At 45.0% G+C, this 423,969-nt stretch overlaps 4 protein-coding genes across 17 annotated transcripts; 2 read left to right on the top strand and 2 right to left on the bottom strand.

The window, feature by feature from the left end:
* Positions 1–18,476: 18,476 nt before the first annotated feature.
* On the top strand, positions 18,477–30,521 carry TENT5C (terminal nucleotidyltransferase 5C). The gene is made up of 2 exons (XM_075904938.2): positions 18,477–18,588; positions 23,870–30,521. Exon 2 carries the CDS (start codon positions 23,897–23,899, stop codon positions 25,067–25,069), a length of 1,173 nt encoding a protein of 390 aa, XP_075761053.1. The 5' UTR covers positions 18,477–18,588; positions 23,870–23,896; the 3' UTR covers positions 25,070–30,521.
* Positions 30,522–75,905: 45,384 nt separating this feature from the next.
* Positions 75,906–116,419, bottom strand: GDAP2 (ganglioside induced differentiation associated protein 2). 5 transcript variants are annotated; one of them, XM_075904912.2, is made up of 15 exons: positions 116,290–116,376; positions 114,142–114,210; positions 112,643–112,889; positions 109,643–109,782; positions 103,515–103,668; positions 97,256–97,344; positions 93,994–94,070; positions 90,274–90,433; positions 87,913–88,063; positions 85,765–85,841; positions 83,062–83,138; positions 81,986–82,125; positions 81,167–81,221; positions 78,083–78,226; positions 75,906–76,771 (listed from the first exon to the last, which is right to left on the bottom strand). In XM_075904912.2, exons 3-15 carry the CDS (start codon positions 112,816–112,818, stop codon positions 76,724–76,726), a joined length of 1,488 nt encoding a protein of 495 aa, XP_075761027.1. In that variant the 5' UTR covers positions 112,819–112,889; positions 114,142–114,210; positions 116,290–116,376; the 3' UTR covers positions 75,906–76,723. The 5 variants fall into 5 exon arrangements, with proteins under 5 accessions (XP_075761027.1, XP_075761038.1, XP_075761017.1 ...); XM_075904923.2 differs by having other exon boundaries at positions 112,643–112,883; positions 116,290–116,363; XM_075904902.2 differs by lacking the exon at positions 114,142–114,210 and having other exon boundaries at positions 116,290–116,419.
* A 15-nt stretch (positions 116,420–116,434) lies between these two features.
* Positions 116,435–145,582, top strand: WDR3 (WD repeat domain 3). 3 transcript variants are annotated; one of them, XM_075904882.2, is made up of 27 exons: positions 116,435–116,571; positions 118,506–118,708; positions 119,731–119,940; positions 120,582–120,700; positions 121,425–121,503; positions 122,550–122,645; positions 123,339–123,449; positions 126,520–126,621; positions 126,738–126,835; positions 128,966–129,067; positions 129,498–129,728; positions 131,145–131,238; positions 132,010–132,111; positions 132,907–132,992; positions 134,235–134,370; positions 135,249–135,305; positions 135,773–135,873; positions 136,407–136,518; positions 136,621–136,755; positions 138,177–138,227; positions 138,925–138,990; positions 139,935–140,027; positions 140,460–140,507; positions 141,950–141,993; positions 142,721–142,849; positions 143,897–143,990; positions 144,513–145,582. In XM_075904882.2, exons 2-27 carry the CDS (start codon positions 118,538–118,540, stop codon positions 144,666–144,668), a joined length of 2,823 nt encoding a protein of 940 aa, XP_075760997.2. In that variant the 5' UTR covers positions 116,435–116,571; positions 118,506–118,537; the 3' UTR covers positions 144,669–145,582. The 3 variants fall into 3 exon arrangements, with proteins under 3 accessions (XP_075760997.2, XP_075761004.2, XP_075760994.2); XM_075904889.2 differs by having other exon boundaries at positions 116,547–116,662; XM_075904879.2 differs by lacking the exon at positions 116,435–116,571 and adding an exon at positions 116,852–117,302.
* Positions 145,583–149,503: 3,921 nt separating this feature from the next.
* Positions 149,504–364,461, bottom strand: SPAG17 (sperm associated antigen 17). 8 transcript variants are annotated; one of them, XM_075904827.2, is made up of 50 exons: positions 364,258–364,461; positions 347,682–347,822; positions 347,270–347,329; positions 313,428–313,559; positions 309,589–309,793; positions 304,770–304,964; positions 296,150–296,331; positions 289,831–289,965; positions 286,042–286,123; positions 274,496–274,614; positions 269,554–269,691; positions 269,357–269,470; positions 266,644–266,794; positions 265,486–265,716; positions 259,692–259,769; positions 258,397–258,495; positions 251,913–251,974; positions 250,615–250,731; positions 245,438–245,592; positions 243,706–243,875; positions 243,249–243,334; positions 232,789–233,031; positions 229,487–229,598; positions 228,694–228,831; positions 218,418–218,531; positions 213,217–213,431; positions 207,040–207,160; positions 204,647–204,885; positions 196,097–196,256; positions 195,108–195,331; positions 194,194–194,338; positions 191,088–191,242; positions 190,543–190,728; positions 184,594–184,721; positions 183,529–183,659; positions 178,578–178,705; positions 177,469–177,651; positions 174,090–174,203; positions 169,534–169,579; positions 168,415–168,517; positions 167,939–167,992; positions 163,971–164,073; positions 162,689–162,806; positions 161,155–161,253; positions 157,779–157,930; positions 156,892–157,061; positions 154,823–154,883; positions 152,035–152,179; positions 150,651–150,779; positions 149,504–149,648 (listed from the first exon to the last, which is right to left on the bottom strand). In XM_075904827.2, the coding sequence occupies exons 1-50, from the start codon at positions 364,363–364,365 to the stop codon at positions 149,593–149,595; spliced, it is 6,732 nt and encodes a 2,243-aa protein (XP_075760942.2). In that variant the 5' UTR covers positions 364,366–364,461; the 3' UTR covers positions 149,504–149,592. The 8 variants fall into 8 exon arrangements, with proteins under 8 accessions (XP_075760942.2, XP_075760948.2, XP_075760964.2 ...); XM_075904833.2 differs by having other exon boundaries at positions 157,836–157,930; XM_075904849.2 differs by having other exon boundaries at positions 190,543–190,629.
* Positions 364,462–423,969: the final 59,508 nt, after the last annotated feature.

The following is a 423,969-nucleotide window of genomic DNA, read 5'->3' as shown; positions in this document are numbered from 1 at the left end:
CCACAGAGGAGCCACTCCAGAGCACCCAGCAGGCCCGAGGGGGCACCAAGCAGCGGGCTCCATGCTGGAGCACCGCTGAGGTGACTGCCCTCCTGGACCTCTGGGGAAAGGAGGCCCTCTTGGACCCCAAGTTCCAGAGGAGGAATGCGCACATCTTCGCCCAGTTGGCCCAGGCACTGGCCGTGCAGGGACACCCAGCCCGGTTCCTGGAACAGGTCCGGGCCAAGGTGAAGGACCTGCGTCTCACCTACGTGCGGGCCAGCGAGCGTGGGGGCGGCAGAGCCACTGCCTGCACCAGATCTTGGGGGACAAAGGGGCCAGTCCCCTGCTGGCCCAGGTGGACATGGCAGTGGCCACCCCAGTGGTCCGACCCAGGCCACTGCAGGAGGAAGAGGAGGGATACTGGTCCTCGGATGAGGAGGAGGAGGAGGTGGCAGAGGACAGCAGCCAGATCTCACCATCCCGGCCCAGCACCAGTCAGAAGCTGGTAAGGGACTGTCTGGTGAGTACAGTGGCTACCATTCACAAGTGTGCTGGAGAAGAGGCGGGCGGGAGGGCCACAGGGTGGGGGAGAGGCACAGCCTGGCCACATGCTGCGCAGAGGCATGCAACATGTGCAACCTCATGCAGCTAGGCTTGCCAGGTGTCTAGTTTTGAACCGGACAGTCCAGTCTTTGAGCTTTCTGTTCGGGAATCAAATTGAGAGGATATAAATGAGAAAACATACATGTCTGGGATTTTTCAACTAAGATGTAATGTAGACTGTCATGTAATGTCAAGTGTGTCCGGTATTTTTGTTGAAACCATCCGGCAACCCCTACATGCAGCCAGACCAAGTGGCACAGAGAAGCGGCAGCTAGCCCCAGCACATGCCTGGGACCCCAGGGATTCTGCTCGACCAGACCGGGAGGGTTGGGGGGAAGGTTTGGCCAGGAGTAGGCCAGCCCCAAGGTTGCAGGCCTAACCACACACAGCCTAAAGGGTGCTGCACACAGCACATATCCATGGCACCTCTGGGACACTGTAACTTCCCCAGGGGAAGACACAACAGGCCCCCACAAGCACATGCTCCTGGGCTACCTTTGGACCCCCCCCTCCTGCTGCCCCAGGGGAATTCCCCCTCACCAGCCACACCTGTCCCCGGGCATCGTGATGTGCTGGGAGGAGGGCACGGGGCTCTGGAACACCATTTGGGGCAGGGCTCACTGACCATGTTGCTCTCCTCTGCTTCTCCTGCAGTGGGACCCCCTGGCAGTGAGGGACCTTCCAGCCCCATCCCGCCGGCGCCAAGGATCCAGAGCCCGTCGCGGCGCTCCCGGGACCGCCGCCACCTGCTACGCCGCCATGTCTGCGTGATTGAGCGCATGGAGTATGCTCTTACCCAGAAGATCTGTGCAGATGTGGAGTGGCGGGAGCGGGTGTGGGGCCAGTACCTGGAGCGCTGAGACCGTGTCTGCACTCTCCTGGGCGCCATAGCCAACCGGATGGGCCCTGTGCAGCAGCCCAATGCTGCCAGGCCCACCTCTGTTACCCCCAGCTCTCCGCCCGCTTCTCCCCCTGCCTTGCCCATGCCCCCTCCCGAGGTCCCCCACCCTCGGCACCTCCTGGTGCAGCCTGCCCCAACCCGGCACGAGGGGCAGAGGCGCCTCTGCACCCATGGGGGTGGGAGAGGCCTCCATTCAGAACCATGAGGCCCTCCCAGTTCAGGGCCCCCTCCTCCCCCTCCCCACAGTGCACTCCCTTCCCTATGTAAATAAAAAAGTGCCTTATCTACAGCAAGTGCATTTTATTTATTGGGAGGTGAGGGAAGGGTGGCGGGAAGGGGTGGTGATGAGAGCGGGAAGTAGAGGCACGGGGGCATCCCTGCGGTCAGAGGTGTAGGGGCGGCCTATTGTGGGGCCTAGTCCAGCATCAACCAGAGGGCTTCCCAGTCCCAAACCCCATGGCGGTTGGTCTGCTGGGTGGCGGCCATTTGGGGCTGCTGGTAGGCCTGGCCCTCACCTGCTATCCACCCTGGGAGAAAGGCCTCTCCCCTCCCCTCAATAATATTATGGAGCATGCAGCATGCCGAGATGACCTCCGGAATGTGCTGCACCCCCATCTCCGCAGGTCAGGAGACACCTAAACCGTGCCTTCAGACGCCCAAAGGCACACTCGATGGGATTATGGGCCCGGTCCTGGTGGCTGTTGAAGGTGGCCTGGCTGTGGTCCAGGTGGCCGGTGTATGGCTGCATCAGCCAGGCCATCAGGGGGTAGGCTGCATCCCCCAAGATGCAGACTGGCATCCTGACATCCCCAATGGTGAATTCCTGCTGGGGGAAGTAGGTGCCCGTCTCCAGCCTGTGGTACAGGCCTGAGTGCGTGAAGATGCGAGCATCGTGGGCCCAGCTGGACCACCCCACATAAATGTCCCGGAACCGGCCCTGGTGGTCCACTAGCACCTGGAGCACCACTGAGCAATAGCCCTTCCGGTTTATGAACCAGGCCGCTCGGTGCTCTGGCACCCAAATGGGGATGTGGGTCCCGTCCACAGCTCCCCCACAGTTTGGGAACCCAAGGCTGGCGAAGCTGGCAATGGTGGTGTCCACGTCACGGGGGCGGATCACCCTCTGGAGCAGCACGTCATTGATGGTGTTGACGACCTGCAGAGGGGCACATGGGAGCACAGGGAATGCATGGAATGAGACACAGTGAGTACATGGGCCCTGGGTGTACTCACCCTCCCTTTGATGGTCCCTTCCCCTACGCAGGCCAGGGCCCTCTGCCCCCCTGGATTTCCCCCTTCCCCCCCACCAGAGGGGCTGTGTGCAGGAGGAACAGCATGACCCCCTGGGTGCGGGGCTTCCCCCTGCCTCTACAGCCTCCCCCCACCTGGTCTGACCCCTTCCCTCCCCCAGGATGAGCCCGTGGTCCACGGAGGGCCTTACCTGCCGGATGACCGCGCCGACAGTGGACCTGCCCACCCAGAACTGGTTCGCCACGGAGCAATAGCTGTCTGGGGTGGCCAGTTTCCAGAGGGCAATCGCAACCCTCTTCTCCACGGGGATGGCGGGGTGCAGGCAGGTGTCCTGCTTCTGGAGTGCAGGGATGAGCCAGGTGCAGAGCTCATGGAATGTCCCCCTGTGCATCCGGAAGTTCTGCACCCATTACTGGTCACCCCATTGTCCCAGCACCAGGCGCTCCCACCAGTCCCCACTGGTGTCGTAGCTCCAGAGGCGCCTGTCAGTGGTGGGGTGCAGGTGCGCGAGCCCAGCTGCAGCCATGGCAAGGACCTGCACCTGCTGCCCAGTCTCCAGCTGAAGCAATGTGGCTCCCTGGTGAAGGAGCTCCACCGCCTCTATCATGGCCTTGAGGAGGGGACGTTGCTGGCTGGGGTCCTCCTCCAGCTCCATGGCTGTGACAGTGGCGGTGAGGGTGCCTAGGGTCACTTGCCAGGAACAGAGGTGACAGGTGCTGTTGTGGCTCTCGCTCCCTCAAAAGGGTGCATGAGCATGCAGCCACAGGGAAATGGCCGTTCAGGAGTCCCTTTAAGTACATTTCCCAGTGGGGGCCAGGCGCATGCCCACAGACGCTGCTGGTGACCTCTTGACATGGCTGAATTTCTCCCGGAGACACGTTCTTGCGCAAGGGCTTCCCGCCAGCGTGGATGCTTTCTTGCGCAAGAGCTCAGTGTTCTTACGATGTGGTTCTGGCCAGTGTGGACATTTTCTTGTGCAAGAGATCTTGCGCAAGTATACTTGCACAAGATATTCCTGCGCAATAAGCTGCCAGTGTAGACATAGCGGCTATGTCTACACTGGCATGAATTTCCGGAACTGCTTAAAACGGAATACTATTCCGTTTTCAGTTTTTCCGGAAAACGAGCATCTACATTGGCAGGCTGCTTTTCTGGAAAAGCCCTTTTCCGGAAAAGCGTCTGTGGCCAATGTAGACGCGCTTTTCTGGAAAAGAGCCCCGATCGCCATTTTCGCGATCGGGGCTTTTTTCCGGAAAAGACTACTGGGCTGTCTACACTGGCCCTTTTCCAGAACAGTGTTCCGGAATAAGGACTTATGCCCGAGCGGGAGCAGAATAGTTTTTCCGGAATAGCAGCTGATTTTGTACAGTAGAGCATCGTTGCTTTTCCGGAAATTCAAGGGCCAGTGTAGACAGCTCGCAGCTTATTCCGGAAAAGTGGCTGATTTTCCGGAATAAGTGGCCCAGTGTAGACACAGCCAGCCTGTATGTCTTTAAAAGGCTTAATTCAGAAGACTCAATCAAAAAAGCAAGGAACAACATGGCCTTGCCTAGAAATTGTGTTGTGTGCAGGACTGTGGCTCTGAAAAAAACATGTATTTGTGAAAGGAGGCATATGACAGTCACTTTTCCATCAATTTTAGAAAATATTTTCCCCTTGCCACTGCCTTTGATAGCACTTGTGTAACAATACTGGTTAGATTGTGAATGCATTTCAAATTATCTTTTTTCATTATACTAAAACCTATTTCCATTTTAAATGAGAAATCTCTTCACTACTTCTTCACTTTCCCTTAGCTCTTATTTTTAGTGCTTTGTTGTTTTACCATGTCTTCCTTGTCAAGGTTAATTCCTCCCCCCACTGCACTTATAGAACTCATTGTGCTCTTATAGGATGCAGGGTGCTGTATTATTTAGCAGAGTGTAACAGCCCTTCTCTCAAGCTGCCTTCCTTGTTATTCCTATTCATCAGGATATAGTAACAGGAGTCTGGTGTTTTGGTTTATCAAATGACCTTGGCATTTCTTTCTTTCTCTCTTCAGTCCATATCTGGGGTGGAGGACATGTGTAGAGTCTAACAGGGATTTTCCACAGATAGTATTTTTCTCTTCTGCCCAAGGATACTTTTGCTTAGGATACAACCAGAAAACAGTAAAGTTTCTATACCTCTACCTAGAACAAAAAATCAATGGGGGCAGAAGGTGAAGTACTCTAGCTTCACTTTGCCAGCGTCAACAATTTTATCACGAATGTCACAAAATGTGGTGTTTTTCTTAAAGCACCAGTTCTTTAAATCAAGTGATTATGTGAGAAATCTTTGCTTTCTTTAATGTTAACAATAAAGTATTTTTGTAGCTCTTTGGGTGGTGGAGAAAATCTTGAAAGCAAGACCTTAGCTCAAGCTAAAGGCTCAAAAACCAAAAGACAAGCAAAAAGAACTCAGTATTTATTACTTTTTAAAATATTCACATTTCTAAACCAGTTGCATAATTTTTCAGGATTTTTGATTTTTAAGTGCTGTATGCTGGCATCATTACTACTCAACATCAGGAAAATGAGTCATCTATAGAAAGCTAGGAACCTCTCTAGATAAGATAAAAGGTCATGTTTTCTAGTCAATGCTGAGCTTGTCAATTAATCTCTCCTGATACAGTGTGTGAGATTTGGAGCAGTGCAAGTTCCATTGTATATTATTGTGCACGACTGAATGGGAAGAGGAGCATCGGTGCCACAGATGGGCCTAGCCCAATGGCTCATAATTAAGGTTAAGATTTTGTTATGCATATTTTTAGTAAAATTCATGGACAGGTCACAGTCAATAAAGAAAAAATTCATGGAAGCCTAAGACCTACCATGCTAAAAATATGCATGACAAAATGGGAAGCTCAGCTACGGGATCTCCTCACCATCCACAGTGGCTGGGCAGCTGCAGGGGCCCACTCAGAGTCCCCACCATCTGTGGGGGGTTCAGAGCTCCAGGGTTCCCCACTATACAGGGGCTATGTCTATACTACAGAGTTTTTCTGGGATACTGGAGGTATCCCGGAAAAACTCTGTCACGTCCAGGGAACATGTCTGCTCTTCCAACATTTTTTTTGAAAGATCAGACTTGCTTTTTTGGCATTCCTGTAAACCTCGTTTTACAAGGAAGAAGGGATGTTCTGAAAAAGGGAGTTTTTACGACATTTGGCCCAGTGTAGATGGGCCAAATGTCAGAAAAGCCTCTTCCCAAAAAAGAAGCAGAAAAAGCTATGCAAATTGTGGTTTGCAGTTTGCGTAGCTTTTTCCGGAAGAACAGTGTAGTGTAGACACAGCCATGGCTTGGAGCTGCAGGGTCCCATTGTGATTCGTGGGAACTCCCAGTATCCCCACTGCCCATGGCAGCCAGGAGTTGTGGGAGTCACTCTGCTGGCAGCAGTGGCTAGAAGCAATTGTGGCCCTCATGACTCCTGCTGCCTGACATGATTCAGAGCTCACAGGGCGGGTCTGAGAGCCAGGAGCTGCAAGGAGTTCCCACCGCTTGCTGGAGCTCTGAGCTGCCAGGATCCCTGCTGCCTGCAGTGACCAGGAGCTGCAGCGTTCCCCCACTGCTTGTGGTGGCTCAGAACTCCATGGCCTCCACCACCTGTAGAAGCTCTGGCAGCAGGTGTACCCTGCAGCTCCTGGCCACCGCAGACTGAAATGACAGAAGTCTCTGGAACCTCTGTGATAAAATCGTAGCCTTACCTATAACTAAGGGTTAGATTTTGCTATCCTTTACTTCTAGGAGTCGTTTTATGACTGTAGTGGGAACACTCATATAAGTAAATACAGCTCAGTGTGCAGATTTCATAAACTAACTTTTTAGTAAAGACTGGGAGCCTAGAGAAATAGTCTGGAAAACTTGAAGGTTCAGTACTCATACCCAGACTTGGTTTGAGAGCCACTGGCTTTAGGAGCCCAAAGGAGCCTTTTTTCACTTTTCTCACTGTGTGATATCCATCTTTCTTGCAGAAAATTGGATTTTACACTTGAGACAGAATAACCCAGCTAGAGATCCTGCTGGGAAATAGAATTGATTCTCCCCTAGGATCTATTTTACGATAGTAATACATAAGTGAGAGTAAAGTTAATAAAGGCTGGGGAAAAATAAAAGTCTAAAAAATCTCTCTTTTTAGACTGATTTTTTCCATATTTGAGTACAATCTAAGAGTGATTTTTTTTTATGTTACAGACCAAAATTAGTTTAGCTGCTTTGGCATTCAACTGGACTTTTTTCTCAGTCACACTAAAGCCTTGTTATACAGATTGGACCTCCCTCATCCAGCACCCTCAGAACCTGACTGGTCCCAGACGAGAGATTTTTCTGGGCCAAGGGAGGTAATTTCTGGTCCTCCAGCAGCTACCCCCTCTGTCCTGCCCCCCCCCCCCATGGACTTCCTGACTCCCCCTGCAGTTCAGCTGAGCTGCACCCAGCTCCCAAGTCCCCTCATTCCCTGTAGCCGAGCTGAGCAACATGCAGGCTCTCCCACCCCCGCAGCCCAGCTGGGCCTCACGTTGCCCCCCCTCTCCCCCTCTCCAGCATAGCACCTTCTGGATCATGGATATTGCCAGATCAGAAGGTTCAGATTTATAGAGGTGCAACCTGTACTTGCCAGTGTAATGGGGCCTTAGCATAAATGAGAATCTAGCCCAAAAAATTCCTAAGAGGTCTGAGGCTACGTCTACACTGCAGGCTTCTTGCACAAGAAGCTTTTTGCAGAAGAGATCTTACACAAAACCTTCTTGCACAAGAGTGTGTCCATACTGCAAAAACGCATCGAAAAAGCGATGCGCTTTTGCGAAAGACAGCATGGACGCTCTCTCGAAAGTAAGTACTGATTGATATGCACAGAATGGCCACCACGGCACCTGTGCTTTTTCCTCTTTCCTCTTTTTGCGCAAAAACTCCTCTGTTCTTTTGATTTGCTGTCAATTTACTGTTGAAAGAAAGTGCTTGCAGTGTGGATGCTCCGCAAGGTTTTTTTTTTTTTTCTGCAAAAACTCTGTAGTGTAGACATAGCCTGATTTGAAACCCCCAAATTGAGTCCCATCCCTGACAGTTGTTCTTCGGCTTAATTAAATAGCTGTTGCCCTCTGTCTTATGTTACTTTCTGCATGATGGCTAAAAGTGAATAGAAATGTCAATTATACCTATATTTCTGTGCTGAACGGTCTCTGTTAACAAGAGTATTGGTCTCATTCAGCAATGACATAAGATATAATCTGGAGACTGGATTTCTTTGGGGATAACTTCTTTGGGTCAGAGGTTTGCAACCTATGATTCTATTTAGAGTTGAGGGGGAAAGTGGAAGTCTTTGTACAAGGACATGCCAACCATTGCTACTGCACATTTTTCTGTGGCAAAAAAACTTGGAACTTAAATCGTGTTGCTCAGAAAGTTCCGGACCTTCCCATCTTACCTAAGGATACTCTTGTTTAGAACTTAGAACTTTTTTACATGAGGGGAATTCTATATTAGACCTCATTTAGACACAGAAAGAAACTAATCACATAACTAAAAATTAAAGCTAGTGTAGGTATAGTGATCATGATCTGATCACACTGATAACATGACAACAGAATAAAGTCCCAATCAGTAATATACATACTTGGTCTTTTAAAAGGGCTGCTTTCACAAAGCTGAAATCAATCATGAGCCAAATGAACTGGGAGGAAGAATTTTAACATAAAAATGTGAATGAAAACTGGGAATTGTTTAAGAACACTCAACTAGAACTCCAAAAAATCCACCACACCACAAGTGAGGAAGAAAATATATTGGTTAAAAAATCAAAAATGGGAACTGAAGGTACCTCTTAAAATATATGTATATAACAAATTGAAGAGAGAGGATATTAGTAGTGATAAATATCAAGAAAAAGCTTGAAAATGAAAAGGGAAGTAAGGTAGGGTTGCCAGGTGTCCGATTTTGAACCGGACAGTCCAGCTTTCTGTTCGGGAAACAAACTGAGAAAATATAAATAAGATGTAATGTAGATTGTGATGTAATGTCAGTTATGTCTGGTATTTTTGTTGAAACCATCTGGCAACCCTAATGGGGACAATCTATGGCCATCAGAGTTAAGAACAATAAGAATGTGTTTTTAAGTACATTCAGAACAAAAAGTGTCCTAGCAGTTCATTATTAGATGAAAATGGTAGAATTATCAGTAATAATACAAAAAAAGGCAAAAGTGTTCAGTTAATACTTTTGTTTTCTATTTGGGGAAAGAGCAGATGATGTAATCATATCACATGATAATAACATTCTTTCCATTCCACTAGCATAGTGAGTGGGTGTTAAACAGAAGTTCCTACCATTGAACATTTTTAAACCAGCAAGTCCCAAATAATTTACAATGAAGAGGTTAAAAAAATACCTGAGGTGCATACTGTACCATTCTTGCACTGTCCCCTTCCTGAAAGGAAGTCAGGTTTTGGTCTCAGTTTCTGGAGCATCCCCATAGAGTCAGTTTAGAGGGAAACTAGGCCCAGATCATTAATGTTAATTTTCAGTAAGTCTTAGGGCTCTGGGGGTTACAGAAGATAGGAAGGAAGTCAATGTTGTGCCAATATTTTACAAAGGTAAATGGAATGGCTATTCCAGGTAATTATAGGCCTGGCAGTCTGACCTCAATCCTGAGCAAGATAATGCAGTGGCTAATACTGAACTTAATAAAGAATTAAAGGGGAGTAATATAATTATTGTACACCAACATGTGTTTATGAAAAATAGATCCCATCAAACTTACCTGATACCTTTTTTCATGCAGTTACAAGTTTGGTTGAGAAAAATAATATTGTTGATAATTTTATTTATGTAAGTCATTTAGGGTATGTCTAGACTACATGGCTTCATCAACGGAGCCATGTAGATGAGTTTACTAGACATAGGAAAATGAAGCGGCAATTTAAATAATTGCCACTTCATTTACATCAAAATGGCCACCGCGCTATGCTGATCAGCTGTTTGGCGGCACAGCGGGACAGTCTGGACTTGCTGCTGTCGACAAGGGAAGCCTTTGTCGACCGCTTCGGTAAACCTCATTTCACGAGGTATAATGGAGCGGTTGACAAAGGCTTCCCTTGTTGACTGTGGCGTGTCCAGACTGCCCCGCTGTGCCGTCAAACAGCTGATTGGCACAGCACAGCGGCCATTTTGATGTAAATGAAACAGCAATTATTTAAATCTCCGCTTCATTTTCCTATGTCTAGTAAACTCATCTCAATAGACATACCCTTAGTGTTGAAAATTGGAAAGGGTGTAAAAAAGAGCCATAAAAATTATTCAAGGGTTACAGAAAATGTTCCATAGTGAGAGACTATTTTTCATTAAAAACCAACATAAAACAGCCCTGAGAAGTGACTAAATTATGGTATACAAGTATGTTCATAGGGCATACAGCAGTGGTTCTCAAAGTGGACTGTGGGCCCACTCAGGTAAGCCACTCATGGGCCTGTGCTGCTTTGTTTAAAGTGTCTGTAGCCTCGGAGCCTCATAGCATCCATTGGCTGTGGTTTGCTGTTTTCAGCCAAGGGGAGCTACTTCCCGTAGCTTCCCTTGGCTGGAAATGGTGAACTGCAGCCAATGGGAGCTGCGAAGCTCTGTGGCTAGACACTTTAGATAAACAAGGCATCACAGGCTCATGAGCAGCTTACCCAGGCAGGCCTGCAGCAATGGGCGGCCTTGGTATCCTAGGTGGGGGGAAGGCATTGCCTTCCCAAACCACCAGCCTGGCCCGACCACACTCCACACCCAGAATGCCTGATGTAGCCATACTGAGGGTCAGGTGTTGCTGCCCCCAGCTTCTGTCCTCCCCATGCTCCGGGGCTGGGGAGGCTGGGCCCCCCTATGCTGGGATAAGTGGTAAGAAGGCTTGGCTGCCCTGAGGGGCAGGGCCTTGGAAGAAGGGGTGGGGTTGGGGAGTGGGGCTGGGGGCTTACCTCCCCCAACCCTATTTTCACTGACTGCCCATGCCTGCAGCCCACTTGGAGAACCACTGGCTTACAGGAAGTATGCCAGAAACAAATCAAATCAGAAATAAAAGGCACATATTTCTAACAGCAAGTGTGATTAACCGTTGGAACAAACTACCACATCAAGACCAAATGCCTTTCTGGAAGATATGATTTAGTCAGCTCAAGATTATTTTGACTCAATGCAGGGTTAAGTAGGTGAAATTCTATGGCCTAAATTATGCAGGTGGTCAAAGTAGATGATTCCATGGTCCCTTCTGGTCTTAAAATCTACTAATTTTAGAGGGGGAATCATTGGAGGGAGAACAGCACCAAAATTAACCAAACCGAAAAAAGGAGTATGCAGGATTTAAGGATTCAGATTATTGGGAAGGATTGATATGACGGTCTTGTAAGTTTTACAGAGCACTTGACTAACATCTCCCATGGGCATGGAAGATGATGCATTATGAAGATCTACCTTGAGGGGAGAGCACTGACTTGAACTTCCCATTGGAAGAAGAGGAGGGCAGCCCTTCTGGAAGAGCTTTGCATGGGTGTGTATTCAATTGTCTCTCCTTTGTCTCTGAACTACCGAGGCTGCCATCTGCTGCTTTCGCTTAGGGCTTTGTTTCTTGAATTTGCTCACAGCCTCCAAAATAGATTAAATGTTTCTCAGTTTCACCCACAATCCCCCCATTACCTCTCTCACACTACAAGAATCTTTAACTGTTTGTTCTACCCCCAGTTACAGAAAACCTTGTGACTAATTAAGTAGTTCTGGCTAACACGGGTGCAGGGAAAAACAATTGCTGCCCACTGTCTCCAGTAAATTCTTTCCATCTCAGCATGTTTCTCACTGAAGGACCCAAACTAAAGAAATCACGATGGTTTCCTTTTCCTGACTGAAAGGGAAACATTGGCAAGAACAGCAGGGGTAGAAGTGAGGTCCTCCTGCTGTAAAGGCACAGGTCCCAAAGATTTGAACTAAGGCATATGCAACCATTCAGTATTGGCAGTATAGAGCAGTATTGATTCATTCAGATGGATGGCTGTGGCACATATACACACAAACCAGTTCATTACATTATAAAGATGTGTAACAGGTTTCATATTTTTCTACATCTATCACGCAGGAGAAAGAGTGCCTGTGTATCCCACAGGAAACTTGAAAGCTTAGCTGTTTTTGGTATTGGAGAGAAGCAAAGGTGTGGGAAATTGGAGTGCAAGATGTGCTGCAGCACCCCACAGATTTAGCACCCAGCACCATAGTCCCAACTAACAGTCCATGCCTGGGGAGCCTGCTGTCACTCAGAGTTCCAGCTGCCAGCTCTAGAGGGTCCCGGCAGCCAGTCCTGCTGTGTCTGGCCACCAGCACTGTAGGCTCCGTTGTTGACCCCAGGATCTTGGCCATCTGAGGCACCACTGCTGCCTGGGGTCCCAATTACCAGGATTTGACCATCAACCCCATGGTCAAGGCTCTGCAGCCACCTCCTGGTTTGGCCGCAGGGTGGAGTGGTGAGGGGCACAGATGGGGTAAAGCAGGCAGGGCGCAACTGAGCACCCTCACCCTAAAAATTATTCCAGCGCCACTGGAAGGAGTCTCCATCTGAGACTCCAAAGAGGATTTTGGTACGATGGTAGTAGTGGACAATATTGTTTTCTCTGTTCTTTGAATCTTCAGTATTGTCTTTGTTATACTCTGTGTTTCCACATAATTATTCCCCAAGTTCCCCAAGAACTAATTGTCTGTTGCAGAATAGAGTATCTTCTATCTATTACACACTCACTTCTAGGCTTCTACAATTTGTAAATGCCTTCCCTAGATTTATAGTGATATACTGCATTCAGCTTGCATTAGGTAAAGCAACTTATCTGGTAGTGCCAGATCGCTGACATTTACAAAAGTTACCTGCTTTTCTTCTGCCAAAAATAAATTTGTGGTCCTATTATTTGGCAAATTAATGTTTTTATAAAATAAATTACTGTTCTTTAAGCATTTTAATTTGCCCATCACACAGTTTCCAGGCACAATGTACCATAAAGGGCAGTGAGGGTCCATCATTCAATGTGACAGTATTATTTTGTGTTTTCACCATTTCATTGCTCCTTCTTTTTTCCCAACAAGTTGTATCACCAGAGCATTTTCATGCCATCATCCTTGAAGGAAGGGTAGCGTGAAATGATTTATCTTGCATTGTCCCTTTCCTGAAAGGAAGTTAGGATTTGGCCTCATTTTCTGGAGCATTCCCATAGAGTCAGTCTTGAGGAAAACTAGGTCTCACAATATTAAAAATTAAGACTCTAATCTTGAATTAGAGCTGGAACCAAATGGGAACCAATGGCACATATGATGTAGTGCATGCTCTTCAGTTTTTCTTGTCTCAATGGTAATTTGCTAACCATGTCTCCATGTGGCCCTTCCAACTTGATCCACATAGAATGTGCTGCAATAATCTATAATTTGAAGGTGCAAAGACATGGACCACAGAGGCTAGATCCTCATCAGCAAGGAATTGGCACAGTTTCTTATCAGTCAAAAATAGAAGAAGGCCTTCTTCTCCACTATTGCAATCCATATAATCAAGAATCCAGTAGCGCCTCATGACTGTACTATTCTACCTTAGTGGTCTGAGCACATATGCCTTCAGTAGAGGTGACGTCACTGTTCCTTCAATTATCTCCTTCATCTTATCAGCATTTGGAATAAAAGGAGGATCTCGTAAGCATTCATTGTAAAATGTGGGCCTGTAATTTTTATATCTGTAGTTTCAGTAAACGCTGTACTGTAGCTTTTTGCTTCTATCAATATTGTAAGTAGAAAGTTTTTTGCAGGTTGTAAGAAAACTGCTATTAATAACAAAAAGCCAGAAAATTTGCTGCCAAAAATCAGAATTTCTTGCTGCAGAATCCAAAAAAATTTGAGACAAGAGTAGGGTTAAAGATGTAATATGATTGTGGGTATGACTGAAAGTAAGCTGCAGAACTAAAGGGACTTGCCTTGTTTCTCATGGGAGACCTTTCTCTACTTACTATAAGCCTCAATGATGGGAATTTTTTCTTTACCCCATTACTTCCATGTATGCCCCTCAGATCAGATTTACATTTTTCAGATACTTGTTCATAGTGATTATTGTTTTGTGAAACGATACATGTTTAGTTCCTTTTATCTGACCTCACCAATAAGTTATTCATCCTTGTATTAATTTCCATTACTGTTCTCTAAAATCCACTTCTCTTGATCTAATATAGAAGTATCTAACACAATTTTTAGGATCACAGGTGCAATGATACCAGAAATCCTCTCCACTAAGCAGAGATAAGAAACTGACTCTACATGGTGTGGAAACTGATCCTACACAGTGTGTGGAAAGAATCTGATTAAATGACTGGTTTTGGCTTTCCCCACCATATTTGCTAAATACCTTAGTCTTTCCCCCATCTCTGAAGGATGAATTCAATGCAGTAATGACTGGCTTCCACCCTACCCCCCAGGGTTTATGGAAACTCACAGTTGTGATGAAGACATTCTCAGAAGAGTTTTCCATTGCATAGAAGCACTAGTTTCTGTCCCCCACAGCTACCAAATTCAGTAAATGTTCACACTCCCCCAACACATAAAACACAGTCTGATAAACATCTAAAGGTTCAGTGTAAAACTGCTGAAAGCACTATTAATAGATGTGGGGATTTTGATGGGTGTTCCCTGTATGATTTTAAACTAATTGCATTTTGAGTGAACATTGCAGGACTTAGTAGGTTTGAAAAATTGAAATTGTTCCTTCTCTGAGGCTCAGTATAGATTCCAGAATGTTGTCATCCAGAATGTTGTCATCCTGAGTTCTATTATGAAATCTATAGTGGCTCTCAACTTTAACATAGCAATGTGACCCACAGTGAATACAGGTCACATCGTAGAGTACAACCCACAATTTGATTATCCAAGTGAACAAGTAAATTCTGTGCCTCTAGGAAGTGTTTAATTTTTAAGCATGGTGCTAAATCAGCAATGGTGAGTCCCACTCCCAGTTACTTGTGAGTAACACACCCATGGACCTGCTTATTTTAGGGCTTAATTTGGCCCCCTCTCTTGATGTATTGATTCACACTAATAGTGATTTGGCATTAGTGCATATGTCATGGCAAACTCTTCTTTCCTGCCACAACAGCTCATTATTCCACACTTCCTCTGATGTTCCTGAAGCGTTTTTCCTCTATTTAATGTTTCTCTTTCAGTTGAGAAAAATCAAGTAGAATGTTGCTGCAGCACACATAGCCAGCTCAGAACGGATATGGACAGATAAAAAGACAACACAGAAAAGACATATAAATCAAGCTTATTCCAGAAGGAGAAATCAAAGAATTTATATGTGACGAGAATCATGTTAGGTTTAGCTTATCAGGACTAAAAATTAACTATGCATCAGCAGGGAGATTTAACCAGCACTGGTCCAAAATTCAGGAAACTGAAATATGTTTCACACATCAGCTTGTTTTTTTTAGTAAAATCTTTCAGGTTTACAGATTGAGGTTTCCAGGATACTAACCAATGTAAGGTGCGTCAGTCAGTGAGGTAGCTGGAAAATTCAATTGCATCTATCTGCTGTGACCCTGAGTTATTGTTATGATCTCAGCAACACATATATACACACAATTAGATAATTAATTTTCCCTGCAATCTTTTCCCATTGTTTAAAAAAAATGAATGCCTAAAGAGGCTTTTAAATCTTTGTTATTAGGTGCCTAAACTAAGTGGCCTAATTTTTTTAATGTACTGGCCACCCTGCAGCTCATCATTGAAGTCAGTGCAAACTGCTGGTTATTAAATTTTTGAAAACCAGGCTTCTTACTGTAGATTGAGTTTAAAATCTTGGCCTTTCTGTTCCTCCACCAATTCAAAAAAGGAGCATGTCTTTAAAAATAAAAGTCAAAGCATTTTATCCCCTAAACATGGAATAAAAAATAAAATCTTGTTACTACCAACAAATATTAATTTGCATTAAATGTTCATGAGTTCAGCTAAAAAGGAAGCTCTGTCCTCTAAAGTGGAAAAAAGGCTATTTACCTATTAAATGTAGTTACTGGAGATCATCCCCCAAATTTAGGGTGACCATATTTCCCTATCCTCAATACAGGGCTACTGGTAAAATTACTGGTAGTCAAATGATTTAAATGCCAATCAGAACTATGTAGTCCAAACATTCAAATTAACATCATGTTGATGGAGCCCCTGTTAAGAAGTACTGTGTACCTGGAATCTTTTTATCTCATCTCTAAGGTTTACATGGAGGGAGAGGTGATACCCACACACTCCCACACACCTCTCTTACACAGGATGGGAGTGGCTGACTGATCTGACCCAACCCTCCCTGCCCAGTGCTCTCTATCCTCGATGTCTTGCTGGGCCCCCAGTACAGACCCACCTCTCCTGGTGCTTGGTGCCGCATCTTCTCAAGGTAATATGTGGGGGGCACCCAGGGTCACAGGTCCACCTTCCCCAATCTCTGTGAGGGTTAGCACCAGAACATGGCCAGCAGCAGCCTTTCAGCACTGTGCAGCAGGGAAGCGCTTACAGTCACAGCGGGGTGGAGATGGGGGGTAGGTAGGTATGACTTGGCCCATGTCCTTGCAGAGGTCATCTCTTCCCCCTTTCTTTCCCCTCGCTTCCCCTATGGCTAGAAGCAAATCCTCCCTGTAGAAAGGCATCCAACAGCTCAAAGCTACTGCTGGCCATGGACATGACCCATCCACCTCTTGTCCCCTGGCTAAGGTGTGGGCAGGAAGCGGTTAAGCCCTAAGGATGCATGGTGCAGCAGGGGCCAGACAACTAACTGTAGGGTCTGTAGTGAAAGGCCAGAGAAGTGGCTCACCATGGGAGGGTGCCTAGAGGAAAGAGCAGCCCCATACTTCTAGGGGGCAGGACCTTGGGTGGGGGCAATGTGTGAAGAGGGTGCTAATCACCTCTGCCCAGGGAGCTGCTGCAGAGCCTGTGGGGAGAGGGGTGTGTGAATAGGCTGGAAATAGCTTCCTTCCCACCATTCCAGAACTTAGTTGAGGGGCAGAAATGTGTTCTTGTGCCGGCGGCGTTGTGCGGGGTTTTAGCACATACGGGCTTGGCTCCTCCTGACCAACATCCCAGGGCAGGGGGTCTTGAGATTTCCATGGCTGCCAGCCCAGCCAGAAACAGTGGGGGAAGGAAAGAGCCTGCTGGTGAGGCTGTTGCTTAGCTAAATGATCAAGGCAGGGGCTAGTTCTTTGCACCATTCTGGAAGTGGGATGTGCTCCGCTGGGGAGTGAGGGATATGGAGAAGTAGCAGGGTTGAGGGGGCACAGCAGGGAGAGGTCAGTGAGAGGGCCAATGAATAGGAAGCAGAGGTGACACGTAACCGGCCACCACCTGCCAGCACTCACCAGCCAGTGCTGGCTGGAAATGGGATGGGAGATGAAGGGGGCCTGCTGGTCAAGAGCCAGTACACTGCAGGGATTTCACTAACAGAACAGAAGGGGACCAACTTTACCCAGCCATCAGCCTTGCACACACACCCTCTATCATCAGCCACTGGACCTCCCACTACTCACTGCTGGTGGATGGGAGGCTGGTGAGCAAAGACCCAGCAAGCAGTAGGAACCACCAACACGGAAGAGAGGGAAGAGACAGAAAATATGGGACAATTTGCTCCTTTTTAAGAAAAAGTAGAAAGACCTGCAGGAGGGCTTAAATGTGGAAGTGTCCATTTAAAAACATGACCTCTGTTCACCCTAGCCAATCCTCATGTTCTTGCTTCCACTAAATCAGGACTCTACTGTGAAGAGTTTGAAGTGGTGAAGAAATATCGGGAGTGTAGAGCCACCCAGCCAATTGTCTTGAAAGAACCACATTAGGAAGTAGCCTACAGAGGCAAGTCTGAATAATAGTTGCTGAATAATAAGTGCCAGCCCTGCCCACTGTTCACCAGAGCATCTTTTCTGAGCCTCCTCCTGTCACTGGAAACTATGAGCTGTGTCTAAGCAAATTCTGAGCTCCTTGTGACCTAGGTCATTGCTGGGGTGGAGATGGGGGTGCCACCATTTTAGTGTTTGTGCCCAGCAGTCCACAATCCAAGGGGCTAGCAAGAGCAGCAGGGAAGAGGGGCTCCTCAGGGTGCTCCATATCCCCAAGGTGTTCCCAAGCGGCCAGTGCACGCAGGGCCAAGCACCATATGGAGCAGTGTGTTAGAGGCTGTAGGTAGGCTGGTGCCTGGGGTGAAAGGCAACCCCCAGCCAGCATCCCTCCTCATTCGGGGATGATCATGGCTGCCTGCTGCACGTGGGGCAAGCGCAGCTTCCCACTAGAGCAGCTTGTGACCAGACGAGGCGCCCTGCCCCACCTTGCCTGCGCCCCATCCCTCGCACGTGCCCCCCTTCCTCCTTGAGCACCCACCTGTACCCCCGTTCCCCCGGCATCCCAGCCCCCTCCTGCTCCGTCCCCCGGAGCACCCGTGAACCCGCCCCCTTTGCACGCCCCAGCCCCCTTCCTTCCCCGCTGCTCCGTCCCGCTCCCGCGCGCCCCCTCCTCCCTCCGCGGCCCCATGCAGGGCGGGGCGGGGGGGAGGCTACAGGCGCGCGCGCGGCGGCTGAGGGCTCCTGCCCCTCCCCTAAGTCAACCCTCAGCCCCGGTTGCCAGGGCGCTATGACGCGTGCCCGCCTTGCGTCACGCCCGACCCCTGGAGCAACGGAGCGCGGGCGGCCGCGTGCAGAATGCAAATGAAGTGGGCGCGGCCGGAGGGGGCGCGGTCAGGGCGGGGTATAAAGGGGGCCGCTGGGGCCGGCAGGGCGAAGTGACAGGCTTGAGTGCGGCAGTGGTGGTGGAGAAGGCGCGTGTCGCCGGGCTGGCAGGTGAGCGCGAGACACCCCCGCGCGGCTGCGGCGCGTGGCGGGCTGGGCGCGGCTGCCCCCTTCCAGCGCGTGGTGCCCGGGCCGCGCGGCAGCCCATTGACTGTGCGCGGCTCTGGGGCGGGGCGCCCTGCCCGGGGTTAGCCTAGCGGGCCACGCGCTCTCGGCACCTGCGGCCCCTCCCCGAGGGCAGCGCCCGTGGCAGGTGCGGGGAGCTCCGTGAGCACAATACGCGCTGCTGGGCGCAAGCGTTGCGCGCGCCGCATTGGCTGCCGCGTCCCAGCGGCCCGTTGCAGCGATCAGCCTTGCACGCAGGTACCCCCTGTCTTTGCTAGACTTCAAACCTGCTGGCCACGGGGGAAACGCGCCCGCTCCCTTCCAGCGGCGCCCTTTGAACAAGAACGCTGCGAGGGAGCTAATGGGAGCCTGTAACCTAAGGGGTGACTTGAGTAATCTAGAAATAACCCCTCTCCCCCTTTGAGAACGGGTACAGAGAGCTGGTGCCTGTGAGGGTTTCACATCGTTAGAGCTTTGTCTGCCAGGGGTTTGGAGAAATCCACATGCCCTGAGGCTCAGCTGTAGTGTAGACCGGGGTGGGGAAACTCTTTTGATTGGGGGCTGTGGGAGAGCCCACGTTGGCACACCAATGTTGGGGAAGAAGCCCTGAGCCTCGGGGGCCAGATCCAGGCAACTAGGAGCTGCATCTGGCTCTTCAGGCCTTAGGTTCCTCACCACTGGCATAGACCTTGCGAAGTCAGAGGAAGTCTCCTATTCACCTAGCTCCTGGGTGTCTACACTGAAGTGCTGCAGCTAGTGTGCTACCTGCAGATGCTCTCCCAGATGAGACTTTTCAGTCTAGCAGAGAGGTACAATATGATCCAGTGGTCAGAAGTTGAACCTATACTAATTGAGATTGGAAATAAGATATCAATTTAATGGTGAGTAAATGATCTCTGGAGCAATTTACCAGGGGTTGTAGATTCTCCATCACTGACTAATTTTATATCCAGTATGGGTATCTTTCTAAAAAATTCCAGGAAGTTCTATGGCTCTTGTTACACAAGAGCTTAGACTAGCTGAGCAGTGGTTGCTTCTGACCTCTATGAAACAAATACACAGGGCATATTTTGCTATGACTGTGTGCCTTTACAATGAAGGAAACAAAGTATAATTTTGGCTGCGGTAACAGCCCTAGCAATAACGGTTGGGGCTGTATATAACATACTTGCAGAAGTCCAACATAGACTGGAATTTTAAAGTATGTAATGGTAACTCTATAATAGTTAAATGAAGTTAACCATAGTGTGCAGAAGTATAATTATACTTCAAATTACCAAGCATATAGCTACAGCTGAGTCAACATTCCAACCTGTCATTGTCTAGTCACTGAAGCCAAATGTAGACTGCCAAATGCTTTCCTTTTATTAAATACAAACTTGTTTCTGCAGTTGATATATATTACTATACCCCACATGTAATGCCATAGCATAGCCAAAGCTATTTTGAGTATACCTGCAGTTAACATTTAAATGGTTAAGAATCTCTAACACTATTTGATGACCAAGAAGTACTCACTGCTGTAATTATCATAAAATATTTTATTCTAATTAGTGTCACAAAGTGATACAAGCAGTTTGCCTATTGTACCACTCCAGGTATCTTAGACTAGTTCCTCTTGCCCTAGGCCTGTAACTAAGAAGTGACATGTGAATGTTATAGCTTGCCTTGAGACACTAAAGGAGAGAACTGTTTAAAAAAAGTACCCCTCTAAATAGCAGATGGAGGGACACTAAGAATCTGAAAGTATTTAGGTGTGTTTAATATACACAAGTAAAAGGTTAATGGTATTCTTTATAGGAGGAAAGTGAACAGGCATGCTGTTGGCTAGAATTACACCCTCAAGCTTCATTTAGTACAATATTCTTTCCAGCATGCTCAGTAAAAGAGGCATCATTTATCTGGGGTTTGAAACAATGGCTTCATAATAGGATGTAGGTTGCTTCTAATATAGCACTTATTTATATGAAGCATTTTGGGTTGGGAAGTTAGTGTAAACTTATGGCTTACTTGGCTCTGATTTCCCAAGCCTTTTAGAAACTTGTCACTATACCACTACCATTTAACAGTTCATGTAATCTCACATGACTAGAACCAGTAGCTTAGAGAGGCTTTTGATTTTTAGGGTTAAGTTTCTCAACTGCAAAAATCCTTCTGCAGACCAGGGAGACGGGGAGCAAAGCAGAGCAAAGCCGCGGAGCCCGAGGGCAGCAGGACAGCCACGGCGCGTCTGGGCTGTCCCGCTGCCCCATGCTCTGCGGCTTTGCTCTGGACGCCTGTGGTACAGCAGCTGGGGCACTGCCGGTTGGTCCCGTAGCGCCACTCTGGGCGCTACTGGACCAACCCGGCAGCACCCCAGCTGCTCTGCCCTAGGCGTCCCCAAGTCAGCTGCTGCTGAAACTGACCAGCGGCTGACTCCAGGAAGCCCCTGATCAGTTTCAGCAGCGGCTGAATCTGGACGCCAGTTCGGACTTACATACAGATTCAACTTAAGAACAAACCTACAGTCCCTATCTTGTATGTAACCTGGGGACTGCCTGTACTGGATATTCCCACTGTCAGGGAGCAAGGGGAAAGTGCACGACTTACTGCATTCCTTGTTCTGAGTGGGGAGTGCTGGGGGGGCCTAGACAAATCTGGACATGTACTCTTCCCCTGCCTGTGCCTGCTGGGGTAGTCCTCTTTTCCTGGGGCAGCCTGCATACCAATCCCCTCGGCCTCATCCCAGAGCAAAGATTCAAATGAGGTGTGCACTTTCATTTTATTTAAAAAAAAAAATTAAGGACCTGAGCAACACCAGGTAAATCTTCAAGAATGAAAATAAAATGAGGCCTAGGATCTCATGTTTTGGCTTAGTGATCTAGAGCCTTAAGGGAATGTTGAGCACTGAAGTGATTGTGTAGGTCTAACACAATGGTTCCTGAAGGTGTCTTTCCTCCTGTTTGAGGTGGCCACCCCTCTCTTTTGATATGTAACTTAACATCAGTTGGAATTGAATAGCTCTAGACAAGATCTGTAAATAACACTTTTTTAAATAAAGCTACTTAGGCAAGTTAACAAATTCTTGCAGTGTAACTTCAACACAACCACAACAGTCTTCAAAAGGTCTGAACTCAGACTAGACATCGTCAGACTTTGCTTCTTCATATCAAGCTGCTGAGAATAATGTAGTTGCTTTAGCTTTTATCTGACTTGGGTGCAGTTGCAGCTTTCATTCAGGGCCCTGAAGTATCTTAGGCCATGTCTCCAATTGCCATGCTGGAGATCGATCGTCTGGCACTTGATTTTAGTGGGTCTAGTTAAGACCCACTGAACTGAATGCTGAGGGCAATTCTAGTCAGTGCTGATGATGCCTTGCCATCACAAAGAGTAAGGGATGCAGACATGAGCGTTTGCTCCCATCAGCCCCCCACTGAAGATCCACTCCAAGCTCAGCTTAAGGCAAGCAGGCTCCAGTTATGTATTTTATGTACCTGCAGTTGGGTTCCTTAAGGTGATCTTCCAGATCTAGTGTAAATCTCACCTAAACTTTCAGTTGTAAAAGTTGAGTTTGAACAAAGGATGTTGAAGACTAGTTGACTATCCGATATTAAAAAAGGGATAGAAAATAAGACTAATATCTTACTGCCCTATATAAAACTATAGTATGCCTACATCTTGAATACTGCAGATGTGGTCTCCTCACCTCAAAGATATTTTGGCATTAGAAAAGAGCAACTAAAATGATCAGGGGTTTGGAATGGGTCCCATATGAGGAGCGGCTAAAGAGACTGGGACTCCTCAGTTTAGAAAAGAGGGAACACAGGGGAATATGATAGAAGTATATAAAATCATGAATGGTGTGGAGAAGGTGAATAAACAGAAGTTATTTACTTGTTCCCATAATATAAGAATTGAGGGACACCAAATGAAATTAATAGTTAGCAGGTTTAAAACCAATAAGAGTTCTTCCCACAACACAGTCAACCTGTGGAACTCCTTGCCAGAGGAGGCTGTGAAGGCTAGGACTATAATAGTGTAAAAAGAGCTAGATAAATTAATGGAGATTAGGTCCATAAAAGGCTATTAGCCAGGGGGTAAAGAATGGTGCCCCTGGCCTCTGTCTGTCAAAGACTGGAGAAGGATGTCAGACAAATTGCTTGATCATGGTCTTCGGTACATTGCCTCTGGGGCACCTGGCATTGGCCACTGACAGCAGACAGGATACTGGGCTAGATGGACTTTTGGTCTGACCCAGTTTGGCCATTCTTATGTTCTTAAGCAAATGCGTATTGGATAGGTGGCTAGTCAAAGGGGCAGGGGGAGAAGGGGTAGTACATCAAAGGGCAGTGCCTCACAGCTGAGCCTGGGGTCAGCTGTGGCACTGCCATGCGTGGAGCCCAAGGTTAGCAGGGGACTCCCCGGCTGATCCTGGGCTCCAGCACAGCATTTCTGCAGAACATGGGATAAGCTGGGTTGTCCCCAGCTGACTCTGGCTCTGTGTGGCATTTCAAATCGGCAGCTCAGCGTGGAACCTGGGGTCACCCTGCTAACCCTGGCTCCATGCTGCACTGTGACTTTGAAATGCACAAGAGGCCCCCAGTGGGGTCTCTTGTACATTTTGAAGCTGGCACCCATGTGCAGCGTGGAGTCAGCGGGACTTCCCGCTGGCCTGGGGCTGCATGTGATATTCTGCATTCCTCCTTTGAAATGTACATCGAGTAGTCAATGGAATGACTTGATTAGTCAGTTAACTGCAATTTAACATCTTTAGTTGGGACTCAGAGAAATCCAGCTCCACTAACTGGGGTGTGTTAAGGCATGCACTTTTTATGCTACCAAACTCCAGGATGCTGGAAGACCATCTAATTTCAGCTGTTAATAGAAATATATTGTATCTGATCTCCAGTATTGTCTCTGATTTACAGTATCTGTGAAACTCAGGCCCTTAATCCATTCATTTTAAACCACAATTATGTGAAGCAGCAGCATGTGGGCTTGTACTATAGGTCAGTTTCTAGCTAAGAATGTCTTTCACAGCAAAACTAAGCATGAAATTACTTCTGTCTGCCACAAGACAGACTGAACATCTGCTCTCAAGTTCTTGATCACTATTGGAGTGCAGATGAATGGCTCTTCAAGCACCATGTATAATGAAAATATGGATAGACTAACTTCCTGGATGTATAGTCTGTGCTCTATTGTAACCCAGCAAAATGTATTTTAAAATGTGTTTTTTCTCTTCCAGTTTCTCTAGAGAAGATCAAACCCTAAGATGGCAGGCAAAGGAAGTAATACTGATTGCATGTCATGCAGTGTACTGAGTTGGGAGCAGGTCAGCCGTCTGCATGAAGTTCTGACAGATGTGGTTCCAATCCATGGACGGGGCAACTTCCCAACACTGAAGATAACCCTGAAGGACATTGTTCAAACTGTGCGCAGCCGACTGGATGAGGCAGGCATCCAAGTACACGATGTGCGGCTGAATGGCTCTGCAGCTGGTCATGTCTTGGTCAAGGATAATGGGCTGGGTTGCAAAGATCTGGACCTAATTTTTCAAGTGTCCCTTCCAAGAGAGACAGAGTTTCAGCTGGTCCGAGATGTAGTGTTGCGGTCCCTTTTAAACTTCTTGCCAGAGGGGGTGAGCAAACTAAAAATCAGCCCAATGACTCTGAAGGAAGCCTACATCCAAAAGCTAGTGAAAGTTTGCACAGAGATGGACCGATGGAGCTTAATATCACTCTCCAACAAACATGGCAGGAATGTAGAGCTAAAATTTGTAGATCGCATACGACGACAGTTTGAGTTCAGTGTGGACTCTTTCCAAATAATACTAGACTCCTTGCTGTTTTACTATGATTGCTCTGAAAATCCTATGTCAGAGCACTTCCATCCAACTGTGATTGGAGAGAGCATGTATGGAGACTTTGAGGCAGCCTTTGATCACCTCCGAAATAGACTGATAGCTACTAAGAACCCTGAGGAGATCCGAGGTGGTGGGCTGCTGAAATATAGTAACCTCTTAGTGCGGGATTTCAGGCCCACGGACAAAGAGGAGATCAAAACTCTAGAGCGCTACATGTGCTCCCGGTTCTTCATAGACTTTCCTGACATTCTGGATCAGCAGCGCAAACTCGAGACTTACCTCCAGAACCACTTCTCCAAAGAGGAGAGGAGCAAATATGACTATCTCATGATCTTGCGCAAGGTAGTAAATGAGAGCACAGTGTGCCTCATGGGACACGAGCGGAGACAGACTCTCAACCTGATCTCACTGCTAGCATTTAGAGTACTGGCAGAACAAAACATCATACCTGATGCCACTAATGTTACCTGTTACTATCAGCCAGCACCCTATGTCAGTGATGGCAACTTCAGCAACTACTACATTTCAAATGCTCCCATCCCCTATAGCCAGTCTTATCCCACCTGGCTGCCGTGTAACTAATCTCTAACTGGAGTGTTTGATAAATGGATTCTTGTGTGGTGGGAACCATTAATTAGCCCGAGATTATCTAAAGCGAATCTCTGGCTCTGCTGTTTAGTGACCACACCACTAGACTCCTGGTTTAAAAGGGGCAAGGTGAAGCCTTTCAGGACCCTGTGTATAGAAGCCACAAGAAGCCTTATTGCCCTTATTTTTGTTAGGGGAAGGGAGCCCATGGCCTCATGTTTGCAACTAGTTATAAATTTGAGGCCATAGCTATTGCACATTTGATATAGGTACTTTAATATAGCTGCTTATTCACTGAGAGGTAACTACAAGAATAACTTGTATGGAACCAAAGACATTCTGTCCTAGAGCAGTAACAGGATCAGCCTGTGTACTTCCTTATTGCCTCCCCTGCTCACTTGACACTCCCTCCATCTGAGGTAATAGTCAGGTTTGTTCCCCACCTACCCCCCCATTGGAATATTGTTGTATAAGCTGTTCTCCCCTCCCTGCAACAGCTTTACAGAATGGATAGTGCCCTTTTTGTTTTTTTCTCCAATGGAGGGGCTCCAGAAATGATTGATAGCTGAAATAGCTGTATATCTTTCCTAGAAGAGTTGAAAATTACTTTTTTGGGAGTTTGACAGTAGGACTGGCTAGAAGTCCTCTCTTTTTTTTTTTTTTTGGGTGCCAAGTTTCTGAAGAGAATTTCTCAGATGACAGCTATTCCCCAGAATGTGAACTTGTATGTACTAAAGTCCTTGACACAATTAAAACCTCAAAACAATTACAAGTATTGAAACACTGTTTAAGTATAAAATTGTCTGAAGCCTGACAAAGGAACAGGAAGCCTTTTTTGACTGGGCAAACCTTCCCAGGAATGTCTTCAACTAAGACTAGCATACCTATGCTAAAGTTTATTTTAATATCCCCTTTCTTCCACTTCTTCTCTACCAAGTACAGAACTAAAAAGGCATGCTTGTTTCTCATCAGATGGGCACACTCCAAACACTTACCTAAATATATCTGAGACTTATTTAAATGTGCCTTCTACAAATGCATATTCCTATACACCTTCAGGCAGGACCAAACTCTTACCGAAAGTAACCTAATCACTTCCTGTCTCACTGGAGATGCACCTTTCAGAGTTCAACAATATTACTTTCACTAGTTCAAACAGCTCAGCTGGTGCCATGGAGAGCTACTGAAATTCTTCTCTACCACTTGAGAAGAGATGTAAGCTTAATGAGATTGCTAATTGGTGTAACACAGACAGAACATCCCATGAGGGACTAAAGGCAGAAATCAGGCCATATTGCATGATTAATTCCTGAAGTGCAGGCTAGGCAACCCCTTTCCTACGAAGGGGAGAATTGTTCTTCAAAGTGGTATGTGTCTCGAATCTAGTTAAGCGAGCTAAGCAGCCACCATTTGTCTTGACTCTTCTATATTTCTTGAGGAAGGGTCGGTATGTCTACAGTTAAACTCTACACCATAGAAGGGTAGCTGTTTGGGTTCAGGAAGGAGCCTGAGCTCCAGGACACTTTTCCCACCTGCCAGGACTCCAGAGCCCTGGCTCCTGCTTGAATCCAAATGTCATTATTGCAACTTTACAGTCCTGCAAACTGAGTCAGCTGATACAGGCCAGCTGTGTGTGTCTGTGTAGAGACAAGCGGTGCTAAACCTCAGTTCTTCCAGTTTTCCATAGCAGGGTCAGGAAGCTAGTTAAAGTACAGTTCAGCAGAGCACTTGGAGGTGTTAAGCTTTCTTTCCCTGAAGCAGAAGGTAAAATCATAACCTACACATGGTAACCTTTAAGTACTTTGCCAATACTTTAACATGGCTTTACCTTTCTTATGGTCTTTAGCAATTTGAAATTACACCTTTCTTTTCCTGTTCAAGCCTATTGTGGTAGTGCAGTTCCAGATATGGAATTATCTTAACTGTTAAGCATAGGATTCCAACTTCTCTGCAGAGTAAAGTAGAAAGAAAGATGAGGATCCATATTTTCAGTAATAAAGCTGAATGGCAAAAGCTTGGGCAACACTAATCCTGCACAAAAATAGAAGGCTGACTCATGCTAGAATAAAATTCTTCTAATACCCCTTAAAAGGATTAAATTCCCCTTCCCACCAAAAAAACTATTAGCATGTCCAACTCCTTGATGGCAGACTCCTAAGGACAGTTCCAGCAGGCCATATGTAAAAATGCGAGACTATTAGTTTTAGTTACTCATAGCATAAAAAGAGCTTAGCTAGGTATGAGTCCAAAGCAGAGAAGAATAAACTTGAGCCTAACCGGAGGCCACCTTTTTAAAAGAAAAAAAAAAAAAATCAAACAGCCTTATAAGCAGCTGACTTTCAAAAGTGAGCATCTAGCAGCTTCCATTGACTTAACTGGGGCCTTCTGGGTGTACAGTATTTTGCTATCAAGTGTAAATTGAGCCATGTATTCCTGAAAAGTTTTGACAGGTGAGGTGTTGCATTCTGTGTTCTGAATGAAATATTGAATCAGTTTGGAAACTTTGATTCCTCTTGCTAATGTTCCTGGGGCTATCAAAACTAATGAAGATCTAGGTGTATGAAGCCGAAAACGTCATACCTGGGCAAGTAACCATCCCAAAACTTGTGTACAGGAACAAATCAAATGCAGATAGTATTGGATTTTATAATGCCACTAACCAGTACAACTGATAAGGAGAACACTCTCATGAGTAATAATATTCCTGAATATAGTGGCTGGCCTTTTCTAATGGCTGGTTAGCCTCAGTTATCAATACCTGAACTGTAGGACTAACTCTGCCTCAAGAAGCATGTTTATTTCCTTCTCAAATATATATGCGTCTGTCAACACTGCTTTGTTACAGGCTCTAATGGCTCTATCATACACCTCCCCCTCCTTCTGGCATCAAAATGGGAGCAGCCAGATTCTTGTGTGTTCAGTTCCCCTTTTTCCTCAGAGTTGCTGGGCACTGAGCTCTCTTAAATGTCTCCTGAACCCATAAGACTTGCTGCTGTTAATATCTGCTTAGGTGGTATTGAGACATCTACCCTAAACTCAGAGATTAAAAAAAAAAAAACGATGTTGAGGGATCTGGCTATCTGGAAGCTACCCAGCAAGGCTAGCCGTCTTTCTGCCAGAAGAAAAGGCTGCTATGGATTCCTGTTGTGCCAGGGGTAGTTAAGCTCTAGCTTAATGAAACTTTTTTCAAAGTGCTGATATAGTAACCAGGTTCCCAAACTGCAGAGAAGCCACATGCTTGATAGCAACCCTTCTTCAATATCTTCATAATGGTTAGGTTCTTGGACTCAATTTTTTATCTTTGAAATACTCCTCCCTTCCCGCATACCCAATTGTAAAGCCCAATCTAGCTCTATACCAGGCTCTCAACTGGCATTGATGAAAGTGTGTTGCTAGAATATACTTTATTTCCTCTGTGGTGCCTTCACATCACATTAGGACTCCAGCCCCAGCAATCCTGGCCTAAACAGCCTGGCATAAATTGCTACTGCCAGTGAGCTTGTGTCAGTTTCAAACTCTTCTTGGCCTTCTACTCAGTGGCTTATCTAACACTGTAAATCTTTTTTTTTTTTTTTAAAGCTTGGGGTAATGAGACTGAGCTCTGGGAAGAGCTTAAGTAGCAGCCCTAGTCTTAAATTTAGGCAGCTCATTTAATTCAGTCTCTCCCAGTGGTATCATAGATGCTTTTGCTTCCATTCCATGCTTCTGGTTCAAGCACAGGTTGAATGTGGGTAAGAGGCTGAGCTGCATTATTGGAAGAAACTTCATTTCCGTAGAACTCAAATCGTGTACTATCACATCTCTTATCTTCACAGAAACATTCAAAACCACCAGCAGTGCAACTTGTAGTCTAGTTGAACAACAGAGGAATTTGTCTCAGTTTTGCTGAGCTAGCCTGCTTTGAGACTGAGGGTGATTCTACACTGCAAGCAAAGGTGTGACTGCAGCATGTGTGGACTCTGCTGCATTTGCTTTCAGCTAGCTCACTCATATCTAGTTATGCTGCAGTCACCCAGATAGCAACATAGATATAACTATAGGCAGTACTATGGGCCCTCTTGACATCTGATCTGTCCTCCTGAAGCTTGGTCTATATTGCCACTGTGTGGCAATGTTGCTTGGGTCATGCCCCTGAGCAGCATACTTGTACAGATCCAACATCTGTGTAGACAGTGGTGCATCTATGGGAGGGCTTCTCCCATCTACAGAACTGCTGCTTCTTGAAGGTGGAGTACCTATGCCACCTCTGAGTCACCACTATTCTGAAAGGGCAGCAGCATTTTAACTATCACCCAATCTCAAATGAAGCAACCACATCTAGCCTCTGCTTATTGAGTTATCAGTTAGCTTTGAAGCTAATGAATACTTTTTAGGGTGGCAATCTACCTCTAAAAGCCCTATCCACTTGTGACTTTTTGATACTTAAGTTCAAATACTAGCTGTTTTAATGTTAGCCTTAATTTTTACCTCTTCCGAATAAAGTTTGGTAAAAATTTGAAATTTCCATTTATAGAGTGACTTGCTGTTGGAGACAAGCATGGGGATTTCTATTGCTAACTAATCTTGTGGTAACACTTGACTTACTTTTTCAAACCTCTTAAGAGTATTTAAATTAGGACTTTCTCTTCTCTTGGAGCTTCCTTTTAATTTAACCCCTTAGCCTGTCCACCAGCTTAGAATAGCCCTTCTCCTTTACTGAGGGACATGCCAAATTACACTAGATCAGGGGTGTAGCATTTTTGCCTGGCAGGAAATGAGAGTAACAGGAAACCAGTTCCTGTCACATCTGGCTCAGAGTTCAGGTTAACTTTGTTCCTCTCAGCCTTGGTGTCCTATCTGATGGGAAGATTGTTTCCAAGTGCAGAAGTCTTGCTTCTCTAGTACTCTTAGCATGTACCTGGTTCTGATTGGGCTGTATTCATGGACACTGGGAAAATTGTCAGACTGTTTCATTCTTTTTTTGGTTGTCCCTGAATGTAAATGGAAGGTGACTGTTACTGGAGGAATTTAGAATTATTGTTTTTTTTTCTTTAATAGACTAAAGTGACATGATAACCTTGCTTTAGGTTTGGGAAAAACTTGTGTACTTGTCCTTAACAAGTGGCTTTTTTGTTTTAATAGAAAACTATTTAAAAGCCAGTTCTGGAAGTCTGCCCAGGGGTACTTTGGGAGAAACTGATTTTATTCTACTTTTAATTTCAGATGGGGTGGGGGAGTTGACACAACTGTGCCTAGACTCTGGAGGATTTTCAAACTTACTGTGAGCCAGACCCTGCCTAAGCACTTTGGCTCAGAATGGTTGGTCCTTCTTAACTTGTTCACTCCCATGTACTGTGATCTCAAATAGACTGTTTGTCATGTTTAAAAAAAAATATGGGATGCTGGACATTATAGTTTTGAGTTTCTAGGACAAATAAAGAAGGACTTGGCTGTCATATAATACTGATGATTGTGTGCTAAAGTCTACTTATTGGAGTTTGCAGTAATAATGGGTGGGTATAAAGCTACACAGGTATTTCAAATAAGTCATGTGGAACAGTGTTTATAGCTTGTATACCTAGCAAAAAGCAACTTTATGTCGCCAGTCTGTTTGTAGCTCAGTACCTGCTATACTCAAGAGCAGTCTCAAATCCCTAGGCCTATGGGAACAAGGCTATCCCACTCTTAGCTTTTCCAAGTGACTGGATAGAGAGGTAAGCTCTTGAAAAATGTCTTGCATTACAGTGGAGGTGAGAGTTCTCAGCTGTGCTCAGATACAAAAGCACAAGTCAGTTTACATGGCTTTCTAAAAAGTATATATCTCATGGAGGACACTAGCTCATCCTACTAGCCTCAATTGGGTTTCTTAACTCTACTGTTAAGATAGACACTTGCCCAGGCCGACTAGGACAGAACTCCTATAACTGACCTCACTTAGGATCTAATTTTCTCTCCTCTCAGTCAGTTAGGCTCCTTGTAAGCTTTCTCAGGTTACATCTGCATTGCATGTATATTTTGGAATAAGCTATTCCAGAAGAAATACTCCTTGCCAGAGGATGTGGTGAAGGCTAGAACTTGAACAGGGTTAAAGAGCTAGATTCATGGATGCTAGGTCCCTTGATGGCTATTAGCCAGGATGGGTAGGAATGGTGTCCCTAGCCTGTTTGTCTGCAGATGGGTGACAGGGGAGAGATCATGTGAGGATTACCTGTTGTGATCCTGTGGGGGCATCTGGCATTGGCCACTGTCAGACAGGATACTGGGTAGATGGACCTTTAGTCTGACCCACTATGGCTGTTATGTTATGAAATAGCACGTCTACACTGCTGGGAAGCCTCAAAATTAGATTGAGGCAGGCTCCCCTAATGTGGACGCACTACCACAATTTAGAGCCCCAGGAAGTACTAGGGGGGTAATTACTCTGAATGGCCCTGGGAGGAGCGATTTTGAAATAGCAGCAGTGGTGCAGCTGTCACATGACAGCTATTTTGAAATAGCAATTTTGGAAGAGGTGTTATTCCTCATGGAGTGAGGTTTATAGAAGTTGGAATAAGCTGTCCATTCTGAATGATTTCAAAATAACAGAGTTGCTGTGTAGACACACCCTCATTGAGCCAGAGGTAGTAATACTGCTCAGTCTCCAATCCCTATAATAATCTCATGTGGGTAGAAGGGGAAGGGGGCAAAGACAAATGGTTTCCTGACCTTGCGGTCTCAGGAATGGCGGGGAAGGCTTACCTTCAAGTGTAACCCCCTGCATAGCAGTGAGCTGTTGATAGCATTTTACTGGGTCTGTCCACCCCAGGGAAATAAGCCAACTCTGTGAAGGCAACTAGAGGCAACTTTCCCATCTCTCTCGTTAGGGCTGGGGGAGGACCAAAAGACTCATGTTTCTTCCATCCTCTGAATGGGGGGAGGGGGGAATCACTTATTTCCCAAAGTAGTGTTTCACTTGGTACTCCAGTGCTGATAAGCGAGGACTCTTGATCAAGCTTCAGATTGTCACGTGGTGGTGGTGAACTACTGTAGCAGTTCAACCAACACAGGACTTCAGCAGTGTGTTCATTATCTTTGCTTTGAAATAAGCTGATAATTTCCCTAAGGACTTTAGAAAAATCTACACATCTTTCCTAGGGCCTATAATGCCCTATCCAGGCTCTTGTAACAGTAAGGCAGCAGACACTAGATTGATGGCTCATTCCCATGTTCATTGTAGGAGTCAAGGGGTGGGGAGTAGACTCTACCTTGCAGAAATAATCTAAACTGGCACTGGAGAATCTCAACGAAGTTCTTCACGCATTTCCTGCTTCTTCAGGGTCACCTGTAGATATAAGACATCCTTGACCTAGCATGGGAGAATTTCTCTCAGGAATGCTAGCAAATAGAAACATGGTTCTAGTCTAAAAATAGCACCATGGCACACTTCCAGTATGGATTCAGTTATAGCTGCTGATTGTATTGACCTAACAATTTATGACTTCTATGTAAGAAACATTATCAAAACTGAAGCCAATTAGTGAGTGATCCAGGGTGAATAAAGCTGCAGGAACTAGATTTCTACTCTGGCACATGGGAAAACAAGACTTGTTTTAGTTAAGCTGGGTTCTTTCTAGCTCACAGAAGTTGACTTTCAGATTCCAAGGCGTGGGTTTGTGGGTGTGGTATGGGTTTCTTTTCTTTTTTTGAGGGGGTGGGGGGGGAGAGAATAGTACTGCCAGTTGATGTGACAAAGGAAGAAGCCTGGTGCATGTTAAGGCTAGGGCTTTTCTTACCTCCGCTTCCTTCTGCTAATCCTTCCTTCTGCTAATCCTATCAACTTTTCCTTTTGTTCATCTATGGCAGGGGTGGGGAACCTAAGACTTGGGACCTGGATGTGGCCCCACTTGCCTGGATCCAGGCCCCCGAGGCTCAAAGCTTCCCTGCTAGCATTGGGGAGTCCACACAGTTGCTCCAGTCCCACTGCAGGGCTGAAGCACACAATCGACTAGGCTGCCTTCCCCCCACCCCAAGCTCTGGTGGGTGAGCAGGGCTGGATTAAGGCATGGGCTAGCCAGGCAGCTGCATGCCCCTTATAGCTGCCATTAGGCCCAGCTCCCAGATCGCGGGCGGCTGCAGCAGCAGCAGCCACCCTGCAGCGGCCGTCCGGGTCGGGGGCTGCGTTAACCCCTGCAACGACGGCCAGCAGCGACCTTCCCCCTGCGGCTGCAGGGCCCTGCATGGCCAGGCTTAGCCCGCCCTGGGCTGCACGCCAGCAGTGGTAGCTGGGCTGGGCTGGTCCAGACACATGTGTCCTGCTGCCACCAGCTCCGCATGCCCTCCCCCATGTGCTGGGCAGGGGTGGGGCTGCGCATGCACCCTCCTCCAACCCAGGGTGCAATTAAACTGTCTGCCTGGGGCGCCGGAATGGCTCAGTCCGGCCCTGTTTGTGAGGGGAATGTGGGGAGTGTCTTTCTCTTAGTTGGGAGCCACATCAGTGAGAGGTGGGTGGGTTTTTTGGCTTTTCACTTGTGCTGCCCTTGGCTGGTTTTTCTGTGAAGTGAGTGGCCCTGACTCAAAGGGTTCCCCACCCCTGGTCTAGAGTGACCAGGTGTCCCAATTGTATACAAAAGGGGCTATGGAAAAGGAGCATTTCTTAGCCTCCCCTGGGCACTGTCATGAATACATTATGCTTTATTTGATGGGGCTCTTGGCAAACAGCTTTCCAAAGCCCATCTGATTTTTACATTTGCACACACGTAATCATAGGAACCTGGGATGATAGTGAGAACAAAGTGACAGATACTAGTGTATTTACAGCACACACGTGTTGTCTTGCCAAATCATTGTTACTTTGCTCCTACAGCTAAGAGGCTTTTGCAGCTGGATGTTCTGGAAACTTTTATAGGACTTGATGGTTTCTAAGAGTCCTGGCATCGTTTGTTTGCCTTTGATATGAAAGGGTAAAAGCCCTAATCTCAGAGGAGGAGATGGGTAGGTAAGAGATTGTTTGAATACCTAATGGTCACACCAACTACTGATCTTCATGGGTGGTGTCGATAGCTCTATTTAATTATTTGGGAGTTAATATTCACAATTTGTGTGCTCAATGTTTCATCTGAAGTCAGATCTGAAAAGTGTGGTGGATCTTGCTCTTTCTTGTCTAGATTTATCCCGGCTCTAGCTAGAAAAGCTTCACCTACTGCTTGAGCGAAGAACAAATTATGGTGGTGCTACATTTAGATTAGTTGACTAATTGAATAGTCGATGTAACTTGCATCCACTATTTGATTTGTCGATAAGGGCATCTCTGCCTTTGAAATGCAGCAAGAGTCCTGCCAGCTCCTAATACATTTCCAAGGTAGAAGTGCAGTGGGGAGCATGGCCAGCGGGGAACTCAAGCAGTCTCCCGCTGGCCCTGCACTCCCTGCTTTTGGAATGTACAAGAGCTCTAACAGCCCTAACCCTCTCTTCCAGTTTGAAATTCCTACCTGCATTGTTATTGGCTGACCACCCCATACCTGGCTAGGTACAGACCATTAATTAACCCCTTAGTCACTGGTTATGAGGGCATTCCAGGCCAATGCCTTATCCCCTAAGTCACTCCAGAACCCATCCCTAGCTCCCTACCCTCCGAGCGTTCCTTATCCTGTGTTGGTTGTCTGGCCACTTCCCCCTGCACTGGATCCTGTTCTGGGCCCCCCCCCCCCCCCCCACACACACACCCTTGCTGTCTCTCTCTGATAGATAGTGAAGGGCAGGGAGATAAGTGACTAGTCAAGTCATTAGTTGACTGACCGATAAGCATTTGCTTGTCGGTCAACTAGTCACTTACATCCCTAGTGTGAATATAAGCAGATTCAGTGCTATACTGAATGCAGAACTCATTGCCTACTCACCTTCTTACCATCCCTGCTGTTTATATTGTATGAACCTGGAAATGGCTCTGCAAAGTGAAGTGCTCCAAATGGGGGATGGTGTCAGACAGTTTTGTATTTTAATTGCACCTCTGCTGCTGACTTGCTTGGTGACCTTCCATAAAGTTTGTGTGTGTGCTGGGCCTCCACTTCCCTGCCCATAAAATGGCATAACGCTATTCTCCTGGGGAAATAGTCTTTGTAGTGCCATAAGACACAAAAAGCTACCACCTGTCTGAGAATTGCTCTTACTGTGACCATGGTGTACAAGATTATTTTGGGCAGTGTTGAAAGCTGCAGGTGTCTTGAAATACATTTTAGTAGATACAGGTTTATAGCTGTTCCTCAGGCACAGATGTGAGATCGTTCGGAGCAGACCTTTATTTTTATGGCAGCCTCCTGCTGCGTACAGAAGAAATAGGTCTTCCTTCATTTAATAGCAAAAGTTCCCAATCTTAGACTGGGCCTTGAATTTTCTACCTGGTTGGCTTGAGAGTAGTCCTATACCTGCTTTTACCAGCGCATATGCTAGTCTTAATACTTGACCTGACTATTTTATCATTCATTCAAGGATCTCAAAACACTAGTAAATTCCTTCCAAGACTGAGCTCTGAAAAAGCTACATGGGTGCACTCCCCCCATCTCTCTGCTCAGCCAGGTGATTTTTTTTTTTTTAAAGCCAGGAGCAGAGTTCCCCCTCCATCTGCTTTTAGGTCCTGACCCTGCCATCTAGCTACACTCAAAACTCTAGCTCCACTAGCACTTCTGCCAAGGCTAGGGTAAATCAACCCTTAACAGACTATGGTGCATAACTGCAATTTCTGGGTTATTGATTATAATGCTCTAAATGTGACCTTCAAAACATTCCCATTTAATTTGGTGCTGGTTGTGCATGTGAACCCTTAAACAGGACTTAGTCAATTGGACCAAAGCCATGGAATGAATCCAGGGATCAGTTTAACCCTGGGCTATAACAGCATTTCTATTTGTATGAGTTGGAGCAGAACTGAGAGCCTGGGGCTGGATGTTTAAAACTGCTAATTGTCATCCTTCCTCAATGGTGCTGTGATTGGAAAAAACTATTTCACATTCAGGCTATGTCTACACTGCAGACTTCTTTCAGAAGAAGCTTTTTCCAGGAGAGATCTTCCAAAAAACCTTCTTCCGAAAGAGCGTCCACACAGCTAAAGTGCAACAAAAAGGTGAACTACTTTTTTTGAAAGATAGCATCTATATTGACTGGATGCTATCTTGCATTTAAGTTGTGATTAGTATGGATGGAGTGGCCACCAGGGCACCTGTTTCCTGGAGGCCTCTTCTTTCGAAAGAATGCCTTCTTGTGTCCTCACTCCTTTTTTTCCAAAAATCTTTTTTTTTGGGGGGGGGGGGGGGGGGGGGGGAAGGATTCTTCCTTGTGGAATGAAGTTTACTGCTGTTGAAAAAAATCCCTCTGTTCTTTCGACTTTCTGTCAAAAGAACACAATAGCAGTGTGGACATAAGTCTAGTTTTTCTGGAAAAACACTGCAGTGTAGACATACCTTCAGACACTGAGGCTGTTTCTACATTGGCATGATTTTGCGCAAAAGCAGCTGCTTTAGCACAAAAACAGGCTGCCTGTCTACACTGGAGGGGAGTTCTTGTGCAAGAACACTGACTTTCTAATGTGTGAAATCAGTGCTTCTTGCGCAAGAACTATGATGTTCCTGCTCAGGAAAAAGCCCTCTTGCGCAAGAACAGTTGCGCAAGAGGCCAGTGTAGACAGGCAACATGAATTTCTTGCGCAAGAAAGCCAGATGGCTAAAATGGCCATTGGAGCTTTCTTGCGCAAGGGAGCATCTACGCTGGCACGGATGCTTTTGCGCAAAAGCACATGCCAGTGTAGATGCTTTCTTGTGCAAATACTTTAACGCAAAAACTCTTGCGTTAAAAGTATTTGTGCAAAATCTTGCCAATGTAGATGTAGCCTGAATCATAAAGAGGAGAAACAACTGTGCCAAGCACCATGCTGTAGAACAAGCAATTGAACTCCCACGGCCTGCTGCTCTAACCAGCATCTATACTAACTAGCTCTAATAATGCATCATGTTTTAAAACTGCATAGTCCACCAAAACTGTCTCACTGAGGAAAAGAAAATAACAGGACAATTCCTTATCTATCATTTATTTGGTATCCCAGCATAGCTTGCTCCTATGTGAGATGAAATGAAAGACTAGACTTCACCATCTGCTGTAGCAGAGGTGAAGAAAAGTGCCCTCTGGGGTTAGTTTCCATAGGACCTTAAGATGCTTCTAAAATGGATAGAGCCATAAGTCCTGACCTTATTTACTAAGCAGCCCAGCTTTACTATACTCTCAGCCACGTCCTTGCAGTGAAGGGCTGAGCCCCAGGCCAAGTGACAGTACACCTCTGCCGTCAAATCTAGCTCATCTGGAATGACTGTCTTCAGGCTAGCAGTGGAGTTGCTGTCCTTCATTGCTTGGTATGTTGTAGACTATCTGGTTTGTTGGCCTGTAGGCTGGATGTCACTCTGGGTAGACCAGATTGTCTCTTTCTCCCATACTACTGAAAGCCCTTTTCTAGTGACCAGGAAGACTTAATTACTTCACCTCCAGCCCCACACTCACACTAGAAGCATTCTGCAAAGCATTTTAGTTAGCTTCGTGCATCACACTAATGTGCTGAGGCAGTGAGCCCATGTAGCCTTGTCCTGATCTCGACAAGCTGGACGTGATGGTGGAAGGGAGGTTGATGCCTTAATCGGTTAGTATGATGAGGATACTGAGCCATTAGCCTCAGAAATACCTGGGTGGTTTTTTTTGCCCAGCACACTAAATGCATTGCCCCAATGAGCTCGCAGACTGGTAACTGGGCAGCACCCTTGTATGCTACCACTCCTACGCAGCAGCAACAGGTGTAAGGGCAGTGGATGAAAGCGTAGAGGGGGAGGAAGGACTTCCCCTTCTTGACCTTGTGGCCCTCCATTTCTCCTCACCGATCCAGAGGGGAAGGAAGAAACAAAAGATTCAGAGGTAAGTGGGGAACCTTCTTTGGGTCAGAGGCTGCACAAAAATGAGAAGCAAACAAATAAAATAAATCACCTCATTGATGTGGCCCCTGACTGAGAAGCAGAAAGGCTCTCCCTGCATTCCCCTCAGGCACCTGAGCCTAGGGAGGCCTGGGTTAGTAGATTTTGTGGGCTCCCTGAAGCTCTGGGACAGGGCCAAAAGGAGGGGTTCAGTGTGTGGGAGGGGGGTGCTGGGAAGCTAGCGTGGAGTGTTGGGGGCTGAGGGAGAGGAAGGGTGCAGGGGTGAGTTGGGGGTTGATGGGTCGGGGAGGGAGGGTGGGTGCAGGAGGGAGAGCGCATATCTGGCACAGCTCTGCAGGGACACACATAGTTCCGTGCCCCTAGGCACAGCCCCCTGCTGCTTTTGGCCATGATTATGGCCACTAGGAGCAGTGCGGGAAACATCTCCTGGCAGCGCTCTGCTGTGTTGCTGTTTCTCAAGCTGGGGGAGTGGGAGCATCAGCTCATGTAGCCATTTTGTCCCCCCATTAGGCAGAGCCTGTGGGTCAGAGCTGGCCCTGGCTTGCCTGACTCCAGCCCGTGAGACTTGGGGTCATCCCTCCTCTCCCCTCCCCCCCACAGTGGGGAGCTGGCACTAGCACTCCAGCCCTATGTGGAGGGGTTGCTTAGGGGTGGGGGTGCAGAAGTGGAGCACTAGTGCTAGCTTCCTGATGGGGGTGGGGGGTGGGGAAAGCCCTGAGCCTCGGGGGCCAGTTCCAGGCAAGTAGGGGCCTGGATCTGGATCACAGGCCGTAGGTTCCCCGCCCCATACTTATCAGATGGGAGACTCTGAAGTGGGAGCAACTAGTGTGGGGCCTAAGGGTTTTCTGTGCACAGGTGGTGCAGCTTCGAAGCCAGCACCCTTCTGGGGGGAATTGTTCAGACTGGAAGCCTCATCTGCCTCATTCCTTTACAAGATAATTCCCTCATTTTGGCCCCATCCCAGATCCTGGGGGGATGGGGCACAAGCTGGGCCTCCCTAAGCTCTGGTGTGCCAGGGGAATGTAGGGAGTGTCTTTCTCCCCCTCGGTCGGGGGCCACGTCAGTGAGGGGGTTTATTTTTATTTTTAGCTCCTCTCTTCTTTATTTGCCATTTCCAGTTCTCTCTCCAGTCCCTACCTTCCTTTGCATAGAACCAGGGTAAATAGAATAGGTCTGACAATTGCCTCTCCCTGCCTTCTTCTCCAGTGTGGGAAGGGTGGGTGGGAGCATGAACTTTTCAGTTGGCTGTGTGGAAATGGTCTTTATTTCCTCTCTGAGCTGCGGTGTGGTGTCACTGTGATGGGATGCAGCTGCTGCACTCTCCCCAAGTCAGCTGCATTTCAGTGGCCAGGGAAATAAGTTTTGTGTGACTTGTTAAATGTGAGCTTTTGAATAAAAGATGCTATTAAAAAACTGTCTCAGACCCATGTAAATTCAGCAGCCACAGAATGAGCTGCAGTCCTTGCCGTTTGCATCCAACTTGACCAGAAAGCCACCTCCTGGGGGTAGTGCTCTTTTTCTGTTGTGGCTATTTGTCACAAAATTAGCAATCATGTGCCACCTGCTTCTTCCTCCCCCCAAGAGGGTGCAGGGGGTTGTCTCTGTTTCAGGTACTTTGCTGTAAGGAGACGGGGGTATTTTGGTTGGCTAGCTCCCAGTACCAAAAGAAAGGGGAAAGGTGGATGGGAAATTTAAGGCCCTGAGATTGACAGTAGGCGCCTGCCCACCCTGTCTGTCAGGCTGACCTGGGGGCCAGTGGTCCATGTGCCTGACTGATAGGGCACAGAGGCTATGGAAGGAGTCAGGAGACCAGAGGGTCTGGTTTTCTACGTGAACTGGAATTGCCAGAGAAGCAGCCTAGGGATCAGAGCCACAGGGACAGCCCAGAGAGCAGACCTAGGAGGAGAACTGCAGCAGCAACCAGGGTGAGACAAGCAGCCTGGGGGCTGGCAGCAGAGCAGCAGTGCTGAGGCAGAGAAGAGGTTGGAGCTATGGAGAGCGAGGGGGGAGCCTAGGCAGAGGGAAGACCTGGGAAAATAAGCTTGCAGGCTGCTGACAGAGTGCTCGGGTGGCAGTCTGAAGGCAAGATGGCGTTGCCTAGAGAATCATTTGGATGCCAGTGAGGAAAAGACCCTATGGGTGCTTGTGTCCTGCTGTACCCTCCCCACACTCCCAGCTTGGTAGCCAGTGTGGATCACACATGGTTGGGGTGGCCTAGCTCCTTCATCCTATGGATGTATCAAGGCTTTTACCCTCAACTAGCTCCCGGCTCGCACGAAATGCAGGCCTGCTTGCACAAAATGTCTTCCCTAATGCTAATTTCGTTGTCCTAGCCAGGAACGTGTGCATGAGGGAAATGCTAGAGCCTCCATTTTGCCAATAGCAAAGCGAGGCATGGAAACAAAGTGAGAAGTCATCTTCCACACTCTCACCCCCAGCAGCATCCTCTACGCTTACCGCTAAACACTTACCTGTACAAACACGGTGGGGCTGGCTGCCCAGCAACGGCTGTACTGTTTTTTCACTCCTGTCTCAGACGCAATGAACAGCCCCCAGGCGAAACCTGCATGACGCATGTGTTCAGAAGGGGGAACTGATCCTTGGTGCTTTCTCAGAATGTGCGGGTGAGGCTGTCACAGAAGAAAGCAGAGGTGGAGCAGCCCCAGCCCACACCTGACATTCAGCTCCTGTTTTCAAAAACCACTGAGGCGTTGGGCAGCAGCATTCCCCATGCTCTTTGGCTGGTGTGCTGCCTGCTTCCCATCCTGCTTCAGTCTACTCCACCTGCTGGCATCGGTGGCCTTGTGTCCGTAAGGCGTGGCAGGATGGGCAGCGCTTTAGTGACATACAGAATCGTGCAGGGGCAAGGCCACAATGACACACACATGGTAGCAAAAGGAGGGACTCTAAATTCCTTTGTGTCAGTCACACCATGGTGGGCGCTGGAGTAGCTCTCAGGCAGGGCTCCTTTTCATAAAACACAAACTCATCTGGGAAACCCCTGAGCTGCTCTTCTGTATGTAGGTCATACAAAGACGGGGTTAAAGTCAGTTCAGCCACAAAGCGCTGAGTGGGTCAAGGTGCTGAATCTGCAGCTGACATCAGTTCTGTCATTCCTGAAAGTCCCCTGTGTATGACCAAGCCCGTGGGTTCTCATTAGGGTTGCCAGATGGTTTCAACAAAAATACCGGACATGCTTGACATTACATCACAATTGACATTACATCTTATTTAGCAAATACTGGACATTTCTATTTTCTCAATTTGTTTCCCGAATAGAAAGCTCAAATACTGGACTGTCTGGTTCAAAACCAGACACCTGGCTGCCCTCATTCTCATTTGTCTGTATAGGCTTCTGTGTCCCTCATCTTCCCCAGCTCAATCACCTCCTATGCTCTGGGGGCCCCAGCCTCTCCCCTGGTGCTGCATCCTCATGCCCTCTGGTGGTCAGTCCTCCCTCTCTGCAAACCCCGAATGCCTCTAGTGCCAGAAAAACACTCCAGCTCATTCTCTGGCACCCAGAAACCTCAGTTCAGCTCTAGCTCCTGACTCCAGTCACTGGATTAAGCATGTAATAGCTCTTAGCCTGCGAAGCAGGAGGCATAGGTGCAGGGTAGTACCCACTTCCACATCACACACTGCACAATTTAGACACATTTCCAAGTTACTAACCTCTGCTGCTTGCATGTCAGGACCACTCCCTGCAGATTGTGTGATGACAATAAATAACTTTGCAGGTTGTATAAGGACCAATCTTCTTAGTTCAGGGGGTGCTAGCCTACTTTGTATACTATAACCATATCCGCAAGAGTCAGTTGAGTTAACATGTGCCTCCCTTAGTTCCTATAAACACATTCAAAGTAGTTGTTTCAATAGATGCTTTTTCAGCGGTGATTTGTTCAAGCTTGTCTTGTCTTAACTGAGGCCTGCTCATGGCAGCCCTAAATAGGATTCTGTGTCCCTTGGCATCCCCCATGAGTTTCATATTCCTTGCTGTCCTTTAGTGTGTGTGCCTCCCCTCCCCCAGTTTGGGTCCAGTTTCAGTAAGAGGGGTGCCTGTCTCCCTCCCTCCTGTCCTCTTGCATAGGTTCTTTCTCTCTCTCAAGGGAGCCTGGCTTTTGGAGAGGGGACTCTTCCTCTTTGTGCCTGTGATCAGAGCTGACAGGTAGAATGAGCTCCTGAACTTTGCGGCTGGGACACTCTCTAGTTCAACTGCTAGTGAGACAGTATGGTTATATCTACACTGGCAGGTTCTTGCACAAGAGTTCTTGTGCAAGAAGTCTTGTGCAAGAAAACATCCACACTGCCATGTGCGAGCTGAGCTTTTGTGCAAGCGCATCCATGGCAGTATGGACGCTTTCTTGCGCAAGAAAGCTCTGATGGCCATTTTAGCCATAGGGCTTTCTTGCAGTGGGGATATTCGTTCCACTCGTACAGCAGCCCAGCCCCGGCCATATATGGTAATCCAGCCCCTCCCCCATACTCTTCTTCTCTCCTTTAGTGCCCTGCTCTGCCTCCTGCACCTCCCACACACCCTAGCCCCCTGCCCTGAGCCCCTCATGCACTCCAGCCCTGACTCCTGCACCCCCCAGCAGCAGCAGAAGTCCTATTAAATGAAGTCTGTGAGTGCAGTGTTTCATTTATGCTATTCTTAATCATGTCAGTTATCAATAATATTAAGTTGTATATGTTCAGTCATGCAAATGGGCATTCTTATACTGGCTCTTTGTTGACCACTTATTCTGAATTTTGATGAAGTTTGGCTCTTTGATCTGAAAAGGTTGCTGACCCCTGGAATAGAGTATTTCTGAGGGAAACTGATAATCATGATGGGATCAGGGTTAATGGTCTGTATAAATATGCAGACACTTGCTCTGTAGCTACTCTCTCTTTGGCAGAGCTGGGGCAGGCTTAATGACTTGCTGGCAATATTTTCACAAGAGGATGCCACAACATTTCCACCGCTTAAGCCTTGATGAACAGCAGGGGGCCGTGTATTGCACTATGTGGGTGCCTTGGAATATGAGAGTTCTTAGAACATAACATAAGAACATAAGAACGGCCGTACTGGGTCAGACCAAAGGTCCATCTAGCCAGTATCCTGTCTGCCGACAGTGGCCAGCACCAGGTGCCCCAGAGAGGGTGGACTGAAGACAACGATCAAGCTATTTGTCTCCTGCCATCCCTCTCCAGCCTTTGACAGACAGAGGCCAAGGACACCATTTTATCCCCTGGCTAATAGCCTTTTATGGACCTAACCTCCATGAAATTATCTAGCTTCTCTTTAAACTCTATTATAGTCCTAGCCTTCACAGCCTCCTGTGGCAAGGAGTTCCACAGGTTGACTACATGCTGTGTGAAGAAGAACTTTCTTTTATTAATTTTAAACCTGCTCCCCATTAATTTCATTTGGTGTCCTCTAGTTCTTCTATTTAGGGAACTAATAAATAACTTTTCTTTATCAGCCCTCTCCACACCGCTCATGATTTTATAGACCTCTATCATATCCCCCCTCAGTCTCCTCTTTTCTAAACTGAAAAGTCCCAGTCTCTTTAGCCTCTCCTCATATGGGACCTGTTCCAAACCCCTAATCATTTTTGTTGCCCTTTTCTGAACCCTTTCCAAGGCCAAAATATCTTTTTTGAGGTGAGGAGACCACATCTGTACACAGTATTCAAGATGTGGGCGTACCATAGTGCAAGTGCATTGGCAGAGCTGTGTTGGTGAAATCTGCACGTTAATCTGGGCCCTCAGCTGCCCCTTTTCATGAGCATTACATGCACTGACGCTTTTTGAAATGATTATTAAATACCAGCTATGGTCAGTGGGTTTGGTCTCACCTGCCTTTTCCAAGAGGCCCAGTGCATGTCCACTGAGAGTAAAGCCCATGCCCTGAGAACGGTGCCTGGCCAGGTGTGAGAATTTCTCAGCAGCGTCAAGGTGGCATTTTCTGTAAATAGGGGTGTGTGAACTCAGTCAAGCTTCACAAACAAGGATAAGACGGAAACAAACAAGTCCTAATCACTGCTCAAATATAGAAGTTCAAGGTCCCCAGAGAAACAGAGACACAAGAACAGGTGTCTTGGCCCTTGCGGCTTTCGCTTCCTCTCCCCTCGGCTTCTATTTTTTGTCAAAGCCTTTTCAGTAATGAACTCAGCCCCGACCCCTGTGCCCAGGACTCCCAGCTCAGACTGCGCTCCCTGCAGCTCGAAGCCGAGGGCAGGCCTGGTGCATTGTGGCATGAGACTGATTCCTCTAGGAGTTCTGAGACAGGAGTCCTGTATTGTTCCCCAGATCCTGAACAGGCTGGGCAGTATGACATTTATACCACCACTTTGCACCACTCTGGAAACAGCCAGAATTCAGGGGGGTCCCCCAGAGGGGTGGAACTTGAAGCAGTGTGTGTAACACTCTCACAGGCCACCCCCGTGTCTCTGTCCGACTGCTGGACTGGGGCGTGGTTGGAGTTCCCCTTCACTCCTGCTCTTTTCAGCTATTGTGAGATGTTACCAGTAGGGGTGTAAGAGTTTAACCATTTAACCAGTAAGCATGAACTTGTCGGTTCTGGTTGCAGTTAAACTCTTCTGCCCTGCCAGTGCATGCTGGCTCCTGGTGTCAGCTGCCAGCCCTGCTCCCAGGAACCAGCCGCTGCCTTAAGCCAGCTCCTGATGTTCACTGGCTCTGGCTGCTGGCTCTGCTCTCAGAGTACCAGCTGCTGCACTGCAGGCTCTGATATTACAGCATGGGGTGGCAGCCAGCTCCCTCAGAGCGGGGCCGGCAACCCATGTGTGCTGGTAGCTGGCTTATAAGTATAAGCTGGCTCCCAGTGTGCACTGGCTCCCAGCTGCCAGCCCCGCTCCCTGGGAGCCGGCTGCACTGCGAGCTCTGCAGTATAAGCCTAATATGTAACCATGTAACTGCTAGGATTTTTAATGGTTGCATGATTACTTTTTAAAAACCCTTTTTGCATCCCTGGTTACCAGCCTGCAGTTTGAGCAGCCCTGAGCTTGGTGTTGATAGACAAGGAACTGTTATGCGCTCTAGTAACCCTGCCCCTGCTCAGTGGTGCCCAGCAGAACATAAGAATGGCCATACTGGGCCAGACCAAACATCCATCTAGCCCAGTGACCTGTCTGCCAACAGTGGCCAATGCCAGGTGCCCCAGACGGAATACACAGAACAGGTGATCGTTGAGTGACCTGTCCCCTGTTGCCCATGACCAGCCTGGATGGGAGGCTCACTGCTATGGGCTATGTAGACATACATAAGCTAGGCGGTAGAAGTTTAGGAGCTTGAGGGAGCTACGCGGTAGAAGTTTAGGAGCTTGATAAGCAAGGGAAAACTACAGAGTCTGTCTTTGTCCACCAGCCTCAATACGCATCTTTTTTAGACATTACAGTCAAGTCCAGTTTCTTCTTCACTGTGGACTCTACACACATCTGGACCAAGAAGTCAAACTGCAGATCCAATCCATCTAAGGTTCTGTATTGCTCTCCAGCCCCATAATACCTGAATGCTTGCCACTGGGATGCAGTAGTGATAGCAAGTTCCTGGTGAATGTCCTAAAGTCTCTGTCTTGTCTTCTCTGCTTCGAGTGGGGTTCAGAGTCTTTGTTTAATGCATTGGCTTAGTTGAATAGGCTTTTAAATGTTGGTTTCTATCAGGGTTTTGTTGTTGTTGTTGTGTGTGTGTGACGAGTTGGAGGCATTTCTAGATTGCAAGTTTCATTCTGGCTATTGGGGGGTGAAGTCTTTTCAAAGATGGCTTTGCAGCTTTTCCTGGATTTGCCTGATCTGCTCTTGGAGATTGTTCCATAGACAGATCCCCAGGACAGAAAATGCTCTGTCCCCAGATCTCATGTGCATTGCCCTGGCCGCTGAGAGCTGCATTGCCCCGGAGTAGCTCAGCTGCTGTGTGTGTGTGTGTGGGGCGGGGGGGGGGTCCACAGTCTGAAATTCCCTCTCTGCTGTATCCAGGGTTTGATTCATTAACTGCTTTGAAGATCAGGATCAGGACCCGATGTTGGTATTGGGAACTGACTGGGAGCCTGGGGAAGGGCTTGAGCCCAGGCCTGATATTCTCAAGGCAGCCAGAACGATAGAGAGGGCTGGATTTTGAACCAGCTGGTGCCTGCATCATCTTCACGTGCAGGTTCAGGGAATGACAGAAATGCAGCCTGGGTGTGACACACACATGGCTCACTATGGCCAGTTCTGCAGCAAGAAAGAAGGATTCAAAGTTTCCTAGAAAGGTGGAGGAAAAGGCAGAGGTTTTGGAAACTCAGGCTGTCTTATCACCCCACCTCAGTGAGGTGTCAGACTGGAGCTTCTCGCAGCTAATGGAACTGGAGTCAATGTCTTGGTCAGCCTGTTGATGGGTTTCTCGTTGCCAGCCAGCATCACTTCAGTCTGGCCTGGGTTCAGCTGGAGTCAGCTGTTCTTCACCCTGAAAAATACAGCACGCTTACAACGCTGCACACCATCTCGCCAGGTGTTTCTTACTGCTTTAAAACAGGGACTGAGAAAAAGTGCAGCTAAATAGGGGCTCAGCCAGGGTGCAGTGTGTGCAGAAGCTTCATTAGTACCCCAGGTGTCAGCAATACATTGCGTGGGGAAGGCAGACAAAATCAAACCTCAATCTACTGCCCAAACAGAAAGACAGATCCAGCTGTATCCTGGGCTGCACTTAGCAAAGTGACCAAGCACACAGGGAGACTGGAGAATGTAGTCTCCCAGTCAGTGCAAAACTGTGGCACCACAAACTTTCCCAGTGCCTTGGGGGAAGAAGAACTTCCTTTTGTTTGTTCTAAACCTGCTGCCTATCAATTTCATTGGCTGACCCCTAGTTCTTGTGTTATGTGAAGGAGTAAATAAAATCTTATTCACTTTTCAACAGCAAAGTGGTGGGCAACAGATCTGAAGCCGTCTGGAGTAGCGTTTCCAAATGGCGATAGCAATGTGCTTCTGGGCCAGCATGGTCACTCTGGATATGTCTACACTGCATTCCTCTTTCGAGAGAGGAATGCAAATTCAGGAGAGAGAAATTGCAGATGAAGTGCAGATTTTAATTTCCCGCTCTTAATTTGCATAATGGCGTCTGGGCGCTTTTTCAAAATACCCTATTTTGAAAGAATAAATGCAGACTAGACAGTGTTATTAAAAAAAAACCTCCTTCTTTCGAAATAACCCTTAAGCCTCATTTTTTAAGGAGTAAGGGTTATTTTGAAAGAAGGGTTTTTTCCCGAAATAACCCCATCTGGACTGCATTTGTTCTTTTGAAATAAGGTATTTCGAAAAAGCGCCCGGATGCCATTATGCAAATGAAGCGTGGGAAATTCAAATCTGCGCTTCATTTGCAATTTCGCTCACCTGCATTTGCATTCCTCTCTCAAAAGAGGAATGTAGTGTAGACATACCCTCTGACACATATGTCTTTACTTTGAAGTATCAGAGCAAGGTCCTCACAGAAGTCCAGAAATATAGCTATCTAGGTGAAAGTTCTGGACCCATTGCTGGTCACCTGAGGCCTGCAAGACAATGTGATCCCACCAGTCTGTGTTTGTGGCCCTGCTGCAGAAGCGTCCATCTATGTAGAGAGCATTGGTGGCTGTATTGCGCATCATGAGCAGCATCAGCCAGTTCACGTGGGCCATGTCTGGGTCCTCCTCCTACTGCTCCATCATTAGCTCTGCTGGGTAACTTCAGGAGGTCAGAAAACACCACTGACACGTCCACTGGTGTATCACTCTGCCCATTTCCGAAAGCAAAAACCAAAGGCCCAAATGAGAAAAGTTATTCAAATAGCACCTCTTCCATGGTGCTGGCTCCGGTAGCCAAGAGCGCACAGACAAGGTTGTTTTGGCAGCTGTGCACACTTCCTGTACCATGAGGTGGACAGTCATGTTGTCCCTCTCTGCACCAAGAAGAAAGGACTAGCGGGCACTAGGACGTCTTTGATATGTTGGGTTGAACTCAGCTCTGCGGACTCCAGTGTGGACACCGGAACCCTGGGTGTGGGCCTGGGTTGGAAGATTCTTAACCTAGAGTGGACAATCCGTGTAGATGCTCAAGCCCTGGGTTCTCTAACCCAGGGTCTGCGACTCACGTTCCACTAACCCTGGGCTCACATTGCAGTGCAGACATATCCGCAGAGACTGAGGAGCCTGCCTCCACAAGCCTCTCAGGCTCCATCAGTCAGCGGAAAGGGCTGGGGGCAGGGCCACAGGCCGCAGGGCACATTAGGCAGCGGCCCATCTCCCTGTTTAAATATTGTATTATAAAGGAATTAGGATTGTATGGCCTTTTTCAACCCCCACTCCACTTCTCCTGTGAGACAGTGTGTCGGAGCAAACATCTAACCCAGGCTGCAGAGTGCATCAATCACCAGCAATTGACTGTTAGAGAACCCAGGGCTTGACGAGCTATATTACTAATATCAGAGCTATTACCATATGAAGCACCACAGCCTTGCAATGGTGTGGTATTTAGTGCGACTGACTGTACACACCACACCATACGGATCAGACAGCGTCTCATGGTAGGCTCTGCGCCAGAAGTTACATTTTTCACAGTGATTGTACAAAGTCTATAGTAACAGGACACTGTGTTCTCTAACAGAGTTCTGTGTGCACCATAGTCATTATGCTCAGTGCTCCACAGAGCTGCCCACCGTATACTACAGCCGATTGCCTCTACCATAACAGACGGTACGTAACATAGCTGTATGTAACATAGCGTAACACTTTGTCCTCACAGGCGCCTCCCAAATTTAGTATCACCTGTAACTTTTACTAATTTACAACCTTCTCCAGATATTACACACCCGTCCATCACGCCATGCTGAGGAAGTACAAGTGACAAAGCGGTTATCCTCCTCATGCCCTTTGGTAGTTGCTGAGGGAGAGATAGGTGATTAGACCAGAGATCATGTTTATCCATTACAGAGGAGGGCTCCATAGCTGTGATCAAGGGCCTGAAAACCTGAGTGTTTCACTCACCGCTTAGATCAGGGTGGGGAACCTCAAGCCCACGGGCTTCATGCTCTTCATCAGGGTTAGCGGCTGGCGGACTGCTAGATGGTTTGTTTACAGAGTGTCTGCAGGCACAGCACCCCACAGCTCCCAATTGATGTGGTTCACCATTCCCAGCTAATGGGTGTAGTGGGAAGTGGTGGCCTGGCCTGCAGGTTCCCCACCCTTGGCTTAGATACTATGACAAAAGTGGCTGTAGGAAAACCCAAGCTAGCTAGAGTCCCAGGTGTCCCTGTAGAATGCAGCTGCCACAGAAGGTCAGTCACAGAGACAGGAAGTTTCTGAGATATTCATAGTCCAATCCCATTAACAGCTGTGAAGATCAAAGTCTAGACTAGTGGTTTTAGTCCCACAAGGCATATGCTGTCATGTCAATGCAGAGCAATTATATATACAGGCAGTCCCCGACTTACGCGGATCCGACTTACGTCGGATCCACAGTTACGAACGGGGCTGCCCCAGGGTACACGGACTGCGGGACCTCGCGGTCCTGCCACCCGTGTACTCTGGGGCTTTCTCTGCGTCTCCCTGGTCTGCAGACCAGGAAGACACAGAGCAAAACCCCGGAGGGGCTCGGGCAGCGGGCTGGCCCGCTGCCCGAGCCCCCTCCCCCTCCCCCGCGGCTTTGCAAAGCCACGGGGAAGCCGGCAGCGGGGCAGTCCAGGAGCGCCTGGGCTGCCTCTGCCCGAGCCCCCCCGCGGCTTTGCAAAGCCGCGAAGGGGGGGGCTTGGGCAGCAAGGCAGCCCAGGCGCCCCTGGACTGCCCCACTGCCGGCTTCCCCAAGGCTTTGCAAAGCCGCAGGGGGGGGGGGGGCTCGGGCAGTGGGACAGCCCAGATGCCCCGCGGCTGTCCCGCTGCCGGCGTCCTCTCCAGCAGACCAGGGAGACTGGGAGCAAAGCCGCGGAGGACCCAGGCAGCGGGACCGCGGTGCGTCTTGGTCCGCCGCCCGTGTCTTCCTGGTCTGCTGGGGTGGGGGGGGGCGCAGCTAGTACGCCCCCCCCCACAGCAGACTAGGCTTTTCTCCGGACGCCTGTGGCAGAGCAGCTGGGGTGCTGCCGGTTGGTCCCGCAGCGCCGCTCTGGGCGCTACTGGTCCAACCCAGCAGCACCCCAGCTGCTCTGGTCCTGATTCAGCCGCTGCTGGTCAGTTTCAGCAGCGGCTGAATCAGGACTCCTGGGGCAGAGCAGATGGGGTGCTGCTGGGTTGGTCCAGTAGTGCCGAGGAGCGGTGCTACTGGAGCAACCCAGCAGCACCCCAGCTGCTCTGCCCCAGGCGTCCTGATTTAGCTGCTGCTGAAACTGACCAGCACTGACTACAGGAAGCCCGAGGCAGAGTTGCTCTGCCCCGGGCTTCCTGGTATCAGCTGCTGATCAGTTTCAGCAGCAGCTGACTTGGGGAACGCTTGGGGTTCTTAAGTTGATTCTGTATGTAAGTCAGAACTGGCGGTCAGTTTGAGCAGCGGCTGAATCTGGTTCTACTTAAGAACAAACCTATAGTCCCTATCTTGTACGTAACCCGGGGACTGCCTGTAATTCCTTTTCCGAAAGATCCCTTATTCCTCTTAAAATAAGGAATAAGGGATCTTTCGGAAAAGGCTTTATTTTCCAAAAGATCCCCGTCTAGACTGGTGCTTTTTTCCGGCAAAGCTCCGGAAGGGTATGTCTACACTAACTCGTTAGTTTGAGCTAGGTAGGCAAATGAGGGCAACTGGAGTTGCAAATTAAGCCCAGGATTTAAATATCCCAGGCTTCATTTGCATGTTCCTGGGCGCTGCCATTTTTAAATCCCCCTTAGTCCGAACTCCGTGCCCGTGGCTACATGTGGCACGGAGTAGGTAGCTCGAATTAGAGATCCTAATTCGAACTACCGTTACTTCTCATGGAGTAGTAGGAGTAACGGTAGTTCGAATTAGGATCTCTAATTTGAACTACCTACTCCGTGCTGTGTGTAGCCGCGGGCACAGAGTTCGGACTAAGGGGTATTTAAAAATGGCAGCGCCCGGGAACATGCAAATGAAGCCCAGGATATTTAAATCCCGGGCTTCATTTGCAACTCCGGTTGCCCTCATTTGCCTACCGAGCTCGAACTAACGAGCTAGTGTAGACATACCTTAAGTTGCTGCAGTACCATTCATTATTTTTTAAGTTTTTCCAGTTACAGACTAACTCGGCTATCTCTCTGAAGCAAGTAATACTAATTGTTTTTTTGCTGATCTATATTTCCAAGGGAAGAAGATCCTTGATATAATGAGGTAGAATTTTTAACACTGCTTGGCTGCTGTGAAGAGTAACCATGGTGTATCCTGTAACCACATGGCCTTTTATAATCTCTGCGCTGTGTCATGCAGCAGGACAGCTCTCCAATGAGTGACATGGGGTGTGTGCGCAAGAATCCAGAAGCTGCCTTTCTGGGGCCAGGCAATCAGCTTTCTCTGGCGGGTGTTAATGACATGCTGCAATGCTTTAGCTTAGTCACCATCAAAAAGCATCATAATACAGTATGCCTGAGACTCAGTGACCAAGGCAACACACCACTGAATCGGAGACATAACTGTGAGACTAGACTAAACGCTAGCTGTTCTCAAGGTTGTTGATATTAAGCCTTGGAGGAAGGATCCCTTGGTGACCCTGAGGGGCTGGCATGCTGTGCTCTCATCCAGGATGGCTCCTTTCCCTTCACATCCACAATACTAGGCGAGACCATCTAGGCCAGTATCATTTCTCTGGCAACAGTCATAAGGTCAAGCCTCCACCTGTATAAGACTTGCTGTTTTCGTAGCCTGCTCTTTTACTTCTGAAAGATGGGGGAACACAAGCAGGGAGAATTCCCATGTTCTCCTGTGTGATTCCATACCCAGTAACAAAGGCAGGAGGAAGAAAAAAAACACAATGAACCCCTAGGCTTGGTGCTGGTATTTGAAATACATTTACATTTACAAATAAATTCAGCTCATTTTTGGGTCTCTTGCCTAGGTGATGTGGCAGAACCCAGCTGTTCAAACTAGGGTTGCCAGATGGTTTAACCAAAAATACTGAACACTCCCCCTAAAAAAAAACCACCAGAGAAAAAAAGGGGGAGACCAAAGTTGTAGAGCAAAAAAAAAAAAAAGGACCCCGAGAGTTGTTAAGCAAGAAAAATTAAGAAATGCTTTTGAGGCTTTTTGGCCCTAACAGCCATCCACCATCTTGTCTCCCTGCTCTAGGCCGGACAGCTCCCCTGCAGAACCGGACATTTTAGGTGTCTGGTATTTTTTGAATTTTTTTACTGGACAGGAGGACTGTCTGGGTCAATACCGGACATCTGGCAACCCTAGTTCAAACACACTCTGCTTCCAGGACACCGTGCCTAACTTCAAAACAAATGCCTAGGCACTTGAAAGGGTCTGCTCCTTTGACACTGTCCCACATTGCCTTGCAAGTCTTGCTTAGAGCCAAAAAACGTCACTCTCCGAGTCTAAACTTGGAGAAACATTGTTCGAGGAGTGCAGGAATCACTAATATTTTTTGCGCTAATGGCCATCTTATGCAGCATTGTTAGTCACTGCTAAGAGTATAAACAAAGTTGACAAGACAGGTGAGGGAAACATTAAGACCAATTTGGGGCAAGAAGTTGAGATGAAACTAAGAAACGTCATTAGACTCGTCTGGGATTTAAGTCTTCAGTGATGGCAGAGCTCAACAGCAGAAGCAAACAGCAGAGGGGAATGAGCAAGCAATTCTGAGGTGCTGGGTAGAAACTGGGTACTATGAAATAAGGATGGGTTTTACTAAAAAGTCAGTAGTTGGCTCTGGACATATTTTATCTTTCCTTGCAGGAATATAAAAACATTTCCTTTACCTTGATCGATTGGTCCTTCAGCCCTTGTACAGATTGTGCCAATCACAACACATCTTCCATTCTCAGACTCCGGTCTTTCTTTTCCAAGTGTGGCCATGTCTTTTCACGATTAAATCTTCCCACCTCTTTGAAAGTTGGATGTTTCAGTTCCCATGGGTACCACTTGGCGACAGCTATAGTGCATTGATTGTCAGTGAGCCTCTCTATGTTCCCAGCCCATCACATTTTACTACAACCTGCTTTCAGCAATGACAGGCATTCCACTCTGCTATTTGATCACTTCTCTGGGGACTCAGATTGAAATTTCCAGAATTTTTCTTTCCATCATCCTGTCTGTGACAGACAGTAGCTGTTCCTCTGTCTTCATCCACACCCACATTTCACTGTGGTACAATATTGCTGGCAGGCTCATGTGTGCTGTGCTGCTTTGTTGATTTTTTCCTTGGAGGACATCCTTAATAGAACTGAATGCACACCAATCTGCTTTCCTTCTTTGGGAGAGTTCACCTTGCTGATCATAGCCCAAGTGTATTGCTCAACTTCTATTCTCCCTTCCTTATCTGACAAGGCACCAGACCACATATATTTTGTTTTGGAGCAGTTAATTTTCAGCCTGACTGAGCTGCTTTTTGTGTTGCATTCTCGCAGCTTTTCTGTACTTGAATAGTATTTTCAGCGATTAACACTCCATTGTGTTTGAATCCGAGATGGTTTAATTGATGCTGATTCCGCTCTTCCGATTCATCCACCTCATTAACATTTTGAGGGAGGCTGTGAAGAGTTTCAGAGAAACCATGTACTTGTTCCACTTCTTTCTTAATCAGGAGGCGAAGGAGAGCATCAAAAAAAGTTATTTTTGTAGTGCACTCAGAATTTGCTTTAATAGTAAAGACACTAACTGGTTAGTTCACTACAAAGCCAATTTCCCCTGCTTTTGACATCTGAATTTTCAGATCAAAAGCTATGAATAGGATACATCCAGCCCACTTTATTAGCTTCATTAACACAGGTTCTATAATTGACAGGTACTTCTTTTGTTGTAATATATATCTTGGATTCTGTTATTTTCACTCCAACTCATCTGTTGAAATGGGTCTTACTCATGAAAGCTCACGATACTGTATAGTTTTATTCGTCTCCAAGGTGCCACAAGACTACTCACTGTCTTTAATAGTTTGATATAGTTTGTGTTGATTCCTGACTTTGCAAGTGTTTTCAAAACTGCATTGATCTCTGTGCTTTTGAATGCTTTTTCATAGTCAACAAAGGCAATACATAAAAGGAATTTGCATTCCTTTGAGTGTTCTAATAGCTGGTTTATAGTGAAAATATGGTCCATTGTGCTGAAATTCCCTTGAAAGTCTGCTTGCTCTCTTGACCACTGCTTGTCCAAACTCTGTGAGAGTTGTTTTGTTATTATTTTGCTGAACAGCTTGTGTCATATGAGTGCAGGCATATTGGACACCAGTTCTTTGCATCTGCATGATCGCTTTTCTTGTATAGCAGAATGATGTTGGACTCCTTTCAGCTACACGGTATCTGCTGCATTTCCAAGTAATGGCTAAACCTCTGAGCACAGGTTTCCCAGAGGTATTGGCCTCCAGCTCCTCTAACTTTGATTGTCCATCTTTACCTGGGGCTTTTTCTTCCTTCATTTGGTGAACTGGGAATACATACTCGTTGGGCTGTTCAAGTGTTGGTACTCGGACATTTATTTGATTTGGTGTAGAAATCTTTGCAGACTGCTTTCAACCCTGTTCTGTCAATTATTGGTTTCCCATCCTTATTCTTCAGTGCAGGGACAGAAAACCAATCAGGATAAATCAGAAATTAGAGAACTAGGAGATTATAATAGCCCTAGGAATACCTACATTCAGGGTCGTTGGCGAGGTAGAGGAGGGGAGGGAGAAAGGGGGCAGTTGCCCTGGTAACCGGTGAGTCAAAGCGGGGAATTTTCTGCGGCAGCTGTGGTGGCCAGAGTCCCAGGTCTTTTAAATCACTGCTGGAGTGACCCAGGGAATTATAGACCAGTCACCCTAACTGGAAAGATATGGGATATATTATTCATTATTCTAATGAAGCGGGGGATATTTAAATCCCTGCTTCATGGACTATGTCGGTATGTCTAATTTACATGTGTCTGTCAGCAGAGGCATGTTGTCTAGACATACCCTATATTCTTTAACGATGTGGACAATAGAATGGAAAGTATGCTTATAAAATGTGCAGGTGACACCAAGTTAGGAGGGGTTGCAAGCACTTCAGAACTCAAAAAGATGAAATTCAATACAAATGTGGACTGACTGGGTAGGTGATAGGACTGCTGAAAAGCATTTGAGAGTTATAGTGTATCAGAAATTGAATATGAGCCAGCAATGTGATGCTGCTGTGAAAAAAGGCTAATATAATTCAGGTCAGTATTACCAGAAGTGCCATATGTCAGACATAGAAGGTAGGTATCAGAATCTATTCAACACTGGTGAGGCCTCAGCTGGAGTCAGGTGATTTGGGCACCATGCTTTAGGAACGATGTGGACAAACTGGAGAGAGCAATGGAAGATAAACAGAGGACCACAACAAATCTGCCTTAGGAGGAAAATTAAAAAAGTCGGACAGTGGTAAGAAACGACTGCAAATGCTGACATCACCAGCAGCGACATCACGGGAAGAGGAGGGTGGAACCTTTGGGGAGGTTAGTCAAGGTGGCAGTCAGAGAGTGATCTTGTGAGAGGGTGGTTTGGGAATGGTGGCAGGGCCATTCCTGGGAATCAGGGCGGGGGGTGGGGAGGGGGTGAATGGAAGGCCTGGCTAGACTGGCCTGGAGACCTGGGCTAACTGAAGGGTTTATAGATCCCCGAGGAGGGTACTGGAAGAGGTTGATGGGAGCTCTCCTTGGAGGGTAGAAATTCGCTCAGAAAAGGTGAGGGGCTCCCAAAGCCATCCCAGTAACCTAGCCACAAGAGGCAGCATTGAGAAGTGACACCTGATGACAGCTCACAGCACTGGTAAGATGAGTAGTTTCTGTGTATAAAGCTATTTATTTAATAATTCCAGTTCCATGTTCGATTATATTTGTTCTTAGAGTAATAAAATAAGACACTTTATTTTCACTAACTTTAAGGCTAAGCCTGATATGTACTCCAGACTCCTAGACTGCTGCCTCTCACATGCTACATAATAATTACCCCACGTGAGACAGAGAGTTTCTCTGGGTTTCTAGTTCCTGGAGAAGATTAAAAACTTTTAACTCAATGCCTGAAAGAGATAACAAGTTAATTCTGGAGTGTGGCAGCAAAGGTACGAGATAAGTATCACCATGTATATTGGTGTATGTGTGACAGCTGTTTACCAGGGGTAAGCATGTCATCACAGGCATATTAAGTCAGAAGAAAAGATAGCTAATAACAGTCTTGAATTGTGGTCAGACTGTTAGAAAGAGGACAGTGATCAATTGTTCTTCAGGTCCTCTGAAGGTAGGAACAAGAAGCAAAGGGCTTAATATACAGCTAGAAAGATTTAGGTTAAACACTAGGAAAAACATTCTAATTATAAAGGGAATTCAGTTCTGAAATAGATTTGCAAAAGAGATTGTTAAACACCTGTCAGGGACAGTCTAGCTTTATTTGGCCCTGCCTCAGTGCAGGAAACTGGACTTGATGACCTCATCAAGGTCTCTTTCAGCCCCATATTTCTATGAAGACCCATTTAACACAAATGCTCCACAAACAATTGGAAGAAAAGCTTTCTGTGGAAAATGTCAGCTGTGAGTCCCCTTCACTCAGGAAATGAGAATGCTTCCATTTGACTCCTCTGCTCTTTCAAGGAATGCTCTGGCAATGACAGGGAAAATACTAGATATATTAGGTATATCAAGGAAGATTAAAAAACCACAAGGCTATTAAAAAAGGAATAAATCCTATCAATCCATTTCCCTCCCTCTTATTGTTTTGCATTGAGAGGTGACCCCCAAACAGACAAGTTGGAGCATATGATAAACTGGTAAGATGAGCGGTTTCTGTGTATAAAGCTATGTATTTACATGGAATTCCAGTTCCATGTTCGATTATATTTGTTCTTAGTGTAATAAATAAGACACCATTATCTACTTCTGTTTGTTGTTGCCTTTGTAATTTCCCACAGCCTTAAGTGACTGTAACCACAACTTCCCTGCCCTACCTCAGCAGCTGTCACTCCATAGCAGTGTATATTTCTCTGCCTTTGGGGGAGGGGACATTTCTTTTTAAATGTGGTGTTTTATAGCTTGGGGACAGTTGCAAATCTCCTGAAGAGGTTCCTGCCTGTACAGCCTTTGAATACACATAGATCAGCAACACCCTCTCAGGATGTCATGCTATGAGAACTCACTCAGCAATACCCTATCACTCCCAAAGAAGAGCTGGGGTCTTACAGAACAAACTGAGTGAGCTTTGAGAAACCCCATCAAAAGCTTGGCTGCAGCAGGAATAAAATGCGCCTGCTGCTCCCCAATATTCATCCCCAAGCAAAAGCACAACCCCCAAAAGAAAGACTGACAACTCCCTGTGCTAGGTTATGGAAGCCATGCAGGGTCATTTCTATCAGAACCACCTCTTTAAAAGTTTGGCCTGGAGCAATTGTTGGGCTTCCTGTCAGTCCCGGGGCTGGGATTCTTTTGTGTAGAATAGATGGGTGTGTTTGGCTTGGTACGCAGATCGTCTGGTGTCACGCAGCAGCAGATGTAGTCGGGACGTCTCTTTTCACTCTTCAGACCGCATGGCAGCTTCTTTTTAGAGACTGTCTCGCAATGTTGTCAAGCCTCTGTGTGTGTGCGAGCTGAAAGGGAGGCAAAGCCGAAAACAAGTGAAGCAAGGCACAAATTGAGGGCTCAGAGTGTGTTTGGCCACTAAGGGTCTGGCTACTAGGAATGTTAGAAAGTGATTAATTAGGTAACTGTGTAATTGCTGAAAATCTTACACACTGTGGGCTCTGCAGTATAAAGCTTAAAGCCAGTACGTGCCAGGAGCTCCGGTTGCCAGCCCCATTTCTGGGGAGTCAGCTGGGTGGCGGGGTCTGCAGTATAAGCTTTATATTGAAGAGCCTGCAGCATGGGGTGGCAGCTGGCTCTCTGGGAGCTGGTGCAAGCCGGAAGCCAACTTTTAAGCCAGCTCCCAGCCCCACTCCCAGGGAACCAGCTGCCACCTTGCGCTGACACAGAGCTAGCAGCATGGGGTGGCAGCCAGCTCTCCAGGAATGGGGCCAGGAGCTGGCGTGTGTGTACTCCTGGCCCCTGGTGTGCATGAGCTCCCGGGGAGCAGGCTGCTATCCTGTGCTGATACAGGACAAAACAGGAAGGGTCATATGGACACCCTACTTAAGTCTAGGTGACTGACTTGCATGTGCCAGTTTACTCTTTTCCATGCATTTTGGGGATGCTGGAGGCTGATCAAAGTTTTTGAGTCTCCTGATGAACCTATCATTCAGAAGCTTGTGTGGCCTGGTTCTTATTAGAGCTAGTTACTCTGCCAAAGAAAACATTTCTCTCCGTGCTAGTATGGCTGCATCACAGAGGTCGGGGGTTGCTGAAAAGTTGAATGACCATCCTCTCTTCACTCCAGATATGCCACCATCAGCAATCCAGTCCTGTATGGAGCAATCCGGCACCCATGCTGTATGGAGAACACATAGCTGGAAATGGAAGTCTCAGGGCAGCATAGCCTCTCAAGGCTGTAGTGCACCAATGGGTAAGTATGCAGGGAACGAGCAGTGAAGTGGCGTAGTTTGCAGATAATACATTATTCAAGATAGGTAAATCCAAAGCAGGATGCAAAGAGTTACAGAGCGACCTCAGGAATCTAAAAGGGTGTCACAAGGAGGAGGGAGAAAAATTGTTTGCCTTGACCTCAAGAAGCAATGGGCTTAAACTGCAGCAGGGAGGTTTAGGTTGGACATTAGGAAAAAGTTCTTAACTGTCAGGGTGGTTAAACACTGGAATAAGTTGCCTAGGAAGGTTGCGGAATCTCCATCTCTGGAGGTATTTAAGAGCAGGCTAAACAGATACCTGTCAGGGACAGGAGTGGCTCGAGGAGAGCTGCTGGCAACTAGCGCCCTAGGCGGAAAGTGCGATTGGCGCCCCCGCCTCCATAGCCCTCAATGGTGTGACATCATCATTGGCGGCGCCCTAGGCAACTGCCGAGGTTGCCTACATCCACGGGCCGCCCCTGATCAGGGATGGTCTAGACAGTACTGGGTCCTGCCATGAGGGCAGGGGACTGGACTTGATGACCTCTCAAGGTCCCTTCCAGTTCTAGTGTTCTATGTTTCTATGAAAGTGGGTGGCTGCCTGGACAGCAAACTGGCACATGATGTTCAACACAGAAAAATGCAAAGTGATGTATATTGGGAAAACTCATTTCAACTGCACATACATCATGGTGGTTTCTAAGTTAACTGTTACCACTCAAGAAAGATCCTGAAGTCATCATACATAGTTCTGTGAACATTTCAGCTCAATGAACACTTGTGGTCAAAAAGCCTAACAGAACATTAGGCTCTACCATGAAAAGGAAAGAAAACAAGACAGAAAATATAATAATGGCACGAAATAATTCCATGGTCCAGCCACTCCTTGAGCACAGTGTCCAGCTTGGGTTGCCCCATATCAAAAAGGGTATTGTGAAACTGGAAAAGGTTCAGAGAAGGGCAACGGAGATGATCAAGGGTGTGGAACAGTTTCCATTCAAGGAGAGTCTAGAAGTTTAGGGCTGTTCAGTTTAGGAAAGAGATGATTGGGGGGATATCATAGAGAATTATCAAATCATGAATGGCAGGAAAGAGTGAATAAATGTTATTTACCTTTTCCCACAATACAAAAACCAGGGTTCACCTGATTAAATTGACAGTCAGCCGCTTTAATACACACAAGAGGCAGTACTTGTGTACAATGTACAATTCACATAATGTACAATTATACTGTGAAACTCAGTAGATGATCAGTAGATGTTATGATGACCAAAAGTAAAACTAGGTTCAGCAACAAATGTATACATTCATGGAGGGTAAGTCTATCAATCACTATTAGCCAAGATGGGCAGGGATTCAACCTTACAGTTAGAGCAACATTCAACCTCAGACTGCCAAAGACTTGGAGAAGAAGGGTGGAGCTCTCCAAAGTTGCCCTGTTCTACATGCTCCCCTTGAAGCTCGGGCCACTGTTGGAAGACAGAATCCTGGGCTAGATGGACCGTTGGTCCGACCTGTATGGCAATTCTTATGTAAATCCATTTTACATGTGGCCAGCACTTAGAAAGTCACTAGAGTCATTTTCCAGGCACTGTGGAACTTCACACAATCCACAGCCAAAAGCAAATCCCAGCATTTCCTTTCCAATATGAGCACAGATTTGTAGTGTTCTAGTCAATGTTTTGAAAGCATATGCTACTGGGTGATCATCTTGCAGAGGAATGCCCCCAGATCAATATGATTTTGTATTGACTCAGAACTAAGGTTCTTTGTTAGCCTTAAAATATTCAGTACCACTGCTTCTGTGACAACTGTTTAATTCCAAAAAACTTTTAGCTTGCTAATCATCCCACTAGTGTTTTTGGTGAACAGCATGCTGACTGGAATAATTTAATTGTGACACATCAGGGATTAATTTCTGCAGGCCAACTTATATTACTAATAGCTCTCTGAATTTCTTGCGGGTAGGGGCATTCCATTTGTACTATTCTCTCCATCTTTCTTAGGGCTCATCAAACTCCTTTATAACTGAGCCTGTTTTCTATGTAACTACAGTTTTTCCACCTTGTCTAGCATTGCTTCCGGCTGAATTTAAGGTTCTTTTTCTTTACCAATTTGCAAATGTTACTGAGGGCTTGTCTACAAAGGGATATGCAGGAGAGTTAAAATGAACCTGCCAAAGGTGTGAAGTTTATATGCATACATTAGCATACATTAAACCACTGTGTGGACATTCTAGTCAGAAGTCAAGTAGCCTTGATTTGCTGTGCTCCTCCAATTACAGCTGACACAGGCTACTTTACCGACGAATGAGAACACACACACAGTGCTCTACTGCTTTAAGTTTTTACCTTTAGGCAACATCTACACTACAGCCGTTATAGTAGCAAAGCTGTATCTCTGCAAGGCCTCCTGTGTAGCTGCTCTAACTATTTCAATGGGAAATCCAACTATTTATTTTGAAACCACTCCCAATGAGTGGTGGTAGCTATATTGGTGGGCGGAGCAGAGGCAATTCTGACAGAAGGTCATTTAAAGATAACTATGAAATGGGGAGTAAACAATTAAGTATTTTGCACTTTTTTATTGAGTTGAACCTGCCAAAACACTTGACTTTCATTGAAAACTGAAAATAGTCTTGCATTTCCAAGACTAGACATATCCTCCTTAGGCCATTCTCCTCGGGAAAAGCAGCACTTTTGTTTAATGGTCTTCTTCAAATTTTGTGAATCCATAACAATCCATAACGTTCTTGATTTTATTCCAGTGACAACACTGTTAACTCAGTCTGCATGGCTGTTTGTTCAATAACATTTAATTCTATCATCTAATCAGTTTCAATTTTCACTTTATTCTTCAGTGCTAATGGTTTGCGCATGCGGTTGTGGCAGTCCATTAGGGTTTGGCTAATCAAACTTGATTATTACAGCCTTCGTGCAAGCCTGGCCATTAAACACCTTATCAAATTCTTTAGAAATGTATTTTCCATCCTGGTCTGCATACAAACTACGCACCCTATTGATCATTAGCAAGCACACATAGTTCTGCTCTTCCTGTTCCACTTTCAAACTGAGTGATACTTGACTGTCACTCATACAGGTATGGCCATGTGGCTTGGTCATGAAGACTCATTTTGTACCCATAACATACGTGGTATTCAGTCTCAAATCTTGGTAGACACCAATATGTTTGTTTGCAGTTGTAATTACATCGCGCTTAGGCCAACTCGTTATTTTGGCATTCGTTTTTTGTTCATTTGTCAGACACTAACCTTCTTGGTGCTAGATCCAGAAAGAATTTTATGCACCTAACTGCTACTGCATGTTCTCAATCCAAAATTTGGGATTCCAAAAACTTCACTTCAGTCAACTCTGTGGGCCCCTACATTCTGATGGCATTTAAAAATCTGCCAGGGAGCATTTAAAAAGACAATTCAGGGCTTGTCTTCACTACTTGGATAGTTATGCTACTCCAGTTAGGTCAACTTATCACAGTGTCTACAATGCACTGTGTTGACGGGAGACTCTCACCTGCTGACTTCCTTTACTCCTCTCATTCCAGGAGAGTACCAGAGTCCACTGGACAGCGCTCTGACATTGATTTAGCTGGTCTTCACTAGACCCACTAAATTGACCCATGCTGCATCGATTGCAGCAGTATGGATCTCCCTCGTAGTGAAGACAAGCCCTCAGTGTACACACATCTATAGGTGTGCATCTATCTCACACGTAAGCCCCAGCAGGATCTTCAAAGTAGGCCTTTCCCACACTATCTTGGCTGCAGGGCTGTACTGAAGTTGTCTACCAGATCACATCCACACAAAACAATGCCAGAGGAAGAGGAATCACACTCTTAAAATTTTTAGATCAGTATTTAAAGGGGGAGGAAGACCCAGGTTCAATTTCGCCCTCTGCCTGGTATGGAGAAAGCATTTGAACCTAAATCTCTTCCCTTCAAGGAGAGTGCTATAATAAGAGGGCTAAGGAATTTTCTGTGGGTAGGTCTCTCTCAGTCTCGCCTGCTGAAGTTGTTCCATATTGTAGGCATAATTAAATAGGCATTGGAGCAGGACTGAAACCTGTATTACCATGTCCCAGCCTTATCCTCTAACCGATGGGATAGAATGTCTCTCTGTCTCTCACTGGCCCAATGTAGATTTACGTAGGTAGGTATTTTATACAAAGTGGAACAGTTTTTTTAATGTACAATCAATTGTCGCTCCTAGTCACTGATATCTTGTAAAAAAGGTGCTTTTCCTGAGTGACACTCAAAAGTAGATCACACTATTCTTGACGTTTCAGAATGACCAGGTCTTGCAGTTTGCAGTTCCCTTAATGCGCTGCCTGAAATACATCTTCAGTGCTTTTGCCTCTTCCATGCTATTAATTTACAGAAACTTTTGGAAGGGCTACAGGCAGCGACCTCTACAGTTCTCTGCCAGATTTCTTTATAGGCTCAAGGAATCAAGAGGGTTCATTTGGTGCATTTTTGGCAAGATTTTGTTTACTTCTGATACAATTGTAATAAGGGTCTGCTACAGGTAAGAGGTGACCATTACTTGCTTACATAGTCACCTGACATTGGTCACTGTTGCAAAGCTTAGCACTCCTGTCCCCTGGCATGGGTCAGAAAGCAGAGGCGCTAGGGGTCAGGAATCACATTAGAAACCCCGGTATTGTCAGTATTAAAACACTGTTGTTGGTAAATCTGTATAAGCTGCTGTGGTGTTAAAGCAGCAGTTCCCAACCTTTTCCAGATGGGGACCCATTTTGACAAGTCAGGAGGACTTGGTGACCCAAGGCAATTCAAAAATGGGGGGAGGAGAAGGGGCAGAGCCACCTGGGGAGACACTTGGCGACACTTTTGAAACGTAATGGCGACCCATATTTGGGTCCCAACCCATAGGTTGGGAAACCCTGCGTTAAAGGGACAGAGTTTTTAACCAGATTCAAAGTGTCACAGGAAGTATTCAGAATAAAAGTTGCTCTTCATAAATTATATTGTATTAAAATTGGACACTGATTGGATGTGGAAGATGAAAGATGGTGCAAGATGGTGTCATTTGCACATCAATGAGTTACGCAACTTGACAAGGACTAAAGCCCACTCCATCTGCTGTCAAAACCCGGGCCCCCGAGCGTTCCTTATTTTCTCAAATGCAATGAAATCAGGTGGAGATTCTTAGTAACAGTCTGCACCTCAACAGATTCACAGCTCCTGATGCCAGAAGGGGCCATTGGGGCCATCTAGTTTGACCTCCTGCATAACACAGGCCCTAGAACTGCCCCCAAAATAATGTATTTGAGGTTTGCATCTACAGCCCCTTCATCCTGTCAGGTCCAGTCACATTCTACAACCTGTACAGAGAGTGAATGAAACAGCAACCACTGCCAAAACAGACACCTGAGATTTAAGCCCCCAGGTCAGATCATGGCCCCATTTTTATCACCACACGGGGCAAAAAAGGAGTAAGATTCCCCTCCCTCTTCCTCCCATCACACTACTTCCCAGCCTTCCTGAAAGTGGGATCCAGGTATAGAAATGTGTGCTGCCCACCTGCTACTCCCCCCCCCCCCCAAGCAGGTGAGCAAGGAAAAGGCAGAGCTCTGGTTTCATGCATCTGAGGGCACAGCTGAGCCACTTGGTTACTGTTAAAAGACTGTAGCTGCTTTCTACCTCCCTGGAGCAAGGGGACTGGTGGAGGGTTGGGGTAAGGTGAGGAATTTGTGCCCTTCTGAGCTGTTATTCCATCCCTGTGCTACTCCTGGGGTAGCCAGCCATGCGGCTCTCCTCACCGACCACAACAGATTGGCAAACTGAAATTTAGCTGCTAATGACTCTGGAGGGATAAATTTCCTTCCAGATGGTACAAATGTTGCAATATAAGCAAAAGGATAACTCTCCACAATACTAACCCTTCCTTTTATTCCTATAAAGAAAGGGAGAATTAAAACTGAGCCAATTCCTTGGGCAGTTTGCTATTTGCACTCAGGCTGCTGCCTCCCAGTGGGTAATGAACACAGGCCACAGGTACATTGAGTCCATGTGACCACCAACCCTGATTCTATGTAGAAGTTGCCTGGAGGCTCAGACCCCTCTGTCCTGGCAGGGTGTGAGAGGAGAGAGGATATCCATATGAGATGGCTGTAGAAAGTTACAGAACCCTTTTATAAGCAGAAGTGGCAGCAGCTACTACAGGGAGGCTGTACAAGTGATAAGGACTATAGTACACAGGAATAGGGTAGCAATTGCTTAAATCAGTGCTTCTCAATTGTGGTCTGTGATGATTTTGCAGATGAGCCATGGCTTGGGGCTCCCCACCCACCGCAGCAGGGAGCGTATTCTGGTGCTCCAGAACTGCGTTCATCCCCACACTGCTGAGGTTGGCGTGCTAACACCAGCTTCCCTCTGTTGGGGTGGGTGGGAAAAGCCTCACAACTCCTCGTGCTCCTGCTCCCGCTCCCCTCCCCCTGGCTGGGGGAATGGCAACGGAGGAAATTGTTCATTTGGAGGCTTTCCCCGCTGTTCCCATTGGGTAGAGGCATGGAGCTGGGTAAGCACCGCTCATCCTCCTCATGCCCAGACCTCACGCCCCCATCCCCCTCACCCCACATGCAGAGACCCGGTACTCACATCCTGCTTCTGCACCCTCAGCCCGCTCCTGCACCCTAACTCCCAGCCAGACCTGCATCCTCACCTCCTCCTGCACCCATTTTGTTCTCGGGAGTGGTTGGCTTCTGGTCTGCGGAAAGGTCTGTGTTGAGTGGGGTGGGCTGCGGGCCAACAATTTTGAGAACCACTGGTTTAAATAGTTTGTGAGCCCTCTACTGGCACTCAGGGTGTTCCATTTTAGGAGCCACCACAATCCAGCCATCGCTGTGGCATACAGCAGCCAGGCCTTCAATGTTGTATATCTATAGTAAACATGATTATCTGGATCCCATTGTGCCCAGCGACGTCTTTATTGCTGTTTACACAACAAATATAAAAGACGAGAGACTGGATAGCTAACCATCACGAATTCCTACTCAAAAACAGACGCCAACTAAAGGCAACTGTGGAGATTTAATTGGATGAGCGAGCTAATTCTTCTATCCAATGGCAGAACACACAGGCCAGCTCACAGGATTTGCGCTGGAGAAATGTTACGAGATTATTTAAGATTATTGGAAGTATTGGGATCTCTGCCTTACTCCAGTTTTCATTTGTCCAGAACTGAAGTTTATTGTTGTGCGGAGTTATTGTAGAACCAGCTGCAATTGTTTTTTTTCACAACTTTTTGTGCTTATGAGACCATTACATTGCTGGTGCCACAGCTGCAATTCTTATCTGTTTCAAAGACACAGCAACAACCCCATTATGTTTAACATACAGCCACTGCTCATCTGTATTTTTGCACCAGAACACACTGTAGGGGAGATGCACGTCAGTATGAAGGTCTACAACTGCAAGGGCTCTTATTTCCCCAAGCACATCTCAAGCTAGCAGAGAGAGGTGTAAGTATAACTTAGATTTTCTGCCCTTACCCAATTCTGATGACAAATAAAAAATAGGAATCAACAGCCCAACATCAGAAGCTGAATCCACGTTAATTTACAGTAGGTCTTTCTGGGTAACAAAGTATAATCTAACTCCAAAGGATTTATGCCTTTTCTGCAGCTGTGGGCAATGAGTTTAAAACTCAAAGCCTGATATCTCTGCCACAAGATATTGTGATTTTAATGGTGGAGGGGGAAGAAGAGGGAGGAGGTGCCAAAATTTCCCTCAAAACCAAACTCTGTTTCTAAGGGCAGATTCCTACTTCTACTTCAAGTAGCAGCACGGACTTGCGGTGTGAGGCCCAATCCTTCTCTCATGTTTTCTTTAATCACGTGCCAGGTAGGCCCTCTCTTTTAGAAGGGCATCGAATCTTAAAAAGGCTGCACGTGGCAGAGAATCCACCATCTCCCGTGGCAAATTGTCCCAGTGATTAATAGCCCTCGCTGTGAAAAGCTTACGGTTTATTTTTAGTCTGGACGGTGTTGACTTCAACTTGCAGCTACTGGAACTTGTTTGACTACTAGATTAAAAAGGCCTCTGCATCTGCCATCCAATAAGACCTCGTGTAGATCATCCTAGACCACAATCACATCTCCTCTTAGATAAACTTCTTTGGTCTTTCACTAGACAGTAGGTTTTCCAGATCTCACATAATGCTTTAGCTCTAAGTTCTCGCCAGTATTTCCAATGTCTTTTTAAAAGTATTCATACCTGACCTGGACAGAGTATTTCAGTATGGTCTCATCAATATCACCTGTAGAGGCAGCAAAGCCTTCTTCCTCCTGCTCAATGTTCCTCTCTTAATGGAGCCAAAGATCACATTAGCTCTCTTTGGCACATCACCGTAATGACAGGAAATGTTCAGTTGCGTATCAACAATCACCTCAAGTCCTTATCAGTGTCATTTCTTGCCCGCATGTATATTTTTAGTTCCTAGATATGTGACCTTGCCTTTGATCGTATTAAAACATGTTTGATTGTTCCCCATTTTACCAAACAATGGAGAGTACTCTGTACCAGGGACCTGTCCTTGACATTATTTAGCACCCAGCAGTCGGTGTCATCTGCAAATTTCATTAGCATTGATTTTACAATTTTCTACTTCGCTCATTGATTAAACAGAGTGGGGCCAAGAATCACACCCTAGGGCCCCACTAGAAACACCCTCCCCGTTAAAGACTCATTCTTGACACAAATATAATTTGAGATCTATCAGTTACTTAGTTTTAATCAAGTCAACATGTACTGTGTTGATTTTATATCCTGCTGGTGTTTTAATGACAATGCTACTGGCATTGCCATTACTATTAAATGAGAATGGCACTAAATCAAACAATTTACATTTTGCAACGCAGCAAACTTTCTCAGCCCTCTAATCCGTCAGAGAACCCTCTGAAATTAAATGAGGCCTGTTTTCCATATTAACTGACATGAATTATATTCCCATCCTTTAATTCTTTATTGAAGAAGTTCAGTATCAGCTGTTCCATGGCTTTTCTCAGGATGGATGTCAAGCTAACCAGCTTAGTTACCCAAGAGATCCTGTTTATTCTTTTTATAATATTGACACATTTGTTCCCTCCCCCCACCAATCCTCTGGAACGTTACCTATATTCCAGCATTTAATACAAATAAAATCAACACGTTGGTTCACTTCTTAAAAAGTCTTGGTGCAGATTATGCTGACCTGCAAAGTGAAAAATGTTCATCTTTAGTAAATGCTGTTGGACATCTTCCTTAGTTACTTTTGGAAAAGGAGGTAACCATATTATGCTATAAAGACCCCTCTCCAGGTTGGTTGCAACTATGGAACAGGATTGTTTACTGAACAATTCTACCTTGTTTGTATTATAGTGACAATTTTCTCATCTTCACCTATTAATGAATCTATGCTGTTGTTAAAGTGCCTCCCCCCCCCTCATTTATTCAAAAATTTTAATTGTGTTGATTTTACCTCTATTGGTCAGAGCTATTCATGGATTCTTCTCACTTCTGATTTACTTCCCATAGGTTTTAGTTGTATTTTTTGTGTTGCTTTCATGTCCTTCCTTCAGCAATTTTTTTAACGGAACCATTTTGCGACTAATAAGTGTAGGGATTAGGCAAAACAATTTAAATGCTCCCATTTTTTTCCATCTTCTGTATTTAATTTCTCCTTCCACTCACTTGCCTCATAGTTATTTATAGCTTTGGAAAGTGGCCCTCTTAGAAGCTCAGGCCCATACATTATTGGTTAGAACTGTGTTCTGTAGCTTCTTGCATTCCTCTGCCCAAAGAACTTGCATTACACCACGAAATGGGAACCAGAATTGGATGTTGACGCGGGCAAAAGGCACTTAAGATCAGGACTGCTGAAGTGTTTACAATGTTGCCTTTCTTTGAAAATGCAAGGAGATCCTGTGTCAATGAAAATGGAGAACACACACAGAAGGACGGGAGAGTTCTGTTCTTGTAATACAGGCTGATTGCTAAATTTGAGACCGGCTTCTTCTCTGCTTTACCACTGGAAGCAGCAGAAGCACTGGAAGCAGCAGAAGCACTGGAAGCAGCAGACAGAGCAGACACCGTGTGTGTGCGTGCGAACTCATTCTTGAGTGAGCTAAAAGGAGAAACAGTCACCCTTGCTGACCTCCAAAGCAGCACAGCTCTCTTTCAAAGGTGAAGAGACGTGTCAACATCTGGAAGAATAACTCCTCCTCTCTGTATCCCCGCTCCCAACAGCCCCTTGTCCTAAGGAAAGCACACACAGGTTTCAGGGCTGGATCACCATTTCCAATGAAGAGTATTGACAGAACTCTGCATTTCAACATCCTTCAGTGAGCACTGTCATTCTCATCCCACAGCTGTAGGGGACATGTACTTAACCAACTGCCAAGATAGGATAACTGGGAATCAGAGAAGAAATCACATGCGAAAGGCCATAGAAGAAGCGGGTAACAGTGCCGAATGGCAGATCTCAGGGACCACACCTACCCTAAGGAAGCTAGGCATCTTACTGTGCTTTGATTCCCCACCTGTCTTGACACACCACGTCTACACTTAAGAATGGGCCCTGCTGTCAACCAACCGCCAAATGCCTGCAATGAAATCTAGCAGAGATAGCAGTTAATTGTAGCCAAGTTCAGGAGTTCTGGCTACAACGCTTGTACAGAGTCATGAGTGCAGCCTGGCCATCCCCTTCAGGGACAATGTATATTTCCTTGACCCCACCTTGAAGTGCTCTTGGATCTCTGAGCCTGAGATCATCGAAGCAGCTTGGACTTGCCCTGACCAGTTTCTGATGGTAACCCAGACCCCAAAGCAATGCTTCATCTAGCAAACAACCTGAAGGACTCCCTCCTGCTATCCTCTCCTTCCCCCCATGCCCCAGGCAGAGCAGTGCCTCACCTCCTTAGCAACTGCAGCAGTAAACCCGCTGACTGCTGGCCTCCCTAGATCTCTGACTCTGCTAGGTTACGGCTGCAACAGTTTTTATTGCCTCCCCACAGCTTTCCTTTCTGGCTAAGCAAACTGCAAGAGTGACGTGATCAGTCAGACCTCTACTTTGAGGAAGGGCTTAAGAGAGAATGTCAGTACCCGGGAATCACACAAATGGTCCACTCTATGGCACAGATCCAGGCTTCCACGGCAGAGCTGCATCGCGCCCGCTAGTGCACAGTGACCCTTTTGCACGTGTTGCAGATCTCAGAAGGTAGCCGCACTGTGAGATCAGGCCAACACTTACCCTTCTGCTGGCTGGCTGGCCCCAGCACCACTTATTTTTCAGACAGTTACATCTGCAGCAGCCTTTTCAGCAGCCGAGATAGCTCTGCAACCAGGAGCCTGCATGTGCGGTTCTCTGTGATCTTCATTGTCAGTGCCGGGGTGGGCATTTAAGCTTTTGCCAGCTAGCAGGTGAGTGCACAACACATTCCCCTCAGCGGACTGTGCGGCCGGGGGGGGGGGGGTGCTAGCAACATACCAGGAGAGAACAAGCCCATGCACACCGCATGATAAGGGGAGAGAGCATCCATGCCAACTGGATGGTGAGTTCTTGCAGCAAACAGAGGAGAACCTACTCCCGGAGGCCACCATTAGCCTCTCTATGGAAAGAAGACACTTTACCACCCCCAGTTTTTGGTGAAGTATCTGAAGTTTGACATTGCAGCAAAATTAATAAACCTCCTGTTCTAACTGCAGCCTAATTGCAACCAGTCCTGTCCTCTTGGAATGAGGAATCTGGTTTTCAGAGGAAGCCTGATCTTACAGTTGGGCTACATTCAGAGAAAGGCTTCAAATGGGATCTGATTAGCACATTAAAAACACATGCTCATATGGCAGTCAGTTGTGTATCGTCTGACACAATCCCCTTTCTCTCCTTTTTGTACACTGTGTTCTTCCATCTGAGGCCCCCTCCCATAACAACGTCTTCACTGGCTTAGGAATCTTGGCATTTTCAGCAGTTACACATGTTGTGAACGTCATTTAAGGGCTGTCATACGATTTTTAAAATTGAGTAGTTGAGTTTCTTTTATCAGGAATCCACCCGGTGCTCTTAATAATCGGACTCTGGGTAGTGGAGAGCCTAGAGACTGGCTAGTGGAGAGCTTGGGGTCTCAGGGTGTTTTCCATGAGTTGTAGAGCGTTGGATGTACCCTTCCCACCTCTAACAGAATCTTCAGTGCAGATACCACCAAGCTGGGAGGGGTTGAAATGCTTTGGAGGATAGGGTCATAATTCAAAATGATCTGGACAAACCAGAGAAATGGTCTTCAGTAAATGGGATGAAGTTTAATAAGGACAAATGCAAAGTACTGCACTTAGAAAGGAACAGTTTCACACACAGAGAATGGGAAGTGACTGTCAAGGAAGGAGTCCTGCAGAAAGGGACCTAGGGGTCATAGTGGACTAATGAGTCAACAGTGTGACTGCTGCAAAAAAAGGCAAACATGATTCTGGGATGCATTAACAGGAGTGTTGTGAGCAAGAGATGAGACGTCACTCTTCTGCTCTACTCTGTGTTGATTAGGCCTCAGAGTATTGTGTCCTGTTCTGGGCACCATATTTCAAGAAAGATGTGGAGAAATTGGAGAAGGTCTAGAGAAGAGCTATGAAAACATGAGCTATGAGGGAAGACTGAAAGAATTAGGCTTGTTTAGTTTGGAAAGGAGAAGACTGAGAGGGGACATGAATAGCGGTTTTCAGGTATCTAAAAGGGTGTCACAAGGAGGAGGGAGAAAAAATGTTCTCCTTGGCCTCTGATGATAGGACAAGAAGCAATGGGCTTAAACTGCAGCAACGGAAGTTTAGGTTGGACATTAGAAAAAAACGTCCTTACTGTCAGGGTGCTTAAACACTGGAATAAATTGCCTAGTGAGGTTGTGGAGTCTCCATCACTGGAGATATTTAAGAGAAGGTTGGATAGACATCTATCAGGGATGGTCTAGATGGTGCTTGGTTCTGCCATGAGGGCAGGAGACTGGACCTGATCTCATGAGGTCCTTTCCAGTTCTAGTATTCTATGCTTCTATGATACAATTAAGCTATGTTTTCAGAACAAGAGAGAGAGGGAGAGAGAGAGAGACTGGGTGAGTGGAAAATTTAAGATGTGAGGGAAGTGTAAAAGAAAATTTAGTATCAAAATAACACCCTGAGTACTTTACCGATTTGGATTATTCTCTGGCATGTTTAAGTCAATAAACTAAATCTCCATTTTAAAAATAGTATCTGAAATTCCACAATATTTAACCTGCTGTATCAGAGTGCAGCTTGTGCTGTGCAATTTATATCATACTTGACACAGAGTAGACAAGTTTGTTGGACTCAATTTTTTTAAGTATTACAAGGAACCAATGCATAAAGAGATGTGTTTTACTAAGATATCCTTTCGGGTTAGGCAAATGCTATAGGAGCAGATGAGTTTGGGGGAACCAGGTCATTTTTAGCTCACTGAAATAGAATCATAGAGAAACATGCAAATACAGCTTTCAGAACAGTACTCAGGACTGCATGACTCCAAGCAGAAGTTAGTCCAATAAAATATATTTATCTGGCCCAACCCTTGCCTCTCCAAGCCATCTGTGAGCCAAGACAACAGGAATAGTTTTTAAGCTGCTCAAGGAAAAAAGGAAAAAAAACCACCCCAATTCTGTTTCTGTTTCCACAATACTTTATGCAAACGAATTACCTTAAATCTGCCTAATAAGCAGAGATGAGTTAGAGCGTGGCAAAAAAGATATGGGTGTGAAAAACAGCAGATGGGTAAGTGGGGTGGAAAAATACACATCTTTAGAGATGCTGAAAATGCACAGTTGGTTACAAACAGCAACTACGTGAGAGCAGCAGTACATAACTGGGGCTGAGAGAGGCGTGAATACAGGCAATAGTGACTGAGGAGTATCAGAGTACTGCTTTCATAATCATCGAAAAGTGAATAAAAAAAGGCATAGCTCAGGGGAACAATAGCGCAGGCAGCAAGACATTTCTCAGCTCCTAGCTTCATTGCACTAGAGTTTCTGGATTTTAGTAGAGCAATTTTGCCACTGGAAAGACAGAGGCCTGGTCAATGTTTCCACTAATTTTTTATGTCAGTGTGAGGAATGACTTTGACTTATGTGATACATCACCTCCCTGTGGTGCACATACTTGCACACATGAACAGCGGGTGGCAGGGGTGGTGCCAAAGAGCTGGGGTGCAGGAGAGGGCTCAGTTTGGGATGCAGGCTATGGGGTGTGGCCAGAGATGAGGGGCTCAGGGTGCAGGCTACCTCAGAGAGATAGGATTACTGTGCTCTCACCACCACAGCTTGGGGCCAGGTGAGAGGCGCCTTTCCACAGCTGGGGGAGGCTCACCTGTCTGCCAGCCGGGACAGGTTCAGGCAAGGCTGGATGGGGCACCTGTCTCGCAGCAGTTCTAGAGCAGCTCCAGGTTGGGCTTTGTGGCCGGGGGAGAGGTATGGTCCTCTGGCCTCAACATGGAGCTGCTGCGACGAGGGGAGAACTTCTCCCCACTCCCCCGCTGGCCCAAGCATGGAGCTGACAGCCGTGCCTCTCCCCAACTAAATCCCACCCTTAGTAAGGGTGTTAAATTGTGGTTACCTGGCTAATTGTGTATTTAATACCATTTGTATCATCTACTGATTAGTTGAGGGCTGCTCTGCAGAGCTGCAGCAGGGGGAGCTTCCGGAGCCACCCGCACTGTGGCTCTGCATTTTAAATGTAGGAAGAGCCACTGGGAGCCAATGTAAAGGCGCAGCATCCCGGACCAGCACGAGCCAGGCCTGCTCGGTCCTGGCTCACACCTAGTCCAGCAGCCCGTTTGTGGCGGGCAGGAAGGAGCTGCTGCTGGAGCAGCCCTTGTGCACAGCCAGCCTGGGCCACTGAAGCAGCCTCCCCACTCCCGCCCTTCCACTGCATCTGAGAGAGGTAGTGTCTCCTGCCCCCCCTTTGCTGCCTCTCATACAGATTGAGCTTATCAGGTAATCGAGTAGTCAACTACTCTCTAACATCCCTAACACTCAGGCATTTAAACTGTCAGTTTAGGTACCCACAATCCCAGGTTTGGCTCCACCGGGATCTACCAAACTCTCGCCAAACCTCACTCAGTATGTTCCACTAATATCGAAGGCCACGTCTATGTTAAATGGACTAGAGTGGCCTAGGTGCAGCACCATAACTGTACTAGCACAATCCCATAGTGCAAACAATAATGAGGGAAGGGTTTTTTTTTCTGCTGCCCTAAGAAGCACTCTTCTCTCAGCCGGGGTTAGGTTAGCTGTGGTGCTTGGGGCAATGTCATGTTGACCTAAAGTTAAAGTACCAATCAGGCCTAAGTTTCTGCCTTTGGGCGTGTGCAATGGCCAGAAGGGACCATCATGATCATCTACTCTGACCACCTGCCCATTGCAGGCCATAGAACCTCATGGAGCCTCTCCTGCAACACACCCCTAACCTCAGGCAGAGTTACTGAAGGCCTCAAATTGTGATTGAAGCATTTCAAGTTTCAGAGAATGCACCATTTACTATAGGTTAAGCCTTCAAGTGATCTGTCCCCTAGACACCTAAGCCCCAGACCATTCTCACCCCAAGGAAAGACAGGCATTCAGTCCTCTGAGTCACACATGGGACCTAAGCTGACAAGTGAACCCAAAGGCTGCCCACTGAATCTGGTCCCATTTAAGTGTGGTGGTGGTATTAGCCTACCTTGTAGCTTTCAGCTCAGTGATTAGAGGCTTCACTGGGGATATGAGGGATGTAAATTAATTCCACCTTCTATTCTAGGAGAAGGGAGACCCCTGTTCAAAGCCTCCATCTCAGGTCAGCGTTCTAACCCCTGAGCTATGGGATATTCCAGTGTGGGGCTCCCTCAATCTTTGCCTCTGTTCCCTTGTAGATAATTAATTCAATAACCACCAATGGATTAGAAGTTAAAGGAAGGCACCAGCATCATTTCCACCTCACCCTCTCCTGGTAGATTTGCATGCATGTAGATCACATGGTAAGCTGCCTATTTCTTCCCATTCACTGTATTGGAGCATCGGCGTCTAACTTAGGCTTTATGGAATGTGATGTTGTTCCCTTAATTTTTCTAGGAATCTAAATTCCAGATGCCACAGTATTCAGCATTGCAATGCTCAAGTCCCTTTGCAGAACCAGGCCTTAATGTATGTAAAACACCGTATAAGCGCTCTATATAATTACAGAGATCAATCTGATCCCAAGCAAGGTATTGATATTCCCAAGGAGGTACCTCTGCAAAGAGTATATTTTGCAATAGATTGCTACACTAAGGATGTAAGCGACCAGTCGACTGTCCAATAAGCAAAAGCTTATCGGATAGTCGACTAGTGATGCGACTAGTCACTCCCCCCCTTGCTGCATCTCCATAGTGGGCAGGGGAGGTAGAGGCACAGCAGGAAGTGGCGCGAGTGGGGACCGAAGCAATCTCTGCTCATGCCGCTTCTGCAGAGCTCTTGCTACAGTTCAAAGGTGGAGGCACCCTTATTGGCTAATCAAATAGTTGATGGAAATCCCATTGGCTATTCGTTTAGTTAATTAATCTAAATTTAACAACCCTATGCTACAAATGCAAAATATCTCTCACTAAAAATTTGTGGACTGTGACTGATGGCGATTTCTTTTAGAAGGAGGGTATTAGGGAAGAGAAGCCAAAGATTCCCCCTCCCCCCGGAAGTCCATTTATAATGATGCATGTGACTATCTCTTGCATTAGTTCAACAGAGCCAGTTTCATATCTACTCAATGTGCAGAAGAATTTTAGAGTGCAGTATAAATAGCTCACCTTTTCACACAGTTCACCAGATGATCAAAGCCCACCACAATTCCTATGTTTTCTTGAAAGGACAGAGGGTCCAAAAAGACAGGAAAACAAATCTGTTTTTAATACACTCCCTCCCTCCTCCTGCAGGAACAGTTACAATTAGACTCCTTTCCGCTATCCACTAGTGCAAGAAAGGTATTCAAAAGGAAATAGAAAAACCACACCATTGTCTTCCAAAACACATTTTCATGCACAAACTATGTCCAGCAGGGACTCTGTCGTGGTGTGCACAGTGATTTGGATGGTGTTATCTCAGATGCATTTAATGAGATAGGATCTACCCCATTTTTGTAAACGTTTCATAAATTTTGAAGCAATGCTAGACCTCCACATCTACACCCAGAAGAAGTCAATATGTAAAAGTTTCACTTGACAGAGTTCTCAGAGCTGGCTGCCATGTCCCTGTCACACAGAAAGGGAGTGTTGGGAGTCTACTCTCAGAGACTGATTATTTTCAAGAAAAGAAGCTGCATCACTGAATCTTTTAATATATACAGTACAAGAGTAAGCAGGGTGCTGGCTGCAATGTCAAGCAGATGGCATTCATTTACAACATTTATGCATGACTGTTTGAAAGATGAGAGACCACAAATACCTAGAGTTACAGGAGAGATGCAGACATATTTTTCAGTTTTATTTTCAATGGGAGACCACTGGCATCCCAACTTATCACATCTTCCAGGGAAAACAGAGAGGGACTATAGCAGCTGTGGTACTAAAAGCTGCACCAGAGTTCACTTGGCGTAATGCTTCGCCCACTCCATGGTTGTGATATTCCGGATTCCAGCTACTTTTGCAGGTTAGCGATAGAGCAATCAGCACTAACAGAAGGGAAAAATAATTGGAACTGAAGCACAGACCATGGGATCAGGCTGGTACTGTACATCATTTGTAAACCAGGGTATTATACATGGAGCTTGAAACTTGTAATATTAAGTAAAAACGTGATTGAAGTGTGTCTGATGGTTTTCTGGGACAGCAAAAAAGTCAATTCAGGCATAAAACTCAATACCTTCCAAAAGAAGAAGAAAATAAAATCCACCAAATGATCCTGAAATCAACTTTTCCTTTGGATAAATATAGATCTGAAATAGCAGTACAGTTCACAGTGGCATAAAGTTCTCTGATTGCTTGTGTGCTTGAAAATATCTCATCAGTAAAAAAATACCAGAGAGCTGGGAGGAAAACCCTTTCTCTGAATTCTGTACATGGACAAATGCACATGGTATTGGCAGGCATCTGGTCATCGGATCCATGGGAAACCAGCAGTTTTGCAGGGCTGCAGATCACAGGTCAGGGGATGAAGGGTAAGAAGAATAGTAAGGCCCATTTTCCTGTGACAATAAAGGAATGAGCAGTTAGCAACTCTCAAATGCATGCAACTGAGGGCTGAAAAGGCGGCACAACTGAACATTCTGACCACCTTCTCGCAATCTAGTACAGTAATATCCAAACCTCACCCAGCTGAAAACTGCACTGGCAACTTGCTGGGAGTCTAAAAGTTGCTGTCTCCTGATTTGAATGTAGCAGATCACAGTTGCGCTACCTGAAATCCAAAGCCATGACCTGTTGAGACTGCAAATGCCAGCATGTAGCGTGGCCAGTAAGTCAGCTCGAGATGGCACACTGCCTGCAGACACATGCAATCTGTTCCTCTCAAGTGAGAGCAAATGTGGGTCAGAATGAAATTGAATCACATTTGTCCTGCACTATGGCAGAAATCCATGAGGAAAAAAAGACTAAGAGAGCCTAGAGCAGTTCTTCTCTACTCCCTTTCCCTGGTTTGTTAATTTAAGGCTGGGAAGATGAAAAAGTTTGAACCAAGACAAGACAACACAAGCAGCTCCAACAGCAGTGGGATGGCAGACAGCAACAATCCTGTGTGTCAGGTTTTAGGACAATGAACTTCTCAGAACATTACAGAAAACTGCTAAGAGCATCCCCTAGTTATTCAATAAGCCATGGAAAACTGAAAACTTAATGAGGCTGTCAGGAGACAAGCAAGGTGAGGGAGAGAAAGAAGCAGAGAGAATGAGAGAGGTGAATACTTTTAAGATCTGCACTTGTAGGGCACCTAGGACTCAGGAGGAGATAGAGCAGCAATACATGTCTTTATCTAAGTTAACAGACACAATCTGCTATATCAAAGAGTGCTCTTCCCCAAGAAAAGCAAATCATAATGGCTCTAATCTTCACTGTAGAGATATGGGCCCATGAGGACTACAAGTCTGCAGTACAGGCTGCCCAGATCAATGTGGAATGTTGGATCTCCATCTGGGTTATTGATTATGTTGGCTACAATTGTCTTCATTTAATACAAAGTTGGTGTGGTCCTTGTGCTCCCTGCTTGCTGATGCAGTTGTTGGCTAGGCAAAGAGGGTGTGTCCCTAATTTATACACAAAAAATAGGAGAAGCCTCCATTGGGTTAATGGGCTGCGTCTGGGCCAAACCCTCTATTCAGAGACTGATATAGATGAGACTAATATGTAACAACCAACTGTTTCTATAAAGTCCAAAGAGAGCTGTTAGTCTCCCCAGCAATCCATCCAGATTTCCTTTTACCAGGGAGTTCAGTCTGCTTGACAAAGCTGCTCCACAATTGTATTTGGGAGCATAAACATGCTTATCGCCTAAAACCACTTACCCTGGCATCGTATTCAAGGACAAAAGGAGGGAAGTCAATCTGTTCGGGGGGTATGGCTGTGAACAACTGCTGAAGGTTTTCTACATAGTGGATTTTGTCCTTTAGCCCTGAGACTGTAAAGGTTGTGAAAAACCATGTTGAGACCTGAACAAAGAAAAGAAAAGAATTAAACCGATGCCATTTCTGAGTCTTCAAGTTCAACATGTTATTCCATACTCATATAAACCAATCACGCTTCAGCATTACAAAAACAACCCCACTTCAACTGTCCAAAGCTGTTACTTGCACTACAGAGTAGTGCTTTCAAACTCCTGACTCACATTCTGCATCCCTGTATCGCTGCACAGGAGTTGGTGTCTATTTACTACTTCCCATGCTACATCCAAAACTTTGCAGGTTACAATTTGTTTCTTCATTCTACATTCGTCAGATCAATCTCTTTCCTTGCCTTGATTTTAATGCCTGTTAGCACCAGTTTTCACAGGGCAATTCAGAAAAAAAGTGATCTTCAGAGAGGATGCATCATTGGGATCCTGGAATGACTGTTGTGGGTATGCATTTCACTCTTTCCTATACTCTACATCTGCTCAATGGCATCAGACCAGACTCACATCTGCTGTCCAAACCCCATACATTTTAATTTTAGATCTTAACCTTGAGTCTCCTTCAGATCTTTTTATAACAGCAGATTTTCACAGGCACATCCCTGACACAAAGGCCAACAGAACTTTTAAAAGAAAAGTTTTAAATAGAGGCAAAATAATGGATTTTTCAAGCCTCAAACAACTGAACTATTTTGTTTGAAAAGTTTAAGCAAACAAAAAACAAATCATGAGGCAAACACTGGACATGGGCAATTTCCTCCCAAATTATTTAAGTTCAGCAAAGTTATAAGCAAATGAAAAAGGGTTGTTTTTTTTTTTTTTTTAAAAGGAAAGTACTGGGCAATTTTAATAGAAGGTAGCACAATCAACCCTACCTATCATAAAATAAGCAGATTAGTCAACCAGTTTTATTCTTCATACAGATGTTAGGGACTAGGGGCTAAAATGCAATGCTGTAACTTAATCTGACTGGAAAGGTGATGAGATCAAAATGGGACAATGCATACTGGGACACTGTCTACTCTGAACACATCCTTATATTAAGATAAGACAATCAAAGGCCATAAACAGACCATGCCTGTTGTAAACCCTAAATCTAAATTTTCATACTGTTCTTATGTGCAGGATATCCAAGTGCTGTCTTGATTGTTGTAGGAACTGGCAACCTATTCAGTGTTCACAAACTAAGCCATTCATCAGCACAAGCTGGAATTAACCATCTACTACAACTTTCTGATCAGCAAGCATCATCGCTGGCCCAATACGCTTTGTGTTCATACCCAAAAAAGGAAAAACACCAAAACAAAACCTGAGAATTCCAAATGTTAACTAAGTGATGATCAGAAGGCTGATTATACATTACATGCAGTCTGTGGTACAGGAGCTGCTCCTGTGGATGGACAACTCCCCAAACAGCTGAGAGAAGAGAAGGGCCGTGGTATTAATAAATAAAATTAAGGAACCACCACAATTGTTTGTCCTACTCAATTCCAGAAGAATCGCCTACATTCCTATACCATGTTTCAACTTACTAAAATTGCAGGGATGCACCCAAAGCAGAATAACAACATCTGCAATGGAAATGGCCCTGGTCACCAGAGATCAGTTCTATTCTTACTCCCATCTTACCTAAAGTGACAAAGGATCTCTATTGAGGATGACAGGTAAAGTCCTTAGTCTCGCACATCTAACCAAAAGCACAAGCATGCAAAATGTTAATTAGGGCCACTGCTGCCACTTCATTTTCCAAGCATAACACCCTCATCAGAATGTTTGATCCTAGTTGAGACAAAGCAAAAAAAGCAACTCTGCCTTCTGGTCACCTCTAGAGACCGCAGAACAAAGCAGTACAAATCCTTTTGAAGAGATTAGAAAAATCTGAAGGAAATAAAAAGCTGAAGCCTCGCATAAGCCTCCCCCAAAAGAATTCTTCTTCCACTTTCAACATTATCATTTTATATTACAATCTAGGATCCTGACTGAGCCCACTGCTAGCTCATCACCACTACTCAGTTTCTTGGAAAGGATCAGGACACAGACAGTAGGAGACTAAATCTACATGGGTTTAAGTCTGATCCAGGCAAGATGTTACCACAGCAAATCTGAAGGCTATTTTGGTGGCCTATGTAAATTAATTGGTAGGCTTCTATAAGCTGAACTGTGTGCTTCTGGACTGACCTAATGCCAACAAGAGAAGTGGCAGCCAGTGTCAATGAAGGCTAAATAATGGCCACAAAAATCAAGTTTCCCCCCTGTGATTGTAGTGTACCACATAGGTCAGGTTCAAGACACACTAGCAATGAGATGCAGGTGTATGAAGCTTGCAGTGACACTTGTCTTTATACCATAACTATCCTTGAGAGTAAAAAACACCCATGTGGTGAATCAGTGAGAAAACAATTCAAATGTCTGGGTTCACACAGCCAAATGTTACATTTTAAGCCAGAGAGCAGGAAAAAGGATTAGAGCACCTTTTCTTGGAATTCAACATGGTCTCTCAGCTTTAATTTTGTTAGAGGATACCCCACGGACATACCCCCCCAACCACACCAGACTGATCTGCTTTATTCTCAGCCTTTCAACCTTTCCAGTTAATCAGCTGCTGTAACGGCTGATGTTTGCCTCCATTCAGTACCTGAAGAATAAGGCTCTGTGACATTGCTCATTCGTGTGCAGTAACCAGCAATGCAACGTGGGTTAAAAGCAACAGAGAGATGAAGCTTAATTGCAGGTCAGAGCACAAATAGTAAAATGGGAAGTGAGCTGCAGTGGCACACAGGGGAAAAGCTAACATACCAGTCACACAAGCTGGAAATAAGGAACCACCAGAGGTGTGTTAGCTCACGGAAAACACTTATATATCAGACATGGCTTAGTGTTTTGAAGTCTCTCGTGTGACCTTCTCCCCTTGTATTACAATTTTATGCCTTTCTCTGTTTCAGAAATCTGCATTCTTGGTCTTTTGTACAGTATACTTCACCTTTGAGCGAAATGTTGGGTGGACGAAGTACACTGCTTTCAAATTTCGCTTGTACCTGGTTTAAAGAAGAAAGTGAACCTTGTTAAAAAAAAAAGTAATGAGCTTATGCTATTAAATTAATCCAAAAACACTGTTTAAAGTGTTCGGAGACACTTTCATGCAGAGGTGCTTGTGGTGTTAACCCTCATCCACAGCATTTAAATCCAGGTCAAGGGGCAGCTGCCCTACGACTAAGCAAGACAAAAGAAGCAAACATTTTCTCTGTTGCTAGATAAATCCTAAGATCCTCCTGCCCTCTGTACAGACAAAGAGGATTTACACATTAGTGACAACTATTAGTGCTGTCCGTAAAACTCCTGCAAAATGATGGAGCATCCCAGTGGACAATACTGTCTTTTGCAAACCCACCCGTTAGAGACAGATGGAATGAGTTCATATAAAATTATATGAGCACAAATATGCCTGCTACTGATTGATATGCAACTGGCAGGGATTGCAGAGACCAGTATATGACACAAGTATGCATGAACTAGAATTACTCTCCTGTTGAGCTAAGGTGCTCAGAGGCTACAATAAGCATTGCAGAAATGCTTAGGAATTGGTTTAAATCATTTGATTCAGAGCAGGAAAGGAAACATGCCATCCTTCCTAATCTTTACTGGTGTTGTTAGACACCTGGGTTTATCTGCCCTTGTGAAATTCTTCCCAGCAACTCTCTTTTAGCAATGGAAGCAAGCTGGACAAAGGGTCTGGCTTATAGGTTTGTATAGGGAGAGGAGTATTGTTAGAAGAGTTTCTCTTCCTACTCATGACACCCACTTGATGTCAACGACGTCATACAGTTTCTTCAGGAAATCGGAGTCCAGATGATTGTAATCGCTAGTGAGCGTGTGGAAGTATACTATGACGTACTCCTTCACTGCAATATGGTCCATGACATGGATGAAGTACAAGAGAGCCTGAGGTGGGAAAATATTTATATTTTCAGAAGAAAAATCTGTCACGGTCCAAATCTGTGTTAACAGAATTCCTCTAACACTAATATTTATTCAGACCAAAAGCCTTAAAACAGGCTATTATAAGATGTCTATTACAAAAACATCATGGAACAGTGAAGTCTTAAACATGAACTCAGAAAGATTACCTGGAGATTCCTACAACCAACCTTTACTTGCTCTATGCCCCTAACCTCCACAACCTTTGGATGAATGTCGGGATCCCTGGCATCTTGCATGTACTAGAAACAAGTCTGCTCACTGCACCTTACTTCTTTGGAGACTCCAGCTATAGAAGCATCTTCGCATTTTTTAGGAAGGAAAGAGAGCCCTATACTGCACTGCTTGAGAACATCCATGCAGGGTCAATGGTCCATCTAGCTCAGTTTCCTATCTTCCGACTGGGGATGTAAAATCCAGGTCAATCAGTTAACCGGTTAAATGTTAGGCAAATGTAACATTTAACTGGTTAACCAACTAAGCAGGATCTCACTGCTCCAGTTCCCCCACTGCCAGCTGGGCTCCTAGCTGCATACTGGGTAACCGGTTACCCGTTCACATCCCTATTTCTGACAGTGGCCAGTGCCAGGTGCCAATGCTTTCTAGAAGAGAATCTTGTCACCTCCCTAGAAAGGTTTTGACACATCTTCACATAACAGTTTATAGAAGATATATTCGAATGCTGAAGTATGCAAGGCATTTGTACATAATTAGCTGTATAGAAAGATTTCTGCATAATTTGCTGTATAGAAAGATTTTACCTCCCTTTGGAGACATATTGCTAAAGTTAGTGAAGCCCGATGGTATAGGATGAGGTAGTTGTACTTAAGGGAGACTGTCTTTCAACCGTTGCTAAAAAAATCACTGGCATAGTTCTATAGTTTTATATGAAGATTTTACCTTTTCCATATCTATCAGCGTTACAGGAATATTCCTTCCAACTACCACCATCACTGTGCGACCACAGTTATCCACACCTACAAAATAAGATGAGCATCACAAGGCTTTTATCTTTGAATCACATGTATAAAGGAGTCTTGAGCTTTTGAAACTCTCCCTTTAAAAAAAGGGGAGACTAACCACAAGCATTCAAGAATGCAAGTTACCAACATTGTAAACAGGAGATGAGTGCAGAGACTATTGCTCCCTTTATGTAGTACTCATTTTGATCTAAACGGAAGGATGCCTTGCCTCATTTCTACTGCTCTGATCCTCAAGGTCATCCAGTTCTTCCTGTAGAATACTTCAACTCTAGTCTGCACTGATGACGCCTTCCAACACGGTCATCAGCAAATTTCATTAGCACATTCCTACCTTTTGTGCCAAGGTCACTAATGAAAATGTTAACAAAGATTGGTCCCAAAACAAACCTTGAGGATTTTCACTGGTAACTTTCCCTGCTCCCCCTTCCTCCAAGTAGTTCTCATTTCAGCATAACCTATTGCCTTCTTTTCTTCACTTTAACTAATTCCCTGCCCATCTTGTATTTTTTATATTTGTGACACTGTATGGAATTTGGGGAACACGTTAGGACATTAATGAATATCAGTATGATAGAATGGCAATGAGTCAATGTAAGATATCTGCAAAATTGTTATAATCTGCCATGTCAGATATCTGCAAAATTGTTATAATCTGCCAAATATGATAATCGCATTTATATGTTTGTATACCCTTTGTATTTGGGTTACGGTATATGTATGTCCTACAAAAATTGTGCTAAGCTTCTGAGTAAATCCCAGTTTTGGGATGCACTGCCTAGTCTGCTTGATCAAGACATCAAGCTTTTCAGCTGACCCACTGGGACAAGATTGGGCAATAATTTTTGATGGGGGAGGATACCCCAAGAATCTGGTAGGTGGTCAAGGGCCGTACTCTTCCATATATTAATGGAGGAAGTGCAAGGTCTGAGATGAAGGATGGGTGCAGAAGGGAGCTTGGGGTAAGAGACTGGGTGCAGGATCAGGTATGGGATCTGGGAGGGATTTTGGGTGAAGGAGGGGGTTGTGACCTGGGACAGACTGGGGTGCACGGTCCAGGAGGGGATATGCGCACAGGAGGAGGTTAGAGATCTGGGGTTTGACCAGGGGTAGGGATTGGGGTGCAAGTTCTGGTAGGGGGTTGTGACCTGGAGGAAGGGTGTAGGAGGGGGTAGGAGTGCTGGGGGGAGGCAGAGGCTGGGGTGCCAGATGCAGGCTCTGACTGGGAGGTGCTTACCTGGGCCAAGAATATGCCTTATGACTCAGCAAGGCATGTATGGGCTTGCTTCTGGACAGAACTCTAAGGTTGCCAGGCCATGTGCTGGGCAGCTTGTGTTTGGGACACAGGAAGTAGAAGCCACATGGCAAAAGGAATATAAAAGGCAGCTGCATCTTCTCCAACTTGTCTTCATTCCTGCTTTCTACCTCTGGGGTAATCTTTCTACAAACAAAGCTCTGAACAAAGGACTGAACGACACTTCCAAGCTGTGTTTCAGAGAGACTTTCAAGCCAGCAAACTCACCAGTACAGCTAGAAACCTGAAGGACTTTGAAGTCTTTCTAGGTATGTGACTGCTTTGCCATTTAACATCTCTCTTCTTGTTCTCTTTTTTCTTTTACTAGCGGGCTGTGCCCCATGCTCACTATGCTTGCCAATCTCCCCTGACTCTCCCTTGGGCAGTTTTTGTGGCCAGAGAGTGTAATGACATCATTCTGTGACCCATCAGGAAAAACATTTTTTATATAGAGACTATAACCTTTAGTTTTAGACACTACAGGATTGACTGGCAGCCATGGTATTCTGGGTAAGATCTAAACCTATCCTGACCTGGAAATGTGGCTGATCCTTTGGGGTCAGAAGGACATTTTGTACACGTAAGCAGAGTTTTTTAAAATAACTTCTCATTATACTGTACCTAGGTGCTGACTGGGAGCTAGAGAATTGGCATGCAATAAACATGGTTGTGTGATTTAGTTTTTGGCTTCTTGATAACTAGTGGGGTGGGGGGGTGGTAGTGGTGGTGGAAATGAGAAGTATAGTTTGTGACTAATTGGGGAATTTAACTTCAGGTGTTACCCACCAATTTTAGGAGTGCCTCCTCTGCCTTTTGCAGCCTGCCCTCATCATGACATTTCCAGCGAGGGCTGCTAAAGTGCCCCCAGGTCACAATATTAACCCCTCATATTTTCTCTCTCTACTAATAAATACTCCAATGACATACCAGATGTCAGCCCTTGAGCTTGGCTTTAGAGATCTTTGTATTTAGGATCCCACTTGAAATTGTAGAATGAGATTTTCTACAATGGATGTCAAATTACTTATGGTTAAAGCCCAGTGAGGATACAAAATTTGTATCAGCACCTGATCCACAGAAAGTCACAGATTTGAAGGGCTCTACTTATGGTCCCAATTCATCACATCTCATTCTAGCTTCCACATGCCAGAAGTCTTGTTTGGCTGTGGCCTTCCTGGCACTCAGGTAGGACAGGCTTTTAAATCTGTCAGAGTAAAACACTTGCCCAGGTTTCATCCTAGGAGCCTTCCTTCAAACAAAGGTGGAAATGGCCTTTCCATTTCCTACTGGTGAGTCCATGAGAAACAGCCTTCAGAATCTTGCACTAACCTGTCTGGTACAAGGCTTTGAGAGAAGCAATGTCAGATAGGTCTTCAGCTCTTGCCTGGCACAGCCAGCGATTGTAACTAGAAAAGTCAAAACATATGCATGGAGTCAAAGCTTTGTCTCTCGTGTGTGTTAGAAAGCATGAAAATGAACCTGGAAAATAGGAGGAGCTGGAACTGTTACACACAGTGCTATAGAGCAATCAATGTTCCACTCTTTTGAGTAAGGAAGCTGCCTCTGAAATGCTACAATGGAAAGTGTTTGAAAAAAGTCATTGACTTTATCTAGTTATACTGTTGGTTACTTTGTTTGGACAATAAATATTCACTTAACTGGCTCTCATTTCTAGCCCTCATACATACTACAATGGCACTGCATTTCGGTTGCAAGCATTTAAGGGGAATATGCACATCCAAACAACACTATTTGGGTTAAATATGTAACACAGTGAAAATCCAGAAGTTGGGCCTAGTATGCATTTAAGGTCAAATGTATATAAACAAGTCAGTGCTTCCGCAAACAATGAAAGCCATGCCCTATGCCCAACATATGAGAATCATAACAGAGGACTGGTTCCCTAGAAGGAAGTTAAGCTTATGTCTGACGTGTAAAGAGCAGGTAAAAACACCCCCACAACTGAGCTGAGAAAATAATCAGCATCTCAAAAAATCTCTCTTCTCCCCACCTTCAAGTACATAGGACTTATGACTCAGCAAGGCATGTATGGGCTTGCTTCTGAACAGAACTCTAAGGTTGCCAGGCCATGTGCTGGGCAGCTTGTGTTTGGGTCACAGGAAGTAGAAGCCACATGGCAAAAGGAATACAAAAGGCAGCTGCATCTTCTCCAACTTGTCTTCATTCCTGCTTTCTACCTCTGGGGTAATCTTTCTACAAACAAAGCTCTGAACAAAGGACTGAATGACACTTCCAAGCTGTGTTTCAGAGGGACTTTCAAGCCAGCAAACTCACCAGTACAGCTAGAAACCTGAAGGACTTTGAAGTCTTTCTAGGTATGTGACTGCTTTGCCATTTAACATCTCTCTTCTTGTTCTCTTTTTTCTTTTACTAGCGGGCTGTGCCCCGTGCTCAGTATGCTTGCCAATCTCCCCCGACCCTCCCTTGGGCAGCTTTTGTGGCCAGAGAGTGTAATGACATCATTCTGTGGCTCATCAGGAAAAACATTTTTTATATAGAGAGACTATAACCTTTAATTTTAGACACTACAGGATTGACTGGCAGCCATGGTATTTTGGGTAAGATTTACACTCAAATTTGAATAAAGGCGGTAATTATCTTACCCATTACAAAGACAGCTTCCCCAATTATCACCTCTAATATCATTAGCTCACAGACATTTACCTCCCCTCCTTTCCCCTCCTCCATCCCCCTTCTGTTCTGAAATTTGATTTGTCCTTTTCATATGTAGTCAACCTGTGGAACTCCTTGCCAGAGGAGGCTGTGACGGCTAGGACTATAATAGAGTTTAAAGGGAAGCTAGATAATTTCATGGAGGTTAGGTTCATAAAAGGCTATTAGCCAGGGGATATAATGGTGTCCTTGGCCTCTGTTTGTCAGAGGCTGGAGAGGGATGGCAGGAGACAAATCGCTTGATCATTGTCTTCGGTCCACCCTCTCTGGGGCACCTGGTGCTGGCCACTGTCGGCAGACAGGATACTGGGCTAGATGGACCTTTGGTCTGACCCAGTACGGCCGTTCTTATGTGTTCATTTTTTTAAATTGTATCCTTTGGTATATATGGTTGTGCCAATTTTCTTCCACTATTTGATCTGAGGAAGTGGGTCTGGCCCACGAAAGCTCATCACCTAATAAACCATCTGGTTAGTCTTTAAAGTGCTACACAGTCCTGTTTTTTGTTACAGAAAGCTACGATGGGACTGTGCCACCTAGTGGTCAACAGGCAGTACACTTTCGCCAATGTGTCTAGGTCAGAGGTCCCAAAAGCATGGGGTGTCCCCTCTGTAACCTGACAGAGGCTCCTCATGCACCGCCTATGTGTCCTCCCACAAGCTGCAGCCCCAGCTCTGTGGGGGGAAGAGGAGGATGGAAGAAGCATGGGGAGTAACCCTAAAAAATTTGGGACCCTGGTCTAGGTTCTGCAAGTATGAAACTAATAGGACAACATGGTCTCACTTTCTCTGATGCTGTTTCTGCAGTGCCGCCTCTGACAACTGCCCCTGAAGGATGAGGCGCCTCTGCTTGTCCACATCTCCTTCCATGCGGGCAAACGCGTGGGAACCAATGAACGAAAGGTCTGCTTCTAGCCCCTCCTCGTCTGAGTAATCTGCAATTGAAACATGGGTGAAGAAGCAGTAAGGAAACTAGAGCTCAAAATACAGACCAGAGAATCAAAATGAAGAACATGGGACTGTTGCACCATAACAATGCATCAATAAGACACGACCAAGTCATAAGGGGAATGCAGCCATGACACAAAAGACACACTATGATGCATGAATTTCCTGTGGTTCCATCTGATAAGGTGCTGATCTCTACTGAACTTTGGAGTTAAGAACAAGGAACCTAATCTTCGCTCTGTTAGTGACGTAGTAAATCAATCCAACTTGTCCCCCAGCAGAGCAGAGAGGGACAAACTAGGGCCTGAAGCCCACATCTGGTCCATCAGCTGTTTTATTCCAGCCTTTTCATCTTGCCCTGCTCCACATACAACTGGAAGCAGCAGCATGTCTCCCCTCTAGCTTCTGCGTGTAGAGGCTGCTAGGAAGTTCCGAACTGCCCCTGCAGTGCCAACTGTATGGGAACTGCCCTCAATGCGAGCTGCAGGAGCAGCACCTATGGGTGGGGGCAGCCACAGAGCCACCTGGCTGTGCTCCACGTGGGAGCTGGCTGGAAGGGGGACATGCCGTTGCTTCTGGGAGCTGCTTGAGATAAACATAGCTCAGAGATTGCACCCCTGAACACCCCTCGCCCTTTCCCAGGCCTGATCCTCCTCCTATCCTTCCAACCCCTCACTCCCAGCACCTCAAACCCCTCCCCTGCTCAACCGTAGAACCTACACCACCAGCCAAAGCCCTCATCCCCTGCTGCACACCAACCCCTTTTGAGTATTCATGACCCTCCATACAATTTCCATATCCTGATGTGGCCCTCAGGCCAAAAAGTTTGCTCACCCCTACATTAGAGTGTGATAACAATGAATTATTTATAGGTGCTCCAATAAGTTTAATACTTATAAAGTGCCTTGAAAATATGTTTGCTTTGTAAATGCTGAAAGTATATTCTCCAGCTCTTAATCTAGAGGTGAGACTAGATAATGGTCCCTTCTGGATTTAGCATCTATAAATCAATGAACTCAGTTCCATAACTGCAGACAGGCATTTTGTCTAATGCATCCATGGAATAGATGGATTGGTTTTGACTATTCTAGGGGACAAAAAAGAAAACAGATTTGGAATTCACCATGAGGTGCAGCTCCACCAAGAAGAAGCCTGGAAGTTATATTGCAGACAGAGGTTGGATGTTGCCACCATCACATCAACTAACTCTGACCAGAGCACACTTTCATGAGATGGTGGAAAAAATGCTTGAACTTATGTGATTTCAAAAGAGACACGATTGAAGTTTCCAGCTCTTCTTCAACCCCCACCCTAACCATTTTGATTACTAAGGGTGATTGGGTATTAGGATTTTGGGGGGAAGTTTTTGTAACCAGTGCCTGTAGAGGTAAGTTTTTGAAGCTTTCTTGAGGGCTCATTTTGGCGTGCCAGAGTGGGGATTAGCCTTGACAGCTATCATGACCCTGGAGTGATTGGACTGACTAAAAACCATCATCTGCAGCAGGAATGGAAGCCGACTATCTCATTACTCACCGTTCACATTCCATTAGCTTGTCTTGTAGCTAACTCAGGTTCTATTTGCAACCCTGACTTTTCTTTACCACTGTCCAATGTTACAAGCCTTCCACCCATTATCATGTCCTCCACCCTTCCTCTTCTTCCACCTCTGACATCCAGGCATTTCTCCTTTTCAATCCTTATAGAGAACTTCCTTCACTGAGCCTCTGTCAATTTTGTTTGACAATGTTGATTTCCTCACTATCTCATTGTCTTCTACCTGCACTGGTTTTCTGTGTGCAGTAACAAAGAATTATACAGCAAACACCTTGGGGCAGGGTCCATGTCTTGTGTACATTTCAGCTAGACAGGAGCTTCAAGGACTGCATTTCTTTTCACGTGAGGTTCCTCAGGAGCCTTCTTGCTACAAAAAACAGTGGGAAACTGTCCTTCCACCACATCCTCCAATTACCTCCCACAATCAAACAGAGAAAGTAGAAGTTACTGCTGTATAAACCAACTTGCTCTCTAATCAGAACACAAATAAAATCCTCATTCTGAGGATTCTCTCTGCAGGGGGATTCTTTCTGTTGGATACAATCCACATAAAATATGGAATTCATAGTTCTCTGTGCATGCTCTTTGGTTTTCCTTGGCTTTCATGCCAAGACACTTATTTCAGGGTTGAACTGAAACTCACCATCTGGAGCACCAGGTTTTTCACTGATCCTGATTTGCCGCTCTGGTACTACTGGCTCCCCTTCTGAATTGCCAATATCTGCAGGAAGGCAAGGTAAGCAATGGCATTCTTCTTCCAATGACCTTGGAAAATACAGAGGCAGCAGCTTCTGGTAAGTGGCCTACAAATGACAGAAAGTTTGAGAAGGCCTTGCAAGGCGTCCCCATTCTTCAGAGACAGCTAGAAACTATGTTTCCATACAGCCACGGAAGAATCTCTAAGTCTGTAAAGGGGACCGAACGGGTCAGGGGAAATGATAATGATCATTCTTCTGGGCATTTTTCAGTCAGTCTTCCTTCCTTCTATAGACCTTTTGTCAAACACAAGAGGATAAAATGAGCCAGCATCAGTTTTAAAGAGTTTTTTAAGTCACAGAAATGTTAAGTTACATCAATTCTATTCTCTTTCCCCACTAAGCCAAAACTTCATATTTAGCTATTGATTTTTTCCCTTGATTATTGTCTTGCTTTATAGACATAGCTAACAAGAGAAACAGAAATATTATGGAGCCTAAGGAGATAAAATGAAATTATACCTCAGGCAAATCCAATCAAATTAATGTCAACTGGCTTAGAAGGTAGGAACTCTGAAATCCTAAGCACTGAGACTTACTTGCAGGGGCAATTAAATATTGCCCAATCCTGTGTGATATTGGCTACTGACCATGAGAGGGATACCTTTAATTTACATCAACTATGCTAAACTGCAGCCATGCCGTTTCTTAAAATAAAAAAGCAGTCTGCATGGATGGCTAATCCTAACAAAGGTAGTTTGGATCAAGTTGGAGCACTGAACATCATGTCATTTCTGTAGACTGAACATCTTTTAAAAAAGAGGGTGCTTGCAGCCTATATTTTGGCCACACTATTGCCAAGCAAGGGCAGAGAATGACCTCTGATAAAGAAATATGAGGAAAGGGACACAGTTTTTTCCCTACTGATTAGCAGATGAACTTGGAGAAAGCCTTCCCATTTAAAAGCTCAGATTGTTCTTAAGATAGTATAAGATATAGTCCAGGTGCCAGTTCCAAAAACACTGACTGAATTCACTGGGTTATACATGTATTTGTAGGAGGTGCTCTAGACAGATACAGGAAAAAGACAAGGAAGAATGTCAACACTTAAATTGCCAAAGGCTTTTTGTATGGGAAACAGAACAATGGTTAGCTAATTCCCCCAAGCAATCTCTGAAACAGCTTGTTGTTAGGTATTTGAGGGAGGATCCACAGGGATGCTAATCTGGTGAGCAGGGAGGATTTTGAGCAGGAGGGAAGAAAGGTGGCAATTTTGAACTGCTCTGCTTTCTTATAGCCAAAACACATCCTGCACAAGCATCTTACTCAAATCCCTCATGCTGGTGCTCAAGTAGTGGGTCAGGAACTTGTGAGTGACAAGTGGGATGGCTTGGAAAGCATCTGCAATAACCACTGAGAATGTGAGCAGCAAGGAATTGGGAGAGATACTTTTGGTGACATCTCGGAGGAAGCCAAAAGGGATGCAGAGGAACTAACAATCATAATAGAGGTAAATACAACTTGATAGTTGGGAAATTGGTCTTCAAGTTCACAGTACAATGTAAAGAACACAAGTCATCACTACCCCAATGCCCTAGAACAAGGAGGGGAGGGCTTTTTTTAGGTCAGGGGCCACTGACCCACAGAAAAATCAGTTGGGAGCGGCACACAAATGAGAAGCAAAGTGAAAACTCCCTGACTGAGAAGGGAAAAGACACTCTTCACATTCCTCTCATGCACCAGAACCTAGGGGGCCCGTGCTAGTAGATTTTGTGTGCTCCACAGGTTTTGGAACAAATAGAAAAACTTAATATTAACAAATCTCCTGGACCGGATGGCATTCATCCAAGGGTTCTAAAAGAACTCAAATGGGAAATTGCTGAGCTATTATCTGTGGTTTGTAACCTACCCTTTAAATCGGCTTCCGTACCTAATGACTGGAAGGTAGCCAACGTGACACCAATATTTAAAAAGGGCTCTAGAGGCGATCCTGGCAATTACAGACCGGTAAGTCTAACTTCAGTACCGGGCAAATTAGTTGAAACAATAGTAAAGAATAAAATTGTGAAGCATGTAGAAGAACATAATTTGTTGGACAAAAGTCAACATGGTTTCTGTAAAGGGAAATCCTGTCTTACTAATCTATTAGAGTTCTTTGAAGGGGTTAACAAACATGTGGATAAAGGGGATCCAGTAGATATAGTATACTTGGATTTTCAGAAAGCCTTTGACAAGGTCCCTCACCAAAGGCTCTTGTGTAAATTACATGGCCATGGGATAAGAGGGAAGGTCCTTTCTTGCATTGAGAACTGTTTAAAAGACAGGAAACAAAGGGTAGGAATAAATGGTAAATTTTCAGATTGGAGAGGGGTAACTAGTGGTGTACCCTAAGGGTCAATCCTGGGACCAATCCTTTTCAACTTATTCATAAATGATCTGGAGAAAGGGGTAAGCAGTGAGGTAGTAAAGTTTGCAGATGATACCAAACTGTTTAGGATAGTCAAGACAGAAGCAGACTGTGAGGGACTCCAAGAAGATCTCACCAAACTGAGTGATTGGGCAACAAAATAGCAAATGAAATTTAATGTGGATAAGTGTAAAGTAATGCACATTGGGAAAAAATAACCCCAACTATACGTACAGTATGATGGGGGCTAATTTGGCTACGACAAATCAGGAAAGAGATCTTGGAGTTATCGTGGACAGTTCTCTGATAACTTCCACGCAGTGTGCAGCGGCGGTCAAAAAGGCAAATAGGATGCTAGGAATTATTAGGAAAGGGATAGAAAATAAGACCCAGAATATCTTACTGCCCCTGTATAAAACTATGGTACGCCCACATCTTGAATACTGTGTACAGATGTGATCTTCTCACCTCAAAAAAGATATTTTGGCCTTGGAAAAGGTTCAGAAAAGGGAAACTAAAATGATTAGGGGTTTGGAACGGGTCCCATATGAGGAGAGGTTAAAGCGACTGGGACTTGTCAGTTTAGAAAAGAGGAGACTGAGGGGGAATATGATAGAGGTCTATAAAATCATGAGTGGTGTGGAGAGGGCCAATAAAGAAAAGTTATTTATTAGTTCCCTAAATAGAAGAACTAGAGGACACCAAATGAAATTAATGGGTAGCAGGTTTTAAACTAATAAAAGAAAGTTCTTCTTCACACAGCGTGTAGTCAACCTGTGGAACTCCTTGCCAGAGGAGGCTGTGAAGGCTAGGACTATAACAGAGTTTAAAGAGAAGCTAGATAATTTCATGGAGGTTAGGTCCATAAAAGGCTATTAGCCAGGGGATAAAATGGTGTCCTTGGCCTCTGACAAACAGAGGCTGGAGAGAGATGGCAGGAGACAAATTGCTTGATCATTGTCTTCAGTCCACCCTCTCTGGGGCACCTGGTGTTGGCCACTGTCGGCAGACAGGATACTGGGCTAGAAGGACCTTTGGTCTGACCCAGTACGGCCGTTCTTATGTTCTCCAGCTCTGTAGGTGGGTGGCAGGGAGGCTAGAGCGCCAGAGCGGGCTCCCCAATACAGGGGGATACCTGAGTCTTAGGGGCCAGATCCAAGCAAGCTGGGGGCTGCATCTAGTCCCTGGGCCTGAGGTTCCCCCACCCCTGCCTTAGAATATGCTTAAGAACTTTGGCAGGACGACTACTAATCAGAAATACCTGTTCAAGCTCAGAGACTGCGAATACCACCTTCTCCAGGGTTTCTCCATGAATTTCCAGGAACCTTCTGACTGTGCCTGCCAGCAAGAGAATTAAATACATTGAGCAAACAGGGTGACAGAGCTACAACCTCAGCTACAGTCAGGGACACTTGCTAGCTATAGGCAAATACAAAAGATGCTGCCCCTGCTCCTGCAAGAGGGGAAAGGTCCCCATCCCACAGGCAGCACCCTAATGAGTAGCGAAGAGCCCCACACACTGTGGAGTGGGAACACAAAGAAAGACAGTTTGCTAGACATCAAGAATACCCATAATTACAGAATCACAGAAATGTAGAGCAGGGAGAAACCTTGAGAAGTCATCAAGCCCAGCTCTCCATACTAAGCAGGATCAAGCAAACCTCGACCAAACCTGACTTTTATCCAAACTGGTTCTTAAACATCTGAAGAGATGGGCATTCCCACCACCTCCCTTGGAAGCCTATTCTAGAACTGAACTACTCTTATACTTAGATTTTCCCAATATCTCACCTAAACCTCCCATGCTGCAGACTGAGGATTCCTTTTTGTCCTATCTGCAGTGGATCACAGTCTTTTTATAACAGCCTGAACATGTCTGAAGCCTCCTATCAGGTTCCCCCTTGTCTTTTCTTCTCAAAATTAAATACGCCCAGTTTTTAAACCTTTCCTCATAGGTCAGGGTTCCTAGTCTTTTTATCAATTGTGTTGTTCTCTCCTGGACTGTCTCTAATTTGTCCACATATTCCCTGAAGCACGGTGTCCAGAGCTGCATTTAGTACTCCAGCTGAGGCTCACCAAAGTTGAATAGCAGGGGCCAGTAACCTTCTGCATCTTATATACAAAACTGCTGTTACTACACACCAAAATGGTATTAGCCTACACCTGTGACAGTCATTTTATTCCTCATGGGATTTCTCAAAGGCTATCTTTCTCTCAGCCCACTTATTCTTGCAGTGAGTACAATAGCTCAGACAAGAATGTCCTGCTTCTCACCTCCATTTTCCAAACATCCAGTGAAAGCTTTCTACTTCAACCCTCTGACTGTGTCCCACTCATATTTAAATCCCTTTAAATACAGTGTTAGTTTACTAATTTCATGCCTCTGGAATTCACTTGTAAGGTTCTGCAACATTTTGCTCCTGCTGAAAATTCTGCTCCCAGTTCTCTCTATTTCTTCTCCCATATTCTTTGTTCTGGTCAAGCATTGCTCCTTGTTCCATTCATCTTTAGACCTTCCCTGCTGCCACTCTTGTAGAGAACAGTCCTCTCTCTAAATGCTGACTAGCCATACTCTCCATCCAAATCCTTCTCTACCCGTCAATATTAATCAAGGTGCAAAAAAGCCAACATCGTATCATTTTGAAAACAGACCCTCACCTGATGAGTGAATGGTTTTCTCTCAGTTATTTACAAAGCAAGTCTCTTGAGGCCTGGAGCTGGTTACTACCTATCTATTGAATATTGCACAATCGGGCACTCAACACAGCACAAAAGATCTTCTCTCCATGCAAGTTTTCTTTTATAATGAACTGAAAATGGGCATTAGAAACAAAAACATTGACTCAAAGTAGAACAACAATCCCAAGGTGTCAGAAAATGAATGTGTGGCCCTGTGAACTGTAGAGGAGCATGGCAAATTTCCTGAGAGGAGTGGCAGAAATATGAAATGTGTTCTCAAAACTCTACAAAACCATCTCAATCCATTCCCTTAAAAGCCAAGCTCAATTCTCTGAACTAGTCCTAGAAAAGTTTTACTAACCTATGTTGAGTGAAAGGCCCACAACAAGCCACCAGGCATTGCAAGTTTCCAGGAAAGCCAAGTGGCTCAAGCAACCCCAAGCTGCGCACAAGCTAACCTTCAATAGTAAAGGCTGCTCCAAAGCCAGTTCATTAGCATAAAGCCTCAAAAAAACCAAGACACCATCACAAAAGACAATGAATTTGGAAATAAGGAACCCCAATAATTTTCTGATGCACTGGAGAAGAGAGGCGTACGGTGACATTTGTCACTCACTCTGCGGGGCCTTTTATTGTAGCATCCAACTTTGCACCCCTGCTGGCTTGTTGCAGATGTAAAGTGCTGCCGGTCCCTTGGAGAAAACTTCAAAAAGCATTTTAAATTAAAAGCAATTCTTTTGTTATTTGCAGATTTTATACTATTTCCTCTCTCCTGCTTTCTCAGACTATCCAAAGCCTTAGCATAATGTGAGGATGTGGTCAAGTTCCCATCAACATTAACAGTCAGAGGAAGACTGCTTTCTAACCAGGTCCTCGGACTGGGATGTCCTTGTGGTATAGCTAGGACTGTGGTTTTGTCAGCTCTAACAACACACTCATTTGGAGAGGAAAGTACTTGAAAATAGGAGTCCAAACAAAAGGTCAACACTTCACAGAACATTATTGGATCGTACGGATGTGTGGAGACTGCAGCTAAGGCTTTGTCTAAACTGGAAAATGTAAAGCGCAGTTGCGATAGCATGGCCAAGGCAAGAGCACTCTCCTGGCGCTCTAGGTAAACCACCTCCGCAAGGGCAGTAGCTAACTACACTTGGAACACAGCTCCCAGTGCAGTGGTCTGGTTCACACCGGCGCTTTACAGTACGGTGACTTGCTGCGCTTGATGGGCAGGGTGTTCTCACTCCTGAGCTAGCAAGTTACAGCGCAGTAAGTGCCAGTGTAGACTCAGTCTAAGAGAAGCAAGGAAGTTTAGAGAACAAAATCCAAATAAATTAAATGTATGAAGGACTTTTCAAGCAAGAGCAGCAATTTGGAGAAAAAGAGGATGCATTCCCAAACATTTTGGTGCAGTGAAATTCTCATGTAAGTGGATGAAACTACAGCAAAACCTCACAGGGGTCAGTGCTGCTGTGGTTGAACAGAACTGTCAGTCATAATGCCACTTTCCTTGCAGACGTCTCTCCCAGGTCCTCCTTTCACCCCAAAGCTCTTCTACATTCACTTGCCATCATATAACTAAAAACCAGATGATTTTCCAACACTGGGCCAGTTTCACCTCTAATAGAAAAATGCAACCTCCTGGCATACCGTGCTGACAGAAAGGCCTAGGCATTTGCTGGCTTTGACTCAAAGGAAGGCCCAACCACTGCCCCAACATCCTGCTGCCTAACATCCCCATTCCAAAATGCTCCAACACCCTGCTGTGATTTCAACCTTATGTATACCCCCACTGGTCTCCAGCTGGTGTGGTGCTGGGACACAATGATCTTTCAGGACCTACTTACGCAGTGCTATGTGGGTTGCATCTTCCAAAGGATAGCCTCTTTTCACAGAATTTATGACACAGAATCCCACTGAGGACATTGCCTGTTCCCTGAAATCAAGAGGAGAAAAGAAACAAGGAATGAAAACAAGAACATCAGCTGGGAGGGAGCAAATGGCAGGAGGTGTGGGGGAGGCAAGAAGCAGCTCAGTGGGCAGGATAAGGCACTAGCACATCCCTCTGCTCTACTTGCCAAATCTCTTCTGGTTAGCAGCAAAGTGATTTCCAGCTTACAAGGCACAGGAGGCTCATTAGGCTGAAACACTACTTGCCCTCACTTTCTTCCCTGATTTGCTCCTGAAGGTTCCTTCCCACTTGGATCACTTCCTCACATCTCAAACCAAACTCCCCATATCCCCCTCCCCGCCCTGGCAAACTGCTATCTGTAGGTGGGCTCTGCCAGAAACAGAAGGGGAGAAGCTGAGAATGGGTTCTTAGGAGTGCAGGCAACAGGGAGAAGCACTAGCTTTCCTCTGCCTTATCCACTTGGCTAGCCTCCTGTTTGCCAAAATAGATTTCTGCCACTGCAAAGCAGGGGACCAACAGAGAGCTGGTGAAATAGATGGAAGGAAACTATGATAGTATTCCGTCTTTCCTGCGGGGATGGTTAGGTCTGTATGGCTATGTCTAGACTACAGAGTTTTCTGGTATCCCGGAAAAACTCTGCTGTGTCCAGGGAACACATCCGCTTTTTCAGATAAAGTGGGTGTGTTCTTTCGGCATCCCTGTATTACTCTCAGTGAAAGGAATAAGGGATGTTCCGAAAGAGGAGTTTTTTCCAAAATTTGGCCCAGTGGAGATGGGCCAAATTTTGGAAAAGCCTTCCCCCCCCCCCGCCCACCCAAAAAAAGTGGGAAAACATAAGCAAATTGCAGTTTACAATTTGCGTTATCTTTTTCCAATAAAACTTGGCAGTCTAGACGTAACCGAAGAGGCTTAGAATCCATGACAAATCTTAGGAAGCTTCTTGGGTCCTCCACACTGCCCTCTGGGTGAAATAATAATAATTATTATTTGTGCAAAGATAAGTGCTCCTAGTGATCAGTTCCATTACTGGCCCTTTTCCTGCAGCAACAGCAAGCTTGGAGACCTTTTTAAGTTAAAAGTACAGGTCTACAGCAAATATTTAATATGCTACACCAAGATCAAAGGTGGTAACAGCCAACTTTACAAATTCCAAAGTTACTCACCTTTCAAAGGTTACTGTCACCTAATGAAATTTAGTAAACTAAGTTATATTTTTCCTCCTGCTTTGCTGTTTTGTACCAAAATTCACCCCTTCCTCAATAATAGAAAAATTAAGTCTTTACTGGGCTCTATTTTCAGGGTGTTATAATTCAGAAACCTCTTGTCCCAATCACTTCAAAGTTTACAGGAAAATTCTCCTCAGGCTCAGCCTACTTACCAGTTTTAAGCACACAAGACTATAGATTTGAGGAGACTGAAGAATTCTGGAAAAACTGGGCTTATTATGGAGACTTGGGTGTAAAAACTTAACTATAAAACAGCTATCCTTGCACCATAACAAACATGCCTTCAAATATCCCCAAAAGTTGTTTTCTCCTCTCCCTGAGAAGCCACAAAGCTCCATTCCCAGATGTTACTCTTGTTCATTGTTTATCACAAAGGCGTTGCTAAAATGACAGTTGTCATCATAAGAGAACTTTCAGAGAAGCCAAAAACTATATAACACACTTAAACATATTAAGATCAGAAATAACTGAAGATACAAAAGGTAAAAGCCACAAACCAATAATGTATGGAGTTAGAAACATCCTGATTCACAGAGTGACGATTTCTTAGGATTTTCTGCAAACATATAAGTAATGCCATACAAAGGAAGTGCTTCTTCAATACTGTAGCCACTCAACACTACAGGAGGCTTAGAGGCACAGAGTATCACACATGGGTAATGCCATCATATGCAGCTAACACAGACATACTTGCATCTCAGATTCAGGGGATCCCCACAGGGCCAGAATCAATGTCCCCTTTTAGGGGGTACACACAAAGAATTTGAATCCCGTCCACCTCCTCAGTAGAGCTGTGCAGCACCACTCACCTTCCTTGACCACGGAAGGTTAAGTGGTGGTGGTTGGCTTCGTGGAGAGAGGTGGGGGGCTAGGACCCTGTGTTGGCTACTCCCAGGGTACAGCCACGCGGTGGGTGACTGACCCATATACCAGGCCGGAAGCTGAGTGCTGGCACACGGGGCAGCTGCCTGCCATGTTGCCCCGCCCTGGGAGCTACTGGGCAGCCACCTCATGACCCTGGTCCCATGTTCAGCCCTTCCCCAGGGTTGGAGCTGCAGCCAGGGCTGCGTGGTAGCTGTGCAGTTGCTCCCAGAGCGGGTCGCATGGATTCACGCTGCTGGGAAAGTTCCAGCTGGGAAGGGAAGCGTGTTCTGGGCAGAAGCTCATAGCGGGAAGCAAACTGTGTTGGTGCATTGTTAAGAACCGCTGGGCAGCAAGGATGGCTAGAGGGGCAGGGGAGCAAGGTTCATGTGGGGAAGTCGGGACTCGGAGGGGGGTGGTGTTGAAGGATGGCGGCGTGGATGCCTTTGCAGGACTTCAAGTTCCATGGGTTCCAGCCTTTATTGTAAAGGCCGTGCCCAGACTGTGATTTCCGTTCTCCGTACTATTGGGATTCCCCTCCACACACACTCTAGCTGCCCCACTTTTGTGCGTATATCACTGCTGCACAATACTGTAGTATTTTTTAAAGACAAGGGACTAAACTGTGTGTCTTATGTTTTGCTGGTTTCCTAGTGTCCCTGAAGTGAGGTCAGCCATGCTCCCCTTCATAGATAATTCAAACACACTTGCACCCCTTTCTGTCTGGCAGCGTTAGCTGTTTTTGTGACCCAAATAGACCTTCCCGTGTGAAGAATGGAGATTTAATAGCACAGTAATAACTATGGAACAAAAATTAATGAAGGGGTTTTAATTAATTCAAGCATCTTTGTAACTAGTGTTTATTTGAAACATGAATGCAATAAGCACAATTAACACAAAATACAGACTTGTTCACTGAGAGGCTTTGCAACTCAGAACATGGATTTAGTGATCAGACAGCAGCTGTCTGCAGCTCAGAACCCCCAAGGTAAATGGTTGCATAACGTATAGGAATGTTACTTGATCTATTTTAAATAAGAGGACCATGAAAGTTCTTGCCTTACAGGGACCGTTATCTGTTCTTGTTTTTATATATACACAAAAAGATAGAGAAAATATTTTCTCTGAATTCTTTGAATAGCTTTATTGGAGGACATAAAATGAAGTAAATACCATAACGCATCACTCTTTTTAGTTAAATAATTTATGTCAGAACAATTTTTTTTAAATAAAATTTTTAAGAACCAGATCCAAAGTATGAAGAAGTTAATGGAAAAGTCTCATTAACTTCAAGGAGTTTCAGAACAGGCCTTAAATGTCCTCTGTGTTCTTATCTGTATAATTTTTTTAATTTAAAACTGCAAGAGATTGATTAAAACTCCTCTCCAGTATGTACTTAGTTTTACACAAATTCCTTTGATAACCTTTCCATGCAAATACACAATTCTTTACTTTGAGGAAAAATAAGAACTTTTGTAGTTGAGTTGATCACTTGAAATAAAACAGTCAAGTGCCTGCACACTCTGGCATAAAGCAAAGAACGTTATTTGTCTTCTTACTCATTTTTTATTAATAAGCATTCTTCAATGCTTGAATGTCTGAGAGTTGATCAAACTGGACAATCAAGGGGAATTTGCATGCGATTCATCAGAGTGCTTTAGCTCTGATTTATATGTCTTGTGTGCAGAACAAGCATTCCAGGTAACTACATTTTCTAAGTTAGTAATATGCATTATGGTAATAAAAAGAACTGTCTAGAATTATAGTGGATTGACTTCACCTCTAATCCAAAATAAAGTATAATCCTGAGACACAAAGCGAATGGGGAGAAATATTCAATAAGCTACTGTCGAGGTGTGCAACAGAGAGTACACCTACAAAAGCTCAGAAACATTAGTCTGAAAGGCCAGTTAGCATAGTTCCCAGAAAGGAGAGCCCGATTTAATTGCAGGAGGAATTGCAGCTGGGGGAGGTTTGGGAGAGGACTCTAAACAGAGGAAGCTGGCTACTGAAAATTTTGCAGGATTAATTTTTTTATTTAACTTCATATTAAAAAAAAACAGGCTATGTCTACACTGCCCCCTTTTGTGCAAAAAATATGCAAATGAGGCAAAGCACACCTCATTTGCATAATTAATGAGGCTCTGTTTTGTTGCAAACCCCCGCTCTTACACAAGAGCCGTTTTTCTGCTTTTTTTCCAGGAAGAATGGCTCTTGTGCAAGGGGGAGGGGGCGTTTGCACAAAAAGGAGCCGTCTACACAGCTCCTTTTTGCACAAAAGCCTCTTGTGCAAAAACGGAGCCTCATTAACTATGCAAATGAGGTGTGGCTTTGCATCATTTGCATATTTTTTGTGCAAGAGAGGGAAGTGTAGACATAGCCATAAAGTATTGTACTTCATTAACTGTCCTTTGTTTTAGTATTCTTTCTTCCACTACATTTTTAAAAAAAGAAATATTTGTTAACTTGGGTGCCACGATGGCACACCACCGAACAAGCGTACATGATCTCAATACTGATGTACAAGACAAAACTCACTCTGCTCATGGATGGAAAATCTTAAGAGCAGTGGTTCTCAAACTGCGGTCTGGCCGCTTTCCAGGTGGTCTGCAGCTTAAGCTCAATCCCTCCCTTCCATCCTCCCCACAGCAGGGAGCCCATGCTAGTGCTCCAACCTCGTGCCTCCTCCCCTCTACCCACCTGTGAGGTTGGAGCACCAGAACAGGCTTCCCTAGGGAGGGGGCTGAGCCTTCCCACTGGATCCGGCTCACGGGGAAGAAGCAGAGCCAGAAGCTCCTCTTCCCTTGGCTGGGGAAACAACAGTGCACAAACATGCTGCCTGGAGGCTTTTCCCCCCTGCTACCACTGGCCAGAGTTGCAGCCAATGGGAGCAGCAGGAAGCTGAGCCTGGGAGCAGCGTGGGGCGTGAAAGCAAATAAGTGGCCTCCTACCCACTCATGCCCAGACACCCCACCTCCACCCTGTTCTTGCACCCTCTCCCTGGCCAGACACCGTACCCCCCCATCCTGCTCCTAAACCCCACCTCCCACCCAGATGTCACACCATCACCCCTTCGTGCACCCCACTTCCCACCCAGATCCTGCATCCCCATCCCTATCCCACGCATTGGCAGCCCTGTCCTGCACACTGAGCCCCTCATTCTGGTTCCCATCCCAGAGCTTGGGGCGGTGGGAGGGGGTCCACAAAATCTACTAACCCCACAAGAGTAAATCTGGCCCATGAGAAGCCCTGAACGTCAGTCCTCCCTGTCTCTTTCCCTTGCCCTGTGGGGCTGGAGTACCAGAGGAGTGAGGTGTCTCAGTTGGGGGTTTTTGGAGCGGTGGTTCTGCTTCTCACTTGTGTGGTCCCCAACTGATTTTTCTGTGGGTCAGTGGCTCCTGATCCAAAAAAGGTTTCCCACCCCTGCCATAAAGAAAGAAAACATTGAAACCTTTGGTGCTGGACATAAATTAATATTTCACTTTATTTAAAAGGAAGTAAGTTAGATAAACTAATATGAAAAAGCTGAAGTACTTAATCTATTTAATAATGTAATATTTCCGTTCTTATTGGTTAAATTAAACCACTCTTTAGCTGCACTAGCAAAATGGCTCAGCCATAATTATGTAATTAATGGTGAGTTTCTATTAGCAACTGGTGGTCCACAGAAAGGTTTGCCTTGAGCCAGGTGGACCACAGGCCAAAAAGTTTGAGAACCACTGTCTTAGAGGGAACACTGGTCAGAATGAATTCTCCCCTCTCCAAATATGCAGCATTACATTCCTAGCCTTCTGCACTATTTGGAAAGTGGAGTGGGAGGAGAAGACTGGTTTCCCAGAGGTAATCTGTAGAATCTTTTGGCCAGGCTGGGGTGTGTATCTTGATGATCTGAAACAACAAAGTCAACCGTACTTGCATATTCTCTCTTCTAAATGGCAACTCTCATGCCCAAGATACATGAGGGAGCAAAGGGGTCCAAGACTCCGCCTTGGTCTGGGTATACACTGATGGGTGTTCGTACCCACCTCGATTCTGCCCACGTTTGGCAGCCCAGGAACAGTGTGTATTATGGTAACAGACCCTGGCCCAAAATTGTCATGTACTTACTTTGCAAGCTGTAGAACATTGCGGTAGCAGCTATACAGGGAGCTCTCAGCTGCTGTGCGATATTTGCTCTTGTATTTGGGTCCTACAGTGTGAATAATGAATCGTGCAGCCAAGTTAAACCCTTTTGTCAGTTTTGCCTCCCCTGTCCGGCATCCTAAAGAAATATACAAAGAATAAGACACTGTAGGAGTAAAGCACCTCACACCAAATCCCACCTCACAGCAACTCACTGCACCTCATTAGTTCCTTTGTTTCCTCCTAGGATACTACATCAGCAACACTGTAAGAATAGTCCCTGCTCCACACAGCAGCACTCAGCCAGCCTTGGGGGACATAGTGAGCTGCATAAGCTTCTAAGAAACAGGCGGAAGCAAAGTGCTCAAAGAGCAGAACAGAAGTACCAAGTCACTGGAAAGGCTATTTACTCCCATTGCAGTGCTCGTATGAAGGGCTTCATAAAACCCCAAATCAGTATTTTGGAGAAAGAACTGTAGTAGAAAAGTGATACTTAAACTCAGATCTTCTGAAAGGGTTTGGGATTGGGAGACTCTGCTCTCTGATTGAATTTCTTGGTCTATGAGACTGACACAGTCCTTTCAATTAGCCATCTTGTGGTTGGCAAAGCTATTAGAGATGGACCATACGTAGCGCCACATTTCCTTCACATCACATAGGAGCACAGTTCCTTGCGGTTGTTTGACAAGGTTTTCAACAGCCCAGTTCTGAAGGTCTCCAGGGATGCCTAACACATCACTGACCAGAAAAATTCTGGGTATTCTGTCAATATTTTCGTTCTATTTCATTCCATTCCTCTTGGAAGACTTGTCTCCCACAGACAGCAGTGTATTTACTTGTATACACATAGTCTTCTGGAACCAGTTTCCCCTCATATACTTGCAGCCTTTTAGGGACCATTAAGAATCTACTTCATAACCAGTAGTACACTGTATCCTTTGCAGTGAGAAATCTGGGCTCAAATCTAGTCCATCGGCTGGAAGCAGGGTGTCTGGCTGGAGGTAAGAGGGGCAGGAGTGGCCTGGGGGTAGGGTGTCTGGCCAGAGAGATGCTGGGTGGGAGGGAGGGAGCCAGGATGGGCTTGGGTCTCACTGGGGTGGCTCGGCGCTGGGCTCAGGACATAGTCACTCGGGATGCAACAGAGGATGGGGCGTCAATGGTCTTGCCCTGTGCTTCTCCTAAGTCCCAGGTCTTGGACCAGCCACAGCAGCCCCTGGGTCAGAGGACGGGCTGCCTGAAAGGCTGCAGGTAGGGCTGAGCAGGCAGGATCTTGGGAAGTGGAATCTGCCCATGCTGGGCTGCCAGGCAGCTTTGCCAGTCCCTGAACAGTGTCCAGGACAGAGAGCCAGGAACGCAGAATGACATGACCATGTCACTCTTGTCCAACAGGAAAAGTTTTGATTGATAGATTAGATAGATACTATTCCAATTCCACTTAAGGAGAGGAATTGACTCACATTGGTGAGTGAAAATTATATTATTTCTTCCAATTTTAAGAAAAGCATTCCCAGTGTTCTGCACCACAGAACTGAGAAGGAGCATTCACTCCCACTCAACTATAGTCTCAGGTGCTGCTTCCCTTACATCTTGTTGAGCCCTGAGAACACTGATTGGGTGACTGCTCCTCCCACACACCTTCTTCAGCTGGTTTCTAGATAGAAACCAGTAGTAGAGTAGGGAGGTTACAGATTAGAGACTGGCACAAAATTAACAGGAGAGAGTTGCTGAGGAAGGCACACATCAGAATATCCATACCTTGGCTCAGGGGTTGGCAACCTTTCAGAAGTGGCGTGCCAAGATTTAACTTACTCTCTTCTATTTATGGATCTGCATGCCGGGTGGAGGTGAGTACAGTGACCATATTTTCTGAACCAGCTGCAGCTAGGCAGAATAGTTTAATTTAAATTATTAAACAGACTAAGTGTGTTAACTTTCTCATGCTACTGCAACCATGTGGTCCCAGGCTGGCCCCGGAGGCTGAAAGTGTCTTAGCCACAGCACTGCCTCCTCCCACTGCAGCCTAACCTGCTGCTGGGGAAGGAGGAGTGCTCCAGCTGCTGCACGGGGGAGGAAAGGCAGGGCTGAGCTCCCACCATGCATGCCACTTATGGCACGCATGCTGAGAGGTGGCAGATCCCTACTCATAAGCCAGAGGAGAATTGAACCACAGTACTGAGGGAGAATTGCACTTGCCCCCCACTCTAGTAGTCTGCGCAAGGATTGCTCTCTCATGTCTCAGGACTTAAGGTGATCTTCCAGGCCTCTTACCAGAGATCCACAACTCTCCCACTCTTGACTAGGGGATTCGGCTTTTAGCCCCCTTGGCCTTTTCTCTGTTTATCTTAGCAGGCCTGACTGAACTGAAGCTCCTTCGCTTTGCTCTCTCCCCAAAGGCCATGATCAAGAGCATTCTGGGGTGGGGTGGGAGGCTGACAGGCTGGGGTGTCACGGCCACTGGCCCTCCCCTTCCCAGTGGCTGGGGAGAGAGCCTGAGGGGTGGGGCAAGCATGGTGGCTGGTAGGAGGGACCTGAGAGGTCTGGGCTGTCTTGGTCCTAGCCCTCACCTCCCTGGCAGCTGGGAGGCTCCTGAGACGCTGGGGCTGGTGCAGCCCCAGCCCTCTCTGGCAGCTGGAGGGAGAGCCGGGCCTGCCAACCCCCACAGATGGGGGGGTTGGTGAGCAGGGACACCACCCCCTAATGTTAAATGCAATATTCATAAGACATGCTTGTGTTTGTCATATTGGTCATATGTATTACCCCTATTTTACAAATCAGGCTCAAAGCACAGTGGTGAAGTGAATTGCCCAAGGTAACACAACAACAAGGTGATAAAATCAGGAACAGAGCCAAACTTTCACTTTACCCAGTCACTGATCTAGACAACAGACCATCCTCTCACAAACTTCAGATAGAAGAATCAGATTTTTCCATCTAACAAGTGTTTTGGAGAGAAACAGAGCCATCTAGTAGGGCCGTACAGCATTTGGAAGACCATTACTCTATTGTTGACAGAGTATTCTTTAATCGGCTGGAAATACCAGAACATATCGAAGGGGAGTCGACAAAGATGATAAATTAACAGCAATTCATCTAGAAATCTGAGCCCCATCTTGAAGTATTTCTGGTTGGAGAAACCTGAATGGACTGTTCTCAGGGATGGAGGAGTCAGCTGAGCCATCACTTGGCGCCTCCAGGCTTGAGCAGAAGCAGTGAGTCACATGCTTTAAACATGACTGTTTCTCAGGGCTTAGAGAAAGTGGATACAAATGAATGGGAAGAGGATGTGACAGATAGGGTAACTTTCTGCAATATCTTTAGGAAGATCATACTGTATGTAAGTGAATGAACAGTATCATTGTGGGTCAGCGACTGCATGCACGCTATGGGAAAATCATTACCACAGCTCCCCTAGGAAGTGAAACTGGTAGGGGATGATGGAGGTGAATCATTCAGGTTATAAACAGCGTCAGAAAGGCACCACCTTCTGAAGATGCTCATATATTCTGGTTCAAATCAGATGCTCCAGACACCACTGGAAAAGGAAGGACTTCTGTATAAATAGGTAGAGCTTAAACTGACTTGAAGCCTTTGTTCTGCTCCTGATCTAAACGTTGACATAAACTTGCAACCACTGGGAAAAATGATTTCAAGGATACAGGTAACAAAGGGATTAAACTTAGAACTCAGTCAGTATCTTCTTCTACTTCTCTTGTGTTTGAGTCATTCAAGTGGAGCGCTACTATTTGTGGCACAGTCTTCCTTTGCTCTCAATAGCCCAGCAGGGTTTTCTATAACGTCTCACAGAGGTATCAGTTTCTTTTTATTGACCCTGCAGTATTCTCGTGGAAACCATCAGCAAACTAACACCACTGGTTGGAAGAATATGTTGCAGATGTATTGAGAGATTATGGATTCAAATTCAGTATTGCTACTTCAAGGGTTGAGGATGGCAGACAGTGCATCAGTCCATATGGGGAGAAGGGCAGACAGCACACCAACTTGTATGGGGAGAGGACATTTTAGAGAGGACAGAAGGCTAACCCCCAATGACAGAGTGCCAAGCAGAGCAGAGAAGGTCTCAGATTTTTAGGTCCCCCTCTGAAGATACTGTCTCCCCAGCTTACTCCAGAATAAGAAGCAATGATTTTACATTTACCGTCTAAGGATGAAGAGCTGCATCAAATCTGCTGGGATTCCAACTTGAGATTTCAGGGATCTAAGTCATCCTCTAAATTCCACCATATGGCAGACTATGGCTGACTGCAAAGGACACGTATTGTGCACAGAAGCCCTGCCTCCATCGTCTGCAAATGTATTTTCCCTTCCCTTTGATTCTGAGTTACTCAAATGAAAGAAGCTGAATTATGAAAATGATGTGACTATCTAAACAGAAGACATTAATTCCACCTACATTTCAATGGCTGTCAGACTGGATTAGAAATATTAAGTTTTCTTCTGTCTCGGCAAACTGACACAACCACCTTTTCTACTACTGGGCAAAGTCGTGGATTCACTGCCTACTAAAGGACCAAGAAGATCTTGTGTTTAAAGCACTATACTGGTTCAGAAGAGTCTCAGCTTTGCCATAACTTCCTATAGGACCATGGGCAAGTTGTTTAAACCCTCACACAGTTACTAATCTGCAAAATGGAAGGGCTATAAGAGAATAGCTTGGTTAGCATTTACAAGGTGTTCAGATACTAGACAGAGAATACAGAAGTACGGTAAAACTCCAATGGTCCGGCATTCCTGATGGTCCGACACCATCAGGAACCCGGAAGTGCTCCGGGCAGCCGGACCATTGGAGCTGCTCTGCCCCCACGTTCCCCGATTCAGCCGCTGCTAAAACTGACCAGAGGCTGAATCATGAAGCCTAGGGCAGAGCAGCTGGGGCACTGCCGGGTTGGTCTCATAGCGCTGCCCCTCGGGGCTGCGGGACCCAACCCGGCAGTGCCCCAGCTGTCCCCCATTCATCTGCTGCTGAAACTGACCAGGGGCTGACTCCAGGAAGCCCGAGGCAGAGCTGCTCTTCCCCGGGCTTCCTGGATCAGCCCCTGATCAGTTTCAGCAGCGGCTGACTTGGAGACACCTGGGACAGAGCAGCTGGGGTGCTGCTGGGTTGGTTTCACAGCGCCAAGGGTTGGTGCTACCAGACCAACCCCGCAGCGCTCCAGCTGCTCTGCTGCAGGCGTCCCCAATTCAGCCGCTGCTGAAACTGACCAGCAGTGGCTGAATCAGGGACACCTGGGGCAGAGCCGGACTATTGGAAGGGGGGGCTATGAGGGGTCTGGGGCGGCATCCCCCCCACCCCACCGCAGACCCCTCATAGCCCCCCCCTTCTGATAGTCCGGCAAATCTGATAATCCGGCACCCCCTGGGTCCCAAAGGTGCCGGATTATCGGAAGTTTACTGTATCTGGATAAAGACAACTTCATACTTCAAAGATGATTTCTCTCTAGAAAAGCAAAATTTCCAGGGCTCTTTCAACACTAAAACTGGTTTATGGAATGATTTTTGTTTTAGTACAGGGAAAAATGAACTAAGACACAAAGAGGTCACTCTAAGGCGCTATTTACCATGTAGGACAGCAGCAATTTATCTGTTACTATGCATTCATTCGTAAAAGATTAGGTTTCATGATTGCAGGCTAGCAGTGTGTATAGAACCTACTCAACATGAATTCTTGTTGGGTTTGGATTTCTGTTGGGGTGAAGGTCAAGATGCCTTGAGCAGCTCCCAACAAAGGGATAGTACAGCAAAATCAGTATTCATACATGTTCAGTCTTTACAGTAAGAACTGTTTTATAACTGCTCTTTGGAGAACAAAATGTCAAGCAGTGTCAGATAACAAGGGGATGATTGTGTCCATCTGATAGTAAACGTTCAACAATTTGAACGGATGCCAGGAGCTTTTGGGAGTCTTTACTCTGAATTACAAATGGGAAAATTGTCTGCCATATAGTCTGGCCAAAATTTCCTCCCTATATTTCACATTCAAAACTGGAAAAGGAAACAAAGTCACATGTCTTTTCTGCATTTTGCTTGCACTTCAAAAATAAAAACTTCTGCTACATGTTGGCAGCTGCATTGTTATAGAACAGGATTGTCCTTACCTTTGAGTTTCTGGAGTTCATCCTTCAGGTCAGGGCCAGCATGCATGAAGATGCTGTCAGATACTGGATTCTTATCTGAGAGAGACTCATTGCTGGTGTTTACTATGGCTGTACAGTTCAGTAATGCTACATTTCCTTTCCTGAGGAAACAAAGCCATTGAGTGCAAGTTAGATACATGAGCTTAACAACAAAGATGTGCTTCATGTAATTTACTGATTATATGATTTCACTGCATCCCTGAAACGTATAATAAGAGTGATTTTGAGATACCACATCAGCAGCAGTTAGGCATGGGCACAGCTTTTATATCTGGGGTTAAGAATGTTCACAAGAAAAGGAGGCGGAGTTAGTGTTAGGTGGACTTAATGACCATATACAGTATATGAGAAGGAACTCCTACTAAGCAGTTTTCCTTATGATGTCTCATTCTTGCAAACAGGGCCAGCATCATCTTCTTGCACTGCTTACACTTGGTACATTTTCCTTTTTTACCCAGGGAATGAATTTCTTCAAAATATTCCCAGATAGTCTCTCTCTCACACCCAGAAACCATGACAGCTTTTCTGTGGCAAAAGTATGAGGGAATATATAAAGCTGTGTGTCCGTTAAATAATGTCTTCCTTTTTCTTTCCAGTCCATGTCAATGTTCATCTCAATGCTGCTGCTGTCCTTTCTTATATATGGTCTCTTGGTCTTTAAGAAAATGTCTTAACTCTTCTGCCGTGCTTGGCCAAAGTCCACCAGCACATAAGCACAGAACAAAAACACAGAGCAAAAACAATCCTATCCAGCTTGTTTGTTTCTTTGCACATGCTACTTTTTAGTCTGCTGAGAAACAGAAATTCAAAGCCCAGAACTTTCAAGGAGCAGGAGCTGATTGTTAGCCTGGACAGACCACAGCCATTAATTCATTTTATGAAACTATTAGTGTATGTGCAGCATGTTTGTGATGAGATTGAATTGTAATTTTTTTAAATGACTAATTAAGTATTAAAAATTAAAAAATATTACAAATTAAAAAAAATCTGAATTTTTAAAAAAAATCAATTTTTATCCACCCTGTTTCTCAAATGCTGCATCTGATCCAGTGGGCCAATCTTGGTTCCTCTGAGTAGAGGAGCCTCTGATGAAACTGTAGAGCTCTGATTTTAAAGCCTTCTAATGATGAATAAGCTATTACTAATACACTGCTGTCTCTTAGTCTTCATAGTCAACTTAAGTGCATCTTCTTGTAGCTTTTCAGTGTTCTGAGCAGCTACAGTAGAATGAAAAATGACCAGAGTTAGCTGAATTTTCATTGCCACTGTTCAAAAATCTGTGAGCAATTGTGAAACTGACAAGAATCTGCTCATTTGCACACTGATGCTGCAAGAAAAAGCTGTAAGTATGATGACAGACAGGCACTGAAGGAAGAAACTGAGTCTCAGAGGGGGAAGGGTAGAGCACATTACCCCATCCACCCATGCTTGCAACAGCTACCAGGATAAGCAGTGAACATGCAGGGATGAAGCCAGAGAGAATGATTCTTCTTCAGTGCAGCACCCAGAATGGGTTGGAGTAAGGACTGATCATCAATGTTACCAGACACCTGTGATCTGGAGGCTCGCGTGAAAGAGCCAAGTAAGGCCAAGAGATCCAATCTCAATCTCACTTAATAGCTGAGGAAAGGGAGATGGCTCTTCACTTTACTCTTCAGGGTTCCATCACTTTTCATACCTGTCTTCTGCTGATAGGTGTAGTTCTCTGGAAATTAGGTGTTGATAAGTGAGAGTGGGTGGACAAGGGAGAGAGGACATAGATGGGATAAGTTAGCACATAGAAACACTGTGAAGACAGACATTTTGGAAGAAGAATATGAACGTAAATGTAAAGAAAGTACAGGTTGAATCTGTCTAGTTTGGCGCACTTTGGTCCAGCAACATTTGTGGCCCGGCGTAATTTTAGTTAGCCAGAGGACCACTTATCATGGATGTGGCCAAGTTTTCCCCAGTCCCATAAAGTTTGAAGCCACCAGTCCTGGCTCTCAGTGTTCTGTGCTGTTATTTATTTCTAATTTACCCCTAAATGTCTTCTACCAGCACAGTAAGCAGTGGAAGTGTTGGTAATGCTGCTAGACAATATTGACCTCTCATGGTCCAGCAAATTCTCTGGTTGAACACTGGTCAGGTCTTACGGGTGTCAGACTAGTGAGGTTCAACCTGTATATGAAGGCAGAGAGAGACAGGCAGAAGAAAAAAAACCCAACCAAAAACAGACACTGAGGACAATGCAGAAAAAGATACCCAGTATTTTTCGACAGGAATGTAGATAAGTCAAAGCGAGGTGAAACCAAGAAGCACAGAAGATAAAACAACTGCCAGAAAATAAAGAGTAAGTTATGTTTTTACATTATATTAAATACAAAGGTGATTGATGATATATCTACATACACATTGTGTAACAAATAGTAAACAGATACTTTGTTCTAGATGATTCCGGGGGCCTCACTGGGTACATCTACACGGTAGTGCTATTTCAGAATAATGACAGTGTGCATCTACACTGCCAGCCTTTATTTCAAAATAATGTCAAACTGGAGGACTTCTTACTCAGTCTCCTGTAACCCTCATTTTAAGAGGAGTAAGGGAAGTTGAAGGAAGAGTGGTTTTCCTTCAGCTTCCTGCTGTGTAAACAGCACCAAAAGTCGAGTTAAGCTACTTTGACTTCAGCTATGCAATTGACAAAGCTCAAGTTGCATAGCTTAATTCAACTTTAGCCCTGCTGTGTAGACATAACCCCTGGGTCTCCCACCTAGCCTTCATCTAGGCTTTCCCTCCCCACCACCATTTTTTCTCCTCCCAGCTTTGACTTAAGGCTGCACCTCAAGGCTAGAAAAGAGAAAAACCCCATATAATGTCAAGAGCTTTATTTTGTGGTGATGACCATTTTGTTAGGCACTCTGTCATCACTGCTTTCATTACTGTGATATCTAAGAGGCAAGAGTTGTTTTAAAAACTTACCATAATATTATTTTTGCATTTATGTCTTTCCTGTACGGGAAAGGTGATCTAACATCAAGTTGGGGTTTTTCAACAGGAGTTTTGTGGGAGTCCGGTTGGTCTGCTTCACAGTAGCCATTCCAGCCTGGCAGAGAATCAATATCCACAAACTGGGAAGGAGCACCCAAAGGATCCATGGAATGGAAACAGCAACTTCTTTTTTCACTACCTCTTCAGCTCTCCAATTCTCACTGGAATCTTTCTGGTGCTTCAGAGGAGAAAAAATAGGGTCACATGCCTGGATTTTCATTGAGAATAATTCTGGAAAATTTTCATAAAGGAAAGACAAATAACAAAGCATTTGCAGGTAACGTTATTAAGACAGACAGGCTATTTTGTTCCCAACCTATCCTTTGCCTGGTTTAATTTTTTTTTTTAATCTCAAAATGTATATACTTGATTTCAGTGAATTGTTTTGAGAAGTCTGAGCCAGTGTTCCCTGTAAGCTGAACACCTGCACAGCCAACCAGGAGAAGTCAAATGCTGGCCAGCTGATAACCTTTCACATCTCTAGACTGAGTTGTTAACTGGTTTCAGTTAACCAGTGTGTGTGGGGAGGAGGGGGGGCAAAGGGAGGGGAGTGAGCACTCCAGCTTTGCCACAGAGTTAAAGGTGCTTAGCTTCTCTTAGGAACAGGCCCTTAGTGCTTTAGTAACACTTCAACATTCATTAAAAACAAGAGATTTCAGTACAAAGTTTGCTAGTTTTCTATTTTGCAAAAATCAATAAGAGTCAAGTTGACTGTTAGCCATTAATACAAATTGAGGTCTGTTCCCCCCCCCAAACACACACTCCTTCCAATGGCTTGAAAAGTTTAGCACTTAAGCTACTATTCAGTTAATTTTTACCTTTGAATTAGTTTAACCAGCAACAACTTTGAAAATCTCTTATTTCCCATGTATTTTCCTAGTAAAAAGTCAGCCTGGATATTCTGTAGAGCCACAAAAACTGATAGAGTGACTTGCAGTTTAGCAGTGCCCCTACATACATCACTGACACTAATTTTTTTACACAGCAGCATTTTCAAATGATGCTTTTTACAGTCTCCAAGTAGGAGAGAGCCTGCCTCACCCTGGCAAACAATGACGTGGCCTCCATTATGCATATATTTGCCAACTCCTGTCTGGACTACAATAATGCAATATACCTGGACAAAAGCCCTCAGGATGCTCCAAACAGTACAGGAAACTACAGCAAATGTCAATAAACTGCACTACTGCAACCAAGTAGAATATGAAGTCAAGGTCTTGTTCCTTATCAAGTAATTTAAAGGCTTAAGCCCAGAACACCTAAAGCTATGGGGATGAAGACCAGGTTTCATAACTCTGCTCCTCAGGCACAATAGACCTCTACATAAAGGTAAAGCTGGCCATGTAGATTGTAGGAGAGCTTCTTCACGGCTAACCCCAAGACTGTGAAATTAATTAATACAGGGACTAAGGCACATCACATAACCCCACCTTCTCTGGTTCCAAGTACAAGATGCACTTCTTTGACCTTGTCTTCTCTTACAAACAGCAGCATGTGCACTAAAATAAAAATCCCAAAGCAAACACAAACCAAAACATCAGAGCAACATACCAGCACAGTAGCCACTGGCATAGTGAAATTGAGAGACTGAAATATGGATCAGTGAAGAAAATTATGTAGAATCTTATGAGAAAATAAACAGTTCTATGCAACCTATAGTCTTGTATGCATACAAAGCAACACTTGGGATTAACCTCAAATGCACTGAAGCCCTTAAATGAAGGCTGGGGAACCTTTTGTGTGTCAGGGGCCACTGACCCGCAGAAAAATCAGTCAGGAGCCCCACACACGTGAGGAGAAAAAACCCCTCACTGATGAGTATGGATGTAAGTGACTAGTCGACTATCTGAGAAGCATAAGCTTATCATATAGTTGAATAATGACTTGACTAGTCACTTCTCATCCTTGCTACCTCTATCAGAGGCAGCAAGGTGTGTGTGTGGGGGAGGGGGGGAGAAGCAGGAGCTTGTGTTGGAAGGAGCCAGCTTAAAAGCCAGTTCCCCCCCAGCACCGTCTCGGGGGGAGAGGCGAGGCGGGAGAGCAGGGAAGGCAGAGGTGTAGCGGGAGGGGGACTTAATTTAAATGCATTTTAAAAGCAGAAGCATGGGGTGGAGGGTGAGGTGGGGGGGAAATCAGTTGTCCCAGCTTGTGCCCAGTCCCGCTGCTGCGCTTCAGCCTAAAGGCAGAAGTGCAGCGGAGTTAGCTCCCAACCTTGGGAGCTAACCCCACCGTGGCTCTACAGTTTCCCCTTGCTTATTGACTACTTGATGGAAATTCCATCAACTAATCGATCAGATGATTAAACACAATTTAACATCCCTACTGATGCTGCCGACTGAGGAGAGACACTCCTCACATTCCTCTCCCACATCAGCCGGAGGAAGGGGCGGAGGGGGGAGTCTAGTAGATTTTGTGTGCTCCAGCCCTGCTGTGGGCTTTCCAAATCTGGGGAGGGTAACCTGGGCTTCAAGGGCTAGATCCAAGCAAGCTGGGGGCTGCATCCAGCCCCCCAGGCCTGAGGTTCCCCAACCCTGTATTAGACGAAAAATGTGTTCTTTTTGCACAACTATGCTTATTGCATCATGGAAGCATATGGTACATTCCACATGAGCAGAGAGATTATTAAAATCCAAAAAGAATGCAGAAGAAAAGGCAACAAAGAGTGGGAAGAGGGACTGATCTGAAAGGAAAAATTTAGAGTAGAAAAAATATAGTTTGGCAAAAACAAATCCTAGGGCAATGGGTATGATAACAGTGTAACACATACAACAGTGAGGAGAAAAACAAACTATTAGGTGACTTATATAAAGAGGAATACTTTATTCAATCTAGCTTTTTTTCTTTTGTTTTAACTAAAGAGAAACTTTAGCCATAGTCATTATTCTCTTGAACAGTCTTTCTACAGAAGCAAGCGAAGTCAGGGATTTATAAGAGCTTCTGTCGCCTTGTTAGTTCTGCCTGTGCATCACTGGGGGATGGGGGAGCGCTGCTACAGCGCAACAAGCTTCTTTACCATTTCCTACATATCTAGCACCACGAAACATGGGAAAAGCTACCCATGAGACAACACAGGCCGTGCCCCAGACAAGGGCCCCCGGGACGTACTGCCCCCCCCCCCCGAAGGGATTCCGCGCGCAGGGTTTCAAACAAGCACCGCTCGCGGGCAATGAAGAAGGTGCCGGACAAAGGCGAAGCTGTTCGCAGCGCACCAGACGGGGACTCCCGCAGACCGGCCCGATGGGTCTCCCCTCAGCCTGAGGCCCGACCGTACAGGTCTGAGCCCGCGCCCCTGGGGCAGATTCCTGCGCGGTGAGCAGGGGGATGCACGGCCCCGGGAGCTGCCTTCAGCCCGCTCCAGCCGGGCGGCGCGGATCCCGCGGCCAGGACAGCGGCTCTCGGGCCGGGCTGCGCGCTCGCGGGGACGTAGCCCCGCTCCAGCCGCCGGCACGGACACGGGCGCCCCAGCCCAACGGACTGGAGGGGAGGCGGTTACTGGCCGCCCCGCCCCCCAGCACAGGCCCCCCCCAGCAACGCCCGTCCGGGGAGCTCCACTTAGCAGCCGCCGGGCCCTCACTCACGAGCCAGTCCCGCTGCCCCCATCTGGCGACAGGCTCCCAACGGCAGGAATCCACTCAGCGTCATCACCCCGGAAGCGAGCCCTGAGCTTGACCCCCCCCCCTCCTTCCGCTTCCGAGTCAAAACAGACCCATTCCGCACCGACCAGTCGGGATGAGGCGGTATCCTGCGTCACTTCCGCTCGCCCGTCCTCGCCACCTGCCCTCCCAGCCACTTCCTCTCCTGGGCGTGGGGAAGGAGCGAGCTGGTGTCTGCGCGCGAGTGACCTGCCGGGCCACGTGGGGGTGAGCGCGAGGCTGCGGCGAGCCCCTGTGGCGCGGGGAACCGCACGCGACGGGCGGTTGGCTCTGGGGAGGCTCGATCCCAGAGGCGCTGGTGCGGCCCCCCCCGTAGCGCTCGCTGGAAGGGGGCGGGGGAGTAGCTGCGGAGCAATAAGCTGGGGGGGGGCAGGGGGCATCAGGGAGGGGCGAGCGTGTGTGAAACTTCCTCTAGAACAGGGTAGGGATGCGAAGGACTAGCCCCCCCCCCTCTATCAAACAGAGGCAGCGGGGGGGGGTGGGGGAGAAGAGGCAGCGCTGCCGCTTTGAAACGCCGCGGGGAGCACGGAGCCATGGCGGGGCTGCCGCACTGGCCCGGCCCCCGCATCGCTTTCACCCTTGCAGCGTAGCAACAGCCCCCGGAGGCGCCCTTATGGACGAAGCAGTCGATGAAGTAGTCAATGCAAATTGCACCCACTCTTCGATTATTCAATCAATCACAATTTAACTTCCCTAGTCCCACCTCCGCTTCCCCAGCTGGTCAGCTGAGCTCTCTGCAGGGGAGCGCTGAACCTCTGGGGCTCAGAAAACAGTTGTGTGGGTGTGCACCTTACAGGGAACCTTTTCCCCTCACTGCTCCCCTTCCCTGGGATCCTCTGTCCACTATCCAACCCTCCTGTTCCTGACCACTGCTGCACCAGCTGCGCCGGCAGTGCTGCACCTGCCAGAGATGCAGCCACATCACCTGGAGCATCAAGGCGGGTGGTGTGGCAATTGTGCGGCCCAAGCTCTGGGGAGAGCTGGGGCTGCATGCGGGGGGAGCGGGGGTGGGGGGGAAGGTAGTACAGAAGAGCAGGGGCCAGGGGCTAGCTACCCTGGCTCATCATGCTGTCCAGGAATTGGACTGGCTCCTCCCAGCAAGGGTGCTCCAATCCCGCTCCCTGGAAGAGAGCTTGGGGGCCTTATTGAAGGATCTGAAAGACTTGGATGTGGCCGTGGGCTGTAGTTTGCTCCCTTCTGAACTAGAACAGTGTTTCTCACTTTTTTTTTAAAGGGGTACTTTATAAAAAAGGTTATTATTACCCCCAGTACTACAGTTTTCAGACACACAGTTTTTTTTTCCTACCATTGCAACACATTTGTTTAAACAACGGGGTGGGTGATGACATTTTTGGGTGCAAAAAGTACAAAAATAATAAAACACTAACACTTAAAACAAAAATTCAGTTTTCTCCAAATTTCAGTTGTGTTGACGTACCCCCCCAGGCTTCTCTTGAGTATCCCTAAGATTACAAAGGAGGAGCATGGTAATTACCTGTAGATGCTTCTAGGGTGCCAGGTATAACTTAGGGTGGCCCAAAGTGGGAATAACTAAGATTAATGGGATCAGATTGTGCAAAAAAAAAAAAAAATAGTGGTCTGAATTAAGGTTGTGAATGGTTAATTGATGGGGACTACAGCAGCTCTTGGCCTCCCCCATGGGGGCAGGAGGCTGCTGCAGCACCACAGGTAGGGGCTGCTCTGCCAGGCTGGAGCAGCCTCTGTCCATGGCAGGCCCAGCCAGGCCTCTCCACCACAGGGAGTGGCTGCGCTGGCTAGAGCAGCCTTTGCCTGTAGCGGGGGAAAGGGGGGGGGCGGAAGAGGAGGGTGCTCCAGCTCTGTTCCCTCTGCTTATGCCTCTTTAATCTATTAACCGGTTAACCAATTAAACAGGATTTTATAACTGTAGTCTGAATAATGGAAAAACTTAGTGCAGTCTGATGTAGTGTTGGGTAATTCTCAAGAGAAATGTTGAGAACCCCCTTTTTTTAATCGTTTGACCACTCCAGTTTTAATAATATTAGAAGTTCTGTAGCAGCAAAGTGGGCTCTATGTCATACAGCAGGCCTTTTCCGGCCCTAATTTCTCTTTTTAAATGAAATTCTTCTCAGTGGTTCCTGTGTTCTTGTCTTTATGTGCAGGTCAGCCCCCACCTGAAACTGGAAATTGCACCATGGGTCTCACCAAGCAATATCTGCGCTACACCGCCAGTGCACTGTTTGGGGTGATTGCTAGCCAGAAAGGCAACATCGTCTATGTGACCCTGCGGGGCGAGAAGGGACGATATGTGGCAGTGCCAGCATGTGAGCATGTCTTCATCTGGGACACCCGGAAAGGCGAGAAGGTGATGAGCTTTTCTCTCTCCGTGAGCCAGAATGGGGTGATACTGCTTTGTTGTAAGGCAGTGAGACTAGTAGGTGCGTGAGTTATATTCAGTGGAAATTACCCAATGCAAAGAGGTGAAATAAACTTTGAAATAATGGCTTCTAATATGCCCTAAATTCCCAAAGTGCAACCAGTGCCCATCACTCCCTTTAGAGTTCAGCAGTATTGGCATGGGCGTATGCTCACTGGCATTGAGATACTATGATGGCGGGGTCATAAGAAGTGCCAGAGAGCACAGTGAGAGGGGATTTTGGGTTTCCAGTGTGCAGCTTACTTTTATGTAAGCTGATTTAACCTTTAGGTTAAGTTTTTGGTTGCTTCTGACACAAGTATATGATACATGTATTAGTGTAGGGACCTTTCCTAAATAAAACTTAACCGATCCTGATTCTTTTCTTTTATATTAATTAATTTATTTAAGTGGAAAGGAATAGGCATGTCAGTCTCACTGAGTGGTTCTTCCTTGTTAACCCTATAACTGAGTATGAGGTATGGAATTCCAATGTTGACAGAGCAGAGCAGTACAAGGTGATGCCAGGAAGTACAAGGGGACATCTTAGACACAGCCATGCTAACACAGTGTTCTGATGGTCTTTTGGAATTCGGAACTCATATACACTCTGTTGCATGTCTAAAAAGAGGAGCTGGAATGGAAAGGAATTATGCTGGGAAAAAGTTTGGGGTGCCTCTTTTACTAGCAAGCAAAAGGCATCACTTTCTAGTTCTTTTGGGTTCTAATTGCACCCTGATTTGCTGTTTGGCCTGGCAAAATCACGTGCTCCTTCCGTGTCTCAGTTTCTCCCTTTTTAAAACTGGGATGAAGGTATTCCTTCATTTCAGTAGCTTGTGAGGAACAAGCCTCTGTAATACTGGGGTTCCTCAGATGGAAGGCGTGATACACAAAGCATTCTCTTCCTTCTGTTCCATGTGACATATTAAACTCTGACATGTCACAACCATCTTGTCTTGTGAAAATTGCAGGTTCTCATCCTTCAGGGTCTCAAGCATGAGGTGACTTCTCTCTGCCCATCCCCAGATGGGTTGCACTTAGCTGTTGGATATGAAGATGGCTCGATCCGTGTCTTCAGCCTCCTAAGTGGTGAAGGAAAAGTCACTTTCAATGGACATAAGGCTGCAGTTATGACTCTGCAGTATGATCAGCTGGGAGGCAGACTGGTGTCTGGCTCAAAGGTGAGAGTGATGGGAGAAGCCAAGACTGGAGGTTAATTCTTTCATAGGGTGGACAAGCTGTTCTGTGGAGATGACTTGTAGGGGTGTCCACAGTTAAGTGGGCTGTGTGGAAAGGATAGATGATGTACTAGAACAGCTGGGGAGGTGGGAGAGAGGATCTGGGTCAGATTCACAGCTGAGTTATCACAGAGTTTTATGGAAGGGCTGAGGACAGGAATAGCAAGGGGTGCTGTAGATCAGGATGAAGGTTCGCACGGGAGAGTGTAGAACTGGAATAGCAGGGGTGCTACGAGTTGGGAGTGAGTTATATCAGCAGAACTGTGTGTGAGGAGCCAGGGACTGGAGTAGCAAGAGGGATGTAGATAGGAATTGATGTGCATGGGCAGAACTGTTGAGGACAGAGGGGATTTGTTGGGGCTGAAGCAGCAGTGGATGGTTTCAGGCCAGTGCTGAAGTGCATTTGTAGAGCTGCAGATGTATGTGCAGGGAAAACAACTCCTGGCTTGGAGCCCATTGATCAGTACGCACCAAAACTCAAATTCAAGAGAAAACCCATGCTGCCTTTCTAAAGTAGCATATAGGGTTTCATGGCAGAAGGGTCTGCTGATGTCCAGCCTTGGTTAATGTCCATTTTCTTTCAGGACACAGATGTTATCATATGGGATGTTATCAACGAGAGTGGGTTGTATCGGCTGAAGGGCCACAAGGATGCTGTCACACAGGCGCTTTTCTTGAGAGAAAAGAACCTCCTGGTTACCAGGTAAATTGCACTGCTGAGCTTGCTGAATTGGGGTGTCAAGAAAGCAGCCGGAGCATTACTCATCTATCACATCATGTAGAAGCCTATGGACATAATACAAAGAAATAAAGAATTAAATTTCGTAAATCCTGCTTTTTTCAGAGTGAACACATTCTTATGGTTTTTTTTAAAAGCCTTATAATACTGACCTTAAGTATGAGTCAGAGAAGGGGTAGTACCAAGTTGTATTTGATTCTCCTAGCAGCTTTTCAATTGAAGAAGCCTCAGAGCTCCCATAAGCTAAAATGCAGCTTTGTCTGTTGCAGTTAAGTTGGCACAGATCATTGCACCATTCATTAGGGTAGTATCAACTGAAATATTGGGGGGATTTAGGGATACCGAGAGTTGGAAATTGGTCAGCATGATAAGCTGGACATCTGTGCTCTTAAAGAAAGCAGAATGGTTTCTGCATTACATTTAACTGGAGATCCATTGCTGACTCTAGGAGGTTCCTTCTAATGAATCACCAGCCCATATTTCTGTGTTGCCTGTGTTTTGGTTGATCTCTTATGCTGACTCTGCTTAGCTTGTGAGACCTGCCTGCTAAGCTCCTAAGTAAGTCTGACTTCTTGACACCTTGTAGCATGTTTTACATTTTGTGTTTCATACTTTCTTCAAAGCATACATTACTGGCGGAACATTTGTGACTTTGCCTCGTTTGGGTGATGTCATTTTTTTTTTCCAGTGGTAAAGACACGTTGGTGAAGTGGTGGGACTTGGATACCCAGCACTGCTTCAAGACATTAGTTGGACACCGTACTGAGGTACGTGAAGTGTGGAGATGCCCGCAGAGAGGGAGTTCACTACTAGTATCTCAGCAGACTGGTCCCAGGGCTGCTTTCCACAGTTCCATCGCAGTGCTCAGGATTGGATTCTTAGGTTGTGTAAACAGTCCCTGTGAAATAGTTGTGGTTGGTTGTGGGGTGTGAATGCGTAATGTACACGGTTAACCAATGGGCCCTGGACTCATTGTTTAACTGTCACTGTTACATGCGAAGCCCCTCCCTCCACACTACTGCCTCTATATCAGAGGCAGCAGTGCGGAGCGGGGAGGTAGGTAGGAGCTGGTTCCCCGCGAGCACCAGCTCCCAGGGAGTCTTCACATGTAAACGTGTAGCCACTGAAAATTTCAGTGGCTACACGTTTACTTAAGTGGATTTTAACATCCCTAGTTGGTTGTTGTAGAAAGGGAACAGGTGAGAAGCCTTGTCCTTTGAAGTGGCTTGCACTCTTGCTGGGAGTGATGTTTCTAAACCAAATTTCCTTTTACAGGATCTTATGTAGCAGAGGCTTGAGTTCTCTGTCCCATTTTTCCTCTTAAATTAAAAAAAAAAATCAAGGAAATTGAGTGCAAGAAACATATTACATGCCCATTAATGAGATTGAAATCAGTCAATGTGATGAATTCCTTGGCCAAAGTTTTCTCATCAGTATTAGCTTTGCCCTTTGTATGGCTGTATCTTAGGGCAGGAACTTTGCAGACTGTTGTTTGTTCTACTGTTTTCAGGAGCTACTGTCTTTCAATTAAAAGGTTAACTGGAAAAAGAAAAAAAAAATCTGTGTTTTATTTTTTGTTCTTTTTAATGAGGTATGTGGCGACTATATTCTCCTTGCTGACCTTCCTCTCAACCAACCAACCGAAAACCCCCCAAACCTCCAGGCCCCTTCAAAGGGATAACACTACATCTCTATGCTAAGGGGGTGTTGTATGGCTAAATTCACTAGTGTTTGTGAGGCGTGCAGGCACTGAGCTGATAGGAGGCCACATAATGAGATATAAAGAGGCTTCTCGGTGTCTTGTCCTTGGCAGGTGTGGGGACTGGCTTTTGTGTCCGAAGAGAAGCGTCTCATCACTGGGACTGCAGACAGTGAGCTCAGGGTGTGGAACATCACTTACACCCAAGAGGTAAGAACTGAAAGCATCAGTTGCTTCACTCTGGAGTGAGTATTATTTGATGGCTCTAATTGTGTGTTTCTCCTGGCACCCAGCTTTGTTGTAGTTCTGTGCTGACTGCCTTTGTGCATGTACGGGAGCTGCCTCAAGGGCAGGACCCTTCTTGCTGCAGGCTCAGGCAGAGTGAGAAGCTGGGGGAAATTCTTACCTGGGGACAAGTATGGTGACTGCAGGCCACTTCTCACTTATTTGGCTAACCTCAATTTAAATAACATGGGCAAGGCCACCAGTCATTCCTTCACTGTGTGGGCGTGGCTCGTGAAGAAGGCAGGCTTTGACATTGGGTGCTGCGCTTTGGTCTCTGAAGAAGGCCATTTGGATGGGTGATGCAGTGTGTGCTGAAACTGATGGTCTGCAGTTGGCTTTATTTGTGCCCGGTACATGTACATGCAGCCATTGTGGTCCCAGCCAATGGCTGGTGGGGACCTTGGCTAGGCAGTGTTTTAGGCTGCATTGTGGAAGCTGAGCTGATTCCATTTGATAACTATCTACACTGTCAGGGCTTCATTTCATAGTGCATCTTTCAGTTCCCCTGAGCATTTTACAATGAAAGCTGTGACCGTGTCAAATGGTTGGAGGGCACTGAGGTGGAGCACTAATGCTCTTGTGCTAAGGGTATTTCTTTCCTTTCTCTGCCATGAGCAGGCAACAGACCCTAATGAGCCAGAATCCAAGAAAAGCAAAGGGACTCCAGCTAGAGCAGAAGAGACCTCTGAAGTGGATGAGACCTCAGACCTGGAAGAGACACCAGAGGAGGTAACCCTTTTCCGCACTCTGGTTAAGTGGTGCAGGTTCGCACTGTGATGTGTTGTGCTGTCAGGGCAGATGCATGGCTCAAATAACTAACTAGGAATTTGAGGACAGACCTGGTTATCTCGCTGACATTTGTTTTGTCATGTTGGCTTTGTGCCCTAGAGGTGACCTCTTGTGCTTCTAGAGAAGACAGGCAATGGGGGGAGCAGCTCTCTGTACAGGTGATCCCTCCTCCTTCAGGTGAAGAGTGATGTGCACAGAAAGTGTCTTTGTGTAGGGAAGGAGATTTACAGAGTTTCCTTTCTATCCAAGGGAGAAACCTGGGGATGGGTCTGATATGAGCTCAGATACTAGAACAGGGTAGGAACCACCAGTTGGGTCTTCCCCAGTCCTATACCCCACAGTGATTTACCTCTCTGTACCCAAAACATACTGTTAGGGGTGGTGGTGGTGTCACATGACCACTCTTTTGGCTTCTCTTTGCCACCCCACCAGAGAATCATTTTTCTGTAGGGAAGCAAAGGCATCCGCTGTGTGTGTGTGTGTGTGTGTGTGAGAAAGAATTAATTAATTAATTAATTAATTGTGTGCAGTGGTGCAGAATTCCCCCAAGAGTCGTTTCTTATGTCCTCCTTTTAGGAAGTTTTTCTGTCTCTATTTTTAAGCAGGAAATTAAATGATCTCTCTCCCCCACCTTCCTCCTATCTCCCTGTGCTAGGAACTAAAAGTTGGTGCCTTAATTTTATAAAGAACAGATACATTTCCTTCCAGTTAGCGTGTCAGTCCATGAAAGAAAGTTAGTTCTCAGCTAAAATGCAAGAAACAGAAGTTAAAGTAGAAGATTTACCTGGCGTTGCTTGGATTTTTCATTCAAATATGTTTTGTTTACCTTCATATAAATCATTGGTCTGGGGTGGGCCTGAGGATGAGGGGTTCAATATGCAGTCTGCCCTGGGAAGAGAGGACACACCCCCAGCCCTCTCCGCAGCAGCTTGCGGCCAGGTGAAGAAGACTTTTCCATGGCCGCCGCAGTGGGTACAGCTGGGATAGGGGTTAGGGTTGAAGAAACAAAACTCTATATATACTAAATAGCTGTCCCTGTCTCCACACCTGCCCCCTGCTGGCCTAATGGAGATAGAGGTGTCCTGGTCGCCATCTCTGGCCTCTTGCTGCTCCCTGTGGTCATTCTAAAATATAACTGTCACTCCTATCAGACCCCTCCCTTTCCATTTTATGTGAAACAATTGAATTCCAGGTACATCCCCATGTCCTGGCATAGCCAAACCCTGACCTTTCTTTAAGTTAGGATAAGAGGAAGCTGCCTAACAAATTTGGTGGTCCTAGCTTTTACCGTTTAGAAGGAGTTCTTGAGCAAAAGTCTTGCTGTTATCCTTGCTTTGATAGGATAACAAGTTTTGTGGATAAGGGAGAAGCAGTGGACGTGATATACCTAGACTTTAGTAAAGCATTTGATACGGTCTCACATGACTTTATCAATAAACTAGGGAAATACAAGCTAGATGGGGCTACTATAGGGTGGGTGCATAACTGGCTGGATAACTTCTCAGAGAGTAATTAATAATTGTTCACAGTCATGCTGGAAGGGCATAACAAGAGGGGTTCCACTGGGGTCAAGTGATTGTCTAGGAAGGAGTACTGCAGAAAGGGATCCAAGGGTTATAGTGGACCACAAGCTAAATATGAGTCAACAATGTGATGCTGTTGCAAAAAAAAGCAAACCTAATTCTGGGATGAATTAACAGGAGTATTGTGAGCAAGACACAAGAAGTCATTCTCCCACTCTACTCTGCATTGATTAGGCCTCAGTTGTAGTATTGTTTCCAGTTCTGGGCACCACATTTCAAAAACAATGTGGAAAAATTGGAGAAGGTCCAGAGAAGAGCAACAAGAATGATTAAAGGTCTTAACAACATGACCTATGAAGGAAGACTGAAAGAATTGGGCTTGTTTAGTTTAGAAAAGAGAAGACTGAGAGGGGACATGATAGTAGTTTTCAGGTATCTAAAAGGGTTTCACAAGGAGGAGGGAGAAAAATTGTTCTTCCTGGCCTCTGAGGATAGGACAAGAAGCAATGGGCTGAAACTGCAGCAAAGGAGGTTTAGGATGGACATTAGGAAAAACTTCCTAACAGTCAGGGTGGTTAAACACTGGAATAAATTGCCTAGGGAGATTGTGGAATCTCCATCTCTGGAAATATTTAAGAGCAGGTTGGATAGACATCAGGGATGAGCTAGACTAGGGCTATTCAACATGTGGGCTGCATCATGGCCTGTTTATTTGCAACCCATGGTGCCGTTTGCATTTACATGGGGCTCAACACATGGCCTGCAGGTGGGATCCTTTGTACATGGCCTCCACTGGGAATGGCCTCCACAATGGCAGGGCACTTCCCGGGCGGGGTGAGCACTGAAAGACACGGGCAGATGTGCCGGCTGGAATAGACGGATACAAGGTGTCGGCATTTCTAGCCCCCAGGGAGGAGGTGTCGGGAGCACCGGGGCATTGTGGGAAGTTCTGGCTGTTTAGCCTTGAAGGCAGAGCCTGAGAGGTGCTGACTGGCTCACACTGGCCACCTTTGGGTCCAGCACACTGGTTTAAGGCTTAATCGTTGTATTCATGCACCTCAGTGTGAAAGAATCTATTTGCATATATTTACATATATATTTGCATGTCTGTGCAACCACACTTAAGTTGCGGCCCTTGGCATGGGCTGTGAGTATCATTGTGGCCCCTGGGGCTTCCAAAGTTGAGTAGCCCTGCTGTAGATGGTGCTTGGTCCTCCCATGAGGGTAGGGGCCTGGATTCAACCTCTCAAAGTCCCTTCCAGTTCTAGTGTTCTATGACTCAGGCACAGATTCATATTTCATATATATAAAGATTTGTGCCTGATACAAATGTTTGTTTCCTGTTAGTTCTCACCATCTTTGCTTGTGTAGATCCTTTGTCTCTTTTGGACACTAGTCAGATGTTGTACATGCTACCCCTTTCATTGTTGCATCTGAAGATTTGCTTGACTTTTCAGACTCTAACTGTTTTCCCTTTATTCTTGTAGCGACTCCTGAGGTGCAACAAAGTTGGCTCCATCATGCGGGAAGGAAGGGACCGAGTAGTAACTCTTGCCACTGACCGGACAGGCAGGATCCTAGCCTGCCATGTAAGCAATGTGCTTTGGGGCCTTTTGCTAGTGGAGTACAGAGGGGAGACTGCTGTGTCTCTCAGTGACTCTCCACTGCAGTAGAGTACACAACTTGCTCTGAATTTGTCTCCCAGGGAACTGACTCTGTTCTGGAAGTGTTTTGTGTCCTTTCTGAGGATGAAATTCGCAAGAAAATGGAAAAGAAGATGAAAAAAGCCAGGAAAAAAGCCAAGTAAGCTCTGTTTTTCTGAGTAGACAATGTCCATGTGTGAGACTTGGCAAAATGCCCATCCAGTGATAAGGTGCTATCCGTGAATCATGAACTATTTGCAGTTATTCTGCATGTCGGTCTGCTGTTAATATGTTTAAGAACATAGAATGGCCATACGGGTCAGACCAAAGGTCCATCTAGCCCCGTATCCTGTCTGCCAACAATAGCCAATGTCGGGTGCCCCAGAGGGAATGAACAGAACAGATAGTCCTCAAGTGATCAATTCCTCTGTTGTCACCCATTCCCAGTTTCTGGCAAACAGGCTGCATATGTCATTCCTACCCATCCTGGCTAATAGCCATTGATGGACCTATCCTCCATTAATTTATCTAGTTCTTTTTTGAAACCTGTTAAAGTCCTGGTCTTCACAACTTCCTCTGGCAAGGAGTTCCACAGCTTGACTCCGTGCTGTGTAAATAAATGTTTCCTTTGTTTTAAATCTACTACCTATTAATTTCATTTGGTGACCCGCTAGTTCTTATGGGGACAAGTAAATTACTTTTCCTTATTTACTTTCTCCATACCTGTCATGATTTTTATAGACCTGTATTGTGTCCCCCTTAGTCTCCTCTTTTCTCAGCTGAAAAGTCCCAGTTTGCATGTTCCTGGCTTGTTGGTACTGGACTGAGCAAGTAGTAATTGTAATAAAATCACCTACCATCTGTTTCCTTTGCAAGAAGTGAATGGGATGAGGAAATGGACACAATTCTCCTTGTAGAGCCCTACATGTACATCACTATCTATAACTCAGGAGAGTTGCACAAAGTAAATTCACTTATCAATGTGAGTGTGGATGGTTCTAGGCCAACATTAGGAAGCAGAGTGATACTGACATCTACAGATCACGAGCTTTGGGTTGGTATGTTCCAGGAGGCAAATAGTCTTTTAGCAGACAGCCTTTTAGCATAAGTCTATTTTGTGCTTCTATAGTGTCCATCATTCATACATCTCCTTAGCTATGTCTACGCTGCGGCTTTTGCTGCAAGAGCCTATGCAAATGAAGCACAGATGAGCATATCACCATGCTTCGTTTGCATAATTTATTGAAGCTGTTTTTGCACAAAAACAAGCAGTGTGGATTTTTTTTGCACAAAAACCCATCCACACTGCTTGTTTTTGTGCAAAAAACGGCTTGAATAAATTATGCAAATGAAGCACGGCAATATGCTAACCCACACATAATTTGCATAGGCTTTTGCGGCAAAAGCGGCAGTGTAAACAAAGCCCTAGCATCTAACAGGTGCCTCGCAATAGCCCCGAGGAACCAGGTGATGTTAGCTCACTTCATGGGAACTCTGAGGCACACCAGGGAAACATTTCGTAGTGCCTAAGAGCCGGAATTAGGGATCGGTACCTTTTTTTCCTGAAGTGATCACTGCCACTGTCTGACTCAGTATGGCCTTTCTTATGTTCTTTTTTCTGGTGATCCCTGCCTCTAAGAACTTGCTTGCAGCCTCTGGCCTGTCCATACTTGAATGTTAATCTGGATTAAGGGAAGGTGTGAATTTAAAGCACGGAAGCCATTCTGGAATAACTCCATGGGTGGAAAAGCCCTAAGTAAGTGAGAGAGGAGAGAAGCAATTAGGTTCGTGTCTTGTCTAGATTTCAACAGCGATAGCTACTTTCTGCCTCCCTAAATTGCCCCCATGGTTTCTGTTTGGTAGAGTATTCTTTTGCACTTCCTGCTTATTGCCCTGCTCCATTAAGCGGCTGTTGGATTTCCCCACGGGGGCGATTGCATTTCAGGGGTAGGTAGATTCTCCTCATTGAATAATTTGCATAGCAGGGCGTGGTTTGAGAGCCAGCCTCTCTAGTATCATTGGTCTCTAACTTTGCAGCAGGAGACATGGGATCTCTTTAGCACTTCAGGATTGTCAGCTGCATTGTTGACTAGCAAGGTCTGCACTGAAGAGCCTTGCACCTCCACTAGAATGGCACGTTTGGCCTGGATAGTTTGGTGTCTGGCTAGTTTTATTTGTAGGGGAGTTGATTCTTTTGGGTGGGAAGGGAGAGGAATGTGTTTGTACATTTCTGTCTCTGGGTTGTCGGTCTCAGGTAACCTGATTCCCGGTGGTTGTCTGACTTTTCTAGACAGAAATCAGAGGAGGAAGAGGCGCCTGAAGGAAGTGTTGAGATGAGTCTGCAAGAAGAGATTCAGCGAGTCACTAGCATCAAAGCTTCTGCTAAAATCAAGTGAGTGCAAAGCCCTAGCCTGGGGTCATTGCTGCATCTCAGGTACCCAGTCAGGGGCCATGACTTGGAGAAAGTATTTTTACAAAGGTGGGTCATCTGCAAAGATGAGATACGGAGATTCCATAGAACTTAAGCTGGGGAAAGGTCTACAGGGTTCGAGCTAGTCCTCCATCCTCCTTCCCCTTATATCCCTGTAGTGTATTCATACGACTTCCAGCAGGACTGTTCCCTTCAAGAGAGTCCCTAGGGGGCGTGTCGTGTCTAATGTTAAATTACTGGTCTGATGGGGCTTTTACTGCTGCCCTTGTTAGACTGTTCCACTGCTGAATGCTTCTCCTATCAAGAAGTTGTTCTTGATGTTTTCCTTTTGGGGTAGTTCATCTTTTTGCTGCCCGTTATGACCCTGACGTGTCTGTGTCCATTTGAACAGGTCGTTTGACTTGATTCTCTCTCCAAAAGGAGAGCTGAAGGCCACCTTGCTGCTCCAAAACAACACCATTGAGTCATACATCCTGAACCCATCTGCACAAGTCACCCAAGTTGTCAGAGCATCCAAGATCACCATTGGAGGTCACCACAGTGATGTCAGGACGCTGGCTTTTAGCTCTGATAACATTGCCATCCTTTCAGCTGCTGCTGACTCTGTTAAGATCTGGAACAGGTGTGGATTCTGCTTGTAAACTCCTCTCTGTCTGCCCAGTGTCCTTCTCCCAGACTTTGGAGCTGTTCAGGCTAGAGAGGGTTCTCTTTCCTCCTTGGGTGCTACTGTAGTCAGGTCTGGCTGGCTAGCATCCTCCATCCTGGCTGTCACTAAGATCTATCCCTCTATGCCACCTCCTGCAGCTCTTACCAGTGTGCTGAAGATACTTCTCACGCTGGCTGTCTCTGGTGGGGATATACAGGTTGTATTCCCAGCAAGTTAAGGCCAGTCTGTGTGGAATTCTCCAGGCACAGGATGCCTGTCTTGTGGGGCATCCAGTGAGGTGCAGGCAGGGGAAGACCTAATGGGAGTGTTGCTGACATGCTGGTTTGCTCCTGTTGTGGGTTGTTTCTTTTAGAGTGCCTGCCGATTGAGCGGAGGGATCATACATGCTGGTTTTTTTTTTAATGTGGAATTCTGACTAGGGATGTAAGAGTGTAGTCAATTAACGGATACGCAAAAGCTTATAGGTTAATGCTATTGACTACATGCATGTTGTTTCCTCCCCACCCTGGTTTCCAGTAAATTTTTTAGCAGGCTGGCCAGCAGCCCCGCTCAGTCCTGGCTCATGCCAGCTCTGGGACCTACCTCTGCGGTGTCTCTGCATTTAAAGTGTATTAGGAACTGGGCGGGCAGGCAACCCAGCTCAGTTCCAGCTCATGCAGACCCCATGAGGGGAGCTAATTTTTAAACTAGCCTGGCACCCTGCGCTGCTGCCTCTGATACAGAGGCAGCAGTGTGGAGTGGCAGGGGGCTCCTTGGGAGTGGGGCTGGAACGCACTGGCTGCTGGCCCCACCCCTGGGGACTATAGAATAGTTGACTAATTGATAAGAATTCGTGAGTTTACTTGACTATTAAATTAACCAATATTTAACATCCCTTGTTCTAACCCGCTATGGATTCGCAATGCTCCCGTGCTGACTCCCTCAAACTCTGTTCCCTTGTGACATTGCTGCACTCTGAAACCTCATCCTGGCCTGCTCACTGAGTCTGCTGTTTTCAGTTGTTTTGTGAGGGGGAAGTAGCAGCCGCCCTGTTCTCTGATATGGGAAGCAGGTTTGGGGATCCTGTAGATTCTCTGTTTGCATCTAGCATCTTAGAGGTTCTGGGGTGGGAAGCTAACCTTTCTGTGGGCCAAATTGTGCCCTGAGGCTTGGAACGTGGGTGGCACTTCTCTTACCCCGGCCAATCCCTCATGTGCCTGCTGGGCTCAGCATGTGCCCTACCTGACTCATTGTACTCTAGCGCATGTTGGTCTTTGCTGTCTGAAGTACCTCAATGCTGCCCTGGACTGCTCTCCTGTCCGTTTTGACAAGAGTGAGACAGGGACTGAACATGTACCCAGATGGACTCTTGCGTGCTGCTTGTACCCACAGGTCGACCCTGCAGTGTATCCGGACCATGGCATGCGAATATGCGCTTTGCTCACTCTTTGTCCCTGGAGATCGGCAGGTCATCATAGGAACTAAGGTAAGTGGTGCGCCTCCTGAAGTTCCCCCGGAGACCTAGTCCCTAGCTCGGCTAGGGAAGCTTCCGAAAAGCTTCCACCAGTGCTAGTACTGGTTCAGCTCTGCTTGTGCTAGCAACACTGGCAGCCCTGGTGATCTTACCACAGCCATGCAGCCTCTTCAGAGTATCTCTGATTGCCTTGGTGCTGCAAGTTCCTGTGGCAGCTGGTACCGTCTCTGTCCTACAGCTCTCCAGTGTAGCTTGTGTGGGTTGAAATGTTCCTGATGGGAACAGGGCCGCTGGTGATTAGCTGTCTAGTGGCCATCTAATACTCGGAGGGCTAGAGTTGGGGTGCACAGGCCAGGACTGAGGTGTAGCAGTGGAACTGTTCCAGGCCAGGGACACTGCAGACCAGAAATGTGTCCTGTGTGCTGAGTCCATGGATGGAGCTGGTGTGTCCTTCTTCATTGCCAATAGGATTCTGCCTTGACCCCAAGCTGCTCCTCTTACACTTTACTTGTCTGAAATCTATGTTTCTCCTACCTGTTACGTCTCTCGTCTTAGCTGCTCTACTCTACTGCTGGCTGCTTTGTCCCCCACTGGGATCTCTGCTCCTTTAATTCCAAACCTCTCTGCCTCTGGGATTCTGTGCTTCAAGTTCTAACACCCTGTGTGCTGCTTTAGGCCTGCAGGCTGGGTTTTGGACCTGTTCACTGCATCCCACGCCGTCTCAGCAAGTGCAGGAGACACCATAAAGTTGTTGCCTTGCTCTCTGTTCACTTGTCTCTCTAGACAGGGAAGCTGCAGCTGTATGATTTGGCCTCCGGGAGTGTGCTGGAGACCGTTGCTGCACATGATGGGGCCCTGTGGTCTATCTCTCTTTCACCAGACCAGGTAATTCAACCAGCTTTCTACACTTGGCCTATGGCTTTTCTGTTAGTGGTAGGTCAGCGCTGCTCTCAGGACCCCCTTGTCTCAGGGATGGCTGTGAGGTTGCAGATGAGGGCTCGGTAGGATTTCTAGGGGGTGGGTGGGTGGGTGAGGGAGCTAGCTGACCCCTCTTGCTCCAGAAGGTTGTCAGTATAACAGACAAGCTACTGCTACTGTCTCCATCAGGGCTACTCAACTTTGGAAGCCCCCGGGTGCCACAATGATACTCACAGCACATGCCGGGGGCCACAACTTAAGTGGGGTTGCATTTGCATCTTTCAGTGCTCACCCCGCTTGGGAGATGCCTTGCTGTTGTGGAGCGTATTCTAAGCGGAAGCCATGGTCAAAGGATCCCACCCGCGGGTTGCATGTTCAGCCCCGTGTAAACCCAAACCGCACTGCAGGCCACAAACAAACGGGCTGCATGTTGAGTAGCCCTGGTCTACATCTTAATTTTATCCTGCCAGCTCCATCATCTTAAGTTCATTCCTCCTTAAAAAATCCTCCTTCCACCAAAGCCATTGAAATGTCTGTTTTCTGCACAGTAAATCAGATTTCTGTGTTCTATCTTGAACCAATGGTCAGTGTGACCTGCTCTACTCATCATATTGTAGGAACTTAAGATCTTATGAACTTGAGTTCTTGCCTGGATCTCAAGAGCAGCTCCTCAAGTGCATGGACCTTGCTTTGGCTGTAGTATTTTTCCTGAGTGCAGAGAACGTGTCCTCGCTTGCTTTAATTTTAAACTTCTTTTTCCAGCGTGGCTTCGTAACAGGAGGTGCTGATAAATGTGTCAAGTATTGGGATTTTGAGTTGGTGAAGGATGAGAACAGCACACAAAAGAGGTAGGAGGAAAAAACCTCTCTGGAGGCAGCGCTCCCTCTATGCATTCCTTCTCCCTGCTTGATGCTTTGGCCTTGGTTTTGTTCTTGGATACCTTGTGTAATACGTGCCACGTGTGCGGCAGACTGCGCCTAACTGCTGGCAGTTAATGGAGCTGACTGCAGGATTCCCTCGAGCTCTAGTGCCTTCCGCCTAGAGCTGGGCAGTGCTTGTTGACAAAACGGACATATTTTGTGGAAACAAACGTCTGTTCTGACAGACTTCTCCCTCGGGAATATTTCTCAGGGGCTATGTCTAGACTACAAGCCTCTTTCGAAAGAGAGCATTTGGACTGCAACCACTTCTTTTGAAAAAGCCCTGTTTGCATTCAAGAACGCCTTTTAAAGCCGTTCTTCCTCGTAAAATGAGGTTTACCACAGTTGAAAAAACTGCCGCGTTCTTTTGATTTAATTTCAAAAGAATGTGGCGGTAGTGTAGACTCGGGAAGTTTTTTTGAAAAAAGGCTACTTTTTTTTTTTTTTTTTTTTTTTTTTGAAAAACCCCCGTAGTCTAGACGCAACCTGGGTGATATTGAGAGAAACAGATCATGTCTGAATGATTCACTCTGCAGCCAAGTGGTTAGTGCACTGTCACCTGGGAGACCCAGGTTGTATTACCCAACTGTGGGGTTACAGAGTGAGTCACTCCGGTTCCTGCTCCAAATCATGCAGAGCAGAGACCTGCTCTTGGGTTTCCCACATCCTCATTTTTGTTCTGTGTCTGAGTGAAAGGCATTGTTTTAAAGCCCCAAACTTTAGGTGAAGCGGAATTGTTGTTTTCCAGCCAGTTCTGCTTCCGTGTTCTTTGCAGTCTTGTGGTGCTGGGGGTTTGTGGTTTTATTGAGCCCTACTCATGTTGTCTTGTGGGATTCCCAACCCTTCTCCACTTTTGAATTGCTTTGTTTCATTGCCCCTTACTCTCCATTTCCCAAACTGAGCCTCGTGCTGTTTCCTGCATTGTGTAAATCTGTTCTCTGCCATGCTGAGTTCAGTCATTCTTGGGGCAGGGGTTTCAAGCTTCCCTTTCACTCTCGAGGTGAGTGGTAGATTGGGCAGTGAAATCCATCTGCGCACAGCCCCTGGCTCACTTCAGTCCTGCATCATTCCACGTGCCCAGTCAGGTGGCCATGCATTGGATTTGTGTTTATACCATTGAGGCTCTTCGTGCAAGGACAATGGTGCTGTTTTCCTCTTGGCCATTGCTAGGCTCTCCATGAAGCAGACGAGCATCTTGCAGCTGGATGAGGACGTTCTCTGTGTGCGTTACAGCCCCAACCAGAAGCTGCTGGCTGTCTCCTTGTTGGACTGCACCGTGAAAATCTTCTACACCGATTCGCTCAAGGTGGCCTCTTGCCAGGGCTGGCTGGAGGGGTTGGCTGGGGCGTTAAGAGTACAGGGCATCTGGGCCAGGGGGCTGGCTGGAAAGGTGTGACTTGGTTGCTGGCACAGAGCTGCTGGTTCATCTGGGGCTGTCCCTGTCATTAATGGGAAGGTGCCTGAAGCAGAATGTAAGACTGGGGAGAGTTGGAGGGAGCAAGTATTAAATAGCTGGCCAGTAATAACAGATGGGGAAGCCTGCTGACATCTGGGTCCAGTTCCTGTTTACTGCCCAGAATCCTGCTCAGCACTGGCCAGAATTCAATGGGCTATCTGTGTTTAAACTGGAAAGAAAAATCCAGCCTTCTCCTGGCTACGAGCACCCTGCTACGCCATGAGAGGGGGGCCAGGCCAGTGGTGGTGGGTGGGTGCCCTTCCCTCTGTGTGAAGAGATGTAGGGGTGGGGCTAGAGCACTCTGACAGCTCTCCTTCACTCCGCACACATGGGATCCCACGGCTCTGGCAGAAGCCAATGCCAGAGGGAATTCCACCTGCATATGAGAGCACACGCCCGCCCTGTGAGCAGTGCGTGGCAGTCACATGGGCTGTGGGTGAGGCAGGGAAACAGACCAGCATAAGATGGCTTGGGGCTACACGTAAGGTGGTGATACAGGCACAAAGGAAGCCAAGTGACAGGCTTTCTCCTTTCTCATCTATCAGTGATCTTGGATATTGTTCCTGATGGTTTCAGTGGCCTGCTGTTTTTCCTGAAATCTTAGGCCAGCTGCTAACCTTCACCGAGAAGGAGTTTGGAAGCACGGATACCCGAATATAGGGGATTTGGGGCTTTCAAAGTGCTGGGTCCAGCATTTCTAACTACATCCATTTCATCCTCTTTTCCAGTTTTTCCTGTCCCTGTATGGACACAAGCTGCCAGTGCTCTGTATGGACATCTCCTATGTGAGTGATGTGGGGGCTGTTCACAGAAGATTTTGAATGTTGTTGATGTTGGTGGCCTTAGAAGCAGACTGCAGCCTTACTTGGGAATATAGCTAGGCAGGGCCCTCTAGAATGGGGATTCTCAGAGAAAGCGCTCAAATTACCAGACCAAAATTAACCCTCACCAGTTCCACAGCCCTTTGCTTCCTGCAAAGGATTGTGGGTTTAAGTCATGAGAAGAAGCCAGGAGTGAATTTTGGATGGGGAAGGTTTTTCTGTAGTGTTTGTTCCAACGTTTCCCAGCCCCACACTGCCTGCTTTGGGGTGCAATACAGCTGCCCGTCCTGTGCATGCAGACTTGTTTCTTGGGGCCCTGCTCATTAGTCCATGTACTGTTCAGTCCTTGCAGCCAGCTGGGAGGTCACTAATCCTGTCCAGGTCAGCCAGCCTGTCAGTCATGCCCTTTCTCTCTGTCTTGCTTGGTGTAGGACGGGGCTCTAATTGCAACTGGCTCTGCTGACAGGAATGTGAAGATCTGGGGCTTGGACTTTGGTGACTGTCACCGGTCCCTCTTTGCCCACGATGACAGGTAGGTCCTGGTGTGGGGGGCTGCAGACTCCTCCCCCGTGGAAGGAGTGGGATTCACTGATCTTTGCCCTGCCAGTGCAATTTCTCCAGTGCTCCTGAGGGGTGGATGTGGAGCCCTGGTCTCCTGTTTGGGGCGTTGCATGAGCACCAGTGTGGATAGGTGCGCCTTCCTGGGCAGTGGTTCTGAAGCACTGGTATGTGGCAGAAATAGAGGTGTCCCTGCCTCCCCCTGCTTCCTTAGTGCCAAGCACTGGTGCTGCTCCGCTCATTGGTGCTCATGCCCTGCTGTGGAGCTTGGCAGTTCTGCTAGAGCAGGCTGAGCTCTGCTGGGGTAGAGCATGCCGCAGAGTGGAAGGCTGCAGCAGCTGGTACAGTTGATGTGGTCTGATAAATCTCTTCTCCCAACCTTCTGGAGGCCCTGCAAGGCCTTGGGGCAGGCGGAGATGAGGTGCTGTAGAAAGCGTGTTGGCTTCAGATTTTTCACTGTCTCCTTTCCTGCCTCTTGGATGGGGCTCCCTTTCTCTCACTCTCCAGCGTGATGACCCTTCAGTTTGTGCCCAAGTCCCATCTCTTCTTCACGGCGGGGAAGGACCACAAGATTAAGCAGTGGGATGCGGATAAGTTTGAGCACATCCAGACCCTGGAGGTAAAGGGTTTCAAACAGTGATGCGAGCCTGGGCAGCTCTTTCCCCTCGTGGTGGGGACCATTGGTGTTTGTCATGTCTCACCTCTTTTCTCTGACCTGTAGGGACACCACCAGGAGGTGTGGTGCTTGGCGCTTAGTCCGAATGGAGACTACGTCGTGTCATCATCTCATGATAAATCTTTACGCCTCTGGGAAAGGACGAGGGAGCCACTCATCTTGGAAGAGGAGAGGGAGATGGTAAGCGCATTAGCCATTGGTTGTGGTTGTCTGCAAGGAACAGCTCCATCCTGAGTTTCTCCTCAATCACTGCATGCCCCTTCTTAATCTGCAGAAGATCTTACCAGCTCCTAAGAGATCTCAGCTGTTTACCTGTGTCTGGTACTAAGATGCCCAGAGGTGATGGGAACATTATGAAGAAAGGGACAGTTGTCTCCTGCATTATCTTCAGGTGGCTCAGGATTGCATTGGCCATCTTTTCTTTTCTCTTTTCCTGCTGTGTTGCATTGTAAGCTCCCGGCTAACTTGCTCTCTTCTGTGCTGCTCCCCAGCATTCAGAGGGAAAGGATGTTTTGTTTCCCCCAGGAGTGCTGGCTCTATCGTCTCCTTTTGTTTTTCCCTTCAGGACTAAGCTCTGCAGGCCTCTCAAACTTTGTTCTGCGCGGTGTTTGGGGCACTTGCCCTCGGTGGCAGCAATGGGGAGTTGGTTAATTAGATGTAGTGTGCGCTGCTTGCTCTGTCCCTTAGCGTAAGAGGCCCATGTGACCGCCTCTCTACCTGAGCCTGCCATGGTCATCACCACAACAGAGTCTGAGAGGGACAAGGGCAGCACCTTCTCAATGGCAGGCCCATGTCTTGGAGAGCTGAGCGAGCCCAGCCCTGCCTCCTGTGCTGCAGGGCTCTCATCTGCATCAAAGCATCCCCCGAGGAGCTGATGCAGGAGAGGATGCCTTCTGGCATGTGCACAGGAGGAAACCTTAGAGTCAGTGAGGTCTGGCCTGGCTCTGTGTGGATCTGGCTGTGCCCCATGGACAGCATCTTGATACCACAGAAATTAGAAATGCTGGTGGCTGTGGGATGATAGCTATACCTGCAGAGGGAGGTAGATGCCCTTTTCTTAGGGCAGCTTACAATGCATCTGCGCCATGCACTCAGAGCAAGGAGTTGGACCTTCTGTGAGGAAGCCACAGCTCCGGCCACCAAAGAATGAATTAAACTGTGCTAGCGCTGTGCTAGTGTGGGAGGTGCCTGTCAGTGCTCTGCTGGGGCTGTGCCTTCCTGCAGGATGGGCTGGTGTCAGCACGCTCCCAGCTTGTTCGTGCTGTGCTGTCTCAGGAGAGAGCAGCTGTATCTGGATTGTCAGCGTGGTTTGACTGACACTAGCGGTCTCTTTGGGCAGCCCCAGTGTGCACAGCCTAGCAGAGGGGGGTGCTGCTAGTCAGCCCTGCAGTGAGAGCACTGCTGGAACAGTGCAAGTCAAACCCACCCTCCTGAGCTCAGGCTGGGCCTGGGGAGGAAAGGAGCCTGGGAACCTGCCAGGAGTTCCAGTTTCGAAATGGGACCGCGTGGTTTGCGTGAGGTGGCAGCTTTCCAGGAAGGAAGCTCTTTGTTCTTGCTGTATGACCCACCCACGTTAACGTATCCCGTTTGTTTTCCCGCAGCAACGGGATGTGGAGTACGAGGAGAGTGTGGCTAAGGAAGAGCAGCCTGTGGTGAGTAGAGCTGCCTGAGCAGCAGCATGACATGCTCCGAAGCTGGTCTGCTCTGTGCTTCCGTGAGACTCGTAAGGAGCGCTGGGGGGTGGGGGGAGAGGGTCCGGTTCACTGGTGCAGGCCCAGCGTGGTGCTCTGGGGAGCTGGGCACTGGCAGTGCTGGCTCGCAGGAGGTGGAAAGCAGAGGCATTCGGAGTCCTGGCCATTTGTGCGAGAGCGAGGATGCTGGCTTTCTCCCAAGATGGTAACTGCAGTCTGCGACTCCCAAGCACTGCCTTTTCCCCAGCCCCGGCTCCCATCTGTAGCCGAGGGCTGGCTCTCCCGTGCCCTTTGTTCCATGAGATGGACGGCAGGCAGCGTGTCTAGTACTTCAGGCAGGAGGCTTGAGCTCTTTTGTGGACTTTGTCACAGCCTTGTGTGACTTTGGTTAACTCTTTGCCTGTTTCCCTGCCCTGAAAGTCACCTGCTTCATGGGGGTGTTAAGACTAGAACAGGGCCGTGGGCTTCTGGGCTGAAGGCAGTTTATTTGTGTCGCAGTCCATTACCTGTGTATAGCACTGATATAGGGGACGCGATGGGAAGCCAAGAACACGAGACACAGAGGAAAGCTTTAATATGCAGCACGGCTCAGGTTTGAGCTGACTGTTAGCTGCCTAGCAGGAAGGGCTGTAGCTTCAGGATTGCTTGTGTCTTGTAGGTGGCTGGCGAGACCCAAGGAGAGACCGGATTAGCAGGCAAGAAAACCATCGAAACTGTCAAAGCGGTAAGTTAGTACGAGCGTGGCTGGTTTGAGGCGTCACTGGGAGGGCGGCAGATTCCCTGGAAGGGCCTGTGCTCTGATGAGTAGAAATCTGAGCTGCAGAGGCACAGCAGTAGGTTTTCCCAAGTCAGGCAGAGCAGTGTCACTGCCTCAACCAAGAGGGGTTTGTCCTGAAAAATGCCAGGTTGGTGTCTTCCAGGGAAGTCCTGAGACAATCTCCCCTCTCGGGTATGCTCCACTCAGCATGCAGGCCCCAGGTTTGAATAGATCCGTTTCCTTTTTGGGATCACCGCATTCAAAGCTTTGCATACTGTTTTGTTCAGAGCAGTTGGCCCTGCAGGCAGGCCTCTGGGCCAGTGGGGTCCTCCAGAAAGTGATCATGGGAAGTGCCAAAAAGGGTAGATTTTGCTGTGCATGTTGGTCCATTTAGTCAGGGCTCCTGCTCCTGGCAGTCCCTGATATGTCAGAAGAAGATGGCTTATAATGCTCCTTGGCAACTGTACAGTGTTGTGAGAGGGGTTGGGTTTTGTGGATCCCCTGCCCACTGCAGCAGACAGGCTGGCTACCCTCAGCAAGTAAAACCACGTGGTGAGAATGGACCAGCCTGTTTTCCTTGATGAGTGTGTGGTTTGAGGAGAGCGGTTCCCTTCTGGCATGCTGGAATTGCCTGTACGTGGCAGAGAAGCACCTTGAGCAAAACACAGCATCTCAGTGAGCTGGGAAATCCTGACTCTTCATTGACTGGCTAGTGCGGGTGCTGTGGTTTGTGCGTACTAACTAGTCCGTGTTTGGAATCTCATGACATGGTCTTAAAGCTGGCAAATGAAAGCTGGATTCATCCCCATAACACCGGCTGCCCTCCATCAGGACATGAGCTCTGCTTTGTCTGCGGCTTTCAGACTGTTTCCTTCAGTGCCTGATGCGACTGCTGCTTTTGTGCTCTGCAGGCTGAGCGGATCATGGAAGCTGTCGAGCTGTACAGAGAAGAAACTGCAAAATTAAAGGAGCACCAGGCCATATGTAAAGCTGCTGGGAAAGAGGTGAGGAGACCTGGCCTGGACGTGGTGAAGCGTGAAAAGCGCTGCCTCATTCCCTGGCGCATAGTGAGCAGTGTGTTTTCTGTTTGGGTTTTTCAGCACACTGGGCCTTCTGCCTCTATCTGGGGGAGAGCGCTTCCCTTCCTTACGGAAATCTCTGCCAGGAGGTTTCTCTTATCATCGAGCCGAGCTGTCCATTCTTACTTTCATCCAGTTATTGCTAGTTACATGGGAGGCAGCTGGCTGCCTGGGTGGGAGAGAACGGAGATGTGTAGATCTAAGTGTGCTGACAATTACGCTGCTCTGGCTACTGAAACTGCCTCTCTGTGTGGGGGAAGCCAGGAGTGTTCCATGTGAAGGTCTGGGGTGCATGGCTCTTATTGGAGGCTGGGTGCAGATGTACCTGCCTTATTCTGACCTCTTCTCCTTCTCCAGGTTCCCCTTCCAGTCAATCCCATCCTACGGGCCTATGGAAACATTTCAGTAAGTGAGCTGGCCAGTTCATGGGCTGTGAATGGTCTGCTCTTGGAGGTCTGGGTCGTGGGGTGTCCATTCACTCATTAGTTCAAGCAGCAAAAACATGTTGCACTCAGAAGGCTTGAGTCTGGGCCCAGACATTTGGCTCTGAGCACTTGCCAGGGCAGATCAAGCCCAGAAACGCTCTATGGGTTTGGCAGGGGCTGTATCTGCTCTCTGCTGAAGACCTGTCTGCTGCGTTGCTGTGGTCCTGACAGCAGTAGCTGGAAGCCAGTTTTCCTTTGGGAGCCCGTGGAAGTTCCAATTCCTACAGCAGCATTTCTGCTCTTGGAGGGTGGGGTGGCCCTGAGTGGAAGGCAGAGCTCTGCCTTGGACAGTCTCATTTTGGAAGGATCGTTACTCAAATTCTGGCTTTTGTTTAGGCTTCAGGATTTTTTGATTGAAATTCTACAGATGTAAAATGTTCTGGGATTTGATGTGCTGATGTAACCCAGTGGGTTATAGCAGCTTAGAACAATTTTCACTTCTAGATGCTAGAAAGTAAGTGTGTGTGTAATATTACACAGAAATGAAACATTCTGAGTTTACGTACGTTTGTAGGCCAGTAAATGCCCCTAGTTTGTTCTTTCTGTAGCAAACAAGTCTATCATGTCTATACATACACACTAATTAGGCGCCCTTTAGAAATCCTTGTCATCCTCCATTCTCTCCGTACAGTGAATGGTGTTTGACTCTCTCAGATTGAGCTGCCTTTTTATTCCTGCCACTTCCCAGTAGGAAGCTTATTCTGCAGCACAATTTGTGACCTAGGAAGTGCTGTTCAGCAGGTGAATGAGAGGAGCTGGGACTGGTAACACTTCAGGTCACTAGTTTTTTTAGAGTATTTTATATAATTTATCAGCGTACGGGTAAATAACATTTATCCATATGGCACCAAGCTCATTCCACTCAATTACAGAATTTGTATAAAATAAACACTTTATGTTCAACCTGCTAAATTATCTCTCACATCTCACAGTACCAGAGTTTTCTGAAAGCACTTTCTTTCACTCACCTCCTGTTCCAAACTGCGAGTGGATGGGAGAAGCAGTGGCTTTCTGTTTCTCTGTTCATTTTGATTGTATTTAGCAACTCTTGCAATGACATTCCCATGTTTTTGTAACTGTGCTTTGAGATCTATTTTCTCTAGTATCGTTGGTTTTCAAAGCTGCAACGGTACATAAGCTCTCATCAGTGGTATGCAAGGAAAGTCCTATAATAGCGGACATGTAGTGTGATTAGCTTGCCAACTCTTAGGTATTGTATGACTGTCTCAGAAGGGGGTACGTGGTAGACTACATAATTTGGAAAGGGGCACACAGCCTAAAATGCTTGAAAGCCACTGTTCTAGTGCTCTCTTTGGGACACTTCCTGATGTGCCAAACTGATACGGTTTCCTTTTGTTTCAGCCCTCAGCGTATGTGCTAGAAGTTTTCAAGAAAGTCAAGTCAAGGTGAGTCCCAAGAGGCTTCTTGCTAAGCAATGAAGCTGGCTGCTGAGGCTATGGCTGGTTAGAATCTCGGGTGGGCCACTACTATTGGGGATGGGAAATAGAAGAATGACTGGTGAGACTGTCACTGGTAGCCCTGAAGTCATTGAATGCATGTTATGGGTAATTCTGATACCAGAACCATCTCTTTAGGGCTGCAGAGCGTTTGCAAGCGGGGAATAAAAACCATTCTCTCCATGGTGAGAAGTGGCCAATCCTTGTCCCTGCCGTAGGCCAGGGGTTCTCTTACTCCGTGGAATGGAAGGGAGCTAATGGAATGTTCCAAATCGGCTGAGCTGTCTAGCATCTTTCTTATGGTGAAGGATTGTCAGTCTCCCGCCCAAATGGTGTCTGCCTGCTCCCTGCCCTGGGAGACTGCTCCATCCAAATGGTCCTGGCTCTCTTCACTTTTCCCAGTCTCCTTCCTCAGCAAGGGGAGCTGCCAGGTTGTGCGGCGCCGGGGGCGGAACAGCTGTGCATGGCATGTCATGTCCTGGCTGGGGACCCTGCCGGGGGCTGATTAACAACCTTCTAAACATAACAGCGGCCTCTGCTCATCATAGGTTTGGGGCCAGACCCTTTCCTTGTGGAGGGATTTCCCTCCGTTCTGTAGCAGGGCAGAGGCTGTTGGTGCAGTGTGGTCTGTCCGTGGCTGCTGTCAATCATCCCCGTCTCTGTACTCTCTCCTCAGTGAGTTGGAGGAGTCTCTGCTGGTGCTGCCCTTCTCGTATGTGCCTGACCTGCTTGTGCTCTTTAATGAGCACATCCAGCTGGGCTCGGAGGTGGAGCTCCTTTGCCGCGCTCTCCTCTTCCTGCTCAGGTGAGTTGGGAGGGTTGCTTCAGCCTCTCCTGCCTCACTGTCTGGAATTCAAGAGTTACCAGTGTTGGCAGCCTGGCTGAGGGCCCGTATGAAACGGAGGGAGGCAGGGGGATCTTGATGCAGTTCCCAGTGGATGAGCCCTTGTAGCAAGCAGTGCTAGAAGACAGGCTCTGCAGAGAGGCCCTCGGCTGCGTGCTCTTGAAGTGCCCTCGTGGCTCCTGGTTGGAGGGATGACAGCAGAGCAGTGTGTAGGCAGCCTGCCCCTGCTCCATACCTCATCTGTAACCAGTGAGGATCCTTTGATCTGGGCTAGGAGCCAGCACTTCCCCCAGCTCGGCTTAGCTGAATGTCCGTCCCTTCTCCTTGAGTGGCTGGGGCTGCATTGCTTTGCCTGGGCTCCTCCTGCTGGGAACGGACAAGTGGGGCAAGGGGAGGTGACACCATGAGGCGCTGCAGGACAAAGTACGTCTGTCTTAGGCCTGTGGAGAATGTGCTTGAGCTTTCTCTTCTGCTCCTTGCCGGCAGTTGGTCTTGTGTCCTCTGTAGTTTGCAGAAAGAGCCCATTATTGACTGTGAGGCAGACAAGGCGATACATGGTTCCCAGTGTGGGTGAAGGAGCTGTTGGCAGGACGTGCTGGCTCACGACAGGGAGCACGGGTTGGGCTGCACTGCCCAAACGGGGCTGCCAGCTGTTGTGTGTGGGTTTGAGGTTGCATTGCTCTGAGGTGCTGATGAAGCTGGGAATGAGAAGGACACAACTCACATCCTGCTCACCCAGAGCAGTCACCTAGGCCTTGAGCTGTGCTGTAAAAAGAAACTATGAACTAGCCGAGTTTCTTTTCCAGGCCAACTCTAGTGTAGCATTTCTCATGTGTTTGCGCTCTGCTCTGTCGCTTGTGCCCAACACAATGGGATCTGCACCGTGCAAAACACAGCTAAGGAAAGCCCCTACTTTATAGTGGCCTGTCCAAGTCCCTGGGCCTGTCGGAATGGCACTCTGCAAGGGACGCTGCATCTAATGGGCGCTCTGCCTGGCTTGTTCTCCAGGATACACTTTGGGCGCATCACAAGCAATCAGCTGCTCGTGACAGTGATAGAGAATCTGAAGAAAACCACCATCTCCAAAGTCAGCGAGGTCAGGGTGAGTATCTGCCGTGACTGGCGGAGCGAACGTGCTGTTAGAGAATGCATCGTCCTTGCTGCAAAGAGAATGCAAGTCCAGTGCCCTCATCTGGCTCTTCCCAGCCTCCCAACAGCCCGGCCCTTTGTCGTGTTTGTGTAACACACACTGGCTCCAGTGGTTTCTTCAGACTTTTGCTCTCCAGTAGGCTGATGTAATTTACAAGTAGCCTGGGGTTAGGGGGAGGGGGAAATGTCCCAGCTGTTGAGTCAGCTAAATGCCAGCAGCCTCATTTTTCAGAAAATGGAGTGAACTGTAGCTCCTGTCTGGACAGAGACTCTAGTTCCCAGAATGCAGTCCTCCCTGTGCTCATCTGTGTGGATGAAGCTGTCTGCAGGCTGTACTGCACAAAACCTTGGGGCTGCATCTTGCCCCGAGCTGATGAAGGGGATAGTGCCTGTTTGGAGCAGCCGGGCTGCTGACCCCTGGCTGCTAGTCAGGCAGAGGAATATCCAGAAATACATCAACTGTCTGTCTTTGCAGAATGTGCTGGGCTTTAACATGGCTGGGCTGCAGTTCCTGAAGAGAGAGATAGAGGCCAAGGATGAGGTGACTTTCTTTGCTGATGCCACTGACCGTTTTGAGGAGAAGAGGAGGAAGAGGAAGAAAAGAGAGAAGCTGGTGCTCACGATGGTTTAGCTTTTGCTGGCCATAATGCAGGCAGGGCGCGGGGTTCCTGCAGCCTCCACATGTGCAGGGAGCCTCTGAGGGCTCGTAGGCCCTGAGAGTCTGTTCGTGGGCTAATAGTTACAGAGGTGGACTCCAGAGCAGGTCTGCTCACTCTTACGTACACAGAGGGTGTGTTAATCCTTCCAGGGCACATTACAAACTGGCGTGGAGTGAGTCCTGTTCCTTGGCATGGCCTGAACTTCCTGTGCTCTGCTGTGTACATTTACACTTGAGTCTGAGACCAGCCTCAAAGCTGCAGCCCTGTCCCTTAGACCAGCAGCCATGACGAATGGCTTGATTCCTCCTTCTACAGAGAGGTGACTTGCTCTCAGTGTTTTAACTGAGTGTAAATTTCAGACTGCTCCTAGACCCATGCTGTGCTCTCTCAACAGGGAGTGGCTTATGGGGACACAGACTGTGTGGTCAGACTGCATTCCCATGGGCTTGCAGGCAAAGAAATTTCTCCAAGCAGTGCTGGTAACTGGCAGGCAACTACCTGCCCCTCTTGGGGTGATACAAACCCTGCCCCTTTGAAGTGTTACAGACAAATATTAATGACTTAATATCAGAGCATCTCTGTCAGCCAAAGTGTTTTCTGCCCTTATAACTTCCTTGGTTCCAGCTATCAACTTGGGTAGGCCTCTTTTTGGAGGACAGGATTGGAGTAGAGGCCTTGCAAAGTGGTCAGGTTCAGCGTGTGGAGAGCACACTGTGTCCCAGATAATCCTGGCCACATTAGTTTGTTATTCATTCAGAATTTACATTGCTCAGAATTGATAGCATTTTAGACTAACCCAGCTATCCCTCCTCTGATTTTTGTATTTGTTATTTCCTGGATAAATCGTTGCTGAAATAAACTGATGAATTTGTGGCTACTGCTGTCAGGATGGCTGGAGTATGAGGTATCCTTTCCATGTGCCAGCAGGGGGCCCCAGTGACACTGAGCTGTACAGCAGTGTGGGTACTCTGGTGAAAAAAGCTATGCTGCTTTCAGGCTTGTAGAACTAACACTGCACTGGGGCCCAGAGCTGGGCTCCCTTCGGACTTAACTGGATTATTAAGGAGTTCCAATTGCGAAGCCCCATATTAGGGTTGCTGTCTCTACATGATGTTCGGTTACACCTGACCCACGCTACTGAAGGCAACAAGGTTACTCCAGTGCATGTGAGAGCAGCATTTGGCTTGCAGAACTTACTACTGGTAGGTTCTCTCTGACAGGCATAGCCAGCGTGAATGTTAGATCCCAGGCTGAATTTGCAGAGCCGTTAAAAAACACAAGAGAAGTTAACCAAACAACAAAACAAAGAAAATAACCCTGTCACAACTAAATATATATTTTCCCCCTACTACTCACCATCCACTTCAAGGTCTACCATTTCCATGCCCAGTATTCCTTGGAGGCGTGGTAGTCCTGCCTGGATTTAAAACTTCCTGCTTCTCCAGCTCCTGGACTAACTCTCACAGAAGAGAAATGGCAGGCAGGTATACCCTTAATTCAAATTTCAGCACTGTAACCCCCATTGGTGGTTCTAGCTCCCTGCCAGCACCCCCCAGCTACCTAAGTTTAACCCTTTATTCACCATGTGCTGGCCAGCACTCCTCTTATCCATCACAGGATGGTTGTGGGCATTTAGTCTGATCTTTATAATACAGGTCAAAGGACTTCCTCATCAGAATTTCTTGTGAACTAGAGCATATCTTTAAAAAAACAAAAACAAGCTTGGTTTAAAAATTGACAGCAATGAGGACTCTGCCATGGGTTAAATTGTTCCAATGGTTAATTACTCCAATTGTTAAAAATGTATGCCTTATTTCTAGTCTGAATTTGTCTATCTTCAACTTAGTCATTGGATCACATATATTTGTGAGAGAGTAGTCTGTTGTATCTTGATTTTAGTCAAGCTTTTGATTGTGTCTAAGACGTCCTCATAAACAAACGGGAAAAATATAGCCTAGATCAGTGTTTCTCAACCTTTTTTTTTTAAAGTACCTCTTTAAAAAAAATCTAAGTACCCCCAGTACCTACAGTTTTCAGACACACACAATTTTTTTTCTACCATTGCAACACATTTATTTCAACAACTTAATTGTAGCTGGGCAGGTGATGAAATTTTTGGGTATAAAGTACAAAAATAAAGTGCTGTAAAACTTAAAACAAAAATTCAGTTTTCTCCAAATTTCAGTTGTGTTGACATACCCCCCGACTTCTCTTGAGTACCCCTAAGGGTACTGGTACCACTGGTTGAGAAACACTGGCCTAGATGAACCTACTTATAAGATGAGTGCAGAACTCGTTGGAAAAGTACACTCCTAGAATACTTACGGTGATTCACAACAATCAAGCTGGATTGGCATATTACATAAGAACATAACATAAGAACGGCCGTACTGGGTCAGACCAAAGGTCCATCTAGCCCAGTATCCTGTCTGCCGACAGTGGCCAGCACCAGGTGCCCCAGAGAGGGTGGGCCGAAGACAATGATCAAGCGATTTGTCTCCTGCCATCCCTCTCCAGCCTCTGACAAACAGAGGCCAGGACCCTATTGAGTAGGGTCCTGCCAGAAATCTGTCTCAGGTCTGGTTCTGTTCAGTATCTTTGTAAGATCTGGATAAGGCCTAGAAAGTACAGTTAAAGGCTAAGTCTTATACTGCATGCTTTTTGCGCAAGAAGCGCAAAAACTTGCGGAGCATCTACACTGCACGCATGTTTTTGTGCAAGAGTTATTCCTCTCCCCACGAGGAAGAAGTCCTCTTGTGCAAGAGCTCTTGCGCAAGAAGGCAATGTGGACGGGCAACAGGGATTTCTTGCGCAAGAAACCTCGATGGCTAAAATGGCCATTAGAACTTTCTTGCGCAAGAGAGCATCCACGCTGCCATGGATGCTCTTGCGCAAAAACACATGGCAGTGTGGACTCACTCTTGCACAAAACAGTTCTAGCTCAAGAAGCCTGCAGTGTAGACGTAGCCAAAATGTTTGTGAATGATTCCAAGCTGAGAGGTTGCAAATGCTTTTAAAGGACAAGATTAAAATTCAAAATGACAAACTGGAGAAATAGTTTGAAATAAATAGGATGAAATTCAGTAAGAACTGGTGAAAAATATTACTCTTAGGTAGGAATAATCAAATTGGTGAAATACAAGACAGGAAATGGCTGCCTAGGAAGGAATACAGCAGAAAAGAATCTGGGGTTTATAGTGGATCAAAAACTAAAGGGGTCATCAATGTAATATTGTTGCAAAAAAAGCAAACATCATTGCTGCGTCTAGAGTGGCATGATTTTGCGGAAATACTTTTAACGGAAAAGTTTTTGTTAAAAGTATTTCCGCAAAAGAGCGTCTTGATTGGCAAGTGCCTTTGCACAAAAGCATCTGTGCCCAGTATAGATGCGGTTTTGCGCAAGAAAGCTCTGGTGGCTATTTTCACCATCGGGGCTTTCTTACACAAAAAATTCCTGTCCCTGTTTACACTGGCCCTCTTGAGCAAGAACATTTGCACAAGAGGGCTTTTTCCCGAGCGGGAGTGTCAGTTCTTGCGCAAGAACACTGACAATCTTACATTAGATCGTCAGTGTTCTTGTGCAAATTCTCGCGGCCAGTGTAGACAGCTGGCAAGATTTTGCGCAAAAGCAGCTGCTTTTGTGCAAAATTTGCCAGTCTAGGCGCACCTCATTAGTATTGTTGTATGCGGGAGAAGTAATTCTTCCACTCTACACTGATAAGGCCTTAACTGGTGTATTGTTCAATTCTGGGCACCAGATGTTGGGAAAGATGTGGGCAAATGGGAAGAAGTCTAGAGGAGAGCAGGAAAAATGGTTAAAGATCTAAAAACATGACCTTTGAGAAGAAAGGGGGGGGGGGAGGTATTTAATCTAAACAAGAGAAAAATGAGGGGAAAGGTAACAGTCTTCAAGTACATGAAAAGTTATAAAGAGGATGATGGAAAGGGTTCTTAACTGCTGAGGACAGGGCAAGAAGTAATGAACTTAAATCACAGCAAGGGAGATCTAGACTAGATGGTAGGAAAAACTTCCTGTCAGGGTGGTTAAGCTCTGGAAGAAATGACCCCAAGGAGGCTATGGAATCTCTTGTTTTAGAGATTTAAGAATGGATTAGAGAAACACCTGACCGGGATGGTCTCTAGATAATACTTAGTCCTGCCTCAGTGGAGGGGACTGGACTAGATGACTTCTTGAGGTCTTTTCCAGTCCTACATTTCTATGATTATCAACTGTTTGTTTCCTTTGTAGATATTTAGATTGTAATCAAGTCATCATGTAACCTCTTTGAGCTTCTTGACTCTCCTTTTAAAGCACATTTTCTAATCTTTTAATCATTCTTGATAGTCTCTCCAAACTATCAAGCTCCTTCCTGAATTGTGTCCAATTCTGGTATAGCAGTATTCTAGCAGCAACTGCAGCAGTGCCAAATATGGAGGTAAAGTAACCTTTCTTCTCTTACTAGAGTCCATTGCTCATGCATCCAAGGACAGCATTACTCACTTCAGCCACAGCATTTCTTTGGGAACAAGTTCAGCTAATTATTTCACTTCCCTCTGGGCTGCCTGTCCAAAATTGGAGCCCTTGCGTCCTAGGCCTATGTTCTTTGTTTCTAGATTACACGTTTGAGTAGCCTTAAAGTGCGTATTCACTTGCATTCAGCTTACAAGTGCTGCAGATCACTCTGTTTCAGTAGTCTGACCTTTTCATTAATTTGCCATGCCTCCGTAAGCAGTATGAGAAAGTCAATTAGTGATGGAGCCAGACATTTAAGTTAGAGGCATGAGACAAATGAGCCTAGACTGAGGCTGGTGAAAGGAAACAAAACTTTAATAAGTAGGTGTGATTTGATTTGGGCATTACATTTACTGGGATAATATTTATATAGTAATGTTGGACTAAAATCCAGGTCTTTCAGTGCTGCTGGTTTCGATGTTACCCCTCCTGGACTGATCTGTAATGAAAGAACAAAGAAAACGAACAAGAATCACGAGAAACAAAAAGTCTGCCGTTGCTATAGAAACTCTCCAGACATCTTGCAAATTGTGCTACAAGCTGTGCAGCTGCTCCAGCCAGCTGTGTGGCTGGGCTGTGTTTTGGCTATTGGAAGGAAACAGTGGCATGCAGAGGGACTGTCCTGCAAGAGAACTTCCCAAAGAACTTTAAAACCAATGAATGTTAGCCTGGCATAAAAGCTAAGAGTATAAATTTAGAATGGCTACACTGTTTGTGACTACACAGCTTATCAGGTATGGCGCTGTGCACGTGCCACACGTTGGAGAATAATTGAGCAATATTTTTGGCATTCAGAAAGGAAATAAAATGCAGGACAATGTAGCACTTTAAAGACTAACAAGATGGTTTATTAGATGATGAGCTTTCGTGGGCCAGACCCACTTCCTCAGATCAAATAGTCTATCAGAAAGGAAATAGTGTGACTATATCTTGGGCACAGTGAAACACAGAAGTGTTTGGCTGTAAGACTAATTGCTGAACACTGCAAATGATCCATTGCCAAATTTTGTGGACTGGTCTGCAACAAGAGGCAGAAATCTAGTGACTGGAGAAACTCAGAACCCCCCAAAAGACCATTTGCCCCTAAAAAGCTGCTACTTCCTGTATCCGCTGAGAGCCACCTAATGGTTGTGGGGGTGCAACAATGGGGAAGTGAGTGGGAGAGGAGATACTAGAAGCTGAGGGGTTTATGTGGAGACAGTATGCAGGTAGCTGGGAACCTCTGCTGGGAGTGACTCCTTTTGGACTGAGTAACGGGGAAAACCTGTTCATCTCCAGCCATCAAATCCTTTCATTGCCATTAGCCACTTGCTTCCCTTTAATACACCAGCACTCAGCTGTGTCTGGCTCCTGCTGTTGGTGGTGCAGGGCTTGGTCCTGGAGCAGATGAATAGCCCAGAGGATGCTCAGCTAGAAATTGCAGTAAGTCTGCTGCATTTACCAAGTTTGTGTGGTAGGATAATCCTGAACCTGGGGCCAGGACTTGTAGAAACCAGCTGGACCATGGCTGCTTTTCCTCCCTGCGGGTAGCCCAATGGTCTGCATTCATAGATGTTGCCTGTTAGCACTGGTGAGCTACTTGTTAAGAGTATACACTTACATGTTTTTAAAATAAACCAACCTGGGGGAGGGGTAGAGGCCTTGCAGGCCTGACCTTTGGGAAGAGGGCAGTTACCCCAGGGCCTGGCACTTCAGAAGGGCCTCTACTGCAGGAGCCCTTTAAATGGCTGCTGAAAACACTAAAGGGAGGAGGGGGAAGTGTTGGAGCAAAGAGAAAATGTTGGTAGTGGGGAAAGCAAATGTTCACTGGGATTGGGTGAGGGGGAAAACAAGTCATGAGCAGGTGCCTGGGACTGGAATAAGGAAGCTTTCTCTGCTCCGTCACCACTCCTTGTCCAGCTCAGGTCCATAACTGATTTGATTGGCCAGCAAAGCGCATTGTACGGTGTCAATTAGCAGTGGCTGATCTCAGGCTAGCTGCCACTGGACAGGGGTCCACAATACAGGTAGCACCACTCTACCTGCCAGTAATTGCCCCCCAGAGCTGCCATCCCTTCTCTGACCTGTAAGGGGGGGGGGTCTCTCCCATTCAGGGTTGTGAGGTGCATAGCCCTGCATTGTTCTTCCTTGCACTGATGCTTTAGTTTCCCAGGGGTTCTGAATCAGCCCTGCCAATCCCTCACCTTTAACCAGCAGTAAATGTTCAAACAATGCCCTCCTGCCCAAATACTCTCCCCTCTTAAAGCAACCTGTTCAGTGTGAACACATTTCAGAGGCTTGAGATGAAGGGGAGGATGCTTCTTAAAGGTGCTCTTCCCTTTCACCACACTTATAAACCCAATTGAACAGCCAGAAGAAAAGAAAAAACCCACCAAGCAACAAAATGTAACCAAGAAAAGAGGGTCAATTAATGGCTTATGTGTTTATAGGCCTGCCTACAATTCTGTGAAGGCACAGACGCACCCTGTGGGGCTGCTGCGGTATGGATGGGTCCCTCCGTGTGTGCTTTGTGTCCAGCCAGTGGGGCCTAGCTCCTTAAATACCATCTAAACATTTAAGAAGGAATTTGAGTCCCCTCCCCCGCCCCCAGCCCTCCTATCCCTTTTTTCAGTCAATCCCCACAAGCCACATGGTCAGGCTGCCTCCATGGTCTCATTCCTCTCCCGCATGTGTCTGTGCTTCCCTTCCTGTGCAACTGCCATCACATGCAATCCAGCCATCATCTCAGCTGGGTGCCCCAGAAAACAGGCCTGAGAACAGCTGTGGATGGTCTCCAGGCCAGAGGCTACTCAAACTGTCTATGCTGAAAGGCAGCAAAAGGATATTTGCTTCCACAGGCAGGAAGAGAGTCTCTCTCTCTGTTAAAATTTCAATACGGTGGGAAATTTCTCCAGAACCCTCGGATCCTTCCACTCCAATTGCCATGGCATAAATCTCGATCTCCAGTTCAGCCTGCAATCCTGCTGCCACCTGGAAATGACACAGCGCCACCCAGCGATAGCAACATGAGAAGTGGAAAATTGGATGTGTAACTTACACATACAGGGGGAACTTATGTTCATCAATTGTAAAAACCTTCCCACTGCTGCCAAACTCCTTGTCCCACCTCCCACTCATCTCTGTTTGTGCTTCCTGGGTCACAAATCTCCCTTCGCATTGCAGCAAGACAACTGCTTTCTGCTGGCTCTGATGCAGGCACCCCCAGCAGTTCAGTGCTAGTATGAAGGGCTGTTTAGTATGTGACCTACGCAGTAGTTGCTCTTTTCGGTCTGTCAGAACTTGACCTGGATTTATTTGTTGGGAAATGCATAGAGATTACACCCCAGGCAGGAGCAGGCAGGCTTAACAGAAGAGCTGTAATTGGGATGTGAGGACGGTTTCTCGTCAGACTGCCAGCCACTCTTTTCTAGTCTCTGTTGTGCCATTTCAACATGGAATAGAGCAATGTGAAGTGATTTTTGCTCTCTATTTTTGTGGGATCCTAAGCTTAGCGATGAAGGGAACTGTCTCCTTCACGCCACCATTCTGTATCCTTTCCATCTCCCTGTTCTCCCACACGCCCTCCCCTGCTGACTTCATGCCTTTAGGGTACAGCTAGAATGCGGGGTTTTTACGGGATATCAAAAGTATCCCGAAAAACCCCCACCGCGTCCTGGGAACGCGTTTGCTTTTCCGATTTTTTCTGCGGAAGAGCAGACGCGGTCTTTGAGACGCCCCTGTATTCCTCATTCCACGAGGAAGAAGGGGGCTTTCGAAAGAGGGAGTTTTTCTGACATTTGGCCCAGTCTAGACAGACCAAATGCCAGAAAAGCCTCTTCCAACAAAAGTATCGGAAAAAGCTATGCAAAATGCGGAGTGCATTTTGCCAGGGGCGGCCCATCCATATAGGCAAACTAGGCAGTTGCCTAGGGCGCCTAGTTAAATGGAGCGCCAAATGGTGGTGCAATATCATTGAGGGGTTTGGAGGTGGGGGCGTCGATTGCATGGTTCGCCTAGGGCGCCACTTGCTGGCAGCTAGTCTAGGGCCGCCCCTGCATTTTGCACAGCGTTTTCCGACAAACAGATGTAGTCTAGATGTACCCTTAGAGAACAGGAGCCTCTCAGAATGGGCTGGGGGAAGCAGCAGGAGAATATTGTCAATACTCGGGAACTAAATCATGGGAAAACAAGGCCTACCAAAGGCGAAAAGATCCCTATTATCTCTTGTAACTAACCCTTACTGCATTAAAACCCTTCACTCTCCCTTGTGTTGTTTCTTCTTTACCACTGTACCACAGGAGAAGAAAGAAAAACAGAAGGGCCTTTTTGTCTTTCAAGTGTCTAATATCTCTTCCTTCTCCTCTTCCCAAAGTGTCCTCTCCCTCCTCCATTTAGTCTTTCCTTCCTTTCTTGTCCCTCCCCAATTGCTTTCCTCTCCCCTTGTTTAACCCCCTATCACCCTGCCTTCAGACTGAGCAGCAGAAAAGGTGATGCTGCATGCTGTAGCTGAGGCAGAACCAGAGAGAGGAAAGGAGAAAAGGGGGAAAAGGAGGATTGTTGAGAAGGAAAGCAGGAGGGTATCTTTTTCCATGTCCCTTGAGCTCAGTCATGGTTTGAAGGAACCTTGAGTTCAGGAGATTTCGCTTCAGGTACTAGGTCTGTCACTGACACATTGGGCAAGTTATTTCACTTCTCCAGGCTGGGCCTGCTGCCACTTGTGTTTGAATTTATCATGGTGACTATTCTTGCACTATAGATAGGGCTCGACCACAGTCACGGGTATGAAAAACAAGTCACAGACCATGAAATCTGCTCTCTCCCCATGAAAGGCAGTCTATATTATGTACTTTTACCCTTTCTATACAGGTTTCATGGGGGAGACCAGTGTTTCTCAAAGTGGGGATTCTGACTCAAAAGGGAAGTGCAGGGAGGTCTGAAGGTTGGGGGAGGGAGCAGTATTGCCACAGAATCTTCTGTGCTGCCTTCCGAACTGGCTGGCAGGAGAGTGGCAGTTGCTGAGGGCCGAGCCCCCTTCCACATTCCAAATCCCTCAGCCCCACCCTGTCACAAATCGTCCAAGTGTAGAATGAATTTTGCTTTGTGCGCCCATAATCTGAACGTGGTGTGGCACACACCATCTCCAAACCAGCAGTGCACATAACAAAATGCACTGCACACATGGACATGAACAATGAGAGGGAACACTGGTCAAGACCCCTCCAGTTATAACACAATTACATTTCAAATTTAAAAAGCTGAATTAATGACATTTACTATTTTTTAAATTCTCTGACTGTGAAGTTGACCAAAGTGGGCTGAATTTGGTAGGGCCCTAGGTATGGAGAACAATTGGAGACTTGCCAAAGAGCATTTCACAGAATCTGTTCCATTCAGATGAAGGAGGCAGCATAGATAACACACATGCTCCATGCCTCTCACCCTCTCATTTCTTCACCAGTGGACTGCAAGACCTGCAAATTCACTGGCTTTTCAGTTCTGGCCCATGCTAGCCCGTCCCTCAGAGTGATGCTAGAGGGGTTTGCTGGGAAATTTCCTGGAAGTCTTGAAGACCAGCCTTCAGTTGCTTGAAAAAGTACATTCTACCCAACTGTACACATGGTCCCTGTGACTTACAGGTCCTGGTTTATAAATCACTCTCAGTCCTGTGTTGGGAGGTGGCTGCTTCACCCGAAACCTGCCAGGGAAAAGGTACAATCAGTCTGCCACCTGGAACAGTTCAGGATAGGCCAGGCCAATTGAAAGAAAAGTAGAGAATGCACAGTTCCTAAATGTGGAAATATTTCTGGGCTTTTTGCCCTAGCTCCATTCAAACAGTTCTTAACAGAAACAAAGAAAATCAAAACATCATTTAATGGGCTAAAGGAATCTAACTCCTCACAGAGCTCACTAGCCACTGCCTACGGCCATAAGGATAAAAAAAAAAGGACATGATCTTCCATACTTTGGTTACATAGGAACATTTTCCCCCCTATATTGTTCTATATTTTTTCTTACATTTAACATTTAATATGAAAACTTCACCTCCTTTTTGGAGCAAAACATTAATACATCCAACCATAGCAGCTGAACTGCTGCCTTTCTGGAAAAAGTAACCCCACTAACACTGAAGGCAGAGAGCAGTTAAGAGCACAGACCCATCTGGAAAATATTGTCTATCACCACCCATCTAAACCCTGGTGCTAGGAATCTGCTGCCATTCCCCTATGTGCCCTGTGCAATTGTCCTCTCTCACACCCAGCATTAGCTACATGTTAATTCTGTAATTTCTGTGGTTGTGTTTTCTGAAGCTGGGTGTTTTAGATCAAGGGTTCCCAAACTTTTTGACAAGGGGACCAGTAAATCCATTCACGAACTTTTGGAGGACCGGTAACTTTCATCTGCATATTCATTAATCAAATGATGAATATTCAAATAAGTTGTTTCTGGTCCTCCCAAAGCCCCCAGTGCCAGCTTTAGCAAAGCTTTTGATATGGTCACCCACAATATTCTTGCCAGCAAGTTAAGGAATATGGATTGGATAAATGGACTATAAGACAGACAGAAAGCTGGTTAGACCAGGGTTTCCCAAACTTTTTACTTTAGTTGGAAACCTTTTTTTCCCCTGTACTGTTTTTTGCAGCCCAAAAATATAAACACATAAAAAACAAACTGAGAAAATACCAGACATATAACATGTCTGGTATTTTCTCATTAGGTAAGTTTTATTATTACTAGATGTATCAGCTTGTAGTTTCAAACTTCCTGGCTGGTAAATGTGCTCAGACTGCGTGAGTGAGTCTACCAGCCAGACAGTTCGCAACTACTCCAGGGAGTGGGTGGGGGTGGGGGTCACAATAGAATCCCCTGGCCGGACTCACTTGTGCTTTGCGGGGGGGAAAGGGGGCAGCGTCCCGAGATCCATATATGGCCGGGTCAGTCCCGCTCCCCGCAGGCCAATTCGCTCCCCTTGCTGCGCCTCCGGCCAGCCTCACTTCCCCCAACACCCTCCCGGACAGCCAGTTCTCCCCCGCTTCTCCTCCCAATCTCCCTTGGCCAATCCCGCTGCCCGCGTCCAGCCCTGCTTCCAGCGGCTGCTTCTCCCCCCGCCTCCATCTTCACCAGCCAGCTCCCTGTCCCCAACCTCGCACCCCTTGTCAGCCCTGCTTCCGCTGGCCCCCCAGGCAAGCCCTGCATCCAGCAGCCGCTTCTCCCCTACTCCTCCTTCCAAACTCCCCCGGCCAGCCCCCTGCCCAGCTCTGCTTCCGCCTGCTGCCCCGCCCCGATTCCCCCGTCCAGTGCTGCTTCTGATGGCCGGCTCTCTCCTCCTCCCCCCCACTGACCTCCCCTAGCTACGCATCTGCCGGGAGCTGGAACATCCAGCTGCAGACTCTGCCCAGGCCAGCCAAGGGCTTGGGGGATCCGGCACCACACAGGCACTCTGGGAGCCTGGAACACCCCGGCAATCACGCTGAGGCCCAGTACTTTTTTCCTGCAGCCTGGTAGCGGGCCATGTACCGTAAATTGGGAAACACTGTTTTAGACCATCATTCTAATAAGGAGGATTCCCATGCAAATGCCACTTTGAGTCTCATTAGCTTAGCCATTTTATCCAAGACTACACAGCTTAGAGGGGGTGCACATTTGGACTGCATATGGAATTAGGGGATAGTTTTAAAATAGGTTTAAAGGCACGTGTAGCTAACCTCATGAAGTCCACTCCAACATTCTTCAGAATGACTGTGGCAGCGTAAGTGCAGCCCTCCTTCAGCACGCCAAATGTCACTTTAGGTGGGATAAGATGGAATCCACAAAGATACTGGGTTGCTGTTGCAACAGAAGCTGTGTTGACTTTTCCCCCAACAGGATCTTTTACCTTTGCAAACAAGATCAATACATTGTATGGACAAGAGGGGAGGAAGTTAAACAATCCAACGTAAAAGATTGTAGATGGCCAACAAAGATGCTCACAGGCTAACAGGAAGGGGCTTGTCACTGAAAGGATAGAAACTATAGCTTACCTCCTATAACAGTGCCGACTGCCAAGTATAATGATGTCAGCTTCTGTTCAAGGCTTACCTGGATCTGGCCAAATACTGACAACAGTTTCACATAGTTTTAAGGGAGAGAAAAGGAAAAGCAAAGAAAAGCAAATGCCAAAATGCAAATGACTGAGCAGCTAAAACTGTTAAAGACGAAGGCCAACATTTTTAAATTAGGGATCCTGAAGTAAAGTAGGGCATCTACATCCATATTTAGGAGTCTAGATAAGAGAGGCCCTATTTTCAGAGTTGGTGAGCCATTCAAGTCAGTGAGAAGTGGGGGCACTCAGCACCCCTGAAAATCAGGGTACTTCTATTCAGATGCCTAAGTATGGACCTACATGCTTAACTTTAGGCACCATACCTGTGGTCTAATTATTCAGAGAGAAGTTATTTCTTGTACAGTCAGCCCCAGATACATTGCAAGTGCTACTGTTTCAATAAAGAGAAATTCCAAATAGAGATCAGTGCTGCTGCAGAGTGACCTAACAACATTGCATAAAAGAAATGTGCTCAGGGAGACAAACATTAGCCAAAAATGTTTATTTTACCTTTTCCTTGGGCACAGATTCTGGCTTGCCCCCCTGAATAGATAATGGTAATTTCACCTTCTCTTTTCTTGGCTGCCCGGCAGCATCCACCAGCAGACTCCGGGCATGAGGCTGGAAAGGTATCCCAGATGTGCACACAACTGTTTCCATTTCTGTTCAGAAGCCAACATTTCAAAGAGAGACACTGAAGCCCAAATCTGCATAAATAGAATGCATACTAACTTCCCTAGGGGTATGTCTACACTACCACCCTAGTTCGAACTAGGGTGGTAGTGTAGACATACCCTAGGAGTCTAGTCTGCATCAAGTCTGTAGGATCAGGCTCAGTGGTTTTATTTAGCAGAGAAATGTAAGAGCAGAAAAAAGCCCTTTTTAAAATCTACTAACAGGAAACAAATATCCTGGGGCCACTAGAGAGAAAGGGGATTTCTATCACTTAGTCTTACTGGCTTTTCTTTTTAGAAATATCGAGGAGAAAAAATTAGATGTTACTCTTGCTAGCACAGCAACCTGTGTTTGCATGTTGATTCCTGCATGCTTCAAGAGTAAGTTACTATGGGTAAGAATATCTTATGCAAAGCCTCTGCTCTTTGCTTTACATGTCATTTGGGGCTGAAGACAAACCAGAGAGTCTGTGGAGGTAGAACTCTGGGGGAATCTGCATAAGCAACTGGGAAGACTGTCTTCAGGGTCTAGCGCAGTTGGTCTTGATCTTGGATTTACCACCTCAGAGAGGGGAGGGGCCTACGCATTGGTCTGCTCTACAGAGTCATTCTCACACTTTCTCTCTGGCCCAATGAGCATTTATTATACACACTACTATTGTTATATCAGCAAAACTTTTATGATGTAGACAAGGTTTCAGAGGCACAGAACAAAACATACAGCCCAGGACTATAGGATCAAGGTAGGGTTATCTCCGCTGTGCACCCTGCAGACTTTGGTCTGTGTGGGGTAGGTGTGGCCCTCACAACAACTCAGGCAGCTTTCCATGGCTAAGTTATTGCAGCAGCTCTCCTGGAATCCTAGCAGTGCTATGCATTGAGGTTTCACACCTTCTGCCCTCACTGCACAATTCCTGCTCTTTGCCCTGCTCCAGACAAGTCCCCTATGCCAGGCCTTGGGTTGGGGGCCTTGTAGGGCAGTGTAAGTTGCTTTGTGCAAAGCATGTGTTAGGACAGGGGTGTGGAACTCGATGTGGGCCCTGCCTTGCCTGGATCCAGTCCCTGAGGCTTAGGGTTCCCCCCTACCCCAGCATTGGGGATCCTGGGCTGGCACTCCAGCCTCTTTGCTATCCTCCCGTGGGGCCCACAAAATCTACTAGCCTGAGCTGCCCTAGGCTCTAGTGCAGGGGTGGCCAACCCGTTAGAGACGAAGAGCCAAAATAGTAGTGGATAGAGTGCAAAGAGCCATGTACCTGGTGGTGGTGGTATTGGTGGGGGAATTATTGAGGGGAAAAAAAAGCTGTTCTGGGGCATACCATCACGCAAACAAACAAACAAACACACCACTGGGAAGGGGTGAAAGGTGCAAGCTCTGGGAGGAAATTTGGATGCAGGAGGAAGTAGAGAAGAGGATGGTGGCTCAGGGAGGGGGCTTCAGGCTGGACAGTGTTGGGGTCAGGTGGAGGGTTGGGGTGCTGAGGAAGTTGCAGGCTTGTGGATGTGAGGGTACAGGAGTTTGGGTTGGGTGCATGAGGGGCTCAGGGCAGGGAGGTTGGGAGTATGATGGGCTCAGGACACAGATTTGCAGTGTGTGGATGGTGCAGGAGTGTTGTGGCAGAAGACTGAGGATGTGGGGGTGCAGGAGTTTGGGGATGTGAGAAGCTCAGGACAGGGGGTTCCAATGTATGACAAGCTCAGGTTTGGGATCTGGGGGAGAGGGGGCAGGAGTGCTATGATGCTGCGGCCAGATGGGGGGTTGGTGGCCAGGCTTTGTTTTTAAATAAAATATTATGTCAAACACAAAAGGTTTCAGCATTGTCTTTATTTATGAGAGGGGTGGGGAACCTGTTTTGAGTCAGGGGTCACTGACCCACAGAAAAGTCAGTTTGTGGCCACACAAGTGAGATGCAAAAAACAACTGCTCCAAAACCCCCAAGCCTCACTAATGTGGCCCCAACTGTGTTGGTGGTGACAGGGTGCTGGGACAGGGTGCTGGAGCAGGTGGCAAGTTGCTGGGGCAGGGTGCTGGTGGGTGCTGGGGCAGGATACTTTTGGGGGCGGGGTCTGGACAGGGGGAGGGGACAGAGACAGCTGGGGCTAGTACCTGGGGATCCTGGGTCTCAGAAGTGCACTGGCTGCTCTTCCCTTCCCCTTCCCCAGAGCCAGGCACCCCCCACTCTAATCCAATCCCACTCCCCACCCCCAGGACTCCCCTGCTCTAACCTAATCCCCTCCCCTTCCCCACAGCCAGGCACACACAACCCCTCTAACCCAATCCCCCTCCTTCCCCACTCTAACCTAATTCTCGGGTCCAAGAGGCACAGCCGCCACCGCTGTCGTCACTACAGCCACGCGCATCTCCCTCCAGGTGCTGGGGTGCGTGCGCTGAGTGGCCGGCCTTGAGACGTGCTAGGTGGGACGCTATGTGCACCCTCCCCCCACTCAATCCCCCTCCCCTTCCCCAGAGCCAGACACCTCCCCTCCTCACTCCAACCCAATCCCCCTCCCACCCAATCTTATGCTCGGGTCCCGGAGCCAGAGCCGCTGCCGCCGCCACTGCTACCACCACATGCATCTGGGACACCATGCGTACCCCCCCACATCCCCTCCTGTCCCCTCCCCTTCTCCAAGCCAGGCATCTCCCCACACTGCTGTCGCCGCACCTGGAGCCCTTGCCGCTGCCTGCGGCCGGCTGCTACCATGTACAAGTTGGGACACTGTGTGCAACCCAGCCTGTACATGCAGGATATGATGCAGTGCACTGGGGGTTGTGAGCAGCATGCGGCTCACAGTGACCTGAGCCATTTTGGGTTCCGTCCTGGTTCCATCTTTGGCCACCGCTGCTCTAGTGTGTAAGGAGAATGTGGGGAGTGTATTTCTGTTTGTCAGTTGGGGGCCCATGTCATAAGAGTTTTTTGGTTTGTTTTTGGTTTTTGCCTTTCACTTGTGTGTGGCCCCTGACTGTGGATCGTGGCCCCTGACACAAAAAAGGTTCCCCACCCCGAGAGATCTTCTGTAACCAAATATCGGACTCCAATGACTTTTTTCTGTTGCATTTATAAGGGCCATAGCAGAGGAAAGAATCCCTCTTATTATTTTCTCGTGTTAATGTGTAACTAGCACAGCTGACTGTTATATCCGGTTCTACTCCCCTCTTCACCAGTCTTCAACCTATACTTCTGCCTAGATACCAAACTGGAATGCTCCTTTACCTGCTCTGCTGGACTCTTCAGCCTGTGCTGAAGGACCGTGTCCCCGAGGGGTCAGCGAGGGTGGGGAATCATTGGTTGGGGAAAATGGAGCTGTACATACTACAGAAAAAAAAATGGGTAGATCAACAAAATGCTGGTTATATCAATACATACATTTCAACATGCAGGGTATTAAGCATTCCAGTTAGGGAAATCATATAATACTCTCTGAGGCACTGCCATGGCCTAGTCATGCTGTGGGTTCCCATGTGAATACAGCCATCAGCAGTTTGCTTCAGGAGGGGCCAGGGAGTGGAGGCAGCATACCGAGAGCGTGGTGAGTCAGCTAGTCCTCCAGAGAGCTGCAATAGGAGACTTGAGGGCAGTGCAATTGGAGGGAGCAGGAGAACGATTGGGACCCATGGGGGATTGATTTGATGATCTGTTCTTTGCTGTGCCAAGAATAATACTATAGTGCAGCTTTCATCCTGGTGTGCCAGTTCCATGCTTGCAGGGCTGTTCTTTAACCACAGGATCAAAGCACTTCTGTCAGGATATGTCTACACTTGCAGCCTAATTCGAACTAGGGCTGCAAATGTAGGCATTCGGAATTGCAAATCAAGCCCAGGATTTAAATATCCTGTGCTTGATTTGCATCTTCCCAGCCGGGTGCCATTTTTTGAAATTTGCAAGCCCAAAATAACTGCCCGTGTCTACACGCGGCAGAGAAACGGGCGTTCGAAATAAAGCCCTAGTTCGAACTACCTGTTATTCCTCCTGCAATGAGTGCCCGGGCTTGATTTGAAATTCCAAATGCCTACATTTGCAGCCCTAGTTTGAATTAGGCTGCAAGTGTAGACATACCCTCAGTGCTGTAAACCTTAAGAAGCTTAGATTAGAGATGCTGCCATCCCTCCTTTGTTCCCTGTTGCTCCTACATTGTTCAGTGCTCTCTGTGTCCCCTCCAAGTTGTCTCCACTCAGCCTCACTCAAATTCCTATGCCACTTCCTCCTTCCATGCTGGTCTCTGAACTACCATTCCACCTTCCTCCTCCTTCCCTTGTCTCTCAGCTCCTTCTCAACCCTCACCCATGCTTTCCCCAAGCCTCCCTGCCCACTTATCCATTCCTATTCATTCCTGGCTGCAATTTACATTTGCCCTCCCAACCTCTAACACCATCTGACAACTCCTAGCTCTCCACTTGTGTACCTAGATCCCACAGTTTTTCCAGGTCACCCGGCTATGATCTGCAAAGATCCCTTAAATGCAAGCAACAAAGCAGTCTGACAATGTTCTCAAGCAGTTCAAATGTCAAGCAGATCTGGCAGATGAATGATTGAATGATAAGGCTTAGAAGTGAACATTTTTCAAGTGTTATCTGTAGCATCCAAACAGGCAACAATTATTCAGCTATTTGGATATCAGGAACTAATATTTTCAGTCCTTAGCAGAAACTGTAACTTCCCCAAGGCACCCTCTTGAATGTTAGTGCAATAGGAATATGAGGCAATTCAACAAGCCAAAGGAGAATTTTGTTCCATATCAAATTGTTACCTGCACTGAGCTTTAACGAAGACCTAAACAATTCTGTGACTACCCCCAAATATGACTCTTCTTTCTCTTTCTTTGGAAATGGAGGAAGTTCTTTTGAAAGCGAATCCACGTCAGGGAACTTTTAAATAAAAATGACAAAAAACATTCATGTCTTATGTATATATTCCCACTATGGAAGAGGGCATAAAGTAAACAAATCAGCAGAACTAAACCAACAACAATTAAATCGACAGTACAGAACACAGGTTGCACCTCCCTAAACCAGGACTCTCTCGGCTGGCAGGACTATGGATGTGTCTGAACGAGAGAGCCCATGATCAGAAAGGCCAGAAGCTGAGACCTTGGCAAAAGGTGAGGCTGATGGTAATGGGGTTAGGGCCCCAGCAGACCGGCAGTGGTAGTGGGGCTGTGGAAGTGGGGCAGGAGCAGCCTGTTCATGCTGGCCCAGCAGCGGTGTTGTGCCGCAGGAGCCTGATCAGGGCTGTGTGCCAGCACGGCAGTGGGGATAGAGCCACGGCAGCCTGGCTGACAGGGGAAGCCCGTCTGGGCCCACAGCAGGTCGGCAGCCTGATCAAGGCCAACCTGTGGCAGCAGGCCGGGGCAGCAGTGTTGCCCAGCAGTACAGAGCCAGGGGTTGGAGAACCCCAGGCACCCACAGCACAGCAGCATGGGGCTGGCAGCCATAGTAGCCCTGGTACCCACGGCTGCACAGGGTCAGCGATCAGAGAAGCCCAGCCACCTGTGGCAGCCCATACAGAACCCTGCAGCCAGTGGAAATGCAGAGTTGGGGGTTGGAGAAGTTTGGCCACCCATGGCAGCACAGGGCTGGTAGAATCTGGCTGTATGCTGCAGCGCGGGCCAGGGCCAAAGAGCCCCAGCCGCCAAAGGCAGACTGGGGCTGTGGTCGAAAGCAGCAGAGCCGGGGAAAGGGTAGAGAGGGCCAGAGGCAGGGGGCCGGCTGGCTCAGGGTCTGTGGCAAAGGACACCTCCCCTGGTCTGGCCAATTCTGTCATTCGGGACCAGTCAGGTGTTGACCAGATGCCAACCATACTGGACCAGGGAGGTCCAACCTGTAATTATAGTTATGGTTCCATTTCAACTTACTTATGAAACAAGACTATAAAAAGATATGTCCTGCACATGTAATAATAGTCATAAATGCTGTTTCCAGTCACTGCCTTCTACAAGATGACAACTAAGATGTGAAAAAGATCCTTTGTAGGACTGAGAGAGAGATTCTTTGCACTAACACTTCTTCATTCAGTTTCCCTGAGATGCATACCTCTTTCAGGAGAAATTCCTTGCCAAGTTCAGATTCAAAATAGGGTGGAATTATTCTATTTCTTATTCCTATTAGGCACTTTCTTCCTTCATCAATTTCCTGCCTACATAGGAAAAGAAAGAAGATATTACAAGTGTTGCCTCAGACTTTTTTTTTCTTGCTATCCAAATCTACTGATGTCATTATTATAATTCACTGACATGTTCTCAAAATTACCAAACTACCAAGAAGCAGAGGGCTCAGCTCCTGAGGCCCATGCTACAGCTCAGGAATCTAGATAGCAATTTGAAATTTGTATAGACAGTGGCTGAACTGCTGCCTCATGTACACCCACAATTGCTAGTTACACAAACCCTAATTACTACCAGCCCAGTCCTGGTCCCACAAAAATCAGCAGACAAGATGAATTTACTATCAAAATATTTCTGCAAACCAGAGGAATCCTCTGGGCTAAGGAGTTAATCACATCCAGAAAGCACTAGAAGGTCACATTTTCAGCTCTCCCTAAATGAATCTTGGAGCTGCATCACAGTCCCAATTGAGACATTTCCAAAGTCTTAAACTGTATGTGAATGGCTTTCTACAAGGATGGGACAAGTTCCAGCTTAGGCAATTTCTCTGCTATGAAAAAGCATATAGGCAGCGAATGCAAATTGTGTATTTACATGTACCAAGAGAATCCTCAAGTATAGAGAAGCAAGTAATCCATCCAGAAAAAGAGATGGGGAAGAACCGAATGAAAGGAGGAGAGAGATCAAGAAAGAATGAGAGACAGTTCTTGATGAACTTTCAAAATCAACAGATTTGACTCATCTGAAGATAAGGTGGGTAAGGAAATGTCTTTTATAGGACCTCACGCAGTACACCCCAATAACCACTATGGCTACGTCTACGTTGTCCATTCTTGCGCAAAAAGATATGCAAATGAGGCATGGCAATGACTATTGCCACGCCTCATTTGCATACCTAATGAGCCACAGGTATACCTAATCACATTTTTGCGCAAAGGGCTTTTGTGCAAGAAGAAGCAGTCTACACTGTTCCTTCTTGCGCAAAACCTCCCTCTTGCGCAAGAGCCGTTCTGCCTGAAAATAAGCGGCAGAATAGCTCTTGTGCAAGAGGGGTTTTTTGCGAAAGAAGGAGAAGTGTAGACTGCTCCTTCTTGCGCAAAAGTTCCTTGCGCAAAAATGGTGGCTCATTAGCCTCATATTCATTGCCATGCCTCATATGCATATCTTCTTGCGCAAGAATGTGCAATGTAGACGTAGCCTCTGAGGGTGAAATTAGACAATCACTAGTCCCTTGAATGAATTCACAGAGAAAAATGATCAAAGATAAAACCACCAGAGCACCTGTGGGTGAACACTTTTCATAAAGCAATCACTGTATATCTGACCTCTCAGTTCTCATCGACAAAGGAAACTACCCAACACCTCCAAAAGATAAGGCTGGAGCTGAAATTTGTAACTTTGCTAGATTCTAAATCATGGACTTGTTAGAGATACTGGATTTATGGCGTATTACAACAATCTATAACTCACTCAACCTCCTCCTCCAGCTCTTTGCCCCTGAATTTTTTCCTTTCCATATTTCCCGTCCCCTTGCCCCTAACGTATGCCTTTCCCCCCATGACTGGAGAAATGTTAGCAGGAGAGATGTTGAATCATCCCTTGAAATATGTGTTAACTACATATGCTAAACAATCTGTTTCACAGATGTTTGGCCAAGCCCTGGGACCCTTCCCCCTCCCAGACAGGGCCCCTAGAATGCTGGCTCCAGGCCAAGCCTGATCATTTACATCACAATTAAACAGCACCTTAGCCGGAGCCCCTCACCTTGAATCAGCTGGCATGGACCACCCATGGTTTTTAACTACAGTGTAGTCATATCCTCAGAGTATATTTTCCAGACCTGAATAAGAGCTTTTTATAAGCCTTAAAAGCTTGTGTCTCTCACTAACAGAAGTTAGTCCAATAAAAGCTATTACCTCACCCACCTTGTTTCTCTAATACACTGTGCCCAGCACAGTGACAACACTTATGCAGTCATCTGAAGATAGTCATTTTAGATGTTTTGAGATCTTGCTCTTGCCATTATAGAAGTTGAAGAAGACTGCCAGAGGGTGTTGTCCTATACAACATACATCCAGACGGAGCGTCTGAACTCTTGAAGATGAGGAGGTTTAGAAGAATGCTGTCTTAATGACAGTAAAGCCAACACAGACCTCAGTTACATTTTGAGACTGATTTTCACTCACTGAAAATAGCTTTATACCATTGTAATTTCATTGACTTGAAGGGAATTATTTCCTCTGATTGCAAATGAGTAGAAAATTGGGCACGAAACCTGGGCTATTCTGAAGTCAGTGAATTTTGTCATTGACTTTAAGGGAGCCAGAACTGTATCCCAGATTTTAGTGACAGATGCATCCATTTTAAGTAGTTTTAGATTTTTATTGGTGAATATTGGTAAATGTCAATGCACAAACCAACATAAATATTTCTGTCAATAGTAACTGAAATCTGTGGATAGGCAAAGGAAGAAAAATGCTGCTTGTGAATGTATTAGAGTTTATTTAAGGTTATTTACTTTGCACTTTTGACACATACTGCTGACACTGTGTTTTAACAGTTTATAAAGTTTTAATGTTTAGAGATGCAACGTCTACTACGGTAAATACTTATTGTTTGACTTCCTGCTATCTGATGCCCCCGCAATTCCTGCAACTTTGAACATTTTGCTTCATAAAAAATTGCTAAAACCCCATAATTTTGTGTAACTGAGAACGTTTCAATAAAAACTGAAAAAATCCTAACAATAAACAGTGATATTAGCTGCTGAAATTATAAAAAAAAAAAAAATTCTGCCAAGCGTAATTTTAAGTTACTCTTTAAATAGTGTATAATGTGAGATAAAGTGCTGCCATCATGTAGCATTAAGGCAATCCAGCCTCAGTCTGAAATTAACATATTTCAAATCATAAAATGCTTTGTTACAAAGTCGAGAGAATTCACATATGTCTGATACCCACAGGAGACCCTGGATCAACTACAGTTCAGTCTTTCACAAAAATAAGTTAGGAAAAGCACAAGTTCCTCATCATAAAATTATTTCATCCATATTCAACATTCTTCTCTGAGACAAACACTGAACACCTTAAATATTACTCACCGTTACTTATGTTTATTGGGGGTGAATTCATATTCCTGTGAGAGAACTTTTACTTTTATGTTTCCCTTTTGTACTTCAAGTTTTCATACCTGACATTAATTTAATGTAAATTTTTTTCAGTTCTTTGGATTTGAACAATCACTGTATATAATGTAATCAAATACAGTGTACTATAATATTCAGAAAAATCTTTCTGGGACAAGTTCTAGACTTTTTTTAGAAATTTACGCACAAGTGAAATAAGGGGGCTAGAATAAAAAACTGAATTTCAGACTTAATAATAGTTTCCACTGATGTTTAGACTGTAATACTTTCCTCTTCCATAGCAGCTTTAATCTGAAGTTCTTAATGTGCTTATTGACATTAAAGATGACTTGCAAACTTTCTGTGAGGGAGATCAATATTTTACAAATAGAGAAACAGAGGATAGGGAAATTTAGAGTCAAAATGTTCAAATTTGGCACCAAAGTGACCTGATTTTCATGGGAACCAAGCACATGTTCATTACCTCAGAAAATCGGGCCATGTTTTCTGATTCCTTGCCCCTGTTCTAAATTGTCTAACAGACACTGTCTCCATGCCTGTGCTTTGAGCTGTCATTTACAAAAGTATCGGATGTGAAGTCAAACTATTCATTCAGCATTTCTATTAGAAACAATGCTCCAACAGCATTGTTTTGCTACAGTATCAGTAGTAAGGGCCTGATCTAAAGCCCAATGAAAGCAGTAGGAGTCTTTCCACAGACTTCAGTGGGTCTGAGATCAAGCCCTAACTTTCTAGCCTAATAATACAATTACCTGCATTGTTTTAATTTTGTCTGCCAGCGAGATTCCTGCATTAATCTGTCCTTGCTGCATGAGGGGGAAAAGAACAAAAATAATGAAAATGAGCTAAGTAGTACAATATTTTTATAAGCATGAATGGTTCATAAAATAAGCAATGAAAAAGCGTTTTTCTTATTAGAGCATATCATGTTAATGTGTCTGATGACGTCTAAACTGATTGAAAGCATGGTCAATCATATTGATAATTACATTTTGCACTTTTATAGCACTGTGCATCCACAAATCTTCACAGCACCATTGTCAGATTGGTAAGTATTAGTAGCCTCATTTTACAGAAAGGAAAACAGGCAGAGTGGTCACAGAGACAGTGTTTGAGCTCTTCCTTTCCACTCCCATGTGCTAACTACTGAAGCACAGTCTCATATTTCTGCTTCCCAATATTCTTTGTATGATTTACTTTAATAGCAGGTTGTATTGGATTGTCTTACCTGAAACTCTGCCAATAGTCTTCTGTTTGCTTTGATACTGTCTTCCTTGGTGGAGTTTGGAGCTGAGAATCCACAGCCTGCTCATATAACTCAGCTATGTGAGCTAAAAGGTAAGGGGAGTTAATTTCTCTCATACCTCAGGTAAGTACTTTAGCCACTAGGTTAAAGGTTATAAGGGAGTGCTTCTTCCTCCTCCAGACATTTTATGGAATAAGGAAGCCTCTGAGCAAGCCTACCAGATTAGGCCATACATGCAGTTTAGGTGACTGAATGCCCATCTTCTCTTGGGGTGTGACTTACTCTGGTGCTTAGCTACGAATCTGGCACCCTTACGTCTAGAGTGAGGCAATAGTGCTCATGCCCAAGGACAGAAACTTAGGCACCTCCAGCCAAGTGGGAGTTTTGTGGATAACAGTGGTGTCTACAAAAAGGATTAGAAACCTAAGTACTTTTTTGGACCCCACTCCAAATACTTTTCCGTAATGAAGTTGCATTTTTGAAAATTTGCTTTTCTTTAGATGCATAATATTCAAGTACAAGCCTAATTTAGGCACCTATCTCTAAAAGCCTTGGCTGGAATGTTCATACTTTTATAATACTAATTAACTAAAATAGGGCTGTATCAATGGTTGGCAGATGAGTTAAAACTCCATGAAATGTAGGCCAAAAAATATGGATGCCTAAATTTATGCAACTAAACAGGTGACCTCATTTTTAGAGATGGTGAATCACTGAAGTCACTGGGAGTTGTAAGGGCTCATGACCTGTGAAAATCAGCCCAATTTTTCAGATTCCTATTTATGGACTTAAATGCCTAAATTTAGATATCCTGACTGGACCATTTTGATTTAAGGTCCATTTTTTTGTAGACCCGTGATGATTATCACTAAAATGATTTAGTACAATTCTCAAGTGTATAAATCACTTGAGTGACAGTAGATAGGAATGCCACTTTTGTTGCCTCAATGATTGCCAATTGTCGATTTCCCTAAGTGTCACAAAATGTCTGTAAATTACAGAAGTAAAAAAGGGCTCAAAACCAGAACAGACAGATTAATATGCATAGCACTAAAAAGGATCACTAGAACATTTAAAATATAGAGCTTTAATGGCTCCTACCTCTTGTGTTGAGATCTTTTGATGATTTCTCCAAGTTAGGGAAAGACTGCAAGGAAAATGGAAGAATTATACTAATGTGACAAACAAGGTCTTGCATAACAGTACCTATCCTTTGTGACTTTTTATCCCTAAACAAGTGTTCATTGCCTTCTATTAATCTGAGGTTGAAAATGTGGGGGCCTGCAGGGGGCCTGGAAATGTGAGCCAGGAAACAAAATATCTCTAAAACACAACGCAATGGGAGCCAAGGAATGGGGGACATGCAGTAGATACAGCCACGTGAAAACAAGCATGGGACCTTCAGGGTCCTTAGCAACGTTAACAAGAGAGTAGCAGATAACATGTATACACACCTGACAGTCACTAACAGAGAGTGAGTTTAATTAGATTCTCATGCGTGAAGAGTTAATACCTCAAAATACTTTGCTTTGGAATTTGTTAATGAACTTGCAGCATGTGGAGAATTGTTAGGACTGTGCTTCTCTTGTGGTCCATTTCCCTCACATTTTTCAGTACTGTTCTCCACCGCAGATTAATTAAAAAATTAGAAAAGTATAGTAGGACTATAATCATATTCAGCCATTTATGCATTAAATTACAGCACAAGTACCCCCACCATCCCATTACTACAAATTGGTATGGTAAGAGTCGGGACAGATAAGGATTCTTAGTCAGAGTTCAACTTGATGAACATTTTGTTGCTTTACCCTTGTATGGGATGGAAGGAAAGTATGTTGGCTTGAGAAGCTCAAGGAGAATTAGACTGAGACCAAGGTGAACACAAAAGCACCTTGAAATATTCAAGAAATACTCAGTGCCAAAGTTGTTGAAAAAGAGATTGGTAAAATGAACAATGTGTCAGTGAAGCTCACTGTTTAGTCTGATAGTTAGCCAAAACACTGCAAGCCCAGAGTTGTGCCTTGTGAAAGCTGATTTGGACCATTCAGATAACATCAAAGTCTTAACAGTGGTTTAACATAGTGAATGAGCTACACTCATCACACTTATGATTAAGAAGGAAGACATAGTCTGAATTTGTGGAGATTTCAAAGTGGCACTGAATCCAGTGTTATGTGCAGATCACTATTATCTGTCTCATATTGAAAATGTTCGTAATTTAGTGGTGGTTGGTGTTTCAGTAAACTGGATTAGCTCAATGCATTCCTACACATGGAGACTGATCCTATATCTTGCAAGCCTCTCACAAGCAAAAAGGCTTATTACATTACAACTGGTTCCCTTTCAGTATCACATTGGCACCTGCCCTGTCCAGGGCCGGATTAAGACCTTTAGAGGCCCTAAGCACTGAAAAGATTATGGTGCCCCCCCTATATGTAATTCAAAATAAAAACAATACTATACCGTAAAATATCTTTTTTTTTTTTTTTTGCTTCAGCCCTACAGATGGTGCCCTAAGCACGTACTTAGTCTGCCTATTGGGTAATCCAGCCCTGGCCCTGGCCCAGAAAGCCATAAATGAAATTCGAAAGGGACTGAATGGAGTTCATTGTTATTTGGATAACATCCTTATTACAGGGAAGGATCAAGAGGATCATCTTCAGAATTTGGATGCTGTTTTACAATGTTTGGAAGACCACAGACTGAGAGTTCATTGAGATAAATTTGAGTTTTTCAAACTTTTAGCTAAATATTGTGGATGTGTAATTGGTGCCATGGGCTTGAGATAATCACTAGAGCAGAGGTGGGGAACCTTTTTTGGGGTTAGGGGCCACTGACCAACAGAAAAAATCAGGTGAGGGCAACACACAAGTGAGAAGCAAAAAAACCCTCACTGATGTGGCCCCCAGCTAAGGAGAAAGACATTCCTCATAGTCCCCTTGCACACCAGGCTAGTAGATTTTGTGTGCTTCAGCCCTACAGATGGGTGAGTGGCAGGAGGGCTGGAGCACCAGCATGGAATCCCCAATGCTGGGGGAGAGCCCTGAGCCACAGGTGCTGGATCCAGGCAAGCCTACTATCCCCAAGCTCCTGAGGAAGTGTTCTCTCTCAATTTGATGAGTATACAAATCAAAGAAACCATGAAGGATGATGTGCCCCCCAACCTCCCTACATTCTGGGCCCCCCTTATCCTTCCTTTGTTGCAAGGGTGCCTGGTCCATCCATCATGAAGCTGGTGGGGGCTGTTCCTGTGGGGGAGAGGGGAAGCTTGGGCCCTTGAGCTGGTGACTCCTGGCTCCAGAGGCGGGTACCTTATCCACTGTGCCATTGGGGGAGCCCCCCAACATCCCTACATTCTGAGCCCCCCTTATCCTTCCTTTGTTCCAAGGGTGCCTGGCCCATCCATCACCAAGATGGTGGTGGCTGTTCCTGGGGCAGGAGGGGGGGCACTAGTATACAAATCAAAGAAACCATGAAGGATGATGTGCTTTCTGTTGTGAAGGCCACAGTTCTACAAGGTACAGCATAGGATTAAAGCAATGGTACCCAACCTTTTTGAGCACATGGGCCCCTTTTCAATCTACTAACATTTTATGGACTCCCAAACAATTTAGTTATTTTCAAACATTCCATTACTTGATAATCATTTGAAATGTGTAATAGTTCATGTTATCTAGTAGTACTGAGAGAGAATACAGGGTGTCCACATTGAAATGTAATGGCTTTGAGCTGCCATATATTTTTATTGAAGAAAATTTTATTGGATCCACCGATCCATTTTTGCAAATATACCCTTCCCACCATTTAATAGCTCTTGAATGGTTAGAGCGGGGTGATGAGTTTATGTAACACAATCATTTCAAAAAAGAGAAAACATGGTAAAAAGTGAGTGACGTGTTTGTAAGACAACTCCAGAGGACAGTTACAGCTTGTCAGCTTCAGCGCGGGCTGAGGGACATGTGCACGGCAGGGCATGGAGCTTCTCAGCTCCCATTGGCTGCTGGTCACTGTTCACAGCCAATGGGAGCGGAGAGGCTCTGTGCCTGCAAGCAAACAAGCTCAGACTTTGCAAATAAACAAATGTCCCAGCTGAGTACAGCATAGTCCGCAGCACTTCCCAGGATCACTTTCCAGGCCAGCAGGGCAAACCACTGGTGCGCTGGGACTTTTTATCCATGTGGAACATCTGCAGGCTTTGAGCCTGTCAACTCCCAGTCCCTGCCTTTTGCCATTCTGTCAAGGGGGGCAGCAGGAAGCAGCAGCCAGCACTGTCCCTTGGCCTGCACTGCTTCCTCAACTCCCGTCCCCTTCTATCCTCTGCCCATCTCCCTTGGCCAGGCACGGAGCTCTGGGGGAGGAAAAAAAAAAGGAAAGGAAAAGAAAAGTAAGGAACAAGTCCACCACGGGCCTGGGAGCAGGAGAGGGCTGGAGCATAAACGGCAGCGCAGCTGGCAGTGGAAGGATAGATGGTCGTGAACTGTGAGCCCTGGGTGAGAATTGCTTGGTGGAAAGTCCCAGTCTCACGGTGGGCCTGATCCTTACTTTTAAACTATCAGTGGATTCCCTACAGTACCGTCCGCGGACCACAGGTTGGGAACTACTGGATTAAAGGAATCCTCGTTTTACATAATTTGTGTCATGTCAGCGTGAATTATCTGCAAATCATGGTTGCATTTGAGGGGAAACCAAATGATTATTCTGAAATCACTTCCGTCTGAAGTTTTGGAAGCTCTTCACAAGATATTGGCATGTAAGGATGAAAGCTGTAGACCAGAGTTGCGTATGGTGACTGGGAATCAACAAAGATACCAAAAGGAAGGGAAAGGGCTGTACAAAATGTCAGAAAATTCACCATGATCCTGATCCAGCTCATCTATACCCCTTGACTGTGTCTCAGACTCCTTGGATGTGTGTTCACATGGACCAGCAAGACCTTTAGAAAGTTATGTGTTTTGAGTCATAGTCAACATGTATTGAAAATGGCCAGAAGGTTTCAGAGCAATTTCTACTACAGCTACCAAGACTATTGGATATCTTTGTACCTTGTTTAGCCAATATGATTTACCATTGCAGTTGGTGACAATGGACCGTAACTTTGTTCTGAAGAATTTTAGAGGTTCTTAGCTTCAATTGGAATTCAGCATATATGCTCTTCTCCAGACCTCCTACTACAAATAGGCTAGCACAAAACATTCTGTGGAACCCCTTGCACGAGGATATTGCAAAGACCAGGACTTTAACAGCATTCAAAAAAGAACTAGATAAATTAATGGAGAATAGGTTCATCAGTACTTGTTAGCCAAGAAGGGTAGGAACAGTTGTCCCTAGCCTCTGTTTGTTGGAGGCTGGAAATGGGTGACAGGAAAAGGATCACTTGATGATGATTACCTGTTGTGTTCACTTCTTCTGGGGCATCTGGCATTGGCCACTGTCGGCAGACAGGACACTGGGCTAGCTGGACCTTTGATCTGACCCAGTATGGCCATTCTTAACTAACATTACCCAGTACCCCCAAGAAGTACAGAAAATTTCAAGATAATCATGTGGATTTTAAGAGCACTTAGAAGAGTCAATGCCACATTGTTCCTAGTGCAAACAGACCTTGAGTTTCAATTGTTGATACTGAAAAGAAACAAATCAAAATGAAGTTCTCTCACCATAACCAGTTTTAGGAGGTCAGCAGCATTACCCTTTTCTTCCTCTGTTCTTGGTTCTTTAATGGTCATCTCTTGCATTTCGTCTTCTTGTTTCAGGATGTAGTCTATGTACTCCTAGTGAATAAAGGATATGGGAGATGCAACTGTTTGTTTTATAGAAGTAAACATAATGAACACCCATGCAGAGAATAGTTTACTTATATAAGTGAGGTGTATATTGCCTCTGCAGAGTCAGACTGTCAGGGTAAAAAACAAATAAATCTGTGCTAAAGCTGTTTCTCAGAGGAATCTTTATGCATCTTAGAAGCTCACTTAGATGAAAAAGTAGGGTCCACAGGCAAGACTAGGTTCGCATCTCTATTCAGGTGACAAGCTATATACAAGGATTCATAAATAGGCTAGGCCTGCAACCTTTCAAGTCCCTTCCCATTTTTCTTTGAATTCCAAAGAAATGGCGAAGGAGAAGGGAAAGCCAGTGCCCTCTCCACTGGTCCATGGCTGTGTTCTGAACAAGTCTCTAGCTTAAAAATGCTTCTATAAAAAAGTTTTCTTCTAATATAAATAGTCTCAATCTACCCTCTCAAAACTTGTATTACAGATCTGAATTCTGTTCCAGTGATCCTGTGCAACCTTCCAGTTAATGTTTATCAAATAAGTAGAATGAAGCGTGTGGAAATATAAAGAGCAATCAGCAGAGGAGAGACTAGATCCAGTGGTGGGAAACCTGCATCTCAAGGGCCACATGCGGTCCATTGGGGTTATATGTGTGACCCGCAAGACATTTCGTTTGTCATTGCTCATACAGAGTTGCCAGATTCCTCGTTTTCATGGTTTTTTCATACCAGTATTGCTAACGTGACACACATAAAGCAAGTGCATATGAAGGGAAGTGTTTGCTGACTGCATATAAAATTGACTGTGAGAGCCATGCTCTCCCTTTGCATCCAATCAAAGCACTGCTATGGTTCAATAGGCACACCCTGCAAATTCTAGATATGGAAGCACAGTTAGCAAAACTACCCTATCCCAGGAGACTACCTTGGTTATGACAGTTTTGTGGCCCTTTGAGATGAAGGAGGGTCACTCATTTGGCCAAAGTTCCCTCAAGCTATGTTCCGAGCCTCACACAGAGATTCAAAGCTACCTGCACAGGCAGGGAGATCAGCTGATCAGTGGGACTGGGGCCTTTGTAAATAGCAGCTAAACACTGCCTGCCACATGCTTGAAATGGAAGACAATCAGCCGAGATAAGCAGGGAATGAGTGGCTGGGAGGAGAGAGGGAGTAATTAATAGGCTTGGGGGAAAGTCCCATCTGCCGGATTGGGGGGGTAGGGCGAGGGGCGAGGCAGAAACCCAGCAGTCTCTTCAATCCTCCTGGGCTGGAAAAGGAGAGGTAAAGGAGCTGACTGCATGAGGTAGGTGGGGGAAAGAGGGAGTGATTGTGTGCAGGCATCATGCAGTGAGGTGCAGTCGGGGCAGTTTGTTTGGGGTGTTTGATTCACTGCAATCCTCTCTGTTAGGCTGGTTTGAAGAGAGAGAGAGAAAGGTGTGTGTGTGTGTGTGTGTGTGTGTGTGTGTGTGTGTGTGAGTGTGTGTGAGAGAGAGAGAGAGAGAGAGAGACACACACACACACACACACACACACACACACAAGGAGGACATTTGCATGATTATATTTCAAACAAAGTTTGCAAATAGGGGTAAATGGCTTAAGATAAGAAATAAAAGATTCTTTTAACCGTTTCAGAGCGTAAGCTGTGTTAGTCTGTACTAAAAAAGTTATTAGTCCTAAGGTGCTGCAGGGCTATTCATTGTTTTTTAATTCTTTTAACAGAATTTTTTGAAGTGTTGCAGATATCTAAACTCTGAACTTAATGAATTTTAAAAATCCTGTGTTACTAATAAATTCAGGGTAAATTGTGTTGCATTAAGGCCAGATCTTTGCTATCTGGTAGAGTTCTGGCTTTTATGAGTCAGAAGCGGCAAGTACTAGGTGTGATGTTAGTTGTTTTATAGAATTAAACCTTATTCGCAAGCTCTTTGAAACATGCAAAACCCTGAAGCCAGGTGTTAATTTGTTCTGGGGCTTATACTCTTCCTCCAGTGGAAGAAGGCTAATTCCCTACCTTTGTACAGCACCTTTGTCACAGGTGTCTTGTTTTAATATATTTTATTCCACACATAAAGACTGCTTAAAATATATGTATATATTTTGTGTGTATGTAATAAATAAAATGTGTGTTTTGTTTGTATTGGTGGTGTACATTGAGGCACTACCTCAATATTGGTGGTGCACATAAGAAAATTCAACCCACCCAAGGATAGAAAATGTTAAAGGGAACACTGCATGTGGCCTCTCTCTTGCCTAGGTTGCCCATTGCCCAGTTAGGTCTCTTGATCACCTACCTTTCACTCCAATGCACTTTCCCCTAGTTTAAAAGGAATTTTAATGGGCATCCCTTGTATGTCTGTAGAGCATCATCTGATGCAGCTGAAATGCAGAATGCCCTTCCACATACAGCGCATTTGAGAGCTCTGTATAGCGTGGGAGAGCCTGTTGTACTAGAACAGAGTATCATGAACATGTACTGAATGGGAAATGGAGAAATACACATTTTTGATAGTTTTTGTTTTCCTGTCAGAAATAAAAATGTAACACTTTTATTTTTCTTTGACGCTGTTGCTCAATGATTAGTGCTTTTTTGCTCAGTAGTTACGTGATGACAGTGTGCTTTGTACTGTAAAAGGATCCCAAGAAACGCACTTTAACTGTATATAATGAAGCAGACTGAAGTTATCCTATCTACATTTGGGAGATGCAACCTATGATGGGCATGAAATTGCTATATATTAATATAGGACTACTGGTGTGTAAAAGAAGGAAGATTATTTTTAATGAATGTAATGTGTCTTTAAGTGATTTTTTTCTAGTAGAAAGTGTCTGAATGACAATCTTATAGATTGAGGGCTTCCATGTATCCTAGAAAAAGCATAGCACAGTCCCTAGTAGTAAAACCTCTCCCATAAAACATCTTGTGTCAATGTTGCTCAGCCCTGACATATCCTTGTCTTCACTTCCTTACAAAAAGTTTTTACACTGGGATAGCTAATGTGGAATAGCTACACTGAGGAAAAAATAGTGAAAGCAAGGCACATTAGTTTCATTGTGAAATAAATTAGGCAAGATCAGTACCCTATCCTATGTGGGGTTTATATATTTTATATTCACATGTATGTAAATGTATATATATGTGCAAGGACTATTGGATTCCAGGTAACTGACAGCTCTTGTCTCAGGGGTGTGTGAGAAATACATGCTACTTGATTTGTCAGCAAATTCTGTTTACTAAGAGAATGAAGTTACTATGACTGCGTTACCTTGAGGGACAACTGCAACTTCTGTCTCAGCTCATCAGTGATTGGTTCATACTGGATCAGCTGTCGGATTTGTAGCACATTCGGGCATTTTAGTACAGGTGCTGGAGAGCTAGTTAGCTGTTTGGATCCTATGCACAGACCTTTCCAAATGTGTGTGCCAAATGGTGGACCTGGAATCTTCCTCTGAACACAATGAACAACAATCAAACAGGATTAGGTTATCTATTATATTGACACGGAAGGTTCTCAAGAAGTCAAAAAGCAAGGTTATAGATAAGCTTACCTGAAAATCTATTCTGCTCACAAAACAAGAATTGCAACTTGGACTAAACGAACTCAGAGACTGAATTTCAGGCTAGGGTATTTCTGAGCCTCGGATCTATAGTTATGACCAAGTTCACATGGTAGCCCCTCAAGTTGTTATGCAGAAATGCAGAAACGTGCCCCAAGCCACAAAGTGTAGATCCCTCAAGATCAATGGTATTTGGATTTCAGAATTTTAGTTTACAAAGGTGGGAGCAGGTGCAAAGTTTGGATCCAAATCTGATTGACTCTAATCTAATTATAATTGTAACCAGTGAAGTCAGTGGACAGTGAATTCCTATGTCACATGCTTATTACATTAACCTATTGTAATCTAATTGAACTTGGTCTAATTTAAGCTCATCGATATTATCTGAAGAGGATGCTCTCTGGCTTGTCAGCATGGTTTTGTGGCTAATACATGGGACTGATGAGATCAGAGTTCTGTTTCTGGCTCTGGGCTAGATTCAATGCGTGACCTAAATCAACTCACTAACATCTTTGTGCTTCAAATTTCCATCTATAAATTGGGGCTAATAATATTCACCTATTTCACACAGATGTTGTGAGGTTTAATTAATTCAAATACATAAGTGGTTGGAAATTCTCAAATAGAAATTGATTAAGGGAAGTCCTGTGTCATGCAAGAGGTTAGACAACATGATTATAATTGTCTCTTACGGTTTTATAATCTACAAGTCCAATCTACGAGGGCTATGTGCAAATAATAAATAAAATCATAAGTAACAGAGTAACATCAATGCCTAATAGCAAAGCAGGGATAAAGAGTTTTGAAAGATTTGTACCTCAAGTGGAGGAAATGTATCCCAGTTCCTGGACTGGAGGCTAGGAGGAATAATATTAGATGATTCTTTCTTCATTATCCAAGGAGATGTTTCAGTCAGTGGACGAAGAACAATAATACTTAGAACACCTGAGTTAAAAACATTTCAAGAAAAATAATCTTGCATCCATCCATCCAAAATGGATGGAAAATTTGATGAAGAGTTTGAAATTTTCAAACAAAACACTTGTATAAATGGAAAGCTTATAATTACTGGAATGTGAAAATGAAGACCAAAATTTGATTTTGATGGTTTGAGAAAATACCGGATCACAATGTGACTGCATACTAAGCAGACAATTTTGGATTAAGGTCACCTAAACTTTGGCAAACCAGAGATTGCATTTGCAACTTGCTAGGAGTGTCAGGGATACAACTAATTTGTATATTATGGAGTGCAGTATAAATGACCTTCTTTTGAGTAAGGAGGTGCAGACCATGAAAAAACTACAGTGCCAGCATTACACCAGCTTGAGCTGCATATGGAACTTTTATTTAATCTACACTTCCATATTCAACATAAGCATTGTTGTGAGCTGTATTGTATCATATTTTACACCTTCAGACCACAGATAACTAATTACTTATAATTGTTACTCTCTGTTCAACTCTAGCTTATTTAAAAAAAAACCTACAGGTGTCTTAATTATCAAATGTTGAAGAGTGATGCAGTTTTCAGATCTTTAAGTTTTCCTCTCCTATCAGACCAACAATCCACTTAGCCCTATATTCTGACCCATATACTACATTAGAAATGTACATCACTGTGAGATGTTTAATCACTATGATACAATGATACAATGTCCCATAAGCCTACAAGGACATTGGCTTAACAAGGAGATCTTGCACGATCTCAAAATAAAAAAGGAGTCATATAAAAAATGGAAACTAGGACAACTAACAAAGGATGAATATAGGCAAGCAACACGGGAATGCAGGGGCAAGAAATAGAAAGGCAAAGGCACAAAATGAGATCAAACTAGCTACAGGCATAAAGGGAAACAAGAAGACTTTTTATAAATACATTAAAAGCAAGAGGAAGACCAAGGACAGGGTAGGCCCACTGCTTAGTGAGGAGGGAGAAGCAGTAACAGGAAACTTGGAAATGGCGGAGATGCTCAATGACTTCTTTGTTTCGGTCTTCACCGAGAAGTCTGGAGGTGTGCCTAACGTAGTGAATACAAGCAGAGAGAGGGTAGGTTTAGAAGATAGGATTCACAAAGAACAAGTTAAAAGTCACTTAGGAAAGTTAGATGTCAGCAAGTCACCAGGTCCTGATGAAATGCATCCCAGGATACTCAAGGAGCTGATAGAGGAGGTATCTGAGCCTTTAGCTATGATCTTTGAAAAATCATGGCAGACAGGGGAGATTCCAGAAGACTGGAAAAGGGCAAATATTGTGCCCATCTATAAAAAGGGGAATAAGAACAACCCAGGAAACTACAGACCGGTCAGTTTAACGTCTGTCCCAGGGAAGATAATGGAGCAGGTAATTAAGGAAATCCTATGCAAACACTTGGAAGGTAATAAAGTGATAGGGAATAGCCAGCATGGGTTTGTGAAGAACAAGTCATGCCAAACTAATCTGATAGCTTTCTTTGATAAGATAACGAGCCTTGTGGATAAGGGAGAAGCGGTGGATGTCATATACCTAGACTTTAGTAAGGCATTTGATACGGTCTCGCATGATATTCTTATTGATAAACTAGGCAAATATAACTTAGATAGGGCCACGATAAGGTGGGTGCATAATTGGCTGGATAACCGTAGTCAGAGAGTTGTTGTTAACGGTTCTAAATCCTGCTGGAAAGGGATAACAAGTGGAGTTCCGCAAGGGTCTGTTTTGGGACCCGTACTGTTCAATATCTTCATCAATGATGTAGATATTGGGATAGAGAGTACGCTTATTAAGTTTGCGGATGATACCAAACTGGGTGGGGTTGCGACTTCTTTGGAGGATAGGGACATAATTCAAAATGACCTTAGCAAGTTAGAGAAATGGTCAGAGGTAAACAGGATGAGGTTTAATAAAGAGAAATGCAAAGTGCTCCACTTAGGAAGGAACAATCAGTTCCATACATACAAGATGGGAAGCGACTGTCTAGGAAGGAGCATGGCAGAAAGGGATCTAGGGGTCATAGTGGACCACAAGTTGAATATGAGTCAACAGTGTGATGCTGTTGCCAAAAAAGCAAATATGATTCTAGGTTGTATCAACAGGTGTGTTGTAAGCAAAACTCGTGAAGTCATTCTGCCGCTCTACTCTGCACTAGTTAGGCCTCAGCTGGAGTACTGTGTCCAGTTCTGGGCGCCACATTTCAAGAAAGATGTGGAGAAATTGGAAAGGGTACAGAGAAGAGCGACAAGAATGATTAAAGGTCTAGAGAACATGACCTATGAAGCCAGGCTTCATGAACTGGGCTTGTTTAGTTTGGAAAAAAGAAGATTAAGGGGGTACATGATAGCGGTTTTCAAATATCTAAAAGGGTGTCACAAGGAGGAAGGCGAAAATTTGTTCCTCTTGGTTTCTGAGGACAGGACAAGGAGTAATGGGCTTAAAGTGCAGCAAGGGAGGTTTAGATTGGACATTAGGAAAAAATTCCTAACTGTCAGGGTGGTCAAATATTGGAATAAATTGCCAAGGGAGGTGGTGGAATCTCCCTCTCTGGAGATATTTAAGAACAGGTTAGATAGACATCTGTCAGGGATGGTGTAGGTGGAGCTTGGTCCTGCCTTGAGGGCGGGGGGCTGGACTCGATGACCTCTTGAGGTCCCTTCCAGTCCTATTATCCTATGATTCTATTCTATGATTCTATGAAGAGGAGAAAAGCCCCACTTTTAGTATAGCAAAAATACCAAAGCTAGTAAGGTAGGAAGGCCCTAAAAGACTTCTTCTGAAGTCTGAAGAAGCATCCTAAAATTTGTATTCTTATCTGAATCTATAGACGCCACCACCAGACTCCACATATCTAACTGTAGTAATCTTTTTAGGGGAAGCCAAGTAGTTTGCTATCTTCAGAGTGCTCAGGGTGATTAACAGACAAGCTTCCTCATCTGGCATTCTCATGGAACATATCTTGTCTTCCCTTCTGAACTGCCCACTTCTACTCTCCTGGTTTTTTAAATGAGTTTCCCTTTCTCTTTCTCGCTTCCTCTTTTTAATGTTAGTGGCAGTTTTATCGGTGTTATTCAATTCATCTGCTGCTGGGGAGCCATTTATTTTTGGTGGAATCAACACTTCCAATTAAGTAAAACCTGATAGGGTAAGTAATAGGATGGCTGTTCTCAGTTCCTCCCTAAATTAGCTGTTGGGAGAACTGTGCCATTATTGTACTGTTTAAAGTGCCATTTTGTCATCCTATTCTCCACATCAACAGTACTATATAAGTTTCTCTTTATGGCTTGTTTGTCATTTTTTTTAGCACATGTCTGCCTTCTTCAGACTTTTCCCATAGCTTGTTCATGAGGATTGGCAGTAAATGACAAAGCACAGTCAACCTGTGGGACTCCTTGCCAGAGGATGTTGTGAAGGCAAGAGCTTTAACAGGAAAAAGAGCTAGATAAATTCATATTAGTCAAGATGGGCAGGAATGATGTCTCTAATCTCTGTTTGTCAGAGTCTCAGAATGGGTGACAAGGGATAGATCACTTGATGATTATCTGTTCTGTTCAATCCCTCTGGGGCACCTGGCATTGGCCACTGTAGAGAGACAGGATACTGGACTAGATGGACCTTTGATTTGACCCATTATGGCTATTCTTATGTTCTGGCAATTCATTCACATACACCACGCCAAGCCTTCAGGTCCTATATGAAGAGAGGCTAAAGCAACTGGGACTTTTCAGTTTAGAAAAGAGGAGACCGAGGGGGGATATGATAGAGGTATATAAAATCATGAGTGGTGTGGAGAGGGTGAATAAAGAAAAGTTATTTATTAGTTCCCATAATAGAAGAACTAGAGCATACCAAATGAAATTAAATGGGTAGCAGGTTTAAAACTAATAAAAGAAAGTTCTTCTTCACACAGCAACATAGTTAACCTGTGGAACTCCTTGCCAGAGGAGGCTGTGAAGGCTAGGACTATAACAGAGTTTAAAGAGAAGCTAGATAATTTCATGGAGGTTGGCTCCATAAAAGGCTATTAGTCAGGGGATAGAAATGGTATCCCTGGCCTCTGTTTGTCAGAGGCTGGAGATGGATGGCACGAGACAAATTGCTTGATCATTGTCTTCGGTCCACCCCGTCTGGGGCACCTGGCGTAGGCAGACAGGCTACTGGGCTAGATGGACCTTTGGTCTGACCCAGTACAGCCATTCTCATGTAGTACCATGGGCCTACAGGTAGAAGGTCCCATACGACATCAATAACCCTCCTCCCATTTATATCTTTCAGTGTCCTTATCACCAGATGTATAGAGGGAGCTTCCCAAATAGAAAAGAGCCACCATTCACAATGATAATTTTACTGCACACATAGGTAAAGGTGGCTGGTTAAACTAACAAAAGACATTTGGTGACTTCCCTCCACAAAATGAATTCATAGTATAGATGTATGTAGTGGTAGTTTCCATTTTCATATATATAAAAGCGTACCAAATATGTGTTAACATCCCCCTTCATCAAACAGTCATTCAGCTGACTGACTATATCCCACAGTCTTTCTATACGTTTATTCTTCCATACTCCTTGCTACTTTCAGGTCCCGTGGAGTAGAAACCCATGTACACTGCTACCTCTGGGCAGAAATAGGATGTAGTCTTCCCTATGGGACCAGTGGGGGAGCAAATTTGGAGGATGAGCACAATGGAGAACAGCACTTTCAGTTTTCTGACCTAAGAGTTTTGAGTGTTTTGCTCCAACTATTTTAATTATTTCTAAACAGGGTTGGCAAAAATAAAATGAAATATTCCTACCTGGACATTCTTGTACTGGCTCCTGCAAGACTGCAGTAGCTGGATCGCCATATGCCACAGCAAGGTATTCTTCTATATCACTGTTCCGTAGGAGTTCAGTCCCTGAACCATCAGCATAGACAATGAAGAACCTAAATAATCATCCCCACAAATCTGATTAGTTCCAAGCTATATTCGAATCACACACTTTTCCATAGGAAAGAACACTATGATGGCATAATGAAAGAGTGGAAGTTCAGGATGATGGTTCTCCCCCACTTTCCCTCCTGATCTTCCCTGGCCAGCCCCCTCTACCCCCCCCCCCCAAGCTCTGCTTCCCACCAGCCTGTTCCTCTTCCTGATCTCCCCGGCCAGCGCCGCTGCACCCCCCGCGCCAGCTCTGCTTCTTGCCCCCCCTTCCTCCCGGCCCCCAATCCCTCCCAGCTGTGCTTCCCGCCCCGCCCCCTCCCGGCCATTGGTTCCCCCTCGGATATCCCGCAGCCAGCCTCGTTCCGCCCAACCCCCCCACAACCAGCCCTGCTTCCCGTTGGCCCCCTCATCTTCCCTGATTCTCATAGTTCTTCGAACCCTCTCCAATTTATCAACATCCTTCTTTTATTGAGGACACTAAATTGGGACACAATATTCTAATAGGAAGTCACATCAATGTCAAATACAGATGTAAAATAATCTACTGCTACTCAAAATTCCCCTATTTAAGCATCCCAGATTTGCATTAGCTCTTTTGGCCCCAACATCACACTGAGATCCCATCTTCATGATTACCAAATATTTTTTAGAGCCACTGCTTCCCAGGATAAAGTCCCTCTTCCTGTAAATATGACCTACTTTATTTTTTATTCATTTACATGTAGCAGTATTAAAACCTATATTGTTTGCTTGTGCCAAGTTCACCAAATGATCTGAATAAGTGACCTGTCCTCTTCAATATTTACCACACCCCCAATTTTTGTGTCATTTGCAAATGTTATCAGTGATGATTGTACATTTTCTTCCAGGTCACAAATAAAGACATTAAATAGCAGAGAGCCAAGAACAAATCCCTGTGTGGTATGTTCAGTTTACCTGGGGGCATGTTCACCATATGTGACAGGAGTACTAACTTCTTTTGGTATTGGTGATAAGTATCCATCTTCCTCACCATCAGAATCAATGCTGGGAATGAACACAGATGTGCTGCCATCAGCCATGACCTATGATGGGAGCATACAAAATCATTCGAGTTAGAACTCTTTAAAAAAAATAAATTTGCTACTAAGTCCAGATGTGAGCAAGCACAGTTACAGTTACAGCCAAGTCATTGTTTTGTGCTAGGCAGCTAAATATTTATTGTAATGGGTAATGGGGTAATACAAATGGGTACCTGCATATAAAGCATACATTTGCAGGTCAACTCAGCTAACAGCATACACAAGTACTGTTCACTCATGCAATTATTTATTTGCACTTTCATGGAAATAGATAGTGAGCATATTGTAGGCAACCTCTTAAAAGTAGTTCTTGATGCCCCATGATAATAATAATTAGGATTTTAATTATATTATTAAATAATTAAAACATACATGTGAATGAGATAGTTAAGTAAGAAATACTGTTCAGCTTTTTCAAAACTGGTTATGTAAAGTTAAGCTTCTGTATCTATATTTAGGTATCAAAAATTAAATAATTTGATATTCAGAGGTTTTGAGGCACTAAAGGTAGCGGCAGCTGTAGGGTGCTCAGCTGAAAATAGTCACTTCTATTTAGATTTTAAATAAGTGAGGGTATGTCTACACTACCACCCTAGTTCGAACTAGGGTGGTAATGTAGGCAACCGGAGTTGCAAATGAAGCCCTGGATTTGAATTTCCTGGGCTTCATTTGCATCTTGCTGGGCGCCGCCATTTTTAAATGTCCGCTAGTGTGGACTCCGTGCCGCGCAGCTACACGCAGCACGGACTAGGTAGTTCGGACTAGGCTTCCTATTCCGAACTACCGTTACTCCTCGTTTCACGTAACAGTAGTTCAGAATACCTAGTCTGAACTACCTAGTCCGTGCCGCGTGTAGCCGCACGGCACGGAGTCCGCACTAGCAGACATTTAAAAATGGCGGCACCCGGCAAGATGCAAATGAAGCCTGGGAAATTCAAATCCCGGGCTTCATTTGCAACTCCGGTTGCCTACATTACCACCCTAGTTCGAACTAGGGTGGTAGTGTAGACATACCCTAAGATTGTCTAATTCCCTGTTAGGTGGGTCTTTAATCTACTAGCAAACTGCAGCCTCAGACTTGGTGAAGCTGATGGGAGTACTAGCCACTCTCCATTCAGGCTGAGACACCAATTAAATGGCCCTTTGTTTAGTGACAGCTCAAAAAAAGAAAAATCACTTCTTGAAGACTAGACTGAATGCAAATCAGGGGCTGGGCATTCATTTGGTTGCAGCCACAGGTGAAAGTAAGGGGGGGGTATGCCCCAATGTGCAGCCTTAGCAAGCACTGGCTGAGTTTTGGCAAAAGCCAGCAGGGAGCTAGTTGAAGAGCTGGCAGGAATCCGGGTTGCAATAGGACATTACTTGCAAGAAATTTAAGTTCCTTTCATCCCTGGTTGCAGCTGTCTATAAGTGGGCAAAAAAATAGAGAAGAGAGAGAACACCAAGAAAGCCAAGAGCAAGCAGTCCTAAAAAGACACAGAAAGAAACTCACTACTACCATGGCTCTGAGAGAAAGTCATTTTTTTGGACAGACTGGAAAGGCAGACTTGGAACAATTGTGAACAAGGAAATGGCTTCCTGTGGTTTGTTCTTTTGTGTTCAGTTCTACAGAGGTACTCTGGTGCCTAAGGATTCTCAGCCATGAACTCTCTCCTAGAGGTGACTTAAGCCAGGTCAGCCTTTTAGACTGCAGGATATTTATCATGCATACATGAAAGTAAGAGGTTGAACAACCTATGAAAACAGGGCACACCAATATTCCTGAGATGTAAAAATATAGATAAGGGAAAGAAAGCTGAATGACACCTTCATGAATATGCACAAGGTGCTAGGTGTGGCCAGAATTACAATATAGAAGAGTGACAGAAATGTAGCCGTGTTAGACTGGTGTAGCTGAAACAAAATACAGGACTATGTAGCACTTTAAAGACTAACAAGATGGTTTATTAGGTGATGAGCTTTCGTGGGCCAGACCCACTTCCTCAGATCAAATAGTGGAAGAAAATTGGCACAACCATATATACCAAATGATACAATTAAAAAAAATGAACACATATGAAAAGGACAAATCAAATTTCAGAACAGAAGGGGGGTGGGCGGGGGGGAAGGTAAATGTCTGAGAGCTAATGATATTAAAGGTGATAATTGGGGAAGCTATCTTTGTAATGGGTAAGATAATTGATGTCTTTGTTTAAACTTAGGTGTAAAGTGTCAAATTTAAGCATGAATGACAGTTCAGAGGATTCTCTTTCAAGTATGGTCTGAAAAGGTCTTTGAAGCAGGATGCAGGTAATCGAGTCGTTGAGACAATGTCCTTTCTGGTTGAAATGGCAAGAAACTGTTTTTTCTTTGTGATCCTGTCTAATATCTGTTTGTGGGCTTTGATTCTTTGGCAAAGTGTCTGAGACGTTTGTCCAATGTACATAGCAGACAGACACTTTCGGCACATTATAGCATAAATTATATTTCTGGATGAGCAGGAATATGTGTTCTTGATCTTATAACTCACTTGGTTAGGTCCTTATCTCTCATTCATGCTTGTCATTCACAAGATGAACCTACTCTGAGATGAAGCAGGACTGTGCAAAATGAAGTAGGTTGTTCTCTGTAGAAATACATTATCTGTTGTAGAAATGTGAAGATATGTTATGAATGAAGCAAGAGATTGCAATAAGAGAGAAGTTCACATAGATAAGGCAGTTAATGATGCCTGAGAACTGGATTCTGTACCTGCCTCTGCCTGTGTGATGCTGGAGACACTTAAAACAAGCTTTTCACAGGTGATCTTGTAATTGTGAGTTCCTCATTTTCTGGGTGCCTAACTCAAATCCTTGGGGTCTGTTCTGAAACATTCATGGCTGCAAGAAAAGCCAACTGAAGCTGTGTTTTGAACACATAAAATGCTAGCTAGTGCTAAACAAACCAAGAGATCCTATATTGGATGCATAAAATTAGTGGAAAAATGTTTACCTTGATCTCTTTGTACCTCAGTTTATTATCTTTAAAATAGGGCTAACTCCCCCTCATCTCACAGGGATGTTGAAAAGAATGTTTGGGAAGAATTTGCTACTACTGTTATGAGTGCCACAGGAAAACCTAAGAGGAAATTAAAAAATCTGTCTTCAGAGCAAGGTTTGAATAGCATGCAGTAAATAAAGGTTGGGCCACACATTGAACTATGAGAATAAAACAAATTACTGCATAGCTGCTCATTTAGGGTGCATCTATACAGCTGGGCTTAACTCAAAATAAGCTATGCAAACTGAACTATGTCAATTGCATAGTTCATTTTGAAACTGAAATTGGGAAAGCCTTCATAGCACTTACTTCAAAACAGAGCACTTTTCCTCTGACTTCCCTTACTCCTTGTACAATGAGGGTTACAGGAGTTGGAGTAAGAATACCTCCAACTTGACAGTATTTCAACACTATTTCGAAATAACTGCTGGCGGTGTAGATGAGAACTAAGTTATTTCGGAATAACGCTAGTTATTTTGAAATAAATCCTTAGTGAGCACTGTCCATCCGCCCTGTTCATGAAAGACTGTATCATAATGCATACACTCACAGGTGTTTGTGATGGAGTGTACAAACCTTACACTGGAAAGGGAGAGGTTAAAGCACTACTCCTGGGCCAGGCAACCCACCCCACAACACCTGCAAAGCCTGAACAGGCTGGAGAAGGAGCTTCAGAAGGGGAGCAGAGTAGCTTAGTTGGAAGCAGATAGTGGGGGTGAGTTGATCTGCAAATTGGACTCATGAGAAGAAGCATCACAGAACTTCTTGCTGCTTGAGGTTGACTATGGACACCTGGCCAAGCCTACAAAGAAGGGATCAGTGAGTCTATGAAGATCAAGACTGGATCTTTGTGGTTTAGTTCTTTACTTTATTCTGGGGGAAAAAAGGGGACTGGCAGGAAGTGATTGAGGGAGGAAGCCATATAATCTCCCGAAGTGCAGGATTTAGCCTACCACTGGACTTTGGGTCACAGCCCAGTGGAGACAGTGGGCCCAAGCTCCCCTACCAACCCTCAGAGGGACAATGATGGAAGTCTATCCCAAGGTGGAGAACCTAGTTGTAGGGAGACCTTGAAAGTATCAGAGTCTGGATCACAACAGGATCCTGACCCAAGTGAAAGCCTTGCTGTATTCTGAAGACTTTCCCCATTACCAGACTCTTTATATGTACAGGCAGTCCCCGACTTACGCGAATCTGACTTACGTCGGATCCGCAGTTACGAACACGGACTGCGGGACCACGTGGTCCCGCCGCCCGTGTACTCCCCGGCAAGAAAAGCTGCTCCGCGTCTCCCTGGTCTGCAGACCAGGAAGATGTGGAGCAAAGGGGCGCGCCTGGGCTGCCCCCCTGCCGGCTTCCCCTGCGGCTTTGTAAAGATGCGGAGGGGCTCGCGCAGCAGGCGCGCCTGGGCTGCCCCCCCTGCCGGTTTCCCCCGCGGCTTTATAAAGCCGCGGGGGAAGCCGGCAGGGGGGGCAGCCCAGGCGCGCCTGCTGCGCGAGCCCCTCCGCAGCTTTCCAAAGCCGCGGGGGAAGCCGGCAGGGGGGCAGCCCAGGGGCACCTGGGCTGCTCCGCTGTGCAAGCCCTCCCCCTCCCCGCCCCCCCCCCCCCGCGGCTTTCCAAAGCCACGGGGGAAGCCGGCAGGGGGGCAGCCCAGGCGCGCCTGCTGCGTGAGCCCCTCCGCGGCTTTCCAGAACTGTAGTCAGGAAGTGGATCACCCGGGAGGATGACAAAGTACCACATCCCTGCCTGAGTGCTAGGCATCACTGGCAGGGAGTGTTCCCCTTCACAATTCTGAGTTAAGCTAGCACAGGAACTCAGAGAAATGGAAGTGAATTGCAAACTACAGGGAAGGTATTGCAAGAAAGAAGTCACATGTGTTAACACCACCACTCTGGGAGCACAATACTGAGCCAGAAAATATTAACTCCTGCTTAGTAAGGAATGTGACTTCCTACCCACTAGATGCTGCTTCACTGACTCACATCTAAGCGCTAACCTAGCTCCCCAATCTAGCTTTCAAGATCAAAAAGGACACAAAGCAGTAGGACTCTAAGGACTGAATCATGCCTTTTACATCTAGTTTTGCTTTACTAAATAGTTTAGGTTTAAATATTTTGGTGGGGTTTTGTAAGAAAATGCTCAGTATCCTTTTCCCTCTTCCATTCCCAATGCTTGTAGCTACTTTCTTTGCCTAGAATAGTGCAACAAGTCACATTAATCAATGTGGCTTTACGGTTGTGATATAGCTGCAGTCCAAGGGTCTCATTTTGGATGACACTTGTTGCTTACCTCTAAAGGTGAGGGAGCAACCAAAGTCACTTCCATACTGAAGTCCATTGCTGCTATGACATTTGGTTGACTAAGCTGCCCATATTATTAATTTTAAAATTCTACAAGGCTCCATTTTCTAAGGCTATGTCTAGACTGCAAGCCTCTTTCGAAAGAGAGCGTCAAGACTGCACACGGAATTTCGAAAAAGCAAGCCGCTTTTTTGAAAGAAAGCACCCAGTGAGTCTGGATGCTCTCTTTCTAAAAAGCCTGTTTGCTTTCAAGAACGCCTTCTTTTGAAAGAGCACTTTCGAAAGAAGGCGTTCTTCCTCGTGGAATTAGGTTTACCACCGTCGAAAGAAAAGCCGCATTCTTTCGATTTAATTTCGAAAGAACGCGGCTGCAGTCTAGACGCAGGTGAAGTTTTTTCGAAAAAAGGCTACTTTTTTCGAAAAATCCCCTGAGTCTGGAAACAGCCTAAGTGGGTAAAACTACTCAACACAAAACACAAGCTTCCACTTCCTACTTGGTGTTTTACCTTGAAAAGGTTTCCCTCAGGATCCAGCACCTCACAGATGACATTGGAGGTGTGTTTCATAACATATCTCCCTGATTGTTTCTCCTCCTGGTTGCAGAGAAACTGAGTTTTATTGAAAATCGCCTGGGAATAAACTGCTGAACAATCATCATCAATGAAAAGGCAGCCAGTACTGGAGGGTAATACCTGCCATAACATGAGAAGAAGAGGCTCAGTTGGCAATGGTTGACTCCTGAGTTTAGAAGCAGTATAAAATTGAACAATGATTGATTGAATTCAGGAAGAAAAATCCAATACACAGCTTTAATATAGAATTATCCTGTTTGGAGGGAGTGGAGAGGGGAAACAAGGAAAGACAAAGCTTAGGATGCAGGCTGATGATAGTCTGTGCAATATTTTAAACATTAATATTTTTAATAGGAGAGGAATTTTGAATTGGCTTCTGAAGCAAATGGGAATGATAGCAAGGGTAAGAGGAGACAAAAGCAGAGATGAGGTATTCAGTACACTTAAAAACCCACATATTACACTAGTCTAAAACTCACCTGATATGTTCCTTGTGGCTTTGCTATAACAGATGTCCCATCTCCAAAGATAGTACAACAGGTGCCATCTTCACAGTTTGTTATAACAGTAGCAAAGTCAGGATTCTCCACTCTGATACATTTGACTTTTCTTCTGATGATTTGTGGGGATGCACCTAGAAATGAACACAGGTTAGCCACATCACAGAGGAGACATGAACTGTGGGAAAATCTTTGTCTTTCCCTATTTCTCGTATAGCTGGTCTTTCAGCTCTTGTACAGGCACCCTGATGAACTCTTCTCCATAAAAATTCCTTTCATTGAAGGCACCTGCTCTTATAGTCTCAAAGCAATCTGCAGGCTTGGAATTCTCTTAGACCCTGCATTGTATTTGGACATTCAAGCATCTACAATAACAAAAAATACTGCCATATATAGCTTGCCAGAAGATTATTCTTAGTCCTATCAAATGCAAGCCCGGCCATAGTAATCAATGCATTTGTATCATGTAGGCTATACCACTGAAATTCTTTATATCTTGGGGTATGTCTACACTACAGAGTTAGTTTGAACTAACGGACGTTAGTTCGAACTAACTTTAATAGGCGCTACACTAGCGCTCCGCTAGTTTGAATTTAATTCGAACTAGCGGAGTGCTTAGTTCGAACTAGGTAAACCTCATTTTACGAGGATTAAGCCGAGTTCGAACTAGCTAGTTCGAATTAAGGGCTGTGTAGACCCTTAATTCGAACTAGTGGGAGGCTAAGGCTTCCCAGGTTTCCCTGGTGGCCACTCTGGCCAACACCAGGGAAACTCTATGCCCCCCTCCTGGCCCCGGACCCCTTAAAGGGGCACGGGCTGGCTACGGTGCCCATGCCAGGTGCAAGCCTGCCAGCACCCAGCCAGCAGACCCTGCACCTGGCACGGATCGAGCCAGCCACCCGATGGCCCCCAGCCCTCCCCCTCTTCCCGGGACCAGGCTGGCGGCTCCCGGGAGCTTGCCCGGGACCGCAAAAGGCGGGCACCCGCCTGGGCTACTGCGGACATCGTGGACCTCGTCCACGATCTCCGCACTAGGCACAGGAAGGTGGCTGTCTAGGGCAGGAGAGCTGCCAGCCTAGCCACCCAGGAGCAGGAGTGCATGAAAATCAAGGTGGTCTACTGAGACCCCCGACCCTGAGCCCTGAGCTTACAATGGCCGTCCTGGGTCAGACCATAGGTCCATCTAGCCCAGTAGCCTGTCTGCCGACAGCGGCCAACCCTAGCGACCCTGGAGGGGATGGACCGAAGACAGTGACCAAGCCATTTGTCTCGTGCCATCCCTCTCCAGCCTTCCACAAACCTTGGGCAGGGATACCACTCCTACCCCCTGGCTAATACCACTCCATGGACCCAACCTCCATGACTTGATCTCACTTCCCTTTAAACTCTGTTCTAGTTGTAGCCTTCACAGCCTCCTGCAGCAAGGAGTTCCACAGGTTGACTATTTGCTTTGTGAAGAACAACTTTCTTTTACTAGTTTGAAGCCTGCTACCCATTCCTTTCCTTTGGTGTCCTCTAGTCCTTCTTTATGGGAACTAATGAAGAACTTTTCTGTATGCACCGTCTCTACCCAACTCCTGCTTTTAGAGACTTCTATCCTGTCCCCCCTCCGTCTCCTCTTTTCTAAGTTGAAATGTCCCAGTCTCTTTAGCCTCTCTTCATATGGGACCTGTTCCCAACCCCTGATCATTTTAGTCACCCTTCCCTCTCCCAGCCTCTCTCTTCCCCTCTCCCACCTCCTTTTCCCAGTCTCCCCCAGTTTTGTTCAATAAAGACAGATTCCATTTTTGAACACAATTGTCCTTTATTTTGTACATCAAGAAAAGGGGCTAGGAAAGGGTAAGTGGAAGGAGGTGAGGGAGGAATGGGGCACGAGCCCCCGATGGGGAGGACTGGGCTGGCTCTGTGGGCTTCTGGGGGTGGAAGCTCTCCTGCAGCCCCCCGATTGCCCCCTCTCCCCAGATGGCAGCCTGCGGCAAGTACAGCCGGGCTGATGGCCGAGTGCTGTGATGTGCCCAGTGTGGGCACTCCGGGCACTGCAAGCCAGGACTGGTTTTCAAGCGGGGCACCCCTGAGAACTGTCTGTCCGGGGTGGGGGTCGGGACCCTTTAAGCACAGCCCTCGGCTAGCCTGAGACAGCATCTCCACGCTCTAAGTCCTCCTCTGATGCCCTGCCGGCACTGCTTCCGGCCATCTTTAAGCCCTGTTCAGGGTCAGTTCGAATTAGCAAAACGCTAATTCGAACTAGTTTTTAGTTCTAGACGCGTTAATTCGAACTAAGCTTATTCGAACTAACTAATTCGAACTAAGTTAGTTCGAATTAGCGCTGTAGTGTAGACATACCCTTGGAAAGGAAACCCCATGCTAGGAAACTATCTGTTTTGTTCAGAATGCATCTGGCCACCTGCTCAGCAACACAGAACACAGGGAACACATCACCCTGATATACTGTTCACTGGAATGGATTCTCTTTGAATACAGAATGCAGTCTAAGGTCATTGTCCTTATTTCCGAAGTCCTGCATTGTCCTGTCTGAGTAAACATCTCTCCCTTCATAACCAAAATCTCCCATTACATTCTGCTAGAACTATGTCACTGTCAGCCAACAGCAGTTGGAACCTGACTCTGAGAGACAGAACTTTCACAGCAAAGGGCCCCAGTGCCTGAAGGAATATGAGTGACCATTAGCCTTAAAGCATTCAGAGATGCCTCTTTGCAGCTGTACTTTCCTATGATAGAACCCTCATTCACACAGATTCAGTAATTTAAAAACCAAACATCCTCAGACTGCTTGCTGGTGACTGGGAAGAAGGCGATATGAGTGCAGGGGACCAGACTTGATGACCTCTCGAGGTTCCTTCCAGGTCTATGATCCTACGAGGCTATTACGAGGTGGTGGAGGCTATTACTTTGGTGATGAGGGTCAGATGGATGGATGGAGGAAAGGACCTGTTGTTACCACTCTTTTGTCACAATGAAGTCTGTTATAACAACTACTAAAGAAAGAAGATTCTACAAAGAAGTCCATCCTAGAACAACTGAGATATCAGATATGTTCTGAGGGTGATACATATTTTTATTTTACCTATTTCTTCATTATTCTCAGATACCAAAGGTTCCTCATAATCTTGATAAAATGTGGTGATTCTAGTACCATCAGCATGATCCACTATCTTGGTATCATCCATTTTCTGAACCATTAGCACCTTGTCTTCTCGTATTACCATAATCTGAAAGGGTAAAAGAATACTGGTTTCCACTGGTTCTCAGATACCACTGTAACAGCCCTATCAATAATACATTAAGTAGGTAAGATATTGCACATTTGACAAAGCTAAACCAACACAATTTTATATACATCAGTGGTTTCAAAGTTCAGAAGTTTTTCTGAATCTAATACCTTGTATCTTTAAGGCTGTGTCTAGACTACATGCCTCTGTCGTCAGAGGCATGTAGATTAGACACATAGGCAAAGTCAAATGAAGCCGCGATTTAAATGATCGCGGCTTCATTTAAATTTACATGGCTGCTGCGCTGAGCCGACAAACAGCTGATCAGCTGTTTGTCCACTCAGCGCACTAGTCTGGACACTCCCCTGCCGACATCAAAGCCCTTTGTCGGCAGCCCCGTTATTCCTCGTGGGATGAGGTTTACCAGGGCTGCCGACAAAGGGCTTTGATGTCGGCAGGGGAGCGTCCAGACTAGCGCGCTGAGCGGACAAACAGCTGATCAGCTGTTTGTCGGCTCAGCGCGGCAGCCATGTAAATTTAAATGAAGCTGCGATTATTTAAATCGCGGCTTCATTTGACTTTGCCAAACAAACAAATCTACATGGCTCCGTTGACGGAGCCATGTAGTTTAGACGTACACTAAGAGTATAATATTTGAGATCTAAAAAAAATATATCAAATAAACAAATCTCATGACTTGTAATATTTACACTATCAACCAAATCTTTAAGCTCAGTAGGATAGAACTATAATATGAGAATAGCAGTACCATTCCATTAACTGGGTCAGTTGCCTGATAAGTTAACAGTGGTTTCAAATCCATTCTGTCTGCTCCTTTAGTGCCCACTTGAATGCCTGATGGAGTGGTTGTTATCCAGGTGCCTGTCTGACTGTCCCCAGATTGTAGCCCAGTAGGCAGGGGTTCATGGACCACAGATTCAGACAACTCAGATTTGGTTACTGCTCCTGTGTTACCCTTCTGTCCACCCTTTCCTGCAAGAACAAACAAACATCTGTTGGTCTAAGTCAGTGTAGTATGTAGTATAGGGCTTCAAAAGACATGTCAGCAAACTATCAATGATTCTGAAATTTCCAAACAGGACATTTTCAAAATAAAATCCACAGCTTGCTGAAATGGCTGGAGGCTCAACTGAGGTCAAGAAATCCCAAAATGTGGTTTAACTTGCTTTCTTCCTGTCACTGCAGGATGAAATCAAAGCAAATTTTCTACAGGATTTTACTTATGATGAGCTCAGTCAACAATTTCTATTCATGAAATACCTCAGTAAAGTACAAGTTAACGTTATGATTATAGGTAATTTTTGAACTGTACTCTGAGGTCCTTACTCAGCCCTTAGTTAGCCAAACATCCAATGACTTCAATTGGAGCATCACTGAATAAGGACAGGATAAAAATTGAGTAAAAGGTGAATAAGGTCACAGGGATTTGATATTACAAAAGATCTGAGATTTTACTTTAATATACTTTATATTGGGCACACAGCTATTGGTGAACTAATATTCATTCATGTTCTTCCCATTAGAAGAAAAAGAAAAGGCCGGAGAGAAAGAGAAGTGAATGCTTAGGAAGATGACAAACTTGATAATTATTACAACACCTATGTGCAGATAAAAAAGGATACTCTCAACACTGGTAGAACTTTCAGATGGCAGAAAAACTTTTTCTGCTGGTTGAGGTCTTGCTACCATGCCATAATTCCAGATGAAACACTTAGAGATCAACACTGAAAACGTTACCTTTTTTAGTGCTGATCTCAGGAGAAAGCTCTGGTTTTAGTAATGATTGGGTCTGTAGGGTGCTCTCAACAGTGGATGATGGTGTACTAGCTGCAGGTGATGGTGTTAGAACTGGGCCAGAATCAGGACTCTTGATCACTGTGCCATCAGGAAAAAGAATCTGGGGGAAAACAAAGCAGTTCTTTATAGAATAATTTCAAACAACAAAAGGATTATAAAGCAGATAAAATATTCAAATGAACGTGATAGAGAATGGGGAAAAAGAGGAAATAATTCCTCAGCGGAAGAAACAATTATATACAACAAATGTGGTTCTTCTTGACAGATTGTGCACATATCTTCTGCTCTTGATACAGGTCACAAGCTGGCTGGTCTTCTTTACAGGGAGATGGGCCCAGTCCCATTTAACTTGCTTCCCCATGTGGAGAGAATAAAGACTGTCATGTGCCAGGTGGGTCATGCAACTGCATCAGGCCTCTCTGGAGTATAGATAAGAGGGGTTTCAGGAAGGCAGTCAAGACAGAGGAGAGGCCTGGCCAGAGAGAGAAGGTCCTATGTCATCTCCTTGGAGAAATGAAGGATTTCAGGTAGCAAGTTACAGCTTAAAACAGAGCAGGGTAGGGTTGCCACTCATCTGGTTTTCACTCAGTCAGTCCAGGTTTCAGCATGTGCATCAGGGTGCCATTTGATAAGCCTTGAAAAGATGGCAACCCTAAGCAGAAGGAGGAAGGCAGCACAGCAATCTCTGCCTTCAGTGCCAGGCTGCTCATATGGCTTGTGGCAACACATAGCCCTGTGCATCCCCTAGGCAGTGGGCAAGGTGGCTTCAGTCATGCTGCTGAAGACCTTGTGAGCAATGGGAGCACGGCCACGGGACGAAGAGGCAGAGCAGGGGGCAAGACCTTTGGGGTCTGGTTACGAAATATTAGAAAGGTAGCAACCTTAGAGCAGGGAAAATCTCAGGTAGAAAAGCCCCAGGAGTGGTAGTGTGAGAAAAACATGGAAAGACTTGAGGAAGGATTCTCTGCAACTCAGCATCCTGAGAAGAGGAATAAAGGGTATGTCTACACTACAAAGTTAGTTCGAACTAACTTTCATAGGCGCTACACTAGCGCTCCGTTAGTTCAAATTTAATTCGAACTAACGGAGCGCTTAGTTCGAACTAGGTAATCCTCATTTTACGAGGATTAAGCCTCGTTCGAACTAGCTAGTTCGAATTAAGGGGTGTGTAGCCCCTTAATTCGAACTAGTGGGAGGCTAGCCCTCCCCAGGTTTCCCTGGTGGCCACTCTGGCCAACACCAGGGAAACTCTTCTGCCCGCCTCCCGGCCCCGGACTCCTTAAAGGGGCACGGGCTGGCTACGGTGCCCGTGCCAGGTGCAAGCCTGCTAGCACCCAGCCACCAGACCCTGCACCTGGCACGGCACGAGCCAGCCACCCTCTGCCACCCAGCCCTCCGCCTCTTCCCGGGACCAGGCTGGCGGCTCCCGGGAGCTTGCCCGGGACCGCAAGAGGCGGGCACCCACCTGGGCTAGTGCGGATATCGTGGACCTCATCCACGATCTCCGCAATAGGCACAGGAAAGTGGCTGGCTAGGGCAGGAGAGCTGCCAGCCTGGCCACCTAGGAGCAGGAGTGCATGCAAATCAAGGTGGTCCACTGAGACCCCGACCCTGAGCCCTGAGCTTACAATGGCCGTCCTGGGTCAGACCAAAGGTCCATCTAGCCCAGTAGCCTGTCTGCTGACAGCGGCCAACCCTAGCGACCCTGGAGGGGATGGACCGAAGACAGTGACCAAGCCATTTGTCTCGTGCCATCCCTCTCCAGCCTTCCACAAACCTTGGGCAGGGACACCACTCCTACCCCCTGGCTAATACCACTCCATGGACCCAGCCTCCATGACTTGATCTCACTTCCCTTTCAACTCTGTTCTAGTTGTAGCCTTCACAGCCTCCTGCAGCAAGGAGTTCCACAGGTTGACTCTTTTCTTTGTGAAGAACAAGTTTCTGTTACTAGTTTGAAGCCTGCTACCCATTCCTTTCCTTTGGTGTCCTCTAGTCCTTCTTTATGGGAACTAATGAAGAACTTTTCTGTATGCACCCTCTCCACCCAACTCCTGCTTTTAGAGACCTCTATCCTGCCCCCCCTCCGTCTCCTCTTTTCTAAGTTGAAATGTCCCAGTCTCTTTAGCCTCTCTTCATATGGGACCTGTTCCCAACCGCTGATCATTTTAGTTGCCCTCCCCTCTCCCAGCCTCTCTCTTCCCCTCTCCCACCTCCTTTTCCCAGTCTCCCCCAGTTTTGTTCAATAAAGACAGATTCCAGTTTGGAAGATACGTTATCTTTATTTTGTACATCAAGAAGAGGGGCTAGGGAAGGGTAAGTGGAAGGAGGTGAGGGAGGAATAGGGTACGCGCCCCTGATGGGGAGGACTGGGCTGGCTCTGCGGGCTTCTGGGGGTGGAAGCTCTCCTGCAGCTGGGGGGTCCAGATGACAGCCTGCAGCTGGGGGGTCCAGATGGCAGCCTGCGGCAAGTGCAGCCGGGCTGATGGCCGAGTGGTGTGATGTGCCCAGTGTGGGAACTCCGGGCAATCCAAGCCAGGACTGCTTTGCAAGCCGGACACCCCTGAGAACTGTCTGTCCGGGGTGGGGGTCGGGACACTTTAAGCACAGCCCTCGGCTAGCCTGAGACAGCATCTCCACGCTCTAAGTCCTCCTCTGATGCCCTGCCAGCACTGCTTCCGGCCATCCTTAAGCCTGGTTCAGGGTCTACTTACTGTGGACATGCTAGTTCAAATTAGCAAAACGCTAATTCGAACTAGTTTTTTAGTCTGGATCCGTTAGTTCGAATTAGCTTAGTTCGAATTAACTAATTCGAACTAAGTTAGTTCGAATTCACATTGTAGTGTAGACGTACCCGAAGAGAATAAGAGATTTGGACTGAGTAGGGGCCCAGGAGTGGCACAGGATACCCGAGCTGACTGCATGAACTTTGTCTTGTGGTGACAGACATTGTTTGGGGCCCAGAGGGACCTGGTTAGAGTCGTGGCACCACAGGGAGTCGTGTTTTCAATTTTCAACATTCTGTGAATAATCCGGCCCATTAGTGGGGTTACTGAGGAGACCAAAGGGGGAAATCTGGGCAGCAGCAAGCATGAGCACCAAGCAGGTTATGGAAGGAGGTATGCGTACAGTGCACACAAGTTCCATGAGCTCAAGACTGGAATATTTTAGCTAGCAATTTCTGCTGTACTGGATTTGTGCCAAGTGTTATAGGGAGTTGGTAGGGCAGGTCACAAACTATTCACGGACAACCTATTTCAAAGACTCACAGTTACTATACATTAAGTAACTCTTGTTTCTGTTTTTTTCTTCCTCTTCCTCCTCTTCACTGATCTACTCCATTGTTGGTGACTCACAAGTAGTGACATGAATCATGATGTAAGGAGATGGGTGCTCAGAATTCACTAAAACAAAGCATCAGATCTGAATGCTCCACCAGGGAAAGGATGGAATGAATCCCAAGTATCAGCTTTGCATATTTCTGAGATGAGCATGTTTCTCAGGGAAGTCACAGACTGCGCCCTTATGGAGTGGCCTGAATCTGCACTCAAATAGCTGAGCTAGCTAGGTGGTAACAAGTCTTAATGCCGTCAGACACCATTAGGAAAATCTCTGGGTCAAGATAGCTTGGCCCTGTAAAATGAATGTAGTTTTGGGGGAGACTATGGTTTGATCCTATGCACACAAATTGATAATGCTGTAACCTCCTATTGGTAAGACTGTAGTTTCAGGAAGAAAACTGGTAAATGGATCAATAGATGATTGCCTTAGGCAGGAATTTAGAATAGAACCTAAAGGTCACCTTATCCCTATGGAATACTGTATTTCTTCAGTTCTTCTAAAAATGCTTTTATAATCCATAAGAGTATCAGGGAACAAGTTCCCATGGGCTCAGACAGAGGTTTTATTAAACCTGTTAGAATTACACTGAGTTCCTGAGAGGAGATTCTCTGTGGTAAGTTATGTAAGGCAGGTTAGAAATGCAGGAATCCCATGTGATGGGAGAAAGTTGAGCATCTCTAGATGGGATGTTGATATGACTATCAAGTGCACTAGAACAAAGTTAACTGAGAGTCCTGAGTTTTTTAAACATAGCAAGTCGTTGAGACTAGCTGGGATCTTGAAGCCAATAGATAATATTATTGTTCACCCCAAACCTGGGTGGTAGGTATAATAGGCCAGGGGAGATTAAGCCACATTTGGAGCTCCTGCATCCCGCTCTTCCTCTTCCTGCTTTAGTTCTGCCTCTCCCACAAAGCTTGGGTAGCTGAGCCTGCAGGCTGAGGTCTGGGTTGGCTCAGGCACTGCTGGTGGCCTGAGGCTTGGAGCAGCTCAGCCTCACGGTCCAGGACTCAAAGCAATTCAGATGGGTGGGCTGGGGTTCAGAGCAGATCAGGCAGGCCAGTTGGGGCTCCTTCAACTATGGTGGGGGCTTGAGTCTCTTCTGGCTCTGGCAGGGGGTGGATAAAAGGGGCAGGTTAGGAATTGGACCTTGGGCAGAAGGGGTGGGGCAGGAGGGTAGGCTCCCATTAGCCACATCAGAAAACTCTTCCACTTGGCAACATATTTTGTTCTAGAATCATTTCTACTTTGAATCAAAATATTCTGCACACCAGTAGAACATGACTCCTGTATCTGTCAACCAATAACCAGGCATGCAGTGAAGGTGTAGTCTGGCAAACTGTGCCGTGTACCAAGCAGGCTTAGATAATGTCTAATGGGGATGTGCAGCTGCCCTTGGGAGTTTATTCACACAGTTAATTATCATATTGAATCTGTCTTTGGGCAGGTATATGTCATTTGCTCACAAAAAGGGGGTTAGAGCTCCGTGGCTGGCAATTCCCATTTGGAAAGATACAGTAGAATGAATCTTTCTCCCTAGTGAGGCCAGTCTTTTAGGTTCCTTGTCCTTCAGTGTAGACATAAACATTCCTTTCCACAACCTCCCTTAGCAGCTATGGCCCTGGCTGAGAGTAGAACCAGGGCTGGTACCAGGTATAGGCAGACTAAGCAATTTCCTGGGGCCTCATTCAGCTCAAGGCCCTGCATTAATTATTAATATATGTTGTATGTGTGTAGGGTCCCTCAAAATATTCCTGTTTAGGGTACTGGCAGTATCTCAGACCCCTAGGACAGAACTTGTTTGCTTGGCTGTCAGGCCTATTGATGTGGTGTGTGCGTAGTGAGTTAGAGTGCAAGACTGAGCCCAAGAGACCACTACAGAAAGTCTGGGCTTTACTAGGAAGCTTTGATGAAAGCCTGCTTCATGCTCTGCCCCACCCAGAGAGTTGGAGCCCAGACTGTGATTGCCCCAACCTCAGCCCAAAGACTTATTGCTTTGACTGCCAGTAGGCCAGAGCCATTGACTGTTTCCTAACTGATGCACTAACACAGAGGTTCAGAAGGAGGCCACTGAGAGACCACTACAGGCAGTCATAAAGTCTTGGCTGGCTGCACAAGGGCATCGTTAATCAGGAAGGCAATCCTTCCTGGGCTTGTTGCCTAGAGGATGTCCATCAATTTGTACATATTTTCTTGTAGTAGTTCAGCTTGAATATAAGAGAGCAATTCCTGGTAGGATTTGAAAACATCAGGAACAGGAGAAGCTGAACTCAGGGCCAGTGCATCATCCAGAGAGGATGAGGAGGGGGTCACTGGACCCAGTGGTATTTCCTGGGGCATGAGCTACTCCTCTGGCAAAAGCTCCTTCAAGGAAGTGGCTCAGGAGGATGGATGCCATTCTGTGCCTTGGTCATAAGCTGCTGTGAGGTTTGGGCCTCCTCTTGCTAAGGGCCCCGGAGATCTGAATCTGTGGAAATGAAAAGCACCCAGAAGTTCCTAGGGGTCCCCTGAGACATAAGGTATGGCATAGGAAGCCAAGATGATTTGTCTTTACTACAAGAATGACTCTGCTCTCTGTACCAATGTTTACCCCATATACGTGTCTTGATCTTTTTAGTCAAGATGGGATTAGAGAAGAGCTGAGGAACTCCCATTTGGAGAGTGATGCGCTGTTTGACTAATCTGTGGGTATCAGAAGTACTTCTCCTGATGGGGGTAAGGGATAATCTGACTTGTCCATTGCCCTGCAGGGTAAGGTTAATGTCAGCACTATAGGCAGAGCCATGATTGACACCTTGAAATGGCTTTGCAGCAGGGACTGGTACTGAGGGTAGGTATACTACTGGGGAGCTGATTGATCCCCACCCCAAGAAACCCACTGATATTGAGGATGCTGATACCAAACTTCGTGATGTAGAGAGAGCTGATAGCAAGTGTGCGTCAGTACCAGCTCAGTCAACATGGACGGTACCTGCTTTTTCATTGGTACCGGAGCTGAGGGCAGTCTTTGTCCTGCAGCTGAAAAGGACATAAGGCATGAAACAGCCTGTGGCACCGGTGCTGCTCCAACATTCTGAGTTAACAGTGATGCCAGTACAGACAGGCTGATGTCAGTAAGTCTGATGCTGCCATGTAAGCTTGCAGGGCCAATGGCACTGATAGCAGTGGAGCCACAGTAGTATTGGTAGATACTGAATTCAATGGCTGTCCCACGGATGGTTCCAGAGTTGACAGTACAGAGCTGGAATCCTCCTCTCTGGGTACTGGGCAGACATGGGCTGGAGCCCTGGGTACCTGAGTTTTCCTGAGGCTGAGGCCCTGTACTCAATGAAGAGGAGGATGAATCCCTCTTCAGTCTTGGATGGCTGGTTTATGAATCATCTTATGAAGGTCATGTGGAGAAGATGAACTCCCCCTTTCCTTTATCAAAGGGAGATCAGACTTCTGGGGGCTGTCTAGAACTAGCACAGAGGCAGAGGACATCTGAGGATGGCTGATCAAGCAGTCCAAAAAAGGTTTAGGTGTCAAGCTTCATTGCTTGTGATGTTGCATCAGGTGAATGGCTATAGTCATCTGAATTCTTTTCTTAAAATAATGATAAATATTGCACTTTTCTTTAGTATGGCCTTTGCTGGGGCACAATAAGTGGTGTATGTGAGTCACTATGTGAGATAGTGACATGCAATGTTTGAAGCCCAGGGAACACTGCATTACCTACAGTGCTGGGCACCACAAACTAATAACACTATACAGTAGTACTACGTATACTACTAAGAACTCAGCCATAAACTGCTGATGCAATAGAAAAACTGTGAGGCAAAAACCAACATGGCTGGGGAACTTGAATTCAGGTTGAAGATGCTAGGCAGGAACTGAGAAGGGGTGGGATGGTGCCAGCCCTGCATGGTTTTAGGAGTGGTCACAAGGAGGTGTAGGATGTGAGCACTGCCCCAAGGGATACTCTTGCAGGAAAAAAATCTCTGGCTCTTGATGTGCTAGTGCCAAGACACCCAAGTAGAATACACATCTACAATCACTCAAAGAGATTATGGGTAGGTAGAATATATTGATGTCTCAGAGGTACTTATATGGCTCCCAATACTGTAATATCTCATCACCTCATCATATTTAATGTATTTATCATCACTACTGCCCTATGAGGTACAAAAAATACTATTATCCCCAATTTAGAGATGGGAATAGGAGGCACAGGGAGATTAAGTGACTTCCCCAAGATCACGTAGAAAGTCTATGGTGGACTACAGAATTCAACCCAAGTCTCCCATCACTTAATCTAGTCCTTTAGCCACTGGACAATCCAACATGGAATTTGAACAGAAAACAAACACTAGACTTAAAGAAATAACAAAGCAGTAATCTTCAAATGACATTGTTAAAGGAGTTTCTCTGGGACGTTTCCCTAACTGCTTTGAGGCTCTTCACCATGCCCAGTTTCCACCACTGGGTTCTCCTGGTACTGCCCCCCACCTTGTAGGCCTGCTTTCTTTCCCTCTTGCTAAGGAAAAAGCAAAAACTCAGGTCAACACAAACTGAGCTCTTTGTGGTGTCAATACAAAGCCAGAAAAAGTCCAAGGCACAGCCTCCCTTCAGGGGTGCTTGAGCAGCAGTGTTGTTGGAGTTCTCCTGCTGGCTAGCTGTATTAGTTGCTCCATAACAGGAGTGTGCTGAGCTTTGCTGGGCTCCTCACAGAGCTGGGGACCATTCTGGCATGAGTGTTCCCCCTGATGTTTCACGGGCCACTCTAGTCATCCATTTCTCTGGGTTTTCCCCCTTGCATACTGCTGCTTCCTCCCTTAAAAGCTCTCCACCCTACCAAGTGTGACTGGCAAGACTGGAGGGCAGGGCTATCTTAGTGCACACAGCCTCCCGAGTCCCATTCCTGTCAGTGTGGGGTTTATACACCCCATTACAGACATCCAACCTCAGACATCATAGGCTTGCCAATTCTGTGCCATTATAACAAATGGACTATTCCGGTTGTGGTTTTTCTAGGAATTATGTAATGCATATCTTTGCCCAATGGTGCAGGCGGCCTACAGGCAGAAACTTCAAGTTAGGACCACCTGTTTTGCCCAGGGAACCAAGTTCAACCCTTCGGCACATTTCTAATCAAACTTTTTACTATACCTGGGTGGATCCATCAATCATGTACTTAACGACAGTTCCTTGTCTGGTAATGACCCTAGACACCTCCTGTTCTACTGGTTTCATCACTGCCTTGTACAGATGGGAATGCTTCACCCTTAAGGGATAACTCTGCCTAACTAGGATTTCCAGAGAAAGTTGCTTGGATTTTTCTGCCTTGGTTTCACTTTCGTTGGTTTCATCTGACTTGGTGTGAGCTTCCTTAGACTCAGCTTTCAAATCTGAAATTAAAGTATGTATTAATTAATAGTATTGCAGTAGCATCTAAGCAATTCTAAGAGCCCACTGTTTCGTATTTTAGCATTAATATTACTGAAAATTATTATTTAGTGAATGCCAACGTGTTTCTTGATGCTTTACAAACATAAAAGTAGATGCAGTCTCTGCAAATACATTATTTGGGTCTATCTTAGACAGTAGAGTTCATTATATAATGAGTGTGGTGGACAATTGTGTAGACAGACTGTAGGCAGGGCTCAACCAAATTCACAACCATGAAAAATGCAACACAGACTGGGAAATCTAGTCTCCCTCATGAAATATGGTCTTTTGTGTGCTTTTACTCTATACTATACAGATTTCAAGTGGGCAGGAGGTCAGAGGGGGACCAATGTTTCTTAGATTGGGGGTCTGTCCCAAAAGGGAGTTGCAGGGGGGGAGGCTCGCAAGGTTATTTTGGGGGCGGGTCATAGTATTTTCGCTCTTATGTTTGTGCTGCCTTTAGAGCTGGGCAGCTGGAAAGCATAAGCTATTGGCTCAGAAGGCAGCACCCTGCCAGAAGCAGTGCAGAAAGGTGACCATGCCATCCTTATTTCTGTGCTGTTGCCTTCAGAACTGGGTGGCCACAGAATAGTTGGTGATAGTTGACCGAGGGCCCAGCTCTGAAGGCACAAGTAAAGAGTGGCAATAAGATACCATGCCAACTATTCATCTGCCCTGCTGCTGGCAGCAGCTCTGCCTTCAGAGCTGGGCTTCTGGCTAGCAGCTGCCACTCTCCAGCTACACAGCTCTGAAGGAACCACTACACTATCCCTGCAATAACCTTGCAACCCTCCCCACAACTCCTTTTTGGATCAGGATCCCTATAATTACAATTACAACACCATGAAATTTCATATCTATATCTATCTATCTGAAATAACAAAATGTATGATTATTAAAATCCTATGTCTATGACATTACCAAAATGGAATGAGAATTTGGGAGGGCCCAACCTATAGGAGATTAGTTGCCAGTTGCAGCTCTTGAACTGAAAACTATTTATTTTGACATTCAACATAGAGTCTCTCTACTCTCGTCCCTATATTTAATGCTAAACTAATATGAATGCACAGGGCTCGACAATTAGGGCAATCTATTCGCCCGTGGCAAGTAGATTTTAGCACAGCATGGCACCGCAGCACGATCAGCGCATGCACAGTGCGCCAAACCGCACGGCTGGTGAGCGGGGCTCGCCGCCGCTTGTCAAGCCCTATGACTGCATATACCTTGAGTAAATATTCTGATTTGGGAGTTGGATGGAGGCATGAAAATAAGAGATTATTCTGGTAATTCAGGGTTAGGTGACTAGTAATCTAGGTTCTCCTGTTCTGTCAGAGTTGCTGGGCAGGCCAGCCGAGGTAGTAGAGATTCAGGCTGATGAGCAAGGGTCAGCAGGAGCAGGAGCAAGGGCTGACTGGAGCAGTAGCAAATATGAGGAGCAGACTGAAGCAGGAGCAAGGGCAGTCTTGAAACTATGGGGAACGGGAATATTCTGGCCAGGTACCAATACTGGGCAGACCGGAAAGTCTGCTTTTCTTAGAAGCCTATAATCCTACCTTGGGATCACCTAGGTACGTCCTTGTCTATGAATTGGCTAAACCCAGATAGAAATACATAGAGCCTATCACAAGCCCTGAAGGAAGTTGTCTCTCATGACTTGTCATACTCTCTCGTTTGGTGATGATCCATCAGGCTTGGACTCAGAGGTATCAAATTCTCTCCCAGAATGATAAGCCTTTGTGCTGAGGTTCTATGAACCACCACTATTCATCATCTAGCCATTTTTATACACTGCAAGTGATAATGAAGTTGAAACTGCTCCAAACCCCAACCTTATGATTACTAACAAGCAAGTATCGCTGTAGTCTACAGTGTGAAGTTGAACAGTTGTGCACATGTCCAAAATGTTGGCACGCTGAATCACTGCAGTAGCCCAATAGGCCAGCTACAATAAATGGGTAGCCTTGCTCAGCTACACAGACATTTTAATCTTCAGAAACAAATTTGAACAGTTGTTTTCTATAGTAATGTGTAGAAATTGCTTTCAGTATTAAATGTTAGAACTTTCCTGGACTCAGAACACTACTGTCTCTATAGTGAGTCACAAAACTAACCTACTGAACTTTGACCCAGGAAAGTCAATACCAGCCCATTAGGGCAGGAGACATTCAAAGTCTGGAAAGCTGGGACATCTGACATCGCTTGTATTTGAGATGTTACTGGTTCTATTTCCACCTAAAGAATAGAAGACAGATTAGGTTTAGAAGACACTTCAAAAAGCATTTTATAGTTTAGTTTTGTGATATGCTCTGGTATCTAAAGGTCTGAGTCTGCTGCCTGCCTTATTAATGTTGAGTCATAATATAGTCTGTAATCAGTACCATCATAGGCTCATATGCTGCACCAAATGCCGTGTGGGCTCTGGTGCTCAAGCACCCATAGAAAAGAAAAACAGGAGGTGATCAGCACCTACTAGCCACAGTGGTTCTGTGACTCCGGGGCTGGATGTGTATCAGCTATTTGGCTAGAATAGTGGATGTAGTAGGGGTGGTGGGAAGAGCCGGAGTGAGAAAGGGGCCTCAGGAAAAGAGCCATCTTGGCCTAGAGAGCGGGTAGCGCACGCATGCGGAAAAAAATAAACACCTGAGAGTCCCACAGATTTTGAAGCTTGAGAAAGTCTCTGTTTCTTTTATCTATATTCAATTATTGTAATGTATTCTACATACTGACCCTTGAGAAAAAGTCACGAATAACTCTTCTTTTGATGAATTATTCCAGCAGCTTACACAAGGGCTACGTCTACATTGGCCCCTTTTCCGGAAGGGGCATGTTAATTTCACGAGTCGTAATAGGGAAATCCGCGGGGGATTTAAATATCCCCCGTGGCATTTAAATAAAAATGTCCGCTGCTTTTTTCCGGCTTTTAGAAAAGCCGGAAAAGAGCGTCTACACTGGCCCCGATCCTCTGGAAAAAAAGCCCTTTTCCGGAGGATCTTATTTGAAGTAGGAATAAGATCCTTCGGAAAAGGGCTTTTTTTCCGGAGGATCGGGGCCAGTGTAGATGCTCTTTTCCGGCTTTTCTAAAAGCCGGAAAAAAGCGGCGGACATTTTTATTTAAATGCCGCGGGGGATATTTAAATCCCCCGCGGATTTCCCTATTACGACTCGTGAAATTAACATGCCCCTTCCGGAAAAGGGGCCAGTGTAGACGTAGCCAAGGTGTCAGAGATTATGGGACCCACATAGAAACTGTGAGTAAACCAATAATATAAGGCAGAACATGGTGACATAGGTTGGAAGAGCACCAGCAACAATTCTGGAGGCAACACTCCATACAGTAGTAGCAACAGTTGAAGACATTGGTGGAGTGGCTATAGTTACAACAACAAGGCCAGCAAATGGTCATGGTGTGTAGATAGCTCTGGTAGTCAAAGCTCCTTCTTCTGTCAGAAGATGACCCCGAGTCCAGACCTTGAGCTATTTGAACTTCCGGTTGGAGCACAAGAGATTCCCAAGACCAGTGGATTTTTGATGTTCTCTTGCCTTTCGTAGGGTTGCCAGGTGTCTAGTTTTCTACCAGACAGTCCGATATTTGCACCATCTGTCCGGTAGAAAAATTCAGACAATACCGGACATGTGCAATGTCTGGTATTTTCTGAATTTCTGGCTAGAAGCCTGGCAGGGGCGGGGGAGTGACTGGGAGGTGGGGCTGCAATTAGCACTGGGAGCCCTGTGGTCGCGTGCAAAAGCCGGGCGGGGTGGGGTGGGGGCCGGGACTCCCAGCAATTCCCCCCACCTGGCTTTTGCATGCGACCAGAGGCTCCAAGCACCAATCGCGGCCCCGCCTCCCAGCTGGGAGCCTCTGGTTGCGTGCAAAAGTTGGGCAGGGGGAGTGGCTCCCAGGCCCTCCCCTGCCCCCACCCGGCTTCTGCTCGCAACTAGAGGGAGTGCCTGCTGGGGGCGCGGCCCGAAGGACTCTGGCTGTGGCCAGTGGCTGCACCGCCCCCGGCCAGGTCTGCTTCCTGCCCCCCTTCCTCTGGGCCCCCCCTCTCCTCCCGGCCAGCCCTGAGGCCCCCGGACCACCCCTCCCCCCCACCAAATCTGCTTCCCACCCTGCCCCCCTCCTGGCCAGCCCCGCCCCCCACCTGCCCACCCGCCCATGAACATGTGTGTCCAGTTTTTTGGCAGGGTCTACCTGGCAACTCTACTTACAGGGGAACATCAGGAATCCTACCAGGCAACAGGCTAGACCTTTACTAGTGATTATGAACTTAAGGCAGCAATTCTAGATTGGCTAGGGCTCTGTGACGGGGTATATCAACCCTGCACTGAAGAGCAGGGAGTGACCTGGGCCCAGCTGTCTGAAAGAGCCCCGCCCACACAGCCCTGCTGGGCATACTCCTGGTGGAACCAGACTATAAAAGGCCCTGGGCAGCTCAATCTGAGCTGACTGCTGACGGGGAAGGAGATTCTGGGGTAGCCCCAGAAAGAAAGAGGGACCAGACCTTCCAGCGAGAAATGCTATCTGCAGGGCCACTGGATTGCGGGGAGACGATGGGGAAGACATCTGCTGGACCCTGGTAGAAAGTAGCCCGGGGTGGGGAGTTTACCTGGAGTGTTCAGTGTGTTGCTGCAGAATTTCCCACTGAGTGAGGCAGTGGCCTGGGTCGGGACCCAGTGGAGTGGGAGGGCCCGGGTCCCCCTATCCATTCTATAGCTGGCTCGAGGGAGAGAACTGGACCTATAAGTCCGTGAACTAGGCCTCAAGGCTGTAGTATCCCTGCTATAAGGGTCCATGTGTGGACTTTGGCCTCTGGGGTGTATTGCCCCTAGTAAGAGGGGATGAGGAATGGACTCTGGCTGTCAGGCCATATGAACTCTGCTATAAGGGCCTGGGTATGGACTTGGGGGTATATTACCCCCAATAGGTGGGGATTGAGGAATGAGCTCTGGCCACTAGGCCATAGTAACCCTGCTATAAGGGCCCATGTGTGGACTTTGGCTGTGGGGCCATGTTACACCCCTCAGGGGGAATGCATGTAAGGACCCCAGTGAGTAGGCCACAAGGGAGACTAAGCTTGAGGAACCTTCCAGAGCAGGTTGCCCCTTGACGAGCTCTAAGAGGATGGCTACCACTGGTAGTAGAGAGCAGAAAATTCTGTACCAGGTACTTGATGTCAGGCAGTAGCAAAGTGATTTCTGAATTTCTGTAATGGGGGTTAAAGAGGATTTGTACTCAACAGGGGATGAACTGGAGTTGATAATGTTTGCAGCACCAAAAAGTATTGTTTTGACTGGCAACAATTTGTGGATGCATTGCCACCAGAATGTCAGCTTAATGGATGCAGTATGCCTGGTAGAGAATTTCTCAGTGGTCAAACTGAACTGTGGGTTTGTGCCACAGGGTAGGAAATAGGGGTCAAGGTATCTACCTGGAGCAAGATTGATTCGGCCTGTTTGTAAAGGACCTTCAGTATGGGAGGGACAACCTATGGATACCACTTAAAAGACTTTCAGTGGGCCAGGAATTTTGTCACTAAGTGGCACCATGCACCCCTGGGTAGGACAGTTCCTGGAATTTTGTTGAGGCACAAATCAAACACTGATTTAAGCTCTGTAGTATGCATCTAGTGTTCCCAGGAGCACTGGACAGGTGACTAGTACTACATTTAGGACAGTAAGCCCCTGATTTGTTTTCTATATGGACTGAAGAGCCAAATCTATCAACCTGCCACTTCACTGTGCTAGGTGATAGCCTGGACCATTAAGGGACAGAATCATATTATGCTGAACCAGAGGAATTTAAGATTCCAGTCATTCAATGGAGGTAAAGTTCAATAACTGGTAGATTCAGTTCTGGTCAGACATTCATGCAGGAGCTGCTGTGAAGTAAATGCATAGTAGACTGACAGATGCCTACAGGTAATCAACATTTTTCAAATTGTGAAAAAAATTATGAACATTTCTCCCCATTTTTAACCAGTTAGGGTACGTCTACACTACAACGTTAATTCGAACTAACTTAGTTCAAATTAGTTAATATGAACTAAGCTAATTCGAACTAACGGATCTAGACTAAAAAACTAGTTCGAATTAGCATTTTGCTAATTCGAACTAGCATGTCCACATTAAGTGGACCCTGAACCAGGTTTAAGGATGGCTGGAAGTAGTGCCGGCAGGGCATCAGAGGAGGACTTAGAGCGTGGAGATGCTGTCTCAGGCGAGCCGAGGGCTGTGCTTAAAGGGTCCCGACCCCCACCCCGGACAGACAGTTCTCAGGGGTGCCCCGCTTGCAAAGCAGTCCTGGCTTGGAGTGCCCGGAGTACCCACACTGGGCACATCACAGCACTCGGCCATCAGACCGGCTGCACTTGCTGCAGGCTGCCATCTGGGGAGAGGGGGCAATCGGGGGGCTGCAGGAGAGCTTCCACCCCAAAAGCCCGCAGAGCCAGCCCAGTCCTCCCCATCGGGGGCGCGTACCCCATTCCTCCCTCACCTCCTTCCACTTACCCTTCCCTAGCCCCTTTTCTTGATGTACAAAATAAAGGACAATTGTGTTCAAAAATGGAATCTGTCTTTATTGAACAAAACTGGGGGAGACTGGGAAAAGGAGGTGGGAGAGGGGAAGAGAGAGGCTGGGAGAGGGGAGGGCAACTAAAATGATCAGCGGTTGGGAACAGGTCCCATATGAAGAGAGGCTAAAGAGACTGGGACTTTTCAGCTTAGAAAAGAGGAGACGGAGGGGGGACAGGATAGAGGTCTCTAAAAGCATGAGTGGGGTGGAGAGGGTGCATACAGAAAAGTTCTTCATTAGTTCCCATAAAGAAGGACTAGAGGACACCAAAGGAAAGGAATGGGTAGCAGGCTTCAAACTAGTAACAGAAACTTGTTCTTCACAAAGCAAAGAGTCAACCTGTGGAACTCCTTGCTGCAGGAGGCTGTGAAGGCTACAACTAGAACAGAGTTTAAAGGGAAGTGAGATCAAGTCATGGAGGTTGGGTCCATGGAGTGGTATTAGCCAGGGGGTAGGAGTGGTATCCCTGCCCAAGGTTTGTGGAAGGCTGGAGAGGGATGGCACGAGACAAATGGCTTGGTCACTGTCTTCGGTCCATCCCCTCCAGGGTCGCTAGGGTTGGCCGCTGTCGGCAGACAGGCCACTGGGCTCGATGGACCTTTGGTCTGACCCAGGACGGCCATTGTAAGCTCAGGGCTCAGGGTCGGGGTCTCAGTGGACCACCTTGATTTTCATGCACTCCTGCTCCTGGGTGGCCAGGCTGGCAGCTCTCCTGCCCTAGCTGGCCACGTTCCTGTGCCTAGTGCGGAGATCGTGGACGAGGTCCATGATGTCCGCACTAGCCCAGGCGGGTGCCCGCCTCTTGCGGTCCCGGGCAAGCTCCCGGGAGCCGCCAGCCTGGTCCCGGGAAGAGGGGGAGGGCTGGGGGGCATCGGGTGGCTGGCTCGATCCGTGCCAGGTGCAGGGTCTGCTGGCTGGGTGCTGGCAGGCTTGCACCTGGCACGGGCACCATAGCCAGCCCGTGTCCCTTTAAGGAGTCCGGGGCCGGGAGGGGGGCAGACGAGTTTCCCTGGTGTTGGCCAGAGTGGCCACCAGGGAAACCTGGGGAGGGCTAGCCTCCCTCTAGTTCGAATTAAGGGGCTACACAGCCCTTAATTCGAACTAGTAAGTTCGAACTAGGCTTAATTCTCGTGGAATGAGGATTACCTAGTTCGAACTAAGCGCTCCATTAGTTCGAATTAAATTTGAACTAACGGAGCGCTAGTGTAGCGCCTATGAAAGTTAGTTTGAACTAACATTTGTTAGTTTGAACTAACTTTGTAGTGTAGACATACCCTCACAGAGCTGGTCAAACATTTTTGAATTTCAAAATTCTGAAAAAAAGGGAAAATAATTACAAAAGATTAGAATAATCTTTACAATTTTTCCCTTTTCCCTTGTTTTTAACCAATTCTAATAATGGTGTCAATAAATTGCCAAGCCTCTGAGATCACAAAAAGTTACTTTTCCTGTGGCCTCCTAAGATGACTGGCTAACATTTCTGATAAAGTAAATTGTTTTCACTTTGTCTTAAACAATCACTGGCACCAGGCACTGGACACTGTAAGAAGACAGGATACTGAGTAGATGGACCTTTGGGCCTGACCCAGTATGGCTGTTCTTATGTTCTGGCTGTGATTGTCTTTTCTGCTGAGTCATTCAACCAATTTACATCAATTTGTGGCTTATGACCACACTAGAAGGTAAAATTAGTACTTATTCGAGAATATTCTCTCACCTTTTTCTCTTCTTGCTTTGCAGACTCTTCTGGTGGTGAACTGATTAATCTAATATGGCTCCCTTTGGAAGACTGTAGAGCTTTTGCTGATTTTTGTTTCAGTGACTTGTTGCTTTTTCCTGAGGAAACGGAAGCAGCAACAGGAACTGGAGCAACAGTTGGAATATGTATGGAGGGGATATTCAGAATTGTTGCTAAGTTAGGGTCTGTATCATCTGGAGAGGAAAAGCAACATTTTTATGCACTAGACTACAGACACATATATACATGTTTCAAGTTTTGTTTGACAAAGGTTCAGTTACCAAGTTTTACCTTTCAAAAAATAGAACACCAGAGACCTCAGGTCCAGGGGCTTGGTGCATGATAATAAATGCAACCTCTTCTATGGTCTACTCTAACCATAAAAAGGGTTAAGAGTGGTGTGATCCATACCTTCGACTAGGAGTCTATCAATATACATTGTATGGGAAAGACCGGTTTCCACTCACTTTGCTTCACCTGAGAACTATTTATGTTCTCATGGACATGTTCTGAATAGTATCTGGGAAAAGAGAAGTTAGACTACATCATGGGGCCACATCGGTGAGGGTTTGGTGGGTTTTTTTCTTCTCACTTGTGTGCATTCCCCAATTGATTTTTATCTGGGTCAGGGGCTCCTGACCCAAAATAGGTTCCCCACCCCTGCTATCGACTACACATGCTCAGTTCTTTCAACATTTTCTCCTAGAGAAGGGGTAAACAATATATTTCTAAACCTCTTATTTTTGTAGCTCTCCTGCTCTCTTCAGTTTGTCCACATTGTTCTTAAAATGTGGTACCCAAAATTGGTTACAGTGCTCCAGCAGACACCTCACAAGCATTAACTAGAGTGGGACTATTACCTCCCATGTCCTACATATGACACTTCTGTTAATACATCATAGAATGATATTTGCCTTTTTGGAAACAGCATAATACAATAAATAAATAAATTGAATCTCTGTTTGAAGAAAGCCCAAGGGTAAATCCTACAACCACACACATGCAACATCTATTGGGGGAGTATTTCTCATCCAGACAATTCAAGTAGTCTGAGTTATCCAAGAAACTTTTATTAAAAGGAGGGAAGTAATCCAGCATTACTTTGGGAAAACACCTGCCAGAGCAAGTGGTGATGTCTGGAGTGTCTTCCCCTCTTCAGTATGATCAGAGGGTATACCAGGGCCTAATAAAGAGATTTTCTTCCTCTCCAGACATCCAGGTTGAGATGGAGCAAGAATCCTCACACTGGCTGGTGGCTCTGTTGGTGGCTGCAGCACCTTCTCATGTGGCTTTGCTTATAAATGAGGCCTTAGTGAAGCCCAGGCAGGTGTAACCCTTCTGCCAGAGTTGGCAGCAACATGAGCTGGGTTCAATATCTAGGGATTCCTTTCCAACAGCGTAACATGAAACTGGCTGGAGCCCTCACCCAGTAACTTGGGGAAATTACATACCACCTGTTGGATGCCACTAAGAGGCAATATTTCCCCTCTCACAAACACAGAGTCAGAAACTTTTAATAAAAGGAAATAAGTCACCGAGCATTAATTTGGGAAACCCCAGAAGTAGGGTTTATAAATATAAAACTATAGGCCCAGAGCAACTGTCTTTTTGCCTCAGGTTCTTAAGTCCAGTAACTAAAAGTTCTTTTAAGTGTCCCTCTCTTCTCCCTCACCACACCCACTCATAGTGGTTGTCTTTAGTCATTGGGGAACCAGGGTTCAGAGGTGCTATGTGTGTGTTCACCTCTCACCTGAGGGGAAGAAGGAACCTTGGTCATTCTACTGTCATTTTTGTATTTGACCTTATGAATATTGACTATAGCTATATTTCACAAGCAGTCACACCTGGGTGACACCCACTAGGCAAGATGCTTCCAGTCCACACAGCTGTTTGTGAAGTGCTCATTCAGGGTAATGGGCCATTAGGGAAAACAAAAGGCCTTAGGAGTTTATCCTCCACCTGGTGATCCTTCCTGTGGATGTTTTGGCCAGTGTGTAAGTAATGGCTGCTATAACTTTGCAAGGGCATGTGACCATACCACATGATTCTGGACTCCATTTTGGGGTGTCTGTTTTCCCACAAACTGGTCTGGTAACAAAGTCTGAAATGGGTTCCCATCATATTTTAAAGCTATATAAGGCAGGAAGTGACATCATCTGTTGTTCTTCACTTCCCCACAAGTCAAAACCTACGATCCTAAGGAAACAGGACTTGGAAAGGGGGAAGGGATCGCAAGCTGCAAACCAAGTGCAGATTGTGCTTTGTGCCTTGAGAATCATCTGCTTGTATCATCAGTGAGGGTAAGAAACTGCTGATACACATCCAATATTTTTAGCATCTTAGGCTTTGTTTGCCGATTTGTTTATTTACTAGGCAATCTGCTTTGATCTGTTTGCTATCACTTATAATCTATCCTTTTGTTGTTAATAAACTTAATCTAAACCAGTAAGATTGGAGTGAAGTGCTTTGGAATCTTAGCTGAAGGGGTAGGGGCTGTTATAGTTCCTCTCAACTCTGAGGGAGAGATGAACTCAATGAGCTGATGCTGTACAGTTCCCTGTGCAACACAAGATGGCATAATTTAGAGTTTATATTCCAGAGAGTGGGCTGCATGACTAGGGAATTAGAAAATTGGCTGGTGTCTGCTGGTTGCACCAGGTAATCCAGTCTGAGTGAATAGTGCCACCTACTGTCATGTTGGATGATAACAGGGGTCTGGGAAGGCTAGTTGTCCCCCCAATCCAATTGTGTTTCAGGAGTTCCTACAGCTCCCAGACTGCACCCCAGGAGTGACAACCCATCACACTCATGGCATTTCAGACACTGGTATAAGGGTCACGAGCTGACATTGATGTTTTGCAACTGGTGCATGGCTTAAAGTCCAAGGACTGAGACATGCCCTAGCACTGGGAGTCAGTACCCAGAATATGTTGGAATCAGCACTCTAAGTAAGAAATGAAACTTACTGTAAAGCTCTATTAACTATATTAACTTTACCTTTGTCTTTTCTGCATCTCTGACCCTATGCTATGTAAAGACCTGATCCTGCTGCTACTGGGGTCAATGGTTAAACTTCAGAAGGAACATGATTAGGCAATAAAATAGTAGTTCTCAACCAGTGGAGCAACCATTCCAGTTTACTAGGCTAAACCATCAGACGAGCCAGACTAATGACCAGATATGTTATTTAGTGCCCTACCTCCCATACAAAAATTCCAGTCACACCACACTTTATCCTGATATGAAGAGAGTCTGGGATGCTCTTGTGATTATTAGACTGGGGTATTGGTCAGTCCTAGTTCCACTCATGAAAGGACGGCAGACAACAGTGGTATCCTTAGGCCACGTCGTCACTAAACAGAAGATCTATGCTGCCACCATCGACCTTCCGGGGTTCGATTTGGCAAGTCTAAGTCCATGGTTCAATGTAGCCCAGGGTCTTAATTAGACTTGCTAAATCGAACTCAGAGGGTGCCTCTGCTGTTGGCCATTACTTCTGCTGTGGGGATGGCAGGGAAACTCGAAACAAGGTGTACACATGCAGACCCTGGTTAGCCCACTCGTGCCTTTGTTTAATTGTCACCCCCCACCCCCAAGCGGGTACAAGAGTCCGACCCAGACCAAGTCTCCTTGTATTAGTCCTATCTATCGTATTCCGCTCCGCGGGTCTGCCTGACTCCAAATGTGCCCAGGGTTTCTTGCACCGCCTTTGACAGCAGGGAGAGGGGGGTCCGGCCTCGCCCTCACTTACAGACCCCAGCCCAGGGCCCTAAGGATGCAGACCTGTTTAGGTCTGGTCCGGCTGGTGGGGTTTCCCACCGTAACGCGCCACCCTGCGGGCAATAACACCCTGCCCTGGGCTGCTTCCTCTCCCCTTACCTGGTGCCACGCCACACCTGTAGTGCCCCGGGGGTCTCCTGGGAGGTGCAACTCCCACGGTGCCCCTACCCCTTCGCTGGTCTGGCTCCTTCCTTTGCCATGAACGCTGGCTCCTTTTGAATCCTGGCACCCTGGTGTTGTGTCATGCCTGGGTGCCTCCCTTCCCAGCTGCATACTCCGTCTGTGCCCTGCTCCCACCCCCACTTGGCCAGGGTTGGAAGATTTAAAATGTGGCGTGGCTGTGTTCAACCTGGCGTGGCATGCAGACGCAACACGCCTACTCTCCCTGTGTCCCACCGTGCCCCATACATGGCTGGCACCGGGGGACCTGAAGTGTGGGGCTGCAGAGCCTCGTCACCCAAGGTATGTAGACTCCAGCTACATAATTAACGAAGCTGGAGTTGCGTATCTTGATTTGACGTTCCCCTTTACCGTAGACCTGGCCTCAGCAAGGAGGCTTATCATTAGAGTAGAGAGGAGAACTTGTGTGTCACAGAAGCTTGAATACCAGAAGTGGCATGCAGACTTATGATTGGGAATGGCTGCTGTAAAACAATCTAAGTTGTACAAAAGGATATTTAATAGTTTAAAAGAGGCTCCTCTGTTTTTTAAACCTGTAATGTGAGTTTTTACAGCCCACGATAGTGTGGATAATATTTTAACACAATATAAAAAGTAGTTTTTTAGCAATTTATGGGGAAAATGTCTTTGAAGAATTGAAACTAATGTCCAGTTGAACAAATGGTTTACCAAAACTCACATGGAGAAACATCTGATAAAATGTTTTCATAATTTAAGGGATGAAAAATGTTGAAATTATTTTCTGATCGCAAGAGGATTTTACTTTCAGGTGCATAATACTTTAAGTGAACTCTTAAATGAAGCAGAACCAAAAAGAATTTCTTCTTAGCGCTTGGTATTTTCTTTGTGGTTTATGAAGCAGTCATAAATATTATTCCTTGGAAAACCAAGAAGATTCCTTAGCAAATCACATTTTCCTTTGGCTTTTTAAACTAGTTCATTGATTTTAGTAAGCTAGTTAATAGAAATACTTGGAATTTTCTCACTAAACTAGTTTGTTTTCGCAGAAGTAAAAAATTGCAGAGACTTCCTTCCATTCTGAAATTTGAATCGTAAGATATTCTTGATAGTGTAACCACAGCTCAAATCCTAGTGAAAATTCCCCACTATGTGGTTGTTAAAAAAAGTCAGGGCTGGATGTAACAGATTATGGAGCTACACGGTATACGAAAGAAATAAGAACACCCAGTCTGGGCTCCCAAATAGCCTCATCCTCTTACCTGCTGCTTTTCCTGTAGCTCCATAGTAGCTCAAGGACAGGTGGATTCCATTTTCTAAAGTGGCTGAAAAAGATCCAAAATGGCTCACAGCTTTCTTATGATTTATCAATTTTCCTAAAAAAAAAAAAAAAAAATCAATTTAAAGAGTAAAAATACATATAAGAATTACTTAATTGTAATCTATTGCCTAGTATGTGCACCACTGGCTACTAGAAGTTGGACCCCTACTAATAGTGACAGTCAGTGTCTTTATTCTACTAGAGCCAAATGTCCTTGGTCCCTTCCCCTGTTCTGAATATGCAGCTTAGCTAAAAGCCAGGATATTTGTATATGTGCACGCATACATGCAGAGCACCACAGCAATAAACCTCACAAAACTTATCCAAATTAACATACTGTACAGGATTCTTTTGCAAATATGTTAGAGCCAGATTCTACCCATATTTATATCTATACCTATATCTGGTAAGTAAGGAGCATCTCCTTTGATTTCAATGAGTCTTTTGCTTGAGTAAATAAAATGTAAGAACCTGCTGTCCTTAGCTGGTGTACTGGATTAGACCATTGGTCCATATACTTCATTATCTAAGCATGACTAATACTCAATGATTTAAAGAGACAAAACAAAACAAGATAAAAAATACTTCTAGCTAGATGTAAAAGGCTGTAAATAATGGTAAAGATTCTTTCCTGTTTCCTGGGGGCAACTAAAGTCCTGAAGCATGAAGCATACACCAGGATGTGTAATTATTATTCATCACACAATTATCCTACAAGTTTTAAAATGAAGCCGAATAAGATGAATTGTATGATCTGTTAAATAGTATTTTTAAAGATTTATTTTAAATGAAATTTCCATTGGCTTAATTGAATGATCCCTGTGCACTCATAGAATGGGACAGTTTAAAAGACAAGAATAGTCAGTTTTTCTGGTAATTGTTTTGCTTAATACCCTTCTATTATTTTAACTATATATTAGCAGACTTACCCGGAGTTGCCAGGGTCCTTCAGGTTAGGGGGCTAACAAAGTGGGGGGTGCAGGAGTCATTGCAGGGCCTTGGGGATTTGTGTGTGTGTGTGGGGGGGGGGAATGAAGGAGGTTGGGGGCAGGTGGGTATGAGAGTGAGGGCTGAGGGTAAGGAGGGGCTCATCTGGCACAGGCCTTCTCTCTGTCCCCAAGCGCCCCCCAAATTCCAGGGGCCTTTTAACACCCCCCCCCCCCCCAGTGCTGTGGCCAAGTGCTGGAAAGTGGGGGGAAGGATTTGGGGTAGGAAGGTTACTTACTCCGTGTGCTGGCAGGCAAGATGGAGAAGCCCCGGCCCTGCTGGCCACTCTCTTGGTGGTATAGCTTAGGGTCAGAGAACACTCTGGCTGTGTCCACATTGGCCCCTATTCCGTAATAGGGATGCAAATGTAGCACTTTGGAATAGGCAAATCCGCGGGGGATTTAAATATCCCCCGCGGCATTTGCATTAACATGCCTGCCGCTTTTTTCCGGCTTGTAGATAAGCCGGAGAAAAGCGCCAGTCTGGACGCGATCCTCTGGAAAATAAGCTCTTTTCCGGAGGATCTCTTATTCCTACTTTCAAGTACTTTCAAGTAGGAATAAGAGATCTTCCGGAAAAGAACTTATTTTCTGGAGGATCGCGTCCAGACTGGCGCTTTTCTCCGGCTTATCTACAAGCCGGAAAAAAGCGGCAGGCATGTTAATGCAAATGCCGCGGGGGGTATTTAAATCCCCCGCGGATTTGCCTATTCCAAAGTGCTACATTAGCATCCCTATTACGGAATAGGGGCCAATGTAGACACAGCCTCTGCGTATAGCTCTCCCTTGTGGGCTCACTGCTCCTAGTGGCCACTCTCAATATCACGTCTCTCCAAAAAGCAGCCCCTCCCTTTGCATGTTATGGAAAACAATCCTTTTCCCAGGGCTTCCAGTCATCCTGGCTCAACCAAACCCTGACCTTGCTTTAAGTTAGGAGACGAGGATGCTGCATACCAAATTTAGTGGTCCTAGCTCTTACAATTACAAGACCCTGTTTTCAGTTGCTTATAACTGCCAAACTTTAACTGTTTGGGATGAAATTTTCCATTCTGTGTGTCTGACTCAGGCTGAATATCTTTTGAAAATTTCAGAGAAAACAATTCAATTGTTTTGGAGAGTGAGGCTAGGAAAATATGCAGAGTTTTTGTCCATGTTCAAAAATTCTGGTGACCTTTTCTTTGAAAAGCTGTAACATTCCCATGCTCTGAATCAAGAACTTGAAAAATGGCAGATGCTCCAGTCTGGGAATAAATGAACATAAGCAGGATGATCCTCATCCTGCAACTATACGTGTGACTATAGGTGACTGCAGGCTGGGCTGTATTTGAGTCCAGGCACTGGAGCAGATAGTCTGACTCTCATGTGCTTTCAATGCACCTACTGCTGACACCATTCAGTGTGAAGAAGGAACCTGCCTGAACTGAATGCAGAGAAGACAAAAAATGGACTACAGGTGGAGTATTCTGGGATAAAGCATATGGGGGGGAGACTGGGAATGAAGGTTGGCAGTGGGCAGAGAAGAAAATGAAGACTGAGGGCTGGGTGGGAAGGCACTAGGACTGGCTGGCTAAGGAGCCTGCAACTGGGAGCTGGGGACACTGAGATCAGACTAGAAACCCAAGAAAGGAGACTTGAACTGGGATGATGAGTCGAGAAAGATTATTTGGACTTATCTGACAAGAAGTATTCCTGGCTGAGCACCCTTCCCAACTGCCAGGAGGAATCCTGAGCTCCCCAACTTGCCTGGAGGAGCAGTTGAGCTGCTCCTTTCCTTTCCTCAGAACCCAGCTGCCTGGGAAAAGCTGCAGCATGACAGCATCTCTTCCCGAAGAAGAACCTGAGATTTTGCTATGCCCCATGCAGGTTTCAGGAAGGCTGAGGAGGCAGTATCTGCTACTCAGCTTCCTGGGTTCCTCAGTAATTGCTCTGAAGTCCAGGGAGTTCTGTCCCTGGGTCATACATGTGAGACACTTTGTCCAAGGACTCACAGATCAGTCAAGGTCTGGCATTCCATAGGCACCAGCTTCCTCTGGGCCCAGAGGGGCTCAACCTCTTTCTCTTCCCTGCTTCTTTCTGCCTTTGCCCAAGAGTGTGCCCCATTCCCACTCTTCCCCCTACTTCCCAGTGCTGCTTGTCCTCAATGAAACAGCTGATTGCAGTGGTCAGGAAGCACTGGGAAGGGGGGGGGGAAAGCTTGGTTAGTGGTGGGTGCTAGGCGCCCACTAATTTTTTTCTGTAGGTACTCCAGCCCTGGACCACCTACAGAGTCAGTGCTTATAGGGCATTTCCCTCCTCAAGAATAGAAACTTGAATGGCTAAAAGAGAATACTGATGATAGCCTAGGCAAGAATTTCTTGGAACCTGAATAGGGAGAGAACATAAGAATGGCCATACAGGGTCAGACCAAAGGTCCATCTAGCCCAGTATCCTGTTTGCCGACAGTGGCCAATGCCCCAAAGGGAGGGAACAGAAACAGGCAATCATCAAGAGATCCCTCTCCTGTCACCCATTTCCAGTCCCTGACAAACAGAGGCTAGGGATACCATTCCTACCCATTCTGGACTTTCTCTTTCTTCCAGCCTAGCTAAAAAGAACTTCAAATTACCAAGCAAGGGCGCACACTGCTTTTCCATGCAAAAATGGCCCCATTACACATTGATTGGATCAAGCAATGGGTGGGAGAGCTGCAGGTTAAGCAAACTAGAAATGTGGTTCCTAGTGTTGCTGTAGCCCTGTTGGTTCCAGGACATTAGTGAGATAAAAGGTGGGTGAGAGGAAATCTTTTATTGGATCAACTTCTGTTGGCCAGAAAAGCAAGCTTTTGAGCTACACAGAACTTGTCTCTCCCACCAACAAAGGACACCGTGTCTCTCTGGAAATGTGGTTGTAAGATTGCCGAATTTTACTTTCAAACTGCCTGTTACTCCAAACAATCCAAACCACGTTTTCACCCATATTGTAGACTATACATAATTTTCCTTACAAATCAAATACACCAGGGATAATCTGTTTTCCACCCCAGATTAGAAACTACACCTTTGTTTGCCTTCTGAACTCTTTCTGTGTGTGGAAAACATCTCTTGTTCTAATGTAAATTCTAAATAATGTGAAATGCTTAGGTATAATCAAAGACTATATACAACATGTCCTCCAAATTTAGAAGATTATATTGATTTTCTTTGCTTTCATTGGAAATGATTGTTGCTCTCTAGAAGTAATAGGAATTGTTCGGCAAAAGGAAGAATAAATGTTAACATATATAAACCAGGGTATAACTTTGGGCTTTTAAGGGATATTGCGTACAAGGGGAGATCCCAGTTGATATTAGGAGCTAATAATAATATTCAATCCTTGAAATGAATTAAATTCAAAAAGCTGCTCAGAAGAAAAGGATAGAAGACATTTATTATACACGGATGCCATCTACTGGATACCAATGAAAGCAGCAAAGAAACTGAAAGAGCTAAAACTAAGCACTCACTTGACATGGGTCCAATAGGAATACGTGGTTGGCTCCCTCCTACAAGCCCACTAGGGTATATGAACTGAAGTCACAATGTGATGAAGAGAATGGACTGAACCCAACATAAGAAAGTGCAGAATCTTAAGTGTAACCAACTGATGCCCAGTCCAGCCATGTGGAAAGGACTGTCCCTGGTCTCCAAGGGTGCCATTTTGGGTGTGTGGAGGGCAGCAGGTGTGCACTCTGGGACACGGCTTGCTTGTCATCCAGTTCCCCAGATGCTAAGACAGTGAGTGCAAGTGCTTGCATTCCATGCATGCCTCGCACACCTGGCTGATGAACTCCCTTCATCAGCCAGGTGTGAGAGGCATGCATGGAATGCAAGTACTTTCCTCTCACTCCCTTAGTGTCTGGGGAACAGGATGAAAAGCTAGCAGCATCCCGGAGTGTATGGCTGCTGCCCCCCCATGCACCCAAAATGATGCCCTTGCTGATCCCAACTTTAAGAGGGTAACAAGAAGCGGTAAGATTTCATTTCAATGGCTATATTACCCCTTCTGTTCTCTGATGTATCTTGCTGAGTCTATAGGCTAGCAAGACCTCAAGTAACCATATTTTAGATTCTACCTCCTTTATAAGTCCAAACAAAGTGACTTAAAGTAATTATTTTCAGTCTCTCTAAGTAATTGCTTTTAATATTTTAAACTTCCCCTTTTGGATCAATCTATTCAATCTTTAAAGCATCCTAAAGATAAGTACATCCTTAGAAGCATGATAAATGTGTTATGCACCAAAGAATTGAAAATTGATTATCATAAGTAAATGCAATAAGAAATACTTGTAATTTGCCTTGTTCTTTGGTATAACTGCTGAGCTTCAAATTTAGTCTGTGATAATCGCTTGTGAGAATGCATTGGGTGTGTAGTACTTATAACTTGTTTTGTCTACGAATGTGTGGTGACTTGCTTGTTCTGGATGAATTAATATATTGTTGGGTGACCTGATTTGAGAAATAATGTTCAAGTTACAATTTGACCTGCCAAAAACCCAGTGTTAACTAGTGAGCTAATGCTCCCTAGCCCAATAAAAAGAGGGTTATCCCATTTGATTCTACAATATATCTGTAAACCTACTTTGTTAGAGTTCAACTTTAAAATCTAACAGGCATCATGGCAAATCTATAAGTTGACTCCTTTTCAAACTTACAACTCCCAGTTATATCTAAGTAAATTAGGAAATTATGAATTCTATATTCAGAGCAAGATTTGAAGAGTAAATAATATTAGGGACCACACACTGAACAATAAGTAGAAAATAAAAAACTGAATAGCTACTTACTAAGGGTATGTCTACACTACAACGTTAATTCGAACTAAGCTAATTTGAACTAATGGATCCAGACTAAAAAACTAGTTCGAATTAGCATTTAGCTAATTCGAACTAGCATGCCCCCATTAAGTGGACCCTGAACCGGGCTTAAGGATGGCCGGAAGCAGTCCTGGCTTGGATTGCCCGGACTACCCACACTGGGCACATCACACCACTCGGTCATCAGCCTGGCTGCACTTGCCGCAGGCTGCCATCTGGAGAGAGGGGGGCAATTGGAGGGCTGCAGGAGAGCTTCCACCCCCAGAAGCCCGCAGAGCCAGCCCAGTCCTCCCCATCGGGGGCTCGTGCCCCATTCCTCCCTCACCTCCTTCCACTTACCCTTCCCTAGCCCCTCTTCTTGATGTACAAAATAAAGATAACGTGTCTTCCAAAATGGAATCTGTCTTTATTGAACAAAACTGGGGGAGACTGGGAAAAGGAGGTGGGAGAGGGGAAGAGAGAGGCTGGGAGATGGCCGGGAGAGGGGAGGGCAACTACAATGATCAGGGGTTGGGAACAGGTCCCATATGAAGAGAGGCTAAAGAGACTGGGACTTTTCAGCTTAGAAAAGAGAAGACGGAGGGGGGACAGGATAGAGGTCTCGAAAAGCATGAGTGGGGTGGAGAGGGTGCATACAGAAAAGTTCTTCATTAGTTCCCATAAAGAAGGACTAGAGGACACCAAAGGAAAGGAATGGGTAGCAGGCTTCAAACTAGTAAAAGAAAGTTGTTCTTCACAAAGCAAAGAGTCAACCTGTGGAACTCCTTGCTGCAGGAGGCTGTGAAGGCTACAACTAGAACAGAGTTTAAAGGGAAGTGAGATCAAGTCATGGAGGCTGGGTCCATGGAGTGGTATTAGCCAGGGGGTAGGAGTGGTGTCCCTGCCCAAGGTTTGTGGAAGGCTGGAGAGGGATGGCACGAGATAAATAGCTTGGTCACTGTCTTCGGTCCATCCCCTCCAGGGTCCCTAGGGTTGGCCGCTGTCGGCAGACAGGCTACTGGGCTAGATGGACCTTTGGTCTGACCCAGGACGGCCATTGTAAGCTCAGGGTTCAGGGTCGGGGGTCTCAGTGGACTCCCTTGATTCTCTTGCACATCTGCTCCTGGGTGGCCAGGCTGGCAGCTCTCCTTCCCTAGACAGCCACTTTCCTGTGCCTAGTGCGGAGATTGTGGACGAGGTCCACGATGTCTGCACTAGCCCAGGCGGGTGCCCGCCTCTTGCGGTCCCGGGCAAGCTCCCGGGAGTCGCCAGCCTGGTCCTGGGAAGAGGGGGAGGGCTGGGGGGCATCGGGTGGGTGGCTCGATCCGTGCTAGGTGCAGGGTCTGCTGGTTGGGTGCTGGCAGGCTTGCACCTGGCACGGGCACCGTAGCCAGCCCGTGTCCCTTTAAGGGGTCCGGGGCCGGGAGGGGAGCAGACGAGTTTCCCTGGTGTTGGCCAGAGTGGCCACCAGGGAAACCTGGGGAGGGCTAGCCTCCCACTAGTTTGAATTAAGGGGCTACACACCCCTTAATTCGAACTAGCTAGTTCGAACTAAGCTTAATCCTCGTAAAATGAGGTTTTCCTAGTTCGAACTAAGCGCTTCGTTAGTTCGAATTAACTTCGAACTAACGGAGCGCTAGTGTAGCACCTATGAAAGTTAGTTCGAACTAACGTCTGTTAGTTCGAACTAACTTTGTAGTGTAGACATACCCTAAGTGAACACTGTTCATCTTGTACACTGAATGAGGCAACAGGAAGTCACAGCTTGGGCATGTAGGGAGCTGGGTAGCGTATATAACCTAATGTCTATATTGTACTCAGCTAAGCACTAGTTCACTGTTTACACAGATATTTACACCCATGCTAGTTGGGTATGCAGTGCCTGTACTCTGCATACTGCTGTAAAGTGTAGACATACCTTTAGAACTCTGCTCTGTCCCCCTCTGGTGGAGGCTGGGACACATATAGAGATAATAAGCTTACTATAGCCCTGACCAGGGCTGCATTTAGACAGCGGGGCCATTTCAGGATACCGGAAATATCCCAAAACAGCAATTCTTTGTCTTTAAACATACCCGTTTTTCAAAATATATTTAAAATTAATGGGTGCATTATTCCAGCGTCACTGTAGCCCTCGTTCCATGAGAGTTAAGGGACTTGTCAGAATAGCACTTTATTTCAAAGCTATGCAATTGCATAGTGCGAACTGCATAGCTTATTTCAAGGTAAGGGTGCTGTGTAGATGCTCCCTAATAGACTAGGGTGTTTTAGCTCACGTAGCAGAGGCTTCTCTTCCTTCTTTAGAACTTAATTCTGTTGTTTCCTAAAAGGAAACACTATTTATCTGTTAGTCCTTGATTTCTGGTACTTCTACATTATTCTAGATGTCATGGTTATCTATTAGTTAACTAGCCAATTAGCCCATCATAAGATGGGATTTTCAGGTCTCTCCTCCATGTTGGTCTTCTTGCCTGAGCCTCCGGTCTCTCGCTCCGTCTCTCTCTCTCTCTCTCCTCCTCCTACTGCCTCCCCTTCTCTTTCTCTCAGGTCTCCTCCGCCTCCTGCTTCTCTCTCTGTCTCTCTCTTTCTCTTCTGCCTCTCACTCGGGGGACCGCGGAGCCCAAATGGTCACTTGTGCCACTTGCTCCCACGTGGCGGCCTGGCTGAGCAGCAAAGAATTCAGCTGAGCGTCATGGCGGGAGGCAAAGGGGGGGCGGGGAAGTGATGTACACAGCCAGGCCCTGCCCCCTGGCCATGTACGTCACCACCCCGCCCCTCTTCTCCTCCCACCGTGGCAATTGGCTGACTTCTGCACAGCTCAGCCGGGCCACCGCAGGAAAAAAAGTGGCGCAAGTGGCCATTTGGGCCCTGCACTCCCCATACAGCATGGGCCACCCAGAGGGAACAGCCAGCATTTTAGGCAACAGCGCCGCCCAGAGGGAACAGCCAGCATTTCAGCGTTACAGACTCTCAGACATTGGGCTACTATATATATGATGCAGCTGACCACTAGATGGAGGAACTAAATGCAAAAATCCCTAAGTCCTAAGGTAGGTAACTGTTCCCAACAAGAGTGGAATAAGGAGATCACCACTGAGGATCACAAGTGCCTAGGAGGCTGCTACATTCAGGTAATATTGCAGAATAATAGGTTTTTGTGTGGTTTCATTTGCACAAGTATATGAGCAACACAGACCAAAGAGGATATATAACACTTCTTATGCACCACTGATCATGACACTTCTGATATGACACTTCTCCTCTAACCCATTCCCCTTCCCCCTGGTGTCTTTGCCTGATGCTCTTATTTTCCCTTTAAACCTCTCCCAGTATCCCTACCATTTAGTTCCTCGCAGTCTAGGTGCCTCCTTTCCCTTCACCCTGCCACAGAAACTATAGTATTGGTTACAGTTACTTCTCCTGATATCTTCCCTGCCTCTGTGCACAACAATATGGGTGGTGATCAAACAAGTCCAATTTTCTACAGTCAATCATGCCCAGATCTTCAAGTGTGCCAGAGCACTGATCTAAACACCTGAGAGGGGAAGGTAAAGGCTGCTGCATGCTACTTTGTGTTCCCTGAATCCCAGGGCTGCCAGCGGTACTTCAGCCTATAAAAAAAATTTAGGGCTCCTCTAATATAGGCCAGTTTGTAATGCCCCCTAAAGGCTGTTACTCCAGCAAGGAGCACTCTTTACAGTGACTGTGGGCTCTAGAAGGGATGTAGTGTAGGCATGCATCAAGCCAATGAAGTTTCAAGGAAATTACTAGTCAGAATAAAAGCCACAACATAGTACATTCACCCTACTTATGCCATTGCACTGGATGAGTGGCACTGAGAGCAAATAAACTATTTAGCACCTTAGAAAGTGAAGCTAGGCATACACTCAGACTTTGATTTCCATCTAGTCTTTTCAAATAACTTCCAGTAAAGTGAATTCATCCTCCCATTCTTTACAGTAGTGTAGATATCTGTTTTAATTTAAACTTACTTTATTTCCCTGGTATTATAAATAGGAATTGAAGTAATTCTTTCATTACCTGCTACTTGTCATGCCTTACATCCTGTTATGGGACTATCTTAGGCCACATCTCCACTTGCGGGAAGATTGACACTGCAGCAGTCAATCTTCCAGTGTTTGATTTAGTGGGTCTAATAAAGACCCACTAAATTGAATGCTGAGGGTGCTCCCATCAGTGCCAGAACTCCTACTCATCACAAGGAGTAAGGGAAGTTGACAGGAGCATTTCTTCTGGTGACCTCCCACTGTGAGGCCAGCGCTGAAGCTCATCTTAACATATGTCGACTCCAGATACGTTTTTTATGTAGCTGGAATTACATACCTTAAGCCAACCTTCCCCCATGGTGTGGACCTGGCTTAGAGGGTTACTCTTTATAGCAAAGATGATGATCCACTGACCTGGCTCACTCTGCTTCCCTTCCAAAGAGTTGCTCATTTCTTGTTCTTCAAGTTCTATCAAGTTTTTCTTGGGGTCTGTGATGTGAATGAAGAAACTGTGGTGATCCTTTACCACCTTCATTTTTACTAAAGTTGTCCCTGAAAAGAACAAAATACAACTGTTTGTAAATGCTAGATGTTGAGCCCGAACTTCCAGTTTGGTGATACCAACAAGACAAAAAGATAACTTAGTTAAGGTAGGCCAAAATGCTTAGTAGAAATATAAATACAAAATTAAGAATAGGAAAATTTAGATTGAATATCAGAAAAATCTTGCTACAGTCAGATCTATTTGGATGTGAAAAAAATCTTCCAATGACCCATTTTTTGGGACATTAAAATCCAGATTGTACAAATCACCAGTTGCTAATGGATGGACTAAAGAGGACCTAGTTGGTCTCTATTTCTAATTTTCACATTCTATAATTATCCACCAATTGATAAAAACATGACAAAATATCAACATTATAATAATACAGAAATATAATGCAATTAGTAACTATTCCACAAGTTGCACAAGAAATCGTGAATTTAATACAGAGATGTGAAAATAATTTTATTATTACTGAAAATAGTTTTGGAATTCTGATACTGAATAGGGAAGATTAACCATTTCTACAAACATAATAGTTATAAAAAGTTCTCAAGTAATATCCTTTAAACAGTGTCCCATTTCATAAATATTGTTTTCAAGTGCACATCCATCTCATCAATCAATAATAAAATGGAATGAAATATAGAAAGGAAAATTCACCTTTCTCAAATGTTATCTTTTCTGCTTGAATCTGTCCTCCGTCAGTGGGGAAAAGATACTGACTGGTCCCTGAGACTTGAATGAGATTCTCCCCCAAGTTGTAGCCAAGAAACTGGAAAAATAAATGCAAGACTATGTGTGGATTGGAAAGGAATAAGGCATGAAGGAGGAAGATGGAAAACAAACAAGATTGCTTTCTTCTAGTTGATTTTATTCAGCCATTAAATGCTATTATACAGTGATTATCACGTAGAGAATTATTAGATCTTGGCAGAGGAAATAGTAGCTTACTTACACTGATACCACTTTCAAATGACTAACAAAATAGGGGACAAACTATTCTCCACTACACCAATATTCAACCCTATTATTATGAATGGGGATGTCTGGGTACAAGGGAAAGCAGAATTTGGTCTCATAAGAACATATAAAATCACTTCTTCACTGATATACGACCATTTCTGGGGTTAGAGAGTGGTGGATTTGTTGTTTGCTCACCATGGCACAGAGAGGAAGGAGAAATTCTGGCCAAGCACACTGAGATAAACTATTACTCTGGTGAAAAGTGCCATAAGATCTTTAAGATAAAGACAGGACTTTGGTTTTCAAGGTCTTATCCAAAATATCCATGAATACAAAATGGCATGTAGCTTGACCTATCCACAGTGAAAGCTCTGAATTGACTTAAAGAGATGTAAGCTTTTGGCTGCAGGAGCTCTACATCTTTAGCATCTGATACTTAGGGTATCTCTATTCAGCTCAGTAAGCTTGGATCTGTGTGTCTTGCATCTATGGACTTAATCTTTCCAAGCTTCAGCACCCATGATGCATTGGAAACCCAGGCCTCATGAATATGCTGACATGTCCATGCTCCGCTGCACAGACCACAGTCAGAATTTCAGCTTCTTTGGGCTTATGCCACCACATATATTCCAGGGTTCCAAATTCCTACCACCTTCACCAGCTGTCACTACCCTAAGGCATGGTTCCTGATTGCTTAGGGGCAAATTTATTTGTCCATCCTGTGGGAGCTAAGTGTTTTGTGTGGTAAACCATTTTGTGTCTGTACATTCCCAGCAGATAGAGTCATCAACACTTCTACTCGCTTTGTTAGTCCTATTTCAGAAATGAGGCAGAGCAACTCCAAAACACTGGTGGACATTTAAGCAGCAGTTTTTGACCTGCCAAAGGCACCTAGGTGATGCTGTTCATGCCTACTACATTAGCTGCACATTCCACATATGTAGCCTTTTGCTTCTGGAGCGGGGCCACAAGCAGACTGATGGCCTACAATATTACGCACTCTGGGATGACCAGCAGTGGCTGTGCAACTTTTGCATGAAGAATTAGTTGTTCCTAGAGTTAGTGTTCACTTGCCCCATCCTTCAAGCATCATGACACCCAAATGAAGATATTATACCAGCCCAGAAGTGGGTAACTACAGCCATCTAGAAGCTGGGTATACCAGATTGCAACAGATCCATTGCTAACCAGTTTGAAGTTGGCAAACCAACTGTGGGTGTTGTGGCAAAGGCTTATGAGGCCATCAAAAATCTGATGTACCCAAAGATAGGGGAAATTACAACTGTTCCTGAAATAATTGCTGGGTTTAAGAGAATGGGCTTTCCAAACTATGCTGGGGACAGTGATGGAACTCATGTGCCTGCAGTTTGCCCTCTGCAAAGAGCACACGTGTGTCACTGCAAAGAGTACATATCGTAGGTCCTGGTCAACTCCTGGGGCAGATTCACAGACACTGGCAGAATGTATGATTTTAGGGAGTTACAGAAATCAGGAATTTATCTTCACGCAGAAGCTGGAACATTATTTCCACGGAATGACATTGCTTTCAATGGAATCATTGACCCTACTGTTATTCTAGGGGACACTGTTGACCCTCTGTTGCCAGGGCTTATGAAGCCACACCTTGATTTCAGAGGACCTGGGAAAAGTTTCAGCTACACACTCAGCAGCTGTAGGATGGTGATGGAATATGCATTTGGTAGATTTTGTTGATGATGCCTTCAAAACTACTTTGATGCCAGTGTCATCAATGAAATCTGCATTACTGGGGCCTACTGTGTTCTACATAAGGTCTGCATGGACAAGGGGGAACTTTTTAATCCAGCAGTGGACTCAAGACACTGATGTATTTCTGAATGGTGCACATAGCCATATAGTGCACCTATCATCATGCAGCTGTGAGGGTCCAGTGGTTAAGGGATTGGACTTGAAATCCAATAGGGTTTCCCCACACAGATTCAAATCCTGCTCACAGTGAGACCTGTGTTTAAGGTGCTCCAGTAGCACAACTGGCTGGTGTGCAGTACTTATAGGGCAGTCTGGTGTTCTTGTATTCTATGACTGGTGCAGAATCCAGACACACTACAGCAATCAGATGTTTTGTTTGCCTGATTAAGTAGTTTGCATGGTCCCATGCCTAAGAAGGGAATGAAGTGATAATCTGAAATATTATTAAACACTTTTAACACCGCACATCATAAAGCTTGTCACTATCGCAAATTTAACACTTTACTTACACATAACTGTGGCAAACTGCCATTGTTTTATTGCCCATACCCACTCTATGCCCTATCCTTCACCATGGTGTAAGTGCTGTAAATTAGGGCGACTGTTCAAACTTGTACTTGTCCAGGCAGTACTGAATCAGGGAGCTGCAATGGGCTCTGTGGGGTCCTCTCTCACCACTCTGTAACATCAAGGCCTATATCTCTGAAGGGGGAATCCTTCCAATGCACATACTATTTCTGGGCACAAAAATCTAATGAATTTTCACTCATATTCATTTCATATGTACAAAAAAATCCCAGAAATATAAGGAAGAAAGAATAGGTTCAACTGCTTATATAATGGAGTTAAAGAAGAAACAATTAGGGTTAACTTGTCCCTGACTCTAGTTTCACACCTGGGTGATAGCACTAATGGGCCATGTCTTCACTACGTGGAAGATTGACGCTGCCCCATCAATCTTCTGGGATTGAATTTAGGGGGTCTAGTAGAGACCCACTAAATTGTACTCACCATGTGCTCTCTTCAGCACCAGTACACCTGCTCCTCATGAAGAGTAAGGGAAGCTGATGGGAGCATTTGCTCCCACTGGGCACCCACTGTGTGGACGGCATGGAAACATGATATAAAAGATACACTGACTCCAGCTACATAATTTATGTAGCTGGAGTTGCATATCTTACTTAGACCTTCTGATGTAGTGTAGACCAGGGTATCAGGTCTTGGCAGTTTAAAACGCTAACCCTTTTCTAATATGTAATGTGATTTCTCACCTCATAAAATTTCTCAGAAGGTGGGGCTGGGGTACTGTGCTCCTCAAGTTCAGGGGGTTTTGCTGGCTCATCTTTAGACTTCTCTTTAGAAGCTTTTGTCTTGGGCCCCTTGCTGTCTTCAGGAACTGGTATCTCCTTACCCTGTCCTTTCTTTTTACCCCCTGACTTTTCTTTCTTCTCTGCTTTCTTTTCTTCCTTTTGTCGTTCTTCCTCTAGTAGTCGATCTTGCTCTTCCTTCCAAGCCTGTTACAAAAATTTAAGACTTCAGGTAACTGTTTTTATCACAGATGCTGACTGTTCTATAATATACTCTCCATTTGCAGCTTTAATTCAGCCTCCTGAACTGGTTATGAATTTTGAGACAAAGTAAAATTTTGGAAAACACCTAAGTAACTTGAAAGTCAATGGGATTTTTCAGAATATTTTAATGTTTATAGAATTTCGTATGTTCACAGTATAACTCTCAATTCAGCTACAACTGTGAGTGTTCATAACTTTTACAAATTATGCATCTAGTTGCTCAAGTTAGGCACCCAGAAAATGTTTGTATTTTAGATGCCACTGCACTGATGGTTATTTTGAAGATAGTACATGACTTATTTGAACTCAAAAGCACGATAAGAAGAATGTTGAGGTGATCTTGTTTGAGATCATTTGTGTCTCATGAGAAAAGAAAGTCAGAAAGCAGAAGATTCTGGAAGTGAAAAGCTAGTGAGGCAAGTAGTATAGGATTTTGATTTGGTGGAACATCGGTTAGCCTTTTGTGGGAAGAGGGACTTGTATATTTTGGATCACCTCATCTCAGTAGAAAAGAGACCAATCTCCTCAGGGACAGGCTGGCTAAAGTAGTCAGGAGAGCATTAAACTAATAACAAAAGGAGAGGCTATAAAGAGGGAAGATATAAGAGTTAAGATAGCACAAAATTGGGATGTTGGAAACAAAATTAAGGAACACAAAGAAACGAAGAGAAGAAAGTCTTTAGCTTCTAATGCACAAAATATAGGAGTCTAGGTTACAAATAAGAGTAACTGGAATTCCTTATTTATGAGCATTAATTTGCTCTAGTTAGTATTAAAGTAACATGTTGGGATGTTTACCATGATTGGAATGTTAAAATCAATAGAAATGACCTACTTAAGAAGGAGCAAGGGTGCAAAAGGGAAATGGGAGTGGTACTGTATCAAATACTTGGATGTTGAGTGCTCCTGGATCAACATGCTACCATAGAAAGCACAACATGGGGTATTAGTAGGCAACTGGTTTAGACCACCAAATCACACTAAGGATTGGTTCCTTACATACCAATCTCTAATGTGTAGAGAAATATGCTGTATGGTTATTTGGGATTCAATCTCAGTGACATGCTACGGGGCTCACCGATGGGAGAAATTGGGAGAAAACATCCTGGGAATTTCATAGTAGTATAGATGACAAGTTCCTAACACAAAAATTCAAGAATTCAACAAGGGAGAATTCTATATTAGACTTTGTCCTACCAGATAAAGAGGAACTGATTACAGAACTAAAAATAATGGTAACTGAGATATAAGTTTTCATGATTTCATCACATTTATAATGTGCAAACAGAATAAAGTTGAGACTAATAATGTATACAGCCAGTGTTTTCATAGGGCCAATTTCATAAAGCTGAAAACAATTATGAGCCAAATCAGGTAGGAAAAAGATTTTAACTGGAAAAATGTGAAAGGTAATTGGGAATTGTTTAGATGCCACAAAACCACAATCTCACAATTGAAGATGAATTCTGTATTGTTTAAGAAAAAACAAACAAACAAACAAAAAAACAAAACAAACAAACAAAAAAAACCCCAACCAATCTGGTTTAGAAGGGAAATGAAGGCAACTGTTAAATAACATAACAAATGGAAGAAAAGGGATGCTGGTAGTAATGAATGTAAATTGGATGTTAGGAATTATAGAAAATTGAGAAGAGATGCAAAGGGACATAGGAAATCCATAGCACACTGAGTAAAGGACTATAAAAATAAATTTGTTAAGTACTTTATGAACAAAAAAAATTCTAAAAACGGCATTGGTCAATTATCAGATTTAAATGGTAGAGTTATCAATAATAGGGATGATCTAGATGGTGCTTGGTCCTGCCGTGAGTGCAGGAGACTGGGCTTGATGATCTCTCGAGGTCCCTTCCAGTTCTAGTATTCTATAAGGGTACGTCTACACTACAACGTTAATTCGAACTAACTTAGTTCGAATTAGTTAATTTGAACTAAGCTAATTTGAACTAATGGATCCAGACTAAAAAACTAGTTCGAATTAGTGTTTTGCTAATTCGAACTAGCATGTCCACATTAAGTGGACCCTGAACAAGGCTTAAGGATGGCCGGAAGCAGTGCCGGCAGGGCATCAGAGCGTGGAGATGCTGTCTCAGGCTAGCCGAGGGCTGTGCATAAAGGGTCCCGACCCCCACCCCGGACAGACAGTTCTCAGGGGTGCCCCGCTTGCAAAGCAGTCCTGGCTTGGATTGCCCGGAGTACCCACACTGGGCACATCACAGCACTCGGCCATCAGACCGGCTGCACTTGCCGCAGGCTGCCATCTGGAGAGAGGGGCAATTGGGGGGCTGCAGGAGAGCTTCCACCCCCAGAAGCCCGCAGAGCCAGCCCAGTCCTCCCCATTGGGGGCGGGTACCCCATTCCTCCCTCACCTCCTTCCACTTACCCTTCCCTAGCCCCTCTTTTTGATGTACAAAATAAAGGACAATTGTGTTCAAAAATGGAATCTGTCTTTATTGAACAAAACTGGGGGAGACTGGGAAAAGGAAGTGGGAGAGGGGAAGAGAGAGGCTGGGAGAGGGAAGGGCAACTAAAATGATCAGGGGTTGGGAACAGGTCCCATATGAAGAGAAGCTAAAGAGACTGGGACTTTTCAGCTTAGAAAAGAGGAGACGGAGGGGGGACAGGATAGAGGTCTCTAAAAGCAGGCTGCTCGTGGGTGGCCAGGCTGGCAGCTCTCCTGCCCTAGCCAGCCACTTTCCTGTGCCTAGTGTGGAGGTTGTGGACGAGGTCCACGATGTCCGCACTAGCCCAGGTGGGTGTCTGCCTCTTGCGGTCCCGGGCAAGCTCCCGGGAGCCGCCAGCCTGGTCCTGGGAAGAGGGGGAGGGCTGGGGGGCATCGGGTGGGTGGCTCGATCTGTGCCAGGTGCAGGGTCTGCTGGCTGGGTGCTGGCAGGCTTGCACCTGGCACGGGCACTGTAGCCAGCCCGTGGCCCTTTAAGGGGTCCGGGGCCGGGAGGGGGGCAGACGAGTTTCCCTGGTGTTGGCCAGAGTGGCCACCAGGGAAACCTGGGGAGGGCTAGCCTCCCACTAGTTCGAATTAAGGGGCTACACACCCATTAATTCGAACTAGCAAGTTCGAACTAGGCTCAATCCTCGTAAAATGAGGTTTTCCTAGTTCGAACTAAGCGCTCCGCTAGTTTGAATTAAATTCGAACTAGCGGAGCGCTAGTGTAGCGCCTATGAAAGTTAGTTCGAACTAACGAACGTTAGTTCGAACTAACTTTGTAGTGTAGACATACCCTAATAGAGAAAAGGCAGAACTGGTCAATGGAAAAACAATGATGTAGTCATATCATGATTATATTATTTTCATTCTCCTAGGACAGGGGTGGGGAATCTTTTTTGGGTTGGGGGTCGCTGCTCCACAGAAAAATCAGTCAGGGGCTGCACATAAAAAACAAACCTCAGTGACATGGCCCCTGACTGAGAAGGAGAAAGACACTCACCACATTCTCCTTACACAGCAGAGCCCAGGCTAGTACATTATATATGTTCTAGCACTACAGGGGAGTCTGGAATGCCAGTGTGGGCTCCCCAGTGCTGGAGGGAGAGCCCTGAGCCTCGGGGGCTGGATCCAGGTAAACTGGGGGCTGCATCTGATCCCTGGCCTTAGGTTCCTCATCCCTGCTCTCGGATCCCTGGAGAAAGTCAAACAGCAGCTATCAAATTTAGACTACATTTTAAATCAGCAGGTCCAGATAACTTCATCTAGGGTGTGGTCTACACTAGGAGTTCAGGTTGAATTTAGCTGCATTAGGTTGATTATCTATACAATAAGTCATGCCACCAAGCCCATTCTGTTGACTTTAAGGGTCACTGAAGTTGATTTTGCTACTGCTTTTCACAAGGAGTAATGCAAAATTCTGCCTTGCACGGTCAAATTCATGGTAGTATAGACCCAGCATTGAGAAAGTTGAGTTTCTTGGCCTCTGGGAAGCCTCCCACAGTGCCCTGCTCTGACCATTCTGGCCAGAACTTGTGCTTCTATTGTGCTCCAGGTGAACAGGAAAAGCTCCAGGAAAGTCTGAATTTCATTTCCAGTCTGGCCACCATTGTGAGCACACCTCAGAGCAGGAAGCACACGTGAGCAGCACTCGTGGCCATAACTTCCATGAGTTAAAGTTCCATGGATACCAGTTCCCAGTGGTATGAAAAAAGCACCAGCATGGAACATATAAATGATCTTGGACTTCATCAGGTATGGGGAGAGGAATCCATTCTCTCAGAGCTCTGAAACAGCAAAAGAAATGCCAATATTTATGCAAAGATACCAAAGTGCATGGTGAAGAAAGGATACTCCAGGAACACCCAGCAATGCTGTATTAAAATAAAGGCACTGAAGCAGTCCTATCACAAAACAAAAGAGGCAAATGAATGGTCTGGTGCATTACTGCAAACATGACGGTTCCACGACAATCTGCATTGGTGGGATCCAACCAGCTTCCTAAGCCAGACCATGGAATCCGCCCAAGACACTCAAAGCAGCAGCATGGAGGGCAGTGTGGTGGTGAAGGGGGAGGAGGAAAATGACCAGCCAGCAAGTGGCAAGAGCGAAGAACTTTTCATCACTTTGGAGATAATTCCCTTTTCCCAGGATCTCTCACAGTTGGGTACTAATCCTGGGGAGGGGACTTTTGGTGAGTTCACAATATTTTTCTTGCTACATGCGGGTTAAGACTATTGGATGTCATGTATGGCGTACTCTGTGCTGACACAGCATGGCAGGCCTGGAACAGCTTGTTAACATGTCTGGAAATGGGGTGGGAATCCTCCCTGCATATCTCTATGAAGCTCTAAGATGGGAACTCTTTGATCCTTCACACAAGGCTTCTGAGGCAGCCGCTTTATTCCGTCCTCCACTGTTGGACACCTTCCCATGCCAAACAAGCAGTAAGTGGCCTGGTGTCATTGCAGCACAAAGCACTGCAGCATAAGGCCCAGTTTCTGGCCACATTTAGTCAGCATCAGCTCCCTTTCAATCTTTGTGATTCGGAGAAGACTGATATCTTGCATGGCAACCAGGATAAAGGAGGAGGGGAAGCTATTAGCTGCTCCCACTGCTGCTAGCATGGATGGCTCAGCCTCTGGCACCTCCTCTCTCCCTTCTGCCCTCCCACCCACAGGTTTCTGTGGGATGAGAAAGTAGCACTCTCCAGGGAAGCGGGGTAGGGCAGACAAAGGAGGGAAGCCATGTGAGTCACCCTGTTTCCCCCTCCCACCCACAGGATCGTGTCCTGGCAAGTCCCTTACCATGCCTGTCTCCAAACTACCTGAGTCCAGATGTTTCCTTGAGAACTTTGTTGTGTATCCGCTATACAGTGGCTGCTTGTAAGCATAACTTTGGCTTTGCACAGAACATGCCTCCATTGTCTTTAGGGAGACCTTCACTGAATGTTAACACATTAGGTTTTAGGCTCCACAATTTATCTCCTGTAATATGCGCCCTTGTAAAGTTAATTTCAGAGCGAACAACAGGAAGCTTGCTGCATACTCCCCCAGCTCCAGCAGTTGTCCGGCTTGCACAAATTCACAAGTGAAAATGGACAAGGGAAGACACGTTTAAGGAAATGGGTTGGAGGAATGCATTCCTGAAGGAGATACAAATGGAGAGGCAGGACAGGATAGCAGAGCGGCAAGAAAAAGGAAAGCGTGCAGGCAACTGCAAGCGAAGTAACAGGAGAATGTCTTTTTGTCCCTGATGGCTGGGATGGAGAGCCGGGTGGTGAGCCTGGAGAGGTACCCCCCTCCACCCCATGCAGAAAACTTTCTCTTCTCACTCAGTTCCATAGTCTCCACCTTCAGGGGCCCCAGGGAATGCAGGAGGGATGACTCAAAGGCAGCCTCATAGTCAACATCCAGGGCCTCAGGAGTCAGAAGGCTGTTTTTCTCGCGTTTCTGACCGCTCCTCCCCTTGGATCCCTCCATGGACTTTTCTGTCCAGGCTGTCTTCTGTAAAAACACACGATCTCTGAAAAAACAGTCTGTTTATTGCTTATATTGCAGAGGGTGGGCTGGGGGATTACAGGCAAACACAGTGAATGCAGGGGCATCTCACAGAGCAACGTCCATGACTCTCCAAACTGGCCATTCATAAAACCTTCTTTCAAAACCTCTCTGATTTGTATTGCCCCATTTGCACTTCTTATCTTGGTGTCTGACTGCTCAAAATCTCTGGGTAGGTACTCTGCCTCAGCCCCTCCCACCCTGCCAGATAACGTTCACCCTTGCTTTCACAAATATTATAGAGCACACAGTAGGTTGCCATCACAAATGGAATGTTGCATTCGCTGAGGTCTAATCGAGTCAGTAGATTCCTAAACCTTCCTTGAAATGCTCAAAATCACACTCAACCACCACCGAATGTGAATGAACTTGCTCAGCTTGTACTTGAACTGCTCCTTACTGGGGTCCAGGTGGCCCATGTACAGGTTCATGGAGTAGGCTAGGTTGCCAAAGATCACTATTGGCATTTCTACCTCTCCGATTCTAATTTTCCAGCCTGTAAAAAAAAGTTCCAGCTTGCATCTTTTGGGAGAGCCAGGAGTTCCTAAAGATGTGCATGTCATGCATCTTTCCCAACCATCCCACGCTGATGTTGGTGAAATGGCCCTTGTGATCTCCCAGTGCCTGCAACATCAGCGAGAAGTACCCTTGTGGTTTATGTACTCCTTGGCAAGGTGGTCAGCCCAAAATGGGGATGTGCATTCCATCTATTGCCCCACTGCAATTAGGGAACCCCATCGCAGCAAAGCCCTCCTTTATGGTATCCATGTTTCCCAGAGTCAATACCCTCCACAGTAGAATGGTATTGATTGCTTTGGCTATTTGTATAACAACAGGCCCCAATGTAGATTTCCTCATTCCAAATTGATCCCCAACTGACCAGTAGCTGTCTTGCGTTGCAAGCTTTCACAGGGCAATTGCCATGCACTTCTCCATGTCAGAGCAGGTCTCATTTGGGTGTCCCTGTGCTTCAGGGTGGGGAAAAGCCATTTGCAAAGTTCCATGAAAGTGACCTTGTGCATTCAGAAGTTTTGCAGCCACTGCTGATCATCCTATACCTGAAGCACTATGCGGTCCCCCTCTCTGTGCTTGTTTCACACACCAAAACCAGAATTCCATTGTTTCCAGAGGATTGAATGCTGGCTGTTTCCAATTTGCTCAATGCTAGGGCTTGCCTGTACAGCGTGCCCGTGGTACCCAGAGATGGAGATTCTTCCTTGTCCTCTTCCTGGTGGAGTGACATACTTGTGCCCTTGAAACAGTGCACCATCAGACACATGAAACTTTGATGAACAACAAGATTCACTGGGGTGATGTTTATGGTTGCACTGCTATGGCATCTGCATGGGTAACTAGGGCCAAAAAAGGTGCAAAAAGATTGCAAGTGCATTATGGGATGTTGACAACATGAACCCAGAACCACCCGTTGCACGGTTTTGATCCCAGTGTACATAGGGAGCATAACCCAGAATGCAAAGTTGCATCACTCAAGTCAACAGCAATCTCCCTAATGGAGACGCGCTACTTCAAACTATGTTGAATTCTTGTGCACAGTGCGGACATGGACCTTTGACTTACAAAATTGTGACACAATAAATGTGACCTTATCTCATAGTGTAGACATGGCCTAAGAAAAACAATAAGGATTCCTGTAGCACCCTAAAAACGAAACAGATTTATTTGGGTATAAGCTTCTGTTGGTCCCACAAAAGCTTATGCTCAAATACTTCTGTTAGGTGTCACAGGATTCCTCATTTTTTTTTGCTTATATCTAAGGGTGTGTCTAGACTACATGCCTCCTTCGACGGAGGCATGTAGATTAGCCAGATCGGAAGAGGGAAATGAAGCCGCGATTAAAATAATCGCGGCTTCATTTAAATTTAAATGGCTGCCCCGATCTGCCGATCAGCTGTTTGTCGGCAGATCGGGGGAGTCTGGACGTGATGCCCCGACAAAGAAGCCTTTCTTCATCGGCACAGGTAAACCTGGTTTCACGAGGCTTACCTGTGTCGATGAAGAAAGGCTTCTTTGTCGGGGCATCGCGTCCAGACTCCCCCGATCTGCCGACAAACAGCTGATCGGCAGATCGGGGCAGCCATTTAAATTTAAATGAAGCCGCGATTATTTTAATCGCGGCTTCATTTCCCTCTTCCGATCTGGCTAATCTACATGCCTCCGTCGAAGGAGGCATGTAGCCTAGACACACCCTAAGAGTTTAAAGATCTGGATGAGGAAATTGTTGGCTCATTAATGAGGATTTTTAATATTTTGAACACCAGGAAAGTTCCGGAAGACTGTTGTGCCAATATTTAAAATGGGTAAATGATAGTATTGTCAATCTGACATCAATCCCAGGCAATGAAATACCTGATGCAGGACTTGATTAATAATGAATGAAAGGAGAATAATATAATCAACGCAGATTAATATAAGCTGATATCTGTTTTTATGAGATTACAAGATAGGTTAATAAAGGTAAAAGTGTTTGATGTAATAGGCATTTGATTGGTACCCTACTACATTTTGATGAAAAAACCCTAGAAAGATACAAAATTAACATGTTACACATTAGATGGATTAAAAGCTGGCTAACAGATAGGACTCAAAATGTAATAGTAAATGGGGAATCATCATCATCAAACTGATGTGTTTCAAGTGTGGTTCTGCAGGGGTTGGTCCTTGCCCCAACACTTTACAACACTAGTATTAATGACTTGGAGGAAAACATAAGAACATCAGCGATAAAATTTGCAGATGACACAAAATTAGGGTAATGGTAGATACTCAAGAGAACAGGTCTCTGATACAGAGCAATCTGAATCTCTCAGTGTACTGGGTGTGTACAATGTACATTTAAAATGGCTAAATTTAAATGAATATTTTTAAGAGTAAAGAATGTAGGCCACATCTTGACAAACAGTGACTCTGAAAACTATTTGGGGGTTATGATGGCTGATCAGATGAACATGAGCTGCAAATGTGCTACTGTGGCCAAATGGGCTAATGAAAAACTTCTATGCATAAAGAGGGGAATTTTAAATAAGAGTAAAGATGTTATTTTGCCTTTGTATTTGAGATGGGTGTGACTGCTGCTGAAATACAGTGTCCTGTTCTGTTGCCCACAATTCAAGACTGATGTTGATAAACTGGAGAAAAACCCTCCAGAGAAGAGACATGAGAATTAGATTTGAAAACATGCTTTATATGGAGAAACTAAATATATTGAGCTCTTTGAGTCTAATAAAGAAACTGTGAAGGGGGGACTTGATCAGATACATATCTACACGGGAAACTAATATTTAACAAAGGGTTCTTCAATCTAGCAGAGAAAGGCATAACATGGTGTAATGGCTGTAAGACAAATTCAGACTGGAAATAAGGCGATATTTAAGAATAATTAACCATTGGAACAACTTACCACCAGTTGTGGTAGATTAACCATCACTGACAATTTTTAAATCAAGGTTTTATGTTTTTCTAAAAGATCTTCTGGAGGAATTATTTTGGGAAAATTTTCTGGCCCATGATTTACAGGTCAGACTACATGATTAAGGTTCCTCTTGCTCTGTGTTCAGCCCTGGCCTTGATCAGTAGGGAGTAAGGGACTGTGATGTGGTCAGTAAGAACCCCTGCCTAGTCCCCCACAGCAGCTCATGGAAGGCTTAGGGAAATCATCAGAGTGCTGCATGGTGAGGAACTGAGAATGGGGTCTGCCATTTGGAGCATTAGCAGGGATGTGTCAGTCCGTCTGTCCATCCTGGTCGGGGAAGGGGAAGGAATACAGGGTGAAAGGGCCCAGCCCCAGTGTGGAAATTGGGAGAGATCAGATCCACAGCTTAAAGCATGAGCAGATGCTTTTGGGGCCGTCTATACATCCCCATAGCCAGACATGGCCCCCTCACACACCCGAGTGCTCCTGCCAGGGCATGAATCCCTCAACACTCCAATCCTTCTGCTGTCATAAACAACCCAGTCCCTCCACCTGCTAGGCCACTCACCCTGATCCCTTCTGCTACACAGAATCATAGAATACTAGAACTGGAAGGGACCTCGAGAGGTCAAAAAGGCCAGGGCCCCATCACACAACCCAATCTACCAACTGGGAAAACACTATTGTACTTTTGGTTTTCTTGTCTGACCTTGAGGGAGCCTTCTCTGATAAAAAGATTTTTTTCTGGAAGTTCCGGTGTGACCTCTGCTCTACTGTCTGGTCTTGATGCACTGCCTTTGAGACATGAGAGGGGAAGAATAAGTATGTCACATAATAAAATAAAATAAATATAAATAAAACAAAAAAGTCTGGCTCAGTACAAAGGCCAGGATGAATTCTCCTTTTAAAATCCTTGTTTCTTTGGCCAGAAGATCAGAAGGACAGATATTCTGGTGTTTCACTGTTATTATTTAATTGTATTACAATTCAATGGAAAAACCTTACACCAATGGAGAATTAAGGTTGTTTATTGGTATGTTGTTCTATTGCAGAATGCTGAGTTGAGTAAAACTCAAACTTTTGAGGACTGGGAATCAGTTTTCTGGATTAAAAATGGATTAAAATGGAAAAATGGAAAAAATTGATTGAAAAGGAAAAATACCAACTTTTTATTTTCTTAGGAGATGCAGCATTTTTGCTAGTGGAGGCAATAGGTATATCCTCAGAAGCTAATTTAAGGGCCTCTTGTTCCTTAGCAATTTTTTCTTCCTGATACTTGGCTTCTTCCTTTGTCACCCAGTCTTCAATTGAATTGGCTACCAGTTCCAGATAGTTCCTGAAAAGAACCACATTCCTTCTATTAACCGTGAAAATACTGTGTTAATTAATATGATAACATAAAATAATCACTTTTTCATTTTGCCTTTTACTACAGAGCTGGGGTCGGCAATGTACAGCACACATGCCATCAGTGGCACGCAAGCTCATCTTGAGTGGCATGTGGCCTAGCCAGTGGGGCTGAACCTTCCCCTCCAGCCACCCTCATCCCAGCCCATGCTGGCAATCCAGCATCGTGCCCCCCTGCAAGATTGGAGCCTTCGCTGGCTTCCGGGGGTGGGGGAAGGGGAGCCTTGAAGCTCCACACTGCATCTGGTTTACAGAGAAGCGTGCGTGAATGGCTGCTTCCGTCCCCACAGGAAAAGCCAGAGTGGAGCCCAGGGCAGGAGGCCAAGCAGGGCACATGGTGGAGAGACCCCCCCCCCAGGAGAGTGGCAGGGTCCAGGGCAGGAGCGTTAAATCTTGGCACGCCACTTCAGAAAGGTTTCTGACCCCTGCTATAGAGAGTCTTGGTTTTCTAGTTGCTATCTGAACACTTTATCATAATTTTTAGGAGTTGGGTAGCATTTACCAGGGTTATTTTTCTGTATGGGAATATTTTTTAAATCTTTGCCTTACTAAACTTCGCTCACTACATTTTGGCTGTGTCTACACTGCACCCCTTTTCTGGAAAAGGAATGCAGATTAGACACATCGGAATAGCAAAATCTGCGGGGGATATTTAAATACTTTCAAGTAGGAATAAAAGATCCTCCGGAAAAGGGCTTATTTTCCGGAGAATCACGTCTAGATTGGCGCTTTTCTCCGGCTTATCCCCAAGCCGGAAATAAGCGACAGCCATGTTAATTCAAATACCGTGGGGGGATATTTAAATCCCCCGCGGATTTTGCTATTCCAAAGTGTCTAATCTGCATCCCTTTTCCGGAAAAGGGGTGCAGTGTAGACACAGCCCCAATGTTTAACATTTTAGCTCTCTTTCTGCAAAAACATCATCCACCAAAAAAAGTCCAGCTAGCTACAAATCACCATCATTCATTCAACTTTAACAAGGGTCAGTAAGAAGAGTCAGAAATCTGATGGTTTATAATTCCATTGACTTCACTAGAGTTACTTTTGATTTATACTGATTGGCCTTAGCATTTAATTATATCCACGTTAGAACTCTCTGTATCTGCAGCACCAAAGAGCAGATTTGTCTCAACTAATCTTGAAGCCAAATCAGGAAAACAGAGGGAGAACCAGGTGAACATCTCCAGTGACCTGTTGTGATGTGTGCCCCCAAATCAATCAGTCATTCACATATGTGGACAAGTGAAGGCCTTGTCTCTGCAGGTGAACTATTACCACTGAGAGTCATTTAGTAATCAGGATGCTTGCTTATGTCAATTCATGCAGCTCACAGGAAATATCTGTTTCATGGTCATGGTCAATGGCCTTCAGGACCAATTCCAAAATCCTCACATGCATTCTCCACATTCAGTCACCACATTTCAGAAGTGCTTTTCCATTGCCAGGCTTTCCGTGCCCATTTGAAGCTAACAACCGAAAAAAATATATTACCTGAATCCAACATCAGTGTGAAGTGCAATATCCCAGGATTCCTTGCACTGACGATGTTTGTTCATTGGATTATGAAGAACTATAAGCAGAGAGTTATCTTGGGTATGGTAATAGGAATCAATACACCTGTACTGTTGGGTTGCATTGTGTAAAACCTGAAAATGAAAAGCAATTAATACTTAAGACACATCCTCCATACAGTCAAATGGCAAGCCCAACTGCTACAAGAGGATTTTATTGTGCACCACTGACAGTGTGTCCATAACGCAAAGGAAGGCTTTGCCTTTCCACACAGGTGCTACAGAAGTGCTGCCAAAAATGATGCTAAGGTATGGCAGAGAGTATACTGCTGTCCCTATAGAAAATGAAATGATATGTACCAATTTTAATGAAGCAATTTAATTACTACACTGGATCAGAAAAAGGAAGTTTTTACAAGATTTCATTTTCATTTTGTGTTGGAATTTTGTTTTCATGGACATTTTATAACCAGTTCTGTCAATTACTATCTGTGTTACAGATGTTAAGGTCCACTATGTTAACAGGAATTTCCCATATACTGTAATATAGGACCAGATTGTACCTCTCTTTTACATGTGCGGAGAGTGTGGTGGGAAGAATGCAAAGAGCTAAGCAGAATTTCAGCTTCTGCTACACAAGAGATCACAGGGGGGCTGCGCCATCTCTACTTCCCTTGTGGTTCATGTCAGAATGCCTCCTGTTACCATCTGGGGTAATAGAACTCTGGGATATTCCTAATCCCAGTGTAAAGTAAGGAAAGAACAGATCACAATACATTTGTAGTAGTGCACTCTGATTCATCTTTGAAATGAATGGAGATACCTATCTCCTAGAACTGGAAGAGACCTTGAAAGGTCATTGAGTCCAGTCCCCTGCCTTCACAGCAGGACCAAGGACCATCCTGGACAGATTTCACCCCAGATCCCTAAATGGCCTCCTCAAGGAATGAACTCACAACCCTGGCTTTAGCAGGCCAATGCTCAAACCACTGAGCTATCCCTTTCCCTGAAAGACAGGGCTTGGATAATCCTGGGGAAGGCACTTCAGGTGAATTCCATCACTTTTCCTATATAACATGTGGGAGCAAGCAGTGGGCTGCGAGGGGCTGCGTGCTCCTCACTTGGCTTTCTCAGCCTGGGGGTCACCCAACAGCCTGTGCACGGGGTGGGTGCAAATGGAGTGCCAGTCCAGAGCACTCAGCCCCATGATGCTCTCACAGAGGAACACCTTACTCCTTCTCACAAGGTTCCTGGAGAGGCCTGCCTTACTCTGGCCTCCGTGGTGGGACACCTTCCCATGACAAGCCTGCACTCGGGCAGCATCCTCTCCTGGTCAAATGCAGTAGTGCAGAGGAGACTGATCCCCTGCACAGGAACCTGCCAGGGTGAGGAAGAGAAGGGGACCCTAGTAGCACACTCTCTGACAAGTGGCCTCTGCCGCTCACACACACCATCTCCAACCTTCCCACTCTAGCGGCCAGAGAGATAAGTTCTCTTTCTGCAGGACGCTGCCAGTGCCAGACCCAGTGTGTGCGGGACACAAAGAAGCCAAGCCACACCATCCCCCACTCCCGCCCACAGGCTCCTGGCCTGGATGGAACCTTCCAAATCCTGAGGATAAGGAGGCAGTGGGGGTAGTGAGTCTATCCTGGGACGTCTGTGCCCCTGCAAGAAAGTGGCTGCAGACAAGGCAACTGAGGCCCTTGTTTGAAGCACATGGCCATTGTTTGAACCAAGACCTTTGGTGTTGGCTCAGAGATATGGGCTAGGCTTCATGCACAGTATCTCCTGGGATGACTGCCTTTGTAACTTTTCTTCACAGTTGGGCCAGCTGCGAGCATGGTGTGTTGACCACCTCCAATGTCATCTTCCTGACTCCATGGGATCTGCAGCAGAAAGCACACCAGGGAAGACCTGCTGTGGGACCAGATGGCTTGCCTCCAGTCCATCTGGGGATTTGATGAGGAGTTCCAGAAGTGCTCCACTGACTGCCAGGAGTGCTGGGCAGACTGGGAGCAGTGGAAGGTCATGTGGGAGCAGCTATCATGCCAGCACGAGGCCATGTGCTCCTCCATAACATGACTGCATGTATGGAGTGGGCCTCCAGCAACACTCCCACTCCCTCAACTCTCTGCCCAATTTCCCACCCAACTCCCTGCTCCCCCTCAATTTCCTGGACCAGCCCCCTGGCTTTGTCTCCTAGCCTCCCAGGGGCTGCCAGGGTCCCCCAAACACATGGCAGTGGGACCGCCTGAGCAGTTGAAGCCTCTTGAGGTAACAGAGGCAGGTACCAGTCCCAGCCCCATTCCTGAGCCCCTTTGCCCCCTTCATCATCCTCCTTCCCTCTCCCCCATTCCAGGTTCTTTCCCCAGTCCCTCCCTGTTTTATATCCCCCAAATAAAAAATCAGAGTTGTTTGTTCAAACAAAAAGGCTTCTTTATTTGGTCTGCAGGGGAGGAGGGAAGGTGGGGAGGGAGGGATGGGCAAGGAAAGGCAGAGAGGGGCAATGAAGGGATCCCTTGTGGAGAGGCCAGGGGGAGAGTCTCACAACTCTTTCTTAAAGCCTCCTGAAACTCTTTCTCAAGGCCTCCTGGATGAGCACTGCCTCCTGATGTGCTCTGGTGATAGCACTGGTGTCTGGCTGCTCATAAGCCCTGGCCAGCTGCTCAGCTCTGCTCCCCACCCCAGTGGAAAAGTCTCCCCCTTGCTCTCACATGTGTTGTGGGGCACACAGCATGCTGCCAGGACCTTTGGGATACTGCAGTTGCTGAGGTCCAGGTGGGTGAGGAGACTTCTGAACGTCCCCTTTAGGAGGCTGAAGGCACACTCCACCACCATGCAGCACCTGCTGAGCCTGGTGTTGAAGTTCTCCTTGGTGTGGTCCAGGCTGCCTATGTAGGGCTTCATCAGCCAGGGTAGAAAGGGGTAGGCTGCATCACTGAGGATGCATATAGGCATATCTACATCCCCAACCCTGATACTGTGGTTGAGGAAAAAAGTGCCGGCGTCCATTCTCTGGAACAGGCTTGAGTTCCAGAATATGTGCGTGCTGTGTGCCTTCCCTGACCAGCCAATGTAAATGTCCATGAACCGGCCTTTGTGGTCCACCAGGGCCTGCAGCACCATTGAGAAGTACCCCCTGCAGTTTATACAGTCTGAAGCATGAGGTCGGGGGTGAAGATGGGGATGTGGGTGCCATCTATGGCCCCTCCCCTGCGGTCGGGAAAGCCATCAATGGCATTCCCCAGAGAGATGACCCACTGCAGCAAAATGGTGTTGATAGCCTTGACTATCTGCACGATCATGGCTTCAACCGTGGATTTCTCCATGCCAAACTGGTTCCCATGGAGCGGTAGCTGTCCAGTGTGGAGAGCTTCCATGGGGTGATGACAACAAGCTTCTGCAGGGGGATGGAGGGTCTCATGCGGGTGTCCCATGACCAGAGGGCAGTGGCGAGCCATTTGCAGAGCTCGAGGAAAGTGGCCTTCTGCATGTGGAAGTTCTGGAGCCACTGCTGGTCATCCCATCCCTGCAGGACGATGCCGTCCCTGTGACGGATTTTTGCGGGTGCGAGCTCCTCGCTCTCTCCCCCTTCAGCTCCCGAGCAAGTCTGGGGAGGGGGCGGGGCCCTGCGAACCCACCGTCTGTGCTTGTCTCTCTGACCCCTACCCGGATCCTAGGGTTAACATCCGGGTGAGGGGGCGATCACCCCTCTGCCCCTAATGGCTGAGGGGGTTCGGCAGCCCCTTCATCGGGCCCCCCCTCCTCGGATTTGAGGGGAGGGGGAGTCGCAGTGTCGGCGCGGGGCCTGACCTTGGACCAATGTCCTCCTGCGGTCTTGGCCCCGCGGGTTTAAGGATTCAGGGGAATTGCTTGTAGGTAGTGATGATGAGGGGAAAGGGGAGTGGGGGACCCGGCCCTCCCTCTCCTCCGGGTCCCAGCCCGAGGCCCTAAGTGGCGGTTGGCGACCAGCTGTCGCCCTCCATGGCGGACGGGGCTGCTGCCCTCAACTCGCCCGCCCATGGGCGCCAAAAGGGCCCTGCCTCGGGCTCCTTCCACTCCCCGCTGACTTGCCTCAGTAGTGGAGCAAGGCTGGGGTCACTCACCATGCCGAAGTCGCCGGGCGCGTCCCAAGGCGAGCCGCCAACTGCCGAGCCCGTCTTTCCTTGTCGCCCGGAGGGTTGGGGGTTTGGTGCTCTTGGACGCCAGGGCGTCTGCCACTGCACTTCCCCCCCTCCTGCCGGGTCGTCCCCGGCCTTTGTGGTCGCTGGGGGATGACGTCTGGGCGGTGAGCCCTGCCCCCGAGGCGGCCCTACCCCCGCGGCGGCCCCGACGTGCTCCCGTGCCCTGCGTTGGAGCATCAGCCGGGGCGGCAGAGCCGGCCGCTTCCCCGCCACCCGCGTTCTGCCCCACCTCCCGCTCCCGGCCGGGCGTCCGAACCCCGGTGCCGCCGCGCCGGTGTGCTCGCCTGCCGCGGCGGCCACTTTTCCGGCCGGGGGGGGGGGCTCTCCCCCGGCCGTCAGTGCGGACCCCACCGGGTCCGTCACAGTCCCACCAATCGGAACTAGTTTTCCTCTGCGAGAAGTGGTGTGCAGGGGATTGAGGATCATTTACTGCATCAGGAGTACCAGGGCTTGGGTGAAGAAGTCCCTTAGGGAAAAAGTTCTGAGGGCCTTAAATGTGATGCAAGCTCCAATCAGTGGGCACACTATTTCAAAATAATTCTGTGCTATTTTGATGCTGCCTTGTAGTGTGGATGTGCTATTTCAAAATAGTTATTTCAGGAGTTATTATTTTGAAATAAGTTATTTCAAAATAATTTTCTAGACATGACTTCACTTATGTCTGTGGTAGTATTGCAAGTGGAGAACTTGAAGGATTGGACCCTTTGGTCTAGCTGACAGTCATGAAGACTTAAGTCTTTCATTTATGCATAAAATTGACACAGAGAAGCTTTCCCAAACCTTTCAACCAACGTACTGCACAGAAAAACCAATCCTAGGGATAAGAAGAAAAATCAGCTGAAGAATAATGAGTATTAACAGCATTTATCAGGAACAAATCTGAATCAGTAAAATACTCTGTATCCATTTATTAGTACTCTATGCACTAGCCTCCAGAACTATTGTACCTATGCATATCAGAGTTCATAAATACCTGAAGAAGAAGACGTGGCTCATAATGTTCAGCAAAAGTCCAGTCTGTCAAATGTCGCTGCTGAGTCTTTTGTATTTCCTCTAAATCTGTCTGTGTGCCACACCTTTGTGGTTTAACCTCAAAGTATATAAAAAAATCCCCCCCACCCCCCAAAAAAATGTTAGTATTCAGTTGTTTTAAACTGAATTAAATCTTGTTAATTGAATGAGAAGCATGAGGGAGAACAGAATACAGAAGAGATAGTGTCAAGTGGAGGAACATAGTTAACTGCATAAAGCTGCACATGTGTAAATCTACATGACAATATTTTAATAAGAATAAACACTGACAAAAAGGTTTTGGCTTTGACTTCTTTAAGGTCAACATAATCAAAATATTTCTATTGTTAGGTTATATGCTTCTGTGTGCTGTAAGCAATTACAGACTTACAGTCAGGGCTTGTGAAGTCACTTTAATATGATTTTACATATCTACAGCTATACAGCAGACAGATGTTTGTGAAGATGCCAAACAACAAAATCTGTTAGTGAGTCTACAATATGGCAGTCTCTCAACCTCTTATGCTAAAATTAATCTCTTGCACTCAATAAGTAGCACAGCATTGCCATGGGAAGGCTCCCTCCATCCTCCTTTTCGTATAGTGCAGAATTTCAAGAGTCTGATTTTACAATACCTTAAAGCTATTCAAATGTATCATATTATCCCAAGACATAATACAATTAACACACACATGGAGATTCACCAAGGAATCCCCGGCAAAAGGAATTCACTTAATGTTCCTTCATTTGTGACAACAGAACATAGTTTATTCCATTCACTATATTAATCACTAAGGCTACAATTATGTCACAAGAGATCACAGCCAGCCCCTTCCCCCCACAGCCCTAGCCCTCATGTGGGAACCCCTCACAGCTGCTTAGACATTGTTCCTTGTGGGTCAAGGAGACTCCACAGTATCTCCACCCACACAGGTGATACATGTGGCAGGGAATGCCCCTTCCCCAGAGCTCACTGCTGTCATTGTACCTCCCCTGAGCTGCCCAGTCACTGCGCAGGGGACCCCAGGCTCCCACCCACTGCTGTGGCAGGGAAACCCCAGAGTCCCTGCAGTAGTGAGTGCTGAACTTACCTCCCTACCCAGTTTGTTAGGGATATTTTCAGCAGAAGTCAGGGACAAATCATGGGCTTCCATTAATTTTTGTTTACTGGCCATGACCTGTCCATGACTTACTAAAAGCATACATGACAAAATCTTAGCCATACTAGTTTCTACATTTCAGAAGTGATTAATTTCTTACTTTGTTTATAAGGGGATCATCCAGACTGTCTCCTCCACCTTTGTCATTATTTTCTATATGAACTGGAAATTGAACACAGAAGAAACATGCTAGAGTTTCAGATATTTTCAGAATTTGTTATTCGGCTTATTCATCTTTGTTAGTCCTATGTAGTGGGCAAACTGTATCTCACCCATCAGAAAGATACATGGATCCCTTCAAGCTTTGCCTTTATCACTATGGAAAGGCCCCTGCTTTGATGATGATAAAGCACCCAATCACATGCTTGACCATAGAGTTGAACATAAGAAAACAGGGCTTTCCATTGTTTCATCAAGTCCAGAATTCCACCACCACAAGAGACTACTACCCGATTCTTTAGAGAAAGGAGGAACACACATATACTGTATTTTATCAATTGCATAATGCTGTACAGAGGGAGAGAAGAGTTAATGTTTTCCCAACCCTATAGTAGCTAGTTTCCATCCACAACCGTAAGGTTTGATTAGCCTTATTTCAGCAAATACACTGTAAGCAAAATTATTATTCTGTTATGGGGATAAAATGTTATTGAAAAATTAATGCCGATACCCGATTGGCAACTCTGTAGATATGACATCGTCTGTTTGTACTCACAATAGGCAGGGCACAGGTAGAAGTGGACGTTTCTCCACCCTGCTTTCCCAGTGTATTCAATTAGAAGCAGGAAGCCTGCTAAAAAACCACTGGGTCCCCTAGACAATCGAGATACAAAAGGAGCAATCAAGGATGATAAAGCCATTGCAGAGAAGCGAAATGATTTCTTTGCATCAGTATTCACGGCTGAGGATGTTGGGGAGATTCCCAAACCTGCACTGTCCTTTGTGGGAGATGAATCTGAGGAACTGTCCTGGATTGAAGTGTCATTAGAGGAGGTTTTGGAACAAACAGAAAAACTTAACGTGAACAAATCACCGGGACCAGATGGCATTCACCCAAGGGTTCTAAAAGAACTCAAATGGGAATTGCAGAACTGTTAACTGTGGTTTGTAATCTATCCCTTAAATCGGCTTCCGTACCTACTGACTGGAAGATAGCTAACATGACACCAATATTTAAAAAGGGCTCTAGAGGTGATCCTGGCAATTACAGACCGGTAAGTCTAACGTCGGTACTGGGCAAATTAGTTGAAACAATAGTTAAGAATAAAATTGTTAGGCATGTAGAAGAACATGTAGAAGAATACGTGCGCACCGCGTGCACCACATCTTCCAAAGCGTTTTCCCTAGCGGTACCCGTAGTGCCAGCAGGGCGTCCCCTAGAGTGGCGCCGCCATGGCGGGGCATAAGTACCCCTGCCAGCGCTGCCCCATCTCAGTTCCTTCTTGCCGGACACTCCGACAAAGGGGAGGTAGGGTGGGAGTCGAATGGACATGAGGCCTTAGGATCACATTGTCTTTCAAAAAATTGTATATACAGAGGTGTTGCCATTAAGGACTTCGGGTCGTCTAGACTATGGCACTATTTTGGGATACTGGAGGTGAAGGAATTCTGTTCTTGATGCAAAGCTGCCAAGATTTTATTGCCTCCTGATAAAGCTATTTGGAGCAAAGGTGTTGTTGGTGAGTATATGCAATGCTATATCCTTGATCAGCATGCAAAAAGCTTGCACACGTTGTAAATGGCTCAAAGTGCCAGGACATTGATATGAAGGGAAGCTTCTTGTTCTCACAAACCTTGAGCTTTCAATGTCCTCAGACGTGCTCCTCAATCTATTGCATCAGTAACTATGGTTCTGATCAGTGGAGGAAGGGCAAAAAGAGCCCCTTCACAAACACAGGTCTGATTTATCCACCACTCCAGGGATTCTAGAATGGGTGGAGGCCTAGGCACTAGGCTATCTAATAACTGACAGTTTGCGGGTATGCAAACTTCAACCAGGCCTGAAAAGGATGAAGGTGCAATCTCACATATTGGACTACATAAGTGCACGTGGCCTTATGACCTAGTAACTTCAGGCATATATGGTAGTAGCTAAAGAGTGAGAGTGAGGGACAGACACAGGTAACAAACTGCCTGAAATCATTCATTCAGCAGAAATGCCCTCAAACTTGTACCAAGGAGCTCGATTTACTGTGTTTGTACTAAAGTGGACTTCCCTTTGTTTAAAATCATACCCAAACTATGGAAGAGAACTGGAAATGACAAAAGACTTGGTCTCTGGACTTGCCCCTCAGTAATTAGTTGACCAGGAAAGGAAAGACATATTCATCTCTGCCTGAGATATGTTACTATTACAGTTATGCAGTTGGTAAAAATATATGGAGCTGAGATGAGGCCAAAGGTGAGCACTTTGTATTGGTAAATTTTAACCTGTGATTTCAAATCTCAGATAATTTTCTCAAGCCACAGGAAGTGTCACAAAGCAGTACATTTCCTCAAGACTCTTGGCAGAAAATCTGTAGTTATGATTCAAAAAAATGAGAATATTATACATAGATAGATGTCCTTGTGCAGTAGGATAGAAATTCAGTGTATTTATTATGTATCTGAAGATAAAATCCACAGAGGAGCTTGCTTGACTTTATATTTGTGCACAAAAGAGTGATAGTTCTCAATGCAGATTGGTAAATTCTTCATCTGTGGGATCTAGGCATTGCAAATCAATCTGTACCATGATTCCAGATAGTCATGCACTAGCCATTGATATCTAGTGCATGCGAAGCGGACAGGGGGCTGCAGACAGGGGAGTTTAAGAGGGAGAGCAAGAGATCCTGCCGCTGAACAGGCTACCAGGTGAGAGTGAGAGTGCTAGCTTTTGGTGTGAGTGAGTTTGCTCGATTGTTTGAATTTTGATTCTGATTTCAGGTGACTTCAGTTTCAGTTGCTGTGGCTGTTAGGTCTGAGTGCCTGACTTTTGTTCCCTTGATTGCCTTTGATCAGCCTTCTCCTGTGTGACTCACAAGCCTACTCACTTAGGTCAGGCCTGAGGCAGAGCGACCTGGGGGCTGCAGACAGGGGAGTTTAAGAGGGAGTCTGACAGATGGAGGCCTATGATAGTCAGGAAGACCCGCAACACCTGTGCCAGCACTGCTTCTGTCTCCTCCACCTGTGCCTGTAGCCAGACAGAGCACCTGACCATGGATGCCTCCACTCAGATCCTGGTGTGGTTTTGCAGGGACTGTGGCTTGCAATTCCCACTTACTGATATCCAGGCTGGGGGAACCATCCAATGTGAAAGGTGCCTGCTGGTGAAATCTCTCAGGAGGAGGTGGCCAGGTTGAGAAGCATCCGAATCCATGAGCAATTCCTGGACTGAGTTCATGAGGAGACAGCTGAGGTAGCTGTCCCAGTACACAGAACTGCTGACACACCACTGGTGGAGGAGGAGATGGATCAGGGTGGACACTGGCAGCTGGTTACTTCTGGCAGCAGGCAGTGCTCCACCCCTGTGCTCCAAACCCTTCCACCGTGGTACTAGGAAACCGTTATGCTCTTCTTGATACAGGAGATAAGGAATCACCCCCTACAACAGAGGAGGAAAAGCCTTGTACCCCCAAGGCTGGGAGGTCTGGTGCCATCACTGCGAATAGGAAACGTAGGGTAGTGGTGGTCAGAGACTCTCTTCTGAGGGGGACGGAGACGCCCATCTGTTGTCCTGACATGTCATCTTGGGAGGTATGCTGCCTGCCAGGGGCCGGTATCCAAGATGTTACGGAGGCACTGTCGAGGATTATCTCGCCCTCTGACTACTATCCCATGCTACTCCTCCATGTGGGCACTAATGATACTGCGAAGTGTGACACTGAGTGGATCAAGAGTGACTACAGGGCCCTGGGATTACAGGTGAGGGAGTTTGGAGCACAGGTGGTATTTTCTTTGATCCTTCCTGTCAAAGGTAGGGGTCCAGGCAGAGACAAGTGCATTCTGGAGATGAATGCCTGGCTGTGAAGATGGAGACCTGGGAGATCAGAAATGGGAGGGAATGAGGGCTATAATAGCAGAGAGAAAGGAGGGACAAGACAGAACTGGGAGGTAAGATCAAATCAGTATTCTAGATGCCTATGTACAAATGCAAGAAGTATGGGTAATAAGCAGGAAGAACTTGAAGTGCTAATAAATAAATACAACTATGACATTGTTGGCATCACAGAGACTTGGGGGGATAATACACATGATTGGTATAGAAGGGTACAGCTTACTCAGGAAGAATAGGTGGGGAAAAAAGGGAGGAGGTGTTGCCTTATATATTAAAAATGTACACACTTGGACTGAGGTGGAGATGGATGTAGGAGACGGATGTGTTGAGAGTCTCTGGGTTAGGCTAAAAGGGGTAAAAAAACAAGGGTGATGTCATGCTAGGAGTCTACTACAGGCCACATACCCAGGTGGAAGAGGTGGATGAGGCTTTTTTTAAATAGCTAAGAAAATTGTCCAAAGTATAGGATTTGGTGGTGATGGGGGACTTCAACTATGCAGATATATGTTGGAAAACTAACATAGTGGGGCACTTTCTATCCAATAAGTTCTTGGACTGCACTGAAGACAACTTTATATATCAGAAGATTGAAATATAAATATATTAGAATCAAGAGGAAGACCAAGGACAGGGTAGGCCCACTGCTCAGTGAGGAGGGAGAAACAGTAACAAGAAACTTGGAAATGGCAGAGATGCTTAATGACTTCTTTGTTTCGGTCTTCACTGAGAAGTCTGAAGAAGGAATGCTTAACACAAGTGAATGCTAGTGGGAAGGGGGTTGGTTTAAAAGATAAAATAAAATAAAAAAAAAGTTAAAAATCACTTAGAAAAGTTAGATGCCTGCAAGTCACCAGGGCCTGATGAAATGCATCCTAGAAGACTCAAGGAGCTGACAGAGGAGGTATCTGAGCCATTAACTATCATCTTTGGAAAATCATGGAAGACAGGAGAGATTCCAGAAGACTGGAAAAGGGCAAATATAGTGCTCATCTATAAAAAGGGAAATAAAAACAACCCAGGAAACTACAGACCAGTCAGTTTAACTTCTGTGCCAGGAAAGATAATGGAGCAAGTAATTAAGGAATTCATCTGCAAACACTTGGAAGATAAGAAGGTGATAGGTAACAGCCAGCATGGATTTGTAAAGAATAAATCATGTCAAACCAATCTGATAGCTTTCTTTGATAGGATAATGAGTCTTATGGATAAGGGTGAAGCAGTGGATGTGGTATACCTAGACTTTAGTAAGGCATTTGATACAGTCTCGCATGATATTCTTATCAATAAACTAGGCAAATTAATTTAGATGGGGCTACTATAAGATGAGTGCATAACTGGCTGCATAACCGTTCCCAGAGAGTAGTTATTAACGGTTCACAATCCTGCTGGAAAGGTATAACAAGTGGGGTTCCGCAGGGGTCAGTTTTGGGACCTGTTCAATATCTTCATCAATGATTTAGATATCAGCATAGAGACTATGCTTATTAAGTTTCTAGATGATATCAAGCTAGGAGGGGTTACAACTGCTTTGGAGGATAGGGTCATAATTCAGAATGATCTGGATAAATTGGAGAAATGGTATGAGTTAAACAGGATGAAGTTAAGGACAAATGCAAAGTGCTCCACTTAGGAAGGAACATTCAGTTTCACACATACAAAATGGGAAGCGACTGTCTAGGAAGGAGTACGGCAGAAAGGAATATAGAGGTTATAGTGGACCACAAGCTAAATATGAGTCAACAGTGTGACACTGTTGCAAAAAAAGCAAACATGATTCTAGGATGCATTAACTGGTGTGTTGTGAGCAAGACATGAGAAGTCATTCCTCCGCTCTACTATGCTCTGATTAGGCCTCAGTTGGAGTATTGGGTCCAATTCTGGGCACCACATTTCAAGAAAGATGTGGAGAAATTGGAGAAGTTCCAGAGAAGAGCAACAAGAATGATTAAAGGTCTAGAGAACATAACCTATGAAGGAAGACTGAAAGAATTGGGCTTGTTTAGTTTGAAAAAGAGAAGATTGAGGGGACATGATAGCAGTTTTCAGGTATCTAAAAGGGTGTCACAAGGAAGAGGGAGAAAACTTGTTCTTCCTGGCCTCTGAGGATAGAACAAGAAGCAATGGGCTTAAACTGCAGCAAGGGAGATTTAGGTTGGACATTAGGAAAAAGTTCCTAACTGTCAGGGTGGTTAAACACTGGAATAAATTGCCCAGGGAGGTTGTGGAATCTCCATCTCTGGAGATATTTAAGAGTAGGTTAGATAAATGTCTATCAGGGATGGTCTAGACAGTACTGGGTCCTGCCATGAGGGCAGGGGACTGGACTCGATCTCTCAAGGTCCCTTCCAGTCCTAGTATTCTATAATTCTATGATCTCCATCCTCTCTTCCTAACACATCTGTTATTTGGTGGAATATTTTTTCCAAGTGAAGTGGCAAGAGCCCCATTATTTGAGATATTTAAAACTAGATTGGAAGAAGGCACTTGAGAATAATGCTGGACTGGATGCCAGGGAAAGGGAAACAGTCCAGGCTTAGATTCCATTTACCTGAAAAGCAAGATCCTGATTGTCCTTTGCTGCTCTCTTCCTGATTCAATTTCAAAAAATCTTCACTACAAAACTGCAGATTTTCTTTTAGGGTAGGTTCTATGCAACAGAAAGCAGTTTCATGAGATGCAGCATCCCCCAGCACGTGCATTAAATGATCAGATAGATTTTAGCCATCTAATTCTATTATTCTAAACATTCCCAATCAAGATATGCTTACAGCGCAGCTGGGAGTGAGACTCGCAGCCCAGACAGACTTATGCTAACAGTGCTAACGCTAGCAGAAGTGCAGCTTGAACAAGCATGCTAAAAATAGCAACGTGGACACTGTTGTGTTAGAAGTCAGGATCCCCAGACCAAGCTTCTGCCTGATTTGAAACATTCACATTGCTATTTTTAGTGCACTAGCTCTATCCCTGCTAGTGTGAGTCTCTCTCCTTGGGCTGGGAGAGTTGCTCCCATCGGCATGATGACACATTCCCACTTCTAAAGTCAGACTATAATAATGACAAAGCTTTCAGACATAGGCTAGCTAAAGAAATGTTATTACCAGACACAGAAAATGAAACAGAACTTATTCAGATACTCTTAGAAAATCATGCTTGGATACTCAGATAACTTTTTGACAAGTTTTTAATGGATCCCCATATCAAATTGAGAAGTCAGTCTAAGTGAAACTAGTGGGAATTTAAATTGGCATTACTTCCATCTTCTTCCCTCTTCCAATATATATGTTGCACCAACTTAATCTCTCAGGCTACGTCTACATAGCAGCACTATTTCAGGATACCCGAAATAGCTGTCCCGCATCTTCACAGCAAGCCCATTATTTTAAAATATAATGGGCTCGCTATTCCAATGTCCCTGTAAACCTCATTCCACGAGGAGTAAGGGATGTTTTGGAATAGTGGGTTATTTAAAAATTTGGCGCTGTGTAGGCACAATCAGCTATTTTGAAATTGGCTCAAAATAAGCCACGCAATTCGCGTAGCTTGAACCATGTAGTTTATTTCAAGTTACAGGTGCAGCGTAGACACAACCTCAGAGTCTTGTAGTCTCACATCCACTAATAAAATGCAGGACTATGTAGCACTTTAAAGTGCTACATAGTCCTGCATTTTGCTTCAGCTACACCAGACTAACACGGCTACATTTCTATTACTATCCACTAATAAATATCTAACATATGCTCTTCTAACACATCATCTCTGAATTTGCTCTGCTAAGTCTATCTGAGTGTCATTGAGTCTAAGCAGATGTAACTGATGCAGGAAGAGGAAATGAAGATTACTCACTTTGGGCAGTAACTGGAGTTCTTCGAAATGAGTGTCTCAATGGATGCTCCATGTTTGGTCTTGGTGCTGTCCTGGCACCTGGATTGAATTTTGAAGCAGTCCCTAGTGATCCACACATGCACTGTGCCGTTGGTATGCACCATGCCAATCAGAATCCTGCATGCATGGCCCAAGCCCTCCAGTTCCTTCTCTATCTTAGAGGCTCCCTAAGTCCAAAGCAGAATGGAGCATCCACAGGTACATGCATCACAAAGAACTCCAGTAACTGCAAGAGTTGAATAACTTCGTTTCTTCTTTGAGACAGGTCCCTGTGGATGCTCCATGTCTGGTAACTAATGAGCAGTTTCACTACCTGGTGGTCAGGGCTTCAGAATATGCGGAAAGCCAATGACAGTATCAAGGCACCCATGGAAGTGTCACCATAGGAAAGTGCATAATGGTTAGCAAAGGTGAGTTGTGATGCCCAGATGATATCTCTGCAAATGCCTGCGAGCAGTACATTTCTGAAGGTATACTGTGGACATAGGAACTGCTCTGGTGGAATGTGCTGTCAAGCACAACGGAGGTTGAAGATCATTGCAAGTGTAACACAGTCTGATACATTCCGTGATCCATTTGAATAACCTTTGTTTTGATATGGCTTCTCCCTTTATATGTTCAGCAATTGCCACAAAGAGATAAGGAGTTTTTTCTGAAGGTCAAGGTAAAACACCATAGCTCATCTAACGTTTAGTGTGAGCATGAAAGCTTTGAAAGCATTGGCATGTGACTTTAGGAAGACTATAGGTAGGTTCTACGGTTTGTTTATGTGAAAGGAAGAAACAATTTTAGGTATTTTGGGTGGGTACGGAGAATTACTTTATCCTTCTGGAATACTGTGAAGGTGGGGATTGGCCTTAGAGCCGCTATATCCCCAACACGGTAGGTGGATGCAATGGAGACCAGAAAGGAGACCTTCATCGATCGGTGCATTAAGGAGTAAGAGGCAAGGGGCTCAAAAGGTGGCCTGGTTAGGGCCTGCAGCGCTAAACTAAGATCCCATAGAGTAGGATGTATCACATCTGGATACAAGACATGCAGACCTTTTAGGAAGTGTTATGTTGTTGGATGCACAAAGACAGACCTTCCATCTATTTTGTGGTGGAAAGCAGTAATTGCTGCTAGGTGTACTTGGATGGAACTAATTGAGAGTGAGGATTGTCTAAGGATGAGGAGGTAGCCCAATATAAACGATAATGGTACGGATAGTGGGTCATGCCCTTGAAGGCACACCATGTCAAGAAGCATTTCCACTTGTAATATATGATGAGCTGGTGGAAGGCTTGTGGCTGTGGATGAAGACTTTTTGTACTTGTCCAGATAATTTTAATTCGGCCAGTGAGAGTCATGGAGGAGCTAGGCTGTCATACTGGAGGTCATATTGGAAAGGGAGCATGATTGGAGTTTGGACTGACATCCTGAGCAGGAAGGGGTACTATAGTTGTCTCAGCCAAGCAAGAGCTATCAGTATGAGCATGACTTCATCCATCCTAATCTTCTGGATCACTTTGGTGAGTAGTAGTATTGGGGGAAAGGCATAACAAAGTTTGTCCTTCCATGGTATGAGGAAGGCATTCCTGCATGATGTCTGACTGATGCCTGCTCTGGTGCAGAATCACTTGCATTTGGTGTTGTGGAGTGTCTCAGACAGATCAATTGTGGGTTGACCCCATCTGCAGAAGAGAAGATGCAGAACTGTGTTGTTGAGCACCCACTCATGGTATTAGGGAAAATGCCTGCAGAGTTCATCTGCCATTATTTTGTTAACTCCTAGTATACTTGTGGCTGAAAGATTAATTCTGTGGTTGATGCAGAAATTCCACAGCTTTATGGCCTTGGTACAGAGGGATTGAGATCTGGCTCCTCGTTTGTTTATATAAAAAAGCACAGGCAATGTTGTCTGTAAGAATCTGTATGTGTTTGTTGGTGTAGTGGGTCGGAGTGGTTGTCCACTGACCATGAGGGGGAACCACCCTTTCCTGAGCCTTGGTGGGCAACAACTGGCCCTAACGAAGCACCTGACCAATCAATCAGGACGAGGGGCCAGGGAGATAAAAGGCCTGCCAAGCAGGCCAAGCCTCCAGCGGCAGAAGGAGCCAGAAGCCTCCACTCTGCGCTCGCTGGAGGAGCAAGACACCGCGGAGGCCGAGCACTGGCCCTGGCCGCCGGGCCTGCGGCTCCCAGATGACCCAGACAGACTCTCCACCTGGCCAGAGCTGCTAATGCTCTGGAGCCCTGAGGGCCTGCCCAGAACCCAGGTACAGCCTCAGGGGAGTTTGAAAGTAGCCCAGGGAAAGCTGACTATTGGTTAGCTGAGACAGAGCTTGGGCAGCACTGCGGAGCGGATCCCCGCTGACCCAGTAGCAGACTGCTCTGCTGCTACTAGGGCCCGGGGCTGGGACACAGTGGTGTGGGTGGGCCTGCATCCCCCCTGCCACTCCATTCTCGGATAGCAGACCCCCCTCCCCCCCGTTGGCTGTGCCTGAATTGCAGCCAACACTCACTGCTGCCAAGCCCTGAACAAGGGCCTGACTTTAGACTGCTATTTAAGCCTGTTGCCATGCCCTGAGAAAGGGCTCGGCTTTAAACTGCGGTTTGTTTGCCTGCTGCCAGGTCCTGAATCAGGGTTTGGCTTTGATGTCTTTGCTGTTTGTTTAACTGATGCCATGACCTGAGCAAGGGCTTGACTAGAACTGCTATTTGTTTGCCTGCTCCAAACTGTTTATTTTTGCTGCCCACTCCGAACTGAGGCCGGGCCCTTGAACTGTTTATTTTACAGCCCGTTCGAACTGAGGTCAGGTGTCTGAACTGCTTATTTGTTGACCACCTTGAGCTGAGGCCGGGCATTGAACTGTCTACTTACTACTCACCCTAGACTGCAGCCAGGCTCTAGACTCTAGGTTTCCGCTCGCCTGGCGGGAGGACCTACATGCAGACTCGCAGCCTCTGCTAATTCCCCAATTGACAGCGGAAAATGTAGTGGGTTGGAGTGGCTGCTCACTGACCACAAGGGGGAGCCAGCCCTCCCTGAGGGCAACCCACTTATAGTTGGCTATTATGAGTAGAAAATGTTGACACGCATTGAGCATTGCTCAGAGATCTAGTAAATTTATGTGTACGGAGAGCTCTTGAGGTGACCATAGACCTTCAATGGTGTGTTTCACATATGAACTCCCCATCTGGTTCATGGCACATCCGTGGTAAGCATGCATGAGGGGGCCTGAGATACAGAAGGGACATCCATGCACAGATTGGATTGCTTGGTTCACATAGAAGAGATATGACTCAGTGAATCATGGTGTGCAAAAGGGTCATGGAATGCCTGAGTGGTTGAACACTTTAGAAAACCATATTTGTAGGCCGGGCATATGGATTCAGGCATGAGATACTACTGAAATGGTTGCTGTCATGTGCCTAAGTAGCTATAAGCACTCTATGGCCATAAAGCATGGGGAACAGTAAAGTGTGTTGGCTAGAGTTTGGATAATGAAGAACCTGTCTTGAGAAAGATAAGCACGTGCTGTCATGGAGTCTAGATGGGCACCAATAAACTGTATGATTTGGGTGGGGCAGATCAATGATTTCTCCCAGTTTATCTGGAGGCCAAGTTTTTAAAAGCACTCTATTGGTACTGTGGACGAGCATGTTGCTTCGGTATACAATGTGGCTTTGAGCAGGCAGTCATTGCGGTATGGGAATATAATTATTCCCATGGTGTGCAGCTGGGTTGTGACTGCAGCCAATACCTTGGAAACAACTCTAGATGCCAAAAGGTAAGACCCGGTATTGGTAATGATCTGAGCATAGTGTGAATCTCAGGAACCTCCTGTGGATGGGATGGATAGGATGCAAAAATAAGCATCCTGAAGGTCGGGGGCTGAAAACCAGTCCCCTTGTTGCAACGCTGGGATGATGGTGGAGAGTGTGACCATGCAGAAATGCTACTTCTTTACATATTTGTTTAGTCTGTGCAAATCAAGAATGGGTCTCCAACCTCTTGGTTTCTTTTTGGTTAGAAAATACCAAAAACCCTTTTCCCTGTCCAAGTTGTGTCTTGTGGGAAGGGTCCCTGAAGAGGGAGGGAAGGGAGATTTGGCAGGTGGTCTGAAAGGGATAGTGTAGCCAGATAGGGTGATGTGAAGCACCCACTTGTTGGAGGTGATAGTGGCCCATAAGCAGTAATATGGGCGGAGGCTGTTTTGAAAGATCCTTTCAAATCATGAATGGCATTGAAACTTTTAGGGGTTTTTCCAGGCCCTCGACCAAGCATTCAAAGCTGTTTGGTGGCTGAAGTACTGTCCACAGCTTGAGAGCAGGCTCTGTTTCTGGTCTGATTGTTGTCTGACCATTGGTGAATGTAAGTGTTTGATCCTTTGTTCTCTTGATCAGCGTCACTCTGCTTTGTGATCACCCTCTCCCTGTGTGGTTAACAAGGGGATAGGATTGACTTAGGAGACCAGGCTTTAAAAGCCAGAGGCAGAGTGACCAGGGGGAGTGAAGAGAACAGGGGGCTGAAGAAAAGGGAGTTTAAGAGGGAGATGGCACCAACAGGGATGTCCTCAGCATTTGATTTAGTGGATCTTTACTAAACCCACTAAATCGAATGCATGTAGATCAACAGCCATAGCATCAATCTTCCTGCAAGTCTAGACATAACCTCAGTGATCTAATTTACAATACTTTACACTTCACCTCTGACTTTGGCTTTCACTCTCTGGTCACTATTACAGTTGCTAAGACTGAACGGGCATTAAACTTTGAGAGCTTGATGTAGGAAGGTATTTATGCATGTACATTACCTCTACTGGGACGACTTGAATACTAAAGTTAGGCAAATGCTTAAGTACCTTGCTGAATCAGGGCCAGAGTTCATTAATCCAGTTGAACAGTAGAAGTAGAATGATACCAGACTTACAGATATTGATATCCTTGGGTGCCTTTCCTGACTGAGTTCAATACAGATGTTCTTAAAACGCTTACATCAGCAACTAATGCAGACCAAGTTAAATCCTAATCCCACTGACATCAATGGGAAAACTCCCACTGACATCAGTAGAATTAGGATATAAACTCATCTGCATTGGTTGTTGGTATAAACATATTTCAGTGAGATTAAGATTTGGCCCATTGACAGAAATTGTTGAGAGATTATTGTATCGAAAATGTAATCTGTCCATATTCAGTTTCAAGTATTAAATGATCTTCTTTTTGTAGTATTGCTTATAATCTTTTACACACACCTATTACTATTATCAAAGTTTTTAAAATTACTATTTCAGTTTCATGACAAGATAAGACAGTATTTTATATACCATATAAATAGCATTTCTGAAACATCTAAGAAAAGAGAAACTTTGAAACAGTTACCAACTCCTGCATTACGTAGTGTTGCATACGTATCGTGTAAAACAACTGTTTAATGGTATAATTTCAATGTTTTATGTCTTTAAAATATACTTTTATATAAAAATCTCTGAAATAATTTTCTGATACCTGCTATGCAACACTCTTTTACATAGATACTGCTTTTAAAGACTTATTTAAATAAACTATTTAATTATGTCATGCAAAATGCCCAGTTTATGTCATTATCTAGTATTTCTACTTGGATATTCATTCACTGAATGGTTCCTAAAACAGGAAAATCATCACATCCCAGGAACAACAAATACTTCTGAATTAATGTAAAAGAAAAAGAGTCTAATGAACAGCATATTTAAATTTCTTAGAACAACGCTGATAAAGGTGATGTTACCTGAGCCATTGGGAGTTTTCTCATCAAACAGGTTTTCCACAGTTGATAGTCGTCTCAGATGTCTTGCAAACCTGGCTGGATTATCCCAGGGGATATAAGATACTTCATAATCACCTCCAAGCATCAACCCTGAGCCCTCCAGTAAGCCAGAGTCATCCAAACCAGTCAGTCTCAGGCTTTCAAAAGTAAACACTTTAAAGGCTCTTTCTACTTCAGCCCAACTCAAGTATTCTGGAAGAGAATTAAAACCACCCACAGACATTGTCTTTATAATTCAGTGAAAGGTAAACAGAGGACTGTCAAGAGTATATTTTCCTTAGTATTGCTATTAAGGCTGCCAACAAGTGAGCTAATGGTGATGGTAATTTCAGTAATGATTAATGGATTAATCTGATGATGGTCAGAGATATTATTAGACCTGTGCCTTATGATGGCAGAAAAGGAATTGAAGGGGCTTGGATGTTTATTACTTACTGTATCTTGACACTGAACATTCAGGCTCACTAAAGGGAGTCTCGGCAACCTTTCTAATTGTTTCACAGTGTGTACCAAATAGGTACACATGTTATAAGAATAAGGAACTGCAGAGACAATTCTTAGAGAAGTAAACTTATCCTGACAACAGAAAATATTAGTATCATAGATATTACATTACTGTTAACATGGGCAGCTCAAAGAGTACACAAAGAGCAAACCATGTTTTTCTCCCAAGTAATCCTACCAGTTCTAGACAAACCTCCTTCTCAATCAAAAAGTTCTTTGTAAAGAAGAGCATTATATATCTCAGCGGTTCTCAATAATTGTTCTATGCACTAGAACCAGAACTATTAATCTGTGTTACTGATATTGTTGTCTCAACTTAATACATAGTTCATGTACTTGGGTGATTTCTGACATGCTGCTAATGTCCAGTTGTCAATCACAGTTTCTAACTAGCAGTGTAACCTTGTCTGCTCATAACCATGGAACTGAGGTTCAGTCTCAGGCCAAACTCCATGGTAGGTTAGGATGCACAAAGCATATGAAAGTTGGTAGATACTGGCTGGTACAGTGATTTTAGTTGGATAAAATGAGACAGTGGCTCCAAAAAAGTGGGTTCTAATGGTCTCATAGGAATGTGTCAATAAAGAATTAAACATTATTAATTTTAAAAATTACCACTGGTGCAATAATGCATGAGTTCATGCACTCTGGCCAAGCGTTTAGAGTTGCTCCAAGGTGGAGGAAGGGGGAATTGAAGAAGTTCCACCAATGGTAGTTTGTCCATCATATCATGTTCAATCTTTTCTGGATTTAAGACCCCTTGGACCTGAAGCAAAGAGCAATAGGAACAAAAGTAAAATAAACTTTCACAACACTGATTTTTCATTTAAATGATTAAGGTTAACAACTCTGCCCTCTAAAGCTTCCACACATACACTATGTTTTACTTTATTTTGAAGTCAATAGGATTTAAGAATATGCTTAAAATTGAGCATAAGCTTAAAGGCTGTGTCTAGACTGCATCCCTTTTCCGTAAAAGGGATGCAAATTAGACACATCACAATTGCAAATTAAGCGGGGATTTAAATCCCTCCCGCTTCATTTGCATAAACATGGCTGCCGCTTTTTTCCGGCTTGGAGCTTTGCCGGAAAAAAGCGCCAGTCTAGACGCGGATCTTTCGGAAAATAAAGCCTTTTCCGAAAGATCCCTTATTCCTCTTAAAATAAGGAATAAGGGATCTTTCAGAAAAGGCTTTATTTTCCGAAAGATCCCCATCTAGACTGGCGCTTTTTTCCGGCAAAGCTCCAAGCCGGAAAAAAGCGGCAGCCATGTTTATGCAAATGAAGCGAGGGGGATTTAAATCCCCGCTTCATTTGCAATTGCGATGTGTCTAATTTGCATCCTTTTAACGGAAAAGGGATGCAGTCTAGACACAGCCAAAGTGTTTTACTGAATCAGTATCTTTATGCAGAAGATGAAATCGGTTATCCCAAAAGGAAAATAGAATAATCGAAAAAGTCACAATAAATGGATATTTACTAATGATCAAAATTTTTTTGCCACTTAGCCAGAATCTGAAATTTTTCTTGGAATATAGAAAATATTTAGTTTGTCAGACCATAAAGGGTGCTTTTGTATTAGCCTCTCCTTTCCACATATTCTTAGTTGGTCTATACTACTCTTTACAGTCATTATAATCAAGAAATCATACAACTCATTGATGGTCTTTGAAAGCAGAAATACAATGGATTTAAAGAACTGTACTGGTTTGATGTTTCTCTGCTTCATTCAGTTTTACTTTATCTTATTTTTACCATTACAGTTTCTGTCTTCTGTGTTACTTTTAATACATTTTTCCTGTATCCTGTCTCCCAAACTCATTCCTTCCTCTTTCCATCTCTTCTACCTACATTTTTGGAGGTTTAGTCAACTCCTACATTTACTGCTTCAACCCCTTCCTCTTTAGTCTCCCTAAATCTAGAAGGCTGCCCAAAAATACATCCAACATGCTTCTGCTAAAAGCATCTTCCTCATCCCTCACTCATTCGTATCATCCTTCTGCTTGAAGCCCTTTGTTGCTTTACAAGTTTCATTTCCATCAAACTTTTTACTCTAGCTTACTCTACCTTCTGCCTACATCATGTCTAAATAAATCTTACTTCCCTGACTAGATGATGCCCATTTAGGTCACCTTAATGCATTCTGGTGTTCTTCTCCCATGAACAGCTCAGCTTTTTCATGTGCTGCCCCTCTTCTGTGTCAAATATACTCTAATCTATTCCATTCTAGCTGCCACACCACACTCTTCATTTCAGATCTCTAGGTGTATCTAGACTAGATCCTTCTGTCGGCAGAGGGATGTAAATGAAGCACTTCGAAAGTGCAAATTAAGCCGGGATTTAAATATCCCATGCTTCATTTGCATAATCACATAATGGCACTCTTTCGAAAAAGCGCTCTTTCGAAATTGAAACCGCAGTCTAGATGCGGTTCTTTAAGAAAATGGGGCGCTTTTTCGAAAGATCCTGTAAATGAGGTTTACAGGATCTTTCAAAAAGGCACCCCATTTTCGAAAGAACCGCGTCTAGTCTGCGGTTTCAATTTCAAAAGAGTGCTTTTTCGAAAGAGTGTCATTACGTGATTATGCAAATGAAGTGCGGGATATATAAATCCCGGCTTCATTTGCACTTTCGAAGTGCTTCATTTACATCCCTCTGCCTAGAGAGGGATCCAGTCTAGACATAGCCTCTGTGTCTACAGAAACTCTAGTTTCTTTAGAATAACCCCCTCGCTCAGTGGTGGTCCAAAGCAAAGCCAAAAGAGTTCTACAATGTACAGAGTGTCCCCACTTTAAGTCACCCCGGTATACATCCGTTCCACACTAAAGTTGTTGACGACTGTAGGAACTGATGCATTATAAGTTCTTCCATTCCCCGCTATAAATCGTGCAAAACACTCCCCCCCCCCCCCCAATTTACTTAAATGGAAGTCAGCCTCAGGAAAAAAATTCCCCACTCTAAGTTGTTTTGCTATAAGTCCAAGTTTTTTGGAATGTATCTTGGACTTATAGCGAGGACGGTCTGTATCCCAAACCATCATGTATATTGAGATGCAGTCAAAAAAGCTAAGTGTTCACATAAGCAGGTTGGCCAGGCCACTCAGATTAATGTGGTACATTGCATGTTGGGATCTATAATCTCCATGGGTGTCTGCAATCTGCTCCATTTTAAGCAAAATAAGCACAGCCTTTGGATTTCAGGCAAATCATTAAATGTGGCCATCAGTCGGGAAAAGTATGGGTTCTCCTACTCTACACCTAAAAAGAATTTTAAGTTAATGCCCTCATTGTAGACTTTAAGACTGTTGATATAAGACAAAGTATTATACCTTTAGCAGGTGTAGCTTCTGAGACAAAGTATCATGGTAGTTTAATAGAAGAGGCCATTCAGGGACCACAGTATTTTCTTCATTGTCATTAAGAAAAAAGGAGTTGTAGAGATTCTGTTAAAGAAAAAAGCACATGCATTAAAAATTAAAACAGAGATTTATTTAGCTATCAAGGAAGTCTGAAGGTAAATACAAACCTTTTTTTCACTCTCAGAGAGGGCAAGAGAGGGAAGGATAGAGACTATATGGTTAGCAAGGCTATGATCCAGCCCATCTGCTCGTGGTTCTGGGACCACCAGACTTGGTGGTGTAAGACTTTCTTCACCTGCAATGACCTACCAAGCAGAAACATAGTAAGTGTCACTATAGCATTGGTTTGGAGTTAGATTTTGATGCAGCCTTAACTTAGATTCCATTGAATTTCTGTATTCACATGAACATAGTTTTCTCAAAAAGACTTGTTTCCCACTGGAATTCCCAAACATTTCTGAATGAAAAACATGTTAAGAGTTTTAATGCACATGGATAATTTTAAAAATGGCTGCAAATCACAAGTTGAACCTTTCCTAATTGTCTTCACTGTGGACAATTTTCTAGGCTAATATGCAAATGAATTAATGATTAGAAATCAGGAATATTAAGTATGCTTAAGCAAAAGTTTAATTTCCTAAGTAGTACGGGTTTTTTATTCTGTAGACTGGGGGCAGAACTCAGATCTCTGTCACCATCTAAGGTAGAAACTCTTCCAGGTGACAAGTGTTTCCATAGCCCACTTGATGGGAAAGCATTCTCTTTCAACCACTGCATATTTCTGCTCTCTCGGTAGGCATTTTCTACTAAAGTAGAGGTCTTGGTGCTCATCATCTCCAACCATCTGTAACAAGACAGCACCCAAAGCTACTTTGGATGCATCTGTCTAAAGGACGAATTCTTTGTTACAGTCAGGAGCTATGAGTACAGGATTACTGCAGTGAGCTGTACATAGATCCAAGAATGCTTTCTCTGCTGCATCAGTCCACTTCACTATGTCAGGAGCCCAGGCCTTTATCAGGTCCATCAGGGGACTTTTTCTGATAGCAAAATGCAAGATGAATTGTCTGTAATACCCCACCACATTCAGGAATTCTTGGACTTGTTTTTTTCCCCATTTGGTTGGGACCAATTCTGGATGGTCTCCAGCTTATTCACTTGGGGTTGTACTACACCTCTTCCTATGGCATAGCTGAGGTATAGTGCACTTGACTGGGTTAATCATAAGAGTGGCCTGTCTTAAGATATCCATTCTCTCTAGATAAGTCTCCCAACTGGAGGTCTGAATTATAACATTGTTTAGGTATGCCACTGTGTAACTGGTATGGGGGCATCAGAGTTCGTCCATCAGATGTTGGAAGGTGGCAGGTGCCACATGTAGTCCTAAAGGGAGAACAGTATATTGGAATAGGCCCTCAGGTGTAGAAAATGCAGTTTTTTCTTTTGCTTCCTTGGCCAAGCGGATCTGCTAATACCCCTTTGGTAAATCTAGGTGGTCAACTAATTCACCGATGTGGGGTATAGGGTATGCACCGAACTTGGATATTTCATTCAACTGCCAAAATTCATTGCAGAACTGAGTGGTACCATTGGGCTTTGGCACCAAAACAATTGGACTAAATCATTCGCTGTGGGATTCCTCAATGACTCCCAATTCCATCATCCTCTTTACTTCAGCCTTAATTTCTTCCCCTTTTGCAGCTGGGATCGGGGTCTAACCTTGACTCCAGGGTTTGTGGTAATACTGTGATAAACCTCAGTCATTTGGCTTGGCTTAGTTGAAAACATGTCCTAGTATTGGCTGATCATCTTGATTACTTCCTTCTTTTGGTGTGGTGTTAGGTTAGGGGATATTTTGATTTGCTCATGGGAAGTATTTTCCTGGTTTGGGACCTCTTGTGTGACTACACATGTCTCTTTGAACAGCCAAGGTTTTAAGAGATTCACATGGTATACCTTTTCCTCTTTCTGACATCCTGGTTGTCTCATCTTATAATTTACTTCCCCCACAGCTTCAACCACCTCATTGGGTGAAAAGCTTGCTCTCCACTATGGGCACCAGCACCAGATCCCCTGGCTGGAACCATCAAACTTTTGCCTGATGGTTGTAATGAGTTTGCTGGGCTTCCTGTGCCTCTTCCAGATGTTCTCGTACAATTGGGGTAACTCGGGCTATCTGTTCCCTCATCTGTAAGACATGTTTGATTATATTCTTTTCTACATTGGGTTACTCCTCCCAGATCTCTCTAGCAATATCCAGTATGCCACAGGGGTGGCATCCATATAATAGTTTGAAAGATCAGAATCCAGTAGAGGCCTGAGGTACTTTCCAGATGGTGAACATAAGGTAAGGTAGCAGGGTGTCCCGGTCCTTCCCCATTTCAACTTACTATTTTTCCATATCACAGATTTGAGGGATTGAATGAACTTTTTGAGGAGTCCATCTGTCTGGGGTTGATAGAGGTCCTCAGGGTATGGATATGGGAGTAGGGTGTAGAGGTCCTTCATCAATTTTGACATGAGCAGGGTTCCTTGGTCCATCAATATTTCCTTCAGCAGTCCAATAATGCTCCAATAATCTTCAATAATACTTTTGCTATTATTTTTGAGGATGTGTTCCATAGGGGTATGTCTTTGGGATACCACATCACATAGTCTATGATGTCAAGGGTATACTGGTGACCCCAGGTCATCTTCTTTAGAGGTCCTACTAGGTTCATGGCTATATGCTCGAATGGGACTTCTGTGATGGGGAGGAGTACTAACAGTGCCCTCCTGTGGGGCTGAGGACTGTGTAGTTGACACCTAAGACATGATGCACAATACCAGCATACATTCTTATGCACTCCTGGCCAAAAGAATCTCTGTAGGACCCGTGCAATATTTTTTTCTAATCCTAGATGCCCCCCAAACAGATGACTGTGGGTGAGACTCAATACAGGTTTCTGATGCTTCTGAGGTAGTAGGAGCTGCTGTACCTCCTCCCCCTGTATTGAGGTAGCCTGGTATAGGAGAAAAAAGTTAAAAAACAAAGAATGGTCCTACAGCACTTTAGAGTAACAAACACAGATAGTATCATGAGCATTCGTGGGCACAACCCACTTCTTCAGATGAAAGTATAGGGGATCCTTCTTTATGATTAAGTAAGATCTAGATCCCTGGTTTTTCCCTTCCATCTGGGCTCATTTATTTCTGTCACCTCTTTCCTAATGTTGTCATATCTAGGGCCTTCAGCTTGATCTTGTCCAAAATTTTCCCTTCCTGGGCTAATCTGGCCAAATTCTGGGGAACCAGTCTCCGCTGCCTCTGTCTGTTCTGAGGTATTAGGATGCAGGTCAAGCTCTGACACTTCCTTCTCCAGGGAAGTCTCCTCTCTTGCCACCTGGGCTGGTCTGCCTATGAGAGCAGCCTTCTGGTTTTGGGCCAAAATTTGTGTTCCCAACACCTTAGCAGCCCTCTTTTTTTTTTTAAATCCTTTTAGAGGTGGAGAACAAATTAGGGGATATTTAAACACATATTGGAAGTTGACAATCTATTGTAGCCACTTTCCTTACTTCAGGTTCTCCCTTTTTTTCCAATTCCCTTGCTGGGAGTAAAGTTTCAGACTCTGGGAAATTCCTTCCTATGAGCACCGGGTAGGGGAGTTGACAGACTATACCTGCCATCATCCCAGTAATGTTCCCCTGGATTTCAATCTGTACTGGCACGGTGGGGTAATAACAAACTACCCCATGGACACACGTAACCCCGTACGTTTTGCCTGGAGCAACTGACTACGCATCACCAGCTTCCCTGAGATGAGCATGAAGGCACTACCTGAGTCTATCAGTGCTGTGTTTTCTACTCCATTTAAACATACTGGCCTACTGTATTGGTGTGGGGTTAGTGTGACCCCCATAGGATGTATCAGAGAGCATGCATTCTCTCAGTATCCTATATTGCATTGCATTGGCTCCACTATATTGGGACCCTGTGTGGCTATGTGCCCTCATTCTCCACAAATGTAGCATCTGTAGGAAACTCTAGGAATTCCCTGGTCTCTCAGCTTGAGGTGTTTGACCTCCTGAACTCCTTCACTCTCATTATTTTGAGTTCCTAGCCTCCGGTAGGTCTTCTGCTCCCCTCTTCTCTCACCAGGGCTTCCCTGAGGGTTCAGGTACTGGGACTCGGAAGACTAGAACAGGGATCTCCTCAGTCTGCGGTTAATATACCACCCCTCCACTACTTTTTTGTAACCTTTTGACCTGACCTGGTCACATACATTACAGAAAAATTAAGGGCATGAAGTAGGAATTATTGGGTGAAATTCTATGGTCAGCATTACATGCAGGAGGTGAAATGAAATGTCCATAAACACACTTTCAGGCCTTAAAAATCTATGACTATTTGTGCCTCAAGGAGAAGAGGGAGACCAACCAACAACGAAGTGCATCAGTCTGGAAACCTAGTCCAAAAATTTAGTACATGTGCAGCTAAATTAAAACCTAATTGAACCAGAAATTTAATGTTTGTTTTATCCACTAGATCTAAAGTCCTGCAGCAAAGAGGGCAGTAAATCTTCTTTGTTGCTGTGAAAACAGGACAAAATTTGCAATCTCTTCACTGGATGGACTATCAATAAGTCAGTGATGGGCAGGTCTGAGTGCTGTCCTCAAAGCTGCAGACTGAACATCTACTGTAGACTGTCTGGAAACATTCCCTAAAAGCTAAAGTGCTACAAACAATTTCTGAGTCCCAGGTGCAATGTGAAATGATTCCTTTGCTGGGCTCACAGTAGTAATTTCTTGTTGGCACTGGCCACTATTGGAAGACAGGTACTGGACTAGATGAACCTTTGGTCTGACTCAGTATGGCCATTCTTATGGAGGATCTCATGTCCCACACTAAGAAAAGTTGATATAGTCTTAGTGATCATTTTCATTTTGAAGTTGTATTATATGCTTGTATTATATGCAACCTCTCGGAGTCACAGTTCCTTTCTACTGCTTCTCCTTGGGCAGTGCAACTTATTTTGGGATGAACCTGATTGTTTGTCTTTCACTGATCAATTCACTATCACAGTGTTTAGCATGAATAATGGCTGTGAATTAAATATGAAAATACACTCACCTGTTCCAACATGCAGTTCATTATCAAAGGAACAGAAATGAATTCTTCAGGAATCTGACTTAGCAAGTCATTGTAATATCTCATGTCCACAAAAGGAGGCAGAAAAGTAGCTTCTTCCTCTATTGTAGAAAGGAGAAATGACACATTGAGACCATCCAGCTGGATCTGTTAATTTTCCTTGGACTTTGGTAGAAATGGTTAGTAAGACTTTCCTGATTCTCTGGAATCTCTCCTATTATGTTCTTAAGTTAGGCCTGTGGCAGTGTTGTAAGAAAATACAAGGAAAGAACGTAATTCTAAAAGCCTTAACAGCTTAGTCTGCACAATGGTGAACTTCCATTCTTGATATATCTCCTTTCTATATCTTATTTATTGTTAGTAAATACAAGTAGTATAGTTTTAAAAGAAGGATTATTATATGCCAAATGTAGGATATTAAGTTATGGTTCCACAGTAACATATCACATATTAATGGATACAAAATGCAGCCATGTGTCTCTAAGCTTATTTTAAAAATGCAAAGTAAACATAAATCAGTAGTAATTTATACAAACTCACTCAAGAAGCAGTATTGAAATTAATTTACAAGTACATACAGTGAAAGAAAATTCTACAAGCTGCCTTCTGTATCCATGAAGGGGAGTCACATCTACAAAGTGGCGATAATACCACCTCCTCGCTTCACACAGTATTTTGAAAACAAATTAATGTTTGTGAAACAAAAACTACAGCACCATAAAAAAATCCCATGAGAAAATTAAAGATTTTGTATTCAGAGGAATAGTGATAGAAATGTAGCCGTGTTAGTCTGGGGTAGTTGAAGCAAAATGCAGGACAAATTTTCATATTTGTTCATTTTTTTAATTGTATCCTTTGGTATATATGGTTGTGACTACTTTCTTCCACTATTTGATCTGAGGAAGTGGGTCTGGCCCACGAAAGCTCATCATCTAATAAACCATCTTGTTAGACTTTAAAGTGCTACATTGTCCTGTATTCAGAGGAGGGGTTTGAATACTGTGCAGTAAATAAAGCTTGGGATCACAGACTGGGAATAACACAAAATATTCAGCAGCTGCTTATTTAGCGATACCCTCCATTTTGCACTAAATAATCCAGGGATCCTGTAGAAAAAATAGTTTGAGACCATGTAAATAAGATTGTACCATAATGTATAATCAATAGCAAAAAAACATATAAATACAAAGCTATGGCTTGATGGTATGTAACTCCTGTGCAGAATATTGAGTTGAGCAAAACAAACTTCTGACAACAAGGAAATGCTCAGTTTGGTTGCCTGTGCAATTTTAATTGTGTTTCCTTTCAGCAGTGCCCCAATATACCCCATTAACACATATCTTCTAGTCTCTGCCAATCTCTCCATTGCTGAAATGTACATTCCTTTTCACCCACAGGATTCTATTTAACACCATTAAAAAGCAAAAAGGGGGGAAACAGTTCCCTACCCCATCATCTCCTTGTTTCCCTCCTGTAGGAAGCAGTGAATGGGAATTATTTACATGTGCTCACAAGCCAGTCAGTGTGTTGGGTGAATCTATGCTAAATGGCAGAGCAGTAGTTGAGCCTGCTTGGTAAAGGTATATTTGTTGATATGAAGACAAGTGTGGATTACTTTGAGGTGTGTGCAACACAACTGTGATAATGATATGAAGAAATCTATGTTTTGCATCTTCTGACATATGCAAGCAAAGGGAAGAGCTGCATGTGTATCTTCAGACCTAAATACACATCATTTCAATGCAGAATTGTGCATGTCATATAATTAGCAGAGTACAGCAGTTTTTCTACAAAGGACATTGAAGTAGTGATCTGGGATATCAGAGCACAGTTAACTATCTGGAGCCAGCATCCCCAGCAAGTGCAAAAATTAGTAGGAAAATGTTGGCAGTCAAACTGGAATGAACAAACATCTCAAACAGGTTATTAAGGGAAGGAAGCAGTCTACAAGGAATCGAGGAGGGGAAGAATCACCAAAGAAAACTATCTCTTGGAAGTGAAAAAGTGTAGGGATAAAGTGAGAACTGCCAAAAGGAAAACAGAACTGGACCCTGCAAAGGAAATTAAAACCAATAATAAAAGGAAAAGAAACCAAGGAATAAACAGGCAGGAACATTAAGCACTGAAGATGGGGTGGAGTTTAAAGATAATCTAGATATAGCCCCACACCTAAATGAATACTTGGCCTCAGTTTTTAGTAAGGATAATGAGCAGCTGGGGAGCAATGGTAATGTGGCTAATGGAAACAAGGATATGGAAATTACCTCATCTGAGGGGGAAGCCAAACTCAAACAGCATAATTGGACCAAATAGGGGGACTTGGATAATCTCCATTCAAGAATATTAAAGGACCTGGCACATGAAATTGCAATCCCAACAGCAAGTATTTTTAATAAATCCATAAACTCAGGGGGTACCGATGACTGGAGAATTGCAAATATAGTACCTATTTTAAGAAAGAGGAAAAAAGGCATCAGGGAAACTACATGTCCATTAGTTTGACCAACTGATTGAAAGGTCTTAGACATTAAAACAAAGAGGTAAATAGTATTTGGGATAAAATGCAACATGGTTTTACAAAAGATAGATCATGTTAGACCAATTTGATCTCTCTCTTTGAGAAGACAAATGATTTTTTCAACATAGGAAATGCAATAGCTCTAATCCACCTGGATTTCACTATGACAGCTACACGTGGGAAATTATTAAATTTGAGAAGATGGGGATTAATGTGAGAATCAAAAAGTGAGTAAAAAACTGGTTAAAGGAGAAATACAAGGAGTTATGCTTAAAAATGAAGTGTTGGGCTGGAGGGAAATTATTAGTCGAGTTCCTCAAGGATCAATCTTGGGACCAATCTTAATATTTTCATTAATGACCATGGCACTAAAAGTGAGAGTTTGCTAATAAAATATGTGGATGACACAAAGTTGGGAGGTACTGCCAACATTTAGGAGGCCTGGGAATATCATACAAAGAAAACTGGACAGCTTTGAAAGCTTGAGTAATAGAAATGGGATGAAATTTAATAGTGCAAAGTGCAAGGTCATTCCCGTAGGGACTAACAACATCTGGAATATCATGTGCAATTCTGGTTTCCAATGTCTAAGAAAGATGAATTCAAACTGGAACAGATACAGAGAAGGGATATTAGGATGATCACAGGAATGTCTCAAGAGAGGAGAGTTAAGGAGCTTGGCTTGTTTAGCCCTGCACAATGAAGGCCGAGGGGAGATAAGATTGTTTTCTATAAATACATCAGAGAGGAACAAACACCAGGAAGGAGAAGAATTAAGGGCCAATGTTGGCTCAAGAACAAAAGTATATAAACTGGCTATCAACAAGTTTAAGCTTGAAATTAGATGGTTTCTAACCATCAGAGGAGTGAATTTCCGGAACAGCCTTCCAAGGGGAGCAGTTTTGGTGGGGAACCTAACATGTTTCATGACAGAGCTTGATGAGTTTATGGAGGAGATGGTATGAGGAGGTTGCCAACAGTGCCCTATGGACCACCCACAACCACTATTAGGGAATATCTTCAGCAACTGGAAATGGGGCACTCGATGGGAAGGGCTCTGAGTTCCTACAGAGAATTCTTTCCAAGATGATCTTGCCCAAACACTCAGGGTCTAACTGATGGCCATATTTGAGGTCAGGAAGAAATTTCTGCCCAGGTCAGACTGGCAAGGGCAGACGGGGCTTTTCACCTTTGTCTGCAGTGACTCAGGTCACTTGCTTATTTGTACAAGAGTAAAAGCATTGCATTAGATGATGATGGTCAGGGCTGGCCTTACCATGAGGCGAACTGAGGCGGCTGCCTCAGGTGCCAGACTGGTGGTGGTGGTGGGGTGTGTGCCACTAGGACCCAGAGAATTGAGACCTTTCAAAGTTTTGGCCCAAGCGAGGGGACATGGGGGCATCATTTGAGCTCCCCACCTCAGGTGCCAAAATGTTGTGAGCTGGCCCTGATGATGGTGGTCCCCCAGATGTAAAGATTTTGAGGCTCTGAACAGTCTAAACATTTACTGTCTTCATGCACCTAAGGTTCAGAGAGCATGGCTGATGTAAGGTGCAGCCGTACTGAATGGTGGAAGCAGAAGAGTTATGTTTGGGAGATTTGTGAATTACTTTGAGATGTGTAACAGAGTTGTGACTTTAACATAAAATCTATATTTTGCACCCTCTCATGTATGAGAGGAAAGGGAAGAGGTGCAAGTGTACCTTCAATTTGCAATATGTATCATTTCTATGCTGAGCTATGTACATTATGTTGGTAGCTATTGTAGAGCTTTGATTATAAATTGGCTATGAGGTGGAATGATGAAGAATTAACAGACAAAAATTGTTGCAGACACACCAGTGTTGAAATCTCTTCCATTTCTGAAGGTAAGTACTTTGTGTAGACATTTTCTTGCTGTTTAATAATTTGCTGTACCCTTGCAGAACAGGAAGACTCTATTCTCAAATATTATTGAGTAGCTGATTTAGAGATAAAGAATTCCCAGGCTGGGATACAATGTCTGATCAGAGTTTTAAGAGACCAAGTGAAGAACATATGGAACACTCATTGGCAGACAACAAAGTGAATCAGGTAAGGGTATCAGATCGGTCTGAGCATGTTGGAACAACTAACATGATTTTGTCTTTGTCTTGCTTTATCTTGTTTGCCATTCTGAAGATCAAAGGTGTTGGATGAAATGCATGGAGAAGACCCTTCATCCACGAAATAAAGAAGACATCCTCCAGACAGGGAACATTTAACTCATCTCTTGAGCAGAATAGTTTGCACTACCAGTGGGCAATGGTGGAAAAAAGGTCTACCTCTGAAAACCCCCAAATCAGAAACATATAATTAAGAATCTGAGAGTCTAAATTCCATTCATAATCTTGGAAGAATTGTCTGCTGAGCTCATTGGCCATGCTGTATGTCTGGAAGAGACGTGGTTGAAATAATTATATAATTTTCTATACCCTTACAAAATTTCATAGCATTATTGCTTTGGCAAAAAGAGAAGTGGATCTCTCCTTTCCTGCCTCAACCTCAATGGCTGATGTTGAACATGCAGGACATGACTGTGACAGATTTGCCCCTGATTAATGGGAGGAAATGAACATAGGCATTCCTTAATGCTGAAGATGTGGAACAAGTACTTTGCTGTTTCTGTTGGAAATCACTCCTGGAGTAGCTAGTCATTGAGATATGGGAAAACTTTTATCCACACTTGATAAACACAATGAGCAATCACTGCCATCATCTTTGAGAATACTTTTGGGGTGGAGGAAAGGTGGAAAGAGGCACTCAATACTGGAAATGATCCTGACCAACTAAGTACTAAAAAACCTCTTGTGAATCTAGTGAATTGTAACATGAAAGTAAATACTCTAAAGCTCAAGGGCTGAGAATGAATCCCACCAAACGAACAAAGGAATTATAGCTGCAAGAATCATCATCCTGTATTTAAATATTTATAATTCTGGAACAACTTCATAGATTTAGAATCAGGGTATGTCTACACAGTTGTGCGTAGCTCGAATTAAGCTATGCAATTTGAGCTATGCAAATTGCATAACTCATTTTGAGATAACCTTTTTTGAAGTAGAGCACTATTCCAGTGTCTTCCTTATTTCTCGTACATGAGGTTTACTGGAAGCCAGAATAAGATGCCCGTTATTTCAAATCTATTTAGAAATAATGGGTGTGCTGTTATCCCGAAATAGTGCAGCTGTGTAGAGGTACTCTAAGTCTTTACCACCTGTTCTTTTTAGGGACAACAAAATATTTGGAATAAAATTCCTTTCCCCTTTGTTGAGGTGGAATTGGGTCTATGGCTCCTATGCATAAAAAGGAGATGATTTATGGCCATCAGTTAGACCCTGAGTGTTTGGGCAAGATCATCTTGGAAAGAATTCTCTGTAGGAACTCAGAGCCCTTGATGTGGGTCCTTGATGAGAATGGGGAAGGGAAGTGGTGTGGTGGGAAGGAGATGAAAGAGATGTAGTAACTCAATTTTATATCCTCCAATATTTATTTGCCTGATGTAATCTGCTCCCAAAGCATATTGAAAATAGAAGAAAAAGTCTCCTAAGGGGAGGAGCAGTCACAGCTTCATAATATGGAGTTGTTCTAGACCTACAACCAATATAAAAATGACATAAAAAATGACATTTTGATGATGAGGATAAATGAATGGTAGATGCAGTTGAAGTAAGTGGCCTCCTTCTCTGGAGTTTCTTTCTTTCTAGACTTCTTGGTAGATCTTTGAAATCCAGAAAACTGGATGGGGGATCTCTGCATCATTTGGAATCCACTAAACTTTTGTTTACTTGCAAGAATACAAACTCCAACAATCTAAAAATGGCCTTGGAATCCTGCAGAGTGGTGTGATACATCTGTGATTCTGCTATGAGCTTTGGTCCATCAAAAGGGAGATACTTTGGAATGGTCTGGGGAAACCAGAGAGCTGGAGCTAGGATACCCAATGGAAAATGACTGCTGTGGAAATAGAATGAGCTGCAATATCAGCAACATTAAGAAGGCCTGCAATGAGGTTCTACTCAATCACTGATCTTCAGTAATAACAGGCTGGAATTTCTTGTGATGTTTTGGTGGAAGTTCTCAGTAGAGGTGATGAACTTAAAATAAATGGCACAGCAATATCTTGCTATAAGACCATAATCTGCAATCCTAAACTGCAAGTTTGCAAATGAATACCTTTAACAGCCAAAAAGGTCAAAGTATTTTTGGTCCTTCTTATATGGTGCTAATTTAGCATGGAGTTTCTCAACTAGGGATTTAGATGAAGGATGTGAAAATAAAAATTCAGAATTTGTGGCTGGAACATAATACTTTTTATTGGCACATTTGCACATCAGTGGATTCATTACCAAGATCTGCCAGAAGGTCTTGGCAGAATCTGAGGGGGCCTCTTTTATTAGTAAATCCACTTGAGGAGATGGTATCCCTTGCAAGATATCTAGAAGACTGTGTTGTTACTCTTGGATTTCCTTTAAGGGAATCTGTAAGAAATCTCGTATATATTTAATTAGTTATTGACATCATTTTAAACAATCTGCTAGAGAAGACAGAGGAGGCATAACCTCCTCAACTGGACAAGATGAGGAGATATTAGTTTATGGAGTAACTTCCGTGTCTGTTCTGGTCTCTTGTTCCTCAAAAGATTCCTGTGATTGGGAGGTTAGAGGATGAACAGATGGAGTAGGAGACTGTCTCCCTTAGTGGTCCCCCAAGAAAGACTACGGGCTTATGAAAATTGCTTTTAGTAGGCAGCCCAGAGATCCCAATTTGGACACTAAGGAAGCCTATAGGTCAGTGTTTCCCAGTTTCATTTGGCAATGGAACCCTTTTAAACTCAAAATAATTTTGCGGAACCCCTAATAACAGTCTTAGATATGGAGCTGAAAAAGTAGACCTTAAATAAGTAAGGATAATAAACTGAATAATGCTAAACAAGGTCGTGAGATCTACAATTAGTTTAATTTCACATAATTAAAAACATCACATTTAATGTGTACAAAAATATTATTTTTTAAATCATAAAATGTTATTGTAATGGAATTTTCTCACTGAACCCTTATGTTCACATCGAGGAACCCCTAGGTTCCACAGAACACCATTTGGGAAACACTGCTATAGGTCATAGGAAGTGACGTCCAATGTGGCTTGAATCAATGAGAAGAGATACAAGATTGCCTCACTTGCAGCTCCGCTCTTTCCAAAAAGATGCAAACAAGGGTGTTCCCCTGTTGGTAAGCAGGGGACCCCTGCACTGAGATTTGGGAATCCAAAGAGAACTCCACATAAATGCCAAACTTAAAAGCTGTTGGAGAATCAAATGATGCTGCATTAAGGTCTAATCTCAATCACTATGCCAATCTCCATAATTACAGAAGCTCCACTAAAAGAGAAGACTCTAATTTGTCTGAGACAAATTAGTTTCTTGATTTCTAAATTCTTGTGGTACCAGATAGATTTGAGCTGACACAGAGCAAGGTTAGTACTGAGGGCAGAGTCTTTTTAGGTGGGTCCTGTCTGGTGCAAGTCACTAGTACCAAAGAAAAAGGTTGCATAGGGGGCACTGAGGTGCTATGTTCTTGCCATGCGAAAAGAAATTGAGTCACTCATTTATGTACCAGATATGATTAAGGGACTGTAGGTACTACCTTAGATGTATAGCATTTAGACTTTTTCACAGCATGATCATACTTGTACAGTACCAAGGATGTTTTCAGTACTGCAACATATATGTACCATGATTCTTAAGGCTCAGGGCCCTAGATGCAGAACTGGTATCAACAAGACCTGGAGCCTCAGCAATACCTGAGCTCCCCAATACCATCTTATCTTGAGAAGACTGAGGTTTTTTTGAAATAGGCTCCTTGTGAGAATTACTTCTCTTATGAATCCTCCCTACATACTCTGATGATCTGTCCCCTAAAGGTCTTCTACACGATGCAGATGTTGATGCGGTGCTCACATAGAGTCTGATATATGGGGAGGAGGTTCTCCTGGCCTGGATCTGAGGCCAGCTAGAGGGAATGCTCTATCATCAGGAGCTTAATTCCTCTCCCAGTTCTTCCTAGATCTGCTTTTAAAAGCTGAACAGATGTACACTTTTTAGGGATATTCATATCCACCAAACAGTGGTTATACCAAGAAACAAGGAATGCATGCCACCAAGCAGATAGAAGTGGTTGAGGCAATGCTTGATTCTTGCAGATCCTTGCATACACCAGAGATGAGGGAGAGCTTGAAAATGGACCACTCTAAAGGGGAAAGAAGTACAAAACAAACCAATCTCAGAAAATAAAACATTTAAAAGAAAGATGTAAATAACTAAATTTAATGGTAGAAGCTAAACTTGAATGATAGATGTAGGAACACATTCTGTCTCAGGCCATGATAGGGTGCAGGGTGATTGAGATGCACTGGAAGAGCTGGGGATGCAGAATGGTTGAGTGCAGGAAAGTTGGGGTGTGATAGCCAAACTGGAACGTATGGGAGTTGAAATGCAGTGGCAGGGCTGGGGGAGCCATACTTCCCTCACCTTCACTCTCTATCCCTCTCCCCTCCCCTACCATCTATCTCCATTTTTACTTCTCTCCTCACTGAAACCCGCCAAACCTCCCTCCCTATTTCCTCAGTTCTGTACCCCTTCTTGCCCCTCCTTGCTCAGGAAGCAGTTATACGTCACAAAAGGACATATACAAGCATCCATTTAGGGCCGAGCAAGCACATATAAGAAAAGCTGCAGTACAGAGCAGCTCAAGTCACTCCTTGGAACTTGAGAAGGGAGGAAGACTGGCTGCCTTGCAGTGGACATAGCAGTGCTGCAGGCAGACATCCAGAGAGCTAAAGGCATCTCCTGGCAGGCTGCAGGGATCTGCAAAATCAGGCCCCGAGGCAGGACCAAAGAGGATGCTGAGGCTGTGAGGAAATGACCTAAGGAGATCTACAAAGGAGTTGGACAGGCACAGCAAATGGCCCTGGGCCGGGATCCAGAATAGTGGGCAGGTCTGGGTTTTCCCACCTCTACTCACCACCAAGAAAGTGTCTGGAAAGAGTAACTGCAATACAGTCCGCTGGAAGGAGGAAACATGGCATGTGACATGCCCAGAGGGTTGTGTCATAAATAGGTTGCCACAGTCCTGGGAGTGGTGTGGCTCTTTGGAGCAGAAGTGATGGTGGCAAGACATCACCAGAAGAGGGTGCACTGACATACAGAGCTAATCCCCAGGACAGCCAGCAGGAGGTGGCACAGTGATAAGTCCCACTGTCACAGTAGCTAAATTAGTTTACATCAGCTGAGAGACTAATTGTCACAGTGTAAGGACTGTGTCAACAGTGTAATTTATGCAGATTGTTGAGAATGGTTGTTCTTTTTAATGTTTTAAATATAATTAGACAACATAACTCAACAAACCAACCAACCAACCAACCAAGTATACCACTTTGTAGCCAGGCAATACACTAGGGCTGTGTCTAGACTGGCCAGTTTTTCCGGAAAATCAGCTGCTTTTCCGGAAAAACTTGCCAGCTGTCTACACTGGCCGCTTGAATTTCTGCAAAAGCACTGACTTCCTACTGAAATCAGTGCTTTTTGCGGAAATACTATGCTGCTTCCGTTCAGGCAAAAGTCCCTGTTGCGCAAAACTTTTGCGCAGAAGTGCCAGTGTAGACAGCTGAGATTTGTTTTCTGCAAAAAAGCCCCGATCACGAAAATGGCGATCGGGGCTTTTTTGCGGAAAAGCGTGTCTAGATTGGCCACGGATGCTTTTCCGCAAAAAGTGCTTTTGAGAAAAAGCATCCGTGCCAATCCAGACGCTCTTTTCCGAAAATGCTTTTAACGGAAAACTTTTCCGTTAAAAGCATTTCCGGAAAATCATGCCAGTCTAGACGTAGCCTAGCTGTATAAATTTATTCCCCGTGGTCATAGTTGTTACCCATAAACAAGAAATCTAAGTCAATAAATAATTACACACAAAAGGTATGTTGAAAGAACAGACAGTTTGCAAAACCAATCACTTGAAAATAGGAAATTGAGCCTTCTTGTGCATATGCACTATAATACCACCTTACTATGATCACATACTATTTTTTCACTAGGAGCTGTAACTGCAGGGAAAGTTGAGTTGAAGGACCATAGGCTACCGCATGCTCACCGAAGATGGAGACTTAGGGTTTGTGTCCACTGCAATAATTTACTACAACTTGGGGTTGTCAAAACACATTTTTGGTGCAGCCACCAACAAACCAGTCTCTGACAAACTAATCTATTTCCTTGCCTCCTTTGGCCCTCTAGAGAGAGGCCATTTCAGGGAAGGTGGATCAGGAACTCATGGTCTGCTTGCAGAGTCCCAGGCTCCCTGTGCCTTGATGGGCATGAATAGGGCAGCTGCCCAGGGGAGCTTTGAGCAACTGAACATTGCAGCCACCTACACTGACAAGAGCTGCCTGTGACATCATGCACATCAGTACCTCCTATCTCCAAAGGTGCTGCCTGGGCCCCTGAGGAGGCCTCATGGTGCCAGGAGCCAATCCCTACTGACAGTTCCAGTGCAAACACAAACACAGCACATCTTGCTGCTTCGGGGAACAGCTGTTTAGGAGCAACATCTGGGTGCTGCAGAGAGGAGCTGCTGCTGGTCCCTTCCCCCCCCCCCCTCAATGTCCATCCATGCTTTGAAGGTTGTCGTGGCTTCAAAAAAAATGATTAGTTCTGCGCTTATATCCCCCAGTGCCTAGTGTGCTTGCTATCTAGCATGGCAGAAATATTCAAACCAGCAAAGCCATTCTCCGAAAAATTCAGTCGCTACCATTGCAATTGCAATGCATTGCAACTTAGATAATTTATTTGCCCCAAGCAAAACTTAAACAACATCCATTCAATCTTTTATACTATTCCACAATTAACTTCAAAAAACAGTGTAAACATGATGATTGATGAGAAGATAGAAAATTGCTCAAGGAATTAGATATTCATTACAGTGTGTTAATCCTTCACACATACCCTGTGATAGAATTGCTGGTACTAGAATTTCTTCTGTTTGTACTTTCTTCTTTGAAGGGATAGTTGAAGGAACTTTTTGTGCCTAAAGGAAAAAAAATACTGCTCAAACACACACAGAAAAAAGTAGCTTGGTTAGGTTTGCTACTTGTGAACACTGAGGCCTAGATCTATAAGGGGATTAGTAATCAGAGAGTTGCAATTTGTAATTTTAGGCACTTAAAGAATCACTGGAAGAACATTAGGATCCATAAAAGCTAAATCAGTTGCCTAGCTTTCTTATACAATGAATTGGGAGAGCACCTTAAATGAGATTAATAAAAGCCAGCATGCTAGACAGGAAGTTGCCTATGATAGCAAATGAGAGATGATGGTGACACAGGGTATCCTAAATCCTGCCCCTCTCATGAAGCTAGGTGATTAAATCCAGGCCAGAAGGGTAAGCAAGAAGGATTCTATGGCCTAGTGGTTAGGGCAGTCATCTGAGAAATGGTAGACCCAGCATCCAGTACCCTTGCTCCAATTACTTTTAAAACATTTACCCAAAGTGGAACAATTTCAAGAGGAATGATTGAAGGAACCACCTCCACAAATCCACCTGAAACGTTTTCTTCTCCTGGGATAGAATTCCTCAATTCTCCCACTCAGACTCTGGGCTACATATCCCCTATCTTAACAGTTCTTACACAGGAAGTCTGAGTTTGGACACCTGCAGTTCTTCTCTTTGGGAGTTGTGATCAGTGGTGAACACACTATCAAAACAGAAACATAACTAATACTTTGGTTTTTAAAAAACCAAAATATTGTCAAAGGATTTTAAAACAACAACCAGTCTAGATGTACCTCTATCTTCAATGCTTACTATCCTTTTATGATAACCAGGCATGCCTAACTTCTTCAAACATTCCAGTAGGTAGCTGGTTGCTCTAAACAATAGTTCCCTCTCATGAGTGAAAGACCATTTTTAAACTGCCAGAATGTATGGTTTGTGTTCCTGGGCTTTGGCACCCTTCTGGACAGAACTAGTTTGCAGGCTGATTGATCCTACTACAAATATCCCCCTTGCCTGAATCCTTCTGCCTTTGGCACTCCATAGGTTCTTGTCCTAGTCCAAGTCCAAGTCCCTCCACCATATTTACTCACTTCACTCCTCTCTCTGCTCCATGTCACAGCCCCAGTTCCCTATCCACCATTTTCATGGCCAGTTCTCCACTCCTAACCCTTGGGCTCCACATCCAGTTTCCCACAGGTCCCTAGGCCTCATTGTCCCTGCCCTAACATCACCCCCCCACCTTATCCGCAAAGTTCAGCACTCTCCTACATTCTAGTCAGCTCATTTCTTCTGCTCTGTGTTCTGGGCACCAGAAGGAAGCACTGGAGAAACACTCTCTCCAGCTTCAGTTTCTGGACCTAATACTACAGAAGGAGCAATTCCAGGCTGAAGTGTGCACAGTGTAGATATAATCCCAGGAGAATTAGTTGCCTATGTACAAACTGCAATCTACAGAAGGTCATAAATTGGCCAAATGTGAGCTAATTTTCACAAGGATGGCAAAAAGCACATCCATGACACTAGCATATCACCTAACCAATTACAAGTCCCTTTCCAAACCATGAAGGGTTTAACTTCCCAACAAAATGATTGTAATTAAATAAAAATTGCAACACGGGCAAAACTCAAGGCATAGAATAGAACAATATACTTCTGCAGGGTCATCCTTAGGATTTTATGGGACTCTCCTCAGTACTATTAAACAGGTGCTCCTATGTCTGATGGCAACCTTGTGTGGGAGGTGATTTTTTAGAGATATGATTTTATAATCTTCAGCAGTGCACTAATGAATTATTTTTAAAGCAAATTTTAAACTAAGGTTCCATAGACCAACACAGTAAATTCAGAAACTGACAGTATATACCTAGGATTGGCAAATGCCTGTGAAATGGCGTCATTACCGATTGAATTACTCTTTTCTGATAACAGGTCTGGAAGAATTTTTCACTTTTAAGTTAACTAGATCCTCTCTGGAGGAAGAGAAGAGCCCCAGATCAGGGACAGGAAGAGGCAGGGGGGTGGACATTAAGACTCAGGTGTATCCCAAATTTTCAGATGCCCCATGCAGTTGCATATTTTGTGTATGGGTAATGATGGCCCTGCTCTTCTGACATCTCTGACTTAACAGCCAAAGAAGTAGTCACCTTCTGCTGCAGGAATCAACTACATGAGTTTGAAGAAACCAGAGCACCACTTTTAGAAACATGACTAAGGAATAGCTCAGAGGTGAATTATTTTTCTTTATGAATGAAGATATGTTGCCATTTGGACTTCTCCAAGCTGGGGAAAGAGAGGAGTGGGAATGGAGATAAGACAGTTTCATTTTTATCAAATTTCCCATACAATGGAAAATGACAATTTTAAAATATCAATTTTGGTACCTCATCAGGTTTTCCAGTGTTTGAAAAAAATTAGTTGAAAAATAAACAACTTACAAATTATTTAAATTAGGTTCCCTTTTCCTGTCTAACTGAGGGAGTTAGGCACATCAAAGGGATGTCCAGAGACACATAGGGACAAAATACACTGTAGTTGGATATCATATCTGTCCATTGAAAAAACGCAACTCCTTTTATCTCAATGATGTTTCTATGCATGCATATATATGAAAGTATTGAAGCAGATGTAAAATATCAAATCAAAATACTGGATGTTTCTGAACTGAAGAATTAAACTAAAACTGTGCCAGGATTTGGTAGAGAAGGGTGGCCCTGGGTCCCCATTCCTTGAATGTCTGGTATGTTTCAGAGTCAGGGCATCCCTATTGACTCTGGTCACTAGGCCTGAGAGACAGAACATTTCTATTGGCTTCAGTTGGTTGGCCTGACTGTCCTGAGGCCAAGGGAAGGCCGGTACTTATTCATGGGGTGCACTCACCCTGCACTGGACAGGATACCTCCACTCTGTGACAATCACATGACAATGGAGATGTGTATAAGTGCAGAGCAAGGCTCAGATACAGTACTTTCAGGATAGAGGCCTAAATCTGGCTTTTCTGCTGGAATGGTAATTATAGCATTTACTCATGACTGAGTGTGTGTTTGGAAAATATTTTTAAAAACATTTATATTTTAGAATTAATTTAAAATGCCATATGCTATATATTAAACACAAAAAGTGTATTTTACTCAAGACAGGATTTGCTGCAAGTCTTTTTCCACCTCTGACCTTTTCCTTCCAAACGTACATGAAATATCATGAACAATATTCTTTTGAGAGTCTGGTGGCAAGGCGGCTTTCTTGATGTCTCAAATAAAAAGCAGAGAAGATAATTCAGTTCTAGTGTTCACCTAACACATTCCCTATTAGATTTCAGAGGTAGATGATTAGAACCAAGGCCTTGATACTTAATCTTCTCGTGTGTAGGTATACTGCTGCAAGTAGTGAGACCCAAGTTTTGTGTGGGCACAGTAGCCTGCCTTGGCACAAGACAGATAGAATCTGAATTTCAGTATCAACTGTTTATTGCTATATTAGACTATCTTTGCATTTTAAAAAAAAGTTTTCTTTTTCTGATTCTCAAGCTGGTGGCGGTTTTGTAGTTTGTTTTCAATTTTGAGACTAACAGTTAAGACAAAGGGACTGATTCTCACTTACACAAGGTCATATAAGTATTAAATGGCCTGGGTTAGATTTTTTTGCAAGTTAAAATATGCAGGTTCACTTAAATAGTATCTAATTACTCTTCAGCATCATGGCCTATAGCAAAGCATCCCTTCATAAACTGCAGAAGGTTGTACCTGTTTGGTCTTCGTTATTACAGGGACATTAATAAACTTGGTGCTTTCCAAGTAGTGCTGATGTTGTCTTTTCCAGTCCAGGCAGTCATACATCAAGCAAGCAATGCTTTCAAAAAGCACAGTTCCAAATGCAAGCTATGTGAAAAAAGAAACAGATATGAAGCATCAAGCTCATACACAAAAGCACAGTGGATCTTAGCTAGCAACTCTCTAAGCAACAAAACTACAATTCTTTTTAAATGTTTCCATTTATTAATTCAAAATGCTCATCTGTAATGTCAGTATATGAAAACTGGTCTTCCTTTTCGAGGTGATGACAGTAGAGATTTTTTTTTTCAAGATTTCCCTCATATTTTCTTTTTGCCTCCCAACTACCACATCACAGTCTGTAATACTTTGAATGGTGTATGTGTAACACTGCTTATAGTGGCTGGAGTTCTACAGAAGATTAAAGTGATACCATTAATGTCATTAAAGCCAATTCTTCCTTTGCACATATGGCATTTGTCTATGTGCTAAAAGCACAAAAATATGAAGGCCTCTAGACACCAGACTGTCAGGAGTGAAATGAGATGCCTGTCTATGTTCAGTAGTCTCAGTTGTGAATCATTTCCTGGAATTAGTTGCCTAAGCCAGCTCAGCCACTTCAACAGCCCATGCCCCACCAGATGTAAAACCAGAAGACTCCTCCCAGTAGCCAGAGTACTCGCCTCAGATGTGAAACACCTGGATTCAAATCTCTCCTCTGCTTCTTTTTGGAACAAGGACCTGAACAGCTCCAACAGGTCTCCCACATGCCACGTGAGGACACTCACCACTGGCTATCGACTAGTCTGGGGTAGGTCCCTCTCATGGTCTTTTTCCTGTCTGCACTGTTCTATTTTTGTTCTGTGTTTGTACAGTGGTTAGCATTAGATATTCTAGGCACTGCAGTATTACAAATCGTAAAAATTCACGAGAGCAAGCATTTGAAACTAGTTGCCCATATCCGAGGTGAGATCCCTAACTGCTAGACAATGGGGTATTCTGGATGCATGTTCACACACATACCCTCTGTGTGCCATGCCCCATCCTGTACGTGTGCTCTGAGAATGTCAATAGGATTGTACCCCAGGTGTGATAGATAATGGGAACACTTATTTTGACAATCCACTTCAGGGCTCTGAGAAGCTTGGTATCAGTGGTGAAGTGCCAGAACTTTGATGGTTTTATGCATGCCTACTGGTGGAAATTTAGTCCCTTAGGCTTCCTGCCAAAGTCCCCTAAGGGAGAATCAAGACACTTAAGGAAGAAGTTAGGAATCTAAGTACCTTTTTTTTAAGATGTATACCCACATTCTTTTTTTGGAAGAGAAGGTACTGCATTCTCTCCCTCATATCAAAAGTGTAGGTTTTAACTGGTGACCCGTTGCATTGCAGCTGTAGATATAGTACAAGCGATCACACTGGCTCAAAGAAAGTTAGGACAAGCCTCTTTACAGAACTCAACATCATTCCACAATACTCCTAGGCTACGTCTACACTGGCCAGTCTTGCACAAGAACATATGTAAATGAGGCGCAGAGTTGAATACTGCCGCGGCTGATTTGCATACTTAGAGCCGTCATTTTTGCACAAGGGGCTTTTGCGCAAGAAGGAGCAGTGTACACTGCTTCTTCTTGTGCAAAAAAACCCCCTTGTGCAAGAGCCATTCTACCGCTTATTTTCAGGCAAAATGGCTCTTGTGCAAGAGGGGGGTTTTGCGCAAGGAGCAGTGTAGACTGCTCCTTCTCGCGCAAAAAAAACCCCTTGTGCAAGAGGTGTTCTACCGCTTATTTTCAGGCAAAACAGCTCTTGTGCAAGAGGGGGGTTTTGTGCAAGGAGCAGTTTAGACTGCTCCTTCTCGTGCAAAAGCCCTTTGTGGAAAATGGCGGCTCAAGTATGCAAATGAGGCGCGGTGATATTCATCGCTGTGCCTCATTTGCATATGTTCTTGCGCAAGACTGGACAGTGTAGACGTAGCTCTACTCTTTACTGTCCTTGGGGTGGGGAAGTGGGGGAAAGCTCAAGATCTAAATTTTGATTCTACAGGTGGATAAGCAAGATGACCACCACATAAAGGCCAAAAGTGTATTTGAATGAAGCTGCAAGTTGGAGGGGAAAAGCTTCTGATGTGTTTTTACTGTGGATTTTACTAAACACTGAATAATGTAGTGGAAAGAGTTAAAAAAAAACACTATCACACAGGATTTGCCATCACCATGAAACTGGCTTCACCTGAGGCCAGATATCTAATTCCAACCTGAGGCTATCTCAAGCTTCACTTGATATTAGCTGGGTTGGTCATATTTTTCTCTGTGTGTGTAAGGCATCACAGAAATGATATTATAGATTTTTAGAATTGACTCAATTTAACTTTTTCTGAGGCAAAACAAAAGAGTCTTTTTATGACATTTTTTGACAGACAACACTATTAAGACTGTGTGTAAAATCAAGAGACTTTAACCTTTTGAGATTATCTCTTTCCTGTACTAGGCTTCCATGTTCTGAATGGTAGAAGTATATGCTATATGAATACAGTGTGAAAGGTAATTTTTTTTCTTTCCTTCCAGAAAATTAGGATTAGGACAAATAGACCAATGCACATACAGGGTGTATGCAAAAAGCTAATCTGAATCACTGCTGGGCTGCTAATGAATGGAACAGTTAGATCAGCTAACTCCTGCTACAGTCATGGGTGCAACAGGTTAGTAAATACGAATCAGAACCACAGGAGACAGAATAAGAAAAATGAAACTTGAAGAGAAAGGGGGTTAGTCAGAGAAGCTCTGGCTCAGATCTGGCAAGTGAATCTAATATTATATTTGGCTGACAGCCTTCTAAAGTTATTTATGGTAACCTATGGTGTGTGTTGTTGCTTTTGGTTCTTTTCCCTATACCGGGAAGAATGAATGCATTCAGTTTTCTTAGCTCTGACCTGTTTGGAGCACCCATTTTGTATGTCAATTTACCCATCCACTTGGGTCAAAAAATAAAATAAAATAAAATATAGTGATTTAGATGCCAGCTTTAGGTTCTCAAACTTGAGACATCTTGCAGGTACCTGATTTTACATAAATGCTAAGCACACACTTTCTGAAACTCAGGCTTTTTAAGTGTCTCAAGTTAGACATGCAAAATCACTCATCACTTTTGAAATTCTTTGTCTTTATGACAGGAGAATTCAAGATTAATAAGGCAAATTATTTTTGAACAACAGGATGTTGGAAAGTTCAGGGGGAGTTATTTTTAAAAAAGAATCTTCTTCTTCTACTACTACACTAATACTAATACCGTTTCTTCTCTTTTCTCCAATCCAAAGCATCTATCAATAATGGTTGATTTAGAAACCTCCTCATATTTGTTTGTATTATTCATCAATGGTTACTAGGACATTGTTACATCTTAATTAAAGTTTGTTGGAATGTTTTGAACTTGCAATTATTATAAATAAAATGAGATTCTACAGACTTAAGAAGCAACATGAAGTGCCAGAGTTTAAGAAGAAAAATAGGATAAGGATAAGACGAGAGTTTCTAAGATCAAATCCATGCCATCCGTTCACCCAACACATACACACTTTGTAAAAGATAAAAAACCTGCCTAAAACTTGCCACTTGGACTTTTGGGGCACAGAAGGGTGTTTTGGGAAAGTTTTATATTTGTAACAAGACACATTTTCAAAATAGGTAAACCTGAATAAAGGTCATTTATTCTTTTTATACACCAATCTCTGTTCTTCAAAATAGCATGCCTGACAGTCCTTCATTTGAGTCCTCCCCACACATACAGTTCAGAGCTGTAGTAACCTCAGTGAAGACTTCGCAGAGGAAGTTAGGAACATTAAAGGGATGAAGGGCTGTCCAGAGTCACATGGGCACAAAATACACTGTAGTTGGATATTATATCTGATGTATGATATGGTCCTAAGTGCTTCAGTGTCCTTTCTATGAATTTCTTTAAAGCTCTACAAACACTCCCCAGTTCTTTAGAGCTTATATTGATTGGTCTCTTGGTCTCTAAGAAATTGAGGAACATAAATTGATAGTTTCAATCTACTCAGAGAACTCCAGTACAGGTATTTTTTCTCTCCTTTTGTGGCAGCACTGACAGCAAATATGCTTTTGAATACCCTAATTATAAGAAACAACAGATCCATAAAAAAGATGAAAAGGAGAGGATTTTAACTGAATGACTGAAGAACTGTTCTCCCAGAATGGACATCGAATCTCAAAGTCATGTGAAGAAAATAATGCCATGTGGGCTGAACTTCAAATAGCAGTTCCACAGGTTTCCACAATGAGACATTTCTAAGGCATGTCTTAGGATATGTCTACACTGCACAGCTATTTCGGAATAAGCTATTCCAGAATAGTTATTCCAAAATAGCATATCTACACTGCAGGGAAGCCTCAAAATTAGTCCGAGGCAGGCTTCCTTAATGTAGACGTGCTATCTCGATTTAAAGGCCCCAGGAGGCACTGGGGAGGAATAACTTAGAACGGCCCTGGTGAGGGGCTATTTTGAAATAGCAGCAGTGGAGTGAAATAGCTATTTTGGAATAGACGCTATTCCTCGTAGAATGAGGTTTACAGATTTTGGAATATGCTGTCCGTTATTTTGAATTTATTTTGAAATAATGGAATGGCTGTGTAGATGCTCGCACTGTTACTTCAAAATAATGCTAGTTATCTCGAAATAATGGTGCAGTGTACATGCACCCTTAGAAGCCACTGTAGAATTGACCCCTTCAGGTTTGGGGATACCTACTAGGTCACTGATGGTTTATTTGCAGGATTTAATCACTTAATATAAGCGTTGGGAGGAAATAGTCTGTCCTCTAACCCTATTATTATAAACCACAAATAAACTGGGAGAAATTATGGACTGTATTCTGGTAGTTTAGGATTTTTTCCCCCTCATCTAATATGAACAGGGAGACAGTGAATCCCTAGACATGGTAAAGATCCCGAGTAGGAACACCTTGCCTCTGCCTGGGCTTTCTCTATTATTTCTCACTGTTCCTTGCCAAAATAGAGTAGGGTATAAAATTACTTTTTAGCAAAGGGTACTTCCTTGTTTATACTGCAGCCATGCTGAGTTCTGCTGTATTTGAAGTGGTACCGTGGGGAGGGAGATCCTCCATGTGGTACAGGATTAAGTGACCTTGTTGAACAGAGTCAATGTTGCTCTGAAAGGAAATGGAAGAGAAGGAAAAAAGATTGAGTGGGGAGGAGGAGCTGAGGATACAGGCAGAAAGGAAATCCTAGAAATGAAGAACAGAAAAAGAAAATTCAATCTGCACAAGAATAAGACAAGAAACTTGGGAAAAGAGTTCTGAGCTGCAGATGAAAGAAGTGCTGGTGGGATCCTAGTCAGTGATTAGTCCTTAAGAAGGAGGATCAGTGGTCATAATTAATTGTGTATGCACTTGAAGCATGATTTGGAAAAAACCCACTAGAGACAAAGTGGAATGTGCATTAGAACAGTGTTTCTCAACCAGCAGTACAAGTACCCTTTGGAAGTACTTGAGAGAAGTCTTGGGGGGGTACATCAACACAACTGAAACTTGGAGAAAACCGAATTTTTGTTTTCAGTTTTACAGTGCTTTATTATTTTTTACTTTTTACACGCAAAAATTTCATCAACCACCCGGCTACAATTAAGTTGTTTAAACAAATGTGTTGCCATAGTAGAAAAATATACGTGTGTCTGAAAACTGTAGGTACTGGGGGTACTTACAATTTTTTTATTTGAAAAAGGGGTACCTTATTAAAAAAAAGGTTGAGAAACACTGCATTAAAACATCATATCTCAACAGCCGCTTGCACAGACATTCCATTTAAAAAAATATTTCCCTCATTTTCATTTGCTGTCAATGACAGTTAGGACCCAGATCTATTGTGAAAGGGCTGGCACTGTAATTTTGGAATTGTTCACTACCAGTGTTTGAACCTCTAATGAAGTGCTTCCACACACACAATGCATTAGTTTAGTATTATATTGCAAGGAGATTACAAACTCTGTAGCCATGGCCCAATTTAGAAACTCACTGACGCATTGGTTCAAAAAACACAGAAACTCTATACACCCAGCAAGTTTTTAAGGCATAGAAAATAAATGGCTTTCATTCAAGGAAATTACAATCTCTGTAGGTATAGTTTGTATGTTCTGTAAACCCTTTAGTCTGGGGTTCAGGGTTTTACAGACACACACAACTCAGATCTCCACTGTACTTAAATTGGTGTTAAATGCTATAAAAACTGAATGTGCAACTTATTGTGAAAGAGGAAACTACTAACCATCATTTCACTGTTAGTCCAGTCTGGAGGAAAGGTATTTTCCTTTACCACGTGATGAAGTCTGGCAACATCAAAGAGAGTTGATCCGTGTTTCCCACTGTTCAGAACTGGCTCCAAGTATTTCCAGAATGTTTCCAGGTCCTTGATAGCTTTAGCTTTCTTCTTTTTTTCAGCTTCTACAACTACAAATGCATAGTTATTAGACAGATTATAGCATAGTTGTATCCAAATATCTTTCTCTCACATAGGAATAGTGAGTCTGAGACCTATGTCTTGAATATTGAGAAGGAAAAATGAATTGCAGGTTGGTCTGTTTTCTTCTAAGTGTTGTTTTTTAAAAAAATGACCATTCTTAAACAAATTCCTAGAAAAATATGTGAGGTCCAGCCCAACATAATGTTGTAAATACCCAAAAAAATTTAAGGAGGGAAAAAACTTCATAGGATATGGTACTTGAAGAAAAAACAAATAAATGCCTGAAACCCAAAATCTAAAGGTATGTCTGCACTACGTGGCTCCGTCGATGGAGACATGCTGATGAGCTTTGTAGACATAGCAAAATGAAGCAGCGATTTAAATAATTGCTGCTTCATTTACATCAAAATGGCTGCCGCGCTGTGCCGATCAGCTGTTTGTTGGCTCAGCGTGGTAGTCTGGATGCTTGGCGGTCGACATCAAAAGCCTTTGTCAACTGCCCTGTCATGCCTCGTGGGATGAGGTTTATCGGGGCGGTCAACAAAGGCTGTTGATGTCGACAAACAGCTGATCGGCACAGCGCGGCAGCCATTTTGATTTAAATGAAGCGGTGATTATTTAAATCGCCACTTTATTTTGCTATGTCTACAAAGCTCATCTACATGGCTCTGTCGACGGAGCCATGTAGTGCAGACATACCTTTAGATTTTGGGTTTCAGGCATTTATTTGTTTTTTCTTCAAGTACCATATCCTATGAAGTTTTTTCCCTCCTTAAATTTTTTTGGGTATTTACAACATTATAAGGTTATATTTATCAAAATACTTTGAGCCTAAACTAGTAACCGTTCTTCCAATGCGAGATAGATAACTGTTGTTATCCCCATTTAATAGATGTTGAAACTACGACAAAGAGAGATTAAAGTGCATTTCATCAGTGAAATGTGATTGTAGAAATGGCAGTGTAGGTTTCCATGTTTATTGTATGGTAATGATCAAATTTCAAATATATCCAGATGATGAGAAAAAAAATGTTTGTTTTTTAAACGCCATCTCTGCAACCTCACTCAGGGTTCATGGCCTGATTGTTGGAGTTGCTGAGAATCTGCAGCTGCAAATGTCTTGATTTCATTTGGAGTTCTAGATATTCAGCACCTCTGCAAATCAGGCCTCGTGCTACATTTATTCCTGTTATAACTTCAGTGACCCAGAAGTACCTGAAGTTGATGATCCCAAAAATATGGCAATGGAATTGTTCTAAAACTTTCCCAAGGCCATGCAGGGATTCTGTGGCAGTGATGAGGAGAACCCACAACTATCTTTCCTCAACTAAGGCCAGGACTACACTGGTAGAAAAAAATTGATTCAAAATATACAACTCCAGCGATGTGAATTGTGTCACTGGAGTCAACGTACTTCACATCGATTTTCTGTGGCAGCCCCACAGTGGGAGGTCAACTGGAGAAACTCTCCCATCAACTTTCCTTACGCCTCACGACAACTAGACTTGCTTAATTGAACCCTGGAAGATAGAGTGTCAATCCTCCAGTAAGTACAGACAAGGCCTTAGGCACTTCCATCTTCTGGAATTTCTCAAGGGTTGTTATCAAAGAAATAATTGAAAAATTAGGTCTGAGTATATGGTACATATATTTGTATGTTGAGTATGACACAGTGCAGTGAGGGTACGTGGCTTGCACCTGGAGCTGTTTGACACCTCTTAATACTGAGTTTCTGACCTTTCAAATGTTTGCCTTAGGCACAGAGAAGGCTTCTGATTAAGCAATGTGGCAGTTTAATATCAAGTCTTAGAGAAAACAAACTTAGGGCAACAATTTATTTCATCCATGGGAATGTTTTCCAACCCCCCTAATGAACATATCTCACTAATACACATGTGAAAGTTTCTCTGTACCATGTGAAACAAATGGGGCAATTTGCTCTGCTTCTTGGCCCTTTGTATTACTAATTGAATCTTGAGTGGCACGATAGCAAAACAACTATTTACATAAATTCGAAGCAGTGAACACAACATTTTCATATTTATGATCCATATGTTTAGGAAATAGAGATGCATAAAAAAATCTATTCCACAGCTTAGGTACTTCTTTGTCAGATACATCCTATGTTTAAGGTAGAGGGACAATAGTTCAGATCAGAAGTTCTGTCCTTTGGTATTTGCCCTCATTCCTCCATGTCTTTATGATTCCAAAGCATATTGTCCCCTAAGTATTAATAGTTCTTCTCATTTAAACTTTCTGTTCTCTTACAATCTCATCCTATTGTTACAAAGGTTAAGGTCTTTGATCAACAAAAGATATCTGATTATTATGGTTTTTATGCTCTTCCCAAACATTCTATGGTACAGGCAGTCCCCGGGTTACATGGATCCGACTTACATCAGATCCCTACTTACAAACGGGGTGAGGCAACCCCGCACTAGCTGCTTCCCCCCAGCAGACCAGGGAGATGCGAAGCTAGTGCCCCCCACAGCAGACCAGGGAGACGCGGAGCGGCTTCTCAGCAGACACCTCAGCTTGAGAATAAAGGACTGACGGAAGTGAAGTGTGGAAGAATAAAACTGAGCTCTGGAGAAATGTTTGGCTAGAGTTTTTCCTACAATATGTATCAGTTCCGACTTGCATACAAATTCAACCTAAGAACAAACCTAAAGTCCCTATCTTGTACGTAACCCGGGGACTGCCTGTAGTTCTACATTGACTGCTTCTGCAAATGTGCTCGAACCAACATGGTTAGCAAACAACAACATATAACCTCAGTCATGTAGAATGCAATGCTATACACAGCCTCAAATACAATTCTAACAGCATAATCAAAGACACTGACTAAGGGGGCACTGTAGTCATTATGAACAGAACAGATTATGAATAGGAGGCGACCAGACAACTCACCAACACCAGATTCTACAAGCCTCTCTCCTGTGATCCCATTAAAGAATACCAAAAAACCTGAAACAACTGCTCATAAAACTCCCTGAAGCTGCTCAGGTCCAAATTTACATTAACACCCCCCCACACCATTCCCCGATCAGGAGTTTTCTATCTGCTACCCAAGATACGCAAACCTGGAAATGCAAGATGACCCATCATCTCAAGCACTGGCCCACTTACAACAGAATTATCTGGCTATATTGACTCTCTTCTCAGACCCTATGCTACCAGCACTCCTAGCTACCTTCGCGATACCACCGACTTCCTGAGGAAACTATAAAATATCAGTAATCTACCGGAAAATACCATCCTAGCCACCATGGATGTAGAAGCTCTTTACACCAACATTCCACATGAAGACAGATTACAGGCTATCAGGAACACCATCCCCGATGAGGGCACTGCACACCTAGTTACAGAGCTCTGCAACTTTGTCCTCATCCACACCTACTTCCGATTCAGAGACAATTTGAATCTTCAGGTCCATGGAACAGCCATGGGCACCCACATGGTCCCACAATATGTCAATGTCTTTATGGCTGACCCTGAACAACGTTTCCTCAGCTCTCATCACCTAACACCCTTACTCTACTTATGCTGCATTGATGACATTTTCATCATATGGAACCATAGTCAAGAGACCCTTGAAGAATTTCACAGGGATTTCAACAACTTCCATTCCACCATCAACCTCAGCCTGGATCAGTCCACATGAGAAATCCACTTCCTTGACACTACAGTACAATTAAATGATGGACAAATTTCCACCACTTTATACTGGGAATCTACCGACTGCTACACTTATCTTCAGGGCCGGCTCTAGGTTTTTTGCCACCCCCAAGCAAAAAATGTTTTGGCCGTGTCACCTTTCCCCCCCCCCGCTTTTTTTGTCTGGTGAGTGTGTCCGTGTAAATGCAGCTTGTGCGGCTTCCTGAGGGGTAGGGGCGCACTCCAGGACATTTTCATCTCCTAGGAGAGCATCAGAGACTCCCCACGTGAGGACAATGGGATGGCAGGTTCATCCACAGCAAGTCAGTTAAAGACTTCCAAAGCATGTAGCTGTTCACATCACCTAGTACTGGAGTCCCGTCCCACTCCTCATTCTGCAAAGGGATTTTATTATTAGAAGCACCTTATAATCAGACTCCAACCCCAACACATAAGCTGTCCAACTCTTGGTGTCCATGGACAAGAATCAGCCTCACTATACAATGAGACAGTTCAAAGGGATTAAGAGAACTTTTGTTTCAACTCCCAAGCTCAACTGTCCAGAACAAGACAGACACCAGACAACAAAACCCCAGTAGCCTAGGACCTATTCCATGAATGCAGCCCTGTGCATTTTCTTTCAGGGATGGATGAAACAGCTTCTGAAGTAGGGTGGATTGATTTAAATAGCTTTGATTTAAATCTCTAATTTTAATCATGATTTAAACCGGCAAGCAGAAAACCTTGGTTTAAATGAGCAATTTATCATTTAAATTATACTTTTAAAATATTTTCCTAAAAGATGGTTGAATCTTATTGATTAGCAACCTTTAAAATATGTTGATTTACAACTAATATAACCTTTATGCCAAATTTGGTGCTTCTATTTACTAACCAGGAGAATACACTCAGCATAGCTACCAACTAAATAAATGCCCAAATAATTGTGTAACTTACATGTAATTAGATTCTTAATTTTTACATTTTTATTCTATTACAAAATGGTGTATAATAGGAACACGTAAGAGACAGGTTTTATCCCATTTATTATTTGCTAAGTGGTGGCTACTTTTTAAAAAACATACAATTTGCATCTACTTCTCTCTGGACAGAAATTCAATTTAAAATAAACAAAATCAGCATTTAATTTTTGTATGAAATAAAATTACCTTAAATGTGAAGGACACATAAAGTATCCAAACACATTTTGCATCTAAAATTCATTTATTAAACAAAGGAAATATCCTTAGTGAATTTAACAGATCGAATCTAGTCATCATGTTCCTCAAGATGTTAGAACACTCTCGTAACCAGTTTTTTATTGAGAGAAGAGGAAAACAAGTTTTTCTGCTTCGTCAACTCTCAGTTTTGCAAAGGTGAATGAACTAATCATTGAATTGAACTAGCCGAATAAACCAAAGTGATAAAAACATTCTCTCTTCACCTGCAGAAGAAGCTACTGCTGATGTAAACACTGGTTCTGGGTTCTTACACAGCAACTTACACCACTGAACTGGTAGAATTTCTTTAAAAGTTGACCGGACACATGTTCTATTTAATTTTTAAATTTAATTCATAAGTTATTCAAATAGGTTATGATAAATTTAGGCCATAACAATTTTTAATTTAATTTTAACGGTATATTATTTAAAACAAAGCCTATTAAAATGGGATCACAATTCCAATTTTAATAAAGCTCTCCTGCCCCAAACAGGAAGGGACTTGGGGACACAGGCACTGGGAACACCAGAGTTCCCCTTCCTCAGCCAAAGGGGGAGGGAGAATCACCTGGGTCTCAGGCAGGGGTGAGGTTTTCAGGACACAGCACAAGAGGGCTGGGTTCCTGGGCAGGTGTGTGTATGTATGTGGGGGAGGGTTCAGGGCCCCGAGAGTAGGGGAAGGGAGGATTGATTAGAGAGCCAGACAGGAGATGGGGATCCAGGAGGGCAGCAGGGAGGTGGAGGAGAGGGGAAGAAGAGAAGACGGGGTTCCAGCAGGGTTGCAGTGGGCCGGGAGGTGGGGTGCAGGGTTTTTTTCTTCTAGTCCATTTTTTTTGTTAATTCCTGACATTACAGAACTAAACTGAAATGGATTAATATTCCACTCTTACATTTCATGATAAACAGAAAACTTCATGAGCCCAAAAAAGGGAAAAGCTCATAAAACTAAGATATGAATCTCAGCATTTTAACAGCTGAACAGAGAAAGGAATTAAAATGCTGTAATTAAAAAAATCATGAGTGGATGGGTAAAGCGTGTAGAAACGGAAATTTACAAACTAGTTAAAACCTGGAATCTGACTGCTTAGAAACTACACAGATGGGCATGGGGATGAATAGCTGAAGGGGTAATGAGGCGTTTACATCATCCTAGCTGCTTCTCATTCCACCAGTCTCCGAAGAAAGCCTGACATTAAATAGAAACTGGGCCAGGCTATTGCTAGCTGCAGATTACGGCAACCTGCCTGTCAGTAGATCCTTCCACTGCATTGGCAATTTTGATATGCGCCCCAGACATCTGGAGGATCTCACTGATTTTGTCACCTTGACGCCCAATGATGCAGCCAATCAGATCATTTGGAATGGTGAGTTCGTGAGAAGTGGTTTGAGCAGATGCATCCAAACCTGCCCAATAGCCTTTCACCTCTGGAGGGCAGAGGCCTAGCCGGGGTGTGGGGGGGTCATGGGACAGTGGGCAGGGGCATACAGGCAGAGGGGGGACAGCTGGGGAAGGAGGGTTCACAGGCAGGGGAGAGAACACAGGCGGGGGGGTGGCCGGCAGGGCGGTACACAGGCGGGGGGGCCATGGGCGGGAGGCAGAGTTGCGGGGGGAGATGCGTACAGGAGGAGGGTGGGCAGATGGGGGGGCCACACGGGCGGAGGGGGCACTCACTCAAAGGCGAAGAAGAGCCTCCGTGCTCAGCGTCACCAGCAGCAGCACCCGCCCCGTGCCGCCCTCCAGGAAGCGCCCCAGTAGGGGCTGCGCCTTGGAGCTGCTCGCGCAGAGCACCCATTGCCCTAGGTGCAGGCTCCGAGCAGCTGGGCACGGGGCTCCCAGCTCGGGGCGGTGTCCACAGGGCTCCCCGCCGCCCCGCTCCTCCAGAGCAACTTCATATATGACAAAATAATAAATGAAAGCCATTTAAATTCTGTCTGTCACTCAAAGATGTTTTTATGTATTTACAAACATAGCATGATCTTGAAATAATCAGAAAAGGTCAAATGAATCATGAGAAATGACTCACTCAAAAAAAACTTTGACAGAGACCTCACGCAATTCTGTGTGCTGCTATGTCATCTATCATGCCCATCTTTCAGCTATAGCTACAGCATGTTAGGACTGGGATTTCTATGTCATACTAGGTAAAAAGCAGCAGGCAAGTGCTTGAGAACATTTGCCTCAATCTTTGATTTGGGTCACTGTGAGGGGGTGCACTCACCACCATAACCCCCCTGCCGTCTGTCCTCAGGAATTGGCTCCCTCAGCGGGTAGGGTGCCTTCTCTGGGGTGGTGTCTCCCCTCTTTCCTCCCGGCTGCGGCGTCCTCTTCGCCACACTGCCCTCCGGCAGTGCCCAAGTCAGTCTCTGAGCCCCCCTTCCGGAGGTCGATGTTCCTTCATCGGGCCTTCTTTCAAGCCCTGAAGTCTGAGGCTTTGCTGGCCAGAGCTCCCCTAGCCCCGCCTGGCCTCCCCCAGTCCTACCCTAGCTCCAGGGAGCCTCCTCCTCCCTCCGCAGCCAGGTTCTCACTGCTCCCCCTTCACAGCAGCAGCCCATCCTCTATTATAGCGCCCAGCTGGGCCCTAATGGGCTAGTACAGCCTCAGCTGGGCTAAACTCCCCGGCCCTGGTTCAGGCCGGGGTCTGCCCTTAAAGGGCCAGTGCAGGGCGAGCGCCCTGTCACAGTCACTTATAAAGAGCTTTTTTTTTTCTTTTGTACAGAGTCTACAGAAACTCTACAATAATCAATCAACTGAATTCAAGTAGTCTACCAAATGGTTTTACTCATGGAGTAAATACTGCCCCATCAGCTTACTGCACACGGTACTGCCACCAAAGGAGCACATTTTGAATTTTTAGCCAAAGATCTGTGTCTAAAAAATTGACAAACTTCACAAATAAACTGACAATTAGTGGCACTTTAATTCTGGTAAATGGATCCAATCATGGAATTTATTCTTTGACTCCACCAATGTTTCTTAGACTCCATCAGTCTTAAAGAGGTGAAGATGCATCTTTAGTTACTATAACGGAGAAATGTTTTAAAAAGCTTCATAGACAATTTACTCAAGATTTGGGGTTGTTACACTGGCTAGATGCCACTACTTAATTATTATTCAATGTAAGATTAAGAAAACCAGGGAAAGAAGGGAGTGAGTAAGAAAATTAAGAGGAGAAAAATATTGCTAACTCTCTTCTTCTGTAAATATGGGACAAGAAAATTTCCCATCTCTAATAGTAGTGATATCATAGTACACTTCATGGATACTGCAAGGCAAAGCATATACCACCAATACTAGAGACAAATGTCAAAGCAGCGAACCGGCAGGCTCCTATATAGTGGCATACCAATACTGAGTTCATTTCTTCCGGTAGGCCTAGATATTTAAAACTAAAAACAAAACAAAACAAAACAAAAAAAGCCAAACCAAACAAACAAAAAAAGAGCACAGACACTCAGATAACATAGGGTTAAGAATGGATAAGAATCTAAATATTAAAAATAGAATATTTAGGATTTTATAAAGGCTATTTGTCCTATCACTAACTTACCCTCAGGTATAAGTAATGATTCTTCTTCCAACTTAGCTCCTGACAAGTATGTCTCCAATGGTTCATAATTTTCAGAAGAAATCTTAATTACATTTGAAATACTGACTCCAAGCTCAGAGAGCACAGGCAATAACTGAGGATTGTGGAAACCCAAAACTATGTAGTAATATTGGGCACCATCGTCTGGTTCATCATCTGTTCAAAATATCAAAATCACCAATCACATTACAAAAGGACATTGGAATATATAATTTCAGTTGCTATATTAAAGTATATAATATCTCAACTGCATAGCAATAGCTATAATTTAGGTTATGTGAGTATTTCTATTGTAACCCCTTTTAATTCTGATGCATACAATTTTCTGAGCTTCCCTCTTTCAGGTTGAAATTTTCCAGGTGATTTCTGTAGCAACCTTCATGAAACTTGTAGGGAAGAGCACTGCTTGCAGAAACAAAGAATTTGGAGGAGGCACCAGGAAATCAATATGTCTGCACATGGCAAGAATGTGTAGCTGCAGTTGCAGCATCTCTGTAAATACCTCTCTTAATAGAGAGTCAGGTTAGTTTCCGAAACATGTAGTGCTATCTTGATCTTACCCAGCATATGGCACATGAAACAATTACTGTCCAACAGCGAATTTTTTTAGGAAAGCATGAACAAAAATATTTGAACTTTTTTTTGAGGGAGGGAAATGGAAAAGGAACATTTTCTACATCATAAAAAGTCTTTGACTTTGATTTAGCATCTAAGCGGATGAGGGCAAGAAAATGAAATGTGACAAGATGTGTCCTGTGGGAGGATAGGCACTTTTCAGTGTTCTGGTGAAAAATGGATTTTTGATTTGCCCACATTCTTTTGGTTCGCCAGTTATAGTTTGAACATGTGCAGGAATATTTTTTCACACAGCTAAAATGCTTTTTTAATAACAGCCTCCAAGTGTTCTAAATGAAAGAAGGCTGCAGCGCTCATGCACGCATAGTTGAGTTTACTGCTTGGGGAAAATGAAGTGAACATACGTACTGAATGAAGCAGAGCTTTTGTAGGTGCCATCTTAATTCACTAGTAAAAGGCAAAACAGTAGAGCACAATCTCAGCATTATGAATACCTGGAGAATGGAGGTTGTTTGTAACTGTGAAATGTCTGAACAAAGCATGGGTATGGCTGTTCTTTCAAAATTTAAAACTGAACATTGACTGAATACAGCTTTGAAACTTTACAATGCTGAAGAAAAATAATACTTCCCATTTTTTTTAGTAGTTCACATTTAACACATACTTTTTTACTTTTTTCTCTGCTGCTCCTTCATTGAGTACTGCTGGTTCCAACTGAGGTGTGTGATTGACAGGTAAGATCATAATTCTGGTGTTCATAACACTGAGGTTCTACCATATGCTGCTGGAAATTAAGTGCAATATACAGTGAGCCTTACCTCATACAGGGTTCAATTCTAAACAGTGCTGAGCACTCTGAGCCAATATAGTAAAACACTTGAATACATGATGTAATTGGGACTATTACATGTTTAAATTTAAACATGCATTTAAGTGCTTTGCTAGGTTGGATTAGAGCACTCAGCAATTTGCAGGATTAAGTCCTCTCTCTGCACCTTAATGTGTACTGCTGAATAGTAAATACAATGCTGTACTAGTTGACTCTTAGCCCTGGTCTACTCTGTCCACACTACCAAGTCCGTTATTTCAAAATAAGGGGCTGGTTATTTCAAAATAATAATTGCTGTTTTCCACGAGGAATAATGCTCATTTCGAAATAGTGTCAATATGGACACTCCACTGCTGTTATTTCAAAGTAATTCAAAATAATTACTCCCCAGTGTTTCCTGGGGATCTAAGTCGAGGTAGTGCATCCACATTAAGGGAGCCTGCCTCGGACTAATTTCAAGGCTTCCCTGTAATGTGGACACACTATTTTGGAATTGTTATTTCAGGAGTTATTATTTTGAAATAAGTTATTTTGAAATAATTTCCTAGTGTAGACATGCCAGTTACACATACTTCTTACACCACTTTAGAGCTACTATCCAGTGTATGACAAAAGGCTATTCATTAGTGCAGCAGTTGTCAAACTGTGGGTTGGGACCCCAAAGTGAGTTATGACCTCGTTTTAATGGGGTCACCAGGGCTGGCATTAAATTTGCTGGGCTCAGGGTGGCAGCCAAAGCCCCATCTGGGCTTCAGCCCTGAGGTTACAGGCACCTTCAAATGGGGCTGAAGCCCTTGGGCTCTGGTTCCCCCTACTTGGAGAGGTAGGCTCAGGCTTCGGTCCCTTCTTCTGGGGCTAGGAAATAATTTTTATTGCCAGATGGGGATCATGGTGCAATGAAGTTTGAGAATCCCTCCCTGCTGCCATCCATTTGAAAATTGAAGGAACAGAAACTGAGCAGACCTTAGTTACATGTTACCCATCCTCTCAGTTTGAACATTTTGGTTGTTCTGATTAAAATTCAGTTGCATATTGGGTGTGAGGTAATGAACTATTATCATTGCTATGCACCAGAAAAACAAAGAGTCATCCTAACCAAAAATCTCTGTCTGGCAGTGCCAGGGAATGGAACATGGATTTAAGCAAGACAGAGAGGAAGAAGCAACTTTGTAGTGAGAAGCAGTCCTTGGTAGCAAGCACTCCAGTTAATGGTCCTATATGCCACAGAGATGATGCAGAGTCAGCACTGAAGGTAGAAGCAGTGCTGGTGACAAGGTCTCTCTTTATGGAAATCAAGCAGCATTTCCCACTGGAATGCTGGAAAGGGACTTGACTCTTAGAGATCACTAAACACTGCCAACTAACTGTGTATGAGGTGCACAGAAAGGGAAGTGGGTCAAGTATATGTGAAAGGAGCATCTGTCCATTGGACATTCACATCAGAAAGTGGAAAACAAAGGACTAAGGCCAAACATATGAGGGTGGATGTTTTACTTATTTGTACAGATAGTTATTTTCTCAAATTAATGCTGTGTTCCTTTCCCTTGTAATAAAACCTTAGTTAACACAGAGAATCAGTATCTGTGAACCTCATTCCATTCTCAACTTATTTAAGACTTCAGGGCACAAGGAACCAAATGCTGTGGTTTACAAGACTACAGCATTAAAAGTCAGTACCGTCTAAGAGCCAAAGGGGAGAAGACAATTCTTCTACTACAGTTGTGGTCAGGATGGACACATTGCTATGAAGTGTTAAAACAAAGAGAGTCCTACCTTAGTGTACCAGATGCTGAGGATGACCTGAGGAAAACTGAGAAACTAGCACGGGGCTTCAGAAAGGAGACACTCAGGATCTCAAAAGTTAAAGCAGAGGGTTCCAAAACTTTATGTTGGCACAACTCCATGTGAATGAACTATTTACTCCCGGGACCCCAGACAGTATGGAGGATGCCAAATTGAAAAGACACAATCTCCTCTCTACTCTGCGCTGGTTAGGCCTCAATTGGAGTAGTGTGTTCAGTTCTGGGCACCGCATTTCAAGAAAGATGTGGAGAAATTGGAGAGGGTCCAGAGAAGAGCAACGAGAATGATTAAAGGTCTAGAGAACATGACCTATGAGGGAAGGCTGAAGGAATTGGGTTTGTTTAGTTTAGAAAAGAGAAGATTGAGGGGGGACACGATAGCAGTTTTCAGATATTTAAAAGGGTGTCATAAGGAGGAGGGAGAAAACTTGTTCATCTTGGCATCTGGGGATAGAACAAGAAGCAATGGGCTTAAACTGCAGCAAGGGAGGTTTAGGTTGAACATTAGGAAAAAGTTCCTAACTGTCAGGGTAGTCAAACACTGGAATAAATTGCCCAGGGAGGTTGTGGAATCTCCATCTGTGGAGATATTTAAGAGCAGGTTAGATAAATGTCTATCAGGGATGGTCTAGACAGTATTTGGTCCTGCCATGAGGGCAGGGGACTGGACTTGATGACCTCTTGAGGTCCCTTCCAGTCCTAGTATTCTATGATTCTATGGTTGTTTACTATGGCTATGTCTACACTACAGGATTTTTGTGCAAAAACCCGCAGAACGTCCACACCTGAAGCGCGTTTTTGCACAAGAAAATCTACAGTCAACTGACAGAACAGAGGGCTTTTTACAGTGTAAGTATAGCTCCTTTTACAAGGCATAACTCCTTTTTGCGCAAGAGTTCTTGCAAAAAAGGTGTGTGGAGACAGGAAACAGGGGTTTCTTGTGCAAAAAGAGCCTATCACAAAAAGCACAGGAGCTTCTGAATGGCCATCCAAACTTTCTTGAGCAAGAGTGTCTAGGCAGTGTGGACGCTCTCTTACGCAAAAGCACATAGCTTTTGCAATGTGCTTTTGAGATGTGGACGTGCTTTTGCAAAAACCCTGCAGTGTAGACAAAGCCTAAGTGAATAAACTATGTCCTGAGGACTAATCCTCTGAAGAATCTACTTCAAAGGATGATTGGATTATAAAAGTGAAGAGCAAGAACACTTCAAAGTCTCTCTCTTTTATAACTAAAATGACTAAGAAACTCACCCTCTTACCTTGCGGGAGAGCCTGACCTGAGAATTTGATCAGCCTTATTGCTGGTAACACGTGGAAGAATTTTACTTTGAAACAATTCTAGATTAAGTTCTAGCTATTAGAAAGCATTTTATCTTCATTTCTCTTGTAACCATTTATGACTTTAATGCCTTATACTTGTACCCACTTAAAATCTCTGTTCATAGAGTAAATATAAAATAAGTATATTCACTAAACTAATCCAGTGCTGTGTTTAAACTGAACTGTTTGGTAACACCAGTTAAAGTACAAAACTGTTGAATATTGCTGGGAGGGGTACATATGCCTTTCTTACCCAAGTATTTGTAATCTTCCTCCTCTTCTCCCCGGCGCTTTAGTGTTGTGTCCTTTTTAACAGTAATTGTTGTTGGTACTACTTCGGCTTTCTTTCCCTTTCCTCCTTTTCCTGCAGATTTGGCATTGGCTGGCTTTTCCTTCTTACCAGGAGGTTTAGCTTTCCCTTTGTCTTTTTCTTTCTCTTTCTCTTGCTCTTCTGCTGCCTGGTAAAATTAACAAATTAATCTCCCATATTAATCTAAGCATGTACAGAACAAATGGTTGACTGCAGTAAAAGCTTAGTGCTTAAGTATATATATTTGAATGCTTTTCCCTTTGATCCTTTAGGATTTAGTTTTGGTGTAGTTATCTTCAGTTACATCCTTTCTCCCTTCTCACACTCTTCAGTTTATTATATTCTTATTAAATAGCAGTGCCAAGTCTATCCTTTTAGCATGAACAGACTATATATGAGAAAATAACTATACATAATAAAAAATAAGTCAAATTGGTGCTGGTGAAAGGTAGATTGATAACGTACTCAAGACTAATGCCTTCTGATGCTTTAGCTTTAGAGCAGGTACAGCACTTGCAGCATCAGCAGGGCAATCTTTCCTGTAGACCAGGAAGGAAGTGTGGCTGATCAAAGAGTCCAGACTTTTAAGGCTCATTCAGTCCTTAGTTTCTCTATTGAAACTGCCAACTGTGGAGTCAACTGGTGCCAATTCCATTTTTTCTTTGATGTGAACATCTGTCCACCATAAACTAAGATTAAGAGCATGAAATGTATTTCATACAGGACACTAATGAATCATTAGATAATTCCCAGACAAAAACTATATTAAAATAGACCTAAGGTGGACAGTATATATCTGTAATGTAAGGTCAAAAAATTGCAGGGATTGTTTCACCTATAGCGACAGCATGCCATAACCATAGGATTATAACTAAAGTAATTTCGTTTTTGTGATCCCAGATTCGATTAAATGGATTTTAAAAAAAGGCACATTTGATTTTGTCCTCCTCCCCATATGGTTACATATTCTAGGATGTGCAAGCAGCAAGAAAAACTCTCAGCGCTTTATGTAATTGGTACAATTGACCATACTCAGTTGTTTTGTTGGATGCTGCAGAAGCAGCAGCCTTTCTGGCTGTAGCTGTTGTCATTTAGTTCAGATTAAAAACCAGAAATTCTGCTTTCTTTTGCTTTCTTCTGTCTCATTCTGGTGCTAAACACCCTCACATATGCTCCTTTTTAAATCAGGCAGGCATGTATCCAAGAGACTCTTAAAGCTGTCTATCTAGTGAATTGGTGGATTCCAATCAGTTTTCATCATCTCACTTCAAATTTATTCCACGTCAGACTTTTGTAAACCCCATCTTTTTGTGCTACTGCTTTGGGTTCCTAGCCCAATGAACAGAGTCAGATTATATAATTGCCAGTTCTAGAATGTTCACAAAACACTGCCTTATTTATTGTATCTGGATCACTTCCTAGAAACAAGTCCCACAGTAGACAGTGAATTTGTCAGGTTTTCAACAATGAGCTCTAGATGTCTTCAGCGCTTTCAGAGTCCTTTGCTACTATTTTTTCCCCAATTACTATTTTCTTATATTCTGTAGTCTCATTTGCTTATTCTTTAACCTTTTACATACACTACAGCAGTGGTTCCCAACCTGTGGTCCGCAGACCCTTGAGACTCCGTAGCAGAACTGTAGGGGGTCTGCATGGAGCCTCTCAAAGCCAGCACGTCCTTCAACCTGCGTTGCTTCCCGTGCTGCTCCCCCAGCAGGCTGAGGGACACCGCTTGGAAGCAGCATGGGCTGAAGGGATGTGCAGGCTGCACACACAACTATATTGTTTGGGGGAGGGGAGTCCATAACATTGTAATAGACTGAAAAGGGGTTCGTATGCTCAAAAAGGTTGGGAGCAACTGCACTATAGCACCTACCTGTCCTGCATGCATATCTCATTTCTTTCTTCTGACGTCTTCCCCTATAATTCCTATCTCCTTTATAATTATTAAGTAGTTATTTTCCTTCTCATTTATTAACTTTCCTCTCTTTCTCCGGTCTTACCTTCTGCATCTCAGAATTTAGGAATAAATATTTGAGTTAACTATTTTAAAGACTTAATAAAAAATCTACTTTGTTTTTAGCTTCTTCTCTGTTATATTTCAGTCAGTCACTCTCTCTCTCTCTCCCTATATCTCACATTGCCCCGCCCCCCAGCTCCAGGCCATGATCTCTCCCCACCACTCCTGGGACTCCGATAATTCCAGCCCTGACAGCTCCTTGCGGACAGCAGCCTTAGCCACGGCCAGGCTCCCCTCCCTTGCAGCAGACCTGGGGCTGTCTGTGAGCCAACAAAGCAGGCCTGGGACTCAGCCTTCCCCAGCCACCAGGAACAGAGCAAGGGCTGGCATGCCACAGTCTTGGCTTTTCCCGGCGGCTGGGGCAGGGGGTGGTGGGTAGGAGGGAGTTAGGTCTGGGGGGCAGGAGAGCTGCAGCAGGAGGGTCAAGGGCGGGAGGGAATCCCAGGGCTGGACTCAATCGTGCTTTGCCAGAACCGTGCGCAGGACAGGTAGCACCCTGGGATCTGTGTGCGCCTGGGTCAGTCCTGCTCCCTGCCGGCCTATTCTGTCCATCCCCCCCCCCGTTCCTCCCTCTCCGGCCAGCCCCGTTCCCCCCAACCCCCTCCCAGCCAGTCCCGCTTCCCGTCAGCCAGTCCTCCCCCTGGCCGACCAGCCCTGCTTCCCGCCAGCTGGTTCTCCCCCCCACTCCTCCTGATCTTCCCCAGCCAGCTCCGCTCCCCCTGATCCCCTACCAGCCAGGCCTGCTTCCTGTCAGCTGGTCCCCCTGATCTCCTCCGGCGAGCCCCGCTGCCCCTGACCTCCCTCCCACCAGCCGATTCCCCCCCACCCCACATCCTCCCTACCAGCCCCGTTCCCCTCCTGACTGGTGTCCCCCTCCCCGCACCTGAGATCAAGTGTGACCGTTTTTTTTAAAGTCACCTGATAACCCTATGGGAGACCAGGGGGATGGGGAAGGAGCCAGGGCTGGCATGGCTGGGGTTGGGGGTGGGAAGGGAAGAGCAGGGGATGGCGCAGCCTGGGCCAGAGGGAAGGGGCATAAGAGCTGGGGCTGGGGCAGCCTGGACTGGGGGGTCAGGGGAAGAGTCAAGGCTGATGCAGCCTAGGCTAGGTGAAAGAGCTGGGGCTCGTGTGGCCTGGGGAAGAGCCAGGACTGGTGCAATCACAGCCCCCTAGTATTTTGTAATACAGTAAAACTCCATTAGTCCGGCATCCAATGCTCCGGGACTCCTGATGGTCCGGCACCATCAGGAACCCGGAAGTGCTGGGGCAGCCGGACAGGCTTCCCCCATTCAGCTGCTGCTGAAACTGACCAGCAGCTGAATCTGGGAAGCCGGGAGCAGAGCAGCTGGGGTGCTGCCGGTTTGGTCTGGTAGCGCTGCCCCTCGGGGCTGTGGGACCAACCCGGCAGCACCCCAGCTGCTCTTGGGGACCCCTGGGCTTCCTGGAATCAGCCGCTGATCTGTTTCAGCAGCGGCTGACTTGGGGACCCCTGGGGCAGAGCAGCTGGGGTCCTGCCGGGTTGGTCCCGCAGCGCCGCTCCTTGGCGCTGCGGGACCAACCCAGCAGGACCCCAGCTGCTCTGCCCCAGGGGTCCCCAAGTCAGCCCCTGGGTCCTAAAGGTGCCGGATTATCGGAAGTTTACTGTAATAGGAGGAACAGAAGTTGAATTTACTTGGGCAGCACTTCACTGTGTGATCTGTAGGAAATGGGATTCCCTTCATAAAGCTGGGTGGAATGTCCTCCCTAAACTACACAAGAGTACCTTCTTTTCAGCTGCTCTTCTCTGCAGATCGTTCTGTTTGATGCAAAGCAGCTGAAATTTCAAGAGTTTTCCAATCAGTGTTACGGGAAGCTGCTCTCCAGTATCCAGAATGGCTTTGGCTGCCTCTATCACCTGCAGAGAGGCGAAGAGTTATTACTAATAAAGTTTCAATATAAAATTTGGCATACTCTATGTGCGCTGACAAGGTAGAACAATATTTCACATTTTAAAGTACATGGCTTACGGAAATATGGCTAGCCTAAATCATACTTTCAAAAAATGACCTAACACCAATGACAGTCCAGCCACATTCGTTGGCTCTCAGGTCCTTCTTGATAATCAACTGAAGTGCTGTTCACTATCACACTCCACACTTGCTGAGATGAGGGTAACATTCTGCATTTCATTTTAGGAGCATTTAGATATCCAGTTCATGCTGTAAAAACATCCATCGTTGAGTTTTAAATAGAGAAGTAATATGAAACAGCAACTTAGAGAGTTGTAAATGAAATAGCATTAATAGATACCAAACCAACTGGGATAGTCTGGGCTACTGTTTACAGAATGGCTAGTATCTGAACTGCTAACTATGACCAAAAGTTATAAACTGCTTGGTAGCAATTTGAACAGAGCTATTCTGGTGCAAAGACACCCTCTCTTTGTTTAATGTTGATTGGACTGGTACTACATAGCCTAATTGAGGTGCAATAAAGCTATTGAGTTTTCTTCAGGTGATGACAGCAGCAGGAACATACAGCTGCATTGTCCAGATGTGTGACACTGACAGGCTGTTTTATGACTGTTTTTTACAGCCTGTTGCCACTAAATTTCATACAACTCACTCACATCTGGGCTGTTTTCCTTGGAGTCTCATAACCACTTTATTTACTGCAAAAAATAGCACAAAACATCATAAAAAGTTGTTACACGTTTCTTTTCACTTCTGTTTTCTCTCTAATAAAATTCACCTATGTAGGAAGCACTGCTGAAGAGAAATCCAGCCATAATATTTTCCTACTTTTGTTTCTAAGCAAGTATCAGATTTATGTTTAACCTTGCCTTGAATTAGGTGTTACTCAAATATTTTTCCCTCACAAGCAATTACACTTGCATGCATATGGCGTCCATTTTACTTGCTGATTCAGACAATGAAGGTGCCTGCTGCATCTTGCTGAACTGTGTCTTGTTTGAGAAAGACACCACCTTTTGTTTTGGGCTTTCATGGTTTCTTGTTCAGTTTCGTAGGCATTTCCCCCTACCAAGTGACAGAGTGGAGTAAGCAAATTCTGCCTCTAATTATGAATGACTCTATGGAACAAACCAATCCAAAATGTAACTGAAGCCACTGATATGGACCAAATTACTATTTTATACCATAGGAGGAGGAACAAGGTAGAGCCTTACAAGCCGACCTGACCCTGTGGGACACTGTTGAGGTTGAGATCAAGTCAAGTCTGAAAACAGACCAAAACTCTGAGACCTGGATTGGATCATCCCCATTCACAACTTCCAACCCATGGAGTTGTCATGGCATTGGCTCCATTCCTGCCAGCGACTGTCACTTCACTGTGCTGAAAAGTCACAGTGCTTTTCCATTGGCAGCACAGTGACACAGTGACAGTGAGGTGTTGGTGACAGTGACAGTGAGGTGTTGGTCATCCAGTAGGAGCAGGGCACACAGCTGGCACTGTGCTGCCCCCAAATGCAGAATATGGCTGAATATGGATTGTGGATGTGGGGCAAGAAGCCCCCATCAGACCAAACCCAAAGACACGGCAGCGTTACTGACACAGATTTGTTGGATTTGAGTCAAGCGGGTTATGAAAGCTACTTGATGCTCTCAGGTCAGGTTCAGATCCAGGTTGGGCTTTAAAGTAGACCACGAGGACACAGTCCAATTTTTTCTACAATTCAGAAGAGGGAGACCAAACCACAGAAACACTTGCTTACTTAACAAAAACCCAACACCCTACCAATATTACTAAAGTGACACACACAAAGCAAGGGCACATGGAGTGAAGTGTGTGCTGATTGCACACAACACTGATCGTGAGAGTGGTGTGCTCCTTCTGCATCCAATCAAAGTGCTGCTGTGGTTTAAGCGGCACACATCTCAAATACTAGGTACATTAGTGCAGTTAGCAAAACTACCCTATCCCAGGAACTGTCTTGGTTACAACAAGCTTGCAAACTACTGACATGAAGGAGGGTCACTCATGCCACCCACTCAGTACCCTACGTTGCACATTGCTGCCTTAAACTATAAAATCCCTGGAGTCAGGAACCCAAAATTTTTGTTTTTGTCTACAAGATGCTATGCAAGCTAATGGCCCTAAAGTTACAAATAAATAAATTAAAAGAATAAATGAAAAATTAGACAGAAGAAAAAATTATCAGGACTTCAAGGAAATACAAAGATTGCTTGCTGTGATACAATCCTACCCAATTTAACATATGATAAATTCTTTTTAGGGTAGTACACTGTGAACATCTTAAAAAATATGTCAAAATCACATACATTAAATTCCTTTATTTGCATTTTTCCTTGGAGTGAGAAAACATGTGTTTCCCCTCTAAAGCTTGTAATACCTGTGTCTCCCCTCCAAAGTCAATAAAACACTTTCTTCTGCTGACATGAATATAAAAGATCTATGGGCATAAAAGACTATTATGTAGCTTTTGTTTTCCTTGACAAATCTGAGGTGAATCAGAAAGGCATGATAAGATAAGGGAGTTATAAAGATGAGCAGTTTTTCACTTTAAAAAAAGTCTTTTAACTTTTTTTGAACATAGCTCAAAACTTTCATGGCCTAAAAACTTCATGTTTATTTTATCCATCTTTTCACAATGACAATTAGGGTACAGGCAGTCCCCGAGTTACGCGGATCTGACTTATGTCGGATCTGTACTTACGAACAGGGCTTTTCTCGCCCCGGAGGATGCGGGCGGCGGGACCGCCCAGACGCGCTGCAGTCCCGCCGCCCGCGTCCTCCGGGGCGAGAAAAGCTGCTCCGCGTCTCCCTGGTCTGCTGGGGGAGCCCTCCCAGCAGACCAGGGAGACGCGGAGCAAAGCCGCAGAGGACGCAGGCGGCGGGACTACTGGACCAACCCAGCAGCACCCCAGCTGCTCTGCCCCGCCCCAGGCGTCCCCAAGTCAGCCGCTGCTGAAACTGACCAGCGGCTGACTACAGGAAGCCCGAGGCAGAGTTGCTCTGCTCCGGGCTTCCTGGAATCAGCCGCTGATCAGTTTCAGCAGCAGCTGAAACTGGACGCCTGGGACAGAGCAGCTGGGGTGCTGCCGGGTTGATCCCCACAGTGCCAAGGTGCGGCGCTGCGGGGACCTACCCGGCAGCGCCCCAGCTGCTCTGTCCCAGGCGTCCAGATTCAGCTGCTGTTGAAACTGATCAGCGGCTGATTCCAGGAAGCCCAGGGCAGAGAAACTCTGCCTCCGGCTTCCTGTAGTCAGCCGCTGGTCAGTTTCAGCAGCGGCTGAATCTGGACGCCAGTTCTGACTTAAGTACAAATTCGACTTAAGTACAAACCTACAGTCCCTATCTTGTACATAACTGGGGGACTGCCTGTATCTTAAGTATTTTTAGAAGGTTTGTTGCTCTTATACCATCATCTCCTGAATAGCATGAAAATTGTCCATGGTCCACAGTTTTGTGTTCTTCATAATCACCCTGCACTCCTAATCCTGTCACTTACTGAAAACCCAAACTGAATTTAAGGAGTTATGTACGTTATTATTTCAATTTGTCATGTTAAAAGGACTACTTGCAGAGCTTTTTAACTTGCAAGGTCTCCTGTAGAACGTGCCACAGCCATACAGATAAAAAGACTAGTGTCAACTTGAAAACTAGAGAGTTTTAAAAAACCTATTTAAAAGCCGTTTTGGTTATTACAACTGCTCCTACCAACTTTTGCAGTTTTACAAGTTATGGTTCCCTATTTTTGAATGTATTTTTCTCTTCTTTTCTTCTGCAAAACTCCCTCTGCCCCCACAAAAACAAGCCAGAAAACCGACCATGTATAAAGTACTATAAAATGCATTAAAAATCAGACACACAAAGTGGGTGAAGTAATATGTCTTATTGGACCAGATCCTTATTGGTGAAAAAGACAAGCTTTTGAGTTTCCACAGAGCTCTTCTTCAGGTCTTGAAAAGATACTCAGTGTCACAGATAAATACAAGGTAAGTACAGCGTAAGTACTTAACAACATATATTGTAACAAGTGAAGTGGCCATTTAACATTTCTGCAGTCCTAATGTTAAAAAAGGGATTAGTGGGTTATAGCTTGTTGGAGCACTCTGCTACCTACTGCTGCAGTGAAGCCAACCACAGCAGGCTGGGAAAGGGCAATGGGGCAGAGTTACCCCATTCTAGATCCTGCTGCCACCGTGAGTGCAGGAGACTGGCAGACCCCCGCTGTTGCCCTGCACTACGCCCCTTCCCTGAGGTAATCCCCCAATCGTCCTAGGACCTGTCAGTAGGAAATTTGAGACAGCTGCCACAAGGCCCCCTCAAAGTGTGGGATCTGGGGAGGCTGCTCCAAAAACCATCCTATGGATGGGAGGACTATGGGTGACATTTAGGGGTGTGTGATTGGAGGGTTTTCTCTTCCATATTGAAGTAAGTTCTTCCAAGTTATTTGGGTGTCCTGTTCCATGACTGTTTCACTTATCTGTTTCTCCAATGGAGTGTCCTGGTTTGGTGAAGGCTCTTTACAACACTCCCACAAAGTATCAATTTCCCAGTTACCACAGTCAGTGTCAACTATGGAACCCGACAGACACTATATAAAAGAAACTCACAGATCAACATGCTTATCTTCACAGATCCAGCAACCATCCCAAACACAGATTCAGTAACCTCCTATCCATAGCCAGGCCCTCAGATAAAACTGAATATGCTCCAAGGAAAAAGTCCAGCATTCATATTTCACACATCTAAAATTGCCTTCACCAAAGACACTTGTACTGTAGGTATATTATCATGTAGCTGTTTACATGATTAACCGATAAGCCTGAATTCATTGGTAAATCCTAACAGTTACATGCACACACACACCCCTTGATGCCTCTGTATCAGACATAGCAAGGGTAGGGGGAGGTGACAGCCGGTGCCCATGGAGAGCCAGCTCCTGTGGAGCCACCTGCCCCCAAACCTTCCACAGAGGCAGCAGCATGTGGAAGTTGGGGAGGGCTGGCAGGAGACACTACATCTGAGGAGCCAGCTTTCAAGATGGCTTCCTGCACGTACCAGCTCCTGTGGAGCCACCTTCTCCCACTCCCTCCACACTGCTGCCTCTGTATCAGCTAACAAATCCAGTGGTTACACATTTATACAAATACACATGTGTTTACATCCCTAATGTACTGCAGACAGTAATACTAGTGGCCTCAGTGTTGAGAGGTGACTTGTGTGGTACCAGAGAAATGCAGCCCTAATGCATGGTGCAAAAATTTAGTTTAGGACATGGAGCCTGCTTACAAAGTTTGTGGATGATACCAAGCTGGGAGGGGTTGAAAGTGCTTTGGAGGATAGGGTCATAATTCAAAATGATCTGGACAAACTGGAGAAATGGTCTGAGGTAAATAAGATGAAGTTTAATAAGGACAAATGCAAAGTAAGCCACTTAAGGAGCAACAATCAATTTCACACATACAGAATGGGAAGCAACTTGGAAGGTCTTAAAAAACAACAAATAGTCTTGCAGCACCTTAGGGTATGTCTACACTACAAAGTTAGTTCGAACTAACGGACGTTAGTTCGAACTAACTTTCATAGGCGCTACACTAGCGCTCCGTTAGTTCAAATTTAATTCGAACTAACGGAGCGCTTAGTTCAAACTAGGTAATCCTCATTCCACGAGGATTAAGCCTAGTTCGAATTTACTAGTTCGAATTAAGGGCTGTGTAGACCCTTAATTCGAACTAGTGGGAGGCTAGCCCTTCCCAGCTTGCTCTGGTGGCCACTCTGGCCAACACCAGGGAAACTCTACTGCCCCCCTCCCGGCCCCGGACCCCTTAAAGGGCCACGGGCTGGCTACACAGTTTGTGCCAGTTGCAAGGCTGCCAGCTCCTGTGCCAGCACACCCAGCAGCTGACACCCCATGAGCCAGCCACCCGATGACACCCAGCCCTCCCCCTCTTCCCGGGACGAGCCTGGCGGCTCCCAGGACCCTGCCCGGGGCCGCAAGAGGCGGGCGCCCGCGTGGTCTAGGGGGGAGATCGTGGACCTCATCGAGGTTTGGGGGGAAGCCTCCAATGTCCACGATCTCCGCACTAGCCACAGGAACGTGGCAGTCTACGGCCGCATGGCTGCCAGCCTGGCCGCCAGGGGCCACCAGCGCAGCCGGGAGCAGGTGCGCTGGAAAATCAAGGACCTGTGGCAGTCCTACTCCCAGGCCTGCCTGCCAGGGGCCGACCCGGAGGCATGCCCCCACTTCCAGGCTCTGGACCGCCTCCTGGGGGCTCATGCTGTCCCTGCCCCCCGGGACGTGATAGACCCCGGGGCAGAGGGACTGCTCCCAGAGACGGAGGAGGAGGGCTCCGAGAGCCAGGAGCCTGCCGGCAGCCTGCCCAGGACCCGGGACCCCCAAGGCACCCCACAGAGCCGCTCGCCTGTGTCATCCGAGGCTGGGGAGGCGTCCACATGTGAGTACCATCGTGCTCCCCTTATGTGTACTGGGGGCTGGGGCGAGAGGGAGCCCCGGGACCGTGCGCCTGGGCCTTGCCCACCATGGAGCAGCAGCTGGGGATCCTGCAGGGGCCCTGGCCTTGCAGAGGGGAGCTGGGTTTCACACACCTGGGCCCCTGGGGTAATTGACCGCTGGTCTTGTTGCACCACAGCTGCAGCACCTGGGCCTGCAGGGCGCACCACACCGCCTGCAGCAGCTGCCCGTGCCCGGGCAAGCAGGAGAGCCAGGAACCAGGAGGAGTACCAGAGGCGGCACCTCCGGTTACTGGAGCAACAGCTCCGCATCCAGGAGCACTGGGTCCAGGAGGTCCTGAGGCTGCGCCGGAGGAGCTTGGAGGCACTGGAGGAGCAGGGCCGTGCCCTGTGAGGCCACCTCCAGAGCCTGCTCGACCGCTTCCCAATTCCTCCTGCTCCCCCTGCTCCTGCTCCCCCTCCTGATCCCCCTGCTCCCCCTCCTGATCCCCCTGATCCTGCTTCCTCCACACCCCCCATCCCTCCTGCCCCACCCTCCACAACCATTCCCCACCGACGCCCCCGGACCTGCAGTGTTGCGAGACAGGAGAGGCAGCCGGACCCCCACCCCTGAGCTTTCCTTTCCCTTCCTCCCTTCCTTCCCCTTCCAGCTCCCTCGTCCCAGGTTTCCCCCTCCCTTCTCCCACCCTCATTCCTCCCTCTCCCCACCCCAGTTATGTTACATAAAAAGACGTTTTTGTTTGAAAAACAGGTGTCTTTATTTGACAGTAGGTAGGGAGGGGAAAGCGGAAGGGGGTAGGGTGGAAGACGGCCCCAGTGGGGCATGCAGGGAGAGGTCAGTCCTCCTCCTCCACCAGGAAGCTCTCCCGCAGGGCTTCCTGGATCCGGACGGCCCCCCGCTGGGCTTCCCGGACGGCGGCGGTGTGGGGCTGACCGTAGTGGCCAGCCATGCGGTCAGCCTCAGCCATCCAGGCTGGCAGGAAAGCCTCCCCCTTTCTCTCACATAAATTGTGGAGCACACAACATGCTGCCACCACGGGAGGTATGTTGTGCTCGGCCAGGTCCAGACGGGTGAGGAGGCATCGAAAGCGGGCTTTCAGTCGCCCGAAGGCCCCCTCCACCACGATGCGGGCCCTGGTCAGCCTGGCATTGAAGGCCTGGCGTGAGGGATTGAGGTGCCTCGTGTAGGGCTTCATCAGCCATGGCTGCAGTGGGTAGGCGGCATCCCCCACCAGGCACACGGGCATGTCCACATCCCCGACCCTGATGTGGCGGTCGGGGAAGAAGGTCCCGTCCTGCAGCCGCTGGCACACGGAGGAGTTGCGGTACACCCGGTCGTCGTGTGCTTTGCCGGACCAGCCCACATTAATGTCCATGAACTGTCCCTGGTTGTCACACACGGCTTGCAGGAGGATGGAGAAGTACCCCTTGCGGTTCACATAACGGGACGCCTGGTGTTCTGGGGCACGGATGGGGATGTGCGTCCCGTCGATGGCCCCCCCCCCCCGCAGTTGGGGAAGCCGAGGGCACCGAAGCCCCGGATGACGGCATCCGGGTCGGCGAGGCGGACCACCCTGCGGAGCAGCACCCAGTTGATGGCCTTGACCACCTGCGGAGAGAGACACAGCAAAGCGCCAATCAGTGGGGCGCCCGGGTGGCTGGGAGCATTTGTGCCCTGGCAGTGCCCTGCGCCCCACTCCCGGAAGCAACCCCCCTGGCGGCGTGTAGTACGGCCGGGACAGACCGAACCCTCCGGTGCGGGGCGCTTTCGCCTCCTCCCTCCCCCGCTTTGTCCCTGGGGCGGCCCATCCCCTCCTTGCAGCCTCCCTCCCCCCCCGGTGCAGTGGCCGACGAGTGCCATACCGGCATGAGCACCGCTCCGACGGTGGATCTCCCCACGCCGAACTGGTTCCCGACGGATCGGTAGCTGTCCGGTGTGGACAGCTTCCAGAGGGCGATGGCCACCCGCTTCTGGAGGGGGATGGCGGGCCTCATGCGAGTGTCCCTTCTGCGCAGAGCAGGGGCGAGCCACTCGCAGAGCTCCAGGAAGGTGTCCCTCCTCATCCTGAAGTTCTGGGTCCACTGTCGGTCTTCCCAGTGTTCCAGGACGATGCGGTCCCACCAGTCGCTGCTGGTGTCCAGACGCCAGATGCGGCGGGGCACGCCAGTGCCAGGGTGCCGCCGTGGCTCCTCCACGGCCCCAAGGGCGTCCAAGTGGAGAGGCAGGGGGCTGACGTGCACCAGGAGGTGCCAGGCAGCCTCGAGCCATTGCTGGCAGGCTTGCAGCAGCAAGTCCAGAACGTGCACCAGAAGGTGCAGGGCGAGCTCTGGCTCCATGTTGCCACCTGCGGCAGCGTCCCTGAAGGGAAGCACCGACACACACGGGTGCAGAGATCAACGCTTTGCTGTCCCTCGGCGAGGTTGGCAAGCAAGCAGGAAAAGCTGAGAACCGGCTGTCCGGGGGGGTCCCTTTAAGCACGAGCCTCAGACAGCCTCAGACAGCAGCCACACAAAGCAACTACTGACCTGATGCCCTGCCAGAACTGGTTTCAGCCGCCCTTAAATGCGCCCCTGCATCCAATCAGTGTGGACGTGCTAGTTCGAATTAGCAAAACGCTAATTCGAACTAGTTTTAGTTCTAGATACGTTAGTTCGAATTAGCTTAGTTCGAATTAGCACTGTAGTGTAGACGTACCCTTAGAGACTGTAATGGACAGGAGGAGTGCTGACCAACACCCAGGCCGTGTCCAGACTCAGGGGTTTTTTCGGGAAAAGTAGCCTTTTCCCGAAAAAACTTCCCCTGCGTCCAGACTCAAGCCGCGTTCTTTCGAAATTATTTCGAAAGAACACGAAATTATTTCGAAGGAAGGCGTTCTTCAATGTAAAGAGGCCGTCTTCGAAAGAGAGCATCCAGACTCGCTGGGTGCTCTCTTTCGAAAAAGCGGATTTCTCTTTCGAAAGATCCGCCTGCAGTCTAGACGCGATCTTTTGAAAGAGGCTCTTTCGAAAGATGCTTTCGAAAGAGCCTCTTTCGAAAGAAGCCTGCAGTCTAGACATAGCCCCAGTGACTAAGGGGTTAACTTAGATAACTAGCAAAGGTTTTGGCCAGAGGACCAGGAGAACCAATCGAGATAGTGTGTTGAAATTTGAATTGGATATAGATAGGTTCCTTGCTTGCTTTCTTTGTGTGGGAAAGATAAACCAGGAGTTGAGAGACACAGAATGATTTAAACTCAGGCAGGACTACCACCCCTCCACGGAATTTAGGGTATGAGAGAGGACTGAACAAAATGAAAATTAGAAGCAAGTAAAGGGAAAAGTGAATCCAGTTGCGTTCAGGGTAATTTTTCTTTATTTTGTGGTTTGGTTTGAACTGCTCTGTGTGATTCGATGCCTCCCCTCCCCCTTTATCATCTAAGCATTGTGCCAGAGGTTTTTTTCCCCCTCTGTTTTAATTCAGTTTCCTCAGTTGCTCTGTAACATCTAGCAACCAAGTATGCTGTATCAAGTTTATCTTTTGTTTTGTAATAAAATCACTTCTTTTAAGGTGACAATTTGATTCTTGTGCCCTGGAAGGTCTGACTGTGTGTATCTGCATGCCTCTGACTGAGGGGTCAGCCACCAGGGATTGCAGCTTGTTTTTCTCTTTTCTTTTTTGCAAGCTCTTTTGGGGGAAAAGAGCTTGTGGTACCTATGGGTGTGATTTCAAGTGTCCACCCCTGGTTCTAGGGATAAAAGTGCTTGATGGTGGCAGCCAATTCCCCAAAATCTGTGTATTATGATTCTGAGGGGAAATATTTTGTAACCAGCGCCTTTAGAGGCAAGGTTATGAAGCTCTCTTGTGGGCCCCCACCTTCTGCACTCCAGAGTGAGGAACAGCCCTGACAGAGATTAATAAAACGTATAAATGGTATCATGAGCTTTCATGTGCACAACCCACTTCTTCAGATGAATGGAGTGTAAGCAAAAAGAACAACATATAGTCTATAAAGTGCTACCAGACCAACAAAACATATAGATTTCCAAATAAGTAGCACAGAAAGGGATGGAGGAGGGGGGAAGAGGAGGAAAAAAGGAAAAAAAGGAAAGAAATTGCCTATCAGAGTGAAGCTGATAAGAATATTAAGTTGATACTTTAAGTACCCTTGTTTGATTTTCTATGTCATTAGGATGTGGAATGTAGCAGGCCATCCAACCAATGACTTTGTTTAGACTTCTGTTGTAGAAATCAAATTTGCAAATGAAATTAAGTTCTATAGCTTCCTTGTCAAGCTGGCTTTTGAAATTGGTTTGAAATAGTTTGAAATAATACAGTGACTTTGAGATCCATTAATGAGTGCCCAGGGAAGTAACTGCAGGAAGTTACTAGGGCAAAACGACTAAATATGAAATATGAAATAATGGACAAATTTCCACCACCCTATACTGGAAACCCACCAACTGCTACACTTACCTTCATCCCTCCAGCTTCCATCCAGACACATTTCTGAGTTTATTGTATACAGCCAAGCCCTAAGATAAAACCGGATTTGCTCTGATCCCACAGAGACAAACACCTACAGGATCTTTATAGAGCATTCCTAAAACTGAAATAGCCACCCGGACAAGTGAAAAAACAGATTGACAGAGCCAAAAAAGTACCCAGACATGAAATACTTCAAGACAGACCCAAAAGAGAAAATAACAAAATTCCACTTGTTATTACCTATAGTCCACAACTCAGACCCCTCCAAAGCATTATACACAACCTGCAACCCATCTTGAAAAATGATCCCTCACTCTCAGAGGCTTTGGGAGAAAAGCCTATTCTCACTTACAGACAACCCCCCAACCTGAAACAAATTCTTTCTGGTAACCATGCCACACAACCACATCATAAGCATCCAGGAACCCAGCCCTGCAACCAAAAGCGATGCCAACTCTGTCCACATATCTATACTGTCGAATTCATCACTGGAGACAACAACATAAGCTACCAAATCAAAAGGTCATTTGACTGCACATCCAGTAATTTGATCTATGCCATCAAATGCCAGCAACGCCCCACTGCTATATATATTGGACATACTGGACAGTCTCTGCGGGAAAGAATCAATGGACACAAATCAGATATATATAAAGGGAACATACAGAAACCTGTTGGGAAACACTTTAATCTTTCTAATCATTGTTTAAAAGATCTTCAAGTGGCTGTCTTGTCACAAACCAATTCTACTAGCCAAATACACAGAGAAGTGTTGGAATAACAATTCATCTGCAAATTCAATTCTCATGCTAATGGATTCAGTTGTGATGAGGGATGGTTGGGACACTATCAACCTAACATTAAACGAAGGTGCAAACAGCTCTTTGTGTAGATTCCTATGTTAGGAAAGGTACTATCTATTGACTTTGATTCTTATCTGCTTCGTTTTAACTACCCAATCTTCAGGTGCTTACTGATTCCCAGCTCTGCCTTCCTGTTTTTCCCTTTGATTTTCCATACCCTGTTCCCCCCCCCCCTATTTATTTTGGGTCTGCACATCCTAAACTCAAAACTCCGGTCATCTGAAGAAGTGGGCTGTGCCCACAAAAGCTCATACCACCATCTACATGTTTTGTTAGTCTATAATGTGCTACCAGACCATTTGGTTTTTTAAAATGAATCAGCAGTGTGACATCCTTGCAAAAAAAAAAAAAAAAAAAAAAAAAAAAAAGACACACCGCACATCATTCGCAAATGCATTAACTGGGGCAGTGTGAGCAAGAAACAAGAAGTATTTTTTCCCCTCTACTCTGGGCTGATTAGGTCTCAGTTGGAGTACTGTGTCTAGTTCTGGGCACCATAGTTCAAGAAAGAGGTGGAGAAATTGAAGAAGGTCCAGAAAACAACAACAAAAATGATTAAAGGTCTAGAAAATATGACCTATGAGGGAAGACTGAAATAACTGGATTTGTTGACTTTGGAAAAGAGAAGAGTGAGAGGGGAGATGATAGCAGCTTTCAGGTACCTAAAAGGGTGTTGTTAAGGAGAATATTTTTCTCCCTCCTCCTAAGTTCTCATGATAGGACAAGAAGCAATGGGTTTAAATTGTACCAAGGGAAATTTAGGTTGGACATTAGGAAAAACTTCCTGTCAAAATGGTTAAGCACTGGAATAAATTACTTAGGGAGGCTGTGGAATCTCCATCACTGGAGATACAGGCAGTCCCCAGGTTACGTACAAGATAGGGACTGTAGGTTTGATCTTAAGTTGAATCTGTATGTAAGTCGGAACTGGCGTCCAGATTCAGCCGCTGAGAGAGTTGCTCTGCCCCGGGCTTCCTGGAATCAGCCGCTGATCAGTTTCAACAGGCTGAATCTGGATGCCAGTTCTGACTTACATACAGATTCAACTTAAGAACCCCAGGCGTCCCCAAGTCAGCTGCTGCTGAAACTGATCAGCGGCTGATTCCAGGAAGCCCGGGGCAAAGCAACTCTGCCTTGGGCTTCCTGTAGTCAGCCGCTGGTCAGTTTCAGCAGCGGCTGACTTGAGGACGCCTGGGGCAGAGCACCTGGGGTGCTGCTGGGTTGGTCCAGTAGCGCCGCTCCTCGGCGCTACTGGACCAACCCAGCAGCACCCAAGCTGCTCTGCCCCAGGCGTCCTGATTCAGCCGCTCCTGAAACTGACCAGCAGCGGCTGAATCAGGACGCCTGGGGCAGAGCAGCTGGGGTGCTGCCGGGTTGGTCCAGTAGCGCCCAGAGCAGCGCTGCGGGACCAACCGGCAGCGCCCCAGCTGCTCTACCACAGGCGTCCGGAGAAAAGCCTGGTCTGCTGGGGGGGTGAAGGCGCACCAGCTGCGCCCCCCTCCCCCAGCAGACCAGGGAGACGTGGAGCAAAGCCGTGGAGCACGTGGGCAGCGGGACAGCCCAGACGCGCCGCGACTGTCCCGCTGCTGCGTCCTCCGAGGCTTTGCTCCCCCTCTCCCTGGTCTGCTGGTCTCCAGCAGACCAGCAGACCAGGGAGACGGGGAGCAAAGCCTCGGAGGACGCCGGCAGCAGGACAGTCGCGGCGCGTCTGGGCTGTCCCGCTGACCGCGTGCTCCGCGGCTTTGCTCAGCGTCTTCCTGGTCTGCTGGGGGGGGGGATTCCCCCCAGCAGACCAGGGAGATGCAGAGCAGCTTTTCTCGCCCCGGAGGACGCGGGCGGCGGGACCGCAGCACATCTGGGCGTCCCGCCGCTCCCGTCCTCCGGGACGAGAAAAACCCCGTTCGTAACTGCGGAGCCGACATAAGTCGGATCCGCGTAACTCGGGGACTGCCTGTATTTAAAAGCAAGTTAGACAGACATCTGTCACTAAGGATCTAGATGGTGCTTGGTCCTGCCATGAGGGCAGGGGACTGGACTTGATGACCTCTTGAGGTCCCTTCCAGTTCTAGTATTCAGTCTTATGATTCTATGACTGGTTCTTGAAAGGATGACAGAAGAACTCTTTTAGGGCCTTATGCTACCTTTAGACTCTGAGACCCAGAAGGATATGTGGCTCTTAAAGAAAGGACCTGGTAAAGGAAACTTAGGTCTCTACTTTTTGTGAAACCAGTGCTCTTTTCTTTCTCTGTCACCTGAGATTTTACCAAGGAAGAAGGATGGATTTTACCAAGCCAGGAGGCTATATCCAGGAAGATAGATCTTTGGAAGTAGGAACTTTACCCCAATGAATGTAGCACTTTTAAATGAATATTCAAAAGTTTCTGCTTCTGGCGTTCTAAGCTCTGAGAAAGGATGCATTGATCTCCCCAAAGAAATATTTTTAAATGCGACTCCCTAGCTCTCTGCACTCTGTTAGAGAAAGATTTACCAAGATAGTATCTTTCAATTGTGCACCTGTGATATGACACATATTTACCCTTGGCGTGCCCCGCCCCCCGGTATTAGAGCATAAAATGGCCATCATCATCTGCCCAGAAACCGCCTACTAACCATGTAACATGCTCTCTCTTCTGTTCTTATCTAGAAGGTCCAACTGAAAGTTTACAAAATATCCTTCATGTTCTCCCTTGAGCTATTCTTCAGCCTATGCTTTGATGTCAATATTTAGTCTCACCCTGGGCTCATCTATAAAAAGGATAGTTCCCATCTATAAAAAAGGAAATAAGAAGAACCCAGGAAACTGCAGACCAGCCAGTTTAACTTCTGTGTCAGGAATAATGATGGAGCAGGTAATTAAGGAATTCATCTGCAAACATCTGGAAGAAAATAAGGTGACAGATCACAGCCATTTGACAAGAACAAAACATGTCAAACCAATCTGATAGCTTTCTTTGGTAGGATAACAAGTCTTGTGGATAAGAGAGAAGCAGTGGACGTGATATACCTACACTTTAGTAAGGCATTTGATATGGTTTCGCATGACCTTCTTATCAATATACTAGGCAAATACAACTTAGATGGGGCTACTATAAGATGGGTGCATAACTGTCTGGATAACCATTTTCAGAGAGTAGTTATTAATGGTTCACAGTCATGCTGGAAGGGTGAAATTCTGCAGGAGTCTGTTTTGGGACTGGTTTTGTTCAATATCTGCATCAACAATTCAGATATTGGCATAGAGAGTACGTTTATTAAGTTTGCAGATGATTCCAAGATGGGAGGGTTTGCAACAGCATTGGAGGATAGGGTCAACATTAAAAATTATCTGGATAAACTGGAGAAATTATCTGAGGTAAACATGATGAAGTTTAAGAAGGTGTGATGGACACCCTCCCATGCTTTATGAAATGGACTTATGGACATGAATATACATAACTCAGAGTTGCTTTGAGCAAATTATTTCAAGTACTTCATGCAATCTTCATGTCATGATCCACTGGTTCTGTTTATCTTACTTTGATGCATGTATCATTTTTGTGCATAAAATTAGACATATGCTGTGGTGAATACTTTGTGGGCTTTAAATGTGTGAATGAGAGACATTGACTGTGTTACTCTTGATGTCTTGATCAAAAATTGTTAAACAATCTCTTTTGTCCTTAAGTCTGAGCAGTGGTTGGTAGGGAGTAGCCTCAATTCCTTAAAAAGAATAGGAAAGCAGGGGCCTTGGTCTTTGGGCTGGGTTGCACCTGAAGGAAGGAGCCAAGGACCCCAGGGTGGGGAGACAGCTCTGGTTTGGAGGGGCAGCTGGAAAAGAGGTTTTAGGGTGAGTTTGAAAAAGTTTGTATTGAAGTTTCAGTGTAGAATTAGCTAAGCATGTTTGTTTCTTTTGATTTGTAACCTACTTTACTCTGTGTCAGCCGACGGTCAGGGCAGTGAGTCCCTTATGACCGGCTGAAGTTCTTTTAAATTGTGCTTGGTTCTGTTACAGCAACTGAAGGAGTCAGGTTAAAGCTTAAACAGTTACTATTTTATTGTTACAGGGTAAACTTATTTGTTAAATGCTACTGCTGTGTTACAGATAACACAGCCACTACAAAGGACAGGACAGAAATTACTCTAATAAGTCACTTATAGGTACCATGAAACCCTTTTGGTTCTCTGAGCTTTTATTAAATGTATGCAAAATAGACACCTAGCAGGTACATATTCTTACCCCTGCGTTCCAGACTTGGCGTGGCCAGCGTCTTTCTCTCAATCCCTGTGGGACGAGGTTGGGCGTCCCACAGACCTCGGGAGACAATCAATACCTGCCAGCAGGTATAGATGATTGGAGCTCAAATGGGGTGGGCTACAAAACCCCTTTTTATACCCCTTGGGTCATGTAGGCTTCTTCCTGGTCTCAAGTGGCCAATTAGGAAAAATGGCTTTGAATGCCAAGTTTCCCACGAAGGGTGCAAAGCATAATTCACACCTGGGAAAATGCAGACAATGGGCACCTCTGGTATGTGATGGGCGAAGATTCCTCTCCTGGGACAGTGCTGGCGTGTCAATTATTGGTACTAGCCATCAGGGCGACGGGAGGCCCCGGGTTGTCAGCTAGCCCATTTACTGTCTGGTTTCTGTTTATGGTAGAGTCAGGAACAGGCAGCACACCTGCGTTCCCAGGGCATCAAAGGCTGACTGCCTTTCTCTTGCTCTCTGGAGGGGGGGGGGGAACAAGATGGGGTTCGTGTCTGGCTACACTCTGCCTGTTCTCACTTATTACCACTTAAATCCTACTGTTGGTACTTAATAAAAATAACTTTTATTTTCTACCAAATCCAGTGTAAATATTTGTTATCTGGTGGGGTAAGACAGTGTGTACACTTTCCCTTTCACTGCTAAAGGAGCTTACTCAGGTAATTCATAGGGAGTTTTGATCCCAGGAAGTTGGGCCCAAAACTGTACTCTCTTTGGAACTGAAGAAGATCAGTGTCCATACTGCTTCTCGGGGGCAGAGGGCAGAGATCTCAGCCCAGGGCTTCAGCTGGGGGAAAAAAATCAGTGGAGCTGGCCCAGCTGGACCAGGCGAGGAGAAGCCCCAGAAAGTGCAAAGGTGAGTGGCAGCGGCAGCAATCTGAGAGCCGCCCCCCCCCCCAAGGGGTCTTCTGTGACCTCACCCCGTCACAGAAGGACAAATGCAAAGTGCTCCACTTAGGAAGGAACAATCAGTTTCACACATACAGAATGGGAAGCATCTGTCTAGGAAAGAGTACTGCAGAAAAGGCTCTAGGGGTCATAGTGGACCACAAGCTAAATATGAGCCAACAGTGTGATGCTGTTGCAAAAAAAAAAAAAAAAAAAAGCAAACATGATTCTAGGATGCATTAACAGGTGTGTTGTGAGCAAGACACGAGAAGTCATTCTTCCGCTCTACTCTGCGCTGATTATGTCTCAGTTGGAGTAATGTGTCTAGTTCTAGGCACCACATTTCTAGAAAGATGTAGAGAAACTGGAGAAGGCCCAGAGAAGAGCAAGAAGAATGATTAAAGGTATAGAGTACATGACCTATTGAGGGAAGACTGAAAGAATTGGGCTTATTTAGTTTGGAAAAGAGAAGACTGAGAGGGGACATGATAGCGGTTTTCAGGTATTTAAAAGGGTGTCACAAGGAGGGAGAAAAATTGTTCTCCTTGGCCTCTTGCAGAAAAAGGGGGTTTTGTGCAAAAAGACAACGTCCACACCACTTGTTTTTGCGCAAAAAACCCAGCGCAAAAACGGATCGGCAGGTAATCGGCTTATGCCGATCGTATATGCATATAGTATTCAAGATGTAGGTGTATGACAGATTTATAAAGAGGCATTAAGATATTTTCTGTCTTATGATGTTCCCCTTTCTTAATGATTTTGTTGTCCAGTCACCCAGTTTTGTGAGATCCTTTTCAAGCTCTTCACAGTCTACTTTGTACTTAACTATCCTGAGCAGCTTAGTATCATCTGCAAGTTTTGCCACCTCACTGATTACCCATTTCTCCAGCCCAAGTAAATAAAAAGAATTTGGGATTCATTCAAAAGCATCTTGTGGTCCAGATTTGGCTCTGGTCCTCCTACTAATGACTCCTGCACTAAAGGTCAGATTCATAAATGTACCTAGAAACCTAACTGTGGGGTTGAAGTGTCTAAGTCTAAGTTTTAGGCTCCACAGCAATTCACAAAGCTCTTGCTGAACACTGGAGGTGCCTAAACTAACCTAAATTCTCAGGATAACAGTTCCCTATGCATCTGCACACATCATGTGTATTCCTCTGGATACCTATCTTGTGCCTACGTTGCAGAGTAATTCACAAATCAGGAGAAGATAGCACAGAAGCACCTATAGTGCATTGTGAAGATGAGTTATGCCAGTGGGAAAGCATTACTCCACCTCAACAAGAGGTGGAAGCTATGTTCATGAGAGACCATTTTCCACTGACATATTACCATGTTGACACTGCTTTCAGTACACATCACTTTTTCAGATCCTTAAGTGACATAAATTACATCAATTTAAACAGTAGTGTAGAAAAAGTCTTGGAGGCTGTCTATCAGACTTGATCCCTTTAAAAATTTGTCTGAAGGAGGAATTGGTCCTCACTTAATATCTTTTAGCTCAATGATTATAGCACTGATTTGGGATGTGGAAGACCCAGGTTCAATTCCCCTCTTTGCCAGAGAAGAGAAAGTCTTTGAATAGGAATCTCCACCACTCAGGTGAATGCCCTGAGCTATGGGATATTGTGGACTGATACTCCCTCAATCTCTCCTGTTAAAGCTGCCCACTTTCTGTATAAAATAATTAAGAGTTATTAAAGCCCAGTGAGTGCCAGAACCATCAAGTTACAGAATCATATTTACCTGCACTCCCTCCCTGACCAGCGTCTAAGTATTCAACCTCCTTCTTCTCGAGCCATTGTGTGTGGCGTTTAGTGAATGCTGAGCTCATCTCACAAAAACTTTAGGCGCTTAAGTTGCCTGACTGGAGGAAGAGGATTCACACCATCAGTTGAGAACGTCCATGCAACACCACGAACAGAATCGAGAAACAGCTATCAATCTGTCAATCCTTTCTGTGCCCAGGCCAGGTAAGGCTTCCTGTGTTGAGTCAAATTAAGCAAGAGGTTGCAGTGGTGCTCTTCCATCAATTCCTTTACGTTTCAGCTTTGTAACCATACTCCTGCCGGAACCCAAAGAATTTGGTTTCCTATAGGCTGCCTGGTGGATAATGGAGTTACACTGCTGGATCATGAGTCAGCATTGTTTATGGTTGGAACTACAACAGTAAATGATCATTTTCAACCCTCTGACTTTCATTCTCGTAAGAAACTTTTTTGTTGACAATGAAGACACAGCAAGAGACAGAGAGGAGGGCAGCACTAGGGCCGTGTCCAGACTCAGGGGTTTTTTCGGGAAAAGCCTTTTCCCGAAAAAACTTCCCCTGCGTCCAGACTCAAGCCGCGTTCTTTCGAAATTATTTCGAAAGAACGCGGCTTTTCTTTCGATGGCGGTAAACCTCGTTTCATGAGGAAGAACGCCTTCCTTCGAAAGTTCCTCTTTCGAAGGAAGGCGTTCTTCAATGTAAAGAGGCCGTCTTCGAAAGAGAGCATCCAGACTCGCTGGGTGCTCTCTTTCGAAAAAGCGGATTTTTCTTTCGAAAGATCCGCCTGCAGTCTAGACGCAATCTTTCGAAAGAGGCTCTTTCGAAAGAGGCTCTTTCGAAAGAAGCCTGCAGTCTAGACATAGCCTAGGTGAACATCTAATGAACATCATTGGGGGAAGAGTAAAGAGAGATAAGGTATTTAAGTCTGTCTGGAGAAAGACCATGAAAAATATTTAAGTAGAAGTACCATTTTAACTGGTTTGTCAAGTGAAAAAGGGTGACAATGGGGTGTGTGAGGACTGAAGTGATGTAGCTGTACATATTTTCATATACATTTAGAGGACAACCACAGCATCTGTCAGAAGTTCCAGTCTAAAACCAATGTGCTCTGATAGAAGTATCCCCTATATCACAGACACTTTGAAAGACCTATTAACCCTGGACAGAATCTCCATGTTACTAGCCATAACCTATTAAATCTACTTTCAAGACCGACCTAGCAAACTGCTAGTTGAAGGAAATATTTGGTCTTCTAAAGGAAGACTACTTTAAAATAACTTATTTTCTGGCAAAGTACATTACATATTTTCCACTTAGGCTGTTTTATTGCTGTGTTTTACTATTCTGTGGAAGCTCCCCAATATCTTAAATATTGTTTTTTTGCCTTGGAAGTGACAGGACGAAAATCTGTTCTGTGTGTGACTAGTAAATGCAAAGATCCTGCTGCCCCTGCCAGAGCACGTTAATAGTGTTTGTAGAGAAATGTACGTGACTTGCTGCAGACATCACACAATCTGCCTGATGGTTTCTGAAAGCATAAGCCAGGAAAAAAAACCCCACACTTCAATAGCACCACAGCTAGATGTTAAAAAACATATGGACATTTCTGTTTTTTCAGACAATATATTCTCAGTTCTCAGAGTGAGCTAGGTACACACAGGTAAAACATTAATTAGTGTTTATATGCTGCTTTTCTTTATAAATAAAAGATATTGGAAGAGGAAAAAATTGTTAGAGAAAGACTAAAATGAGGCAGTCTTAATAAAATACCAAGGCTATGTCTACATTGGCACCCCTTTCTGGAAAAGGGATGCTAATGTAGACTTTGGAATAGGCAAATCCGCGGGGGATTGACATATCCCCCGCGGCATTTGCATTAACATGGCTGCCGCTTTTTTCTGGCTTGGGGAAAAGCCGGAGAAAAGCGCCAGTCTAGACGTTATTCTCCGGAAAATAAAGCCTTTTCCGGAGGATTTCTTATTCCTACTTTCAAGTAGGAATAAGAAATCCTCCGGAAAAGGCTTTATTTCAAGTAGGAATAAGAAATCCTCCGGAAAAGGCTTTATTTTCCGGAGAATAACGTCTAGACTGGCGCTTTTCTCTGGCTTTTCCCCAAGCTGGAAAAAAGCGGCAGCCATGTTAATGCAAATGCCGCGGGGGATATTTCAATCCCCCACGGATTTGCCTATTCCAACATGCTACATTAGCATCCCTTTTCCGGAAGAGATGCCAGTGTAGACACAGCCCAAGTGTTTAGTCATATTTTATACAGCATAAAGAGGGCTGATGTTAGCAGCTGTAATACCACTGCCCACTGTCTTTTGTCTGAGGGGATTGTCAACTCTTCTGCTAAGTAAGGTCCACTGTTTAAAAACCCACCAAATGATTGAGTGTAAATCTTCCTGTCAGCTAAGAGGTCCTCTGTCCACAAAGGCATGCAAGCCCTTCCTCCCCTCCTCCTCCCACAAGGACTGGCTGAAGATGAAGAGAGGAATTCACTCTCCTAATTCTTCTTTGCTGAAATTGTTAACAAGGGGTTAAATACCACTCCGATCATGCTGCCAAGTGGACCTTGATGAAACTGACAATGCTTGCTGTTTTAGATACAATAGACAGTTCAGGATACTCTGGATTGAGCACTAAATCAGAAATACAGGACTGACAAAATCAGATTGAAAGATGCTTCCACTTCAAAATGTACATAGTGTTGGTGGAGGGCTTTCTACTATTTAACAAGACATTACAATTTTGTCCACAAAAGGAGCCTTCTTATGATTTAGTAATGGAGCCTCGAGGCTGTAAGTGAAGTTCCCACATGTTACACCTTGGTTCGGTGATGTGATGGGAGCCTCAAGGGTTAAAGCCGACTACCCAGTGAAAACTACTGGATGATGGTGAAACAAATGATATTTATTAAGTGGTCAAAACCAGCAATTAACAAGTAGGTGTTTAAACTAGCAATTGCTCAGTACTTTTACAGCGTAGAAAAGCTTGGGCACAATTATACCCAACTGATTACAATTCTTTGATTACAATTCACTTATATCAAATCACTATCCCTCATTCGCCTAAGGCAACGTAGCATACAAATGAAAAATACAAAAAACAAAGCCAAAATAATGATAATAAAAGAACCACCCACAGCCAATCCCTCTAATGTCACTTTAGGACAGCTGGTGGAGTTAGTCATTGATTTTTTACTGTTACAAGTTGACAACTCAAAGGTTTTTCTTCTAACACTAATACCTGGGCTAAAGCTTAACCCTTTCACATAGCACAAAATCACACTATCTATACAATACAATTAATATGACTTACTTATACTTCACAGGATTATAGGATATAATTAATACAGCTTAACTATTAACTAAACCACCAATTAATAAATTTAAGCAATACTTACAAATCCTGCAACGATAACAACATAAAGACACACTAGAACTCGGAGCATGCTCAGGACTCGTGCACCCCTATATTTGATTCAAAGGGTGGGGAGGCAGCCTCAGGGTGATCAATCCTTTAGCCGGGCAAAAAAAGACACGTGCCCTCAATACACAGAACCTCCGTCGAACAAAGGGATTGAGGGTCTTTTATACAAAACTTCGGTGTCTGCGCCATGCTAGGGTCTGCATTTGGCAGGGCCTGATAGGCTAGTGATGAGGTAGTATGACAATACTGCCCTATAGGAATTTTCGTGATGTATGCGTGATCCCCTCGTGGACAGGACCAGATGGGGCATAGTTAGTGTTAGACAATTATGTTTTATTACCCTATGTTTACTTTTTCCCTTGCCCCTAAGACTGGTCAAGCCACGGTCAAATGAGGCTTATCTGTAAGCACTATCTAGTCATGCTCACCTCCCTGTTTTTTTGGCGCCTGTGAGTCCCAGAATGCCTATAAGATCAAATTCCATTCACAAAACTGCATTGTGCTGCCTATGCTCCTCTGAGTATCTGGGTTTTGTGTGAGGGGCCTTGTGTGGCAGGATGGACTATACGCGAAGGCTATGGACAGAAAAAGCCTGCTTTACAACACCACAGATTTGGGATGAGCAGCTGACCGTGATTCTGAGAAAGGAAAGACTGATACAGGTGGGCAGCGCTTAGCTCCCTGTTGATATGTAGAGACAGAACTGATCTAGTTTAGCCTGCACAGAACTGCTCACTTCAGTTATCCCCATGAGCTAAAGAGAACTTGTGTCTAGTGTCCTCCAGCAACAAGGCCCTAAACTTTAACAAGGAGTCTCAAATATTAAAATCATAATGTCCCATAAAAGTTTTTTGGCTGGAAATTTTTCAGTTTTCTCCAAATGTCAGTTGTGTTGACGTACCCTCCAGACATCTCTTGAGTACCCCTATGGGTACTCATAGCACTGGTTGAGAAACACGGATCTAGAGAATGGAGAAATTCCCACAAGTTTCGAAAGGGCCACTGGTCCAATGGTGGGCTTCGGTCACTGCCTGATCTAATCCAGCCCAGAGGATCTCAAGGGAACTGAAAGTAGTAGTACCTTGGTGGGGAGTAGCCTGACTGACTCAGAAGCTGGGAAACCTAGAAGACAATCTCTGATTCAGAGGATGATGAATCACCTTCTGCTGCTTCCATGACCAAAAACTTTAGCTTGACTGTGGTTTAAAATCTTTTGCAGACTTGGCAATTATCCCAAATATGAGCCCCCCTACCCTCACTCAAGCTGCTTAATGTATGTAACTCACAGGCACTGTCCTAGTGCAACAGATGCAGTGTTTGAAGCCCCGGGGACTGAAGCATTACTCAGTACTGAGAAACAGAGACACCAAAACTGAGGACTGAAAAGGAAATTAATCATTTCTACACCATTAACTAAGTACTAATCAAATATAACACTAAAATATTTATAATACATTTAAAAAAGCACTCCTAGAACACTTGCTAAGGCAAGCTAATCAATTCCAGACACTATCACAAGTGGTAAGAAGGGACTGAGGGGGCACTAGCATGCACTGGTGCATGATGGCAGAGTGCACCCATGTTGCCCTGATAGGTGCCATTCACAGAAAAGTTTTCTATTGATGAGCAGTGCATAAAAACCAAGAGTGAAAGGTACACGTGCAATCACTCGAAGAAGAATCATCCTTTGGCTGGATTTAAACAAGTTACTTAAAACTGAGATATGCGGTGTACCATCTCTTACTAACAAAGCCATTCGGTCTGCTGTCCTTTGCTTACAAAGGAGCTCTTCACTCATCCTACATTAAGAAAGCACAACACGTAAACTTGTGCAGTAAAAACCAGAGACATTAGCTAATTCAGAAATATTGTTAAAGGAGTGATATGAACAATTGGACTTTGAACTTTCAGAGGAATAAAAAAAGTTTTAAACACAGAACAGAAAGGTGATGGAGGGTAGAAACATAAGCCACATATAACAAGAAGATAAAAGAAGAGAGAAAATAACAGAAAAAACAGTTCAACAGCAGAGAAAATGCAGCTCAGATGTAAAAAAGCAAATATAATGCAATAAAAGAAGATTAATCAATGAAGGAAAGAAACAGAAAAAGTATACATTCAACTAATGTTTGGGCTTCAGAAGCATGCTGAACATAGCTCCCCTAAAGAACATAAAACATCCAAAGAGAACAACAGCAGAAATCAAGTTTATGTCCTCAATTTTATAAATTTGTATTCTGTCCAGAAGGGGAAAAGAATCCTTTTTTCAACTTGTTTTTCTGCCAAATGTTAAATTCATTACTGTATTTAAAAAGACATTACAGTTTTTATCTGATAGTGCTTATAGACAGTAGTGATATACTTATTGTTACATACATGCTTCCATAATAACCACCATTTTCACTTGATCATACGAACTTTCTCAAAAATTATTTTTGGGGTTGAAATTTTCCATATTGCATCTCAGCAAAAGTTCAGTGTTAGCAGAAGATAGTAACGAAGTCCATTGTCCTGCTTTTCAACAGAAAAAAGCTCATTTCCATTTTAAAAGCATTTTTCCCCCACACAGAATGCCTATAAGCTGATATGATAAAAAAGATGAACCTTTCCATATGTGATTACTTCTTTTGCAGAAAGGCCTCTTGGCTCAGGGCCTGGTGCAGTAAAAGCCCAAAGGAGGGAGGGAGACAAAGGCCCAGGAAATTCCAAAAGTTGTTTGCAAAGTCATTATCAAATGTTCCCCTCAGGAAGAGGGTTCTGTGCTGCAGCAAAAGAAGGAGGCTATGTAGCCAGGACTATCTATCACAAGGAAACAGCCATGAACTTTGTCCTGGGTCCACTACAACTAGAGTGCAGAATCGCATCACTAAGGAAGCTGACACCTTCCCTGCCCAGTGTACAGCTTTGGGGCCCGGGAGACAGATACAATCCACAGCTGCTTGATGACTTTTCCTGAGACCACTAGATGTTTCACAAGCCCAGAAGTCCCTTGCAATTGATCAGCAAATGTAATACAAGGCAATGAAGCTGCAACTTAGTTCATAACCAGAACTGTCGAAGCTCAAATGCATCCCTTCAGTCTTGTTGTAGTAAGTGATGTGAAGGTATCCGCTTTCTGCCAAAGCCCACAATGACTGTTGGGAGAAAGACCAGATACACAATGTGCAAAAAGAAAAAAAAAGGGAAGACTAAGGAAAGGGGAGAGAATGATACTATGAAAAAACTGAGAAGGAATGGATGGATGAAAAGAGGAAGAATGGGAGACGAAGGGAGAAGAAGAAAGAAGAAAAGTTAACTGGAGGGAAAACAGACATAGAAAATGACACTGTGGAACAGACAGTGAAGTGGAAGAGTGACATAAAGAAACAAAGGAAAAATAAAAAAGGAGTGGACCGACTCAGTCCTCAGCTGCACTGAAGCTGCAGAAGCAGCCAAAGCATGAACATTTGGGCATTTAGAGAACTTTCTACAGTTGTGACTGGACTCTATCCCGTTGCTGTGCTTTTTGCTCCGTTCCTCTCCCACCCTCATAATCTCACACCTCAGCTCTACTCCATACCTGCCCGTCTTAATTCCCCCCCCTTGTCCTATGCCCCCAAGCTCCTCTTTCTTCCAGTGTTCCCTCACTCTTCACTCTCCTTTCCACTTAGATGATTGCCTCCTAAGTAACCACCCCTCCAAAATGCAACCCTAAGGAACTAACATGTTTTTCCTGTCATAATGTAGTTCACTCTGCCGGTGCATTATACCTCTCTCCTCCTCCTGTAGCTGCCTTGTCTATTTAGAACAAGGATTGGCAATAATTTTTGTAAAGGGACCACTTCACCAATTTTGGTAGTGGTTCCTGGGTTGGCTCTGCCCCTGGCAGGGGCAGGACATAAGGTGGAAGGGGTGGGGCCTAAGCAGAAGGGGCAGTTCCCTCTAGGCACCACATGTGGGGCAGAAGGAAGAGAGGAGACTTCGCCTGTTCTCCCACAGAGTGTGTGTGTGTGTGTGTGGGGGGGGGAGATGAAATCTTTCGGCCCCCACCCCTGCTGTGCCAGGGGCACACAGCACCCACAGGGAGCCACCAGGCATTTTTAACAGCTAGTGGTTCCCTCTGGTGTCGTGCGCCCCTGGCAGGGGGAGGAAACTTTGGGCACATCCCTACCTTCAGGTGCTGATTGGCCTGGAGGCAGGGGAGTGTGCGAAGTCTCTCCCCCCCCCACCAGGGGAATGCAGCACCTAGAGGGAATCACCAGCTATTTTGAACAGCTGGTGGTTTCCTCTGGTGCCTCAAGCCCTTGATGGGGGAGGAGACTTCACGTGCACCTCAACCCCCAGGCCAATCGGGGCCTGGAAGTAGGGGAATGTGTGAAGTCTCTTGGCCCTGTGGCGCCTAGAGGGAAACACTAGCTGTTCAAAACAGCTGGCAGTTCCCTCTAAGCACCATACACCCCTGGCAGGAGACTTTGCAACTTGGGGGCAGGGGCACAGCAGGGAAGGCCATGATCCAGCCTACCAACCACTGCTGATTTAGAATGTAAGTTCTTAAGGGCAGAAATATGTGCTCAGGAGAGAGAGACAGAGACAGTGTACACTTCATTCCTGTCTCCACCAAACCCTTCCCCAAAATACAACCTATGCTGGGGGAGGGAGAAATGGAAGGAACATATTGTTGGCAACACTCACTTTATGCCAGCCAACGATTTCCCTACAACTGGAGAACCTTCACCAGTTCATTTATAGCAGATTTATGGTCCTTATGCACTGCTCTGGCAGCACAAAGTTCTGGCATGGGCTAGTCTGCATGTGTATAAATAACTACACAATGAGCTAGGCAGCTTTATTTTATTACACATACAAAACTACATTAAAAGAACATTAAGGTTGCATTCTAGCACTCAAACATTGGGAAATGCACATTTTTCCACAGGACCCCTATATCATTCAGTGCATATGATGGACCTACTCAGGGAATTAATCAAAACTAAATAGTTTATGATGCTATTGTCTGAAGAACCCCTGCTTCATTTGTTGTAGAAACTGGAAGGTGTATAGTGAATGAGGCAAAGGCTCTGGAGTCCTCATTTAATCTCAGTTGTTACCCCTTTATTTCTTGTATCTTTCTCTCCCCTTCCTGACACTGTTTCTACCCCAGTCTCCTTACCTGGAGAGTCCCAATTCCTTCCCCACGACCCTGTTTCCCTCACTCACTCCCAGTCCCAGTCTCTCCATGCCAACCAAATCCAATCTCCTCACTTCTTGTTTCAGTCTTCACCCCTCCTCCAGGTTCTTTGTCTCGATGTAGTAGCGTGGCAAGTAGACTAAGGTCTGGCCTTTGTCAGATATTCATTCACAGCTCTCATTGGCCTGGCATGGAGCATGCTCAGTGCAGATGGAATCTTGTACAATTTAGCTGAAAAGCTTGAACAAGTCTTTACGGAGCACATGCCAATGCAAACTGTCCTGATTTAGGTGGATTTTCACAAATATGCCTAAAGACAAAAGGCTACTCCTCTGCCAAAATTCAAGTCCCCACTCCATAGCATGTGGTGTTCTCAAAGACAAGGTCACCAGATTTTTCAACATGGTCATAACACACATGTTTTCCCTAATCTTATTCTTGGAACTGGCTAAACCATTTTAGCTGGAGCTTTAAAACAATTAAAAAGTACGCCTGAGGCAGATGCACAACATGGGTTTGACAAAGTTGTAATTGTCTTATAACGGGAAGTGTTGTATAACTTTAATTACATGTGGCATTACCAGATATACCTATAACAGAAAGCTGTCAAAATATTACATAAATTTTATATGTAAATAAGTATACACAAACATTTATGTATACTGTTTTGTGGGAAAAATTAGAGGACAGAGTAATCAGACTTGTTATTGTGTCTGTTGTAATTTTAAACCCATATAAAAAGGAAAAAAGTCATTCTTTCTCTGTCATATTTAGGAGGGACATGTTCTAATGCACATGTAATTAATTGCCAGAATGAGCAAAGGACTAGAAGTAAGGTCTCATGCTTTATAATCCCAGCTCTACTATACATTCACTTTGTGACTCTGGACATGTCACTTAGGATTAGACAAAGGTGCCTGAGGAGCTTACTGTCTTTCTAAGTATCTAAATCCTCCATTTCAACACCACTGACATTCATAAAACTACCACTGTTGAGTGGTAGTTTTATGAATGTCAGTGGTGTTGAAATGGAGGATTTAGATACTTAGAAAGACAGTAAGCTCCTCAGGCACCTTTGTCTAATCCTAACCCTACAGACTCCAAAATTACTGGAAGTGGTATGTGCAAAGCCCCCTAAGCCCTGCCTTATCTTATTCCAACAATGTACTCACATTCAGCTCTCGCTGTGGTCAAATCTCCACAGGCCCTGAGTAGAATTTTGAAATTAGGTGTTCTCCTGCCTCTCTCACTAACAGGGCCCACACCTACAGATGTTCTAAGACAGGGGTGGGCAATAATTTTTTGCCAGGGGCCACGTCAGAAATTTTTGAAGTGGCCCCGGGCCACACTGGAAGGGGTGGGGCCTCAGGCAGAAGGGGTGGGGCCAGGATACTTCCCTGCTTTCCCACCCACAGACCATGGCTCCGGAGGCCACAATGATACTCACAGCACATGCCGAGGGCCGCAACTTAAGCGTAGTTGCACATATATGCAAATAGCTTCTTGCACACTGATGGGCATGAATGCAAAGATTAAGGCAACACTACACAACACACAGGCCCCATTTAAGTCAGTTCTGTTGATATTAATAAAATGCAATATTTACCCGATTTCCACCCATATGACAGCACTTTTAATGAGCACTGACAATCCAGAAATTTAAATACTAAAACGCATATGAACAGAAGACCATTATATTGATTTACTATTATGTTCCCAGTGGAGGCCATGTTCAAAGGATCCCACCCATGGGCCACATAGTGAGTAGCCCTGCTCTAGGTTCCCATGCCTCTGGTGGTGGGAGGAGACTTTGTATGCTCCTTCTTCTGCCCCCAGGCCAATCAGAGCTTGGGGGCAGCGGAGCATGTGAAGTCTCCTCCTGCCCTGCCAGGAGCGCAGGGTGCTTCTAACCGCCAAGAGCTCCTTGTAGGATGGGGGCAGGGCAGAGGAAACTTCACACACTACCCTTGCCCCCAAGCCAATCAGGGCTTGGGAGTGGGGGAGTGTACAAAGTCTCCTCCTGCCCTGCCAGGTGTGCAAGGTGCTTCTAAGCGCTGCCCTGCCAGGAGCGTGCAGAGGAAACTTTGTGTGCTTCCCCTGCCCTCAGGCCCAAATTGGCCTGGGGGCGGGGGAGCAGCAGGGCTCCGCGGGCTAGATCAATCCACTTGGAGGGCCACATCTAGCCCGCAGAGGCCCTTTTGCACACCCCTGTTCTAAGAGCACACCCAGCACAGTGGTTCTCAAACTCCATTGTACCATGATCCCCATCAAACAACAAAAATTACTACACAACCCCAGGAGGGAAGACTGAAGACTGAGTCCACCTAAGCCCTCAAGGCAGGGCTCAAAGCCAAAGCCTAAGGGCTTCAGTCTCAGGCAGGGGGCCTGTAACCTGAGCTCCACCACCCAGGGCAGAAGGCATTAAACTTTGGGTGGTGGGGCTCACTCTTTGGTTTTGACCCCCAAGCCACAGTAAGTCTAAAGGTAGCCCTAGAGAGCCCATTAAAACAGGGTCACAATCCACTTTGGGATCTTGCTCCACAATTTTAGGACTGTTGATCTAGAGGATCATACTGCCACCTCACACACAGGGTAGCTGAATGTGTCCAAAATACCTAACAGCCCAGTGGTTAGGGCACTAACCTGGAATGTGCAGACCCATGCTCCAGAACAGAGGAACCCAATTCTCACACATCACATCCCAGGTAAGAGCCTTAACTCCCGGGCTTTTGGGTAGATTTATTTCTTCTTTGTCTGCTAGAGCAAGGATTACCAAAATGGTTAACCTGGCTTAGGCACCTCACTCCAGGCGAGGGTTCATGGCTGACTTGTAAATCATCTCTATCAGGCCCATAAGTCATCTCTGTCTGGCCTGTAAATCAGGTGGCTAAGGCCTCAAAACCCAGGAAGTAGGCATCCAAATACCTTTGTAGCTCTGGACCTAAACCTCACCCTTTTCCTATGCATTTCACTGCTGGCTGATGAAGGTGGCTCTCTGCTCAGTTTGCTGGCTTCTGAAGATCTCCTTTTGCATGGGAGAATTCAGGCACCTAACTCAGGAGTTCACTAGGTGGCTCTGAGCCTAGGAATTAGGTGTAGGAGCTAAGTACCTTTGTAGATTTAGCTCTTGCACTCTTTGTGCTGTAGCTCATAGGCAATGAATATAGTAAAGGCAAGTTAGCCTCTGCCTTTACTATTCTGCCTTTATTATACTCAGGAAACGTACATGCCTATATCCTGTAAGGTACTATTCTGTAAAGCACTGGCTTCAGTTGCTAGCATGAAATTTAAGGCCTACGGACTTTATGGACTTTGGCATAGATAACTGGCCAAATGGTAACCCTTATATGTTGGGGAACTAAACGCAAAATGTAAGGGAAAATTTTGCCTATAACAACATCAGCCAACCAGAGAACATGAGCTGACACCAACTTTTGGAAAGAACATCCAACCATAAGAGTGCCATGGCAACAAAATGATGTATAATCTGTAATATACTAAGCTATAGAAGGACACCTCAACATTAGGAGGGGAGGAAATACAAACAAGGAAAGGAAACACCCTTACTGAATATACATTAGATGTGGTAGAGTCAGAATTACAGATTATAAAAGTGGCTTCCCAACCTGTGAGCAGGAGAGAGAGAGAGAGAGAGAGAGAGAGAGATGTAGAGCATGGGAGATGCCAGAATGATGGCCACTGGTGAAGATGAGGAAGGTGATGGTGATAGGGAAGATAATGGGTAACATTTCAGGTTATTTTACAATGGATGGTGTGAGTATGGATGTGCAGATGTACTTTATTATCTGTATCTACTGAGGCCATGTCTATACTAAGTGGAGGATCAATGCTCTGGAAGTTGATCTTCTGGCATTCAGTATAGCAGGTCTGGTAAGGACTCACTAAGTTGAACACAGAGTGCCCCTGTGAATTTTGGAGTGCCTCACAGTCATGAGGAGTAAGGGAAGTTGATGGGAGAGTTTCCCATTCACCTCCTGCTGTTGGGCCACCCAAGAAAATCGATGCAAGGTACATCAACTCCCGCTATGCAATTCACATAGCTGGAATTGTGTATCTTGCATCAATTTTCTCTGCCAATATAGACCTGGCCTGAGTTAGAATTTTGGTGAACACACTCAATGTATTAATACATTATTTGTAAATATAGATGTGTTCCTATAGCGTGAGTGCTGCAACTGTGCATATTTGAATTCCAAACTATATAATAGTTTTAATAATACTGGGACTTCTGTTTGTACAAGAGCCTGTCGTTCCTCAAAATGAAATTCTTATATATAACCTATACATCAGGCTTCAGTGCCCTGTCTTCCAATCTGTACAATAAGAACAATATTTACATAATACAAGTACAAGAAGATATTTAATAAAATTGAAAGGTAGAAAATATAAAACTGAACCAAGAACACATTTTTAAAAACACATTCATTGGCACAAGGTATCACTAAGACCACAAGCTTAGTCTTCTGGAGTTAAAGCAGGCACTGCAGACTGCAGCACCGCAGTGGAAGAAGGGAAATTCCATTCTAGTGAACTAACTTGTATCAAGGTCAGCACTATCTGTAGCAGTTATAGTGATTTCATCAATACCTGTGCTGTTTGCCTCAATAAGCCACTAAACTCTGCTACCCGTTCCAGTATTCTTTAGCTGTTCAAAAATCATTAAAGCTTTAGGATTCACAGCTACAATCTCACTGGAAGCTGAGACACAAGTGTAGGGATCTAATTAGCATGATGATTTACTCCATTGAATAACAAACTTTGTTCAGTAACAGCAAAATCCTCCTTTCAGATCAGCACTGCACATCTCTGCTATGTGTTCTGCACTCATTCTGTACATGTTTATCATAACTGACAATGAGAATATTGAATACAAAATCTGCAGTAGAACTCAGTGAATATTGTAGAGCAAAATTCTACCCACAGCGGGCAGAATTTATGCTCATGGCAGCTTGATCAATCTTTTAATTTGCTATAGCCAGACAGGAAATAGGGTCTAGGCAAAAGGTCAGAGCAGGCATTTTATATTCTCAATTAAAAAAAACCATGGCTTTGAGGAATAAAGTAGCTAATGAGACACAGCACTGACTGCTAGAATTCATAAGTATCTAGTCCACAAGTAAACTCCTCTGGGTAATTAAACGCAGGTACCAAGCAAAAGTTCTGTTTCGGACTAAAATTTAAAATCTTTCTATCAGAAGGACTGAAAGGATTTTACATCCCAGATAATATAGAGTAAGTTTGCTGGGAGGCCAGTCCAGAACCAAGAGGGTTAATTCCATAAAATTCACAGTCATGTCAATTGAAAATAATTCCAATGGGACTTGTTCAGATAGTACTCCAGCATTACTGAAAAACACATTGCAACTAAAAAGAGCTGTTATAAAATCAACCAAAACCTGAGACATATAAAAAGTTTATTAGTCATCACTGAGCTAAAGTGTAAATAAGTTCTTTTTAGAGGAGTCCAAAAATCTTTATGTCCAGGGTCTGCAGGGCCATAAAATTCTGGCTGAGAAAATTTTAAGCAATCTTCTAATTAATCACAGGATTTTATAGCCTCTCACAAACTGTAAGTTAAACATTTACTAGGTAAATAAAAGGAAACCCTCTTTGTACTAAGCATGCTTACTAACCCCTTCAGATACATCCCACTGGGTCAATCAACTTAGAATTTTACATCAATTAGCTGTTACATAGACATTAAGCGCTAGAACATCAATGATGCATTCTAGAGTTCTATTTTCTCATTGATGAAGGAGGTTTAAGTACATCAGTTTAAGTTTATCAGTTGAAAAAGATAAACATAAAAGAGTTCCAAGTTCCTAGCCTGAAGAATTATGAAATACAAAATGTAACTTCCTGAAATTTAGAGCACAAAAATACTTTTAAAAAACTTTTATGCAAAGGACTATTATTTAATATTTACCTAGAATTCTGTGTTAGAATATTCATGACAAGAGGAAATCATCAGCTGCTAAGAACATTTGGAAGAACAGATCCCAGCTCTACATCTTTATAATTAATGGAAACCTCATTAAAATATATCTAGAAAATATATTACAAGCATCACAAAGAAACCCATGTCCCACAAGGCACCTTGCTCCTCAGATACTTTCTCTACAAATAGTTCACGTGGACTGATTAAGACTCAACAAAAAGGAAGCAGTTTTGGCATCTTGGCCACAGAAATGTTTTTAAATGTTGTATCCAATGAACAAGTGTCAAGGTTTTTTATTCAAATATAAAATAACTAATTATTTAAGCTCAATTATTTAAAAAAGTAATAACAACTTTGAGTCTGCAATAAATCGCTTTAACTTACCTCATAATACATAGGCACATCTTTAACCTTTTTTCCCTTTTGATTTCCAGCTTCCATTATCTATAAAGTAAAACAAAATGCAGTACCATGAATAGAACGGTTGGGTTAAATAAATATTCTGTGTTTATTATAATTTTTTCTCCACAACTCTCAGACTCCCTGACAGTTAGGCTGTGGCATAATCTTTAAATGGATGTAGTGAAAGCTCCACTACTTTGGATATTTAGAACTAGTCTGTACAAAGCCCTGGACTACACTGCATTGACACAGGATGGACTAGCTTACCTTAATAGGGTTATTTTCTTATTTAGACTAGTCTATTAATTTTAATTTAACATCACAGTACTTGTGGCTAAGGAGAAAAAGGGTACCCAGAATTCAAGAGGTTTTAATAATAAATAATTTTAGATACCTGTTCCAAAATTCCTTCCCACGATACCACACTGAAGAGCTTCCGCTGTGGCACCTGCACAGCAAGAGACAAGGCTTGTGTGTGGACTTCATCCTCGATTTTGTTCCCAACAACAAAAGCAATGCTAGGTTTCCAATTTTCCTGTTGATTTAATAAAAATGCATTAAAAAGTCATCTTTTTGGCTATGTCTATACAGCAGCGTTATTTCAGAATAACTGACGTAGTTACTCTGAAATAACACAGAACAGCAAGCCTTTATTTCAAAATAATGGCGAGCTGGAGGACTTGTTCCTTCGACGCCTGTGACCCTCATTTACAAGGAAGAGTAAGGAAGTCAAAGGAAGAGTGTTCCTCCTTTGACTTCCTGCTGTGTAGACAGCGCCTAAAGCCAAGTTAAGCTATTTCAACTTAAGCTTCTCAATTGACATAGCTCAAATTGTGTAGCTTAATTCGACTTTTGCCCTGCTGTGTAGACATGCCCTTTGAGTTTTAAGAAATACGCTTATACAGATTACTTTTTTACCAATGGCAGCTAATGAAGTCCATAATATGTACTAAGAATTGCCACATATGCCACACTTTAGAATACATGATATAAAATTAAAAATAAGCATAAACACGTTGTCTTGCCTCTTGTCTTCCATTAGGTGGCAGCATTGTGCTATATAAAACATTTTTATAACAATGTAACCAATGTCTTTATTAGTGAATGTTTCATTAACATACTGTAGAAGAATATTTTGATACTTGCAGACATGACAGCTTTTGGAATTGAAAAAGAAGCAAAATTTTGTTTGCTGTTGAAAAAGATAAACATAAAAGAGTTCCAAGTTCCTAGCCTGAAGAATTATGAAATACACAATGTAACTTCCTGAAATTTAGAGCACAAAAATACTTTTAAAAAACTTTTATGCAAAGGACTATTATTTAATATTTACCTATAATTCTGTGTTAGAATATTCATGACAAGAGGAAATCATGCTCTATTAAAATACAAACATATAAGCGCCAAAAGTACTAGGTTGCAAATGTGCTGACATATTTCCTACTAGAATGCATGCAGAACTTATAGGGGAAAAAATCCAAACTCAGTACTGCAGAAATATAAAACAAAATCAAATCACACTATAAGGTCATTCTCCATAATTAGAGTAACAAACTATGTTGTAGAACATATAAGGAAGACAGTTACTCTCCCTGTCTTCCAAGCTTATTTTCCTTGAATTCCTTCCTTGTGGGAACCCTGCCCCTTACGATGGCCCTTTCATGATCTCCCCAGCAGCTATATGCCCATCTCCAGGGCTGTCAGCATAAGAATTGGCAGGAATGGAATTAGAAGTATTTCAGATGGTGTTCACACTGTGTGGAAGTTTGAAAATCTCACCCTTTTTAATCATGTGTCCACATGCTCCAATTGCTAAACTAATAATAAATATGCATAAGTAAGGAGACTCAGTGGTCAACATAGCAGGTGGAGTTGACCAACTAGCAAATAGCAGACAGCCAGGTAGGCATTATAAGTACAGCAGATTTTAAGGAGGAAATTTAAAAAGAATAAAGTGATGGCTTTATGAAATTTGAGGGAGAACTCTTCCCATGCATAAGAGACACTATGCAGGAATGTATGAATTATGTTTGTGGAAAAAGAAGATGTAATCAAGCCAAGCACTGTTGGAAGACAAAGGCAGCTGTCCACTCTGTATAAAGAAATTATTTTTGATAGGTCAGGTGAGTGGAGGCCTTTCTACTTTGCCATCCAATTTAACTCACCTTTCGCCTCTCTGTGTGTCCCTACTAACGCCTTAAACTGTTTTAAGAGGAAAATAACTAAACACAATACACCTTGGCTTATCGATGACTGGGGACGAGAAAGGAAGATATATAACCATCCACAAATACTTTACAGTATAAACATGTGAAAGGATGAAGAGAGGGAAATGGCTTATTATAGTCCAACAGGGCATGACTAGGAGTAATGTGATGAAAGAATGAAAAAGAAAACTTAAGACTTTGTCTTGCAGCGGGGTATAAAGCATGCGTAGCTACACATTGGAGTGAAAGGCTCTGGCAGGGGAGAAACAACAGGGAAAGCTCTTGCAGCCATTTCCTTTTTCCTACTGCCTTCTCCCTTCCAGAGCCTTTCCCACAGCCCTCTCACAGTAGTGAGGAACAGTTTGGCAGCAGAGGAGTAGCAAAACATTACCCTGCTATAAATAACAGTGTAGACTTGAGGGGCATAGTGTAGAAATCTATGTAAGGTACATAGCATGAGGCCAATTTGTGGCTTGTGAGCTACATGTGAATGTTTCAGTTAGGGTGAAACTTGTGGAGCCCCTCCCCACCTGCCATTCTCCATCTACCAGACAGAGAGGGAACCTCAGGGCTTCTGCCCTGTGATGGACTGCTGTGGTTAGGGGGCTTCTGCCTGAGATGACTGATGCCTACTGACAGTGGGGGGCACAATTTAAAGGCTTAGTCTCCCCAGCAGCCTGAGTCACAAAGGGGCCTCATTTCAGACTTTTGGGGGAGGAGCAACTTTAGCTATCATTCCAGAGGCTACTTGGACACCTGAAAATTCTTGGGTTTTTGCAGATAACTTAGTTACAGTGCTCCTGTCAGATAATGAGTTTGAGCTCATTGGTTAATCTTCACGGTTACATGTACCCTGCACTCCCCCCCTCCCTCTGTTTACAGAGGCAGCAGCATGGGGGAGCAGGTAATGAGCTGGTTCTCATGGGAAGCCAACTTTTAAGCCAGCTCCCAGCGAGCACTGGCTCTCAGGGAGCCGCTTCCCCCCCACATGTAAAAGTGTAACTGCTGAAATTTTCAGCACTTACATATTTACCTGAATACACAGCACTTTAACATCCTTTCAAAAGAACTTATTTTGAAATGATAACTCCCAAAATAACTCCGGTCATCTGAAGAAGTGGGCTGTGCCCTTGAAAGCTCATGATACCATCTACATGTTTTGTTAGTCTATAAAGTGCTACGGGTATGTCTACACTACCACCCTAGTTCAAACTAGGGAGGTTAATGTAGGCATTCGAAGTTGCAAATGAAGCCCGGGATTTAAATATCCCAGGCTTCATTTGCATCTTGCCGGGCGCTGCCATTTTTAAATCCCCGTTAGTGCGGACTCTGGGCCCGCAGCTACACGCGGCACGGAGTAGGTAGTTCGAATTAGGCTTTCTGAATCCCGTGCTTCATTTGCAACTTCGAATGCCTACATTAACCACTGAAAAACAAAGTTTAAACTGAAACACAAAGGATTCCAGCCTTGGGCAAAATCTATATAAAGGTAGGAAGCCAAGCAATAACGGCCACTGCCAGACCCGAGGACACCTGTATCTAATCTAGATGACTGCTAGAAACATCTAAGACTGAACAGTGGGAAGGATCAAGCCCAGAATGGGGGCCTGTCCAGTCTGTGAAAGAAGCTTATCTGAATAACTGAAGATGAGATATTCTATGTAACCCGACTCTTAGTTACTAAGCTAAAACTGCATGTTTTGTTTATTTTGTTTAGTAATTTACATTGTCTGTCTGCTATCTTTTATAAAAATATGAATATAACTGCTATTATTTAAAGGCTCGTGGCTCCTGGCCCCATTGCTACTGCATTGCCTAGCCTCCCCCTGGGATTGCTGCTGGCTCACAGCTCCAGTCACTGCTGGAGTAGTGCTGTGAACAGGAATCGCATGCCCTTTAAATAGGGTCCTGCTGCCTGAGCCCCCTTCTAGAAATTCCACGACACCAGCAGCAGGACACAAATAGTAAGTGGCAGTGTAGATGGGATCGAACTAGAGAACGTAGAGAAGTTAACGTTATTTGGGGAGCAACATGACATGATCTAGACCAGTGTTTCTCAACCTTTTTTTATAAAGTATCCCTTTAAAAAAAAAAAAAAAAAAAGTACCCCTAGTACCTACAGTTTTCAGACACACACATTTTTTTTCTACCATTGCAACATATTTGTTTAAACAACTTAATCGTAACTGGGCGGGCGATGAAATGTTTGGGTGTAAAAAGTACAAAAATAATAAAGCACTGTAAAACTTAAAACAAAAATTCAGTTTTCTCCAAATTTCAGTTTTGTTGATGTACCCCCTCCAGACTTCTCTCGAGTACCCCATAAGGTACTCATACCACTGGTTGAGAAACACTGATCTATACTGTAAGAATTAAATAGCGACTAGAATAGAGAAAGCAAGAGTGATGGATAAGATCTGGAAAAGTAAAGCAATTAGCTTAGGAATGAAGCTGAGCGTCTTGAAAAAGTGCGTATTTATCAGCTATTCCAGGAAGGACTACTGGGCAGAGATGGCGTTCACCTTTTGAGGAGGGGGAAGACCCTATTTGGACACAGACTGGCTAACCTAGTGAGGAGGGCTTTAAACTAGATTTGACGGAGACCGGTAAGCAAAGCCCACAGGTAAGTGGAGAACATAGAGATGGGAGGGAGGGTCGGAAATGGGAAGGAGCGTGGGCTATAATGGCAGAGAGAAAGGAGGGTCAGGGCAAAACTGGGAGGCAAGATCAAATCAGTATCTTAGATACCTATATACAAATGTGAGAAGTACGAGTAATAAGCAGCAAGAACTGGAAGTGCTGATAAATAAGTACAATTATGACATTGTTGGCATCACAGAAACTTGGTGGGATAATACACACAATTGGAATGTTTGTATGGAAGGATACAGCTTGCTCAGGAAGGATAGATAGGGAAAAAAGGGAGGAGGTGTTGCCTTATATATTAAAAATGAACACTTGGAGTGAAGTGGAAATGGACATAGAAGACGGAAGTGTTGAGAGTCTCTGGGTTAGGCTAAAAGGGGTTGAAAACAAGGGTGATGTCATGCTAGGAGTCTACTACAGGCCACTTATCCCGATGGAAGAAGTGGATGAGGCTTTTTTTAAATAACTATCATCCAAAGCCCAAGATTTGGTGGTGATGGGGGACTTCAACTATCCAGATATATGTTGGGAAAATAACACAGCGGGGCACAGACTATCCAATAAGTTCTTGGACTGCATTGGAGACAACTTTTTATTTCAGAAGTTTGAAAAAGCTACGAGGGGGGATGCTGTTCTAGATTTGATCCTAACAAATAGGGAGGAACTGGTTGAGAATTTGAAAGTGGAAGGCAGCCTGGGTGAAAGTGATCATGAAATCATAGAGTTCACAATTCTAAGGAAGGGTAGAAGGGAGAACAGCAAAATCGAGACAATGGATTTCAGGAAAGTGGATTTTGGTAAGCTCAGAGAGCTGACAGGCAAGGTCCCATGGGAATCAAGACTGAGGGGAAAAACAACTGAGGAGAGCTGGCAGTTTTTCAAAGGGACATTGTTGAGGGCCCAAAAGCAAGCTATTCCACTGCGTCGGAAAGATAGAAAATATGGCAAAAGACCGCCTTGGCTTAACCACGAGATCTTGCATGATCTAAAAATAAAAAATGAGTCCTATAAAAAATGAAAAGTAGGACAAATTACAAAGGATGAATATAGGCAAACAACACAGGAATGCAGGGGCAAGATTAGAAAGGCAAAGGCACAAAATGAGCTCAAACTAGCTAAGGGAATAAAGGGAAACAAGAAGACTTTTTATAAATACATTAGAAGCAAGAGGAAGACCAAGGACAGGGTAGGCCCACTGGTCAGTGAGGCGGGAGAAACAGTAACAGGAAACTTGGAAATGGCAGAGATGCTTAATGACTTCTTTGTTTTGGTCTTCACCAAGAAGTCTGAAGGAATGCCTAACATAGTGAATGCTAGTGGGAAGGGGAAGGTTTAGAAGATAAAATAAAAAAAGACCAAGTTAAAAATCACCTAGAAAAGTTAGATGCCTGCAAATCACCAGGGCCTGATGAAATGCATCCTAGAATACTCAAGGAGCTAATAGAGGAGGTATCTGAGCCTCTAGCTATCATCTTTGGAAAATCATGGGAGACAGGAGAGATTCCAGAAGGCTGGAAAAGAGCAAATATAGTGCTCATTTATAAAAAGGGAAATAAGAACAACCCAGGAAACTACAGACCAGTTAGTTTAACTTCTGTGCCAGGGAAGATAATGGAGCAAGTAATTAAGGAAATCATCTGTAAACACTTGGAAGGTGGCAAGGTGATAGAGAACAGCCAGCATGGATTTGTAAAGAATAAATCATGTCAAGCCAATCTGATAGCTTTCTTTGATAGGATAACGAGTCTTGTGGATAAGGGAGAAGCGGTGGATGTGGTATACCTAGACTTTAGTAATGCATTCGATAAGGTCTCGCATGATATTCTTATCAATAAACTAGGCAAATACAACTTAGATGGGGCTACTATAAGGTGGGTGCATAACTGGCTGGATAACTGTACTCAGAGAGTAGTTATTAATGGTTCACAATCCTGCTGGAAAGGTATAACAAGTGGGGTTCCGCAGGGATCTGTTTTGGGACCGGCTCTGTTCAATATCTTCATCAACAATTTAGATACTGGCATAGAAAGTACGCTTATTAAGTTTGCAGATGATACCAAGCTGGGAGGGGTTGTGACTGCTCTGGTGGATAGGGTCATAATTCAAAATGATCTGGACAAATTGGAGAAATGGTCTGAGGTAAACAGGATGAGGTTTAATAAAGAGAAATGCAAAGTGCTCCACTTAGGAAGGAACAATCAGTTTCACACATACAGAATGGGAAACCACTGTCTAGGAAGGAGTAGAGCAGAAAGGGATCTAGAGGTTATAGTGGACCACAAGCTGAATATGAGTCAGCAGTGTGATGCTGTTGCAAAAAAAAGCAAACATGATTCTGGGATGCATTAACAGGTGTGTTATGAGCGAGACACGAGAAGTCATTCTTCTGCTCTACTCTGTGCTGGTTAGGCCTCAGTTGGAGTACTGTGTACAGTTCTGGGCACCGCATTTCAAGAAAGATGTGGAGAAATTGGAGAGGGTCCAGAGAAGAGCAACAAGAATGATTAAAGGTTGAGAGAACACGAACTATGAATGAAGACTGAAAGAATTGGGTTTTTTTAGTTTAGAAAAGAGAAGACTAAGGGGGGACATGATAGTCATTTTCAGGTATCTAAAAGGGTGTCATAAGGAGGAGGGAGATCACTTGTTTATCTTAGCCTCTGAAGATAGAACAAGAAGCAATGGGCTTAAACTGCAGCAAGGGAGGTTTAGGTTGGACATTACAAAAAAGTTCCTAACTGTAAGGCTAGTCAAACACTGGAATAAATTGCCCAAGGGAAGTTGTAGAATCCCCATCTCTGGAGATATTTAAGAGTAGGTTAGATAAATGTCTATCAGAGATGGTCTAGACAGTATTTGGTCTTGCCATGAGGGCAGGGGACTGGACTCAATGACCTCTCAAGGTCCCTTCCAGTCCTAGTATTCTACGATTCACAGATGTGAGACATGGGTATAACGAAAGATTCAAAGAGAAGGATTTTAGCGTTCGAGAGGAGTTGTTATAGAAAGATCCTGAGAATAGCATGGGTGCAAAGGTCACCCACGAGGAATTATATAGGAAGATACAGCCGAAAGGGAACCTGCTGCAGAAAGTTATACAATGGAAATTACAGCTATTTGGGCATATCTCCAGAATGAACGACGAGCGAAAAGTTAAAACCCTGGTATTGACATGAATGGTCTGAATAGGAGAGAATGGGTAGATGAGATAGTAGTTTGTGCGGAGCTAATCTACAGAAACTAAGCCACTCCGCACTGGACAGGGAAATATGGAAGGAAATAGCGAGGGAGGCATTGGACACCAACGGGCACTGAGCCCATGTTTGATGATGATGATGAGACACAGTCCACGGCTGGTTCAAATTGTTAGTCAGGCCAGATCTGTCCCACAGGCTGGACCTTGCTGAGTCCTGCAATAGATGATAATGTAATTTCCTTAATAAGAAATGCGTGGCGCCTGACAGCTTACCAAAATTTGTGAACTGTCCGCACGGCAAAAGTTATTGCCCACACCTAGACTATGTAATTAAAGAGAGGGTATCTTAACAGGAGACCTATAATTACAGTCTTCAGCCTCTGTTTTCTCCAACCCTAACCCCGTCTGCTCTGTCCATTCCAGGCTCTTCGGATGCGTCTACACAGCACAGTTATTTTGAAATAATGGCGGTTATTTCAAAATAACAATGCAAGCGTCTACACAGCAATTCCGTTATTTTTAAATAATTTTGAAATAACGGACAGCTTATTTCAAAATCTGTAAACCTCATTCCATGAGGAATAATGCTTATTCAGAAATAGCTATTTTGGAATAGCAGTAGCATGGATGAGGTAGCGCATCCTCATTAGGGAAGCCTGCCTTGGACTAATTTTGAGGCTGTAGTATAAACATGCTATTTCCAAAAAAAATTCCAAAATACTTTATTTCGAAATAATCATGCTGTGTAGACATACCCTAAGAGTCCTATTTCCTCCTTGAACACCCCTGCCCAACTTCTCTTTCCAGGCCCTGTCTCCATTCCTTCAGGCTGCTTGTCCTAGTCTATTTGTCCAACTAATGCCAGTTTTATCCCAGTTCTTGTCTGATTTCTGTCTCTCTCCCATACTGGCTTCCAGTTGCTCCCTCCCATTTTCCCAGATGGTCCATGTTTTACCAATCATAATCTCTGCCATTTGACAGTCTCAATGTACCCCATCACCAGGTTCCTCGTCCCAACTTCCTCCACTGCTTCCTCTCCCTTTCAAGTTCAGTTCTTTCCCCCTTTGCATTTGGGCCAGCTGGCTTAGGCACTGGCAAGGGGTATTAATACACACACAAAAACAGATCTTCAGAGAATTCAGCTGACAAATGCTAACAAGTCTGTAGTGAATATATGCAATCTGAGATTTTTCAGATGTTTTTAATGGGGCATTTTTTCCATTGACAAAGCCAAAGGCACATCCATGACACCAAGGCAACTCTCCTGCTACCTTTCAAGTCCTTGCTTCAATTAAAAAAATGCTACATGTTCTCAGTGAAACAACGGTACGGATATTTGTATCTGGTCAAAACAATGCAGTTTACAGTAGAACAATCTAATCCTCAGAAGCACCTATTATTGCTGAAATCATTTTTTATGTCGATTGGAAGAGCCTCAACATGGTATGGAAAACTATAGCCTAGATGGTTAAAGTTTGGCAAAATTATACACAACTGAAAACAGGATCTTAGATTGGGAAGTGTCTGACTACTATAGGTGTCCCCAACACTTCTACCTGTAATAATGAGAATAACGATGCCCAACACATAAAAAATCCTGGTCACTTTTTTTTCCTCGTAGGGGCTCCAACTCCTCAGTGCAGAAGGTTGTGGAAATTTGGATAATCCTAGGACCAGGGAGGTTTCTTGGCTCCATGAAAATCTGTTCAAATGTAGACGAATTGTGTGTGGTTGAAAATTGCCATCTTTTTTTGTTTTCATCGGAACAGTTTGTTTTTGACAGCATGCAAAAAAACCTCAATATTTTAGATTGACTGGGCCAAACAATTCTAGAATTATTCACAGTCCCTCTATTTAGAGTTTGGTCACCACTTATTCAATACTCAGACAAAGTACATTCACCCGGAAAAAGCCCTGCACACCCTTTCAATTTTTTATGAATATTAATATTTGATAGCAATGCCTAGTTTGATAAATATATATGTAATCAGAAATGTCACTCAGTTTAATAAGATGACCAGAAAGCAACACATCCTGGGCAGTGTTCCCTCAAGTTCACTCAGGGCTCTGTGCACAGACTAACTGAGGGTATGTCTACACTACCCCGCTAGTTCGAACTAGCGGGGGTAATGTACTCATCCGCAGTTGCAAATGAAGACCGGGATTTGAATTTCCCGGGCTTCATTTGCATGAAGCCGGCCGGCGCCATTTTTAAATGCCGGCTAGTTCGGACCCCGTGCCGTGCGGCTACTAGTTTCTTCTTAGAAGAAGCCTAATCCAAACTAGCTAGTCCGTGCCGCGTGTAGCCGCGCAGCACGGGGTCCGAACTAGCCGGAATTTAAAAATGGCGCCGGCCGGCTTCATGCAAATGAAGCCCGGGAAATTCAAATCCCGGGCTTCATTTGCAACTGCGGATGACTACATTACCCCCGCTAGTTCGAACTAGCGGGATAGTGTAGACATACCCTGGGTGATTAATCACCAATAAAGCTGTGCTGCCCCACTGCTTACAAGGAACACTGATCCTAGGTAATGGAAAGAGGTTCCCTCTTCATTACAGCAACACCCCACTAAATAGAATTGATGCTTACAAGTTGAATTTCTCTAGTCTGGCATTGTCTGGTCCGGCAACATCCATGATCCATCATGATTTTAGTTAGCCAGATGTCCATTTACCATGAGTGTGGCCAAATTTCCCGCGATCCCATAAAGTTTGTTTACAACCACCAGTCCTGAGACTCTGTTCTGTTCTGTTATTTAGGGTTAAATGTCTTCTAAGCGCCCAGTAAGTACTGGAAGTATTGGTAATGCTGCTAGACAACAATATTGATCTCCCAACATTCGGCAAATTCTCAGGTTCGGCATCGGTCAGGTTCCAAGGGTGCCATACTAGAGAGGTTCAACCTGTATATTAATGTAGACTGTTTCTCTAAATGCAAGCATATTGTTGTAATAAGTATAATTTTGTCTCTGATATTTACATGACAATATTTTTAAACTTGTTAAAACATCTTGAATACATAAATAGATAAAAACATTCAAACAAAACCAATTCCTCACTCACACCTAAAAGTTTACATAAAATAGAAGAATCCAGATCACTACCATGCCCAACTCCCATTCCTTTAACTGTATATCAGAAAAAGGCTGCCATCTTTGTCCTTGGCACTATACCATCTATAAATGAGGCTGTTCTTTCATCTGTAGCCCACTGTTTCATTGTTAAGGTGGCTTCTCTTTTAGTGGCTGATTCACATACAATAACAGCCATCTCTTGCTGACAGCAAATACAACAAATCCCAGAAAACCAGCAGGAGAAGCCTGTGTTGCAGTTCTGCATAATATTATCTTCATCTTTTTCCTCTTAAAAACCCAAGGAAATTAAATTAAAATCTGCATAAGCTTTCAAATCAAACACTGAATGTGTGAAAATGCCTAAATTAAGGCTGCTCTGCCTTATTCATTATGATACAGTTTAAACAAATTGCATACTGTTATTTCTACGGGACCCTCTCTCATTTTATGTGCAGCATGGAAAGTGCTATTTAATAATTTCTATTAATGATCTGAAATAAAATATAAAATAATTGCTGATAAAGTTTAAGCAGACAATCATTGAGGATGCACAATTGTAAAAGTGTACTCAGAGAATAGTTATTATTGGTTCACAATCAGGCTAGAAGGAAATATAGAGTGGAGTCTCACATGAATTTGTCCTGGGTCCAATTCTATTCAATATTGACATAAGTGGCTTGGATGATGGCATAGACAGCCCCCTTATGCCTCAGCTGGACTAGTGGGTCTGGTTCTGGGCACCACACATCAGGAAAGATGTGGATACATTGGAAAAAGTCCAGAGTAGAGGGAAAAAAATGATTAAAGGTCTACAAAGCATTACCTTTGAGGAAAGATTGAAAACACTGGGTTTGTTTAATCTGAAGAGGAGAAGATTTGCAGGGGAACATGACAGTCTTTCAACTATGTAAACTGTTATAAAAGGGAGCGTGATAAAGAGGAGGGTTAAAGACTCAAGGAGGAGGAAGACTGGGACTGAGAAGCAGTCCAGTAGACCAAACTCCTATCAGAACTTGGAATATTACCCAGAATACTGAATCTCAACATTCTTTGCTATCAGCTAACATCTGTGAAACCCACTGGCAAAGCAACTCTCATATCCTCTAATGCAGGTGAGGGAGATAAGCAACTAGTCGACTACCTGATAAGCAAATACTTATCGGGTAGTTGAGTTCCTACTCGCTATCAGAGAGAGGGAGCAAGGCGGGGAGCATGAGCCAGTGCTGGGAGGAGTTGGCTTAAAAGCCAGTTCTCCCTCCAGCACTGTCTCTGCAGGGAGCAAGGGAGGCAGCAGGGAAATGGCGCAAGTAGGAATTGAAACAGTCCCACTCGAGCCAGTCCCACTGCTGCTCCTCTCCCTTTGGAACGTAAAAGAGCCACCTGCGGCTCTTGTACATTTCAAAGGAAAAGACACAGAGGGGAACCTGTGCCAGTGAGCACTGCTTTGCTCTCCGCTGGCATGGGCTCCTGCTGCCTCTCTCCCTTTGAAATATACAGGAGCTGCCCGCTCTTATAGGTTTCAAAGGCAGAGAGGCAGCAGGAACCCACTGCCTCTCTCCCTTTGAAATATACAAGAGCCACAGGCAGCTCCTGTACATTATAGAGGGAGAGAGGCAACTCCTGTACATTTCAGAGGGAGAGAGGCAGAGGGAACCCACTGCCTTGCTCCCTTTGTACAAGAGCCAGGGGCAGCTCTTGGAAATTCTATCAACTACTCAATTAGTTGATTAATCAAAATTTAACATCCCTAATGCAGGTCCACACTAAAGACATCAAACTTCTCTTATCAATTTTAGCCCATTAGTCTAAGTGGCAGAGATCTATGCTGTAGATCTAAAGCAGTGGTTCTTAACCTGGGGTACACGCACCCCCTGGGGCTACGTCTACACTGGCCCCTTTTTCGAAAGGGGCATGCTAATTTTAAACTTCGGAATAGGGAAATCCCCGCGGGATTTAAATATCCCCCGTGGGATTTAAATATCCCCCGCGGGATTTAAATAAAGATGTCCGCCGCTTTTTTCTGGCTTGGGGAAAAGCCGGAAAAAAGCGTCTAGACTGGCCCGATCCTCCGGAATAAAGCCCTATTCCGGAGGATCTCTTATTCCTACTTTTCCTTCGAAGTAGGAATAAGAGATCCTCCGGAATAGGGCTTTATTCCGGAGGATCGGGCCAGTCTAGACGCTTTTTTCCGGCTTTCCCCCAAGCCGGAAAAAAGTGGCGGACATCTTTATTTAAATCCCGCGGGGGATATTTAAATCCCCCGCGGATTTCCCTATTCCGAAGTTTAAAATTAGCATGCCCCTTTCGAAAAAGGGGCCAGTGTAGACGTAGTCTGGGGGTGTGAGATGCCCTTTTTGGGGATGCGAAACATGCCAAATTTTTATCACATATCTTAGGTTTAAAACTGACCTACTTCAATGATTTTTAATAAGGGGTGTGAGAACATATTTTGAGAACCAAAGGGGTGCAGGCTGCACTAAGGTTAAGAACCACTGATCTAAAGGCTCCAACCTTGCTGATGATTCCCATGGGTATTTGTCACCATAGTAAGGTGTAAATAATTGTTTTCTCTATTTTGTTTTAAAAATAAAATAGGAAATTATATTAAAACACATTAAAAGAACAAGTTTGCAAAGTGGAAGACTATCATAGGGCATGTCTACACTACCACCCTAGTTCGAACTAGGGTGGTTAATATAGGCAACCAAAGTTGCAAATGAAGCCCGGGATTTAAATATCCCGGGCTTCATTTGCATCTTGCCGGGCGCCGCCATTTTTAAAACCCGTTTGGACTCCGTGCCCGCGGCTACATGCGGCACTGAGTAGGTAGTTCGAATTAGGCTTTCTAAGTCGAACTACCATTACTCCTCGTGGAACTCATGGAACTAGGGTGGTAGTGTAGACATACCCATAATGACAAGGGTGCCAGTGCATGGGCAACCTTTATTCTAGCATTTCCTAACTTTTGAGCACTTGATTTTTAGCTGTAATGTTCCTTTAATATACTTTTTGTATGTAATAAAACAAAGACATCAAGGATCTTAAAAGGAGATTAGTAGCATTTGGAGCATATTATTATGGCCAGTTCAAATGTAAAGCAGGTCACTAGTGAACAAAAGCTGTTGATGGTTGTTGGCTTCCTGTGAAACTCATTGATGATCATTGTCCAATTTTCAGTGGACAATATCCATAATATAAGAACAGCCGTACTGGGTCAGACCAAAGGTCCATCTAGCACAGTAGCCTGTCTGCCGACAGTGGCCAGCACCAGGTGCCCCAGAGAGGGTGGACCGAAGACAATGATCAAGCGATTTGTCTCCTGCCATCCTTCTCCAGCCTCTGACAAACAGAGGCCAGGGACACCATTTCTATCCCCTGGCTAATAGCCTTTTATGGACCTAACCTCCATGAAATTATCTAGCTTGTCTTTAAACTCTGTTATAGTCCTAGCCTTCACAGCCTCCTCTGGCAAGGAGTTCCACAGGTTGACTATGTGCCATGTGTAGAAGAACTTTCTTTTATTAGTTTAAAACCTGCTACCCATTAATTTCATTTTATATTCTGTAGTTCTTCTATTATGGGAACTAATAAATAACTTTTCTTTATCCGCCCTCTCCACACCACTCATGATTTTATATACCTCTATCATATCCCCCTTCAGTCTCCTCTTTTCTAAACTGAAAAGTCCCAGTCGCTTTAACCTCCCTTCATATGGGACCCGTTCCAAACCCCTAATCATTTTAGTTGCCCTTTTCTGAACTTTTTCCACGGCCAAAATATCTTTTTTGAGGTGAGGAGACCACATCTGTACACAGTATTCAAGATGTGGGCGTACCATAGTTTTATACAGACAGGAGCAGTAAGATATTCTGTGTCTTATTTTCTATCCCTTTCTTAATAATTCCTAGCATCCTATTTGCCTTTTTGACTGCTGCTGCACACTGTGTGGAAGTTTTCAGAGAACTATACATGATAACTCCAAGATCTCTTTCCTGATATCATAAAATCAACTACTTATGTAGAACTAATTGGCATTTCACTGCCCTGTGTGCAATCTCATGGCCAACCAATTAACAGACAATGGAAATTGACCTCCCCTCTCACCCTTAAAAATAAGAGTTGAGATTCATTAGTTGGGAGATTCTGAGCAGGACTTACTTTAAAAATTATGTTTGATTGTGAATTATACTCCTTATATCTAGCTATTATTGATCCAATAATAAAAGCAGTCTTTTCAGATAAATATGTAAAAGAACACTTGACAACAGTATATTCACTGGTAAATTGTTCAACCAGTTTTTAAAGTGGCTTGCTTTATTTAAAAATCCATATACCTCTCTTCTTAAACAGAGGTCACCCCAATTCCTGAAGGGGGAGGGGGGCACAGCAGTGACCCAATAAACAGAAAGGCCATGGAAGACATTTGTCTCACTTGCAAAAGCAGTGCTAGAAAAACATATGCTACATAAATATTATTGTTTGCTAAACTGCTACACTATTTTGAAATCAAATTCTTTCTAGAAAGTTAAGATTTATTAGAATTACATTATTTACATAGGACTGGAAACCTAAATATGTTTTTAGATCCTCACACACCATAAAAAGGGTCTTTTAGCTACACACATGCTCAAGTAGGAAAATTATAGCCTCACATTTTCAACGCTACAGTTAATGCTGTGTCAGCACCTCCATCAAACGTAGTTGTTCAGCAGCTTATAAAAGTTCACTCTGAACTGAAACTTGGCATCCAGTCTCAGAAAGAAGTCTAAAAAAGAAAATCTGTTTGCCTGTTTTTCCTTTCTATGATGTGCTAATTGCAGGGAGGAAAGTTATCTTTTTAAATTTGTTTTTCCAACTATTGTGTAGCTTAAGGATTGATGACTGGGAGCGCCCGCCATATTAGCACTACTAATATAAATTCCTGAATTTGTTTACCTAAACAGAAATAAGCAAACATGCTAATTTAGTCAATGGAAAAAAAGTTACTTTTATTCTTGTTCTCAGAAGGTATTCCTCGAGGAGGACCGAGCTTACTGAGAACATACAGTAGCTTCTAGTGCCTCCAACTACCAGTTATTGATTGAAAAGAAAGACCAACATAATGAAGTATACATAGCCTCATCTCCAAAGGCAAAGAGAGGGTGTATGATGATTATGTAGCACTTTAAAGACTAACAAGATGGTTTATTAGATGATGAGCTTTCGTGGGCCAGACCCACTTCCTCAGATCAAATAATGGAAGAAAATAGTCACAACCATATATGAAGTGGGTCTGGCCCACGAAAGCTCATCATCTAATAAACCATCTTGTGAGTCTTTAAAGTGCTACATTGTCCTGTATTTTGTTTCAGCTACACCAGACTAACACGGCTACATCTCTATCACTATTCTGTATGATGATTGTTACTTACACACCTTCTGTGAACCAGAATACCAGGTAATTTTCTTGTCTCCAAGATGAATTTGATAATAAAGTCTCTACTCCTGGAGACGGTGTAATATAGAAAGCTGCTCAGAAACTACCACCAGTAGCACATTCCTACAGGGAGCAGTTCTATACACAGTCCTGTACGGACCTGCTCCCTGCAGGGCTGTGCTGCTTCTAGTAGCAGTTTCCTATAGGGGCATTTCCTTGCGATCGTACACATAAGAAAAAGCCACCGGGAAGACATTCCTATAAGGTAGCAGCTCTCTGCACTGCAGCCCTCCCTGCTCAACTTCGACCCCTTAGCTCCCACTTGCTCCCCCCTGCCCCAGACGCTAGCACCTTTCCCCCCCACGTGCCTCGTCCCCCCGATCTACCGGGCCCCTCCCCTCCGCCCCTGAGTCCTGCCCCCCCCCGTTACCTCCTCCAGGCGGGCGGACACCAGCCCGGCCTCCCAGCTTTTGGAGGGGGCGGCGGCCCCACCCGCCCCGGAGGCGCTGCCTGCGCTCTTAGGCCGCTTCGGCCCCATGCGGGGCTCGGCGTCTCCTCCGGCTCAAGTCTGGGCCGCGGCCGGCTCCTCGCGCAGTCTCCATAGCAACCCAATGCCTGGGGCGCTTTCCGGCCACGCCCACCACGCTGTCTCCATGGCAACCGAGTCGACGCCGGCCTTGGGGAGCCAGCGCAGCGAACCCGGCCCCTCCCACCTGCAGGTGCGCGCGCCCTGTCCTGGCACAGTGCGCACGTGAGCCCTCCCTGCCCTGCGTGTGCTCAGGGGCTGGGTGCGGGGAGCCCCCGCCCGGAGAACCTCGCGGTGTCGGGAGCTGCAGAGACCGCCCGTGGTGCCTAGCGCTTGACTCCGGGCAGGTGACCGCCTGGGTGGGTGCGTGTGCCCGTGCGGGAGAGGCTCTTGTCTCAATCACCTGCCGCTGTGTCTCCTTCACGTGCATTGACATGTCCCTATTCATAGGGCTTCCCCGTACAAGCATCGCATATTTGCATCTTTCCAGATTGTCAGGGCAACTCAGAGCGAAAAAATAGGAGCAGTCTCCTCTATCAGGTGCCCTCCCATAAGAAGTACCTAGAGACTGCCAGCATCTGTCTTTCTCCCCAGAGCATCCTTCTAAAACAGGGGTGGGGGACCTTTTTTGGGTCAGAGGAAAAATCCATTGGGCAGGGGGCAGTGGGGGCTAGAGTGCCAGCGTTGGCGCCCCAAGGCTGGGGAGGAAGAGCCCTGAGCCCCCGGCACCGGATCCAGGCAACCTGGGAACTGCATCTGGACCCTGGGCCTTAGGTTCCCCACCCCTGTTCTTAAATGAGTGCTTAGCGGGTCTAAATTTGGAGGATGCAGCCTCTTTACAGGGGAAGACTGAAAGCAGTGCACTTCAATGTGACTAACATGAACGTTCAAATCCAAATGGCTGTGAGAAATCAGCATTCTGGCAGCCTTGGCATGCCTGCATTCACACAGTGGTGCTGGAGCATGACCTCAGCCTGGATGCCTGCTGAGTGGCAATTCAGAGGTCTGCAGAGGTGTGGGTAGCTAGGCCCTCTCCCAGGCCTAAATCACACTCCAAATATTACCATATGTTTCTACACTGGGACTAAAGGGGGAGAAGGAGGCACAGCTGGGAGAGAGCAGGAGAGCTGCCAAGATAAAGAATTCATTACAGAGGAGTCATGTCGTGATCTCACACTAGAGACGAGTGAAATATTTTGTGTGATTTAACTTTCTGTGAAAATATCCCAAACCACATGCTGCCTCTCTCCTGCCCCCACTATGTACATCTGAGTTGTTCAGAATGTACAATCTTTATTTTAATTTCATAGAAACCTTGAAACCCTGCTGTTCAGTACATTATTGATTTGGTCTGAACTTCATTCTAGGAAGATACTGACATATAGTGTGCTGTGTTTGACAGCCCAATAATGCTGCACTCATAAAAAGGAGGTGAAAACTCAGGCTTATGGGTTAGGTGAGAGAGAGTGGATTTTCTAGCAGCCTACCTTTGCATTGTACAGCATCACCTTTTCCTGTGTCTGCAGACAGATGTAGTTTATAGACCCTGTTGAAGCAGAGAGAGGTGTCCACTGTTTTTGCCAATATACATTAACATTTTCCTCACCCCATTTCTTGGCAAGTGGCCACATCACTTTTCTAAAGTTTTTCATTTGGTGCCAGACACAGAAAAGTCAGACATCAGAAATGTAGTGGTATGACATTCCCCTATCTTGACCACCATCCTGTATGTAGAGACTGTGTTTGTACTTGGTATGTCAGTGGTATGAGTTGCATTGGCAGAATATTGGGGGGGGGGGGGGAGGGGGAGAAGTGGGATTGGAATAACAGAAGATGCAGCAGGACAGGACTAAAATGCCAGGTGTACAAGCTACCACATAATGCTCTCATTTTTGAACTGTGTTTCTGAATCCAGCCCTTTAATTTTTCTAAAAAAATCTATAGCCTTTATGATTATGAGGTAACTTTCTCAAAGTTAAATAAGTGTAACCATTGCAGTCAGGGTTGAGTCTTCAAAGAGGCTGAAACAATATCTCTGGGTATGTCTACACTACAATGTTAATTCGAACTAACTTAAGCTAATTCGAACTAACGGATAGAGACTAAAAAACTAGTTTGAATTAGCATTTTGCTAATTCGAACTAGCATGTCCACATTAAGTGGACCCTGAACCGGGCTTAAGGATGGCCGGAAGCAGTGCCGGCAGGGCATCAGAGGAGGACTTAGAGCGTGGAGATGCTGTCTCAGGCTAGCCGAGGGCTGTGACAGTTCTCAGGGGTGCCCCGCTTGCAAAGCAGTCCTGGCTTGGAGTGCCCAGAGTACCCACACTGGGCACATCACAGCACTCAGCCATCAGAATGGCTGCACTTGCCGCAGGCTGCCATCTGGAGAGAGGGAGCAATTGTGGGGCTGCAGGAGAGCTTCCACCCCCAGAAGCCCGCAGAGCCAGCCCAGTCGCCATCGGGGGCTCGTACCCCATTCCTCCCTCACGTCCTTCCACTTACCCCTCCCTAGCCCCTCTTCTTGATGTACAAAATAAAGATAACGTGTCTTCCAAAATGGAATCTGTCTTTATTGAACAAAACTGGGGGAGACTGGGAAAAGGAGGTGGGAGAGGGGAAGAGAGAGGCTGGGAGAGGGGAGGGCAACTAAAATGATCAGGGGTTGGGAACAGGTCCCATATGAAGAGAGGCTACAGAGACTGGGACTGTTCAGCTTAGAAAAGAGGAGACGGAGGAGGGACAGGATAGAGGTCTCTAAAAGCAGGAGTTGGGTGGAGACGGTGCATTCAGAAAAGTTCTTCATTAGTTCCCATAAAGAAGGACTAGAGGACACCAAAGGAAAGGAATGGGTAGCGGGCTTCAAACTAGTAACAGAAAGTTGTTCTTCACAAAGCAAAGAGTCAACCTGTGGAACTCCTTGCTGCAGGAGGCTGTGAAGGCTACAACTAGAACAGAGTTTAAAGGGAAGTGAGATCAAGTCATGGAGGTTGGGTCCATGGAGTGCTATTAGCCAGGGGGTAGGAGTGGTGTCCCTGCCCAAGGTTTGTGGAAGGCTGGAGAGGGATGGCACGAGACAAATGGCTTGGTCACTGTCTTCAGTCCATCCCCTCCAGGGTCTCTAGGGTTGGCCGCTGTCGGCAGACAGGCTACTGGGCTAGATGGACCTTTGGTCTGACCCAGAACGGCCATTGTAAGCTCAGGGCTCAGGGTCGGGGGTCTCAGTGGACCCCCTTGATTCTCTTGCACACCTGCTCCTGGGTGGCCAGGCTGGCAGCTCTCCTGCCCTAGCCAGCCACTTTCCTGTGCCTAGTGCGGAGATCGTGGACGAGGTCCACAATGTCTGCACTAGCCCAGGCGGGTGCCCACCTCTTGTGGTCCCGGGCAAGCTCCCGGGAGCCGCCAGCCTGGTCCCGGGAAGAGGGGGAGGGCTGGGGGGCATCGGGTGGGTGGCTCGAGCCGTGCCAGGTGCAGGGTCTGCTGGCTGGGTGCTAGCAGGCTTGCACCTGGCACGGGCACCGTAGCCAGCCCATGCCCCTTTAAGGGGTCTGGGGCCGGGAGGGGGGCAGACGTGTTTCCTGGGTGTTGGCCAGAGTGGCCACCAGGGAAACCTGGGGAGGGCTAGCCTCCCACTAATTCGAACTAAGGGGCTACACACCCCTTAATTTGAACTAGCTAGTTCGAACTAGGCTTAATCCTCGTAAAATGAGGTTTTCCTAGTTCGAACTAAGCGCTCCGCTAGTTCGAATTAAATTCGAACTAGCGGAGCAGTAGTGTAGCGCCTATGAAAATTAGTTCAAACTAACGTCCGTTAGTTCGAACTAACTTTGTAGTGTAGACATACCCTCTGTGAGGTGTGAACTGGCCCTTTTATACCCTTGACATACTAACACAAACATAGCTATGATTATTTGAACATAGTTATCTATTTCAATGTTAATCATTTTAGCAACTGTATCCAGCCATAAACTATGATTGTAGAATATATAGGCAGATACTGAGGCAAGCTGAAGTAGGGAAGCTGTTTTCCAAATGTAAAATCACCTCCATTGTTTCTCCAAAGAGGGAGGAAAAGAGGCAAAGTATCTAGTCCAGTGGTTCTCAACCTGTTTATCATTGCGAACAGCATATGTAGCCTTCAGTGTGTGACCTGAACCAGATGCTGTTAACCACAGCACTCCCTCAAACCCCCCATAGACCCTATGACCAGCGCCACCCCTGCACAGTGTGGGACTACAAGTATGAGGCAGGTGGCAGTGACTCTGCACCCAGCTGTTTGGGGTTGGGTAGCATCCCCAACCCTAGAACCCACAATATGGGACCAGGCAGCAGCCCCAATATGGATTTTGCCATGCAGAAATCTCAGTCCCAACCCCAGATCCTGCTGTATAGGGCCAGGTGGCAGCCCTGCCCTGGCCCCGCCAGGCAGGGCCAGGCAGCAGCACAACCCCAACCCCAGACTCCAGTGTATGGAACCAGACTGTTGGGCAACCCTCACCCTGGACACCACTGGGACCCCAAATTCTGCCATGTGGCAGGGCAACCTTTGGCACACAGTTGGGCTGCAACAGTGGACTGATTGGGCTACAGGTTGAGAACCTCTCATCTAGTACTTAGTGCTAGAAACCTCAGCTTCCTCTTGGATACCAGACCAGACAGTCTCCCATATGTCAGATTCCAAAACTTCAGTTGTCTCCTTGTCACTTGAGAAACCCTGCAGCTTACCTCTGACAACCCCAATGGGCAGGTTTTGAAATCTTAAAATGTGGAGACAGCGTTAAGTTAATTGAATTTAATATAAATAAGTAAATACTTACTATATTGATTGAATTTGACTGGAATGGAGGAAGAGTAGAAATTAAGGGGAGAAGGGGCAGTATTTGGGAGGTCCATGCCACATAATTCTGGGATATCAGTTACCAGCACTAAATACCCTAAACGAATTCCTGTAGCCTCTGTTATCTTTGACAGATTACTGATGTATAGCAGACTAAATTTTCTTTTTGATAAGAATAAATGTAAATTTTTAAAAAGTCTGCACCTATTTTGTATTACTGAATAAAAAGTAATACAAAATGATTAACATTTAATTTCTGAAGCCTTCAGTTTGTAGTCCTGCATGCGTATGTGTGAACACATACACACACAGTGCTTTTTCCTGTATATTGCCAATGATATTAGAATATCTGGCAAAACCCAAAATGTAATCCATTATCACCTGTCAGTATATTGGCTTTAAACTCCAGCTGGATGCAGTAGAACTGTCTGTTCAACTCCATGGAGAAGAAAGCAAGCCTCCCTGTGGCATTTGGCATTGTATTCCTCCTTCTGCCTCTGGCTCATTTGGTGTTGGAAGCATTTCAACCCAACCAGTCAGTAAAAAGGTCCAGCTTCTGCTAAGAGCTGACAAGCTTTACGTCTGCCCACTTCAAATCAAACTAGAGGGTTTACTCTAGTTCCTTACATAAAGAAATTAGAACAAATCTTTTTTTTTAACTTTGGAAAAGATTTTCCACAGCCCTAATACTTTCCTATGATTTCATTTCCTATTTCATGGCCTTCTTCCTAATGAGGAATAAATTCCCCTTCAACGATCATTAAGGCCACATAGTCATCCACAGAGGTCCATTGCTGAACTGCTTGAGAAGACTTCTTGGAAAATCCTGCTTCTATAGGCTCCCATCTCCAACCATCCTGGGCAGCACAAAATCATGAAAGGCCATGGAGGAAAGCCAGTGCTCACATTTCAATAGTATACTATCAGAAAAACAAAACAAAACAAAGAACAAAAAAACCCCTCATACTGGGGTTCTTCTGATTCGTTAAAAACAAACTCAGCTATGGAATGGTGGGCAGGACTAACACTCAACCATACCCAAGCTTTGCAATAAAAATTTTGATAATAATAGGGAAAAATAAAAAGTCCGAAATGAAAGAGTAATTCATTTAAAAATGAGTTCAGTCTAATCTAGTATTACAAACATTAAAATGTTTTAGTTATAATTATATGTTTAATGCATTCTATCTCTACAGAGAAAAGTGAAGCTTGTTCTGGTGCCTTAATTGTGTATATCTTAACGTGGTTGAATGTCTTTTATGTTTCATTTTAACTGTGAATATCTTAATCATACAATGATTAGTTATGGGATACATCACTAGTGTATTTTACTATTAAATTCCTCATGCATATTCTCAACATTAACTCAGTTCCCTTAATTTTTACTTTCTCCTTTCCCCCACATTTGCTCACACAAACACCCCCCAAATTTCCTTCTCCCTTTTGCCCTCTCTGTTGAGTAGATCAATCTGAAAATATTTAAAATTAATGGCCATTTCCTCCATTATTTCTCATATTTTTTGTTATTCTCTCAGGACACAAATCTCTTTCAGAGAAAATCATTAAGGGCTTGTCTACATGGGGACACCTGGGAAAGTTTTTTAGATGAATTAACTAAAGGTATGATGTTAAAGCCTGTGAACCCTTTGTGTGGATGCTCTCATTCACCAGTGACCTTACTTTGCTATTGCTAGAGGAAAGCTACAATGAACAAAGTCCCTTTACTTCTAAATGAAAGAGTCCTCACAGAAGTTTAATGAATTTGTGCTTTAACTTCACACCTTCAGTTAATTCATCTCAACTTTTCCTGATTATCCCTGTATAGACAAGTCCAAATAACTGCTTTCTTTCAAAAAGGCTACTTCCTGCCTTTCCCAGTCAATGAAGGTTGTGTCTAAAAACCTTTGAAGATCTGGACCCAAGTGCATATACTGCCTTCAAGGATGATTGTGGTCTCCAAAGCTGTCTTTGCTAAGGACAGTCCGTATCCTGTGTTTCATTGAGAACAATGGACAATAATCAAGCTTACAAAAGATGGTGGTTCTTTATGGAATTATGTCGAATATTGTTCTTCAGCTCCTATTGATGACAAAAATCCAATTAAACTATTCATTTAAAAAAAATATTTTGACATGTATCCTATATATACAATTTCAGAGTTTTTTAAGTCTATGGTAAGTTTGAAAACTTTATGTTATTTCATTACTGAGATCAGGAGGAACAAAAAATGTTTGACAACAGCTGCTACATTTCTTAAAGCACCCATTTACGCTGAAAATGTATAGGTGAAAATTAACAGACTGATAATTTCTCAGAAATTTCATTCTTTACTCAAAAAATAGATGCTGTAATTATTGGGAGGACACACAATTTTCCTAGATAACAGTCTGAATCCCTACTTTCAATGTAAAACTCAACTCAACTTTAAGCATGCAGCTGCGACTGTCACTTCTGTAATAATAATAAAAATTAGAAACCATCATTAATAAGTAATCTTAATTACAGCTGAATTTCTTCATATGTAGCCTGCATAAGGTTTCAATGAGCTTTAACTATATGAAAAGTCTCAAGAGTGTATATTATTTCCTTATTGAAAATAAAACTGAAGCAGTCTGAAAATGAGGGTACATTTTTTATTGGCTTTAATAGTTACTTCTGATATATACCAACTAAAAAATAAAATCAGTCCCTTTGAGTCTGAGTGTCCGTCATTAACTCTTCCAAAGTCATGCTTTTGTTGTGCTTCTACTCTGTGTCCTGCTACACCAGGTGCTCTAAGATGCTCAGACTCTTCACTGTGAAAAGACAGCACCCTTAGCTATTCTATGTCATTGTTTTCACTCAAAAAAGAGGAACATGAAGGTCTGAATTAAGGTGTGGGCACTATAGCCTCATACATAGGACTCTGCTCTTTGTGCCATTTGATTATGTCTGAATCTCCACTTACATTTTTTAATTTTTTGAAAAATGAGACGCTGCCCTCATAGTTGTGGAAAAAAAAAAGCTTGAAAACATGACCCAAATGTAAGCAATGTATCAACATCTGTCTGAGGCTGCAGACAGTCTGAAATGGTAGCTTTTAGAGCGATTAATTGCTCCAGGTCTCTCCAGGGGGGCTCAACTCAAAGAGCTTAAGAAGCCCTGCCAACATTTTTCTAGCCAAGGATTCTGAGTATGGCAGGAGAAGAGTGCAGTGGGCCACCACCTGGCCCACCCACTCAAGCAGATACTTATCTCAGCAGCTGCGGTGTATTTAAGGACTCTTGCTGCTACTTCTCCCTCATGCAGTGGTGGGCTAGTTGCAGACACTCTTGGTGAGAAGTAAAACCTATGCTACTGCCCCAGCCCTTCTGGGAGAAGAGCTGTCCCACACTCTGCTTGAAGTGGGAGAAAGGATTATGGCACAGGGCTGGAGCCACAGAGATCCTCTATTGTGGCGTGCTAACAGCCCTGGATTCCCTTAATCCATTCCTTTATATGTGACTTTCTTGTTATAGACAATTGGAAGGCCCGATTCAAAGGATGTACTCATGCTGTGATGGTGATCTTTTCTTGGTTTTGTATTGCCTATGATACTGACAAAGGCAAATCTTTGTTTCTGTTTTATGGGATTCTCGTCCCTTTGGAATTTATGTTATACACAAAATCAACCATGACCCCCCCAAACATATAATACAAGCACCACTAGGAACATTTCAGTTCCAAAACAGCTTTTCATTACATTCAAGTTCTCAGACTTCTTCATGCTATATTTATGTCTTTCCATATGCCGTAGTATTGTCCAAATCACACTAGCCAAGAAACTGGTCTTTCAAGATCAGTCCAGTAATCTCTTCTTGAAGCATTAGAAGCAGACACAAACCACTTGACAGGTAGCCAAAAATGACCTTTGTAAATCTCAGATTTTCCCTGTGTAAATACCTGATGAGATGCACTCTGCAGATCAAAGGGAAAGGATCTCATTATCTTTGTTCAAAAATACGCTGATCTATGGATCATCCATGGTCCATGCAGAATTTGATGGTGATCTGTAGTGAGTTGGCTAGTCGCATGGTGGCGGTTCTTTTTGTCTTAGCTGGTTACTGCATTGAAAGGCAACTAAAATTCATCAATGTTTTTCGACTCAGCTAAAAGAGCAGAGGATCCTGATATTCAGACATGGCAGCGTTGGAGATCATATCAATACTTACATACAACAGATAGATAGATTCCTGATTTATTTGCCATGTATATCTATTTCCTAGTAAAGTGAAGTTGAACATTAGAACTTAGTCACTCAAGTGGACTAGAGATTATGTAAACAGAGTATAAATTGCTGATTAACTCTGGGGTTTAGTATATTCATGTTGTTTCTGCTGTACAATGATGCTAAAATATTTAAAAGGTTATTTTGGTCAATTCACATCTATACATATGACTTAGACCCCTGATAAAAAAATAACAGAGTTATTATAGAATTCTACTATGGTATGTCTGGTAAAAGCTGTGCACATTACAGAGGTATGTCATGGTGTGAGATACCCTGGGAACTAGCTAGGTGGCAGCAGCATACACACAAGTAATGCTACTATGATAGTTTGAAATACAGCTTTTGATTAGAGCTTGGTGAGATTTTTCAGCTGTAGTTCTTTTCTGGCTGAAAAATATATATTTAGATTAACCAAAACTTTTTTGTGAATTCATGTCAGTTTCAGCAACTGTTTTTTATTCTGTGCATACAAAGGCTTTTTTTTTGGAAATGGAACAAACTACTTTACCTATGATACTGGTTCAAAGTTTTTGATTTCATGAACGTGTTCAGCTCTGTATTGCTGCTGATTTTCACTCTCTTAATTATAATGAATACCAGCATCTCCCTTAGTGACATTCAGTTGAAAAAATTTAAAGGAACACTCAGCCCTGTATCTGTCTATTTCAAATTCAAATAAAACAATAATATTTTCTCTATTTAAGATTAACATTTAAAAAATAAAATGTTGCAGGTAAAATGTAACATGACACTGACTTTCAATCAATAAACAGCTATATGGTTGAGAAACACATTTCAATTTCAGTAATGAGGCTATATAGCATTCATGGATAGAATCATAGAACACTAGAACTGAAAGGGACCTTCAGAGGTTACCAAGTCCAGTCCCCTGCCCTCACGGCAGGACCAAGCACCATCTAGACCATCCCTGATAGATATCTGTCTAACCTGCTCTTAAATATCTCCAGAGATGGAGATTCTGCAACCTCCCTAAGCAATTTATTCCAGTTTTTTATTTATTCCAACATGAACTTCATCACAGCACACATATACTGAAGGGTTTTAGTGTTTAGGTGCGTAGCATGTTAAATTAATGCTGGAAGGAACACTTTCTATTAGAACATAAAACTACTAGCATAGACAAGGTCTACAACACACAACTGTTCATTTCCTTCTAACACAAGAGGGGAAGGAACCCTTCAGGGTCATTGAGTCCAATTCCCTGCTATTTCAGGCAATCTTGTTATGTTGTCCCATTCATAAATTTATCAAGATACATTTCAAAACTAGGTAGGTTGCTTGCCTCCACTGCTTTTATTGGGAGGCTGTTCCAGAATCTCCTTTGATGGTTAGAAACCACCTTTTAATTTTCTAGCTTGTGTGTATTTATGGCCAGACTATACCCATTTATTCTTGTTCTAATGTAGTTGTTTAGTGTAAATGGCTCTTCTCCCTTTGTGGTGTTTACTCCTCCCTGAGCAGACGTTGGTGAATAACTGATTTGTATTTCAGTGGCTGAACTAAAAAATTAAAAATATTTTCATTTCAGTTCAACCTAAAATTACATTTTTTTCTTGCCAAACTCCCCCAACATTAATTTTGTTATTTCATTTGCATTTTTCAGTGGTTTGTGTGTGTGTGTGCGTGCACGTGTGCACACTCACGATGTGAGTAGAAACTAGCTAAATGTATAAACAAAATATTTAAACTTTTTTCAGAAAAAAATCCACATTTCCTTTTGACTAAAAATATTTTCCAAAATCAGCATGATTTTGTGAACAGTTTTAGTTGGCCTGACATTGATTTTTTTGGTGAATAAGCCATTAACTGAAAACATTTTGTCCAGTTCAATTGCCAATGAATTTATATAGAGCAATCATATACTCCCTTAGCCATGGTTTTACTGTAGCAAGCCAAGCTTGTAGCTGGCTCTGCACTTGTTCCAGTCTAAATTCATCTCTCTTTGACTTGAATGATCAGAGTTATACACAGTATTCCAGATGAGGTTTTACCACTGCCTTGTACAATAACATTAATACTTTCCCGTCTCCAATGGAAATATCTTGCCTGACACATCCTAGGATCACATTTGCCTTTCTCATGGCTGCATCAAACTTGTGGCTCATAGTCATCCTCTGGTCAACTAATACACTTAGTTCTTTCTCCTCCATTGTTGTTGTCAACTGATGAGATCCCAGATTATAGCAAAAATTCTTATCAGTCCCTCACTGCATGATCTTGCACTTGGTAGTATTAAATTTAATCCCATTTCTGTTTGTCCAGTCCTCAAGGTTATCCAACTCTTCCTGTATAATATTACAACCCTCTGTATTGGTGACACTTTCCAAATTTTTCAGCAGCAAATTTCATTAAGCACACTTCTACTTTTAGTGCCAGGGTCATTAATGAGCATTTTAAATAAGATTGGTCCTAAGGAACTCCACTAGTAATCTCCTGTTAGTCTGATAGTACAACCTATTGTCATTTTCTTTGCAGCCCATGCCTTATACATCTTTCAGTTCTTGTACTAATCCCCATCTTCTTCAGTTTAGCTACTAATTTTCCATGCAGTACTGTATCAAATGCTTTTCTGAAGTCCAGATAGGTTAGATTTACTGCTTTTCCTTGGAGTAAAAAAAAAGTTAGTTCTCTCTGTTGATACAGCCTCACAATCACCTATATGTCGCAATGTCAGAGATCATTGCATAGATTACGAGCAGCTGGCTCTAGCTTACTCTGGAAAAACAGACATGATGCTGGTAAGAAGGGAAATATTTTGGCAAACTGGTCAATACTTTAACCTCAGCAGGAACTGAGTGCACCACAGCAGAGATCAAGATGATTCAGAGACATGTTGTGCTTCTTTCTGCTCCAGGACACATAACTTGAACACAGCGCAGAGGCATAGGCATGATTTCCGTTCTCCTCAGCTGGCCAGGAAACTGCACCGCACTCCTCTCAGTCAAGGATCTAGCCAAAGTGATCCACACTGTCATCTTCTCCAGATTAAACCCTGCAACTGCCTCTATTTAGGGATGAATCCAGCCTCCCCAGAACAAAGAAAGTGACAACATGAAGCAGTTCATCTCATAAGCAAGAAAGGCCAAGATAAATACATCACACTTCTGTTTTGTGAATGTCACAGGTTCTCCTTTAATTCAGAATACAACGAAAAACAATGGGCTTGAGCTACACAGACTGATAATTAAATGGTGAAATGTTGTGCCTCAGTGGGCAGAGAAAGGACAAGAAGACAGAAAAAGGACAAGAACAGAGATTTATTATGCAACCCTGCAAAGGAGTGGTCTGGTGTCCAAGGTGTAATTACTGTAGAAGGTAAAAAAAACGTTTCAGAGACAGGAGTTAAACTAGATGAGGTGGGAGGCAAAACCCAACAGTGTGATGTTTCAGGTACCCAAGGAAGTTGATGCAGTCGATGCTCTCAAAAACTGCCTGGGGGCAGGGTGGGAGGGTTGAGATGTATGAAAGCCTCGGGGATGAGGACAGAGGGGAGATAAAAGCCTGAGAAGTTTGGGATCGGAGTAGGGCTGAGAGGCTGAGATTTCTCGCATCAAGAGGTGGAAGAGGCATCTAGGATCAGGGTCTGGAAGAATGAGAGTCTCCGGGATGAGGGCTGGTTTGTCTGGAATGTGGAGCGCGAGGCCTGAGGATCAGGTTTGAGTCAGTGAAGCCTGAGGACTGTAGGGGTTGATCATTCTACCCCACTGCCTCATTTTCTTTGATCCATTGTTCCCAGTGCTGTGCATGGCCTCTCATGTAGTTGATGACCCCTCCTTCTCTCCCCACAGTAGCAGCTGCCATCAGCCCGCTGCCATGCCTTGCCACCTGTTGGTAGATGCACTCTCACACAGTCTCAAACCAGAGAGATTAGACACATTCATATCTGAAATGACTGAGGGTTGAGGGTGAAAGTAAAACCGTTAAAATGGCTCTCGCCCCTCCATGTTGCTCCCCCCATGAACTCTGCAGCTCTTCTGAGCAGCTGCCCCTCCTTCCGAAGCCCCTTCAGATCCCTTCTGAGCAGCTGCTGTTCATCTGGCTGCCCTAGCCTCCTTGTCAGCTGTTTGATGTCACACATCAATCTCCCATCTTTGCTACAAATCTCTGATGATCGGGTTTCACATTTCCAGGACTCTGGCCGTAAAGCCTCTTTCACTGGTATAATTAGTAATTAGAGGAAAAATGTTAGCAAACTCCTCTTGGCATAAACAGACACTCAATCCCCATCTGTCATGTCAGGAAATTCACATTAGGGTGAAGGTCCAACACAGATTTTTTTATCTAGGGTGACTGACCGCACACGCTCTGTACTTCTTAATTAACCTGCCTTGATGAAAACGAGAGTGCTTTTTTCACACTTTTTGCTTATAAAACTTCAAGGAGGAATTCTCAGCCTTCTAAAAATGATCATTTCTCATTTATAATAACCTCATGGAATTCAATTCAATTGAAATCCATCCTCTCAATGTTTTGCTCTCATGTTCTCTGCAGATACATAGCTAAGTTGAGTATTGTATATGATTGCTGCTTGATGCACACTCTATTGTAGTACAATGCTATCAGAACCATTATACTCAATAGTTGCTCACTCAGATAATTTCAGATGAGGGGTTCTTAAAACTAAGGCTCTTCAATCTAGGAAACAAAGATAAAACAAGATCCAGTGGCTGGAAGTTGAAGCTAAAGAAATTTGGACTGGAAATAAGCCACACATTTTTAACTGGAAGGTTAATTAACCACTGAAACAAGCTAACAAGGGTTATGATGGATTCTACATCATGGGCAATTTGAAAATTGAGCTTTGGTGTTTTTCTAAATAAAGACTTTAGTTCTGACAATATCTCACTCAAGGAAGTCTTGCAGATTGCAATGTGCAGAGGGCAGATTAGATGGTCACAATGACCCCATCTGGCTTAAGAATTAAGAATTCTATGAAATATAGGATTTAGAGATGGTCGGACATCTGCTGACAGGAGTGTGTCATGTATGTCTCTGACCATGGACACTGGTGGTTTGTTAAACTTTGATGTTTCACTCACATGGGAACACCTTGGGAAAATGGGATGGCCATAGCCGAGGTGAAACCAGTGTTTTCCAACTTTTCTGTTGAGTTTTGGAGAGTGGAAAATCCCTAAAGAGGACAACAAAGAGGTCAGACATTAGTGCTGGTCCTTAAAAATCCATAGAAAATGAGAGACTTGAAGGGAAATTCAAAGGGACACACAGACAGTAAAAGCTTAGGCATACTTTTGAAGCAGAGGGTTTTTTCCCTCTAATTTAAAGACCAACTGAACTGAGAAAGAGGAAAATGGAATGCAAAGGAACAGAGGAGCAGCCATGGTTCGGAGGAATAGCATTCTCAAAGGCTGTGTCTAGACTGGCCAGTTTTTCCGGAAAATCAGCTGGTTTTCCGGAAAAACTTGCCAGCTGTCTACACTGGCCGCTTGAATTTCCGCAAAAGCACTGACTTCCTACTGTAAGAAATCAGTGCTTTTTGCGGAAATACTATGCTGCTCCCGTTCGGGCAAAAGTCTCTTTTGCGCAAAACTTTTGCGCAAAAGGGCCAGTGTAGACAGCTGAGATTTGTTTTCTGCAAAAAAGCCCCGATCACGAAAATGGCAATCGGGGCTTTTTTTGTGGAAAAGCGCGTCTAGATTGGCCACAGACGCTTTTCCGCAAAAAGTGCTTTTGCGGAAAAGCGTCCGTGCCAATCTAGATGTGCTTTTCTGAAAATGCTTTTAATGGAAAACTTTTCTGTTAAAAGCATTTCCAGAAAATCATGCCAGTCTAGACGTAGCCAAAGGGTATGTCTACACTACAGGACAATGTTGAATTAAGATATTCAACTTCAGCTACGTTAATTGTGTAGCTGAAGCTGAAGTAGCTTAACTGGACTTTTAGCATTGTCCACACTAGCAGGACATTAATGTAATATCACATTAATCCATTAATGTAATATCACATCAACATTTGGAAAGCCAGAATTAAATTTTTCACTGCAGCATTATCTCTTCCCCATTGCCCTCTAATTCTGGCATTGTTCAACTTTTGAGAGATCAGTTTTGCAAACCTTCTTGTTCTTTTAATGTACTTTTTAGTGTGTAGTTTCCTAGTTTTTTTAAACAGGAAAAAACAGAAAAAAAAACCCTAAACAGAACATCCATCATATGTCATCATATTGATACTCACATGATTCAGCAGCAGGATTGAAAGCTATAGATCCATCACACAAATCTCTGCCACTTGACCTAACAAAGCAACCCATAGCAGTAACTGGCTATTATCCTCTATGGGTACATCTACACAGCAGGGTTATTTCGGAATAACAAAATGTGCATCTACACAGCAAGCCATTATTTCGAAATAATGGCGAGTTTGAGGACTTCTTACTCCAATTCCTATAACCCTCATTTTATAAGGAGTAAGGGAAGTCAAAGGAAGAGTGTTATTCTTTCGACTTCCTGCTGTGTAGACAGCGCCAAAAGCCGAGTTAAGCTATTTGGACTTCAGCTACACAACTGACATAGCTGAAGTTGTGTTTCTTATTTCAGCCTTTGCCCTTCTGTGTAGACATGCCCAAAGTGGACCAGCCCTAGAAGGGGATAAAAAACATGTTGTCAGAGGATTTCATTGCTCAGAACAGAAGAACGTGAAGACCTAGGAATTGTGGGTTCTATTGCACGTTCTGGAGGGGACTGTACTCTAGTGGTTCCACTCTGACCCATAAACTTGACCCCACTGCCACATCCCCTTCAATTTGTTCTTGTCACAGGACTGTGTAATCTCTATACCTGGCTGCTTGTACTAGTATCCAATTCCCTGTCTCTTTTCCAAGCCAGTTGTAGTCTCCTCCCTGGACTCCCAGTCCCCCATATCCTCCTGACTCTTCATCCAATCTGTTTATCTTCACAAGCCCCATGTCCTCCATTCGGTCTTCCAGGCTCGCTTCCTGGACTTCTCATCCAATCTCAGTCTCTAAACCCTCTATCTTGCTCTGTGTCCCAGATGCTTTGCTTAGCTAGTGTCAGTTCTCACTCCTAGGGTTGCCAGGTGTCTGGTTTTGAACCGGACGGTCCAGTATTTGAGCTTTCTGTTCGGGAAACAAATTGAGAAAATAGAAATGAGAAAATAGAAATGTCCGGTATTGTCTAAATAAGGTGTAATGTAGATTGTGATATAATGTCAAGTGTATCTGGTATTTTTGTTGAAACCATCTGGCAACCCTACTCCCTCCATATCTCCTGGCCTACATCCTCATTCTTGCCCCCATCATTGGTAGCCCGTTCCAATCTCCCTTCACATCCTCATCCAATCTTAATCTTTCTTCACCAGCCATGGGCTCCTTCTTTCCCCCCTCTGCTCTCAGTCTCAGTCTCCCTGCCTGCCAGTTCTAGTCTTCCCTTTTCCAATTTCCAATCTGTTTTTCTCTGCCCTAGCAATACTCACCCCTTGTTTTCACACCAGTCTACTCTCCCTCCCCAGTTTTGGTTCTTGTCCCTTTTCTCCTCCATGTTTCCTGGGTGCCAGCTGAGAATCACCAAGAGCACAAGAGAGACAGTCCTTCTGCTTGCAATTGCAGTGGAAGCTGCAGGAGACAGGAGTGTCAAAGAAAGTCCTGCTTGGGCCCTGGAATCTTGGACTGGAGCATGGTCAGTGCACACAGAATCTTTGATGGAAATAACTCCAACATCTCTACTTAGCATATGCAAACTGGGAGTTTTGAAAGGTGGACAACTTGGCCAGCTTTAAGTTTTCATCAGGACTACAAAAGGCATATCCTTGGCAGAGAGTTTGCCACCTTTCCAAATGTCATGTCCCTTCTCCTAAGCAAAGGGGCACTAGCACTTCTCAAAGAAAAGGTCACCAAAAGCTTTTTAAAAAACGAGAAAACAACATACATTTCTCTAATCGTGTTCTTAAAAACAGCTGAACCATATTAGCTGAAACTTTCCAAACATTCAGCTGAAGCCAGAAGCAGACACCTGGTATAGAAATTTTCAGTCGAAAATCATTACGTTTTGGCAAAATTATAAGCAACTGAAAACAGTGTCTTACTATGGGAAGTAATGGGCAACCTGAATAAAAGGCAGGGTTGCCAGTTCCACCTGTAGCAAAGGTATGTCATTATAAGGTCTCTTTTCATATGCTTAATGTATTTAGCGTGTTGGGGCTCAGCATAAACTTAATCATAAACCCTGTTTTCATATGCTTGTAACATTCTGAAAAAATATCCTTCGAGGCTGAAACCTACTTGGAGCTAGCTGAGAGGGAATGTTTTTTCTGGGGGGGAAATTTGATGAAAATCCCATCATCTATCATGGCCTTGTCCTCGTGAGTGCTACTGGTGCAGGATGGTCTGTGTTAGTACATAAATACATTGTGTTGTTTTAAAGAAATATTGCTTCTTAGTACTCCCTCCCTAGCATCCCTAGAAGCATTATCTGCCTGCTGGCAACCCACCCAATTGTTGTGTAGGAATCTCAGCCTCTGCATCCTCAGGTGTTTTAAATCTTCAGAGAGTCCACAGACACTAGGCACTGTCCGACTTTTGGAGTTCCATAAGCTCGTACTGTGAATGGAGACCCTCTCCCTAATACCTTCTTCTGACTGCTGAACCACACCCCCTTGCTCCTGGAACCAACATTCCATCCTCAGATCCCTCTGTAATCCCTCTGTAATAGCTTAACCACATCATCTCCCAGAATCCCTCTGAACAGTTAAAGTTTCACTCTGTTGGGAGCATATGTATCTTGTAACACAGGCTGTGCACAAGACTTGAATACAGTTTTGCTCTTAAAAAGCATAAACATTACATAGATCTATACAAAAGTAATAAACTTTATGCATATTATCCCTCTCCAGCTCACCCTTCCCTGGGGAATCCTTGGGGGGGGGGGCATCTGTGTTCAGATAGGTAGGTAAGCATCTCCCCACCCCATCCAGGTCCTGTGGCAGCTTCCCTCCTCATAAATTGGTGAAAAATGTCAAAGACAGACCAAAACAGAGCACATTCTGCCTTTTATCACCTTCCAGTCTCCTCAGTAAGGTGACTTCTTCATCAGCCTCAGCAGGTGACCACAGAGTCCTACCAGATGATTTAATTGCCAGATGTCCTCTCCTCTGACAAACCATTTCTCCTGGATAGGAGCCAGCCTTTTCTCTAGGATGCTTCATTGCTGAATAGATGACCACCAAGATCAGTTGTCAGGACATTACCAGACACCTGTGGCATTCCAGTCCAACATGAAGATGATAGGACTAGGGAGAAGGCAAAAGGCTGCACATTCAAAATAGTTTGCAACTTGGTGACAATCAACATAGACCAGTGGTTTCCAACCTGTGGTCTGCAGACTCCTGGTGGTCCGCAACGGTACTGCAGGGGGTCTGCAGAAAGCTGGGAGCTGAGACCTCCGTGCCGGTAGCCAGCAAGTCCCACAGCCTGCGCTGCTTCCCGAGCGGGCTGAGGAACATGACTAGGGAAGCAGCGTGGGCCGAGGGATGTGCAGGCACAGCTCTATTGTTGGGGGGTGGAGAGGGTCTGTAAAATGTTAGTAGATTGAAAAGGGGTCCGTATGCTGGAAAGGTTGAGAGCCACTGAGAGACATTTCAAACACAGAATTCATAAACATCCCCCCAACTGTCTTACCCTCCCTCCTGTCTGTGTACACCTCATCCCTGCTGCCAAAACTGCAGAGACACTGTGGTATGGTGGAAGGGAGAGGGAGTGAGGGTGAGTGTTACAATGAGGGGAGGATAGGGGAACGGCAGCAGTGGTGGAAGGGAAAGGTGAATGGTGCATGTGACAGTGAAGGGAGATGGAAGGGGCAGAGTGAAGGAGTGGAAGGTGAGTGTGACAAGAAGTTATGGATGGAGTGAACTATTAGCAATGTACTTCCATTCTAGCAGCTTCTAAGCAACAATATGGATTTTAGTCCATGTATTATAGTCTTCTAAGTATGCTGCCACACGATCCAGATAATTCCAATCACTTCTTCATGTTTTCCTCTTTCAGAAACAGAAATACTAAACTGCTCACGATAGTCAAGACCAAAGCAGACTGTGAAGAACTTCAAAATGATCTCACCAACAAAATGGCAAATGAAATTTAATTTTGTAAGTGTAAAGTAATGCACATTGGAAAAAATAACCCCAACTATACATACAATATGATGGGGGCTAATTTAGCTACAACTAATTAGGAAAGAGATCTTGGTATTATCGTGAATAGTTCTCTGAAAACATCCATGCAGTGTGCAGCAGCAGTCAAAAAAGCAAACAGGTTGTTAGGAATTATTAAAAAAGGGATAGAAAATAAGATGAAGAATATCTTACTGCCCCTATATAAAATTATGGTACTCCCACATCTTGAATACTGCATACAGATGTGGTCTCCTCACCTCAAAAAAGATATTTTGGCATTAGAAAAGGTTCAGAAAAGGGCAACTAAAATGATTAGGGGTTTAAAAGTCCTCTCCATATGAGGAGAGGCTAAAGAGACTGGGACTTTTCAGTTTAGAAAAGAGGAGACTGAGAGGAGATATGATAGAGGTATATAAGATCATGACAGGTGTGGAGAGGGTGAATAAAGACAAGTTGTTCCCATAACATAAGAACTAGAGGACACCAAATGAAATTAATGGGTAGCAGGTTTAAAACTAATAAAAGAAAGTTCTTCTTCACACAGCACACAGTCAACCTGTGGAACTCCTTGCCAGAGAAGGCTGTGAAGGCTAGGACTGTAACAGAGTTTTAAAAAGAGCTACATAAATTCATGGAGGTTAGGTCCATAAAAGGCTATTAGCCAGGGGTAAGGAATGGTGTCCCTGGCCTCTGTTTGTCAAAGGCTGGAGATGGATGGCAGGATTGCTTGATCATTGTCTTTGGTCCACCCCCTCTTGGGCACCTGGCATTGGCCACTGTCAGCAGACAGTATACTGGGCTAGATGGACTTTTGGTCTGACCCAGTATGGCCATTCTTATGTTCTTATGTATGATCAGATTGAGGTGTTTGGAGATCATAGGTATATTGCTTATATTTCTCTGGCTTTCCATGCAACAGTTCTGTATGAATCATCCAGTTTACTGCTTGTAAATCTGTAAGGAATCTTTGATAAATGACTTCCAAATGATTTGCCAGCTGATTGCAGACAGTCTTTTAAATCTCAATCAAAACATGCTATTTTTTGTCTCCACTCCTTGGCCAGCTAGTCCCTCCTACTTCTTTCTCTCCCTTTCTCCCTCCCTCCCTCACTTCCTGATCCCCTGCTCCATCTCTTTACAGTATGCTGTCGCCGTACTCCTTTGACTTCTGCCTTCTTCTTCTTTGAATCCTCTCCTAATCCTCATTCTACTTCTTCTCATCACTCCCTGCCATCTTATTTTCCTTATCCTCAACCTTTTCTATGTCCTTTAAATACAGTGACGGAATAAATACTGGGAAAAAGAAAAATCACTTAACTCTCAGGGCCAAACTCCATTTGTGCATGAGATTTTTTGCATATATGCTGCGGTCCTAAAACCTTTCCATGTACATAACATATTATAACTCTTCCTCATACAGAATTTTCATACTGCAAACTTATTCTTGAATCAGTTGTCTCTTTACAGACCCTCTCAAACCACCTTACATTTCTGTATCCTGGAAATGTAATCTGTTTGAAAAAGGATATTAAAACTAACATTTGAGCAAATCTGATTGTCATAGGCTGGAATTTGTTTTTAGTTTGACTCTGCTTTTTCCATTTTAAAAGCAGCACGGGATTTCACTGTGTCCCAGTGTGTTACCCTCTAACAATCTTTTCTTTCCCTTGCTTCATCTCCATTGCACCATACTTCAACACTCTTCTGTGTATATTTTAGAAAACATCTGATTTGTCTGTGTTTGAAAGCCCCAGGCTTCTTAGTGGTAACACCTGTCCAACCGAGGATTTGGAGCTGACCGAGGCCCTGAAGGGAGGCAGAGGCAGCTTTCTCCATTTAACATGACACTGTGGGTTAATAGAAGGAAAACATTGACATTTTATTAAATTACTCCTATAGGTCGGATCATGTAACATGTCCAAGATCTAAACAATGATCCTGTTCGGGAGGAATGTGAGATTGAGACTGATGAGATAAACCTTTTGCTGGAATATCTCTCTGAGTTCACTAAATTGCTTCCTTTATTTAATTACAAATTAATTGAAAACACTCTTAGTCCAACAGAACAATACTTAGAACCTGATTTGTTGATAATATCCTAATCCCCCAGTAATATTCCCATAGACTGTACTATAATTATGTCATCAGTTTTACACTTTTAGAACCTTGACACATCTGGCTACACAGGTCTCATTAACATGAATGAGAAAAATGTCAATAGCCATGGAGTATAGAAACCTTTACAGACCCCAGCCAAGACAGACATACATAACAAAGAGGAGCACTGCAGCTGATGCAAGGTTGGTAACCTATGAGCAAAAAGAGAAAAGAAGAGGTGCGTGTGTCTGTATTGGCCAACGGAGAATAAAATGATGCTAGCGAAGGAAGCATGTGAAAATATATGCAGAAAAAGGACTGATTATGGAATTCTGTAGATCAGATTAAGACAATTCAGAAGATCTCATCTCATTGGCCTACCACAGCTCCCACCTGCAGCCAGTTCCCCTTGCTATTCTCTAGTGCTTTATCCAGTTCTCCTCTTCTCATTTTTACTATTAATTTCTTTTTAATTTTCAAAAAGAAACAAGCAATAGAAATACAAAAAGGAAAACGACTTTCACCTTATAGATGTCACTAAATAGCTCACATTTCACAGAATATCCAATACAATTATGCAACTTTACAATTTGTCATAGCTACAAGGCCAGCCAAAATCAGACAAAACATGTTAGGCTTGGGGTAAAGACATACACAAAAGAGAGGTGGGAAAAGAAAATAGGGCATGGGATGGGGAAAAGAAATGAGCTCAGGTGGAATGGAAGTCTGGCATTACTGGACCAGCTCAGCATTTTTACCCAAAGGTATCAAGAAAGAGGGTCACAATTTCTTGTATTCATATAATTATCTTAATGCCAATAAGCTATAATTTCTTTTTCTGATAACTCAGACAAGTCTGTATATCACTGCTCTATTTCAGACATAAGCCTACTCCTCCATTTTTGTAAAATCTCACAATTGGTAATTACTGTGGCCCTCAAGAACCAAAGTCTTTGTGGTGTAATTAAGCCCAGTGTAGCAAGTACATAAACTAGGATATAATTTGTAGCTGAGAGTTGCTTGCTGATGTGCTTGTGTCCACTCTTTCCCATAGCTGCCTGGCTGTTGGACAGCCTCATAGAAAACACATCAAGGCTACTTATTCTTCAGTACAGTGCCAAAAAACATCAGGGAATAAGTCCTCCATCTTGCACAATGTCTGTGACAACCAATACAGCAAAACATTCTATTCAAAATGTATCAAGTATAGCCTGAGAGCCACAGAAGTATTTTCAACATTCTGCTCTAGGGTTGAGGTTCTTTTAAAGGCTGTGATAATTCCCTACTCTACACTTTAACAATGAACTCCAGACAATGGCGTTCCTCTTCATTGGTAAGGCATACACAGTGGCCATGGCCTGAGGCATTTATGAAGCACTTCCAAGGTTCTTAAAAACACTGGGTCCTCTGGCAGTCCCAGAGTATCTGGACCACACTGATGTACCAGCAAGTATTTTAGTTGAAAGTACTGCCACCTTGTTGAGAATCATTGCTTCAAAGTCAGAAAAGAGACAACCCTCTCATTCTTGGCTAGTTGGGAAATCCATATGATGGCACTGCTCAGCTAGTCCTTCCAAATTATAGTCCCCCCCCTAATTTGTAAGTCTGGGAAACCCCAGATATGTCTTCTGCAGGGAGGCAGGAAGGAACTGGTATCTCTTAGCTAGGGGCGTATCTATACTACAAAACTATTCTGAAATAACTTATTTCAAAATAACTCCTGAAATAACTATTTCGAAATAAGCATTATTCCTCCAGGAAAGCAGGAGCACAGATTTCAAAATAACCAGCCTGTTATTTCGAAATAATGGGCTTGGCAGAGTGGACGTTCCACTTATTATTTCTAAATAAGGGGGGTTATTTCAAAATAACTCCCTAGTGCAGATCAGGGTTAGGATAGCCCACACTTTTCATGGAGCTGTCACTATACTCATGTTATTTTTCTCCATCAGATGAAAAGAGCTACCAAGCAGAACCACAGGGGGAATAGTGAACATCAATATCCATTCAGCTTCCACTTTGCCACAGTGCTTCTAAATGTTCGACATGTAAAGGAAACAGTTCCACAGCCTAATGTATCTCACTGCCAGGAGGTTTATTAAATTCAGATTAAATTTTCTTTTGTAATAATTTGATCACATTTCTCCTGTTATATCACCTTAAAAACCTCCTCTCTCTTTTTGATATTTACTGCCCTCACATGGCATCTAAGAACATTAAGAACAGCCATATTGGGTCAGATCAAAGGTCCTTCTAGTCCATTATCCTGTCTTCTGACGGGCCAATCCCAAATGCTTCAGAGGGAATGAACAAAATAGATAATCATCAAGTGATCCCTCCCCTGTGACTCATTCCCAGATTCTAACCCTTCAAACAGAATCTACATTGCCAGGTAGATACAGGATATGTCAGGATATGTCGCAACCCATTCTGCTTTTCACTTGGATTTTTTTTTTATCACTAATGAGATTACAGTTAGGGTGACCTTCCCGCCATTGTAATTAGGGCATATTGGCTGTGTCTACACTGGCATGAATTTCCGGAAATGCTTAAAACAGAATAGTTTTCGTTATAAGTATTTCCGGAAAAAGAGCGTCTACATTGGCAGCCCTTTTTCCGGAAAAGCATCTGTGGCCAATGTAGACGCGCTTTTCCAGAAAAAAGCCCCGATTGTCATTTTCGCGATTGGGGCTTTTTTCCGGAAAAGACTACTGGGCTGTCTACACTGGCCCTTTTCCGGAACAGTGTTCTGGAATAAGGACTTATGCCCGAGCGGGAGCAGCATAGCTTTTCCGGAATAGCGGCTGATTTTGTACAGTAGAGCGTCGTTGCTTTTCCGGAAATTCAAGGGCCAGTGTAGACAGCTCGCAGCTTATTCCGGAAAAGCGGCTGATTTTCCGGAATAAGTGGCCCAGTGTAGACACAGCCATTAAGTACAATTTTGCTTCCATTTAGTTATTATCTAGGCATCCAAAATTTTAATTCCAAACAGCCAAATTGATCACTTTGGCCAAACAGGTATATCTATTGATCATCTAGCCAAATGGCATATCTGTGCAGATATGATCTGCTCCTATGGCCTTTTCCCTCAAATAAACTCATAGGCGGATGAACAGACAGATTCACAAACTCTCTAAAAGATAGATAGATAGATAGATAGATAGATAGATAGATAGATAGATAGATGTGTGTCTGTCTGAATCCATTTTTTCAAAAACTCCTCTTAAATGGTAAAGAGCTAGGACCACCAAAATTTGGTCTGCAGCTTCCTCTTATAATTTAAAGCAAGGTCAGGGTTTGGTTGTGCCAGCAAAATGGGATGTGCTTGGAATTTGATTATTTCTCATAAAATAGAAAGAGAGGGGTCTGATAAGAGGCACAATTATACTGCAGAATGATCACAGGGAGGCAGCAATGGGCCAGAGATGGGGACCAGGGCAGCTATAACTCCATTGGGCCAGCTGTGGGCAGAGGTGGAGAAAGGGACAGCTCTGTACTATACATTTCAGAGAGTGTCTGTTTGTGTGTCTGTCTGTCTTTGTGTCTGTCTGCCACCACTTCTCCAGCAGTTCCCGCTGCAGCCACAGCTACCATGGACAGGAGCTTCTCATCTGATCCCAAGTTGCTGCAGTGGGAAAGGGCTGGGGTTGTCCTCTCTCCGCCAGGAAAGCCTGTATACTGAGTCCCTCATCCCCGGCCCCACCCCAGGAAAATGATTTAAATGAAGGAAAATAAAACTTATTTGAGTTAAGGACCTGGGCAACACCAGATAAATCTTTTAGTTTTTACTAATTTAGAGTTTAACAATAATAAAAATGCAAATACAAAAATGCAAACAGAAGCTCTTAGAGCCCAAACAATAGTTTCACGAGGCATACTGGAGTGGTCGACAAAGGCTTCCCTTGTTGACAGGGGAGCATCTAGAATACCCGCTGTGCCAGATCAGATGATCGTTGGCACAGCGCGGCAGCCATTTTTATGTAAATGAAGCGACAATTATTTAAATTGCCGCTTCATTTTGCTATGTCTAGTAAACTCATCCACATGGCTCTGTTGACGGAGCCATGTAGTCTAGACACACCCATAATGTATACGCCATCCTAGAGAGACTCTTCTGAACCATCTGTATGGTGAGCCTGAGAAGTAAAAATTTAACCAAGATATAATTGAATTCCTTGGGTATATTTTCTCTCCCCAAGGCGAACCGTGTACCCACATGATGTGGCAGCCAGATCTGACAGTCCAGAGGGTACAAGTATCAGAGGGGTAGCCGTGTTAGTTTGAATCCACATAAACAACAAGAAGTCCTACATGCATCTGATGAAGTGGGTCTTTGCCCACAAAAGCTTATGCTCCAATAAATCTGTTAGTCTATAAGGTGCCACAGGGGGTACAGCTATTCCTGTCCTTCAACCATTTTTACAGGTGATTTATCAAGGGGTTTTCTAACTTAGACACCCCCATAATTGACTTTCTGTGTAAGGAAGCCAGACTTCAAGAAACTAAAAGAGGAATTCATCACAGTGCCCATTGTGACACATACATACCCCACAAAACCATTTGCAGAAGAGGCTGACAAATCAGTCTTCACTCTGGGTGTAATGTTGTCCCAGCTGGTGCTCCTCTATCCCTGCCAACTGTACCTCGGTACCTTCTCTGCATTAAGCTAACACAGGCAGAGAGAAAATGTGATATATGGGACAAGCAACCATGAAGCTAATCTTTGAAGAATGGTGCTATCTATTAGAGGACCAGGTTCCCCATCCCCATCCTTACAGATCACAAGAAACTGGAATAGCTCTGGACAGTCAGGCACCTTAACCAATATGAGATGTGCTAGTTCCTCTTTTTTTGCCCAGCTTGATTTCATTGTCCCTGATCATCCAGGGACAAGCAAAAGAAATATTAAGGATGAGTATCTGGATGCTGGCAAAGGAACACCTTTCTCAGTTTTTAAGGCATCTAGTTCTGTTAATGGGACAATAGTCTGCAACGTGATATCTTCTGTCTGCGCCTTGTTTCCTGATGACCTGCTCACTGCTTGGATCTTGGAGGCCTTGGTGCCAGACCCAACCTGTCACCAAGTTTAGACTACAGAGTAACAGCTTTTTCCATGAAAGCTGTATTTATGCCCTGGAGGGACAAGTTAGGCTTCCGGTCCTGTAGTTCATGTCAGCATAGATCAAGCTATTTCAGTCCTTGCTGTCAAGGACTTTCTGCTGGCTCAGCCTGTACACCTCAGTCAAGGAATATGTAAAAGCCTGCATTTGAAACCTCAGTCTTCCCTAGCTCTGCCTATCGCATCTTAGCAATGGGTCACCATGTCTATGAATGTCATCGTGGAGCTGCCTGGCTTTCAGGAGCATACAACAATCTTAAGTGCTGTTTAATCTTTTTATTAAGATGGAACTCAGAGGTGGTTTTGGAACAAACTGATAAACTTAACAATAACAAGTCACCAGGACTGCAGTTTGTACCCTATCCTTTAAATCATCTTTTGTACCAAATGACCGGAGGATAGCTAATGTGATACCAATTTTTTAAATGGGCTTGAGAGGTGATTCTGGCAATTATAGAACTGTAAGTCTAACTTCATACTGGGCAAATTAATTGAAATTATAGTAAAGAACTGAGGGTATGTCTACACTACAGCATTATTTTGAAATACCTTATTTCGAAATAGTTAATTCAAAATAAGATATTTTAAAATAACATGTCTGCACACAAAATGCATTTCGAAATAGCGCTTTTCTATTTTGAAATAGCGTGTCCACACTGATTGGACGCTGAATTGCATTTAAGGCCAGCTGAAACCGGTTCCAGCAGGGCATCAGGTCAGTAGTTACTTTGTGTGGCTGCTGCCTGAGGCTATCAGGCTCGTGTTTAAAGGGACCCCCCCTGGACAGCCGGTTCTCAGCTTTCCCTGCTTGCTTGCCTACCTCGCTGAGGGACAGCAAAGCATTTTTGTCTCTGTCTGCTTTGGTTGCTCTGACTTGGGACACCACAGCACTCGGCCCCATGGAGCCAAAGCTGCCCCAGGGCACTCTGGTGCTCATTTTGGATGTCTTTCTGCAAGCCTGGCAGCAATTGCTGGAGTCTGCCTCGCAGCATCTGCTGCAGCCCGACCCCCAGGCCCTCTTCCGGATCCTCCTGGGGGATGAGGAGGAGCAGCAGCAGTGCCTGGATGCCAGCGTGCCCTGCCACACATGTTGCCTGGACACCAGCAGCAACTGGTGGGACCACATCGTCCTGGAGCACTGGGGAGACCAACAGTGGACCCAGAACTTGAGAATGAAGAAAGAAACCTTCCTCGAGCTCTGTGAGAGGCTCGTCCCTGCTCTGAGGCAACAGGACACGCACACGAGGTCCGCTATTCTCCTCCAGAAACATGTGGCCATCGCCCTCTGGAAGCGCTCCATGCCGGATAGCTTCCAGTCTGTGGGGAACCAGTTTGGCATGGGGAGATACACCATCGGAGCAGTGCTCATGTAGGTATGGCAGTCTCCAGCAACTGTGCCTGGGGGCGGGGCAAGGAGGAGATGGGCTGCACCAGGGAAAAGGGGGGGAGGTGGTGCAAGTCCCCTCCCCGGGAGGGTTTGTTCTGTCCCAGTCTCACTACGAACTGCCCGTGGTGGCCAGGATTGCAGCGGGGGGTTGCTCCTGGGAAGGAGGTGCGGGGCAGTGGTGGGGAAGGAGCGCTGTCAGCCACCCTGGCATCCCAGTAACTCTCGGTTTTGTGTGTCCCTCTGCAGGTGGTCAAGGCCATTAATAGAGTGCTGCTCCGCAGAGTCATCCGCCTCACTGATGTGGATGCGGTCATCAAGGGGTTTGGCGCCCTAGGGTTCCCCAACTGCGGGGGGGCAATGGATGGGATGCACATCCCCATCATGCCCCAGACTGCCAGGCCTCCCTGTACATAAACCGGAAGGGATACTTCTCGGTCATTCTGCAGGCTGTGTCTGACTACCGGGGCCGCTTCCTGGACATTAATGTGGGCTGGTCCGGCAAAGCACACGACACGCGGGTGTACCGCAACTCCTCTGTGTGCCAGAGACTGCACGCTGGGACTTTCTTCCCCAACCGTCGCATCAGGGTCGGGGACGTGGACATGCCTGTGTGCCTGGTGGGGGATGTGGTCTAGCCACTACAGCCATGGCTCGTGAAGCCCTACATGGGACACCTCAACCCCTCCTGGCAGGCCTTTAATGCCAGCCTCAGCAGGGCCCACATTGTGGTGGAGAGTGCCTTTGACCAGCTGAATGCCCAATTTAGATGCCTCCTCACCCACCTCGATGTCTCAGAGCAGAATATTCTGCACGTGGTGGCGGCGTGCTGTGTTCTGCACAATTTGTGCGAAATGAAGGGCAGGCTTTCCTGCCAGGCTGGATGGCAGAGGCTAACCACTTGGCTGGCCTGTACATGCAGCCCCACACAGCTGCCAATAGGGAGGCCCATTGGGGGGCTGTCGGTATCTGGGAGGCCCTGCGGGAGAGCTTCCAGATGGAGGATTGAAGTCTCCCTGGCATGCCCCACTGGGGCCTTATGCCTTATTCCACAAACTCTCTTTATTGAACATAACTGGGCTGGTGGGGGGGGGGGGGGGCGGAATGAGGGCGGGAGAGGGGAGGTGAGAGGGTGGGAGAGGGAAGAGGTAAATATGGGAGGAGGTTTCTGGAAGGGGGAGGCAAGAGAAGGAGAAGCTCAGAGTTGGGGGTCTTTCTGGTCCATCTGTCTCCCAGCATTGTGGGTGAGGGGGCCTTGGCATCCCTGGGGGGGAACGGGTATGGAGGGTTGGGGGGGAGGAAGAGGTGGGAGGGGGAGCAGGAGTGGGAGGAGGAGCAATAGCTGGGGTGGCAGCAGGGACTGGAGCGGGCAGGAGGCACCAATCTCTGCACCAGGGTCTGCCGGTAGTCGCAGATGGCATGGCCCTGGGCAAGCAGCTCCCGCCAGCTCTCCCGCCACAGCTGCAGGTCTTCATGCATCCAGTGCTCTAGGATGTGGACCTGCCTTTGCAGGATCCCCAGGTGCTGCTGCTGGTGGTACTCCTGGTTCCGGGTCACCCTGCTGGCCCGGGTGTGGGAGGATGTCCTGGGAGGAGTGGTATGCCCTGTATTCGCAGCTGCCGTGGCTGTGGAAAAACAAGATAAGTGGTCAGTTATCCCTGGGGACACAGTGGGTGAAGCCCAGCCCCGCCTGCAAGGTGAGGAAGGCAGGTCTCCACACCATCAAAGCCAATGTGCTTGCACACAGGCCATGTTTGGCATGTTCTGCTATCCCTGGGAGTGTGAGCTGGCCCGGGACTGCACCGATGCCCCTGTGCTGTATATAGTGTGTGTGTGTGTGTGTGTGTGTGTGGAGGGGGGGCCGGAGACGTTCCCTGCCTCTGCGTAGAGGGGGCTTGTGGAAGGAGGGCATCGTGCAGCGTCCCTCCCTGCGGTCAGGAGCATGTCATGTGCCTTCATACATACATGTGTGTGGGTAACAGGCCAGGGCCCCTGTGTGGCAACCAGCCGGGGCCACATGCCCAGGGTGGCACGGCACATGCACAGGTTGCTGCGTGTTCCATGGTCAGCAAGGCCCACACGTGAAGTCCCTGGTCTCCCTCCCTCCCTTCCCTCCCCCCCCGCCCCACATAAGGGGACAGTGATGGCACACATGTCGAGGCTTCCCTGGCCTTGGACGACACTGGTGTCATGGCTGCTGTGACGGCACGGGGGTCCTGGTTGAGTGCCATGCTCACTCCAGGCTCCTGCGACTCCTGGTCATCCTTCTCCTCCTCCTCCTCCATGCCCTTGTCAGGGCCCTCTGCCCCAGGGCCCCAGGGTCGATAACCATCTGGAGAGCTCTGACTGTCTGCCCCCCCAGGATGCGATCCAGGGCATCATAATAGGAGCAGGGCCTGGGTCAGCCCCTAGTTGGGAGCTGCCCCTTGTGGCCCTGGCATAAGCTTGCCTCAGCTCCTTTATCTTCATGCGCACCTGCTCCTGAGTGCACATATGGCCTTTGGTGGCCAGGCAGTCAGCCATCTGCCTGTAGATGGCTGCGTTCCTGCATCTACTGAGGAGATCATGGATATTGGAGGCCTCCCCCCAAACCTCAGTCAGGTCCATGATCTCCTCACTGGACCAGGAAGACGCTCACCTTTTGCAGCCCCTAGCAGGCTTCTAGGAGCTGCCAGCCTGCTCCTGGGGAGCGGTGGAGGTCTGGGTGCCAGTGGGTTGCTGGCTCATGCTGGGCCAGGGGCAGCTACTGCTGGCTCTGTGCTGGCAGGCTTGCAGCTGGCACAGGCACTGTGGCCAGAGTCTACCCCTTTAAGGGCTCTGGGGCTGGGGGCGGGGGGAGGGGAGGGGAGCAGAAGAGTTTTCCTGGTTTGGCCCAGAGTAGCCACCAGGGCACCCTAGGAAGGGCTGGAGATCCCCTATTTCGAAATAAGCATCTACACAGTGCTTATTTCGATTTAGCTATTTCAAATTTGGTGCTATTCCTCGTGGAATGAAGTTTACCAAATGACAAATACATTTTAATGCTGATAAATGCAAAGTACTGCATATTGGAAAACATTATCCAAACAATACATACAAAATGATGGGGACTAAATTAGCAGTAACCACTCAAGAGAAAGATCTGGGAGTCAGTGTGGATAGTTCTCTGAAAACATCCACTCAATGTGCAGCGGCAGTCAAAAAAACAAATAATTTAAAAAGGGATAGAGAATAAGACAGAGAACATCTTATTGCCTATGTATAAATCCATAGTACTACACCCCCCATCATGAATACGGCATATAGATGTGGTCGCCACATCTCAAAATATATCTTGACTTTGGAAAAAGATCAGAAAAGGTCAACAAAAATGATTAGGGGTTTGGAATGGCTGTCAAATAAGGAGAAATTAGTAAGGCTGAGACTTTTCAATTTAGAAAAGAGGAAACTAAGGGGGAAATATGATAGAGGTCTGTAAAATCATGACTGGTGAGTTAAGGCTCCAAACAAGATGCCTGATTAGCCAGTTGGGTTCCAAACAAGCTGCTGATTGGCTAAACCTCCTGAATGGCTGAGGGGATGAGCAGATTTGCTGGCTGGCTGCCTGTGCAAAGTATTTGCCCATGGCTGCATTAGCTTTTGCTCCCGTGTTGTTCCAGTCCTACTCCAACTTTGTTTCAGCCAGCCCAAGCTTTGCTGCTGCCATGGACCCAGTCCTGCTCTTACCTTCCCTGACTTCAGGTAACCCAGTACCTTTGACTTCACTTCCTGGCTCTGACTTTTTAAAATTTTGACTCTAGCATTTGACCTCTTACCTTCAGTTCTGACTCTGGTCTTGACCCTTGACTGTTTCTCCATGCATGATGCCTGCTCCAATCCGTAGGCATGATTCCTGCTCCATTAGGCTAGATTGCCCATATCCCACACTCTAAGGGCATGTCTACACAGCAGCATTAGTTTGGAATAACTGATGTTATTCCAAAATAACAAAGTGTGTGCCTACACTGGAAGCCTTTATTTTGAAATAATGTCGAGCTGGAGAACTTCTTACTCCAATTCCTGTAACCCTCATTTCACAAGAAGTAAGGGAAGTCGAAGGAAAAGTGTTCTTCCTTTGGCTTCCTGCTTTGGAGACAATGCTAAAAGCCAAGTTAAGCTATTTGATTTCAGCTACGCAATAAACGTAGCTGAAGTCAGGAGCGGGCCTAGACGAGCTGCCAGCAACTGGCACCGTAGGTGAAATACACGATCGACACGCGATTGGCACCCCCGCCTCCAAAGCCCTCAACGGCCGTTTACTTTGGCGCCCTAGGCAACCGCCTAGTTCCCCTGTATTGATGGGCCACCACTGGCTGAAGTTGCACAGCTTAATTCGATTTTGTCCTTGACAGTGAACACAATCCAGTGCACACAAGTGTTGACATAGCCTGAGTGTAAGTAATAGTAGCCCCACAGATTTCAGAGTAACAGAGAATGCAATGCTGAGTCTGGCCGGTGGCCCTGCGGCTTATAGGTCAGAGAGGATGCAACAGTGGTTCCAGGTGGGGGTGCTGAGAATTTGGGGCCAATAAAAAATGCAACACTGAGTATAAGTGAAGCATCTTCAAAGATTGTTCTACAATGTAGTGAGTTGATATTTAAAAGTCTGTGTGAGAGTTTCTAATATCACTGCACAATCTGTCCTAACTACATTTTCTAAGGCTGCAGGCAACCACTTTCCTTGCCATTTTCATGGGCTTGGGTCCCCTTTAACAACAACAACAAAAAATCAAAAAGATTCTTTTTCTATCATCACCAGGAGTGATGGGGACATAAGCGAGTGAGGAACCCGAAAGTCATAAATTAGTCAAGGCAGAGAGAAAGGAAAATGTTCACAAACTGCTGACAAGATTAATATGCAGTTGATGGAAAGCGCTTTCACACCAGGGTGCCAACAAATAAACACAATTCAAAAATATCATCCCTGCTGCGGCGGATAAGGGTGGATTCTCAGAGTCACAGAGCGAGAGGCCAGAGTACTCTGTGAGCCTCTCATGCCCAGAATTCCACGAGCAGAACCTGACAGGGTTTGTGGGGGGTCTGTGCAGGCCACAGTGCCAGAGTTTTTCACATAAAAACAGAGCAAGAAGGGAAGGGGAGGCTTGAGGACTGCGTGTGAAAACCTGAAGATCAAGGCTGTACACAGCTGCTATGTAACTGGGAGCTGCCACCTGCTGCGAGTCCTAAGTTAGCTGCACAAACGCTGCAAGATTTCCAATGCCCGGAGACAAACGAGGGGACAGCCGTCTCTCTGCCCAATACACGGCATTGATTCTGTGAGTGCTCTGGGGCTGGGAAACCTATGGGAAAAAAACAGTGGGTGTTCAGCACCCATCAGCAGCCCTGCCAATCCGCTCCTGTCCCCCCCTACCCAGCAGCTCCTGCCTGCCAGTGATCAGCTATTCAGCAGCATAGAGGAGGCACTGGGAAGGCGGTGGAGGACTGGAGGAAGGGCAGAGCTAAATTAGAGAGGGGCCTGGAACGGAGTGGGGATCCTCTAGAAAGTGAGGAAGCCGTTCCCTTTAAACAACTCAGAGCTTCTTTGCTAATGCAGGTGTCCTAGCGAGCACAGCAAATGGGGGAGGTGAGATAGGAACAGGGGTGAGAGTACTCTCCCCAGCTGAAGAACATGCAGACTTAGGACTTCCATTCAGCTCTGCCCAATGCACCTCAGGCCTGACCCACTGCATTCCCTGCCTCGCTAACAGTGCTGTGACTTGGGAGCAGACTTTCAGATCCAACAAACGGCGACGCAGTTTTGTAGTGGGCACAGATGGGACCTGGGAAGGAAAGACTATCAGATTCATTCAGAGATTTTGATCATAAGGGAGCGTTTAAACCTGAGACTTCTGAAAGGAAAGGCACTAACCTACTCTACCACATACACCCCACTTTGCTTTGGCCTGCCCCAGGCTTTCAATTTTTGTAGCTTTGGAGGGGCTGCTCTTCTTCCTTAACAGGTACAATTGGTCTTCCAAGTGTTCTGTCCCCATGTCAGCATGACAACTCTTTCTATGCTACAGCTAATGCCTCTCAATTGACCTTCAGGGTCAAGGACGTTGTGTTGATCTGGGGATGACAGTAATAGTTCTGTTGACAGATGCATTTCACCAGCTGTACAGCAGCTCTGTGGAACTCACAGTTAACTCTTCTTGTGCCACCTGACATCCTTGGGACAAATGGGTCATTTGTGGGGCAGCTAGCGACGGTCTGTGCATGGCCCTCTCACATAAGAAAAGTATAAATCTCTCTGAAATAGAAATGCTTTGTCATTCCCACGTGAGAAGAATTATGTAAACTGCCAATTCCAGGTCCACCCTTCATTCCAGTTCTCTCATCTACACAGTCTCCCCCAGAAACTCTTTCCTGTTGTATAGACCTTACCTCTCCCGGCTGTGTCTAGACTGCATCCCTTTTCCGTAAAAGGGATGCAAATTAGACACATCGCAATTGCAAATGAAGTGGGGATTTAAATCCCCCCGCTTCATTTGCATAAACATGGCTGCTGCTTTTTTCCAGCTCGGGGCTTTGCCAGAAAAAAGCGCCAGTCTAGAAGGGGATCTTTCGGAAAATAAAGTCTTTTCCGAAAGATCCCTTATTCCTTTTTTAAAGAGAAATAAGGGATCTTTCGGAAAAGGCCAAATTTTGGAAAAATCTCCTTTTTCTGCAGAGCCTTTTTTCCTTGAGAAACGAGGAAGACAAGGCTTCAGAAAGAGCGCATCTGCTCTTCCGCAAAAAATTTCAGAAGAGCAGACGCATTCCCTGGACACGTTCCCTGGATGTGGTGGAGTTTTTCTGGGATACCTCTGGTATCCCGGAAAAACGCCATAGTCTAGACGTAGCCTCAGATCCACCCCAGCCTGGCAAATGGACAGAAGTGCTGCTAACCCCTCATTTATAGTTGATATTCTACAGCCCTGCAAGGATGCAGGGCCGTCCCTTCAATGTCAAGACCTTTTCATGAAAATCAAAATGAGTGATAACCATATATCTAAGGAAGTCTGGTGCTGGTGTTGTCTTCCTTCATGTTAAGTTATTTTCTCACTGCTTAGCTTTCCTCTCTTCTTTGTGAAAGCAGCTTTACAGCTCCTTAATACACTCTTACATTGCTAACACCCTAACCCTTCCCTATCTTCAGTGTCTTTCTTAAATTCTTTCCCCAGCTCCATCTTTTTCTGCATCCTTCTCTCCCCAGAATCTTGTCAACTTCTTCATAATAAAACTGACAATATCCAGCAAGACCTGACAGCAACCCCACTCTTTTCCTTTGCATCTTTTTTTACTTTGAGATGTCTTTACTTTCTGTTTCTAATTCTTCGCCTTGCTCACTTTGCTCTGCCTTTTATGTTATCTATTGCCCTCAGACTCCTTTCTCCCTAGAACCTACCCTACACCCTTTCTGCTTGGTTTCCAGCCACAGATTTAAAGAAACAACACACACTTATGTTCTCAGCCCTCTTTTGGTTAGAGTTACTGCCAGCCCGGGCCAAGGTGTGAGCAGGGAAGACTAGCTCTGTGGTGGAACTGGTGGGCCAAGGACAGGGCCTGTAGCACCACCTAGATCGCAGCATATTCTCCTCCCCCCCTCCAGCCCTCAGAGCTGCTTATAACCGTGGAACAATGCTCTGATAGCAATTCAAAGGGGCCTGGGGCTCTGGCACAGTAGTGACAGCAGTGACCACAAGCTCCAAGCCCCCTCGAATCTCCGAGCTCAGGAGCAATTACCCTCTTTGTCTCTTCTTCCACCCCGTTATCAGGCCTGTTATTGCACGAGACTGTCATTTTCCTTATGTAAGTATGCAATTTTAGCACTGTCTGCCTAACCAGACAGGATTTTATATGCCCTGATCAACATAATTATACTATCTGAATACCTCTCATACACAAAAATGGCTAGAATAGTCTTTCTTTCTTCTTTTCCTGGCATTGCAAGGCAGATTTAAGTTTTGTTTTTTAAATGAATCCATGAGAAAGAAGGTATAGTTACAAGAAAGCCTTGCCAAAGAAGGAGGTTCTGCACCGTGCTCGGACAGTGGTAAGGCAAATAGTCATTCTGTTTTTTATTAGGCAGCAAAACTCCACAGTCTGTTCCTGTGAAGTAGGAGCCTCCCTCTATTGACTGAGAGTTGCATTGCTCCAGCGAAAGGTAGCTGTCCTAGGAAGTTGTGATCAGAGAAAGAGAGAGACAGATAGAGAGGCTCACTCAGAATCTTAGGACCAATTACATGAAGGGCTATGAAAACCAAATTGAAATTAAAATATTTAATGAGCTATTTTGCATAGTTGTAAGTAATTCACATATTCCAGTTTTTTAGTGCTGGTGAATGAAGCGCTGGAGAATGAAGTTCACTGACAGGATGACAGCAGAAGTTTCTTACATGCTCCACCCCACCACCATGCCTCAGCCCTGCTCTGAGGGTCTTTTTCTGGGGGAACAGGAACAGTTCAGTCCCCTTGGTCCATATACAGGTCTGTTCCTAACTACATTATCTGTAAAACGAGGTGGAAAGGAATAAGGAATATGAGGCTTTGCTCAAAATAGGGGTTGAAATGTACATAAATTATTAATAGCCGTCAGTGGAAGAGACGAGATTTGAATGCATGATTTCCCAGTTCTCAGCTCAATGTACCTTCTCAAAGGCACAGAGTATCTTGTGGGGAAGGAGGTCTTATTTGATGACTGCTTAAAAAATGGGATTTGAGCTCTTCCAAAATTCAGTGGGAGGGGATAATTTCCTGAGTTTAGGGACTTTTATATGAAAATTAAGGCAGTTGTCCCCTCTAATGGGTATATAGAACAGATATATCTTGGGTGATTAGTAACTACTGATTGATTCCTTCTGGCCCTCACTAATTTTTAAAAAATTAGTCAACTTTATTTATCACAGAATAGAATCCAACCAGGAAGTAAAGTCAATAAGAAAACATTTCACATCACATGAGACAGTTTGCCTAAGAAACCAAAGATCAGACAATATGAGGTCAAACTGAGCAAACTACTTGTTACCTAAAGAAATCGAGGTCACATATTTTCACCCCAAATGATAAGATATACATTGTTTCCCTTTTAAATCAAATATACTAGGATACTCTGTCTTTCACCCCAAATTAGAAGCTGACTTGAGAGTCAGATCTATAGGCTTCAGTCTATGGATAATGTCTCTTGTTCTGTTCTAAGTCCTAAATAATATGAAATGCTTATGTACAGTCGAAGAGAGTATGGGTATACATCCAAATGTAGAAGATTTCAAGGTCTGTTTTTCTTTGTAAATAACTGTTGCATTCTAGAAGTAACAGTAAAATGAAAAAATGAGGAAAAATGGCTCTTGTGCAAGGGAGTTTTTTGCGCAAAAAGCAGTCATCTACACAGCTTTTTTTGCACAAAAGCCTCTTGTGCAAAAACGGCCCCTAAATAATTATGCAAATAGAGTGTGGCAATATGCTAATCTGCGCTTCATTTGCATAGGCTTCTGTACAAGAGTGGTGCTGTGTAGATGTAGCCTAAGTCTCCTCTTTTCCAAGCTGAAAAGTCTCAGTCTTATTAATCACTCCTCACATGGCAGCTGTTTCATACCCTTAATCATTTTTGTTGCCCTTTTCTGAACTTTTTACAATGCCAGAATACCTTTTTTGAGATGAAGCGACCACATCTGTACACAGTATTCAAGATGTGGGTGTACCATAGATATATATAGAGGCAATAAGATATTCTCTGTCTCATTCTCTATCCCTTTTAAAAAGATACCTAACTTTCTGTTTGCTTTTTTGACTGCTGCTGCACATTGAGTGGATGTTTTCAGAAAACGATCCACAATGACTCCAGATCTAGTCCCCATCATTTTGTATGTATCGTTGGGATAATGTTTTCCAATATGCAGTACTTTGCATTTATCAACATTAAAATGTATATGTTTCCTGGTCACCTAGTTTTATGAGATCCTTTTGAATCTCTTCACAGTGAGCTTTGGATTTAGGGTTTGCTATTAAGAGATACTGTTTAAAAAGGGGATCCCAACTGACAATAAGAGTTAGTAATGAAATATAACCCTTGAAATTAGTCAGGCATAAAAAGCCTCTGATAAGAAAAAAGGATTGAAAAATTGTGTTATACAGCATCACCATCTACTGGGTACCAATGAAAGCAGCAGAGAAACTAAGAGCTGAAAGCTGAAAATGTACGTGGCGCATGTTCATTAGAAATAAGAAAATGGTCCAATCCTCACTCCTGAAATTAGCATATATAAAACTGAGGTCACCATGGGTGTGTCTAGACTACATGCCTCCTTCGACGGAGGCATGTAGATTAGCCAGATCGGAAGAGGGAAATGAAGCCGCGATTAAAATAATCGCGGCTTCATTTAAATTTAAATGGCTGCCCCGATCTGCCGATCAGCTGTTTGTCGGCAGATCGGGGGAGTCTGGACGCGATGCCCCGACAAAGAAGCCTTTCTTCATCGACACAGGTAAGCCTCGTGAAACCAGGTTTACCTGTGTCGATGAAGAAAGGCTTCTTTGTCGGGGCATCGCGTCCAGACTCCCCCGATCTGCCGACAAACAGCTGATCGGCAGATCGGGGCAGCCATTTAAATTTAAATGAAGCCGCGATTATTTTAATCGCGGCTTCATTTCCCTCTTCCGATCTGGCTAATCTACATGCCTCCGTCGAAGGAGGCATGTAGTCTAGACACACCCCATGTGTAAGAGTTGAGTGAACCCAAACACGCTGCAGAATCCGTACTGCAACGAATGTTTGAACTAGCTGTGTGAAAGGGACTCTCTCCCATCCAGAGTTAAGATAAAAACAAAGTGTTGAGATTTCATTTCAAAAATTGCATTTTTCCTTTTATGCTGAAAACTACTATAGGTTACCTCGCTAAGTCTTTACTCTCTAGTCTAGGAAGACCTCAAGTAACCATATTTACAATTCTAGATCTTTCATAAATCCAAGCAAATTGGTCTAAGAGCAGAGGTGACAGAAAGCAGGTGCGCCATGGTGCACAGCTCCAGCAAGAGCTGTCTGAGCTGCAGTAAAAGCCAGCAGGAAGCTATTTAAAGAATTGACAGGGACCTAGGTTGCAATAGGAGAGTCCCTGTAAGAGATTTTAAATTACTTTCACCACTATCTGAGAGACATTGAAAACAGTAACTTAAATCAATTGCATTTTATAGTCTAAGCTTGTCCCTGTGGGAAAATCTATTCGAACAGTAATAAACATACTCTAAAAGTGCCTTGAGGACAAGTGCATCCTTGGACATATGATATATGTGTCAGATACTAAAGATCTGAGAACTGATTATCAAAAGTTAAACATAATAAGAAATTTTGGTCATTTACATTGTTCATTGATATAACTGCTGAACTCAACAAGTTAATTGCTTGTAAGGCTGAACTTGTGTATATAGTGCATAACTAGAACATTAGTTGTGCCTACTCATGGCATGGTGATCTATTGTTTGTTGTTCTGGTCAATTAATAAATTATCGGCTGTTTAAGAATAAGCAAGTGTGCTGATTTGAGAAATTCTGTTCAAGTTAAAAGACTCCATAAACATGGGTCATCTTATTAGAGTCCATTCTATGTTGGATAGAGCAGTGGTTTCCAACTTGTGGTTTGTGGATCCCTGGGGGTCTGCAGTGGTACTGTAGAGAATCTGTGCAGACCCCCTTGCAGCCAGCACGTCCTTCAACCCGTGTTGCTTCCTGTGACTTGGGAAGTAGTGCATGCTGAGAGGGACTTGCTGGCAGTCATCATGTCCTTCAACCCATGCTGCTTCCCAAGCTGCAGAAAGCAATTCGGGTTGACGGACATGCCGGCAGCCAGCATGTTCTTCAGCCTGTTCTGGTTCTCCAGCGGGCTGAGGGACATGGCTCGGGGAGCTGCACGGGCTGAGGGATGTGCAGGCTGCAGGCACAGCTATATTTTGTTTGGGTGGGGGTGTCTGTAAAACGTTAATAGATTGAAAAGGGGTCCGTATTTCAGCTTCCAAATTTAACTGATCCCCTTTCCCCCTTTGTTTTCTGAAAGGCTTTGGGCAGCACTACTGGCCAATCAGATGAAGGGCTGAAACCTTTTAAAGGGTCTGGCCCAAGAATGAAATTTAGTCCCTGAAGATCTAGTAGCCACAGGTGGTGATAACTGCCTAGAAGGGTGGGGTGAAGGTTATCTGACAAGGGATTGGGATACTGCTTGCAGACCTTTCAGCAGCATAATTGAACAGACCACAGAATCCAGAGAGCTGAATAGTAGGAGGCCAGAAAGGGCTGTCAGGGGCTCCTAGGCAGTTGCCCTCCAAGCAGAGGTGAAAGTGGGCCGGTGCAGCACAACAGGAAGAACAGCCCATTAGACCAGCCTGCACACGGCCAACTCTTTACTCTCCCCCTTGGTGGCTCAGCCAGTAGGGCCTGGAAGCACTGCTGCGACAGCGCTTCGCTGCCCCTTTTGCCCAGGAGGGCGGCGATGCTAAAGTGCTGCTAAGGCAAACCTCACGGATACAGCCCTGTGTGGATGACTGTGGCTAGACATGGTGATTCGCAGATCTACTCCCAAGAGCCACTGAGGCCAGTGCAGAGGAGCATTACCCCATTGCTCTCAGGAGCCAGGGTCCCACACCAGCAGCTCCTCCCACATCATGGCTGCACCAACTCTTTAGCTCCGCCCCCAGCCCTGGTGTCTTGTATCGGGGGTTGTACAGCCCTGCGGGTGGTAGAGCTGGGGAGCAGTGCAGCCGTGCTGCGGGAGGAGCTGCTGGTGCATGGTGCTGGCTCCTGGGTGCAACAGGGTAATGGGCCTCTCCGTTGGCCACAGTCGCTCTTGGGAGTGGAGCCATGTGGACCCAAGATCACAATGTCTATCCGTGGATATGCACATCTGTGGATACACATTTCTTTCTGTGCAGGGCTTTACTGATGCACCCTATCAGCAGGGCCACTACCACAGGGGAGCAAAAGGGACAGTTGCCCCAGGACCCAGTGATTTAAAAGGGCCTAGGGCTCCCGGCAGCTGTAGCATTGGCCAGGACCCCCAAATCCTTCAAGTTGATGCCAGAGCCCCAGGGCACCTGGCTTCCACCACAGCAGCCTCAGGGCTCCAACCACTGGCCATGGACGACTGACTGGGGAGAGGGTCTGCCCTCAGCTACGCCCCTTCTTTCTGTGGCCCAGAGCCATTCCCCTCTTGATAAGGACACCAAGCCTGGTGCAGAGCACACTAGTAAGTCCTGGCACCTACTTTCACTCTTGCCTCCAATGGTTTTATGAGGACAATAAAGGGGAAATAAACTGCCCCAGATATAGGGTACTTGCCTTACTGAGGTTGAGAGCTTCTTGTTGCTGAAGTGACTTCTGCTCTCACTTCTCAGATGTGGTGCACCTAGTATACTACTGCATAGTATATCTGAAAATGCTTGGTGTACCACAGCACTACAGAAACCTATTGGGTAGAGCTATTTACACTGAATTATTTCAGCCTGAATCTTACTCAGAGTCCACATGCAAGAATAATAGAAAGTTGGACCAATCAGATTTATTATTTTTGGGCAACTCTCGCAGTCTTGGCTGTACAAACTGGTTTATTATTTTAGGGCCACAGAAAGAACTGGGCTAAAAGCCTGTTATGCCATGGTTGCTCAGAAGTGGCAAGCTATACTTTGATTTGTAAGGGTGATTGTTTGCCACGGCTAAATAAGTAAATGGGAAAAAATACTTTTGTTAAAAGAAAAAGTCATGGCACACATTTTTACTAGGTGGTCAGGAAATTCTGAAAAAGTCAGATAGCATTTATTTACAGTAAAAAGTTTCAACTGGGTTTAATTCTGTTTAATTTAAAAACATATATTCCACTACACTGTACAAGTACAGAATCAAATTTTTACTAAATAATGAGCATCCAGGCTCAGTTGTGAGCTGACTTGAGTGACAGAGAACATGGATCAGATCCTCATCTGGTGTAATCCAGCTTAGTGTCATTGACTTCTATAGAGCTAGGATAAACAACTTGAGAGGACCTGACCCTATATAACTCTTTATGAAAAAACAAAAACCAAACCAAACTGCCAGCTCTGGCATTGGCAAAAATACTGCTTTACTCATTTGTTGCTATACCTTAGAGTTACCTCAGGTGAAATGGGCCATTACACTCTGATTTGTTATTTCTGGGTTGCTTACGAAGACTGAGACATTGGCTCACACTTATTTTGTAGAGTTACTTAGAGGGTGTTGTTGGGGAAAGGGAGGTAAGAAAACAGAGCGAGAACTAAGAAAAGGGGGCCTAGGTTTCTGGACCTGAGAGGCCATAACTGGGTGACCAATTTTAAAAAATGTTTGTTGAATATTATTAAACCTCCAAACATTTGTCAAATAATATATTTGATTAACACTATTTGACCATTCCAAGTAGAAGTCACAGTGGAGTGTTTGCAATTTGACCAGCATTAATGCGCTTGTGATACCTCGATAGTTCTATCCTATTACACTCATTTCTGCGGGTAACTGAACTATGGTCTTGCTTGATTGCTGCAATGATGAGAGCTTTAAATTCTCTCTCTCTCCTTTGGCCTTTCCCCTTTGGCAGTTCTAGCGAAGCTGAGCCTTGATTAGAACCACAGGATGTTATTTGATCTTCAGATGTCTATAAAAGGTTCTGAGCATATGAACTCTGTCTAACTTCTGTCTCAAATGGATGATGATGCATACCTTACATTGCCATACACTTGGCACCACATCAGCAAAACTCACAATATTTCCTTCCAGAATTGCAACATAACACTAGATACAGCAGCAATTCCATTCAATACCCCTTTAAACTGTCAAATATAGCATAAGCTTTAAAACAAAACAGGCTTTATGTTATTAAGGCAGAAGCACCATTTCCTTGTTTGAAACTGCAGCTGGGGTTGTTGCCATAAGGTGTGATATGAAGTAAGAATTTTTTCCTTTATGACTTTTCTCCTTGTCATTGCTAGGACTGGGGCTATAAGCTGCAGCCTCACTCCACTTTTAAAGTGAACTAATGTTTTCCCTGTCAATTTTCTTCTTCACCCTTCACAAACTATTTTTGTAAAGTCTCAGCAAGTGGTGGATTTTAGTAAAGTCTAGATATTCAGTAGCAGTGGGGAGTGTGTTTCTCGTCAGATTATAACAAATTCATTTAGGATTGCCAACCCTCCAGGTTTGACCTGGAGTCTCCCAGACCTGGTATCAATCTCCCCATGACTATTGAAAGCGATCTTGGAGATTTTAATAGGATATTTTCAGAAAATGAATTAGGCCCTGTTGGGAAAAAAAAACCTCATGGCATAGCTTCAGGCAGAGTTGGCTAATTGCAATATAGGAAAAAATGTAGGCCTATTAGAGGTCATCTAGTCTAGCCCCCTGTGCTGATGCATGACCAAATATACCTAGATAGAGCCTGGCAAGTATTTATCTAACAACCTGTGGAAAACCTCCAGTGATGAGCAAAAGCAATGAGGAGTTTTGTGGCACTTTAAAAACTAACACGTTTATTAGGGCATAAGCTTTCATGGTCTGCCACAGGACTCCTGAAACACTATTAGGGTTACCTCTCTGAAACTCCAGTGGTGAAGATTCCATGACTTCCCTTGGAAGCCTGTTCCAGGGCTTACCTATCCTGGTGGGGTATGTCTACACTACCATCCTAGTTCGAACTAGGGTGGTAATGTAGGCAACCAGAGTTGCAAATGAAGCCCGGGATTTGAATTTCTCGGGCTTCATTTGCATAAAGCCGGGCGCCGCCATTTTTAAATGTCTGCTAGTGCGGACTCTGTGCCGCGCGGCTACACGCAGCACAGACTAGGTAGTTTGGACTAGGCTTCCTAGTCCAAACTACTGTTACTCCTCATTTCACGAGGAGTTACTGAGTTCTTGAGCTACCCGGCAACTGGGCCTGGGTGTATTAACTAACTGTTGGCTCAGCCTGATCATAGGCCTGAGCACCTGGACTCCTGGCTCAGCTTTTAGGGCAGGGTGGGGGCACTGCTCTCCAGGCAGTGCAGAGGGCTGTCTGTCCTAACCCCACCCCTTCCACCGAGGACCTACCCCTTGCAGGAGCCCAGGCCATCCCCCACACCTTACCCCCCAGAGGCTATCAGCTCCTCTGCCATGGTGACAAACTCTTCAAAGTGTTTTTTTTTTCTGCTCAGAGATGTCACCCCATTTTTCTCAGCTTCAGTCAGCTATCCTTCATCCATGGACTGGGCCAGCTTGGTGACAGTGATAGTGTTGTATGCAGTGAAGTGTAGAGAGTTGTTGAATCTGCATCTCGCTGGTGCTACTGTCCATGTGGTTTTACTAGTTTATCTAGTAGCGGCATGTACATGTTACTGGGGTTGGAGAGTGCATTGATCCCTAATGGTATGTCTACACTACAAAGTTAGTTTGAACTAACAGACGTTAGTTCGAACTAACTTTCATAGGCGCTACACTAGCGCTCCGTTAGTTTGAACTTAATTCGAACTAACGGAGCGCTTAGTTCGAACTAGGAAAACCTCATTTTACAAGGATTAAGCCTAGTTCGAACTAGCTAGTTCGAATTAAGGGGTGTGTAGCCCCTTAATTCGAACTAGTGGGAGGCTAACCCTCCCCAGGTTTCCCTGGTGGCTACTCTGGCCAACACCAGGGAAACTCTTCTGCCCCCCTCCTGGCCCCGGACCCCTTAAAGGGGCACGGGCTGGCTATGGTGACCGTGCCAGGTGCAAGCCTGCCAGCACCCAGCCAGCAGACCCTGCACCTGGCACGGATCGAGTCACCCACCCGATACCCCCCAGCCCTTCCCCTCTTCCCGGGACCAGGCTGGCGGCTCCCAGGAGCTTGCCCGGGACTGCAAGAGGCGGACACCCGCCTGGGCTAGTGCGGACATCGTGGACCTCGTCCACGATCTCCGCACTAGGCACAGGAAAGTGGCCGGCTTGGGCAGGATAGCTGCCAGCCTGGCCACCCAGGAGCAGGTGTGCAAGAGAATCAAGGGGGTCCACTGAGACCCCCGACCCTGAGCCCTGAGCTTACAATGGCCGTCCTGGGTCAGACCAAAGGTCCATCTAGCCCAGTAGCCGACAGCGGCCAACCCTAGGGATCCTGGAGGGGATGGACCGAAGACAGTGACCAAGCCATTTGTCTCATGCCATCCCTCTCCAGCCTTCCACAAACCTTGGGCAGGGACACCACTCCTACCCCCTGGCTAATAGCACTCCATGGACCCAACCTCCATGACTTGATCTCACTTCCCTTTCAACTCTGTTCTAGTTGTAGCCTTCACAGCCTCCTGCAGCAAGGAGTTCCACAGGTTGACTCTTTGCTTTGTGAAGAAGAACTTTCTGTTATTAGTTTGAAGCCTGCTACCCATTCCTTTCCTTTGGTGTCCTCTAGTCCTTCTTTATGGGAACTAATGAAGAACTTTTCTGTATGCACCCTCTCCACCCCACTCCTGCTTTTAGAGATCTCTATCCTGTCCCCCCTCCGTCTCCTCTTTTCTAAGCTGAAAAGTCCCAGTCTCTTTAGCCTCTCTTCATATGGGACCTGTTCCCAACCCCTGATCATTTTAGTTGCCCTCCCCTCTCCCAGCCTCTCTCTTCCCCTCTCCCACCTCCTTTTCCCAGTCTCCCCCAGTTTTGTTCAATAAAGACAGATTCCATTTTGGAAGACACGTTTTCTTTATTTTGTACATCAAGAAGAGGGGCTAGGGAAGGGTAAGTGGAAGGAGGTGAGGGAGGAATGGGGCACGAGCCCCCGATGGGGAGGACTGGGCTGACTCTGCGGGCTTCTGTGGGTGGAAGCTCTCCTGCAGCCCCCCAATTGCCCCCTCTGCCCAGATGGCAGCCTGCAGCAAGTGCAGCCGGGCTGATGGCCGAGTGGTGTGATGTGCCCAGTGTGGGTAGTCCGGGTACTCTAAGCCAGGACTGCTTTGCAAGCGGGGCACCCCTGAGAACTGTCTGTCCGGGGTGGGGGTCGGGACCCTTTAAGCACAGCCCTCGGCTAGCCTGAGACAGCATCTCCACGCTCTAAGTCCTCCTCTGATGCCCTGCCGGCACTGCTTCCGGCCATCCTTAAGCCCGGTTCAGGGTCCACTTAATGTGGACATGCTAGTTCGAATCAGCAAAACTAGCATGCTAATTCGAACTAGTTTTTCAGTCTGAATCCGTTAGTTCGAATTAGCTTAGTTTGAATTAACTAATTCGAACTAAGTTAGTTCGAATTAACGTTGTAGTGTAGACATACCCTAAGAGATGAGTGAAAAAAATCCCCAAAGCTTTGCATCATTTGTATGAGCAGAGATCTGATTAGTGATTCAAAGTGTTTCCCCATTGTGATCAAGAAGGGTGTGATTAATACATTTGTTATTAAGGAGACCAGTAAGTAACTTTATAAGCTTAGTCTCCACTGGGGGAAAAAAGGGCATTTATCTAATGTGCACCCTTTGACTGAAACACAGCTATTGAGGACAATCTCATAAAATAGAAAGATGAAGGTAGGGTGGTGTTCAACAAAATGGTATTTTTAAAAGACAAATATTTAAAACAAAATTGGGTAAGGCACTTGAGAACATAGTGTAGGGAAAATCCCATGCTAGCTGAGGTAAACTAATTATTCATTGATTTGGATTTTAAAATGTACCTATGTAGTGTTTACGATAGATGCATAACCAAACTGACTGGGTCAATGTACAAGACTTCTCTCAGCCCACAAAAATCAATCCCTTCCTTATTATTTTCTTTCAACCACACTCTTCCACCTCAGAAAATGTCAGAAAATAGATGTTCCTTGGAATGTGCCTTGAAACTCAGCAAATCAAGCAAAGTCAGATCCAGGAAAAGTAAATTCTAGTGCTGCAGGTCCTGCACTGAGGTTGCTTTTCTTCAGTCTTTCAGATTCTACCTCTCCCCCTCCCCCCATTTTTAATTTCTGTGATAGTTTTGATGTCATAACTATGAATAGAAAATCTGTTTGGTACTATAGGTCTTACTAAAACTGTCTCTACATCAATTCACTTGAGGCATCATTTTACCAGTTTGCTATCTGAAGAATGGAACTACAGGCAGTCCCCGACTTACACGGATCCGACTTATGTCGGATCCGCACTTACGAACGGGGCTTTTCTCGCCCCAGAGCTCACGGGCGGCGGGTCGCCACCCGTGTCCTCCGGGGCGAGAAAAGCTTCTCCCGGTCTCCCTGGTCTGCTGGGGGGAGGTGGTCCAGCAAAGCCGCTGGACCACCCCCAGCAGACCAGGGACACCCGAGCAAAGCCGCTCAGGTGGTGGGAGTCCCACTGCCTGGGCGGCTTTGCTCGTTTGCCCCGGAGCAAAGCCGCCCAGGCAGCGGGACTCCCGCCGCCTGGGCGGCTTTGCTCCTGTCCCCCTGGTCTGCTGGGGGGATCCAGCGGCTTTGCTGGACCCCCCCAGCAGACCAGGGGGACAGGAGCAAAGCCGCGGAGCACACCCGCAGCGGGACAGCCCGGGCGCGCTTGGGCTGTCCCGCTGCGGGCATGCTCCGCGGCTTTGCTCTCCGTCTCCCTGGTCTGCAGGGAGACGGGGAGCAAAGCCTTGGGCTGTCCTGCTGCGGGCGTGCTCCGCGGCTTTGCTCCTGTCCCTCTGGTCTGCTGGGGGGGGTGTGTGCAGCTAGTGCCCCCCCCCCAGCAGACCAGGCTTTTCTTGCATACCCCTGGGGTAGAGCAGCTGGGGGCTGCCGGGTTGGTCCCGCAGCGCCGCTCCGGACCAACCCGTCAGCACCCCAGCTGCTCTGCCCCAGGTGTCCTGATTCAGCCGCTGCTGGTCAGTTTCAGCAGCGGCTGAATCAGGACGCCTGGGGCAGAGCAGCTAGAGTGCTGCTGGGTTGCTCCAGTAGCGCCGAGGAGCCGCGCTACTGGAGCAACCCAGCAGCACCCCAGCTGCTCTGCCCCAGGCGTCCCCAAGTCAGCCGCTGCTGAAACTGACCAGCGGCTGACTACAGGAAGCCCGAGGCAGAGTTGCTCTGCCCCAGGCTTCCTGGAATCAGCCGCTGATCAGTTTCAGCAGCAGCTGACTTGGGGACGCCTGGGTTTCTTAAGTTGAATCTGTATGTAAGTCAGAACTGGCATCCAGATTCAGCCGCGGTTGAAACTGATCAGTTTCAGCAGCGGCTGACGCCAGTTCCGACTTACATACAGATTCAACTTAAGAACAAACCTACAGTCCCTATCTTGTACGTAACCCGGGGACTGCCTGTATCTTTAACCCACCACGACATCTGCACATCAGATTTTCTCTTTTCAATAATCCTGTCATAGGATTTGATTTATTGCTGGGACATAAGCCTAATTTAGATCAGCACAGGTCAGGTTAACTTAATTCTGGTGAGTCCCCTCAAAGCTTATGCATCCTACTAGCGCAAGCATGACCAGTTTAGCCTGAGTGTGAGTCATCTTGCATTGGCTCCCATGACTTTGAGATGTGCTATGGAGTTCCAATTTAGAAGCCTATTGAAAAATAACTTTAGCAGGGACAGTCAGAGCAACTGAATTAAGACTGAAATGAATTAATTAGCGAAGTATACAAAGATTCTACCAGGGAGCAACACACAAGTGCTCACTGAATTTTCTGTTATAAATACACACACTTACTAAATTTGTGCATAACAGTCAGAACTTAAGGAAATAATAGTACTAATGTCCCTGTTGGCCTCCTGAATTTGTGCTAGTTCTGGTGATCCTGAAAAAATACAATTTTCTTCACGGTATTCCCTGATCGACTGTGACAATAGAAAGCCTTGGACTTATATATAATAGGAATGCAATATAAACAGATAGATAATATTGTCTAATGTTTTGAGTGGGGAGACTAGGTGCCAGGGCACTTGACTTTTATTTACACCTCTGCTACTAAGTCACCCTGTGGGCTTGGCAAAGTTACTTAACAGTTATGCATCTGAGTTTATTCATTTATAAAATGTGGATAAAATAATACTTCCCTGCTGCGTGGTTTTCCATAAACAGAGAAGAGTAAGAACAAAACAAGAAAGGAAAAATATAAAGCCTCCAAGAAAGAGAACAGTGTGTGCCCTCTCTGGGTATGTCTACGCTGCAAGCTTATTTAGGAAAAAGCTATTCCAGAAGATATCTTCTGGAATAGCTTATTTTGAATTAGAACTTCCACACTACAGGGAAGCCTCAAAATTAGTCCAAGGCAAGTTCCCCTAATGTGGATGCTATCTCAATTTTGAGCTCCCCAGGAGGCACTGAGGAGGAATAATTTAGAATGGCCCTTGTGAGGAGCTATTTTGACATAGCAGCAGTGGTGCGCCCACTCCCCCCCCCCTTCCAAAATAGCTTTTTTGGAAGAGGTGTTATCCCTCGTGGAATGAGGTTTACCAACATGAGAAAAAGCCCTCCGTTATTTTGATTTTCTTTTGAAATAACAGTTGCTGTCTGGATGCTAGTATTGTTTTTCTGAAATTATGGACATTATTCTGGATGATGGTGCAATGTGCAGCTATTTCTGCAGGCAAACTAGAAATGTAAATTGTAGTACAGAGAAAAAATCATAACTGTTACAATAGCTACCTACAGCTCACCTCCCATGTGGCATGTAAGAAATATTTTAAATGCTTTGAGATCAAGAAAAGAGAGATACCACAAGTGATAATATTAAGGTTTAGAAGAATCAGATTTTTATCCATAAATGTAAATTTGACTGGGTTCTCACAAATGATAACTGAATTTTACAGAAAGAGAAAGTAAATAAAATGTTATCTGAGAACTTTAGAGTTTTACTTAAGCATATTTACTTAGCATATGTTGCCATATGGTGTTGGCAATTTATGTATCATGGTTGTAAATTTTTAATATTTTGAATCTCAACATCTGTCATTAAATAAATATTGTCTAACACCTCATATGGTCTAGCCAACCCTTAACTTCCTGCAACAACGAACATTTAAATTGATAAAAATGTAGAAAATACTTAAAATGCATAACTTTGTGCAACTGTTAAAATGTAACTAGATAAAATAAAGAAATGCTTCAACCAAACATTCATATTATCCTTCAAAATTATAAAAAATAAAAATGTAATTTTGCCAAGCCTACAAATCATAATGGTAGAATTAGACATTTGGTTGTTTCACTGGAACTGAATTCATGATTCCCTTTGCTTTTCTTGCACTGCATCTCATAGGATAATTGTGGGCATAGCTATACAGTACAAAATAGTTCAGAGGGATGCCTACATGTCATATTCCTGAAGTATTATCCTAAATGACATTTTCCTGCTTTGTCAGATTCAATCTCAACCACTCCTGTTCACTATTTGCATCAAGTGCATGTAGCCAAAAGAGGGCTGTCTTTTCAAATGGATGTCACAGACAGGTTCTGATCTCATATATCAGTGTAATTCAGGAGTATTTATGTGTGTCTAGAATCTAATATGGTCCTAACCATAGTAGTTTCTATTTAGTTTATAGTGGTAGGAAATTAAAATTGGGTCTAGTATGTACCTGCTTTACACTCCTGAATTAAAGGGAATCTTTTCTGACCCTGTGCAGGTGAGTTGAGGCTGAGTTTGGATTTGGTAAAAAACTCACAAATCAGACAAGTTTATCTGACCTATCCATATGTTTGAGGTTTGCCCAAGTTTACATATGTAACATCTGTTCACTCACTCACTTACCTATTGCTAATACCTATGTGCATAAGTGATGGATTCTAGCTCATGGTACATAATTCCTTGAATTTGCACAGGCAAACCCACCTGAACAGTGGGAGACTAACTTGTCTGTATACATCCTGTAGCCGCTTCTGCATATAACTAAAAATAAACAGCACAGAAGTATATGATTAAGATTTGCCTTATAACTTCTCATGATTTGTGCATGATTTAGGCTTGATACTGATTTTTTAAAGTGCCAGTGTGAGTCCAGGAATATGATAAATACACAAGGAAGAGACCAGAACCATGAGAAAAGGCTCACAGTCAGATGCCAAAACTGATTTCACTTGCTTGGTTGATATAAAAGGGAAGTTTTCTTTGACCATCGGTGATGCTTCAAGAGTTTCTTGAAGGGCTTCCTTACAGAAATGTCTGGAGAGACTATAGCAATTTCATGATCAATACTCCAGCAATGTTTGCAAAGCTAGTTGTCTCCATGACTCCAGAGTGAGTCATGTAAAAAAGCTCTCAGCATGTCCTGCCTAAGAGCCTTCCATGTGTGACTGATCCCCGTCTGCTAGCTCACAACCAGACTCCATTTCATGGCTTTTCCTCATCTTTCATGGTTTAGCCGCATCGCACTATTCCTTTACTAGCACGGCAAAAATAACATCTGCAGGAGCTTTCCAATGTCCTGTGACTGAAAGTGAGATACAGCAGGGATTCTGTGTGGGTCCAGCACGCATGTGAGGGTAGCACAAATGTGTGTCTTCTCACAGCTTTCACAGCAGGCTATTTTGATTGACATATTTGTAGAGGCTACAGAGTGGATTGTAGATTCAGCTGGTGTGTCAAACCAGATGTGAAAATTCCACTGGGTGCGCAATGAAGTGAAGAGCGCTGTTTTACTGATTTCTTTGTTTTTTTAACAGCTGGATGGGAAAGTACATTATTTCTCCTTACTCTTCCTTTCTTTCTCAGGGTTGCCTCTGTCCCTCGAGCTGCGCAGGATTGCAGGTCACCTTATTACTGTCCTGCCTCTTGTGAGAGGGAGAATTGCTTAACTGGGTATCAGCTCTCTGACACCATCAGTCTGTTAGCCACCCAAACCAAAAATCGACTTCCTCCCACTCTGTGCCCCAGTCCCATCACTTGCCCGAAACCCCAGCCTCTTCCTGCCTTTGGTTCACCCCTGCCTTCCCCCCACTCCACCCCTTCTCTCAAGCTCCTGTCCACCGCTCTTCCTCTTCCCCTGCCCTGTCTCTTTCCTGTCTCCTAACCTGAGCTCCCCTCTGATTCCTCCTCTGCCTCCATCATGGAGCTTCCAGAATGCCACCAATCAGCTGATTCACAGTGCTCTAGAAGTGCTAGGAAGATGGGGAAATGGGAGAGCTGGTCAGTGGGGCCACCAATTGGAGACAGGCATTGGGGGAAAGGGAGTAGGGAAGGGGAGCTTGGCTGCTGGTGCATACTCAGCACCTGCTGATTTTTTCCCGTGGGTGCTCCAGCCCCAGAGCACCTAGGGAGTCAGTGCTTATGGGTGGGTTATAATGCTTAATTTACATGTGAACTGAGGCAGGCAGGTGAATAAACATGTTTTGCCTGGTAGAAAACTGTCAACACTGCCTTGAGTTAGACCTTAGGAACCTATATATTCATTGTACCTCTATAACTTTTACATAGTATCTGTACATACATTTCACAAAGATATTAATTAGCTGTGTGATCCTGCCTTTCATTTAAGACATCACATGTCACCATTTATGGGTAAATACCATGAATGTAGAGGCTAGCTCTAGTGAGTTTGGCAAACCTGTTAGTAGTAACTGTTACAGGACGGTTACAGGTACCTTTGCCATCTGGTACCAGTGAGCCTCTGTGGCACAGATAGGAAAGCAAAATATTTCTCCTTAATCTCCCTTTCTCCCTGAAGGTCACTTCAATTCCTCCCATCATCTGTTTTCTTTTTTTTCCTTTTCATTCTGTGTGAATATTACTTTGTAACCTCCCATTCTTTGTCTCTTCTTATTTAACCGCCTTTTCTTTACCAGGATCTCCTCCACTCTTCTTGTTCTTTCTTATCTCTGTCAGGCTCATCTTCATTGCACTCATTTTCTTATGACAACAGGAGTGGCAAGTACAGCAACAATACAGAATATACAAGAGATCCAGCCATAGGATGGGCTGACAAAGAGAAATTTGCTTCCATTTTTTGGAATGTAAAATACTAGATTAAATTAGGAATGAGTAAACCTCCTGGGTTAGAGGTTTGGCAACGTTCTCAAGCTATTTTGGGGGTTTATAAAACTAGTTGAAGTTTGCAAACTGTTTTTCCTTGTAATTTTAACCCATGTTTTTCCCCCCAGTGATTCAATTAAGAAACCCAAACAAACATATTTTTCAGCTAAAAGGAAGTCTGTGTTAAGTATTAAAGACAAAAGAGCCTCCCAAAAGTACAAGTAGTTGCCTTATATTATAGCTTTTAAAACAGCTAAACCTATCATTAAGATTATGTCTGGACTTGTATTATAGTCTCCACTTCCTGTGCTTGGGCTCAGCCCCAGAGGTAAAAATTTTTAGAACTGCGACCACAATCTTTTCAGTCCTTTTTTAGTTATGTGAATGTGAACAAAAATCTACCTTTTCCATTGTAATAGTTGTTAAGATCCTTTTTGCTCAAATAATGTTAAAAAATGGCTGAACTCTGGAATCTGAAACTAATCTAAAATCAGACCAAAGCCCTTCTTAAAAAACAACAACTACAAAACCCCAAACTTAAAATACTTGGTTTCAGACCAACTTGGTAGTAATGTCGAAAGGTGTAATATCTAGTATAATACTAATGGCTACATTGTCCCCCACACTGGATGCACTTAAAAATTACTCCATTTCCAGGGGCATGGAGGTGGGGGGTGCTGAGAGCCATTGAACCAAACTGTAAACCCTGGATATGACAGAACCCACTTGAAGCCAGGGGCTGTGGCAGCACCCTCAGCAGCCCTAGTTCTAGCCCCTTTGTTCCATTTCAATCTCACTTTTAAGTTTATAGCGCTACATCTACAGAAAGAAATGCAAGAAATGCTTTTGTTTCTTATTTCCACCGCTACATCCCTTTTCTGCACCAGGCACCAGCATTATTGCTATTTTATATCTGTACATGCCTATTTAGTATCATCTTCATGGCATCCTGCTTTTCATGCTTGGACCCCCTTGACCACAGCTAAGCGAAAAGGGCTGTGCTTAAATCATTAAAAAGTCAATGAGACTGACTCTTTGAGGGTTTTGGAATGCATTTACCCTTATTTTTTTCACTCGGGGGATTTTCCCCCATAATAAGCCATGCTTACCTCTTTCTATCTTCTCCCATTCCCTTAGGTTGATTCTTGGCTACTTTATCTACATCTCTGCAACTCACATTCAGCTCTTGCTTCCTGTTTACTAACCAGTGGTGAGTGAGGACAACATTCAAAGGCCCCTTTGAAAACTGAAATCCTCAAGCAAATTGACAGTTCAAATATTGCATGAATTGTACTTCATGTGCATAACAGTTATATTTTCTACTATTATGTAGTGCAAAGAATGCTTTGCATTTGCCCGTTTCAGCATTGTGTTTATTAGGTACTGACACAGGAGGATAATCTCTTTTCCAGCAGGCAGAAAGAGAAGTGCCTTCATCTTTCACATCAGAAAAAACCTCTTCTCAGAACGTATTCCTGAGAAATCAAATGTGCATCTTCATCTGACAACCATTCTGGAAGTGACTCACCCAGAGTATTGTTGTTATCACAGCTCCGCTCACTGACTGTTGAAATCACCAACATGTTGTGACAAAGCTCCCACCTTGTCTCACTGTGACCCTCAGTATAGCAACTCTCTCTCTAGAGGCAAAGGTCACTACCTGCTGAGCCACTTTTGTCTTAGGCCAGTGAGGGGTTGGTAGGAGAACTCCCACAGTATTGTTGCCCTTTTGGGCTTAGTAGGTGCAGTTCAGCCTCCTCTGTCTTCCCTCTCAGGGAAATGTCTCTGTAGTCTCAGAGGGTATGTCTAGATTGCATACCTCTGTCAGCAGAAGGATGCAGATTAGGCAGGTCAACATTGCCAATGAGGCAGGGATTTACATATCCCATGCCTAATTTGCATAAAAATGGCCACCACATTTTGCCAACTCAAAACTTTGTCAGCAAAAAGCAGCAATCTAGCGGTGGATCTGTCGAGAAAGAAAGCCTTTTTCAACAGATCCTGTAAACCTTGCAGGAGGCATAAGGGATCTGTCAAAAAAGGCTTTCTTTCTCAACAGATTCCCCTCTAGACTGCCACTTTTTGCTGACAAAGTGCTGAGTTGGCAAAATGTGGCGGCCATTTTTATGCAAATTAGGCATGGGATATTTAAATCCCTGCCTCATTGGCAATGTCAAGCTGCCTAATCTGCATCCCTCTGTCAGCAGAGGGATGCAGTCTAGAAATACCCAGAGTGGCAGGGCGGGGCAACCCAGGTCTATCCTTTACTCCAGATTCCAATCCAGGGGCACTAATGGCAACAGCTGTTGGCAGTTTTTCCGTTCACCTCTGGAGCTGCTACAATTCCCTGGGCCACTTCCCTAGGGCCCCCACCTCTGTCAACACCTCCTGTACCCTTAGGGCTTCCTTCTCTGTGGCTTGTTGCTGCTTGTACTTTCCAGTCCTTTGGAAATACTTCCTCCCTTCTAGCTCTTCTGGGGTCCTTTCAGTCAGGCGGGGGAGTTCTTAAATAGAACTAGTAGCTCCTTAATTGATGTCAGACATCTCAATTGGCCTAATGGTCTCAACTGACTCTTTCCCAATTAATTGGCCTCAGATGCCTTAATTATGGTGTGGGCTAACTTAACTGACTTTTTCAGGCTAATTAGTGTCAGGTGTCAATTAGCCTGTAGTAGCCTTTGTTTTGGTTACCCAGGAAATAGGGACCTACTTATCTTATGGCCATTATGTCAGCATTCTATTCCTCAGACACTGATCTGAGTCTGTCACAATATATAGCCGAGTGATTGGGGAATGGGGGAGAAGGCGAGTCAGTATTTGTTGGCTTCTACACCTTAGCTATTGCCATCTTGCCAATTCCTATTGAGATGGTGAAGATTCCAGAGCTACTCCCAGTATATCACGATATAACCCTTAATGTATGAAGCACTCTGTGTATGTAGCAAGATCACGTTTCAGATGACAGAGACATGATGAGATTGTAATCGGCAATTCCGCACCATGATTTCTGTGTCATCTTTGATATGAGATTCTTGCAGGACAATGACAATCTCTGTTTCATCACCCAAAACTAGTTCACAATTCCTCAAAATACCTCCAGAGCTATTGTGAGCAACTTTCCACACAGCCAGCACCAACAGGGGCTGTGCCACATTGGGACTGACCTTCTGATGTCTTATGTCATTGCCTCAATCAAAACGGAATTTTTGAAAAGCAAGTTGGCCAGGATTTCACAAGGACAATTATGGCTTCCATCAATGGGATTCCATCAAAGCCCAAAAATGTGTCTCAGTACACCAGAGGAATAGCTGCAAAAGAACAATGTATTCTTTGTGATCCAAGCTAGAAACCAGAAACAGAAAGTTATTAGAGGAGTACCAAATCTTTGGTGACCTGAACCCTGCAATATGCTTGCTAGAGTCACTGAGCCATTGAAGATGGATTGAGACAGTTGAAGATCTAGACTTTACTCACTGCAGCCATTCTGCTGTGCCAGTTTGGGGTTGCAAATCCAATGAAACATTGAAAACAACAGACAGATGTATCAAGTGCAAAGTCCACAGAAAACTCCACCAAATAGCTCATCACCAGCCTTCTCTGCCTTGTCATGGCTGTTTGTGGTCATGAAGGTTCCAAAAAAGCTGGGGAAGCTGCATGACCAGATGGCGTTTTTCCAGAATTTCTTAAAACTGGGAGCCAAGGAATGGAAATGGCTGGCAACTTCTGTTCTCCAAAATCCAAGGTATATCCTGAGCATCTGGCATGAGGTAATTACAATTACCAAACCCAGGAAGCCATCCATAATCCTTCATTACACTGGCCCATATTACTCCTTACACATCATACAAGCTTTTGAAAAAATATTATTGGCAGGATCATGAAGCTTGTAGAAACAATGTTACTAAATGAACAAGTGGATTTCTGACCAGTCTGCAGCTTCACCGACCAAGCTTTGTCCTTAATACACACTGAGTTGGGATTCCAGCAGAAATTCAAGATTGGGACAGCTTTTTAAAACTTATCTTATCTGTACCTATGGCACTGAATGGTGAAAGGGTTGATACTTCCTTCTGAAAGTTAGCCAATTATCATATGCAATACAACAATAAAGTTATTCTGGGAGTTTCTGATCCATAGGTTCCCAAACTGGGGGATGCACCCCCCCTGGTGAGGGCATGAAGAAATTCTACGGGGGGTTTGAGGCAACCCAGCCCCCCCCCCATTAATCTTTCCCCTCCCAAGAAAGAGCCTGGTCCATCCAGTAAAAAAATTCAGAAAATATCATGTGAAATGTCTGGTATTTTCTGTTTTTCCTGGCTCGGCGTCCGCTGAAACACGCGCAGTTCAGGCTGGCTGGGGTGAGGGGAGGATGGAGTATCTCGGGCAGACTTGAAAATGTCTATCTTAAAAGTGCAATGCCTGCTCTTTTTTTTTTTTTTTTGGTCAACAAATTTTCCCCTGGAGTACCGGCCACCTTTTTTTTTTACACTGGTCCCAGGAATTAACAAGTTTTGATGCAATTTTTTTTTTGGGGGGGGGGGCATGAGGATTTCTTAAAAATCAAAAAGGGGGTGTGATGCCGAAAAGTTTGGGAACCAATGTGATCAGTTGTAGATTTTGTGTTTTCCTTGGTGACCAGTTCAGCATGCTACATGCTCTTTATTATGACCGGCCACAGGCACCAATTCTGCTTACTGTCTATGCCAGCAACCTTCCTTAATCATCATCATGGAATTTTGTTTACATTGATGACATTGCTTTGATTACATGGGCACAGCATTTACCTACCGTAGGACAATGTTTAACCAAAGACCCTAAAACCATGGAAGAATATTTCTTATTTGAGTGACTAAAATCAAATCCATGATTGTGCCAGCATTTAATCTAAATGATCCAAAGGCTAGGGTGTAACTGCATATGGACATCTGTCCAGTAGATGAGACAGTCCCACCACGAAACATCTCAGTGCACCATCAGATGGAAGCCTCACATTACATAGCAAGAAAACGCTAACCTCCTCACTCCAGCTTGGAAGGTGGTGCAAGAGATTAAGAAGGAGCAAGGTTCCCTTTTACTCTCATGTGTTGGCTACTCATACCCTGGGTTGTAGCATAGGTAAGGAAGCAGGTTCCTGAGGCCACTATAAACTATCCTCCTGTGCAGAAGTGTGGATGAAGGAGAAGAGAGAATGGAACCAAGGCTCTGTCTCTCCAGTGTAGCTGTGTCTGGGGAAGTATGTTACACCAGACCTTAGCCTAGTGCAGGGCCTGCTCCTTCTGGGTCTGTCTACTCTACAAAGTTAATTCGAACTAACAGCCGTTAGTTCAAATTAACTTTAATAGTGTCTATACATGAAAACCGCTAGTTGAAATTTAAATTGAACTAGTGGAGCGCTTAATTCAAACTAGGTGAACCTCATTCTACGAGGACTAACACCTAGTTCGAATTAAGTAGTTCGAATTAAGGGCTGTGTAGCCACTTAATTCGAACTAGTTGGAGGGCCAAACCAGGGAAAACTTTTCTGCCCCGCTCCCGGCCCCGGAGCCCTTAAAGGGGCACGGGCTGGCTACAGTGCTCATGCCAGTTGCAAGCTTGCCAGCACCCAGCCAGCAGACCCTGCACCTGGCAGGCATGAGCCAGCCACAAGCTGCCACCCAGCCCTCCCCCTCTTCCCAGGACCAGGCTGGCGGCTCCCAGGAGCCTACCCGGGGCCACAAGAGGTTGCGCGCCTGCCTGGTCTAGTGCAGAGATCATGGTCCTCATCGAGGTTTGGGGGGAAGCCTCCAACGTCCATGACCTCTGCACTAGGCACAGGAACGCGGCCGTCTAGGGCAGGATAGCTGTCAGCCTGGCCACCAAAGGCCACATGCGAACCCAGGAGCAGGTTTGCATGAAAATCAAGTTGGTCCAGTCAGACCCCTGACCCTGAGCCCTGAGCTTAGAACATAAGAACATAAGAATGGCCGTACTGGGTCAGACCAAAGGTCCATCTAGCCCAGTAGCCTGTCTGCCGATAGCAGCCAGCACCAGGTACCCCGGAGGGGATGGACCGAAGACAATTACCAAGAGTATGTCTACACTACCCCGCTAGTTCGAACTAGCGGGGTAATGTAGGCATACCGCAATTGCAAATGAAGCCTGGGATTTGAATTTCCCGGGCTTCATTTGCATAAGCCGGGTGCCGCCATTTTTAAATCCCGGCTGGTTCGAACCCCGTGCCGCGCGACTACACGCGGCACGAACTAGGTAGTTCGAACTAGGCTTCCTAGTTCGAACTACCGTTACTCCTCATTCCACGAGGAGTAACAGTAGTTCGAACTAGAAAGCCTAGTTTGAACTACCTACACACGGCACGGGGTTTGAACCAGCCGGGATTTAAAAATGGCGGCGCCTGGCTTATGCAAATGAAGCCCGGGAAATTCAAATCCTGGGCTTCATTTGCAATTGCGGTATGCCTACATTACCCTCCTATTTCAAAATAGGAGGGTAGTGTAGACATACCCCAAGTGATTTGTCTCCTGCCATCCATCTCCAGCCTTTCACAAACAGAGGCCAGGGACACCATTCCTACCCCCTGGCTAATAGCACTCCATGGACCCAACCTCCATGAATTTATCTAACTTCTCTTTAAACTCTGTGGGTATGTCTACACTACCACCCTAGTTCGAACTAGGGTGGTAATGTAGGCAACCGGAGTTGCAAACGAAGCCCGGGATTTGAATTTCCCGGGCTTCATTTGCATCTCGCCGGGCGCCACCATTTTTAAATGTCCACTAGTGCAGACTCCGTGCCACGCGGCTACACGCGGCACGGAGTCCGCACTAGCAGACATTTAAAAATGGCGGCGCCCGGCGAGCTGCAAATGAAGCCCGGGAAATTCAAATCC

The sequence above is a fragment of the Pelodiscus sinensis genome, chromosome 1, assembly GCF_052426305.1.
Source record: "Pelodiscus sinensis isolate ZL-2025 chromosome 1, ASM5242630v1, whole genome shotgun sequence".
In the NCBI taxonomy this organism is placed as follows: domain Eukaryota; kingdom Metazoa; phylum Chordata; order Testudines; family Trionychidae; genus Pelodiscus; species Pelodiscus sinensis.
Note: the sequence above shows the minus strand (reverse complement) of the source record. Positions and strands in the feature narration are given on the sequence as shown.

What these genes read in the sequence shown, in the direction of transcription:
- TENT5C (XM_075904938.2), top strand. Translation starts at nt 23,897, where the DNA reads ATGGCAGGCAAAGGAAGTAATACTGATTGCATGTCATGCAGTGTACTG.
- GDAP2 (XM_075904902.2), bottom strand. Translation starts at nt 112,818, where the DNA reads ATGGATCCTTTGGGTGCTCCTTCCCAGTTTGTGGATATTGATTCTCTG. An exon ending in AATGTTCTACAGCTTGCAAA is followed by an intron (nt 97,345 to 103,514) that starts GTAAGTACATGA and finishes TCTTGATTTCAG; the next exon opens with GGAACAGGCAATGTCCTCAG. An exon ending in ACCCAACATTTCGCTCAAAG is followed by an intron (nt 78,227 to 81,166) that starts GTGAAGTATACT and finishes TTCTTTGTTCAG; the next exon opens with GTCTCAACATGGTTTTTCAC.
- WDR3 (XM_075904879.2), top strand. Translation starts at nt 117,275, where the DNA reads ATGCAGCCACATCACCTGGAGCATCAAG. An exon ending in AAAGCCAGGAAAAAAGCCAA is followed by an intron (nt 126,836 to 128,965) that starts GTAAGCTCTGTT and finishes TGACTTTTCTAG; the next exon opens with ACAGAAATCAGAGGAGGAAG. An exon ending in TTCAAGAAAGTCAAGTCAAG is followed by an intron (nt 141,994 to 142,720) that starts GTGAGTCCCAAG and finishes CTCTCTCCTCAG; the next exon opens with TGAGTTGGAGGAGTCTCTGC.
- SPAG17 (XM_075904827.2), bottom strand. Translation starts at nt 364,365, where the DNA reads ATGGGGCCGAAGCGGCCTAAGAGCGCAGGCAGCGCCTCCGGGGCGGGT. An exon ending in GAAAACTCCCAATGGCTCAG is followed by an intron (nt 259,770 to 265,485) that starts GTAACATCACCT and finishes AATTCAATCCAG; the next exon opens with GTGCCAGGACAGCACCAAGA. An exon ending in TGAGAATAATGAAGAAATAG is followed by an intron (nt 191,243 to 194,193) that starts GTAAAATAAAAA and finishes GTTCATTTCTAG; the next exon opens with GTGCATCCCCACAAATCATC.